Source organism: Lepus europaeus, chromosome 6 (genome assembly GCF_033115175.1).
Source record: "Lepus europaeus isolate LE1 chromosome 6, mLepTim1.pri, whole genome shotgun sequence".
Taxonomy (NCBI): Eukaryota; Metazoa; Chordata; class Mammalia; order Lagomorpha; family Leporidae; genus Lepus; species Lepus europaeus.
In genome coordinates, this window is record NC_084832.1 from 11,422,586 (window position 1) to 11,999,301 (window position 576,716).

Consider the following 576,716-nt stretch of genomic DNA (forward strand, 5'->3'; position numbering starts at 1 on the left):
ATTCATCAATCTATTTGGTTTGTGACATATTCCAAAGTAGCTTGCAGATGTCTATAGCTTTCTACCTAAATAACTCAGCATACACATGAACTATAGCTCAATTTACAGTTTATTCTTTAAAGTCTGCATAAAGAAATCAGTTAAATATTCAGAACTCTCCAAATTCCTTCATGCCCCTTCCCAGCCAATCCCTCCTGTATCTCAGAATAAACCACTGTTTTTATTTTTTTGTCACTAATTTTTCTTGTTCTTAAAAAATGCATATTAATTGAGCCATGCGGTAGTAATGTTTTGTTTAAAAATACAGTTAAATTATGTAATAGCTGTCAATTACGAAATAACCAGCCTGGAGTTTATAGTATAATTAATTAAAATTCCTTCAGTGTCTTGGACCACAGGAAGTACAACAAAGTTACCATGCCTATGTATTCTCCATTTGCCATCCTGGTGATAATTATTTTTATTATTTTATCAGCTGTTTGATTTATTTCTAAAGGTCTTAAGGAATAAAACCTTACAAAGCAAGGAGGAAGGAGAGGGAAAGGGGGAGGGGGAGAGAGGTGATTTTAAAGAGCACCAGCCTCGAGACTCCTGGAGCTGAGTTTGGAAGATTCCTAACCCCTAACTACAGGGATCAGATCCCACGCTCCAGTGCAACCGCCTGAACCACACTGGATGACGCAGAGTCTGGTCCCTCAGAGGCATTGGCCTTGTGCAGCTTTGCGTGGACTCTGCATCACAAAGGATAAGAAATTGTTTGACAAGGCTTCCTTCGGCTGTGAATGAGAGGAAATGAGAGGGAGCCAACACTTTCACTTAGAAGATGATTTCCACACCAAGAGACTAATGTGCAGAAGCAAACTGCCGTGGATGTGCTGTGATTAGGTTTCGGTGCAGTAGAGTAAGATGTCCGCATTTCAAATCTGCTCCAAAGATGCCAGGGTTCTGTGGAGCAGCAACTTTCAAGCTGAATCACACACTACCTGGTAAGTGCTATGTGAGGACCGACTGACGCTAAAAAGACCCCGAATGTCTCTCCACTGATGTCATTTCCCTACATAGAAATGCCTTGTTTCTGGTGACCAGATAATCTAATCATCTGATTGGAGGAGTTTGCCTTAAAGTGAAAAGGAACATATTGTTTTGATCCACATTTAAGGTATCTGGTAGGTAATTGTGAATAAAACTCCTATTTTTATTTGCCTGTTTACATGATGATTTATTAGAGATCGCAGTTTAAGGAAAAAGCCAAAGGTCTTTTGAAAAAATCAGTCATTGATGTCAGTTTGTGTGCTTTAGCAAAGGTTAAGCATTCTGCCAGAACACCTGTAGCAGGTATACAAGCAGACTAGGGCATAGCATGAGTGACCAGGAGATGCCACTTACCATCCTTACTAGTTCTTACAAAAATCTTAGTAATAAAAATACTAAAGGACAAAGTAGCGATGTTGTCAAAATCACTAAGAATTTCAGACATTTTAATTCTACTTTGTAGTGTATCATATTAGGCATTGTTCTATTAAATATATTTTTGTCACTAAGTAGAAATGAATCTAGAAGAATTAAACATGTTTTGATGGATCCGGTTAGTGGAGCTATTTAAGGCACATGTTGTTTCCCGGGAGAAATCAGTTCAGGATTTTAGAAGCAGCTATGCAAATACGCTGTAAGAGACAAAAGTTGTGTTCAGTGACCTCTGTTTTTGAGAAACAGGTCGTCCAGGTTTTATACAGTAGCTACTGTTGGAAATAACCATCAAAACTAGACAAGATATGAGAATTTAAAAAAAAAAATTCTAGGCACACAGCAGGTGAAGCTACCATTTGGGACACTGGAATCCCATTTTGCAGTGCCTATTCAAGCCCTGGGTCTACTGCTAATCCAGATTCCTGCTAATCCAGATTCCTGCTAATGCGTCCTGGGAGGAGGTGGGTCTGTATGATTGGGCCACTGCTATTCATGAGAGTGGCCTGGGTGGAATTCCAGGATCCTTTCTTTGGTCTCTTTCTCTCTCCTCCCTCTCTCCCTCCTCTTTCTCTCACTCTACCTTTCAAGTATATAAAAATAAACAGACATTCAAAAAAAATTCTTCCAAGGTGGGGCTGGCACTGTGGCGTAGAGGGTAAAGCTGCAACCTGCAGTGCCAGCATCCCACATGGGCACCAATTAGAATCCCAGCTGCTACACTTCTGAAACAGCTCCCTGCTAATGTGTCTGGGAGAGCAGAGAAGACGGCCCAAGTGCTTGTGCCCCTGAACCCACAAGGACACATGAAAGAAGCTCCTGGCTCCTGGCTCCTGGCTCCTGCACCTGGCTTTGGTCTGTCCCAGCCCTGGCCATTGTGGCCATTTGGGGAGTGAACCAGCAGATGGAAGAACTTTCTCTCTCTCTCTCTCTCTCTCTCTCTCTCTCTCTCTCTGCCTCTCTGTCTTTCAAGTGAATAAATAAATCCTTAAAAATTTCTTTCTAAAGCCATCAAAGAGTTGACCATGTGGTAACTAATCATTGGGCCAAATGTAGATACCAAGAAAGAAACCCAGAACTATAAATGGGCAGAAGCCATTTCTACCATAAAAGAATTTGCCCATCTGTGTGAAACTGAACTTCTGTTGTCCAGCACACGGGGTAGAAGAGCAGAACAAGAAGCCTCAGATTTGCCATTGGATTCCCTAAACTTAGGAAGCCAGAGGGCCTGGAGGAAGTTGTCCCGAGTGGGGGGGGGGGAAGCACTGTGATTTTGTGCTAGCACAGCGTTTTAGACTAAATGTCTCCCTGTAAGTGATATCAAAAGCTACAAGCCAAGGGGCCGGCATGTGGCATAGCTTTAATGCTTGGGACAGCTGCATCCCATATCAGAGTCCCTGGGTTCGACTCTCACCCTCTCACCTCTGCTTCTGCCTCTGATCCAGCTTCCTGCTAATGCACACCCTGGGAAGCGGATGGCTCACTTGGGTCCTGTCACCATGTGGGAGACCCAGATGGAGCACCCAGCCCAGCCCTCACTGTTGTGGGCATTTAGGGAGTGAAGCAAGTAGCAGATGGAAGACCTCTCTCTCTCTCTCTCTCTCTCTCTCTCTCTCTCTCTCTCTCTCTCTCCCCCTACCCCCTTCAAATAATACAAAGAAATGAACTTTAAAAAAAATCTTTAATAAGCTAGAAGTCATGAATTTTGGTCAAACTTGTACTGTGGACTATTAGTGTCTTTAGATGTTTGACCAAAGCTACCACAAATCCTCTCTGGAGAAATCTTGTTCATTTTAACCTTCAATAATTTTATGAGGAAACTTTTTTCCAGAGAGTTTCTAGTGAAAAAATAACCAAGCTACATGGAGAAAACAAAACTCCATGAGAAAGAATGTGCAGAGAAAACAGATGGCAGAAACAGACTTAGAAAATTGTCAGATGTTGGAATTATCAGACATATATTGTAAGATAATTACATTTATTATGTTTAAAGTACAAATGAAGAGCAAGCTAAAAAAATCTGTTGGAAATAGAAAACTATAACAACTGACCTAGCCATGTAAAAAAGAATCAAATAATATTTGAAGAACCAAGCAAATAATTAAAAGAACTAAAATCATTGGTATAGTAGTTGATTTGACATAACAAGGTAGAAAAGTAATCTGGAAAACAGGACAACCTTTTCAAATGGTTTCATAAAGAAAAAGAACATAGGCTGTATACATTCAGATGTATACATGAAGAATAATGTATGAGGGGATAATATACTTTTAAGTTGCAATCTTTGAAGGTGAGGAGAAAGATTAGGAAGAATAGATCAATAACCTTCCATGGATTCCCAAAGTCTAATAAATCTCAAATACGATAAATAAAAAGATATCCACATATAGATCCATCTTGGAAAACAATGTAGAAAACTGAAGATAAAGCCAAAAATTTCAAACAGGCAGATACAGAAAAGTAGACAGACTTCAACAGAAAACTATCTAAGTGGAAATTATCAGAAGATAGTGGAATATTATATTCAGTGTGCTGAGGTCACATAAGCACTAAGCAAGACTAGCATTTCATGTATCAGAACAGAATTATCATTTTGTTAAAGATTTATTTATTTATTTTAAAGTCAGAGTTACAGAGAGAAGGAGAGGGAGGGAAGGAGGGAGGGAGGGAGGGGGAGAAAGAGAAAGAGAGAGAGAGAGAGAGAGAGAGAGAGAGGTCTTCCAACTGCTGATTCACTCCCCAATTGGCTGCAACAGCTGGAGCTGAGCCTATCTGAAGCCAGGAGCCAGGAGCTTCTTCTGGGTCTCCCACAGGGGTGCAGGGTCCCAAGCACTTGGGTCATCTTCTACTGCTTTCCTAGGCCATAGCAGAGAGCTGGACTGGAAGTGGAGCAGCTGGGACTAGAACTGGCGCCAACATGGGATGCCGGCACTGCAGGCAAAAAGCATTACTGTATGTAAAGTCACTTTGGACTGACAAGTTTTGTTTCATTGGGAGAGTATAGCAATTTTAAATCGTGTGCACTTTGTAACATAGCTTTGGAGCATATAAAGCAGAAAAAACAGAAATACAAAAAAAAAAAAAAAAAAACACCTAAATCAAAGCAAGAGGTTTTAAGACAAATGGACAGAGCAAGCCACCAAAACCTAGTGAAACTTTGAAACCCTGAACTGCATGACCTCCAGTCCTGATCTGCGTGATGCAGGTAACACACTGTGATAAGCCATCTAAGGGATCCACAACATTCCTGTCGGATATGTGGAGTTTAGCTTCATCCTGGACCTGCAGGGAGATCTGGAGGAGTTATGCACAGAGGTGGTCCACCCAGAGACTGGAGGACTTGCTTATTATTGACCTCAGACTTCCCTAGCGTTGGAATTGTATCTTCCCAGGTACAACCTCTCATTCTTAGGGGGGTCACTGTCCGAGGAAAGGGACAGTGCTGAGAAGGTGGCAGTAATCCTAACAGTGGCTACATGACGAGTGCCCTGGCTTCGCAAGGAGCACCCTGGCGGGGTGTCCATAGCACTCAGCGCTGTCCGCACTTTGCCTCCAAGGCTACTCACCCCTGCTGCCCCCTCACAGTAACTGTGTGTTCCATCAGTGGACAGTTTCCCTAGAAGTCTTGCTGGTCCTAATTTCTGGGAAACATAGAAGAGAACTAGCGAGCAACAGCCTTCCCTGCTGCTGGCCCCAAATCCAAATTCTTCTCTTCCATCCCCTCCCCTCCCCTCCTCTCCTCTCACCCCTTCTGAATCCCTCTCTCCCTCAGCACTTTGGGTAACCTGTCTGGTGGAGTTACCCTGCCAATCAATCCTGAAAGCTCTGAGCCCATTAATTACCATGCCTTTACTAAGATCTTTTACACAATAAATGAGCTCTTCAAGGTTATTTGTGGAACTCAAAGATTTACTATCTGGTAGCAGCTTCTATTAAGCTGTCAAAATATGCATCATTTTATTACCGAGTGACTCACTGGAAACTTGACCTTTGTCGTGAGAAGTCCACAGTTCCCCTGGGCAGCTGGTTCAGCTGCTGCCCAGCACAATGAGGCTGCTGTTTGGCTCCCAGAGTTTAATGGGTATCACTGGTTTTTTCCTCCTAAAATCTAGATTCCTCTGAAAATATAACCCTAAAATAGAACAAACCGATGAGGTAGGAATTTTTTTCTTTAACTCTGTAAAGAACAGAGTGGGACTCACACTAACTTCTACACCAAATGTCTTTTCTAGGCCCAGTGTGTCCAGGGTGTTAACAGGTTACCTTTCCACAAGAGAAATCAATTGCTTTTCTTGTTGCAATGCATTTCTGCCCAGGTTAATAGTCACAGCTCGGGCCAGCACTGTGGCACATCGGTTAAGCCGCCATTTGGGATGCCCACATCCCACTCTGGAATGCTGGTCAGGACCTGGCTGCTCTGCCTCTGGCTCCCTGCTAATGTGCTTGGGAAGCTGAGAATGTGAGCTCGAGTATTTGAGTCCCAGAAATGCACATGGGTGACTCAGATGGAGTTTCTGGCTGGTGGCTTTGGCCTAGCCCAGCCTTAGCTGTGTGGGCATTTGCAGAGTAAACCAGAAAATAGATCTTTCTTTGTGTCTCTGCCTCTTTGTCACTTTTCCTCTTGAATAAATCAACACATATTTTTCAAGAAATCACAGCTTCTACCTCTGAGTTTTAGCATCATCTTTCCATGGACTTATCCTCCTTTCTTATTTTCTGCTCATGGGGTATCTTGAAGAGAAATCTGAGCCTATCCCCTGTCACTGGCTCCAGTGACATTTGAAACATTAAACGGCCACATGACAACCTTGCAAAGACCTCAGCTCTGAAGCAGCAGATGGCCTTTTACCACCTAGTTGCACTCACACATTTTTAGTGCTTCACATGACACAGCTACAGCGTAAGTGCAGGGTCTACGGGGATTCCAGAACTGGTCCAGTGCTCACAGAATCGCAGAGGCACATAGGACTCGCAGGAGCAGAAAGGGGCAGGCAAGTCCCCTCTGGCCTGTTAGGAGGAGAATGCCTGGGAATGGCCAGCACCCACTGGAACGGTGTGCCTCCACGCTGCCCTCATTTATGAAGACAGGTTCTCCATAGCTGCTTGTAGCGCTCCTGAGATAATTAGCACAGGCATATTTAAGATGGCCCGGGTGATTGCTATTATCAGAAAACCTAGACAGCTCCACTTTAAGGGAAAGGTAAACTATGAGCTGTCTTCTAAAACTTGGCGATATTGAAATTATGATTACATGCTATGTGGCTGTCTGGAAATACTGACTCATGAGAACACCAGGCTCAAGGTTTCTATCTAGAGCACTGCTGGCCCATGAAGACCCCCTACCTACAAGCTCTGTTGTCAGGAGAAACTCCTCTCCTTGTTCTCTCTCAGGATCCCAGGCTGGCTAAGTAGGATGAAGCTGGTCTTCAGGGCTGCAGGCACTAAGCTCTATCTCCTCTGCTTTCTCCTCCTTTTCCTCAGACACATTCAGTGTCATGCTCCCTGCTGGCAGGGCTGGGAAGCGAATTCTGATAATTCTCCCCAAACCCTCATCAGATTGTATCTCCTCTGCGTACATCAAATTCTGTACTCTGGAATCCATGGTAGTGAAACAGCAAGCAGGAGATGCCTCCTGGTTAGCCTCTTTATAAGTGAGTCTTCCAAGGCTTAATTTTCCCTTGTCCAAAATGTCTCTGACAGAGTCCACAATATCAACATTTGGAGGCTAGCAAGCCAGGAGCAGTGCATACTGATTAAAGCCAATTTTTTTTTTTTTTTGACAGGCAGAGTGGACAGTGAGAGAGAGACAGAGAGAAAGGTCTTCCTTTTTGCCGTTGGTTCACCCTCCAATGGCCGCCGCGGTAGGCGCGCTGCGGCCGGCGCACCGCGCTGATCGGACGGCAGGAGCCAGGTGCTTCTCCTGGTCTCCCATGGGGTGCAGGGCACAAGCACTTGGGCCATCCTCCACTGCACTCCCTGGCCACAGCAGAGAGCTGGCCTGGAAGAGGGGCAACCGGGACAGGATCGGTGCCCCAACCGGGACTAGAACCCGGTGTGCCAGCACCGCAAGGCGGAGGATTAGCCAGTGAGCCGCGGCGCCTGCCAAAGCCAATCTTAAGACTCTTGGCAAGTGCATGGCTCACTAGGCTAATCCTCCGCCTGCGACACCAGCACCCTGGGTTCTAGTCCCAGTTGGGGCGCTGGTTCTGTCCCGGTTGCTCCTCTTCCAGTCCAGCTCTCTGCTGTGGCCCGGGAGTGCAGTGGAGAATGGCCCAGGTCCTTGGGCCCTGCACCCCATGGGAGACCAGGAGAAGCACCTGGCTCCTGGCTTCGGATCAGTGTGGTGCGCCGGCCGCAGCGGCCATTGGGGGGTGAATCAATGGAAAAGGAAGACCTTTCTCTCTCTCTCTCTGTCTACTCTGTCAAAAAAAAAAAAAAAGGACTCTCAAAAAATATGAAGCCCAGAGTAGCTCCCCGTACATAACCTCCCCATCAGCCACGTCTAACAAGATCTTGTTGCCGCAGAGCCATCTCAAGTAGAGTCTGGAGTCTGCATTTCCATGGAGCATGTGGCACCCAAGGCCCCAAACCCCCTGGATTTTAAACTTTCTCTCTCCGCTGGCTATTGCCTTCTCAGTCACTCCCTATGCTGTCAAGTGAGTTGCTGACGTTAGGCAGAAATAAGTGATGGGAGCAGATGAGTTAGTAAGACATAAACATCCTGTTTTCATTACATTCTAATGTAATTCATTACATAATTCATTCTAATTCATTACATTCTAACTCACATTTCAGTTACTTCATTCAAAGCACTGGCTGGACGGATACGGTGTCCTCTCTTCCATAGGTTACCTTGTTGTTGGTAACCTCTTCCATAGGTTACCGTGCCCTGGCTTCAACTTCCACACAGTAAAGCTCCTCGGATCAACTGCTTTCTGTTTGGCAATGCTCCCTCCCCCAGATTTAACTGCATGGGTTCACATTTGCAGACACCTTCCACTAAAGCAGGCTAGGGGGCAGAGGCTGGGTGGGTAGGGGCAGATGGGAAGTATTTACCTGACTTAAAAAGGTACAGGAGTCTGCACCTGCTCCCTGGCATGTGGCTATTCAAGCCTGGCCTGGCCAGCTCTTCCTGCTTTTCAAGATAAACTGAAAATCTCCCAGTCTTCAGATGTTGGTAATTTATCCTAATTTGTCAAAAATGCAGTGCAAGCCGAACAAAACACACCTGTGAGTTTGGTTGACTCCACAGGGCAGCAATTCACTTTAACTGGATTACAGCAATGGGTGAAGTTCTGGTGTCTGTGGGGCCTGAAAAATATTCTTGTTCATGCTCCCTACGTTTACGGTTAAGAAAATCGGTTCGTGATGAACAGGTAGAGGAAGTAAGATGGTATTTCAAATACAAGCATTTGCCTTTTAGGATGATGGTCTACCTTCATATGCAGCCGGGTGAAAGAGCCAAGGGTTCTTGTGTGGTGTGTATGCCAGTGCAACGGAAAGACAATGGCTTGAGCTTTGAGCAGAAAGAACTTTAATGAGTTGCACAAGCCAGGAATGAGAAAGTCTTATGACAAAAAACAGGCTCCCCAGAAAGCCAGGAGGAGCAAGCTGCACAGTGCTTGTGTCTAGGGAGGTTATACATATCCAGCTCATTTTCTAGCTATTTGGGATGGGGCTATGCACATTCAAAAGCAATGGGTACACATGCCCACCAAGTCACACACATCATGTACGTCCCAGGTCCAGTTGGAGGTAATTTCAGCCCTATAATGAAAGGAGCTGGACTTTTCACATCAAGGGGTGAAGCTGAGCATATACTTGCTGCTTGTATAGATGCGTCCTAAACTGGACACAGCTGGGTTGGAACATGGAGGCTCTTGAGAAGAATTGGCCACTGCACTGTGTCTTGCTTCAGTCCAATGCCGTGTGCTATCTGCAGCAATCCCTGGTGATGTTGGACTTGGCTTTAGTCACGTTGATTTTATATTTGGAGGTGGAGGGGACACGTATCATGGATTCTTACAGATTCCAGGATGGAAGCTGAGCTTCCCTGAAACCCATGGATTCCCCATGCCTGTCTATATTACCCATAGGGTATTTGGCTTCCAAGCAGGAATTCATAAAATATATTAAAAATAGGGTAAATATTGCATCTTAAGCACTGTTCAGGCCCAGAGGACATTATCTCACTCAGTCCCACTCTCTAAAAGGTTTACTTAGGGGCTAGCGTCCCTACTGGAGTGTCTGGGTTCAAGTCCAAGCTTGGGCTCCTGACTCCAGTATTAATAAAGCAGCCCTGGAGTGGAGTGGTGATGGCTGAAGTAACTGGGTCTCTGCCGCTTGTGGGGGAGACCTGGCTTGAGTTCCTGGCTCTCAACCTCCAGCCTGCACAGCTCTGGCCAAGGAGGCATTTGGGATCTTTCTGTCTGCCTGTTTCCATCTCTTCCCCCTCCCTCTCTCTCAAATAAAAATAATTTATATATTATTATTAATTGCTAGACCAAATGCCTGCCCGTCCCAAGAATAAACTACAGGTACTTAAGCAGAGGTGGTTAAACCACTGACAAAGCAGGATCTCAGATACCTGTTTGGTGGGAGTGGTGCTAAGCTCAGTAAAAATCATCACCTTTTAAAGCATTTGTAAATATCTCCTGCTTAAATACTTCATTGGTATGATTTTTCTGATAATTCTAGCTTAATGAATTCCAACGAAGGATATACAGCCACACATCTGAAGATACAAACTGAAATAAACTAGTGTTGAAACCAAATCGTTGAGAACAGTGACAGATGATTAAACCAATTAAAGTTTTGTAAACCAGTTGTACATTTACCTTGTTTAAATTATTTGCGATTTTGTGTGCTGTGGACTGATTTAACCATTTGTTTCAAATCTAGCTGCTTATATAGCCTTTCTGAAATCCAGAGAAATGAAAAAAAAAAAAAAACACATAGTTCTTGATGTCATAAAATCCCAATTCCTTTACAAACTTTGTTTTGGGAGCTGGAGTTTAACCTAGTGGTTATGATAGAGGCTAGGGCACCCATAGGCCTATCAGACTGCTTGGGTTCAACACCTGGCTTCATTGTCTTGGCTCCAGCTCTCTAATGCAGACTTTGGAGGCAGCTGTAATGGGTCAAGTAATTGAGTTCCTGCCACCCACATGGGAGACCTAGATTGAGCCTTGGTCCCTGGCTTCTTCCCTGGTCCAGCCCTGGCTGCGTGGGCATTTGGAGTGTGAATCACAGGATGGGAACTCTCTGTGGGTGGCGCTCTCTCTTGCTCTCTCTCTCTCCGCTTCTCAAATAAAGACAAATTTTTTTTTTTTTTTTAAAAGCATCTTTTAAAGAGTGCTAATATGGACTGTGGGTATGAATGGATTGGGAATAGATGTTTTTAGATGGTAACTGAAACATTTGTAACCAGAAAACACATTTCAAAAATTGTGTATAATTTACTTCCACCCCTTGGGGTACAACACTCGCTGACAACTGTCTAGGATTTCTCTCTGCCCTAATTCGTGGGTCTCTGCAGGATGTTTGCATCTCGGCTCAGGAGTTCCTCATCGGTTTTAATATCTGACTACGGGGCAAGATGCCAGGCTTGAGGCAAACCTTTTAGAGTGGGGCTGAGTGTGAGCGGAGGGCTGTCCCCTAGATCTGAGCTTGGTGCTTAGGAGTCGAGATTTCCCTAAACCTTCTGTGCTCCTGGCCTGGGGGACCCCCTGAGGCATTGGGGAGTGGGTTTTAAGCCTCACGCACTGAACAGCACCTTTCAATTTTCAAGGAAAACGCAGACACACTTAGAAGGCTTTGCAAGGCAGGCGCTGGCCCGCATCCTGGGGTGCTGCCTCCAGCGGGACCCACGCGCGCACACCGGGCCGGGGCCTCCACGCGGTGGCCTCGCGCGCATCCGCGCACGCCCGGCTCCGGTGCACCGGGCGCCCGGTGAGCCCGAGAGCGCCGGCCCGGCAGCGCCCAGCTGTTGCTGTGACACTGATTTGCTGGTGGCCGCGGGGGAGAGGCCCCGCGGGTCCCGACCCGTGCGCTCGCCGCCAGCTGCAGCGCAGCCTCCTTGGCCTTGCCCTCCGCGCAGCCCCGGGCATCACCGCCGCCCGCGCAGCAAAGCCAACTAAAAAAAAAATCCCTGAACCCCTCAACACCTCGCCGCCCTGCCCCCGCTCCGCTCTGGCGGCGGCAGAATTGACTGACACGCCGAGCGCGGCCCGGCCGGGCCAAGCGCGCCGACGGAGCCGCCGTAGGTGAGGGGCCCGCGCCCCGCCCGCTGTGGGCGCCGCGCCTGGCACGGATCCCGCGCGCCCGCCCGCCGCAGCCGCCGCCGCCGCCCGCGGGCACCATGACCGCTCTGAGCGCTGGGGTTACAGGTTGGTCACTGCCGCCGGCGCCTGGGAAGCGGCGGTGCGGCCGTGCACCGCGCGGGAGGCCCGGGATGCGCAGGGGCTGGGCCCAGGCGGGGCGGGGACGTTGGGAGTGCGAAAGGGAGCCAGGGGCGCGGGCCCGGCGAGGTGGGGGGTGGGGGGAGGCGCGTCCCCACCCAGCCCGCCCTGTGGCGGAGCGGGGAAGGGGGACCCGGGTTCCGCGGTGCGCCCTCCCTGCTCCTGCGCGCCGGCTCCTGCTGCGGGATGCGCCTCGGTCGGCCTGGGGAGCCTAGGGCCGGCCAGCCCTGGGGCCTGCCTCGCCCGAACTTGTAGCAGGTGTTGAGGCGGGGGATGGGGGGCAGGTGCCTGGGGTTGAGGAGGATGTGCTGGGCTACCGCGGCTCCTCCGGCCTGGGCCACTGCCTGGGTAACCTCAGGGCGAACACGCAGGTGCAGGGCGGGTGCCAGTGCTACTCCAGCAGGTTCTAGAGGAGCCCTGGGGTTCTGGGGCCTGGCTGTACCCCTGTGCCACCCTCGTGCGCCTAGGGATTGCTGAATATCCCTGGTTTTGTCAGTCGGCTCGGTTGAACAGCTGTCATCAGGGTGGCCGCCCAGTAAGCCCGGAGCAGCATCCGGACAAAGCAACACCATTTTGTTACCGAACCTCTGAGGGCCCAGCCTGGACTGCCTGGCTGGAGTCCCGAGGCGGCTAAGGACAGTGACCAAGAGGTTCTAGGACTGACCCCAACGCCCCTCCTTAGGGTGCTGTGATGCCTCCGAGGTCCTGAAACCCCATCGCACAAACCTTCCAGTTAGAGGCACGGTGGGTGAGGGATGATATCATTAGGGCTCAGGCCTAGGCAGGTCTCCATCTCCTTGGCGTGTGCGGTCCTCAGCCAGGCCCGAATTTCCTGGTGATGAAAAAATGGGTGAATGGAGGGCTAACGACGCCCGTGTCTGTGGGTGGTATTAAAAATTAACAGGTGGCTGTTCTTGCGTTTACGATTCAAGTTTTCATAGCTACAACTGTGATTTGATGTCGTGTGGGAGCAGAGGTCGTGGACTGCGCCCCTATTGCCAGAAGCAGGTGCACAGGGCCGGTGTGCAAACTGAATATTCACCTCAAGCGTTCAGTTCCTGTGCTCAGCTCTTCACAACAGCGTCACAAATGCCGCTTCCTCGGCGGTTGGCTTGCATTCTTTATTACGCTGGGTTTATGCTTTATTATGTTGGGGTTTTCATTCTTCCATAGTGTATTTTATCCCAGCCATTGGTAAACCCAAATGGCGTGAAGGGGAAAATCAGGCGTTGGAATCAGACTAACAAGTGAAGAAGCCCACTGGACTCTCGTATGTGCTCATAGAAGAAGTGACAGCTTGGTGAATACATGTCCTGTAACTGATGAGGACCACACTAGAAACTGCAGAAGTGAGGGGCCGGCGCTGTGGCGCAGTGGGTTAACGCCCTGGCCTGAAGCGCCGGCATCCCATATGGGCGCTGTTTCGAGACCCGGCTGCTCCACTTCTGATCCAGCTCTCTGCTGTGACCTGGGAAAGCAGTGGAAGATGGCCCAAGTGCTTGGGCCCCTGCACCCACATGGGAGACCTGGAAGAAGTTTCTGGCTCCTGGCCTCGGATCAGCACAGCTCCAGCTATTGCGGCCAATTGGGGAGTGAACCAGCAGATGGAAGACCTCTCTCTCTCTCTCTCTCTCTCTCTACCTCTCCTCTCTCTGTGTGTAACTCTGACTTTCAAATAAATAAGCCTAAAAAAAAAAAAAAAAAAAAAAGAAACTCTACAGAAGTGGAAGAGGGATGGTGGCAGTAGAGTTTTAGCTTTTGTTATGAGATCATTAAAAGAGCAAAAAACGTATTTTCAAAAGAAAGAAGAAAAACCTCTTCAAAAAGTATCATTTGTTTGTAGTTCACCAAAATGACATTTTAAAAAAAGATATATTTACTTATTTGAAAGAGTTACAAAGAGAGAAAGAGAGAGAGACACTTTTCATCCACTGGTTCACTCCCCAAATGGCCACAACAGCCGCAGGTGGGCCAGGCAGAAGCCAGGAGGCAGGAGTTTCTTCCAGGTCTCCCAAGTGGGTAGCAGGGATCCCAGCACTTGGGCCATCTTCTGCTGCCTTTCCTAGGCCGTTAGCAGGGAGCTGGATAGGAAGTGAGTAGCCGAGACATGAACTGGTATCCATAAGGGATGCCAGGAAGCAGCTTTACCCGCTATGCCACAATAGTGGCCCCCCTGAAATGCAATTTTAAGTAGCATTTTCTACTGCTCTGGGTATAGCATTTCTTGTGTTTTAGTTGCTTCTTTCTCTTTCCTGCATGTGAGTGTTTACATATGCTTGGGTACCTGTGCACCCATGTGCACATTTGTTTTATAGCATAATCAGCGACACCAGGATAATTTTGGAATTTTGATGAGTGTATAAATTTATCCCAGGGGAATAGAGTTGCAGATGGATTTCAAGTCTGTGAAGAAAAAAATTCGTGTCTATACCAAAACCTTAGTATAATCCAAGCACTGAGCTAGGAGTTCAGAGAGAAAAAGTTGACCTGTTAGAAAAGACAAATAGGTGAGCAGGTAGATGGATGCACAGTGAGATGTCTCATGTTCTAACTTTTGGTTGGAAACCATGGTTTTGGCGTTGACGACGCTGAATTGCCTCCCGAAGTGCTGCTGACATCTCAGAGTTAGAGGCTGCGATCCCATGATTCTTACATCTCAAAGGACCTGCCCAAGAGGCGTGTACACCTACAAAGCATGTTCCATGAAACGATTTCAATTTTTTAACTTACTTTTGAATTTTAAAATAAGGATGATAGAGTTTTAGAGAAAAGAGACTACTCACACGTATTTCTGACCACCTAAAACAAATGGCCACATTATTCTTTTTAAGAACTTGATTTTATTTAGTTGTGGTCAAGGTGTTATACAACTTTTATACTGGTTTTTTCCATTTAAATGTATCATAAGCACTTTTAATATCTGTATAGTTTTCTTAAACATTACCAATGGCTATAACACTATTCAGAGACTATAGCCTCACATATATATCCCTGCTTCTACCATTGAACATTTTCTGTTCTTCCAATTTTTCACCATCCTAAACCGTGTCCTAATAAATCGTTATAGTGATGATGTGTTTCCATTTGATGCTTTTTAAATGATAAGTTGAAATAATAATTCTGAAAAGGAAGTATCTAAATGCTTATATATAGATTATATGTTTATACATAATTGCTACTATGCATATATGTCCTTATATATCAGTCTTCAAATGGGCTTTCTAAAGAATTCAGATTATAATTTTGAATAAGATGCTTAAAATCCTTTAGAAGTAAATTTGCCCCCACGCCCCCCCCCTTTTTTTTAGTATTTCTGGAACACTTTTCCCCTTTACAGGAATAAAAGAAGATAAAATAATAACGTGGGCTTATGACCTTTGCGTTATATAAAGATTTGACCTTTCACAATTGCATCTGAAAAACAGATGATAAAAAGCACCTTTTTAGAGCAAAACCAAAGTAGGAATACTTTAGAAGTTGAAAGCTTAGGGGGGCAAAAAGGAAGTAAATGCCAGATCTTTTAGGGAAGATGGCTGGTTCATTCAGGAGTTTTATTTTGCTTTTTGCTTTCCTACTTAGACTTCAAATAAATGATCAAAGGAATTCATGTAGTGAGAAATCTGTACACCCACAGCTAATGGAAGAACATATTTAGTTCCCAGGCTGTAAAATCCGTTGCATTTCTGGTGGATTCCGTGTAGCTGGAATTGGGCCGATGGGCAAAACTAAGTTTGAGTTCACAATTTCCTTCCTGTGTGAGTGGCACGGGAGTGATCCCGACGAACCCTTACTAGGAAGGAGTGAAGGCTGAAGTTGGGCTGGGCTGTGGCTAGCACGGGTGCTTGGGTTCTAAAGCATTTTCTGCAGCAGATCCCAGAACAATCCCAGCTGCATCAGGGGAGGGATTAACCTTGTGCAGAAGCCGAGATCAAGGCAGGGTTTGGAGAAAAACTGGAAGTATGAAAGGCCAAAGGCATCATATAGTACTGTTGAGGAGCAAGAATTAATTATGCAAAGGAAAAAGATGAAACAAGGACTTTGGGAAGAAGGTGATATGAGTGGAAGACAGCCAACAGACACACAAACAAATGCTCTCCCTAACAGAGAGATCAGAGCACGTGGAACACAGCCATGTTTCAGATGAAAGGAGAGGTCACATTTACTTTTAGATTAAAAAAAAAAACAGATATGCAGATTAGGTTATATGTACCAGGAAAAATTAATGAAGCAGAGCTAACGTCTGATAAACATTTTGCATTTTAAGAATAATAAAAAGTATTTCATCGGCATCAGACCAAGTTTTTTTAAAAACTTACCTATCCATGAAGGGAAAATATAAACTGATTTCAAACATCCTCCCCAGAATTATCAGAAAACAGTAAAATAATATCTTGAAAATGTGTAGTCCTAAAAAAGTCACAAGATTATTCTCTGGTGATACTGAGTCAAAAGTGAAAAATAAAAAGGTGAAGATACACTTACTAGGCAAATACTACCAAATAAACAAAGAAAAAGTTGAGGCAGAAGTAAGTAAATATCAGAACAACAGTTCAAAAAATAATTAGAGGGAGATGTCTGCCTGGGATCCGTAGATCCCTTGGCAGTTCGAGTCCCAGCTCTGCGACTGATCCTGCTTCCAGCTAATGCAGGTGCAGGTGCCAGGTAATGGCTCAAGTCCTTGGATCCCTGCCACCTGTGTGGGAGACTCAGACTGAGTTCTGGGCTCCTGGCTTCAGTCTGGCCCAGCCCTGGCTATTGTGGGCATTTGGGGAGTGAACTACTGAATAGAAAATCTCTGTCTGCCTTTTAAACACAATGAAAATAAATACAAATTTTACTACAAATAAATAAACCATACACCTTTTTTGTTAAAACTTTGTGGGTTCATATTAGAAAATTAAGCAATCACAAAAAAATCTGTATATATCTTTGGTATTCCATAACATTTAAATACAGAGCAGGCTTTAGAAACCACTGATTTGAACTATCCACTTTTTTGTCTCACCTTCGCAGATTCATATTACAACACTGAGCAACCACAATAAAAATAGATACCTCTTTTTCCAACTTTTCATCATGCTGACAGTAGCAACTCATCAAATAAAACACCCGTCACTGGACTGCTGTGTGAGGAAAACTTTGAAGTCTCCATACTCACGGAGGATGGGCAAAAATTGTAGAGACTGCTCTGAGAGAGGAAATTTAATTTCTTACAAGATCACACCATCGACCTGTGGTGACATTTAACCCTGGCATTCTTAGAAAATTTCCTACACCTCTATTGTACCTAGAATAATTCAAAAATATAAGTGTGTGTCTTTTGTGAACTTGGAGAGAATGACAAGGGCTTGTTAAACAGATTGACTTTTCTGAATAGAGTCTGAGAGAGTCTGCTTAACCTACATGCACAACCTGATTACCTTGGTTTATAGTCAATACATATCTAAATGGTCAAATGCATAGAAGCAGAGAGTAGAATAGTCATTTCCAGGGGCCAAGGGAGACACAAGTCAGTGGGTATAAAGTTCACATTATGCAAGACAAATTCTATTGAGGTATCCAGTGTGCCTCTAGTTGACAACGTTGCATTGTGCACCTAAAAATCTGTTTAAGAGTGTAGCTCTCATGTTAAATGTTCTTACCCCTATGGAATAAAACTCAAATAATACCAAGATTTAGGTAAAAATACAAACACAACCTCATTTGCTGTCCTAGTGTTGGACCACTTTAGCTTGGGCACATAAGGTGGGTGACCAGAGGTTACTGGAAAACTGGAGTCCATTCCATGCTCCTTTTTTTTCTTAAGATTTAATTATTTTATTTATTTATTTGAGAGAGTTTTGCAGAGAGAGAGAAGGAGAGGTAGGGAAGAGAGAAAGAGAGAGAGGTCTTCCATCCTCTGGTTCACTCCCCAATTGGCTGCCACGGACGGATCTGTGCTGATCCGAAGCCAGGAGCCAGGAGCTTCTTCCGGGTCTCCCACGTGGGTGCACGGGCCCAAGGCCTTGGACCATTTTCCACTGCTTTCCCAGGCCATAGCAGAGAGCTGGATTGGAAGTGGAGCAGCCGGGACTAGAACTGGTGCCCATATGGGATGCTGGCACTGCAGGCAGCAGCTTTACCTGCTACGCCACAATGCCAGCCCCAATCCTGTGCTCCTTTACAAAGGATTTTTAAAGGTCCAAGAAAACTCCATTTTCCACACTTCAAAGTGAGACAGATCAGAATCCTTTTGGAAGTAACAACACTGTTTGGGGGTCTTGGAAGAAAGATGCAGCAAAGAGTGACATGCTGCTTTTCTTTGGGTTTTAGAAAACAGACTCTGTATAAAAAGTGGGAAATCTTTTCTGTTTTTAATCAGGGTGTTGACAAAGGGAAGAGAGAAAAGAGCCCGGTTATGGAGCTGGTCCTTTGAAATGTTCGACTTCCTCTCTGTGGTCACCCCTCTTGTGTGGCCACTGCGGTCCTGCTGGGACAGGGCCCTGCCCACAGGGTTCTGTTTCTGCAAGGCTCCATCTTGACTCTGTGTGGGCCAGGACAGTTGTGCACGTGTCCCAGAAGAAAAGTGACATTCAAAAAAGAGGAGGAAAAAAAAAAGCCCACTCAGGGCATTTACTTCCATCAGACAGAATCGGCCCCATGGATGCTATGACTGCAGAGGAAAAGGAGACAGACATTCTGACCCTGAGGGGTCAAAATTTCGATGATGTCTTAGTTCTGCTGCTAACATGATGTTCTCTGCTGTGTTGCCAAGGGAGACGTAGGACTCCAGGCTGCCTTGAAGAGAGAAAACAACTGAACGGCCTTTCCTCCACACAGAGGCCAGATTAGAGGGGAAGATGCAGCCGGCCCATTAAGGTTCATGAGCAGAGAATCCCCCGAGACTGCGGCCAGGCTCGTTGGAGAACCCGGAAGGGCTGGCATTGCAGGCTTCTGGCAGGTGTGCTCTAATTGAGTTTCATCCCTTAGATGTGGGAGAGGCAGGAATTCAGACTGCCATCTCTGTTTTCTGGAAAGGAAGAAGGTCTTGTTTTGCCTTAGGATGATCAGATTAAAAGATGTGGACAGCAGATTATCACAGGGGCAAAAAATCAGAGAGACCAGGCTCCCTCGTGGCTTGCCACAGACCTGTGATGTGAGCCCTCCGAAGGCACCTGCTTTATCCAGACCTCAGTTTCATCTGCAAAATAGGAAAACAGAGGCACTGCCTCCTGGGGCGTGGGGAGAAGTGGGGATAATAATGAGGCCTCTAGAGCTCTTAGCCTCACTCAGAGTAAACCCTCAGCAGATGTCAGGTGTGAGCCGTTTAATCTTAAATTGTTAATATTTTCAGTTCCAAAGACAAATGGTAAGTGAAGCACATGGTCATTGCAAAACATTTGGAAGATATGAACGATCATAGGGCTAAAAACTAAGAATAAAATTCTCTGCCAGTTCTCTCTGCGCGCCCACCCCTTCTTGTCTCTGTCCTCCCAACAAACCTCAGACTTGGATTCTAAACTCGATTGCAACTCACGTGGATCTGGGAATGTCTGCCACGGGCTTTAGCCTGTAGTGTAGCTAATATCAAAAACTGTTTCAGAGTGGTGTTAAGTGCTGGGAGTAGTTCATGACATGGAGGAGTAAGCTTGCATGAAATGTTTGTCATCTTTCAAGTCAAAAAAAAAAAAAAAACTTGATGCCTGTGCTTGCCTCTATTCTGCTACGCAGTAGTTTATGGACGTCACTCAACCTGAGAGATGATCAAACCTGTGAAGATACAGGCAGCTTCCAGAGCATTAATAAACGTTCCCACTGGAAGTCAGTCTTCCCTCATTGCTGTGGTCTTCCGAATGTGTGCTCCTCCGCTCTGAGGGTATTTCTGTTCCTTGGAAAGGAGCTGACGGTGTCTCATGGCAGCCCCACACATTCTTACCAGTGAGGGTCAGGTTCTGTAGTTGTTTGCAGTGAACAAATAGCTAGGCCTGAGCACCTTTTGAGTGGTAACATTCATTTGGTCTCTACCTTCCTTGTTGCAAGAGAGGAGAACAGTAGCATAACAAAATGATGATACTGACTGTGGCCTGGGCTTTGGAGTTTGAGTGTGACAGATGGACTGCTCTGACAAAAATCTGTATCCAATCTCTCTCTCTCTCGATATATACATGTACATATACATATACATGCACATGCCTTCTTGTTGCCCTAGTACAATCTCTGTTGAAAAACATATTATTTTGGCCACATATCATAAATGGATTCTACTCTCTAGTTTTCCCACTCTTTTTTTTTTCATTTATTAAACTTTTATTTAATGAATATAAATTTCCAAAGAACAGCTTATGGGTTACAATGGCTTCCACCCTCCCATAACTTCCCTCCCACCCGCAACCCTCCCCTTTCCTGCTCCCTCTCCCCTTCCATTCACATCAAGATTCATCAGTGGAGAATTTATGGGACTAAAATGAAGTCTAGGAAATTAAGAAATCTGTCATTGTAAGAAATGAAGAAATCCATTTCTTTAGTAAATGATGTAGGATTATCAGATGGGAGTTAGTTGATGTGTTTTTCTCATTTTTTTAATTTATAGAAAAATGAAAGCATGGTATTTCTAAGATTCACTCTTAGGGAAAAGGGTTGAGTGAATGGATAATAGCCCTGGAAAAGTGGAAGGACCATTTAGACAAGGATTTTGGGAAATGTTTGAGGATTTCCTGGGAAAAAGTATATACTTTTATAATATGTAGCAAAAAACTATAAAAATTGCAAAATAAATTATGAAATAGAAGTGGATTCAATTTTAGGAGATGAGAAATGTCTGTACTATTTCCCAACCAATAACCAATGCTCAGAGACTTTATGATCACCAAGTTGGATTAGTAAAATACATTGAAATGTGTTTTCCTCCAACAAGAGGAAATTGCATAGTATGTTTGATTTTCCGCTCAATAGTTCTGTAAGCCACACTGTGTGGGTTCACAGGCTCGCTCATTTGTCTCAGTTCCCTCGTCTGTGAAATGATTCTTATAAGGCTTGAGGGAGGTAATGTATTACTTGCTTAAAACAGCCTGGCACATAACAAGCCCCCAGTAGATGAGTTTAGTGGAAAGCGTCTGTTTCTACCTTGCAGGGAAGAAGGCAACCAATAAGATCAGTGTTTTAGCATGGGCACTTCCATGCCCCCTTAAACTTGGTCACGTGTGTATGTATGTGCTTGTGTGCGTGCATGTATACATACGTGTTTGTGCTATTAAAAGTTGGTTTCCTTTAGACAAAGCATTCTGATTAGGGGATAACTTTCAGTTTCGTGCCAGATTCTGTCTTCAGCATGTTCCCGTAAATGATTTTTGGTTTTTGTTTTTTTCATTGAAAGTCAAAAGGCAGTCATGGAGCAGCCATTGTACAGGAGACTAAGGGTTGCTGAACTTTAGATTGGGATAGTGCTGTGTATGCCAGTCTGGAGGCTGTGGAGGCTCACACAGGACCTCCTGGAAGGAGAGGCAGACTCGTCCGGGCTCTGTGCAGGGGTGCAGATGATCTGGGCTCGAGGAAAGTGGGGTTTCAGCCATTCAAGACCCAATGAGAGGACACGTAACCAGGCAGAGAGAGGGAAGGTATCCAAGGCTCTGAGGCTCAACCATGTCCTGGGATTCCAGGAGGGTGAGTGAGCCAGAAGTGAGGCATGGAGCAGGAGAGAGGATACTGGAGAGAAGAAAAGAAGACAAAACTGTAGGGTGATTTTCCTAATTTGAACTATGGCATACAACGTAAAATGCGATGCTCATTTGCCCAGAACGGACACATGTTCTGTCTGAGAAGAAATTCAGCAAATGTAGTGAACCGTCTGGCTTTATGAAAACGATGACCTTCTGCTGTGTCTGCATCATGAACGAGCATCCCCTTTGGTTATCAGGTTTGCATTGAGGTGCTCTGACGTATGCTTGTTTCAAAATGTTTCTTGTACGCAAAATGATAAAAATATCGTTCAATTCCATATTTCCACAAACTTTGTGAAGCCCCCTTGTACAGAGAGGGAGAAAAGGCAAGATGCTCTTATTGAAATACAGATACTAAGGGTTTGCTATTTTGAGTTCTATGGCCATTTAAGGAAAACAGAGGTAGGCAAAAATACTTGAAATAAAAGCTAAGATTGTAAATCTGAAGTTAAAAGATGATAACATCAAATTCAATTGCCTCCCTAAATGTAAGGAGACAACTTGCTCAGATACAAATTCAACATTGTGAACCTAATCTGGAAAGATGTGCATGTATCTGTTTACCTCACAAGACCTTGTACATTTAAGAATGTAAATGATCTTATGTGTGGAAGATAAAGGGAGGGGCACTGATGTTTGAGGGGGTATTTATGTGGATTTTCTGTGCATACATCTTTATCAATGGAGAAGAATGTTCACATGATACTGCAAGATGAAAAGAATCTGGTTACAAAATGATGTGGAAGCAACCATTTAAAAATAAATGTATTTGTGGAGAAATGTATATGCCCAGGCATATATATGTACATATACATATGCATATACATATACATATATGCCCAGGCAGGTCCTAAAAGAGATTCCATTCATGTCCCATTGGAGAGTAACATCCCAGCTAAAGAAACTTCCCTGAGGAGAGAGACCATATCTGATCCTTACTTTGTCTGCAGTCCCTTAAACCATGGCTGACACAAAGTATATGCTCAACAAATGCTTTGCAAGAATGATTGAATCTTTACAAGTAGAATTCCTGATGGCTTTCACTTTTCTACAATGAACCAGCATGGTTTTGTTAATGAAAATAGAATTGTTTTCTTATAATTTGACTTGAAGTTAAGGTGTAGGTATTTGAGGTCTCCCAGAGCAACAGTCAGCTGTTTTAGCTTGAGTCAAAAGGTTTATTTTGTCTGATAGAACAGAGGCATGCTGGGACTCAACTGACGCATGTCCCTTGCCCACAGAGGTGGTATGGAGCTTGTAATTGGGGAATAAATGAGTAAGAAAACCCCTGGGTGGAAGCTGAAGACTAAATACATCAGGAGAGACTCTCTCCTTTAATTAATTAGTTGCTCTACCTTTAAATTAGACATATTAGCTGCCACATTGTAGGAACTGTAGGAAGGAAGTGACCAGATATGTTTTGAGCCTTCTTTTATGAAAGCAATTTTGCAAGCATAAATGAATTAAAAACTTATATTAGCAATAGTGGTTGCTCTTCCAAAGACGTGTCAGTAAGAGCTTGAAGCAAGCAGTCTCAAGGATATTATTAAACATTTATTTTCTCAATTTTCTTCTCAAATTGTAAAATAGATACTAAGCAATGGTATAAAAAGCCTACCATTAACTGTGTGTGTTGTGAATAGGACAGCAGGTGAACAATTTCATTGGCACTCTTAGCTGTGCCCAGATGTGATCAGGGGATTGCTTATTGATGTTGCTATGTTGACAACTCTAATGACACCTAAAGATCAAAACTAAATCTTGACTTCTGCTGTCCTTGGAGACTTTTTAGAATAAAATAAATGCTATGAGTTTACTGAAATGGTATATTTCTCTTGTTTACACTTGGCATCTCAAATATTAAATCTTTAACTCATAACAAGTAAATTGCACACAGAGACACAATTTCTCCATGCATTAAATTAGGGAAGAATGAACAAATGATATGGGATTGGCAGCAGATAACAAAGCACACAATTGTAATAAAGACAAGGAATAGTTGAGAGAGAGATGGTGAATAATGATATGTTTAGCTAATTGGAATGGAGTATGTGACTATAAATGTCAAAGGAAGTGCAAGTAAAAATCCCTAGTACTTAGTGACCATGAAATCTAAGATTAAACAAAGGAGGTTATTTGCAACCTTTAGAATGCCTTTGTTGTTTATTGCTTTATATTCAGCACCTACCACAGTGCCTGATACCATAGTGGGTGCATAATATTTATTGTATAACTGAATGAATGAATGAGAATGAAAAAGAAGATGATAAGCTGAGGTTTCCTGGCTCTCAAGACAGACTGTATTGGAGTGTTAGGAGGTTGCTTTTTTTAATATTTATTTTTCTCAATTCATGAACACAGAATATATTTCACTTCCTTATTTCCTCTTCAATTTTGTTTCCAATGTTTTGCTTTCATGTAGAAACTTAATGCTTCCTCAGTTAAATTTGTCCCTTGTGTTTTGGTTTTCTTTGTAGCTACTGAAATGAATGGGATTATTTTCTCTTTTTTCTTTATTTTTAGTTATTATTATTTTTTCAGATAGTTCACTAGTAGTGTATAGAAATGTTGAGGATTTCATACATTGATTTTGTATCCTGCAGCTTCGCTAAATTCATTTATTAATTCTAGTGGGTTTTTGTTGAGTTGTTAGGGTTTTATAAATGTAAGATCATGTCATCTGCAAATGAGGACTATTTAACTTCATCCGTTCCAGTTTTGCTGTCCTTTTTTTCCTTTTCTCCTGCCTCCTTGTTCTGGCTAGAACTTCCAGTACTTTGTTGAATAGCTGTGTTGAGAGTAGGCATCCTCGACTTAATCCGGATATTAAAGGAAAAGCTTTCAACTTTCCCCAGTTCAGTATGATGTCAGCTGTGAGTTTCTCTTTTATGGCCTTTATTGTATTGACATGCATTTTGTCTGTACCCATTGTGTTGAAAGTTTTTTTTTTTTTTAATCACAAAGGGCTGTTGAATTTTGTCAAGTGCTTTTTCTGCATCAACTGAAATGATTATGTGGGAAGTTGAGTTTTTATATAAATGAGAGAATGTAAGAGGCATGAGGTCTCATGACCTAGAAAGAAACCTTGAAATAGGGGTAAAATGAAAGGGACCACTGTGTTTACATGGAATGAAGAAAAAATAAAAGTACTGGCTCCTGAGAAACTGTGATGAGAATCTTTCGTGGTCATTTCAGCCGCATGTGGGGGAAGCGATAAGTTCAGGGCAGTAGGTTCTGGAACAGGAGAGGAAGGAATGAAAGTTTTTCCTGTTGTATTTTAAGTAATCATGGTGTGGGTGCGGCACCCCTGTATCCGAGAATCCATGACTCAATAAGAGTAGACACCAACACATGGGAATAGAAACTACCAGAACAGATGATCATTTAAGGGGTTAAAGGCAGAGGCGAGACAGCCACAAAAAGACAGGCTGCAAATCAAATTTAGAAGATAGAAGATTCTAAAGACCTTAATAGAGACCCAGAGAGTTGGAAGGATAAGAGATGAGCCATTGTGTTGCAAGCACCTCACAGTTAATGAAAGCTGAATGGAATATTTTCATTCTCACTTGATCAAGAAGCACTAGGATGAAATAGTAAAGTATAAGCCTATGTCAGTAGAGGCCAAATTGCTATCATAGAACGCAAAACCTGGATCTTAACCGTTTAAAAGAGAGCAATGAACCAGAGTATGTTTTCTCCCTGAGTTGCTATGAGTTGCTTCTGAGTGAAAGATTTATCAATGAACACATTGTAACTGAGCCACTCTCTCCCAATATTGAACTCTTTAAATAGCAGCTACTTTTAATAAGTGTGAAAAAGCTGTTGGGAAGCCACATTTTTCAAATTTAATGCACTGTCTTATCAGAGACACTGCAGTAAACAGAAAAAGAAAGCTTATAAATATATAATGGTGATAAGGCAAAGATATACAAAGCCATTTCCTATCAGAATATTGAGCTTACCTAGGAAACTTAAATATCCCTCCTGGTCCCTATCAGGGAGTAATAGGTCTTCGGTGCTCAGTTCTATTGACTCTATGACAGTGTAAAACAACATTTCTGTGTATATAGGAAAATCATTACAACCAACTGCCTCAAACTAATTTTAGATTCCTAATGTCTGTAATTCATTTACTGTTTGAATACTTTATGTTGTAGTTAGAGTTATTAAATCAGTCAGGATTTCTGTGACTCAGAAGCTACTTGTTGTGTTGTAATGTATGCAAGGATTAACCGGGTTTCCCTGGAGTTTAGGCAAATCATGTCATGGACACTCTGATTTGGTGGCTTCCTGACAGCAGGTCAAGTGAATGACAGCTAATGTCGTTCACTGATAGCCGCACTGTTTTGATGGGTCAAATATAGCCAAATGGAGATTTTAAAAATAGATAAAAATCATGGATGTGTGCTTTTCTCAGTGAACAAATCAATAATTAAAGCTCAATTTTGCTTCAAGTGTTATATTGATATTAAAAGGTACATGGAATTCATATACCCATGAGTCTTCATTAGCTTAGTGAAAAGGGGCCTGTGTCCAGGTCTACAGCGATTGTAAAATTTTTGAACTTCACTGTGAAATGACTCTTTTACTTCTTTATCTGCATTATATCATCTTGAAGGATTTCCCAAAGATTTGCTTTCAGTCTTAGGAGAGTGTCATTCAAGAAGCATCCCAAATTGAGGCCACCAGATGTTTTCTCCCCATGGTAAATCTGATAACTGGCATCATTTGAATGTTCTGCATAGATTGACATAGGATGTCAAGAGTCCCAGACTCCAATTATGTACATAAAATTAATCAGTGCAACCCAACTGCAAAGCCCATACGAAACCCAGTATCCAGGGCAATTTCAGACTGGGCATACCTGGCACATCGTGAAGCCAATTGGCCTCGCTTCCTGTTGGAGGGAGCGGCAGCAACATCCATCCAGGTGGATCAAGGAACATACAGCAACAGGTAGAGCTGGAAACAGGAAATTGGACTCAAAGCTGCTTTGTCCTAAGCGTTCTGTGTTCTGTTCTCTTTCCCAGTGAAAATTGCAGTTGCACATATTTGCACATACTACCAACACATTCTTGTTCTTGAGCTCCACTGAGGGCTGAGCAGACCCCATTGTCCTTGGTTAGATTTCTCATCTAGATCCATGGAGCTCCAGGAATAGCCCATGGACCTGACAGCATCAGAGCGTCTGGGTTTTCCTGGCCTGGCATTTCCACTGTCGTGCACTGCCTGAAGGCTGCCATTCTTTGTTACCTGCCTTTGGAAATTCCCCTAATGAGCTTCAGCTCAGCGAGGGCAACTCAAACCCCTTATGCTTTGTAATCAGACAGAGCTTGTTTGAAGTTTCAGTTTTGCTTGCGTGGTCTTGGTCAAGTTCTGACCTGCCTTGCAATAGGAATTTCTTATGCATACATACAAAGACTAGGTATTTTCTGTGTTAGGTCTGTTTTGAAAGTTAAACAAATTATCATTTCTAATTGCTCCAAACGTAAAATAAACCTTGAAACATTAGCTCTTCTCCCTATAAGACTCAATCCAGGTGTTAACCAAAAGGGAAGTCTTTTTCTTATTTATTTATTTGAAAGAGTTAGAGAGAGAGAGAGAGATCTTACATCTGCTGGTTTACTCCCCAAATGGCTGCAACAGCTGGTGCTGAGCCAGGCTGAAGCCAAGAGCTTCTTCCGGGTCTCTCAAATGGGTACAGGGGCCCAAGGACTTGGGTCATCCTCCACTGCTTTCACAGGACATTAGCATGGAGCTGGATTGGAAGCAGAGCAGCTGAAACTCAAACCAGTGCCTGTATAGGATGCTGGCACTGCAGACAGTGGCTTAACCTGCTGTGCTACAACCCTGACCCCAAGTGGAAAGTCTTAGTGTAGACTCAGAGGTAATCAGACTCCACCTGTCATTGTAACACCTCTTCTCACATTATATTACACTTAGTTGCTATTTGTTTCCTGAAGGACAGACATACAGACAGGCTTCCTCTAACAACTGCTGAATTGCTGAAAGTGGTGGTGATAGCTGTAGGATAGGGACATATACGTCAGAATGTGGATGGCTCCGAGTTGTGAGAATTTATTTATTTATTTTTGAAGATTTATTGGAGCTGGCTTTGTGGCAGAACAGGTTAAGCTGCTGCCTGCATTGCCAGCATCCCATATGGGCACCAGTGCAGGTCCCGGCTGCTCTACTTCCAATTCACTTTCAAGTAAAATAAATTTTTTTAAGTAAACTTACCTTTTTTTAAGATTTCTTTTCTTTCTTTTTTTTTTTGAAAGGCAGAGTTACAGAGTTGGGGGAGAGACAGAGAAATCCTCCATCCATGGTTCGCTTGCCAAGTGGCCACAAACACCAGCAGCAGGCATCTGAAGTCAGGAGCCAGGAGCTTCATTTGGGTCTCCCACATGAGTGGCAGGGGCCCAGACAATTGGGCCATCCTCTGCTGCTTTCTCCCAGGCCACCAGTAGCAAGCTAGATTGGAAATGGAGCGGCCAGAACACAAGCCCATATGGCTGCTATGCCACAATGCTGGCCCCAGAGTTTTGAAAATTTAGGTCCCAAGTTTGTACATCATCTTTGTCTTTAGTGGAATTTCACAGATGTACTACACAGTAGTAGTTAATCACTGCATTTATTTTAAACAACTTCATTTAGAGGGAGTTCTGTTGCATTCTCTCTGGCCTCCACCCCAATCTGAGAATAATTAGATGAACTTGGGAGCACTATTCAACTAAAAGATGACTGTGAGTGTTGTATTACAGTAACAAATGGCAGCATCCCAGGGGGGACCATGGTATTTCACTTGGATCAGTCAGCAGTTTTCTGACATAAGCTGTCTTGGAGGGGAGACTGCTGAGGGTATATGGACCTGTATCTCAGAAACTTCCATAATAGAGTGTATATCCTAAGAGGCCAAGTACTTTACCTGTTTTACACCATTGGGTTGGGAGGGAAAAAAATCAAGCTTTTATTAACTTTGACTCCTGTTTTTAAAATGTCTATTTGCATGCATTTATTACACAAGAGAGCAGTACGCATGTGTAGACCACAGACACATAAACCTGCATGGAGGACTCAGTCTCTTTGATAAGGGAAAAGATGGCTGAGGTGACAGACACAACTCTCCCTTTCTTTCTGCAGACTTTGGCTTTGCACTTGCTCCCCCAAGCTAACTTCAGCATGCTCAAAAGGAAGCAGAGTTCCAGGGTGGAAACCCAGCCTGTGGCTGACTTCGGTCCTGATGAGTCTCTGTCAGACAATGCGGACATCCTCTGGATTAACAAGCCAGTAAGTTCCTTTTCTAAAATTACGGAGGAGCACCTGCTGATAGAAGGGAAATTTGAGTCAAAACTCGAAGATCATAGACCACTGGCTTTGAAATGTCTCTTTGAGCTATAACGGAGTATAGATGAGTCTTGACTACTGGAAGTTGAGAACAATTCAATAAAAGAATGAGTGCCACTGTGAGTTACTCACATGGGAAGATAGGCCGGGGGTCTGGTTCCCTCCCCTGCCCATGCTGTGCACAGTGTAGAGATGCCACTGTGTCCCATCTGACCACAGATGGTTCCAAGGGGAGCGACCAATTCTTCACAAACATCCTTTGCTTTACTGTCCTTAACAAGCCTGAATCTGTGAGATGATAAGTGCATTTTTGGAATTAAAGGTCTCCTTCCGAGCTACAAGTTTTGGGGAAAAGTAAAGGTTAATGAGATCGTGCATAGCGTCTCTGAAGAACTTTGTCACCTTCTCTGCCTAATTAAGTTGATGAGAACTCAGAGAGGCAGGTCTGCTCTGCTGGGCACCATTGTTTACCAGGAGGCATAGCAACCAAAATGAAAGGGAAATGGCAAATTCATCAGTCTTGGAAGCTCGGCTCTGCAACACAAAGTAGGATTGATTTCATTGTTAAACTCCTAGTAGATGTGGAAGGAATGAACCAAAGTAACCTGTTGGCCTCTTATCAGTGCTGGTCTTTCCCTTAGCTGTGGCAGAGAATCCTGCCCTAATCAGTAATTTTCTTTCTTTTTCCTAAGCCTTTTTAATATTTTAAATTCATTTGAGAGACAGAAAGAGGGAAACAGCCAGGCAAACAGACAGAGAGAGCTCTCATTGTTTCAATCCGCCTGCTTCAGTGGCTGTGGCTGAACTCATGCTGTGGCTTGAAAGCCCAATCCAGTTCTCTTACACGGGTGTCGGGAACCCAAGTACTTGGGATCTGCATTGGCAGAGGAGGGTGGGGTGAGGAGCCAGAGCCCGGAATCCAATCCAGGCACTCCCCTTGGGGACAAGGGCTGAACTGCTGTGATGAACACTTGCTCCCTCTAGTGTGTTTCTAATCCGCCCCTAGGCTACTTCCCCAGCCTGACACATACCTCTATGTCTCTATTTGTTCCATTCCTTCCGCTTTGCAATCACTGAAATCTCTCTGCTATCTCCAGTGCACGTGCAGAGCTGCTGACGTGGCATTCCCGGCTCTTGGTACTCCGGCTGTGACCTGGCCGGCCAGCTCACTGCCTCTTTCCTTCTCCCACATCCGCCGTCCACTTGAGCCACATCAGCACACCCGCTCTTCCAGGTCGCCTGGCTTGTTCACACTGATTTCCTTTGCTCATGTAGTTCCCTGGCCCAGAAGACCCTTTCCTGTTTGTCCAATGCTCAGATCCTCCTTGCACACTGGCACTGGCCAAGGTGCCACCCCATCTCCATCACTCTCCTCATTCCAACTCCTTACCGTAGATAGCATGGACCTCTTCTCTTTCTACTTTTTTATTTTGTATCTGTATAAAAATACCAGTGTGCATCATATATAACATGTACTCTTTATGTGTGTATATACATTATATATGTACACACACATATAGATACACACACATTTATTGTCACACTGCAAAGTGGTTGTGGGTCAGAGCTGTTGCTTCCATTTTTGTATCCTTGGAGCCCAGATTTCTCAAGCACAGTCGGCTTACCCTTACAGGGAACTGAACAGACCAGAGAGGAAAGCTCTCGCTTTTTCTGAGTGTTTAGCCCATACCAAGCTGTCTGAAAACTTCTGAAGAAGTAGCGCTTATAGATGTGGCTTCAGAGGACTTAGTGAAAGTTTTTTTTTTTTTTTTTAATTCTTTCTTCAAATTCAAAATGGGATTGGTGTGGAAGAACCCATCTTTTGTGGCTGTTTTGTGTCTTTAGATTGTTGATGGTAGGGGTTCAGATGGGGCTAAATTCACACACTGATTTTTTGAAGGCCTCCAAATCGCACAAAAAGTAGTACATCCATCCTAAAAAAAATAAATAACTCATCAGTGACTTGAGTGGTATGGAATTAGCACCACTATGTCCTTATGAAATATTGCAACTGTCAGATGAACATTATAACCCACTCATCAGCCGACAAGTGCCTGAGCCTCCTCAAAGTTCTGACACCTTTTCTGCTTCTCATCCTGAGTGGTGCAAGAGTGCATAGCTGCAGAACCCTTCTACTGCAAAACTGAGACACTTCTGGGGACTGGGGTGTATTAAGGAATGAATGTGCCTTGGGGCCAGCACTGTGGCACAGCAGGTTAAGTTACCGCCTGCTGCTCAGGCAACCCATGTAAGCCTTGGTTTGAGTCCATTTCCAATCCAGCACCCTGCTAATGCACCTGGGAAAGCAGAGGAAGATGGTCCACATGCTTGGGCCCCTACCTCCTACGGAGTAGATGCAGCTGGAGTTTAAGGCTCCTGGCTTCAGCCTGGCCCAGCTCTAGCTGTTGTGGTTAACTGGGGAGTAAATCCGAGGATGGAAGATACCTCCTCCCCTCCGGCTTTCTCTCTCTCTTCCTCCCCCCATCTCTCTGTAACTCTGCCTTTCAAATAAATAATCCTTAAAAATGAGAGTGAACATGCCAGCATTTCTATGCAAGGCAGTCAATAAATAACATACTATGTTTAAGAATTACATACTGGTTAATTCTCTAACCTTAATTATGTGTTTGGCGTGAAGATGCAATGAGACAGTTTTTATCCAAGCTATAAGTTTTCATAGTGAAATATTGTGTGTGAATGATTACATGATAAAGCAAAATCCTTAGTCAATAGATGGAGCACACAGAAACTTTTTCTTAACTCTGAAAGAGCTACCTAGGCTAAATTTGTATAAAATGTATTCTCCAAAATAAAGAGTCCATTTATTACCTTTTTAAAATGTAAGATGAGTCCAGATTTTAAAAAAGATTTTGTTTAAATACAAACAGAAACCTTCATGTATGAGAAGTGCTATATATCAATGGAATTAATTTTAAAAAGTATTTGTGATTTGAAAAAATAAGCCCATGGGGTAGATCCTGGGGAACTTTTGTAACTGGAATATGGTCCCTAATTCTAGGTGTCAATCATGCAAAAAAAAATTTAAAAGGGTAAAAGTAGTAACAAAGCATATACATATACATTACAAGCATATATTTTATTTGAACCTGAAAATGTTTATACTGTGATTTGATGTTCTGGAAATTGTCAGATTTTTTAGGATAATCTGACCCATTTCAGATTTTAGCATTGGCTGTTATTAGGCGGTAACCACAGAAATGCCTCTTAACCCTCCTAAGTCCTAGTGTGTTCATCTGGAACAGAAACTGCTATGATAATTAAGCAAAGTAAATGATGAAAACGTCTAGCACATCATGTGTGCTCAGCAGACGCTGGTTTGTTCCTCCCCTCCGTGTTAGTGAGACGTTTTGGGCTCGTGTGAAGCTTTGCACAGAGTGTGGTTTGTCAGAGTTGGAGACGCGGTGAGCATCACGCAGTAACTGGAACCATTCTTGCAGTGGGTCCACTCTTTGCTGCGCATCTGTGCCATCATCAGTGTCATCTCCGTGTGCATGAACACGCCAATGACCTTCGAGCACTACCCGCCTCTGCAGTACGTCACCTTTACGTTGGATACCCTGCTGATGTTTCTCTACACAGCAGAGATGATAGCAAAAATGCACATCCGGGGGATTGTCAAGGTGAGCGGACATCTGAATCAGCTTATTGATGCTTTCATGTTAATTTCAATAAACCAAAGCATGTCTTTATGTTGTCCATTATTTGAAATCCTTTCACAAAGGTCATAACTTCAGATATCGGTAGAAATAGGTTGCCTAAGAATATTTTTAAAGTTAAAGGAGTTTCTTGAGCCATAGAGCCTTGGCATTTCAGAGAAGAAGCCGGGAAAGCTGACCACTGGTTTGTGAAATCTGCAGCGGGGTTTTTCTGAGGCTGCGTCCATGACCCAGCACAGTGATCAGCTCGGGGGAAGGACTTGTTGCTTTACAGAATGTGGGATAAACGTTGCACAACAAATGTAGAACCTTGTGATATTCAGCAGGATGCCATTACCCTGGGTGTTTTGAAAATATAAAAGGGTAGAAAGAAAAGAACATAGATGGAAGGGGATTTGGAGCATTGTAAGTAGAAGAATGTGCAGCATTGGAAGGTAAAAAGCAATTTTAAAAAAATGTAAAAAGAAAAAAAAAAGACTTTCTTTCATAAGATCTCTCTTTCTTTTGTAGCACAAATGTTTACAGAGGACAAGACTGTGTAGATGGTACTGTCCCTAGAGTGTTTTTCATTGTACCGTTTAGGAAGATAGGGCTAAAAGGAAACAGAGTAAGGGCTTAGGTTGGACAAATGACAAATGTGGATGCAAATCCTGACTCTTCATTGGAAGTTGGATCAGCATCTAGATGAGGGGACGTTGGGGGCAAGTACTGCATTTTGCACAACGATTTTGAGAATTTCATGAGATAATAAAACAGTTACTGGTCAGCTTCTTCACTTCTTTTCATAGATGGTTTATTGTGCGCTATCCTCAACAGAGGACGCTCAGGGGCATTCAGTTAAGCTGCAACTTGGGATCCTCCATCCCATATTGGAGCCTAGGGTTGAATCTAGCTTTCACTTCCAATCCGGCTTCTGACTACTGTACCTGGGAAGCAGCAGATGCTCAGGTCCCTGCCATTTGCGTGAGACACCTGTATCGAGTTCCTGACTTCTAGCTTGGGCCTGGCCCAGCCCTGGCTATCGTTGGCATTTGGGAAGTGAACCGGAAGATGGAAGATCTTTCTGTCTTTCCCTCTGTCACTCTGCTTTTCAAATAAATAAGTATTTTTTTAAATTGAATAATCATACTCAATGTATACAGTGTTCATTTTCAACTTTTTATTATGGATTTTTAAAAATTTACACAGAAATAGATTATAGTACCCAATCCCTATAATTCAGCATCAACAATTATCAACATTTGACCAGTCCTGTTTCATTTTATGGTAAATCTGAGAAATGAAGTCATTTCAGAAGTAAGCCTTGGGAGAGCATTTGACCTTGCAGGTAAGATGCCAGATGGGATGCCTGTATCCTGTAGCAGAGTGTCTGGGTTCAAGTTCAGACTCCACTCCTGATTCCAGCTTCCTGCTAATGCATACCTGGATAGGCGGCAATGATGGCTCCTGTCACCCACTTAAGAGACTTGGACTGAATTCGTGGCTGTGGGCTTCAGTCTGGATCAGCCCTGACTGGTATTTAGAGAGTGAACCAGCAGGTGGGAATGCTTTTTGTCTCTGTCTCTCTCTTTCTCTTCTCCTCCTGCCGCCCACTCCTCCCCTCCCCGTTCCCCACTATGTGTGTGTGTCTACCTCTCAAATAAATAAAACAAATTTTTAAAATTTTAAAATGAAATAATTCCTCATCTGTCATAGTTCTGAGCTATGCTTCCTCCAGACTGCTGTCCCTCTTATCTAATTTCTTATCATTGGCCCCAGTCACCCAACATTGGTCTGGTCTCCAAGAAAGGAACACTGAGTAGGTGGGGGTGTCCTGTTCATTACCTCTGTAGCACCTTGGTACATGATTGTTGTTTGTGTTTGTTTGTTTGTGTTTTGCATTCCCCTGCAATCTGCAGCCTCACCCCCACCCTACCCCAGCAAGGCAAGATTCTACAGATATGGCCGTTTATTCTCAGGTTCACTTTCTGAAGTTTCTGCTCGGGATCCCACTAGGAATTTCTGTTGGCTCGCAGGAGGGCTGGCCACCACCATGACCTCAAATGAAAGGATTTCAAGATGATTCCAAACTTGTCCCTGTCTGCCATAGAGTCAACTGGTCAGTGTTTCTAAATCCTGGGTTTAGATAAGTGTAGGTTCAGAAAATTGGTAGCTGCCTCAGGAGTTAAAGTTTGGGGGAAAGTTGGTGTTGGGACAGTGCTGAAGTATCTTTTAGGCAACTGTAACTTTACTCCTCTGGACATTGCCCAGCCCTAGCATCCATTCTGCGATTCATAAGGGCCTTGGATGACCCTGTCACTTATGTGTATTGGTCATCGAGACTAGGACAACTCTGCCCATGCACTGTAATATCCGCATATCTGGGTGGAGCACTTTGTGACTAAAAGCACCGCATGTGTCCTTCTTTAAGGTTCCAATGAAGGCATAAAACTTTTTTAAGTTTAAATGAAGCAAACACATTATATTTTCCCAGAATAAATTGTTTCTTAAATCTTTTTGATGAAGGTTAGGATTTCATATCATGAAAATCATACCATTCTGTCATAGTCTAATGATAAAAGGACAGAGGTGGACTTAATACAAAAGTTGTACTCATTCTGAATGGAAGAGCACTGAATGGACAGATATTTGAAAACCTTAAATATTGATAATTGAAGCAATAGTTAATGAAGAAAAATTTAATTTATGACCAAGTTGTTTTCAAAAGGCTGTAAAATATCCATATCCAGTATTTTCTTATTTCCATCAATATTTGGATGATAAACTATTTATTAAAGCCAAAAAGGAATAAAAATTAAAATCAGACATGGTTTTCCATAATATATATATAGTTGGATTAAATACATATGTAATGCAGATTTTATTAATATTGAATTGTTCTTTTTAAAAAGATTTTGTTTATTTCAAAGTCAGAGTTAGAGGGAGAGGTGGAGAGTGAGAGAACGATCTTCAGTCCACGTGTTCACTCCCCAGAAGGAAGCTGGGAGCCAGGAGCTTCACTCAGGTCTCCCACATGGGCTTCTGCTGCTTTTCCCAGGCCATTAGCAGGGAGCTGGATTGGAAGTGGAGCAGCTGAGTCACAAACTGGCACCCTCACAAGATGCCAGCACCACAGGCAGCAGCTTGACCCTCTATGCCACAATGACAGTAATATTGAATAGTTGACATTACCTCAAAGTAATCAGCACAGTTGCATATCTCATTAAAACTGGTATTCAGTATGGCTACATATGAGGTCTGACCCAAGATTTCAGTGTCTCATGTCACTGAATTTTCATCATCATGGTCCATCCTTATCATTAGACAGTGACAATTAAAGCAGAGCCCACTGCCATTTTCACAGTGTGAAATCCAAGTTATAACTTCATCATATTTCTGTCACATACTTCTTCAGACATGTATGTCATGGCACACAGATCAAAGACTAAACTGGGCTTGAGATTGCATTCTTATGTTTAAAACTCAAACTTTTAATCAGCCTTAGTTTTATCACAGTGTCACCTGTCACATTAAATTTATGTCAACTTAAATCTTTGTATTTTTGTATTAGAAATATATACATATTGGAAGTTACATTCTAATAAAAATGCATCGGTCCACATGGGGCTTTTTAGAGAACCTCTTCCATTGCTTAAGTTTGAAGGATTGTGCTGTCATCAGCTAACCTTGCAATATTTTTTTTTTTGACAGGCAGAGTGGACAGTGAGAGAGAGACAGAGAGAAAGGTCTTCCTTTTTGCCGTTGGTTCACCCTCCAATGGCCGCCGCGGTAGGCGCGCTGCGGCCGGCGCACCGCGCTGATCTGATGGCAGGAGCCAGGTGCTTATCCTGGTCTCCCATGGGGTGCAGGGCCCAACGACTTGGGCCATCCTCCGCTGCACTCCCGGGCCACAGCAGAGAGCTGGCCTGGAAGAGGGGCAACCGGGACAGGATCAGTGCCCCGACCGGGACTAGAACCCGGTGTGCCAGCGCCGCTAGGTGAAGGATTAGCCTATTGAGCCGCGGCGCCGGCCTATATTTTTAAAACTTTTAGTAAACACCTGTCTGTTAATAAACTTATATTTGCTACTTTCTCTGACTTCACATTTTCCAGCAGCTCTGAAATCACTTCTTTTTGTCTTCACATTCAGCATAATTTATTTGCACATGCTGTGCTCATCCAGTTATGGGAATTAACTTGTGTCTGTTCTTACATGTATATGGACCTTATGAATATTTCTATTTGATTTTAATCATTGGGTCATATACTCCTTGGTAAATTTTCACATTGTTTGGAATACAACTGATCAAACATTCAGTATTCAATGTGTCTTGATTTTCAACTAAAATATTTCCAAGAAGTGATCAGATTTAGTTATTAAATGAGGAACACCAGACTACTGTGTCTACTGTGTGGACGCGTTTGTGTGAGTTCACATGAGTAGATGTCAATGACTTGAATAATACCAGCCTTTTATTTGTAGAAGGGTGTTTCCCATGCACAAAACTGTAGTATTCCATAAGAAAATATTTAGAGAAGCAAACCAGTGTGTCATTGTCCATCCATCATGCAGAGCTCCTTAGTATTATACCTACCCCATTTTGGTAACATTATGGTACACCTAAAAGTCATACCTAATGGTTAAGGCAGTGCTATCTTCTAATAAATAACTTATAAAATTCCACTGTGGCTTCCCAGTGTTGACTACTAATTGCATCGACTTAGTTGTTTTCCTAGTATATTAAAATGTTATTTGTAAATAGAAAATAGTTAAGATACTAGTAGTTTAAAGATATTTATAGTGTGATGTAAATATAATAGAGTACTCTACTCTAAGCCCAAGTATAGTTTCCAGGTTTTCCTTTAGTCACTTGGCCACTATTTATTAAACCCTGGCAATGCACTCATCACTGCCATAGGGGAAGGGAAATGGACAAAACCAAGCAGAGCCTCTGACCAAAGAAATCCCAGCCCACTTTGTGGGATAGGTTTTACAGGAATCCTCATTTTCTCTAAAGAGTATATAGCTGAAAACATTTTGGATAACACATTGCTAGAAAATAAGAATCTATAGTCCATTAATATAAATGGGAAATCTAATAATGTATTACAGGGCAACTGCAAATGTCACTAAATCGCTCCCTTAAGCCTATGTAAAAGTACACCTGTGTATTTCTGCATAATGAAGATCCATTTTTACACTACTCAGGTATTTATACTTATCACACAAATAATTTTATACAATTATTTACTTACAAAATATTTTGTAAAAAAAGAAGCCAAACAACATGTTAAATTACTGTCTATCATATTTCACAGAATTGCTGGTGTCATCTATGGGGAGAAGAAAACAGCATTGATTTGCAGATTCACAGGTCCTTAAAAAATAGTAAATGCTGTTAATTACACTTCGATTTTAAGACTGTCATGAATCCATTGATCACAAGATGCATCCTGAATTAGGAAATGTTAAACTGTATTGGGGATGGAGGGGTATGTTTTAGAATCAATTAGATACACTAAAATGGATCTAGACTGATTGACCCAAGTTCTGGTCTCATGAAAGGCTAACTTTGAGAAGAAAGGTAGGAAGAAGAAGAGATTGTTTAAATTATTAAACAGTTTAGTTTAACAAAGCCAATGCAAGATTTAGCTCAACGGAGAACAGCAGAGACTACTGCATACTGCCTAAGTTGTCCAGGATTCGTGTGCAACTTAAGGTCTCCCCTGTGCAGACACAGATTCATTATAGTGGCTCTTCTAGTTTCCTAGTGATTTGGGTGCAAATACATTTGCAACTGTTGGTATAGTGAGAATCCAGATAATGAATGATAGGCCAGTGTTTTGTGCAAGTGTCTTAATAGTGACCTGTAAAAACTACAGGGGAAGAGAGCACACTCAAAAGAAAGACAGAAAAATATGCTTGGGATGTCTTGAAGGGAGAGGAAAGTGAAGTGATGTCTTCAGTGATGAGCCCGTGTGGTCTATGGCAGGGCCGGAGGAAGGCCGAGGGGGATTTCTCAGAGAGATAATGAGGATGCTGAGACACAGAACCTGGAGCAGCCCGTTGTTCTGGGAGTGCTAAGCAGTCAGGAGAAGCAAGTGGGGAGTGCCCAGTGAGCAGCTGGAGAGGACTGGGGAGTAGCCTCGGCCCCGGTCCTGAATTCATGCTGTAGTCAGTTAAGTGCATGGGGGACTTCAATCTGAGAGCGTCGCAATCTGATTTATGTTTGAGAAGTTTACTCTGGAGGTAACACGCTTGATGCACTGCTGGAGAGAGAAATTGAAGCAGTAAGTCCTACCAGCAAGAAACGCCTTTAAACATTTTTTTTTGTTTATTTGTCATAAGAATTTCCCAGCTTATAATATTCCCTAAGTTTGAAGTCAGTGTCGATTAATTGTTACTCCCCAGTAATTTGTTTCTAACTGATTTCCCACTAATTCCTTTTCCTGGAAGCACGCTAGCTCCCGAGCTCCCTAGCGGTAAAAATAAACCATCTGGGTGGTGTATGCCTCGGCTGTTGTGGAGCACCCTGTGGTGCTGTGGATTCTTCAGACAGTTCTCAGTTGTCTATTTTTCATCTGGCAATAGACCAAGGTAGAAGAACACACATCCTTTGAGCACTCTCAAAGTAATAAATAATAATGCTAAGACACAGTGACAGATGGGCTGTGGGAATGTGGGGCAGTAAATCACGTGCTCACAAAACTATTCCAGAACATATCACTTTGTGACTACAGATATCGCCCTATGAATGCGTTTGGTTTCTCTGCTTCTAAAACTCCTGCATGGCACTTTAAGTTACTCCCTTTTAGCATGTAATTGATTGGCAGCCGCCATGCTTTCACCTTTATAAAAATGGACAGATGGCTCTTGAGTGAGAGCTCAGCCAGCAGTCAGCTCATTTTTGCCCTTAGCTCAAGCACCCCCTGCCCTCCATTTCTTGTTGATGCAACAAATTAAAACCTTCCTTTCATATTTGAGGTGTTTCTTTTTTTTTTTTAATTTTTTTTCAATTTTTTTTTTTTTTGACAGGCAGAGTGGACAGTGAGAGAGAGACAGAGAGAAAGGTCTTCCTTTTGCCGTTGGTTCACCCTCCAATGGCCGCTGCGGTAGCGCGCTGCGGCCGGCGCACCGCGCTGTTCCGATGGCAGGAGCCAGGAATTTGTGGGTATTGGGTTCTGGTGACAAAGTTTTAGAAGTAGGGAATAGAAATGTTATGATTTGCAAATGTTATAATTCAGTCATACAGCAGGATTTTGAAGGATTTGGAAAGAACTTACAAACTCGATCTTAGCAACTTGCTATCAGTTATGGTTAAGGCCTTTGAAAATAAAAGTGGAAAAAGAGATGATTTAATAAAATGTCAGACACAAAATCTGATCTAAGATTATATTTCAGAGTCTTAGTTTTCAAAGTCTATATTCTGTTCATTATTAAAGAGTATTTAAGCTTATTGAGTGATTATTGGCTATGATTAATATGATAGTCATTTTAGTTCCTACCAACTCAGTTGTATTTCCAGCTTCATTGCAATGCACAAATACATAAGCATTGAGCCTGCTCCTGTTTGGGTGACATTTTCAGGCTTGCATAAACTTTTGCAATCCAGGAAATATCCAAAATCATGCCACAGTCTCATCTGTGGTCTCCCATGACCATATAGGAACAGTGTTTATTTTATGACATTAACTGGAAGTGTATTACATCCTTCTCTCTTTGCCAGAAGGGAGTTATTTTTTTTTTCAGAAGCAAGGATAGTTTCCATAGATGGAATATTAAGCATATTAATTGATTTTGTTCTGTATGCATTGTAATCTACAGATGTCCTCTGTTTAAGACATTGTCCATGTGCCTAACTAATTTATTTAATGTATTCTGTATGACACACAATGTGCTATGTGCTCAGAGGATCTTTCTAAATTGTCAGCAATAATGGGGAGATCATAAAAGCTAAGAGAATAGTGGTGGTTGTCGGAGCTTGGGAGGGACGTTGAGGGAGAGTTGTGGAAAGATTAACAGGTACCAAGTTCTAGCTAGTTGGGGGTTAGGAAATTCAGAGGTCCTATTACACAGTAGGGTGACTATAGGTAGTGATAACATACTGTATATTTCCCTGGAGAATAACTAACAGATAGGATTTTGGATGTTTTTTCCACAAAGAAATGTTAAATATTTGAGGAGATAACATATGTACCTTGAGTGGATATTACATAATATATACATGCATCAAAACATATAGTATTTAATAGATACGTACAGTTTTGTGCTTGTTAAATTTTTTTAAAATGCTAAAAATATCTCAAGGTGTCACATGCATTAAGAACAAATACTAACATTTACCATGGGAAATAGACTTTTTGAAGATATAATACTGGAGGATACTCTTGGAGAAGATTTAAACGGGAAAGTTGGAGGGACCAGAGCATAAATTCTTGAAGCAACCATTAGGCATTACGAAGGAGCATCGTGACACAGACTGATTGTTCTCTGGTAGATTGTTGCACAGGGTGTGAATTAAGATGATCACAGTAGACTCTGGTCAGAGCTTGGAGGGAAAAGCTGGCAGAAATTTGGGAGAATTTTTCTGAAAGATAGGCAGTGTGAAGAACTATGAACACTCAGAGAAAAAGGGAAAAAAAGGGTGGGGAACGCAGTTTGTGACGGCCTTTGCTTCCTGAGACCTTGTACCACTGCTTATTGATGCTTGGAGACAGGAGTCAAAAAATAATGTATAAAATGTATGCCCATATTTTAGCAGGAAAGTAAAAAGCAGGCAGTTCTGATTGACTGCTGAATCCCATCTGGTGTGTGATGGGCTTGTTGGTGCTTGACGGGGTTGTTGATTGCAGGTAAACACGACTATGAATTCATGGACAGTCTAAAACAGCAATCATTCTGAACAAGGCAACCAAAACGACTTCTTAATCTAGAAATACTCTTCTAGATAATACCGTAGCAGTTTCATTAAGCATGTTTTCATAACCTGAGCTTGTTTGAAATTAAAATGTTTGTGTGCTTTTGTTATAGAGTTCAAAATATAATGTGGGTCAGCTTTGCAATATCCATTTCCTTAAGCAAACAAAATTCATATAGTAAATTTGGTACTGACAACTTTACATTATACTTTTATAAGGCTCACATTTTTTTAAATTTGCTGCTATTTTTGCCTGTTGAAGAAGTGATTTCTGTGAAATCTATAATGTTTACATTTCGAAAGATTTAATTTTGAAAATCCATTCTTAAAAATGTATCATGTGGAAATTAGGCAAAAAGTTTCAGGATACAATACCAGAAGCAGGACGATCTTCCGCCCCTGCTCCTGGTTACCTGCTTTCCCTCTCAGAAAAATATCCCTGCCTGCCCCCACTTGGTTCATTTTAAATAATCCTCAATATAATGATAAGCTCTGATCCTATATCTTTCTGATTTAGTTCATTACTAAAGCAGTAAAAGAGCTAACTGTATTGATGTTACATATTGTATTTGCAATGACGAAAAATATCAGTACTGTTTTTTAAAAAAATATATAAACTCATCCTATGTGGGTGATTCTGTCTGATCTTTATTTCTATTTTTCCTGTCTAACATTTTGTTATTAATTGTTCCAGCTTTCAAACAATTCTCTGCTGTGTCTGAGAAAATTACAGCTTTTGTGACTGAAATCCTTTGTGTTTTTTAAAAGGCCAGAACTGCATCTAGTTCTTAAAGATTAAGAGGTGTTTTTCTTTCTCATTTAATCTAACCTGCACATAAAAAAACATACCATATTTGATGGTTTAATGAAGGTCAATATGAAAATATGCATTTTTCTTTTCCTTCATAACATCAATATAGAATACTTACATCATGTGTATTTTACATTATATTTAATTAACTGAGAAAGTGAGCTACATAGGGCGGGAGTTACTTTTTTTTCCACTCCTACATTATTGGTTCTTCAATATGACCTAGATAATAGAGAGGTTCTGTACACTGAATGAATGAATAAATGCCAAGTACAAACATAAATATCACATAAACCAGTATCTTTTTAAATGCTAAACAAAATTGGTCTCACATGGTATGTATTTAGATTTTGGTTTACTTTGAAATATGAAATTTCACTTTCATATTTGCAATTAATTGAGCAATACAGAAACCAAATATGATTCTTATAGTAAAAGTTGCTCCAGAAAGTTTTGAAAACAATTATAACACTCTTTACTACTTGTTGCATGTTTAGTATGTGTGTGTATGTTTATATAACTGGCACATCTTAAGACAGCGTTTTCCCCTCCTGTGCTGCAAGTCACCACCTGTTGAACAGGACACCTAACATATAATTTGATAGATTCATTGTCCTGACTACCAGAGCCAAGCCTCAGAATTTACTCTCATATCTCCTTTGAGTCTTCTCATATCGATGGGTCACTAAGTTTGCTTGCTGATCTTCATCTTGCCACTGATAAAAAGCTTTTTGCAAGCAATCACTTGGGAACTAATGTAGTTTTTTCCTATACTCTCTATAGAATTAACTTTCCCAACTTCCTGCCATGTTTATAACTTTATTAGCCATTAACCTGCCTTATGAATAATGTGAATGTATTCATATTTTTTCTACAAGAGTGTTGTTGGTGATGTGAGTGTGTGTATTAGCAAGGCATTGTACCTCCTCTTATGGAAAGCGCATACTTAGCCAAGTTTATGAAGTTGTATTTATACTTCATATCTCGGTCAGATAACTTTCACTCAGTGTTTTACAATGCTATTGTTTTTGTAAACAATAAGTTATTTCTGAAAACTTCTCAAGGGAATATTTTGATAACCCACTGTTACTTATGGCAGAACATTATGGAAATTATTTTAGCTTTCTAAATATTCTGAAACCTATTTTACCCAATTTCTTTAAAATCTTGATGTTCTATTCCTATTTGATTTCTTAGCAGGTGCAGAGGTGTAATTATATATGTGACAGAGTTCAGAGTTGACTTATATACATAAGTGTAGAACAAGTGACCTACCAGGATGGTCCTAGGAAAACAAGAAAGCTTTGCTATTTAAGGGCCATAATTCTAATCTCATGAAAGTTTCTTATTTTGTTATTCCAAGGGGAAATGTTTTTAATATTTTCATTTTATTAAAATATGCATTCAAATGACAGGATAGACTCCTTATTTACAACAAAGGTAAATAAGGTACATCTTTACCTTTCTTTTTCATGACTTATCCCAACTAAAGTTAAAGGCAGTGTATGTTTTCTTTGCAAATTAAGGCAAACTTCTTGACGTTTTTCAGCTTGAGTAGAATTTCTGCTTTCTTTGTCCACCAACGGTGACTGATCAAGAGGATTTGAAGGCCTTCGTGTTGACTACTGTGCACTTTTGGTTGTTGTAGGAAGAGGCTGGTACAGATGGAACTGGCCTTCAGAGGACGGCCTCTGTTTCTTCAGTGGTAGGACTATGTGACCGGGACAAAGAAATAGGGATGTTTTCCCGTTCCATTATTTTAAAATTTTACACCCAAAGTTCTGCAGTTGCTTGTGTTCGTAAGTTACTTCCCTTAGGAAGAATGCCTTTTAAAATGTTTAAAGTGTTCCTTTTGAAAAGCTCTTCAATTATGATGCAGAAATTACAGATAGCTGTTACTGGATTGACACCTGACTAGTCCTCCCACAGATTTTTAAAAAGATTTGTTTGCCTGATAATGCCTTGTGATTTTATTTTTAGGGGGACAGTTCCTATGTGAAAGATCGCTGGTGCGTTTTTGATGGATTTATGGTGTTTTGTCTTTGGGTTTCACTGGTGTTGCAGGTAATTAAGTATTTTTAAACTACAAGGGGGAGTTCTCCAAATGAGTATTATTTTTCACTGGAAGTCTAAATAGAAATGTCAAAGAATATATATCAAATGCAATTGTGTTATGCCCTACAGCATTATGTTTATTTTAATGGTTGTTGACAGGAAAGTTTAATTTTAATTATTATTGGTTACATTTGTGAATCAGTGCTCAATAGCTATTGAAAGTCAATGTTACAGGTGATTATTTGTTTTTAAACAGATATATAAAATATATTCATTGAAATACAGAAAAATGCGAGGTGATAATTTCTATATTTATAAAATAAAAAATGGAATTTAAGATTCTAGCCTACTAATGTGACTAAATCCTCATTAAAAGCAGCTACGTCAATTTAAATTGGGGTACATATTGATCAACATAAAATACTACATTCCAAATGCAACATGGCTTTATAAGAAATGGGGAACATTTAAAAAGCTTAAGAGCAGGATTTTGTTGGAAAATAGTAGAATTTCTTCCCATGCATTCATTTAGGCTTCATTTTGCACTGAATTTCACCAAAGTAACTATATGTTTTTTTATTTAATTTGATTTTGATAAGAAAACTGAATTTGAGATCTACCTTTGTAAAAAAACTTTTAAGTGTACAATGTTAATGTTGATGATAGGTACCATGTTATATGGCAGATCTCTAGTGTTTGTACCTCATTAAATATTCAGAGTGACAGACACTCACGGGCTGCCTGACAGCTCCTCCTGGTGTTTGTTCATAAACTCCTTCCTTATTTTTATAACGTTCATCTCTCCAGTGATCTGATGTGTCCCGCCTATTAGCTTGTTCTTTTTCCATTTAATCACCTTTGTGTTATTGATAAGTATTTTGATTATCATTTTGCCTCTGTCAACAAATGATAAAATTTCTTTTTTGTCACAGTATTTTCATATTTTCTCCATTATTGATTTTCTGAATATTCAAAAACCTCTGTCAATGAGTTAATGAGGAAGACTTAGCATACTTATGCTATAGTCCAGTTACACTTGTTTTTGTATTGAAAGCTGTGCCTCAATGAATCAGATGAGAGATTAACAAGAGGAATGTCCCTTTCATTGGTTTGTATATTTGTTTCTTTTAAGATAGCCACAGATTCAAAATGTATGCAAAAGAAACAATTTTGGTGGACAGTAATGTAGATTCAGAGCACAGGGTACAAGTCCTTACACTGTTGACTGTGTGTTCCAAGACTACAAGCAATAATGCTAAGGGAAAATCTAAACCTGTTCGTTTGCACCTTAATTGACAGGTGTTTGAAATTGCTGATCTAGTCGATCAAATGTCACCTTGGAGCATGCTGCGAATCCCCCGGCCTCTAATTATGATCCGGGCATTCCGCATTTACTTCCGATTTGAACTGCCAAGGACCAGAATCACGAATATTTTAAAGTAAGCACTGCTTTTGCCTACATTGGGGCAGGGAGAGCTTCCTAAAAATGTTCTAAGTTTTGTCAACATTGTCTGCTTTTATCCCCAGGCGATCGGGAGAACAAATATGGAGTGTTTCCATTTTCCTGCTTTTCTTTCTACTTCTCTATGGGATTTTAGGAGTTCAGATGTTTGGGACATTTACCTATCACTGCGTCGTAAATGACACGAAACCAGGGTAAGTTTGTGAACTGTGATAACATCTGGGCTATTAACCAGGGCATTTGAAAATTTTCACAAGTAAAACCTCAGTATCAGAGAGAGAGAGAGAAGAGAGAGAAAGAGTGTGTTTATGTACTCTGTGCTGTGTTTCCTCAGTATTGTTTTGTCCGATTTGTGAAAGACAGGTCTGTAGTCACACCAGATTGAAAAATGCACCAGATGGTGAGTAGATGGGGCACATACCAAGTGTACATTTAGAAAGCCACGTCAGTCTGGCAAAATGGTGATACATTAACAAAACCGATGCACCTTTCATGATATTAGAAGTGAGTTGCATGTTAGAGAAAAAGATCATTTTTATATTTATTGCCTCTGATCATACTTCCCTAAAATGTTTCCCCGAAGGTGTTGTAACCTCATTTCTAGACAAGACAATATTAACAGTTGCATTTCAGTTTTGTCCTGTGACCAGGGAAGATACAATGCATTTAATTAGCTAGTGTTTGTTGTGCAGGGAGAGTCCCTGATTTTCCTACAAGGCTAATACTGTTCATGTATGGCACAAGGGGAGGAGTTGTAGAAGGAGGGAAGAGACGGGGTGCTGGCCCCAGGGCACCTGACCCGAGTGTCCTACGCAGTGCCTATTAGAATCTGAGTGAGCACTTACAGGACCACCTAGAGGCACAACAGATGTGGCTCGACCACGTTGTAGGACATGAGGTTGGGGAGGTGGCAGAGTTAATGTTATCTCTGTTTTCAGGCTTTGAGCAGGAATTGGTCTCTTGGTTTACAGGAACTCTACTATAAATCACAGAAAGAAAATTCTTGATTTGGCTCATAGAAACTAAATAAGAAACATTTTATTAAGTTCAGTGGAGATTATAAACTGCCATTCATCTTCAAAATATTTTAGTGTGGTTCCTTTACAAACCAGTTGAGTATATGAAGATGATTGAGTTTTTAAAACAGTGGAAACTGCTACTTCGTGTTTTTTGTACTTGAAGGTTTTTTTTTTTTTTTTTTTTTTTTGTAAAACATGTATTTCTATGGGGGAAAACTAGGTAACTGGCAGATAAAGAATCTTCTTGTTCTTATGAGTATATACATCATGCTAATCTTGGTTCAATTCCAAGTCTTAGTTGGGTGACTTGTATACCTTGTTGAGTTCATTGCTTTGTGAGGTGGGGAGTGTAGCAGCATACAGGAAGGTGAAGCGAGAAAGTGAGCCAAGACATAAGTACAGTACCTGGCACACAGGGAAGCCACTCTCTCTATACTGGTTGTCTTGGTTGTCACTCACACGCATGGTATTTGTAGATTATGTGACTTCTAAGAATATAGTGCAATGTCCTGGAGACTACAGATTATGTTTGTTGTTTGCTATCTCTCTACTCACAAAAGATGCAACTCTACCTTGATGGAAATTTTTCTCCTCATCTGATTTTAGACCAGGTAGCATATGCAAGGTTCTCAGAAAACATGAAAGAATGCAGTGACTTTCGAAATCATTAGGAAAATTTCACTGGTGAAATGTCAAGTGCGAAACACTAGGTATTAATCAATGCCCTAATTATTATTATAATATTATTATATTTATATATATATTATAATATTATTATATTTTATTTGTCTTTTTGAAGTACATGAATGCATGTCAAGTATTTCAAAAATTATTTTAGGACTGTGAGCAGACACCATGTACTCTTATACAGTATCATGCTGAAGTAAAGAAGCTCATATTTTAATCCTTTACTATAATTTTAACTTGGCACCAGGTGAGTGAATTATTTACTCAAAACTATTTTTAAAACAACAACAACCGCTATCCCACAGTGCCGGCCTCGATACATTTTGATTTTCAAAGAACTTACTTAGGTTTTCTAGATTGGAGGGAAGAAATTGTCTAAAAACGTTCTTGCTGATAAGCAGTTTTACTCTTCTGGTCAGAGCAGTTTCTGTAAATCTTCAACATTTTAAAATTATTTAAGAATCATGTTAAGGACCAGTTTCTGGTCTAACTTGGTGAGAATCCCATGATAATTTGAGAACAATATGGAGTCTGCAATTTCTGAGTGTAGGTTTAAATGCCACCACCCGTGTTGAGCTGGCTAGTAGTGGTATGCTAGGTATTTCTATCCTCCGGTTTTTTTGTCTGTTTCATCAATTACTGAGATAGCTATATTAAATTTTTCACATATTGCAAGGAAAAGGAGTACAAATTATGCCGCCTCACACAGGGCACCAAATATAAGGAAAAGGGATGCACCAAGTGTGAGAGAAAGATCACGGACCAGAGAGGAGACAGAATATGAACTCACAGCCAGACCGAATCGATTCAAAGAAAATAAACTCGAACAGGTCGACCAGCTGCCAGCGTGCACACAGCCTAGACACATGGCAGAGGACCAGATCCCAGCAGGCTGGGCCTTTTTATATCTTAGGTGGGCTAGGGGTGGGGTGGGGGCCAGTAGGCCAAGGTGAGCTTCTCCATACTGCTTCTTCAAGTTTTGGGGGCTTTCAAACCTGGAGAAGAATGCAGGGGGAGAGTGGGGAACAATACAGGGTGTAAGAGGGAACCGGTCTCTTGAAAGAATCCAGGGGTAACAAAGAACCTGAGATGACTTAGGCTTACTATGCTATCACATATCACCAAAGTGTTCAGTTTCTCTTTCAGTTCCGTCAGTTTTTGTTTTCTATTATTTGCAAACCAAATAATGTTGTGTAAACATAAAGTGCCATATGTCTCTCTGATGAGCTAACCTTGTCATCATTTTACATCTGATTTTTTTTTTCTGAAGTAGCTTCTGGGTAGTCATGCTTTGTGATGAATCAAGAACATGACCTTTGAAAAAAAAATGTTAACAATAACAATTAGATTTTACAACTCTAAAATAACTTATTTTCATTTAATCAGCTCTTATGAACCCATTGATGTTTTGCTACAATTAATGAAAATTAAGTGTACTTTGGTCCATTCCTATACTGACAATGAAAAGAAGCACATGGCAAATTCTTTTTAGTTTTAAAGCATGAGCTGTAGAATTCTGAGACCAGCATGGTGATGATGGAATTAAACCCAGTGACAGTAGCTAAAATGAAGAAGAAATTCAGAAATAGTATTCTAGACTAGTTGATCAGCAACTCTAATTCCACTGTTAAAACCTTGGAGGTTTGTTTGTGCTTGTTTTGGTTTGTTTGTTTGTTTGTTTTTTAATTTTTTTTTAATTTTATTTTTGACAGGCAGAGTGGATAGTGAGAGAGAGAGACAGAGAGAAAGGTCTTCCTTTTTGCCGTTGGTTCACCCTCCAATGGCCACCGCGGCCGGCGCATCTCGCCGATCCGAAGCCAGGAGCCAGGTGCCTCTCCTGGTCTCCCATGCAGGTGCAGGGCCCAAGCACTTGGGCCATCCTCCACTGCCTTCCCGGGCCATAGCAGAGAGCTGGCCTGGAAGAGGGGCAACCGGGATAGAATCCGGCGCCCCAACCGGGACTAGAACCCGGTGTGCCGGTGCCGCAAGGCGGAGGATTAGCCTGTTAAGCCACGGCGCCGGCCTTGGTTTTTTCAAATAAAGGAAATTAGTCAATGACCCATGAATACCTAATTTTTTTTTCCTCCCAGGCACACTGTGTGAAGGTAGAACTCCTACACAGCTATGACGAGAACAGAAAATGGTACAATTCCTTTGAAGACTGGTTTGGCAGTTTTTTCCAAAAAGCTCAACAGGCACCCACCTCATCTCCCACTCATTCCACTCTGGGTGTTTAACCACAGAAAGTGAAAACATATGCCCATACAAAAATTGACACACAAATGTTCATAGCAGCTTTATTTGTGATAGCCCAAACCGTTGGCACCCCAAATTTCCATAAATGGTAAATGGACAAACATTTTGGTATATGTTATATAATGAACCTTGTTTAACAGTAAGGAAGAATGAACCATTGATATATATGACATCTTGGATGAATCGCAAAATAATTATGTTGAGTGAATGAAACTAGATAAACATTATGATATATTGTGGGATCCTATTTATGTAAAATGCTAGAAGTGCAAACTTATCTATAATGATAGAAATCAGCAATAACCTGGGAATAAAGGGTGAGAGGGAATAAGGAGTTACCAGGGGCACTAGGAAATCTTTAGAGTGGATGGATATATTGCTGACCTTGATGTTGGCTTTTTATATATGCCAGAACTTACCAAGCCTGGCATAGTCACATGTGCAGTTTATCATATGTCAGGTACACTTACTCACACTGTGGAAAATGTTTCAGTGTGAAGTAGAAATCTGACTTTTCACGTGGGTTAGCAGTTGTTCCAGTATCATTTATCATGTTCTTTTTTTTTAAATTAAACTTTTATTTAATGAATATGAATTTCCTTTTTTTTTTTCCAAAGTACAGCTTATGGGTTACAATGGCTTCCCCCTCCCAAAACTTTCCTCCCACCCACAACCCTCCCCTTTCCCACTCCCTCTCCCCTTCCAATCACATCATGATTCATTTTCAATTCTCTTTATATACAGAAGATCAGTTTAGTATATATTAGGTAATGATTTCAACAGTTTCCGCCATATAGCAACACATAGTGAAAAAAAAAAATACTGTTGGAGTACTAGTTATAGCATTAAATAAGAGTGTACAGCACATTAAAGACAGAGATCCTACATAATATATTTTTTTTAAAAATTAATTAATTTTCTATGCCGTTTCCAATTTAACACTAGAGGTTTTTTTTTTTTTTTCATTTCCAATTATCTTTATATACAGAAGATCGATTCAGTATATAATTAGTAAAGGTCACATCAGTTTGTACCCACGCAGAAACACAAAGTGTAAAAATACTGTTTCAGTACTAGTTATAGCATCACTGCACATTAGATAACACATTAAGGACAGATCCCACATGGGATGTAAGTACACAGTGACTCCTGTTGCTGACTTAACAATTTGACACTCCTGTTCATGGCATCAGTAATCTCCCTAGGCTCTAGTCATGAGTTGCCAGGGCTATGGAAGCCTTTCGAGTTCGCTGACTTTGATCTTATTCTGATAGGGTCATAGTCAAAGTGGAAGTTCTCTCCTCCCTTCGGAGAAAGGTACTTCCTTCTTTGATGGCCCCGTTCTTTCCACTGGGATCTCACTCACAGAGATCTTTCATTTAGGTCGTCTTCTTTTTTTTTTTTTCCCATGGTGTCTTGGTTTTCCATGCCTACAATACTCTCATGGGCTCTTCCGCCAGATCCGACTGCCTTAAGGGCTGATTCTGAGGCCAGAGTGTTGTTTAGGATGCCTGCCATTCTATGAGTCTGCTAGATGGAGTTAGAAATGTACCAGGGGATTCCAATACAACCCCATGAAGGTGGCATGTACCAATGCCATCTCACTAGTCCAAGTGATTAATTTCAGTTCACAACCGATGGCTCTGATAGGTCTAAGAATCAAAGGGATCACACAAACAAGACAAGTGTCTGCTAATACTAACTGATAGAATCAAAAAGGGAGAGAAAGATCCAACATGGGAAATGGGATACACAGCAGACTCATTTATCATGTTCTACTGTGTTACCCCCTGAGCCACCTTTCACATTTACTGAATCCCTGTCAATACACAAGTCTGTTTTATTGTGCTTGATTGATCTATTTTATTACCCACTTATCAGTATGGCACCCTGGAACTCTATAATTGGCCTGCATATATAAGGTCATGTTTTCAGCTCTCAGCCATACACAAGCTCAGGATCCTGCCTTAGGCCTCACAAGGATGTTAAAACCCAGTATTGAGCGGAAAGACACTAGTCTTGTTTGTGTGATCCCTTTGACTCTTAGACCTATCAGTGTGATCAATTGTGAACTGAAATTGATCACTTGGACTAGTGAGATGGCATTGGTACATGCCACCTTGATGGGATTGTATTGGAATCCCCTGGCACATTTCTAACTCCACCACTTGGGGCAAGTCCGATTGAGCGTGTCCCAAATTGTACATCTCCTCCCTCTCTTATTCCCACTCTTATATTTAACAGGGATCACTTTTCAGTTAAATTTCAACACCTATGAATAAGTGTGTGTTAATTACAGAGTTCAACCAATAGTATTGACTAGAACAAAAGAAGGATACATGGCCCCCATTCATGCCGCCATTGTGTCAACTCCAATCTCTTCTGGCCCTACTCAGGTACTTCCTTCTCTTCTATGTGTTGACATTTTTCAATGTATTTTTATTTATTAGGGCCTAGATCTACATTTTTAAATGCTGTCTTTAACCAGTACATCTAGTTGTAGTGGAAGGAGTAAGATTTAACATGGCTCATCTTGCCAGAATTAGCACTGTAGCACTCACCATCATCCCCCCTTCCCACTTTCTTTCTATACTATGAGGTCGTTGAAGACAGTATGGAGAAGGGCAGAGAGGACATTGTGCTGTAATCATTTCTTCTCCCTAGTTCCTAGGACCCTAGCATGGAGTAGGTACCTAGTAACTATCAAAGGCATCACTGATAACATTTTATATTTTAATGGATAATGTAATAATAGGACAAATTGATAAAGAAGCAGAAATAAAAAAGAAGAGAGGAAAAGAAGTCAGTCATTAAATACAGGTGAGGTGCAGTGGTTAAATCATATAAAAGCAATGTTCAAAGCAGAAAAAAAAAACAGTGAATCAATTCAAATGTAGGGTGGGAAAACTGAAGGAAGCAGTGAGTAAGGGAGGTGACTGTGTGGGTGAAGGAAGAGACAAATGTGTGGAAGAAAATCTGTAGGCAGTTTCTGTTTTATTTTTTAAGTGTATGTAGGCTGTAGAATATGTCTAGATTGTTCCATGAGTGGATATGAAAATTGAAGATATTGTGTGGGTGGAAGACAATGGATTTGGAGGTGAGGAACAGAGGCAATCTCCGGATAAGAAAGTAGCTGTGTTCTCTCTGCAGTGAGCACAGGAAGCTCTTCACTGTTACCGTTTTATTAAAACCTAGTCAGAATGTGTGAATTATGAAACCTGTTAATTCAGCTAGATCAGGCATTGTGCCAGCACACTGACAATGACATTGACATATCAGCTATCAAACAAAGAGAGAAGAGGTACAGAAGTGCCCTCTGCACTCACAGCCCTTGTGGCTCTGCAGTCATAGATTTTGCTAGCTGCATGCCATCTCAATACTAGAAAATTAATACCACTATGAAAAGACCTCTTGTACTCTGAATATTGTTCAGGCTCCTTATACTAAAATAGAGTTCATCATTAGGAATTTCATCAGTGTTGTCAGAATGCTCAGTTGCTGGAGACATAACAGTTTTGGTGGAATATTTGCATTTTTTCTCTTAGTTTTATAAATTCTGCCCCATAACGTTCTATATGTACATATATTTTGTCTTCTTTGTGTATGATTTTTTTACGATTTACTTTTTGGTTTTTTGAAAAGCAGAGTTACAGAGAGAGAGGGAAAGACAGACAGACAGATACAAACATATACAGAGAGAGAGAGAGAGAGAGAGAAGAAAGGTCTTCCATCTGTTGGCTCTCTCGCCAAATGGCTGCAACAACTGGGGCTGGGCCAAGGCAAAGCCAGGAGCTAAGAGCTTCTCCCAGGTCTCCTACATGGTGTAGGAGCCCAAGGACTTGGGCCATCCTCCACTGCTTTCCCAGGCACATTAGCAGGGAGCTGTATTGGAAACAGAGCAGCCGGGATTCAAACAGGTGCCCATATGGTAGCAGCATAACCCACTCAGCCACAATGCCAACCCCACTGCTTATTAATTTATTATTTGAGAAGAAAATAATTCACTAGCTTCATGATAGTAATGTTATTTAAATTAAGAATTTTCATAAATTTAAAGTTTCATTTCAAGAACCAGTCACTTAGAACACTTATCTTTTAATTTACAACTTAGTATTACTGTTATAATGTCCCATGCATAAGCAGGAAAACGTTCCAACAACACTATTTTGCCATTAGTTCTAAGCCAGACATCAATTTCATATTATTTTTAGGATCTCAAAAAATTATCCAGATTCAAAACACAGGAAATCTCAATTTTTAAAAATATCCGTTTTTTGCCGGCGCCGCGGCTCACTAGGCTAATCCTCCGCCTTGCGACACCGGCATACCGGGTTCTAGTCCCGGTCAGGGCACCGATCCTGTCCCGGTTGCCCCGATCCTGTCCCGGTTGCCCCTCTTCCAGGCCAGCTCTCTGCTGTGGCCAGGGAGTGCAGTGGAGGATGGCCCAAGTGCTTGGGCCCTGCACCCACATGGGAGACCAGGAGAAGCACCTGGCTCCTGCCATCAGATCAGCGCGGTGCGCCGGCAGGAGCGCGCCTACCGCGGCGGCCATTGGAGGGTGAACCAACGGCAAAAGGAAGACCTTTCTCTCTCTCTCTCTCTCTCTCTCTCTCTCACTGTCCACTCTGCCTGTCAAAAATAATAATAATAAAAAATCCGTTTTTTGTTTCCTTTTATGGCTTCTAAACTGTGAGTTTAAAAAGAACAAAATCCTGTCATTTGCCAAAACATGGATGAACTGGAGGACATTGTGTTAAAATAAGACAAACATGGCATGGGATGACTTACACAGGGATTTCAGAAGGATCCACAGAAGGAAGGGTAGAACAGTGCTTAGCGAAGCCAGGGGCTGGCCGGGGAGAGAAGACGGAGGTTCTGGTTGAAGGGTTCAAAGTTTCTACTGGACAAGAAAATTAGGTTTTGAGATTTGATAGTAGTGTATGTTTCAAGATGACTAAGTGGGCAAATTCAAAAATATCAACACAAACATGTTAAGTAAGTGAGGTGACAGGTAGATTAGCTTGATCTGATCATTCCACATTGTATGTTTATATCAGGACATTACCATGGCGTGCCATAAATGTCCTACAGGTATGATTTATGCATCAAAAATAGTATCAACTCTAAAAAGAATTTCCCATAGACATCTCCGAGTCAGATATTAAGCTATGGTGTGGTCGTGGCGTTGCCAGTACTGCTGTGACCTCCTTTCTCTTAGTCATGTCCTTTAGCAATGCCCCAGTGTCTGCCTAACTGATTTACACACTCTAGGGGAGTTTTCCAACCAGAAACCTGTAGATGACAGTTTCACAGCTGACCTCATCTTTGAGGCAAACAGGATTGAATAAGAAAGCGAATCAGTGTGTGTGGAGTTTTGCTTTTAAATAGAATCTCTTTGTTTTAAGGCATCCAGAAAAGCTTACTAGCCTGTCTTCAGTAGCGTTACTGGTTAAGCTTTAGGCCCCTCTCTGGGAATGAATGGCAACCCGAGGTAATTATGGGAAGAGTAATGAGATTTGACTAGGCAAAGCAGTTCATTTCCTGAAGAAGGTTGAGAGGAGCAATGGCCTGTGGCAGAAACAGGTGCTGTGAAATGCCAAATGTGAGGGCTCCTGTCTCCCTGGAGCTGAGGAGGAGCCTGCACACGAGAGCTGGCAGGTGAAATAGAAAAGATGAAGACTCCCTGACACCTTATTATCCTTCCTGGGGAAGCAGGGGACTGTGTTCATAGCTTAGTATCAAATAATGGGCTCTCATTGCCAAGAGAGAGATAATTAGAATGACTCAAAGGCAAATGTTAAATATGGAGAAGTTTAATAGACACAAAGAGGATTCCGACAGGAGTTCAGGTAAACATGTGTGATGGCAGAGCAGCTACTTTAAGACCGAGATGTAATGTGACCACAAATCCACAGCACCCAGGACAACCCGAGCTATCCCTGTTTGTCCAGTGATCACTCCTAGCTTCCTTTCCCAACTTTAGGAATCTCAATACAAGCAATAGATTCTATAGGAACTTGGGGCAGCTTTTAAAACGTGGCCATAATTTGTAAAATATCATTGAGGGCTGGATCAGAGCCAGTATGAAATTGGAACTTGGATGGTTTGCTGTTGGTGGTTCAGATACACTTTCGGTTGACTTCTGATATCCTTGCAAAATAAATGAACTACTGAGTATAAATTCTGTTTACAAAATAATGAGGGTTTTTTTTTTTCCTTGACAGAAAGATCAGGAAAAATAAAAAGAAGGAGTATAGTAGAATTGAGAGTGTTCATTTTAAATTAATTAATTAATTAGTTTAAAAGGGAGAGAGAGAGAGTACTTCTATCCACTTTTAAGCTCTCCAAATGCCTGCAACAGGTAGGGTGGGCCAGGCCAAACTTAGGAGCTAGAAACTCAGTTGGAATCTTGCATATGGGCGGCAGTAACCCCTTTACTTGAGCCGTCACTTCTGCCTCCCAGGATGCACATTGGCAAGAAGCTTCATTGGGAGCAGAACCTACACTCAAGCCCAGGCACACTGACATGGGTACAGCATCCCAAACAATGTCATAACCGCTGCACCGAAGCCCATCCCTTATTTTTTAATTTCTCTGGACCTATCAGGAGATAATTTTCTAAAATATGTTAAGTCATCTGCCCTTCAAATTCTGCAGTGGTCTATGACATCTTCTTGCTTTAAGTTTAGATTACAACTTCTTTGGAAAGGATGAAGGACAAGAGCACCTGCTCCATCTACTTAGCGGGCTCATGCACAGTTGCCTGCCACGTAAGAGACATGAAAAGATGTTTGCATAATTGCCTGTTGGGAAGACTTTATTTAATTTAGATATAAAATTTGAGGGGTTTGTGTACTTTCTAATTAAATTGCTAAACATATTTGTTGAGTATATCTCAGGTATTTTGCATTTATGGTCAGTGTTCAGAACAACCAGGAAAATTATTCCCCCTAGTTTTGCAGTGCTAGAGAGGTTAAATAACACGTTCAGCTGCTAAGTAGAGAGCCAGGATCTGAAGTCTAAGTTTCATGCTTTCTTACTTGTTCTACCATTTGAACAACTCCTGTAATATGTTTTTTTAAAAAAATTTATTTATTTATGTGAAAGTGACAGTTACACACAGAGAGAAGCAGAGAGAGAAAGAGAGGTCTTCCATCCATTGGTTCACTCCCCAGTTGGCCACAACGGCCAGAGCTGTGCCAATCCGAAGCCAGGAGCCAGGAACTTCCTCCGGGTCTCCCACATGGGTGTGGGGGCCCAAGGACTTAGGCCATCCTCTACTGCTTTCCCCGGCCATAGCAGAGAGCTGAAGTGGAGCAGCTGGGTCTCTAACCACTGCCCATATGGGAGGCCGGCACTGCAGGCTAGGGCGTTAACCCACTTGCACCACAGCACTGGCCCCTCCTGTAATATTTTAATTTGACATCAACAAACCTGTGTGCACATCCAGACCCACACCCATATACATGAACTCCTTATAATAGATGTAGAATACTGTCCATGCATGAAAGACAATTAAATTCCTATAGTACCGGATTCTATCCTTATGCAGAGGCCACATCTAGGGGATTCAGTCTCATCTAAATATGTGATGTAGTGATAGGTAATACACATTTAGGACCCCATGTTATCTCTAAGATGTGAGCCACCTGAGCCATCAGTAAAGTCAATCTTTCATAAATAATAAGTTTTAATGTAAGTATAAGAAAATATTTCAGAATATACTGAACTTTCATATGCAAGTTAATACCAACTTGGTTTGCATCACAATAACAGAACATTTGTGAGATCTTTAGTATAAGAAGAAATCGTTGCAGTCTTAAAGAAATTGAATAGTTTCTTTTGATTGATTCAACTATAGCATTACTTTCTTTTAAGATGCATTTTATTTATTTTGAAAGTCAGAATTACAGAGATAGATGGAAAGAGGGAGAGAGAGAGATATTACATCCACTGGTCCACTCCCTAGATGGCCACAATGCTCCAGCACTGGACCAGGCCAAAGCCAGGATCCTTGAACCTAGAGCTTTATCCAGGTCTCTCACATGGGTGGCAGGAGCCCAAATATTTGGATCATCTTCCACTGCTTTTCCATCCACAAGGAGCTGGATCAGAAGTGGAGCAGTCGGAACAAGTGGCACCCGTAAGGGATGCCAGCATCGTGAGGCCACAGCACTGGCCCCACATCATTTCTTTTTATCTTAAGTAGATATACTATATTACCTTAGAAGATAAAGTAGTATTACAGGTTGCAAAGCCTTAATTTATGATTGTGGTCAGCAACTTCTCTTCAATGATTGTTATTTTATCTTCTTATTTCATTCCATAACAACCTGCTAAGTTGTGTACTATTATCTACTCTGTGTTATAGCCAAGGAGGGGAAACCCAGTAAGATGAGAGAGATGGCCTAGAGGAAAGAGGTTGGGAGAGCCAGAAGCAGAGTTCAACACTGCTCTCCCTGCCACAGATCTCTAAGCTTTCAGTCGTAACTATTTCCATAAATGAGATGATCCTCCACATATGTATATCCAAAATGTTTGGGTAAAATATTTAGTTTCCCTTTGATTACAAAGAGCACATATTTTGGAGACAAGTTCAAAATGAAGTGCATGAGTAAGTAGTTAAGATTGTTGACATGTGGGCCGGTGCTGTGGAGTAGCCAGTAAAGCCACTGCTTGCAGTGCTGGGATCCTGTACGGGCAACGGTTTGAGACCTGGCTGCTCCACTTCCAATCAGCTCTCTTCTGTGGCCTCGGAAAGCAGTGGAAGATGACTCAAGTCCTTGGGCCCTGCAACCACGTGAGAAGACCCAGAAGAAGCTCCTGGCTTTGGATTGAGCAGCTCTGACCATTGTGGCCAGTTGGGGAGTGAACCAACAGATAGAAAACCTCTCTCTCTCTCTCTCTCTCTCTCTCTGCCTCTCCTTTTCTCTGTGTAACTCTGACTTTCAAATAAATAATTAAATCTTAAAAAAATTAAAAAATATTGTTGACATGAAGACTAAATTTGGAAATGATGTACTAGAACTCATGAACATCATTTGTGGATGTGGATTTTTGAAGATTTATTTATTTGTTTGAGAGATTGAGCAACGGAGAGAGGGAGGGAGGGAAGGAGGCAAGGAGAAACAGAGAGAAAGAGAGAGTTCTTCTGTCTACTGGTTCACTCCTTAAACGACTGCAATGGCCAGGGCTGGGCCAAGCTGAAGCCAGGATCCCCAAACTCTATCAGGTATTCCAGGTGGATGGATGGGGTCCAAGTGCTGGGACCATCTTCTGTTGCTTTCTCAGGTGCTTTTGTAGGATTGCACGTGGCGTAGCTAGTACTTGAACTGGCACTTTGAGATAGGATGCCAGGGTCCCAAGCAACAGGCCTTACCCACTGAGCCACAACACTGGCCCCATGAGTATGGATTGAAGAGCCTGACCAACTGTGGTCCTCATAAATAGTCATTGCTATAGTTGCCTTCCTGGAAATCATATCCAATATAATTTTGGTATTGCAGCTCACCAGCCTGCTTTTCCCCATTATAGAAACCATAATATCATGCAACAACTATTGAAGCTCCACCAGTAAATTTTGAAAATTAATTCCCAGGGTAAAATCTCTGGTAGAGGTAAATCAACTGGCAACTTTTAAAACTGCTGATTCCAAGCTGCATCCTCCTTGACAGGTGTGGGATTCTGAGAGTGGGCTAGGTTAGAAAACCAGGAAACCCATTGAAATGAAATGGATACTATGAGAAACAATGACTCGATTAGCCCTTGTCCTGACTGTCAAGGAACAACTTAGCATTTTATTCTTTTTAGTATTTTTTTGTTCTACTTAATACCATTGGTTGAACTCTTCAATTAACACACAGTTATTCTTAGGTGTTTAAATTTAACTCAAAAGTGATAGCGGGAATAAGAGAGGGAGGAGATGTACAGTTTGGCACTTGCTCACACGGACTTACCCCTAATGGTAGAGCTAGAAACGTGCTAGGGGATTCCAATTCAATCCCATCAAGGTGGCATGTACCAATGACATCTTAATAGTCAAAGTGATCAGTTTAAGTTTATAGATCATACTGATAGGTCTAAGAGTCAAAAAGATCACATAAATAAGACTAGTGTCTGCTAATACTAACTGATAGAATTAAAAAGGAGAGAACAATCCAACATGGGAAGCAGGATACACAGCAGACTCATAGAATGGCAGATGTCCTAAACAGCACTCTGGCCTCAGAATCAGCCCTTAAGGCATTTGGATCCAGCTAAAAAGCTCATGAGAGTTTCTCAGGCATGGAAAGCCAAGACACTGTGGAAAAAAAAAAATGACCTAAATGAAAGATCTTTGTGAGTGAGATCCCAGCAGAAATAACAGGCCATCAAAGAAGGAGATATCTTCTCTTGGTCTCTCTCTCTCTCACTGTCCACTCTGCCTGTCAAAAAAAAAAAAAAAAAAAAAGAACGAGGTACCTTTCTCTGAAGGGAGGAGAGAACTTCCACTTTGACTATGGTCTTGTCTAAATAAGACCAGAGTCAGCGAACTCAAAAGGCTTCCATAGCCTTGGCAACTCATGACAAAAGCCTCTGGTGATTACTGATGTCATAAATAAGAGTGTCAATTGTTAAATCAACAACGAGAGTCACTGTGTACCTACTCCCCATGTAGGATCTCTGTCCTTAATATGTTGTATTAAGCGAATTAATGGTAAAGCTACTACTCAAACAGTACTTTATACTTTGTGTATCTGTGTGGGTGCAAACTGTTGAAATCTTTACTTAGTATATACTAAATTGATCTTCTGTGTATAAAGATAATTGATAATGAATCTTGATGAAGAATGGGGTGGGAGAGGGAGTGTGGGATGGAAGGGTTGTGGGTGGGAGGGAGGTTATAGGGAAAAAGCTACTGAAAAAAGTTGTACTTTGGAAACTTATATTTATTAAAAAAAGCATTACTTAAAACTGTGATTTTGTGTTAAACTTCCAAAGATATGTTACAGAGCAGAACACAAAATCTCATGGCTTTTTAGAGGACAGCTCTTGAGTCTTCAAACAAATGTGCTTGCTTCTAGCTGACTGCTTAGGTCTCTGCCTGGGGGAGATTTGAATTTCCTCTTCCACTAAGGCTTTTTCCCTAGAGATGTCTAAGGAACACCAGAGGAAATTAGAGCCACCTGTCATTCTCAAACAAACAAAAACAAAACCAAGTTTGTCCATGTGCTCTGGAGACTGTAGGGCAACCTTCTCAAAGTTATTCATCCCAGGGATTTTAGATATTTTTATTTCCAGCCGGTTTGAAGGGCCAGTGGTCTTGATCATTATTTCACATAGGTTGGGAGAGATATCTCTCAGGGTAATGTGAACACCGCTGGGTAGAGGGCTTTATGGCCCTCTTGGTGCAGGGTGGGAGAGATGCTAAGGTTACAAGGGAGGTTTAGGGAGGTGTAGGAGAAGAGAGGCAGTTTTAACTTTGGCTGTTAATTCAGAGCTAATGATGAAATAGCTATGAAATGCTCACTTATGGGACCAGAGAATGTAGGCATTGAGGAGACCTGGCAGGTCTGCTTGGTATTCAGTAACCCATCAAAAGACCAGATCCTGTCTGGCTTGCTCATTATAAAACAGAAGAGCCATCAAAAGGGTGGGATAATTTGTTTTGTTGTGAACAGGGAGCTCAGAAAGATGGGATCACCACTCCTTTGCTATTCTTATGGTAAAATTGGAACAGGAGGGGGAGGGGCAAAGACCAGTTGGAAGACTAAGGCCAGAGGGTGAAGGCTTGGAGACAGCCCCATTCCCAAACTTGCCTTTGCTTCTCTGGGAGGAGGGTGTTAGAGAGGATCATTGATCAGGCATGGCGAGTAGACTTTGAACAAGGCCTGGTTCTGAGATAAGGTCGGAAGAGCTTTAGAAGTTAAGAGCACTTTAGCCAGAGAAAGTTTAGAGCTGAGATAGGAGAAAGCTTAGACACAGGAAATTTCTCCACTTTCCCAAATGCTCATAGAAGCGATAAAGATCTTGAATAGTGTCAGGGTCAAATGTGGCCTGGTTGTTGAGGTAGGAGACAACAGAGAGGAGGGTTGGACGGAACACAGGACCAAGAAGCTCCCATGACAACCCAGCGAGGTGGACCGGTGGATATTGGGTGTTCCCAAGATCATGGCCATCTGACTCATAGGGTACTTGAATAAAGAGTGGGGGTCGTCACCCACGCAGCCACTGGAGCCCCAGGCCTAGAGCTCTTGGAAGGCACAGAGCGCATGGGAAGGCATAGAGCCTGTGGAAGGCAAAAGGCCCGTGGAAGGCGAGAGCCCAGGGCAGGTTGTGGTACCTGGTACCAGGACTTCCAGACAAAGCAGAGTGGATCCACAACCTGTGGTACAGGCCACCTGTTCTGCGTCTTACCTCAGTATTTGAAAAGCCCATGCATGGATGGAGATCACAGAGTATTCAGTGGCGTGGAAGGAGGTCTGGGGGTGTGTTTTGTGACTGACAGAAATCCAGAACCCCAAAGCAACTCAGAGATCCCTGAGGGAGAGCAAGGTCAATGGGGGAGCCTGGAGCTGAGTCATGGCACCAGTGTAAGGACACTACAAAGCACACCAAACACCGGAGTAAGGGGAAGGCTTTACTGTTGGGTGGGGGAAGCCCGATGGAGGGAAGCATGGGAGAGGGTGAGAGAGTAAGAGAGAAGAGGAGAGCTTAAGAGAGAGAGGGTACATGTTCAGGAACAGGTCCCGTTAAACCTTTCCTGGGGAGGCAGGAAAGTAGGAGCAGCAAATCCCATTAGGGTGAGGGTGGAACTGACACTGGTGGTTGGGCCATGGGGCTTTGGACCAAAGCCTACTATGCAAGGTGGCAATGGGGGCCAGGGCCCAAGATGGCATGTGGGGCATAGATGGCACCACAGGTAAGACTGCGCCATTTTACTAACAAAGGGGAGAGAGTGTCAGGCGGCCCCAGATTCCAGATTGGAGCTGTTGAGCACACCTTTGATTCTTGACACCTTACTCCCCTGGTGCTGCACGCATGCTCCTGTCATTGCCTGCGATCTACTGCCGTCTCCTGGTCCCTGTGGACCTGGACTCTTATCCATAATGACAAAGAGTGCATGACATAAAGGAGTGAACTTGGAGGAGATACGTAATTAAAAATAAAACCAAACTACTCAAATACAACAAGATGACGATTTCAAATATTTGTAAAAAGAAAGATCATGCATTGCTATTAAATTTCATAGTCAAAATATTTCAAAAAATTTGAATTTTATCATTTTTGTCCTTATCTATGTTTCTTTACAGATTTGCCTACTCAATCATTCAGGAATGGGTGAAGGAGTGGAAAAACCATATTAGAATGCTCAGTTTAACAATAAAAAGAAATTATTCTCTAGAAAACATGCCAGATTTCACTTGTTTATAAGAAGTGTGATGTCAATGTCATTCCTGCCACAGACAATTTATCTTGTTTTGCAGCCCCACCAAATGTCTAGATAGAACCATTAATAGTTTCCAAAAATCAATAAATAATTTATCTCTGCAAATAAGGTCTTTGCTTTCCAGGGTGGGGTTAGTTCTCTGAAGCATCCAGTATTAGCATCAGCCAGGCCAACTCTTGGGCGGTTTTAATTAATCCTGACACGAGGAGGCTAAATGGAGGTGAAAGTGGAGCCAGGTGATTCTCTGAAATGAACCTGAAGCAGCCAGAGCAGGTTCTCAGGAGGCACTTGCGGTGACAGGGGCAGCCTCTCAATTAGGGCCAGCTCTCAGCAACAAAACCAACCTCATCTTCGTGCCTGCCACGACTGACAAGACAGGTACCACTTAAGGTAGCAGAGGCCGTTTGCACTGTTCAGAAGATTGTGTGTATGGGGGCAGGAATGGGTGTTGAGAGAGGGAGGGAGGTTTTCTGCCCAATGGCTTTAATTGGAATTTGGCTATTCTGTTTACAGTGTCTCCCTAGGACATACAATGTAATCAGAAAGGAAATGCTACTGATGCAATAAAGAAAATGCTCTTTGAGCTGTGCAGGGGTAGGTGTAGCATATGGATTTGTTGTGCTCCATACTTGCTTTGGCATCATGAACAATTGCTCACAGATTGCCAACTTCAGAAATATGTGGTAGCTTGGCCTCTCGGAATGTCTTTTCCAATAAATGGATCAAATTTGGCTAATTAAGAACTCAACATTATTCTGCTTATCTTCAGTTTTTCAAGGAACAAATCAATGTAAATGAAACTGCTATTGTTATGTACAAATTCCTATCATAGGGACAGTTTGTGAAAATCTAAGTACATTTAGTAATAACTTCTTTGGTTTTGATTTTTTTTTTTATTGTTGTTTGTTTGTTTGTTACCTTTTTCACCTTTCTTATAAACTAGGGATAGCTTGTGGCCTGCTAGTCATCTTACAGTACACCAGTACACAGTGTCAGTTTAGGGAAAGCACTTATCCTTGTCTTTATCTTCAGTTCGTAAATCTTTGAGAGCAAGGTTCAAAAATTGTTTGATATGGTTACACTTTCTTGTTGACAACTCCCAAGGAAGAAGACACCGAACAGCTGATCCTACTGGTGGGACCCTCCCATATTTACACACAGGCTTTGCAACACTGTGTATCCCATCGTTAGAACGCCTGCTTGTTGATGGTTTAATAACGGTCACTCCAAGCAAGACCAGTGGTTTTCCCAGTACTCACCATCCACCACCCAGAGTTACATGTCGTGTTTCCACTTTGTGCATCAGTAACACCGTGACCATGTAGACAGCTCTGAAAGCATGTGTCTTGCTTTCCTGTGGACACTGCTTTCCAATTCTCTCTCTCATGCTGAGCAGTGAAGCCCATGGGTTAGAAATACCTTCTTAGGGGCCGGAGCCGTGGCGCACTAGGTTAATCTTCCGCCTGCGGAGCTGGCTTCCCATATGGGCACTGGGTTCTAGTCCCGGTTGCTCCTCTTCCACTCCAGCTCTCTGCTGTGGCCCGGGAAGGCAGTGGAGGATGGCCCAAGTGCTTGGGCCCCTGCACCCGCATGGGAGACAGGAAGAGGCACCTGGCTCCTGACTTCGGATCTGCACAGCTCTGGCCATTGCGGCCATCAGATGGAAGACCTTTCTCTCTGTCTCTCTCTCTCTCACTATCTGTAACTCTACATGTTCAATAAATAAATAAATAGATAAGAAATACCTTCTTAGCCATCTCCATTCCCAGAGTGTTGTGTGGTATAGAGTAGGCCTATAGAAATAACTATTTGAGTGAAAGACCAGACATACACATGAAATAAAGTGGTCCCACTAAGAACACGGGAAAAGCAGCTTCCAAAAAGAGGCTAAATAATCATAATCGTAATTATGCTCTTTCACAACAGTAATTACAAACTCCATTCAGTAGTTTGATACCATCAGAAAAAGATGACGTGGTGAGTGGCAAAGAGAATTTGAGTGAAAAGGCTTGAGCTATTGCATTTGGCATTGGTGAGTCTAGCAAACAGACAAAAACTGCACCTCATGAGGTATACGTTGAATTATGAGACACATGGTTTTGCTCCATTTCTTTATTTTATGGAAGCGTGATGAGATCTTTCTTTGAACTATCTTTTTATTTATTTATTTTATTAAACTTTTATTTAATGAATATAAATTTGCAAAGTATAGCTTATGGGTTACAATGGCTTCCCCCCTCCCATAACTTCCCTCCCGCCCACAACCCTCCCCTTTCCCGCTCCCTTTCCCCTTCCATTCATGTAAAGATTCATTTTCAATTCTCTTTGTATACAGAAGATCAGTTTAGGATATAATAGGTAAAGATTTCAACATTTTGCCCATATAGCAACATAAAGTGAAAAAACTACCATTGGATTACTAATTATAGCATTAAATAGCAATGTACAGCACATTAAAGACAGAGATCCTACATAATTTTTTTTAAATTAATTAATTTTCTATGCCATTTCCATTTTAACACCAGGTTGTTTTTTTTTTTTTCATTTCCAATTCTCTTTATATACAGAAGATGACTTCAGTATGTAATTAGTAAAGACCTCATCAGTTTGTGCCCACACAGAAATGCAAAGTATAAAAATACTGTTTCAGTACTAGTTATAGCATCACTTGGCTTTAGACGACACATTAGGGACAGAACCCACATGGGGTGTAAGTACACAGTGACTCCTGTTGCTGATTTAACAATTTGACACTCCTGTTCATGGCGTCAGTAATCTCCCTAGGCTCTAGTCATGAGTTGCCAGGGCTATGGAAGCCTTTAGAGTTCGCTGACTTTGATCTTATTCCGATAGGGTCATAGTCAAAGTGGAAGTTCTCTCCTCCCTTCGGAGAAGGGTACCTCCTTCTTCTTTGATGGCCCCGTTCTTTCCACTGGGATCTCACTCACAGAGATCATTCATTTAGGTCTTTTTTTTTTTTTTCCATGATATCTTGGCTTTCCATGCCTGCTATACTCTCATGGGCTCTTCCGCCAGATCCAAATGCCTTGAGGGCTGATTCTGAGGCCAGAGTGTTGTTTAGGACATCTGCCATTCTATGAGTCTGCTCTGTATCCCACTTCCCATGTTGGATCTTTCTCTCCCTTTTTGATTCTATCAGTTAGTATTAGCAGATACTTGTCTTGTTTGTGTGATCTCTTTGACTCTTAGACCTATCAGAGCTATCAATTGTGGGCTGAAATTGATCACTTGGACTAGTGCAATGGCATTGGTACATGCCACCTTGATGGGATTGTGTTGGAATCCCCTGGCACATTTCTAACTCCACCATTTGCGGCCAGTCCGATTGAGCATGTTCCAAATTGTTCATCTCCTCCCTCTCTTTTTCCACTCTTAGATTTAACAGGGATCACTTTTCAGTTAAAATTTAAACACCTAAGAATAATTGTGTGTTAATTATTGAGTTCAACCAATAGTACTAGAACAACAACAACAACAAATACTAAAAAGGATAAAGTATTACATTGTACATCTAAAGTCAGGACAGGAGCTGATCAGTTCATTGTTGCTTATAGTGTCCATTTCACTTCAACAGGTTTCCCCTTTGGCGCTCAGTTGACACCGATCAGGGAAAACAAATGATATTTTTCTCTTTGGGACTGGCTTAATTCACTCAGCATGATGTTTTCCAGATTGCTCCATCTTGTTGCAAATGACTGGGTTTCGTTGTTTCTTACTGCTGTATAGTATTCTATGGAGTACATGTCCCATAATTTCTTTATCCAGTCTACTGTTGATGGGCATTTGGGTTGGTTCCACGTCTTAGCTATTGTGAATTGAGCTGCAATAAACATTAATGTGCAGATGGCTTTTTTATTTGCTAAATTAATTTCCTTTGGGTAAATCCCAAGGAGTGGGATGGCTGGGTTGTATGGTAGGGTTATGTTCAGGTTTCTGAGGAATCTCCAGACAGACTTCCATAGTGGCTTAACCAGTTTGCATTCCCACCAACAGTGGGTTAGTGTCCCTTTTTCCCCACATCCTCTCCAGCATCTATTGTTGGTAGATTTCTGAATGTGAGTCATTCTCACCGGGGTGAGATGGAACCTCATTGTGGTTTTGATTTGCATTTCCCTGATTGCTAGTGATCTTGAACATTTTTTCATGTGTCTGTTGGCCATTTGGATTTCCTCTTTTGAAAAATGTCTATTGAGGTCCTTGGCCCATCTCTTAAGTGGGTTGTTTGTTTTGTTGTTGTGGAGTTTCTTGATTTCTTTGTAGATTCTGGTTATCAATCCTTTATCTGTAGTATAGTTTGCGAATATTTTTTCCCATTCTGTTGGTTGCCTCTTCACTTTCCTGACTGTTTCTTTTGAAGTACAGAAACTTCTCAATTTGATGCAATCCCAAATGTTAATTTTGGTTTTGACTGCCTGTGCTGTTGGAGTATTTTCCAGGAAGTCTTTGCCTGTGCCTATATCTTGCAGGGTTTCTCCAATGCTCTCTAATAATCTGATGGTTTCGGGTCGTAGATTTAAGTCTTTAATCCATGTTGAGTGAATTTTTGTGTTAGGTGATAGGTATGGGTCTTGCTTCAAGCTTCTGCACGTGGAAATCCAATTTTCCCAGCACCATTTATTGAATAGACTGTCCTTATTCCAGGGATTAGTTTTGGATCTTTGGTCAAATATAAGTTGGCTGTAGATGTTTGGATTGATTTCTGGTGTTTCTATTCTGTTCCATTGGTCTATCCATCTGTTTCTGTACCAGTACCATGCTGTTTTGATAACAACTGCCCTGTAGTATGTCCTAAAATCAGGTATTGTGATGCCTCCGGCTTTGTTTTTGTTGTACAGGATTGCTTTGGCTATTCAAGGTCTTCTGTGTCTCCATATGAATTTCAGCATCATTTTTTCTAGATCTGAGAAGAAGGTCTTCGGGATCTTGATGGGTATTGCATTGAATGTATAAATTGCTTTTGGGAGAATAGACATTTTGATGATATTGATTCTTCCAATCCATGAGCATGGAAGATTTCTCCATTTTTTGGTATCCTCTTCTATTTCTTTCTGTAAGGTTTTGTAGTTTTCATCGTAGAGATCTTTAACGTCCTTGGTTAAGTTTATTCCAAGGTATTTGATTGTTTTTGTAGCTATTGTGAATGGGATTGATTTTAGAAGTTCTTCCTCAGCCGTGGCATTGCCATGACACGTCGTTTGAACTATCTTTTAAATAACTGGAAGGTTTCTTTTTTATGTTTGAGGAAACTGAGGCTCCAATGTTCAGAGTGAATTGGCCAAGGAAATTAAGTTGTCTGATCAGTGAGCAGAGATGATTATCTTGTGTTCCAATATACAATTCAATACCCTGTGCCATTACAATTAACCATTAACTTAAAAAATACTACAAAGTCAAGAGATATTATGGGGTTGTTATCATAAAGAATTTTAGCAACAAGATCAGAGCACTTTTATTTTAAGATTCATTTATTTTACTTGAAAGAGTTAGAGAAAGAGAGAGAGAAAGAGGGTTTCCATCCGCTGGTTCACTCCCCCAAATGGCTATAATGGCTGGTGTCTGATCAATCCAAAGCCAAGAGCCAGGAGCTTCTTCTGGGTCTCCCACGTGGGTACAGGGACCCAGGGACTTGGGCCATCTTCTACTGCTTTCTCAGGCCGTAGCAGAAAGCTGGATCAGAAGTGGATCAGAATTGGAGTAGCCGGGACCAGACACGGTGTCCATATGGGATGCCAGCACTGCAAGCAGCAGCTATACCTGCCATGGCGCTGGCCCCCAGAATACATTTTCTTAAGTCTCAAACTCCTACAAAGTATTATTTGTTGATAAGATATTTTGCTAATTAAAAAAATGGAAGATAGTTAAAGCCTATTGAAAAACAATTGCCCCAAGGAATCCTGGTACTCATTTTGAAACATGAAACTGCAAAGGCCAAAAGTTTAAAATATTCATACCAGTTCTTGATCACCCTAAAAATGCATACCAGTAATAAGATCCATCTATTTAAGAGTTTTTTTCTGTTGTTACTTTACAAATAAATAAGGTTTAAATGATGGTGCAAAGATAGGCTTATAACCACTTAGCTGTACTATGAGTAAGTAAGGACTATCCAGAGAAACAGATTTAACTCCGAAGATTCACACACATACACATCGCCCACTTAACTTGTTCTGATTCTCTGGAGAACCTCACACAAACTGTACAGAAGGGGCCTTCCAGAAGGTCATGGAAGGTGGCTGTTGATGCAGCACATAAGATACTGCGTGGGGTACCCACATCCCATGTTAGAGTACTGGGTTCGCCTCCCAGCTCTCTTTCTGATTCCAGCTTCCTGCTGATGTCCAACATAGGAGACAGCAGGTGCTGGTCAGGTACTGGACGCTGGGTCCCTGCCTCTCATGTGGGAAACCCAGACTGAGTTCCAGGTTCCTGGTTTTCACTTGGCCCAACCCCACTGTTATAGGAATTTGGAGAATGGAAAATCTCTCTGTGTCTGTCTTGGTCTCTGTCTCTCTGTTTTTGGATAAAACGAAACTAAATACAATTTTTAAAAGTTTATGAAAATGGAATTAAGAAGTAAAAACAAGAAGTATAAACTTTATTTCTCAACTTAAGCTCCATTTGTAAGTGGTTAAATAGCCACTTAGCTCATTCCTAAAGAACTGAAGGTATTTAGAATCTAACATATTCGTGTAGTTGTTTTTACATTGTTAAGAACAATGGTTGTCCTTGAAATATTTTTTAATATGAAGAAAAAGAAGTGAGAAAAAAAATCCAATCAGAATAAGTTGGATGTCTGATGATTTCTCATTGGAGCTTTTACACAATAGCCCTGGTTTGATGTAGGGGACGAGCAGGGACGTTAATGTGGTGGAGGAGGACTTTCAGGTGGAGACGGAGCAATTTTCTGCTGAGGCCTTGGATGGCTTTCTCAAAACACTCTCCTAATATGCAGATGTTAACATTCTTTGTCTTCCAAAAAGGCAACAAGGAAAAATGCCTTGAACAGCACCAAAGCCCCGCTGCCATGACCTTTCCTCTTGGCCGGTCTGCTTTTGCTTTGACTGGATCACGTCCACCTCTTGACAGCCATTGGCTTTCACTGTGCTTTGTCTTCAGGATCCTCCTAATTAAGCCATAGTTCATCCGTTGTTCCAATTCTCTGAAAAAGCATTTGAAATCTTGATTGTAATTCTGAAAAATTTCCAATGAAATCTCCCCTGTTGTCTTCAGCTGATCTGAGCACAGCACTTTGATACCTATTGAAGACAAAATTGCCTCCACTTTAATTTTTCAGTCAGAATTATGTAAGTCAAGCCGGTTGAGATGGCTAGGGTGTTGGCTGTTCTTTCTGTGACTAACTGTTGTTTCTCTTCAATTAGGGCATTAACACATTAGTTTTCTCCTTAGAAACTGATGTTGATGGTCTGAGATTGTAGGCTTCATCTTCAACCTTGTTTCTTCCCCTTTTAATATATTATCCATTTTTTAAAGATGTATTTATTTTACTTGAAAGTCACAGTTACACAGAGAGAGAGGAGAGGCAGATAGGGAGAGAGAGGCAGAAAGAGAGAGGGGGGTCTTCCATCTGCTGGCTCACCTCCAAGTTGGCTGCAAAGGTCAGAGCTGTGCCAATCCAAAGCCAGGAGCCAGGAGCTTCCTCTGGGTCTCCCACATGAGTGCAGGAGCCCAAGGGCTTGGGTCATCCTCCACTGCCTTCCCAGGCCACAGCAGAGAGCCGGATCAGAAGTGGATCTGTCGGGTCTCAAACTGACACCCATATGGGATGCTGGCACTGCAGGCAGAGGCTTTACCCAGTATGCCACAGTGCTGGCCCCTATGATATCCATTTGTAAACTGCGGATTTCTTTAGAGCATTGTTGCCATAATCTTTTATAAGGTGCCAATAATTTCATCATTCTTCCAACCAAGCTTCACCATCAATTTGATGTTTGTTCTTCCTTCAGTTGTAGCAGTTTATGTTACTCTGATGAGGGCTATTTTCAAACTGATATCCTTCGTAGTGCTGCAGACTAGATTCTGTTCAGACATGTTAGACCAAGTTAGTATGTGTTTATTTTGATACAAAAAATCTCATGACATATATACAAAATTTTTTCATAATACACATTTTTCATGATCTTCTTGAAGACACCTCATACACACAACACACACACACATATACCTTCTATTGAACTAATTAAAAGAAATGAGATAGATAGAAGGAAAGAGAAAGAGAAAGAAAGAGAAAAAGAGAAAGAGAAAGAGAAAGAGAAAGAGAAAGAGGAAGGAAGGAAGGAAGGAAGAAGGAAGTAAGGAAGGAAGGAAGGAAGGAAGGAAGAAAATATATTTAAGTAACTTACTGACATGGCTCTGGGGCTTGAAATTCCAAACTTTTTATGACATGCTAGAAATACTGACAAGCATTGATGTCATGGGCATAAGTTCAAAGGCAATCTGGGGGCAGGACTTCTTCCTCTCTGAGGAACCTCAGTTTTTTTCTCTCAGGGTCTTCGGCTGATGAAGGAGCTGATGATCATGGAGGGCCATATGCTCTACTCAACGTCTGTTGATTTAGATGTTAATTGTAACTAAAAATGCATTAACAGCAGCATATGGACTGATGTTTGACCAAATAACTGTGTACCATAGTGTAGCAAGCAAAGTTGGTATAAAATGTTAGCCAAGCAGACACAGAACTGGAGGCTGCCTGAGAGAGAAGTCAATTTTGGGATCATCAGATGAACGTACGGCCATGCAAACATGAATTGCACTTGTTCCATGTGCCAGAAACGCAAGTGAGGTACTTTGAGAAGTTAAACCAAGGCTCACTAGGCTAATCCTCTGCCTTGCGGTGCCGGCACACCAGGTTCTAGTCCCGGTTGGGGTGCCGGATTCTGTCCTGGTTGCCCCTCTTCCACGCCAGCTCTCTGCTGTGGCCAGGGAGTGCAGTGGAGGATGGCCCAAGTGCTTGGGCCCTGAACCCCATGGGAGACCAGGAGAAGCACCTGGCTCCTGCCATCGGATCAGCGCAGTGCGGCCATTGGAAGGTGAACCAACGGCAAAAGGAAGACCTTTCTCTCTGTCTCTCTCTCTCACTGTCCACTCTGCCTGTCAAAAAAAAATAAATAGAAGAAGTTAAACCAAGGACATCTAACCCAGACTGAGGGGTCTGTAGTGACTTTCCTGAGAAAGGGACACTCAGGGTAGGGCCTAAGGACTAAAATTGTGGTGAATTGAGAAAAGATTTCCAAGCAGTGGAGAAGATTCTGAAGTAGATGGGAGCAAACCGGGATGAGGAAAAAGACCAACAAGGTCAGACAGTGGGGAGCACCTAGAGGAAGATGCACAAAGGGATTCTTACACTGAGGGAGGAGCCACATCTTCAGGATCTTGTAGATCTTGTTCAGCTCTGCCACTGTGAAAGTAGGACAGTGGTTATGCAAGTCTCTCTCTCTAGACTTTGTGCTAAGTGGATGGAAGCGCTAAGGGTGCGCTGCAGGGTCTTCAGGAGGCTGGCTGATGGAGAGAGTGGCATTAGATCAAAAGATACTTTGGTGTATTATTAGGGGAAAATGATGGCTTCTTATGATGACTAACGGAGAAGTAGTATCAAGGGTGATTGCCCAACTTCAAGATTTCTCAGCCATTTGAATGATGGTGCTATTTGTTCTGAAATGAAACGTTCACTATGGAGCATACAGAGTTGGCTGTTCCTGTGGTGTAGCCAGCAGGAGAAACTTCACAGGCAGTGAACGTGTAGCTCTTGGACTCCAAAAGAGAAGTCTGGGATGAGAGAGAAGTGAAGTTATGAAAGTGGATGATACTTTACAGAGAGAGAGATTGTGAAAAATGAGAAGGCGGCCAGAGATTGAACTCAGAGTGACTCAACAATAAAGATCAGTCACAGAGGGAGAAAATGGAAAAGCAAGATGACCTGAGAAATGTGGACCAAACTGGCATCTTCAAAGTCAGCATAATTGCATCTTTCTGGATCTTGCTCCTGCGGTCACGTCTCTTTCTCACCACAATCAGTCGAGGTTCTCCACGTTTAAGGACTCATGTGATTACGTGGAGCCCACTTAGATAATCCAGGGTCATCTCCCAAACTCAGACTTTTGCCTTAATCATGTCTGTAACTTTAGTTCCTTTTTCCGTGTAACATAATATATTCACAAGTTCCAGAGAGCAGATGTAGACATCTTTAGGGGCCATTATTCTGCCCCCCATAGAAACAACCATGCCAAGAGACACAGAAGATAAGGCATCTTCCAGGTGGGTGCAGCACATGGAAATAAGCCAGAGTCATTCAGTGGTTTGCAGCTTATGTAAGTGGGCTGACAAATTAAATTAGACGAGGTACAAGTGGGTACTTTTCTCATCTGGGGATGAGAAATGCAGGATTTACAGCCCATGTAAGCACAAGTGCGTATTTATTTTGACTGAGAGAGTCTTTGTCAGCACCTAGGATTTGCCTGGTGGAGCAAGAATTCTACTCCGCCTAATTCCTGAGATCCTCTTGTTCTATCCAGAGGATCTAAGGGAAAATGAATGAGGAGATAATTGTCATTAACAAATCAAAATAAAATCTGGAAGTTTCTTCTGAAAATGAGAAAATGAAACCAAGGTAAATAGCAGATACATGAGTGTGTATTCTGAAACTCTTGATGCTCATTTCAAACTTTAAGAAAATGGTAATCTCCTTGTGGCTTAGAACAGTTATCACCTAATAAATAGGTCACTAATGAGCATGTGCCAAGTAGTTAAGTTCTTGCCACCTCCATAGGAAACCTGGATGGAGCTCCTGGCTCCTGGCTTTAACCTGGCCAAGCCCTGGCTATTGCAGTCATTTGGAAAGTGAACCAGCAGATAAAAGATCTCTCTTTCTCTCTCTCTCTCTCCACTCACTCTCACTCTACTTTTCAAATACGTACACAAATGCATACATAAATCTTTTTGTAAAAATGAGATGCAAAGCTAATATGAAAGAGAAACAAATGGAATAACAAAAGGAAAACATACTCTCATATAAAAGTTAATAACTATTGAGTGAATAACATTCCTGGTGTCATTCTGAATTGCGTACATTAGCTCATTTAGTTATTACAATACCCCAGAAATTGGTTGTAATAGCTCTAGACATTTTGGAAGTGAAGAACCTGAGGCAGCACACATCGGAGCTAAACTTTCATGGATACAATGTATGGATTTCAAACCATTGATAAATAACAATGGAAGACTAGTACCACTTACTGTGTACAGACTACCCTTTGCAAGTACCTTTAGGACATTTTCAGTCCTGCCCTATGATGTAGGCACTTTCACTCTGTCTTGCAAATGGCTAGGTTAAGCTGCACATGTAGTAAGTCATTGAACCAGAGGTTATGCAAGGCAGACTGCCTGCAGAGGCCAGTTTCCTTACCAAATACCTGAAACATTGACATTTTGGGAACTGGCTCTTAGAGTGTTTTCTCAGACATTGTTTCTCGTGTTAGACTTAAACTATTTGAAATGAGAAAAAATGTTAATTTTGACAAATGAGTAAACTTTGCCTTCTCTAAACTTTGGCTCGTCGTCTTCAAGTATAAAGAAATAGGTGGGCCAGTGCCGCGGCTCAATAGGCTAATCCTCCGCCTTGCTGCGCAGGCACACTGGGTTCTAGTCCCGGTCAGGGTGCCGGATTCTGTCCCAGTTGCCCCTCTTCTACGCCAGCTCTCTTCTGTGGTCCAGGAGTGCAGTGGAGGATGGCCCAGGTGCTTGAGCCCTGCACCCCATGGGAGACCAGGAGAAGCACCTGGCTCCTGGCTTCGGATCAGCGCGATGGGCCGGCCGCAGCGGCCATTTGAGGGTGAACCAACAGCAAAAGGAAGACCTTTCTCTCTGTCTCTCTCACTGTCCACTCTGCCTGTCAAAAAAAAAAAAAGAAAAGAAAAGAAATAGGTGAACTATAAAATATATCTCAGCTGCACCGTTCTGTGAACAAAATGCTTCCAGCATTACTTGCCAAAATTTCTTCTCTTCACAATTAGTTATTCTTGCATTTGTATATACTGGGATTTATGCTAAATTCTATTATTGCAATGATTAATAATCATTCATAATAACCATTTATTGATGTTATGTGCAGCACTTGGTTTATTTTATATAACCACCAAAAAAGCTTCACTTTTAATTGTGATTACTGTTCTTACAAATGAAGAAACTGAGCTTAGAGAGGCTTAGAACTTCATTCAAGTCACAGGACCAGTATGTGGCTAAGCTGTGCCCAAACCCAGGAAGCCTTGCTCTGAAACAGTGCCCACTCTCTTTCCCCCTCATTCTGCTCTCTGGTTGCAGATACCATTTCTGAATCATTGAGACAATTAGACCCAAGTGAAGATGGACCATCTAATGTATGTGTGAGAATGTGAAATTAGGAGAAAGTTTGTGGAAAGATAAAACTAAAAGATGAGTTTATTTTGATGTGAAAACTTTTGAAATCTATATAGAGTTTTTCATAATACACATTTTTCCTGAATTTTGGAAGACCCCCTTGAATATATGATTGGAAAAAAATTTTGCACCAAAATAAACTAATCTTTAAATGTGAATGTTTAAAGTACCCTTGTAAGTAATATCTGCCTAAAGTCATCTCTCTGACCTGCCCAAGTGATGATTTCCATAACTGGGTCTTTTTCATTGTGTTTTACATGTTGGGTCCAGAGGATCACCTTAAAATATGATTAGAGGAATCAATGGTTTAATTACTTATTTCCTAAACATTGTAGACACTTTTTAGCAGCTCTTTTGCAGCTAGTAAAGAGAAGAACCCAGTAGGAATAAGCATAGAGCATCTGAATTGTGTGTGAGTCTTGAGCATTGTTTATGATTGAAACAGAACTAATGAGAGATCACCAGGCATAGTACATGGGGAGCCAGGAGTGGGAAGGGGGCGCAGTGTAAACTGTGTATGTGGTAACCTAGAACAGCTAAGAGGTTACACAGAAGTTCCATATTATTTAGAGGAAGGAAGCAGTAACTGAATGCCAAAGAAAAAGTCCCCCACCACGTCTGCCCCAGTGTGGCCATTGGCTGAAGGAATCACGGCTGTGTGCTGGCTGTTCTCTGTCACAGGTGCAGTGGCAAATGACTAGGACAAAGCCGTTGGCCTGGAAGGCTTGTGAAATCATCCAGCCTGCACTCTGGGCTCCACTCTGTGCATATCAGCTACCCTACATGGCAGTGATGGGGGCCCACTTTTCAGGTTGGCTCAGAACGAGAGTCTGCAGTCACCAATCTGGTGATTACCTGCACTTGTCACAAGAAAGCCATGTCTTTTCTAAAACTTTCTACACTTACCTTATCCCCAGCCTGTCCTTAACAAAGATGACAAGCAAGTACGTCACCGTCCCCTAAGAGAACTTAAGAGTTCAGAAGCTATTACTCAGTTACTTTATCATCTCTGTTCTAAATTCAGTCCCTCCAGTTTCTCTTTGGTTTTCTTTCTAAACTGTCAACACGGAAGACTAAGTGTCATTTATGAAACCTATGGTACTTATTCAGAAAATGACAAACATCTCTTAATGTTGCTTAGAAACAGAGAATAAAAAATCATGCCTGTGTTGGGACAGGATGTTGTGTATAACAAGGAATCTGTGGACAAGTTAATTCTTTGAAAATACTTTAAAAATCCCTTCCTTCACTTCTCTAGATATGGGTTTGATGACAAAAACAATAGTGATAATAATATTCTCAGGAAGTGCTAGGGTAGAGTGAATCGGGTATCATTTGACAATGCTTACTATGTCATTAATGTTTCAAATACCATTCACAAATCAGGAGTCTTCAATTGGTGTTCATACATGACAGTTATTAATGAAAAGTATTACGTCATTCGTTTTAATCAACGTTTACACTTGTTGAAATTGTCTAACACTTTCGTGTGTTGTTCACAGGAATGTAACCTGGAATAGTTTAGCTATCCCAGATACACACTGCTCGCCTGAGCTAGAAGAAGGCTACCAGTGCCCACCAGGATTTAAATGCATGGACCTTGAAGATCTGGGACTTAGCAGGCAAGAGCTGGGCTACAGTGGCTTTAATGAGATAGGTCTGTCTTACTGGTAAAATACATTTTCAATTTTTATTTTATGATGTTTATGAAATGGGGAGAATGAGTGTATGATTGAGATTTCATGTTATCACTTACTATGGTATAAAAGAAACACAAACAAATTTTAAATATATGCCTTTATTATAATATATTCTACCCTATGGTCTGTAACGTACGGACTGTGTATGATTCAACAATGTCTGTATGGAGTTAAAGATCTCTCATTTCACACTATTTTGATTCGTAACTATGGCGTTTGAAAATATTTGTTTAACACAGTCAGGGTTGACCCAAGACAAGACTTGGTTTCTTTCCACATGTAACTTTACATGTAAAGTGAGGTAAGTCTTAAAATCTGTAACAGTGAGAATGGATGCGTATGAGATCTTATTTTAAGATTTATTTAATTTATTTGAAAGGCAGAGTTACAGAGAGAGGTAGAGAAAGAGAGAGAGAGGTCTTTCATATGCTGGTTCACTCCCCAGATGGCCGCAATGGCCAGAGTTGTGCCGATCCAAAGCCAGGAGCCAGGTTCTTCCCCCGGGTCTCCCACATCATGTGGGTGCAGGGGCCCAAGGACCTGGACCATCTTCTACTGCTTTCCCAGGCCATAGCAGAGAGCTGGATTGGAAAAGGAGCAGCTGGGACTAAAACCGGCACCCATATGGGATGCCAGCGCTTTAGGCCAGGGCTTTAACCCACTCCGCCACAGCGCCGGCCCCAGCATATGAGATCTAAAAAGTGCTCCTGGAACAAAAGGTAGCTAGTGGAATAATTAGTGAGTGTACATCAGTGATGTACTAGAGATATGAACTTAACCGTACATTTTTCTTGGCACAACTGTGCTTAAATGTGTACGTTTCTCCTTGACTTGTGCTGTTAAGTCCTGAAAGGTGCCATTACACACATAACCAGAGAACTCAGCATCTGCCATTTAATTGATATCATTGCACTTATTATATTCCATACAAGTTGCACATATTTAATTGCTAAGGCAAAATGACATGGACTTCTAAACAAATATTTTATGCATTGAGAATTGTGACTAGAATCATTTTTTAAAAATCAAATTTTGTTTAAAGTTTCAAGGTCCAAGGCATTTAAGAGAGTTGTGGATATCTTTTCAAAGACTGAGATGTGTAATAGGATGGTAGTTGTGTTGTTTTTGGCAGCCAAATGATGTCCTGGTGTTGATGTGGTGTCACATCTCAGTGGGCAACTGTACAATGGGGGATTCCATAGCCAGACAAGAGCATCAGCCCTTCCCATCCATAGATGGTAACCCCTGTGACCCCAGCCAGTTGACCTTCCAGAATCAGAAAAAGTGGATGCTGAATCCTGTTCCCACGTTGCCTTTCAGCCCATAGCAGCTCCAGCATGGTGTGAGGATACCTCTAAAAGTTTATTTTGAAATTTTCCTTAATACACATTTTCCATGAACATTTTGAAGGTGCCTTGTATAGGTGGATCTCAAAAATTTTTGCATCAAAATAAATTTATCTCAATTCTATTTTCCCAAAAACTTGTTGAGGTACTCTTATGCTTCCCTGATTTGTTAATTAAACAACAAAGGAACAGCTGCTTTTGAACAGAATATTGCACTGAACTTGGACTGAGAACCACAAATGTATGATAACCTTTAAGTTCATTTTTCAAATAATATCTTAAACTTTCTTTTAAGCTTTTAAAATGTATTTGAGAGGCAGAGAGACAGAGGAGAAAGAGGGAGGTCCCATCTACTGGCTCACTCCCAAAAGCACACATGGCCAAACTCAAGGGATCTGAGTTGTACTCAATCCAGGTCTCCCACATGGGTGATGGGAACTCAGTTACCTGAGTCACCACCACTGCCTCCAGGGTCTGCCAGCAAGAAGTTGAGTCAGAAGCCTGAGCTGGACATTGAAACCAGATAATGCCAATCTGGGACATGGGAATCTTAACCAGTGTCTTGAACACTAGGCTAAATGCCCTTCCCTTAACATTTGTGTTCCTGTATTTCAGCATGCCCTCTTACCGCGTCTCCAGAATTTGTTAGATGATGTTCTTCCATCTCTTTGAACAATGATATTCTTTCCTGTTTCATAAAACTTCAGAAGCCAACTGAATGAAGCTTTTCAATTTGTTGTACTCTTAAACTTTATCTGAATTTGCAGTTGGTCCTTCCCTATGTCTCAAAAGTACAGAAGCCTCTTAGATTATGACAGTAGCTTTCAGTTGTGAGCAGAAAATCACAAGTGTGATGTGGAAAATGATGCGTAGAGGCTCCATGGGAAGAAGTTACAGCCATCCTATCAGATAGGCTATGGAGACCGGCCTGTATTCAAGGGGTAGGCTGCCCTTCCACTAAACCATCTCCAAGCTTTTGAAAATCACACCCTGGACATTTAAAATGGAACCATTGTGTCTAAATTCAAAATGCTGCCTTTTATTCAAGTTGGCTAATTTTTTCCTTTACTGTGATATAGAATGACTTAGACTAATATAAGGTACAGTCTCTCCTTGAAAAAGCCTTCTTGCAAAGTCTGTTGGCTTGAGAGGTCCAGTTACAGGAGGGAATTGCCCTGAGGGAAATAGGCCTCTACTAAGGCAATGATATTAGGTAGCTGCACTGTTGATTTGCACATTTATCTCCCTGGGAGTTGATTCTTGAAAACAGGAAGTGCATCTTTTCATCCTCATGTCTCCAGGGCCTTCAATGCCTGGCTCATTGCAGCCTCTATAAATATTTACTAATGGATTGAAGAAAGTGTATGTTCTTTGGAATTCACTTGTAACCAGTCATATTTGTGTTAGGAGGAAGGGTCACAATAGAGAATTAGGTTGTTTTCTTGGTGTTCTTTTCCTTGGCTTTGTTTTTGTTGGAGACAGTCACTGCTCTTCATGAGTGTCTTTTCTGTACAAATTTAATGTAGTCTCTTTGCTTCTGTTTCTCAAATGACAGTTGAACTCACCATCCTCATATGACTAATGGGTAGATAATGAAATGCTGACTTTGTACTATAGTCAAAAAGATTTTTAAGTGGACACTGTAGTTTAGATGGAAATTGATAGCTGCTTCTTAAGAGTATATAACTGTAGATACACAAATTGGTATATTTTTAGGAGGTTGTTTTTAAACTTCTTATAGAAAAAACGATAGTGTTTTCCCAAAAATGAGAAAAAGAAATTACCTTTATTAGACATTTGTGATCAGATCTTTATGCGTGTAGTTGAATTTAAAACATAATTAGGTGCCTAATTGTGCACTTGAATTTGGCCAACATGATTGTGTATGTAAGTTATCATAGTTAGCTAAGAAGTGGCATATTTTCTTTTCTTACTGATCAAATTGCTGTAAAAATATTGTCTCAACTCATTTATAAATTTTCTTTTATGAGTAACTTTGCCTCATTAAATTTTAATATTGATTGGATTGAAAAACTCTAGTTTTGAAATATATTGTAAACCAGGATCATACTGGGTGGCTTGCTAATAGCAGGCTTTTGTATATCGTTGTTATAGAGGCTAAGATGAAGACACTAGAAGATCGTGCATCTGGTGAGGGCTCTCCTCCTGGCTTACAGGATGGCACCTTCTTGTTATGACCTTGTATGGTAAACAGGTGGAGGGATCTCTCTCAGAACTCTATTATAAAAGCATTAATAATGTTCAAGAAGGCCATGTGCTCATAACATAATCACATCCCCAAACCCCTACCTCCTGTTATATCAATGAGGGGTTAAGGTTCCAACTTTGCAGCTGGGGAGACTCTAAGCATTCAGTCCATTACATTATCCCACACGACCCAACTCCTTGCCTGAATGGAACAGTGACAACATCTGAGCTCCTAAAAATAGATTCAAAGGTGAATAATGATTAAATATAATCAAGGCTGTACATATCTACATATACTTTTAGGTACGCTTAAAACTGAGAAAAAAGCAAAATGCATGTTCGTAAAACATGGAGAAACAAGGAACAAAATATACGGATTTAGAGGGTACAGCCTGTCTCAGTAAATGAACACAGAGCTGTCAACACTGAGATTTAGCTTGGTAAAGTTGCTGGAATTCAAGGCTGAAGAAAACATCTACTGGGAATCCAGGGCAAGAAATGTTGAAGTTGATTTGTGTGTGTATGTTGGGAGTGTGGGAGTCGGGGGTGGGAAGGGGAACATCAGGCTTGAAAGCTTCAACATTCAATTCTGGGATGAAAATGACAAAATGCTTACAAATCCCTTAAGGGAAGAATGGGTCAAACTCTTAATTAAGAAGAAAAAAAAAAACAATTCTTTGAGAGGCAGAGAAACAAGCTAACAGACAGACAGGTCTCCTTTCACTGATTCACAACCCAAATGCTTACATTAGCCATGGCTGAGGCCAAAGCCAGGAGCCAGGAACACAATGCAGATACCCACATGAGTGGCAAGAATTTAATAACTTGAACCATCATGTGCTACCTCCAAGAGCGTGTACTGACAGGAAGCTGCAGTTAGAAGCCCAAACTGGGATTAGAACCCACTCATTCCAATGTCGGAGGCAGGCATCCTTACTTCTAGACTAAAAGCCCTTTCCTTGTGAAATATTTAAGGGGAAACAAGACCCCACAGACTGACTATATTTTGCATGAAATCTTCTCAAAGACATTCAGCCAATGAAGAATGACTGGTCATGAGCCTTGTCTCTAGTATCCATTCACTGTAAGTCCAAAGCTAACACATCTGTGGGGTTTACAGAATAAAATAAAATTTGACAAATGACAGTATGCAGAAGAAAGAAAAGAAAAAGAGGGAAGGTAGTATAGTGAAGTTTATGTCTTTTTAAAAATATTTACTTATTTATTTGAAAGGCAGAGAGAGATGGAGAGAGGGAGAGACGGAAACAAAGAGATCTTCCATCCACTGGTTCACTCCCCAAACGGCCACAAAAGCCAGAGCTGAGCCAGGCCAAACCTGGGAGTCAGGAGTTTCATCTGGGTCTCCCACATGGGTGGAAGAAGCCCGAGCACTAAGGACATCTTCTGCTCCTTTTCCCAGGCCATTAGCAGGGATCTGGATCAGAAATGGAGCATCTGCACCTGCATAGGAGACCTGGAGGAAAGTCCTAGCTCCTGGCTTTGGATCGGCCCAACTCCGGCCGTTGGGGCCATCTGGGGAGTGAACCAGTGGATGGAAGACCTCTCTGTCTCTCCCTCTCTCTGCCTCTCAAAAAAATAAATCAATCTTAAAAAAAATCTAGGGCATACTATACAGAACACGAGAGAAGAGGCTGTGATTTTCTGTAACTGCTCTGAAAATGAAATAACAGGAAAGTAGAGCTGAAAAACATAATGCAGTCGTGTGTTTTATTCACACAGCTCTACAGGTGGGGAAACTCTCTCTAAGCAAACAATGTGAGAGTTATATAGAGACTTACAGCACAGGCAAGGCTAAGCTCTCTCTTCAGGACCTGCAGAACCCCACTAGAACATTCTGTCCTCAGCAAACCTTTTCACCTCAATGTTTATTAAAGAAAATTCAAAACATAAGTTGCAAAGCTTAGTTTTATTGTTAATTTTTGTGGTAGATTGTTAGATTCACTTACCTTTAGTGAGATGCTGATGGAAAGACCGCAACCCAGACAGATGCATTATTCCAGGTAAAGAAAAAGCAGCACCACATCCATCATACATGGGAAGAAGTCACAGCAAACACCATTACACTGGCAGTTTCTGTGCCAAAGTCATTCAAAAGAAGGTAAGACGGATGGTAGAGGAGATAAGTACAAAGCTACACAGGTGCTGTTTTGAACCTTCCACTGATTTTATGGTAAGGTAAATAATACAATTTTCCAGTTTGGATTAAATAAGCCTATGAGTGTCTTTTGATGATAGAATTCATCCTGCAAAGCCACTTAGGAAGTAAATAGTTGCCAGGCACTGTTTTGTGTCTTTAGAATCATAAGAATAAAAGACAAAAGCCCAATTTTTAAAAATCCAGAATAAACTAAACCTGATTGAAACAATTTGTATCAAGGGAAGCGCCTATGCCAAATCAACGTGTAGGTGAAGACATTCTACAAATAACCAATGGAAAAGATATTCAAATAGTGTATGCTTTCAATTCTAGATATACAGTGGGCTCCTTTGCCTATTTTCTAAATGTAACCATCAAAAGTAAGACCAGTGAATAAGACACTGTGTTCTGGTGACTAATTGTCCAACAGAAAGGGTCTAGAGTTGTCACTGCAGTTATCACATATAGCCATTGCTGTCATTTATTGCTTGCTTGCTATGTTCTGTCACCGGGCAAGTTTTCTATCCTTTGTGTTTTTCATCTTCTAAATAAACCCAGAAGGTATCACTGTGAACCCATGAACCAGTGGCAAGAATGAGAGGAGAAGGAGTTAACTTGCTCAGAGTGAGTAGCCTGTGTTCCTGTGGCTTGTCAGGACAGCTGGTGCATCAGAGTCTCATTAGGATCATGGAGGGGTGCATCCCCAACAGAATGACCCACCAGATGTCTTTGCCATCTTGTCTTCTGCCCGAGTGTTTAGGATGGAGGGATGGATGAGTGTGAACAGGTGCAGCTGCCGCTGCAAACCAATAGCCCATCTAAATACCTATAATATAAATATTACTATATATAACATAAATATAAGATAGTATAATATTATAGGTATAATATGTATAACTTTTATACCACTCACACACACCTGGGAGGTAATGTAGTTTCCCAAGATACTTTATTGAGCTATAGACTGAAGAATAAGCATTTCAGCAAAAGATTGCAGACAATAGCAATCAAAATGAGTAAATACTGTTCTTTTTTTTTTCCTTTTCATTTGAGAGGCAGAGAGATAGACAGAATTCTTATCTGCTAATTTACTCCCCAAATGCCCACAACTTCAGACTGAGCCAGGAGCCAAGAAGGCAGTCCAGGTTTCCCACAGGAGGGGCAGGAACTCAAGGATTGCTGCCTCTCTCAGATGCACTAGCAGGCAGCTGGGGTCAGGAGCCAGAGCCAAGAGTGAAACCCAGGCACTCTGATGTCAGGTGTGAATGCAGGAATCACTTTTTTTTATAATTTTTATTTATTTACTTTTGCTATATTTGAAAGGTGACAGATAGATACAGATCATCCATTCACTGGCTCACTTCCCAAGTTTTTGAAAACAGTCAAGGCTGGTCGAGGCCAACGCCACAAATCCGCTACTCAATTAGTAAATATTTAAAACATCATCTGTTGTCTGCCATGGTGTACATTAGCAGGAAACTGGATCAGAAGTGGAGTAGCTGAGACTGGAACCAAGTACTTGGATAAGGCATCTTAACCACTATGCCAAATGCCCGTCTCAGGATGCTAGCTAGCATCGTTATTGAAACCTTAACTCTAGACTAAACACCCACCCCTACATACTATTTTTGATACAAAATTAGATGGCAGACATCTACAAATCTGGCTACAGATTTGTGTCAGGTTTACACTTATTTGAACTAAATTCAAAGCACCATTTAAAAATATATGTGGGATATTCAAGAAGTTTACAGAAAGTGTATATTATGAAAAAACTGATATGGATTTCAAACTTTTTATACCAAAATAAACATTTTAAAAATTTGTATTAATATAAAGAAAAAAATTTCATGTGTTTCATAGGTGCAAAATTCTAAGAAGGTAGCCATACTTCCCTTCCTTCCTTCTTCCCTCCCTCAACCCCCCTCCTTGTCCCTTTCTTTGTTTTCTTTAATTTTTGCAAAAACATAATTTCAGTTCTCTCTGTAATCAGAGGCTCAATGCACCACTAATCCTAATATTCAACAAAAAAGGATAAAGTCCACTGTTCCACATGAGTATAAACAAAGGATAAAACAATTATAAGATGTCCATTTCATTCTTATACATTTTTTTGTATTCTATAATTACTGCTTCACATCAGAGAAAACATATGATATTTGTCTTTTGTGGACTGACTTATTTCACTATGCATAATGGTTTAATTTCCTGTTTTCCTTATCCTTATAAAATGGCCACATATGTGTTTACTGTATGTAATTTATAGCCTCATGCATTTATTTCTTCTATGTGTATATTTGAATTTTGTTTGCTTTTCATTCAAGATGTGAGTATTTCATTTTCCTTTCTGAGTTCCTGCAAATAAACCAATAATTTTAGCTTAGGTGATTTTAGTAGGGCATATTAGTTATTTATATTACAGCTGTGACAGAATATATGGTATTTGTCCCTTTGGGACTGGCTTATTTCAATACATGATGTTTTTCAGATTCATCCATTATGTTACAAATGACCAGATTTCGTTTTTTCAACTGCTGTGAAATATTCCATATTGTACATACCCCATAATTTTTTATCCAGTCTTTGATTGATTGGCATTTAGGTTGATTCCATGTCTTAGCTATAATGAATTGAGCTGCAGTAAATGTAGGGGTGCAGATAACTCTTTAATTTACTGATTGCATTTCCCTTGGATAAATTCCCAGGAGTGGGATAGCTGGGTCATACGGTAGGTCTATATTCATATTTCTGAGGTATCTCCATATTGTCTTTATAGTGGCTTTACCAGTTTAAATTCTCACCAACAATGGATTAGGGTACCTTTTCCCTCACATCCTCACTAGCATTTGTTGTTTGTTGATTTCTGTATGAGAGCGATTCTAACCGGGGTGAGGTGAAACCTCATTGTGGTTTTGATTTGCATTTCCATGATGGCTAATGATCCTGAGCATTTTTTCATGTGTCTGTTAGCCATTTGGGTTTCCTCTTTTGAAAAATGTCTGTAAAGTACTTTGCCCATTTCTAAATTTGGTTGGTTGTTTTGTTATTGTGGAGTCTCTTGAGCTCTTTATATATTCTGGTTATTAATCCTTCATCAGTTGCAGAGTTTACAAATAATTTCTCCCATTCTGGCAGTTACCTTTTTACTTTGCTGAGTGTTTCTTTTGCAGTACAGAAGCTTCTCAATTTGATGTAATCCCATTTGTCAATTTTGGCTTTGATTGCTCATGTCTCTGGAGTCTTTTCCAAGAATTCTTTGCCTGTGCCAAAGTCTTGCAGGGTTTCCCCAAGTTCCCTAACAATTTGATGGTGTTGGGTCATAGATTTAGGTATTGAATCCATTTTGAGTGGATTTTAGTGTATGGTATAAGGTAGGGGTCTTGCTTCATATTTTTGTATGTGGAAATCTTGTTTTCCCAGCACCATTTGTTGAAGAGACTGTTCTTGCTCCAGGGATTGGTTTTAGCTCCTTGGTGAAATCTGAGTTGGTTGTAGATACTTGGATTGATTTCTGGCATTTCTATTTTGTTCCATTGGTCTAGCCATCTGTTTTTGTACTAGTACCAGGCTGTTTTGATTATAACTGCCTTGTAGTATAACTTGAAATCTGGTATTGTGATACCTCCAGCTTTGTTTTTGTTGTATAAGATTGTTTTAGCTTCGAGGTCTCCTGTGCCTCCACATGAATTTCAGCATTATTTTTTCTAGATCTGGGAAGAATATCTTTGGTATTTTGATTGGTATTGCATTAAATCTGTAAATTACTTCTGAAAGAATGGACGTCTTGATGACATTGATTCTTCCAATCCATGAACATGGAAGATTCTTCCATTTTTTTCATATCTTCTCCTATTTCTTTCTTTAATGTTTTGTCATTCTCATCATAGAGATCTTTGACATCCTTGGTTAAATTTATTCCAAGATATTTGATTTTTTAGTAACTGTTCTGAATAAGTTCCCTTCCGACTCTGCCATCTTAATCCCTCTCAATAACCTACTTTGTATTTACTTTATATTCACAGGCTTAAAGCTCCATTAAATAAAGAATTCAAAAAGTAAAGAGTAGAAAACCCACTGTTCTGCAGGAATATAGACATGGGCTATCAACAATAATCAAATCATGTGTGTCAGTTTCACTCATATACTTTAAGGTTTTATCAGCTACCACAAATCAGAGAAAACATGATATTTGTCTTTCAGTCTGGAATATTTCACTAAGCATAATGCTCTCCAGTTGCATCCATTTGGTTGCGAAAGATAGGATTTCATTTTTTCTGTGACTGAGTAGTATTCCATCATCTATATATGCATATATGGTATTTATATGATATATGTGATATATATATATATATATATATGTATGTATCCATACATACATATGTAAAATTTTTTAAAACATCATAAAGCCTTCCATATATGTGTATATATCCTCCTTAAATCATTACAGAGAACAACTACAGGTCATCGGCTTCATAGACCTTACAATGTGGATTGGTGATGCTTCTACAAATATAAGGCAATGACTTGTAATGTTTGTAAAATTTTTTCCAGCAATGATAAATTATTTGTGCCTTTCAAGAAAATATAGAAACTTGGAATGCCTGAACCAGGCACTCTCACCACTGCTGAAGCAGGAGGTCATGGATTTGACATTTCGGACTGCAATTGTTCTCCAAAGGGAAACATATTTTAGTTGTTAGTTACTTTTGTGGTAGTTTCTTCTTTTGACTTTGGCTAGTATTGACCATAAGATAAGGACTCAGCTCTCTGTACAGGTCATAAATCAGTTTTATTAAATATTGGTGAAAACCATCAGCGACTAATTTCCTCCCTGGTAGAGTTGTTTGCTTGGAACTATCTCTGTCTCTTGCTGAAATAGGATTCATGATGAATGAACCCACCTGTACGGGGCTTGTATTTCATTTGTAATGCAGAATTTGCTTGACTTTCAAATTCCTGCCATATATTTTTTCTGTTGGCATTATGCTATTTTTATAATTTGTCCCTTATAACATTTGATATTAAATGTGGACATAAAATGTGATAAAATAAAACTACTTTTATTCAAATTATAATGGAATGTAAGCTGAACTTTGTTGATGTTGCTGCTACAAATTGGTTCATCAGATTTCAGTGATGTTCAGCCATATTTCATGTTACCTTGTAAGATATCAGATGAAACTATACAAATGAATACAAATAGGAAACTATTAAATATCTATAACTGTGATTTATTTCAGAGTGCACATTTTTATTGCAGATGCATAACAAAGCCACAGTTAAAACTGGTTTGTAAAATACGTAATGGAGATTTATAATGCTTTCTGGAAAATAGCAAAGGATTATTTTCCTTGCTTTTGTCTTTATATTTAGCATTGCCACTGGAATTATGTATCAATTTTCATGAAAAATATATATGGAAGAGAGAATACATGGCATAGAATTCAACCAAAGGTGATTAATATAATCTGTGATAATTCTATATTGAGTCTGTGATGGAATTCCTTTCTTGTGGAATAAGGAAAATCTGACATTTCACAAGAGGAATAGCTGTGAAAAACTCAGCAAGAGTTTATCCCTATGGCACAGGGGCAATGCTTCCAAGTTATATACTTAGGTATATCCGTGATGGGTTTCAGACTTAGTCTTTGGGTTTCATTGGATTGTCCTTCAGGGTCACAGACTAAATTAAAACTGAACTTAGATATACATTCTTCAGAATCCTAGGAAGAAAAAATGTTTAAAGGTTGAAATTCCAAATGTACTTTAAAAAGAAAAACTGGTGCCCAGCCAATGTGCAACAGTTCTTGTTGAATGGATTCAACAAGACAGCTGCTACAGTGAGTTTTCATCAGACAATAGAAGGAGATTTTTTAAAGTGGAATTTTGAGGTCATAAAATGATGATATATGTAGAAGACAATACTCATTGGAAACATCCAGTGGTGTCTAAGAAATGCCATTTTTAGTTATATTTTAAATATTTATAAATTCCAAAAAATGCTTCAAACAATATGAGAGACGTAATAAAGAAATGTAATCAATCTACCATATATCATGCCCTACTACTCTCCTTTTAAAAAATATTTATTTATTTATTTGAAAAACAGGATTAGAGAGAGGCAGAGGCAGAGAGATTTTCCACCTGCTGGTTCACTCCCCAAATGGCTGAAAGGCCAGAGCTGTGCAGATTTGAAGCCAGGAGCTAGGAGTTTCTTCTGAGTCTCCCATAAGGGAGCAAGGGCCCACGAACTTGGGCCATCTTCCACTGCTTTCTCAGGCCATAGCAGAGAGCTGGATGGGAAGTGGAGCAACCAGCTCTTGAACTGGCACCCATATGGAATGCTGGTGCTTCAGGCCAGGGTGTTAATCCACTGTGCCACAGCGCTGGCCCCTTGAGGCTCTTGACATGAAGTGTCAAGGCTATGGAAGCCTTTTGAGTGCATAATCTCCATCAGTATTTAGACAGGGTCATAAGCAAAGTGGAAATTATCTTCTCCCTTCAGAGAAAAATACATCCTTCTTTAATGGCCCCTTCTTCCCACTAGGGTCTCACTCATAAAGATCCTTCATAGAGATCATTTTTTGCCACATCACCTTGGCTTTCCATGCCTGAAATGCTCTCATGGGCTTTTTAGCCAGATCAGAATACCTTAAGGGCTGATTCTGAGGCCAGAGTGCTGTCTAGGACTTTCCATGCCTGAAATACTCTCATGGGCTTTTTAGCCAGATCAGAATGCCTTAAGGGCTGATTTTGATGTCATAGTGCTCTTTAGGGCATTTGTCATTCTATGAGTCTGCTGTCTGGACTGCTTCATGTGCTAGAATATTCTCTCCTTTTTAATTCTATCTATTGTTATTACAGATACTTGGTCCTATTTATGTGATCCCTTTGGCACTTAATCCTATCTATATGATCAATTGCATATTTAATATGATCACTTTGACACATAAGATGGCATTAGTACCATTAGCTTAATGGGATTTGGAATCCGATGGCAAGATTTTAGCTTTACCCTTAGTGATAAGTTTGTGGAAATGTGGGCCAAACTGTACAGTGCCTCCCTCTCTTATTCCCACTCTTATTTTTAACAATTATCTATTTTAAATTAGATTTATACATCTTTGAATAATTACATGTTAAGTAAAGAGTTTGACCAATGGTATTAAGTAGAAAAAGGAAATAATAAAATAAAACAATAAACTGGTTTTTGTTTTTGTTTTTTTTTTTTTTTTTTTTTTTTTTTTTTTTTTTTTTTTTTTTTTACAGGCAGAGTGGACAGTGAGAGAGAGACAGAGAGAAAGGTCTTCCTTTTGCCGTTGGTTTACCCTCCAATGGCCGCAGCGGCCGGCGCGCTGTGGCTGGCACACCGCACTGATCCAAAGGCAGAAGCCAGGTGCTTCTTCCTGGTCTCCCATGTGGGTGCAGGGCCCAAGCACTTGGGCCATCCTCCACTGCACTCCTGGGCCACAGCAGAGAGCTGGCCTGGAAGAGGGGCAACCAGGACAGAATCCGGCGCCCCCACAAGGACTAGAACCCGGTGTGCCGGCGCCACAAGGCGGAGGATTAGCCTATTGAGCCACAGCGCCAGCCAAACTGTTTCTTGACAGTCAAGAAAACAGCTGTTCAAATCATTGTTTCTCATAGTGTCAATTACGCTTCTACAGGTTTCCTTTTAGGTCTCTGTTAGTTATCACAGATCAGGGAGGACATATGGTATTTGTCACTTCGGGACTGGCTTACTTTACTAAGTGCGATGTTTTCCAGATTTACTCATTTTGTTGCAAATGACTGGATTTTTTTTTTCTTTGAGACACTGTGAAGAATTCCATAGTGTACATATCCAATAATTTCTTTATCAAGTCTTCCGTTGATGGGCATTTAGGTTGATTCCTTGTCTTAGCTATTGTGAATTGAGCTGCAATAAACATGGAGGTGCAGATAGTACTTTTGTTTGCTGATTTCATTTCCTTTGGGTAAATTCTGAAAATTGGAATGGCTGGGTGGTTGGTAGGACTATATTCAGTTTCTGAGGTATCTGCAAACTGTCTTCCATAGTGGCTTTACCAGTTTGTATTCCTACCAACAGTGGATTAGGGTACCTTTTCCCCAAATCCTCCCCAGCGTTTGTTGTTTGTTGATTTCTGTATGAAAGCCATTCTAAACGGGTTGAGGTGAAACCTCATTGTGGTTTTGATTTGCATTTCCCTGACAGCTGGTGATCTGGAACATTTATTAGCCATTTCGATTTCTTCCTTTAAATAATGTCTATTTAAGTCATTGGCCATCCCTTAACTGGGTTGTTTGTCTTGTTGTGCGGAGTTACTTGATCTCTTTGTAGATTCAGTTATTAATCCTTTATCAATTGCATAGTTTACAAATAATTTCTTTTTTTTAATTTAGTGAATATAAATTTCCAAAGTACAGCTTATGGATTACAAAGACTCCCCCCCCCACAACTCCCCCCCCGCAACCCTCCCCTTTCCCACTCGCTCTCCCCTTCCATTCCCATCAAGATTCATTTTCAATTCTCTTTATATATAGACAATCAGTTTAGTATATATAGATTTCAACAGTTTGCTCTCCCATAGCAATGCAAAGTGAAAAAAATACTGTTGGAGTACTAGTTATAGCATTAAATAACAGTGTACATCACATTAATGACCGAGATTCTGCAAAATAATTTAAAAAAAAAAGATTGATTATTTTTCTATGTAATTTCCAATTTAAAAAAAAGAAGTTTTTTTTTTCATTTTCAATTATCTTTATATACAGGAGATCACTTCAGTATATACTAAGTAAAGATTTCATCAGTTTGCACCCACACATAACCACAAAGTATAAGAATATTGTTTCAGTACTAGCTATATCATTACTTCACCTTCAACAACCTATTAAGGACAGATCCCACATGGGACGTAAGTACACAGTGACTCCTGATGTTGTTTTAACAATTTAACACTCTTGTTTATGGCGTCAGTAATCTCCCTAGGCTCTAGCCATGAGTTGCCGAGGCTATGGAAGCCTTTAGGGTTCGCCGTCTTCGATCCCATTCCGACAAGGCCATAGTCAAAGTGGAAGTTCTCTCCTCCCTTCAGAGAAAGGCACCTCCTACTTTGATGGCCCCGTTCTTTCCACTGGGATCACACTCGCTGAGATCCTTCAATTAGGTCTTCTTCTTCTTCTTCATATTTTTTTTTCCCCAGCGTGTCTTGGCTTTCCATGCCTAAAATACTCTCATAGGTTCTTCAGCAAGATCCAATTGCCTTAAGGGCTGATTCTGAGGCCAGAGTGCTATTTAGGACATCTGTCATTCTATGAGTCTGCTGTGTCTCCCCCTTCGCATGTTGGATCCTTCTCTCCCTTTTTTTTTTTTTTTTAATCAGTTAGTATTAGCAGACACTAGTCTTGTTTGTGTGATCCCTTTGACTCTTAGGCCTATAAGTGTGATCAGTTGTGAGCTGAAATTGATCACCTGGGCTGGTGAGATGGCATTGGTACATGCCACCTTGATGGGATTGTATTGGAATCCCCTGGCACTTTTCTAACTCCATCATTTGGGGCAAATCCAATTGAGCATGTCCCCTATTATACATCTCCTCCCTCTCCTTTTCTCATTCTTATATTTAACCGGGATCACTTTTCAGTTAAGATTTAGACACCTCAGAATAATTGTGTGTTAATTACAGAGTTTGCAAAAAAAATACTAAAATGGATAAAGTGTTACATTGTACATCGACAGTCAGCACCATAGCTGATCAAGTTACTGTTTTTCATAGTGTCCATTACATTTCCACAGGTTACCCTTTGGTGCTCAGTTAGTTGTCACCGATCAGGGGAAACAAATGATATTTGTTTCTTTGGGACTGGCTTAATTCACTTAGCATGATGCTTTCCAGATTGCTCCATCTTGTTGCAAATGACCGGGTTTCATTGTTTTTGACTGCTGTATAGTATTCCATAGAGTACATGTCCCATAGTTTCTTTATCCAGTCTACTGTTGATGGGCATTTGGTTGGTTCCAGGTCTTAGCTATTGTGAATTGAGCTGCAATAAACATTAATGTGCAGATGGCTTTTTTGTTTGCCAATTTAATTTCTTTTGGGTAAATTCCAAGGAGTGGGATGGCTGGGTTGAATGGTAGGGTTATATTCAGGTTTCTGAGGAATCTCCAGACTGACTTCCATAGTGGCTTAACCATTTTACATTCCCACCAACAGTGGGTTAGTGTCCCTTTTTCCCCACATCCTCTCCAGCTTCTGTTGTTGGTAGATTTCTGAATGTAAGCCATTCTAACCAGGGTGAGGTGAAACCTCATTGTGGTTTTGATTTACATTTCCCTGATTGCTAGTGATCTTGAACATTTTTTCATGTGTCTGTTGGCCATTTGGATTTCCTCTTTGGAAAGATGTCTGTTGAGGTCTTTGGCCCATCTCTTAAGTGGATTGTTTGTTTTGATGTTGTTGAGTTTCTTGATTTCTTTGTAGATTCTGATTATCAACCCTTTATCTGTTGCATAGTTTGCAAATATTTTTTCCCATTCTGTCGGTTGCCTATTCACTTTCCTGACTGTTTCTTTTGCAGTACAGAAACTTCTCAGTTTGATGCAATCCCAATAGTTAATTTTGGCTTTGACTGCCTGTGCTCCTGGGGTATTTTCCAAGAAGTCTTTACCTGTGCCTATATCTTGCAGGGTTTCTCCAATGCTCTCTAATAATTTGATGGTGTTGGGTCGTAGATTTAAGTTTTTGATCCATTTTGAGTGAATTTTTGTGTAAGGTGAAAGGTAGGGATCTTGCTTCATGCTTCTGCACGTGGAAATCCAGTTTTCCCAGCACCATTTATTGAATAGACTGTCCTTACTCCAAGGATTGGTTTTGGATCCTTGATCAAATATGAGTTGGCTGTAGATGTTTGGATTGATTTCTGGTATTTCTATTCTGTTCCATTGGTCTATCCATCTGTTTCTGTACCAGTACCATGCTGTTTTGATAACTACTGCCCTGTAGTATGTCCTGAAATCTGGTATTGTGATGCCTCCGGCTTTGTTTTGTGGTACAAGATTGCTTTAGCTATTCGAGGTCTCCTGTGTCTCCATATGAATTTCAGCATCATTTTTTCCAGATCTGAGAAGAAGGTCTTTGGTATCTTGATTGGTATTGCATTGAATGTATAAATTGCTTTTGGGCTGGAAGAGTGGCGACGAATTCTTTCAGTTTCTGTTTGCTGTGAAAGGTCTTTCTTTCACCTTCATTTATAAATGAGAGCTTTGCAGGATATAATATTCTGGGCTTGCAGTTTTTTTCTCCTAGTACCTGGGCTATATCTCGCCATTCCCTTCTTGCTTGTAAGGTTTCTGATGAGAAGTCAGCTGTGAGTCTAATTGAGGATCCTCTGAGAGTGGTCTGATGTTTCTCTCTTGTGCATTTTAAGATCTTTTCTTTATGTTTCGCTGTGGTGAGTTTAATTACAATGTGTCGTGGTGAGGATCTCTTTTGGTCATGTTTATTAGGGGTTCTATAAGCTTCCTGTACTAGGATGTCTCTGTCCTTCTCCAAACCTGGGAAATTTTCTGCTAGTATCTCACTAAAAAGGCCTTCTAATCCTTTCTCCCTCTCCATGCCTTCAGAAACTCCTAGGACCCAAATGTTCGGTTTTTTAATAGTATCCTGTAGATTCCCAACAATATTTTTTAGGTTTCTAATTTCCTCTTCTTTTCTTTGCTTTGCCTGTTTCCTTTCCTGTTCTCTGTCTTCTAATTCCGATATTCTCTCTTCTGCTTCACCCATTCTGTTTTTAAGGCTTTCTAACATGTTTGTCATTTGATCTATTGAATTCTTCATTTCATTATGGTTTCTCGTCACTATCACTGTTTCTTGTTCCACTAGTTGTTTCATTTCATTTTGATTCCTCCTTAATATTTCATTTTCGCGCGAGAGATTTTTTATCTTGTCCATTAAGGATTTCTGTAGTTCAAGAATTTGTTTTTGAGAGCTTCTTAATGATCTTACAAATTTTTTAGATCCACTTCTTGCATTTCTTCTATCTCATCATCTTCATAATCTTGAATTGGGGTGTCTTTTTCATTTGGGGGCATTATAGTGTCTTCCCTGCTCTTGTTACCTTGGTTTCTACATTTGTTTGGCATCTTGGAGAGTGCAGAGAGAGGCTAGTGTCCCAGCTGGTTCCCCCCCCCTTTTTTTTTTCTTCCAGTCAGCCTGGTGTAGTTCTCCCTCCCCCCCGCGTGAGCTCGGACCACGATCTAACCTTCGCGGCCAATTCTCTGGTTGCCTGTGCTTCCAGCGCCGGGGCTCAAGTTTTGTGGGTGGGCTTCTGTAGCTGGGCTCGTTGTTTTCCCAACTCTAGTGGCCCCCGTGTCCGTGGCGCGGCTCAGTGCGGGTTGGGTCGGGTTGGCGCGGCGCGGCTGGGCACTGCTCGTTGCGGCTCAGCGCGCGGCTCCGTGCGGCTAGGCAGGGCTGGGTGCGGCGCGGCAGTGGGTCACCTTACCCTCCCCGTAGGTCCTCCGGGTCACATCCACTCGATCCGGAAGAGTTTCCTCTGCAGTTTTTTCCTCTGAGTCTCTTCTTAAGTGTTAGTAACTCCACCCTTGTTAAAATTTCTTTTCCCAAACTGTTGTGTGTGCCCTCACTCTTCCGCCATCTTGGCTCCGCCCCCCATAGTTTACAAATAATTTCTACCATTCTGTTGGTTGCCTCTTCACTTTCCTGTTTCTTTGGCCATAAAGAAACCTCTCAATTTGAAGTAATCCCATTTATTAATTTTGTCTTTGATTGCCTGTGCCTCTGGGGTCTTTTCCAAGAACTCTTTGCCTATGCCAATATCTCGCAGGGTTTCCTCAATGTTCTGTAATAATTGGGTGGTGTCTGGTCATAGATTTAGATCTTTTATTCACATTGAGTGGATTTTAGTGTACAGTGTAAGGCAGGGGTCTTGCTTAATACTTCTGTGTGTGGAAATCAGTTTTCCCAGCACCATTTCTTAAAGATACTTTTCTTGCTCCAGGGATTGGTTTTAGCTCCTTAATCAAATATAAGTTGGTTGTCGATGTTTGGATTGATTTTTGGTGTTTCTATTCTCTTCTATTGGTCTGTCCATCTATTTTTATAACAGTATCAGTTAGTTTTGTTTGTAACTGCTGGTAGGATGTCTTGAAATCTGGTATTGTGATGCCTCCAGCTTTGTTTTTGTTGTGTAAGATTGCTTTACCTTCGAAGTCTCCTGTGCCTCCATATGAATTTCAGCATCATTTTTTCTAAATATGAGAAGAACGTCTTTGGCATTTTCATTAATATTGCATTGAAACTTAAATTGCTTTTGGAAGAACGGATATTTTGATGATACCGATTCTTCAAACCATGAACATGGAATAGTTTTCCATTTTTTTGTACCTTCTTATATTTCTTTCTTTAATGTTTTGTAATTCTCATCATAGAGATCTATTTCGTCATCCCTGGTTAAATTGATTCCAAAGTATTTGATTTCTTTTTGTAGCTATTGTGAATGGGATTGATCTTAGAAGTTCTTCCTCAGCCATATCTTTTTCTGTGTATACAGAGGCTGTTAATTTTTGTGTGTTTATTTTACACACTTGATCTTAGCCAAAAGGCCGAGAAGCGATTGTGTGTTTATTTTATATCCTGCTACTTTACCAAATTCTTCTATGAGTTCCAATATCCTTTAGTGGAGTCTTTTGGGTCCCCTAATATATAGAATCACGTCATCTGCAAATAGGAATATTTGACTTACTCTTTCTCAATTTGTATCCCTTTTTTTTCTTCTTACCTAATGGCTCTGGCTAAAACTTCCAGAACTAGTTTGAATAGCAATGATGAGAGTGGGCATCCCCTCCTGGTACCGGATCTCCATGAGAATGCTTCAACCTTTTCCTAATTCATTAGGACTCCAGCCATGTGTTTGTCATAAATTGCCATGATTGTGTTGAGAAATATTCCTTCTATACCCAATCTGCCTAGAATTCTCATCATGAAAGGGTGTTGTATTTTATCAAATGCTTTCTCAACATCTCTTGAGATAATCATATGGTTTTTGTTCAGCAGTTTGTCAATGTGATGTTTCAGATTGATTTGGAAATGTTGAACCATCCCTGCATACCAGGGATAAATCCCACTTGATCTGGATAGATGATCTTTCTGATGTGTTGTTGGATTTTTTGGATAGATTTTGTTGAGGACTTTTGCATTAATGTTCATCAGGGAAACTGGTCTGTAATTCGCTTTCTCTGTTGCATCTTTTTCAGGTTTAGGAATTAAGGTAATGCTGGCTTCATAGAAAGAATTTGAGATGATTACCTCTACTTGAATTATTTAGAATAACATGAGAAGAATTGGAGTTAGTTCCTCTTTAAATGTCTGGTAGAATTCAGCAGTGAAGCTATCCAGGACTGGGTTTTTCTTGGTTTGGAAGTCCTTTATTACTGATTCAATTTCTGTCTTGGTTATGTGTCAGTTTAGGTTTTCTATTTCTTCATGGCTCAGTTTAGGTAGGAATCTATCCATTTCTTTTAGGTTTGTTGCCACGTAGCTCTTTGTAGTAATTTCTGATGATTCTTTTTATTTCTGTGTTGTCTGTTGTTACATTTCCTTTTCATCTCTAATTGTATTGATTTGGGTCTTCTCTCTCTCTCTCTCTCTCTCTCTCTCTCTCTCTCTCTCTCTCTTTTTTGGTTAGTTGGGCCAATGGTGTGTCAATTTTGTTTATTTTTTTCAAAAAACCAGCTCTTTGTTTTGCTGATCTTTGTTTTTTTAAATTGAATTTTGTTGATAGTCTATAATTTTAATTATTTCTTTTTTCCTACTAATTTGGGGCTTCTTTTGCTATTGTTTGTCTAGATTTTGAGATGCATCAATAGCTCATTTATTTGGTGCTTTTCCAATTTCTTGATGTAGGCATCTATTGCTATAAACTTTCCTGCTTTTAGTGTATCCCATATGTTTTGATATGTTGTGTTGTCATTTTGAATTGTTTCCAGAAATTATTTAATTTCTCTTTTGTTTTCTTCTGTGACCCACTGTTCAGTCGTGAAGATGTTGTTCAGTCTCTGTGTGTTTGCATTTGCTTTAGAGATTCCTGAATTGCTGATTTCCAGCTTCATTCCATTGTGGCCTGAGAAGACACAAGTTATGATTTCGATTTTTTTGAATTTGCTGAGACTTGCTTTATGGCCTAGTATCTGGTCAATCCTAGAGGATGTTCCATGCAGTGCTGAGAAGAATGTGTATTCTGAAACTGTAGGATGAAAAGTTCTGTAGATTCCTATTAGCTCTATTTCGTCTATAGTATTGGTTAACTCTATTGTTTCCTTATTGATTTTTGCCTGGTTGATCAGTCCATTGCTTAAAGTGAGGTATTCACATCCCCCAATACTATTGTTGGAGTCTAAATCTCCCTTTAAATACCTTAGCCTTTCTTTTAAATAGCCAGGTGCCCTGTATTTAGGTGAATTTACATTCATAATAGTTACATCTTCCTGTTTAATTGATCCTTTAACATTATATAGTGTTCTTTGTCTCTTTTAAGTTTTTGTGTTAAAGTCTATTTTGTCTGATATTAAAATGGCTACACCAGCTCTTTTTTGGTTTCTGTTGGTTTGAATATCTTTTTCCATCCTTTCACTTTCAGTCTGCATGCATCTTTGTTGGTGAGATGTGTTTCATGTAGGCAGCAAAAAGATGGGTTTTGTTTTTTAATCCATTCAGCCAGTCTGTGTCTCTTCACTGGAGAGTTGAGGTCATTTACATTCAAGATGACTATTGATAAGTAATGACATGGCCCTTCCAGTTTTCCAAAAATATTCATATTTTGTACTTTGAATTTCCTTTGAACTTTTACTGAGAGATTTTCTTCCTTTACCTTCTTTCATAGAGATGATTATGTTTCTGTGTTTCTGTGTGTAATACATCCTTAAGCATCTTTTGTATGGCTGGATAGGTGGTGACAAATTCTTTCAATTTTTGTTTGTTATGGAAGGTCTTTATTTTACCTTCATTCATAAATGAGAGCTTTGCAGGTCATAATACTCTGGGATGACAGTTTTTTTTCTCTTAAAATTTTGACTGTATCTCACCATTCTCTCCTAGCCTGAAGAGTTTCTGATGAGAATTCTGCTGTGTCTATTTGGAGATCCTCTGAAAGTAATCTGGTGTTTTGTGAACGTTTTAGAATCTTCTCTTTATGTTTTAGTGTGGTGAGTTTGATTACAGTGTGTTGTGGCAAGGATTCTTTCTGGTCATGTCTGTTTTGAGTTCTATGTGCTTCCTGTACTTGGATGTCTCTTTCTTTCTCCAAACTAGGGAAGTTTTCTGTTACTATTTCGCTAAAAAAGACCTTCTAATCCTTCCTGTCTTTCTATGCCTTCAGTGACTCCTAGAACCTGTTATTGGATCTTTTTATAGTATCCTATAGATTCCTAACAGTGTTTTTTAGTTTTCTAATTCTTCCTGTGTTTGGTCTGACTGCATAATTTCCAGTGCTTTGTCTTCTAAGTCTGATATTCTTTCTTCTGCTTCACCGATTCTGTTGTTAAGGCTTTCCACTGCATTTTTTGTTTTGTTTTGTTGATTTCTTCTTTTCATTTTGATTTCTCTTTAAGATCTCAATTTCATGAGAGAAATTTTCTTTCATGTCCTGTACAGATTTCAGTAGTTTATTTGCTTCTGATTACTTCTATATAATCTTATGATCAATTTTTAAATTCCATTTCTTGCATTTCTTCTATTTTATCATCTTCACAATCTAGTTTTGAAGTGTTTCGTTCTTTTGGGGATGTCATGTTGTCTTCCTTATTCTTGTTTCTTGAATTGATGTGTTTGTTTATTCTTGTTTCTTGAATTGATGTGTTTGTTCTTTAGCATTTGTGGAGATTTGTTGGTTTTTTCTTTTTTCTTTTTTTTCTTTTTTGCTGTGGCTGCTTTTATCTTTGTGCTATGACTCTGTAGAAAATGGGATGTCTTCTTTCAGTAAATCTCTGGAGGCCTGTAGTGGGTGTGGCCAAAGAGCTCTGTTCAGTTCTCCAAGATTAAGGTTGTTGCTAAGGTGACACACCCAGGTTTGGTGTGATAAACCTCCCCTATCTCTCTTTCTTTTTAATCAAAAGGAAAATTTATTCTAATCAGCTGAGTTCCTCTCTTCAGTGGAGACCAGTTCCTGAGCACTAGCCCCAGTGGATATAATATCCGCTCTATTCCAAGGACCACAGAAAGGATCTGTGCAATCCTCAGTGTAGGTTGAGATTCCTCAGCAATGTCTCTCACCAGTTAAACTGGAAGCCCTGAGCGTGTAGTCTCCTACGGTGACTGCCCAAAGTCCCAGCCACACCGTGAGTCCTCCCACACACCCTCAGTATCTTTCACAGTCCCAGTACAGAAGCCTCACATAGTCACAAGGTCCTAGCCCCCTCTTAGTTCTCCCCACCAGAGTCAGGGGCCTCCACTTGGCTGGTTGCCAGGCACAGACATGGGCTGGTGCAGCTGTTACGTATGTCCAAAATGGCGCCCGCTCTGTTGGCCTGTTACAGGGACTATTGTAAAGTGATTGGGGAGAGAGAAATCTGTCTGTCCCATCCTTTTATTTTTTTTTTTCTCTCCTTTAGTTCAGCTGGTACACTTTCCACCACAGGGCTCCAAGCCGGGTTCCCTCTAGGCTCTTCCTGCTGCTTTATCACCAGTGGTTTGGGCTGCTGCATGCACTTCACTTTCCAATGCTGGTTCATAGGCTCTCAGCTGCTGGAGCCCCAAGCCATGGTGCCCATGCCCTCCACATAGGTCCACCATGTCCCTCTCCTGTTTTCTCCCTAACTCTTCCCTGAGACTACACTCTCTCCATCTTATTAAACTATCTTCTCTTGGGGTAGAGCAGTAAGCTCCCTCCCTACTGCACCATCTTGGAACCCTTGTAAGTGTTCTTTATTACAGATTCTTAGAGATGATTTGTAGATTAAAGGATATGCACAGTTTTGACATGATAACTGGTGGCTTTTTTAAAAAAAATAAGATTAAGAATTTGGAGTCCCACCCTTGTTGTCTGAGAGGCATTTTGAAAAAAAGTATTCATTTTAATATGCATAAATATTGAAGGAAAAAGGCATTCTGAATTCTGTACTCTAGAGAACACCAGCAGCTCTTTTTGCTCTTGAATGTGTTCCTCACTTCCTACCTGGAATGCCTGCCTCCTACTCTATCGTCTTAATGAGTCACCTTTCAGGGCCTGCTCACAGCACTTCTCCCAGGACACCGATTCCATTCATGTCTCCTCTCTCTGAACTGTGATGGCAGTGTCTGTGCAGGAAAGTTAACACTTCTCTCTACTATGTCCCACACTCATGCTGTGTGTGCGCATGTGCATGTGTGTGTTTCCACCCAGGTGCTTCTGTTATGTTCAAAGCCTTAAGAACTTCTTTTAGTGTCCTTTCTAACTCTCACTGAACTGAGTCGGTATCAAGGAGTGGTTGATCACAATTAGAAGAACATCATAATAGATACATTAGATATGCTGCCTTTTAAAAATTAATTTTGTGTTCAAAAGTTTAGAGAGGCCGGCACTGCGGCTCACTAGGCTAATCCTCTGCCTGTGGCGCCGACACACCGGGTTCTAGACCCGGTCGGAGTGCCGGATTCTGTCCCGGTTGCCCCCCTTCCAGGCCAGCTCTCTGCTGTGGCCAGGGAGTGCAGTGGAGGATGGCCCAAGTGCTTGGGCCCTGCTCCCCATGGGAGACCAGGATAAGCACCTGGCTCCTGCCATCGGATTGGCGTGGTGCACCGGCCGCAGCGCGCCAACCACGGCGGCCATTGGAGGGTGAACCAACGGCAAAGGAAGACCTTTCTCTCTGTCTCTCTCTCTCACTGTCCACACTGCCTGTCAAAAAAATAAATAAATAAATAAAATAAAAAAAAATTTAGAGAAAATGCAAACACAACTCTAGTATTTGTTTCTGCAGTTACTTAATTGGTTTCTATGTTAAGGCACAGATCCTTACAGGAAGCAAATGTGGATAAATGAACACAGATTTCCTGTGGATAGTCAAGGAATTTTCCCCACTGGTGATGGCTGCTTATGAAATACAAGGCCCTTGACACTCTATGAAATCAAATCAGGCCAGCACCGTGGCTTAACAGGCTAATCCTCCACCTTGCGGCACGAGCACACCGGGTTCTAGTCCCGGTTGGGGCACCGGATTCTGTCCCGGTTGCCCCTCTTCCAGGCCAGCTCTCTGCTGTGGCCCGGGAGTGCAGTGGAGGATGGCCCAAGTGCTTGGGCCCTGCACCCGCATGGGAGAACAGGAGAAGCACCTGGCTCCTGGCTTCAGATCAGCACGGTGTGCCGGCCGCAGCGGCCATTGGAGGGTGAACCAACGGCAAAAAGGAAGACCTTTCTCTCTGTCTCTCTCTCATTATCCACTCTGCCTGTCAAAAAAAAAAAAATCAAATCAATGCAGCTCACTAAGCAGCTGTCACAAAAAGGAATAATGTCATTTGGGAGGGGCTGAACGCAGCTCTTACCTCAAGGCTAACGGAAGTCAGAGAAGACAGTTCCTTGCTGTCCTAGGCGTCCCCCTTCTAGTTTCATCAAAACTGTTCTGGAAAGGAATTCTCCAGGCCTTGAAAAATTCCTCCTAGCGTGATCCAAGTGGAGTTATGAAAAATAAGGTTGTATCCGTTCTGCCCTTCCTCAGCAAGCACTAGGTGTGCAGAGCCTCGTTCTTTCTCTTTGATTCTTCTCTAGCCCTCAGCTCCCACACCAGTGGGGCAAAATATACTAACTATGCTGATGTATTGTACAAAAATGGATAAGCCAAATGAACTTAAAATTAAAATAAGTATACTAAAATGCATCATAAATGGCTAATAAATATTAGCTGCCATTATTAAAAATAACAAATACAATTGCTACAAAAAGATTAATATTGGTCAGTTTTTCTTTAGATAAATTGGGAAACTAGATCTATTTATATTTTTATGAGAATGCAAGATTGCTTAAAGGAAATGAATACTCATAGTAAATAGAAAATGAGATGTATTAAGTATTCAACAAGCATTTATTTTGCATTTACTGTATATGGGTGCTGAAAATATAGTGATGGAAATAAATATAAGCCAGTTTCTGCCCTCAACAGAAATGATAAACTAAGAAATGCAGACCTGATAGACTCAAAAGAAAAGGCTGATTTTTAACTTGCGGTAGATCCATTGGAGTTCTTCTCAGTGTTTGATTGCCATTACTTATTTACAGCTGTGTGCCAGATTCAGCAGTGCAGGTCTGAGCGTGGGCACCTGTCTACACTTGCTTTCAAACGCTTCTTGGATATGAATGTGTTAAAGTAGAACTTGAACATTTCAGTTCACATTTTCTCACTCACCTCCTTCTCACAACCTATGAAGTGCATTCTTTCATTAGTACTGGAAATGGAAAGTTCTCGCTCAAGAATGATATTCCACTGTGGTTTCTGTCGTGAGTGCCGTCCACAGGGACCTGATTCCATGTACCAGCTGCATTTTTAAAATTTTATTTATTTATTTATTTATTTATTTATTTATTTATTTATTTATTTTGACAGGCAGAGTAGACAGTGAGAGAGAGACAGAGAGAAAGGTCTTCCTTTTCCATTGGTTCACCCTCCAATGGCTGCCGTGGCCGGCGCACCGCGCTGATCCGAAGCCAGGAGCCAGGTGCTTATCCTGGTCTCTCATGGGGTGCAGGGCCCAAGCACTTGGGCCATCCTCCACTGCATTCCTGGGCCACAGCAGAGAGCTGGCCTGGAAGAAGGGCAGCAGGGACAGAATCCGGTGCCCCAGCTGTGACTAGAACCTGGTGTGCCGGCGCCGTAGAAGGAGGATTAGCCTATTGAGCTGTGGCGCCGGCCACTCAGCTGCATTTTGTTCCTGACCAGGTATCATCCTTATCTTTTATGCTGTTTTCTGAAGATGCTTCTACTTTATCTTATTTTTGATTAATAACTTGATTGAGTGTAGCATTCTCAGTTTATATTTATTTTCCCTAAAACCTTTGAAATTTTCATTACATTCTGTAACCTGTTATGGTCAGTAATAAGCATCCTTTGGTTTCTAAATTCTTTTTTCTGTTTTTAAACAAATCTGAGTTTTTTTCCTTTGGTAGCTTTTTTTTTTATTAAACTTTTATTTAATGAATATAAATTTCCAAAGTATAGCTTGTGGGTTACAATGGCTTCCCCCCTCCCATAACTTCCCTCCCGCCCGCAACCCTCCCCCCTCCCGCTCCCTTTCCCCTTCCATTCATGTAAAGATTCATTTTCAATTCTCTTTGTATACAGAAGATCAATTTAGTATATATTAGGTAAAGGTTTCAACATTTTGCCCATATAGCAACATCGAGTGAAAAAACTACCATTGGATTACTAATTATAGCATTAAATAGCAATGTACAGCACATTAAAGACAGAGATCCTACATAATTTTTTTTTTCAAAATAATTAATTTTCTATGCCATTTCCATTTTAACACCAGGTTGTTTTTTTTTTTTTTTCATTTCCAATTCTCTTTATATACAGAAGATCACTTCAGTATATAATTAGCAAAGACCTCATCAGTCTGCGCCCACACAGAAACGCAAAGTATAAAAATACTGTTTCAGTACCAGTCATAGCATCACTTGGCTTTAGACGACACATTAGGGACAGATCCCGCATGGGGTGTAAGTACACAGTGACTCCTGTTGCTGACTTAACAATTTGACACTCCTGTTCATGGCGTCAGTAATCTCCCTAGGCTCTAGTCATGAGTTGCCAGGGCTATGGAAGCCTTTAGAGTTCGCTGACTTTGGTCTTGTTCCGATAGGGTCATAGTCAAAGTGGAGGTTCTCTCCTCCCTTCGGAGAAGGGTATCTCCTTCTTTGATGGCCCCGTTCTTTCCACTGGGATCTCACTCACAGAGATCATTCATTTAGGTCTTTTTTTTTTTTCCCATGATATCTTGGCTTTCCATGCCTGCTATACTCTCTTGGGCTCTTCAGCCAGATCTGAATGCCTTGAGGGCTGATTCTGAGGCCGGAGTGTTGTTTAGGACATCTGCCATCCTATGAGTCTGCTGTGTATCCCACTTCCCATGTTGGATCTTTCTCTCCCTTTTTGATTCTATCAGTTAGTATTAGCAGATACTTGTCTTGTTTGTGTGATCTCTTTGACTCTTAGACCTATCAGAGCTATCAATTGTGAGCTGAAATTGATCACTTGGACTAGTGCGATGGCAAATTGAGAAGTTTCTGTACTTCAAAAGAAACAGTCAGGAAAGTGAAGAGGCAACCAACAGAATGGGAAAAAATATTCGCAAACTATACTACAGATAAAGGATTGATAACCAGAATCTACAAAGAAATCAAGAAAATCCACAACAACAAAACAAACAACCCACTTAAGAAATGGGCCAAGGACCTCAATAGACATTTTTCGAAAGAGGAAACCCAAATGGCCAACAGACACATGAAAAAATGTTCAAGATCACTAGCAATCAGAGAAATGCAAATCAAAACCACAATGAGGTTCCATCTCACCCCGGTGAGAATAGCTCACATTCAGAAATCTACCAACAACAGATGCTGGAGAGGATGTGGGGAAAAAGGGACACTAACCCACTGTTGGTGGGAATGCAAACTGGTTAAGCCACTATGGAAGTCTGTCTGGAGATTCCTCAGAAACCTGAACATAACCCTACCATACAACCCAGCCATCCCACTCCTTGGAATTTACCCAAAGGAATTTAATTTGACAAATAAAAAAGCCATCTGCACATTAATGTTTATTGCAGCTCAATTCACAATAGCTAAGACCTGGAACCAACCCAAATGCCCATCAACAGTAGACTGGATAAAGAAATTATGGGACATGTACTCCATAGAATACTATACAGCAGTAAGAAACAACAAAACCCAGTCATTTGCAACAAGATGGAGCAATCTGGAAAACATCATGCTGAGTGAATTAAGCCAGTCCCAAAGAGAAAAATATCATTTGTTTTCCCTGATCGATGACAACTGAGCGCCAAAGAGGAAACCTGTTAAGTGAAATGGACACTATAAGCAACAATGAACTGATCAGCTCCTGTCCTGACTTTAGATGTACAATGTAATACTTTATCCTTTTTAGTATTTGTTGTTGTTGTTGTTGTTCTAGTACTATTGGTTGAACTCAGTAATTAACACACAATTATTCTCAGGTGTTTAAATTTTAACTGAAAAGTGATCCCTGTTAAATCTAAGAGTGGAAAAAGAGAGGGAGGAGATGAACAATTTGGAACATGCTCAATCGGACTGGCCGCAAATGGTGGAGTTAGAAATGTGCAGGGGATTCCAACACAATTCCATCAAGATGGCATGTACCAATGCCATCGCACTAGTCCTTTGGTAGCTTTTAAGATTTGTCTTTTGTCTTTGCTATTTTATGCTCTCCTTATGTGTCCAGGTGTGAATCTTATTTTTCGGCTGTTGGAGACTCAATATTTATTCATGAGGTCTGTGCCTTTCTCCCATCTGAAAACTGTTTTAGGTGTTCTCTTCTCAGGCCATCTCTCTCCTCCACTCTCACTGTATTTTGAGTAACACTGATCAGTTGTTTGTTAACCCTTACTCTAGCATTGGTGCCTCTAAATGTTCCTTTCTAACTCCCATCTGCTCAGTTTGCTCTCCGGTCCCCTTAGTAGGTGTGTGATGCATCTTATATTATTCTCTATGCCTCCTAAGTTTTCTGTTTTTTGCATATATTCTGGCTCAACTTCTTTCCTGAACTCTTCATAATTTTCTCTTTTAATATCCAGTACACTTTTCAAGTCATTCATTAGATTTTTAACTTCAGCGTTATAATTTTCAATTCTGTTTTAAATCTATTTTTATCTGTCCTATTTTTGTCACTGTCTTTCTAATAATTATCTCACTAAATATTGTAAATACGCATATTTTAGAATCACTTCTGATTGTTCTGTATCTTCTATCTCTCCTTCATAATACCTCATTTTCTTGAGTGGTTTGTGATGCTTGGCAGTGGGCTCGTTTGTAGCAAGGTTTTCTCTCTGGAGTTCTGTGTCCTGAACTGTCTCGTGGGTTTGCATTTACAGTGAGCTCAAGAATCTCAGCTCCTGGACACTTGTTCTCCTGTTGTCACTGTGATGAGGGAAGGAGAACTGCTCAGAGTGCTGGCTCTGCAGGGTGCAGGGCACTGTTAGATGACACAGTTCACCTGGCCCAGGCTTGGCCTTCCAGTTTCTCTTAGGAGAAGCTTGTCCCCCAGGGACCTGGAAGAAGTCCATCAACTCTGGTTTCCTGAGCTGGAGCACACCTTCCAGATAGATGCCATGTAGAATGTAGTGCAGCCATTTGTAAGATGTGTCTGCACAGAAACACCTTGGGGCCCACCCCAGCACCTTCCCTGCCAGGTAGTGGGAGGCCTTATGGTTTACATGCACACCAAGTATGTGTACCTGTGAACCCTGTGACCTTGGCCCCTGCCCCCAGCTCTGATTTTATGTCCTCTCAAACTCTCTGACTGCTGTATCTTTTGCTCAGGCAGTTTTAATTTGTGCATTCAAAAAATTATGCTCTTGTATTTATTGTCTTGTATCTGGATATGGCATGGGCTGTGTAAACAAAAAGGTGTCTAAATTAGCATAGTTGTTGTAAAAGCCTTATTTTATAGTTTTCTTATAATGCAGTTTTTTGTTTCTTTGACATTACACATTTATGCTTTCATACTCAATGCACTTTATACATTTTTGGCATTAATTCTTTTTCTGGCATTTATTCTCAAACTTCATAACTAAAGATTTAAGAGAATTTTTAATTTTATAACGATTCTGTTTTTTTCTTATTATTTTATGCTGATGAATGATTCTACTAGTCTTTGTGCAGCCTGGTTAGAATATACCAGTAGTTAATCTGTATAGAAACAAAAAAAAATAGAGAAAGAGACTAGACTATAATAATAAGTAATATCAATTATTAAGCACTGAGAATAATTCTAATGAATTAAGATTTTGTGTGCTTCTTAATATTACTTGCAGCAAATATTCTAAAACTTCCATCCTCCATATAAGTGCTTAGCAAATAAATAAATAAAACCCCTAATCCAAAAATACCTAAACATGAAGCATATTTATTTTCTTGGGCAATTTTACTGTATCTAATAAAACAGTAATCTGTATTAGTGCATGAAGATATATTATTTCATTTACAAACAATTGTGACCACAAATCTTGACATGAGGTGAAGTTGAACTGAATCCAGCCTTCACGTAGTATGCTAGGTGCAGGGATGCTGAGACACAGAGAGCAGAAGTAGCCCCAAGGGGCAGGTTCAGGTCTTAGTGATGGCTGTATTCAGTGTCCCCAGTGCAGAGCCACAGTCCTGGTATTCTGTGGGTGCTCAAGCCCAAATAAAAGAGGACTCTGTTTGAGGACACAGTCAGCATCTTCCTAGATGGGTGCTGTTAGACAAGTCACTTTACCTCTATCCTATAAAGTAGGGATAAAAATAATACACATCTCAGAGAGCAGTAGGAAGATTAAGTTAGACTATTCTAATTCTCACACCTCGTGAGTTCTCAGTAAAATTTATAACAATGATTATACTCATAATCTTCATTAAATATATGTTTATTACAAAAATGAATGAATGGAGTATAGGGAGCTCAGTCTAGGACCATACACATCAAAAGAGGGGGAGATGTGAGCCAATTCCATACAATATCTGTGAAATTTCCACAGCATCAGATAATATCCTTTCAGTCACTGGAAAATACTTAAGATCACATACCACGATGTTAAAATACTCTCACATTGCACTGTGCTCATATATGCTCTATGTACTAGTATATCCTCTCTTCCAGGGACACTTCCATTGTCAATAAAACATTTAAATACTGTTTCCTGCTTTGAGAGGCTGCCAGCGGATGCTGCCTGAGCTGAGATACTCTGTCCTCACAGGGCTCCCACAGAGATAAGAAATGCTGAAGTTGTGCATTCACCATAAGGGCGGGGACTGGCAAGCGTGGCCCACGGGTCCTGCTCATGGCCTATTTTGTAAATACATTTACTGTGACCTTATGCCCGTGTGTTCATGCCCAGCCTGTGGCTGCCTTCCTCCAACAACAGCTGAGGCCAGTAGCCCCAAGAGAAACCCCAAGGCAAAGCCCAAGATACTTACCATGTGACTTTTTTTTATCTTTTATTTAATGAATATAAATTTCCAAAGTACAGCTTATGGATTACAATGGCTCCTCCCGCCCCCATAACTTCCCTCTCACCCCCAACCCTCCCCTTTGCTGCTCACTCTCCCCTTCCATTCACATCAAGATTCATTTTCAATTCTCTTTATATACAGAAAATCAGTTTAGTATATGTAAAGTAAAGATTTCAACAGTTTGCCCTCACACAGCAACACAAAGTGAAAAATACTGTTGGAGTACTAGTTATAGCATTAAATAACAGTGTACAGCACATTAATAACAGAGATCCTACATGGTATTTTTTTAAAAAATTGATTAATTTTCTATGTAATTTCCAATTTAGCCCCAAGGTTTTTTTTTTTTCATTTTCAATTATCTTTATGTACAGAAGATCAATTCAGTATATACTAAGTAAAGATTTCATCAGTTTGCACCCACACAGAAACACAAAGTGTAAAATACTGTTTCAGTACTACCTATATCATTACTTCACATTGGACAACCCATTAAGGACAGATCTCACATGGGATGTAAGTACACAGTGACTCCTGTTGTTGATTTAACAATTTAACACTCTTGTTTATGGCGTCAGTAATCTCCCTAGGCTCTAGTCATGAGTTGCCGAGGCTATGGAAGCCTTTAGGGTTCGCTGACTTTGATCTTATTCAGACAGGGTCATAGTCAAAGTGGAAGTTCTCTCCTCCCTTCAGAGAAAGGTACCTCCTACTTTGATGGCCCCATTCTTTCCACTGGGATCTCACTCGCAGAGATCTTTCATTTAGGTCTTCTTCTTCTTCTTTTTTTTTTTTTCCAGAGTGTCTTGGCTTTCCATGCCTAAAATACTCTCATAGGCTCTTCAGCCAGATCCAAATGCCTTAAGGGCTGATTCTGAGGCCAGAGTGCTATTTAGGACATCTGCCATTCTATGAGTCTGCTGTGTCTCCCACTTCCCATATTGGATCGTTCTCTCCCTTTTTGATTTTATCAGTTAGTATTAGCAGACACTAGTCTTGTTTGTGTGATCCCTTTGACTCTTAGACCTATCAGAGTCATCAATTGTGAACTGAAATTGATCACATGGACTAGTGAGATGGCATTGGTACATGCCACCTTGATGGGATTGTATTGGAATCCCCTGGCACTTTTCTAACTCCATCATTTGGGGCAAGTCTGATTGAGCATGTCCCAAATTGTACATCTCCTCCCTCTCTTTTTCTCATTCTTACATTTAACAGGGATCACTTTTCAGTTAAAATTTAAGCATCTAAGAATAATTGTGTGTTAATTGAAGAGTTCAACCACTAGTACTAGAACAAAAAAAATACTAAAATGGATAAAGTATTACACTGTACAACAACAGTCAGCATAAGAGCTGATCAAGTTACTGTTTCTCATAGTGTCCATTTCACTTCCACAGGTTTTCCCTTTGGTGCTCAGTTGTTGCTGATCAGGGAAAATAAATGATATTTGTCTCTTTGGGACTGACTTAATTCACTCAGGATGATGTTTTCCAGATTTCTCCATCTTGTTGCAAATGACCAGGTTTCATTGTTTTTGACTACTGTATAGTATTCTATGGAGTACATGTCCCATAATTTCTTTATCCAGTCTACTGTTGATGGGCATTTGGGTTGGTTCCAGGTCTTAGCTATTGTGAATTGAGCTGCAATAAACAGTAATGTGCAGACGGCTTTTTTGTTTGCCAAATTAATTTCCTTTGGGTAAATTCCAAGGAGTGGGGTGGCTGGGTTGAATGGTAGGGTTATATTCAGGTTTCTGAGGAATCTCCAGACTGACTTCCATAGTGGCTTAACCAGTTTGCATTCCCACCAACAGTAGGTTAGTGTCCCCTTTTCCCCACATCCTCTCTAGCATCTATTGTTGGTAGATTTCTGAATGTGTGAGCCATTCTCACCGGGGTGAGGTGAAACCTCATTGTGGTTTTGATTTGCATTTCCCTGATTGCTAGTGATCTTGAACATTTTTTCATGTGTCTGTTGGCCAGTTGGATTTCCTCTTTGGAAAGATGTCTGTTGAGGTCCTTGGCCCATCTCTTAAGTGGATTGTTTATTTTGATGTTGTTGAGTTTCTTGATTTCTTTGTAGATTCTGATTATCAACCCTTTATCTGTTGCATAGTTTGCAAATATTTTCTCCCATTCTGTCGGTTGCCTCTTCACTTTCCTGACTGCTTCTTTTGCAGTACAGAAACTTCTCAATTTGATGCAATCCTAATAGTTAATTTTGGCTTTGACTGCCTGTGCTCCTGGGGTATTTTCCAAGAAGTCTTTGCCAGTACCTATATCTTGCAGGGTTTCTCCAATGCTCTCTAATAATTTGATGGTTTCGGGTCATAGATTTAAGTCTTTAATCCATGTTGAGTGAATTTTTGTGTAAGGTGAAAGGTAGGGATCTTGCTTCATGATTCTGCACGTGGAAATCCAGTTTTTCCAGCACCATTTATTGAATAGACTGTCCTTACTCCGGGTATTGGTTTTGGATCCTTGATCAAATAGGAGTTGGCTGTAGATGTTTGGATTGATTTCTGGTGTTTCTATTCTGTTCCATTGGAAGAATCAACATCATCAAAATGTCCATTCTCCCAAAAGCAATTTATAGATTCAATGCAATACCAATCAAAATACCAAAGGCATTCTTCTCAGATATGGAAAAAATGATGCTGAAATTCATTTGGAGACACAGGAGACCTCGAATAGCTAAAGCAATCTTGTACAATAAAAACAAAGCCGGAGGCATCACAATACCAGATTTCAGGACATACTACAAGGCAGTAGTTATCAAAACCATGTGACCCTTTAAAGAAAGCTAGCCAAGCTCTAAACTGGAATGAAGGTGGGAAAAACTACTCGGCCCATATTTCATTTTTATTACTTCTCACAGCTTAGAACTCTTTGCAATCCTTCTCTTTGTCTCTTCTCTGTACTCTGTGGGTCTAGGAGGCTCTGTGGCCACACCATCTCTCTGATTTTGTCTAGATTCATGAAAATCCAGTATGACCCACCTTCCCTAAGTCGATGATCCTTAGATTCTAAATATGATATTTTTGAAAACAGTTATCATGGAGGAACACATCCATGAAAGTCACTGCCTTTCTTCTACCTCTCATGAATACAAAGGCTCTGGCCCTCAAATCTGTTATTCGCTTTATCTCAGAATGTGTGAAAAGCAGATGATAGGCCAGACAAGGAATCTACTGAACTTTGCTTAGAGATTTAATCACATAAATATTCTTTATTATGGAAGTAACAGCCTAAATCAATGGTTAAAGAAATTCCTCAGAAAATTATAATCAATTTGTATATTAGCCCTCTAATGCTTTGTTTTAGCCCCAAAACACTGTGAAAATGATTGATGGATGGGGAGAAAATAACTGTCTTTACAAAAGACTAATGGGAATAAACCAAACTATTGTTGTGTGCCTTCTAATATTCAAGTAGCCTAATGATTGCTTTCTCTTGTGGATTATTTTCAAGAGTGGAACAAGAATTCTCCCTTCTTGGGAACCGTGCCCCATTTGCCACATGGCTTTGGCTACACTCTTCATTGCGTGAATCTGGCCTCTATTACTTTCTCTGCCCACGAGAGTGTGGAGGAGAGGCCTGGTGTAAATTTTGGAGCCAAGGGTTCCAAAAGGCCCCGTGCTTTTCTCTGCTGTCCATTTGAGTACTACCCAAAGATGACCGTGGGGAAAAGCTGGTCTAGCTTAGAGGAGAGCAAGGGGCTACAGGGAGCAGACCTCTTGCTTCACTTGACAGGCAGCTCCAAATACCTGAGATGTGTGTGAAGTCTCCTCAGACAGTACCACCCCCGATGTCCTACAACGTCCAGTTGAAACCAGCAAAAGCCTTACCCATCTGACACTAGACCAGATCACTTCCCATAGAGTTATGAGCCAATATATGGTGATAGTTTTCACCCACTACACTTTGCAGTGGCTTGTCATACAGCAACCCGTGACTGCTGTTCTGCTCATTTTACCAGAAGCTGGGGGATCATGACATTAAGCACACTGGATGTAGCCATTCAGGAATTTAGACTCAAGTCAGCTCAACAAAAACTTCATACCCTAAGCCAATGCTCTCTGCCACATTCTGTATGTCCCCCAAACGAACTGGATTTCAACCGTTCTCATCTCAGAAGACAAAGGTCATCTAGGAAATGTGGTGTGCTGGTCACTATGTTGCACTTATTGGAATTTTTGAATCAAGAATGCTCTGGAAAACCTGAAATGTACAGTCACCATCTCCAAGAAATGTTTTCAGAGAAGATTGTAGGTAATCCTTTAAAGTTCATTCATTCACATATTCATTCATCAAGTGGAGAACCTATTGTGTGTTAGGCACTCTCTTTACTACAGGAAGGCACCAGGCAAGTACTAATACAGTGACTATTTATTTAACTAAAAACTCATTCTTTCCTATAAGTTGATTGTCTTATTAATGGCTGACTTGTTTCAGTTTTGGAACATCAAATGGATACTTAGCTTTTTTGGCTAACCTAAAACATGTTACCAGATTTTTTAAAAATAAACTGTCAAATATAATTTGCCATTGAGTTTTTTAAAGGAAACTTATAGGCAAGAGAAAAAATAAAATGAAACATAAACTATATAATTAATAAGAAAAGATAATTTAGACATCAGCAGAGTTTGATTAAATCTCAAGTCTCAAGTTTATGCAATTAAACTCTTTCTGTGCTAATTTTTCTTACTGGTTGTGAATTGTCTTCTATAAAGCACTATAAAAGGAGGCCAGAGGAATAGAAATTGGGTCAAAAGAATGGATGGTACATCTTATGTATTCCTACCATCTTGCTTGTGTCCTGGCCATACTATATTTTGACCTAAGTGGGGCACCTGGATGGGTTAATTAGCTCGCAGCTGTCTGATTTCTCTACAAAGGCAACAAAGAAAACCAGTCCTAAGAAAGCAGCTAGCGCTCACTGGACAATAAACAAAGACATGGAGCAGCTGGTGGGAAAAGCACATTTTTTTGGGCCAGTTTTGATGATGGACAGTACAGCAGCTGACTGTTTTGTGTAAGGAGCAAGACTCAAGAGGACTTGGAAATCATGATAGGCAGTGACCATTCACTAGTGTAGCATGGAAAGAAAAAATGAACATTGATTAATTGCCAACCACTGAAGAGGCACTTCCACCCAGGCCGGCTAACTTAACAGCAACCCCTCCAGTGGAAGTGAAGGCCCCTATGGGTCCAGGGTAGCTTGGCAAACAAAAGCACCGCTAGTCATCTATGTTTCTACATTAGTTTGAGACATTTTATAGAATCAGTGAGTGCATCTGTTAATTTATCTATGGTCAGGGCTATTTCATTTACAAGACGTTTGCCTTTCAAGAGAATTGTATTCCAATATTGATCAGTCCCGTGGAGAGGGCAGTAGAAGCTATGGACAGATAGGCAGTGGTTTGGTGTTGCGTGGAACTTGCTTGCCCAGTTTAATTCCTCAAGGAAAAAGTTAAGCACAATGATAATCATCAAAATAAAATGTGGTTGGGGAACAAAATGTATTTTTTACATACCTGATAAAAACTTTTAAATTCTGGTGATACTAATATTTTTTTTATGTTGTTCTGTTCTTTTTACAAAAGGGAAGCCCACAAAAATGTAGCTGTGTAACACTTTTTTGTTGACCTTCAGCAGAGTTGAATGCTTCTTCCGAGTAGTATGAGTTCTGCATTTACTGTTTACTTCTCTGTAACTTAGTTGAGATCTGTTCACAGAAAAAGTATTTGTATTGATAATGACTATAAGTTATAGAATTCAGCAGTCTGTATTATTTGTCCTTGACAGTAAAAATTTGACACTCTGGTTGCATAATTAAGTAGAATTCTATTTATAGTGCATATTTCCAAGTGTTACTATCAAACAAAATTATGAACCAGTTTTACTTCCCTGGGCTTGTTATTGGCGATTTGTTTATTTATTCATTTCCAATATGTGCCTCTGTATCATAGAGAAGCCTCAACAACTCCTTTTCCAGTCTACCACATAATAGCAGAAAATACTATCTTTTACCAAAGCATAAGGCTTCAGACTATAGATAGATAGGTAATCCACAGCATCGGTATCCCAGGAAAGGAATTGCTTGGGTACAGTATTTGCATATTAGTGAATGTGGCTGATCCCCTCTCTTATCCCTCCTGAACTTGTGTAAATTCATAACATATTCTCCCTGCTAGATTTCATTATAAAAGCCCTATGTTTTTGCAAGTTATGAATTCTACCCAATAATTAAGTTGACTATGTTATGTTGAGGCAAATATAAAGGTTAAGATTTACATGTGAGACTCCTTGATCTGCTCCTTGGGTTGCATTGAAATAATCATCGTGAGGAAACACAGTCTTAAAAATAAATTTTGAAGAAAACGGAATAATATCAGGGGGCCTTTGGAAATAGCATCCAAGAACATATTGTACTTTTGCTGAATTGGCCAAGTTATTTTATGTTGTCCACATGGAGAGCTGAATGCGGATTGGTTGGTAGTGTCAACAGATTATGTCATTAAATTTGTAATTTGGCAAATCTTGACAACACAGACACATTTATTCTAGTTACGGTGAATGGCTGAGGTCTCCAATTATGACTTACTTAAGGCTTGTCGTCTGCTAAGAAATTTGGCAAGTTCATTACTTCTAAGTCTCTTCCTACTATCCCAAAACTGTTATAAACAGACTGTGATATATTGATACAACTAAGAGAGAACTCTTTTATGTTAAATAAGCATATATAATATAAAAGTATAATGTTTTTAGAATTTTTTAAGATATTCAGCCAAATATTTATCTTTAAAAATGTACACTTAATAGAAAATTTTAACTAAATTATTTTGGTAATTTTGTAACAGCTAAACAGATGGTTTCTGCATAAATCATAAATGGTTAGGAATGAAACTAAATGAAAGATTATCAATTTCAGCCTTCTGCTAAGACATATTAGAATTAAAAGTCACAAAAACAGGGCCGGTACTGCGGCTCACTAGGCTAATCCTCTGCCTGCGGTGCCGGCACACCGGGTTCTAGTCCAGACTGGGGCGCCGGATTCTGTCCTGGTTGCTCCTCTTCCAGGCCAGCTCTCTGCTGTGGCCCAGGAGTGCAGTGGAGGAAGGCCCAAGTTCTTGGGCCCTGCACCCGCATGGGAGACCAAGAGAAAGCACCTGGCTCCTGGCTTCAGATTGGCACAGTGCGCCGGCTGTAGCGGCCACTTGGGGGGTGAACCAACAGAAAAAGGAAGACCTTTCTCTCTGTCTCTCTCACTGTCTAACTCTGCCTGTCGGAAAAAAAAAAAAAAAAAGTCACAAAAACATTAAACAGGTGATTTCTTTGATAGTCTATTTAGAGGTAATTAATGAGCTGAAAATATTTTTGAATTATTTTTCTTTGCCAATTAGCACAAAAAACATACATAATCAAGTAGGGAATTTTATACTGATGCTGATGAAAGTATCAACTATTTACCCTAGTGTTTAAATGTTACATAGTTAATGTACACTGTACATTGTCAGGTAATTTTACCACTGTCATTTGCACATTTATAGACTTTACATTGTTATGTCTTGCAAAATGTATATTTGTGTGTTGTCAATTGATTAGCACATTGAGAACCAGACATATAAATATAAATTTGTATTAATTTTCTGTATTTCACATGTGTGCTGTGTGCTCCTACATATACAAACATATTCCATGAAAGTAGATCAAGTTAACAAAGTCAGTGGCATTTAAATTATAGATTATTAGAAAAAATTTATAAGCATGTAGATTTTCTTGGTAATTAAAATATAAAAATATTTATCATATTTTTATGTGTTTGACTTGTAAAATTTTAGCAACACAGTATCAACTTTACACTCTATATGCTCATTGAATTTATTTATTTAAAGATTTGTTTTATTTTATTTGAAAGAGTTGTAGACAGAGAGGAGAGACAGAGAGACAGAGTTTCAATCTAAGGTTCAATCTCCAGATGGCCACATGGCCTGGGTTGGACCAGGCCAAAGCCAGGAGCCAGAGGCTTTATCTGGGGCTCTGACGTGGATGGTAGGCACCTAAACACTTGGGCCATCCTTAACTAGATTAGCAGGGAGCTAGATCAGAAGTAAAGCCGCTGGGACATGAACTGGCTCCCCTATGGGATGCCAGCATTGTGGGTGGTGGTTTTACCCACTACGCCACAATGCTAGCCCCTGCTTTTTGAATTTTAAAAACTGAACTATCTACAAAATAATTTCTTTTCTTCAAATATTAAAATAGCAAACAAGGTCTTTTTTGATGACTCTCTCCAAGTTTGTCCTCTCTCCCATGTCTCCAAGATAACATTATTATGAGTTTTATCTATAGCCTTTTAGACTTTCAAACTCATTTCCATGTGGTTATATATGTATATTTATGTTTCTTAAATGTTATTCACATGACTAAGTATGTATCTAGTTCATTGGTTTCGCTGATACGCGTTCGATCCAGTTCTTCTATGATTGCTGGACATCTTTTCCTTTAAGCTTGTGATTACTAACATTGGTGTATTGCAGACCATTGCATGCGTCTTCCTGTGGAACATGTGAATTGTTCTCTATGGGAGAGATCTGGAAGTAGAAGTTCTGGATCTGCACATTTTAAACTTGTCATAGAGATTTCCAGATTTTTCCATGTGCTCGCATGTATCTGTTTTAATTTCAGAGTGTCAATATTTTACATTGTCAAACTTTTAAGTTGTAGTCAACCAGATGGATGTGAAACTGTATTTCTTGTAACTAATGAGGTTATAAGCAGGCTAAGCATTTTTCACGTTTATTGGCTGATTAGAATTTTTCTGTCATGAATTGCCAGTTCATATGTTTTGCCTATTGTGCCCTGGGTTTTTGTTGCTGTTGATGTTTTATTTGTAAATAGGTCTATCTACTTGTTCTGTTATTTGTTTTAAGGGTAAATATTTTAGAGTTAATGAAAAATTAAAATGCTTCAAGCCTAGAACTCAGAATTATACAGGATTCTGGCTTGTGACAAAAAGAAGGGAGGAGTCATCACACTGAATGGTATTGTTGCCTGTATCATAACTAAGAAATTAACAGAGTTTCTCTTTAGACTCATATCAGTGCCCTTTTTTCTATCCCTAAGCAAGTGCCATCAGAATGGGAAAAACATATGACAAAGGATTTTATTAAGAGGGTATTAGAATCAAATAAAGGGGGAATAGATGTAGTAAGAGGCAGATTTGATGGCTGTCTCCATTCTAAGAATAAAAACATAAATAATAATGGGCAAGTTCATTGTGGAAGCCTGTCAGGAGCAAGGACAGAGCTCTGAAAGCTGACTGCAGTAAGTAACAAAAAACCTTTTGAGACAGATTCTGAGAACCAGAAGGACTGGTAATGGCCCCTTCCATATAATCAGTGTCTTGAAAGGCAGTAAACTCTAATGGCATATAAAAATAGAGCTGTTTTTCTTTCCCCACCCTAATATTCTTCTATAAAAAACTAACTTCATATGGTACTCAAAATAATAGCACACAGCAAGAACTATACTTTGTGGCATTATTGAACATCTCAAGTGTCTAAAAGGTACAAGCTAAAAACCAAATGACTGCAGCATGGAAAATGTCCCAAAAGTGGTGATTTTACTTCTAAAGCAGAAATGTATGGAGGAAAAAAAAAAGAAAACCTTAATCCAACATCAAAACTAAAATGACAATCAAAGGTTTTCCAGCTTGTATTTTATTTCATAATGCTTAGAACTTGTAATTTCTTTCATTCTTATTAATTTTAGTGAGTTGTAATTTGTGAAAACTAGGAGTGTTTTCTAAAACCCTTCACAGCTGAGAAGTTGTCACGTAAATATAGTATTCGCTTGGTTGCTGTAAGCTGAATACCTGAGGATAGATTTTAATGCGCTCAATAACTGTAGTGTACACTGTGTGCTAACAGGTGAAAAACAAAGTTGGAAAATAGAACTTATGAGGGTGTCAAGAATATTCTGCTTATGCAGGAGCAAGAGATGAGATGGCCAGAAGGACCAGGATGCACTGCGTTATCATGAGAAACATAAAAATAGATTTGGTTTTAGGGACTGTGTATTTGATATTTATTTTTTTTTAAACACTTGTTTACAAATCCACAAATGCTTAGGGATTATGGTTGCTATTTTTAAGATATCATAAACTTTGTTGATTAATTTTCATTGCAGTGAATATAATATAATGGGAAAATTAGAATGTTTCCTGATTTAACACTCACATTTTAAAGGCATCTAAATCCACCCTTATTTAGTCATTACATATATGAAAACATTTTTCTACTTAGCAAGTGGGTATGTATAACATATATATGACTTGTTGATTCACGATGCATTTTGTCATTACAAAATTAAAAGTCATGCATTCCAGGAATATTTGAAAGTTATATCTGGAAAAAACCACTTTGAAATTACAGTTTATGTATTTTCAAAAAAAAATGAAATTAAATGTAACAATTTGAGGCCAGTAGTGTGAACATGATTGACTCTGTGATTCAGAAGGTAATGTTTTCTGAGTAGTTCATTGTGTGAAGTGCAGGGTCCCATCCTGCAAAGATGTGACTCCCATTCTGAAGGCCCTCATACCATCACCAGGTCTGGTGCAAGGTGACGCAAGCCATCAGACTAAAGGGACAAGAATGACAGAGCACAGAGGTCTTTGCTGATGCAGTTCATTGAATTTAGAAAGTTGGACAAGCCCTGTTACAACAGAGAAGAGAGTTTCTGAGCACTCCATGTGCTAGGTTGTACCCTCAGGGCTCCAACCACCTTAGTCTGGGCTTCTTCCACAGTCCTGCTGAGAGGCCAAGCCTGTCGTGCCTGACTCATGTTCTACTTGGAGCACATTTGATTTTGACTGCAATGTACCCAGTGTATTGTTCCCAATATGCACAACCCACAGCACCTTTCAACAGCACTTTACCCCCAGTTCAGTATTTTTTAGGTTTTTATTTCCATGGTACAGCTTTTTTGATTTTGAAGAGTAGGTGGGGATTTTTTTCTTAAGGATTACTTGTCAGCTATGAGGAAGTCTTCCTTGTGTGAAAACATTGTTGCCTGACATCCTAATCATTCTGAAAAGGCATAATGTTTAATTGTACCCACAGATGTGTTTAAATTTAAGTATTAGTGTGATTAAATTTTAGGGATTTCTTATATCGAGTTACTGAAAACTATAGCACTTTCTAGAAAGGTTCTCTAGTATGGACTTCCTTAGTTGCTCACAACCCATGCCTGAATATCCTACAGTTGATAAAAGGTGTATCAAGTACACATATCTTGGATTTAATTGAAGTTTTTTCTACTCTAAAGCCAAGTCATTTAAAAACAATCTCAACTAGATCTCCCAGATCTGAGTGCTGTATGCTTCTTGACATAGTGAGATTTACTCTAATCAGAAACATTGTTTTCTGATGGCAGTGGAACATGCCAAACGCTTCCCTCTTCCAACTATGTTCCTACTTAAGTATTCTTGACTTTTCAAGAAGGGCAAATGGAATGTCAGGATGATCGTTTTCTATTGTTGATCCCAACATGCTCTTATCCTCCTCTTTATATATGAAGCTATTTGAGAATAGAATCTTGCAACTCCTACATTAATCAGATGTAGATTGGGCACTGCCCTAAAGATGACAAGAGGGGAGCTACAACGGAGAGATGAAGGAATAGCGCAGACGAAGGAATTCAGAATCCAGTTAGGCAAATGGATTTGTGAATAACGTGTTTCTCATTTTACAAAAGCACAAAAGTGGATTCTTTTTTCCCTCAGTTAGCAGTCATCCCCCCAAAATTGACATGTCAGTGCATACAATATATCTATGTGGAAGGTGGTGGGAGTTAAGCATCATTGTAAAATAGTGTAATAATTTGTATATATAGAAGGAATTAGAGAATATAATATTTATGTCACTTATGTAGGCAGAGATGAACGTAACAATAAAACACTGGTGAGGAGGAACAGCCTGCCTTAAGCCCAAGCCTCCCCACATGGCCCAAGCAGAGGTAGTCGCTTAGGGATGGCATCATTGTCTCAGGACTCACAGCCACAGGTGTCTCTAGATGATTAGTCTCATCAGTTTTCTGTAGGGACTCCTGGGGGGAAGGGGAGGATAACAGATCAGCTGAGGCGGGACCCGGAGGCTACAGGGAGAGTAAATTAATCAGGGAGCTCTGATTACCATTCAATGTGGGTTTAAACCAGTGGTGTCTAAAAAGGAGGTGTCAGCTTTCCTGGACAGTGGCCCAAGGGGCTCATGTTTCCTATGTAGATCGGTGCACTCATGCCTAACTGGAATAAATCAAATCAAATTTCTGAACTTTTCAATGCTGTAGCATCCCCAGGATATCTAGATCATGACTAAAATTCTTTGTTTTCATCTCATAAAATTATCCTTACTGCATATGCACTTAAATGATTTTTCAGATCAAATTTACTATTGTTATCAACAATTACATTTCCTTAAAAAGATTTTTTTGGTAAAATAAAATCAGTGGAAACAGACTTCCAAGATCCACAGCACCTTCCTAAATATTTGGCTGAGCAATTTCAAGAGATAATAGATGGCTATTTAACTTTCCCAAAGCAACACTTGACGTTAGTTAATTTGCGGAACTCTCTAAAGTGAGGATAAAAGGAGGAAATACAGTAAGCACTGTGTGTTTCAGTGAAGTTTTTGCCATATAGCTATACAAATTCAGTTTAAAAAAGCAAGGTAGTTACAGCTGAATGTATTTAAAAACTGAGAAATTATTAAACCATCTGAAAATGACATCAAAGATTTCATATTTAGCATCATAAAACTTCCTAATTTTCTGCATCTGTCAGTGGAGCAATTTTTCTTTTAAGCTAGTTCTGTGGTAAAATCCAGAATGACATAATTTTAAAATTAGTCACAGTCATAATGGCCACCTTGTCCCAACCTTTGAAATATTTGGCAAACAGGAAACATATAACTGAATATTTTTTTTCCTCTCTGCCATGTGTGCAAGGAATGAAAATAACTTTCTTGGATACAGGTATAAAAGGATATATTCTTTACAGGATGTACTTCATATAGTATTACTGACAGGTGGATAAACTTCCATCTAAGAAAAATGTGGAGTTTAAACTTAAGAAAATGGAAAATTCCTTTACTGGACCTCACATAGTTTCTTCAGTGCTGATTTAAAGTTAGAAAAGATGAGTGTGGGAATAAGATGTTCTTGAAAACATGATTTAAATAGGTAAATCTGAGAAATCACTAAGATATTTCTGCCCAGTTTGTTTTTTGTTTTTGTTTGTTTGTTTGTTTTGTTTTGTTTTTTGACAGGCAGAGTGGACAATGAGAGAGAGAGACAGAGAGAAAGGTCTTCCTTTTTCCTTTGGTTCACTCCCCAATGGCCGCTGCAGCCGGCAAGCTGCGTTGATCCGAATCCAGAAGCCAGGTGCTTCTCCTGGTCTCCCATGCAGGTACAGGGCCCAAGGACCTGGGCCACCCTCCACTGCCTTCCCGGGCCATAGCAGAGAGCTGGCGTGGAAGAGGAGCAACCGGGACAGAATCCGGCGCCCCGACCGGGACTAGAACCCGGGGTGCCGGCGCTGCAGGTGGAGGATTAGCCTATTGAGCTGCGGCGCCGGCCTCTGCCCAGTTTGATAAAGTAGAGTCCCAGTATTCTTAGTAGATGGAGAGTAAGTGGAGAATCCTCAGAGGCAGCTATGCCCAAATTATCTCTTTCAATGGTTAGCATGAAATGTCTGGATACTTTCCAAGAGCTCCTCTAGGCAGTAGTTGTAGTTCATTGAGATTGAGCGTCCTTTTTTATGGGGATAGAATGGAATTTGAACTGTTATCAGTGTAATGAACTAGAGCATCTTTTGAAGTGTTGGAGAGGAAGAGGGTAGGACATACATGTTTTTTTTTTATTTTAATTTTTTTCAGAAAGCTTTTATTTAATAAATATGAATTCTGTAGGTACAGCTTTAGGAATATAGCAGTTCTTCCTCCCAATACCTGCCCTCCTACCCGTACTCCCATCCCACCTCCTACTCCCTTTCCCATCCCATTCTTCATTAAGATTCATTTTTAATTTTATACAGAAGATCAACTCTATACTAAGTAAAGATTTCAACAGTTTGCACCCCCACACACACACAAAGTATGAAGTACTGATTGAAGACAAGTTTTACCATTAATTCTCATAGTACAACTCATTAAGGACAGAGGTCTTACATGGGGAGCAAGTGCACAGTGACTCCTGTTGTTGATTTAAAAATTGACATTCTTCAATTGACACTCTTCTCTTCAATTGACACTCTTAAATCAACAACAGGAGTTGTTATTAGCAGACACTTGGTCTTATTTATGTCATCCTTTGACACTAATTCCTATCTATATAATCAGTTACACACTTAAAATGCTATTGCTAACTAGTAAGATGGCATTAGTACCATCCAGCTTCATGAGATTTGGAGTCCCATGGCAAGTTTTTTGCATTACTTTTAGGGGTAAGTCCATGAGAACATGTGCCAAACTATACATCTGCTCCCTCTCTTATTCCCACTCTTATTTTTTACTGGGATAAATTTCAATTGGATTTAAACACCTACGAATAATTCTGTGTTAAGTAGAGTCCAAACAATGGTATTAAGTAGAAAAAGAAAATAGTAAAAAAAATATATAATAAGCAGTTCCTCGACAGGACAAGGGCTGATCAAGTCATTGTTTCTCATAGTGTCAGTTTCATGTCTACAGGGTTCTTTTTAGGTGCTCAGGTAGATCAGGGAGAACATATGGCATCTGTTCCTTTGGAACTGGCTTATTTCATTAAGTATGATGTTTTCCAGATTCACTCCTTTTGTTGCAAATGACTGGATTTCAGTTTTTTTTTTTTTAATGCTGTGTAGTATTCCATAGAGTACATATCCCATAATTTCCTTATCCAGTCTTCTGTTGATAGGTATTTAGGTTGATTCCATGTCTTAGCTATTATGAATTGGGCTGCAATAAACATGGAGGTGCAGATAGCACTTTTATTTGCCAATCTTAATTCCCTTGGGTAAATTCTGAGGAGTGGCATGGCTGGGTCATATGGTAGGTTTCTCCAAAATGTCTTCCATAGTGGCTTTACCAGTTTGCATTCCCACTAACAGTGGATTAGTGTATGTTTTTCCCCACATTCTCACCAGCATTTGTTGTTGGTAGATTTCTGTATGTAAGCCATTCTAACTGGGGTGAGGTGAAACCTTATTGTGGTTTTGATTTGCATTTCCCTGATGGCTAATGACCCAGAACATTTTTTTCATGTGTCTGTTGGCCAGTTGGATTTCCTCTTGAAAAATGTCTGTTTAAGTCCTTGGACATCTCTTAAGTGGGTTGTTTGTTTTGTTGTAGAGTTTCTTGATCTCTTTGTAGACTCTGGTTATTAATCCTTTATCAGTTGCATAGTTTGCAAATAATTTCTCCTATTCTATCAGTTGCCTCTTCACTTTACTTACTGTTTCTTTTGCCATATATGGACTTTTCAATTTGATGTAATCCCGGTTGTTAATTTTGGCTTTGGCTGCCTGTGCTTTTGTTTTTTTTTTGTTGTTGTTGTTGTTTTTTTTTTTTTGTTTTTTTTTTTTTCCCAAAAAGTTCTTGCCTATGCCAATATCTTGCAGGGTTTCCCCAATGTTCTCTAATAATTTGATGGTGTCTGGTCATAGATTTAGATCTTTAATCCATGTTGAATGGATTTTTGTGTACAGTGTAAGGTAGGGGTCTTGCTTTATACTTCTGTGTGTGGAAATCCAGTTTTCCCAGTATAATTTGTTAAAGATACTGTTCTTATTCAGGAATTGGTTTTAGCTCCTTGATCAAATATAAGTTGGTTGTAGATGTTTGATTTCTGGTGTTTTTATCTGATCCATTAGTCTATCCATCTGTTTTTGTACCAGTAACAGGCTGTTTTTATTATAACTACCCTGTAGTAATGTCTTGAAATCTAGTATTGTGTGCCTCCAGCTTTGTTTTTGTTGTATAAAATTTCTTTAGCTATTCGAAGTCTCCTGTGTCTTCTGTATGAATTTCAGCATCATTTTTTCTAGATCTGAGAATAATGTCTGGTAATTTCATTGGTATTGCATTGAAACTTAAATTGCTTTCAGAAGAATGGAGATTTTGTTGATATTGATTATTCAAACAATGAACATGGAATTTTTTGTATATTCTTCTATTTCTTTAATGTTTTCTTATCATAGAGATCTTTGTCATCCTTGTTTAAATTGATTCCAAGGTATTTGATTTCTTTTCATAGCTATTTTGAATGGGATTTATCTTAGAAGTTCTTTCTCAGCCATGGCATTGTCTGTGTATACAAAGACTGTTAATTTTTGTGTGTTGATTTTTATATCATGCTACTTTACCAAACTGTTCTATGAATTCCAATAATCCCTTGGTGGAGTCTTATGGATCGTCTATATAGTATCATGTCATCTGCAAATAGCAGTAGTTTGACTTCCTCCTTCCCAATTTGTATAGCTTGGATTTATTCTTGTTGCCTAAAGGCTCTAGTTAAAACTTACAGAACTAGAACTAGATTGAATAACAATGGTGAAAGTGGGCATACCTTTTTGGTAACGGATCTCCATGGGAATGCTTCCACTTTTTCCCCATTCAATAGGACTCTGGCCATGGGTTTGTTATAAATTGTCTTGATTGTGTTGAGAAATATTCCATCTATACCCAATTTGCTTAGAATTTTTATCATGAAAGGGTGTTGTATTTTATCAAATGCTTTCTCTACATGTCTTGAGATAATCATGGTTTCTGTTCAACAGTTTGTCAATGTGATGTTTCACATTGATTTATTTGTAAATGTTGAACCATCCCTGCATTCCAGGATAAATACCACTTGGTGTGGGTGGATGATCTTTCTGATGTGTTGTTGGATTTATTGGCTAGAATTTGTTGAGGATTTTTTGCATCAGTGTTCATCAGGGAAATTGGTCTGTAATTCTCTTTCTCTGTTGCATCTTTTTCAGGTTTAGGAATTAAGTTAATGCTGGCTTCCTAGAAAAAAATGGGGATGATTGCCTCTCTTTGAATTGTTTAGAATAACTTGAGAAGAATTGGAGTTAGTTCTTCCTTAAATGTCTGGTAGAATTCAGCAGTGATGCCATCCAGTCCTGGTCTTTTCTTTTTTGGGAGGGCCTTTACTACTGATTTAATTTCTGTGCTGGTTATGGGTCTGTTTAGGGTTTATATGTCGTCATGGCTCAATTTAGGTAGGTTGTATGTGTTCAGGAATCTATCCATTTCTTCTAGGTTTCCCAGTTTGTTGGCATACAGCTCTTTGCAGTAATTTCTGATGATTCTTTTTCTATTGTGTCTGTTGTTACATTTCCTTTTTCATCACTAATTTTATTGATTTGGGTCTTCTCTCTCCTTTTTTTGGTTAATTGGGCCAATGGTGTGTCAATTTTGTTTATTTTTTCAAAAAACTAGCTCTTCATTTTTTTGATCTTTGGTATTGGTTTTTTCAGTTGAATTTTATTGATCTTCTCTAATTTTAATCATTTATTTTCTCCTACTAGTTTGGGGTTTGGTTTGCTGTTGCTTTTCAACAGAGATGCATTGATAGTTCATTTATTTGGTGCCTTTCCAATTTCTTGATGTAGGCATCTATTGCTATAAACTTTCCTCTTAGCACTGCTTTTGCTGTATCCTATAAGTTTTGATATGTTGTGTTGTTATCTTCATTTTTTTCTAGCAATTTTTTTATTACTCTTTTGATTTCTTCTGTGACCCACTGTTCATTCAGGAGCATGTTGTTCAGTCTCCATGTGTTTGCATATGCTCTAGAGATTCCTGTTGCTGATTTCCAGCTTCATTCCATTGTGGTCTTAGAAGATGCATGTTATGATTTTGATTTTTTGAATTTGCTGGGACTTGTTTTATGGCCTAGTATGTAGTCAGTCCTAGAGAAAGTTCCATGCACTGCTGAGAAGAATGTATATTCAGCAACTGTAGGATGAAAAGTTCTGTAGATTCCCGTTAACTCTTTCGTCAATAGTCTTGATTAACTCTGTTGTTTGCTTGCTGATTTTTGTTCCGGTTGATCTGTCCATTGCTTAAAGTGGAGTATTGAAGTCCCCCAATATTATTGTATTGGAGTCTAAGTCGCCCTTTAAATCCCTTAACATTTCTTTTAAATAGCCACGTGCCCTGTAATTAGGTACATATATATTTATAATAGTTACATCTTTCTGTTGAATTGTTCCCTTAATCATTAGATAGTGCCCTTCTTTGTCTCTTTTAACAGTTTTTGTATTAAAGTCTATTTTTGTCTACAGCTCTTTATTGGTTTCTGTTGGCATGGAATATTGTTTTTCATCCTTTCACTTTCAGTCTGGATATGTCTTTGTTGGTGAAATATGCTTCTTGTAGACAGCAAATAAATGGGTTTTGTTCTTTAATCCATTAAGTCAGTCTGTGTTGTTGTTTTTTTGTTTTGTTTTTATTTTTTTGACATGCATAGTGGACAGTGAGAGAGAGGGACAGATAGAAAGGTCTTCCTTTACCATTGGTTCACCCTCCAGTGGCTGCCATGGCCAGCGTGCTGCAGCCGGCGCACCACGCTGATCCAAAGGCAGGAGCTAGGTGCTTCTCCTGGTCTCCCATGCGGGTGTAGGGCCCAAGCACTTGAGCCATCCCCCACTGCCTTCCCGGGCCACAGCAGAGAGCTGGACTGGAAGAGGAGCAACCGGGACAGAATCCAGCGCCCTGACTGGGACTAGAACCCGGAGTGCTAGTGCCACAGGCGGAGGATTAGCCTATTGAGCTGCAGTGCTGGCCTCAATCTGTGTTTTTTAACTGGGGAGTTAAGGCCACTTATATTCAAGGTGACTATTGATAACTAATGATTTTGCCCTGCCATTTTCTCAAATATATTCCTAATTTTTACTTTGAATTTCCTTTGAACTTTTACTGAGAGATTTTCTTCCTTTGCTTTCTTTCATAGTCTTTATTTCACCTTCATTGACAAACGAGAGCTTTGCAGGGTATAATATTCTGGGATGAGAGTTTTTTTTTTCTCTTAAGATTTTGACTATATCTCGCCATTCTCTGCTAGCCTCTAGTGTTTCTGATGAGAAGTCTTTTGTGAATCTAATTGCAGATCCCTTGAAAGTAATCTGACATTTCTCTAGTGCACATTTTAGAATCTTCTCTTTTATGTTTTACTGTGGTGAGTTTGATTACATTGTGTCTTTGCGAGGATCTTTTCTAGTCATGTCTATTGGGTGATTCTGTGTGCTTCCTGTACTTCCTTCCTGCACTGTCCCTTTCTTTTTTCCAAACCATGATATTTTTCTGCTATTATTTCACTAAAAAGGCCTTCTAATCCCTTCTCTCTCTCCATGACTTCAGGAACTCCTAGAACCCTTTTTTTTTTTTTTGTAGTATCCTGTAGATTCCCAACAGTATTTTTATTTTTCTAATTTCCTCTTCCTATCTTGGGTTTGACTTTATACTTCCTTGTGCTTTGTCTTCTAAGTCCAATATTCTTTCTTCTGCTTCACTGATTCTGTTGTTAAGGCTCTCCACTGCATTTTTTTGTTTGTTCTATTAAACTCTTCTTTTCATTTTGATTTCTCTTTAAGATCTCAATTTCATTTTCTGTTGAATTCTTCATTTAATTTTGTTTCCTCTTTAAGGTCTCAATTTAATGGCAGAAATTGTTTTTCATGTCCTGTATGGATTTCAGTAGTTCATGCATTTGATTCTGATTATTTCTACATAATCTTATGACCAATTTTTTGAATTCCATTTCTTGTATTTCTTCTATCTCATCATCACAATCTAGTATTTGAAGTGTCATGTCCTTTTGTGGGTGTCATGTTGTCTTCCTTATTCTTGTTACTTGAATTGGTGGGTTTGTTGTGTGAAATTTGTGGAGAGACCCCCTCCCTTTTTTTTTTTTTTTTTTGCTGTGGAGGCTTTTATCATTGTACTATGACTCTGTAGATAAGTGGAATGTCTGCTTTCAGTGAATCTCTAGAGGCTTGTAGTGGGTGTGGCCAGAGAGCTCTGTTCAGTTCTTCAGGGTTAAGTGCGTGCCTAAAGTGACACACTCAGGTTTGGCGTGGTAAATCTTCTCTCTCCTTGTTTTTCATCAGAAGGGAGGTTGATTCTGCTCAGCTGAGCTCTTCTGTTCAGTGGAGACCAGTGCCTGAGCAGTAGCCCCAGTGGGTATAATATTCATCTGCTCTGTCCCAAGGACCACACAAAGGATCAGTGCAGTCCTCAGTGTAAGTTCAGATTCCTCAGCAATGTCTCTCACCAGGTAACCAGGAACCTTCAAGCTTGTGGCTTCTCTCACTGAGACTGCTGAAAGTCCCAGTCACACTGTGAGTCCTCCCACACACCCTCAGTTTTTTTCACAGTCCCAGTACAGAAGCCTCACATAGTCACAAGGTCCTAGCTCCCTGTTAGTTCTCCCCATCAGAGTCAGGAGTCTCCACTCAGTGGGTTGCCAGGCACAGACATGAGCTGGCACAGCTGTTATATGTGTCCAAAATGGCACCTCCTCTGTTGGCTTGTTACAGGGCACCATTATAAAGTGATCAGGGAGAGAGAAAACTGTCCATTCCATCGTTTTTTTTTCCTCCTCTAGTTAGCTGTGTACCATGGGGGCTCCATGGGGCTCCAAGCCGGGTTCCCTCTAGGCTCTTCCTGCAGGTTTTCACCAGTGGTTTGGTCTACTGCTGTCTGGTCTCACCTCACTTTCCAGCCATGATAGGCTCTGGGCTGCTGGAGTCCTGATCCGTGGGTGCCCACATCCTCCACATAGGTCCACCATGTCCTTCTAATTTCTGTAGAGTTTCCTCTGCTGTTTTCTCCCTAACTCTTCCCTGAGAAGACACTCTTTACACTTTTTCTAAACTCTATTCTCCTGGGCTAAAGTAGTAAACTCCCCCTCTACTCCATCATCTTGGAACCATTCAGTTTTTTTTTTTTAAATATTTATTTATTTATTTGAAAGGCAGAGTTGCAGAGGCAGAGAGAGAGAGAGAGAGAGAGAGAGAGAGAGAGAGAGAGAGGTCTTCTATCTGCTGATTTACTCCCCAGGTGACTGCAATGTCAGGAGCTGCACTGATCTGAAGCCAGGAGCCAGGAGCTTCTTTCTTGTCTTCCACGTGGCTGCAGGGGCCCAAGGTCTTGAGCTATCTTCTACTGCTTTCCCAGACCATAGCATAGGAGATCAGAAATGGAGCAGCTGGGAATGGGATGCCAGCACTGCAGGTGGTGGCTTTACCTGTTATGCTACAGCTCCGGCTCCAACATATAAGTTTTGGTGAGAATATTTGCCAGGTAGCATTTTACACATGGAGAGTGGCTTCCCATACATATATAAGTCTACTCTGAAGACTAAGCACATTTATTGAGTGGCAGAGCTACAACTGTAATTTCAGCATTGGATGGTTTTTGTTCTCTTCCAATTGAAATACACTGCATAACATGGAAAGAGACAAGGAGGGAAATTAAACCCTGTCCCATCCATTGGTTATTTCAGTAGACATGCTAAGGTCCAGGACAGATCAGAGTATATTCAATAAGAACAACAATGGGATTGGTAGCTGAAAAGGAGGGGTCATGTCTTGCCAACTATGAGCAATTACCTAAGGAGTCAATGTTAATTTTTCTCCTCTTAGAAAGAAACTGGTATTTCTAAGTACATACCTTCTAGTCTACATGTTTATTATATTTAAGAAACATTATCTTTGTCAGTTAATGTTAATTATCGCTTAGTGTTAATCATTGCCAGAATCAGTTGAATAGGTAAATAAGTTTTATTAAAGGCTTTTTTGGAAGATGATATGTTTATGGCATGGTATACATGTTGCTGTGGATTCGTTCTGAGAGGAGGAGCATGGTGGGGGCTAGAGGCACAGAGTCACCACACAGACCCCGGGAGGGTGAAAGCGGGCCAGAGGTGAGCAGCCCGCAGACTCGTTTATTTCAGTTGGTACAGCAGCTTAAATAGCCAAGGCAGCCAATCTGGTCAAGGGGTGGTTTATGCCCTAACCAATCACAGCCTGTTGCCAGGCAATATCCAAAGCCATCAAACATAGCCTGTTGTCAGGCAGGCTTCGTTTGCCATGTGGTTTCCAAAGCCATCCAATCACAGCCTGTTGCCAGGCAGGCTCCGTTGCCAGGTGGGTTTCAAAGCCATTCCTGAGTAACTGATGCTCACTTGCCAGTGGCCATCTTGGCATGGCCTTCTCATTCCACCACATATGCACCTTCTTTTTTTTTTTACATCAAAAGAACAATTTATTCCATAAATATTTTAGTGCATAGTATGTGCCAGACATTTAGGATTTAGGGACATAAAGATGAATATATGACACATACTCTGAACCCTGGAAGAAGTTTCAGTTAAGGAAGGGGAAAATATTCTTTATCTCACACTGTGACATAGGTACCAATACAATTCCCAATTTACAGATGAAGCAGCAGAGGCCAACAGAATCTAAATGATTTTGCAGAAGCCACACATAAAGAACTAGGATTCAGTCCTAAGCACTTTGATGCTGGTGTCTAGGCTCTTCATTACAGTGGTATATTTCCACTCAGAGTTTTGTCCAGTCCCACTACTGTTCAAAATAGCCAAAATGTGGAATCAACCAAGGTGTCCATCATCAGGTGAGTGGATAAAGAAAATGTGTGTGTATACATGTGCACACACATCTACTGTGGAGTATTATTCAGCTATTAAAAAATGAATTCTTATAATTTGTAGCAAAATGGTATGCACGTTCTTATTAAGGCAGTTTTCTTCTATTATATCTTAAATTGATATATGAATTTCTCCTTTTAATTTCTATACAGAAACTTAATATAGATATGACTGTACAATCAACTGTGAATTTATATAGGAAGACCTGTCATCTTCTAGGGCAATTTCTCTAACTTTTATAAAGAATAAAATAACTTTATTATAAAGAATAAGAATAACTTCCAGAAAAGCATGTTTGGGAGCAAATATAAGGTCCTCAGTTTCATAACATGTTGACTTTGGGGAATGTGATTAGGTTGAAAATGCTGCAGCTGGTGGAATGCTGCTAGATAATCTTTTCAAACAGCAGCAAACTGTCGATCCACCATACATACATATAGAAACTTTTTTTTTTGACAGGCAGAGTGGACAGTGAGAGAGAGAGACAGAGAGAAAGGTCTTCCTTTTGCCGTTGGTTCACTCTCCAATGGCCGCCACGGTTGGCACGCTGCGGCCGGCGCACCGCGCTGATCCTATGGCAGGAGCCAGGTGCTTCTCCTGGTCTCCCATGGGGTGCAGGGCCCAAGGACTTGGGCCATCCTCCACTGCACTCCCTGGCCACAGCAGAGAGCTGGCCTGGAAGAGGGGCAACCGGGACAGAATCCGGTGCCCCGACTGGGACTAGAACCCGGTGTGCCGGCGCCGCAAGGCGGAGGATTAGCCTAGTGAGCCGCAGCGCCAGCCTAGAAATATTTTTAAAGGAGAGTCAGTCAGATCGGAATTAATGCCTCCCAATGAGGCTTTGTCAGCTCTCAGAAGTTTCTCATTTCTTTTCTCAGGCTCTGTAGACTCTTCCTAGGATTCATAATTATTTTATAATTTTGACAAATTCTCAAAGCTAAAAACCACATTGTCTTCTTGTTGGCTTCATAATAATTTTCATTTTTACACATTTTTCTCAAGGATTATAATTAATTTACTTGTCATGAAATGATGACTAAACAGATTAATTAAGCAAATAACTAATGATGTATTTTGTATTAAGTTTTCCTCCATAAAGCCTCTCTCTATCATTCACTCTGTGCCCTTTCCATTTGTGAAGCTCATCCTTTGGGTCTCCTTTGAGGCAGCTTGTGGGCGGTGCTACTTGCACTTGGACTCAGCACTGTCCTCTCCCTACCAGTGGGAAGTCTGTGTGTCTAATAAGTACCCCCTTAGATGAGAACTCAGACAACTCACAGATCTTCCAGGCGTCTGAACAACACATTACACTGAAAGCTCCACACATCTGCCTTTGTGCAGGGTTCTGCTGCTGCTGGGTTTAATGGGGCTTGAAGGATGAGTCCAAGCCAGATTAGTGGGAGGATCTTCGATGTGAAATTCACTTTGATCAGTATAATTTGCATTTTGAATTCGGTTGAAAAATTGTTTTGTGCATTTGTTGGAATAGAGAGCAGAGTGATTCTTGGGTTTCCATGGATGATGTGATAGGAACGGGAGATAGAACAGTGCAGCAACCTCCCTGTGTGGTTGAATTTGACGAGAAACTAGAGAACTCACAGTAAGGACACTATGCAGGCTGGAAATTGCAGACACCATCTGCCAGAGAAAGAACACATTAGGAAAATGCCACCTGCTCCTACGTTAATCTGGCCCTTGCAACAGAATTTTACATGTACTCGTGTTTGTTTGTGTTTCTCTGATTTACACAGCCAGCTAATGACTAAGGAGATTTTGTACACATATATACATGAATAACCTATTGTCTGACTAGTTCTGACTTGATTTCCATTGTATGCGAATGTGATTCTATAACTATTTTTCCACCAGTTCCCTTCCTGCATAGTGATTAATGTGAGAAATATTTTCACTCATTGAATATTCAATAATTATTGAGGTTCTATTCTGTACCAGCCATTTGTTCACAAATATGAACAATCAAGCCAAAATAAAAGATCTTTGCTTTTCTGGAGCTTACAAGTTTGACAAGAGGTGACAGGTAACAATGGAGACAAATAAGTAAAATAAATAGCGTGCTGTATAGCAATGAGCGTTAAGGAAAGAAGGAGAGCACACAGATGAAGAAGGGATACTGAGAGCAAGGATTGTGATTTCAGGTAGATTGGCCAGGAGTGTTTTCTTTATGTAAACTCATAATGTTAGTGAAAGAGCAAAGCATGAACCCTCTAGGGGTACAGTGTGCAAAGCAGAGAGGGTAACCGATGCACAGGCTCTGGAGGAAGTATTTTCCATATTCTGCTCCTAGAGAGGAGGCTGGCTTGTCTTTAAAAAAAAGTAAGAAGGCCAGCGCCATGGCTCAACAGGCTAATCCTCTGCCTTGCGGCGCCAGCACACCAGGTTCTAAGTCCCGGTCAGGGCACCGAATTCTGTCCCGGTTGCCCCTCTTCCAGGCCAACTCTCTGCTGTGGCCAGGGAGTGCAGTGAGGGTGGCCCAAGTGCTTGGGCCCTGCACCCCGTGGGAGACCAGGAGAAGCACCTGGCTCCTGCCATCGGATCAGCGCAGTGCGCCGGCCGCGGCGGCCATTGGAGGGTGAACCAACGGCAAAGGAAGACCTTTCTCTCTGTCTCTCTCTCTCACTGTCCACTCTGCCTGTCAAAAAAAAAAAAAAGTAAGAAAAGAAAAGGAGAAATTGAAAAGGAATGTGGTCAGAAATGCAACCAGGGACATATGAGGGAGCCCCTTCCAGGCCAAAGTAATGACCTTGGCTTTCATTTTGAAATGAGATGGGAAGGCTCAGAAGGATGTTAAGCGGTGGAGAGACAGTGCTGATCATAATCACTGCTTTCTGGGTACAGAGCAGACTCAAGGGAAGCACAGGGGAGGAGGGGAGCAGTTCAGAACCTGCAGTAATAATCCAGGAAAGAGACCCTGGCTGGGGACCCTGGTGATGCAGGTTGACGGGAGAGCCTGAATGCATTGTGCATGTGCAGTCCATGGGATTTACTGATAGACTGGCTGTGAGTTGGAAGAGAAATTGTTCCAAAGTTTTTGGCCTGCATGATTCGATAGAGTTGCTGTTAACTTCCAGAGGAGCATGTTTGGGAGAAAATATAAGGCCCCCAGTTTCATAACATGTTGACTTTGAGGAGTGTGATTAGATTGAAAATGCTACAGCTGGTAGAATTTTTTCCCTTACCTTTTTATGTTAAAACAGAAAACATGATTGAATAATGAAAAGTACATATGATTAAATTTAGAAAATTTGCTTTCTTTAATTCAACAGTGTGTCAGTGAGACTTGTTTAATTTTTGTCAAATACCAAAGTCAACAATGGCTGTGATGATATTTCCTGTGAAATAAAATGATCAAATTTGCATGCATTTGGCTACACATTGTGAATTGCACTCAAACCACGTGGCATTACACTAAAGTCTCACTAGGAATTCTTTCCTAGTAGATACAAATAAATACAAGTTAGTCGATGTGCTGAGGCATCAATAAGTTTGTTTTGATGGAAAGATATGGAAACACATCCCTACAGGTGTCAGACTGGTATCATTGAGATGGCCGTTCTTACGATCATGGACTGTGAGTTCAATGTGTTTGCAATTGTTTGCCAAAAGGAATATTTCTCACATCCCCTTGCCTAGAATAATAAGGTGCATGCTTAGTAGTCCTTTCAAATATGTGAAATTTCTGTGGATGTATTTGAATTCAGTAGCGTTAGATTGTTTTTGTATATGCACAATGGTATGAATGTGTATGTACATTATTATTAGGATTTTGCCTTATTTTAACTTTTATTCAGTAAGAAATATTGCTACTATTTCACAAGCATTTTAAAATCTTGAAATGAGATAAAGTGTAGCTCTTATTCTTGAGAAAGAATATGTTGAATCATACCGTTAGTCATGAAACCAAAACCATATATTTAAAAAGTCAGCATCTCAGGTTTAAAGTATCTCCTTTGAACATGTCAAAGGAGCTTAGCAAGTCTTTGTGTGACATTAAATTGTACTTTTTACCTTGTTATTTTATATCAATGAGGAGAATTCATTCTTTGGGCTAAGAGTTTATGTAAAATGTGAATTCCTGTGGTTCAGCATGCCAGTAACTCGAAGTTAACAAAGTGGTTTTGTGAGAAAGAATTTTGCCTGACTTCATTTCCCTCAACTATCAAATCTGCCTCATCTATTTGTATGCTATCCCAGAGTGTCTGTATATTGCTTTATAGTTGTCCTAGTTTTCCATGCTGACATCCCTTTGAATACCAGGTGTTTTTGAGACTGCGTCCCAGACCCTAGATACTTTGGATACATAATGGGTGGACAGAGTAAGCTTATTAGACAGGCCCAGCAAAATACAATGGCTCAAGCAGGATACACGTTGATTTCTTCCTGAAGTCATAGTCCTGGGTAGGTGGGGGTGTGGGTGAGCTCTACCCAGTGAAGTCACCCCTACGTACAGGCAGGTACACTGGCTCTGCCTCCTCAACACACATTTTCCAACTTCATCATTGCTTCTCTTTTTCTAGAAGATAGAAGGGAAGGGAAAACTAATCCAGGGAAATGGCTGTAGGAGACCTGAGAGTTGCCTACCTCAGGTGAAACTTTGTCACAAGGCCTTGCCCCTCCCAGGAAATACTTTCTCCCTCTGAGCAGCCACATGTCCAGGAACAAGGGAAGATTGAATAGAGAGAGACAACCAGCAAATCTGCCATGGGCTTTCATAATAAGCAAAGGTCAGTTATCTAACCAAATCTGTTACATCCTACTTTTATAAAGTAATTTATCTATTTTTTTTTAATTCCACTTCTCAAATGATGACACTTGTATCGTAGACCATAGCCAGTTAGAATGTCAGTTAGGACTGCCGAATGAGCAGAAGGTTCACTCAAAAACACAACAAGGATAACTTTGGGAGTTTGTGTTGTTCTGATGTATTTGCTACATTAAAGTAAGTCAAGTCTTGCTGTCTTAAATCTGGAGTTTGGGTCAGAGTTCTGGAAATATTTAAAACTTGTTAGACAATAATCTGAGGAACATAGAGGGAGTTGAGAGAAAGCAAGTAAATGTTTTCCCCACACCCAAGGAGAAACACAAAAGGACTCTTGGTAAGCCAGAAATTCCAGGAGGAATTTTCCCCCGCCCTCCCCTTCCTTGGACTAGTCTGTTTAACTTTAAAACAGAATTTTGCTTTCACAAAGTATACCAGACAGGAATGCATTCAGATTCCTCAAAACCAAGCCAAGGAAAGTTTCAGAAAGTTCAGACATGCCTGGCAAAGTGGAAAGAACATGTCTCTGGAGACGAGCATGGATTCATCCTAACACCGCTACAGATGTCCTGGGTGTTCCTTAACTCCATGAGCCACAAGCAGTCATCTCATTATTAACATAACAGTGATAAGAATGAACTTGCAAGTGTGGTTGACAAAAAAAATTATTTTTTTTAAATAAAATAGAAAAACAAATAGAAAGGGCCCAGCTTTCTGTCTGGTAATCTGAGACAGTCCTGGGAGCTCAAGATTATTTTTTCTTGGGTTCATTGCCAGGAGTGGTTGCTGGTGTCTTGGGTTGGAGCTGTCTACTGGAGCCCATACCACCACTGCTGTGCCCAGAAACAAAGTGTTCTAACTGTGAAGTTCATGGCAATGATAGCCCCAGACAAGTGCTCACATCTGCTAGTTGTAGCTAATGCACACCAAACAGCATGAACTTTGAGCTTGCTTTATACTCTTCCTGAAAGTGAGGGCACCAACAGAGCCCTACACTTTACAGAAGAAACCACAGGAAGGCGCCTGGGTTCTCAGAGGCCAAGAAAATGCTTCTGGTAACAGCTCCTCAACCTTCTCCACAAAGGAAAGCCTACTAGGAAAATGGGTCCAAGATGAGAGGGAAGATCTGGGGACCAACCAGTGGTGCTGCCATGTGACCTTGGTCAAAGTACTGAACTTACCTCAGCCTCAATCTTTTCATCTACAAATGGGGTTAGCAGTACTCCTAGTAGGATGATTGTGGCAATTAAATGGGTTAAACCCTGACCCCTATCTATGTATTACCAGTCTCTGGTTGGGATGCTAAGGTAGAGTGTGACAATATCCTGCCACCTGAAACCATGCACATGCTGAAACCATTCAAGGAAAGACTCTAAAGACAGCCAGCATAAAGGAGCCAGATGGACAGAGGGGGGTGGAGCGTGCAGGCTGGGGCAGACTTTTGAGTACTGCCCTGCTGGATCTGAAAAAGTGTACCAACGTGGGCAGCAAAGGGTCATACAAGGCAACAAGTGCATTTGTAGACATAGTGGAAGGCAGAGTTCCAGAGAGAAACAGCCAGGAAACCCACAAGGACTGGTACTGTGCAGAGGGACAGACAGACAGACAATAAAGGCAGTGCAGCATCCTCAGGTAGGCAGACCAAGCCTGCTGCCTTGGACATCAGGAGCCCTGGCAGCTGGGGTGGGTCACAGATTAGCCTTTGGAACTCTCTCTTCACAGGAATTAGCACAATCATCCACTCCTGGAGCTCCTCCAAAGGTGGCAAATGAGCAGACTGGCCAGCCTTCAAAGTCTGCTGACTGCTGTAACTGTGGCTTGTCTTATTCCCCAACATGGCTTTACCTTTTACCTATGTTTTATCTTCGAATATTTCCACCATCCCAGATCTACTCTGCTGTGTGATTTTCATTTGCTTAACTTCTATTTTATGTTTTGTCTAAATTAATTTAATCTCTATATTACATGCCAGGCTCTGTCTTGGGCACTGGGAATGTGATATGAAAAAAACACTGGGGCTTAACTCGTGGAGTTTATAGTCTACAAGGAGAAAGGAAAATATAAACCAATGAACTCTGAGCTATAAAACCTGGACAACGATAAAAAGTGTTAAGTTGGGCAGTGCTGCAGCTCACTAGGCTAATCCTCCGCCTGTGGCGCTGGCACCCTGGGGTTCTAGTCCTGGTTGGGGCGCCGGATTCTGTCCTGGTTGCTCCTCTTCCAGTCCAGCTCTCTGCCGTGGCCCGAGAAGGCAGTGGAGGATGGCCCAAGTGCTTGGGCTCTGCACCCACATGGGAGACCAGGAGGAAGCACCTGGCTCCTGGCTTCAGATCGGCGCACAGTGCCGGCCGTAGTGGCCATTTGTGGGGTGAACCAATGGAAGGAAGACCTTTCTCTCTGTCTCTCTCACTGTCTAACTCTGCCTGTCCAAAAAAAAAAAAAAATGATAAGTAATGGTAGAAGATGCATTGCAATGGATTATTGCATCCCCAAAATAAAACTTTTTGGGAAAACAAGACAAAAGATATTATTGGATATGAATTGTCATGCAGATAAATTTAAACCTTGAAGTAATGAGTAGTCAAGAATTCTAGGTCAAGACATGAAGGTTACATGGCTGGAAAAACTTGAAGTCTTAAGAAAATGCCTTTTCATGAAAATGTCTGTGTACCTGACAAAATGTCCATGTGCTTCCTTAAACTTTAATAATTTGTCCAGATATTTAACACATGTCCATATAGGCAAGAGCAAGTGTGTTTCAGACAAAACAAGTGCTGTAGTTGGTCCTTTTTTCCAATCCTTTTCCATCACTGATGAGAAGGCAAAGAGTAGGAAGGCTCACTGAGCAAGAGATTGAGAGAGAACATCCAACTTGACTCCTTCTCATCTCCCACAAAGAGCTGACCGCTCACCTCCCTGATCTTACTGAACTAATCAGTTGATGCAGGCACATGGAAACCACCTGGCAGTTGAATAATAGTAATAGCAATTTTTCTTTGAAAATAACTTTAAATGTTTGCTTATATCTTTAAACAAAGGTTATTGTTAAAGCTCAAGCAAGTGACTTTAAAGTGATTTGTAAGACACAATATAAAAATAGCAGACATATTTCTCTGTACTGGACTTTAAATGTCTTCTTTCTCTCTCTCTCTCTCTCTCTCTCTCTCTCTCTCTCTCTCTCCCCCCCTTCCCTGCCTCCCTCCCTCCCTCTCTTCCTTCCTCTCCTTCCTCTCCTTTCTTTTTATTTAAAATGGGGAGGCTGGGGAGAGGTAGTCTCTGTCTGCTAGTTCATTCCCTAAATGCTTATAACAACCAAGGCTGGGCCACATGGAAGCCAGGATCCCAGAACTCCATGCACATTTCCCACATGGGTGACAGGGACCCAAGTACTTAAGCCATCATCTGCTGTGCTCCAATGTGCACATTAGCAGGAAATTTGATTAACTCCAGGAGAGAGACTTGATACCAAGCACTCTGATTTGGAGTGCAGGGGTCCGAGGCACCAGCTTAATTCACTGCCCCACAATGCCCTCTCCTCTGTCCTGGACTTAAGCTGCCATTTGCAGGAATGATTTTTCTCCAGTCTTCCTAGTCGTGGATAAAAAATTACTATCACCCTGTCAACTCACAGTGCACGTGTCTAGTCTGTTGGTGATATTAGCCCAGGTACTTCCTAGTGAGTGGAATTGCTGGCCATGCATAATCCAGCAGACCACAGCTGCCCAAAGCTCTCTGCCTTTGATTAAGTCTGTTCTGCTGTTAGACATGCAATGGGCATTTGAACCATATTCCATAAAACACTGGGTTTCTCTTCCTCTTTCACCATTGTTTTATGATTAATGTATTGTCTGTATCTAATCTTGTCTTGCAATTTATTGTTAAAATCGAGCAGAAAGGTAGGCAGGTATCAATGTATAAGGAGAAATTCACAATTCACAATTCAGTCCTACTTTGTGCTAATGATGGTCTTTTCTTCCCTATGCTGTTACCAGTGGAGAAGACAAATTGAAATCAGGCAGACAGGAATACATATGAGCAGAGAACAATGCCTTCACACACATTAATTTAATCAGATGTGTTAATTTATCCATACTATTTCTGATTTGCGACTTAAGTCATTTTTTGCCTCAATGTTGGAAGTTGTCAGTCTCGTCCTCTCAAGAGGAAATCTGTACACACTGAAAGTCAGCTACTCTGAAAATCAGCGGTGCTACTCAAGTCCAGCAGAGAACCGAGATCACAGGGCAATCTGCTGCCTCAGAATTTGGAGGCAGGCAAACATGGAGACTCACAGCTCACCAGAAACAACGTGGAGCTCATTCATTCCTGGAGGCTAATCATGGGTAGTGTTACGGTTAAAAACCCCTCCAGTCTTAGTGGATCTCTGCTTCCATGTGTTCTACCTCCTGGAGCCCTAGGAGCCTACCAGGTTCCTAAAGTGAAATTCAGAGAAAAATTCTTGTATGCTTTCAGCCAGAGGTGAGGGAGGGAGGGAAAGTGATGGTTTTGAAATAAGCCAGAGCTCTGTGTGCTCTATGAACATGTGGTACTTTCCCAGAAAATGTCCCTAGAACCTTGTGTGACTCAACATAAAGGCAATCACATGACTGAAGCTTCCTCTAGTCTTCCTGTTCCCCATAAATTGAGGGAAAAGGGCCAGGAAACTCTTCTGAAGATCACAGCCCAGTGACTCAGACCCATTTAAAAAATGTTAGATCTAATAGTAAGATTATAGGATGCCTGTCCTCCCCAGTACCTTCCCATCACATGAAAGGGCTCCAACATAAAACTGGAGACCCCAAAGACACCGATTTTGTTTAGAAGTACTTTTGAGAGAAACTTGAAGACAACAGTGGAGACAGAAACAGAAGAGATGGAAGCCACCAACATTCACAGGTACAGCATACATTAAACACAGCCTAACACCTGCAGCTAAACAGAAATCCTCACACTGAGTACCTGTTGGCCTCAGTTATTGTTACCCAGTAAAATCATCTCCAGCTGTCAACAAAAAAAATTCCAGGACATGGTAAAAGCCAAACAAAGTCCAGGAAGAGGCAAACTGAAGAGACAAAACCAGCATCAGAAGCAGACATAGGTATTGCAGGGATTTTGTAACGATCAAATAATTTGGATTTTGGAATTTAAAATAACTCTGATAAATATCTTAAGTGTTCTAGAGGAAAAGGTAAATGCCATGCAAGAACAGATGGGTAATGTAAATAGAGAGATGAAAATTACAAGAAAGAATAAAAAATACTGTAAACAATAACACCATAACAGAAATGAAAAATTCCTTTGCTGGGCTCATCAATGCACTAGATATTGCTAAGGAAAGGATCACTGAGCTTTCTGTCATGTCAATAGAAAGTCAGAAACTGACACACAAAGATAAAGAGATTAGAAATGGAATAGAATGCTGAAGAACTGTGGGACAATCACAAAAGGTCTGATGTCACTGTCATGAGAATATCAGAGGAGAAAAATGTTAAAAATCAAAGAAATATTTGGATAATGGCCACAAAATGTAAAGTTCCCAGTCTACAACCCAGTAAAGATCCCTCACCAGAACCAGACCACACTGTCGCCCTGCACTTGAACTTCCAGTCTTCATAACTGTAAGAAGTAAACATCTGTTTGTAAGTCACTCAGTCTATAGCATATTGTTTTATTGTTAAGATGTGTACTATCCACGAGGTGGTACACTGTTACTTGAATGTGAACGTAGTTTAGTGTTAAATATATATTATAAATTCCAAGACTACCACTAAAAACATTTTTAAAGAAGTATAATTAGAATGCTGAGAGTAGAAAAAACAATCATATAAAATGTTCAATTAAAATCAGAGATGTCAGAAAAAGAGAAAACAAAGTAAGTCATGAAGAACAAGTAAAATAAAATAAAGTAATATGGTACATATGAATATATCTATAAAAACCACTTTAAATGTGAATGTGACAAATATACCAATCAAAATACAGAGACTAAGAGAGATAATAAAAAAAATTCAACCATTCAACAAGAAACCCAATTTAATTACACAGAATAAACCCAAAGTGATTGGAGAAAGGTATACTGTGCTAACGCTAAGGAAAAGAATGTCTAGAGTAGCTATTTACATTTCAGACAATGCTGACTTCAGAGTAAGAAACATCATCAGGGAGACAGATTGGGATTACATAAACATCTAGGGATTGGGGCAGACATGATGGCACAGTGTGTAGCCTCTGTTTGGGATGCCCACGTCCTGTATCTGAGGCTAATTCTATTCACTTTTCTGCTAATGCGTTCTTGGAGACAGCAGGTGATGGCCCAAATGCTGGGGCTCCTGCCACGCATGTGGAAGTCCCAGATAGAGTTCTGGCTCCTGGCTTCAGCCTGGTCCAGCCCCATCTGTTGCAGCAGTTTGGAGAGTGAACCAACAGATGGAAGGTCTCTCTCTCTCTCTCTCTCTCCCCCCCCTTCTTTGTCACTCTGCCTTTCGAATAAATAAAACTTTATAAATAAAATAATCCTTGATGTTGTGCCTATTCTGATGTGACCTAGCCAGGTCTATCTTATAGTTAACATTAATTTTTTTTATTTTCATTGCTCATATATGATGATGCAGAGATATGGACTGTGTGTATCCTAAAATTGGAAGAAAATAATGTTTTAGTACTTTTTTCGAATACCTGGTTCTAATTTTTGGTCTGTTATGAAATTTTTATGTCATAACTGTTAACTGACTGAAAGTTACATGAAGTTCTGCCTTTTTTTCCCTGACTTCCTTTGTACTTTCCAACAAATCTTTCCAAAAAAATGAGAGGCAAAGCTAAACTACACCAAAAGAAAGTAGATTTCTGCTGTGGTATGATTGGTATGTTTTTTGGGGAAAATGTAGAAACTTACAGTTAACCCCTTTCTGTGCTTCAATGGTGAACAATATGTACCGTCACCATCCTTGAGCACCCAGGAACGCTGAGAGGCCAGAATGGAACCTGGCCGATCCCAGGTCATGTGTGTAAGAAGCCAAGGGCATTTAGTCCAGATGTGATAGCCACTGGTAGCCAAGGGTTTTGTGGATTTTTTTTATTATTATTTTTTAAGTCAACTCATGGAAAATTAATTTCCAAGAAGCATTTTGTGTCTGAAAAAACTACTCCTCAAAGGCAGAAGTGGATCTGGAGTGACTTCTTTGCTGCCTTTGCTCTCAGACCACCTGGCAATGGCCCAGGCCAGGAGGCAGCAAGAGTTTTAGTTGGCCTGTGGGCCCAGCGCCCTTGGAACGGCTGTTTTAAGACCTCCACTTTGCAGCCAAGGTCAGCCTCTGGCCTTGTCAACACTTCTTTTCCATTTGTGAATACTGTAGTCAAGGCTTTCACCTCTCCTTTTCTAGAAGTATTTTCTACCCAGAACTTGGAGGTTCATAAAAGTTTTCTGATTTTGAAGAAATACCTTTCAACTAAGAATTTTTCTTTTAAAAAGTTTAATTTAAAAAATATATGTAAACATGTACTTTTTCTGCATGATTTTTTTATCTTATTTCAAAATTTTAGTGCTGCAGACAGGTTTAAGGTGATTTACTGATCTCACCTAAAGCAAGATTGTGCCAATGATTATCTGTAAAGAAAAATTCATCTCAAAACTATAAGGTTCATAATATATTTTAAATGCCTAGTAGAAAATAAATTCTGTGTTTGTTCTGTGTTCCGGAACTGCAAATGAGAACTGTTGTCTTGCTTTATTTTGTTATTTTGAAAGCCATGTGGTAGTCGTAAGCTGAGTGTGAGTGGCTAATTAGCTGAGCATGTAGAAAATTTGTATTAAAGATTATTATATTCATAAGGTCACATCACTGTCAGAGAAAGTACTTGAGTTCATTGTTATGGAAATATATTTTAGTGGAACTCAGCATAATTCCAAGAAATAGAAAACATTGTTCATAAGGGTTTTATTCATCAGAATAGTGATATCATCCTAAGTAATTTAATTCTGGCTGGTTTGTTGTTCAATAAATCTCTATAATTCAGGGTGGGCTTTTCTTGCTAATGCCTATCTATTGACATTCTCGTTTTATGTATATGGATATATTCAGCCTCAGTGGCAAAGGTTTATTATGTCAAATCCAGATGTGTACCTTAAAAATACACTTCTCTTACTGCTGATTCTTTTTGTATTACCTCATGACAAATAGATTTACTTTATTGTAACTACTGTTGAATCAAATTTGCTATTACTATAAAGCTTACCCTGAGGATTTGAGTTACCTGCTCATATGAAGAGGTGAATGTGAAAGTTCTATATGGGAAGTGTGGTGGGAGAAAAATACATTAGAAAGTTACTGTGACTCTCACTCTAGAACACTGGCTAAAATATTTTAAGAATATGTGGCTGAAATCCACATAAGAGATGGATGAGAAAATGGGGAGATCATGAGAGGGTTAGAGAAACAGAGTTCACCAAAACAAAAAATTCCAGTGTGGATTTTATCAATAAGAGACCTAAAGCTACAAATTATAGCTGAATTAGAGACAGCCATAGAGTTCTGAGTCATGATGTGTTGCTTTGAGTCCATTGTTGAGCTATACTGTGTGCTGTGAGCTGTTTAGCAAGTGTGTTTTCAGCATTCTGTTCCATGGTGCAAACAACTAGATTGATAAACATGGATTAAGGTTTCGTCTGTTTTCCTCTGTGCTCTTTCATGAATATATTAAATATCTCATCTTGATTCAGAAGCAAAATCTGGAAAATTGTGTTTGTAGTTTGTCTTGCTATAAATCAAAAGTAATAGTATAATTTTGTTGAAGATTCTGTACTATTTATTTCATTTAAAATATGTGAATTTGCTTTTCAAAATTTAATTAATATACTTGTAATATATCTCATTCTGCAAATGAAGGTATCTACCTCCTGGAGTATTGGTTTGTCCCATCAGCATATTAAACTGCAGGAATCTTAAAAGAAATAAGCTTTCCTCCTAATATGTAGTTTTTGAAATAAGCATAAATATTCATGTAGTAGGACTACTGACCTGTCAACTGTGCAGCAAATATTTTATGTAAAAATAAATGGTGTCTAGTCTTTTAGCCTTGAAAACTCAAGGAAAATGTTCACAAACCTAGCAATTCCTTTCTGTCTTTTCACTTCTCATCAAAACTGGCTGCTGCTTGTCATCCACACAGCAAGAAATGGGGCTGATGTGATCTTGAGCTCTTCCTCTGTTTTGACCATGATTTACTTCGTGTAGAGACATTGCTTTTAAGAGGCAGAAACAAGTCATGTGGGTTTCTGAAAATACAATATATTTATACTTTTAAAAAGTCTCTAAAAATGAATACAATGCCAAATTCCAGTATAGGTTGTTATGGCTATAGTTAAAAAAAATGCATACATACACGTCTCATTTCACCTCAGATTGTTTACTCTCCAAAGTTTTATCAGCCAATGCAGAAATTTTTATAAATATTACAACTACTCCATTTTCCCCTACATAAATTAGGAGATTCAACTCGTTGAAAAATAAATATTTAATACAAATTATATGCTGTGCCTTAAGCTAGACAATGCCAGACAGAAGCTACAGGATCAGACCACAGTGAAAACCATGTGAGACTTTGCAGCAGGTGGAATGGGGCAATGTTGCAGACATTTTTGGTTGTCACACCTTGGGGACTGGTAGTCCTGTTGGAATCTGGTGGGGAGAGATCAAGATGCTGCCCCTGCACCCTCCAATGCACAGAACAGCTGCACACAGCAAACCATCCTCCATCCCCCAAAGTCACTAGCATCAACATGTTAGAATGCTAAGGTGGTACTCTAACTCTGCGTAATCTTATTTCATGTTGACAGGATTTAAATAACAGTGACTTTGAACTGCATTTAAACTGACAGTACAATTTACCTTTTGGATGGCTTCAGCGAATTTCCCTTTAAACTATTCAAAGCTTTTTATATCGGTTAAGCAGTTCAAGAAATATTGCTCTATGGAGCAGTTCCAGGATTTAAAAGTAAATTTTAGTTGGAGAATAAGATAAGTTGTATATAAGCAAAAATATGAAAACCAAGCAAAGCATAGCCCCACATCTTCAACAGGAGAAAGTCAGTATTCACGCTAAGGCTTGTCTGCCCACCTGTTCTAATTCAGCTGTCTCAAGCCTACATCCAACTCCAAGTTTCCAGACGCCTTCACAGTAGGTCAAGTGTCACCATCATTTGAACAGTATCACAGATATTTTGTGTTTGGAAGCAGGTTCAGTGCCAGATTTGTTGTTTGTTCTTGGCTTCCACCATAACTTTATCTCTGTCCTTTGAGAATAGAATGATTTCATGTGGTGGTGTAAACTATGACTGTAAGAAATAATTGAGAATATCCCAAAACACAATTTCTCATTTTTCCTAGTGGAAAAAGAGTCAGCATAAGGAAGCAAAGAAACAAATTTAATATTAAAGACAATCAAAATAGTTCAGCACTATGAACATTCCCTCTATTTTGTCTCAATATGGGTAGCCTGTAGAATGTTTCAGGGTTAGTATTGTGTGCTAAAATACAGTGTGTTTCTTCTTATACAATGAATTCAAATCATGTAAGGAAAACATCAGAAATAATGGATCAAATTATAAGAATTGACAAGAGGAGTGTCACTGTTGCAGTACTGATTCTTATGTATAACTGTAAGTTGTGCTTTGAGGATTGGAAGCTACAGAAGTGGTGCTATTCTGGGAGCTCCCCAAAATTTTCAGAATAGAACTCATTGTTGTCTAGTATGAGAATGCATTATATTGCCAGGCACTACTGTGTAATAATTTTTCATTTAATTTCTTCATTTAACAAAAGGTCTTTTTAGCTAGAAATTTAGTTCCATAATTTAAAAAATATGGTGTATCAATATGTTTTCTTAGAAATTTCCCACATTGGATCAAACATTGGAGGAAGACATTCCTGGATATGTGTAATGTGTATGTGTATGTGTGTGTGTGTGTGAAATGATTTATGAAAATCAGCAAAATATAGTCCACTTTTTGGAAAAAAATAGTTCCCTTTGTTTCCAAAGCATCTCTGCAATATTCACATTGAGGAATAATTGAGTTAAAAAACAAAATATTTGTGAAGTGCATTCTAATCTTCAGACTAAATGATCATTGTTTAATTTGCCTCTCAGGATCTGACACAGAAATGAGAGATCCAGTTTCCACATCAGAGTGCTCAAAACTAGAGAGGGAGGCAATTGGAGGGTAATAGGATCTGGTTGTTAAAGGACCTGATGCAGGTGGACATGGGGCTCTCCGAGACTCCAGGGATGGAGCTGAGCTAGGCAGCCACAAAGGATCCTGGGGAGATTCTGGGCTGGGGGAGCCCCTGGGGCAAGCAGAGAGGGCAGGAGGAGCCACGTCAGTTGGAGCACCTTCAGTTTATCTCAGGACCCTCCGCTTCTCACAGAAAATGAGTGGATCATGTGCTTGATTTTGTATCAGTTTAAATATTGGTCATTGAGGGGGAAGTCATTGCAAGGGGGATTTTCTTTTTCCTGTCTTTTGCAAAGCCAGAAATCAGAAAGTAAAGAGGAGAGACTCTCGGTCCATCACCTTTGTCCGTGCAACCAGGAGTACCATCTTCAAAGCCTTTTCCTAGTGCACTCCACATGTATGGGAAACATTTCTCTGAGGAATCAACATTTCCTGGGGGAGTATTTTGTTTATATTTTAGACATCTCACCTCACTGGGGCAACAAATCCTGCTCTTTGATCCAGACTGCAGGTCCTTCTTCTTCTCCCTTTTAACAGATTAGAAAAAAATGAAGTCAAAGTTTCCAGACTGTTTGATGGGCTGCTATCCTTTTTTTTAAAGCCTCATTTCAAATAACATCTTCCCTTGTAGATGGAATAAAGGAATACCTGGGAGGGGGGATTATTTTTGGTGTCTCTCAAATTTAATCTTATATTGACCATTCCCATATTTTACCTGAAATTGCTCAAGTGGCACAGCTACTAAACCTTAATGGCAGGTCATTGTGGGTTTCTGTAGCCACTTTTCTGTTTCCATCCAAATACCTGGGTGTAAATAAGCTGCACAGATCATTTGCGTTACAACTGCCCCCCTCTTGTGAACAGGAACTTGAGTGGGGGGCATGCTGTTAGGGCCTGTGAGTGATGTGTGGGCACAGCCTTGTTTCTGCCGGCTTCTGATTTTGCTTGTACTGTTTTCCCCATCATCTTAAAAGTCACCATGCACAAGTTCCTCAATGTAGCATAAAGAGCCATTACACTCCCTCAGGGAAAAAAAAAGAATAACTTCTCAAATTAAGAGTAATGAGAAAAAATAATTTCTTTGTTTTTATAGTTCATTAAATTCAAATAAGCTGAACAGATTTCATGTATTTCTTTTTTTTTCTTTTTGACAGGCAGAGCTAGACAGTGAGAGAGAGAGACAGAGAGAAAGGTCTTCCTTTTTCCATTGGTTCACTCCCCAAAAGGCTGCTACGGCTGGCACTGCGCCCATCTGAAGCCAGGAGCCAGGTGCTTCTTCCTGGTCTCCCACGCAGGTGCAGGGCCCAAGGACTTGGGCCATCCTCCACTACCTTCCCGGGGCCACAGCAGAGAGCTGGACTGGAAGAGGAACAACCGGGACAGAATCCAGTGCCCCAGCCGGAACTAGAACCTGGGGTGCTGGCGCCGCATGCGGAGGATTAACCCAGTGAGCTGCGGCCGCTGACCTCATGTATTTCATAGATACCTATTTAGGAGCATAGTGATGATTGCCACATTCGTCTCCCTCCCACGTGCCCTCCCTCCCTCTCTCCTCCTCCCTCCCTCCCTTCCTTCCTTCCTTCTTCTTTCATGTAATTTTACACTGACATACTTTTAGTTTAATAATCTCAATTGTATCAAGAGAAAATGGTGGTAGTATGGTAACCCATTTAGAAAAAACCATTCCTACATGCATGGGGAGGGGTGTGCAGTTTCTGGTTCTGCCACCTTCCACCTTGGGCAGCTTCTCTTCCTTCCCTGTAAACAGGTTTGACAATAGCCGCCCTCATCCCCACCTCCCCACTTTCTTTAGCATGGGAGTGGGTAAAAGAATCTTGAAACTGAACGTGCTTTTCAAATACCAGTTGTTATGGCAGTGGCTTACTAATGCTAGAAATATGATTCTGAAAGGGAGACGCCATGCAAATAGGAAGTGATAGTCTATATAATACACATTGGCACACATTAGCATCACCACACCCTTCTTTCTCTTAGTTTCTGTTTCTCACTTGTCGCCATTTGCTGCTAGATCATCCTGCTGATCTGCTGGCTTTGGGGCTGCTTGAAGCTCTGGGTCTTTTTCCTTCGTGCCAAGGCTCAGAGAGAGAGAGTGAGTTCCAGCCAACTTTCACACCGCCCTTCTTAGTTTGGACATGTGGTCCCACACACATTCTAGCCTTAAATATCTGGGGCTGGGGGTGGGAGCGGAGTTCTTAGTGTAGTGGCTAAAATGCCAGGTAGGATGCCTGCTTATATCGTACATCAGTTTGATTCCCACTTGCAGACCCTGATTCCAGCCCCAGCTCACAGACCCTGGGAGGCAGCAGGTGATGGCTCCAGCAGTTAGGTCCCTGCCACCCACATGGGAGACCTGGGTTGTACTCTTGGCTCCCGCCTGCTGCCCAGCTCAGTCCTAACCATTGCAGGCATTTGTAGAATGAACCAGCGAATCAGACCTTTATGGTTGGGCTGTCTGTCTCTGTCTCTCTCACTATTTCTCTGCTCTCAAATAAATAAATGTGATTTCTGTGTGATTAGTAATAATTTGTGGATATTGATTTTATATTCTTTTTTTAATTAAACTTTTATTTAATGAATATAAATTTCCAAAGTACAGCTTATGGGTTACAATGGCTTCCCCCTCCCAAAACTTCCCTCCCACCCACAACCCTCCCCTTTCCCGCTCCCTCTCCCCTTCCAATCACATCATGATTCATTTTCAATTCTCTTTATATACAAAAGATCAGTTTAGTATATATTTATAGTAGAACTTACTGAGGCACAAATGTTTACAAGCCTTCTGAATAACTATGCACCATATTTATTTTATAAACAGCTTACTTTTGGTAGTAATTTTTAATTCTATGTTTTCTCATGAAATAGTATTAACAATTATTTTCAATTTTATGATAATAACAATGATACCTGAATAAAACCTGAAGAACTTACCACATGCCAAGGTTTTATAGAAATGGAATCATCTAATGCTGACAGCACCGTGAGCTTTCTGTTTTTTTTCATGTACAGACAGGGAAATTGAGCTATATAAAGGTTACCAGGAGGCAAGAAATCATCACAGTTCAGTACACGGGGTCTGGTTCCAGAATAACGGGTCTAGTTCTAGCTCCTCCAGCTGTTATCTGTGTGCCCTGGGACCAGGTGCTTCACATTCACCTGCTTTAGGTCCCCATCTGTAAAGCAGAGCATTGTGTTGTCTGATTAAACCTGCCTTTTTCCCCATGGCATTTTAGATATTCTTGTGAGCAGAAATTCAAAAATCTGTCCACACATTTTTAAACTTTATTTCCAATAACAGAAGTATTTTCAAAGAGACAATTCCAGAAAGTCCAAAATGTTGTTTGATGATTTGCTGCCCTACATTTTGGCATCCAGTGAACACCATGGACTCTAAAGACAGACTCCTTTATACTCATGTTAGCTCTGGAGCCTAAGATACATCAATCTTATGAGAAAATTACGTCGGATTCAACCTAATTCTCAGATTTGTTTCATTTTGGTTAAAACTATACCAGGTGCTTTTCAGCCACAAGCGGCAGAGTTAAATTGTATATGTTCTCTTTTATTATATCTATACTGGATTCGACAGTTCCTTCCTTTGTGCTCATTATTAGATGCATTTAATGGCTGAAGTTATAACATAAAATTATTCGATTGCTAGAGAATGCGAAGTTATACTAGACAGAAGTCAGAAATAACTATCAAAATCTTAAGAATATGAATAAAATGCTTTGTACAATTTTAATGCCTTTAGAGAGGCTTTTTTTTCATTTATTAAACTTTTATTTAATGAATATAAATTTCCAAAGTACAGCTTATGGATTACAATGGCTTCCCCCTCCCATAACTTCCCTCCCCTTTCCCACTCCCTCTCCCCTTCCATTCACATCAAGATTCATTTTCAATTCTCTTTATATACAGAAGATCAGTTTAGTATATATTAAGGAAAGATTTCAACAGTTTGCCCCCAGATAGCAACACAAAGTGAAAAAAAATACTGTTGGAATACTAGTTATAGAGAGGCTTTTATGATTGAGCAAATGAGCAGATAGAGTCTGGAGTTGTTGTACACCATGTTGCTTGTGATACCAGCAACCCATACTGGAGTGTCTGTTTGAGTTCTGACCTCTCCACTTTCAATTCAACTTCCTGCTATTGCACCTGGGAAGGCAGCTGATTCTGGCCCAACTACCTGGGCCCCTGCCACCCACATGGGAGACCAGGATGGAGGACAAGGCTTGTGCCTTGTCCAGACCTGGCTGTTTCAGCTAAATGGGTAGGGAGCCATTGGATGGAAGATATTCTCTCTCTCTCTCTCTCTCTCTCTCTCTTTCTCTCTCATTCTGCCTTTTAAATAAATGGATGGGCACAGAGAGAGAGAGAGAGAGAACGAGAGAAAGAGCAAGAGAGAGAGGGAGGATAAATATTGATTGCTTCTTGAGAAAATTCTTCCTTATTTTAAAAGTCAAGTGTCACTCAACCTGCTCTCGTCTCTCCTGACAGGCACCAGCATATTCACAGTCTATGAGGCCGCCTCTCAGGAAGGCTGGGTGTTCCTCATGTACCGAGCCATTGACAGCTTTCCCCGCTGGCGTTCCTACTTCTACTTCATCACTCTCATTTTCTTCCTTGCTTGGCTTGTCAAGGTACTGTGACGTACATCTGCAGGAGACTGCCTGCACATCAGCTCGTTCTTAGTGGCCCTCTACGTCCTCATTCCCACTGTTTGATAAATGGGGTTTGCAATTTTCTTTCAGAACGTGTTTATTGCTGTCATCATCGAAACCTTCGCAGAAATCAGAGTACAGTTTCAACAGATGTGGGGATCAAGAAGCAGTACAACTTCAACAGCGACCACGCAGGTACAGTGATGCAAGATGATATTTTAACCTGTGGAGACAGAAACACGTCCCCTTCTCACTGTCAGTGGGATCCAAAGCAGCTGTGGTATAATGGGCTTCCATGATGTGACTCGGTTAGGGAGCTGTTTAAAAATAGAGGTGCAGGAGCCCGAACCAAGAACCACCTAACTAGACTCTGTCAGTTGAGAGGAAGAGCATGTGTATATATATATATTTTCACAACTCCAGGACGGTTTGGATGCAAAACCAAGATTGCCAGTCACATGTATTGCTTACCTTGACTTGATTCTGACATCACAAGCCCTCATAGGGCTTGCAGATAAAACAGAGCAATTTGGAATTCCCCACTTTTGTATGTATTTGTTCATTGCAAGCCTGTATAATGTCATTTACGCATAGGATTAGGAATTTTAAAAAGACATATTTCATTCAGAAAAACCAATCACAGTTGAGGGAAGGCCTTCCAACTCCAAAGCAAGCACATGTTTCTTGAGGAATCACTCAGAAGGGTTCCCATAAGCTCCTGAGAAATAGGAGGTGGCCTACGATTTTATGAAATGTGTAGAGCACTTATTGCCTAGGAAACAATTCAGATGCATTGTCTGTATTTATTTTTGGTTTTATGTGCTTGTTTTTATGATGGTTGAGAAGAGGAAGAACAGGTTTATATATCATATCTTATAAACAAAAGAAAATAAAAAGTGAAGACCTAATAATTAAATGATTTAATGCCTTACGACTATTATTTTAATACAATTTCTAGAAGGATAGTAACATAAATTTGTAAATGCTGATACAGATCTGTTGAGACGAGGAATCTGTGAAAAGGTCAAGGAACAAATTTGACTTCAAAAATCTTCAAATTGGACTTTTAATAATCATATGTCCAGGGCCTGCACCGTGGCTCACTTGGCTAATCCTCCACCTGCAGCGCCAGCATCCCATATGGGCACCAGGTTCTAGTCCTGGTTGCTCCTCTTCCAGTCCAGCTCTCTGCTGTGGCCTGGGAGGGCAGTGGAGGATGGCCAAAGTGCTTGGGCCCCTGCACCCACATGGGAGACCAGGAAGAAGCACCTGTCTCCTGGCTTTGGATTGGCACAATTCCGGCGGTAGCAGCCATTTGGGGGGTGAACCAACGGAAGGAAGAACTTTCTCTCTGTCTCTGTTTATAACTACCTGTCAAATAAAAAGATGATATGTCGAAAGGCCACTAAATATCCTAATATTTGGAGAAGGCCTTCTGTGCTATGATAGAATTTTATCACCAATTCATTACAGATGAAACAGTGTTGATGTCTCCAGTTTTGACAAACAGCTATCCAAACTTCCATGAAAGATTTTTACATACTATGAAGGCTAAATCATAGATGCCTCGTAAAAAAGCATTCAAGGAATCAACCACATCAAGCTCCTACCTCATCTCACGTCTTTTAGTCAACTACGGGAAATAGTAAGTTCCCAAGTCCATTCTGAGGTGACAACCTCTGGAAAGGCTGTTCTCTGTTGCAGACAGGGAAACCTACATGGAACATATAACTCAGCATGTAACTTACATGCTGTTGTCCTGGACAATGACCTAACATATCTCTAAAACCCTGTTACATTTATTAGATAACTCCATGTATGAAATGACAGCTGGGAAAGTAGTGATTGGAAAAGCCAGCAGTTATAACAGAGAACTTAAATGGGAAAAGACCTTGAACAAAGTTACTCAAGATTATTTTGAAGCAAAATTGTACTTGATCAGGAGGCATAAGTCGGTAATTCAGTGGAAATCACACAGAGAATTGTGAAAAACCTTCATTAAGAAAAATGCTGGGGCTGAGGACCTGGTTGCCAAGCAACTGAAGCTCCTGCTGTGGGCCTCTTGGTGAAACCCTGGCAGGCAACCTAGCAACGGGCCTTCAGGCCCCGCCCACGCCTCCCCATCCCCTTACCGGTGGCCCCGGATGCTTTTCTTGTGAGTGGAAGGGGGAGAGGCTGGCGGCGAGTCTGCTGCATTTGTAAAATAGGACCAAACCCTGTGACGTGGGCTTTTCCCGAAGTAGTTGGAAACACTAAGTCACAGGTGTCTAATACTAATGAAACATGCTTTGAGGAAATAAAGATGGCGATTGCACTGCAAAGCACATAGCTTTAACAGACATGTAGTCCATTCTTGCCATTCTCCAGAACATGGAAAATTTGCAGTTGCCCGAAGTCATTCTCACTGAAGGCATCTCAGCCCTGCTGGACTTGTTGTCTCTAAGTTTGTAGACCATCTCATGATAGCCATGTATGCAGAAAACATACACATACACACATTAACAGGGCAAGGACAATAGACAGTTGGCTCTGAACTGATTCTGATATGGACCATGCAGAGGCATAAGAGTATCATCAGGGAGAATTGTTTCTTTAAACTAACAAAGCAACATTTTCCAACTGAATGGTCACAGCATAGACACCCACTGCAGAAAAATCACATCAGGGGCCCTGCAGAGACCATAACACAGTCTGTGGCAGGAGAACATGAGAAACGGCGTAGAGCATCTCAGAGGGGTGATCCTGAGCCTGCCTCAACTCATAAGGGGCCGTGACCTTCATACCTGCATCAATCTTAGACACTTAGACTCAGATGACTGTTGGCACTTGCTCAGCTATGAGTGTGGTCAAAAGGTAGAAGATGCACACCCATGGGCTAAGGATGCCCTGGATCAACCCATCAACCGCTCAAGCCACAAATTTTTAGGGGTCTCATCAAAGCATAGCAACCCTCAGATCCAGACTTGTATGCCCATGATTCAGACACCTGCTATCAGTTCTGAGGTCTTCTGCCCTAGACTGGCTCATGCTAGGGGAGAGCTTACTCCAACATCGCCTGGAGTAGAACTGAAAGAACTTTGAACTTCTAGGGCCACATGGGGCTGCTTTTCTGCTCCATAGAGTATTAAGAGAGAGAAAGCAGATTTCTGGAAGTCTCACACAGGCCCACCCTTTGTCAGTGAGTCATGTTCCCATAGGATCATTTTGAAGGTTTGGTGCATAAATATTCAGATTCTATGAAGAGAGCAATACTTTCTGGATCAGTTATTATCCCTGATTGAATGCTCTCACTGACACATGCTTTTTGAATTAAAATCCCCTAATTAAGACAGAAAATTCATAAGGATAAAGCGAATGCAAGACAAAAAGGCTCTGTCAACATTCTTATTTAAGGGTTCCTACAGTGCCTAAAGCAACCTTTGTATAAAGGTGCAATGCTGAGGGAAAAACGCAGAAAGGCATAGATGAAAAGACACAATCAAAAATGGAAAGAATTTCTCCTCCAACAAAGTAAAAAAAGACTAAGTACAACTTCATGCTCGAAGATAGTTCTTCAGCAATGATTTGTTGACTGTGTTCCAAGACATGGATTTCCACATGAATATAAATCATTAAACTTGAGAAGACAACTACAGTGATGAGAGCAGTTCAGGGAAGAACTATTCTAGCGTGGTGCAGTAGTGATCTCCTTCGAACAAGAAGCCACAGTGAGGGAATAATGCAGTCATCACAGCAAGTCAAGAGTGAGAATTAAATTCTGTGAGGCTGAGTCATTGAATATATTGTTTAATAATGAAATAAAACCAGGTGCCCACTCTTATTACTTTGTGTGATAATGAGTACCATCTGTTTTTAAATGATTGACTTACAAAGAAATCAAAAAGCATAAAAATTTCAAAAAATTTTAGATTTTCTCTGCAAACTGTGCTCTGTGTGTGCCTGCATGTGTGTTTTCATCTTGCGCTTGGAATTTTAATTTAAGTGCAATTCATTCCCCCTGTTAGCAAGATTCTCTCATCTTCTCCCTTTAGATAACTTGTTATTGGTGTTGATGATGATTGTGATAATACTTTGACTGCAGTAGATCAATCCAAGAAGCATTCTTAACTACTTTGTATTCTATATAAGCCATTATAAAACTAGCAATTGCAAACAGACAAGCCTGAAATCATTCTCAAGACTGAAATCTCCATGAGTTTCCAAATGATTGTATTGAGGAGAGTGCCCTAGGAAATCCATTTGTGTTGTTATTGGTAATAATTCACTAATTCAAAATCCTTATTACAATCCCTAACATACATTGAGCTGCACTGAGCACTGTGTAACCACTTTACAACCTGTCTTAGTAAACCTTCACAATAATATTGTTGAAGTAGGTACTATTATTGTGTCTGCTTTACTAATTGAAAAATGACAAGGGTTTGGAAAGTCAGTTATCTTACCCAGTATTACATAGCAGACAGGTGGCAGAACTCAAAACCAGGCTGCTCAGTGGCAGGAGCCTCTAGTTTTACTCACATGGAGATCACAGCACCTCTTAATTTAGCAAGCCCCACATCAACCTGATGTCCCTACTCTGGCCCCCTCCTCACTTCTCTTTTCTTAAATGGAAAGCATTGACTGCTGGCTGATAAGGATGTTCTCATACATTGTTACTCAAAGCATGAATAGGAACATCCTTCCCAGAAGATAGTTTGGCAGTATGTATCAAAAGATTTAAAAACACGTATATTTGACCAAGTGATTCTACTTTTAAGAATTTATTCTTGCAATGATTTTGAATGGTAGTCAAGGCTGTATATTTGAGAATGTTTATGGATGTGTTTTGGTAAATTTGAAAAAAATGGTAACATTTGAATCTCAAGCTGTAATTATTGATTATGTTTCAAAATTGCAATAAATACAAACCTTTAAAGTGGTTGAAATTTATTGACATTAAATATACTCACAATTCAGTAATACAAAAATAGGATCCCTTGTTTTTTTGTGTGTGGTATGTGTGTGATGTATCTGTATGTGCATAAGATACTGGAAAGTTACCTCCAAAATATTTGTAGTGTTTTTCTCTGGGGGATTGGTTGAACATTTCCATTTACAACTCAGCTACTTTTCTAAGTCTTCAACAGTAAACATGTTTACTTATACAATAAGAGGGAGGAGCTCTATCATTAAAATGAAATCATCTTTGGGTATTCTGCCTGAAACCAGCTGAGTTAGTAGAGTTAGATTTGACTGCAAAAGGCAACAAGCCCAAAACCAAAGGCTCAGGTAAAGTAGAATTATGTTCTCTCTTACGTGAAGCTGGAGGATGCCACTTGGGTGTTGGGGTGATTGTCTATGTCACACTCACATCCATATCCCAGGCAGCCAGAGGGAGAGAAAGAGAGAGAAGGAGAGGGAGAGTGAGAGAGAGGGAGAGTGTTAGATTTTTTTTTCTTTTTTTAGGGGGTAGCCTAATGGCACCATTGAAAATTCTCTGACCCTGGAAGACAGGGAGGATAGATATAGATGGACACATGGCAGCTCTGTCATGTTCTCTGCAGGGTTTCAGGATTCTCAGCTTCTGCAAAGTAGCTCAACTTCTGTCTTCAAGATTGACTGTTAACATTAACCAAAGTGGTGTTTTATAAGTCAGGGTACTAGAGAGAAATGGAACATGTTTGCATTTCATTTATTTTATTTCAGACAACGTAGTGACCTTGAAAGAACACTTTTACTGACAATTAAATTGAATCATTTGATTTTGGTCCACTGGAAAAAAAAAATTTAACAGAGAAAATGAGTCTGCTACCCATCAAAGCACAAACTTGCCCCGGGGACTCTTTGTGCCATGATGAGAGAGTTTAGGCTGTATCAACAGAGGTTTCCAGTGACTGACAGGACTGGTTTTGTCCTTTGTCCTTAAAAGGTGACACCCGGGAGTTTTCACAAGGACTTTAACAGGCAAGTTAGCAGATCTGCATTTCCACAGATGTGAGCCTAATTGTGAAGAAGGTGCTTGATTCTATCACTAAGAATAACTTTAAAGTTCATTTCAAAGGGAATCAGAATCCTGTAGGAGGACAGGTGAGGTAAACAGTTGGCCACTGGCATGTTTGGCCCAAGAATCTTGGTATAAATGTGTCATTTAAAACATATATATGGCCTGTGCGTTTTGGCCCAGGTCTCGCACCGTCTTACTTATTTCAGGGAGAGCAAGTTTACTTTCCACACGTGATCTGCCACCATTCCTGATGGGAGTTTTTAAAATTATGATTATAAATTCTAGGGGGTGGTATCCTTGCAACATCTCACTCACATTTCCATCAGCAATTTATCCTGTTCAACACTGGGTCAGGCTGGCATGGGAGCATAAACATGGATGGCAACTGAATTGTTTGTGTACTTCACAATCAGGAACCTCAGGCAGGAACAACCCAGGAGTACTTAAAGGTGGTGTCTTCACTGAGGAAAGTACGAATGCTTAACTTCACCCTGTCCCCCTTACTACACACACACAGTCGTGCACACACCCCTAAGGAACTTGGAAGAAAATCTTAGTGAGAAAATATGTAGAAGTGAGATCGTCCTCCAGCTGAGTGTCACATCGACAGAGGCATGGTCTTTGAGATAGAGTGATGGGCAGTGAGACCTAGGCATCCAGTTCAATAGATTTGATCTTATTTTAGGAGACCTGTAGGATCTGGAGTTTGATCAGTTAACATCTTCAAAGCCAAAAGAAACCACTTGTTGCTTCATAAATGTGTTACAAAAAATACCTGTTGAGCGGATTAATTTCACCAGTTAAAATAACCACCTAATGTCTCCCAGGTGATGGCAGTCTCCTACTAGTCTCTTCCTTTGCCATGTGCACACTTCTTAGTTATCCTGAGAATATTTTTGTATTCCCTAAGTGAGGAATGTCCACTAAATGATCATAAAAGCCTACCACCTAGAGTAAAAATACACCAGACATCATGTGCTAGAATTCTAATTTTCATTTTCTCCAAATCTGATAATAATTAATGTAATGGGGATAAAATACTTTGTTGAGGAGATTCTTTGAGTAATTTTATGCAAAGTCTATAAGGTAAGGTAGAAAATGTCTGACACAAAACAATAAATTTACTCAATAAATGTGAGTATTGTCATTGTTCTTGTAATCGTTATTATTCACTTTGGTTTTAGTGTTAAAATGAGCATAATTGAAATGACTCATGTTCCAAATATACACCCAGGAAAAGACAAAATTTGATAGCATCAAACTACAGCATGCGGGAGACAGGAGTTGGAGTTCTCAATGTTCCAGGTTAAATGTCTCTGACTCATCTCCCTCTTTGTCTTGAAGATGTTTCATGAAGATGCTGCTGGTGGCTGGCAGCTGGTAGCTGTGGATGTCAACAAGCCCCAGGGACGCGCCCCAGCCTGCCTCCAGGTGCAGTACGATGCCATTTCTAAAACTCTCCCAGCAAAAGTCTCTGACTTTGACTCTAGAGAAAGAAATCCATGGCTCCCCAGGCTGTAGATTTGCCCTCATTTATGGTCCAGAAGTCAAGGACCGTGTAATGCTCAAGCTCGCGTTCCAGGTCTTAGCATATTTTGTTAAGATAAATGGTAGAGGTTTTGGAGAGCGTCTGATGACTCCCTGATCAGCAGTATCAAATCAATGGATAATTTTGTTGTGTTAAATCTTGTGAAAGTGTTCTTCTACAAGGCCTGAATTATTTGGGGGTGGACAGACTTGGTTGTAATTCAATTTATTACCTTGCTGGGGGCCTGGGAAGGAATATTTCCCCTTGCTGTGGTCTGTTGATCCGCATCTACAAGCTTGTAGAGTGACGTCATGCGGAGGCGCTCCCTTCACAAAGTGTACCTGTGGCCGACGAGGTGTTGGATTGCAGTAGTCCTGGCAATAGTCTGCTAGTGATGAGATGAGCTACAGGCTCTCATCTTCTGCTCTGAGCACCTCAGTAGCCCAGATAAACTTCTGCGCTTCTTCAGCAAACCACATGGGCATCTTCTCTTGTTTCATTCCCCCTTCGTGCCCCCAAACATCGGTAACTCAAAGTAATATTAACTTAATTAGAGCAGTGTCCTTGACACTCCATAGTGTCTTCTCCATTTTTTTCTTCTTTTATTAATACTTAGGTAATAGTACATGTATTGACATGGAAAATATTCAAGAAATATTTTTACATATTTTATTGAAATACAGTATCAAGAAATGCACATAAGTGGACAGATAATTGAGTTTTTTTGGTCTGATCACACTCATAACAAACATCCAAATTAAGAACAAAACAGTACTAGTAGCCCAGAATTCATTTCCGTCTTCTTAAATGGTGAAAACGATCAAGCAGTCCACTCGTGAGCAGAGAACTGGTTCTGCCTCCTGGAGTATTTTCTTTACCCTCTGTTGTTTGTAGAGACAAACCTTCTTGCCTGTGACAGTGCCACCCCTATCATTTGGGGAAGTGTTTTCTCTCTTTCCCTCTTTCTCCAGCACAGAGGGATTGGTATGGGACAAACAGCATTGCATTTGGAACCACTAATATGAAGGCTACATTTATGTAGTCATTTTGTATCATAGTTATTTGTTTCTATTTGTTTCTAGTTTAATGGTCTAATTAAGAAAGAAAAAATATGTCAAAGGTGTAAACATGATCATTTAAAATACACAGTGTGGACCAGCGCCACTGTTCACTAGGCTAATCCTCTGCCTGCGGTGCCGGTACCCCGGGTTCTAGTCCCGGTTGGGGCACCGGATTCTGTCCCTGTTGCTCCTCGTCCAGTCCAGCTCTCTGCTGTGGCTTGGGAAGGCAGTGGAGGATGGCCCAAGTGCTTGGGCCCTGCACCCACATAGGAGACCAGGAGGAAGCACCTGGCTCCTGGCTTCAGATTGGCATAGCTCCAGCCGTAGTGGCCATTTGGAGGGTGAACCAACGGAAAAAGGAAGACCTTTCTCTCTGTCTCTTTCTCTCTCACTGTCTAATTCTGCCTGTCAAAAAAAAAAAAAAATACACAGTGTGAAATGATTGCCACAACCAAACTAATTAACATATCCATCACTTCACATAGCTGCCTGTGTGTGTGTGTGTGCATCACAGTCTTACTGCCTGTAGTCACCATGCTGTTCCTTAAGTCCTCATCTTATAGGATGAGTCATCGTACAGTCATAAGTTGTCTTACAACTGGAAACCGGTTCCCTTCGGGTAATATCTCCTTATTCTAACTTACACCCCTGCCCAAAACAATTACCATTCTACTTTCTGCTTTCTGACTATTATTATCTATTTGTATTATGTTGATAATATTAAATATTATCTCATGGTTCTTCTTCTATTCTGTATCTGATGGTAGTGATATCATTAACATCCAACTACAAGAGACTTTCAAAAAGCTGTGGGAAATGGAAATCAAAAAATTTATTTTGATGGAAAAAAATTGAGGACTCATGTTTTTCATAATATGCATTTTCCACTAACTTTATGAAATTTTCTTATATTGCAAGTATCTCTACTACTACCATCACTACTAATTGTAATGCAAATTATTATTACAGCAGAACCTTCTTGTCTTAGAAGCAATTCCGCTTACATTATTCATTTGCAGGATACCAACTATGTGCTAGCCATGACATCGTCCTGAACAAGACAGTCACAGTCCCTGCCCTCACAAAACGTAGTGGACATGAGGTTGGGCACGAAAAAGACAGCATTGAGTCACCATCTACCAGAGAAATAGGGACTTTGAAAGAAGGAATATGAGGTGTGGTAGGGACTTTTAATTTGAAGTTCCCTCTCTCCGTGAGGTCAAGGATGTTTATGAAAAAAGAGACTCAAGATGAGGTTTGCTACAACTCTGTAATACAGAAAGACTGGTGTGCATCAGCAACCACTGACAGGAGGTATTTTGAATATTTTGCAATATTCATGGGAAGGAGTGGAGTCTCCCACACTTAACCCTCAAACAAATGAAGAAAGTAAGACTAGTATCTGGCATCTTCTGGTTCCAGGGCCATGTTTTATCCAGCTGAGAAACCATGAAAGGAATCATGCATTTGTGATAGAAATCATCTACCAGGGCTGCTCTGGGCACCAAATCAGTCTTTAGAACTTGGAATACATTGCTTTAAAATCCATTAAATGCTTATTAACAAATGCCTCAAAGTTGCAATCTGGAGTTAGAAGGCAAGTCAGCCCCTTTATCACAAAGATTTTGGAATTGCTAGGGATATGTAGTCCAGTGTGATGGCAAAACTGAGTGAGAATAGAGCAAAGTCAAGGATGGTGTGGAAGGGACAGATGTTGGGCTTGAAGAGTATGAGTGTGGCCCCGGAGAGACCTGTGTGCTAGACATGAGTTATGAGTAGGGCAGCACACTTGGTAAGTTTTATAAATGGTGACTCCTGTGGTTAGAAATGAGAAATGAAGGAAAGCAGACAATTGAGCATGAAGGGATTTCCATTCAATCAACTTCATCTGCTTGGTCCTAAGTCAAGCTTTCCCAAAGGAACCAGTATTCACGAGTGTGGATGAAAAGTGAGATGGCCAAGAGATCATCTAATTATGGTGACTAAGAGGACCTGTAAATACATAGAAAGTACATTTCCATGTCTGAGTGAAAAATCACTTAATTAAAATTTAACCAAAAGGAAAGAATTAACTAAAAATATATATTTCAGGAAAAATGCTCATGAAATGCTTGCTGGCTTTTAATACTGATTAACACCAGGTAAGAGGAAAAATTTTCACCTGAGCCATCTACGTTCTGTCTTGGTCTATAATGATATCTCACCTCCTAGAGCAAACAGTAGCACAGGCCACTTCTTTTAATTTTGAAAACCAGCAAAATATAACTATATTCTCATTTTTTAAGTTAACCAATACCATTTAAAAGAATGATTTGCATCAACTCCTCTTCATCCCTTTAATCATTCCACTTCCAGGAGGGAACTGGGTGGTGAATATTAAGAGTCAGGTTTTCTCAGCCTCTTGCATTTGTGGCTGCGTTCACAAATTTTCTCTCTTCTGCGAAAACATGTCTTCCCCCGAGGGGCACTGACATTTTCACAGAGCATTTCCTCTTCCTGCAACTCTTCTCTCCCACTCACCCTTCAGAACTTGCTCAAACATCACTTCAGTGAAGACGTCTGCATTGTCCTCCAAAAATAGATCCAGCACCTCTGTTACTTGTTTCCATATCATCCTATGCTGTTCTTTTGTGTTTCTCATAATTTTAAGAAAATAGGTTAATAGTTTAATTCATTATTTAATGCCTGTGTCTCCAGCCAGGGGAGCTCTGTGACAGTGCGGTTGTAATCCCTGCTCTGGTCATTGCTAGCGCTTGCCTTCCACAGGGCATACAGCCCATTCCTGTTTGTCAAATGAGAGGTGAAATCAACCCAGGGAAGGAATGGTTTGGCACCATCGTGTCTTATGAAAGTGCTTATTTGACCTCTCACTTGAAAGTTGCTCTATTTGTTCTTTTGAGCTGGTCCCCAGGAACTAGAAATTGTATGGATTGTGGCCAGAAAAACGAAACCACCCATTTCTATAAACATCATTTATTTCTATGTGCATTTGGAGTTTGTTTCTAGAAAGTACCTCTCAAAAACTGTGGGATCCTGGGTAAATTTAGGTAGTTTCGCCACCATGTTGGCAGAGGCCTGATGGAATATAAGTCTGTTATATCTTACATCTCTCAGGACCCTGTTGTCTCCCTCAATGTGTGAAATAAAGATGACAGTATTTAGAAGCACGGCGTTGGGATAACATAGCTGAAAGGAACTCAGGCCAATTCCATGTTAGCAAAACCATTGAGTTTTTGGGATGAAGCGTTGAGACAGTTATAATTCAATTGAGTTTGTAATTTAGCAATTCTTGAAATAAACTGGGAAAATGAAGTGTTGGTGATATCTGAGATACAGAAAAACTGGTGGTTCACTGTCCCTATTTGACTGTTGGGAATAGTTGGTTTTGTCCTTAGAGTGGAACCATTTTTTAATTTGGCCACAATATCATAAAAGAGTGTGTTACACAGAAAAACCATGTAACCTCCTCCTATAGAATAGAATGACCTGGTATTACCCAGCTCTCATTTCTACCTGGCCATCATTGGCCAGAGCTGAGTATTGGTTCCTGTGTTAGAACTGGAACTGTGTGCATTTATTCTTGGGTTCATACATTTATTTTTCTCAGGATAGAAAAATTATTTATCTGTCCAACAGAGGCAAATATTGGGAGGGATATGTGAAGTCAACAGTGATTGTCCAGATCTGAGAATGAGGATGAGAATGTATCGCAGGTGGGCATAAAAGGGCTTGTTAGGGTGATGATGATTGCACAAGATAAATTTATAAATTCACCCGCATGGGAGACCAGGAGGAAGCAAGCACCTGGCTCCTGGCTTAGGATCGGCACAGTGCGCCAGCCGTAGCAGCCATTTGGGGGGTGAACCAATGGAAGGAAGACCTTTCTCTCTGTCTCTCTCTCTCACTGTCTAACTCTGTCTGTCAAAAAAAAAAAAAAGGCATTAGAAGCCATCTCTATCCTTTCTCAGGATAAATTGTTTTGGATTCTTTACCTTTCTTCACTGGTATTCTGTCTTAAAATTTTCACTTTTTCTTCTGCTTTCTGTATCCGTTATTGTTTATTGGTTTTAAACATCTATCTTCTCTACCAACTACAAATAATTAGGTCATTTAAAAAATAAGATTAATAGATGTGACTGAATCTTCCCTATCACTGTTAAATTCAATATGTGATGTAACTGATGCTTCTGTGATAATGTATGTTTTATATGAATAGCTCTGTCTGTCTGCTTTTTTGTCTCACAAATCTATTAGGATTTTATATATTCCAGTGAGCAGTGATTAGGATCAAACAATAGCACCTACTTTTATATTGCATCCCTGCATTTCCCAATGTACATGCACGCATCTAACTTTATATCAAATGTTTCAATGATTGCATTTCTATTCCCTCTTTTCCTATGTTGGTTGAGTATATTAGGACATGTAGCAATCTTATAAGTCTTTTACAGAATAATATGCTCTGTAGAGCCATTTGTGGAATAAAAGTAAGCACCTTTAGTCTGTGATTTGAAATTCTACAAGTTCATTTGCATTCCAAGACATGAATTATAATTATAATCGTAGCTATAATCATAATGGTAGTCCTATGCAAGCATGCGAGGAAAGGGCTCAATTTGTCACCCTTGGAGTGGTCTTTTATATTTTTATAATAATGAAAATACATAGACTCACAGATAAAATTGCAGAATCCCAAGTTCAGAGTGGGAGGACGGGCAGAACAGTCCCATTAGCTAGTAGGTTATGTGTGGTGACCTCTTTAATGAGTCTTATTGAAATTTTTAGTTAACCAACTTAATTATGTTCATTTTGATAGGATATTCCTCATGTTGATCCAGTTACTAACAGAATTCAAGCCATGTTTAATAAGGCTAAGCTTAATAATATACCTAGCCATGGTTAATATCTGCATTTCCTAACAAATTCATTCCCGTGTTTAAAAACAATGAAGCAAATGTCCCATAGACCCAGAAATACTCCCTGTCATCCTTAGTCCTGCCTGGATTGTCTTTGTGCTCTGTGCTCCACTCCCCTGCACACTGCTGTTGGAGCTGATCACTCAGAGTTCCCTTCCCCCTTCCTGTTCTGATTCACATTGTGGAGACAAGATGGCTGGTAAGATGGAAAAGCCGAGAAATACAGATAAGCCAAGCCCCATCCTGGTTTTTTTTTTTCCTTTTTGTGTTACAACTGCCTCCAAAACATGTCTCCTAACAGGACCCCACTACCTCCCACACCTGCCTCCCAGAATACAGGCATCCTTATCCTCATTTGATAAAGCAATACCCAGTACTACGTCTTTGTGGAGGGAAAATAAATCAGGCTGTTACCACCATTAAATAGGCTCTGGAGACAGACATGTCTCAGCATGACAGCTTACTTAGTGATATGACCTTGAACAATTTTGTATAAAATGGGAATCATAGTACCTCTTTCTTGGTTTTATGAGAATTCCATAAGTAATTATGATTTAGTTAAGGATTACACAGTTGCAAAGCACAGACCATTTGCTCAAAGAGACCATTTATGGTAGGTGTAATCCTGTTTCCCAGGTGACTGTACCTTCTGTGCCTCCTCTCACTCTCTGTTTGGGCCACATGATTTCATATCTTTGTTCCTGTCTATGCACCTGCCTCTCCTCTTTTCTTGAATACTAGCTTTATTTTGGCTCTTGCAAATTACCCAACATGGCACACTGTGACTAAGTTTGGGGACCTCTCAATCAAGGGCCATGAAGAGACTCACCAGAGTGAAAGTGAACCAAGAAAAAAATACTGATTCATAGTAGACACCCCAAAATGGAAGGCATTGGCCAGAAGCAGTAGGTCATGAGAACTGAAGTGGACGCAACTGGTCCATTTAAGCAAAGTGTTGGGTTTTCCAATACTGTTGGAAAGTACTATAAATCCAAAGTACTTTGAAACCTCCCTACCTTATTCCCTACTAAAACGTTTCTCCTATCACTGTCTGCTCAAATCACTAACCAACCAACCTCATCAGGTTCATGGAGTGGGTAAAGAAGGGACATAGCTATGGTAATATTAAATAGTCAGATTTGACGTCAGTAGTTTTAACTCAGGGGTAGTTTCCCCTATTAAACTTTAAAGTCTTACTGGACTTGATAAGTGTCTTAAGGGCTAAATAAGCAATTATAGTCTGACCTTAAGGTTAGTCATCCCCTTTAATATAGTTTCTTTAGGGAAATAATACATAATTTCCATGTATTTACAAAGAACAACTTGTAGATTGATTCCATTTCACAATATATTAAATCATTTATTTGAATTTTTAAAATCTATAATTAAATAATTTAGAAATATAAAGATTATCTATGTATCCACCATTAGAAGTAATAACAACCAATGTTTATTGAACATCATCTATGTGTCAGGCACACTTTTATTAAATTTAGTAATTTACTATTAAAATTTTACATTATTTAATGCTCACAACATTGCCATAAATGTAGGTAATAGTAGAATCTGTACTCTATAGATGAGGAGGTTGAGGCACAGAGAGCATAAGTAACTAGAGAAAGGTCACATTGCTAGTTAGACTGGGAACTTAATCTTGGGAAGTCTACCCAATATTTTTAACTGCCTTATTTTCTTTACTATACTTTATCCTAGCATAAAATATACCACAATTTGCCTACCACCTAATCATTCATTGGTTTATTCGTTCTCCCAGTGGTGGACGTTAAGTTTCTTATCTTACTGTTTGACTATCATGAACATTCTCCACATCTCTTTGTATACCTGTGTGAGAATTGTTCTGGCATGTGTAGCTGGAAGATCAAGTACTGGTTGAAGGATATGAGCCCCTTCAGCTCTATAAGATATTGCAAAATAGCTCCCCAGATGATAGTGCCACTTTTTATGCCAACTAGTGACTTGTAAGAACTCTTAGTGTTTCACACCCTTGTCCACACTTAGATATCTTGAGACTTCTACACCTGAAGCTGTGAAATTCTAACTTGTAATGCTAACTTTGCATCGCCCTTATTATAGCCTACAGATGTTGTACATTTTTATATATTCACAGGGCACTGTAGAGGCATAACCAAGCTACAGATTGCTTATTTATGTCATTTGTTCACTTTTCTGCTATACCTTTTCAATGATTTTTCAGAAAGTTTCTATATTTCTGATGGGTATATTGTTTCTACTTAAATAGGAAGGCATAAAACTGTTAGGTATAAAGATAAGTACAAGATATTCATGCTTGACACTTGAGCGTATATTTTGTAGCTTTACTGAGGGAATAAGGCAATTCTGCCGTGTGGAATACTTCTACCCACCCATACCACTTAGAAAGTTTCTACAAAGTGTGCTGAAGTGTGAGTTCCAGAAAAATTATCAAGTTATAATGGACTCTCTTGGCATGAAACCAACCGGTTACACAGTTATTCAAATACAATTTTAGCGGAAGCAATATCTGTAGGCAGGGGTCACTCCAATGCATGATAAATAGAACTCTATTAAATTGGAACCTCATTCCTTAGGTGCTCCTGTGACAGCCATTCCCCCCTCCGCCTCGCAGGTGGTTTCCGTGTCTTGACAATTTGACAGAGGTGGCTGCACATTTTAAGCCATCTTCCGACACACACCCAGTGATCTATTATCTTGAAGAAAGTCTGACAAGGAAATGAGAGTACGCCTGAGAGCTGCATGATCCAGCTCAGTGCCTCCCTGGTAGCATCTCACTGTGAAGAACAAAGCAAATGGGCTCATAAGTAGGTCAGATCGTGGCACAGTTATTACTGTAGTGAACTGATGCTTTTTGAGAAAGTTTCCATTGAAAGCAAGACTGAGAGGAGGTGGACTATATGATAGGTGCATTTCAAGAGATGAAGTGACATCTCAGGCACTTCTTAAAAATGGCTGTCTTCTTAATGAAGCTTCCTACAAACTGGCAGATTATTTCAATAATGGATGGGACCCATGAGAATTCAGGTTCCTCCTACAGTAGAGACCAGGGTGAGAAGACAGCGCACTCCAGCTAAGACAGGGTGGCCAAGGGGCACCTGGGGTAATTTGCTTAATCGCTCTGCCTGTTACCTTACTTGTAAACGGGATATAAACATCTACCGGGGTTTTGTAAGAGTTTCCTGGCACAGGTGAGGGTGCGTGGGCCCTCACCATTGCCTTGCTCTTGCAGCCCTTGGCACCATCTCAGGGTCTGTTTGCCTCTGCAGGAAGTGCACTCTCATGGATGCCCACAGTACCAGGGCTCCCAGCCTTCCCTTCCTGCTCTGCTCTCTTTCTCTTGTCTTAGAAGCATTTTGCTACCATGTTTCCCAGGCCTTATCCTAGACACATCAGCCCTCTCTTATCAAAAACTAGGCTCCCCCATCTCTCTTGCTCATCCCACAGATCAAGCATGCCTTTCTTGCACTTCCAGAAACCTGCAGGCAAATGAACCCATAGTGTTTCTCTTTGTCCTCTCCAAATCTAATCTGCCTTCAAGTCTGCCATGATTTCAGCTTTTGCATTTTTTTTTTCATCATATCATCCTCTCCACTGCATCCAAATATCCTGACCTTCAGAATCAGGTCAAACAGCTTCCTCAACCAAATGGTCTTGACTCCTTGATTCTGTTTGGTTACTTTGGTCTCTGTTACCCCTATGACAGCCTTCACATGATTGGCTTAGCAGATACTTGCTGGATTCTGTGTATTTGCGCCCTTGCAGATGCTTTCATTCCCAGAACTACACGGCACACAGATCTTTCCTGTCCCCGTAGGCAGGTGCCAAACATCCCCTCATACACACGCATGCACACACACTCACATTACATCATACACAACCTTGCACATACTCTCCCACTCATACACTCACATGCCCTAGGCACACAACCTCACACATTCACACTTACGCAGACACATGCATGCTCATATGCACGCTTGCATGCATCTTCACACCGACACTCCCATGCGCACTCACACATACACTCAAACATACTCACCTTTTCTCAGTTTCCAATAGCAGAACATAAAACAGCTGGCTAGAAGAAAAATGGGGAGATGCATTTAAAACAGTCATTCTATAATAAGTTAGAATGAGAACTAAAAAGAATCAAAATAAAATAGTTACATGGAAAGAAGCACAAGAAAAGGTGCAATAAGATAACTAAAAGACAAACTGAAAAGGCATGTTATAGTCTTGAAACCGGCAATAGACAAATCAACTAAAGCGAGGGATCAAGTATATGAATACTCAGTTCTAAATATCCCACATATATGAACTTGAGTATGTTAGTACATAATATAGAGAAAATATACCCAGATTTTACATGTTATGCATGTGTCAATTGATAATGACATTCAGAATAGATACCAGGAAACCAGACATGATACATTAAAAATAAGATTAAATTATTCACTGTTTTTTATGGAATGATTAACCTACCTTACTGGCAATTAAATGGTTTGACCTCTTAGATTTTTGAGCTTCCCTGGGGAAAAAAACATGAAATGCTAAAATTATCATGGTTTTGAGTGTCACCTGTAGAGCAGTTCTACTATGGCCCTTTATAACTCTTCCTTAAAATATCAAAAAGGGAAAGACAAAGACAGATTCACAATACTGGACACTAAGCTAAGAAAGCACTCCTTTCAAAATCCGGTGAGGCCATCCAGTAAGTGTGGTTAGCAGAGCTCCCATGAGAAAGACATAGCATGTTAGCGTGCGCCTCTGGCGTTTCCTTTACACTGAGTTGGAATCAGAGGGTCATGTGGAGGGACAGCCCAGTGACTGTCACTGGCAGAGGTTCATTCCTAGAACATGCCCCAGGAGGCCTCCTCAGCCGACCATCACCCCCGAGCTGCTTCTGCTCACGGCGGAGTAGTGCAGCTTCTTGAGATGAACAAATAAGAGATGACATTACTCAAAACAACAGGAGTACATAGACCTACTGCAAAATGCTTGTGGAAAATAAAGTTAGACAATAACTTTAATTTAGTGCAAAAAAAAAAAAAGCCCATTGAGATCCGTACATAATTTTTTCATAATACACACTTCCCTTGAACTTTTGAAGATCCCCTCATATTACTCAAACTTTGGTGTCCTAATTTGTTTTGCTCACTTTGTGTGACAACATCCCAACATTAGGACTTGGGTTGGGAGGGCCTTGGAGGCATCTCCAAGTTTAAGGTGCCCCTCTTCCCAGAGTTCTTGCCGAGACTCCTGGGGGAAGCTGCCAAGCTTTGCTAAGAGGACCAGCGTGGCCTCCATTTCACACAGAGGACAGAGGGATGAACAGTGAGGATTCCCCGAGGGTACTTCCTTTGGAACAAAGTAGAATATTCATGACCAGTTCAGCACATGAGGGGAGCCGAGTCACAGCTAAGCTGTTGTTGAGTCAAGGTGCGTATGCCCGTGTGGAAACGCATGACGAGTTTATAGGAGCACTATTCTGAAAGTAATATGGGTGTATGTTAATTTCCCTATGTCCTACTTTTTCCAGACACCAGGGAAGAGGAGAGGAAAATATTGTGGAAGAATTACTTTGATTTTTATTGATATCCATGTACATCAAGGAAGCAAGCGCCACACTTCACTGCTGAAAAGCCAAGATTTTAACATTTTCCTTCCTAATTATTTTTCCAATGCCAATAATGCAGTCATGTGTGGACACTGAATGCTTAGTCCTTAGATTACAATTTACCTAACTGAACAGTGTCTGTGCCTATCTTCAGTGCCTTCTCCTTTCTCCTGCTAATCCACATATGTATGGCCACAGAGTATGAGGAAACGAGATAGGGAGAGGGTGCTGTGAGACAGTTAAAATGGTGAATGTCCATTATGCCACTGTACTCTGGAAGACACATGGTGCCTTAAGCTTCCATAAACAAAATGCACCATGGTTTGGATCAATCCATGGACAGGTAATTTTATTGGACAGACAACAGGAAATATTCTGTTTTAAGTATTCCTTAATTCAGCAGTTATGTCCACATCCATATGTCTGTCCATGCCCAGAAGTGGCTTTTGTGTGCTTTTGATGCTTAGCAAGGCATCAAGCATTACACATCATGTAAATAGGAAATTAGTGTTCCTTATACTCATACATGGGTGTATCTGGTCCAGCATAGAATAACAAGCTAAAATACCTTGAAAGAAGTGGGTAAGTGGTCTTCCTTCCTGTGAGGGTCATTTTTATGTATAGAATGGCAGTGTTCAAGGACCCCCATGCAAACCACAGCTCCCTGGGGATGCCAGAGAGCTAGGGAAGCAGCGTGGTTAGCCAGTTTGAAGTGGGGAGGCCTGCCTGCATTTTCTAGTTTCCATGGTGTGATTGCTCCCACTCAGGCCAGTTTCACATCGCCGGTACAACACTACTGAATGTGAAACTGCGGTGAGATGCACCTGTAGCTCCAGCACATCACTCGGGGGCACACTGCATTACTCACCCCCTTTAGTCAGAGATTGCTAATGCGTGCAGACATATGTGTTTGAACATATTTCAGTTTTGCTTGCAAAAACGTTATCTTTTGATATCTGCATCTGAAGCACCAAGCCTTCAATGTTATAATTCTAAGAAAATAATAAACTTTCCTCACCCCATCCTGGTAATATAAACTGCTCACATCCACCCATGCTAATAAGATGACTAATGTAGTTTAGTTCTTTGCCTCAAATGAGGAAACTAGGCTGGTGGGTATGTTAGTATTTACTAAAGCACAAGCACCCTTAAATTTAGTGGCTTTTAAGACACCAATTTTTACTGGTGAATTTATGGATCAGATAAACAGCCCTGCCATTCTGAGCCAGTCTCGGCTGTTCATGGTCGAGTTCATGTACACACCTGTGGTCCACTTCTGGACTGAGATGGCTGTGATGTGAAATGGAGAAATGAGGATGGCAGGACCCATGGCCACCGCACAAAGCAAGACTGGTGGCTCAGGTTTCTAATAGCAGCAAAAATGTGTCCTAACAAAGGTATATTCCAGGTGTCTGTGTACTTCACCTGTGTTCCCATCTTGTCCCAGTGATCAAACAAGGCATGGGCTGTGTCCAGAGTCCCCAGTGTTTATAAAGGCCTCCATCAGAGGCCACCAGGCTCTTCCACTTGGACTAAAGAAATTTTTAAATAGTCAACTCTGCTCAGTGGCACTCCTGGACCACTAAACCTATAGTTCCTGTTAAAATCATGTCTGTGTTGTAAAGTCAGGAGCTGGTGATAGACAATGATAAGAATTATGACAAATGTTGGTCACTGGGTAAGGTGGCATCTGGTCTGATGCTTCTAGAGTGACATGAACGTCATAGTCAGCCTGGCTAAGACATGAGAGGCTGTGATGAAAGCCTCCTTTGCCTTCCAACACCTTGACTTGCAGATGATCTGCATGCCTTTAATCAACCATCTTTTCCAAGAAAGAGAGCAAACCACGGTCAGGACCTGGCAGTTGCAAGGGTGTCCTCAGGTATCAGAGTCTCAGTGCTTCGATGGAGAATTGCTTGAGGATTCTCTTCTGTCCTGGCAATCCCAGGACAGGCAGATGGGAAGGGCAGACTGTCTAAGCACACCCCCGTTCTGGCTTCATGATTGACATAAACACATTCCCTTTTGGACAGGAAGCCTTTGTGTTGCACAGAATTACTTGCAATATTGATTGGGGAAGTAATGACTCTCCAGGTGTATTCTAAAAAAGGAAGGCAAAAGCTGTACCCCTTGCCAATGAGAGACTTATTTTAGATTTTATGCACTTGCTCTTTTGCATTACATTCCTGCTCTTGTGCTCATGGCGAAGGTGCAAGATGGTTTCAAAGAATTTCACCTGCAATTATATTTTTCTCCAAATGTATTCATTTTGAAATCCAGTTAAAACACAACTTTTAGTGCATGACTGATACAATGTTCAAGGGATAAAATTTTCCTCAAAGTAAGATGTTTTATTTGCCCAAGCAAAAATGTGAGGAAAGAATTGATTTCTGAGTGTCTAATTCATTAAATTAATTTATAGCTATTGTGGTATCCAAAGCCATCATTTTGGCTTGTTGTCTATAGAGTTTGTCTATAGAGTCTTCAGTATCTAGAAGGGATAATTTCCTAGAAAGAAATACATGAGAGGCCGGCACCATGGCTCAACAGGCTAATCCTCCGCCTAGCGGTGCCAGCACACCAGGTTCTAGTCCCGGTCGGGGCACCAGATTCTGTCCCGGTTGCCCCTCTTCCAGGCCAGCTCTCTGCTCTGGCCCGGGAGGGCAGTGGAGGATGGCCCAAGTGCTTGGGCCCTGCACCGCTTGGGAGATCAGGAGAAGCACATGGCTCCTGCCTTCGGATCAGCGCGGTGTGCTGGCCGAAGCGCGCTGGCCGTGGCGGCCATTGGAGGGTGAACCAACGGCAAAGGAAGACCTTTCTCTCTGTCTGTCTCTCTCTTTCTCACTGTCCACTCAGCCTGTCAAAAAAAAAAAGAAAGAAAAGAAATACATGAGAAACTGAATATAAAGAGTTCCTGTGAAGTGTTGAAACATTCATACCACTAAAAATGAAATCACTTTAGACTTTTTTTGAAAGTGTATACATTTTCATGTCCCGTCTCAAGAATACTTATCTCTTCCACCTGATTTCTCATGTTACACTACCTTCCTCATAAATAACCAATTATATCTCTACCTTTAAATCCTTGGGTGGCTTCCAATACAGTAATAGCAAGAGTTACTAAATACAAAATGGCTGCTGTGGGCCTTACACTATTCTAAATAGCTCATTTATATTCATGTGACAGTCTAGGAATGTATGTTATCATACCCATTTTCCATATGAGAAAACTGTGTTACAGAGAGTAACAGAATCAAAATTTAAACTTAGTTCTGTTTTCAAATTTGGCTTTCGGTTACATCATGGCACTCTTACAATCTTATGTAAGGAACAGACAGTCTTTGGCTTTCAAATATAGGGTTCATGTATGCATATCTTCTGTTCAATCAAAAACTCTTGATAAAGAATCTGCTCCCCCTCTTCTTAATACGCACAACAGTCAAAATGCATTCCTATCACCCAATTGTGGGCAAGAGAAGTCCTGCCTTGGGCCCCAAACATCTAACTCTAAAAGCTTTGATCTACTTATTTCTGAAGATCCTGTTTCCCATATGGAAATTGGAATGGCAGAAATACTTATCTTGCAGAGTTTTGAGGATTAAGTGATGTCATTACATCAGCATGGTGTCTGTTCAGAATGAAGTTTGGCACAAATCAAACACAAGGAAACGCTGGTTCTTCTTTTGATAATCTATCTTGCTGATGTCCATTTTAATTACAGGAGGAGCTCCACACAGGTTTAGCTTGGACCCCATAGTCTCTTGATAGCTCCCGCAGGATGGCTTGGAGCTAATGTAAGAAAAGTGGCCTCTCTTGTTCCTGCTTGAGATTGGACACAGGATCATTGTTCCAGACCCATGGTTTCATGACACTTTCTGATACAAAGCAAGATGAAAGCTACAGTTGGTATAATAAATATTAAGTTTATAGTAATACATTTTATAGAGATCCCTACTGTAAATGACCTAGAGTGGAATCCTTGTATACAGACATATTTCATAGGAGCCAACTTGAGCTGATGTCTGTCATAATCACTCACAATGCTGTATTACTTTCCTACTGCTGCTATATCATATTAGTACAACTTGGAGACTTAAACAAACATAAATTCATTATATGAGAATTCTGCAGATCAGAAGCACAAAACGTGTTTCCATGGGCTGAGAGCAAGATATCAGCAGGGCTGATTTCATCTTGAAAGCTCCAGTGAGAACCCTGTTTCTTTGTCTTTTCCAATTTCTAGAGATGACCAGATGGTTAAAAAATCAACACATGCTTTTTGACTAACAGGTTCAATTGAGTTTTGACCTTGGAGTTGGGGTGGGAAGGAGTTGTCATCCTTTTTTGTATTGAGGCATCCTAATATAGTGCCATAATATTCCAGCTGACATGAAATTGTAGAATTGTAGATAATTTTACAGGTCACCAGTTTAACATACCATGCAAGGAGAATCTTCTGTGGTCGTACTTCTCAAACTTCAGGATTCACAAGAATCCCCTGTTACTGGTGCAGATTCTGATTCAGTAGCTATGGGATGGGGCCTAAGACCCTGTACTTTGGGGCCAGCATTATGGCATACTAGGTTAGGCCACTCTCTGCGATGCTGGCATCCCATACAGGTGCCAGTTCAAGTCCTAGCTACTCCACTTCTGATCCAGCTCCCCTGGTGGTGAGCCTGGGAGAGCAGCAGAAAATGGTTCAAGTCCTTGGATCTTGTACCCATGTGGGAGACCCAGATGGAGCAAGCACCTTGCCCCTGGCTTCAGCCTGGCCCAGCCCCAGTCATTGCAGTAATTTGAAGAATGAACTAGGGGGCAGAAGATCTCTCTCTCTCTCTCTCTCTCTCTCTCTCTCTCTCTCTCTCTTTCTATCTCTCCCTCCCTCCCTCTCCTCCCCCCCCCTTTCTCTGTAACTCTGCCTTCAAATAAATAAAGATAAATCTTAAAAAAAAGATCCTGCATTTCTAATATGTTCCCAGGTACTGATCCAAGGTTCACACTTTGAATAGTAAGGCTTAGAACATTACTGACAGATAAGGCTCTCATAGAGATGATTCTGTCATGGTCTCTTTTGTATATTTTCATAATTACTACTGTCATATATACACAAAATTACCTCTTGGATCAAAGACAAATAACATATTCAAGACTTGTCTATTTTTTAAAATGTAAACCATAGTGGCATTGCAATTGAACACTAAAATATTGGTGCTTCTGTAGGCTATGAAAAGGCATATACTAAGTATGTATAAATAGAACTACATATACATATGTATGTACATACATATAATACACACACTTATATATGTATACAGATATATGTATATATGCTTCTTGATAAATTGATATATAGATGCAGAGAGAGGTTCTACATCTATATAAAATCATGCAGTTATGGAAACCTCAAGTTATGTAATGTTTTGTCACTGATTTAACTGACATTTCCCATTACATTAGTTTTTGTAAGAAAACAAAAAATTGACAGTACGAAGTTGGACAGTCCTACAGATAAAAGTGTGGGTATAAATGTAATGTGGCCAGGCCTTTTCCAGTAAGGAAGTGGGCTGGCAGTTCCAAATGCTGGCTGAATTGAATGGAGTTGAAGTGCTCTATGTGAACAGCAGCAACTGTTACTGATTTTACTGATTTTAATATTTAAATTTAGCTTCCACACATACTTATCACCTTCATTCTTATTTAATATTTGAAAGTTATTACTTTGGAGAAATCCAGCTAAGGATGGTGATTATAGTGTATCAAAATCTATTGTGAGTGATTGTTTTAATGAATCTGCACCAACAGGGACATGTAGACATTCAGACAAAAAACAACCTAATTATAATGACAGCACAAAAGTGAAGCTGTGACAGTTACAAAACCAATTTAAAAGTTTTCTTGACAGGCATGGCTAAAAGCTTTGTTTGGACCCTTCAGTAATAACAGTTTACTTAAGACATGAATCCACAGCTAAGAAAAATATAAAGTTGTGGCTTTTCTGTCATGCAGGTAAAATGGAAATCAGTTGAAATGTTTTTAATAGAACGTTATGTTGAAAAGAGTAGAGAAAAAGAATAATAGTTATGGAATTTAACTCTCACAATACAGGAAGGACTAAATAACAATAAAAATTCTAATGAGAATAGAAACTTGCCAGCTGATTTGCTTATCTGTATTATGAAGACCAGCAGTGCCCCGAAGTAAATTGATGTGCAAATGAACATGTTGATTGGCAGTTCTGGAATTTGATTTTGTATTACCTATAAAATAAAGTCAATGGTAAATTGATATGAGAATGCATCAGTAGCTATGATGACAGGAAGCCTCACTAAAAATCTGCTTTTCCACTGATGTCTCTCAAGTTATTAGTCCTTTATCATTGTTATTTATCTTGTTTTGTTCTGGGCTCAGTCAGATATGCAACATAATTAATTCTTTGACCTTGGGCAGTGACTTTCTCACTTCTGAGCAGAAAAATGCCTGAATTGCATTTATTTTCACCGCAAATTCAATACAAAATTTGCCATATATAAGCAATGTTCTAAGTACTTTACAAAAATTCACTAATTTAATGGCCATCTTTAGGAGTAAGTGCTACTATCTGCACTTTACTGATAGGAAAATTGAGACACAGAGCAGATAAGTAACTTATCCTTTGCCAAAGAGCCAGTATGTGCTGGAGTTTCAACTCTAGGCAAATTGCTCAGAGCCCAAGCTGCTAATGACAAGTTCGGGGTCAGGAAAAGTCTATGAAACACATATGTAGGTGCACAGGGACCATGGCGAAGCCCAAAGGAGGCAATCGTTTTGCTTATCCACTCTTGGGTACTTCTTTGGTTAGGCTGTCTTAGTTGCAAAGACTGAACATTTCTCAGGTAAGGACAAGCATCAGCTGAAAACTGGATAAAGAAATTACGGGATATGTACACTCTGAAATACTACACAGTGGGAAAAAATAAAATATTTTTGTTTAAAAAATGGATGAAACTGGAAAAAATCATACGTAGTGAAATAAGCCAGTCCCAAAAGGACAAATACCATATGTTCTCCTCGATCTGAGGTAACTAATAGAGCACCTAAAAGGTAAACTATAGAAATGAACTTGGCACTTGAAGATGCAATGACTTTGAACAGCCCTAGTCTCTACTGTTGAGGAACATTTTTTAGAAATATTTGTTGAACTCTTTATTTAGTAAAGAGTTAATCATATGTGCATGAAATTGATTAAAAATAGATTTTAGTAAAAAATAAGAATGGAAATAGGAGAGGGAGTAGGAGGTATGGGAGTGTGGGTGCAAGGGTGGGTAGGATGGGAAGAATCACTGTGTTTCTAAAGTTTTATGTATGAAATACTTGAAGTTTGGGTACCTTAAATAAATGGTTTCTGGAAGGGAAAAAGCTTAGAAGGGGTGGAAAGGAAAGTTGTGTGAGTATAATTAGGGATTCCAGCAGCTTTCTTCTATGCATATTTCTTCCATTGTCCAAGAACCTTATAACCAAGGTTAAAATTAAAAGGAATTTCTAAATATTTTTTTTTGACAGGCTGAGTGGACAGTGTGAGAGAGAGACAGAGAGAAAGGTCTTCCTTTTTGCCGTTGGTTCACCCTCCAATGGCCGCTGCAGCCGGCACATCTCGCTGATCCGAAGCCAGGAGCCATGTGCTTCTCCTGGTCTCCCATGCGGGTGCAGGGCCCAAGGACTTGGGCCATCCTCCACTGCCTTCCCGGGCCATAGCAGAGAGCTGGCCTGGAAGAGGGGCAACCGGGATAGAATCCAGCACCCCAACCGGGACTAGAACCCGGGGTGCCGGCACCGCAAGGTGGGAGGATTAGCCTGTGAAGTCACGGCGCCGGCCAAGGAATTTCTAAATATAACAACATCTTTCAGTCACTAATATAGTTTCCCTCTCTCTCATATAAACACGTGTCTTTAAATGTTTGCTTTGAGGAATTAAAGGAAGGAATAAAATTAGTGGGGCCAGTGCTGTGGCATAGCTGGTTAAGCTTCTGCCTACAGTGCTGTCATTACATATGGGTACTCCAGTTTAAGTCCTGGCTGTTCCACTTCTGATGCAGCTCTCTGCTAAAGCACCTGGGAAGGCAGTGGCAGATGGCCCAAGTTCTTACACCCTAGCACCCACGTGGGAGATCCAGATGAAGCTCTTGGCTCCTGACTTCAGTCTGGCCCAGCTCTGGCCATTGTAGCCATTGGGGAATGAACAAGCAGATGGAAGATCTCTCTTCCTCCCTCTCCTTTCTCCTACTCTCCCTCTGCTCTCGCTCTCCGTCTCCCTCTCTCTCTCTCCCTCTCGTTCTCTTTCTCTTTCTGTAACTCTACCTTTCAAATAAAATAAATCTTTAATGGGGTTTCTGGTTTCTGGCTTCAGAATGTCCTAGTCTGGGCTGTGATAAGCATTTAGAGTGAACCAGCAGATGAAGGATCTCTCTGCTCTCTCCTCTCTCCTCCCTCTCTCTCTTTAAACTCTAGCTCTCTCTGTGTCACTCTGCATTTCAAATAAGCAAAAATAAGATAAATTTACTTAAAAATATTATCTAACTAGATCCAAATGCCTTAAGAGCTGATTCTCAGGCCAGAGTGCTGTTTAGGACATGTGCCATCCTATGAGTCTGCTGTGTATCCACCTTCCCATGTTGGATTTTTCTCTCCTTTTTAATTCTATCAGTTAGTATTAGCAGACACTAGTCTTGTTTATGTGATCCCTTTGACACTTAGTCCTATCATTATGATCAATTCTGAACTGAAATTGATCGCTTTGGCTAGTGAGATGGCATTGGTACATGCAACCTTGATAGGATTGAATTGGAATCCCCTGGCATGTGAGAGTATTTCAGGAATGGAAAGCCAAGACACTGTGGCAAAAAAAAAAAAAAGCCTACATGAAAGATCTCTGTGAGTGAGATCCCAGTGGAAAAAACAAACCATCAAAGAAAGAGGTACCTTTCTCTGAAGGGAGGAGAGAACTTCCATTTTTACTATTACCTTGTCTAAATATGATCAGAGTTGGTGAACTCAAGAGGCTTCCATAGCCTTGGCAGCTCATGACAAGAGCCTCAGATGATTACTGACGTCATAAACAAGAGTGTCAATTGTTAAATCAACAACAGGAGTCACTGTGCACTTACTCCCCATGTAGGATCTCTGTCCATAATGTGTTGTACAATGTGAATTAATGCTATAACTAGAACTCAAACAGTCCTTTATACTTTGTGTTTCTGTGTGGGTGCAAACTGTTGAAATCTTTACTTACTATATACTAAATTGATCTTCTGTATATAAAGAGAATTGAAAGTGAATCTTGATATGAATGGAATGGGAGAGGGAGCAGGAGATGGAAGAGTTGTGGGTGGGAGGGTGGTTATGGGGGGAAAAAGCTGCCATAATCCAAAAGTTCTACTTTGGAAATTTATATTTATTAAATAAAAGTTAAAAAAATACAACTTAAAAAAATATTATCTAACCAACCACTGACAATTGAGATGTGAACTATACACAGATGAAATATGTGAGACCACTTCCCAGTCATTTGTTAGCTGTCTGAGGAGAAGGACCCCTCTGCTGGCACTCTCAGTAGTAAGGGACATTGATCAAACATCTTGGTAGCATGATGGCACACAGCAGCCGATCACGAAGGTGTGGTCAGTTGCAGTCTGAAAACACTAATGATCTCTGTGGTCCTGAGGGTCGGTTCTTTGTGATGAGCTCATCTGTTTTTGCCTCCCCAGAAAATGATGCGATCATCTGTGTTCCACATGTTCATCCTGAGCATGGTGACCGTGGATGTGATCGTGGCCGCAAGCAACTACTACAAAGGAGAGAACTTCCGAAGGCAGTACGATGAGTTTTACCTGGCAGAGGTACGCAGCTCGGGGAAGGCGAGGGCAAGGCCAGCCTCGCAGGGTCTCACATGGAGGTGAAATGCATTGCAGTCTAGGGATTACTCAGTTTCCACCAAAGCTGATCAGTTGCCCTTTCTTGTGTGTTTCTTCTGGCCACTTTCTTCTGGCTACTTTCGCCACCATGTGTCCTGTTGTCTGGGAACCCTTTTTCCGTGGGCGTTACCCTTCTGATGTTTTCTTCTTTACCTTTGCCTTGTTTCCTATGAAGTGTAAGCAAGCATGCAGTCAGTGGGTTATAAATAAGCAAGCCATCATGGCAGATCCACATGTCGGGGACTGGGAGGAAGTTTGAAAAGATAATACAATGATCATTGCACTAGAAACTGAAGTGTTACAAGCTGCACTAAAGATACCAAATCAATAGAGGTAGGATTAGAGATTAAGCATCACTGTAGCATCTGGCGTAGCATAGTGGGGTTTTGGCATAGTACTTCTTACCTGTAAACTCGTTAATATTTGATTCTTCAGCATTTTTAATGATTCCCAGAGTCCATTATTTTTTCCATTGTGGAAAAAAAATTGTATCTAAAATCTAGCTCCAGACTCAATGGCTACTTCAGAAAGTTCATGGAAAATGCATATTATCAAAAAACAATGTATGCATCTTGGCTATTTTTGTACTAATATGAATTTAACTTTTAGTTCTATTTTCCCTACATGTTTTGAGATTCTTCATATGTTACGTAAAAATCAGGTGACATATAGGAACCCATTCATGTATAGTTGTGTTTTACTTCAAAGTATCTACTATCTGAGAAAGCTAACTTAAAAGGCAAAAAAAAGATCTCAATTTGATTAATTTTATTATGAAAGCATTGTTTACATTTAAAAAATCAATTTTCTACATCATTGAGATCTCTTAGATACTCAGAAATCTCCCTATGCATTTAGAAATGGGTGAATTTAGAAATGGATTTGGTATAGGGAAAGGCATTGTGGTACAACTGGCTCAGCTGTTGTCTGCATTGCCGGCATCCCGTATGGGTGCCAGTTCAAGTCCTGGAGGCTCCACTTTTGATTCAGCTTCCTGCTAACACACCTGGGAAAAGCAGCAGACCTAAGTACTTGGGCCCCTGCCACCCATGTGGGAGACCAAGATGGATTTCCTGGCTCTTGGCTTCAGCTTGCATTGGCCTGGGCAGTTGTAGCCATTTGGGTCATGCAAAGTGGATATGGAAGACATCTCTCTCTCTCTCTCTCTCTCTCTCTCTCTCTCTCTCTCTCTCTCTCTCCTCTCTCTCTCTCTCTATCTCTCTCTCTACATTTCTCTTTCTCTCTCTAACTCTGCCTTTCAGATAAATAAGTAAGTCTTTAAAAAAAAAGTTCAATCTACTTATGCTCAAAGCTTTTCTGAAAAAGAATTAGATGTATGTGCCTATTGAATATAAACCTCTGTGTGCATATAGAGAACCTTTGAAGGAGTCAGTTACAAATCTCCCTTCCTGGAGGTTTGTTTCTTGCAAGGAAATATCCTTGATAGTAAACTCCCACTAGAGGGAATCTCTGTGATGTGACACTTGCCTCACGGCCACTGGTTTAAGTAATTTACAGTCTATCAAGAGTTTATGCAAGGGGCCTGTGCTGTGGCATAGTGGGTAAAGCTGCTGCCTGAAGTGCCAGCATCCCATATGGGTGCCGGTTTGGGTCTCTCTGCTATGGCCTGGTAATGCAGTAGAATATGCCCCAAGTCCTTGGTCCCCTACACCCTCATGGGAGACCCAGAAGAAGCTCTTGGCTCCCGGCTCCCAGCTTCAGATCTGCACAGCCCTGGCCATTGTGGCCAATTGGGGAGTGAACCAATGGAAGGAAGACCTCGGTCTCGCTCTCACTCTCTTCTCTCTCTGGGTAACTCTGATGTCCAAATAAATAAATAAATCTTTTTTAAAAAGAGTTTAGGCAATAAACGATAACAAGATGTTTATACTGTGAAGGACTAATGACAAGGGGTGATGAAGAAATTATATACAGACCAACACCTGAAAAATAAAAAAGAGTGTAATCTTGCTTTAAATCTAGTACAAAAAGAATGGATTGTTATTAAAAGCCAAGGGAAACACGGACCACTAGGAATGGTGTCAGGTAGGTTTCCAACACAAGGATAGTACATTCAAGAGTTCCCATTGAGTGATTTCTGTTTTTCCTGTGAGGGAGAAAGCAAGATCTATATTCACCCTGATAATGAGACAGGAAGGTGGGAATTTTGAATAGAAAGGGGAGTAAGGGGAGTGGGAAGGAGTATTTTGGGGTAAGCAAATAAGTAAATAAATAAAGATGCAGTGTGGAAAGGTGGGCATTGTGTCACGGCAAGTTAAGTTGCTGCTTGGGGATAACCACATCCCGTATCAGTATCAGTTCAAGACCCAGTTACTCTGCTTCCAATCCAGCTTCCTGCTAATGTTTCCCAGGATATAGCAGATGATGGCCCAACTACTTGGGCCCCTGTCACCCACCTGGAAGACCCAAATTGAGTCTGACTTCCGGCTTTGGGCTGGGGCAGTCCTGGCTATATAGCCATTTGGGGAGCAAACCAATGGATGGAACATACCTTGCTCTTGCTCTCATTTGCCTCTCAAGTAGATGAAAATAAATAAATGAACATTTTTTAAAATGACACAGCAGGAGTTGGTATTTAGTTCAGCACCTAAGACTCCAGTTAAGACACCCGTGTTGCAAATCAGGGCAGCTGGCTCTGGCTCCTGATTCCAGCTTTATGCCAGTGACAGACCCTAGAAGACAGCTGTGATGGTCCATGTAATAGATTCCTGCCATCCATGTGGAAGACCTGGATTGAATTCCTGGTTCCAGGCTTTGGCCTGGGCCAGCCCTAGCTGTTGCAGGCATTTGGAAATGAACCAGAACATGGAAACACATTCTCCCAGTCTGTCTTTTCTCCAGGTCAAATATAGAAAGAAGTAAAGAAAAGAGGAGAATGAAAGTGCAAATGTGAAGGGTGAAATCTCTCCATATGGTCACAAAACCATTGAAGTGGTGAAATAAGAGAGCTAGAAAGTAAGATGGTGATCGGAGAATGGGATCCAGGACTTTGTAATACCAGAATAATTTTGAGTAATCAAATACACAATCTAGGGTGTTATGTACCAGTGGATAGCTTGAAGATAATGATGTAACCAAAGCAGAAATGACAAGGAACTGTCAAAGCAAAGGTATTGGTTGAATCTTCAGCTGGACACTGACATCACTCAGAGTGAGTACAGTGCTTGGAGCAGAGTGAAGTCGAGGGCAAGGCCAAGGGCATGCAAAAGAGCCTGAAGGAGAGATTAGGAGAGCGTAGCTGCAGGAAGGTTGGACTATGTCTCAACAGACTGTCCAGGCGTAACAGATGGGATATCTTTGCCAAATCCACACATGAGGGTCTACAGCAAGTTCACAAAAATGTGTGTTATGAAAAACACTATTATGCATAGATTTCAAAATTTTTTCTATCAAAATAAACATTTTTAAATGAATTTTATAAATAAAAGCAATGATCTGAATCTTGGTTTAAGTAATAGAAGAAGTATTCACAATTGCTAAATGAAATATATTAATATTAACAATGACAAGAGCTACATTTTTTGGAAGCTGACCCTCCAAAGAAGTGCTTGAAAGGGATTTGCCTCACTTAATTATCTCATTTAATCCCCCAAACAGCTATAATAACTGTAATTCAAGGTTATGGACTATTAAAGTATTTTAGGAAATAGCATTATGTAATATTTTAGAAAGTTAATGTTTAAAATAGATCACAAAAGGCCATGACCTGTCATTTCTTTCTTAAATTGACACATATTCTAAAACAAATCATTTAGAAATCCAAACTAAACCACTCTACCCACCAGGAGACAACTCATAGTCTAAAAAACATCCTTTAAAAATAAATTAAAGCTGCTTAGCTTCTGATGTAAAGTTGGGTACTTGTTTTGTTACTTTAATTTATTAACCTAAACTTAGAAATAGTTAAGAAACAGGAAAACATTTTCTTTTTTCTAGCCAATACATAAATATAACAGACTGATTTTACTGTGTGAGGGTTTTAATTTTTCATTTTGACCTTAGGGAGCACATTATTATTACACATAAATTTATGTGTTTAGAATGAACATAACTATATTCAAAATGCACATTCTTGTTTTCTTTTTTTAAGATATTTATTTTTATTGCTTTGAAAGAGTTACAGAGATAGGTAGAACCAGAGAGAGAGTTCCTCCATCTGCTGGTTCACTCTACAAATGACTCCGATGGCTATAGCTGAGCTGATCCGAAGCCAAGAGCATGGAGCTTCTTCCAGGTCTCCCACATGGGTGTAGGGACCCAAGGACTTGGGCCATCTTCTACTGCTTTCCTGGGCCATAGCAGAGAGCTGGTTCAGAAGTGGAGCAGCCGAGACTCGAACCAGCGCCCATATGAGATGCCAGCACTGCAGGGCAGGGCTTTATCCCACTGTGCCACAATGCTTGCCCCTATTCTTGTTTTCTTAATAACAAAATTTAAGCAGTGTTTTCTCCCTATTGTTATATATAGGCTATACATTTAACAAAATGTATTTAATACATTTAATAAAAATTAGGCAAGTTCAGTGTTATGTACATAAAAAAGAACCGTTTTAACAGAATTTGCTTTTTAAGGAACTCCCAAATGGAAGGGAGAGACTCAACAATGGAGCAAGCAAGCACATAGAGCAGCAGAGAAGCTCCTGTTTTATTGCCCAAAGTCAACTCTATTTGCCCTCCTAACATTAGTCCCAGGTACACTGCCTTGCTCTGAGTCCACCTGAATTGGGAGCCCAGCCCTCTTCCTGCTTCAGGTATTAAGTTTTAGTGAGCATTTACTTATGTAGTCAGAGAAGAGAGAGAAAGGACTCAGAACTACATGCCCCAAAGGAACATACCCCACAAAGAGATGTGTCTTCCTCCAGTGTATCTTTTCCTCCCTCCCAGTCCACCTCTGTATCCCCTCGTCTCTGATGCAGGCTGTCCCCTCCCCACTCATGCACAGCAATTCCACTCCACACCCAGACTTGCATTCCCGACTTCCTCTTTGCTGTGTCATTTTAAAAAACACTCATTTATTCATTTTCATCTGCTTGAGAGGCAAGTGACTTGGGCGCTCTTAGTGATCTACCCCAGGTATTTCCTCCAAATAGATTCAAAGGCTCCCTGCAAATATTTCACATGAAATTCTTCATCTCATTCCATTATATAGAGATCGGAAAGAAAGGAGTACCTCAGACCCTTTTTATATGCCAGTTGTGCTTGGTAAAGGAAAATCAGAAGTGAAAAAAGTGAAAAAGACACAGGAAAAGATTTGTGACTCCAACAACTTCTTTTTGCTTTTACAAGTTGTGGTTCCATCAGAGTCTTAAGGGATTATCAGTATAATCCTGGATGCAGATTATACCTTAAACTTATATGAACTAAGGCCGGCGCTGTGGCTCAACAGGCTAATCCTCCGCCTTGCGGTGCCAGCACACCGGGTTCTAGTCCCGGTTGGGGCGCCGGATTCTGTCCCAGTTGCCCCTCTTCCAAGCCAGCTCTTTGCTGTGGCCCGGGAGTACAGTGGAGGATGGCCCAAGTACTTGGGCCCTGCACCCCATGGGAGACCAGGAGAAGCACCTGGCTCCTGCCTTCGGATCAGCACGGTGCACTGGCCACAGTGCGCCGGCTGCGGTGGCCATTGGAGGGTGAACCAGCGGCAAAAAGGAAGACCTTTCTGTCTGTCTGTCTCTCTCTCACTGTCCACTCTGCCTGTCAAAAATAAATAAATAAATAAAAAACAACTTATATGAACTAAGTGATTTACCCAATATATTTCATTGGCTATATGAGAAAAACTAGATAAAATGATTCCAAGTTAGTGTTTACTTCAATAAGCATCTATGTCAACAGTTTCATTTATCAAGTCCATGATTTTAATAAATCTAAAATCTAAAATCATAGTTTTTGCAGTAGAGAGCTAAGATATTCGTTAAATTTCTTGTCAGAAGTGATCAGGACTAATCTGTCAAATGCACCAGCTCTTTGGAAATGCCTATAATAGGGGAGAATTAATGTTGTTTTTTTAAACAAACTATTAAAATACAGTGTCCATACCAAGAAATGTATTTAAGTGTACAGATAAGTGAGTTTTGGTCTTCTGAGCATACTAGTAGCCAACACCCAAATTAAGAACAAAGCATTACTGATACCTCAAGAGTCCTCATTATCTACCCCCTACATTTCTTTTTTTTAACATTGGAAAGAAGACTATATTGTCATTTGCATGGTAAGATTCAGTGAAGCAATATTTATAATTAATACCAAATGATTTGACACCCACACAATTTTTATACTCTCTATATTAAATTCCACAGAGAAAATATGTGCTATTTCTCTTTCTGGGTCTCGTTTATTTCACTTAACGTAATAATCTCTATATGCATCCATTTCATAACAAATGTCTGGATTTCATTCTTTTTATAGCTTGATAATATTCCATAATGTTTGTATGTATGTGTGTATATATATATATATCATATTTTCTTTATCTAAATATCAGTTGATGGGCATCTAAGTTGATTCTATATCTTTGCTATTGTGAACTGAGCTGCTATAAACTTGAGAGTGCATATATCTTTTTCATATGCTGACTTAATTTCCTTTGAATATATTTTAAAATTGGATAGCTGGGTCATATGGTATACTTATTTTTTAGTTTTCTGAAAAATCTCTATACTTTTTTCCATAATGGTTGTACCAATTAACATTCCTGCCAACTGGGTATTAAAGTACCTTTTTCTCCACATCCTTGACAGCATTTGGGTTTTTTGTTTTGCTTTTATTTTTTGGTTTTTTTAATTATTATTTTTTGGATAATAGCCATTCTAAATGGAATGAGGGGGTACCTCATTGTGTTTTTTGCATTTCCCTAATGGATAGCATACTAGTAGCCAACACCCAAATTAAGAACAAAGCATTACCTGGGCCCTGCACCCCATGGGAGACCAGGATAAGCACCTGGCTCCTGCCATCGGATCAGCGTGTTGTGCTGGTCGCAGCGCACCAGCCGCAGCAGCCATTGGAGGGTGAACCAACGGCAAAGGAAGACCTTTCCCTCTGTCTCTCTCTCTCTCTCACTATCCACTCTGCCTGTCAAAAAAAAAGCATTACTAATACCTCAAGAGTCCTCATTATCTACCCCCTACATTTCTTTTTTTTAACATTGGAAAGAAGACTATATTGTCATTTGCATGGTAAGATTCAGTGAAGCAATATTTATAATTAATACATAATGATTTGACATCTTTTCATGTGTCTCTTGGCCAGTTGTACTTCATTCTTTGAAAAGTGCCTATTTTTATCCTTTGTCCATTTCTTAACTAGATTGTTTTGTTTTTATGGAATATCTGGAGCACTTTGTATAATCGGGATATTAATCCCTTATTGGATGCATAGTTTTCAGATATTTTCTCCTATTCTGTGCATTGCCTCTTCATTTTGTTAATTATATCATTTGCTGGGCAGAAGCTTCTTACCTTGATGTAATCTCATTTGTCTATGTTTTGCTTTTATCACCTATGCTTCTGGGGTCTTAGCCAAGAAATCTTTGCCTGAGCCCATGTCTTGCAGCATTCCCCCTATGCTTTCCTCTAATAATTTGATGTTTTCGGTCTTAGCTTTAGATCCTTGATTCATTGTGAGTTTATTATTGAATAAGATGTAAGGATGTCTTGTTTCAAACTTCTGCATGTGGAAATCCAATTTCCCCTACACCATCTGTTTAAGAGACTGTTCTTTCTCCAGGGAGTGTTTTAGCTCATTTTTCAAAGACTAGTTGGTTGCAGATGTGGGAATCAGTTTACAGAGTTTCTATTTAGTTCCATTGGTCTATACAACCTACTTTTGTGACAGTACCAAGCTATTTTGATTATAACAGCTGTGTAGTATGTCTTGAAATCTGGTATTGTGATATCTCCAGCTTTTTATTGTTTACAATTGCTTTGTCTATTGTGTTTTCATAAGAATTTTAGGATTTTTAGATCTGTGAAAATTGCCTTTGGTATCTTGATTAGGATTTCATTGGATCTATAAATTGCTTTGGGTAATTTGGACATCTTGAATTCTTCTAATCCATGAACATGGAAGATTTTTCATTTTTATTTCTTCTATTTCATTAACATTTTGTAATTTTCATTGTATAAATCTTTCACATCCTTAGTTAAGTTTTCCCAGTATATTTAAATTTTTGTAATTATTGTTAATGGGACTAGTCTTATAAGTTCTTTTTTCCCTCAGAGTATTATTGGTGTATAAGAATGCTATTAATTTTGTGTTTTGATTTTATATCCTGCAATTTGCCAAAATCTCTCAAGAGGTTTTGTCTCTTAGTGGAGCATTTTGGTTCCCCTATATAAAGGATTATGTCATCTCCTTTCCAACTTGAATCCATTTGATTTACTTTTTCTCTTGCTAAAACTTCTGGAACTGTATTGAATAGAAGTGAAGAGAGTGTCAAAAATTCTTGTCTGGTTCTGGATCTTAGTGAAAATTCTTCCAGCTTTTCTATTAATTTTGGGTTTGGTTTGTTCTTATTTTTCTAGGTCCTTGAGATGCATTGTTAGATAATTTATTTGATTCCTTTCCAATGTTTGATGTAGACACTTATTATTATAAATTTTCCTCTTAGCACTGCTTTTGCTGTATCCTTTAAATTTTGATATGCTGTATTTTCATTTTCATTCATTTCAAGGAATTTTTTATTACCATTTTTTTCATTGTATGACCCATTGTTCATTCAGGAGCATGTTGTTCAGTCTCCATGTGTTTGTATATTTTCTAGAGTTTATTTTATTGTTAGTTTCCAGCTTTAACCCATGTGGTCAGAAAAAAATACATGACATGATTTCAACTTTTTCAATTTGTTGAGACTTGTTTTTTGGTCTAGTATATAATCTATCCTAGAGAATGTTCCGTGAAGATGAAAAGAATATGTATTCTACAGCTGTGGGATGAAATATTCTGTATATATTTTAGGTCCATTTGGTCTATACTTTAGATTAGCTCTGTTGTTTCTTAGATGATTTTTTTGTCTAGTTGATCTGTACATTGGCTAAAGTGGGGTGTCAAAGTCCCCCATTATTGTTGCATTGAAGTTAATGTCTCCCTTTAGATCCATTAACACTTGAATTAAGAAACCCGAAACCCGGTGCTTTATCATTGGACGCATGTACATTTACTATAGTCATACCTTCTTGTTGAATTGACCCCTTACTCATTACATAATGACCTTCTTTTTCTCTTTTAATAGTTTTTGTCTTAAAATATATATTTTTTTGGTATTTGCATATCTACTCCTGCTTGTATTGGATTCCGTTTGCATGGAATAAGTTTTCCATCCTTTCACTTTCAGTCTGTGTGTATATCTATTGGTGAACAGTGTTTCCCATAGGCAGCATATAGAAGGATCTTCTTTTAACCATTCATCCAGTCTGTACCTTTTCTAGAAAAAATTGTTATTTATTTATTTGAGAGGTTGAGGTAGAGAGAGAGGGAGAGACAGAGAGAAAGGTCTTCCATCCACTGGTTCACTCCCCAGATGGCCACAGTGGCCAGAGCTAAGCCAATCCAAAGCCAGAAGCCAAGAGCTTCTTCTGGATCTCTCACACAGATGTAGCGTCCCAAGTACCTGAGCCATCTTCCACTGCTTTCCTAGGCCATAAGCAGAGAGCTAGATTAGAAGAGGAGCAGCCAGGACATGAACTGGCGCCCACATGGGATGCTGGCAGCACAGGTGGAGGCCCAGCCTACTACACCACAGTACCAGCCCCATTTGGAAAATGGACAATTTATTCCATTTATATTCAAGGTTATTATTGATAAGTAGTGCCTTGGTCTTGTCATTTTTTCATAAATATTTCTATTGTTTGTTCTGAATTTCTTTTGTTATTTGACGTGACAGATTTCTGCCTTCACATTCTTTCATGATGCAGATTGGCATTCTCCATTTCTGGGTGCAGAACATTTGTAAGACTGGCCAGGAAGTGACAAATTCTTTCAATTTTTGCTTGTCTTGGAATGTCTTTAGTTCATGTTAATTTGTGAATGAGGATTTCATTGAATAAAGTATTCTGGGTTGGTAGTTTTCTTTCTTTTGGGACTCAGACAGTATCTCTACATTCTCTCCTGGCCTATGTGGTTTCTGTTGAGAAATCTGCTGTCACTCTGATAGAGTTCCTGTAAATGTGACCTGGGGTTTCTGTAATGTGATTTGACTGTGATGTGTCTCGCTAAGGCTCTTTTCTGATCATGCCTGATGGGGGTTCTGTGGGCTTCCTGTATTCAGATGTCCATATCTTTCTACCAATTAGGGCAATGTTCTATTTTTATTTCATTGAATAGGTTTTTTTTTTCTTTATTTTGCCAATTTGGGAAGTTTTTCTTTTTTTTTTTTTCTTAAAATTTTATTTATTTATTTGAGAGGCAGAGTCACAGACAGCAAGAGGGAAAGACAGAGAGAAAGGTCTTCCCTCTGCTGGTACACTCACCAAATGGCCGCAACAGCCAGAGCCAGGTGCTTCCTCCTGGTCTCCCACACGGGTGCAGGGTCCCAAGCACCTGGGCCATCCTCCACTGATTTTCCAGGCCACAGCAGAGAGCCAGACTGGAAGAGGAACAGCAGGGACTAGAACCAGCACCCACATGGGACACCAGCACCGCAAGTGGAGGATTAACCTGCTGCGCCACAGCGCCAGCCCCTGAACAGGTTTCTAAGCCATTGTTTTTATCTCATACCTTTAGGAATCCCTAAGACTGACATGATTGGTCATTTTTAGTATCCTATAGAACCCAGACACCATTTTCAGTCTCTCTGATTTTTTTCTTCTATTGTACCTGAATGAGATATTTCAAAATACCTGTCTTCTAGATGAGATGTTCTGCCTCACCAAGTCTGTTGTTAAGGCTTTTCACTGTGTTTTTTATTTGACATATCAAATACTGCATTTCCATTATCTCTGGGTTTTTTGTTTTTTTTTTTTCAGTATCTCTATGTGTTTGCTGAGTTTCTCTTCTATGACATGTGCTTATTTCTTAATTTCATTTGACTGTTTCTCTATATCTTTGAGTAAACTTACAAATATTGTTTTCAATTATTTCTTAGGTGTTTTGTCCATTTCCCCTTCTTCACAGTCCAATATTAATGTATTATTGTGTTCCTTTGGGGGAGGCATGTCGCCTTCCTTGTTCATGTTTCTTATGTTTCTGTGTTGATTTTTGCACATCTGGGGTATCTCTTGTTCCTATCTCTCCTGTGGAATAGTAATAATTATTGCTGTAAATGTACCTCTGGGGCTCAGTGGAGCACCTAATGCTTACACCTGAGCTCCAGGGTATGTGCTAAGTGAGGAACAAGAGCTCTGCCCAGGTTTGTGGGTGGGGCGAGAGAACAGAATGACACCCAAGATGGGTGTGGCGAAATGTCTCTGGTTATAGTCAGTGGGAGAGACGGTGTTAGAGCCACCTGGTGTGCCAGGGTGAACCAGCTGATTCACAACTTAGAGTGAGCTCACCATGCCAGCTCACTTCACCCACCCAGGTGTGTGCACCGTCCAGAGCACTGACTCACTCTGTAGTGTGCCCCCCAACCCCTCTGTGAGATCTGTCCCCTCTGCTGTCTGCCCTGCAAGCTGCACTATCCCTGGCTCCAGTGGCCTCTGACAGCAGCAGGACTGTCCACTGTCCACTAGTTAGAACAGAGTTCAGCAGCAACTCCGCAGCAAACTGGGTCTGGGGCCTTAGTGTGGAGAAGGGGATTGGACAATGTGGCCTCTTTTCATGGAGGAAAGTAGTTGCTCAGATGCCTGTCAGCTCCACAGGCTGGAACTGAGGCCAGCGGGATGATGGACTTCTCTCTCAGTCAAAGCTGCCATTGGTGGTGGCCACCACAGCTTCTTCCTGCCTTGTCTTGGCAAGATTGCATTTCCAAGTCAGGATCCAGTGGAAGGATGGAGAGGTGCTGGTGGCATGGCTGCTGGCAGTGTCTGTCCTCTGTCCTCACTTCCTACCAGAGTCTTTGTCCTGCTCTGTCCGTTCTTCACTCAACATTTCTCTCAGTCAGAGTCCTGGGAACGTGGTTCTTCCTTGGTTTTCCTGGTGTCCTTGTGTGACTGAGGTCGGTACAACTTCTCACTGTTCATTCGTGTTGGAGCTCACTCTGAATTCTCATGTTGTCTCTAAAAGAGATTATTGGTCCAGCAGAAGGTGCTGAGACTAAAATAATTGCATTGATAAGCTTTGGACAGGATTGGTTTATTCAGATTAGCATTAATGAATGACCCATGGTTGTTTTGCCAGACTCTGTTTTATAGTCCTCTTTGCTTTTTCCTTTGATTTGAAGTTTTTAATCCTTTGAAGTCCATAAACTTTAAGTTCTTTCCTAAGTATCAGGTGTTCCATAAACTCACCATGTAGAGAAAATGGTGCAGTCAACATTTCTGTGCCCACCACCTCACTTTTTCAGAACTTCACAGTTGTTCATGTTTGGTTCTGATTCTCATTTAGAAACAAAATTTCATTAATAGAGATGAAGCTCCCTGAATACCTCCCCTTAACCTCATCCTTCTCCCTAATCAATAGAGAAGCATACCCATCATTCTAAACCATGAATCATAGTAGTGCGAAGTGGCATTATGCAACCAGGTCTGCTTGCTCATCCATCATTTTCTTTAGGAATAGGTTCATGTTGTCCTATGTAGCATTCATTTGTTCTGTATGTAGCAGCAATGGATATTTTGGTTGCTTCCTACCTTTTACTGTTGAAGACAGTGCTTCAAAAGATACTCACTTGAGTTTTTTTTTTAAGATTTATTTATTTATTTGAAAGTCAGAGGTACACAGAGAGAAGTAGAGGCAGAGAGAGGGGTCTTCCATTTGGTGGTTCACTTCCAAGTTGGCCACGACGGCCAGAGTTCCCCAATCTGAAGCCAGGAGCCAGGAGCTTCTTCTGGATCTCCCACGTGGGTACAGGGGCCCAGGGACTTGGACCATCTTCTACTGCTTTCCCAGGCCATAGCAGAGAGCTTGATCAGAAGTGGAGCAACCAGAACTCAAACCAGCACCCATGTGGGATACTGGCACTGCCACACACTTGAGTTTTAATACCAGACTTGGGGGAGATTTTCCTACAGCATGTAGGCATAAAACTAGGCCTAACCTTGCTAGATGGTATGATGTGATCACATTCAGCTTTGCCAGATACTGCGAAGTTGCATTTCAAAGTACTTCTACCAGTTCACATTCCCACAACACTATTTGAGCAGCTGCACTTCATGCTAAACGTTTTCTGTTCATTCAGGATTTTCAGTTTTCTCTCAATCTGATAAAAAAAAAGAATTGTTACAGTTTTAATAAGCATTGTCTTGAGTAAGGTGGAGATGTAACTTTTTTTTTATATTCTGTGTGTCCTCTTCTTTGAATATATCTGTTCCATCAGGATCCTAACTTTTTTGCAGTTATCTGATGATGTGCAGTGTAGACATCTTCTTCCACCTGCAGCTCGCCTCGCCACTTTTATTTGTCATTTCTTTCATGTCATTAATAGTATAACATTTAGTGGTGTTTCATTTCTGTCTTGGTGCTTTTGAGTAGTATCTACATTACAGTCATTAAATATGTCTTCCTGTATTGAGATCTAAAGGTTGTAAACTTGTGCTCTTCTCTGTTTAGTCTTCAAGATATTTGGCCCGAGATTAGACATCACATTTTCCCCCCATAGAAGAGCAACCTTCCTCAGATTCATGGAAAAGTTCGTCCTCTCTTTGCATATACAGTAACACCTCTGATACAGGTCAGACTGATACATGGGCATGCCTCTTTCTGGATGCCTTCATCTGTGTGTCCACACATCTAAGATTTAATTGATAAATGCTCTTATAAGTACTATCCCTATAATAAGCCTTCGTGTCTGTTAGGGAAAGCCCATTGACACTCTCTTATTCAGATTTGTTTTTTCTCTTCTTGGCCTTGCTAATATCACTCTACTCTCTGAAAATTTGTGTTTTATTATTGAGATTTAATATATACATCAAGAACATGTCTGTTATTTGGGTCTTTTTAAAAGAATAGTTTATTTAAATCTTTTTTTTTTTATTCATGTGTGTAATACTTGTATATTTGTATGGGGTCCAGTGCAGTATTTCGCACTTACGTGTGGTATAAACAGGTCAACTCACACTGCCTGACTTGGCATTTCCTTATGTCCTTGTGTTTGGAGCCTGCCAGCTCTCCTCCCATTCTTTACACAGTCCGTTAGCACGTTGTTGTGACGTGTGTCACTGCTCTGTGCTGTGGAACTCTACAACCTACTGCTTCTAGTTCTGGTCCCCGTGATCCAGCCTCCTTGTGTCTGCCTTCTCCCCACCCTTTCCAGCCTATAGCAATCACTTTTCTAAGTTCAGATCAATATTTTGTTTTGTTTAACTTCCACATATGAAAGGGAACATGGTATTTCTCTTCCTGTATTTGGCTTATTTGACTGAACGTCCTGTCCCATCCATGTTTCTGCTAGTGTTAGGATTCCATTCTTTGTTATGCCTGAATAACGTTGCATTACATATATATATACCGTATTTTCTATATCCATTCATCCACTGATGGACATCTAGGTTGCTTCCAAACCTTGGCTATTGTAAATAGTGCTGCAATGAGTATGACAGTGCAGAAATCCTTCATATGATGATTTCACTTCCTTTTTGTATTTACCTAGAAATGGGCTGACTGGGGTACATGGTAGATGTATTTTTTAGTGTTTTGGAGAGCCTTCATGCTATTCTCTAAAACGTCTCTATTAATTTGTATTCCCACCAACAGTTTACAAGTGTTCCTTTTTCTCCATATCCTCACTGGCATTTTTTTTTTTTTGGTCTTTTTGATAATAACCATACCAACTTGGATAAGATGATACTTCATGGTGGTTTTGATTTGCATTTTCCTAGTGGCTGGTAATACTGAGCATTTTTTGATCTATTTGTTGATCTTTTCTATTTCTTTTGGGAACTATCTACTTACATGTTTTACCCATTTCATAACTGGATGGATTTTTCATTTCATTTTATTTGCTGCTGAGATATTTCAGTTCCTTGCATATTTCAGATAATGAATCCTTTGTCAGATGAATAGTTTGCAAATATTTTCTTCATTCTTTTACTATTCTTTTACTATTATTATTGCATTTTATTATTTTCAATAATGATTTTCTACAAATAATTATACATCTTTTGTTAAATGTATGCCTAGATATCCTACAATTTATTTTATAAGTGAAATCTTTTTGAATCCATTGATTATTTGTTATGTAGGAATGTCATTGACTCTTGTATTTTAATCTCATACCCAACAACTTTATTGCAATTTCTTGTTTGTTCTAATCTATGTATAGTTTCACTTGGAATTTTTATGTAGACAATCAAATGACCTAAAATTAAGGAGATTCTTTCTTTCCTTTTCTAATTCTTACATTTCTAATATTTTTCTTTCATTATCCTTGCTTGGGTCTCTATTAAAATATTGAATTGAAGCAGTGATAGTGGACATCCTTGGCTTGCTTTTATCTTTTGAAATGAATGCCTATTATCTCATCAATAATGTTGTTTATTGGCTTTTATAGATGCATTTTATCATCTTAATAGACTTTTATTCCTAGGTTGGTAAGAACTTTTCTCCAAGAGAAAAAGTTATTTATCAAAAACTCGACTACATATATTGAACTGTCTACAGATTTTCTTCTTTAATTTCTTTAAGTCATATATTTTCTGATACCAAACTATTTTAGATTCCCAGACACTTGAATTTGTAACATTGTTTTTAATAAACAAATCCGATTTTCAGAGAGGTTTGCCTTGTTTCCAGCTCTTTGGTGTCTCTTTGCTTTCCTGCTTTTCCTAAGATTGTGATGTGTTCAAAGCAGAGGGCTTCAGAGAGCATGGACTTCTTTTGCCATCTTTTAGGAAGTTATCTTCTTTAGAAAAGCAATTTCTGTGGTTTTCAGAAGATATTTGGGTTTATATTTCTTTTTTTTATCTTCTTTTTTATTCAAGTAAAGAGAACAGAGTTCATGTATTTCAAAGGTGAAGTTCTAAGAAGATAACCACACTTCCCTACTCCTCTTCCCTCCCGTCTTTTCATCAATTTTTTCCGACATAACTTTAATCTACTCTAATCACAGGCCTAATTCACCACTAAGCATAATATTCACCAAGTAAAAAGTAGGAAGACCACAGTTCCACAGGAGTATAAAAAGGGATAAAACAACAATCCTATATGATATTCCTTAAAGTGCAGTTATGTAAAAGAGCCATTTATCTTAGTTCCAACAAAATTTCTCATAATTATTTCTTAAGGATTTGGGCAGCATTTTGCTAGCTAAAAGGTATTACAGTAATGAAGTCTGAACTATTAACTCATCCATCTCAAATTCTGCTTTTTAACTCTGAAATTCTGATGATACACTTTAGGCAAGGGGTAGGGAGTGTGCAGACAGCTTCAGGTAAGCATTTATGGTGTTATTGAATCTGAATTTTATTTAGGAGAATGGGGTTCGTCGAACTGAGTTTCTTGAGATTTGTGTCTTCTGATCTTCTTTTGTGATAAATATGCCTTCATTTTCTCACGAACATCCATTATGTTTCTTTGAAATCATGAAATAGAGACTGCAGCACCAGTCTTATAGAAGAGATTTCCGGTATCTTTCTACATATGGGAGGTATCTGACATTTTATCTTCACAGACCTGGATGGCACAATCAGCTCGTTTATAATTTGTCACCTATAAATGTTCATACATTATTCATTGCATTAAAAGGGCAGAGCAATTTCCATTGTTCCTCTTGTACTGAGCATGTCATTTTCCTTTCAGTTGTTTTTCTCCTTAGCTTAGGAAATTTGGCAATCATCTTGTTGTTTTACCTGCTGCCCTTACAAATACAATTACAAGTTCTTCTGGAAAACATGCAGTTAGAACCAATTTCTAGAACTTTTCACAAGTTATGTGCTGCCTTGAAAACAAATATACTGCTATTTCTTTGAACAATAACTCTTTTTAATTTTAAATCTACATTTAATTAGTGACAATTTTCTTAAGGGCAGGAATATAAGCAATAGAATTTAATGTTCAAAAATTCACAGTACCTGTGTTCCTGAGAGTATTAAACACTGCTACGTTGATTTCAAACCTGGTAAACCTATTGGACTGGCATTTTATTTTATAGATAGATAGATAGATAGATAGATAGATAGATATAGGTAGATATAGATATAGATATAGATATAGATATTTGAGAGGCAGATGGAGAGAGACAGCACTCTCCCACCTGCTGGTTTAACTCCCCAAATTTCCGCAATGGCCAGGGCTGGCTGAGGCTAAAGTCAATGGCTGGAAAAACAATCAAGGTCTCACCAATTGGTGGCAGGAACCTAGTGACTTGAGCAATCACCACTGCCTCCAAGGGTCTTCACTGCCCAGAAGCTGGAATCAGGACCCAGAGCTGGGGATAAAACCCAGATGCTCCAATACAGGACACAGACATTTGACCACTAGGCTCACCACCCATTCCTTGGCAGGCATTGTCAACAGAGTGGAGACACCCTCAAAGGGGTGAAACTTGTTCTTGATTGGAAAGGGAGGCCTTCTCTTATCATGTATAAAGTAGAGATCCATATTCAGAGTACACAAGAAGACTTCAGAAACTTGATGAAATATGGAAATAAAAGATGAGCATATTTTGATGGAAAAAGATTTCTGAAATCCATGCAGTTTTCCCATACTACCCATTTCCTATGAACTTCATGAAAATTCTTTATGTAAATGGATATATGTAGGGGGGGTATGAAAATTCCAGATGAGGTGTTAATTAGAAATAAATTCTCTAAAAGATTCCTTGGAAGGGATGGGTGATTTACACATGTGTTGGGAACCCTCTCTCAGGGAATGAGAGGAAGGAAATATTCTTTTTCTATGTATTGGTGTCAAGTTTTTTTTTTCAAGTAATGAAACAAAAATATTTATGAAAATTTTATTACACTCTTAGAAATCATAACTCGTAAAAGATAAGGTTTGACTGTATGTGCTCACAAATGGTGGGATGGTCTGCAAGGCTACCATCTTAGTCTCTTTTCTGTTGCCAGTAACAGTGTCATGACCAGGTCTGGTAGAGAAAGAGAAGAGGTTTATTTGAACTCATCATTGTGGCCCAAGACAGCGGCCTATATCAGATGATGACCTTCTTGTTGGCAGAGCCTGGCAATGAATGGCCCAGATTATCACATGGCATACAAGATGCATAGCCAATGTGGCTTTTATAGTTGACTCACTCTTGGTGAAAATCCATCAACCACCATCAATCACATGACTGGATTGGCCCATTCATGAGGGCAGAGCCTTACCACCCCCCTGTAAAGTCCCTCCTTGTCCCACCTCTTGCTACCACATAATGGAGATTAAATCTCAATGTGAGGTTCAGAGGAAACAAGCTATAGTTAAACCATCATGGAAATAAAACAGAGGAAGGGTCCCAGTGAGACCATCCTGGTACAGACCTGCAAGCTGAGGGCATCAAGGCCTTGGAAAGCTGCCTGTGTAGGAGTGACGAGTGCACGGCCGCCCTGCCACAGGCTACCTACTGACTGCCTGGTGCTTGCTGGAAGCCCCAAGATGATACACCTGCTCAGGTGATTTTGTAGGTGCCTTCCCAAGAAACACTTCTGTAGGCTGCCCAGTTGGCTTCCTCCTTCTAGGTGGCCAACAGCATGACCCTCACAATTACCTCCCTGTCCAGTTACTGTCAAGGAGAAGGGGTTCCTAAAGCTGGCCTGTTCGTTGCTTCCACTCAGGTTTGTCTACATTGACATACTCTCTGAATTGAAGTCTTATACCAAACCCCCACAAACTACACTGAAATATTACAATTCCGTCCTTCTAAATCCTGACATGGTTCTTTTCTCTAACAGGATAACCCATAGTTTCAAGTTTGACATATCTGTATTTATACTGTTTTTCCGTAAAACCATTTTATTATTTGGAGTACAGTATTATTTTTCAGAGAGCAAGAATGTGACCTTGTAAAAATTAACCAATGTGTTGAAAGCAAGATGTTTGATCCCAGGAGAATCTGATTTCAGATATTCTGATAGGAAAATCAGTGCGAATAAAGCTGTTTAAATATAATCACATAATAGTGTCCTAAATCTTTGTAGTGTCTTATAGTGTCTTTAAAGAGAATATCATCTTGCCACTGAGTAAATGATAATGCAAATGGACCTACTTGCATATTTTACGGTGAATTGTGATCATTTAAATAAATCATTGCATCTGTCTTTTTGGTAACAAACACAGTTAGTAAAGTGATTGATTGTTTATATATAACTAGATCACAATCTATTAGGATCCATTTCAAGCATTTTTTTGGTAGTGTGCTGCTTTTTTTTTTAAGTCATTTTGAAATCAATGAGCACTCTTCCCTTGGGATGGAAAGTCTTGGTGTGAAAGTCCAGGTTGGTGCTGGAGGTGTCTGTCACTTCTTCCTCTGCTGGTCCAGCAGCCAGATGGAACAAGGGGCTAGGAACTTCCTGATGCACCTGAGTCTCCGTGCCTCCTCAGACTCTCCACCGTCTCTAGGGGAGAACACAGTCACACAACTCCCCTGTACTATTGCAGAGCCAGCACTGAGAAGCCAGTGCTGGAGAGCGATTGCCGCTTGCTACCTTGCAGCTTCTGGAGCAAGAAGCAGAGGAGCTGCACCTGTCTGCCCGGGGCTTGTGGTCCAGGAAGAGACTACAGAACCCCCTGGGCTCCATGGACCAGGAAGAGCACCTCCTTGCTAGAGGCCACATTACTCCAGGATGGGGGAGGGGGACGGAAGGACTCCCCCTGCCCCTGGGAAACGCTGTCACCAAAACACCTCCACCTGATGTCCAGCCAAGGGGCTGTGGTTTGTAGGTTTGTCAGTGCCAAAAACCGTGATGCCTTCTGCAGTCCTGCATTTGCCTCTATGCAGGATCACATATGACAAAAAAGTTATGTCAAAAACATATGCCATGGTGAAGCAGAGAAAATATCCTCCCACAAAGGGACTCAGAAGTGAAGGTAAAACTCAGAAATCCAAGATGGCAACGAGTATAGGAGTTCTCCGATCGAGTAGAATCAATGAAAGAGAGTGTGTGTAAGGTTTCCATGTCTCAAGGAGTGGCCTTCCGGGTACAAAACTTTGTGAGACTTTGCCTAAAATTTTCCAAAAGATGAGTTTAAAAAGGGCACAGTCACAGAGTGCAGTTGTTAATATTGGAGATCAAGTTGTGAGGACAGATAGCAATCAGGAAGGAATAGTAAAATAAGCCAGCCAAGTGTGTGTGGAGAGAGGCCCTGAAAAAAAAAAGGAGCACATAGGAGAAAAATAATAATAAATGAGAGAAGGAAAAAAAAAAGGTCCCAAGAGGAAGAAAAGCGTAAATCCGCAGATTGAAAGGGCTCAGGAATCTCAGTGATATTAAATTGAGAAGAGATGCTTTCCTAAGTGTGTCCTGGTGACCTCGCCTGATAGCAGACATAAAGAAAAAAACTCCTTTAGCCTCGAACAGGCTTCAGTAACCTGCGGAAGCCAGTGAAATACACTGAACAGTAAGCCTTCATTTAAACACCTCGAAAGGAATGAACTGCAGCTTAAGGATCATATACAGCCAAAACCTGCTCTGCTGGTGCCAAAACCCATCTTCGATGTGAAGGGATTCAGAGAGTCTACAACACCTGCTGTTTATTTGAGGAAAGCACTCTAAAGTATGTTAATCATAAGAGAAGTAAATCACATTCTACATATTATATCCAAGGAGATGAAAGGAAGGGGAAATCAATGGGCATTGAACCCCAGTGAAAGAAGCTGGCAAATACATCAGCAAGGATCCTTGGGAAAAGGGGGATAATTGCATTTCCAGAAAGTAGAAATAAATTTGTAAATTCTCTGCGCAAACGCAGACATGAGTGGAGACTGGGATGACGAATGTGTCACAGGAAGTGTACATTTGGCAGAGGTGTGAAAGAGACCTGAATATAAATTATGTATGAGAAAATTTTTATTAAAGAATATAGATAATAGTCCAAGAAAATAGAAAACCATGGTGTTGTTCCTAGATATTAAGAATGGATAGTAATCCTATTGAAGTCCTCTGTTATAGCAAAAAGGTAACAAAAAAGAAAAAAATCATAAAGTTGAAGGAAGACGTATATGACCATGTAAAAGTTATATTTGTGGAGCTAACAACACGGAAATTAAAAACCAAACTATTGACTAGGGAAGATGTAGTTGCAGTATATGTAGCAGAGAAAAAATTAATTGTCTCAATATCAACAACTCCAAAAACTGGTAACAAAAAATAGCACCATAGGATATTGGCAAATTCATGAACAGCAAATTTTAATTTTTTTTTCTTTTTTTTATTAAACTTTTATTTAATGAATATAAATTTCCAAAGTACAGCTTATGGGTTACAATGGCTTCCGCCCTCCCATAACTTCCCTCCCGCCCGCAACCCTCCCCTTTCCCGCTCCCTTTCCCCTTCCATTCATGTAAAGATTCATTTTCAATTCTCTTTATATACAGAAGATCAGTTTAGTATATATTAGGTAAAGATTTCAACATTTTGCCCATATAGCAACATAAAGTGAAAAAACTACCATTGGATTACTAATTATAGCATTAAATAGCAATGTACAGCACATTAAAGACAGAGATCCTACATAATTTGTTCTTGTATTGGTCATTATTTTAAAATAATTAAAATTTCAAATTAAATGAAATTTTATTTTAAAATAATGACCAATACAAGAACAGATGAGGAGTAATTAGTAACTTTGAGTACACTGGTGCTGCCCCACGTCTGGGACAAGAGAAGGCGGCAAATGTTTTACTACAATATTTTGAAGATGATCTCTCAATATTTTTCTGAAAATTAAAGTACACTGAGCTCTCCTTGCCCCAGCAATGCCAAGTCTGGACATCGACTTGTAGATCTAAGAGCCTCGGTGAAGTCTGACATGCAGGGGGTGGTTAGTACAGCCTTGTTTTTGGAGTAGAAGAGACTTAGCCATCTTCCTGGCGATTCCTTCGAGTACCACCTGGCGATGGATTCATAGTGTTAAATAAATGCTGAGCTCTATAGGAAATCGTGCAGCTGATAAAAAGAGTAGGTAGAACCTATATTCTTTATCGGGAGGCACATGCCTATTTCTCAACAAGTGAGCAAAGCAAGCGGTGGAGTGTTAGATAAAGAGCAAGCCCTCTCTCGTGTGACCACGTGTGTGCGGGAGAGCAGAGAGATTGCCAGGGGAAGGGTGGACAAAGACGTTAACATACAACACATGAGACAGGTGGGCAAGCAGGCAATTAGCATCCTCGTTCCCACTCCAGGTTATTTTGGGGTCATCATATATTACTTTCTCACATTTTTTAAAGAAGAGAAATGGCAATCAACGATAAAAAGCCACTAGAATCTACAGAGATTGTAGCTTTGAGAAGTTATGCTAATTTCCTTCTCATATCTAAATAAACCTTCTGTATGGGTTGTGATGTTCCTTTCCTGAAAGTGCTGTTACTTGGCCTGGGAAAGCAATGGAAGATGGCCCACGTGCTTGGGACCCTGCACCCACGTGGGAGACTGGGAAGAAGCACCTGGCCCCTGGTTTTGGATCGGCGCAGCTCCGGCCGTTGTGGCCATTTGGGGAGTGAACCAGAGGAAGGAAGACCTCTCTCCCTCTCTCTCTGTCTCTCCCTCTGTCTCTCCCTCAGTCTGTAACTCTACCTCTCAAATAAATAAATAAAATCTTAAAAAAAAAAGTGCTGTTACTAACTCTGTTCACATCTGCCCAATGTGAGCACTACTGATACCCAGTACTGGCCTAGAGAAAGAGACGTGAGCTCTCTCCTTTATCGCTGCCTTCCTAAAACTTGTGTGATGTCTTCTCAGAGGATGATTTATGACTAATCCCAACACTCACCCTCTGCCCTTTGATTGCAGGTTAATCTTATATTGCAGATTTTAATTCCAGTTACAACCTCCTTTATAAAATGAGAATTCTTGCCTGCAGGACCAATAAAGGGACATACCATGCCGCCTTTATAGATGTGCTGTGTAAGATTGCTGTTTTCTAACAGTAAATTCATAAAATTTATGTTGGCTATTACAAGGCTGAATCAACTGACACTGTAGCTATTAAGTTTTAATATTAATATTACATACACTTATGTGTGCAGACACACTCACGCAAATTGCTAGGTATAGAATCCTAATATCTCCACTTGTCATGTGTCTCAAAGCATGAGGGATAGATATTTTAACGTTGTTTTAGTTTCATTATGGTAATATGTAGGTAATTTTTTATAAAATACCATGTACATTATATAAATTTAATCTTTAGAAAAATGTAGTTTATACTAAAAATGCAGTCTTTCTAGAAATGCAACAATTCCATATATGGCAATTGCCTATAAATGACAATAAATAGTAGATAATAACAAAACAATGCCACTCACAATCATTCAAAATGCCACTGCAGACATTCAAGATGTTAACTATTTTTCTATTTAAATAGCATTGGTCTACCAAATTCTTGTTGAGGTGTTTCTAATCCATCTTTAAGTAAAATGTCATTCTTGATTGTATGGGGCTCTTCAGTTCTTACGACAGTAACTAAAATTTATGCACTGACAAATACCTGAAATAATTTGAAGCAACTTGTAGTTTGGATTCCAATGTCAATGTCTCTGTTCCTTTAGGTGGCTTTTACGGTACTCTTTGATTTGGAAGCACTTCTGAAGATATGGTGTTTGGGATTCACTGGATATATTAGCTCATCTCTCCACAAATTCGAGCTGCTCCTTGTAATTGGAACTACTCTTCATGTATATCCAGATCTCTATCATTCTCAATTCACGTATTTCCAGGTAACACAAAATAATGTCTATTTATCTTCAAAATTATTTTCTTCCCAGGGTAAATATTAGTCATATTCTATGACTTCATATAATGATTATATAAAATAACTGCCTAGGAAGTACGAATCTAAGAGAGGCCCAGTGACCATTTAAACTTCAGAAATAGCGTAGTCATAAATCATAACAACTGTGTTTAGAGCTCCTGAAAATTCAAGTAATGAGTACATCTATTTTACATACTAATCCTAAATTAGCAGTACATAGATGTATATATTTATATACCTGTGAGATTATATATCTGAAGTACATATCAAATTTTAAACTATGAAAGATGTTGGCACAAACTCTGAAGAAGAGGAAATATGGATTTAATTTCAAGTGTATATCTCCCTTGCTAAGGTGTGCTCAACAATGATTTACAGTGGAAATAATAAGGATTTATAAAGTTTACCATTACAGATTTTAGTTGGGCAAATGGTATTTATAAATGCCTATTATTTTCTGTGTGATGATTAAATGATACTTATAAATATAATAATTGTATATCTATTTTTTCAAATGTGATATATTGCATGGCATGGTTTTCTAGTTATTCAGTAATAGTATTTATTAGTTATATAATTTTTAATTGTTGGATAGTTGCAAGGGATTCATTGCTTTTTAAAAATACTTATCATAGATCCTGATCAAAAGCATCCCAAATATAGTCACTTTTCTGACTCCATTTTGGCCATTTATATAAATTAACATACAGACACCCAAATGTGCATTGTTTTCTTCAGAGATATCTTGAATATTTGGGAAACAACATGGTAGTAGAATTTCAATGAAGTCATTTAGAGAAACAGGACTCAACTCTTTAGAAGAGTGAACATGCATTTCGACTTCACTGGTTTCATGTGTTGGTAATACCAAACCTGTCTTCCTCAGGATAGTGTAACTCTGGCTCCCAGATCAGGGCCCATAACTCAGTTCTTCTGCTGCCTCGGGAAAGGACATGAAAACATATTTCACCAACCGTGGAAAGTAGATGTCCCCTCCCCCACCCAGACGGAAGCCCAGCCTCCAGTTGAGCTTCACAGCCACACAGATTGAAGCTGCTGGGGGTTATAGATGGTTCACACTTTCCCTTCCCTCGACAGTTTTGGGTGTAAACTCCTCACTATTTGTTGGTTTCCATGCTGAGGCATCATTATCTTATGTGAGATGACTGGGGTGAGAGAGACATGCATTTGGAAGTCTTGCTGCAAACCTACCTTCCTGGTGTGTGCTCTTGCACAAGCTGTCTGGCTTCCCGAAATTAGCATGGTCATTCAGTACCCCGCTAAGGGCATCACTATACATAATCAAGGAGAACATAACTGGTGAACAGAGCAGAAAACATCCGGATTACAAACCTGTTCATCCCAATTAAGAAAAATATCGCTGCCTATTCCACCAAGCGTACAACATAAAACATGCTGAGGGCCTTAAAATCACTGTAGCCTTTGATAGGTGAGTTTTCAGTGAAAAGTTATTGGGTCAAAATTTTCTGTACAAAGGTACCCATTTTAGACTTGTGTATGAGAGTAAAAGTGGGTTGAATTAGCTTAGTATGTCACAACGTAAAGTTGACCCTAAAGTGAATATGATAAATTTGTAATAACTTATAAATGTTATTGTTTTATTTAAATGTAAAACATTTTAAAATTATATGTAACCACTTGTCATTACATATACGTATATATGCATGTATATAACATATCTATAAATGAAAATGACTGGAAAGAAATAAACCAATATAAATTGTTCATCATCTCTAGTTTACTTATCTAAAACTAGCTGAAAATTTGTTCAAACCATTCTATATACATAGATAGATTCTATGTATTTGATTCTAGATAATAATTCATAACATTTTATGGTTGGGTGATTTTCATCTGTATCTTTAAAAAAAAAAGATTTATTTATTTATTTGAAAGTCAGAGCTACAGAGAGAGAGGAGAGACAGAGAGAGGTCTTCCATCATCTGGTTCACCTCCCAATTGACTGCAACGGCCAGAGCTGCACCAATCCAAAGGCAGGAGCCAGGAGCTTCTTCTGGGTCTCCCGCGTGGGTACAGGGGCCCAAGGGCTTGGGCTGTCGTCTACTTTCCCAGGCCATAGCAGAGAGCCGGATCAGAATGGAGCAGCTGGAACTCGAACCGGTGCCCATATGGGATACTGGCACTGCAGGTGGTGGCTTTACCTGCTATGCCACAGTGCCAGCCCCTCATCTGTATCTTGCCATCAGTGGCTATGTTTATATTTTTCTAATGAAATAAATAGAAGTTATTTCGTAGTTAAAAAAAAAAAAAAGCAATCTCTGGAGAAGCTTAGGCGTCAGAAATTTTGTTCAGTTTCACATTTGAGAACGCAGTCTGGGACAGGCTGACCCTTTACGAGTCCACTTTGCTCTCTCTTTGCCTAGTTGACCTTCACACTTCTCATTTCAATTTCTTCCTTGTCTGGCCTCAAGTCTTTCCTAACTCAGTTTCACATTTTTTCACATTTAAATGAAGTAAACCATTTAGTGCAGAATGTCTTCCTTTAAAATATCAACTAGCTCTGTGACAAGTTATTGATAGTTTTTATTTCATTTATTGAAATGATATTCACTGAGCATGTACTGTATGCCAAGCACCACTGCAAATACTGAGCAAAGGACAAGACAGAGGAGGGCCCCACCTCTGTAAGCTCCAGTTCTAGAGGGCAAACCATTCACCAACAGGTGCACAAAGGAATGTGGAAGGCAAGTCCTGGGAGTGCCTTATGGAAGAAGCAAGCTGATAAAAAGGATGGAAAATGTGGGATTGGGCTGCTGCTTTAGATAAGTATGCTCATGGGAGCCTTCTTTACACAGCAGAGCAAAATTCAGGCAGAGATTGAGTGAAGTCAGGGGGCCTGCCTTGAGTTGTACTATTGAGAACATTCCAGAAAGAGAGAACACATTACACACATCCCCAGGTAGGAGCAGGATTGATATGAACCAGGAAGGGTACCAAGGCCAGTATGGAGTACCACAATGGACAGGGGGCACGCAGGCTTATGAGAAATAGGAAAGTCTTGCAGAATTCTGTGGTTCTTACCTAGGATAATCATGACGATGCTGGCCAGTGTTTCTTGTACATCTACTATTTGCCCGGCACAGTGATGTGTTCATTAAATACCATACATGTAAATTGAGGTCACAAGACCTGATGACTTGCCCATGACCACATACCTAATAAATGGTGGGGCTGAAACTTATTCCCAAGATGTTTAGATGCAGAGTTCATATTCTTTACCCTACATTTTCTACAACATCTCACCATGAATCAACAGCGTGATCTTTAAGAGACCAGGAAGGTGTGGTTTGGAAAGAAAGTACAACATGCTTATGTTTGAGACTATGGTTGACCTTATTGTTGTATTTATGGGATTACTAAATTAAAATCAAAACCTGGCTACTTTGTAAAGTAGTCCGGGTGAAAAATATACTTATCCCTTACTAAATGAAAAGATACACTTAGAGTCACTGAAAGGGATTTTTTTTTTCCTTTTCAAGGATACAAGTTTAACCCTATGAAAATGCTGCTCAAATCCCCAGTGTGGTAGCTGTATGAAGTTCTATTTCTTCAAGTTAATGAAATCTTAATGTATCAGAATTTCTCAAATGTGCAGAGGCCATTTTTACTAGAATCCAGGTTGGGACTCAAAATTACCTAGGCAGTCCTTGAAATATCATTTTAGTACAAGTGAAGAAAGTGCATAATACTGAAATCTGGGCTATGAACCAGTTAAATTGTTCCTATAAACTTGTCTGGAATCAATTTATTCACAGTTAGATACCAAATCACTTACATCTTAAAATGGAAGAATTGGATAAAAACGTGAAATCTTTCTATGTTATTTTCTTGGATATTAATATGATGTTAACTAATTTTGTCTTGTCCCATGTTTTGAACACCCATAAAAACTCAAAGTTGAGCAAATATATGCCATTTTTGGTAACCTTGAAATAAATATTATGTCATTGAAATAGTCACAAAATTTGGAAGTTTGAGACTTAGTGGGATAAATTTTAATAGTTCTCATGATAAAGCTGCTTTCTTCCTATTTGGGAAGATGACCTGAGTGTAGCCTGTTCTGATTTGGAAATATGTGGAAAGAATTATGGCAGAAGAAAACTAGTCGCTTAACCATGCAATATGATGATTCATTTAACCAACGTGATTTCTCCCATAAATTTTCTTCTTTAAGTATCAGGTTAAGGTTTTTATTAGAAAATACGCATTTCCATACTTCTTCATTTGTGCCATTAGTTGACTTGATAAATGGCTACCAACCCAACCATCAGTGCCCTGCAAACAATAGTAACAGTGCAGTTCGCTCCCAGCCCTAATATTTAATCACAGTGTAGGAGTAGCTATGGCCTCATCAATGGCAAAATCCAGATGATACAATGTTTCTGGTGTCCAAGCGGTTCCACTTAGATCTTCACTCACCTTTGCCTTGTGTCAGCTTCTTTCTTTTTTTTTTTTTTTATATTAGAATTTAGAGTAGTTTTATTTATTAAGTGTACATTTTTTTTAATCTTTATTTAATGAATATAAATTTCCAGTGTACAGCTTATGGATTACAATGGCTTCCCCCTCCCATAACTTCCCTCCCACCCGCAACCCTCCCCTCTCCCGCTCCTTCTCCCCTTCCATTCACATCAACATTCATTTTCAATTCTCTTTATATACAGAAGATCAATTTAGTATAAAGATTTCAACAGTTTGCACCCACATAGAAACACAAAGTGAAACATACTGTTTGAGTACTAGTTATAGCATTAAATCAAAATGTACAGCACATTAAGGACAGAGATCCCACATGAGGAGCAAGTGCACAGTGGCTCCTGTTGTTGACCCAACAAATTGACACTCTAGTTTATGGCGCCAGTAACCATCCTAGGCTGTCGTCATGAGTTGCCAAGGTTATGGAAGCCTTTCAAGTTTGCTGACTCTGATCATATTTAGACAAGGTCATAAAAGACAGAGTGAGGATAGTAACCAATGATCCTAAGAGTGGCATTTACCAGGTTTGAACAATTATACAGCATTAAGTGGGGAAGAGGACCATCAGTACACACAGGTTGGGAGTAGAGCCATTGGTGGTAGAGTAGAGGTTATGATTACAAAGGAATGAGGCCCAAGTGCACTAGACAGGGCCTAGAACAAAGGACAGAGTCATTATTAGAGGAGCTAAGAAAGGTGCTGTCTAAGCTACGATTAAGTTTTCTGATTGAGAGGCAAATAGAACCTGATAGAAGGGGCTTGATAATAATCTGGTGGGCTTTAGGCCTTGTAAATTCAGAGGCCCAGACCTATCTATCTCTTCACATGGGGTATATCCTAAGGGAGGTGTGAACCTCCTAGGGGAAGGCACTCTGTTGACTTTCATTACTTGGCTGGCCTGGGAGGAGAGCTGGCCAGGTAAAGGCAGGTGGCATCTCTAACAAGAAATTTACAGTTCTGCCTGCAATGTTGCTGACCCTACTTGGCCATCCCCTCAGCTGCAGTGGTCACTTTGGAAGTTGGGCTGAGTGAAGGGCTGTCAGCTTCTTTCTCAAGCTGCCCTTCTCCATGATGCTCCCAGAAGCCTAAGCTTACATGATGAGTCCAGCAGTACCTACCAGGAATGAAACCCAACAGACTTCTTCTTAGACGTGTCCAGCGTAAGACCCGAGGGTGACTCGGGTCCCTCTGAGTGCACTGGCTGACCCTGGATCATGGGGTCTGGGGAGTCCCTCCAGGACCGCATGGACTAAGTGGAGGAGGAGTGATTTGCCAGAGAAAAATCTGGGAGAGTAGGAAACTAGGGACTTTTGAAAAGCAAAAGCAAACACATGCCATTTTATATATGTAAAACTGAAAATCTAGTTTCTTAAACATATTTCCTGTTCCTTGCTGTATTCCAAGTATAATATTCATCTTTCACAGACAGCTTAACCTCTTCTTGATATGGAATCATCTCAGCCTACCATCCTACATACCATGTTTAATTTATGGAAGGACACAATTTCCTTTTTTAATACCTCCAGATTTGAAGTTTATCTTATAAGCAGTAATGTGTTACACTTTGATTGGCAGTGTTTATATTTCTTAGAAACACTTGAAAAGAAACAGATGACCTCCTGGGTAAACCTCTTTTAAAACGGTATTTTTCCATCCTACCTACTCTGCCTTTTACTTAAACTCAATGTATATTTTTTAATCATTTAGATATGCCCTTAAGAGTGTGTCTTTGTATTCTGGTCCCTTTTTAGTAATAACCATTGAGTAATACATGTCCCAACCTGTGCTTAGAACCAATCATCAATCATTATTTTCTAAATGAATGAGTGAATGAATGAATTGTGGGTGAAAATTTTTGCAAAATATATACGTGCATAAATATATATTTGTTACATTTATAATGTACCTATACATTTCTATCTATGGTATAGATAATAAGCATGTGTTGTAATGATCCAAAATACTATATTTACCTAATATAGAAGTGTGCTTCTTTGCACCAGTTGGTAGAAATCTAGGTGGCTCTGTTTCATTGGTCATTTTGTACCCAGCTGTTGTTCTGGATCTGTCCTGTCGTATACAAACTTCTATTTCTGGTCCAAAGGGCCACTCCAAATGTTTCCATGTCCCGACCAAAGGAATGTATAAAAAGTGTCTCCAGGGAAAGCTACCAGAAGTTGCAAAAATCAGTTCCTTCACATGCCATAGGTTTGAGCCTCATTCACAGGAGACACATGGCTGTATGTGCAGTGCAAAGCCCTAGATTTAGCCACTTGCTAAGCCAGAAGTCAAGACTTTCCACTATTTAAAGGAAGAAAGAGGAAGTGTTTGGTGGAATATCAGTGTCAGCTACAAGACTTTATTTTTACTTTTGATAGAACTTTTTCTATTCTTTATAAATATGTAAAAAAAATGCCTAGAAAAATTAAATTTATGAGACAATGAATATAAATTAAAATATTTTATTACATATTTGAACATTAGAAAAACATCAATTTTGTTTCAATAATATATGCTAATTAGTTGATACCATTTTGAGTGATGACATAATATGATAAAAACCATTTCCCTCCATTTCAACATTTGAAATTTATTCTTGCAATACAACCAACACTGAGTCAGACTGTTATCTCAGTTATCGTATTGTTATGTGTAGTCTCTAGATGCTCAAATGAAAAGGTATGATTTTTATAGTGTGTGACATTTCTATTTTTGTGTGAACTTTTTAAGATTCAGTGTAAACGCATCATCAAGTGTGTATGGTTTCTCTCCTGTGAAAGGTTCTTCGGGTGGTTCGACTCATTAAGATTTCACCTGCACTAGAAGACTTTGTATACAAGATATTCGGTCCCGGAAAAAAGCTTGGGAGTCTGGTTGTGTTTACTGCCAGTCTCCTGATTGTGATGTCAGCAATTAGTTTGCAGATGTTCTGCTTTGTGGAAGAGCTGGACAGATTCACAACTTTCCCAAGGGTAAGAGTAAAAGTGCACTTGTTTCTTCATTATTCTTACTTTGGTAATAATGATTAACATCAACATAACTTCTTTTTTTTAACTTTTATTTAGTAAATATAAATTTCCAAAGTACAGTTTATGGATTACAATGGCTTCCCCCCCACACCATAACTTCCCTCCCACTCGCACCCCTCCCATCTCCCGCTCCCTCTCCCATTCCATTCACATCAAGATTCATTTTCATTTATCTTTATATACAGAAGTATATAAAGATTTAGTATATATTAAGTAAAGATTTCATCAGTTTGCACCCACACAGAACATAAAGTGTAAAATATTGTTTGAGTACTAGTTATAGCGTTAATTCACATTGGACAACACATTAAGGACAGAGATCCCACAGTGACTCCTGTTGTTGACTTAACAATTTGACACTCTTGTTTATGGCGTCAGTAATCTCCCTAGGCTCTGGTCATGAGTTGCCAAGGCTATGGAAGCCTCTTGGGTTCGCCGACTTCGATCTTATTCCGACAGGGTCATAGTCAAAGTGGAAGTTCTCTCCTCCCTTCAGAGAAAGGTACCTCCTTCTTTGATGGCCCCATTCTTTCCACTGGGATCTCACTCGCAGAGATCTTTCATTTAGGTCCTCTTTTTTTGGCCACAGTGTCTTGGCTTTCCATGCCTAAAATTCTCTCATGGGCTCTTCAGCCAGATCTGAATCAACATAACTTCACCTGAGCAGTGTTTCAAACTATGGTCATATTTTTGATACCTTGATATAAATTTCAGTATTTAAAGTTGTCTTATTTGGGGTGCAGATGTTCGAGTACATTTTCAGCACTGAAATTCAGATTATTCATCAATTCTAAAATTCTAGAATTAGCCTAGTAGAATTAGGTACTTAAACCAATAAAAATGGAAGTAAGATTGTTAGCACCTATCAGTTAAATAGGGAAGAAGTTTAAAGTTTCTGTTTTGTCTTTGTCCGAATTAATATTAAATCTGTTTTACAGTTCATGCATTTTTATATTAGGCATAATCTAGAAGAAAACTTTTAATTTCCAATATGATAAAAATTCATAGACTCTTCAGCTTTAACATGTCATTAGAGTATCTGTAAGCCTTCTACAGTCTCATCAGAATTCACTTGGCTAATAATCAATCAATGTATAAGTGGTACACATGTAAAAGAAACAGCCCCCAACCAGACGATCCAGAAATTTAACTCCAAGTGAACTTAGAAATGTAAACAACTGTAATGACCAAGAAAAATACTGTATATGTTTTCACCAAAAGTTTAAATATTATACAGGAAGAGAAATTCGGGGTAAAAACAACATACAACACTTTTTTTTTTTAAGTGAAGCTTTGAGAGCAAGCAGGTCTGTACTCCTACCACAAAGACTAATATACAGTATTTACTAGATTTGTTACTTTAGCTGCCTATGTGGAAATCCCTCCTTTTTATAATGCAGATTTTTCTACAGTGCTTCCCTAAGCATTTGTTGGGTTTAGCCTATGTAGAGCCAGGCAATTCTGGTGAGCCTGGAGACACAAACACAATAGAGTGAGCCTCCAGAAATCCTCAGCTGAGGCACATGAGGCTCTGCAACCCATGATGAAGGTAGGCGCAAGGCTCCCTGGGAACCCAGAGGCGGGGCCATGACCAGGAATGGAGAAGTCCAGGAAGGGTTGTTGCAACAGGCAGTTACCAAAGAACAGTTGGCACAAACAACTGAAATGTAAGGGAGCAGTGTTCCAGGCTGAGGACAGCAAGCGCTGACAGTCTCAGGTGAGCCATTTCTTGTTCTGGAATTAAAAGAACCATCAAGGGTAAGAGGAGGAGAGGAGGCCAAGGACCTGAAGTTGCGTGCAGGTGTGATGGCGCTGCAGTGCTGATGAGAGAGAGCAAGCAGAGGGGGAGGTTAAAGACCTATGAGGTCAAGGAACTATGCCCTAAGATTCTGAGGAGATGGAAGAAGGCAGTGTCCGGTCACTGGGACAATGACTGGCCTCGGGTGCTGAACTGTCAGATGTGGGAGTGGGTAAGACAAGCGAAACTGAAAGTCGTGACCGAACTCTGCTCACTTTCTGTGACCTTGGGTGTGAGAGGCAATTCTAGATCTGGCTCCCCAGTGCTGTGTTTCCCACTGAGTATCAGCAGATGAGTGAATATTGGAGTGGGTGGGGGGATTATTTCCTTGCTGGGCACTCCTGCACTGAGGCAATTGCACTTGTGTGGCTGTGAAGAGCCAAGGAAGAAAAGTGTAGGGGCCAGGAGTGGCAAAGTGCTGAGGCAGAGTAGGGAGGAGCTGCCCCAGCTGTGTCCGGCCATGCAAGGGGCCCTCCCAGTGGAAGCACCTGGCTGGGCAAGCATAGAAGCAGGGCTGGCGGGGGTCTGAGTCTGTGATTACGGCTGACTGCCAGGATGCTGCAAGGCCCTGGCCTGCACCAAGGCTGGCATGAGGAGTGCTGTTTCCTTATCCCAGGGGAGTCCCCTGGATACTGGCCAGGCCAAGCGTTCAGATTGCCTACGGTTGGTTCTAAAGGCTCACTCACAGGGTGGTGTTGCCCTTGAGCTGTCTCAACAGGCTAGGGTGGTCAGCTCGCTCTGCAGGGCAGGAGAGTTGCAAGTAATTAAGCCCCCCTTCTCCTAGCCTGCCCCCACTGGGCAAATAAAAAAAAACAGCAGTAGCCATCTCGCACACACCGAGACTGTCGTTACCATGGTCCATCTTTTAGTCCAGTTGGATTTGGCACACATTCATGAAGGCCCAAGAGTCAACAACTGTTCTAGGCACCAGGAAGCTAAATGAGGAACAATAGAACCTCAGTGCCCTTCTTTATGTACAGTCTTATCCTGATATCAGATCCTCGTCTTTTCCCATGTCTTCCCTTTTCATCTCACTGGCCTGTGTCTCTTACCCAAAACCTCTTTGAGCCAGTTGGCTTTCAGGGTTCAGAATGTTCTAGATATTAAAACGGTATAATACCCCAGCTCAGCACTGTTTGAAATCGTATTATGTGATCAACAGATTAATGTTCAGTAGCAAAACCTCTCCCTTTAGTCAAGGAGGGATAAATAAATTTTCAGATCAGATTAGATTTTGTAGTTCAATAAACTGCCAAAGTAAAAAAAAAAAAAATCCTTTGAGAATTTTCAGAATGTTTTTAAGTTCAGAGTTGTGAACAAAGGGCCTGTATGAAAACCACTGCTGTTATGAGTGTGCACTTGTGTCATACAAGGCTGGATCGCATCTCTGCTCCATCACCTTCTTAGCTGTGTCACCCTGAACAAGTTATTCTTAAAGCTTCCATTGTTTTCAACCTCCAAAATAGAGGTTAAAAATGGTATTTTTCTCCTGCATTGTGAGTCTTGAATAATACCCAAAACAATACAACTGGCCCAAGAAGCATTTTTTTAAAAGGCTGGATTACACCCTATTTAATACATTTGGGAGTTGGTGATAGTATCAGCCACATAAAAGACAAGGCTGCTTTGTAGCTTAGCCCTGACTTCGTCCCTGTAGATTTGCTCTCATTTCCAGCCATAATAGTAATCAAGTAGCATTACATTTTCTGATCTCCAATTACTCAATTTTGCCTTTCTGCCTGATTACTCTGACCATCCTAACAAAAGCAGCCGAGTGCTGACAAGGCCCCTAATCACTGATTCAGCAGCTGACAAGGTTGACAAGCCGACCATGTGAAGTAGCTGGATGGTGTAGACTTTTCTTTGCACATGAACGTAATGAAAGTTCAATCTCTGAAAAAAAAAAGAAAAGAAATTTTGCAAGAAATGTTCAAGATGACATTGACAAAAAAGTCATTACCATCCCTAATCAAATCAAGTGCCAGCGACTGGTAGTTGTTTCCCGATGCTAGATTTCTGCTCAGGCCCCCATCTGAGGGTCTCCCTTGCCTCACTTGAGCACAATTCCATTTTTAGCTTGTGGTTGAGTGCTCAATGTCAATCGGCTAATTATAGTCTTAGTCAAAGCACAGCACATGAGGAGAACACATGTTCTATAAGAGAAAGACATATATCCCCAGTGAAATGAAAACGTGTTGATATTCTCTTGAGTCTGGTCATCCCAGAGGCTGGCTACCAGCAACTTGTATAGGGCTGCGGAATGATGCAGGAAAAGAAAATGCGGAAATGTTTGTGAGACTTGGGGAGAGCACTCACCCTGCAGACGGGAGGACTCGGGCAGGGGCAGAAAGAGCCTGGAGTGGAAGGCGGGCTCCGTGTTGCTGCTGGCGAGGTGAATTTCCTATGGCAGTTTCTCCGGTGGGATCTTGACTCAGCCATGAGTGGATGCAGGCTGTCTATGAAACTAGAACTAGACATACAATTAAAGCAGGTTTGATTAGGATCTTGGACTCCAGCACCCTACTTTGAAACTCTGGGAGGACGTAACAGACATGTGAGGGCGATTTCCCCATCCAGACTCCGGGAGACTCCAGAGAGGCAGACAGAGCCGCAGCCCGGGCATACAAAGTGACCCTCTGAGGGACTCGCATGTGGAAGACCCAGGTACCCCTGCAATACCAATAGGTAGAAGGATCTTCAAGGGAAATGAGGCCCTGAAATTACCCCCATTGGAAGGGAATCAGAAAATCCTATCAAAATTTCACCCAAGTGTTTATACGCCAATGCAGTCTAAGGAACCATCAATTTCCCATTTAGTTCATTTCTTTAATATTTTTCATCTCCCTTCTTGTTTTAATGGGGAAACGTGTAGATTTTAGAGTCACACTTAAGCACTGTTGACTAAGTAGTCACTGGTGATATTGAATTTGAGCTTCACTTGTTTTTAAAATGGTAATATTTGCCTAATATGATAACTAATAGCACCTGTTAGAGATGGTGAACCGGAGGCTGAGGGCTTGAAGGCAGAATCTACGGCTTCTTCCAGCTGTTACCCAGGAAGGTCATGTGGGCCCTGGCAGACACACTGCAAAGTGGTTGGCTACTCAGGAAATACTGAGTGTCCAGAATAAAAATGTTTGTCAATAAATAACCAGAAAGAATGGTTTCTGGAAGAGCTTGTCACAAACTAGTTCTGTGGGGCCTAATGAAATTAAGAAGGTGAATGAGGCAATAACATTGTTGGAACACAGCCTGTGGGTGGCGTCAGGAAATCGTCAGGACCTCAGCTGCACCTGATGCTCCGTGTCCTACTAAATTAGATAGCACATTCCAGGTGACACTGGATACATAGGACCAGAGTCAGTCCAGTTGTTACCCAGAGGAGGGAACTCTCCCAGAAGGACTCCTTGAAAAAACAAAATGTGAAAATGTGACCAATAGATTATGCACTATATTGGCCTTGGACAAATAGAGATTGACAGATATGTAGGGGCATTTCAAAAATAATAGAGAACTAATCAAGTGGAAATAAGGAATTATTAACTCTCGCAAATAGAATGTTCACCTCGACTGGAAATAAGCCACAATCCTAAACTCAACTTATCTCAGTGTTGAATGTGATTTCCACAGTCACAATAATGTCAATCCTGACTGCTCTTGTGGGGAAAATGTGGAAAGGAGTTCAGAAGTGCTGATGTGATACGAGAAAGCTTGAAACCTCATCTACTATATAAAAAAATCAGAATATAATATGTAACATGGATAAATCAAGATGCAACAAATAACTGATCTCCATGCCTACATATTTAGCCCAGGTAAATCTCATGAGCTCTAAACATTTAAATCTATTTGGATGCCTCCTAAGCATCTCAGCAAGTTATATTCAAAACTAAACTCACCATTTTCCCAAAACAAACCACTGCTCTGTCAGTGTTCCTTATTGTAAAGCAAAGTACCAGCATTTACTTAGTTGCTTTTTAAGAAGCTTTATAAGGAATCTCCCCTGCCTCCAATTCCCCTCTCATCTGCTGTCCCCCCTTTCCCCCATCCAGGTAATCTTTGAGTCTTAGCAGTGTTACATCTTTCACATCTTCCATCCTTATAGTCAAGCCACCCTCAGGGCCACCACCCTAGCTCAGACCAACATTCTCTCTCACCATCGGTCTCCCTTCCTCTATCGTGATTCAGTGCAACCTCTATCTACAGTAAGAATGACGCCTCTAAAAAGTGAATTGTCTCATGGTGCTCTCCTGTTTAAAATGTTTCCAAGTTCTCCATTCCCTTCAGGCAAAGAACAGACAGATTTGATTAGAATATCCTTTTCAATATCTTTTTTCCTTCTCTGATACTTTTTTCCTTTTTATTTATTTATTTATTTTTTTGGACAGGCAGAGTTAGACAGCGACAGAGAGAAAGGTTTTCCTTTTTCCATTGGCTCACCCCCCAAGTGGCCACTACGGCTGGTGCGTTGTGCCCAGCGTGCTGTGCCCGGCGCACTGCACTGATCTGAAGCCAGGAGCCAGGTGCTTCCTCCTGGTCTCCCATGCGGGTGCAGGGCCCAAGGACCTGGGCCATCCTCCACTGCACTCCCAGGTCACAGCAGAGAGCTGGACTGGAAGAGGAGCAACTGGGACAGAATCCAGCGTCCCAACCGGGACTAGAACCTGGGATCCCAGCGCCGCAGGTGGAGGATTAGCCTAGTGAGCCATGGTGCCGGCCACTTTTTCCTCTCTTCAGGCTCATATTTCCCCCAACACTACCTTTAAAGGCAGACAAGGTGTCTGTCTTGCTCATTGAATCCTCAGTGTTTAGTACAATCCTTGCCACAAGTGGATAGTGCGTAGGTCTTTGAAGAGTGAATAATGACACTGAGCCCAAACTGACGTCTATGATCCTTCCACAAAGCAGCTGGCTCAGTGCACCAGCCCTCTCTTTCCTTAGTTGCTCACTCCTGCAGGACACCTAATATCCTCCCTGTCATTGTCTTTATCCCATCAAAAAAGCCTACATGATTTTGTCCAAGATACGTGGCTCCAACTGGCTTAAACAATAAGATTTATCCCCCAAAATTAAAGAGATTAGGTAGGTTTCAGTAAGGCAGGTCTCTTTTGGAATGCATAGTGTTCCCCCAAAAAGATATGTTGAAATATTTTTTAAAAATTATTTATTTGAGAGGCAGAGTTACAGAGAGCAAAAGGAACACAGAGGTCTTCCATCCGCTGGTTCACTCCCCAGATGGCCGTAATGGCTGGAGCTGGGCTGATCCAAAACCAGGAGCCAGGAGCTTCTACCGGGTCTTCAACGTGCGTGCAGGGGCCCAAGCACTTGGGCCATCTTCTGCTTTTCCGGGCCATTAACAGGGAGCTGGGTCAGAAATGGAGCAACCAGGACTCAAGCCGGTGCCCATGTGGGATGCCGGCACCACAGGCACAGGCTTAACCTGCTATGCCACAGTGTCAGCCCCATGTTGGAATCTTAACCACCAGTACTTCAAAATGTAACTGTATAGTATAATGACATTAAAATGAGTTTCTCAGGTGCACAATATGACTTGGGAATCTTAGGAAAAGGTGTCATTTCGACAGAGGCAGGCATGCACAGGGGGAAGATGATAAGTGAAGACAGACTGGGAGATGGCCATGCATGTGATTGGGCTGGCATCTATGAGCCAGGGAACACCAAGCAAGTCTGATAAATACCCAAGCTAAAAGCCCCAAAGGGAGATTTTTCTCTTGTGCTATCAGAGAAAGTATGGCCCTTCAAACACCTTCATCTCAGACTTCTGATCTTTAAATAATGAGTTTCTGTTCTAAACCACTCTGAGTGGTCCTTGATTACCACAGCCCTAGTAATCCAATAGAGTTGCTTTCTCTATGTGTTAGCAAAAGGGATGTATCGTGTCCAGGCTTCGTGATGCTATCTAGAGGATTCGGTGGGTCCTCTTTCCAGGCCACCTCCGTAGGGGCAAGAACACCTTTCCCAGTTTATCCTCTTTGCCCGACTAGCAAACTTGCTCCATGCATCATTGGCAGGATGTGGTAGCATTGTCACCCTGGCAAAATGACAACAATGATAATGACTGGCTTAGTTTAATCATTTGGGAGGAAGTAGGTGTTGGAAAGATAGCCATAGTAAACACTATAATAGTCAGAAGCAGAGAGAACTTGCGCAAGATTTCTCTGCTCTTCCCTCTCCCCTCATCTCTGCAGCCCCAATGTGCCCTATACAAGCAGGGTGTGTAAATTCACATGTGATTGAAAGAGGGCTGGAATTCAATTCCTTGTACAAAAGTGTTTGGTCCTCAGCTCCTCCCCACAATGCTTAGATGGCTCCCTGCACAGCAGCCAGCTCACTGTCAGGCATGGAGTAGATGAGGTGAGGATTTCTGCTCCCCTGTTTGTACGACACTGGCCACTTGCTGTCACACATCATTGACATTTCTGCCCCAGTGTTTTTGAGGTTGGAGGCACTAAACATGTGTTAAATCTCCCAAAGACCTTAACAGTGTGCCATGGGATCAGTAAGTAGGGGAAGGGGAGACATTAGCACTTAATCCCATTAGACAGAGAAGGCAGGCTTTGATTTTTATGTATTGATATAATTTAGTAAAACAGCTTTGTCTTCTCAAGACAGTCACTTTCTATGCCAGTGTGGACCAAACAGAGAAGCATGTGTCTAAAGAGGAGTGACAAGCAAGATCAAGTCCTGCTGTGAGCCATCATCCAGTAGAGAGATTTTATTGGGATGACCGGATGATATTATGAGCACAGTTTAGATGAGCTTTTCATGAAGGAATAGGCCACTCAAGATTGTAAAACAGATGGCATAAACAAAAGCTAACAAAACCAGAAAAATAGATGGCATGTTTTCCCCTAACAAAAGAATTTTTAAGCTTAGTATTTGATTTATTATTTTGCAAGATAACATTTTTTAAAGATTTATTTATTTGAAAGGCAGAGTTACAGAGAGGCAGAGAGAGAGAGAGGTCTTCCATCCACTGGTTCACTCCTCAATTGGCCACAACGTCTGAAGCTGTGCCAATCCAAGCCAGGAGCCAGGAGCTGCTTCTGGGTGCCCCACGCAGGTACAGGGGCCCCGAGGACTTGGGCCTTCTTCTACTGCTTTCCCAGGCCATAGCAGAGAGCTGGATCAGAAGTGGAGCAGCCGGGACTTGAACCTATATGGGATGCTGGCACTGCAAGCGGCAGCTTTACCTGCTATGCCACAGCGCTGGCCAACATTTTAATTTACATTATCATCTAAGGCTTAATGCTCCACAAAATAATAGTTCAACAAAAAAATTAAAAGACCATAGTCCAGCTGGAAGATAGCCAAGGGCTATATACAATTATCAAAAGATGTACAACTTCACATTAACACCATAGTAGTATGATGAACTCTGAGGAGCAGTCCTGTTAGGATTTTACCATTTTCCCTCCATTTATTATATAAAGCAGCTGCCTTGGAGTTATTGAAATAAATGCACTAAAATTCACTATACATCTTTATCAACTCAATATCTTTATTCTTTCCAATTCCTTCTATATTCTAAAATAACAGACCTCATTTGTTTGGGAGTTACTCAAAAGAGGATAGCTTTTATTTAACAAGTAATATACTCACCTCCATAATAAAAAATATTTAAGAATTGTTTATTTGATATAGCCTTTCTTAATTTGCATTCCCTAAATCTAATTACTTGCTCTATTGAATTTTCACTTCTAAACTCATGTCCAAAAAAGTAATTATACAATAGAAAAAATAAATGCTATAAAACACTTAATTACAAATTAATTTATTTGCTGCTTCTCACCACCAAATGAGTAATCAAGCTTTCCTGCTTTTAGTTGTATGGAAAGAATTACTCAGAAATTTGAAGGAACAACCTGCTCCTTAATTTTTTTTTATTTACCAGACAGGAGAGTTGATTACATTTTTAATAAATCCAAGAATTATTTCTTCATGGAAAGTATTAGTTGAATTAATACAGCCAACACCTTTGGTATTTTTTGTCTGGTTTTCTGTGTTTTAATTTTTTCCTGAAATATTTCAGACATACAAAAAGACAAAGATTAATAAAATACGTTCTCGTGGCCACACCCAGCTTACTAAGCACAGTTAGCACTGAACCTGAAGTCCTGGGTGCCTGATTTCTCACCACTCTCTTCTCGCTTTCTGCCATACAGAACTGTTTTTCCAAATTGGATGTTGACAATATTAGGATGCATTCTTTATGTTTTTAATGTTTATATAAACACCAACTGAAAAGGATATATTTTTGCATAATTTAAATTTGTTTTAAATGGCTCAGGTTGCCCTACTTCTCACTTTTATTGCTCAACATTGTAAGATTTACCTATATGAGTACACATAGATATATTTCATTCATTGTCAATGCTAAAACGAAACACATATGCCCAATACACAATTTAGTCTCCTCTATAGTAGATGAATTCTAAGATGATCCTGCCACACCTGTCTTTAGTGTACACACCTTGCAGAATGCCCTCACACTGGATATAGTAGGACTTGTGAATGTGATGGGATTTGACTCCTGTGAGCAGGTTGCTCATCTTTTAATGTTGAGTTGATGAAAAGGTTATCTTGGGTGGACCTGACTTAATCAGAGGCCCTGGAGGGAGATTTGAAGTGAGAGAGGATCTTCTGTTGGCTTTGAAGGAATGAGTGGCCACACTGTGAGATACCTACATGGCAAGGACTGAGAGTGACCTCGGGGGGTGTGAGACACCCCTAATTGGCAGCCATCAAGAAGTCAGAGCCCTCAGTCCTACAACCACGAGGAACTACATTCTTCCAAACCAGATATGGTTAAAAAACGACCCCAAGCTCCAGGTGAGAGTGAAGTTCCCACTAAAGCCTTGATTTCAGTCTTCAGAGGCGCCAAGCAGAGAACACAGCCAGACCATGCCCACACTTCTGACCTACAGAGACCATGAGGTGTTCAATGAGTGTCACTTGAAGCTGCTAAATATGTGGTGATTTGTTACACATCAGTAGAAAGTAAATGCATCCAGGTGTTGGATGTTTGTTTATAAATTTTGTGAACCAAATAATGCTATTCTGGATATTCTTGTAGATTGTAAATATACATATGAAGTAAATTTTTAGAGTAAGTAGCTAGGATTATAATTATTCTGATTCTTTAGAATAAATGTCTTTTCAGCTCTAATAGATAATGATAAACTTGCATTCCAAAGTAGTGATGCTAATGTTTCCACTCCCAAGAGCATATGAGAGGGTTGTCTTCCGCATGACGCAGCAACACCTGTCTTTTCAGGCCAAGTGCACATATTAACCCTTCATTTAACCTTATTTAACCTGAATTAATCTGGGGAGCTTCAGTGACACAGGACAGCTTTATTTTGGTTTGGATAACCAGTTCTCTAGTCTGTTCATTCCCTATGGTTCTGTGTGCTATTTGTGTCCTAAAACGATTCCATTTGTGAGGGCCTACAAGTCACGCAAGCTCCTGTCACCTCCTCTGCCGTTGAATTCTTGTCTGGTCTCATTCCTCTCTGAGTCAACACCAGGAAGTACCCAGCTTTCTGCGTGTATCTGTTACCCACCCCACCTTTCCAGTGTTGGTGGCTTTGCCCTTTTCCCTGCAGCAACATTTAAAACCAAAAGTAGCAGAGATCAAAAATTCTCTGGGGAAGTTGACTTTTCTTAACTCACTAAGTCTTTAGGCTCCAGAGCTTTCATTCCAGGTTGAATATCCCTGATTCAAAATGCTTGGGACCAGAAGGATTTCGGATTTTTTTTTTCAGACTTTGCAATATTTGCATATACATAATGAGATATCTTGGATATGGAACCCAGTTCTCAACATAAATTCATTTAAGTTTCATATACATCCTACACACATAGCCTGAAGGTAACTTTAAATGATGCTTTAAGTCCACTTGTGTTTTGATTGTAATCAGTCATGTGAGGTCAGGTGTGGAATTTTCCACTCATGGTATTATATCAGTTCTCAAAAAGGTTTGGATTTTGGAACATTTCTGATTTGGGATTCTCAGATTATAGACCATCCATATTTTCCTGGGATCTTACATAGGCCTTTAAAATAATATTTGTTGCATTTTTATCTAGAACCTCTTGGGTTTCTTTTAAAAATTAATCACTTTTTTCCACCTGTGATCAGAAACTGAAGATCACTAATATATTTTATATTTTGAGCAAAAAAAAAAATGGCCTCTCCGCATGTCTTTCAGTTGGGTAGACGTTTCCCTCTAAGCACAACCTGAGGTGGTCCATCCTAATATTGTGCATCACTATTAGCAGCTTCACATTTCTTTGCCCTCGGTTGCATTAAGGATGCTGTCTCCTCATTGGGTCTCATGTCCTCATGGTTATGCCCCCGTAATGGGATAGACCACTGCGAATCATTTTTACAAAGTGTGACACAATGAAGGGCAAATGAATCATGCTGAATTTTTGCTGTTTGTTATATTGTTAATGTCCTTTATATGGAGCTACGAGGTGGGCAGATGCAAACAATGTAGTAAGCAACCTCTTTAACTGGAGCATATTCAAGAACCTAAGGGAAAACTCAACTTATTTCCAAGTAGAAAGCATAATAAAGAACTCAAACAAGTCAAAAGGTGGAATATGGTATCATACATGTACTCAAGTCTGAAGGTTCTGGATGATAATTACAAATTCTGAAAACTTGCTATATGCCAAGCACTGGCGCTGCCGATTATCTGATTTCATAAGAGGAGGTGGCTGCTGCTAGGGAAGTACGTTTGCAGAGCTTTATCAAGTCTGGTCTTCAGGAGTGAGTGTGTCAGCACAGCAGGCATGGATCTTGGTCCTGGTGTTAGATGAGGGCCAGCTATTTATAAGCAAAATCTGTAGGAACACTAGAGGAAGACATTGCAGTACCAGCTGGAGCATTTTGATGGTTAGAATTATGACGTGGGGGGAGTGAGAGAGATGGGGGCAGGTGTCATTGAAGATTTTTGCTTTTTTCTTATTTCTTTTCCTGAAGAACAGCAGAAAAGCTATGTTGGGGAAGGTTACACTGGAAAACATGTTATTTCTCTGAGGGGATATTTTCATTGAACAAAATTCATTTTTATTGACCAAAGACAAAAATTTATGACTGGTTGAGAAACTTCAGGCATCTTTGGAGGCCTTTCGTTTTATGTTTTCCTGTGAAGCTGTTACTTTGTCAGAGCTTTCACAGTCTCATAAACTTGAGTCCCATCTTGAGTTGTTAGGACAAATTGTTATCCATGCCTGAACGTGACTGTGCAGTGGAAACTTGTAATGTGTTTTAAATTTTGAAGGAATGCCACAATAATAGCTTAATGTAACTGTCTCCCCAAAAGTATCTTTAAAATTTATTTCCTTTCCGCTGTAACATCAGCTATTTGTTTTGCTCCTATTTGAATCTGTTTTCGTGGTGACTCATCAATGACAGGTGATAAAATAATATCCTGTGTATCACCTTTTAGGGGAGAATATTAATGCTGTATGAGTCACACAGAGATGGTCGCCTTTTCCTGTTTTCTTGTGGGTATCATTGATTGGCTGAACTACAATCATCACTTCCATGAATCAAGTGTCCTTATATTCTTAGCCTGTCCCCAGACATGCACTCTCTCAGGAAAGATGTTTTTGTACTTTTCCGTGTATTGGCAGTTTTCCACCAATCATCTTGCATGCAGTTCCCCGTGTTACATTAACATCTTAATAATCAATCTACTCCACTGTACCAATGTCAACAGTAAATGAGAGTCATTATTGACAGTTGTCAATGACTTAGTCAAATAGGATGAGTTTCTATAAATTTTCACTGATGAAAAAGTGACTTCTTAAATATTTTGTTGAGTCTTATCTAAGAAAAATACAGCCTTTCTTCACATTGTTCAACTATTCTCTTATGACTACCTATAATTGTTCATCAGTACAAAAAAGGTAATAATACACAAGTTAGAGGATTGTTAGGGATGGTTCAAGGTGATAATAAATGCACATTACACTGTGCCTGCTGTGTAACAGGCAATTAACTAGTAGTGACTAGTGTCCTTTTTTAAGATTTATTTATTTATTTGAAAGGCAGAGTTACAGAGAAGCAGAGAGAGAGAGAGAGGTCTTCCATCTGCTGGTTCACTCCCCAAATGGCTGCAATGGCCAGAGCTATGCCAATCTGAAGCCAGGAGCTTCTTCTGGGTCTCCCACATGGGCACAGGGGTCCAAGCACTTGGGCCATCTTCCAGTGCTTTCTCAGGCCATAGCAGAGAGCTGGATCGGAAGAGGAGCAGCCGGGACTCGAAACGATGCCCATATGGGATGCTAGCACTGCCTTTGGCAGCTTTACCAATTGCGCCACAGTGCTGGCCCCTAGTGTCGTTTTTAACTGGCATGGGAAGCCAAACTCAACATGACTAAATTCCCAGCTACAAGCAGACGACCCAATATTGAACAACCTCTCACAAGTGATTGGGGAATTAACTGTACAGTGGATGCTCAGCATTCCGCATTTTAGAGCAAGGTTAAACTTTAATAATCTTTTCAAACAGTCCTTTGCAACTTTGCACAAAATGCAAAGGATTGAAAATGATTCTATCTCACAAAAGCAAGATAAACTGGCAGATCAATATCAGGATCTGAAGTAGCTTTTCAGTAGCCATTTCCTACACAGAGCTAATCAACGTCTATTTATTGAATGATATATGGACTCATTCCCTCCTTCACATCACTTGGATATAACATAGCCTTACTGAACTGAGTTGGTGAGCTGCCCACCCTCTGCAGGGACTCTCTCTGACATCTCTAGAAATCACTTTTAAACCTTCGTTTCCAGGAGCATGATGGGATACAGTGTGCGTGCACATATTGGTGAGCGTGCAGGTAGCTGAGCACGTGTACATGCAGGTGGAGGGTGGGGGATATGGGAGCCTCCAGGCTAATGGAAGCTTAGAGTTTGCATCCTATAATCTCACACTGCACACAAGGGAAGCAACATCAGGAGCTGGATGTGGACAGAGCAGTGGGAGCGAGTTCAAACTTGGGGCTGTGCTGCTGCTACTGTGGTCTTTGCCATTGCTTGCTTCTGTTGTTTTAGTTTCCCATGGGCGACCCATTCAGAAGCCCTGAGAGAAAAGCAGGCAAAGGACAAGAATCCCACCTCAGGACAACACACATGTACATGATGAACTTCTCTGAGCAAAATGACACATTTTAAATAAAGTATGCCTACTAAACGAACAACCAGAAAGAGAACTGTGTTAACAGTCTAGACAAATGTCCTATCCCAGCTCTTAAAGTATATTAAGTCATTTCAGGCTGAGGAAAGAGAGGACTTAAAACCACCAGAGGGACTATAGAGAAAGATGAGTGTGGGCCGGGGGGGTGGGGGGGGAGGGTTAGGGAGGAAAAAGAACACGGTGCTGGCGAGGGAGGAGGAGTGGTTCTCTGTATCACTCAGCTAGACGAAAGCATTTTGTCATATCTGCTGTCAGTCCAACAATAAATGGAATATTTCTTATAGTCTGCCTTGTTCCAGGCAGAATATGATGTGAACAATAAGGATTATACCCAGTCAAATTTAGCCAGCATTTAAAATAACCTAAAGGGGGAAATAAAAACAAAATTAAGGTAAAAACAGAAACAAAATCCCAAACCCACAAACCTCACGTCTGCGTTTCCTGCTGTTTGGACACAAGCGTGGCTGATTTTTCTAGCAAATATACTTAGGTAGGTAAGTGTGTTCATGTGTGTTCCACAGTGATTATGAAGGGCAGATGACTTTCTAGAGAACATAATTATTACTAATAAAGTCTAGAAAGACATTTCTCCAACAGCCATTATTATTAATAGCAGTTACTGTATATGAGTATTTTTATGTGTGAGGTCCTATTATAAGAACTTTGCATGGACAGATAGAGTGAGAGGGGAGACAGAGATCATGCTTACGTATGTAGATATCCTCACACTTCTAAAGTAATTCTCAAAACAACTCTATTAAGGAATGTTAGACATAAAAAAGAAGAGTTAAGGAACATCACTAATAATTGGTGAGAACCAACAAGAAAGCATACAAGTACACAGTAATTTAGAGAGTTAGAGTTAACTAACAATTAAAAGTGCGAACTCTTCTATTCAGTATATTCAACAAAATAACATATTGCAAATAAATTGTCACAATGAATGATTAAAGACTAGTGATTATTGAAGAACATTTGTTGACAATTCTAGGGCCCCCTCATGCTATGTACTGAAATATCTTCCTGATGAATTAGAGCAAGGATATTTAAAGGCTACAAATGTGGGGAGCCAACAGAAAATACAGTATTTTTTCTTGAATGGTGAAGGGCTGTATAGACCTAAAAGAATGAAATAAATTACAAAGAAGAAAGCTAAATTTGAATATTAAAACAAATAAAAACCAACCACCGTAAATATCTTCTAAGGGAAATAGGAAGATGCAACCTTCATTTACTATTCGTGTCAGGAAGAAAATGTCAAATGGACAAAGATTCTCTTTTTGTTTTATGTTAATGATGATGTATACTGATAGCAAGAAAGCACAGACAGCCTCATGTATTGCATGTAGCAGTGAAAATTTGTGTCATTTTTCTGGGAATCAGTGTTTCATTATATGTCAAGACACTAAAAAGCATTTTTACACTTTGATGTAGTAACTGCATTTCTAGAAATCTATCATCAGAAAAAAAATGCATACAAAGATTGACCAAAAAGTGTTCTTTGCATTATTTTCCTATGATGAAATTGTTGAAGCAACTTTAATGCACATTCATAATAGGATAGAGTAGTGTTTTAGGCAAGGGTACTTCAAAAAGTTCATGGAAAATGGAGTTCGAAGATAAGCCGCTTTTGGTGAAAAAATTTTAAATACATGCATAAAAGTAGTCTTCAAAACCTTCATGGAAAATGCATATTATGAAACTTTACATGGATTTCAAAAAATTTTGTAACAAACATTGTAACTTTGATTTTCTACTAACTTTTTGAAGTGCCCTCATACTTTTCTCAAAACTGTGTTTTTACAGAATAATCAATGAGGTAAGTCATGAGTAAGCTAAATTATGCTAGTAAGACATTGTCCTACAAAGCATGATATGAAACTATATTTACAGCTGAATTCCGTTTTGTCTCAAGGACATATATATGGCTACAAAAATACCTGGTAGGACACCCAAATTCTAGAACAAATTATTGAAAATACACACAATCTGTTTAAATTATGTGTAACTTATTAATACATTTTGATATTTTCAGTTTTTCTAAAGTAAATGACTTATTTGTTTAAGAAAAGGAAATAAGTGGAAGGCACATAAAGATATAAAACCGTGGTTTGTAATCACACATCAGTAATAAATTTTTTTTAAAAAAAAATGGCAAGCATATGAAGAGGTAAAATGTTAAAAGAAAATATATAAATATGTATTCACACATGAACATATGCTAGTTGTATTTATAGTAAGACTAACTTAATTTTTGACTTGTAAAATCAGGTTCATTAAAGAAAATAATTCAGTTAAACATTTTTTTGCTCAATCAGTTAAACATTTATAAACAACTATCAAGTTTATTTTCAAGGTGTTAAAGTATTGATAAACACAATCCAGAGAGAAGCACAGCCTTGACATTTATGTTTGTAACAGAAAAGACCAGACAATATAATTGTCACTAAAGCTCCTTTTCTGGTGACCTTAGGGAAAAGAAATGAGAAATGAAACAGGATGTTTTTCACATTATTAAAAATGAAACCTCAGATTTTAAAAATGAAACATAGTTTTTTTTATGGCACATAAGGACCTGAGCAGAGAAAATAGTAGTTGTGTTTCTATATTTGTCAATACAGGAAACAATAGGCAAAGCCCATGTCTAAAAAGTAGTTCATTTACAAAAATGCCAACATTTCACTTACCAAAGCTTTCCATATAAAGTTTAATAGAAAAATCTTATTGTTGGCCATAATTACATAAGCAGAGAGGAAGACTAAACAGTGGCTTTCCTAGTGAACCCCCGGGGCATTTTCATTACCAAAATCTTCTTAATAAATCGTCAGTTTGTCTAACAATAGGGCAGACATCTGTTCCAGGAGCACTGTCTATTTTGTGCATGTCACCAAATTACTCCTGCAGCAAGAGTAAAATATCAACTTGCATCTGCAGTTCTGCAGCACATATCTGCCAATGAAATGCATCATTTAAATTATGAAAATGTAATGTGATTGACATTAGCAAAATCACTAATTAAGAAATAGGGCATAAATACTCCAAGAAACTTGAGAGTCTGTTCTGTGAAGAAAATTAATTCAGAAGTCCCCTATTTGCATAAATCTCCAGGTCTCATTTGCACAGCTGTTTGTTCTGTCAGCTAGAAGGTTACTTTTCAAAATTATTCTAACATAACTGGTGGGAAGTATATTTCAACCAAAAATATGCTCTGTAAGAATGGTAGGGGAGAACTGTAAGTTCATTCAGTTCATCTTGATATCTTTCCTTTAATGTTTTTAACAGAATTTTAACATTTGAAGTCTTAACTGACTAAAATATTTCTGTGACTTAAATATATCTTGTAACTTTAGATCACCATAAAAATGAAAAGCTTATGTCTTTTTCGTATGTAAAAATGCTAATGATTTGAGCTTATTTTCACAAAGAATGAAGAATATTGATGATATCTGCTTTTCACTAATCAATAGAGCATCATGTGGAGCTCCACATATGTGCCCAGTACTGTGCTAGATAAAAGTGATCAACATGCTTACATATTGCTCAGAATAGACAAGTGCTTTGCTGGTTTTAGTGACTTAGATGGTGGCAAGGGATCAGTGATTATTAGGTCTCAAACATCTTTTCTCTGCAGTATCTCAAAGGGCAGCAGAAGTCTGAGGTCTGCACCCAGCAACACCATTTGCTACCTGTAAGCTTGAGTAGTCTGTGGACCTTAGTGCTTTAATTCCATGGCTGAGATGGGCTGTGATACCTACAGTAACTAGTTCACAGGATTTTTGCTAAGATTACAGTAAACAATAGGCAAGGAAGTGGTTTGCAAGTTGCAAAACACCATGCACAGTGCACATGCTATTCCTGGCTCATAGCATTTAATCTTAGCAGAAAAGAAATCCCAGAGGACTACACCAATGTATGGCCTTGTATACAATTTCTATTATGATGTTATATGTAGAAAGATAAACATGACCAAGAAAAGCAATGACTGGATACACCCACATATATTTTCATAACTAGAAAAAGACTCACTGGTTTGTGTAAATGAGCTTCTGACTTTTTTTTTCCTTTTACTCTGGAAATTATATTTAAGTGTAGATGCTACTTAAAGTAATTTGCTGCTGGAATGAGCATAATGTTCTGATGTCTGCTTTGCTTCTAATTACGTTCAGGCTCATTTTGACATTTCAGGCCAATTACATTAGTCTAGATTTGCTAAGGCTTTTCCTTAGTCATCTAAAATTTGACCAGTAAACAGTCTTTTGCCTTCCTCTCCTTTTATTCATTTAAGTGGAATGCTTGGCAACAAGCATATTTTGGGAATTGTGGAAGCAAAATGAACAATGTGGACTAAGTTTAAAAAAAAAAAAAAAAGAAATGCTGGGCTTTTTTGCCAACATAAAAAGACAGCCATGGGATGAATTGAAACCACAAGTTTCAACTTTATTACTCTCTAAATCATCAAGAATAAGGCATAATTATTTTACAGAGATACTGGTATTTTAAATGCTTTACCTCTGTTAAATAAAAGTGGCTGATTTCAACAGGCCTCTGATTTCAAAAGAATTTACAAATAGAGACATATACATGGTTCCGAAAGCCTTATCCTATAAATGTCCCTGATGAGTAAACTCTCCAGGAAGAGCCCTATGACAACATTAGTGTTCCTCTGTGATTCAAGATTCCAGTTTATTATGACTTTAGATGGAACGAAGTACCTGTTTCACACAGCTCTTTATTTTCATCCCACTAGCAGTAGAAGTGTTAATGTTTGTTTCACTGTACAGTCTGGAAAAATTACAACACCAAAAGGCAATTATTTTATCTATTGGTAATAAAGCATTCACTGTATGACCTTTTTCTATCATTTTATTGGTGACTCTTGGCCTGGGAAAACAGATTGGAAAGTGTGGTCTCTAAAAAAAAATTGTCCAAATGAATGCCATTGTCTATTAATCATAAAATGGTAGACACTTATAGCTAGAAGATATCTTTTGAATCATTGAATTCAAAGATGAAATAATGCCACCAAAAACATTGTCAAACTGTCCAAATCATGTATCTGAAGAAAGTATTTTATTAAAATACTTTATATCACTTTTGAGCTCTGTAATACTAGAGCTCAATATCTTTTTTTTTCTTTTTTTTTATTAAACTTTTATTTAATGAATATAAATTTCCAAAGTATAGCCTATGGGTTACAATGGTTTCCCCCCCTCCCATAACCTCCCTCCCGCCCGCAACCCTCCCCCCTCCCGCTCCCTTTCCCCTTCCATTCATGTATAGATTCATTTTCAATTCTCTTTATATACAGAAGATCAGTTTAGTACATATTAGGTAAAGATTTCAACATTTTGCCCATATAGCAACATAAAGAGAAAAAACTAGCATTGGATTACTAATTATAGCATTAAATAGCAATGTACAGCACATTAAAGACAGAGATCCTACATAATTTTTTTTTCAAATTAATTAATTTTCTATGCCATTTCCATTTTAACACCAGGTTGTTTTTTTTTTTTCATTTCCAATTCTCTTTATATACAGAAGATCACTTCAGTATATAATTAGTAAAGACCTCATCAGTTTGTGCCCACACAGAAACGCAAAGTATAAAAATACTGTTTCAGTACTAGTTATAGCATCACTTCGCTTTAGACGACACTTTAGGGACAGATCCCACATGGGGTGTAAGTACACAGTGACTCCTGTTGCTGATTTAACAATTTGACACTCCTGTTCATGGCGTCAGTAATCTCCCTAGGCTCTAGTCATGAGTTGCCAGGGCTATGGAAGCCTTTAGAGTTCGCTGACTTTGATCTTATTCCGATAGGGTCATAGTCAAAGTGGAAGTTCTCTCCTCCCTTCGGAGAAGGGTACCTCCTTCTTTGATGGCCCCGTTCTTTCCACTGGGATCTCACTCACAGAGATCATTCATTTAGCTCTTTTTTTTTTTTCCATGATATCTTGGCTTTCCATGCCTGCTACTCTCATGGGCTCTTCCGCCAGATCCGAATGCCTTGAGGGCTGATTCTGAGGCCAGAGTGTTGTTTAGGACATCTGCCATTCTATGAGAGCTCAATATCTTATGTGACATAAAAAGTCTAAGTCATGAGAATATATGGTAAATTTTAGCCCATGTAATAGAAAATTGTTTCCTTGGGACCATATATTTAAGACAGATCTTAAATTATCACTTAAAAGGTTATTTGTATAATACTTCATGCAGTATTCACACATACTTTGATTCAAAAACAACTATCAAAGACTGACAAAATGATGGTATATTTTGGCCTCAGCATGCCTCAGAGTTTTACGGAAGTAACACACTCAGCACTGTGGCTGCAGACACTGAGCTCTTGAGACCTGTTTGCTCCAGTGCTCCACAGGGTGCCCTGGTCTTTACTCTCAGCCCGTTTGCTCTCTCTCTGACACAGAAGCCCTTCACCTGTGCCTTCTGAGAAGGCCATCTTTTGTTGTGAGAGCAGAGATCCAGTGGCCAAAGTTAGATCAGAAGTCTGGAAATGTTTCTGGCTAATAACACACTACAATTTGAATACAGCTGTAACCGAAACTCTCAGAAATTTCATCCCTAAAGTCTTATATGAATGCTGTCAGGAGAGGAAACTTAATCTTACTATGATGATTGGAGGTGGGGTCTTTGGGGTGGTGCACTATGATTGAATCCTGAAGGCTTTGTAAGGAGAGGGAGAGAGACAATTTATGCTTCCTGTTTCTTGCCATATGTTGCTCTGTGCCACCTCCCGATCTGCCAGTCTGAAGACCATCACCAGGTATTTTGTGATAGTGGTAAAAAGCTGACACATGGTACATTGATCACAGAGACTAGCCAGATAATGTTGGAGGCTGTAGGGGATGAGTGTACCTTTCCCCACAGTCTGCCATTCTCTGTGATCCACCTGGACTGGTAGGTACAGCCATGAAAGTTCTCCTGGGGTTGATATTTTCTTCTGGGAGTTTGGCAAAAAGATGAGACTTGAGAAGAATGTGATTGAATTGATAGACCATGGAATTCCATCTAAACCAGATAAGGAAGAAGTTGGAGCAAAGAAATGGCTACTGTAAATGGCTGTAACATTTCAGTGCGGTGCTCTCATTCCACATCTCAAATCCACCGTGTTTGTATTTATGTACAATTCAGTTTAGTCACAGTAAGTGGTGTCTCTTGGAGATCTACTTACTGTAGGTTTTAGATATATTTAATACCATTTTTATCGGTTTTTCGCAATCCCAATTTTCTATTAACTTTTCAGTTATGACTGTCCACCAATGCAATTTTTAGAAATTAAACTCCAACAGTAGATAGATCCAACATTTACTATATGCATTGCTATCATTTAAAATATTGTTAAAGCTTTGAATAGTTGACTGATACAAGAAAAGGAAATTTACACCAAAAATATTAAAGGATTATGAGATCACTGGGTTTTTCAGAAGATAGCATTCCCCTACAAATTCTTTCCATTTGAGTTGGAAGGAGAAAGGAGGAAATTGAGTAGGTGAATAATTGAGGCAATTAAAGCCAAAGGAGATGTCACTTTGGCATTCCATGAATGCCATCAAGGTAAGTCTATTTTAGGGCTGTCTAGGAGTAAGACACAGCAGGAACACTCTCAGTAAAAAGGCTGAGCTACTATGTTAGTTGTCAAGTGCATTTCATTCTGAAAGTGATTCTTTTGAAGAGACAGTTCTTAAGATCGGCTAAAGATAAAACAGGTGCAAGTTATATTATAGAATGAAATTTGCACATGGATGATAGAAATTTTATTCCTCACCATGTTTTCAATTTCTAAGTTTGTATACTTTCAAAAGTAAAAAATGATTTTACATGTTTTTTCATGGAACTAATAAAACACATTGAGTAAATGTAATTTTACATATATGTCCATACTATAACTTGGACACCAATGTTCATAACAACATTGTGTATAATAGCAACAAGTATATACAACCTAACTATTAATCAACTATGGATAGGTAAAATGTAGGCTTTCCACACCATGAACTATTATGTTCAATAAAAGAGAATGAAGTGCTGATATATATGCTACAAAATACATGAAGCTTGACCAAGTATGATGTGATTCCATTTATAGGAATCTAGAAATAGAAAGTGTGTTATTGGTTACCAAATGCAACCAAAGTTGCGTTTTGGTATAAGAGAGTTCTGAAATTGGATGATAGTAATAGTTTCACAATTCTAAATAAACTAAGAATTATATGCTTTAGAGGGTGAAGTTTATGGTATGTGAATTATCTTTCTCATACTTTAGTTAAATATCCATATCTATTTATATCCACAAATATGTGTGTATGAGTGTGTATATTTTGATGTGTTACTTTTAAAAGTCTTTTTAAAAAATATTTACCCACTTCCCTCATCCGTTAATCCTTTCCAGTCCTCAGTTATAAAGTTTATTGAATATGCTTTCAAGCAGTATACACAAAAACATATCTATATTTCTATATTTCAAATGAAATCTCACCATATATTCTACTTGCTATATATGTTTATCAGAATGTAAGGTATTTGTCTGTTCTACATTTTAAAATATTTGACTATGTATTAATATAAATTGATGTCCTCATTCCAAAAAAACTCAAAATATGCACCAATTCATCAAATTTCAATAATCATTTGTGATGCTTTTTTTAAGTTGTACTTTGCACAATCTGGATAAACACATTCAAGTGGCTTGTTTCAACATAGTGGAAAACCCTTGCTTTGTAGTCACCAAACTCTGAGAAGATTCATCAGAGAGATTTGGGGTCAGAAATGAATCCTTGGAACTCAAGGAAAAAGAGTTTTTGTTCTCAGTGGTCTGGCCTCTGCCATGGGCCCTCCTTGGGCCTGAGAGAAGCATGGTCTAAGAGACTTTGCTCAGTCCACCTCAGATCAGTGTTTAAAGGGTGTTAAAAACAAAAGAAAAGCACTGAGAATACCTATTTATTCCCTTTCTCCCCTTTTCGGTGTTATCTTTTATCCAACCCCTCTCCCTCAATCTGTTTAAAACCAGAAAATACAGCACCAAAATACAGAACCACTTAGGGGGAAATGATCAGCTGTTTTAGTAGCGATGTCAAACAATATTGAGGACAGCTGCAGAAATGAGACCAAGAACCGAACTGGATTTTCAGGCTCCTGCTAGATCAGATGGAGAAGGTGAGGGAATGAGAAGGACCCAGACATTGCCCAAATGACCTGGGGAATCAGCTGGTCACCTGCTGAGATCACAGGAGGGACAGGTTTGGAAATGGAGTTTAAGTTGAGTCATCGCATACTTGAAACTCCTGCTAGATGTCAAGGACACGTCTTGTGGAGGCGGAGCTGGAACTACCGTGTTGGAATCATCAGTACGTGGGTGGAATTTTAGGGTGTTAGGATTGCTGAGATCAACCAGTTAGTGTTGAAGAAAAATATCTGGGAATCAGGCTCTGGACCTCTGCAGATGTAGAGATTGGAGAATTGAGGAGACACCAGGAGAAGAGGCTGGCAGAGGCCTCAGGGGCTCTACTGCAATGCTCTGGCCCTTGTTCTTGGCTCTTAGAGGTGTGTTCTCTAGTAACATCCCTGTGGCAACTCCCTTCTGCACACTGTCTCTTCTGGCTTTCACTTCTGCTCCCTGGCTCTCACCCTTTGCTTTGCTCTCAAATACTCAAGAGATACGAGTCAGATTAGAAACAGGGAGACACTAAGCTAAAGACTTGCAGAATCTTTGCTGTATGTTGGGTGAGAATCACTGCAGTCTCTTTATTCAATACATTTTCTTTCCCACTGAACTTGTGTTCATTCAGAGGTTTGCTTCCTCGAATCATCAAGGTGCGAGTAACTGTGACTTCGTAATTTCGCTTTCATCCCTACTCAACTGCATGACCAGTTTCCATTCATTGGTTCACCTCCACATCCTACTGGTAGCAATGTGATTTTTCCCTGTAGCTCCAAGTTCATTAGAGATGGTTTTCATTAATGTAATTCTCCCCTGTTGAGATAGAGTAGCTTGTTCCAGATCATCTCATATTCCAACCGGACTGTTCTAGGTTAACTGCTCAGCCCTTGTTCAATTAGCAGCATTAGCAGGGATGGTTGATCTCAACAAATGTTCAGTATGTGATTATGTCATTAGCCATAAAAAGGAAAAGCATTTAACGAAGTTGTTTACCACTATTTACATCTGTAGGTGTGGACTTGGGAGATAAAAATAGAAAAATCACAGGCTCTCCTTTCCTAAAACCTAAGAAAATGAATAAAAAAGTAATCAGCTTTGAAACATTACACCAGCATAACTCCATTTAGGAAAAGCTATAGTTTCATATGGTTTTCTTTGAATAGCAGCTACTAGTACAGAGAAGGGCAGGGAGCAGGGGAGGGAGGGAGGAGGAATGTGAAAGAACAATACTCAGGCTCATCCCATAGGCCTGTTTTGTGCAAGAAGTTAAGAAATAAAGTTGAAAAAGCAATTCCTGTAGTATATGCTCATGCCCCTCGGTGTGGCAAGATTGCAACAAGGGAGTCTGCAGAGCTCTGGAAAAAAGACAAGAATGTCTCGAGTGTCAAAGCCACTTGCTCCAGAGGCAAGATACATTGCCAGCTCTTCAACCTTTTCATTTTCCAAAGCTAAGGAGAAAGCTTAAGCATGAAGGCCAATTTTATAATTTCTTAGAAGTTAATCTCTCATACAATAAACAATGGCACATCTTGAAATTAGGAAAAGAGAAAACCAGAAACCTCCAGGGACAGGAGACCCAGGACAGAGAAGAATGAGGAGATCTCCGGGAGCTGTGCTCTGTCCCCTCACAGGACTCAAACCAAGAGTATCCTGTTGGTGCCCCCGCCTGGAGCCTGTGGAGTGACAGTGATGGCTTACAAGAGGCCTGGGGATGACTGGCTCTGGCTGCAGTAGAGATTCCAAAATTGCTCAGATATCCAAAGCCTAATAGTTCAAGCCTGATTGCCCGCCAAGTTGGCTAGCACTTTGGCCCCTGCACACAGCTCATGCTGAGAGAGCCAAGCAGAGAGGAGAACCCAGCTGACAGATAGCAACAAGCCTGTGGTCACCAGGCTGAGCCTCTGGGAGCCTAGGAGATCGAAGCAGGAAGGTCAGGAAATGGAATTACAACTGTAGAATGGGCCCAGGAAGCAGGAGTCCCTATTAGAACAAGTAGAGAGGGCACTGCAAGGAAACTATGATGGGAAGAATCTAATGGTTTCTGGGCATTGGAAGGGTTCAGGAAGATCATCAGTGTCAATAGTAATCGGATTGATTCTGAACAATGGGTAAAATGTGTGATCTGGAAACTCTGTCAGGAAGATGGAAGAAAGAATATCTTTTCACAGTGAGACATGTAAAAAATAATCAGAAAATCCCAAAAATAAAATCAAAAGTTGTATAAGAAAGCTAAGATTCAAATAATGCAAACCAAACTGGGCCCATTTCGGGACACTGAAAGTAAAGAAGGGAATCCATTTATCCTTGAATATTTCCCTTCTCTCACTGTGTATGTCCTCATATCAGAGGTCAGAGGAGGAAGTATTATTTTGAAACATTACCTTGCTCAACTGTGAGTAGTATTGTCATAGAAATCTTCCTATGTGTTGATTATCAACTTGCTGAGATGGATGGAAAGCCTAATTATGGAAAAACAGGGTGTGTTGTCAGACTTGAGGATGTAAATGTACATGGATGGTGGAAAGTGAAAGTGAACAGGAGGGAACAGGATGGGTGGCAGTGCTAATACCTTCACCATCCACAGTGAGGCGTCAGCCCTTCTAATGCCACAAGAAAGTAGAACCAGAGTACTTAGGCCTAAGACAGTTGGTAAGGGTTCTTTACTACTTAATGTTTCAACTGTATCATAACAACTTAAGATTAAGACTTTGAAAAATAATCATTGATCATAACAAGAGATGTGCACAACTATATAAGAATTATTTGTTTAGACTCATGAAGTTGTAGATGGGGATGGATATTTGGCCAGTGGTTAGGACACTGTTGAAGAGGTCACTTAATCAGGGTTTGTAGCCCTTGCATATATCCACTGAATAGCTCTTTTTACTTGGTGAACTCTTTAGTTAGTAGGTTATTAAAGCTTTGACTATCATGTTAATTTAAAACGTTGTCTTAATAGCTGGGAAGAAAAGAAAGGAAGAGGGAGAGAAAGAGGAATGAATGGAGGGAGCAAGAAAGGGAAACATTAGTCTTAGAATAGTATCTTCAAGCTACAATGAATCTGTTCTCTTTGTGTTGATATCAAATTAACATGAGAATCCTATATGTGGATACCTGGGTTGGCTATCCAGCCCTGGCTCCTGACTACAGCTTCCTGTTAATACAAAACCTAGCAGGTGACAGTGATGGCTCAAGTCATTGGATTCTGAATTGAGTTGCTGTCTGCTGGTTCCAGCCCAGTCTAGGTGGCTGATGTGGACATTTGGGGAGTATGTGGGAGTATGCTCTCTTTCTTACACTTGCTTGTGTGTGCTCCCTCCCATGCCCCACTCTGCCCACCCCCTGCAGTAAGACAAGTTATTTAAGCAAAATAAACTCTTTTATAAAAGACGAATTATACCACACAGAAATTTAAAATTTATTTTGAAAACATATCATAAATGGGTAGAGAAAACTATGTTAAACATAAACTACAGATAAGATATTGGGGTTCCTAGTTTATAAAAAGTTGGTTGAAACCATAAGGAAAAAGAAAATCGACAGGGTAGGATAACAAGATACTACATGAAGAGGTGGTACAGAGGAAAGAAATAGCCTGTGCTGGGCCTTTGTTCACCACAGCCCACTCCACTGCTGAAAACGTGCTCCTCTTTATTGCAAAAAGTCAGTTGCCAAGCGTTTTCCCAAAGTTGGTCTTGACACCCAAGAGGAACAAATTGGTCCTTCCAAGTGCCTCCTGGGTAACTCACCAATGCACCATGCTTTTTTTTTTTTTTTTTTCTCAATGCACCATGCTTTTCCTTTTTTTAGAGCTGGCCACATACATCTTTTCCTTTCCTTCCTGGTAATAAATTTCTTTACTGATCTCAATACCAACACATCAAACTTGTAGTAGATTTTAATAATGCTTGTTTGGATAAAGCTGAGCAGGTTCCTCAAGGAAAATAGATCTAATACACAATACTTGTATAAGTCAGTAAGAGTACTTGATTCACAATCTCAAATGTTAATTGCATTTAAATCTCTGGATAATATTGCAACAAAACCTAAGCACCCTTCAAGCAAGAGACAATTTTTAGTTTCCAATAAAAGTATTTAATGGCACTGTCTCTTGTTGATTTATTCATGTAAGCAGCTATAAACACACAAATCCCATCATAATGCAAAGTATCTTAAAGTATGAGCTTTCAGGTGGCTGGGCTGTGTGGAAATTCGATTTTTTTTTTTCCTTCTCAGATTCTGAAAAGAGTAGACACTAACACATTTTCTTGTCCACACTGCTTATCTCACAGCAACAGATTAGCATCCCATAGCTCCTCAGTCCTGAGCATTTAATGAACACAAAATAGCTGAGTATTCATGAAAGGTAATACAGTGAATGCAAACAAATCAATTTGGTTTGGACTCAAGACAGCTGAAAGGTACACCTGAGTTTTTGGTCTCTAAGTACTAAGAATTTTGGGCTGAATCACCTGCTTTTCTGTCACTTTTGGGGAAAGAAAGCCATGTCCAATCACAGTCTGTTGAGTTGACAGTGGTGGATATTTTGACTCTTTTCCTGTTACAATCAAATCTTTAGGATGTATAAGCCATGCTTTTGCACTGGTGACATCTTTGTCAAATAAAATAACAGCAATGTGATATTATTGTGTGTGAATCACTTTATTTTTTTTTTAATTTTTTTATTTATTTATTTTTTATTTTTTTTTTTTTATTTTTGACAGGCAGAGTGGACAGAGAGAGAGAGAGACAGAGAGAAAGGTCTTCCCTTTGCCGTTGGTTCACCCTCCAATGGCCGCCGCGGTAGCGCGCTGCGGCCGGCGCACCGCGCTGATCCGATGGCAGGAGCCAGGTGCTTCTCCTGGTCTCCCATGGGGTGCAGTGCCCAAGCACTTGGGCCATCCTCCACTGCACTCCCTGGCCACAGCAGAGAGCTGGCCTGGAAGAGGGGCAACCGGGACAGGATCGGTGCCCCGACCGGGACTAGAACCCGGTGTGCCGGCGCCGCAAGGCGGAGGATTAGCCTAGTGAGCCGCGGCGCCGGCCCACTTTATTTTTTTAAAGATTTGTTTATTTGAAAGGCAGAGTTGCAGAGAGAAGTAGAGGTATAGAAAGGTCTTCCATCTGCTGATTCAGTCCCCAAATGACCACAACAGCCTTGAAGCCAGGAGCTTGTTCCAAGTCTCCTATGTGGGTGCAGGGGCCAAGCACTTGAGCCATCTGCTGCTGCTTTCCCAGGCACATCAGCAGGGAGCTGGATCAGAAGTGGAGCTGCTGGGACTTCAATCATTGCCCATATGGGATGCCGGCACTTCAGGTCAAGGCTTTAACCTGCTGCGCCACAGTGCTGGCCCAGTGAATCACTTTTAGAACTTGGGTTCCTTGCCTTTGGATGTGATAAATATTCAAGAGAAAACAGAAACAGGGGACAAGTAATTCCCTCAATGATGAATTCTGGCATACCTAGGCTATTATATGATGTGTTAAAAAAAATTCCCTCAAGCATTCATAGAACGTTTCTGGTGAGTTGCCTTCATTTTAGGCACCCTGGCAAGGAGATTATTGTACTGCTGTTGGTGACAAAGCAGTCAAGTATCAGAAACAGTGTGTTTCATCCTTTTATGAACAAAACATTCTCAAGGATAGTGAGGTTATGGAAGATTAACTCCAGGAGAAGTGAAGTGCTTCACACATGGACAAAGTTTAAGTGGCAAAACATATCTGCTAGGTCAAGATTCCCATAATAATAAATTGCTCCCTTAGTCACATGTGTCCACTATGTTCTGAGCAGTGGGAGCTGTACTTCTAAAAAAGTTAATTGTCCTTGAAAAAGGCAAGGATGCTAAGAGAGATTGCTTTGTGACTAGGCCTAGGAAGTGGAAAATCCAAGACTTCACTGAACACAGGATGCTACCACTTGGAAAGTACTTATTTTAGAGCCAGAGTGCCAAGGTGCTATTTCTGTTGGAGGCACAAACTGATGGAGTGACTTTGGGCTAATCACTTATCTTGAGCCTCATTTTCTTATCTTCAAAAAGAAAAAATCCTGATTAGCTTATCTTCAGGACCCCATTTGGCTCTAAGATCCTATCAGTGTCACAGGGCTTTTATCTTGAGCTCAGTCCATCTTTCTATTATCCTGGACTTTATTTTCTTGGAATCTCAATACCTGTTCATTCAATTTATGATTTCAATGCACTGAAGATGAAAGACTTTTTAAAGAGTCACTAGGCTCCAAATGTCAACTTACTCTGGACATTGTGGTAAAGTATCACTAAGAAGCAATTATTGGCCACGGATATTCACAGGATACATGAGTCAGGGACAGACATACAGTCATATATGTAATTAGAACAACATGTAAACAGGGGACTTCAGAGAGCAGGAGCTCTTTAGCGTTACTGCTGTTGGAATGCTCTAATTTTTTTAGTTCTTGGCTTCTTCCCTGCTCTTGACTCTGCCTTGAAAACTTTTTAGAAATCATGAAAAAATGTGTTTGTACTAAGTTGCTGTGCATGGCAATATCATTTAGAAATAATTCTTTTTTATTTAAAGAGTCACATGTTTTTAATATGATAACTGAAATAATTTGGTAGGTAGGTACTGCAAAAATAAATATTAAGACTGTTATTCTCTTATATGCTTTAGATAATCAAATGTACCTATTATAGAAATTCATTTCTCTTAGTTGCAGCAGCAAAAAATAAAAAGTTATCTTAGAAATATTAACTGTGGGCTTGTTGGAAGGATAAAAACTGGAAGGCAAATGAAGATTCTGAGTATTTCTGGTTTTGTTTTTGTTTTTTTCTAATTTGCTCAGCAGTATTTACCAAGAAGTCTAATATTAATTCAGGTTGATTATTTTAGTGTTCCACACCAAATAGTTATGTATAACACTTTATTTTTTTAAATATTTATTTTATTTTATTTGAAAGACAGAGTTACAGAAAAAGGTAGAGACAGAGAGAGGTCTTCCATCCACTGGTTTGCTCCCCAGATGGCCGCAATGGCCAGAGCTGCGCCGTACTGAAGCCAGGAGCCAGGAGCTTCTTCCAGGTCTCCCACGTGGGTGCAGGGGCCCAAGGACTTGGACCATCTTCTATTGCTTTCCCAGGCCATAGCAGAGAGCTGGATCGGAAGAGGAGCAGCTGGGACTAAAACTGGCACCCGTATGGGATGCCGGCGCTTCAGGACAGGGTGTTAACCTACTGGACCATAGTGCCAGCCCCTAGATATAACACTTTTAAGATCTTTGTTCTCCACTCTTTCCCATATGTTGACTCAAGACTGATCTTTCTCTGATCACTCATGTGACAGTAATTTTGAGGTCAGTCCTCCAACACCATAAACTAATTTTAAATTGTATGCAAGCCTAAAGCTGTTTTTTTTTTTTTTCCCATTTTCTTCCTCTGTAGGCATTTATGTCCATGTTCCAGATCCTCACCCAGGAAGGATGGGTGGATGTAATGGACCAGACACTAAACGCTGTGGGGCACATGTGGGCACCTGTGGTTGCCATCTATTTCATTCTCTATCATCTCTTCGCCACGCTGGTGAGTTCAGCATTTCTTTTCAATTATATCTTGAAATTCAGAATGAGATACACATCAACAGGTATTTGGCCAAGTGTCAATTTTCAAATGAGAGCCAAGGGCAAATGCAGAACAGTCTGGTTGGATAAAACCTCTTAAATTCCAACTTTCTACAAATCAAGTTAACTAGATTTCAGATTTACTGAGCTAAACTTGCCTCTGCCAGGTACAGGTGTTGCAGGAAAAACAAGACACAACAAAATGAGATTCCCACAATCACATACCAATTTAACTATCCCAAAGCATTCATGCTTAGATGATCGAAGGATCAAAGCAGAACTATTTTATTATTTTTTATCATGTAGAGATGCTCTCTGCAATTTCACCACATCCTCTTCACAACTGTAATTAAACTGAAGACAGAAGCTGGAGACCTCGAGGTACAGTGAGTTAATTAAAAATCAGCACCGTGTTTTTGTGCAATGTGTGACTGCAGAAGCACATGGGAGAAAACAAAACATCGCCACTTTACTGTAAAAGCACAAGGAAACAAAAGACTGAAATCTAGGAAGATGAACTTCTGTCACACAAGCAGATTTTTGCTGATAACCAGGAAGTTGTGGAGAAGGGATATAACTCTCAGATATTTCTAGTACCAGATGTACATCTCCAAATAATGGGTGTACTCGCATGTGCTCTAACATTATGTTAGAAGTTACAAGTACCCAAATATTGCCCTTTTCAGGAACACATGAATTAGAAACAACTAAATATGTAATCAATTCCATTTGTTGACTGACAAACTGTCTTAAAATTTTATTCCTAATCCTTAGAACAACCAAGTTAGGTAGTATTCCCAAATAATAGATGATAAAACTGAGAATCCAGGAGCGTAGTTATCTGCCTGATGTCCACCAAGTGTAAGTGTGAGAGCCAGAATGTTCCCACATCTCTCTGGTCTCAAAACCTGTAATCTTGCAACTATCTACTGCTTTCCTAGATAAGGGAGCTTAGAATTGTCAATGAAAATGTCTCTGTCAGGTCAAACCTCTACGAGTCACTAAATTAAAACAAGTGACACAGTATGTCTTCAGGCCCCTCAGCTCTGGATTTCTATGAATTAAATGAGTGCTTGAGAAACTAGATGTGCTAACTTAGAAATTGCATATGATGTTGACAGTGGTTTTCAAAACTCAGATGTGCCCATCAAAAACCTCATGAGGATAGGTTGTTAAGTGGTGGAAAGTTGTGGGTTCAAACAGCAGAACTAGTTATGGCATTTTTTCCATGCCATAACTTTTTCAAATATTCACTGCAAAGAAAAAAAAATTGGGGCAGTGGGAATGAAGATCTGGATTCCAGGGTCATATCTGGCTTGCACTGCCATTGCTTGTACAAAATTGAGCCTTGGGATCTGTGCCTCCTCTCAGCCAGGACCTTCAAGACTGTGTCAATCATTCATTCATTTACCCTTTCCTTCATTCATTCCTGAATTCAGCTAGTGTGCATTAAACCTACTGTGTGTTCAAGTCACTCTGACACTGAAACAGCTTAGAGACTGTTGCAGGATAGATTTGACTGAAATCATCCATATAAATGAATAATCATTCTAATTGTTTTCTAGTAATTAATCTAATTTTTCCTATTAAGACTGTATAATTATTCTCTTTGTTACAGGCTTTTCATACTTAGTTGTAGATTTGATTCTTAAGTCAGAGTCACAAAACATAAAATCTGGAAGAAAAACTAGCCTAGTAAATCTCTAAGTAAAATAACGTTTTTTCAACTGAAATTCATTCTAAGGAGATCATTCATATACTGAAATAGAATATTAAACCTGGGCAGTCTAAACCTGCTTTGTAGGCCAAAAGCATGGCTTTGATTATGGAATACCTAAGTACATCCAAGGACTCCTGAGGTCCACCTGAAGCTTTCAGAATCCACGGAGCACAACTTGCAAACCCACTCTACTGTCACCTCTTTGTCCTGCTGATCTAAGTATTTACTCAAACCACCTATCACAATTCTTTACATTGTGATTCTCAGATATAGTAATAAATTAAAACTAAAAACTGAAATCATTTGCTATTTCCTTCAGTTTTTTAATCTGTAAATAAGAATTTAAAAGTCTACATATCAGGACAATTTGTATGGTGCAAAGATAGGAATTAAATCCAGAAATGTAGACTTAAATTCTAGCTCTGCTTGTTACTAGAATCATGAGTTTGGAAGAATTACATAACTTCCCTCACCCCTATGTTGAGTTATATCTGAAAGCAGCCATAGCAATGCCCAACACACCTAGTTTCCAAGATTGGCGTGTACTTGGGGGTCTTAATGGTGTGTTTTTGAGGATGTTTTTTGCCAGGGTTATAAGAGGATAATCTTCGCTATCACCAAAACTGAGCTCCTTTAAGTTTAAATAAGAAGGTGTGTGCATTTAAAGTTATAACGTTATATTGTTACATTGATTTATGTATTTTTAATTTATGTAAGTCAGGTATCATTGATCAAGGGCATCACATTGGCCCTTAGCTGAACCAATTCTGTCTCTCCCTTTCTCTCTCTTCCTTCCTTCAATCCCTTCACCCAAGAAACAACCATGACAAATTTAGTGTGAATCTCTCTTCCAGTTCTTGCATTATAGTTCACTAGATTTAACATGCTCCAATGATAAGAAGACCCATTTTGTGTAACACTAAGGGCAAAATACAAACTCTACACATAGATGATACAAGTGCAATCCTACTTCAGAGTTGCTGAAACATAAAAGTGTATCTTAAAAATCAATGAACTGCAGAGACTTCCCACACGTACATGCATTATGAAGAATGTCAAATTGTTAAGTCAACAACAGGAGTCACTGTGTACTTACTCCTCATGTGGGATTTGTCCTTAATGTGTTGTCCAATGTGAAGTAATGCTATAACTAGTACTGAAACAGTATTTTACACTTTGTGTTTCTGTGTGGATGCAAACTGATGAAATCTTTACTTAATATATACTAAATCGATCTTCTGTATATAAAGATAATTGAAAGTGAATCTTGATGTGAATGGAATGGGAGAGGGAGCAGGAGATGGGAGGGGTGTGAGTGGGAGAGAAGTTACGGGGAGTCATTGTAATCCATAAACTGTACTTTGGAAATTTATGTTTACTAAATAAAAGTTTAAAAGAATAAATAGCATTTAAATTGAAGGTTATCATCCACAAATTTTGACTATCAACATTAACACTTCAGTCTGGGAAGCACTGCCCCAGGGCACTTCTGGCCATTTCTGGGGCCGTTCTCTGGCTTATGGATAACTTCTCTCCTTGTAAATCCAAACTGCATGCCGAAGCCAAGTGATATTTAGTCATATGTTTCCCTCCTTACAAATCGATAGCAGCAGCAATTTTCAGAATATGTAATGTCAAACTCTCCATGTAGTCTGCAGAGTTCACCAAATATTGTCATTTATATCTTACTATCTTAATACTTATGAAGCTAACTGGGTCAATAATACATACTCACATGATAGCACACTGACTGATTATGCCATATTTATTACTTCCCTTCCTGTTGAGTATTTAGATTATATTCCAATGGTTTTTTTTTTTATTTTTGTTTTTTTATTTTTTCGACAGGCAGAGTGGACAGTGAGAGAGAGACAGAGAGAAAGGTCTTCCTTTACTGTTGGTTCATCCTCCAATGGCTGCTGCAGATGGCGCCCTGCGCTGATCCGAAGCCCGGAGCCAGGTGCTTCTCCTGGTCTCCCATGGGGTACAGGGCCCAAGCACTTGGGCCATCCTCCACTGCACTGCCAGGCCACAGCAGAGAGCTGGCCTGGAGGAGGGGCAACCAGGACAGAATCTGGTGCCCCTACTGGGACTAGAACCCAGGTTGCCGGCGCCGCAGGCGGAGGATTAGCCTATTGAGCCCCGGCGCCGACCCTATTCCAATGTTTTAATACTTGATGCTGCAATACATTTAGCTATTGTGCCCACTCATGTGAGAATTTCTTTATGTATTTATTTAATGAAAAGAGCAATAGAGAAAGAGAGTTCTTCCATCTGCTGGTTCACTCCCCAGATGGCCGCAACAGGCAGGACTGGGCCAAAGCCAGGAGCCAGTCACTCCATCTGTATCTCCCATGTGCTTGGGCTATCTTCCACTGCCTTCCCAGGTACATTAGCAGGAAGCTGGGATTCGAACCCACACTCTAGGATGAGATGCCCGACTCACAAGAAGCACCTTAACTCACTGTGCCACAGTGCCAGCCTCTGCTCATGTCAGAGTTTCTTGAGCTTCTGGATCAGAAAGGAAACTTCCTGGTCCCAGATGCTACCCAAATTGCTGTATGCCAGGTGTCTGCAAGCTTAGATACAGAATCTGATCTGTCCCTGTGTTACTGAAACCTGTGATCTGTGCATGGTTGGTACATCTTACATTTTTTTACTTTTAACTGATGCATAAAAATTGCAGGTATTTATGGTGTACCAGGTGGTATTTCAGTACATATGTAAATTGCGTCATGCTCAAACCAAGGTCAGCATATCTACTCAAATGTTTCTCACTTCTTTGTGGTAAAAACATCTGAAATCTTCCAGGTTTTATTAAATATACAGTAAATATACAGCAGCGTTATCTCTTTAGTAGAGCAGTGGATTCCAGAACACACTGCCGCTGCTGCTTCTTGACTGTAACTTGGTACCCACTGACCAACCTCCCCCACCCCATTTATGACTTTTAGATGGTTGTGTAAGAAACTGCTCATACAGTATCTGGGCTGTTGCCTTGTGGTTCTCAGTGCCTAGAACATTCATTGACTTTAAGGAAAGCTTTAAGGAAAAATTTGCAGACTCTTGTCTCTAGGGAAACTGTACTACTTTATCCTGCCCAGTGTAGTGGCTGAGAATCCTTGTGTTCTTACATTCTCGCTTACACTTGATACTGCTTGATTTTAAAGGTGCTGACAGTCTTCTGAGTAAGTGGTAGTAGCAATAGCCTTCTCTTACATTTTTTTTCTCTCCATGATTGTTAATCAAAAGTGTTACAGAACCTCCAAACCCTGGGTCTGCTCACTGGATGGTCCAACAAGCTAAGCATAGACACTAGGGGCGTTTATTTGCCAAGCACAGAGCCAGGAGGCAGGCAGCTACCACTGAATCCTTAAGCTCCTGGAGAAGTTAATGAAGATATTGGTGCTGGGAGCATGACAGGTGCATGTTCAGCTCACATGCAGGTCGTTCCTTGGTCCACAGTGATCATGGCCTCCTTTTGATTGGTCAGTGATGTTGTGTACTTCGGGGAAACATTGATTGATGGGAAAGCAGATCTCTTGTCAGTTTGGGCACTCCATGCAGGTGGTAGCTGCTTTTTGCTCAGAGCCTAGGGTTCCTGGAAAAGCCCTGGAGATGAGATGGACCATCAAGGCATTATCTAAGGGGGAGGCAACCTTGCAAGTCTTGTGATCTGGGACTCAGTGCAGCCAGTTGTTGATGTGAAAGGAACTTTAAGAGAGGGAGAGAGGGAGGGAAACAGAGAGACCATGAGAGACTGGGGCCTGAGAAGCTCTGGCATCGCAGGCACCGTGTAGGGGCCGGGTTCCATTGTCTTTGTGACTTCATCATTCACACTACTTTTCTAAAAGGTAGTTTGCACTTATAAGTCCATTAGTTGGAGTGACTGATATAAATATCTAGAATTCATATTTTGAAAATTAATCCTTGTGCTTCTGTATACAAGAGGTATTGCAAAAGTTTGTGGAAAATATGCCTTATCTCTTAATTCCATTTTCTACTAACCACTAACTTTTTGAAATACCCTAGTGTTGTTAAAAATATCCTATGTTAGGCAGTAGCTTTTTTTAAAGATCTATTTATTTGAAAGTCAGAGTTATGGAGAGGTAGAGGGTAGAGGGTAGAAGGTAGAGGTAGAGAGAGGTCTTCTATCGCCAGCGCCGCGGCTCACTAGGCTAATCCTCCGCCTTGCGGCGCCGGCACACCAGGTTCTAGTCCCGGTCGGGGCACCGATCCTGTCCCGGTTGCCCCTCTTCCAGGCCAGCTCTCTGCTGTGGCCAGGGAGTACAGTGGAGGATGGCCCAAGTGCTTGGGCCCTGCACCCCATGGGAGACCAGGATAAGTACCTGGCTCCTGCCATCGGATCAGCGTGGTGCGCCGGCCGCAGCGCGCTACCGCGGCGGCCATTGGAGGGTGAACCAACGGCAAAAGGAAGACCTTTCTCTCTGTCTCTCTCTCACTGTCCACTCTGCCTGTCAAAAATAAAAAATAAATAAATAAATAAATAAATAAATAAATAAAGAGAGAGGTCTTCTATCTGCTTGTTTACTTCCCAGATGGCCACAATGGCCAAAGCTGTACCTATCCGAAGCCAGGAGCTTCTTTTGGATCTAACACAAGGGCGCAGGGGGCCAATGACTTCAGCTATCTTCTGCTTTCTCAGGCCATAGCAGAGAGCTGGATCATAAGTGAAGCAGCTGGGACTCCAACATGTGCCCATATGGGATGCTGGCACTGCAGGTGGTGGCTTTACCCTCTATGCCAAAGCGCCGGCCCCTTAGGCAGTGTTTTATCACTCCGATTTGTCTATGATGTTTTTTGATATTATAGTTTGATGTTCCAGAATCACCCGATGTGAAATATTAAAAATGCAGTAAAACTGCTAGAGGTGGTTTATGGGCCAACATGTACATACATGCCTAATGTAGCAGGCCAGTGTTCCATACACATGATATGGCCTTGGCACCTGAAAAATGTTAACAATTAAAAATCTCAAAGCCAGGGATGGGCATTGTGGTGCAGTAGGTTAAGCCACCACTTGCCTGGTTTGAGTCCCTGCTACTCCGCTTCCAATCCCGATTCCTGCCAGTGCATCCTGGAGGGCAGCAAATGATGGCTTAAATGCTTGGGCCCCTGCCACCCATGGACGAGATGGATGGAGTTGTGGCTCTTGACCTAAGCCTGGCCCAGGCGTGGGTATTGCAGGCATTTGGAGAGTGAAGCCACAGACAGAAGATATGTTCTGGTTCTGTTTCTCTTTCTCTCTCTCTCTCTCTCTCTCTCTCTCTCTCTCCCCCTCTCTGTCTGCTTTTCAGGTAGATTTACATAAATGTTTTTAAAATTTTAATCCTTAAGTCTAACTTTAGGCTTGATTTTACTGTAGGATGACGATTTCTTTAAATTGTATGTTTCTTTAAAAAACACAAAGCATTTTAGCCCAGATTAGGGGAGTGGAGTCAGGAGGCAAGCTCTGATTGGTCTTCCATCCCCACTGACCAGCAGCACCGCACTGCCTGGTGAGCCTCTGATTGAGTCTTCTCAGGGACAGGCAGGTGCCAAGCAGAAAAGAAAAAAGGAAGTTTGGCTGCAGCTTGTTCTGGAATAAAGCACAGCAGGCCATTTCATCACTCCTGGGGGCACCAATTTGTCAGCCCACAAGGAAAATCAAGCTTGAGTGTACGGCAAATGCATATTCATAACCATTATCTATTGTCTCTTTAAAATCTCTCTCTTCTCCAGGTATGTAGTCTGTGTTTCTGGCCTGGCTTACTGCAGTTTGCAGTACGCTTGTTCAATTCTTCTCCCCCCCCTCCACCCCCCACCACTTTTGCCAGTGATTTGGGGATAAGGACTATGGAAGATTTAACCAGCTGAGAGACTCCATGCTTTTTCTTCATGCTCTTTCCTTCATTATTGTTTCAAAGGAAAGCTCGGTGCTGTGAATACTGAAAAGAGAGAAAATGTAATTAAGCGTTCATTGTGGATAGTCTTTTTGTTACCTTTGAAGTGTTGAAATTAACACAGCAATCTCCTGATTTTGCCTTGGGAGCAGGAGCTAGCTGAGAATAGTCATATTTTGCTGACAGTAATGGGCATTCCAAAGTGTAAATTAAATATGTTACAAAATTCATTTAAAAGTGCAATTGTGTTGAAGGGATCCCATGTTACATTGCTCTGATTACACTTGACTTTTTGTTGACCCATATAAAAAATGAAATTGTTTGATACTACAGGCTGCAAGATGGCTTAGGATAGTGGGATTACAAATGTTAAAAAAAGAAAAAATAAGATTGATCAGATTCCTGCTGTGCTGCATTTGTATACTTGAAAATAATTTTAAAAATAGAAATTACTAGCAAAGTTCATAGTAGCAAAAAAAGATTAAAGGTGATATTTTAGTGAAGGTGAGCTTTCAACTAAAGGGCCATCCCTAAGCTATGTATATGGAAAAGAAAATAGTGAAACTAAATGTTATGAAAAGAAATGGAAAAGAAAATGGGAAGTTGAGGTGGTGACTCTGTGCAGGTTAGAATGCAAAACAGACTATGTTGTCACAATGATAGAAACTCTCATCCAGGAAAATCCAGTAATAACAAGGCCATGCTCTTGCAAAACCAGAAGTGGTCCCTTTGAGCAGTCTGAAATGCTCTAATCCCAAAGCAGGTCTTAGGCAGAGAGAAGGCAGAGCAGATGGTTGAGGACGTCGCTACGCTTGTGAACACCGCCCCTTCAGTCCTTGATTGAATTCCACCGACATTCATTCTGGAAGTATGAAGAGTATGCCTGTGGTGGACAAGCTTATAAAATCAAAACACAGCAAATACCTAGTAAGCCCTTAGCTCAGCTGAGTCCAGGCTTTCTCAAGACAGCGGGCAAAGTGGGAGGAGGAAAAGGGCAGATGGAAGAAGAGAAGCCTCCTACGGGAGCCGTGGGACCCATACACCACCCACCAGGCAGGAGCCTCAGGGAACCCGGAAAGTGGCAGCCAACGGGAAGGTGAGACTCACGTCAACGATAATGCACCAACGTCACCCATAAATGTTCAAAGAGAGAGATTTCTCAGAGACCTGATGACGTGGCATTTCCCACACCAAACGCACTGACAATGCTAGAAGTAGCTTGCAAATGTGCATTGTCATCTGAGGAACAGAGTATGGGGTGTATGAGACACTTTGTTATTCCCCACCTCTTCATGAAATCGCTGACTGCTGATGGCTAGGTATTGATCCCAAAGTAGAGGGGGTGGAGCTGTGGAGGACTTGGTAGAAAGGTTGCTGTGTTGCATGTCAACATCCTCACGTGCTCTGACCTGTTCAAAGTGGTCAGTAGTCCAAGCAGGAAGAAGCAGGGTATACAAGGAAAAACTTCCTGGAAAATGGAAGTAAAAATGTATTTTGGTGCAAAAATCTTTAAAATCCACGCATCGTTTTCTCGCACTGTGCATGCTCCATGAACTTTTTGAAGGCCTTTGTTATACGTGAATCCCTTTTGGCAAAGTGTTGCGCAAAATGCCTATCTCCATGCTAAAAGTCTACACATGCTTGAGCTGAGGGCAAGAGGAGATGAAGGGGGTGACATGAACATTTCCCCTGATAGAAATAGTGAGGTAGTACATTGTGCCATCTTATAAATTGAAATACTATGTAAATCTAAGGCAGCAGTTGTTTCATTTAGGGCTGGCCTAGTGTGACAGTGAAAGTGATTCAAGTACATGAGGAAACTGGCGATTCAGTGTGGCAAGGCCCTGTTAAAATTGCTTGTTGTACCAAGCACATCTTTATGTAATCCTGTGAACCCCACAAAATAGCTCTGGAAAACCTTTGGGCTCAGCACCTGTGGTGCCTACAGTAGGTTTGCACCAACTAAAAGTAGGAGGCAGACACTGGTGAGGCTCGGATGATGAATGAGTGTTACTTCAGCTTCCTGTAAGAACAGAGCAAGCAAGAGCATCCAGCAAACTGAGTGTGGGCTTTGCTTTCGGACTTGGTCTTTGTAACCCACACCTAGGACATTTGGTGCTGGCCTGCTCCATAAGTCCGATCACACACAGCATTGAGTTTATAAGAAAATGATGGAACATTAGCAATGTAAATAAAATATGCTGGGGGCCAAACTGCCAGCCTTCCTCCCTCCTATTTCCTGAACACAGTGGCCACTGTGACCTTCTGAACCACGAAGTTCTCACCTCCTGCCGTCAGCTGAGACCTACCTGTGGCTCCTGGATGTTTCCTGCCAGTTCTGAGACAAGAGACAGTCACAGCTCCCTCACTTTGAGTTCCGGGCCATACCTGTCATGGTGCCCCCCATGCTGGGGACACGGGACAAGAACCAACCAAAATCCATGTCCAGAAAGAGCTTTTTTTTTTTTTTAATAAACTTTTATTTAATGAATATAAACTTCCAAAGTACAGCTTATGGGTTACAATGGCTTCCCCCCTCCCATAACTTCCCTCCCGCCCGCAACCCTCCCCTTTCCCGCTCCCTTTCCTCTTCCATTCGCATAAAGATTCATTTTCAATTCTCTTTATATATAGAAGATCAGTTTAGTATATATTAGGTAAAGATTTCAACAGTTTGCCCATCTAGCAACATAAAGTGAAAAAACTACCATTGGAGTACTAATTATAGCATTAAATAACGATGTACAGCACATTAAAGACAGAGATCCTACGTAATATTTTTTAAAATTGATTAATTTTCTATGCCATTTCCAATTTAACACCAGGTTGTTTTTTTTCATTTCCAATTCTCTTTATATACAGAAGAACAATTCAGTATATAATTAGTAAAGACCTCAACAGTTTGTACCCACACAGAAACACAAAGTGTAAAAATACTGTTTCAGTACTAGTTATAGCATCACTTCACATTAGACAACACATTAAGGACAGATCCCACATGGGGTGTAAGTACACAGTGACTCCTGTTGCTGATTTAACAATTTGACACTCCTGTTCATGGCGTCAGTAATCTCCCTAGGCTCTAGTCATGAGTTGCCAGGGCTATGGAAGCCTTTAGAGTTCGCTGACTTTGATCTTATTCCTATAGGGTCATAGTCAAAGTGGAAGTTCTCTCCTCCCTTCAGAGAAAGGGACCTCCTTCTTTGATGGCCCCGTTCTTTCCACTGGGATCTCACAAAGATCATTCATTTAGGTCTTTTTTTTTTTTCCATGATATCTTGGCTTTCCATGCCTACTATACTTTCATGGGCTCTTCAGCCAGATCTGAATGCCTTAAGGGCTGATTCTGAGGCCAGAGTGTTGTTTAGGACATCTGCCATCCTATGAGTCTGCTGTGTATCCCACTTCCCATGCTGGATCTTTCTCTCCCTTTTTGATTCTATCAGTTAGTATTAGCAGACACTTGTCTTGTTTGTGTGATCCCTCTGATTCTTAGACCTATCAGAGCCATCAATTGTGAGCTGAAATTGATCACTTGGACTAGTGCTATGGCATTGGTACATGCCACCTTGATGGGATTGTGTTGGAATCTCCTGGCACATTTCTAACTCCACCATTTGCGGCAAGTCCGATTGAGCATGTCCCAAATTGTACATCTCCTCTCTCTCTTTTTCCCACTCTTCTATTTAACAGGGATCACTTTTCAGTTAAAATTTAAACACCTAAGAATAATTGTGTGTTAATTACAGAGTTCAACCACTAGTACTAGAACAACAACAACAACAACAACAAATACTAAAAAGGATAAAGTATTACATTGTACATCTAGAGTCAGGACAAAAGCTGATCAGGTCATTGTTTCTTATAGTGTCCATTACACTTCACAGGTTTCCCCTTTGGCGCTCAGTTGTCACCGATCAGGGAAAACAAATGATATTTGTCTCTTTGGGACTGGCTTAATTCACTCAGCATGATGTTTTCCAGATTGCTCCATCTTGTTGCAAATGACCGGGTTTCATTGTTTCTTACTGCTGTATAGTATTCTATGGAGTACATGTCCCATAATTTCTTTATCCAGTCTACTGTTGATGGGCATTTGGGTTGGTTCCAGGTCTTAGCTATTGTGAATTGAGCTGCAATAAACATTAATGTGCAGATGGCTTTTTTATTAGCCAAATTAGTTTCCTTTGGGTAAATTCCAAGGAGTGGGATGGCTGGGTTGTATGGTAGGGTTATGTTCAGGTTTCTGAGGAATCTCCAGACTGACTTCCATAGTGGCTTAACCAGTTTGCATTCCCACCAACAGTGGGTTAGTGTCCCTTTTTCCCCACATCCTCTCCAGCATCTGTTGTTGGTAGATTTCTGAATGTGACCCATTCTCACCGGGGTGAGATGGAACCTCATTGTGGTTTTGATTTGCATTTCCCTGATTGCTAGTGATCTTGAACATTGTTTCATGTGTCTGTTGGCCATTTGGATTTCCTCTTTCGAAAAATGTCTATTGAGGTCCTTGGCCCATCTCTTAAGTGGGTTGTTTGTTTTGTTGTTGTGGAGTTTCTTGATTTCTTTGTAGATTCTGATTATCAATCCTTTATCTGTAGTATAGTTTGCAAATATTTTTTCCCATTCTGTTGGTTGCCTCTTCACTTTCCTGACTGTTTCTTTTGAAGTACAGAAACTTCTCAATTTGATGCAATCCCAAATGTTAATTTTGGTTTTGACTGCCTGTGCTGCTGGAGTATTTTCCAAGAAGTCTTTGCCTGTGCCTATATCTTGCAGGGTTTCTCCAATGCTCTCTAATAATTTTATGGTTTCAGGTCATAGATTTAAGTCTTTAATCCATGTTGAGTGAATTTTTGTGTAAGGTGATAGGTATGGGTCTTGCTTCAAGCTTCTGCACGTGGAAATCCAATTTTCCCAGCACCATTTATTGAATAGACTGTCCTTATTCCAGGGATTAGGTTTGGATCTTTGGTCAAATATAAGTTGGCTGTAGATGTTTGGATTGATTTCTGGTGTTTCTATTCTGTTCCATTGGTCTATCCATCTGTTTCTGTACCAGTACCATGCTGTTTTGATAACAACTGCCCTGTAGTATGTCCTGAAATCTGGTATTGTGATGCCTCCGGCTTTGTTTTTGTTGTACAGGATTGCTTTGGCTATTCGAGGTCTTCTGTGTCTCCATATGAATTTCAGCATCATTTTTTCCAGATCTGAGAAGAAGGTCTTTGGTGTCTTGATTGGTATTGCATTGAATGTATAAATTGCTTTTGGGAGAATAGACATTTTGATGATATTGATTCTTCCAATCCATGAGCATGGAAGATTTCTCCATTTTTTGGTATCCTCTTCTATTTCTTTCTTTAAGGTTTTGTAGTTTTCATCGTGGAGATCTTTAACGTCTTTGGTTAAGTTTATTCCAAGGTATTTGATTGTTTTTGTAGCTATTGTGAATGGGATTGATTTTAGAAGTTCTTCCTCAGCTGTGGCATTGCCTGTGTATACAAAGGCTGTTGATTTTTGTGCATTGATTTTATATCCTGCTACTTTGCCAAACTCTTCGATGAGTTCCAGCAGCCTCTTAGTAGAGTTCTTTGGGTCCCCTAAATAAAGAATCATATCATCTGCAAAGAGGGATAGTTTGAGTTCTTCCTTCCCAATTTGTATCCCTTTAATTTCTTTTTCTTGCCTAATAGCTCTGGCTAAGACTTCCAGAACTATATTGAATAGCAGTGGTGAGAGTGGGCATCCCTGTCTGGTACCAGATCTCAGCGTAAATGCTTCCAACTTTTCTCCATTCAATAGGATGTTGGCCGTGGGTTTTTCATATATTGCTTTGATTGTATTGAGGAATGTTCCTTCCATACCCAGTTTGCTTAGAGTTTTCATCATGAAAGGGTGTTGTATTTTATCAAATGCTTTCTCTGCGTCTATTGAGAGAATCATATGGTTTTTCTTCTGCAGTCTGTTAATGTAGTGTATTACGTTGATTGTTTTGCGAATGTTGAACCATCCCTGCATACCAGGGATAAATCCCACTTGGTCTGGGTGGATGATCTTTCTGATGTGTTGTTGCATTCTATTGGCCAGAGTTTTATTGAGTATTTTTGCATCTATGTTCATCAGGGATATTGGTCTGTAATTCTCTTTCAATGTTGCATCTTTTTCTGGCTTAGGAATTAAGGTGATGGTGGCTTCATAGAAAGAATTTGGGAGGATTCCCTCTTTTTCGATTGCTCTGAATAGTTTGAGAAGAATTGGAGTTAGTTCTTCTCTAAATGTCTGGTAGAACTCAGCGGTGAATCCATCTGGCCCTGGGCTTTTCTTTGTTGGGAGGGCCTTTATTACTGTTTCAATTTCTGTGTCAGTTATTGGTCTGTTTAGGTTTTCTATGTCTTCCTGGCTCAATTTAGGTAGGTTGTATGTGTCCAAGAATCTGTCCATTTCTGATAGATTTCCCTGTTTGCTGGCATACAAGTCCTTGTAGTAATTTCTGGTGAATCTTTTTATTTCTGTGGCGTCTGTTATTACGTTTCCCTTTTCATCTCTGATCCTATTGATTTGGGTCTTTTCTCTTCTTTTTTTAGTTAGTTGGGCCAATGGGGTGTCGATTTTGTTTATTTTTTCAAAAAACCAGCTCCTCGTTTGGCTGATTTTTTGTAATGTTTTTTTGGATTCAATCCTGTTGATTTCTTCTTTGATTTTAATTATTTCTCTTCTCCTACTGGGTTTGGGTTTGGTTTGCTGCAGATTTTCTAGATCCTTGAGATGACTTGAAAGCTCATCTATTTGGTGCCTTTCCAATTTCTTGATGTAGGCACCTATTGATATAAACTTTCCTCTTAACACTGCTTTTGTTGTATCCCATAGGTTTTGGTATGTTGTGCTGTTATCCTCATTTACTTCCAGAAAATTTTTGATTTCTCTTTTAATTTCTTCTATGACCCATTGTTCATTCAGGAGCATGTTGTTCAATCTCCATGTGTTTGCACGTGCTCTAGGGATTCCTGAGTTGCTAATTTCCAATTTCATTCCTTTGTGGTCTGAGAAGTTGCATGGTATGATTCTAATTCTCTTGAGTTTGCTGAGACTTGCTTTATGGCCTAGTATGTGGTCAATCCTAGAGAAGGTTCCATGAACTGCTGAGAAGAATGTAAAGTCCTTAGATGTAGGATGAAATGTTCTGTAGATATCTGTTAGATCCATTTGGGCTATAGTGTCATTTAAATCTACTGTCTCCTTGTTGATCTTTTGTCCTGTTGATCTGTCTATCTCTGAGAGTGGAGTATTGAAGTCCCCCAGTACTATTGTATTGGGGTCTAAGTCTCCCTTTAAGTCCCTTAACAAGTCTTTTAAATAAGCTGGTGCCCTGTAATTAGGTGCATATACATTGATAATCGTTATATCTTCCTGTTGAATGGATCCCTTAATCATTAAATAGTGCCCCTCTTTGTCTCTCCTAACAGTTTTTGTGGTAAAGTTTATGTTGTCCGATATTAAGATGGCTATGCCCGCTCTTTTTTCATTTCTGTTGGCATGGTATATCTTTTTCCAGCCTTTCACTTTCAGCCTGTATGGATCATTGTTGGATAGATGAGTTTCTTGTAAGCAGCAAAAAGATGGGTTTTGTTCCTTAACCCACTCAGCCAATCGGTGTCTTTTAACTGGACAGTTCAGGCCATTAACATTCAATGTGACTATTGAGAAGGAGTAACTTTGCCCTGCCATTTGCCAAAGATATTTTCTAATATATGGTTTGAGATTCCTGTGATCTTTTGCTGTGAGGTTTCCTTCCTTTACCTTCTTTCATATTGGTGACCGTGTTTCTGTGTTTCTGTATGTAACACATCTTTAAGCATCTTTTGCAGGGCTGGACAAGTGGCGACATATTCTTTCAATTTCTGTTTGCTGTGAAAGGTCTTTATATCACCTTAATTCATAAATGAGAGCTTTGCAGGATATAATATTCTGGGCTGGCAGTTTTTCTCTCTTAGTACCTGGGCTATGTCTCGCCATTCTCTCCTAGCTTGTAGGGTTTCTGAAGAGAAGTCAGCTGTGAGTCTAATTGGAGATCCTCTGATAGTCATCTGGCGTTTCTCTCTTGCACATTTTAGGATCTTTTCTTTATGTTTCACTGTGGTGAGTTTGATTATGATGTGTCGTGGTGAGAATCTCTTTTGGTCATGTTTATTAGGGGTTCTATGAGCTTCCTGTACTAGGATGTCTCTTTCCTTCTCCAAACCTGGGAAATTTTCTGCTAGTATCTCACTAAAAAGGCCTTCTAATCCTTTCTCCCTCTCCATGCCTTCAGGTACTCCTAGAACCCGAATGTTGGGTTTTTTAATAGTATCCTGTAGATTCCTGACAGTATTTTTTAGATTTCTGATTTCTTCTTCTTTTCTTTGATTTGACTGTTTCCTTTCCTGTTCTCTGTCTTCTAATTCCGATATTCTCTCTTCTGCTTCACCCATTCTGTTTTTCAGGCTTTCTAATGTGTTTGTCATTTGATCTATTGAGTTCTTCATTTCATTATGGTTTCTTGTCACTATCACAGTTTCCTGTTCTACTAGTTGTTTCATTTCATTTTGATTCCTCCTTAATATTTCATTTTCATGAGAGAGATTTTCTATCTTGTCCATTAAGGATTTCTGTAGTTCAAGAATTTGTTTTTGAGAACTTGTTAATGTTCTTATCAATTTTTTGAGATCCGCTTCTTGCATTTCCTCTATCTCTTCATCTTCATAATCTTGGATTGGGGGCTCTAGTTCATTTGGGGGCATCATAGTGTCTACCTTGCTCTTGTTACCTCGGCTTCTACATTTGTTGTTTGGCATGTTGGAGATAATTTATGTTTGTTTGTTTGTTTGTTTTTTTGCTGTGGTGTTTTTTTTTCTCGTTATACTATGCCTCTAAGTGGGCTGTCTGCTTTGATGGATCCTTAGAGGCTGTGGTGGGTGTGGCCAGAGAGCTCTGCTTGATTCTTCAGGTTTAAGGTTGTGCAAAAAGTGATTCACCTTGCTCCTTGCTGGATCTCTCTCTCTCTCTCTCTCTCTCTCTCTCTCTCTCTCTCTCTATTTTTTTTTTTTTTGACTCAGTTGGGAAGTAATTCCGAATGGCTGAGTGGAATTGAAGGTAGTTGAAATCTGGCCTCTGTGAGTATTCGTTTGAACTACCCCCGGGACCACACACAGAGTTTATGCAGCCCTCAATGTGTTCTCCAGTTTCGCCTTAGACCCAAAGTTACTTAGTTTGTGTACTCATTGCCGCTTTACATATGTAAAATGGTGCCTACTCTCTGTTTTGCTCAAGTAGAGGGAGGGGCCTCTGCCTTTACCCACTAATGTCTCGCGTTTCTGGGGCTTTTGTCTTACCTCCCGTTGGTTCCCGCGCTGGGGAGATTCTGTGGCTCGTCTCCCGCAGTTGGTTTTCCACGCGGTGGGCTCCTTGTTGGTCCTCTGTGTCACATCCACTAGATCTGGAAGCGTTTCCTCTGCAGTTTTTTTCTTGAGTCTTTTCCTGAGGCCTTGCCTCAGCTGGGGATCCACGGCTCCACCTGGCGCTTCTCCTGTGATCTTCCTCTCTAGGCGCTGTCGCCTAGGGCGAGCCGGGCCACAGGATCGCTGCCGCCGCCGCTGTAGTGCCTGCGCGCGCTCCCCGGGACTGGGACCGCGGAGAGAGGCGCTCGGGACGCCACCACCGCCTCCGCGGCAGAGCTGCAGGCGGAGGCGGGAGGAGGAGAGTTTCTGAGGCTTTTGTCTTACTTCTGGTTCCCGCGCTGGCGAGATTCTGCGGCTCAGGTCCCGTGGCGGGTTTCCACGTGGTGGGCTCTCTGTAGGTCCTCTGTGTTACATCCACTAGATCCGGAAGCTTTTCCTCTGCAGTTTTTTTCTTGAGTCTTTTCCTGAGGCTGCAGTAATTCCACTTTTATGAAACTTTATTTTCACAGACTATTGGCGCACGTCTTCACTATCCGCCATCTTGGCTCCGCCCTCCAGAAAGAGCTTTAGGAGGAGTCTCAGGCTTAGCATGCATTTTTTTTTTTTAATTTATTAGACAGGTAGAGTTACTGACAGTGAGAGAGAGAGAGAAAGGGCTTCCTTCCATTGGTTCACTCCCCAAATGGCTGCTATGGCTGGCACAGTGCCGATCCGAAGCCAGGAGCCAGGTGCTTCTTTCTGGTCTCCCACGCGGGTGCAGGGGCCCAAGTACTCGGGCCATCTTCCACTGCCTTCCCGGGCCACAGCAGAGAGCTGAACTGGAAGAGGAGCAACCAGGACTAGAACCCGGCACCCATATGGGATGCCAATGCCGCAGGCGGAGGATTAACCAAGTGAGCCATGGCACCGGCCCCCACATGCATTTTTAACTAGTTTATTTTAAATGATTTGTTTCTGCCACCCTATTGTCATGCTGACCATGAAACTTCAACATTTAAGATATGTGTTGAAAGAAATTAAACCCAATGCTTGTTTAAGCACACCTTAAACTTTCTGTTACTTTATTCTTAAATTAGCTAACACTCCCCTCATTCCCAACACCCACGCAGCCCTTTTGATCTCAGTTCTCTGAGACTGGGGGCTGCCTGGTGCCAAGGTCACCAGCGTATTCTGCAGCAAAGCAAAGATCTCCCTTTCACAGTCTTTCCCCATCCATGGAAGAGAACCAAGCTTGACCTGTGTGATGAGGAGAAAGCACAGAGCATCCCATGGTGAGCTCTGCTTTGTGCTGGGAGGGTGGCTTTTTTCTCAGTTCTTCAGGAAGAATGCTTAAAACCCAGTGTTTGTTTTTCAAACAAGGCAAGAAAATATAATAACCTTTTGTCAAGCTGCATGTCATACTGGAGTTACTGTCTTAAACGGTCACATTGCATGCCTTAAAAATGAAAACAGGGTTATTGAAAAACCTAACGGACAAGAGCTAATGCCATCACACTGGCGACTATTGAGGCTTCCCTCTCGGATCTCCGGTCCTCTCTCTCTGGCACTCGGGCTGACCTCTGCAGCCTGCTCCCTGGAAGCCAAGCTCTGGCCAGTCTCTACTGTACCCCAAACAAGCAACATGTTCCCAGGCCACAGGGATGCCTCTCCCAGTCCTCTGCCTGTCACATCCTCCTGCTGCAGGCATCTTGATCTGATGGCATGTCCTTGAGGTCTGGTCAGCCTCTTGCAGTCTCTACTAAGCAGCGTCCAGAAGCTGCCCCTGACCCAGGTGGGCTCTCAGAGCTCTAAATTCTTAGGCAGCACAGATCAAAATGTGTGTTGCACTAATAGGCTTGAGGTTTCGGTTGTCCGTCTTCCCCCTTGGGTGGCTGCCCTACTCATGTCTGTTCCAGTTTTCCTTTCTGTTCTGCTTTCTGAGAGGGACTTGAGGGATGAGTGTTCCCATGGGAGGCAGCAGCCGTGTGTGTGGACATCCCAAAACATGGCCTCAGCTCTTGTCTGAATGTGAGGGGGAGCGAGCCTTGTGAGGGGCCTCACGTGGACAGGGATCAGCTGGACAGAGGTGTGTAGCTGCCTCAGAGGTCTGGGGAGAGAAAGGGCCTGATAGCTCCCCAAAGTCCACAGCTCCCTCACTTCCTAACAGACTGGTAGAACTCCCAAACTGCCCTGCGAGCTGTGAGCTGGCATGTCTGGGGTAGGAACAACAACCCAAGCCAAAGTCAAGAACATAATGGGTTGAGCAGGAGCCCCAAAAATCTATGTCTGTGTCTTAACCCCTGCAATGTGTGACTGTGACCTTAATGGGCAAAAGGGACTTTGCAGATGTCAGTGAAGGAGCATGTGATGGGCTCATCATTAGGGTGGACCCTAAAATTCTGTGACACGTGCCCTGCTAAGAGATTTTGTAAAGATGGAGTCAGAGACTGGAGATGAGCAGGCCTTGGCCCAGTGCCCAGCATCGCTGCATCGCTAACAGGGCCCCTGAGGGGGTGGGACTTGGCTTGTGATTGGGGTCTTTGTGGATTACAGAGGCAAGCATCTGACACTTAAGATTTCCGTTTCCTTCTGAGTCCTTAATTGCTCATCTCTATTGTTAAAAACTCAAAGCCACATCTATGAGATCCTTCTGCGGGGTCTGGGGACCATCTTGTAATTTTTGGAGTTTGTGACGGATATCTGGAACTGACTGGGACACAAAGCGGGAATTTAAATACAGCCATCCCTCTGGGGAATTGGGATCTGTATTATCATCACTGCCTCTGTAAGGCGGGACATAAATAGAGCAGGATTTTCATTGGGTTCTTTGGTAACCTCTTAGATCTTCTCATAATTAACCTGTTTATGGCTGTTCTCATCCATAGCCTCCAGCAGGCATGAGATCATGTGGTCTTGGGCCTGTAGCCCGGGGTCCCGAGGTTGGTAAGTCCAATCCGGGTTAGGGTTGACTCTGGGGACAGCTCAGGCTGCCTCTGGGGGTCTGTCTGGGGCCTGGCGGTGCATCTCTTCTGCATGCCACTCAGTCTGGCTAAGGTCTGATAGAGAGCAGGGCACAGAGACCCTAACTGGACCTTCCAGCCACCTCCTTCAAGGGGAGAGGGGTTTTGGTTGCATGGTTCATGACCGAGTGAGAGGAGGAGATAGGGTTAGGGGAGGAGGTGAGGTGAGAGGGGTAGGATAGCAGGAGGAGGCAGGGTGGGATCCAGTGGAGGATTAGGGGGGTCAGAGAGGAGTCCAGAAATTGAGGCTCCAGAATTCCTTGGGATGGGGGTTCGGGTGGGGATCACCAATAGGGTCAGGGTCAAGAGCAGATGAGACAAGGGAGGGAATGGCAACGGGGCGGAAGATGTACAGTGAATGTTTTCTTCTCTGGGGAGAGCTGGGTAAAGAGAATCCAGTGTGGAAGAGGTGGAATGGCAGCATCTGCCCCCGCTGCCGGGGTGGAGTGGGCGAGGAGGGGGCGCGAGACAGAGGTAAGGGCGGAGTGAGCAAAGGGGCAGGTACCTGGGGTGCCGGCTTCTCAGGTGGGGAGAGAGAAGGGAGGGGTGAGGAGGTAGAAGGTTTAAGGGAGGGATCCAAGCCTTCTTCCTCTGAGAACATGGAGTGAGGAAAACTGACCCCGAGGAGGAAGAAAGCTTGGACATAAGAGAGTTCTGACCATTTCCCCTTTCTCTGTGTAAAATGTCGCAGAGAATTTGGAAATTAAAAGTGCCGACTTCTGGCCACTTTGAGCCACTGTTTAATTTATATTGAGGCCAGATTTTAGTGCAGAGGTTAATGAGTCACTCCCGTTTTATCTCTCCCTTTAGGCCTAGCTTGTGCAAGCGTTTTAAGAGGCAGGCCAAGGGGGAGTTAGGTGAAATGTGAGAAATGTTGGAACCCATGAATTAGGCAAAATACAGCCTGAGGGAAGGGGTCCTTTACACAGGCAATGCCCAGGAAAGGGTTATTCCGAGAACCGAAGTTCTGAGTCCTCCTAAGGGGAGAGAGCGAGAAATCCCGAGCTTAGACCAGCATCCTGGTTCTAAGTGAGGGAAACCGACCCAACACTCCAGGACCTACCGGGGGATGAACCAGTCCTGAGCATTGCCCCAGCGTGCTGGAGGCGACAGAGGCCTCTCTTACCAGTCCAGTGAGTCGAGAATGAGATCCGATGTTGTGTGCAGCAATGAGATCCTGCAAAAGGCTCTGGCTGTTTATTCCTTGGGAAATGAGAAGTGCAAGCAGGAGTGAGGGGCATCTCGCAGGGCCACTTGGGTCAGTAGGGACAAAGGTGATTGTAGGAAAGAGAGGTAAGGGATGGGAAGAAGAGGCAGCAAAAAGTGGAAGGAGTTTAGGAAAGAGTTCAGAGGAAGGGTGAGTGAGCGCAGCTCTGACCCAGAGAATGCGGCTGGTTTGGACAAGATGCTGATTCCTCACTCCCCTCCTCCCATGGGGCACCATAAATGTTAGGAAAAGAGGTGCAGAATAGAGAAGAAGCAGTGTACGAATTTACAGCCAGACTGAATTTATTCAGAGAAAATAAATTCGCAGAGGTGGTGACCAATTGCCACTGTGCATATTGATAGAAAACATTGCAGAAGGCCTTGGGCCTTTTTGTATTTTAGGAGGGCAAGTGATGGGGGTGGGGGTAGGGGGTGGCAGGCAGAGGTGAATTGCTGGAACTGGCCGGGATCTGGGGAGCCTAGAAAAGAATGCAGGGTGGGTATGAAGGCAATAGGGTGTGAGACCCAGTTGAGATTCAAGGGCAAGGAATACATTCCAATGTCTATCGATCTTTCGGGCGGTGAGCAAGAATGGCTGGGGCTTACGTCTTTGTTCCATCACAGTTTATAAAGGGCACTGAAATTCACTAGTAGTTGCCATATAGCTCACCACGGGCAGAGCCTGTTTGCTAACCCAGGGCTCTTTGTCCAAGCACAGTGCTCTTTCCTACCAGCCTACCCATCTGTGTCTGGTGAACCCAACTCAGCTTCCTAGAGGTTAGTGCCCAGTTATATTTGGAGTCCTAACCATGCAGTTCCTGGTACATCAATGGAGCCCAATCATTTATTTGTCAAATTGAAGTAGGCAGGCATACAGGTTAAATTGATTAGGTTTGTGAGCTGGAAGACCACGCCTTCGCCACGCCCCTGTGTGACTTCATCCCCCTATCTGGCCACACCTTCTTCCCTTTTCCCTGGCCTCTTTCCAGGAGGGCCTTGCCGTAGCCCAGCGCCTCCAGGGCACGTGGCTTCCAGGCCTGGATGCTCCGCCACGTGGCTGGTTCCTGGTGCTCAGTATGAACCCCTGTTTACCTCTCTCTTTCAAATAAAGCTCTCACTCTTCTATGCATCTTTCTCACTAAATACAAGCTTAAAACGTACCATGCTGCCTCATTTATCTGTGCTGGTATTTAGAATTCTTTTCTAAATATTAGGCAAGAACCCTCTCAGGCTTATTAATATTGGGGATTTATTAATATGCTCATGGTGAAATCATATGGCACCCCAAATTCTGGTAGCACATGTGGCACCCCAGATAGCATTTCTGGGGAACTTTAAAGGGCCACATTTCAGTATAGATTTTAGGGGGTCATGTCCGATTTCAAAATTAAATATCATAACCTCACTGTCCTTATGTAGCCTGCCATCTGACTAGTGTTAGAGAAATAATTAAAAATGAAACCTCCTGCCAACCCATAAAGATAGAAGAGAAAGAAAATAATTTTTATGGTTAAATAAGCACTAACCAGACTACAATGCACATTGCATGAGACTTTCTAACCAGGCTACAAAGAAAGAAGTCCTGCCCTGTTAGAGTGACGCATTCCACACCTGTTCTCAGGTAAAAGTAACTAGTCCTCAAGTGAGCAGACGTGACAGCACCTTTTGTTAAATACAGTTCATCCTAAATTCGCCTGGCAATTGCCACGGTCATCTGTGGCAGCTGATTGTCTTTATCCAAAGGAAAATAAAACTCAAACCTCCAAGACAGGTGGGTAGTTCTGATATCGGAAATGACCCCCTTAAATCTATATGAAATAAGCCCCTTAACGTTTCCCAGAAGTGCCATGTGGAATGCCACATATGTTACTGGAATTTGGGGTGCCATACGCTATCACCATATGCTTATTAATAAATCCCCAATATTAATAAGCCCGAGATGGTTCCTGCCTAATATTTAGAGAAGAATTCTAAATACTGGCATCAGTAAACAAGGCAGCATGGTACATTTTAAGCTTTTATTCAGTGAGAGAAATCATAGGAGAGTGAGAGTTTTATCTAAGAGACAGAGGTAAATCTGGGTTCATACCAAGCACCAGGAACCAGCCACGTGGAAGAGAATCTAGGCCAGGAAGCCTAGGGCCGGTGGCCCGAAGGCCACGCACTCTGGGAGCGCAGGGCTACAGCAAGCCCCTCCTGGCAAGAGACCAGGAAACAGAAGAGAAGGGGCTGGACACACCATGTCCCAGGCTTTTAACCCACTTCCAAAGGGGAGTGGTTAATTAACCTGACTGGCTGGTGGGCACTCAGATGTGGCCAGGTAGGGGCATGAAGTCACACAGGGGCGTGGTGAAGGTATCAGGGCGTGAGGTCACCAGGGGCGTGGTGAAGGCGTGGTCTTCCAGTTCACAAACCTAATCAATTTTAACCTATATGCCCGCCTACTTCAGTTCTACCTGTGTGTAGGTTGAGCTCTCACCTTCCCACCCAGAAGAGGAGGAAGTTGGAGCTACCACCTCCATGTTTGCATTTCAAAGACCAAGCCCCCAGGCCCTGAAGGAAAACATTTCTGAATTGAGAAACTGCTGGGAGGCTTAGTTGGCTTTTTAAAAAGATTTAAACACATCTAATACATCTTGGAGGGAAAAAGAATTTATAATTACATATTTTCTAAAGAAAGTACTCTGAAAAAGGGAAATGGTCTCTTCTTGTTTCTATATCAAGGACTTTGTTTGTTTGTTTGTTTGATTAAATGTGTGTGTGCACTTTTCCGGGAGAGAAAGAGGAAACCTGATTAAATTAGAACACAAAGCAGGATCTGCTCAAGGGCCAATGAGTGGGACCAGAGGCGTAGGAAAACCCCTGATGTCCAGAGTCTCAGGTGGGCAAATTGAGACTTGGGTTGAGGAAGTGTTATGGAATGATGAAGGCAATCTCGGTTCCTGTCTCACATCAGAGAAGAATGTCCACATGGACAGGGACAGTGAGCAATGTGAGATTTATTGAAGTGAGACACCTCCTGCCGCAGCAGTCTGGAGGGTGGCTTCCAGGAAGGAGTTGCCCAGGAAGCCTGTGGGTGCTGGCTCTTTTACACACAGAAGTGGATAGCTAGGCTTAACCAATCAGGCAGGAGGAGAATAACAACTAACACCCAATCCCAAGGCAGAGAGTACCTATCAGAGGACTGTTATTAGTAATCCTGTCTAGCCTATTCTCATGATAAAGCTAAGTGTTGCAAAAGGCCACTGGGAAGAAGGAAGCACTTTATCCGCTCTTAAAGGGACTCTGCACCTTTTCTCATTCCTGACCAAACTGCCTATTAGCCTGTCTGACTCCTCATCCACTGTTACTTTGTAACATCAAGTTCATGGGAAAGAGGCCAAACTTGAACTATGAGGTGTCCAGTTTAGAACAATGTCTGCATAAGCCAGATGCCAGAGGTGTAGCAAAAATGGTGTTGTCCAGAAAAGTCTCTGGTCTAGACTACTCTGTATCTTCTTTAAGTTCTGGGCAGATGCCAAAGGATGTGACTATTAAAAAGAAGAGTGTTCCCAAGCCAAGCATTTCCTGTTACTATTTTAATAATATTTAGAGCCTTTTTTCCCTCTTGTCCTGGTCTCATTAAAATTGGAGAAGAGCAGACAGTAACTTCTGCATAGTAATTATCTTGCTAGTACTTGAGAGTCAGAGCTAACCTGTCTCAACTTTCTCACCTTCATACTTCACCATCTAATACTAACAACTGCAAGTAAGTGGTTAAGAGGGAAATAGAAAGAAAGAATATACGTTAAGAATGAAAAGGACAACAATCAAATGAATTTAAGAGTTCAGGGAGAAGAAGGACTGGAAATTAATTTTTACTGTTTTCTTGTTGCTTCTCTCAATTTACCTGTTCTAAAAAAAGCATAACTTTTTTTTTCTCCTTAATTTGGGAAATGTCATGAAATACTAAAATGTGGGAGGGGGCAGGGAGGAGGCAGGAGGAAGACATTATTCTGCTACAGAAAAATAACCACCATTAACACTTCTAAAATACAGGCTTTTAGCATTTTCTCCATTCCTTTTTATGCATAATTGAACTATATAGACTCTTATTTGATAGTGTAATGTCTTATTTGATAGTATAATGTAAGCATTTTTCAGTACTGTAAAACTCATGAGTGGATAGTCATCTGTTGTTTTGCAACAAATTGCATGCATGTATGAAGCTTACCAGCGAGTAAATAATCATCCAACTTAATTCCTGTGAGTCGAAAATCTGAGACAGACTTGGCTGGTGTTTCCAGTTCAGTGTCTCATGAGGCTGCAGCCAAGATGGGGCCTTGAGGAGCCGTTGTGGTGGTGTCACAGGTAACGCTGCCGCCTGTGATGCCAGCATCCCATATGGGCACCGATTTGTGACCTGGCTGCTCCACTTCCGATCCAGCTCCTGGGAAAACAGTGGCAGATGGGCCCAGTGATTGGGCCCCTGCTCCCCATGTGAGAGACCTGGCTCCTGGCTTTGATCTCATCCAGACTTGGCCACTGCAGCAATGTGGGGCGTGAACCAATGGATAAATCTCTCTCTCGTTAATCCTACTTTTCAAATTAATACATAAATCTTTAAAAAATAAAAATACAGTGGCCTGGGCTGCAGTCACTTAAGAAAGGTATAGTGCAGCTGAAGCATCCACTTCCGAGGTAGGTCACTTACAGGCTATGGCAGGTGGCCTCAGTCCATTGTCATACGGGCTTCTCTGCAGGGCTGCTTGAGTCTCCTCGCAACATGGCACCTGACTTCTGCCAGAGCAGGTGACCCAAGAGAGAGTAAGATGAAAGCCACAGTGTCTTGTGTTGCCTCTTAAGCCACATGCAGTCATTTCTGTAACCTCCTAGTTACATAGGACAGCAATATTCAGTGTGGAAGGGGCCTACACAGGACTGGGATCACCAGAGACCAAGAGAAATGCTGGCGACCCTCTTAGAGGCTTGCTACCACAAGCTTTCTTTTCTTTAATATGTATTTTAAGGCAGAATGACAGGGAGAGACAGATCCACCGGTTTATTCGCTAAGTGGCTGCAACAGTCATGGCTGGAGCAGGCTGGAGCAGGCTGGAGCCGGAAGCCTGGAATGCCATCAGGGCCTCCTTCCTGGGTGGAAGGGGCCCAAGTGTGTGGGCCATCATCTGCTGCCTTCCCAGGTGCGTTGACAGGAAGCTGCATAAGAAGCAGAGCAGCTTAGCCAGATGCACTACAACACCAGCCCCCCACAATGGGAGTTCTTAGTGGTTGCAGGAATCTTGTCACGTTGCTCTCTGTAACTATATTCCTGGCTTATGCAGGTTGGTTATTGTTTCCAGAATTCACTGTTACAAATAACCCTCGACCAAGCACCTTTGTATATTAAACTTTTCATCAATACTTCACATTACTTCCTTACAACGTGGTATCAGAAGTGAGATTGTTGAGTTAAAACAACTTTTAGTTTCCTTTTTATATTATCTTCAAAAAGCAAATTACCATTTTTATATTGCTCATTTCAGTTAATATATCATTTTCCTTTTATATGCTCTGGTAAATGCCTTAGCTATCTAGACATTGATTAATCACTGAATGTTTACTTTTCATAAAATGAATTCTCTCTCTAATATAAGTTGGGTAGATACTCTGTGTCAAATAATAATGTTTTAATACTTATGGCGTATGGGTTTTTTCATTGTTGTTTAACCATTTTGTTGTAGATCCTCCTGAGTTTGTTTGTTGCTGTAATTTTGGACAACTTAGAACTTGATGAAGATCTAAAGAAGCTAAAACAAGTAAGTAACATTGGATTTTTTTAAACCTGCATTTTAAAAAATAAGAGCAAAATGTGCTTATAGGAAATATTGAGTTTGAGCTTCAAAGTAAAAATAATAGAACTTAATAAGACAATATGAGTTGCCAGAATAGTATTCTTTTAGCTATCATCTAATATAAACAAGAGAAATGTTCTATTGCTCTATGAATAATCCTAGAGATAGTTTTATGTTACTGAATACAAATGAGATTGGCATAACAGTATATTGGATTTGGAGATCATTTTTTTGCCATTAAATGAATGTTGTTGGCAATTAAATGCTTAGGGCCAGATTGCCATTTTGCCTAATTGTGTGTCATACTCTTTTTTGGTTTTTGTTTTTTTGTTTTGTTTTGTTTTGTTTTTTTTTTGACAGGCAGAGTTAGACAATGAGAGAGAGAGAGACAGAGAGAAAGGTCTTCTTTCTGTTGGTTCACCCCCCAAGTAGCCGCTATGGCCGGCGCACTGCACTGATCTGAAGCCAGGAGCCAGGTGTTCCCTCCTGGTTTCCCATGCAGGTGCAGGGCCCAAGCACTTGGGCCATCCTCCACTGCACTCCTGGGCCACAGCAGAGAGCTGGACTGGAAGAGTAGCAATCAGGACAGAATCCGGCGCCCCAACCAGGACTAGAACCCAGGGGTGCTGGTGCCACAGGTGGAGGATTAGCTTATTGAGCCGCGGCGCCGGCTTCATACTCTTGATCCTTGATATAAACGCATTCAACATTAACTTACCTGACCTCTAAGTGCTGAAAGAGAATTTAGTCTGGATGCCCATTGTGATTGTAAGCCATTAGATAAAATAAATGATCAGATGTGTGCCCAGTGAAGTATGAAGACAGAATGGCTCCCAGGGCAGTGATGACTCTCCCCCCAGAATGGAAATGGACATGGGGGAAGGTTGTATTTTTAATGAAAGAAACAACGCAGGCCGGCTCACCATGCCCTAGTTGCTCAAACCTTTGGCTCTTTCAAAGATTCTGGTCTCTATGATAAGTAGAGTTGGTGTGGGAAGGGAACACTCCTTAGACATTGCAAGGGTAGTTGGGATGTTAGCAGATAGAAATGAGGCTCTACAAGAATTCTGTCTGGAATCCATATGAAGGCCCTAAACATACAGAATTTTCAATAGTTGTCTATATTTTAATAAAAAATAGAACCTATTGAATTTTTTATATTTGTTTTTAGATATCTAATGGTCACTTGAGACATTTCATTTTATTATTATTTTCTCCAAAGCCTATGCATTTAACCAAGGATACTAATAAGGAAAAAAAGTATTTAATATAAAGGTTCTAATGATGAGAAACTAAGACAGATTTTGAGTTCTTTAATGTCTTGCAGCTACACAAAGAGGTATCTGGTGGGTGGAGATGGTTTCTTCCAGATCTTTTTACTTTGTGTTGGAAAAAAATGGATTCTTCAAACCAGAGTTAGGAGTGCTTTGATGGCATAAATTCATTGTAGGAAAAAACATGTGGTATGTGGGTTCAGATTTGAAATTCATCAATAGTAAAATTAGACATCACCAATACAAATCTTTTGGTGTGTATCCATATTAAATCATACTTGACAAATCTATATACATGTGGATTTTCCTTTATACCATATTCATTATGCATTGAATTTGAATATCATCTGATAGAGTACATTAAAATATATACTCTACACATAAAATGAAAATATTCTATTGTTTCTGTGTGCCACTGTCAGATTCATTATGGTTGCCAAGTAAAATGCTATGCAATTCCAACCCATATTTGTAAAATAGTTTTTTTTTAAGAAATCAGAAAAATAAATTTATATGTAGCAATTTTTTTCAAATTCATGAAATCAAACATGAAAATATTTCCAAGTGTTTTTTTCAATATTTTAATTTATTTTTATATAAAAAATGTATACATATAACTTTATAAAAAATTTTTTTGGTTTGTCTAAGGATCTATCTAAGGATCACTTTAGGTTTCATTTAATTTTTATCAAGTAAAAAGCTTAGGACTTGACTTGGATCTAACTTATTTTCTGGACTATAAAGTGTTAATAAAGTACATGGTGCTTTGAGTATATCATTAACTATAAATTGTTTTCATTTAATCACTTGCTAGATATTAGTGATGCTTTGTTTTTGGAAATTCTGTACATGAGAATTGATTATCCAATTGTACTAACCTGCATTTTTGAGTGTCGTCTTTGAATATTTAGAAAGACTTCAGCACTGACAACTCCAATCACACATACAGCAGCAATTTCATTTTCATTAGTACTTTTCACATCGTTCTTTATTCGTGATTGGACTGAAACTGCCTACCTGTTAAATTCATCTATCAATTTCACACTTGAAATTTGTTGGAGCACGTATTGTTATACAAAGCTAAAATATTCCTAGTTTATGTTATTTTATTTTAATATAAGAATGTTTTTCTCTAGTTATTAGTAACTGATGTACCTGGTTTCCTTAACTCCAGTGAACTTTACCTAGAGGTAGGGTTCATTTACCTAGTTCTCAGAACATGCACACACCAACACATACACATTTGCATGCAATTTCATACATACATGTGTATGAACTTCCATTAAAAATGATACCTGAATTAATTGTTTATTTGCTTTCCATATACCAATCCAACCTTTAAGATTTAAATACATATCCTCTATTTTTATTGTTCCCAGATAGAGAATAGAATAGAGGAAATATAAGGGGGAAAAAGAATTTAGTTTTCCTGAAATTTCAAGCTCTAAGAAGCTCTAAGTATTCCAAATTCGGTCTTCATTCAGATCAAACATTTATTTGCCTTATACTCATTTCTGTCAACAAGTGTATAGGGTATTATGGCTACCAGTAATACTGTTGAATACTTCCTCATGCAAGGCACTTTATACCTTTTTTTTATTAACAAGTATACCTTATTTTATTACATGCCACCTACTGTCTAGACTCTGTGGATTCAAAGATGAATAAGATAATTTTTCTTGATGAGTTTATACTAGCATACACTTTTTAAATTTATTTTTTAATTTATTAAGGAATACAAATTTCATAAGTATGGCTTTAGGAATATACTTACTCTTCCCATCATACCAGCCCTCCCACCCACACTCTTACCCCTTCTCCCTCTCCCATTGCCAGTCACATTCTCCATTAAGATTCAATTTCAATTAACTTTGTAAACAGAAGAATAACTCTATGCTAAATAAAGATTTTAAGAATTTGCACACACACACAAAAGAAAGAAACTAAGAACTAGTTTTACAGTTAACTCTAAATACAATTCATTGAGGACAGAGATCCTGCATGGGGAGTTTAGTGCACAGTGACTCCTATTTAATTTAACAATTAACACTCATGTATGATGCCAGTGAACAGCCAAGGCTCTTGACATGAGCTGCCTGGGCTATGGGAGTCTATTGAGTCTACAAACTCTGTCAGTGTTTGGACAAGGCCATAAGCAAAGTGGAAGTTCTCTCCTCCCTTTAGAGAAAAATACATCCTTCTTTGAGGACCACTTTTTCTACTGGGATCTCTTTCACAGAGATCCTTCATGTAGAATATTTTTTGCCACAGTGTCTTGGTTTTCCATGCCTGAAATGCTCTCACAGGCTTTTCAGGCAGACAGGAAGTCTTAAGGGCTGATTCTGAGGTCAGAGTGTTATTGGAAGCGATTGTCATTCTATGAGTCTGCTTCTCATGTTGGACATAATCTCATTTTTAAATCTATCTATTGTTATTGCCAGGCACTTGATCCTTGTTATATGACCTCTTTAACACTTAATCCTATCTATATGCTCACCTTAACCCTTAATATGATCACTTTAACAATTAAGATGGCATTTTTGCCATCAAGCTTAATGGGATTTAGAGTTCCATGATAATTTTCTAAACTGTACCCTTAGAAGTAAGTCCATAGGAATGTATGAAGAACTATACAGCTTTACAGTTATAAACTTCCTCCTCCCTCTCTTATTCCTACTCTTATTTTTTATAGAGATCTATTTTCAATTGAATTTATACACATATGATTAATTCTATGGATAAAGACTTCAACAAAGAGTATGCAGAAAAAAAAGATAAAGAAAATGAAACTGTTACTTAACAGTCAAGACAAGGGTAGCTCAAATCACCCCTTTTCAAAGTGTCAATTTCACTACTACAGATTTCATTTTAAGTGCTCTATTAGTTCTCACAGATTAAGGAGAACATAAAGTATTTGTCCCTTTGGGACTTGCTTATTTCACTAAGTATGGTGTTTTCCAGATTCCTCCATTTTGTTGCAAATAACCGGATTTCATTTTCTTTTTGCTGCTGTGTAGTATTCCATATAGTGCATATCCCATAATGTCTTTATCCAGTTCAGTTGATGGGCATTTAGGTTGATTCCATGTCTTAGCTTTGTGAATTGAGCTACAATAAATCTGAAGGTACAAATAGCTCTTTTATTTGCCAATTTAATTTCCCTTGGGTAAACTCCAAGGAGAGAGATGGCTGGCTCATATGGTAGGTCTATATTAAGATTTCTGAGGTATTTCCAAACTGTCTTCCAGAGTGGCTTTAACAGTCTACGATCCCACCAACAGTGAATTAGGGTAACTTTTTCCCCAGATCTTGCCAGCATTTATTGTTTGTTGATTTCTGTATGTAAGCCATTCTAATAGGGGTGAGGTGAAATCTCATTGTGGTTTTGATTTGCATTTCTCTGACAACTAGTGATCCTAAACATTTTTTCATGTGTCTGTTGGCCATTTGGATTTCCTCTTTTGAAAAATGTCTGTTTAAGACCTTAGCCCATCTGTTAACTGGGTTGTTTGTTTTGTTGTGGAATTTCTTGATCTCTTTGTAGATCTGTGTAATTTTATCATCAATTTTTTGAATCCCATTTCTTGTGTTTCTTCTATCTCATCATCTTCACAATCAAGTGTTGAAGTGTTGTGTTCTTTTGAGGGCATCACGTTGTCTTCCTTATTCTTGTTTCTTGAATCGGTGCGTTTGTTGTTTGGCATTTGATTTCTTTCTTTTTTTTTTTTTTTTTTTTTTTTGCTGTGGATACTTTTATGTTTGTACTATGACTCTGTAGATAAGTGGAGTATCTACTTTCAGTGGCTATCTAGAGGCTTGTAGTGGATGTGGCCAAGGTGCTCTGTCCAATTCTCCAAAGTTAATGGTGTGCCTAAAGTGGCACACCCAGGTTTGACAAGGTGTTTAACATCTCTTTTTTTTTTTCTTTAAATCAGAAGGGAAGTTTTATTCTCATCTGAGCTCTTCCCCTCAAAGGAGACCAGTACCTGAGTGCTAGCCCCAGTGGGTATAATATTTTCCCACTCTGTCCCAAGGACCACACAAAGGATCTGTACAGTCCTCAGTGTAAATTCAGATGACCCAGCAATGACTCTCACCAGGTAACCAGGAAGCCCTGAGCGTGTGGCCTCTCCCATTGTGACTGCCCAAAGTCCCAGCCACACCATGAGTCTTCCCACAAACCCTCAGTATTTTTCATAGTCCTGGCACAGAAGCCTCACACAGTCATAGGCTCCAAGCCCCCTCTTAGTTCTCCCCACTAGAGTCAGGAGTCTACACTCAGCTGGTTGCTTGGCACAGACACGAGCTGGCACAGCTGTTACATATGTCCAAAATGGCACCTGCTCTATCGGCTTGTTACAGGACGCCACTGTAAAATGATCAGAGAGAAAGAAACATGTCTGTCCTTCTTTTTCTCCTCTAGTTTGGCAGGTACACTATCCTCCATGGAGCTCCAAGCGAGGTTCCCTCTAGGCTCTTCCTGCAGCTTTATTGCCAGTGGCATGGGCTGCTGCGGTCTGGTCTCACCTTACTGTCCAACACTGGTGTGTAGGCTCTAGGCTGTTGGAGTCCTGAGTTGTGGGTGTCCACGCTCTCCAGGTAGGTCCACCATGTCCCTCTAATTTTGGTAGATTTTTCTCTGCCATTTTCTCCCTAACTCTTCCCTGAGACTGCACTCTCTCCACTTTTTTTTAAACTATCTTCTTCTAGACTAGAGCATTAAGCTCCCTCCCTACTCCACATCTTGTGTACTAGCATCCTAAGTACTTTATACTTTAACTTAGTTCTCAGAACAACTATTCAGTGCAAGAATTATTGTGATATCCATCTTATAATAGACAATTTAAATCACTGGCACAAGGCCACACAGCCAAGTCAAGGCTAGAATTCAGATCCAGGCAATGTAGACCAAAAGCACAGATTCTCACCCTATAAACCATAGTGAATCAAGTGACAGCAGCACTGACTTCAAGCATGAGCTGTGTGTGTTGTGTATGCTCACTCAGCAGACTGCTAATTATTTCTAAATAACAGTGCTGTACATGGCAGAGGCCTCCTTGTAGTCACCAAGAAACTGTTGGAGTGAGGTTCCTTTTTCTGAGAAGTGGGGATGTCTTAACCAATCAGTTATTAGAGCTATTCAAAAAAAGTTCTTGGCTGGCACCCCGGCTCACTTGGCTAATCCTCCACCTGTGGTGCCAGCACCCTGGGTTCTAGTCCCAGTTGGGGCACTGGATTCTGTCCTGGTTTCTCCTCCTCCAGTCCAGCTCTCTGCTGTGGCCCGGGAAGGCAGTGGAGGATGGCTCAAGTGCTTGGGCCCTGTACCCACACGGGAGACCAGGAGGGAGCACCTGGCTCCTGGCTTCGGATCAGCATAGTTCCAGCCGTAGCGGCCATTTGGGGGTAAACCAACAGAAGGAAAACCTTTCTCCCTGTCTCTCTCTCACTGTCTAACCCTACCTGTCAAAAATAATAATAATAAAAAGTTCTTTGTTTCACCTCAAAACTCATATGGTGTGATTAGAGTCCCTGGAGTTAAGACTTCTCTGTGTGCTAGCAAATGCTGCCCAAGGCGCCCCTGGGAGAACTGGTCCCTCTTAGACACAGGCATAGTACTCTGGCCACACTTTAGCCTTTCCATGAGGCATCCAGAGACTTTCCATACACTTTACTCTGCATGTGCTAAAAACAGTGGTGTTAAATTTGAAACTTGGTCCACAGTCATTTTTCAAGAGCAGTAGAAGCCAGAGCCGGTTACTTCTGAAAACGCAGCAAACAAGCCACAGAGGAGGAGAAAGCAGTGCTGATGCCTACCGGAGGAAGTGCCCCCAGCAGCCTGCCCCGAATGTGAGGTGAGGGTAGGAAGCCTAAAAGGATGAGGGGCCAAATTAGAGTGTAAGAGGGAGAGAAAGAAAAGGAAGGAATAGAATCATTATTGGAAGCAGGATGTGATGAAGGGGAAAGGATATGAGCAAATCCAGAGGTAGGAAGATGACTGGGTCCAGAGGCCAAATGTCAAAGGTCACAGGAGCCGTTCGGGTCATTTGAAGTTCCATGAAGACAAAGATGCTGTGTGTCCCCAGTCATGGTCTCCTCTGGTAGAGACAGGGCACTTGCACCTCTTCCTACTCTCCTCTGTACCCTCCTTGTTTAGGCAATAGGTTCCAGCCACTGTCTTCATGAGACGCTCTGGATCCTAACACTCTGGGAGGGCTAAGGAGAGTCTTGCACTCACAGAATACAAGGACACACGTGCTAAGCAGAATGCCAGGCTTCATATTCCTAGCAAGCAGTCTGCAAGTTGTGGATGGAAGTGCTGTTTCCTTAATTCTGAAGCTCTGAAGTCCCTGCATATAGGCCTTCCTTTAAGAAGAAGAAAAACAACAGTGAATTTCTCATTGCCTCAAAGCATTTTGGTGCAAAAAATTAGGACTTTTTTAAAGATAGGGCTCTCAGGGGAAATAAAAGGGGATGAATTTCAACATCACTGTGTATCCCCACCACATCTTCTCCCATATATCACCAGTGTGTGCTATGCTGACCACTAATGTGGCTTTCCTTTTGTCACTCTTCAAAATGAATAATTCAAAAAGCCACCCCATTCAGGGGTCCCCATAAAAATTCCTGTTAAGATACTGTTGATTCTGAGCAGCAATACAGCAGTGGCCATCTCCTGACAGCTGCCCTATAGCCTGTTCAAGAGACCAGACTTCTGGCCGGCGCCGCCGCTCGCTAGGCTAATCCTCTGCCTGTGGCGCTGGAACCCCAGGTTCTAGTTCCGGTTGGGGTGCCGGATTCTGTCCCGGTTGCTCCTCTTCCAGTCCAGCTCTCTGCTGTGGCCCGGGAGTGCAGTGGAGGATGGCCCAAGTGCTTGGGCTCTGCACCCGCATGGGAGACAAGGAAGAAGCACCTGGTTCCTGGCTTCGGATTGGCATATCTCCAGCCATAGCTGCCACTTGGGGGGGGTGAACCAACGGAAAAAGGAAGACCTTTCTATCTCTCTCTCTAACTCTGCCTGTCAAAAAAAAAAAAAAAAAAACACAGACTTCTCCTTTTTTTTTTTTTTTCCCCTGTCTTGGGTTTATTTGTACAAACAGCACAGGAAGACACTAGCCCCACGCAGACAGCAGCCCAGGGGTCACACCAGTCCTTCTGCCCTTGCATTGGCAGGCATAGGCTGTTACTAGGGAGCCTTTGCAGGGGGCTGGGCACCTTTGGGAGGAGCCTGAGCCGGAACTGGGGCTGCAGGTGTGGCCTGGGCCTTGGGTTTGGCTTGGGCCTGGGCCTTGGGCTTGGCTTGGGCCTGAGCCTTGGGCTTGGCTTGGGCCTGGGCCTTGGGCTTGGTTTCAGCCTGGGCCTTGCCCTTGCTCTTGATTTGAGCCTTGACCTTGCCCTTGATTTGGGGCTCAGTCTTGGCCTTTGCCTTGGTCTGTGGCCGGGACAGCCTGAGACCCCTAGCAATGCGGGCACGGGCACACCTTCCAAGCTTGGGGTGGGCGATGTAGGCAAGTCGATCAAGCTTCCGGCTGGCACCCTTCGGGATCGTGGGCTTTACTTCCTTAGGCTTGACCAGGGCCTTGATAGCTTCAGCACGTGCAGCCATAGCCTTGGCGTTGTTGGCCTGCATCTTCTTCAGGCCCTTCTTGTGCTTCTTGGCAAAACGCATGTTCCTCAGGAACTTGGGGTCCACCCCTTTCAGAGACTCGTATCTTTGTGATCGCGGTTTCTTGATGCCATTTCTATGCCATTTTCGGGACTGGTTGTGCGTGGTGTGGTTCTTGGACTTGGCCATGCAGACTTCTCCTTTAAGCATTCCCTAAACCCAGTACAAGACCTGGAAAATATAAATCTTTAAATGACTTTATGCATGGTATTGTCTGTGAATGCACAATGGTGGTGAGCTGCTGAGAGGCCAATTCAGTGGGTATGGACTTAAAAAAAAATAACTCCTGACCTAAAATGGTCCTGTGCACAGTGGTAAGAGATGAAAGTCTTGAAGCTCTGTGGAGAAGGAATAATACTGGGGAATGGAGATGGTGCTTTGTAAACTTTGAATGTAAGAATTCTTGCAGCTTTAATGATTTTTGCAAATTCAGTGTAAGACAGATAGAAAGGTTTTCTTTTAAGCAGTAGAAAATTCATTAAACGATGAGGGGGGAAGAAAAAAAACCCACAGAGAAGCCTCAGGGAAAGAATTGTTGAAAAGAGAAGTATAGATAGTCTTTTTAGATTAAAGTCAAAGCTGTGAAATTAAAAACCGTTTCTCTGGCTTTCTCTCCAATCTCGTTTGAATCCCAGTTCAGACTTGATGAAGTGTGGTCTTTGATGGAGTCCAGTGCAGCGGTGGATAGATGGATACAGAAGCTTCTGTCTCTGGTTGACAGTAATTTTTTTAAATAAAAACAGCAAAATCTTATATCCCTTTTCTGACAACTCATGAGCTTAGGTTTAGTGTTTTTATTCAATCTCACCCTGTGTATGTAGACTGCTCTAAGGGAACGCCACACTGCCGGTCAAACATTGTGTCTGTGTGGGTCTGCAGGGTGTTTGCGGAAGGGGATAGCATTTGCATTGAGTAAGGCAGATCCCCTTCCCCAGTGGAGCTGAGCATTAACTCCTTTGAGGGTCCAAATAGAACAGAAGGATGAAAGAAGGTTCAGTCCACTCTGCCTGATAGCTTGAGCTGGGTATGGGAGCTCCTGCCCCCAGGGCTCTCTGTTTGGAAGCTTCCATATCCAGACTGAAACATAACACCATCTGATCACGTGCTCTCAGGTATTCAGCCTGCAGTGCTGGCCGGCTTAGGTGTCCAGCTTGCAGAGGGAAGCTTTTAAGACTCCTTGATCTCCATACCATAAAAGACAAGACCTTCTAATAAATATTTACAGACATACTATTGGTTCTGAATTGCTGGCTAGTCCTGACTGATACAACCTGGAGCTTTCATTCAAATTCAGCTACTTCATTCATATTAAGAAGCATAGCTAGAAAGTAGATTAAATGAGTAGTTTATCTAATTGATAGATCAGTGTATTATCTCCTTGTGAGTGTATAGGCAGGGAACCAAATTATAATCAGAGTACAGCTTTGTGAGCCAGGAATCAGTATGGGGGAGAAAGGGGAAATGTGTTTCAAATATGTAATGGTATAGAAGACCATCTGAGATTTCCTTTTTACAGTTGACATTGACTCAGAGACTGAACAAACTCATTTTTTAAACCTGAGATCTGGATACTGCAGGAATTGTGTTGAGGGCAAGGGACATGTAGTGACCAGGACAGTGTCCCTACCCTTGTCTTGTGAGGCACAGGGAGAAAGTGATAGACAAACATTTTTGATTGAGGGATGATCATTGTAAGACGTTTTAGAGGCACCCAAGAAGCATACTGAATGCAAACTATAAAATCAGTGCTATTTTCTCACAAGTACAGACTGAAATCTAGAGGTTGAGTGATGCTGATCTACATGAAGGGAGTTAGAGGAAGATGACCTGAAGGGGAGCACTTGAGACCAAGCGAGCAACAGACAAAGTGTGCTGTCTTTCTGGATACTAGTTCACTGTGCCTCAGATGTCAAGCAGGTGAGAACATGGTGAGCTGTAAAAATAAACAGACAAAATGCTGTGGGTGACACCCAGCATTTAAGCCACAACATAATCAGACCTTCATTCTTGCTTCTGTGTGCCGTGAAGAGGAGGGCACCTGGAGGCAAGTGGTGATGGCAGCCTGAACTAAGGAAACAAAGATTCCGGAATATTCCGGAGAAGTAGAATGCAGAGGAGAGGATTTGGTAACTAGATGGATGGAGGAAGTGAGGAAAGGCAGGAGACAAGGCTATCACCCGGGTTTCTGAATTCTCCTAGGTGCCCTGAGCATGCAGGAGAAAGAGGAAATGGGCACTTTGTTTCCTTTGAGGCATGGCTGTGGTCATATTTTCCATGAGATGACTGGGTTGCATCTATGAAACAATTTCTATGGATAGATTAAAAAAAGTTTAAAGCTTGAGTGGAATACTAAAATTAGTATTGTAAAGGAAAATAAAATCAACGTTCAGTTGATAATTTAAACCATTTGGAGAGCTTGAGGTCAGCACTGGAAAACGGGTCCCTTTGGGACAACAAATGTATGGTCTGAGCTGGTGAGGAAGACCTCAAGATGTGACTGAGAAGTCACAGCAGAGCCAAATGTTTGCCATCAAAACCAAAACGGAAAGTGTTTCATGAGGAGATTATGATCATCACCCGGAAAGAGTTCACGGAGGTCCAAGATGGTTACCATGAAAAACAATTCCATTTATAATAGTATGAAAAAGAATAAAATATTCAGAAATAAACTTAACCAATGAAGCAAAAGACATCTAAACCAAAAACCAGAAAACATTGATGAGAAAAATTAAAGAAGTCTCCGTTAAATGGAAAGACGTCCAGTGTTCATGGATTGGAAACTTTAATATTGTTAAAATGTCCAAACTACCCAGATCCATTACAAACTACTACAGATCCATTAAAACTCCCAGTAAAATCCCAGTGGCATCTTTTAGAGATATAGAAAAAAATTTAAATTTATATGGAATCACAAGGTATAACAAATTATCAAAACAGTTTTGACCAAAAACAAAACAAAACAAAAAAAAAAAAAATTGGAGGCCTCACAGTTCCCGGCTTTAGAACATTGCAAAGCAGTAGTAACAAAATAATATGGCACTGACATAAAGACAGACGTGTGGAACAGAATTGAGGCTGGGGCCGGCATTGTTGCACAGCAGCTTAAGCCACTGCTTGCAATGCCAGCATCCCGTATGGGCACCAATTCAAGTCCTGGGTGCTCCACTTCCAATCTAGCTTCTTGCTAATGTGCCTGACAAAGCAGTAGAAGATGGCCCAAGTACTAGGGCTCCTGCCACCCAGATGGGAGACCAAGATGGAGTTTTAGACTCCAGGTTTTGGTGTTGTCCAGCCCTACCATTGCTGTAATTTTGGGAGTGAACTAGGAGTGGTCCAGCAGATGGAAGATCTCTCCATCTCTCCTTCTCTCTCCGTAACTCTGCATTTCAAATAAATATATCTTTAAAAAAATAAAGAGTTGAAGGCACACACATACACCCTTACATACACGGCCAAATGCTCTTCCATGAGGGGTCAAGGACACACAATGGGGAAAGGATAATGCACTGGGTGTCCATATGCAGAATGTTGAAGTTGGATCCTTACCTTACACCATAATCAAAAATTAACACAAAGTAGATTATATAAACCTTATGACACCAAAAGCACAGACAACAAAAGCAAATATATGGGAGTGAGTTAGACTTAAAAACTTTCGTTCATTAGAGGAAAATAATCTGTACCATGAAAAGCCAACCATGGAATTGCAAAAAATAATTGTAAATCATAATAAGCAGTTGATATCAAGAATATACCAAGAGCTCCCTTATATAGAGAGCTCAACTGCAAAAAAAAAAAGTTTTAAAAATAGTCAAAGGACTTGAATAGACATTTCTACAAAGATGATGTACAAAAGACCATCAAATAATCAAATATATCAATATTTGTTATCAAATAATGTTATCAAATAATAAAATAGATGGTCAATGTCACTAACCATTGGAGATGGAGAAATGCAAATCAAAACCACAATGAGATATCATTTGATCCCTATTAGAGCAGCCAATATTTTTAAAAAGTTAAATAAAAGGTTTGTCAATGATGTGAAGAAATTGGGACATTTGTTCAATAATGGTGAGAATGTTAAATGGTACTACCACTATGGAAAACAATATAGCAGTTTGTTAAAAAGTATACAATGAAATTACCATATGATATGATAGACTTCTGGGTATATATTCAAAAGAATTGAAATTAGAATATTTCAAAGAGGTATTTGCATACTCGTTGTTATTACAGCTTTATTCATGTGGCCAAAAGGTAGAAGCAATCCAAATTGCCCATCAGTTGGTGAATAAACTAATATATCTTCACACAACGGAATATTATTCAGCCAGAAAAAGGATAGAAATTCTGACCTAAGCTAAATCATGAATGTACCTTGAGTTCATCATAATAAGTGAAATAACAAGGCACAAAAAGGCAAATACTGTATATTCCACTTAGGTATCTAAAGTTATCAAAATCTACACACAGAAGTGGGGAGGTGAGTACAGGGACTAGGGAGAAGGAACAAAGGGAGTTAGTCAATAGGTTCAGAGTTTTGGCTTTGCAAGATGAAAAATTCTGTATATCTTTTCAAACCAAAATGTGATTACTGCTAACACTGCTAAACTGCGCACTTAAAAATGGCTAAGATGCTCAATTATATGTCATGTGCCTTTTTACCACATGTTTTAAATGCTTACAGTCATCACCGTATTAGCATTAAGGAGGTGGCTGGTGATGGCAGCAAGGGCAGGCGTGGGGGCTTTGATGGTGCAGAACTGATTTGCAGCGGATGAAGAGTGAATGACAGGGAAGGAGGGAAAGACGATTTGCCAGCCTTTCCTTGCAGACTTACAAATTTCCAGACAACATACCTAGTTACTGCCGGATTCTTCATTTCCTTAGGTATGTTAACATCCTTTACCACAGTGCTCTCCAACCTTTTGTGGCTGTGGTATGCATAAAGAATGCTATTTGTACAGCACGTTGAGGTCAACAGGTAGCAGCTCATACAGCTGGAGGCAGCAGAGAGCTAGGATTCCTGCTGCTTCAGGAAAGGCTGTGCTGCCCAGGAGGTAGAGAATCAATATCCTGAAGAACATAGAAGTCATTAATGACTGGTGGTTGGGAACCTCTGCGTTTTACTCAGATCTGTGGATGCTGCCCAACTCCACTTGAAGCCACTCTGAATCTTTTGAACAGAGAGGATTCTTTGGTTGTCAATTTACTTTTGAGGGTACTAGGAAAAGTTCATGGAAATGGAATTCAAAGGCAAGTTTCTGTTGGTGCAAACTGTTTTGAAATCTACACATTGCTTTTTTTATAATCTGAGTTTCTGTGAGCTTTTTGGTGACCCTTGCACCACTGCTCATAACTTTCCATAATACAAGTCTACAAAGAACATCTTTTATGGCACTTGATCTACTTCTGAAATAGCTCCATCCATGTTAGACTTATTTTTTATAATAAGCTCTTAATGTCACGAGCAACAGTAGGATTGGTTTAAAGAAATGAAGTATCTAAGAGTGAAAGATCAAGATTTGAACAAAGAGGTCACAGCAGAGGCTCAGAATTTGGGAAAATCAATTAGCAGCATCAAAACAACCTGGAAGTCAATGCAAAAAAGGAAAAAAAAAGGAAATAGCCAATTGGATTTTTGGATTCAAATAGGTAAAAGTTGGATATTCAGGAAATCCCATCAGAAGAGATAGAGGTTAGAATAAATATCTTCCTGATAGGAGTTGAACTGTATATCTTAAAACGATATTCTGAAGCCCTAATTCCCAGTACCTGTGAATGTGACTTAATTTGAAATGGGGTCTTTGCAGTCATAATCTAAAGATGAGCTCATCAGAGCAGGCCCAGATCCAATATCATGACTAGTGTCCTTGTGAGAAGAAACACAGACCCAGAGGGAGATGCCATGTGGTGATGGAGAGACTGGGGTGATGCATGTATAAGGAGCAGCAAGGACCACTTGTGTCACCAGGAGAGACCTGGGGCATAGACCTCTTCCCCAGCTCAGAACTTCACAAGGGACCTACTCTGCTGACATTTGGATCTTAGATGAGTCCCCAGAACTATGGGACACTAGGTTACTCTTCTTTTAAGCCACCCAATGTTTGCTTTGTTGGGGCAGCTCTAAGAAGCCAGTATAGTTCTGGAGCTCTGCTCTCTGGAAGAGGAGACAAAACCTGTTCTCTGTCATAAAGAAGAAATGATTCCTTTGGGAACCTGAGAAGTCACACAGCTGAGAACTGGGAACCACAGGAACCAGGAGTGCCCTCCTAGAATGCCAGACCAGCCTCAAGCAACCTGGAGCAGCTCTCTCAGCACTTGGAGTCATTTTCCTCTGTGGCTAGTCAGAGAAATCCCATGATGGTAACTTTTGTTAATAGGAAGCTTTTAGGGAAAGGGTTTCTTTGTGTCCTTCCAAATTTCCCCTCTGTGTAGGACTGAGATGAACCAGATCATTTTAGAGAATTTTGTTTTAGAAAACTAACACTTTGCCTCATGCACTGGGTGTTAGGGAATCTTTTGATGTTAGCTTAAGTCTTTCTCATCATTGAATAAACAAGAAACTGTACACCTATGACTATGCATGTTTAGTTTGTTGAGTTGTGGGTTGTATTGTATTGAATTGTGCTAGTTCAGAATCACTAGAGAACATCACAAAGGTTGCGTACAAATGGAATTACAAGGTGAGTTTATTTTGGTACAAGAAAATTGGAAATCCATGTGTAGCTTTTGAATAATATGAATTGCCATGATCTTTTTGAAGTTCCCTCTTACTTTTATTATTTCTTGCTCAGTGCTCTGCAAGATAACTCTTCAAGTGAACAAAATCAAAGTGAGGTTCTAGGGAAAATGTGCCCGAGCCAGGAGAGAAAATCAAACTTCAACTCTACCAAGCACAGCCCACGGCTCAGCCACCAGGAGGCTCTTTCATTTTACTTCCTATAGTCATGAGAATAAAAATATTAAGAGTAGCGAACTTACTGCACTGTCCTATTAAAAGCAGCAACGGTGATCGTGAGGAGTGACCTCATCACTCTTTTTCCCCCAGCTCTTACGACAGACAATGGGAAATCAGTTTATGATTCTAAGAAAACAAGTGCGGCAGTTGGGTTTGTTTTATGCAGCATCTGACAGTTGCTGAATCACAAAAAGACAATTTCATAGCTACGTTAAGGAATGATGAAGGAATAGAAAAGTGATTTTCACCTGTGCAGACCTAAACACTAACATGAACACGTTGGCGACACTGTCTCTGCCTCGATCCCTGTTGGGCTCTTTGTGCAGCCTGCTTGATCTTTCTTACTGAGTGGTGGATATGCTTTTCCAAGCCACTGGATTAGAACAAGGTTGTATAATTGCTAGAAGAAGGTGACATCTTCCTTCTGAAGAATGGTGAGGATGGGAGCAGCGTAAACATGTCCAAGTGCGGCCTTCAGAAATCTGAAGATGAAAGCCAACCAGAGCATGCCTTCTTAGTTTTCAGGGGCTGTCAAGAAAAATCTGAGATTAATACGTTAAGGACCCCACCCTTTGCCTAGGGCAGTGCAAAGGGGTCTGTCAGTGGCTCCCATGACAGATGAAAGAGGATGATGGGAGCCAGAGAGATGCTGAGACAGAGACCACACATAGAGATGCTGCAACCAGAGAGGGATGTAGGAGAATGGCCCGTGGAAGACAACATTCCCTTTCTCTTAGGAAGCCTTTGGCTTAAATAGATCAAGACTAACAGAGAAGGATCACCATTAAATGTGTTGGCTTTGTGGGATCCTACCTTCTTTTCCTGACTGAACTGCACTGGACTACTTTGTAATAAAGTTAACCAAAAATTTTAGAGTTTACCTAATAATAGTGACTAGTCATTTTTCTTTGTTCATAATCCAGCTTTCCAGTCATGGAGCATTAATGGTTTTGCTGCTGTCCTTTCCGTAGGTTCTACTTGGTGCACTTGCTCAGTGTGAGGTGCAGTAGGAGATGTGAATCCCTGGCATTCTTACGCCCAGCCACATGATTATTGAATATTTTGTGCTCTGATACTAACAAAAGAGTTACTTAGATTGTTTAAGGAAATGAGAAACAAATACAGGCTCCATGTTTGATGTTATCCCTATGTCCATGTTGTTTTGCATAAAACATGTTGATAAATGGAAATTTTCACAGTGCATCCAATAAACTCTACTATCAAAGTACACAAAATTTAACAATTTTACAGTCAACCACAGCATGCTTAGGAATCATACTTGGACATGCATGATTCTTGCCAGAAAAGGAATTACTGAAGGGGACAGAGCACTGTTGGGGTCCATGATCTCAATGCAGAGTGTGTATCTTACTATATCTCTAATTTAAAGTGTCCTATTTATGTTATGGTCAACACCATTACTGATACATTACCCAAAAGCACTTCAAAAAGTTTGTGGAAAATGGAATTAAAATTTTATTTAATGCGAGAATTTTATAATCTATGCATGTTTTTTTCATAATAGACATTTTCCATTAACTTTTTGAAGATACCTTGTAGGTACCAAGGTGCAACAAATAAGGAAACTTACCATAAATAATGAAAACCAGTTTCATACTGTCACAAATAGAAGCTACAACTAAGCAGAAGGAGATGCTCCAATGAGGTCCTTGGAGTAGGAGTGTTGGCATGAACTCACCTTATTTTAAGCTAGGTACACATATAAATACATAGGTATGGTTCTATGATTATGTAAGATACACAAATACATACATACGTAGGTAAATATATACAAAACCAAGAATAGATATGTGGCATGTACGTGGGTTTATATTCATACATACATTTCCTAGCTCTTTCAACTGAGTGAGGCCAGAAACACCAGTACAGTAGTCTCCCTTTATTTGTAGTTTCACTTTCCTTGTTTTTGGTTTTAGTTATCTGCAGCCAATTATGGTCTAAAAATAGAAGATAGAAAATTCCAGAAATAAAGAGTTCTGAGTACCATGATGAACACTCAGACCATTCCACTCCTCTTAACCAGGACCTGAATCATCCCTTTGTTCAGTGTATCCACACTGTATGAGCTACACACTCATTAGTCATCAAATATATTGTCTTGGTATTGTAGTGTTTGTGTTCAAGGATCCATTACTTTACTTAATTATGACCCCCCTAAGTGCAAGAGTAGAGGCGTTGGCAACTTGGATATGCCAAAGAAAAGCTGTAAGATGCTTCCTTTGAAAAAATATGATAAAGTATTTTGAGATAATTAGAGAAACCACAGTCACATAACTTTTAGAATAGTACATTAAAATTGTTGTATTTTATTATTACTAATTGTGCCTAATTTATGAGTTAAGGTCATTAAAACAAGGGAAATTTGAGAAATTGTACAGCAAAGAGGAGCATAAAAATGTGTGGCAAAAAGTTCCTGGCCCAGCCTTTGCCATTGTGAACATTTGGGGAGTGAACCAGCAGACAGGAGTCTCTCTCCCTCCTTCCTTGACCACCCCTCCCACACACACTCCCACCATGTAAATAAAAAAGGATGCGGCAATGAAGTACAATGTGGCATCGTGGATGAGATCCTGGAAAAGAAAAAGGGCTTTCATGCAGTAACTCTAGTCTTCCAAATAATTTCTGCACTTTAGTTAAAAGTATTTAACCAAGGTTAATTTCTTAGTGTTGCTAAATGGTCTCTGGTTGTGTTAGATGTCACCACAAGAAAAATCTGGGTCAAGGGTGTTCAAGAACTCTACTATCTTTGTAACTCTTACATAAGTCTAAAATTGCTTTGAAATGCAGTGTATCTTTGTAATGGAATAAGAATCTTCTATGGCAAACTCTAATAGCACAATGTATAAATTGCCTTGTTCAAAGATGCACTCATCTATGGGGGTGTATATCATAAATAAGTTGTATAGAGTTTAGTTAATTGGCCCATTTTCATCTTTAAAAAGGAGCACACACTTCATCTGGAGCCAAGTGTTTTTTATTATTGTGTTTGCAATAGAAAATCCAGTGTCACTTGGCACCTCTCCTCTTCATCTTCCCCAGTAGTAGAACTCATCAGAAATGGGAAGAACCGCTTGTGCTGGCTCATATGGCTGAGTCCACGGGGTAGAGAACATAGGAAAAGAGTAGCAAGGGATGAGAAGTACCACCCACCATCCGCTTCAGCCTGTTAAGGAGACCGGGTTAACATTTGCATTGTTTGTCCATGTTGTCACCTGAAGTGTGTATATGTCTCATGGGAGGCCACTCGGCCACTCAGTGCTGTCCTCAATTATGATTTTGTCATGGAGGAAAGACACAAGTCATTAGAAAGCTCTTGTGCAGGTGCTGAGCACCAGGGTTGAGGAAACACAGGTTGTCCAAGGAAGATGTGCCTAATTCAGATTAGGGACAGGTCTCCTGGCAGATGTGTCAACACCAAGCAGAGTTCTGTAAGGAAAGTGGGAGAAAATAGTCCATGCGAAAGAAATAGCAGGCACAAGACTGCAGAGATGTAAGGGCATCTATTGCTTGAAAACAACATAAAAGGGTTTTTAGGAGCGCAGGCCCTAAATTCAGAGTCTTCAGAACAATAAACCAATTAGCAGAGTCAAGAGGAAGAAGCTGGAGAGTAGGAGCAGCTGAGCTGGTCCCAGACCAGATGCAGGAGAGGGGCTCACAGCACACATGTGCCGTCACGTACCCCGGCCCCCAGTGCTCAGATGAATTCATTTTCCTGTGGAGCTGCAGTTCCTGTAGTGTAGCGATAACTCAGGTTCTATAGCACGTCTCCCCTGAGTGCTTCAAATTGCAGGCAATGTGCTATCTCACTTACATGGCTGGCATTATTAGAAAAAAGTGAATGTCCTCATCTTTTATTATGAATGCTGAAATCCAGAGAGCTTAAGAGCTTATAAAACTGGACAAAAACTTAAAACCATGTCTTCTTACTGTTTTTACTGGTTTATCTTGTTTATTTCCCTTTGGTATGGACATTTTACCTATGACTTCCTGAATATTCAACCCACAGTGTGAACCAAGTATCTCATTTTCATTGAATGTTAATATGATTTTGTCTGAAGCAGAGCAAAAAATGCATTTTTCATCAAAATGATCGTTTGTCTATGACTCAGTATAATCCCTAATGGAACAACTGTCTACATCGAATAACACAAGAGAGATACAATGGAAAATACAGAGGTTTAGGCCACAAGAAATGAAAACACAGAACAGGAATCTTTATTCATCACCACTGTCTCTAAGAAATAATAATAATGGAATTTTAAGGGGAAATCATGTAAGAAAAACTTATTCAATACAATCAGATACGCTAGTTTTTTTTATAAGATTTATGTATTTATCTGAAAAACAAAGTTACAGAGAGGCAGAGAGGGAGAGAGAGGTCATCCATCTGATGGTTCACTCCACAAATGGCTATAATGGCCAGAGCTGAACTACTCCAAAGCCATGAGCCAGGTGCTTCTTCTGGGTCCCCCACATGGATGCAGGGGCCCAAGGAGTTGGTCCATCTTCTTCTGCTTTCTTAGGCCATAACAGAGAGCTGGAGCGAAAGTGGAGCAGCCAGGACTAGAACTGGCACCGATATGGGATGCTGGCACTGCAGGTAGTGGCTTTACCCATTTTGCCTCTGTGATGGCCCCTTCCAACAGAGAGCGCCCATCCACTGGTTCCCTCCCAAATGCACACAGCAGCTGGAACCAGACCAAGGCAGAAGCCTGGAGCTAGGAAGAAAGCCAGGACTCTCACATGGGTGATAGGAACACTAGTACAGGCTTACAGATAAAGGGGTAGCAGATCAGAATCTGCTGAGAGAGGGAGAGAAGGTAAGACCATGTACCCCTAACTAAGATTATGAAATTACTTGGAACATTTTCTGGTGCCAGCCATCATATAAAAATGGGACCTCTATGGCCCAGAGGCTAAACAATAAATGAGTTCTTCAATTTACATGGATGGCTGGAGTAAAGTGTCTATTGACAAAGCCATTGGCTTTGGAAATCCTGGATTTATTAAAGATTTTTGTAAAAGGTGTGGGGAGAATTAAGCACTGCTCAAAGGAAACTCTTTTAAGGTGTCCAGGGCTGTTTGTGCAGGCCCGTGAGCTGACCACTCTCTTCCCACAGCAAAAAAAGGGAAGGCTTGCCCCTCCCTGCAACCCATCCCCTACCCTGTCACCAGAAGGACTCTGTGGGATCACAGGCTGGTGAGGACGGGCTGTTTGTACATGGAGGTTTTATATTAACACAGGGGTGTTTAAAAACTGTTTGATCATTATTCCAGATAGCCCATCTATTTTAATCCACAAGCTGTGCCATTCGGGTTGCAAAAGCCCATCTATAAATTAGCAAAAGAAAGTTCTTGGAAAAACACTAGTTAGGCATTAGGGAGATTCTGTGTTCTCAGCTGCTGTGTCATGTATAGATCTAAAAAGAGGAGCAAAGAGGAGTCATCCTTAATTTCCCCACATAACAAAGAAGTCCTCTTTTCTTACCCAACATACTGTGGTCATTTTTCATGTACTGTGCAATCCAAATATGCTCCAGTTACAGGAGCCTGCAAAGCTATACACATTTTTCAAGCTAGCAAGGACTTGAATTTCAAATGAGACTCTTACCCAAGCCTGAATGCTTTTAAAATTGTTTTCTTTTCGAGAAAGCACACCAAAAAATTACAAAAAATTTGTAGTTAATGTTATCCTTCAATTCAGTTATTTGTCACAGTGTTCAGAAAGGGAGCGAGATGGCGTGATGTTTGAATATTTCACAGAAGAAAGCAGCGGCTGAGATAGGGAAGACGTAAGCGATGAGGCAGAGCAGGGCATGTACCACGCAGGGCAATTACACCCGAACTCTCTTGAGAAGCACGCGGAAAGCTGTGAGCTTTCAGCCACCCGTGTGTCATGGTATCTTCGCGAGGCACATGTGGAGCCAGAGACTGGCACTGGGCTCAGATGATTTATGTGTTTCCAAAGTCCAAGCTTTGAAATTTGTTTCTTTGATTCTCAATTCCTTTCTTTTTGCAAATGGGTGGCTTATTTTTTTTTCCACATGTGAATCTGTTAGAAAACTATCATCTTATCTACCAGTTATAGACAGGCTTCATGCTCAGGTAAAGCCATGATAAATTCCTTCCTTTGTACTGTTCTTTATAGCAGGCTTCTCGATGTGAGGGATAAAACCATAGGATTCTCTGCCTTCGAGAATCATGATCTTTGAAATATTTTAAAATGGACATTTACAATTATAATTACCGTATATTAGAAGGTCTACTTTTGGTGGGAGAGATTATGATGATCTGAATTCATATCCAGTTCTGATGGTCCATACGACTCGCTTATTTGTATCAATGTAAATTTTATCTTGGAAAAATCCATGCTTCAATGCATGAACGAAGAGACTTTGAATGAAAGGTCGGATCCCAATTTATTACGTTTTAAAGAAGCTTCACACTGGCCTTAACGTACATGCAGCATTTTGATTTATGCCGTTGTCATCCTCCTCACCTGCACCACCCTGTAGACATGCATGCCCAGCTCTCGTGTTCCCCTTTCTTCTTTTCCCACTGTTTGTATCTTGGCCAGGATCACGGGCTGGGCAAGGAGAAATGGTCAAGGTTAAGATGATCGATGGTGATGGAGTAAGAATTAAATGATGTTGCTCAGCTGCGTCATCGGTCCCATTTAAAACCCTTTTCTGAACATAACACCTATTGCCGAAATCTGACAAAATGACACACCCAGCACCCAGGCCAAGGCATACTGACTGTGCACTGGCAGCTGCCTCTTGTCACACTTTGGCCGCCCTGGGCTGACTCAGCCACATAGACCAGTGTTGGTGCATTTTGCTTAAGATCAGTGGAACCTCCCGGTACGCTGCAGTACTATTGTGTTCTGTGCAGCTTCCTCCACTTGGAGCCATGTTGTGAATTTTACCTGCATCCCTTGTTGACTTGTAGTTAACTCACTTGAATCTTTAAATAAACCACTGCTACTATAAAGAATATTTAAATAAGCCACTGTGCTTGGATGGTTTCCAGTTTAGTCCTCTTCCCAGTAGTGCTACTCTGGGCATGCTAGGGCTTGGCTGTAGCGTGGGCATCACTCATTTTGGGGAGGTGTGTACTGCAGGGAGGATTTGCAGGGCCCTGAATGTGTGACTTGATGCTGCTTCTCTGTGAGCACTCAGGAACTGCTGTTCAGTAGGAAGCCCCTCCTGGGGTCAGCATTGTGGCACACTGGGTTAAGCCACCACCTGTGACACAGGTATCCCACACCAGTATGCTCCTTGGGCTGCCCACATCCCATATTTGACACCTGGGGTCAAGTGCAGGCTTCTCCCAGTCCAGCTTCGTGCTCAAGCACACCCTGAAAAACCAGGTGATGGCTCAGAGACTTGAGTGTCTGCTACCTGCATGGGAAACCGAGATGAGTTCCAAGCCTCTGGCTTTAGCCTCACTCAGCCTCCCTTGCCTAGTGTGGACATTTAGGGTGTGAATCAGCACATGAGAGCTTATTTGTTCATCTCTCTCTCGCTCTCTAAAAAAAATTTAAAAATATATAATTTTGAACACATTTAAACAAGGTGATTATTTAATATCGCTAAGCCTATGTATGCTAGATATTACATTCTAGGATAATTGATGAAATACAATTTACCACATCCCGAAATGTCCCTTTCCAAAATTTTACACCATCTCAACTTAATCTGCCGAGTCATCAGCTCATGAGCAACACACGTCGGTTCAGGTTAGGATGTCGCAAGAGTCTGATTTTTCCATCCTGTGAGTCTGAGCACCAGAAGTCCACGTCCAACACTTATGCCATCAGTCAGCAGATGTTTTATGCTTCTCTCTCCACCTTTCAGGCTATTCCTAAATTCTCTTTAATTTTCCAGTTGTCTGCTGGAGAGTTTAGTTCGGCCACCTGAGTCACACAATGACTCAACAAATATTTTCTTAGCTTCCTTTGTATTGACTCGAAGTATTGTGCCAGCTACTGGCTGTGGGATGTTGGATAAAATCCCACACAGTCCCAATCCTCACAGAGATGTCTAGTCTTAGGGGAAGGGGACGCATGACATATCATTTCAAATGCTGATGTGTGTGATGGCATTGATAGAGCCCATCAAATTCATGAGCCAGAACCTCCTCAAGAGACTTTTGAAAATTAGATCTTTGCAGAGGTGACCAGTTAATTATCCTGGGTTGGGGACAGGTCCTAAATCCAATAATTGACGTCTTTATTAAAAAAAGGAGAAGAAATTCAGCTACAAAGGCACAGAAACACCCAGGGAAGAGGCCACAAAACGGAGATGGAGTCAGAGAGACACAGTTGCAAGTCAGGGACTCCAGGAGCCAGGAAGAGGCCCGGAGGGATTCTGCCGACACCTGGGCTTTGGACTTCCAGCCTGCAGAAAGCTACAAGAACACATTTCCCTAGTTTTGAGCTGCAAATCTTGTGGTCATCCATTGCAGCAGTTGTAGGAATCTAATACAAGTTATGTTAGGTTGAGCTGAAGAAGTTGCCCACTCACTGCTCTGACCCACACAGACAGTGGTAGGGTATGGTTCACCCTCACATGTCATGAACGTGTAAGAGGAAGACCTTGTTGTTCAGAGAAACCTGCTCTGAGGAGTTGTGGGTGGAACTGGAATCTGGAGAGCAAGTAGAAGCTAGTGAAGCTCAAGAGGGAAGGAGAAGGGTCCCCAGCAGAGGGCATAGCAGGTGCAAAGGTCCTGAGGCAGAGGAACTGGAGCATGGCGGAGGTGTTGGCAAGCTGAGGCTGGACACAACCAGGCCATGGCGTCCAGGCTGCCCATTTCAGATTTTAAGAGGATTAGCATGCCACGGAAGGGTTTTATTCCAGAAAGTGGGATTGCTGTAACAACATGGGATGCAGAACAGACCAGAAGGTGCCCAAACAGATGGGGAGAATGTAACAGGTGCAGAAGCCTGGGTGGTGTCTTGGCCTAGGGAGGCAGGCACTGCTGGGAGATGGGCCCTCAGGGGGCCAAGAGGTGCTCAGGAAAGAGCTCTGTCTTCTCATTTTGTGCCTTGTCCCGACTCAGGCATATACCTCTGGCCTTGGTGTCTGTCTGAAGTCATGGGATTCTCATAAAATCTGTGAGCCAGTCCTGGCGCATCGAGAATCCTCAGATCACTATCATAGCCACGCGTAGCCATACAGCTGCTCCAGAAATCTCCTGGAGAAGTTGTGCCTTCGTTTTCTCCCTTTGCCCCTTGCTCTGTGTTCCCAAGCACTCTGTTCCTGCCTCGGCCAGAGCAGGCATCGTATTTTAGCAGCATCATCTGTTTCTAGAACCATCTACTTGGATACAATATGGTGACTTATTTTCTTTATCCCAGAACTGAGCTTGGAAACCGGTGTATGGGGTTGGATTTATAAATGACAGTGTTGCCTGGCGCCGTGGCTCACTTGGCTAATCCTCCACCTGCAGCGCCGGCACCCGGGTTCTAGTCCCAGTTGGGGTGCTGAATTCTGTCCCGGTTGCTCCTCTTCCAGTCCAGCTCCCTGCTGTGGCCCGGGAGTGCAGTGGAGGATGGGCCCTGCACCCACATGGGAGACCAGGAGGAAGCACCTGGCTCCTGGCTTCGGATCACGCAGCACGCTGGCCACAGCACACCAGCCGTAGCGGCCATTTGGGGGGTGAGCCAACGGAAAAGGAAGACCTTTCTCTCTGCCTCTCACTCTCACTGTCTAACTCTGTCAAAAAAAAAAAAAAAAAAGACAGTGTCGATGTGTTAACAAATGGCTGGACAAATGTGTGAATTAACACATACTTATTTCTGCTCGATCTTGTCATGCTGGGTTTGGCCTGAGAGAGCAAATTGCCTTATTTTCTAGTGTTCCTTAAGTTAACTGGTTTTTTTCTTTTTCTGCATGTTCTACTTACCACTGCCAAAAATTGTTGTACTTGTATCAATGAGCTTTGAGAGGGAAAGTCTCGTAAACCTCTCTGCTTGTGTGTCAAGTCATTTTTCTGATGGCCACATCTCTTGGAGGAGCTAGTGGTTTTGTGACATTGGGACCTAAGTTTTGATCGTGGTCGTTGTCCTGAATCTCATCAGATAATGGGGTACGGCCATTGTGCACACATCCGGGAGGGCGGAAGGCAGTGAACAGAGCGCTTCCTCCTCTAAATGAGATTATTCTCTAAGAAAGCCAGAGGCTGCCCATCTCATGAAGGCAGCAAAGGGCTACTGTAAAATATTCATGTCATACAGCACAAAATGTCAGAGCAATTTCTACTGCCCGATGAGAAACCCAGAAATCGAGGTGTATACTCTCCCCATGACCCCCCGGCCCAGCTGGACTGTATGGAGATTGGGATACCCCCAGTGGGGCGCTCATGGCCTTCTGCACAGAGAAGGCCTGCTACCTCTCTTCCTGTGATCAAAGCTCTCTGGCTCCCCAGATAAATTTTTCCACAACCCCAGGACAAATCGCAATTCTAAAATAAAAGCCTCCCCAACAAGGGCATAATGAGCCAAGCTAAGGATCCTGGACACCTGCCTCCCTAATACCCCCAAAAAGGCTGCCTGCACTCCAGGTGCTCCTGGAAGGGAATCAGTGCTGGCGATGCAAATGGAAGGATGGGACAGAGCAGGCGTGGGGAGGCTGCTTGGGGCCTGGAGAGAGGTCACAGAGCAGAGTTCAGGAGGGGCTGCAAGGGAGGCTACATGGGAAGGGGGAAGGCCAGGGTGAGAAAGTGTGGGAGGAATTCCGCCTTCCAGAACCTCAGCTTCCCTGAGGGGCAGTCTGCAGAAATGCCGATACGCGATCCTCAGTCAGGCAATGAGTTCACTCACTTGCCTCCCATTTCTCACAGACATCTCCCTGGCATTTCAAGTTCACAATGCCCAGGCATCCTTACAACCAAACAGAACACTCTTGCTTTATGGACCTAATATATGGCTTCTGTGTTGAGCTTTTCTTTTGACTCTACCAAGACCACGCGACCAGTTTTCTTGGTAGCGGTTGGTCACTCTTTCTAAATATCACCACTTGGCAGGATACTGTAGCTTACATTTTTATGTGATATTCTTTGGAGTTCTAGTTCTAGCATAAAAATATGTGTAAAACAGTTTTAGTGTTAAATTAAGTGATAGTAAGCTATACAGAGTAATATGTGGGATGGATAGAGATTTATATTTGAGAATAAATTACAACTTTTGGTTCTCTCCTGGTTTCATTTTTCGGGCAGTTTTGGTTTTGTGTTTGTTTCCCCATAACTCACAAGTTTTGCCCGGCAAGCACACGTGGCACCAGGAGACGCGTACTTAGTGGGCCTTTGCTGCCCTCCTCTGGTCCTTTATGGAATTGCTCACTGTCCGCTTCAATTCTAAAGCTTGAGTTTTCTCACTTGTGCGATAATGTAGTTTCTCCCTTTTACTCTTGTTTTTTCTTTAGTTAAAGCAAAGTGAAGCGAATGCAGACACCAAAGAGAAGCTCCCTTTGCGCCTGCGAATCTTTGAAAAATTTCCAAACAGACCGCAAATGGTGAAAATCTCCAAGCTCCCTTCAGATTTTACAGTCCCTAAGATCAGGTATTGAAGTTTTTCTTTAGCTGTATATCTGAAATGCATTGCAAACTATGCATCCCAATATGATTCTGCCCTTTTTTCAAACTCATGTGGGTTTGTTTCCGTTGTGAAGGTATTGCCTGTACTTCTACTCTCTCTTCCTCTCTTTTAATAACCATGGGAGCAGTTCCTTCGTGTAGAGACAATTTTGCAGCACAAGAAGGCTGCTCCCTGGGGGTGGCTTCTCCCTGCAATGCTCTTCCTCTGGAACTTGACTTCCTAGGTACCCTTGGGACAGAGGTGCCTCCTGCCACAGGAATGCCCCAGCAGGGTCAGCCTCTGGCCTGAGGCCATGTGAGGGTGCAAGGGCGCATTTTTCAGGAAATACAGAGATGGAGATCACCACCTGCCAGGTCTCTGTGCTACTCCAGTGTTTTTTTGAGGCAGCCATGAGCAGGTCCAGTAGACATGGGCCTTCCACATCTCACAGAAGACTCCTGGCATTTCTGCTCATACTGGTTGGGTTTTTCCGACAGCTTTGCCCTCTGGTTATACAAGCGCATAGAAGACGTTTTAAAGCATTATAGGAAATTCTTCTATTTGTAACTCAGCAAACTACAAATAGAGTCAGCATAATATGAAATTTTTAAATTATAATAGTTCTAGGAGGAGGTACCAAAGCAGAACAGAATCCAGGGCCATAGTATTTGAATTAAAATTGCTATATCCTTGCATTTCTGATTCTTTAAAAAGCAAAAGTAATGGAATTTGGTTATTTGAATGGCTGTTACTTGACTTTTCAGTATCCTTTAGTGATCAGATGAAGTTCACTTTAAGATGCCTTGAAATATAAAAGGGTCCCTCACAGAGTCTTATGATGAATGGAAATTTGGAGAGGAGCTAATTCTTTTGATTCTTACGGGGAAAAGTGTCTTGTTACCACAGCCAGATTAAAAAATGCATTGAAGTTACAGTAGGGGTACCAATTTATTTGTCTAAATGAGAGTCACTGAGGACTCAGGAAGCTTCCTTGAAATTCAGCATTCTGGTAGCCAGATGTGAACACCACTCTCAGTACAATGCATCTTCTCTGTGATCTCTTGTCGCTGCTGTATCATAGCTAAAGCAGAGGCATCATTGTGCGATGCCGCTGTGTGGTGCCTGTTACTGATAATGCCTGATGTGTGTGTGCTTCATCCGCATAGGGAGAGCTTTATGAAGCAGTTTATCGATCGCCAGCAACAGGATACCTGCTGCCTCTTCCGGATCCTCCCTTCGGCCTCCTCCTCCTCCTGCGATCACCCCAAACGGTCAGCCATCGAGGACAACAAATACATTGATCAAAAAGTAAGGACCTGTGTCTCCAGTGACCAGACTTAAGAGCACGTGTGTCATAGTCAAGAATCACGTGGCTATTTGGGGGCCTGAAACCCAAGGCATCAGCAGAATAATGAAGGGAATGATTTTGTCCCTGGGAAAGTTCCCTAAGCCTAACGTTTTAATGTGTTTTAAATATTTGTTTCTTTAATTGAAAGGGAGATAGAGGGAGAGACAGAGACCTTCATCCAATGATTCAATTCTTAAATGGCTGCTATAGCCAGGTGTTCTTCCATGTGGGTGGCAGGAGCCCAGGTGACTGTGCCGTCTTCTACTGCCTTCCCAGGTGTGTTAGCAGGCAGCCAGGTTGGAAGCTGGAGAGCCAGGACTTGAACCTGCACTACAGTAGGGGCTGCCAGTGTCCCAAGCAGCAGCTTAACCCACTGTGCCACCTTGCGGCCCCAATGGAGCATTTTTTAAATCAATGCTTTTGAATTTTGCTTTGCTACAAGTCAACTTCTGGGCTGTGCCATGTGGTGGCCACATCACATTGAATCCTTGGAGAGCCCCCCCCAGAGTCCAGTCCAGGCTGCAGGATGGCCCACCTGCCGCCTCTGCAAGTGATCAAGCTATGTGCAGTGCCTACATCAGGCAGAGAAACTACAGGAGCTGTCTCAAAGAATCTCTCAAAATAACCCCTTGTACGGAGTGCTTAGTATGTGGCAGGAATTCCTCCTGGGTACATTACTTCATTCATGTTTCCCTTTACCTTTCTCTATAGCATCCGAAAAGTAGATAGGAAAATGTTTCGCTCAGATTCCACAGTAAAACACGAGGGGAAAACCACAAGCATACCAAAAAAAAATGGTTAACAGTCTTAAGGCAATGTAATCTTCCACTTGTTAACATTGAAAAATGACTTAAGACACAGAATGCATTGTCTAGGTGCCACATGTGTGGAGATATGGGTGTGTGTGTACGTTACATTGTCAGGCTGCTGTTTGCAGTAAGGTAGCACATAATAACAAATCAGGGAAAGATGGGCCATGAGTACCACAGTGGTCCCATAAAACTCTGTTGCCTCACTTCATCAGAGCTGTCTTAGTTTGTGTAAGTGCCCACTGTGATGGTCACGCGATGACAGAATCACCTTGCTGTGCGTGTCTCAGACCTCATCCCTGCTGTCAGGGGACACAGGACTGTGTGTGTGTTCAGTCATGTAATCTTCATCCATTTAGTAAATCAGCTAGAAAATGACAGATCCACAATAAAGTTTGCAACACAGTGATTGAACCTTAGAGTTTGCAAAAGCATCCAATTCAATTGCATTATTTCACTTTGGAATCCCTAGTTTATTTTCCGTTTCTTAAATCACCACTGCCCTTGTGCTGTTGGTTATAATGAAGCCTGCACTGCTCTCCTCTTGTGAAAATAAAAATGCAGCTCTCATCATTCAGGACCCTGTCTTTCCCGCCATTCTCCCCCACCCCCAGGGACCCGGCGTGGCGCGTTCCCTGCCTCCCCCCAACCTCCTCTCCCCCTCCTCAGCCCTGTGCCACACCCCCTATTTCTTGCCTCTGCGTCGCCCCCACATCTGAGGTTCTCTGCTGTAGTTCATTTTGTTCTAGACTAGGATGGTGTTTCCCTTGATAATATGCTTCTCCTTCCTCAAGGATTCTCACCTACTTCTTGTCTTTCAGTCCCTGCAGAAGTTACTCCTCTGTCTTATACAATCCGGGGTTCTAGGTGACAAATCTGATGCCAGTGGGGTGTGTGTGTGTATGTGTGTGTGCATTTTGTTGTTGTTTGGGTGTGTGTATGTGTGGTCATTTCAAAGCAATGAACTTTTCTGGTAGACCAGCCTAGATGTTTATGGAACCTTACAGACTTTTTTTCTATCTTTCAAATTCAGAAATTTTATGTTTCTTATATCTTTTCTTATCAGAACTGCCCAGACTGGGAGTCAGCTTACAGATTATTTGCTTAGAAACATTTCCATTCTTTATGTGTTCCATTACTACTTTTCTACCTTAGGACTTTCCATCTCTCTCTTTTGTCTCTTAAGATCTCTCTCTCTCTCTCTCTCTCTCTCTCTCTCTCTCTCTGTCTGTCTCTGCTTTGAGATTTTAAACTTTCAGTGAAAAATTATGAAATATAGGTATTACTCTTAAGTCTCCTTAAACGCATTTCCTTTCACTGTTTAGCTAAATGCATCAGCTCTCTTCCTCACAGTTGGAATTCACTCCACACCATGCACAGGGCGTGGGAGCAAAGGCTAAGAAGTCAGTGGGCACACAAGTGCAAGAAGCGGGGCTTAACATGGACTTTGCAAACCAGGACCTGGGTGGTTTTTGCTTTGCTTTGTTCCTTGGTCCATTTCCTGTGTCTGTGCCAGACTATCTGAGCCTGGGTGACTGGTAGAGAACAGAAGTTTATTTGGCTCCCATTTCTGGAAGCTCCAAGTCCAGTAGCACAGCACCAGTGTGCGCTGGGCTTCATGGGAGGCTGTCCTGCTAGGCGCTGATGGGGCAGGGAGCATCTTTGGCGAGACAGAGCAAACCTGCCAGACACGGCTGCTTTGCTCACAAAGCCACTTCCTCAGAAGCTCAACCCATGAATCCACAAGTGATCCCACTTCCGGCTTCCACATACCAATCGCCCCCAAGAGCCCACCTGTGAACACCATCCGCAGATGAACGTGGGGACACCGTCTCCCACACATGGTGTTTGGAGGACACATTCAGCCCCGTGATTTCCAGAGCAGACTGAGCTGGCAGTGGGGGAGAACCCCAAGTCTGGCCTGTGTAGTGGCCCCCCTAACTCCAAGAGCTGGTGTCCTTGATGTGGCAAAACCACAGTAACCATGTTCCACCGGAAACTCCGCGTTGAACTGTCAGACCGGGAAAGTTTGTTGTCTGTCTCAAAGGAAATGTGGTATTTGTCACAATTCCTGAACAGTGGATTTTGGTTTGGTGAAGAAAAATAAATAGAATCTTGGCAGGTGGGTGTAGGGGAAGGAGTCTAAGGGCCATCCCTGTGTGCACGCTTCACCCCTCCTCCATGAACTCTGTGGGGCCAGCTTCACAGAATTTAAAATGCCATGTCTGAGCTCTTAAAAGTCCTTATTTTTTGTGGCTCCTTTTAATCTCATCACAACAATTATGTGTAGCTAACTGAAAGATAGCAATTATAGTACATTCTGCAATCTTATACGTGCATCTCTTGAAATCTTCTGAAATACAGCAAAGCACTGCATGGTTGTATCCAAGTCACTTAGTGTCCAAAAGAAGTGAGAACTTTTGGAAGATTGTAGTCAGTCCCTCATCCACACCCAGATCATGGTCAGTGATGCCTGAGTCACCCTTCATTCTGTAGTGGCTTAGTTGGCTGTCTACAGATAAGCTATGGGATGCTAGTTTTTTAAAAGATTTATTTGTTTATTTGAAAGGCAGAGTTACAGAGAGGGAAGGAGAGAGAGAGAGAGAATCTTACATCTGCTGGTTCACCCCCCAAATGGCCACAACAGCCACGGCTGAGTCAGGCCAAAGCCAGGAGCTTCATCAGGGTCTCCCACATGGGTGGTAGTGAGCCAAGCGCTGAGCTCATCTTCTGTGGACTTTCACACACATTAGCAGGGAGCCGGATTGGAAGTGGAGTAGCCAGGACTCTAACTGGCACCCTTAAGTGGCTTTACCCACTATGCCACAATGCCGGCCCTGGAATAGTAATATTTACCCCCATGTATTTGATATTACAAAAATTCATGGGGAAAAAATGGAATTAAAAGACAAATTTATTTAGATACAAAATTTTTTTTGAAATCTGTGCAGTTTTTTCATAATGTGCATTTTCTATGAGTCATTGAAGTCCCTTATATGCATGGATTTCAAATTTCTTTGTACCAAAATAAGCTTCTCTTTTGATTTGACTTCCCATGAACTTTTTGAAACGTCCTCTTAGCTTTCATCATCTAGGCCTGTGCCCCAGCATGGGAAGTGGACTGTGGAGAGTGCACCTGCTCCGCCCCTCAGCACCAGGGCATCCAGCCAGGGGAGCAGCCTGAAGACATTAACCCTGGTGCCATCTATTCTCTCCCGAAGTTTCAACTTCGTCTAGGTCCTCAGGAAAGCAGAGGTAATTCCTCTCAGGGCCCACTTGTCCCCAGTTTTAGCTCCCACCAGGTCCCAGCATTCTTCACCAATCCATAGGGTTTGGCCTTCCTATTGGGTGCCCCTGGGCCAGGGGAACCAGAGACAGGACATCCTTCCTAAGTGGATGCCAGGGATGAGGATTCCGTGTCAGCACCCGGGGAGGAGAAAGCCCCCTGGCATTTGTGTTTTAAATAGGGCAGGCCTTTTCCATTTCTTGTAAGACACCCTAAGCCCACTGAGAAGTAAGGTTCATATAGGCAAGGAGCAGAAATCCGGGACAGAAGCCACACGGCTGTTAGCTCCCCTTAAGTAACAATTTTCAGGGGCAGGCGCTGTGCCTCAATAGGCTAATCCTCCGCCTGCGGCGCCGGCACACAGGGTTCTAGTCCTGGTCGGGGCGCCGGATTCTGTCCCGGTTGCCCCTCTTCCAGGCCAGCTCTCTGCTGTGGCCAGGGAGTACAGTGGAGGATGGCCCAAGTGCTTGGGCCCTGCACCCCATGGGAGACCAGGATAAGCACCTGGCTCCTGCCTTCGGATCAGCGCAGTGCGCCGGCCGCGGTGGCCATTGGAGGGTGAACCAACGGCAAAAGGAAAACCTTTCTCTCTGTCTCTCTCTCTCTCACTGTCCACTCTGCCTGCCAAAAAAATAAAATAGTAGCAGTTTTCAGGGATGCAGAGATGTCCGTTTAAACCCCAGCAGACCCTGTGAGGCGGTGGGCGTAGTTCTTCACCCTTCAAGGAAAACACCATCCAAGCAACCATGCACACTGAGGCTGTGTTCCCTTGAAGAGTGGTGAGAAAGGCCTAGATAATGAGGGACCACTTATCAGTGATTCTCACAACATCATCAAAGGCACAGCAAAATAAAACGCTCCTGGACTCATTAAGGAGAAACTGCTGGCTCCACTCTGCTAGCAGGCATCGCCTTTGTCTTATGGTAAACAGAGTCCCCAACCTGCAGATGATGAGACAGGCGGAAGAAACCACTGACAGTGACCACCAAAGGGAGTTTGCTCCGCACTGCAGAAACAGGGAAGCTGGAGTTAGGCAAGACCTTGGCTTTGAACAGGGATAGGCAGTTCCCAGGGCAACCTCTGCTTGGCAGAGGCCACTTAAAAAAAATAGCCCTGTGTGATACACTTAGATCACAGAGTTTCAATAGCTCTCCTTTCCCAGCAGACGACAGGCAAACACAAGTGTGAACTCGCTTAGCCTTTGCTGGGGCTTGCCCAGGCCCTAAAGACAGAATGGATCCGGACTGAGCGTCCAGATGCCGTGGAAATGATATCCTCGCGTGGCCGTTCCCACGCTCTCTTCCTGCCCTCCAGCTCCTGTGGGTTGCTGAGAAATTGTCCTTTTCCTGTCGATTAAAGGAACCACTTGCACATCGTGAGCAGGGCTCATCTAGTTTCTGAGTAGAAGGAAACCAAGCGATAATCTTTGCTCACCTTTTTTTTTCCCCTCCTCCTCATTGACGTGAAGCTGTGGTTTCCTCGAGCAGAGCGCTTGTTAATGAACTGAGATGTGAACTTGGCTTTCTGGGAAGCCGGTAACAAAGCAGCCCGCCGGTCCCAGAAGTGAGTCATCTCATCTAAAGCAAGGTCTTTGGCCTGCATTCCCTGCTGTCCTGGCTGGTGTGAAATCAACACACTGGAACCTCCCAGAACCATATCAGCCAGAGATACAGGGAGGGGCAGGGCTATCCCCACCCCACACCTGCTGCCCTGCACTTCTGCCATTGTATGTGACAGCCCACATGAGACTGAACAGCAACTGTATCTCCAAAACAGGACAGTGTCTGTTGGTACCTTTCTGGGCTTCCTTTTTGTTAAGCAGATAAGCTGTTTCCTTCATAACCCAACTCACGTCCCAAATGTGGAGGAAAATGTGAATAGAATCACTGGTGTTTTTACCCTTTGTGTTTCCATAAGTCTTCAACACTCATTCAGTCATTCAGCAAATAGTTATGGAGCACTTGTAATCCACCCACCACTCTCCTGGATGGTGGGAATTCAACAGTGAGCAAGATCTGAATCGGTATGATTGGATGCAAGTGCAAAGTCTTTACAGGATCCCCTATATCCTTGCAGAAGGAGAGCTGGAACAGGGAGGTGCCCCGATCCAGGCAGAGGGTAACCCATGGAAAGGCAGAGAAGGTATGGTGTGCTTGGTGTAACTGTGTGGAGAAGCAGGCACAACAGTGACGATGGAAGGCAGGTTCCAGTGCTCAGCTGTGACATAGCGATAACTCCTATTTTCAGTTTGTTAAAAGAAATACTGGCATATATGTTAAATACCTAACTCTGCACCTGCCATCACATAAGGTAAGTTGCCCTCAAACCAGGTGAGAAAAGTCACTGGAATGAAACCATACCCATGAAGCCAGTCTCAGCAAATGGACTTCTAGACACCATCAAAGAGAAATAAATGCCTTCTACCTACACAGATTTGACCTTCAGATGTAATCTGATTGATCAACAGATTTTAATGGCCGGTTTTTGTTTTCCTCGTTGGGCATGAGGCTGGTTTGTACCTGAGTTTGATTTTGTTGGTATTTTGATGCCCCATCGTTCAGTCCTTATCTCAGACTCTCAAGAAGTAAATCAAATTGTTCTAGAAAGATTCCCTTTTCACAAAGCCTTGCTGATTGCCACATGTAATTTTCTGTGTGATTATAGAGTATTTGATGATTTGTTCTAGTAACTGCACACATAGCGAGTCACTCAGCCTGGTCTGTAATTTCCAGGATGAACGTCGACTTACTTAAAAGGGGGGTGGGAGAGAAAGAGAGGAGGAGAACAGCCTGTTTCATCTTTAAGGCTTTTTCTTTCCTGAACGGATTTTCTGAAATATCAGCGTCGCATCTCCACAATACCATTCGAGGCACACTCCCTGGGGAAGAGTGGGAGATTATGAGAGATACCGCGTAACCAGGTGCTGTGTCTCAAAGATACAAAGTCATGTGGCCCCAGGAGGGAGGCATTGATGCTCATCCAGACAGAGACATCCTGAGCATTTTTCTCTTCAACTGCCTTCGTAGAAATTGCTCACTCATTTAGCCGTAGTAAGAGCAAATAAAAAGGTGCATAATGTAAAATTCAAAAAAAAAAAAATTGCACTGATCTTTGCAGTGAATTTTTGAACTCAAAATGTAACTATATATGTGTACCCTTTCATTTCATTTTTTTAAAAGATTTATTTATTCATTCTAAAGAGTGACACAGAGGGGGAGGCAGAGATCTATGTGCTGGTTCGCTTCCCAAATGGCAGCAAGAGCCAGGACTGAGCCAGACCAGAGCCTGGAGCCCAGAACTCCATCCAGCTATCCCACATGGGTTGCAGGGGGCCAAGTACTTGGGCCATCTTCTGCTGATTCCCCAAGCCATGAGCAGGGAGCTGGAAGTAGAGCTGCCAGGACTTGAACCAGCTCTTAGGTACGGGCTGCTCGGATCATCTCAAGCAGGAGCTCAACGCACTGCACCAGGACACCAACCCCCTCATTCTCTCTCCTTCCTTCCTTCCTTCCTTCCTTCCTTCCTTCCTTCCTTCCTTTCTTTCTTTCCTTTTTTTGTTGAGGACAGTTGTATGCAAACAGTGTGCTGAGTCTTGGTGAAAAATATGTTTTTCTATCTTCAACTAATGTGAGAGTAGCAGTTCCCTATCAGTGATTGTTTCTGCAGAGTATTTAATTGTGTAATCCTTTCGGCCTGGGAATTATGTGTAATGTGCTCACTGGCAATCAGTAGTGAACCAGTCTAGCACTGAGACTCTCCTTGGAGTGATAGGGAAGATTTTTAACCCGGCGTTGTCTGTACTGCCTCCCATACAGGAACCGAAGAGCTGAAGCTGCTGCTCACCCTATCGTTAAAATGCGCATTTTGCTCTTCTTTTTAAACTTTTTTGAGTACAGTTTCTCTTATAAGTTTCTCACTACGTGTTATACCAGTCTCAAGGTGCTGCAGCTGCCACTGAATGATCATGTTCCTGTTATTTGTGCCTGAAGTTCAAATGCAATTTCAGCGTAATTAGAGTCCAGAGGCTGCTTCCCTGTATTACCAGAGCGCCATGCATTTTAAGTTCACAAACAGCCGCACGGTTAAAAGCATCTGACATTTTCTCTGGAATGGTGAATCCACTCATTGCTTTGTCTCTGCAGATATTCAGTTTGTTTATATGAGCTAGAACCATAAAGTAGTTTTTGTTTTTTCTATAATTAAAATCTGTGTAGCCTATATCTGCAGTTTCTTTCCATTAAGCACTGCATATTAAACCCATCTAATTTTTAAAAATAATTGAAGATACTGATTTTCCCTGGTTCTGTGGATCATCAGTCATCATTACTCTAGACTGGCGAATGGATGAAGCATTAGAAATTTGGCTAAATCTGTAGCGATGCCCAGCTGCGACCTTCCTGACTTTGTCACAGAGTTCAAGCACAGAAAGAATTGAAGCCAATTAACTTTCCAGTCATCGAGTTTCCAGCTTTGCAGGGTTTTCCAGTATATCTAGCGAGTTCACTGATTTCAGAATAGGCAGTTCTCCTTCATAATGTTTATTAACTCACTCACATTCGTTATTTCAAGGATTAACTTTGTGAGGGAAAAAATGGAGAGCAGAAAAGAGAGTAAAGAGAATAAGTAACCTTTAATAGGAGATTAATCCATCCCTCAAATAGATTTGGAGCACCAGCTACGCACAGGGCTCAAGAGTTGGGGGAAACGGAGCAGACGAGGAAGACCCTGTGCTGACCACATGGAGCAAGGATCTGGTGCAATCAGAGGAAAAAATGCTTTCCACTCAGAGCACGGGGTCCCTTAATGCTAGATGTCCAAAAGGCCATTCGCACAGGTAGACTCATAGCTGCATAGTTTAGCTCTTGTGCCTGGAGTTGTCACAGGATTACGAATTTATAATGTTGAAATGACTTTAGATTAAAAAAAAAAAAAAACTTGACCCTCATCTAACACTCCCTTTTCACCAGTTCATATTTTAAGGCATATTTCAGAGCTTCATGACATATTATAATGATGTTCACCTTTTTATACATTTTAGTAAGACTATGTTGATCTCGCTGCCTCCTACAGCAATCACCTTTTAAGTTCTTTCTTTCCAAGTGTAATGTCAGTTTCATAAAAAGTCTATTTTATAGACGCCTCCTGCCATACATGTGATCTGTCATATGCACTTTGGGATTAACTTTCAGTTCATGGTTGCATGAAAAATTCAAATACAGTCAAATGAAGTACCCCTTTCAACCCATGTAATTTAAAGCAATTGCTTATTTCCAACTACTTTATTCTATATGGGAGACTTGGTCAATAAAGTGACTCATTACAATAATCCCAGGACACCCTGCTAACAGAAAGAGCATCCATCAAGCACTATTCGTGGCAGTTTTGTGTTTTGTAATCATATGTTTCATAACCACTTTCCCATTTATTATTAATCTGTTTAACATTTGCAAAGTTAAAGTCAGAAAAGTAAGGCCTCTCAAACTTCTTCCTGGTTAGAAACAGAAATATATTTTTAATGCTTCAAACCAAACCTGTTGTCTACTATTTGCAATGTTTGTGCAGTTCTTTATCCGGTTGCTAACATTCTGAAGATGGTTACCTGGGACAAGCTGATCTCAGCATTGCAGCCTCCCCGAGGAATCTAGTACTCCCCAGTGGGTTCTATGGTTAATCCCAAGGGGCCGCACAATTGAATTAATGTTCTGATTAATCGAATATGGTGATGTATCCTTGACTTCAAGGAATCACTAAATGCAAAACATAAATACTGTGCCCGCTCTAGCTTTACGGCTAAGAAAATATATTGCTCTCTTTTAGTACTTTAGGGATATTATTCTGCAAATCAGTTATGCATGTGGAGAGCAAAGCAAAATGATTGGTTGGTTTAGGTTTTGCATTAGGATTTGAAATAAGCGAGAGTTTGTAATATGCACAGATCTGTGCAATGTGTACAAATCTTTCAACTCCAGCAGTCATTCCGTTACAGCATAGTTCAGAAATGTCTGTAATATTGCCAGGTGAGTGAAACTTTACAGAGACATCAAGATGTAGATTTGAACATGGAAAATGTATGATCCACAGTTCCAATAATTCCGCAGTTTATTCTTTGGTGACCTTAGGCAACCTAATTTTTGTGAATCTCAGATTTCTCATCTGTGAGACATAACCCTCCTACAAGAATTAGTTTGAAGCTTAAATTTTATTTATATATATATATATATATATATACATATATATCCATAAAACCAGAAACAGACTTTTTAAAAGCCAAAAAATTATAAAAAGAATGTAGAGATTTTGAAATATCCATGTGATGGAAATTTATACAGTTTTTATTTAGTGACTTGAGAATGATATTCTAAATCAAGAATACAGAAATGGTTTACAAACCTTAACCTTTTGTTGCACCATAAAGGATTTGTAAATACACACCAAATCAATATCCTAGAGAAGACAATATTTGACCAAATGTAATGAAATTAAAAACCCAATAACAAGAAAATAAAAACTACCCCAAAAAACCCTACACATTTGGAAACTTAAAAATGACTTTGAAGCATCTAGTGGAGCAAAAAGCTACAATAGAAACAAGAAAATATAACTGGAAACTAAAGATCATACTATACATCCAGGTTGTGGGAAATGGGTAACAACATTTTTAGAGAAAAAGTAGCTTTCAATGTATATCTGATAAAGGAATAAAGGCTTAGTGTAATTCGTTTTCCAAGCAATTTATTTAAAAAACACCAATAAAACACTAAGATGGCCAAATGAAATAAATAGTAAAGATAAAAGCAGATATTAATCAAATCCAAGGAAAGTAGCAATAAATAGTATGAGAAACTGGAATTTCTTCCTTGAAAATACTAAGAAAAGTGATGTCAACATTAAAATTCACCAAAAAAAATGAAGTCTTCTGGAAAGATTACAGAGACACACACCTTGGTTTTGATCTTGAATTTTCACACACACACACACACACACAGGAAGGCCATATAACAAAACCCCAAATCTCTATATAACTCTTAAAGTTAGGCAAGCCACAAACTCCCAGATCAAAGCAGTTATGGACAAACTGGTAGCCACAGGATTTTCATGGGGTTGATATCCACAGGCAGAAACCAGGGCCAATGGCAGCGTCCAGTGAGAGAAGCAGAAACCATCGCAAATTTTCTCTGCAGAAAAACACCCAGCAGCGGAATCAGAGTGGAACAGACCAGGGACAAGAGTACCAAGGACCAGAGCAAATCCAGATAAAACTGAGGTGGTGGGGGAAAGATGGGGCTGGGAATCAGAGCTGGAAAATCCATTTAGAAAGCTGCAAAGTTGACTATACTGGTCCACTTTCTGTGGCTGTAACAAAATTCCTGAGGCTGGAAATTTCATGGAGAAAACAGATTTCTTTGGCTCACAGTTTTGGGAGCTGGAAGTCTGGGGTTGGGCGGTTCCTTAGGTTGGGCCTCTGGTGAGAGCCTCATGGCAGGTGGCATCCTGGTGGCAGGAGCACATGTAGTTGAGACCACACAGAAGCCAGAGAAATGTAGGGCCAGGCCTGGTCTTTTGCAGCACCTCATTCTGTCGTCCCAAACCAGGGTGTGGCCCTGGTGACCTAAGGGCCTCCCACTAGACCCCAACTCAAAGATCCCAACTATCCAACACTGCCACTCCGGGGACCAAGTCTCCAGTAAAGGAAGCTTTGGGGGCAGGTTTGGTGCAAACCTCAACACTGATCATGTCACCTCTGAAGTTAGAAATACTGAGGGGCCAGCATTGTCCCAGCTGCTGCACTTCCACTCCAGCTCCCTGCTATGGTCTGGGAAAAGCAGTGGCGGATGGCCCAAGTATCTGGACTCCTGCCACCCGCGTGAGAGAGCTGGGGGAAGCTTCTGGTTCCTGGCTTTGGCCTGACCCAGCCCTGGCCGTCGTGACCATCTGCAGAGCAAACCAGAAGATGGAAGATTTCTCTCTCTCTTTCTCTTTCTCTCTCTCTCTCTCTCTCTCTCTCTCTCTCTCTCTGACCCTCCCTCTCTCTTTGTAACCCTGACTTTCAAAATAAATTAATAAATCTTAAGAAAAGAAAAAGTGCTGAACTGTTTGGGAAAATTAAATATGCATAAAAACAAGCAAGAGAAAGTTACCAAAGCTGAATTCCCTGCAAAAAGTATTACAAGAAAAAAACAAAACAATCTGTCTCTGTAGACAATGAGAAAATGCCAAAGTCATGCCCACCAACAGCCCAAGGCCTGCATACTACTGCAAAATTAAGCACTTTAAAAATTACGCATAGTTGGCATAGCGACATAAATAAGAATTAGAAAACTCAGAATGAGACGCTGAACTCTGGAAAGTTATGAATAGAAACAGTGAAGGAACATAAAGGGACTAGATACAGCTAATGATGCCTTAAGAGAAATAGAAAGTGGAAAAGAGGAAATTTTTTAGAAATAGAAAGTGAAAAAGAGGAAATTTTTTAAAGAAAAAGAAATTAAGAAAGAGATGCAAGGGGCTGGCGCTGTGGTGTAGTGGGTAAAGCTGCTGTCTGCAGTGTTGGCATCTCATGTGGGTGCCAGTTCAAGTCCTGGCTGCTCCACTTCTTTTGTTGTTGTTGTTGTTGTTGTTTGACAGGCAGAGTGGACAGTGAGAGAGAGAGAGAGAAAGGTCTTACTTTACCGTTGGTTCACCCTCCAACGGCCGCTGCAGCCGGCACGCTGCGGCCAGTGCACCGCGCTGATCTGAAGCTAGGAGCCAGGTGCATCTCCTGGTCTCCCATGCGGGTGCAGGGCCCAAGCACTTGGGCCATCCTCCACTGCACTCCTGGGCCACAGCAGAGAGCTGGACTGGAAGAGGGGCAACCGGGACAGAATCTGGCGCCCGGACTGGGACTAGAACCTGGTGTGCCGGCGCCACCTTGCTGCTCCACTTCTGATACCGCTCCCTGCTGGTGTGCCTGGGAAAGTCAGTGGAGGATGGCCCAAGTGTGTGGGTGCTTGTGCCCACATGAGAGACCTGGAAGAAGCTCCTGCTTCCTGGCTTCAGATTGGCTCAGCTCCAGCCAAGTGAACCAGTGGATGGAGGACTTTTCTCTGTCTCTCTACCTCTCTCTGTAACTCTTTCAAATAAGTTAGAGAGAGAGAGAGAGAGAGAGAGAGAGAGAGAGATGCAAATGACTTGCAAGAAAATGACAGATAAAGAAAATTAGGTCCAAAGTCTACATTTTAGGAGTCCCTAAAAAAGAGCATCAAAGCGATACATCAGAACAAGCGTGAAACTCTTCCAGAACAGCAGGATATTTGAAACTACAAATGTAGAACAGGAAAACCTCAGCCACGAGTGATCACCACCAAGACTCTGACCAGACAAATTTCGGAACTTTACATTTGAAAGCAAATTCTCCTGGCATCTATAAAAAGCACAAATGCCTGACGAAAGAAAGGACATTCGATTATCCTCGGGCTTCCCAGTCCCAGTGCTCTGTGCTGGCAGGAAATAGAGTCTTATATACCGGTGCCCAGGGAAGGAATGTGCAGGTCAGGTTCTTTGTAGCCAGGAAAACAACTCTCAGGCTTAAAGGGACAGAGCAGTGGTTTTCAAGCTGTCATCAGACGCACACTGTGGTATGCAGGTAACAGCGTTCCCGTGATCCTTTCCTAAGGAGATTACTTCAAAGTATGCTTCAGACAACTCAGTGAACTCCAGGATTGGCTCTACAACATTCATAATAGCTGGCGGAAAACATTCTTTTGTTGTTGTTGTTTTTTAAAGATTTATTTATTTGGAAGGCAGAGTTACAGAGAGGGATCTTCTGTCTGCTGGTTCACTCCACAAATGGCCTCAACAGCCAGGGTCAGGCTGGGCTCAAAAGCCAGGAGCCAACAGCTGCTCCCAAGTATCCCACATGGATGCAGGGGCCAAACACATGGGCCATCTTTGCTGCTTTCCCAGGCCATAGCAGAGAGCTGGATCAGAAATAGAGTATGTGGGACTGGAACTGGTACCCATATGGGATGCCGGCACTGCAGGCGGTGACTTAACCTGGTACACCCCAATGGCAGCCCCAAACATTCCTCTGTAATAAGTAAGACTATGGAAAAGCACTTCAAAAAAAAATTTTTTGAAATCCTCATATGTGAAGAGTCCTCGAAAAGATTGTGGAAAATGAGTATTATGAGAAAACAGTCCATGGGCTTCAAAAACTTTACACACCAAAGTAACTCACCTTCTAATTCTATTTTCTACAACCTCTTTGAAGCACTCCCACATGAAGATTGAAGTAGGGAGTGTGCTGTGTTCTGGCTGTTGGCTTTGGCAACATGAGCACAGCACAAATAAACAAATGCAGAGAATGGGAGGAATCCCTTTAAAATAGTAGCTAGTTGTCCTGGTTGTGTTAGGTATTGATATTCTGAGACCATCACTTATGAAATAAAACGGAGTAATTATGAAATCGTCTAATTCCACTTTCCGTGTGTCCCCAGTAACCCGGAGTGTGACATGCTTGGTGAGGGAGATAAAGATGTCACCCTGAAGACCTTAGGTTGGTCTTGTAGCCTGAATTTAATCTGTCAGATTAAACCCAATGGCCTCAACTCCACCACCTGCTCAGCAGCCGTGAGCATTGCTGAAATACAGATATTTCTTGGAACACCACTTCCCAATAACCATTCCAGGGCTTCTTGGAGATTGTCGATTTGGAATGCGGAGTACACAAAATGACCCTGAAGCATCTGTGGTGCCTGAGATAAAGGAAGCTTTGCCAATAGCTGTCAGCGTCATGTCAAAAAAAATACAATAGGCCAACTTGACAAGGCTCACCATGCACACTTGAGATCATTTGACCCACAAAAAAATCCACCACATGTCTTTACTGACATTTTAAAAATAGTTGATCACCTAAGGAGGATGGACATGAGCACATGAGCGTTGTAAAAACTGATAAGCAAAGGTCCAGGTAGAAGCATTTATCTTGTGTTTTTCCATATGAATTGTACCACTATGTAATCAAACGACAGAGGAGAGAAAATCCCTCCTTAAAAATAATTGCATCTGATGAATGAAAAGGGAATGACAGGTTTGCAAGCTGAATGAATGAGTGAAGGTGCCTAAGCAGGGACCACTGTTGACATGGCAATGAGAGACACACAGAGAGTACATGCCAAGTTGTGGGGAGAGGGATATGTGACTGAATAACACCATGGTGTGCACTCAGTAAAACACAGACTCCCAGGAGCTACTGGGAGAATGGCCCAGGTCCTTCAGTTCTAAGAAGGAAAAAGGGGAACCTGTGGGTTGAAAGCCTTTTTTAAAATTTTATTTATTTATTTGAGAGTTCTAGAGAGAGAGGGAGAGACACAGAAAGATCTTCCATCCACTGGTTCACTCCCCTGCTGGCCACATGGCTCACTATGCCACATGCTGACCCCTAGATTGAAAGATTTAAAAGACAGAGTTAAAAAATCAGCATAATCCATCCACTGGTGTGTGCTTCAGGTCTATCAAGTAAAATAGCTCTATATAAATTGAGGTGACTCTCCAGGATCTTGAGTTCTGTCTTAAAGTGCACAATTCTGGAAACATCTCTTGAATTCGAAATTTAAGACTGAAAGGTGTTACTGCTGTACCGTTTCAACATGTAAAATTATTTGTTCTTGATCATTAGCTCAGAGAGTTGTTACCTGGTAGTGTTGAATGTTTTAGGTTTACAAACAAAACCACAAAGAAGTCTTTTGCCACTAATTTAAAATTAAAGGCAAACTCTATGTGTCACTCATACAATTTTTAATAACTATATATATTACATGTTTGGATCCAGAATGATCAATAGTTATTGACTTGGTATATAGCTATAATTTACAGTTTCAGATCTGAAAGTACGTTATGATTAGCTGGATTTTGTGTGTTTTGGTAATTATTTCAAGCAGTTGTCAGTTTCTTTTGCATCCACAAGAGGGCACTGCAGAGCAGTGTAGCACTGAAATCTTTGACTTGCTAAAATACATACTCAGAGTTTTACAAAAGAGAGAAGAAAAAAAAAAGGTAACTACATCGTCTCCATAGGCTTTCTTATTTACTAGAAAAATGATCAGCTAAAATGTATGTGAATAGACATAAATATACCTAAGTGCATATCTAGGGTATCAGATCTGTGTCCATCCCAACCCTGAATCTGAAGTTCTCCTGCTGTAGTTTTCATTCTTCTGCTATGTCCATTGTTGGCTGTAGACACTCTCCCCAAGCACTGCCCTCTACCAATCCATCCCATACGGTGTTTGCTGGAGTTCAAGACGACAGAGACCTGGGGGCCTTTCAGCAGTCATGCTTAGAGAAGGTGTTCAGGAGACGACGTAGGAGATAGGAGCCCACGGGGAGTCCTCACGAGAGGGGTGTGCTTTAAGCTCCAGCTGCCCAGGCAGTGGGCAGGTGACTGAATTCCTGACTCCTTACAGTCAGGGGAAGCCGACCGAAGCCTGCCATGGTCGTTTAACGGAATCCTGTCCTGACTCTTGCTATTGGGGCAGTCTGTCGGCTGGGCCTGTCTGCCGACTGTGTGTGTGTGTGTAGGTGTCAGTCAAGCCCATTGGGGTCCCTCACTGAGTCTTCTGTTGCCAAAAGCCACTCCAAGTGGCATTCCTCAGGAGGCACCCATGCCCTCGGGGAAATCGATCAATACCACGCATCGGCGGCGTTGGAGGTGTCTCCTGAAGCATCTTTGTGACTGATTTTCTGTGCTACTGTGAAACTGTAAATAAATGACATCACCTTCATCCCCTTGTCAGCATGTGAATTCACTCTCCTGAGAGTTAGTGGTTCAGTTCCTCCCTATTGAAAAAGGTGAGTGTGCGACTGTTCCCCAGGAGGGGGAAGCTGCCAGGGTGTTCAGTGCCCTTCACAAGGGACCTGCTGTGGAATGTGAGCTCTGGAGATGGCATTGTGTAGGTGGAGCCTTGTGGCTATGATTCTGCTGCTTTTCTCAGGGCGTTTGTTTACTTTTTTTTTTTTTTTTTTTTTTTTTGTAGATTGAGGCTCTGGTGTTTTGCATCTCAATGTATCTAATGCTTGTTGAAAAGAAACTAGATAGTCTGTTCTCTCTGAATGCAGGGTGGTCTGTTCCCTGCTTTTGTTTTTCCCTCCCTGGGCTTTGTTTGAAGCCTTGCTGTGTTTCTTCCTCTGGCCTCACTTAGGGGCCCAGCCAGGACAGCACTGATACAGGTGGCTTGCACCAAGTTAACTTGCCTGTGCATGTGGTTCCAACTTCATCTTTCACCCACTATTGCCTTTTCTATAAAAATCTTTACCATCCTTCAAGGCCAACGCAACGTCCACCTCTTCAGTGAAGTCATTGTTAACTATTCCAGGTGTCCTGGTCCCCGTTACCCAAAGTACATCAGCCTTTGTCACCTCTTCTGCCGCACAGATGGCTTTGCACTTCCCCATCGACTCCACGACACTTATCACTCATGATCTTGTGTGTCCTAACCCTGCCTCCTGAACTGGACCACTCAAGTGAGAGACCAGGAATGGGGTCTATCTCCGGGTCCACAACATCATCTAATCTGATCTGTCGATCCTAATGAAGAGGTCATCCTTCCATTGTCATCTCCACTCTGTCTACCAGCGTTACGCTGCTACTGTGAATCTGCCCACAGTGATGTACCTCTCTGTTCCCTCCCTGCCTTGTTCTGCCCACGCCTGCTCCCTGTGCACGCATCAGCAATCTAAATCTTGCCCCTAGCACGTGAGACAGGGCTGAGTTTGGGCCTCTCGTGGTTTATACTCAGCCTCTAGGATTTTTTTTTCTTAGTCCTCTTCTGTGAGGTCATTTTATTATCATTGCACACTAGGAACCCTGAACACCCATCTATTGTATCCTTATGACTGAAGACAACACAGGTCCCAAAGTTGTCATTCAGATTAGTATTGAGTCAGAGACAAGGACCTGCAGCTCACGTCACGTGGATGAGAAAGCATTTCTCTGAATAATGATGGATGACGAAGCAAACACCAGTTTCAGCCTGAAGTTCTTTGGAAACAGTAGGCCAGTTCACATGAAGAATGGTGACATCACCCGTGAGGCCAGCCCGAGTATCCTCCAGGGAGTGATGTGAAGTGCTACAAGTTTATCTGCAGTTCTCCCAAGTAGAAGTAAAACTAGAAGAGAGTGTTAAAGAACAGAAATAGTCGTTTGATGATGCTTTGTGAAAAGCGTTCACATTTGATGATTGAATAATGTCGTTCATCTAAATGTTTGTCGGTTTACGATTCCTTTGCAGCCCAGACTAAAGCCACACTTTTATCATTTTCAGCTTCGCAAGTCTGTTTTCAGCATCAGGGCAAGGAATCTTCTGGAAAAGGAGACGGCAGTCACTAAAATCTTAAGGTAACACCAACAAACATTGTGTGTTTAGACACACAAATGGGACTACACTAAGCAAAGAAGGAAATTTTTAAGTGAACTAAATCTCTGGGCATCACCATATACTTTCTGCCAGAAGTAGACTTCAATATAGATGTGTTTATAAGAATGTCAAAATTGTTAATGTTTTCTGAAAGTAAGAACTTATTATTTATTTAATTTTCATGTACTTATAAACATCTACAAAAGCTGAAAATAACTTACCACAATTCTTAAGTTTTCTATACTTTCTAATAGCTAAAGAAAAAAATCATAATCTAAAGGAAAATAGTAAAAAGAGCAAGCTTTTTTGAAGTCATTAAGATTTATTCTTCTATTACACTAACTTTACTAACAGTTTATTAAGAGTAAAAAACACACACATCCTGGAATACTTACAGAAAGATTGAAGTTTAATGCTACTTCCTATGATATGTCTTGAAATGAAGTATCAGTAAAGAGAATTAAGCTGCCGTTTGAGAGTATTTTATCAGACTGTGTTACGAGAGGATATAGAATGTTGTTTGGGGGCCCATATTACACTGATGTGTGAATGACACAAGCAGACCGGGGACACTGGAGGTCGGATGCCTGCCAAGGTGAACAGACAAGGTCATCTCCAAACACAAAGTCAGTGGAAGGAGCTGGGTTCTCTCCTCCCCGATTCCTGGCTGGGAGTAATCATTAAAGCATCCTCCGCAGGATGTATATTACTATAGCTTGGAAAACTGTGATAAAGTAAAGCTAAGTGTAAGTAATTTTAGAAACTGCTTTTACTTTGCAATGCTCTCTGAACTTTGTGTGCAAAAGACAATTCCTAACTAATTAAGACTGTCTACTAGGAATCCGCTGTCTGTATTGGCTACCAGTCATTCCCAGAGTTGGACATGGGTTGGGCTAGCTCTAATGCAATGAGAATAAAGATTTCTGGGGCTTGCGTGTTATCACCCCTAAACAGGGTAAGAGAAACATAAAGCCTTGCTGACATAAGCAACCTGCCCCCCTGCTGGTGCTGGCTCTGACTGGCTGTCTCTCTAGCCTGATATGAATGGGAGTTTTGTCACAGGCCTCGCCTGGAAGACCTCCCGGCACTTTGTGATCATCATGGAAGCTGCAGCTGTACCACACAAGTTCACGGTGGCGTCCTACAGAGATGCTGATCCACCTCCTAGGAAGACAAATTCTCCCTCAACCCAGAAGCAGCTGCCCACTGAGGAGGACAGCGCTCTGTGTCTGTGTTCAGAATCCACTGCCAAACCAGGAACAGAAATGACTGCACCCAGAGCAGCTGCCCTCCAGGGACTGGGACTTTGCCCTCAGGGCACCCAGAGATTTCCCAGGCAGAAGCAGAATGGATACTCGAAAGGAAGCCCCTCACTTCCCCACACACTCCTTCTTCTTCTTCTTTTTTTTTAAGATTTATTTATTTATGTGAAAGTCAGAGTTACACAGAGAAAGGAGAGGCAGAGAGGGAGAGAGAGGTCTTCCATCTGCTGGTTCACTCCCCAAATGGCTGCAATGGCCGGAGCTGCACCAATCTGAAGCCAGGAGCCAGGAGCCTCTAATGGGTCTCCCACAGTGGTGCAGGGGCCCAAGCACTTGGGCCATCTTCTACTGCTTTCCCAGGCCATAGCAGAGAGCTGGACTGGAAGAGGAGTAGACAGGACTAGAACCAGCGCCCATATGGGATGCCGGTGCTTCAGGTCAGGCATTGAGCCACTGAGCCACAGCACTGGCCCCCACATGCTCCTTCTTAAAACTGCTCTGTTGCTTTTGCTCTTCCGTGGACCCTTTTCCTTCTCTGCTGCTCTCTGTTTTGAAAAGAATGGTGAAACTCGCCCACCCGGAAACGTGGGCACGTCGACCTGGGCTGCAGAGGCTTCTGGGCTGCTGCAGGGACGGTGCTCCTGTTGCTTCCTCCAGGGAGCAGCGTCTCACAGGGCAACACCTGCCATTCATCCAGCTGACAACTTTTTGGACACTCTCCTTCCGAAAATTCACGCCCCTTAGCGTTTGGCCTTAGAAATACCAGGGTTGTCACAGGAAGCGTGTTCACATGTTCTTTTAATTGAAAAATCAAGTCAGGCTCTTTCTAACACATTCAACTGAATGCTTGGACAGTGGAAACTGACCGGGTGCACCGTATCATCAGGCTGCCCGAACTGATGGGTGAGACGCTCCCGTGCTCCCCAAAACTTCTGTTCAAGCACATACGCAGTCACGCCAGAAATGACATCCTGTACTGCAGCCCAGCGTGGTCAGGGGAAAATTCAGTTGTTTCTTGAATGCATAGAAGTAGTTTCAAAAAATAATTTATGCTGTGTAGGAGCAAAAAAAAAAATTGTCAGGTTTTTAAGACTATTCGGGAATATGGGCCCTCTCAACGTTGCCCCACCAGTGGGCATCTTTATAGTGTTTTGCTAAAGCCCAGCACTCCATAAAACGAGCTGGAGCACCTTGGGAGCGTGTGAGTGATGGTGCCTTGTGAACATCGCGAAGTAGCACAGGTACAATTTGAAAACCTGATATTTCTTTTTTTTTTTTTTTTTTTTTTTGGACAGGCAGAGTGGATAGTGAGAGAGAGAGAGAGAGAGAGAGAGAGAGAGAGAGAGAGAGAAAGGTCTTCTTTTTTGCCGTTGGTTCACCCTCCAATGGCCGCTGCGGCCAGTGCATCTCGCTGATCCGAAGCTAGGAGCCAGGTGCTTCTCCTGGTCTCCCATGCAGGTGCAGGGCCCAGGAACTTGGGCCATCCTCCACTGCCTTCCCGGGCCATAGCAGAGAGCTGGCCTGGAAGACGGGCAACTGGGATAGAATCCGGTGCCCCAACCGGGACTAGAACCTGGTGTGCCGGCGCCACAAGGTGGAGGATTAGCCTGTTAAGCCACGGCACTGGCCAAAAAACCTGATATTTCTTAAAATATAAACTTGATATTTAGAAAAGCCATTTTTCTCCGGTAAAAATAGTTTCTATATTGCTGCTGCTCTATATGCTGTGTGAATTAAGGACACATGCAAAGATATCAAACTGATACTTTCTCTGGGTGCACTTATGTTTTCTTCACTCATAATAGTTGTAGTAAAAAATAAAAATAGTATGGGGCCCAGCATTGTGGGGAAGCAGGTTAAGCCACGGGTTGCATTGTTGGCATTCCATATCAGAGTGCTGCTTTGAGTCCCAGCTATGCTGCTTCCAGTCCAGCTTCCTGCTAATGTACCTGGGAAGGCAGCAGAGAATGGACCCCATCACGGTGATGGAGTTCCTGGCTCCTGACTCTTCTAGCTCAGACCTCCTGGCTGTTGCAATTATTTGGAGAATGAATTGAATGATGGGCTATTTTCTCTCTCGCTTGCATCTCTCTCTCTCTCTCTCTCTCTCTTTCTCTTTCCCTTCCAAACAAATATATTCAAAAAATAAATAACACAGTCATGCCCACATTGTAATGCAATCCTTTAGTTCGAAAGCAAAGAACAGATTGGGTTTGTGTCTCTGGGTTCATGGACGTCGTGCTATGCTGTTTTGCAAAGAACAACAGCAGAAGAAGAAGTTGGGGGAAAGAAACTCAAGCCAAAGATGAGGAAAATATTCATGGAAGCCTCAAGGCCATTGACTCAGACAGCCCCCTCTGCAGAATGGGGAAGTAGAAACAGTTGCCCCCTCTCTCCTGGCATCTTCTCAGGCTCTCTGAGCAGTGCCGTCCCTCCACTGCGACCTTTCTGTTAACTAAACCCAGCCAGGGACCCCAGGTGACGTAGAAGTGGCCCCTCCCTCTGCCCTTTGGAAGGCTTCTGAAGAAGGAGAGACAGACAAGGAGTGCAGACTTGGCCTTGTGTAGATGAGCCAGCCTCGGGAGCACAGCTGGGTGGACTGTGCCAGGCTCCGTCATTCGTGACTTGGCAAGGATTTTCCAGTTTTCCTAGAATTATTGTCTTTAGTCTTATCTGAGAGGTTCTGCACAAGAGGCTCAAGTAAAACAAAGTATGGGGAGATAGCAAGGACGTCACAGGTTGGCTCTGTCCTGATTTGGATGCGGATAGAAAGCATGTAAACTGTGAAGTACAGGGAGATGGAAGAAGAAGATACAGTGCAGTATTGATGTCTTGGGAATAACTTCCAAAAAAATCGCAAAGACTTGTGGAAAATAAAGCAAATCTCAGACGTGAGGGATGTGGAAGCCTGGCTGTGTGGACAGGCGGTTGACTGTCAGCTCTCTCCTTCCTTCAGTGGGAGATGACAGGCAGGGCACCTCCACTTCCGACAGGGGATCCTGGATCCTGTTCTACCCCCTCTAAAACCCAGAGCAACTCACTCACTCATGGGGCCCTCGGCTTTCTCCCCTGCCTTTGATTGCTCAGAAGGGCCATGGTACAGTCATTTGCCCAAGCCAAGAGGAACTGGGCCTTTGTCCAGTGAGGGAGACCACCACCCCCAGTCTTGAAGGGACAAGTCAGGGTGGTTATTCGTAAGCGTCACACCTGATGGAGATTGGACAGACTTCTTGATGTAAGAGTTTGAGACTGAGCAGCATCCAGAACAGGGAGCAAGGTGCTGTTCTGGGGAGGTCCGCGCGTGGCTGTGACAAGACCAGACGGCATACCTGGCCCCCTCTGCGCCTTCCCTGCCCTCCCCCATGTTCGGCCTGACTATTTGGTGTTCACTCACCCAGAGGGAGCCTGCCTTCTGTTACCCACATTCCTTCTTGATTTGAGTGATTTCTGAGAAGAGAGGAAAACCAGTGGTGACTTTATGCTGACCTCTTCCCATGTGGAATTTCTGTGTGTGTGTGTGTGTGTACACGTGCGCGCGCACCCTTCGGATTTTTAATGATATACTTGGATCACGTTTTAGAAACAGATATCACTGATCTTTGGAAAGAGCATTAATAACAGATTCGGGGTGGTGTGCAGGGACTTGGCCAGAGTCATCATGGAATGCTGGTTGTCTGGGTGGCTGCTCTGCCCCGCTGAGTGACCTGTTGTCTCAACAAGGGGCTGGTCCAGTGGTGTGCAGTGCACAGCAGTGTATTTAGGGGAAGACCTGAAGCTGACAATGAAGTTGTTGCCTGGTTAACAGCCTTGCCCACCTGGACAGGTAAAGTCCTGGTCATTTAGCTGTGGAACCACCTGTGCTCTCAGGCACCTGTGTTCCCAAATTCTTCCAACTGAAACAGGATCATCCACAGAACTCCAGCAAAAAGTGGGCTGGAGACATTGCCACATACAGGAAACTCCAGCACTTTTCCAGAGGAAAAGTCTCAAAGAAGCTATGGGAATCACGTGGAGCCACCCCTTTCTTTGCATAATCATCTTTAATTTGTGTTCTTATGGTGCTTTTTTTTTTTATTTAAGAGACATTTTGGAAAATAGAAATGAATTCAGAGTACATTTGAGACCTTCTTGATGAGAAACCAAAAGTGGGCCATTTCGACAAATTGTGCTTAAATCCAGGCGCGGGCCTCTGTGTTGTGTGTTTCGAGACTTTTTTTGAAGAGGATTGCATGGGACAGGATGTTCTACTCCCTCAGTTATAAAATACAAGGTTGCTATTCAGTTTGCCGGTGTTCAGCCTGAGGCAGTCATTGGGCTCCACGCAGAAAGCTGCTTTTCCAGGGGCAGGGACCTTTCTGCGCACCAGATGAAATAAAAAACAAACAGCAATCGGCTTTCAAAGGCATCGCCAGCTCTACTGAGACTCTCTAATTCAAAGCCCGAAACTGAGCAAAAATGTATTATCATCCCTGCTAGGCTGAATGAATAGGGAAATGTCAAGAGAAAATAATTAAACATTTTACATGATTTTAGAAAGTGCCATCCTTTTGTGGTTTGCCAGGAGTACCTCATTAGCCAGGACTGTATCTTTATAAACCTTTTTTGAATGCTCACTCTATATTAACATTTTCATTTTGATATTTTTATTTATGGCATCATTTTCTTTATCATGCACTTGTACGAATACATTTTCAAAAATCTAAGGAATAGTCTTTAGTGGAGTGCCACTTGCTACTAAAAATAAATATTTTTCAATGAAATATGTAGGACTGGATTTTAGCTATCATTTTAAGAGAATCATTTGTATTGACTACTAATAGAACTTTATAAAGGTACTTCAAAATATTTACAGAAAATGGAATTAAAAGATGTTTGTTTTGGTACAGAAAGATTTTTGAAATCCAGGCTTAGTTTTTTCATAATAGACATTTATTTATAGAAAGCTTTTATTTAATAAATATAAATTTCATAAGTACAACTTTTGGATTATAGCTGTTCTTCCCCCCATACCCACCCTCCCACCCGCAAATCATCCCATCTTCTACTCCCTCTCCCATCCCATTCTTCATTTAGAATCATTTTTAATTATCTTTATCTACAGAAGATCAACTCTAAGTTGATTTCAACAGTTTGCACCCACACAGACACACAAAGTGTAAAGTACTGTTTGAGTAGTAGTTTTACCTTTAATTCACACAGTACAACACATTAAGGATAGAGATCCTACCTGGGGAGCAAGTGCACAGTGACTCCTGTTGTTGATTTAACAACTGACACTCATTTATGATGTCAGTAATCACCCGAGGCTCTTGTCATGAGCTGCCAAGGCTATGGAAACCTCTTGAGTTCACAAATTCCGATCGTATTTAGACAAGGCCATAATCAAAGTGAAAGTTCTCTCCTCCCTTTGGAGAAAAGTACATCCTCCTTTGATGGCCCCTTCTTTCCACTGGGATCTCGCTAACAGAGATCTTTCATGTAGGTCATTTTTTGTATAATGGGCATTTTCATGAATTTCTTGAAGATCCCTCAAATATGTGGATTTCAAAATATGTTTTGTACCAAAATACACTTATTTTTCACTCCATCTTCCACCACCTTCTTGAAGTACCATTGATACTGCTTAAGTGTGTATACAATCACTACACATTTAATAAGCTACGATTTTTAAAAATGAGATTAGCTGGATTGTCTTCCTCACCATAAGACAGTCATTCTTTTGCTGAAAGAACATTTCTCTAGCATCTTCCACGTCCCAGGCGTTTTGCCGTATTTGCATTTAGCAGCCTTGGATGTGGTCTGTTTGTTCTGCAGCTCCATATTCCAAGCATGACCAGCAAGAGGCCTCCTGCCCCATCACAGTGGCCAGTGTATGTGGCATTGGCATTGGACCTCAGACCTGGAGGCAGACCCGCCTCCTCCCCATGGAACATGAAGGGTGTGTGGATGGGTGGGGGCGCTGGAGGAGCCTGCCTTAAGAGGAAGGACCTTTACCTTTTAAGTCACAGTGGGGGCCACCTCTTGAGACAGCAGCAGTTTCTAATGACCAGCACTTGACAGCAGCAACTCAGTTTTAAGGAAAAAAAAAATATTGGGATTGAATGTCTTAAAGACTTACCTTTGTGGCTCTATTAAGGCTGCCTAGTTGTAGATTGTCCTGCCATTTAAGAAATCCTGTAAGTGAGTTGAAGGACCATTTGGAGATAAATAAGCTGAGGAAAGAGGTGAAAAACAAGTGTATTCAAAGGACTATACCCTCCAAAGACGAAATCTGTGAATATATGCATTTGTATAAAATAGGAAAGATTTCAAAGTGGCAAAATATAATGGCAGTAGCCCCCCCCCCCACCTTATCTGCAGTTGCTTTCTGTGTTGTCATTTAACTGCAGTCAACTGTGGTCTGAAAATATTGCATGGAAAATTCTAGAAACAAGTGTGCCCCAAGTTTTACATTGTGCATTGTTCTGAGCTGTGTGAGGAAATCTCTTGCTGTCCTGGCTGAGGTGTGGATCACCCCTTTGTCCAGCGGATCTGTGCTGTACATGCAGCCCATCTGCCGGCCCCTTAGCCCTCACTCAGTTGCTGCCGTGGTATCACAGTGCTTAGGTTCATGAAAATCTTATTTCCCTTAACAATGGCCAAAAATAAGAGAAGTAATGCAAAGGAAACACCAGGCAGGAACCGTGGCAGGACTGCAGGGCCCATGTGAGAAAGCACAGTACTAAAGGGTTTGGTATTCTCCTGAGTTAAGCATCCCCTGTGGGTCTTGGGACATATCCCCTGTGACTAAGCCAGGGCTATTCTAAATGTAACTAAAAATGTGTTCTAAAGGGATTTTCTTAGATCGCATCTGACTTGACATCAAAATATATTATGTTTTTGATAGTATGATTTTTAGGAAAACTCGAAAGTGATTGTAATAGTGCTACAGATCAAGAAGCCTGCTATTGACTTTTAGGGACATGCAGACTTGAGCAGAGGTATACAGATTTCTTATCTGCCCCATGTCCCCGCATGCGTTCGGTCCAGGTGAGGAGCTGCAGTGGCATGCCATTATCACGCAGGGTCCGCGGTTTACGTTAGGACTCCTGGCGGTGTTGTAGAGTCTCTGTGTGAACAGCTGTGCCGTGGTGCGCATCTACCATCATACAGAGTAGTTTCACTGCCCCACAAATCCTCTCTGCTCTGCTTAACACCTCTCCCTTCCTGGCAGCTACTGTAAACACAGCGAAGCTGTCTCCGTCGATGTATAAATGCACATACGTGTCTTCATGGACATGCATAGATGTTTATAGCAGCTTGCTTCATGCGTTGTCAAAACTTACAAGAAACTGAGATGGACAAGACCTTCCTGTTACTATTTTATCACTGGGATGTAAAGTAATCACTAATAGAGGAAAATAAAATGCATGTCCATGGAACATTTGGTTAGTCTAGTTGCTGCAGCATTTGCGAAATTTCACCTTGATCCTAGTGAAAAGTTTAATCTTTGCATTATAATTCATTTATTTCTAAGACAGTAATGCAATTACTAAATTTGAACCCCAGTGAATAGTGTGGGATTTCAGATACTTACTGAGTTTTAATAGATGCATCAAAAAAGCAAAGAGAAAGACACGCAAAGTTTCTTTTATTTTTAGTTTAAGGTGAGGTTCTCATCACCCATGCATTTACATGGCTGTCTTTGAAAACATTTTTATGAATAAGGCAAGATTGGAAAGAACTAACCCGCTGTTGCTATTAAAGAGCCATATCCATTTACTCAGGACTAGGCTGATTCAAAGGGGAATGGGGTATTCACCAGGAAACAAATGCAGCTTTTCCCCCTCTCAGCAAGAGGCCATTACAGAGAGGCTCACCCATCACCATCCACGGTGGTCTCTACTTTGGATGATCAGCTTGCCACTCTAGTGGAGGCAGGTAGGAGCCATTTCCAGGAAATACTCATTACCTAGTCTCTTGTATACAGCCTTACAGTCACAGTTTTACATAATTACCGCTGAAGGACTATTTCCCTGTTGTCTGCTGATGTGATTACATTACATTAACCAACATCAGATAATACTGTAAAATGCATTACTTTGTGGACTCGGAGATTTCAGTAAAATCCCTCAAATGTAACACTCTACAAAGTTAGATTGTAGCTCCTTTGGCTGGCAATTACCTCTAATACCAGATGGGATCGTGCAATTGAACTATTCTGTAATAAGTGAAAATAATTTGAAGACTCATAGGTGTTTGCCTCCCTCCTCCCTCCCTCCCTCTCTCTCCTTCCCTGACTCCTTCCTTCCCTCTCTCTCCCTTCCTTCCTCTCTTCCCTTTCTCTCTCTCTCTCTTGCCCCCCTCCCCCCCTCATTACAGCGTGGTAAGGCCTTTCCCACACCCCTGTTCTGGAACATTAAGAAACAAGACATGGAGACAAAGAAAGGAACCAAGGACCCCCTGCCACTCTGTCTATAAACAGCTCGTGGTGTTTAAAGGCTAATAAAGCTCCAAAGATCTCTCTTCCAATCATAATCTGTGGGCCAATTTAAAAATATTTGAGTTGGAAAAATATCAAGAAAAATAGAGCCAATTTCTTAAGACTTGATTCTCTCCCCTGGACCTCCGTAAAAGATAATATATACTCATGTATGGCAGTCATATGAGGGGCGATGGAAATTCCACAGCACAAAGGCAATGCAGGGAGGAAGAAAAAAAGACATCAATCTTTCATATTTTTTTTTCAAAGACTTGGCAAGAAACCGGGGGTCATATTTTTGCAACTGGGAGTGTGTGTTTGCCGAAGAACATTCCCACATTCGAATCATCATCAGGGGTCCTCTCTTGCTGTACTTTCAAAGGTAGAGAGGGCATAACATTAACCCCGACTGGGAAAAGGAGAAGGCTGCACTGTAATTCTCCTCCAGGGAGCAGGGATAAAGGGATTACATGTGCCCGCATAATGGAGAATTTCCTCGCTCACCCAAGACAAAAGCCTTCATTATTTTTCACCAGACACTTGAAGCCTTATGCTTCCAGCTTCCAGAAGCTAAGCAGGCAGACCAATTTGTTTTTTTATATTAAGCCACTAGATGGAGTTCCTAAGAAACTGACTGTCCAGCGCTGACCATTACGGAGGGACACAGGACGATGCTGGTGACTTGGACACTGGAACCCAGTCAGTCTGCCCCACGAGAAGCAAGGCCATTCCTGAAGATCACAGTGTGGTTTTCAGTGTCATCAGTTTTGGTTTCTTTCTGGACAGAAAGTAAATGAATGTACTTCTTTTACCCTTGGGAGGCCTGAAGGCATCTAAATGCTTACAAAAATCCAAAGGGGCAAAACGGAACTTAATTGAACGTTCATGGACTTCTTCTGGGAGAGTGTGTCGCTCACTGAGTAGCCTTAATGATACAGGTGCCTCTCATCTCGCAGGTGAACTATTAGCAGTCTCCTATTCATCTGAAGAGCTTGCCAGTAGATTCCCAGAAGGTAAGCTGTGTGCAGGCCACACTCCCAGTGATGGATCAGATCTCTGGTTTAAGAAACTGAAATGAGGGGCGCCGGATTCTATCCCGGTTTCTCCTCTTCCAGGCCAGCTCTCTGCTGTGGCCCGGGAAGGCAGTGGAGGATGGCCCAAGTGCTTGGGCCCTGCACCCGCCTGGGAGACCAGGAGAAGCACCTGGCTCCTGGCTTCGGATCAGCGAGATGCGCTGGCCGCGGCGGCCATTGGAGGGTGAACCAACTGCAAAAAGGAAGACCTTTCTCTCTGTCTCTCTCTCTCTCACTATCCACTCTGCCTGTAAAAGAAAGAAAGAGAGAGAGAGAAAGAGAGAGAGAGAGAGAGGAAGGAAGGAAGGAAAGAAAGAGAGGAGGAGAGGAAGAGAGGAAGAGAGGAAGGAAGGAAGGAAGGAAGGAAGGAAGGAAGGAAGGAAGGAAGGAAGGAAGGAAGAAAGAAAGAAAGAAAGAAAGAAACTGAAATGAGATCAGCTGTCATAGTGTGCTTGGCTCCATCCATATTGGCTTCCTGGTTTCCCGGAAAGCTTCCCATACAACACAGATCAAGACTTACACATCTTCAGTTGCAAGAAGCAATGTCTGATTTTTTTTTTCATTGCTGTCTCAGGGTCTCATCTCCTATAGGTGCACAGCCCATTAATCGTGAGTGGCATGGTATTCCAACTTGAGAAAATTTAAAATTATTTAAGGTCCCCTTGCAAAAGTGTGTTTTAAACACATGCTGGTTTGTTTGTGATCACTTTCATGTTTCAAAAGCATAAAGTGATCAAACAGGAAATGAAAATATTTGATCTTCACAGAATGTCAAGGTTTATTCATTCAACAAATATTTATTGAGCACCTACTGTGTACAAGAGCTAGGAAATAACAGTGAACAGTTTTAAAGGCAACCCCTGCTCCCTTAGAGCTCTTTGGAGCATGGCTTATGTGAGGAACCAGGAGACCTAAGGAGATAGCATAGATAGAATGAGGTCCCTTCTGGTCAAAGAAGAGACTAGAAAGAGAGATTTGTGAGAGAAACACAGGACTTGCAAGCCGAACTGAGCCTTTCTCTTAGTCTTTTTCTGAAACACAGCAGGAAGAATAATAACTAAATTAGTTAGCCCTTGCTGCATGACAAATGACAGATTATTGTACAACTTAAATGAGTTAAACAACACACTTTTCCTCCAGCAGTTGCAGTCTAGAATCTGAGCATCGCGTAGCTGGGTCTCCAGCTTTAGGTCTGTCACAAGCTGCATGCATTTGGACTGGGAGGGGACGAATGCCCTTTCCTGGTTCGGATTTGGTTGCTCGTGGGCTTTAGACTCGGGTGCACCTGAGCTCGTAGCTGGAGTCTTCCCTTTGTTCCTTAATGAGCAGATCTTTCCGTAGACCTCCGCATTGGAGCGAGAGAGCGAGAGCAAGAGAGTGTTCCAGGAAGAAAGAAGTTAGTCTTTTATAACCTGTCCCATCACAAGGGCATACAAACCACAAGGCCGGGATGACTGGGGGCCACCTTAGAACCCTGCCTACCACACAGTAACATCACCAACATCTAGTTCAGAAGACACTTGGCTCGGGCTCATTGTACAACACATGCCCGCAGAATGCGTGCTTGAAGACCAGTGAAGAGGCTGTGACACTGGTCCCTGGTGGGCGTCACTGTGGATCCGTCAGGCCAGGAAAGCCTCACTTTCCACGGTGACCTCTGTCAAACCTACTGCTCACACCCTGAACTGGTAGAGCCAGCACTGCGCCACAGCAGGGTAACCCACCACCTGTGATGCTGGCAGACCATATGAGTGACAGTTCAGGTCCCAGCTGCTCCACTTCCAACCCAGCTCCCTGCTAATGTGCCTGGGAAAGCAGCCAAAGATGGGCCAGGTGCTTGGGCCCCTGCAGCCCACATAGGAGACCCAGATAGTGTTCCTAGCTCCTGGGTCCATTCTGGCTCAGCCCTGACCATTGTCGCCACTTGGGGTGTGAACCAATTGATTGGAGGTGTGTGTGTGTGTGTGTGTGTGTCTTCCTCTCTTTCTGTAACTCTGCCTTTCAAATAAATAAATAAATCTTAAAAACACCCTGTACTATAGAATCTTAACAACCGTGACACAAAATACAGAAAAGGAAATAATAGCAACTAAAATTCCAATTGCAGTGTCAGCGTTTTCAGAACTCTTTCCCATTTGTAATCATCCTGGTGTCTTCCAGTGCTCTGGGACGTAAGCAGGGAAGGTATTATTATTCTCCACAGTTTACGTGTGGAGGGCACAGGCTCAGAGAAGGCGTGCCATTTGCCTGAGTTCCCACATGGTGTAAAAGCTGAGGTCAGAAATGCTTATTTCTAAGCCTTGTACTTTCTCAACTCTTCTCCATTGAGTTTCCAGATGAAGGTAGACCTTTCTATCCACAGACACCTTGCTGGGTTTTGAAACTGCAAACCCACTGGGCTACTGGAAACATTGAAATCTAGCAAGCTCTGAGCCAGTACAAAAAGTCCCCTCCCCCTTTCTCTCCTCTCCTGGAATGCTCGCCCTGGCATTTTCCTTAGTGATTCTGTCCTTTGGGCATTCAGTTGCTGAGCACTGAGCCTCCTATGAAGATGCTGATGAATGATAAACCGGGCCCTGAAGAACTTGAGCTCTAGATCCAGGGGTATAATTAATGATGACAAAATGCCATAGCCTAAAGCCAGCCTGGTGAGTCTCCGGCTTCAAGAATACGCACTGTGCAAGAAATCATGTTTTCTGAGCTTTCGCGTGGGTGAGATAGCCGTATCTCACTTTATTTACTTACCAGAGCCCATTTATGTCAAGCTTGGAATTGCACTGTGCACATCAGAACACGATTTGGTGGTTCATGGTTTGTGTTACTATATCTATTTGTATATAAAAAAGTTGTATTGCCTTTAAAAATAATAAAACAAACCTGCATTTTTGTATGAAGCTTGGCACATTGTATTGGAGTCTTTGTAACCTCTCAGGAATTCAGGTCACACCCATTTGATGTTACTAACTTTCCACCAATGCCATTATTTTCCAAGACAGAAAAATATTTTGCATGACCAAAGACTAGTAGTTCAGGTATGAAGCTGTTTAATTTAAGCAGAAACGTTCTCATGTGATGTTCTTTCTACACCTCTACACGTGTTCTGATGTCTGGGAAGTTTCAAGAAACCCATCCCCCCGCCATGCTCCCATCATCCCCTCCTATCCCAGGATTGTGTTCTCCCATCTGAGGTCCTCCTGTTACCCTGGGTTTCTACTTGTCCCTGCGTAGAATGTAGTTAGGTTCCATCTTATGCTTTCTTTAGATGAATGTAAATGCCGTATCTATAGAAAACTTGATTCATCTGTATCATCACCTGTTTTTGTTGGAAAATTATTATAAGTAGGCTGGTTATTAACTGTGATGGGTGCAGTGCCTAGAAGAGGCGTTTTCTTTATAGTCTTAACAATATCCCACCACTGTACTCAGTAGGGTGAGAAGCCTCTTGGACCCTTCAGATGAACTTGTAGTCACGTGCCCCTCCCCACTGCCTACATGCAAATATTTATTTAGCAATTTTTCTAGGCAAATATAGCCCTTAATTTTCAGCTAAGAAACCCCAGCATTTGCTTGTGGAGTTTCTTAGGTCCAAGCCAGGGGCACACTCAAAGGAAAGAATGAGATATCAGAGCTCATGGTCCAAGAACAGACACAACAAAACACTGACACTGACCAATGAACATGGGGACTGTTTCCCTTTTATTGATAATGGTTACAGAAAAGGAGGTCCAGGTGGAGGCCAGCACAGGAGATTAGAGGAAGTAGGAGAGGCAGCCCAGAGTACCAACCATGACCTCCTAATCCTGAGGTTAGGTGGCCCAGATTCTGTGGGTGCCTTTGGTGTGCATACCCCTTCATTCAGGGGACAGGAGGGCTGTGGCAGTGCCTTGTCACTGAGAAACTCTGAGTCATGTGTTTGACTCACACAGAGCTCTGTAATCACAGGTTATGAGTTTAGCTGCTGTTAATTTGCAAGTCCAAAGTTACTGAATGTTTTCTTCTTGTTTCCATGATTATCCAGTTTGACATCATCCTAGCAAACAGTGCAAAAAGAGATATGAGAGAAAATGACAGTGGCTGTTTTTGTGTATTGCCACACATTTAAGTAGGACTATATTAGTGCTCACTGATGGCTTAGCAAGGTGGAGCTGAAAACCAGTCCCTTCTCCCCCAAAGGAGTGGGTCATATAGAGAACAATGCACAGCCAAAACCCCAGCCCGTTGTGGTAGTATTTTCTGAATTCTCTAAAGGAAGCAAGTGCCTCTGAGCCAAAGAGGAAAAGGTGATTTTCTCTCCACCACCCCTTTAGCCAGGCTCTTGGAAGAGGTAGAATGGAGCCAGGGTGGGAGTCTTCCCAACAGCTGTGGTCTCCATAGAAACCTGCCTGCCCTTCTTAGCTGCAGAGTCTGCCCCAGGGGGCCTGGGCATGGACGAGACACAGTCAGGCCCTGGAGCCAGCAGGTGTAGTCGGAGCCCTTCTGCAGCAGGCAGACCCAGGCCTGTCCCAGCTGGGCAGGTGGAGAAATCAGTAGCAATCTGCACAACACACAGCCCACAGCCAGTGGCATGCTCTATTTCCAGCATAGCAGACGCACTCACACGCACATGGGCCGTTATAATCTGGGTGGATGTATTTTGTGCCTAAGGTCTTTAGGTCTCCATCACTTTATGGAAGAGTCTTGTGAGAAAAACATCAGAGTTGCTAAGATGAAAGGACAAAAGTCAAAGGACACTCTTGTGTTTTACACAAATAGCAGGGGACCTGGATATCCGTGCTAGAATAAGTTTGTTCCGAATGGATTTTCAAATGATGTCATCATACTTTTCAGTCCATTGTTCAAAAACCAACCCTAAATGTACATAAGGAGAATCTGCTTGGCTTTTGTCAGCTCCTCTGCACTTACAAATGCGTCTTCCTGGGGGAACGTCATTGTAGAGTCTATATAATATAATCTCTGTCATCACTGTGTTAAATCTTGGTGCTCAATAAAATTTGACTTGGGTTTATCTGTTGCTTGCTGAACTAAAACTGTTCATTGTTTGGCCTTGATTTGTAGCAATGCACTTAAGTTTATTGAATTTGCATGATTTTTTCATGGATCTGCATCCTACTTACCTTTATCCACATCCAAAGCACATCGGAGTGCATAAGCATACACGGTGTGTAGGAGCTGCAGTTTGGGGTATGGTCGGGGTTACACACCCCATTCTCAAAGCTCTTAGCTCTGAGACAGGTGGTAACAACTCAAAGCCATGGTAGAAATGCATTTTAAGTATAAATATGGGAGTGTTATGAAAAGCAATGGTACAAGTGTTGAGATGTTGAACAAATATGGGGTCATTAGATTTGCATGTCATGAAATCATTGGTCAGTGCTACTCTACCCAGCTGGCTAGGGATGGTCTCCGTCTGGCACATGGGCCTTTTGACCTCTGTATTGCTTTCTTTCTGCTTGACTTCTGCCTCAGTGGAATTCCTGTCATTCCCAGTTGGACAGAGCCTTCTGGAAAACAAATTTTGCTTTCTCACCAAAATCATTCACACCACAGGTTTTGGGTCACCCATTCGTCTTCACACATTAGTAAATCTGACATTAACAGCAGCCTGGTGATGGTCTAAAAGAGAGCATGTTTTTTAAAAGTCTTCGTGGTTTTGAGAGTACAAAGTGGTAACTGGTTATCATTAAACCATAAGCTTTACGTAATGATTCCAGACTTTTTCTTAAGTTGTGATGAAAACAAAAACCATGTAACATAAAATTTATAACCTTCACCATTTCTAAGTGTGCAGTTCAGTAGTGTTAAGTGTGTTCACCTTATTATGGATCATTCCAGCTTCAGTTACTTCTCTCAGTGGCTCATTTTTGCCTCCAGCTTTATGCTTTCCTATTTTCCTAAAGTTCTGCAAGACCTCGTTGGAACGTGTATGTCATTCTTCCAAGGGCCTGGATGCCCAAATCCTTCCCTAAGGGCTTTTCTTAGCAACTTCCTTGTTTAAACTCAAAACCAACATGAGGACTGCCTGTGGGTAGTCTGGCCTGTGGCTCACAGAATCCTCCTAGAAGCGCTACCATTTTGTATTGGGGAAGGGAGGAAAGGGTCAGTAGGGGACCTTTCTATTTATTTTCCAGCTCCTCTTCATAGCTGTAACACTTTGCTTTGCACATGTGCTTGACACAGCTTAAGGCTCATTTTCCTTGATCATTACATGTCCCTTGCCACATCATTGGAGTTTCCTTAAAAATAATAAGAGTAATGAGCAGTTATGTATTATTCATCCCAAGTGTACAAATCAGGCTTGTATCTCGGGCTTTTTTTCTCTTCTAGAGCTTGCACTCGACAGCGCATGCTGAGTGGATCATTTGAGGGGCAACCAGCCAAGGAGAGGTCAATCCTCAGCGTGCAGCATCATATTCGCCAAGAGCGCAGGTAACTACTCCAGGAAGATGGGCTGCAGGGACACCAGAAAGGGAATTTTGTAGGAAGTGCTCACCGTCCACAGCCAATGCCACCAGCCCTTGCTGGCCAGACAGGCACCGGCAAAGAGCTGAGCAATAATGTCATTCACAATCAGATTCCAAGCTTTTTTTTTTTTTTTTTTTTTTTTTAACCTTTACTTCAAACGCCTTTTCCTTGGTGGTGACCAAATTCCCACTTTTGAGATTAGAAGGAAAAAGTCTGAATCTTGTTAGAAGGGTTCCAAGACATTTGAATGGACTATAAACTTTAGCTCTAGAAGAAATGATAGGCTTTTGTGACACTGTACCAGAACAATTGTTGTATTTTATGTCATGGTCGTTGCCTAGGCATCAAAACCTAATCTTGAGTTGTATTGACCAGTTGGTTGTGGTTGCTCTAGGTCACTAAGACACGGATCAAACAGCCAGAGGATCAGCAGGGGGAAGTCTCTTGAAACTTTGACTCAAGACGTAAGTTCTCAACAATGCTTTGAAATTGGGAAATGTGATGATTTACGAAAATGTATTCCAGTAAGTGCTTAGACGATTCCAGCGTCTGCATCTTTTCTGTCTCATTGCCAGCTCTCCTTAAGACTTCAAACCACAGGGAATCCGCAAACGCAGGAAACAAATGACATAGCCTCTACCAAAATGTGTCCATTAACCGTAGAAAAATCCAGACATCCCACACAAAGCACATTGGTTAGTTAAAATAGTACCACAAAAATAATATATCAGTTATATTTGACCGCAAGTTAAAAAGACATGGAAAGTGTGTATAGGGATTATTTGCATCACTAACTTTGACTATTCACTGACTCCAAAATATTCTAGAATATAGATTGAAAGAATTTTTCTGCCAGGAGCTACATAGGATTTCCCAAGAGTTGCTTTGTTTTTAGACTGCAAGCCATGCATACATTTACTTACGGACTTAATAAATGTTTATGCGGTGTGTGTTCTGTGCCAGATCATGTTCTGAGTGATGAGGAGTAGCAAGGAAACAAGACCGACTCACTGCCTTCCTGGAGCTTGCATTCTGGTTAAGGAGACAAATGACAAGCAAGTCAACAGATAGTGGGGTTTCTGGGACTGATTTCTTTTTATGTTCTGTAGTCGTGTTATTGCTGTGACAGGATTGCCTTGTAAAGTGGAATAAAGTCATGTAAAGCAGTATCACAGGCAAGGATCTGGGGGTGGGGAATTTTGGACAGGATGGTACTGGGGTATGAACAGGCTGTGGTATCAGAATCATGCAGGTGTTTAATCCCCAAAGTCGTAAGTTCATGGTAGCAAGAGAGTGGAGACAGAATCCAGTTGTGGTGCTTCGGTGCTTTGGGTCTCGTGGGAAATCTTTAGATCATTAGGGGTGTGCCGCTGGGAGGTGGTTCTCATGAGAGTGTTGCTTATAAAAGTCTACCTGGGCCTTACAGCTCTCTCTGCTCCTTGACTCACTCCACACTCACCTCTGCGGCTCTCAACAGAGACCCAACCCATGGGGTTGCCTGTTCTTGGACTGTGAACCTCCACAACCATGAGCCCCAAGAGCCTCCTTGTCCTTGATAAAGTTAGTTTCTCTTGAGAATATCACTGTTCTAACAAAAAGCTGACTAGCACACATCAGCCCAGAGATATAAATGAAGGAGCAAGCCCTGAGAAAACCCAGAGAAGCTAAGGGTTGGCAAACCAGCCATCCTATGCTAAGATTATGTTGGAAGAGTTTCAAAGTACAAATTAAATAACTATCATTTTGTAGAGCCTTGATTGAAAAACAGACTTTAATTTGAGTTTAGATATGTGGCTGAGAAAGCAGTCTTGAATGTTCAGAGCCTGGGGTGGCCCTTGAGAAGAGAAGGCTAACAAGGGAGCGTTAGCAAAGCCACAGCCACTGGGATTTTTTTCCTGTGTGTCTTTTTTTTTTTACCACTTATCTATTGTTTTTAAATAGCTTGTCCAGCATTCAATATACTACATCTGTTTTCAATCTGCAAAAACTGTTGTGAGGAGACTGTAAACTGTGGAAAATGGAATTGAAAGATAAATTTATTTTGGTGCAAAAAATATTTTGAGACCCTTGCATGGTTTTTTAATAATACACATTGTCCATGAACTTGTTGAAGACACTCATATTTCAGTCCAAGTAGAATGACCCTATCAAGTGCTTCAGGTAAAACTGGGAACTAGAAGAAGCTGATGAAGAGACATTTACTTCGCCATTACCTGATTGGTGTGGTTCTAACTGGTACAGAGCTGTGTAGTAACCACCACGATTTTTAATACTCAGAGCTCCATCTGATTGGCCACCATGTTTTCAACATGGATCCAACATGTGGCTTCTGTGCTTGTAATGTTGATTTGAAGTCAGGTATATTATATGGAGAAAATATCCAGGTGAACATTCAAACTTCCATGCAAAACTCTCTCCTTCAGGGTGATTCTGTAGAAATGTACAGTGTAAGAATCAGATTAAAATGTGGCTTTGAAAATATGTGTTGAAACATACATAACAACAGCTGTGTTTGTATAGTCTCAACCCCAGGGGTGTGCCTCTTCAAAGCTTTCTTACTGTTCCTCCTATAACCCTATGACAAAATCCATTCTCACTGTTCTCCATAGCAAATGTCATGGGCTCTGGTCACTTCAGAAGACAGTCATATAATTAGTCTTTTCTTACATCACAGGACACATTTAAATTAGACAATTTCAATCTTCTCAATTACTCCACATGATAGAGGATACAGATCATTAAGTCCAAGAAATGTTTTCTGTTCAGTTGTCGATTTGTTGGAACAGCGACTCCGGCTGGTCAGACCCTGCAGGACCTGCCCCCGCTATCCGCCAGCCTTGCCTTTGCCACCCAGTTCCTTGCTCTCTCAGCTCTGCGCACACTGGCATCATGGCTACTCCTCAGGCCTACCTCACCTCTAAAAGAACAGGTTCCTACACCTGTTGGGTGGCCTGCACCCTCACCTCCTTTGAGTTTTGGAAAACTTCATTCTGAGATCTATGCTGACCCATTGATTTAGAATCACAGTTGTCTGCCTCTCTCCTGCTGTTTTTAATCAGAACACCACACGTACCCTCACACGCTTGCTTATTCTGACCGACTTTTCATCCATCCCCCTCCCCAACCCCAATCCTAACTGGAGCATCAACTCCACAAGAACAGTGATTTCGTCTTTTTTTTCCCCCTACCTCTTGCCCAATCCTCAGCACCAGCACAGCACCAACACCTGGCACATAAGAGGAGCTCAGTAAATACATGGAGGCTTCAAAACCTTGCGAAATTACAGGATTATGTGATAAATTTATTTTGGTGCAAAAGAATTCTGAAATCCATGCAAAAGTTAATGAAAATGCACATTATGAGAAGTCTGTGTGGATTTCAAAATGTTTTCATCAAAATAAGATTCACTTTTAATTCCATTTTCCCATGAGCTATTTCAAGTACCCTTGTAAGTACTTAAATAATTTCCTTTTTAGAGGAAAAAAATATGGTTGCTAAGATGATTGTGGCCATTAAACTGTACATGGATGTATATGGAAAATAAAGACAGTGATCTCAATGTTTTAAATGATACTGTTTCTGGCCTTCAAAAAAGCTGTCATGGTAATATGCTTCCTTTCCATTTCCTTCCAGCATTCCAATACAGTGAGATACAGGAACGCACAGCGAGAAGACAGTGAGATAAAGATGATTCAGGAAAAGAAGGAGCAAGCAGAAATGAAAAGGTAGAAGCAAGGCAGCGTCCCCTGGAGACCCCTGGGGAGCAGGGACTTCCCCCTTAGCCTTCCTCTCCTTTCCCTTCCCCTTCAAGGAAGGTGCAAGAGGAGGAACTGAGGGAGAACCACCCGTACTTTGATAAGCCGCTGTTCATTGTTGGCCGGGAGCACAGGTTCAGAAACTTCTGCCGTGTGGTGGTTCGAGCTCGCTTCAACGCGTAAGTACTCTTGTTCCAGCCAGGTGTCTGGCCCTGGTCCGTGCAGACAGCAGGGGGTTCATTACAGGAAGAGGGAGGAACGTGTACTCCTAATGGGGTCACGCAGGAAACCCTGGGTTAATTAATCATGCTGCTCCACCTTGCCTGCCGAGCACCTGAACAGGTGGAAAGCAAGTGAAGGTTGAAAGTAGTTAACATTTCTAGGAAACGCATGTGGCACAGTGCATAACAACCTTTCTTTGTGCGTTTTTTGCAGTTGCCTAATACTTGTGTATCAGTGTTATTAACTCCAGTATTTATCCAGGAAATATATAAGCAGAGGGGGACTAAATGACAGGTGAAGATCACTGTCCGTGTCTTCTATCAGACTTGTAGTTTCTTTACGAGCAAAATGCCCCCAATTGGTTTGTTCTAGAATAATGTGAAGTAGCAAGTAAGTTGACTAGTGTTTCTATTACTACCTGTCAGGAGGAAAAAGCTCACTGGCCACTGCTTCTACGTACTGAGGTATACAAAAGATAAACTAAATTTGCTTTTCTGGAGACCCTAGCCAATGGATGAAATGAAATGTAGGTCAAGAACAACTTTAAGTAGATATCCTCAAGACATTAAGAATTCTGGAGGAAGTGCAAAAACTTTCCACCTTTCTTTTTTTTTTAAGATTTATTTATTTATTTTAAAGTTAGAGTTACACAGAGAGAGAAGGAGAGGCAGAGACAGAGAGAGAGAGGTCTTCCATCTGCTGATTCACTCCCCAATTGGCTGCAACGGCCAGAGCTGCGCCAATCCGAATCCAGGAGCCAGGAGCTTCCTCTGGGTCTCCTACAAGGGTGTAGGGGCCTAAGGACTTGGGCCATCTTCTACTGCTTTCCCAAGCCACAGCAGAGAGCTGGATTGGAAGTGGAGTAACCGAGTCTCGAACCAGCACCAATATGAGATGCCAGCACTGCAGGTGGCAGCTTAACCCACTATGCCACAGCGCTGGCCCCTCAACCTTTCTTTATGTAGTTGGCCATCAGTTTAGTAAAAAATTGATCTCCATCGTTGGAGCCAGCAATGTGGCATAGCAGTTAAAGCCGCCTCCTGCAATGCCGGCATCCGGTATGGGTGCCAGTTTGTGTCCCAGCTGCTCTACTTCCAATCCAGCTGCCTGCTGATGGCCTGGGTAAAGCCATGGAAGGTGGCCTAAGTATTTGGGGCTCCTGTCATCCTCATGGGAGACCCAGATAAAGCTTCTGGCTTCCAACTGACTCAGCCCTGGCCATTTCAGCCACTTGGAAAGTGAACCAGTGGATGGAAGATCTCTGTGTTTCTCTCCCTCTGTCTCTGTAACTCTGACTTGCAAATAAATAAATCTCTTTTTTTTTTAAAAGAAAATAATTTAATCAGTAGCCTATGATAATCATTATCTGTTATGAGCTGAGCTCCCTCCCAAAGTCCATACATTGAAGTCCTAACCCCCAGTAGTCAGAATGTAACTACATCTGGAGACAGGAACTTTAAAGAGGTGATGGAATTAAAGTGAGGACATCCAACCTGACTGGTTTCTGCATTTGAAGAGGAAGTGTGGACACACTTGAACTGAAGGAAGACCACAGCAGCATGTCGGGAGATGCCAACCACAAGTCAACTGGGCAAGCTTCCAACAATCCTTCCCTGGCAGCTCTCAGGATGATCCAACCCTGCTCACACCTGGATCTTGGACTGCCCAGCCTCTGGAGCTTAAGCAACCCGGGCTGCGGTGCCTTGTTACAGAGCTCTAGGAAGCTCAGACACACTCTTAGGACATTTCAGACCTGGAGAGGGTCGGGGAGAGCACAGACTATCATCTCTGCAACCCTCCTTCAAAAGAATAAAACAGTTAGCTCTGTGGATGTGGAGGGGTTTGCTCGAGAATCCCAGCAGGTGTGTGGCTGTCTCCTGACCACCAATCCCATTCTCTCCTCTGTTCAGGAAAGCCCTTCACAATCTCAAATGCCTGAAAAATAATTGTTAAAAACTCCCCTGTGTTCTCACAAAGGAAGACAGCAGGATAGACCTGATTGGCTTCTGAAATGGGTTTTCCATATTGAGTTACCTTGTTGGCTGCCTACATGTGAACTTCTAGTTACATATTCCCCTCTTCGTTTTGTGTGACTGGGTTCTCTTTTGCCAGCTACATAGCTGAGGGGGAATTGAATGATGAAAGAAACACACACAAAGCCTGTCAGGGACCTCACCATCATGCTTCACAGACTTCCTGAAAGTTGAAGTTATGAATCCCCCGACCCAGAAACTTACCTTAAATCATTCCATGAGACTGCAGTTAAATGCACGCTGAAAGACTATAGACCCTATTTAATTTATGGAAAATTTAATTAAAGAATTATGAAGAACTTCCTAGAACTACTAAGGCAAAGTTTTCAATGAATGTTTTGAAGTAAAAGTCAAAATTTAATTTTGTAATACCATGTAAAAAATTTTGAATGGAGCTGTGAATTCTAAAACCAAGTATTTTGAGTAATCTAAAACTTTACTTTCCTAAGCATCAACTGCAAATTCTTTTCATTTTTCTTTCCTCTAATGTTCTCTATCTTCCAAAGCCACACACAGTTGACATATTCTATGGCAGTCATTATGTAGTGGATGTAGAGATTGTGCGTAGGTGAGATGTTTGTTTATACGACCTGGCCACACACTAACATTCTTGCTGCATTGCAGGATTTCATTTGCCTCTCCCTCTTACAGATCTAAAACGGACCCTGTCACAGGAGCTGTGAAGAATACAAAGTATCATCAACTGTAGTAAGCCTCACAAACCCCGTTCACCATGCACGTTTGAAGTTTTCACGTACTGTTTTGTGCTGCATAAAAATATCAAAATTCCCATTTGTTTTCTTGCTAAGTATAGTGCTATGAAGTTAGATGACTGGAATTTATGTAAAAGAAATAGCAGTGGTGTTCAGAGAGCCACAGACACTAACATCTCTGTTAGTAGCCTTTCCTACAGCATTTCTGTTTCTCCGTGTGTTCACTGTCTGGCAGTGATTTGCTGGGACTGGTCACCTACCTGGACTGGGTCATGATCATCGTAACCATCTGCTCTTGCATTTCCATGATGTTCGAATCCCCCTTTCGAAGAGTCATGCACGCACCTACTTTGCAGGTACTGCTGCTACATCTCAGCTCTCAGCTAGGGGGTCAAACACTGACCTGCAATTTTTCCAGTCATTGTGACCAAAGTGCTTCTGCCCGTTTCAGATTGCTGAGTATGTCTTTGTGATATTCATGAGCATTGAGCTTAATCTGAAGATTATGGCAGATGGCTTATTTTTCACTCCAACTGCTGTCATCAGGGACTTTGGAGGAGTGATGGACATATTTATATATCTAGTAAGTCTTTGGTTATTTCCTAAATGTAAAATGTGATGGTCTTGTAAAATCTCCTGTATCTCTTAGTACAAGAGTGAGGTGTTTGAGTTCCAGAGGCTTTGATGTCAAAGTGAGTTCTTAAGTGCACTATGAGTAGTAGTCATTATATGCACATAAGGCACGTGCATGTCATATCTTAACAAAAAAGCATTGTAACTATCCATGCGTGTTTATAATGATCCAGTGCAATTTTGTCTATGAATGAGACAGGGTTAATTAGGTCTAAAATAGCAAATTTACTTTACCCCCCACAATTCTTTGTGGCTTTTATACTTAAAATATTTGCATCATATAAATCATATTATTGATTATTGAGCCCCTTATTAAAAATCAAACGAAAGCAATTGTCATTATACTTCTGCCTTGATTCCAGTGCACAAAATACGTGGCTGTAGCAGGTGCCCATTCAACTGTTCAAATCAGTTGGAAAATTGTAAAAATAGACTCCAAGAAATTTTACTTGTTGTATATGTCCAAGAAGGGATGAAATCAGTGTATTTTGCTGGCACAAACAGAAGTGTGATCATTACCAGGTGCCATGTGGCAGATCATTAATATAATAATAACGATCTTGATGAAGGAATTCCAATGTTATTGACCTCAGCAGAGCCTCAAGAGAAGGGACAGGATGAAGTGGAGACACAAGACACACAGTGCGCTCCCCCGATTTCATTGCTGTGCGCACATGTTAACCTCCCTTTGAGGCTTCCAACAGGTCAGGATTAGGTACATTCATCTGAGTTAACAGACGCAGTACACAGTCGTGAGTCGTCCCACGTAACACATGGCATCTCTGCCAAATGGACAGTTGTGGCCAGGTGGTCTCAGCAAAGTAGTTAGTCCAGGGCAAATTGTATAAGCTCCAGAGAGATTTCTTTTCCTCCTCTAGGTGAGCCTGATATTTCTTTGTTGGATGCCTCAAAATGTGCCGGCGGAATCTGGAGCTCAGCTCCTAATGGTTCTTCGGTGCCTGAGACCTCTTCGGATATTCAAGTTGGTGCCCCAGATGAGGAAAGTTGTTCGAGAACTTTTCAGCGGCTTCAAGGAAATTTTTTTGGTATGTTAGAGTTACTGTTTGCTTCCGGTCTTCCTTAGTCCATCTCTGTTGTGGTGCTAATGAGGGGGTAAGGTCTTGTTTCTCAAGGTCAAGCCTGTAACTTTGTTTATGGCCAGAGGGTTATAATGGCACCAGCTGAAAACAATGCACGCTTAAAAATTTCACCCATGAAAGTTTCTATCTTATTAGCTCATTTAATTCAATGAACATTTTTAGAGAACTGAAGTGAAACTCTCTGGGAAATACATAAACAGAGAATCCGAAGAAGATTCTCTGCTGACTCATTCTTCCCTCTTTATCCTAATTTCTACTCTGCATTTTAGCTTCCCATTTGGAAATTAAGGATAAGACGACTCAATGCCGTTTCCTTCATAAATGTGATTGTGAATTGGTGCATTTGGGCTCACATTCTGTATGCCCCCGAAAGCATGCAACTTAGAATTTGTCTCTGGATCTTGGGAGTAGTCAAATAAAACACTTTTCAACTGGGACACATAGGTATACCCTACTTTAAGTGACTTCATTATACAATAATGAATAGTTAAAGATATGATTGAAAAGAAAATATTCTTTTAAGTTGGGCAAACATTGATTTAGGATCTTCTAAGAACAGGGCTGGAGATAAAAGAATGAATAAGAGTCTCACTGCTCACAATCTGTTAGAGAGGGATCATTGCCTTACAAAACAGTGATCAAAGCATTCCTTTTATTATTGATGAATTCTTGTGCATGAAAAGCATGAGCTAATTTACATAAGCTTGTTTTGTATTTTGCTTTCTACAAACACCCCTGGTGATACAATGCTATAGCTGAAGTTGACACAGGGGTATTTTAAAGATACTGCAATATTACAATTTTTGTGCCTAATATTTTTTAAAGATGTTTTTAAAAGTCCTTATTTGTTCTCTTTTTGTCCACATCTGTAACACTGTGACTTTTCACACAGCTGGAATTGAGGAAAAACAAAATGTCACCTAGGCGTTGATCTAGATGAACCTTTTGATCACAGATTTTAGAAGAGAATCTGTGCCTTTCTCTGTGTAATTTTAGTATGGTTAAATCAGCTGTTTAAATCCTTCAGCCGTGCTGTTCCGTAGCTTGTTCTGTCATTGCCCTTTTTCTCTGCAAGTCAGAGTCGTCAGCCAGCAGAGGGAGCACGAGTTAATTAACACACTGGCTTTTCAGGACTGAATTAATGACATCCTCTGTGCGTACATAATACATGCTCTAACACACTAGAAGGCAAAGCCACTGTTGCTGTAATGTATCCTCTGCTAATGACGATATGCATCCATTTTGGGCAAATGGGCAGAATATAGTTAGTAAGCATTTTCCATTGTTGCATGGACTACAATAGAGCAAAGTGTTGATTTTAAAGTCAGATACTCCCAAATTACATTAAAAAAAGACTGCGTCTTGTTTTCTAACGTGAAAGTCATTAAGTTTTTATTTTAAAAATTCAAAGGCTTTTGTTAATTTCCTCCTACTGGCATTTCAGTGAGGGTAACTGAAAGAACTATGGTGGGGAATTTAAAAGATACTATCGAGCCCAGCAAATTCTGCACAGTGTTAACTGGAAAGCCCCTGTCTATATACTGAATAAGCCAAAGCTGATGTTCAGTGTGAAACGAGAGATTTACTAACTCAACAATTTCTTTCAGGTCTCCATTCTCTTGCTGACATTAATGCTTGTCTTTGCAAGCTTTGGAGTTCAGCTTTTTGCTGGAAAACTGGCCAAGTGCAATGATCCCAACATCATCAGGAGGGTATGGTGCCCCTTTCCATCTTTTCAAGTGAAAATTGCGGTGGCTTCCATCCCTTGGGGAGCATGTGGGGCCAGGGGTGACCCAGGCTCAGAGTTCTTTGACCAGACTGAAAATTCTCTTCCCACAGACTCCTTACTAAGACCATGTAACGCATCTCTTCTGGCCTGTTTGTCAGGTTTGTCAGGTTGCAGGCACCTCAGGGAATCCTCCTCTTGTCTCCAATTTCAGGCTCATCTGTGGTGGAGAGATCAGTCATAGTCACCCAAGATTGCAGATGTTTATAGCTGTGAGCCCTGGACACTTTCCTTTAAGTTATTTCCTACCTTGACCATCCCTCCCATCAGCCAAAGACTCATCTGAGCAAGCAGCCCATGTAAAAACATGCAAGACTCACACCAGCAAGCAGCCCGACAAAAGACATAACAGCAAGCAGCCCATGTGAAAAACATACAAGGGGGGGGGGTCTGATTCCCACACCCCCTTTCCCTTACATCTGCAGGTTCAACTTCTCCCCCGAGGTAGCCAACCCCTCCATGTGCGCGCTTAGCTGCCCAGAGGCTTCCCCTTCATGAGAACCACAGAAACCCCCGCAGAGACCAAGCTTGAACACTTTCACTACAGCCTTTCTGGTTCTTTGCTCTTCAGTCAGTGCTGCACAGAGGAGGTCAGCTGCTGTAGCAGCCCCATGATGTCAGTAGCTTGGCCGACTGTGGTGTCTGGATTGCACAGCCCTCCTCCACACCACTGCTCAGGGTCTCAGATTTGTCTGTCTTCACCCACCCTGTGCTGTGTCTTGAGTCTTCTCCCTTTAGCCAGCAGGTACCTCGGAGGGCTGTGGGCTATGTGTAGAAGGGGCACACATCACATCAACCTGCATTCCACTGGACAGAACTCAGCATTCCAGGACAGAGGGAGGCTGGGAAGGGTGCTTTAGTGGTGCACGTTGGAGAAAAAACACACAGTCAGGGTAGCAGTATGCCAGTCTCTGTTAAATGATCCAGAGTCCTATTCCCTTAAGCTTCTTTCTTGTATTATAAGTAGATTAATAAAGAAAACCCAATACTGCTAGTATATAAAATAGCAAAAGTATTTTCTCTTTGATACAATTAAAATATTTCCTTAATTTCAGTAAAATGTGTGTCTCCAGAGGGCATAATACAGCTGAACTACAATATTACATATTTCTAGTAAATATGGCTAATATAGATCTTATGAAAACATTAGCCATTATTATAAAATGTGAATACAGATAGCATTTGTCTAGTCAAAATACATTTATTATAAATTATGTTAATATGAAGTTTTTCAGGAAGTGCCAGGTAGGAAGAGACATTCCAGAAGCCTAAGAAGACATAATAAGGAACATGGTATGAAGGTCATGATGACCCAAATTAACAGATGAAGAGAGTGATACAGAGGACGTTTGGGTCCACAAGTTGTGTAAGGAAAGCAGAGTTATTTTAGATCCACAATGAATAGAAGCCAAAAAGATAATAACAGCATTTCACGACGAAGCCTGCTGTGAATCCTGGATGACTCAATGTATTAATAGTGGCCCAAGAGCATGATGAGTTTACGGTATGTGCTCACACCCAGCCCAAGCTGAAGACTGGTGACCCACGTGGGAACGGGAGAATGCCCTGGGATTAGCAGACCCACAGATACGATGCATTTATTCTCTTTCCTGGAGCAGTGGGATCTGCAGGAAGCTCCTAAGGAGAGCTGAAGGGGACTTGGCCTTTACAGAGAGAATCAGCACCATGCAGAAATTGTTGGGAAGAAATTTATAAAAAGAGCAATAGTCTGAGTGTTTACATCTTATCTGATCCCAATTAATAAGAGGCTGAGGCCAACAACGTTGTGTGAATGAAGAGGACATCAGTTGTAGCCCTGAGCTTCAGGCCATCTTTCTAAAAGAAGAAAACCCAGGGTCCAGGGGATTCTAGCTACACCAGTGTTGGGATCTGACAGCCTGTGTTGAAATGCCATGAGCCTTGTGCTGTGGGGGCCAAGCTGTCCTGGTGGGAGACTGTCGTATTGTCTCGGTGTTTGCCTTTGCTCTTTCTCTTCTGCTTGTTTTCTTAAAACTTGACAGCAGATGTCTTGAGATCAATATAGATAGAGATACGGAGTCCAGAGCTTAGTCACCAAAGCTCTGTAAAGTAGCTCTGAGGATGCCTCTGACAAATCATTACTCCATAATACCAGCTCTATCCAAGATACCATGATGGGAAAAACAAAACCAAACCTATAGAAGGCTGTTTGCAACATTCTCTGTCTAATCAGAACATACGTTTCATGTTCAAGTCGCCGTAATATAAAGTCTGCAGGTTAAAGAGCACATAAGAAGCAGAAATAATGTACAATCTGATTTCTGTATGGGAACTCAGGTTTCTAACTACAAGTACCACACTGGGAAGTCTGTGGTGGGGAGTTAGGGCTGGAGGAGAACAGGAGGGGACCTCACAAGGGAAGCAGGCAGCATGAAGACAGACACAGAGCTTGCAATAGTCATGGTGTGGAGGCAGAGCAGAGGAGGGAGGACACGGGCTTTGGAATCCAGGCGTCCCAGACAAGCATGCTACTTTAGTAGCTCTGATGGCTTGGTCTGGGCAGTTAATCTCTCTGGAGCTCTTTCTCTAAAGATGTCCCACACAATGACACTATGAAGACTCGATGAGCTCACTGGTATAGCTTCTTAACCCAATCTCCAGCAGTCAGTGTCAAGCTTCACTCGCCTCCTATGTAGAGAAGAACTGAACAAGACCAGGGATGTTGGATAGGGAGAGACCCTTGGGAGCCTGGAATCCAGACCAGGGGTTTGGGATTTCTTGGATGAGAAATGAGAAGCCATTGATGGATTGTCTTAGAAGGAATCCAACACTTACTAGTGCTCACAAACTGCAAGGCTCTGTCTCTAGGAGTTTTTAACCACTCACTGATGAGGAAAAACAGGTGCAGAAAGATTACAACTCTTACCCAAGGTCACCCACCTAGTAAGTGAAGAAGCTGGGGTTCATGTCCAAGCAACCTGGTCCCACAGTCTCTGCATTTAACCAGGATGCCAAGCTGCCTCACCCCATCAAAGGTGGGGTCAGAAAGACAGCTTTGTCTTGGCAGTAAGCCAAATATGTCATGGGATACCTTTTAGAATAGTGCCACAGATCAATAAGTATGGTTATGAAAAGATAATTGCAAATATTTTAACGCAAAAAAAATGAACCATGGAAGGACAAAAATTGTATGATCTTCTGTATGCATAAGAATATATGTGAAACTATTAATTATGTTTGCTTCTGGGTAACAAAAGTTTCTTGCCTTTTGTGTATGCCTTATAAGTTAAAGATATATTATTTGTGTTAGAAGATTTTTATTTTGAAGAATTTTCTTGACAACCCAGAAACAGGTGGTGTTGGCATTGGGATGAGAATGGAGACATGGACCCTGGGGGATGGGGAAGGCCCAGACTTCTCTGAGGTGCAGATGTTGGATGCTGGCAGCTTATAGGTCCATGGCCAGAAGTGAGGAAGCCAGGAGGAGACATATTTTAGGGATAAAATTGAATTTCGGTTGAGACATCCAGGTGGCTATCAAAAAAAAAAAAAAAAAAAAAAAGAAACCCCGAATGGAGTTAGATTGAAAAAATGATAATCATTGCCAAAGAACTCAAGTTAACAATAACCAAAAGGAAAGTAGGAAATTAATCAAAAACCTCACAGTCGTATTTCATTTTTAAAATATTTTTGACAGCTTTATTCAAGATATAACTCACGTACGGAACAACTCACTGCCTTCACGCACACATGCTTTAATAGCATAATTAGAATTCTGTAACCATTAAGCGTTCACTCACAAAGCATTTCCATTGCCTGAGAAAGAAATTATTTTATTTCTTCATCCCTTTATTCACCTCACCCACCCACCTCTACCCCTAAGCAACCAATCATCTATTTTTATCTCTGTAAAGTTTTAAATTATTGGACTCCTATATGAATGGAGTCATCTAACATACAATCTTTTGTGACTGCTTTTTCGTTTGGCATAATGTTTTCAAGGGCCATTCGTGTTGTAGCATATGTCAATACGTCATCCCTTTTGATAGCTACATTAGATCCCATTGAGTGAATATACCGCTTTGGCTTTGCCGTTTGTCCCGTGATCAACGGGTGAGTTGTTCCCACCTTTTGGCTGATATGAATCGTGCAGGTGTAAATATTTGTGTACACCTTTCTGTGCACATGGACTTTCTCTTGGGCAGATAGCTGTGAGTTGAATTAATGGGTCATGTGGTAACCCTTACTTAGTCATTTAAGCAATGCTGGACAATTTTCCAAAGTGGCTATACTATTCTACATTCTCACTCCAGCATATGAGGTTCCAGTGTGACGATTCAGATTACCTGGCATGCCTGCCACTGCTTATGGTTACAGTAGCCCTATTATCCATGGGAGCTACATCCTGAGATGTTACATGAGCGCTTCAGACCACAGAAAGTACCAATCCCTACTACATTGTTTTCTCCTGTACCTGTGTACCAATGCTAAGGCTTAATGTATAATGTATGCCCAGTAAGAGATTGACAACAGCTAATAATAACATAGAACAATTATAACTGTACACCATAATCAAACTTAAGAATTTTTCATTTCTTGAATTTTCCATTTAATATGGCCACTTGTGAGTCTTCTTTGGAGAAATGTCTATTCAGATCCATGGTCCACCTGCCAATGTTTTCAGCAACAGCTTTCATGGCCAATGTTCAGTTTTTGTTCCCACTTGCTGGGTAGGTGTTCTCGTCTCTACTGTTCATTAAAGGGCCTTTGCTACTCCATGTAAGAACTGTCATAGCTATTATCTTTTCTGAGTTCATTTTCTTTTTTTTCCCCCTCCTTCTTTAGGAAGATTGCAATGGTATATTCAGAATCAACGTCAGTGTTTCCAAGAATTTAAATTTAAAATTAAGACCTGGAGAGAAAAAGCCTGGTTTCTGGGTACCGCGTGTCTGGTAAGCATATCCAAAGAAAATTCCTGAAGAACATTATAGTTGTCAGTATAAGTTTGAAAATCAGGATAACATGGAATGAAATGGAAAGGAATTCTGCTAGAGATATTAAAATGACTTTAAGGGGCCGGTGCTGTGGCTCACTTGGTTAATCCTCCACCTGTGGTGCTGGCATCCCATATGGGCGCCGGGTTCTAGTTCCGGTTGCTCCTCTTCCAGTCCAGTTCTCTGCTGTGGCCCAGGAGGGCAGTGGAGGATGGCCCAAGTACTTGGGCCCCAGCACCCGCATGGGAACCAGGAGGAGGCACCCAGCTCCTGGCTTTGGATCGGCATAGCTCTGGCCATAGCGGCCATTTGGGGGGAGTGAACCAACGGAAGGAAGACCTTTGTCTCTCTCTCTCTCACTGTCTAACTCTATCTGTCAAATAAAAAAAGTGATTTTAACTAATATAGGGCAAAGCACTGGACTACAATAGGATACAAAAATAACATCAATAAGCCTCATAAACTTGTTAAATAGTACCTCAGTATTTGTCTAGCACTTTTACAGTATATACGTGAATTCAAATGATTTTTAAAATTAGGCTTTTTTTTATAATTATTTTCTGCTAAATCAAAACCAAACTCATCCTGAGTTTATACTATTAAGGGTGAATCTCATTTGTAACAGTCATACAGAACCTAAAATCATAAAATAATTTCAATTTTAAAGCCTACTCACATGGAAAGCTCTCCATGATTGGAATTCTGGAAAGGAATAATCAATAACACAGTTGTTAATATCTAATTCTGTCTTAAAAATTCATTTTTTTCCTGACGTTCCACAAGGATTTTTGTCAAAGCCAAAAGTTCCTAGGGCCTTCTTTCTCCCCTATTTTGTTAGTGACTGTGAACAGAATCTCCCAGTCTGCTTCGTTGTTGAACTGAGTGTTCCATCAACTTCATTTATCCTTATTATCTATTTTTTAAAATTTCTTTTTGGCTCTTGGAATAAGATATGAACACCAGTGCCTCTGCTTTTGTCACAATTTGTGGTTTCTTCTCCATGTCCAAACTCTTTCACAGGAATAGCATTTCACCCACCAAACTGTACAACTCACCATTACCTTGCCTTCACACTTCTGTAATATGAAGTCCACTTTTATAAACAAGTCACTATGCTTTGTATTGAGATTTTACTATTTTACAATGCCTGAGAACTATAAAACAAGATGAATTTTGGATCTGTGGGTGAAGCATGGACAGAAAGAAATACAACATATGGGGATGTCATCTTTGTCATGCTAGCTGGAAAAGCACTCTGATTTCCATTAAAGTAAAACGGTAAAGAAGGGCCGGCGCCACAGCTCAATGGGCTAATCCTCCACCTGGGGTGCCGGCACACCAGGTTCTAGTCCCCGTTGGGGTGCCGGATTCTGTCCCAGCTGCTCCTCTTCCAGTCCAGCTCTCTGCTGTAGCCCGAGAGTGCAGTGGAGGATGGCCCAAGTCCTTGGGCCCTGCACCCACATGGGAGACCAGGAGAAGCACCTGCTCCTGGTTTCAGATCGGTGCAGCGCACCGGCCGTGGTGGCCATTTAGGGGGTGAACCAACGGAAGGAAGACCTTTCTCTCCGTCTCCCTCCTCCCCTCCCTCCCTCCCTCTCTCTTTCTCTCACTGTCTAACTCTGCCTGTCAAAAATAAAAATAAAAAAAGAATGAAATGAAATTTAAAAAAACAGTAAAGAAGAATTAAGTGTATTTTTGTCAGATGAAATTACGTAATATCATAAATAATTATGTCAGGGCATCAAGTAGAATTTTTTCCTGACGTTTTGGAACCTTGGATAAAGCCACAAAGAGAGGTCACTAGCAGATAGAGTATCTTTACATTCCAAAGACAGCAACTAGAGCAATCCTGGCAGGACTTACTACAAGATTATCTGCCTCTATCACCCAGTTCTAGTTTATACTAGAAAGCACTGCATTCAAAGATTGGGTCCTGGAAGTAACTGAAGTCAGGCACAGAGAGTGCCACGGCCTCTACCTTCCCTCGACTCAGGGAAAACATTGAGGATGCTTCCTGCTCCAGGAGGGTCAATTCTGGTCAGATATTGGCAAGACTAGAACAGGCCACCTTGCTCTTCACCATATGCAGGACAAGGTTACCTGGCATCCCAGGAGAGTGACATAGTCATCGCCTAGGGCCATCTGCCTGGCCAAGGGTTGTGTGCAGGGGACAGGGAACCCCCGTGGAGGGAGACTGTGGGTGTGTTTCCAGGAGCAGAGCTGACAGTTGCCTGGAGACAGCACGCTCATCATGGCAGTGACACAGTGGAGCACTCCATGCTGAGGAGTAGAAAATCTGAGATAGAGGAAGGCCAACAGACCGGGTGACAACTGCCATCAAAAAGGTGGTTCCTTACTCACTCTTCCCAACAGGAGGGGTCACACCACACTATGAAGGCCCCCACAGGGAAGACCAAGGTTGGTCACCAGATAGGCAGAGGCAGAGAACTGTGGGGAAACCTGTATTATGGTTTCTTGGGGCAGGAACAGGGAGGGAGTCAGGCCAAGTGGGCTTGGGGTTGGGCAGCTTGAACAGTTTCCAGCAGGCTCAGGGGCATAGGAGCTGTCCCTCATTGGCTGGTACTTGGTCATGGTGTGGTTAAGGCATGTGTAGAGTGACTTGTCAGGTGAAAGCCTCACAAAGCAGGTGTTTGGGGCTGTGCACTCTGCATGGGTTAGTTGGTATTTGAAAGCACACCTCCAGGAGGGAGTCTCCTGCCAGGGATGGGGAGCGGTTGATCAGCAAGGCAGGAGGTTGAGGCAAGGTGACAGTCTAGAACAAGGCAGCTCCATAGGCTAATCCTCTGCCTGCAGCACCAGCACCCTGGGTTCTAGTCCAGGTTTGAGGTGCCGGATTCTGTCCCGGTTGCTCCTCTTCCGGTCCAGGAGTGTGGCCCAGGAGTGCAGTGGAGGATGGTCCAAGTCTTTGGGCCCTGCACCCACATGGGAGACCAGGAGAAGCATCTGGCTCCTGGCTTCAGATCAGTGCGGTGTGCCAGCTGCAGCAGCCATTGAGGGGTGAACCAACGGTAAAGGAAGACCTTTCTGTCTGTCTCTCTCTCACTCTCCACTCTGCCTGTCCAAAAAAAAAAAAAGTGGATGTGGGACGGATATTATAGAAGCTAGGAACATGGTAAAGACAGGGAGTGTTTCTTAGGAGCACACAAATTCACTGCATCAGAGAGTGACGTCCACCATGATGACGTCCACCATCCGTGGCCACAGTCCTGCAGGATCAGGTACACAGTGCTTCCACCCCACGTCTTCAACTCCACTCCTTCCCACCCCAGTCAGGTAACTGTGGCCTGGAGAGGAGGAGTGGATCCGAGAGGGTAGCCAGCACTCTTCCTCCCCTCAGCCCACAGTCAGGCCTGAGTGGCTGCAGAGGGTTCTTGTACAGGTTATGAGACCACAGATGTGATGACAAATGGAGTTGACTTTTTTAAACTGAGATTCACCTTGAGTCTGAAAAGAGCCTCAGATCCACCCCCAAGATGTCTGGAAGGAGCTGGAACACGTTGCAAAGCAATGTTCAGAGAAGAGCATACCCACCCTGCGGTATACCAAAGCCAGCGGAATATCATTTTAAAATCAAAGTTAATTTAAATGGGTTATTTTATGGGAGATCTCACTGGGGATTTCAAGGTTAATGAAATTTTAAAACCATGAGTATCCATGGAACAATTGCTTCCATCCATTTGTCCAGGAAGTTGTGACCTGGATTAGTTGTAACGAAACAAAAATCTTCAGTCTAGTAAATGTCAGTTGTAACAATAACTGCTTTTACGTTTTCCTTCTTTAATAAGCTAATCAGGCAAAATAACTTTGTAATTTTATATTGGCTAAATTATGATTAAGAACACAGTTTATATCTGGGAATATGCCTAGAGGAATGCTTTGGTAATTATAATTAGAAAATAAATATGTACTATCTAATTCAGGAGACGGTCTAGTTCCTATATTCTGTCTTGAGATGAATGCATTCATTTCCTTCTGAACCACTCAGACTTGATGAGATAAAAAGCACTCTGTAAAATGATTAAACATATCATATATTGTGGATATTAGTGTTGCATTTCAAGCAGAAGTCTGGGATATAGGAAAATAGCCTGCTTGACACAAAATTCAACAGAGTACGATGTTCAGTTTCCATAAATGTGTGCAGTGCTTGCCAGGCAGCAGGAATTATGCTGTCACTGTGACACAGCTTGGTTAAGCTATGGCCCCTGCCCATCTTGGAGCTCGATGTCTAGGAAAATAAAAAATGAAACAACATAATTTCATAAATGTGGTAGAACACAAATAGACCCCTAGGCTTCCAGAAAGGTGCAACTTAAATAACCTTGCCTCTCAATTCAAGGAAGTGTGCTATGTAAAATGACAACCGTGGAGTTTGTTTGAGATTTATGGAAGTCATCCGTTATTACAGAAAAGGTCTCTAACTTTTTGCTAGCATGAGCAAAGCATAAATAACCATCATATATTATTAAAACTAAGAAAAGCACTTTTTAAAAATATATATGTGATATATTTTTTCAACTATTTAGGTCTATGAGACTACGTTTTTGTTTTTCTTGGTTTAGCCTTAAAGTGTATTTGCAAGTCATTCTAACTTCTAAGGAACAAGGTGCATAGAAGTAGTTTATGTTGCTACAAATGCAGCTAAAAAAGCACTTTTACATAATGAAAATGGATGAGTGAGGAAGTTCAACATCAGAGCTGAAAAATGCCTCACTTGGCTTAAAAACTCCATATTCAAGCAAATTGTGGCAACTGTCAAATCTTGAAATTTCTGTCTTCTGTAAAATATATGAGACTTCATTGAAATCCCTCAAGGGACAGGTTGCTGACAAAATCTAAAATATATATTTGGACCTTCACATAGAAATATTAATCAGAATTCCAAAATATGAATTTCTGAGTGGGGCTGATGTACAATATAGAAAATAGCTCCACCAATCAGCCTTAAACCCTTAGATGTTTTAGTTTTGTGTTTTTTCTCTTATTAGATCTCTATCCATTTAGTATTAAAGAAATTCCTACAACAGTACATCTCATGATTGTCTCTGTAGTTTAAAAAGCATAAAAGATGATAGAAAAACACTAACTCAGAATCCTCCTCCAGCTCTTTCTGAATGTTGCTTTTCATGAGTTAAATTTTGATCAATGAGACAGCAGCGGGAAATGATTAACATAGAATTTTGATAGGAACCAATTGTTCATCAGATTCATGGAATAGATATAGTATTATAGTATAATTTTTTCAGTGTGCAGTTCTAGAAACCTTTTAATTGTTGAAAATATCCTCTAATAATGAAGAAAGGGAGGGAAACACTGAAAGTCTCTTTTCTTAACAACACAAATGTTGGCTAGCACTGCAATGAAGAAAGAGGAGGCAATAGAATAGAAAGGATCACTTTTGTAGACAGGAAGAAAAAGTCAAAACCTTCCAGGGAAACCAGAAAGGAGACATCCCCATAGTTAATAGCAGCGCCAAGATATTTCGAGAGTCAACTGTGGGAACCCTAGGGAGGCTCTGTTGAGAACACTCAGAGTTAGAGAAAAAACCCACTGGGAGAGAATGATTGGGACACACACAGCCTCAGCAAACACTTCTTACTATCTGAGTGACCTCCAAATACGTCAGTAACGTAAGGATCAAGTTCACAGTGATGACACAAAATGGCCAAATTCTACTCTTTTTACATTTTCTACACGAAGGCAGGAAATTACAATTTATGCCTTTAGGGTTTGCAATTATAAAACTATTTCCAAAGTCTCATCCAAAATCCAGTGCTCCTTTGTACAAACCTCTGAAATCATCTTTAAATGGAGTTGTAAATGGAGAACACCCCATGGTTACCTAAGGAACATAATTAATCAATTGTAACACATTACTGCATCCTTGTGATTTCCACATAAGGATTCTGTATAGCCCTCCTTCCCACACACAAACTGTTCCTACCCCCACCCCCAGTACCCAGGGTTGGAAAGAGCTGGAGATATTTGCCTTAGGGTGCATCTGATTGGAATTTCACAGAACATTCCTCTTTCTGCATTGCAGGGCGAATCCTCGGAACTTTAATTTTGACAATGTGGGCAATGCGATGCTGGCATTGTTTGAAGTTCTCTCCTTGAAAGGCTGGGTGGAAGTGAGGGATGTTATTATTCATCGTGTGGGGCCGGTAAGCAAGTGCATGGAATCTTTTGAATGTTGCAAGAGCAGCTTTCCCTGGCTTTGATGAATAACCCTCGTTCTCATTTATGCAGATCCATGGAATCTATATTCATGTTTTTGTATTCCTGGGTTGTATGATTGGACTGACCCTTTTTGTTGGAGTTGTTATTGCTAATTTCAATGAAAACAAGGTAAGAATTCTCTGTCTGAACACCACCGGGTTTCTTCTTCTCTAGCCTCTCTCTCTAGCTCTTTTTTTCCCCACACACGGCATGAAGTCACATTAAACTCTAAGGTGACTGATGGAAATAATCTCTGGGACTATTTTACAAGCTACCTCCTTGCTGCCTTTCAGGCATATGATTTAAGAGTACAATTCTCTTGCTAAATTTACCCTTTTGGTAACAGTGTCATTAATTCACCCACAACTGAGAAGCGCATCCCCTATTGCTCAGACTGAAAGGATGCGAAGCAAGTTATTAAAGTACAGTAGATGAAAGGGATTCACTGATTGCAGGTAATATCACTGTCACAAAATGTAAATTCTATGCTTCTTTGTAACTCAGTGGGTGAACTCAGAATTTTGATAGGGTGCAGGGGACAGTACAATTTTAAAATCCTAATTCAAAGCACAAAAAGATTTTCTAATTTCATGTAAAGTTTACAAACTTCCTGAACTCGGGAAGCACACAGAGTCCATAACAGCTCTCATCAATGCAAGGGCTCATGAATGGGAAAACAGCAATGGAGTTTGCTATGAAAATATGAGTTCAGGGAAGAACATTCTATTAGCGCTCTTTGGAGTGGTGCTTGTGTTTCTGGGCACAACTGATATGGCATCTGTTGTACAAGACTCAGTCTTTTGGAGTTAGAATCATTGAAATGCAAACAATTTTTGAGCACTTACTATGGATTAAGATTTGACATATGCTACTATTAGTTCTCACAACTCTGAAATGCATGGTTGAAGAAGCAACAATCACGTGTCTCAAGCTTTTTTTTTTTTTTAAATCTATTTATTTATTTGAGAGGCAGAGTTACAGACAGAGAAAGGAAGAGACAGAAGATCTTCCATCCACTGGTTCACTCCCCAAATTGCCACAAGGGCCAGAGCTGAGCAGATCCAAAGCCAGGAGCCAGGAGATTCCTCCAGGTCTCCCACGTGGGCACAGGGGCCCAAGCACCTGGGCTATCTTCCACTGCTTTCCCAGTCTATAAGCAGAGAGCTGCATCAGAAGTGTAGCACCTGAGATTCAAACCGGCGCTCATATGGGATGCCAGCACCACAGGCATAAGCCTAGCCTAGCATGCCACAGTGCCAACCTTTTAAGGAGTAAAAACTGGCGTCAGAATTCAGAATCAGTGCATAGTACGCAGGGTCTGTGGTTTCCCCAAGGCGAGCATAGAAAGAGTCGACTGTCACTCTGCACTAAATTAAAGCTAGATTTGCCCGCAAAGCTCTGTGCTGTTTCACGTCATTCATGGCAAGGCCTGATTCCCATGCATACACCAGAGCCCTTTGGTTTGTGTGGCCACACATGGGACTCTGCGTGTGTGGTGCCACTTACTCAGTAATCAATGGCCACCTTTGATGTGTGCCTAATGAGTATGTCATTTCATTCATGCTTCCTAAGGGTGCAGTTCACAAAAACCCCCCTTGGGCACCAACAGCACCCGTGCCCACAGAAATACAGAACAGTAGTGATGGTGTCACCCAGCCCCTCTATTTTACTTCCTAACACACTTATACAATGAGGGTTTTTTGTTTGTTTGTTTGTTTTTGAGTCCCACAGTGTGTTCAGTCTAATACCAAGCAAAAAGAGGAATATGGGTCTACATGCCTTTGAGCCTTGCCACATGGAGTAGACACTGGGAATTCCAGAATGAGAGCAGAAGTGAATCAGCCAATTAACAGGAGTGTTGGGCACCGCTTGCGTAGAACCCATCCGAGGCGCTCTGGGCAGGTGCACATGTCAGGAGACTGGGGTCCTGTGGTTGCCTACAGCCCAGCAACATAATGCAACAACATGAAGTGGGCAGTAACTGGAAGAGGCACAGTGAACTTAGAGTAGGTCCGCAGAGCGTCAGGGAGGTCCACTTCCATCACTGCTTGTTCTGAAGGAGGCAGGAAGTGAGAGACTGTTTGCATTGCATGGCCGGTCAGCTAAACAGGAGCTGGGAGAAAGGGGGAAATGAGAAGAAGTCCTCCCAGCAGACATCAAGGACTCAATTAGTTTGTTGGATGTAGAAATTCTAAATTGTGTGAATCTTTTATAGAAGATTTTGTTTCTGTGAGTTTTTTAAAGTGAGTTGCTAGATAAGAGCATTTATTTGTTATTCAATCATTCAACAGGCTGACTGAGCACCTACCAGGTGGGAGACACTGGTCCTTGCATTAAGGACATACAGGCTAAACTACACACTAAACACACAGAGATGTGTGCCCTCGGAGAGTACCTGTCCTAGTGGCCATACCCAAGGATAAAAAATTGAGTTCTCAATATGGAGGAATAGGGATACAGATGCAGAGTAAAGAAAACTGTGGGGATAACGCTTTTAGGATTCAGAGTTGTCCAAAAATAGGTCTTCCTCAGAAATGGAAGCCTTTTCACAAAGCTCCAAATGAATATCAGTAATTTGGTTTTTCTTTTCTGATTTCCCTACAGTGAGACCTTATGTTTGAGTAATACACCTAATTTCACATCAATACACTTGAAGCAATAAAAATGAGATCTAATGAACATAAAAAGAACCCTGATCTGCACAATTTAGAAATATGTATTATTTTCATATATAAAACATATTTTCCAAAAGGCAATAAAACAATAGTTACCCAAGAATTGATAATGTACAGAGTATATTCTCTTATTATCATAAAAGATACCCAAATACCTCATAACTTGGGAATATTAAGACAACATTCCGAGGCTGGCAATGTGGCACAGCAGGTTAAACCCCTGGCCTGAAGCACCTGCATCCCTTATGGGCACCAGTTCGAGTCCCGGCTACTCCACTTCTGATCCAGCTCTTTGCTATGGCCTGGGATAGCAGTAGAAGGTGGTCCAAGTCCTTGGGCCCCTGCACCTGCATGGAAGACCCAGAAGAAGCTCCTGGCTTTTGGCTTAGGATCAGTTCAGCTCTAGCCATTGCAGCTGTTTGTGGAGTAAAACCAGCAAATGGAATACCTCTCGCTTTAGCTCTCGCTCTCACTCTGGCTCTACTTCTCTCTGTAACTGTCTTTCAAATAAAAATTTTAAAAAAAAGATAATTCCAACTTATTTGCAACTTAAAGAAGAATTCTTAATAGAAAACCATAAAACATTTAGAGGTAAATCTTTAAAATATCACTTATAAAAAATTCTCAAGGTATAGATACATCAGTAGCTAGAGAGAAATTTATCACTTTAAGTGTATACATTAGAGAAAAATCCAAGGTTAAATGTTAATATGTGAACTATCTCAATATGGTATACTAAGGATAGCAAAATAAAATTGAAGAAAGGAGGAGATAGAAGAAAGTCACAAAGATTAGGAGGAAAATTAATGGTACAGACAATGAAGAACATTCTATAATGTTCAAAAGTAACAAAAGCTGTAACTGTCCTTTAAGAAAATCAAATTGGGCCGGCGCCGCGGCTCACTAGGCTAATCCTCCGCCTAGCGGCGCCGGCACACCGGGTTCTAGTCCCGGTCGGGGCACCGATCCTGTCCCGGTTGCCCCTCTTCCAGGCCAGCTCTCTGCTGTGGCCAGGGAGTGCAGTGGAGGATGGCCCAAGTGCTTGGGCCCTGCACCCCATGGGAGACCAGGAGAAGCACCTGGCTCCTGCCATCGGATCAGCGCGGTGCGCCGGCCGCAGCGTGCTACCGTGGTGGCCATTGGAGGGTGAACCAACGGCAAAAAGGAAGACCTTTCTCTCTGTCCCTCTCTCACTGTCCACTCTGCCTGTCAAAAATAAAAAAATATAAAATATTAAAAAAATAAATAAATAAAATAAAAAAAAAGAAAATCAAATTGACAAACTTCCAATAAGATAGGGTAAGAACACAAATGTGGAAAAGGAAATAAAACAAGCTATAGTAATTAAAATAGCATCAGTATAGGGACGATAGAAAATTAGACATATCCTAGACAGCCCCAGGAGGGATTGCCTATGTACAAAACATAAGTAGACCCAAGTCAGTGGAGACGAGACCAAGAGTAAAAGATGTCAGGAGCACTCATTCTTGGGACATAGAAAGCTAAACTGAACCCCCAAACCTCTGCCACCAGCATGCTCAAAATTGAATGCAGAGAACTCAAACCTAGATATGATAAGCAAAATTTAAAACATTCTAAGATTATGTAAGCATTTGTTTTTTTACCCTGGAATAGTTCTGTATATGTTGATATTATCCACTAAGTAAGATCTATAAAGGAAAAACTGTAAAAATTAATTTCTAAATGAAAAAAATCACTCTAAACAAAATAAAAATATAACTAAGAGAAAATACTATATTTACAAGTCACATAACTGACAATTCTAAATAATTTCTATAGAACATTAGAATAAATATCAAAATACAAAAATGAGCAAAGAATATGAATAGGCAATTCATGTAGAAAGACTAGAATCACCATTTATCCACTCAATAAAAAAGCTTCATCTCTTTAATATTAAAACTCACTTGGAAACATTTCATATCCACCTTAAAGGATAAATTAAAAGTGTGATATTGTCAGAATATAAGGAAATGGGATTGCTTGTATATTGCTAGGGAGAAATTGTTTTGGTTGCTTTTCTTTGAGGATAGCAACATGGCAATATCTGGTAAATGTAAAGTCTCTCAAAGCCTAGCAGTCCTTCCCCTAGAGCTTTACAATAGAGATACTCTCATTGATGTTTACAGAAAGACAGTCAATAGCTGCATGTTGTATAGTCCATAAATCTAAAATGAGTGGCTTCCAATACGTTTGTACAGTGGACTAAAACGTGAGCAATTAACAGATTAGATCCGGTCATCTAGGTCTGTGGAAAACACCATTCAATGAAGATAAACATGAACAGCATTGATAAACACATGCTGGATGCCACTTATATAAATTATACAAATTCAAAGCAAATGCATTCTGATGTATTTGTCCATACCTAAGTACAAAGACTGGAAACCTAGTAAGGAGATACACCCCCTCAGAACAGTTGTGAGCCTAGGGAAAGGAAGGGGAGTGTGGGCATGAGGGTAAGATTTGTTTTCCAGTTTCTTGAGTTGTACATCTGCATTTATAATAAAATATAATACAGTATAATACAATACAACATGATTTATGTGCATTTTAATTATGTAATCTGTTGTGTCCAACAGAATATTCCCATCCCATTTTTACCCAGCTATCCTAAAGAGGTAAATCCTATGACTTCGGTTCTATTAAAATCAGTTTTGTGATTGTACATATGAGAATGTACAAAATACTTATCAACAAGCGATAATTTTGCTTCTGTGATGGGAAACAAAAGCACTGTTAGTTGAACTCCCCTTTTCAAAGGGTAATACTATAGAGTGTCACACATCTTCCAAGATACAGACTGGAGGCTGCTTAACGATTTCTGAAACACAGTCATCATTTTGGGGAACTCTCTTAAGATGGGCTTTGCGAATTCTGACTGTGTTTCTGTAACATTCTTGGTATTTGAAGAATATCTTTCTTGTAAGCTCCCACATTGGTCCTGTTTGTATCACCACCCTGTCTGCTATGTTCTCTTCCTTTTCCTTTGCCTGCTGTCCTTTGTTTGTCCAGGGGACGGCTTTGCTGACCGTGGATCAGAGACGATGGGAAGACCTCAAGAGCAGACTGAAGATCGCTCAGCCCCTTCATCTCCCACCTCGCCCGGGTATCAAAGATGCTCTGATTTTATTCATGTTGGGCACTAGTGTTCATGATTCCCCAGGAGTCTCAGATTTAAATTAAAATAATAATTGTGAGGCCACTGGGAGGCTGTGCATAAGTTAATACAGAAACAGGCTCCAAACTACAGAGCTCTCTACCAGGCTATTAAAATCAACCACCCAAAGGCTGTGCTTCAGTGCTCTTAGAATAAGCCTTAATGAAAAAATGAATTCTTAAATAAAATGTATTTGTGCTTGCCTTTTAAAAAATATGAGTGAAATGTATTAGGCTGACAGAAATTGAACGAAGCACTTCTCCCTGCAATGTGGCTGGTGTCACGCACTGTCGTTTTAAATATTCAGAGCCAGTCTTTCCTACAAAACACTTCACAATAGATTGAACTGTGGGGGAAAAGATGTAATGGGTTTTAAGATGAGCATTAAAGAAAATGAAAGACAAGAAAGTAAATGTGACCCATGTCTAAGATGCCCTTGCCTAAACCTTTCTTTTCCAGATAATGATGGCTTCAGAGCTAAAATGTATGACATAACCCAGCATCCATTTTTCAAGAGGACAATTGCATTACTTGTTTTGGCCCAGTCGGTGTTGCTCTCGGTCAAGGTACTTCATTTCACCTGAGGCTCTGGGAGTGCATTTTGCATTCCTTGGGACATCTGAGAATGTCGCAAGCTGCCGCATCCATTTGCAGTCTCTGTTCCTGAGTATGAAAACTAAGGCCCATGGTCCTGTGAAGCTGGGCAGGGTGGGGGAGAGGCTGTTGGGTGGCCTTGGGTGCTGGCAGACGTGTGTGCTGTTTCTGTTACAGTGGGATGTCGAGGACCCTGTGACTGTCCCTTTGGCAACGATGTCCGTTGTTTTCACCTTCATCTTTGTTCTAGAGGTACAGTGGATGCGTCGGTGACTCTGGGGGCAAAGTAAACCCGTGTCTCCCTTTGGAGGCACTTATTTTCAGGCCTGAGGTCCATTTTGGGGTGGAGGTGAGGGGTAGCGTGCTCTTAGCATGTGTCCTTTGTGGTTCTTTTGCTTAAATGGATCAAAGATTTCACTTTACGGTCCAATTTCTCTTGCTACAAAAGTGCTACTGTCAATTGATATATATATATATATATATATATATATATATATATATATATATATATATGATCGGTGGCCTACCTGCTCCTGGGAGTTCAAATATTTAGAGCAGATTGCACAAGCCACCATCATTCGGGGACTCATGTTACAAGGTGGTGGCAAAGCCAGTGGGCCCAGCCAAGCTTGTTTCCCTATGTGGCCCATATAACATCACTTTTCAGGGTGATCTTCAATCAAACACAAGCAGATTCTCATGTCACCCTATACTGGTTGATGTTTCCCTAAAACTATGGACTTTTACTGGAGGATGGAAAATGTCCTGTTACTCAAACTAGTCATGAAACGGGAAGAAAAGAATGTGAAGAATATAGATTTGGGACCTACTTAGCTTTAAAATCAAATATAAATATCTTGGCAATAACCTCTTCTTTTTGTTGACTACATATTTTAAGAATACCACATCGGAAGAGTATTTGGCCTAGCACTTAAAACACAGGTTAAGATGCCTGCATCCCATATCACAACATCTGGGTTCCATACTCAGCTTGGCTCTTAGTTCCAGCTTAGACCCTAGGAGGCAGCAGTGATGGCTCAGGTAGTTTGGTTCCTGTCACCCACATAGGAGACCTGGATTGAGTTTCCACCTCCTCTTTTTGTTCCTGACCTAACCCTTGCTCTTGTGAACATTTAGAAAATGAACAAGAAAATGGGAGTGATCAGTCTCTTTCTCACCCCCATTGGAGTAAATAAATAAGTAAAAATATACGTCTCAGGTTAGCAGGTTTAAGTAGGTACTGAACATCTGTTCATCTGTTCCCTATCTATTCTCTTCATTATTTTTTGCCCAGGTCACAATGAAGATCATAGCAATGTCACCTGCTGGCTTCTGGCAAAGCAGGAGGAACCGATATGATCTCCTGGTGACCTCCCTCGGTGTGGTGTGGGTGGTACTTCACTTTGCTCTCCTGGTAAGCACATAACAAAACTTTGAGTTGATCATGTCAGTGCCACTCGGTTCCATCTCACCTCCAGTCCTGTACTCTGTGTCAGCCTGCTCTCATGGGTGTTAGAAGAAGCTCCCTGAAGTCCAGCTTAGATGGTGACTGCCTTACACACACACACATGCACACGCTGTTCACACAGGCAAACCTCACTCTTCCAAGCCCTATAGTGTGCAAGCCAGAAAGAGAGGGTTAAAAATCTCCAGGGTTAACCCATCATTTTACCAAGAAGTAAAATGAGAGAGGGAGGAATACTGAAACACATGAAAGGAACTGTCTGAATTCAGGTGAGAGGGTTGTGTCAGGTGCCCCAGTGCTCTGAGCTGAAGTGTAGCATCGCCTTTACAGCATTCTCATGGGCATTCCATGATGAGATTCTCAGGGGCTCCCACTGCCTTATTCTCTAACTACACAGCTAGCTGCTGTTTCTCTAAAGCACATCATTCCCCTGTCTACTCTGGATTCTTACCATTGTGCCTAAAATGCCATCACACTCCCTTTAGTCTGAAATCTGTCTTGAAATTTACAACTCTGGGTGTTGTTGACTGTAATCTAGAGCTGTGTTACCCAATGGAAATAAAATGTGGCCGAAGATGTCATTTAAAAATTTCCAGAAATCCCTTAAAAATCAGAAAAAGAAACAGTGACATTAATTTAATCATGCATTTAAACCTACCATATACAATATATTATTCCAACACATAAGCAGATTTAATATTTATCAGTGAGATGGGTTGCATCCTTTTCAGTAGGACATCTCTATGTTTTATACTCACTGTACATTTCCATTTTGATTGACCGCATATCAAGTACACAATAACGCAGGTGATTGGTGATTCAAATATTGGGCAGTGCAACTCTGGATGATATAGTCCTAGAATGGCTCCACAATTTCCCAGCCTTCACTGGGTTGTTTTTCTTTGGAAATCGTTTGTTTCCTGCTCTAACCTGGGGATATAACTTCATAATCCACCTATGTCATATGTGATCAAGTGAGATCACATATGGAATCTTTCTCAAATTATAAAAATTAGAGCTTATATTATATCAGGCATTACAGATGCCCTGACTCACAACAGGATTATGTCCTGATACACCCATCCTAACTTGGAAATATCATTAGGTCAAAAATGCATTGGTGGGTCTGGCACTATGGTGTAGCAGGTAAAGCTGCTGCCTGCAGTACCAGCATCCCATATGGGTGCTGGTTCAAGTCCTGGCTGCTCCACTTCTGATTCAGCTCTCTCTCTCTGGCCTGGGAAAGCAGCAGTAGATGGCCCAAGTCCTTGGGCCCGTGCACCCACATGGGAGACCTGGAGAAAGCTCCTGGCTCCTGGCTTCAGACTGGTACAGCTCCAGCTGTTGAGGCCATCTGAGGAATGAACCAGTGGATGGAAGATACTCTCTCATATATATATGAATCAGTATATATCTCTATATATCATTGTATATAGATAGATATAGATAGATCCTCCTATGCCTCTCTGCCTTTCAAATAAATAAATAAATCTTTTACAAAAATGTGTTGAGCACAGTTAACCTACTGAACAACTTAGCAACAGTGTGCTCTCCCCTCGTGATAGCACAGCTGGGCTGCCCAGGAGCTGCAGTCCACAGCTGTTGCCCAGTATCACAAGAAAGGGTCAGAATACATATTGGGAGCCCTGGAAAAGATCAAATCCAATACTGGCAGCCCATTGTCTACTGAATGCGTTATTGCTTTCTACATCAAGGACTACCTGTGTTTAAAAATAGAGCTGTTCCTTTTTCCTGTGAGATGAGTTCCAAGATGTTCCACAGATACTTGAAACCATGGAAAGTACTGAACCTTCTGTACACTGTCTTACAAACACACCTGTGATAGAGCATCATTTATAAATCTGGCAGAGTTAACAGCAAAAAGTAATAAAAAATTAAAATGTATTATAAGAGCTTTATAAATTGATGAATTATTTAAGGAGTTTTCCATTTAATACTTTCAGACCATAGTTGATAGTAACCAAAACCATAAAAAGTAAAACTGGATAATGCAGGACTATTGAATTTTCATTTTTGTTAGCCTTTTGGATTTTGACCCAGAGTAGTAGTGTCAGTTTTCCCCTGTTCCTGTCTATCAAATCTCTTTAATGGCAGAGGCATACTGAGAAATGGCCATAATACATTGACCCCATTTGCTCATCATCAAGGGCTTGCTTTAGTACGCAGGTGCTTTGCTTGGGAACATATTGAGTGTTCTCCTTAAACCAGGGTCACCTTCAGTACCACAGGCTGCTTGGGGCATAGGTAAGCTCTCAGTCACCCTAATTTATTTTCTCAAACAACTAATGGTGTTGCAAAAGATGTGCCAGGTACTGTGCTAGAATTGAGACAAACGTAGCAAGAAAAGCCAAGGCCGTCACTGCTCTGTTGAACCTTGCAGCCTAGGATGCTGGCTAAAAATTCACAAATCAATCAGAACTATGGTCACAGTGTAGGGGGAGACAGGAGAGTTCCTGGGACAACAAACGGTGACAGAGGCTTCACCAGAGAAGTCCTGGAAGGCAGCCCTGAGAGAGCAATGGTTGGGTTCCTTGTGTCGGCTGAGGGGAGAACATTTCAGGCAGGTGTCCATCGGGAGATAGAAGGCGGCAAGATTGTGTGTCAAGTAGGAGTGAGAGTGGCACAGTACAGGGTTCAGAAAGGTAGTGAGGTGTCAGGCCTCTCAGGACCTCATAGTCCAGGTAAAGAGTTCGAGTCATTACCCTAGAAACTGTTGGCTGCCATTACTTCCAGCACACGTGGGTCAAAGGTCGTGAGCTAAGGTGGAAGACAAGGCCAGTGTTCTTTGTTTCTGAAAGTTACTCAGTGCAAGCTGAGTAGTAGAGGAGACTTCCTGCCTGTCTGCCTGCCTGCCTGCTTTTGGTCAGCTCTAAGAACTGCATCTCCTGGAAAGATGCTCACTCTACCACATTTTGCAGTGGGCCAATGAGAAGGAAGGTGCAGTCCTTGTTCCCCATCCAAGATGCTGTGTACGCACATTCTCTACTTGTAGCTCACCAAGGATCTCGCTGGACCCCCTTCCCAGGGGCCCATCTGTGGCTGTTGTCATTTGGCGAGGCGAGCTCCTCTAGATAGAACATTCTCACCTTGGCACCAGCTGAATGTCAGAGCTGTTACTGCAGGGAGAGCCGGTGGGATCTTTGTCTCCCTGATGAAGCTTTCTTAGTCATAAAGCACAGAATCATCTCTTGCTGCTGCTAGCCAGACACTTGCAGGAAGAGCTGGGTGTGCCGCTGGGCCAAGGGCGCCCTAGAGAACATGTGGCTGGTGTGCAGAGTTCTCAGGACATTCAGAGAGAAGGATCCAGACCTCAGCCATCTTTTCCATCACTAGCCCTTCCTCTGCCAGGATTCCTTTGTCTCCCATCTCCCTCAGCTTTATGCTGTTGCGTTATTATCCTGTGTTCTTTTTTCATGCCATTGTCCTCCAAGGAGCAGATCACCATTTTATGTAAAATAAATTTCAAAATGTGGACTTCAGCTGAGCAAAACAGAACCTTAAGTTTCATTTGAGATTTGAATTTTACATCTAATATTCATGAGTTTTGGCAGTGACCTTTTCAGCACCTTTTTTTAGATTGAAAGAAATTTATAGGAATTTTCACATTTTATTAAACTAATTATTCAGTAGGCTTCCCAGAAGACTTATGAAAAATGGAACTGTAACAAGATCTTTTGTGCAAATGACGAGCTGCTGTCTTCTGTTTGTATTTCAGAATGCGTACACCTACATGATGGGCGCCTGCGTGATTGTATTTAGGTTTTTCTCCATCTGTGGAAAGCATGTGAGTATGCTGGGAAGAATCTCATCCAAGGCTACACACACACTGAAGAGCAGACCTCTGGGTGTTCAGGGCTGTGTTCAGCAACTTACTAGACATCATAAGTCAGGATTAACAAATATTAAATATCAAAATGCAGCAGGAACCATCATCTGATTTGTTTCCTGCCATTTATGTTATTTATTCTTCATATTTGCTAAGTGAACTCAACTGCCCATAAAAGAAAGCATACAGCCATGAAAGCAAAAAAAAAAAAAAATCTAGTGTATGTTTACTTTTGTTATCTTTATTTTTAGAAGTAATGTTACCACCAAAATATCCTTAATGCACAGTGCGGTTTCATAATTCTATATTTCCTTCTTTGTTAGTATATGTTCATGTATCTCTTCCACCTACATTTTTTTTTGTTTTAAAAAGTTTCCTTTGTCATTACTAACATTATTTCCCATATGCCTTCTATGTAGCCATAAAAATCAATATATTTAATATTTATTATTTAGTATTACACTGTTTAGTTTTGTCTTTGTGAAAATCTGTGTGTTATAGAAACTTGAACCCACTCATTCTAGGTAACAAATTTGTAGCCCTTATTACAGAAGTTGGGGAGCAGGAGAAGACCAGACAGAAGCCAAATAGGGTATCTTTTTATTAATTTGGCTGAAGAGATTGAACAGTTTGAGGTACGAATGGAATTTCCCAATGCTGGTGGTTCTGGAATAATACTGAGATTTCATACCTAGTGAGAACCAACTTTTAAATGCCATACTTGAGAGTCACTGTGTAGGCAACCATTTCCATGTTATATACTGCCCGGGTCTTCATGGAGTAATGCATTGGATCTTCTGTCCCCATGGCCCTGTCCCCAGGTGACACTGAAGATGCTCCTCCTGACCGTGGTGGTCAGCATGTACAAGAGCTTCTTCATCATAGTGGGCATGTTCCTCCTGCTGCTGTGCTACGCTTTTGCAGGAGTCGTTTTATTTGGGACTGTGAAGTACGGAGAGAACATTAACAGGTGAGTGCATACTTGGCTCTCATTCATTTATCACAGGTTACTCATTCCGAGTAAAATCATTAAAACTTAAAGTGCTGTCTTTTAAAGACTGAGAAAACCAACTGGCTTGGAATTTAAATAACCAAAATGTAAATGGCTTTTCTCCAATTGAAAAAGGGATGCCTATTTACTTTTGAATCCTTAGAAAATTTAGAAATAAAACACAAAAAATCTATAATTCTCGTGACATTCAGGCATAAAACTCCTCCTAATTCTAGCATATTTTCTATCTGCATATCACCAGAAATTGTATGTCATTTCTTAGGTGAAACAGTTTTGAGATTGCATTGGTTTTTTTTTTTAATAAAATATGAGGAATTGGAACCTCCAAAATGGTAGCTATATGACAGGCATTTTCCAATGATGATCCTTTATTTAAAAGAAGCATCTTATAGTTTTGTTTTTATTTGTCAAAAATCCTGACATAGCCAAGTATCTATGAATGTATCCGAAGTACTTACTTGTCATGTCACACATTGATGCTCTACCTTTTATAACACAACAGAAGCAAAGGAAAGAATCATTTTTTGGCCAGCGCCGTGGCTTAACAGGCTAATCCTCCACCTTGCGGCGCCGGCATACCGGATTCTAGTCCCGGTTGGGGCGCCGGATTCTATCCCAGTTGCCCCTCTTCCAGGCCAGCTCTCTGCTATGGCCCGGGAAGGCAGTGGAGGATGGCCCAAGTGCTTGGGCCTTGCACCCGCATGGGAGACCAGGAGAAGCACCTGGCTTCTGGCTTCGGATCAGCGAGATGCGCAGGCCACAGTGGCCATTGGAGGGTGAGCCAACGGCAAAAAGGAAGACCTTTCTCTCTGTCTCTCTCTCTCTTTCAATATCCACTCTGCCTGTAAAAAAAAAAAAAAAAAAAGAATCATTTTCAACTACCAAATTGAGTACTCATTCAATCAAGCTTCGTGGCAATAAGCTGCCTTGTGAGAGTTGGCCTGTTTCATCAGCGATCCTTGCAGGCCAATATCAATGACAAATAAGAGGGAAAAACCTTTGGAAGTAGTCACTTAGCAACTAAAATGGCTGCGAAACCCGTCGGTTTTGACGGTGACCAACGATAGTGCTACATGACAAACCGTACTGTTCATTATTCATATCCTATTCATTTTTTCCCTTAAATTAGGCATGCAAATTTTTCCTCAGCTGGCAAAGCTATCACCGTTCTGTTCCGAATTGTCACAGGTGAAGACTGGAACAAGATTATGCATGACTGTATGGTAAGTATCTCCCCATCACTAACGATGCCTCCACAGAACTCTCGGGCAATGCAGTATTGGCAGCACCACCCTTGTTAGCGTCCAGATTGTGTATGCAAAGTATATTTCCTGATCTTTTAGTTCCTAAAATTGCATTACAATGTATAACTCTTCAGGGCAAAGTATCCCATTACCCCAACTTGAGCTACTGTGGTTCCATTCGACAAACACAGAGTCTTCCCCCCAATGCACTTTTGTCATTTTGGAAAACAGGGGACCCCCCACGTCTTTGATTTAGTCTTCAACAGATGTTCACTGAGCCCCTGGTTTCTCCTGGGCGTGTGCTGGCTGCTGGGTCCTCAGCAATCCGAGGGTTGGCAAGGCCTCTGAGCTGCTCTTCTTTTGCTAATCCCCATCAGCCTTCTGATCTCGGTTTAAGCATCAGTTCTATCTGTTATTTTCTCCCAAGTTGAGACTGCCAGTTCCTTGTTCTTGCAGATCTCTGCATTTCTCCTTTGTGGCATAACTTACAACTGTAGTGCATTACTAGCTTGAATTGGTCCATGCCATCTCCCTTGAATGCTCTCCTATAGAAATATCTGCAATGATGGAAACTGGTACTGTCCAATTCAGGAGCCACCAGCCACATGTGGTCGTTGAACATTTGAAATATGACTAGTACAATGGAGGAACTGCCCTTCAGATTTTGTTTAATTTATTTAATGTTAATTAAATTTCAATCACCACATGGGACATGTGGCCATCATGTTAGACTGCCCAACTCCAGACTATCAGCAGTATGGGGGTGGGAGGACAGGCCCATGTCTTTCTCACCACTCTGTCTCCAGTACTTGGCATCTGCCTAGCACATGGTAGGAACTAGAGAACACAAATAAATGTGGCCAGAATTAAAAAATTAAGTATAACTTAAGGCAGAATTAAATACATTCCCAAAGAAAATACATACCTAATACTACTCCATCCGCTGGTTCACTTCCCAAATGGCCATGATGGCCGAGGTCGGGCCAGGTCAAAGCCAGGAGTCAGGAACTCCATCCCTGTCTCCTATGTGAGTGGCAGGGTCCAAGCACTTAGGCCGTCTTCCGATGCTTTCCCATGTGCACTAGCAGGGAGCTGGATCGGAAGTGGAGCAGCCAGGACTCAAGCAGGTGTTCATATGGGATGCTGGTGTTGCAGGCGATAGATTAACCTGCTGCACCACAACGTTGGTATTTTATTGGGCCCCTGAAGAATGGTAGGGCTGGGGCTTCCTGACTTTGGCCTGGCCCAACCCTGGCCACTGTGGCCATTTGAGGAGTAAACCAGTGGATGGAAGATCCTTCTCTTTCTGTTTCTCTCCCTCTGTTTATCTTAAACACACACACAAAAAAACCTGAGTTTTGTTCCATAACATCCCTTCACAGGCTCCAGGAACTGAGATTACTCCTTATACAGATTCAATGTGGATTTGCTGTTGAATCCATCTTCCTAAATCTTAACCCATTACTTAAGTCAGAGAAAAGTTAATTTTTTGAGGGCTCACTTTTTTCACTTATTATTTTCATGTTAATGCGATATTGATACAAAAAGAACAGATTCATTGCAGTTCGAAAACACAGTTCTAAGAATACAAGTGTGTTTATGTTGACCCTCTGTAGTTTGCATTCTAAGTGGTTACTTATCCCTTGGGGCAAGTGGGGGTGGCAGAAAGAGAATCTGATGGAGGAAAACAGTTTTCTTTGCGCCTCTAAAGCTGGCAGTGAAGTTGGCATTCTACAAGGCGAAAAGCACAGCATAAATGAAATATTCCTTTTGATTTTTGCTCTAGCTGATGTTCCCAATGTATGCAGCTTTGGAAAAGTTACTTTGAAGTTTATTCTATATGGTTAGGGATATGTTCACTAACTACAGAAATTATTCTCTATGCTCATCATCACCTCCCTCTCCCCAAACCCCAACACCCCAAAGGTGCAGCCTCCTTTCTGCACTCCGGATGAATTTACATACTGGGCGACAGACTGTGGGAATTACGCTGGAGCACTTATGTATTTCTGTTCCTTTTATGTCATCATTGCCTACATCATGTTAAATCTGCTCGTAGGTAGGTGATATTCATTGAATATGTTTTCATCTCTTTAAATTCAGGTACTTAGATAATTATGTACAATTTTCAAATAATTATCTTGGATTGCTTGGGGTGGGTATCTCACAGCATGAATTATAAACGGTTGCCTTCCAATCTAGAAGCTGGAAAGACCTTTGAGAGGCATGTAAATGACAGTTGATTGCAATTTTAAGAATCGTACTCTTTATCATAATTATTAATTTCCAAAGAGCCCTTCCCATGGATTGAGCTGAACACATATGAGACAGGGCTACTGTCAGCCTTGAAATATTGCATTTGTGTTTTTGAAGGATACATGTTGTTCACCAGCTGTATGGCCACCCACAATTCGATCTGACCTTTAAAAACTGCCCTGGAACTCTCCACCCAGAGTTAAAGCCAGCTGGCATCAGTATTACCTACACAGAGTGTGTTTGTGTTCATGACCCGCATGTTTTGTAAAGGCAGAAGCTGGATGAATAGCTGAGTCCAAGTATAAAACATGCCAACTTGGAAGCCGTAGTAAAAGCACTTTAAAAATTTGGTCTTATAATGTAGATGATAAAATCCATTATGTATAATAGGTGTTTTTACTTTTCCTAAAAAAAGTGACAGCTTAGCATAATTGTCCGACTTCTGAATTTTTTTTCAGCCATAATTGTAGAGAATTTCTCCTTGTTTTACTCCACCGAGGAAGACCAGCTCTTAAGTTACAACGATCTTCGCCACTTCCAAATCATATGGAATATGGTGGATGATAAAAGAGAGGTAGGAGAACGACTTGTTTCATGCTGCACCCCAAGAGATCTGTTGACGTAGCTCAAAATTTACACGGCTTTGTGGCTGGCAGTGGACTTACATTGAATGACCACTGGTGAACTTCAAAAAGCTGTTGTTGACAATTCTGCAGAATATGTGAGGAGGAGAAAGGACAGAGGAGTTCTTCCTCTTACCCTTTCCAGCCATGAACAACCTCTTCTTCCAACTTGCATGAGGTCATCAGGGACCGGAAGTCAAAGCAGCTCAGAAGGAATCCACCTTAGGCTCAGGGCGAGAAAAGGGGGGAGACTGAAACTAGCAAAGGGACAGCAGATAACCAGGCTCATGATCACAACTTCGAGCAGCACTCCTGATTAAAGCTACAAACACATTGTTTAGGGTTATCTCAAAGGGTATTTTGATCCATTTCTGAGTTATTACTTGAAGGTTTTGACCCTGAAGCTTACCTGAGTTTCCTAGCGTTAGCCAAAGCAGCAGCAGTTTCTTCTTCTTCCTCATCATCATCCCACTCCTTTCACTTTTCTTCCTTCTTTGTCATAACAAACACTCGGGCACATTCTAGACACTGAAGATAGAGAACAAGACAGCAAGGCCCTGGGAGTCACACAGCTTATGTCCTACAAGGATTAGCCATAGTAATAGCACAGTTTGAGCATCACTAATCCAAAGATTTGAAATCTGAAATGTTTCCAAATCTGAAACTGTTTGAGCACCAATGTGATGAGTGGGGAATTCTGCACCTGATGTGACAAGTCTCAGTCAAAACCAGGTGCACTAAAAAGAGTGATCAGACCACCTTCAGGCTATGTATAGGCGGTAAATAATTTTTGTTTAGGCTCAGTTCCCATCCCCAAGACATATCATTATGTATATGCAAATATTCTAAAACCTGGGGGAAAAATATGAAATCCTAAATACTTCTTACTACTTACCTATTCCAAGAAGTTTGTTAAGACACCATTTGGGACATGCACATCCTCTATAGAGTATCTGGGTTTAAGTCCTGGCTCCACTGATTTCAGCTTCCTGCTAATGCACACCCTAGAAGGCAGTACGTTATGGCTGAAGTAGTTGGGTCCCTGCCACCCACGTAGGAGATCTGGACTGAGTTCACAGTTTCAGCCTGGCCCAGCTCCAGCCATTGTGGGCATTTGGAGAGTGAACCAGCAGATACGAGATTTCTCTGTGTGTTTCCTTCTCTAACAAATTTTATTTTAAAAAATAAGCTATAAGTATTTTATAGAAGGTAAAATGACAGAGTGTGGTTGGGGTCATAGAGACTTCTTTAGTGGGGATGGTGTTGAAGGAGTATGGGGAGGAGATAATTGACCTAACATCTAACAAACAAGAATTCAGCCATGGAGGGTCTGAGGGAAGGTCCATAAATAGTGCCAGGAGGAGCCAGTGGAGGGTGCAGAGACCAAGGAGCCAGTGAAGGTGTTGCAGCCCAGGGGTCCTGGCCTTGAGCAGGGCCTTCCCTCTCTACCCCACTTTGCTCTTCCTCCTTGATGCCCCCTCACTGAAGATCCATCCTTTCAGGATTTCTCCCCCAAGATAATGACCTGTAGGAAGAGTACCTGGTCTAGCTCTTTCATCTCCTCTGGATACACCTGAGCTTCCATGGCTGTTGCCTTTGGGAGCCTGCTTCCATGCAATACACACAGGGAAGCCCTTATCACCATTCACACTGAGAGGTTAGCAACCGACAAGAAGTCACGGTCACCGGTGTTATCCAAAGACAGCCAGGGCTGGCAGGGTAGGTGGTGACGCCTTTGAGATTCCTCAGGGTCTGGAACTGTTCCGGTCCAGGAAGAGGGAAGAGCTGGGAGCCCAGTTCTCTTGTCTATACTTGTTCTAATCCTGGGGAAGAACTAGAGAGCCGCTAGCCTCCCATGGAAGAGCATCTTGTAACAGATACTAAGAGGGCCGGCGCCGTGGCTCACTTGGCTAATCCTCTGCCTGTGGTGCCGGAATCCCATATGGGCTCCGGGTTCTAGTCCCGGTTGCTTCTCTTCCAGACCAGCTCTCTGCTGTGGCCCGGGAAGGCAGTGGAGGATGGCCCAAGTGCTTGGGCCCTGCACCTGTGTGGGAGACCAGGAAGAATTGCCTGGCTCCTGGCTTTGGATTGGCCTAGCTCTGGCCATAGCGGCCATTTAGGGGTGAACCAACGGAAGGAAGACTTTTCTCTCTGTCTCTCCCTCTCACTGTCTATAACTCTACCTGTCAAATAAATAAATAAAAAAATCTTAAAAAAAAAAAAAAACAACAGCTACTAAGAAGCATATATAGCATTTGGTGAAGAGGAGAACTGTGCTAGCATGTGAATGGGTGATTGAGTGGGGGGCTGAGTCAATGGGCCGAGCTGCATGAGCCTTACCCGTTGGTTCTAGGGAAGCCCGGGGGAGCTTACCACCCTCCTTGGCTCCAAACACAGCACTCTTGTGAGATCCCATGGGAGCAGAAGCGCACTGCTTAGCTTTTCATCACATGCAGTCTTGGCACACATCTGTGTCCCAGCCTCCGGGGCAGTGTGCTTTGGCTTGGTTGGCTGTGAGAAGGGCAGCCCCAGCGTGTCCCTGCGGCCTCTGACGGCTTGCTCTGCCCGCAGGGGGTGATCCCCACATTCCGGGTGAAGTTCCTGCTGCGGCTGCTGCGCGGGAGGCTGGAGGTGGACCTGGACAAGGACAAGCTCTTGTTTAAGCACATGTGCTATGAGATGGAGCGGCTGCACAATGGCGGTGACGTCACCTTCCACGACGTCCTGAGGTAGGAAGCCTGGGAAATACAGAGAGCAAGGCTGTTCTCCAAAAATGCCAGGTGCACCGCCCTTACAAAGCACAAGCGGCCTTTCTCACCGTCCTGTAGGGATGCCTTCTGAGAGGGGTGGGCAACGGAGGACTGACATCCGAGTGGGTGCAGCAGGAGGGTCTGGGGGCACAGCCACCACTTCCTGGTGGGAGCAATAACATGAAGAGCTATGTGATGGCTAAGGGTCCTGGGCAAAACTGGGATTAAAACCCTCTCACACGGTCGGCTCTGATAAGAATGCACCTGGCTTGCTCTGGGGCGCTTGGGCCCCCTGCTGGCTCAAACACATTTTCCTAATATTTCCTGAGCATGCAGACAGAACACAGGGTCAGACGGAGGCTGTGCCATTCCTTTCTGGGAGAGGCATGCATATCAGTTGGCCAGGGCCACTGTCCCAGTGTCCCACAGACACAGGGGCCTGGCAAACAGGAATGCACTGCCTCCCACTTAACAGGGAGTCTGAGATCAGGGTGGGAGAAGGAGGGGCGCCGGCTCCTTCTGAGAGGCTGGAGGCAGAATCTAATCCAGGCCACTCCTGAGTTTGTGGTTGCCACCAGTGTTTGGCTTGTGGACGTGCCTTCCCGATCTCTGCCCTCATCGTCACAGGCCATCCTTCCCGTGTGTATCTGTGGGTATGTGTGTTGGTGCACACACTCACGCTCAAATCCCTCCTTTTGTAAGGACACCAGTCCTCCTCACTCCTCTAGTCTGGGCGATCTCATCTTGACTAATTACACTACAACAACTCTTGGGGTCCCTTTCCAGGGTGCCGGGGGCCAGGACTCCAACATACCTTTTTTGGAGGAAAAGCATTCAAACCATTGGAGCTTCTTCAACAGGAGCCCCTGGATGAAATGCAGAGGGAACTGCATCTTCCTTTTCCCAAAAGGCTCTCCGAAAATGCAGCGTTTTCTTCCGTATGGAACGTGGGCCACCAACCACAGTGGCATTAACAGTGCCTGCGACTTTGCACCAGGAGAAATCACAGGCATTTGCAGATCACATTCTGGACTGCCCCAGCTGCTGTGCAAAAATATCACTTAGGCTCACCAGTACTCCGGAGTTACAGCAGTCATTTAGCTTTAGCTAGAGGTTACTAATGGAATAATGAGGAAGTACTTAGGTTACTCTATCATCACCTTTTCAAGGAAAATAATTTGAGAACCGTAGTTCATATCAACGGGTTTCCTTTATTATAACGGGTATGACATTTTATACATTCAAAAGTCTTCTAAGAAATGGCTCAGGCCGTTAAGGGTCCTCGACTAGAAGCAGTTATTTTAATCAACTTACGAATACCTGACAAGTTAAGTATTGGCTATTTTGTCACAAATTTCAGGAACACTCAAGTGTACAGAAATACACTGTGGCTTGAGGTTGAAATACGTAACATCAAAATAAAAAGAACCTGGGAAAAGTTCTCTCAAGTTACCAGTTTTCCCTCCCATTAGTCACACCTTCCAGGAACAAGCTAAAAACCAGAATAGGAGGGGATAGAAAATCTGACTAACAAAGGATGTCACTTCTCTCTGAATGTCTTTTCTCCTGGTGACACCTGTTTTTTTTCAGGTTGGACATGAGGCACACAGAAGTGGTGTTATCACCAGTAATCAATGATCAGTCTCTTTGGAGCATAGGGGTGCATGTCATAAAGATGGACCTAGGCAAAGTCATGGAGTCCTGTGGCCCAGCATAGGATAAAAACAGTTAAACAGATTCCCAATGTATCACAGAGGAAAGGAAGAGCAAATGCATTGTTTTCCTCCATGGTGGGAAGAGATATAGCACAGGAGAGAAGGCCAAGTCCCCAGCACTCCTGCAAGCTAGGATTTGAGCTCTAGTGGTGTTCCCGAGTTCCAGCAGAGGTCAGGCAGGGGGCTGAGTGAGTGAGAGCCTGGGACCCTGAGACTACGCCAGGGCTCCCCAAGCTGCCAGTTGGTTTCTGTTGCCCCTTTGACTGTGGACCCATTGGCCCTGTGAGTGGCCTTAATGTCTTGCTCCAGAACACATCAGCAGTGTTAGCTTCATTTCAACACTGTTTGGGCCTGACATACCAATGAATCTTCAAGTCTGGCTTTGTAGCCTTTAGAATTCATAAGGAAGGCACGGGGTCAGAGAGGAGAAACAGGAATCGGGTAGAGGCATGTGTGATACAGAGCTGAGCGTGGGAGCTATCTTCCCTCTGCAGAGGAAGTTCCAGAGTCTATACTGCGGCAGCTGGCACTGTGCATCATGGCCTAGCCTTGGTCTGTTTTTGTTCAAACACTTAGATGGCACTTACTAATTTAAGTGCCTCACACATGTGAATTGTTTCTTAAGGTAGGTACCATGAATACGCCCATTTTACAGGCTAGGAAATGGAGACCCAGAGGTGACATAACCAAACCATTGTCACTTAGCTCTTAGTTCCCAAACACTACAGCCACTGGGTTGAGTGTTGTCTCCTCTCCAAATTTTGAAACACCTGCAAATCTACATCTCAGGTAACTGGGAGCTGTGCTTGCTTTTGTACCCCCTAGCATGCTTTCATACCGGTCCGTTGATATCCGGAAAAGTTTGCAGTTGGAGGAGCTCCTGGCACGGGAGCAGCTGGAGTACACCATAGAGGAAGAGGTGGCCAAGCAGACCATCCGCATGTGGCTGAAGAAGTGCCTCAAGCGCATCAGAGCTGTAAGTGCACTTGAACTTGAACTCTTTAAAGGAGGGACAAAAGAGGGCGCTACATGGGTAATGGGAAGAAATCCTACCAGGATTGGCCTCATGTCCCTTTAAATTACATCTGTGTCATCCTCTCACAGTGGCCAGAGGATGTTCACCCCCTGCCCTCTTCAGCTCCATCCATGATACATTCAGTAGATTTACCTGTTTATAATATCACATGAAGGTACTAAAAAGCAGTCTATTAAAATATTTAGGATCTCCATTTATTAAACTCAACTGCACAAAATTCCAAAAATCTTTACATATCAACTAGCAACTGAATTCACAAAACCAGCTTCATTTACCACTACAACTGCCAACCTACTGTGAGGAGGTTGCTTGGTCTGTAACAAGAGACCACCTTCTCCTGGGAGTTGAGTGATCTATTTTCTGCTTCCTGAACTCTAAGGTCCTCTAGCCCATAAATTAATGCGTGTATCCTGTGTTGGCATATACTATTCCCAGTGAGTATTTCTATTCACTATTTACTTTTATGAATGCTTTTGACTTATGCTTCATACAAAGGGAAAAAAAATCCAAGGAATCACTAAATACTGAGGGAGAGCAGATTTTTTTTATCCTGTTTCTCAGAACAGCATCAACTGTAGAAACACATCTTTCTATTGGGGGCAGAAAAGCTCCAAGAGAAAAGAAACCCCCAACCACCTATAGCAAGGCTGTCTGGGCCCCTGTGCCACTGCTGGCTCCAAGAAGCAAATCTATGGAGAGAGTGTGCAGGAGCCTGGCTTCAGTGTGTGCCAACACTGGCCAGTCAGCCGGAATCCACAACCCAGACAAGGGCAAAGGTTTGTCATCCACTTGAGGCTCTCTGCCTCTTAGAACTTGCAAGAAAGAGTCTGGGTGCAGACAGGGAGAACCTGCCTTGTTATAATAAGCACAGGTTAACATGAAAAGGGGAAAAATAGCACAGCCAGTTTCTTAATTTTCAAGAAAACACAGGCTAGTATCAGCACAATAGCCCCACTGTCACAAAATGCCAACGGAAGAGGAAGGCAGTCTCTGTGCCCACCCCTGCAACTAACTTTTCAAGGAAATTCCTGAGAGGTCACCCATCCTGCAGGTCTTTGCAGAAAGAAAATGCAGGTCTTTGGAGAAGAAAATGTGATTTGAGTGGCAGAGCTGGGGGCCAAGGGGAGGTTGAGCTCTCGTCTTCCTGTGACTGAAGGATGATCCTATTTCCATAGAAACAGCAGCAGTCCTGTAGCATCATCCACAGCCTGAGAGAGAGCCAGCAGCAAGAGCTGAGCCGGTTCCTGAACCCTCCCAGCATTGAGACCACTCAGCCAAGCGAGGATGTCAACGCCAACAGCCAGGACCCTAACACGCAGCCTGAGGTAGGTGTGGCCTCCGTCCACAGATTCTCTGAGGTTCTCTTTTTCACAACAACAAAACCCAGTGCTGCTCCCAGGGATGTTCCAAACAAGGTGGCCCTGTTCTGATAGGAATTGTTTTCAGTGCTAAAGAAAACAATGGGAACATGTGCATCCAGGTTCTGTTTGTGTCTTTGCCATGCAGGAATCAGAAGAGGTGATTATGCGAGACTTTGATGGGTATGAATAGCCAAACTTTGTGAAAGTCCAGAACTCAATAGTGCTGCTATTTTATTGTCTAACAAGTCAGCATCATGGATAACACCCCAACATCAGGGCTAGGGTTCGGCTTTGAGTCTTTTACACAATTTAGGAGATTGTGTTTCGTATGAAGCTGGTTCCTAGGTGTTTTCTTCCCCTCTGAAAGTCAGAGATTTGCAATCAAATCAGAAAAAAAAATGTTTTCAATAGGTTCTCCACCTCTTTATTTTTTTTTAACTTTTATTTAATGAATATAAATTTCCAATGTACAGCTTATGGATTACAATGGCTTCCCCCTCCCATAACTTCCCTCCCACCAGCAACCCTCCCCTCTCCCGCTCCCTCTCCCCATCCCTTCACATCAAGATTCATTTTCAATTCTGTTTATATACAGAAGATCAATTTAGTATATATTAAGTAAAGATTTCAACAGTTTGCACCCACATAGAAACACTCCACCTCTTTAAACCATCAGAGTCATTAAGGATTTGTCCTTCCTTCTCGAGCATCGGAAGAGCAAATGGGATTCAGGGGAGTGGTGCCAGGAGCATCCCTTTACTAAGACACAGCATATTTTCATTTCCAAACTCCACCTGCACGTCTGTTTGAAATATGCAGAGAGCTATCAGAATCCTGGAGAGCCCTGTGCTGGGAGAGGCAGCTGGCAGCGAGGTCCTGCCCCTTTAGGGGGCTGTAGTTATGAGCTGAGGGAACAATGTGGAGCCCACCCAGCATGCTGTGCTGAGGCCCCGGCAGCCACAGAGACCAGGGAAGGAATCTGAAGCTCAGGGCTCCACAGCCCACTAGGGTGCTCCAAGAGGCACTCTCATTTCCCTTCCCCAAAAAGCCCATTTTGGGGTGGGTTTCATTTGTTGGCTTCCCCTGCCACCGGCTGCGGGGCTTTGTCAGTAATGGCAGGGAGGGGAAGCGGGCACAGGGGCCCTGCCGTTGGTCTGCTCTGAGGATGGATGGCAGTTGACTCCTGTGTGGAGTCAGAATGAGGTCTGGACAGATAATCAGAGGGAGCCAGGCAGGCAGGGGAAAGTGAGGGTTGTCGAACTCTCTGTGATTAAAGATCCCAAGAGGTGATTAAAAAAAACTAAGAGGGGATACAGAAGCATTGTGAAGACCAAGGCCTTGGGTAGGAAAGATAAAGGTGACGGACGGAAGAACCAGAGAATGGGTAAACTGTGCAGGAAGCTTCTGCTCTCACGGTGTCATCAGCTTTGTCTGCCCTGGGTCCATCATAGAGCTGTGCCAGCTGACCTGCAGGTGGACAGTAGGCTACGGCGTCCAAACCAGCCAGTCCCCACCACTGTCCCTTCCTGCAGTGCCAGCATCCCTGCCCCATTGCACAAGCCCAGATAAGAGAGGACAACAAGATGTCCTCGGGCATGGAGGGAATGAGGGGTGGGGAATACCCAGAGTGCTCAAGGAGAGGTGCCACTTGGAAGCTGTGTCTTCTTGGTGCCATGTGCCACGTTGGGTATTTGGTCCCCTTGACTCCTTGGACCTGTTCTCCTGTCCCTTTTCCCTGGAGTGGACACTGAGCATCCATGCTGCTACTCCTGTTGGCTGTCCTGATCCTTCCTGGTTATGGGAAGATCCAGACCAGTGCAGAGGAGGAAACAGTGTGAAGAAAGAGCCTTGACCGCTTGCCATTTGCCGCTCACAGACAAGCAGCCAGCAGCAGCTCCTGAGCCCCACGCTGTCCGACAGAGGAGGGAGCCGGCAGGACGCAGCCGATGCTGGGAAACCCCAGAGGAAGTTTGGGCAGTGGCGCTTGCCCTCTGGTAGGTACACCCATTGCTGCACTGCTGGAGGCACATCGAGGCTACTCACTGTGTGTGCATGTCCGAATGTATTCTCCCTCACTTTCAGCTCCGACAGTTGAGAAGGCAACATCTACTAAGAAAATGTGACACCATAGCCAAGATCCAGAAGGAAAAGAGGGGATTGCCAAAGGCCGCCTGTGTGCATACAGGGCATCTCAAATACAAGCACAGTTTAGGACGTACATGGTCATTTAGGATGTACCACAGAGCTGGCAAGACAGCACAGTCTCCTGTGCTGTCTCAGTAGATGGTGTGTAGCTGCACTGGCCACCATCCTGGCACAGTGTGCACTTAGGTAGTACTTCCGTATTCCAGTCACTATTCTAAGTGCATTCCGTGTGTTCTCTCGTTTAATCTCCCTAAAGCTATTATTTTCCACCTTTCGCTGAGTCAGTAAGACAATGTCTTTCTAGAGCAATAGCTTGGAAAGCCAGCATAACCCCATTAAGGGCGCTGAAGGATGGAGTTCAGCAATGTCGTTCGTGTCCCAGTGTCCTCCCTGTGTGTGCAGAACCAAGGCCAGAGTAGAGTAAGGGCTTCACAATGCCTCTAACTGGGCCCCACCTTCAGCCCAACCCAATAGACAGGACAGATGCAGACTTTTCTGTAACAGGTTTGTCCCACAAGCACATGACAGGGCAGCCTACATTTCAAGACTAGGGATGTTGAGTCGATCATAATTAATGCTACCCCTGAGGCAACTATCCTGTTGCATGTCCTGGAATTTGTTATTTAAGGATCAGAGAGGTCATATCTTCTTCTTCCTGGATCAAGCAAAGCCTAGAGTGGCAGGAAATAAGACTGAGTAGTTGGTGGGGCCAGGTCATGAAAATCCTTAAATAAGAAGCTGAGCCCCTTGCACTGCATCCTGTAGACAACTATGAGCCAGGAATGATTTCTAAGCCAGAAAGGACATTTGGAATCTGTGTTGCAGGAGGATTCATTTGGCAACAATAGAGAGTGAACAGTCGCCTGCTGTACCTGGAGCCAGGCTACAAACTGGAAGGTGTGAGAGTGGGCTGTTCAGTCCTCATCGCTAGGTCACAGGGGCATGGGCCACACTGCAGGGACAGATAGGAGAGACCATCTTGGGGACAATGAACCATCCTTGGTATTCGCTTAAATGGATAAAAGAAAGGATATTGTTAGAAGTGGCCCCAGTGGGTTGTGCCTATGGAACCCCAATGTCAAAGATGGAGATAACCAAATGGGCATGCTACTGGCACACATCGAGTTTGAGAAGAAAGGAGAAGAGAACATTTTAAGAGGGCTCTAACAATGTGCCTGGTGTCATGCAATGCACTTGTCTTAGGTCATAGTCCAGTGAAAATTTTTGCATTCTCATTTTATATGCAGGTAACTTAGAATAGTTTCTACTTTTTGTACTTTCTTCAAAATGAAAGGTGTAAGTAGCAGATTTTGCCACCGGTGCTATTGGTTCTTCCTGTGCATAATCTAAGACATTATCAGGGGGCGGTGAATGTTTGAGCTCATGATTCAGATGCTGCTAGGAATGCCTACGTCCCACATCAGAGTACCTGAGTTCAAGTCCCAGTTCTTCTGCAGATTCCAACTTCCTACTAATGTGCACCCTGGGAGGGAGCAGATGATGGCTCAAGTGATGGCGTCCCTGTCACTTATGTAGGAGCCTGGATACTGAGCTTCTGGCTCCTGGCTTCAACCATGGGCCAGTCCTGGCCATTGGGCGTATTTGGGGAGGACAGCAGAAGATGGGACCTCTCTCTCATTCTCATCTCTTTGTGTTTTTCTCTCTCTCAAATTAAATAAATAAGCAAGCAAGTAATATATAATGAAAATAAAGAACCAAGTCCTGAAATGTTTGTTGGTTAACATTTATGGCCAGGACTTGGGAGCCAAAAGCGTTACTGATGGGAATATGATGGTTGTTCAGGAATGGTTTATGTTGAGGCAACACCAAGTTGCTCATAAGACTCTTGTCAATTCCACAGCACCAAAACCAATAAGCCACTCCGTGTCTTCAGTCAACTTACGGTTTGGAGGGAGGACGACGATGAAATCTGTAGTGTGCAAGATGAACCCCATGACGGATGCAGCTTCCTGTGGTTCTGAGGTGAAGAAGTGGTGGACGAGGCAACTGACTGTGGAGAGTGATGAAAGTGGAGATGACCTTCTGGACATTTAGGTGGAAATCAAAGCAGGTGCAGGTCTAGTGGTGAAAACCATTTTCTAGGATTTTTCTTGATCGTCCAGTGAATAATCTGTAATCGATACATAATTCAAACCCAATGTGGCACAAGAATTTTTTTTAAGTGACTTTTGTCCTGCCATAGGAAGGCATAATAATTGGTCTGTCCAAGTTGTGGCTATGATGGGCTATTGTCATGTGTTCAAGGACAGTTGTGCGATGGCAGTATTGAGGTTGTTAGCAACCACATCAACAGTAGATGTGGACCACTCAGAAATTCTCCCGCACTGTGTTCTGTGTCAGTGAACTAAGGTGTACCTTCATCTGTGCTCTTCTGCGTTATTGCCAGCCCCAGAGTGCTAAGCCAAAGTGGCTGATATTTATGGTACAGGAGCTGTAGTTTTAGTTTTCTTCTTTCCAATCCACCAGAAATACTTCTCTTGGGAGAATTTATTATTTATGATTGATCTGAAAAGGTCAGCGCTGTGCTCATGCTAAAATGATAGTAGTTTTACAAACTACAGATCCTGAATTTTTACTATTATATTTCTTTTCTTGTTTTATTTTTAAAAATGGGTACAAGTCATTTGGAGATCAGAGCAAGTTAACATCTGTCCTTAGTTCCTCTGATGAAACTGTTGCCTGAATAAAAAAATAAAAATATGCACAGGGAACAGGAAATGATACCGGTCCAAGGAGCTAATTGATTCCAAGCAAATCTGTAGTTGGTCACTGGAGGGACATAGTTATGCAAAAATGTTGAGTTTCTTTAAAATCCATCTAATTACTGAGTTTAGAAAAAATAAGACTTTTTTAAAAAAAAATGCATGTGTGAAGTTGTCATAGGCTTCATTTCTTACTCAAAGTATGTCTATTTTGCCATAAATCACAGATTCCCAACACACACTCACTTTGTCAGATTCCAAAGGACTCCCTTGCTACCAGAATCCCCTAGGGGAATAATGGTTTCTGCAGAACCTTTCTCTGAACTCACAGGTTAGATCTCCCACAACTCCACCGTAGTTTTTGCACACATCATTGGTTCATGTCCTCTGGGAAAATTAGAAAAGCAAAATGACTAAAAGTACTTTCAGACCCTTTGTGCTGGGTCAACGGAGTAGTTGTGGGTTTAGGCTTTTAACTGTATTACCACTGGTTGTTTAAAAAAAGAATCTAAAGAACATATCTCCAGAGTGGTTATCTCATACTGCTGGGACTCTAGATTGCTTTATGGCCTCTTTTTCTTTATTTAACATTCCTCAGTTAGCCAAACACCACACTCCTCTGTATCACAAATAAAATGTTGTGGTGTCAGTCTGTATGATTCATTGTAACTGTGAGATAGATCATGGGCAGTTCAAGTCAGTGCAGCTGAAAGGATTGTTTTTTGTTGTTGTTGTTGTTCACTTGTAGTTTACTTTTTGTATATAAAAAAATAAAGATTGGATTTGTAAAAGAATTTACATTGAAGATAATTTTTCAAGCCTTTTTGTGAGTGTGTGGTGGGGCAGAGGGTGGCACTAGACAGCTGGCACTTCGCAGATCTTCTCCTGAATATTCAGTCCATAATTAGTTGCCAGAAACTCTGTCCCTGGTCTTTGTTTCTGCTCCATTCCCTGAGCCAGAATGTTCCACGTACACCAGTGCCGATTAGGCGGAGGGAACACCATGTGCTTTGCAAGCTACAATGGAGCAGAAAAGATATTTACATGTCCAGGGTACCCGTCTGCACTAGTGCTCATAAAAACAAAGTTTTGGGTTTTTTATTTTATTTTTTTGGGCTCATTACACTTGAGTAGGACAGCTTCACTCTCACAGAACCACTGAGCCCTTCCTGAAACGTCAGTAATTCATGTTCAGCAGAACGTCATTGTCGTTCATGCTGTAGTGGAGCAAGGGGCAGAATAGCAATGGTTTAAAGCCACAGCACCCTACATTTTCAATGAAGTGAAACAAACACTTCTGGAGGGACCCAGCTGTATGGTTTTTCCCTAAGCTAGTAGAGCAGGCATCAGGCTGGAGAAGAAAAGTGCCACTCCCTTTTAGATTTTATCCCACAATACATAAACATGAACAACCAGTTCTACAGTTGGGAAAAGTTGGGCCACAGTGTTGCCTGGTCCTTAGGGAGCCAGACACCGATACTAATCCTGTGGTCACACCACCCACTGCCTGTAATTCAGGGATGCTGTCAGTTCCAAGGGCACCAGAAAGCATGTGGGGGGGAGGGAATAGTTGATGAGGAGTCGCAGAGAGCAGACCACACATGCACTGCCCATATGGCCATTCAAGGGAGATCAGTGGGAACAAGCAGGGACAGAATGGCCAGGCTGCTGCCATTCACTGTACTCTGAGTGGTGGCTCCAGCCCAGTGCCCAGGCTGTTTGTACCCACACTGAATGTAGAAGAAAATCCATCACTGTAAAGCCTTGCATGGAAACAGTCTCTAAGCCAGCTGAATGTGTGTGTGCGTATTTCTTCTGAGGAAGTGGCTTTCTGTAGATGGGTGATTTTCAATAACCTGTCTAGCCATGGCATTCTTTCTCAAACCAAGTCCTTCAGGGATCCCAGCACTTCAACCAGGCAAAAACAGGGCAGCCCTAGTGGAATCTGGAGTGAAAATGAGAACCTCACCCACATAGCCTCCTCTTAACCACTATTTTGGGTCTCATTGCATCCCTCACAAAATGTAAGTTAAAAGGCTGGCATTGTATTGCAGTGGTTAAGCTTCCGCCTGCAATGCTGGCATCCTGTATGGGCACTGGTTTGAGTCCAGCTGCTCCACTTCTGATGCAGCTCCTGCTGATGAACTTGGGAAAGCAGAGGAAGATGGCCCAGGTACTTGGGCCCCTGCCATCCATGTGGGAGACCCACATGAAGTTCCTGGTTCCTGGCTTTGACCTGGCCAAACCCCAGCCATTGCAGCCATTTAGGAAATGAACCAGCGGATGAAAGATCTCTTCTCTCTCCCTCTCCATATTTCCCTCTAACTCTGCCTTTCAAATAAATAAATAAATCTTTTTTTAAAAAAGGTAAGCTGAAGTACTAACTGTTGGTAAGTGCTAACTTATTTGGAAACAGGGTCTTTGAAGAGGTAATTTGTTATGATGAGGTCATCCTGGACCAGGGTGGACCCTTAATCCAATATGACTGATGCCCTTATGAGAAGGAGAGAGAGGCACACAGAGGAGGACTTGGCCATGTGAAGACATGCAAGAAGGTGGTCATGTGATAAAGAAGGCTGAGATTAGAGTGATGTTGCCACAAGCCAAGGAATGCCTGAGGCTTCTGGAAGCTGCAAGAGGCCTCAGAGGATGCCTAGAGCTGTCAACATTTTGATTTTAGACTTCACGCCTCCAGAACTGTGAGAGAATAAATCTGTTGTTGTCAACTATGTGTTTTGTGAGCCTTTTGTTATATAGCCCTAGGAAACACAGGGTCTTCATCCTGGTCCCAGACACTCCAGCCCCCACAAAGATGGCCAAATCCAACCTCATGTGCCAAGGAACCCAGTTTGAAAGACACTAGTAGAGATCAAGGATCATGAACTTTGGAGATTCTCAAGTCCCAGATTAACTCTTTCCCTTCCTGGCCCAAAGTTCAACACCTTGCTTGATAAGAAGGTAGAAAGAGGAATTTGTTGACTTCGTTGACTTGAGATGTTCACAGAATCCACTGGATGGACTTGATCTGCACTGACTTGCAACACATCCTGAGTCAGTAACTGGCTGTCTAAGCTCCCTACCAGAATTCTCAGCTAAACAGTTGGTAAGCTTCCATTGTCTCTGCTAAAGTTGCAAAGATGCTTGAAAATTGTCTCAGGCCAGATTTTAAGGACAATTTGATTTGGGGATGGCTCTTTTTTTTGGTGCCAATTTCCCCAAGAAGTTTGTTTTTGCTTTTTAAATAAAATGACTTTTTGGAACCACTACAAAAGTAGGTCCAAGTAATTCTTTGTATGAATTCTCGATCGTTTCTTGTATTTCTCCTCCTGCATTTAGCTTCCCCACAGGGTAACATCTGGATAAAGAGATAGCTTTGTTCAAAGGAAGTATCCTGAAACCTTGGCTTTCAATATACTTTGTGAATCTTCCAAGTTGTTCACAGTGAACCCACCTCAAAACAAAACAAACTACAGGCTCGGGGATGGAAGAAACAGAAGTTCAGATGACAAAGTGCGATGCTGTAGCAGTTCTGACCTGGAGGGGGTTTTGGTGCGAGAGTGTCCCAGCTCCTACAGTGTTTCTCCTGGCTGGAGATCTGTCAGAGGCTCAGCAACCCATGGAGTCCATGAGGCACACTCAGGTTGGGGGGTTCTCAGCCTGCATTTTTCCCAAACTTTGCCCATGCTAGAAGTTTCCCCAGAACCCACTCCCCATGATGCCAGCATGAGCATCACAGCTAGCAATGGGCCACCTCACCTCCCTCCAGCTTCCTGTCAATCCAGCTTCTGCCCTTGCACCTCCCAGGTGAACATTTCCCACTGACTCAGAGAAGCGATGGGCCTCCCCTGTAACACTGAGCCTTCCACCTGCAGTCCCGGTCCTCCCTGGTCCATCTCATCTCTCCATGGAAACTGCTACCACATCCACCCCTCCTGTCTCCAACACAGCCTCTACTGCTCTTCCTGCTTCAGAGTCTTCCTCCTGCAGACTGGCCTCAAATCCTCCCCTGCACTCAGAACTCACTGCTCCCCTTTCTGCTCACTTCATTCCAGAATCCTTGGCTGCCTTTACTTTTCCTCCAACCAAAACTTCTAACTAAAAGGATCTCCTGTTGTAATAAGATGAACCCTACCCCTTCGTATTGATTAAAATCCTGTTTTTTAGCATTTAACTCAAGTTCCTTCTCTAAGGGAACTTCCCCACCGACAGACTCTTTGTTTTCCTTGTTTCGTCTTTGTAGTGTACATCCTTGTACTGCAATTACCTGTGTAAATTGTCCTCTTCGACTACTACCATCATAGGGCGCTGAGGTACAGTGGGTCCAAGGGATGGGGTCTGTCTTGTTCACCTGTCCTGGCAATGCTACATGCTCAGCAAGTACTTGCAGAATGAGGAAGTGGAGGAATGGATGGATGGAAATATTAGTGGATGGATGGGCAGGTGATTGGATGGTTGGATTAGTGGATGTATAGATGGATGGATGGATAGGGATGAAAAATCTCATGTGCCCCTTCAGACTGACATCACTCTCTAAGTCTGTTGGAGTCAAAGACCTTAAGTCTGTTCTATGTGCTCATCTCTCTGGATGTCTTCTCACAGCTCATGTGCCTTGGACAGGAATGTCTCTACACCTTCTACTCTGCTGAAACTGAACTGCTTGTTCACAAGCTACTTCCTTTAACTAGAGAGGGTTTTCATTTTCTTTTCTTTCTGCTAGCCTTCTCTTTCAAATTTTACTTTAGAATACTTTAACACTGATGTCTTCTCCTCTTTCCGATTTTTCCTTCATTCTCATAACCATAGGTGTCCCCCTAGGCTCAGTTTGTCCACCCTACCCTAACCATACTTCCAACCACACATCAGATTTCCTTTTGCATTTGAAGGAATACATTCATATGTACTTCTTGCCTCAGCTTGACTAGTTTTCTGTGAAAATTGTGATGACAAACTGATGAGGTCTTTACTAATTATATACTGAAGTGATCTTCTGTATATAAAGAGAATTGGAAATGAAAAAAAAAAACAACCTGGTGTTAAAATGGAAATGGCATAGAAAATTAATTAATTTGAAAAAAAAATTATGTAGGATCTCTGTCTTTAATGTGCTGTACATTGCTATTTAATGCTATAATTAGTAATCCAATGGTAGTTTTTTCACTCGATGTTGCTATATGGGCAAAATGTTGAAATCTTTACCTATTATATCCTAAACTGATCTTCTGTATACAAAGAGAATTGAAAATGAATCTTTACATGAATGGAAGGGGAAAGGGAGCGGGAAAGGGGAGGGTTGTGGGCGGGAGGGAAGTTATGGGAGGGGGGAAGCCATTGTAACCCATAAGCTATACTTTGGAAATTTATATTCATTAAATAAAAGTTTAATAAAAAATAATATAATATTATTATAACAATAATAATAATAACAAGCATTTAAAATACGTTCATTGAATGTGAACAATACATATACATATGTATACCCATAAATATATATGGCGTATGGTATATGTGTAATAGACTTTCAGCTTAACTCTTGAAAAAGAGAAATTAGTATATTCAGACTACATATGCATCTGCTATGAAAATTTGTCATTTCCTTGAATTGCAAAAGCCTATTTAAATAGTAAAATTATTTGGTAGAATCTTAAAAAAAAAAAAAAAAAAAAAAGAAAATTGTGATGCTTTCCAAGTCCTTGTCTCCAGCCCCAGGGAACTAGACAGTACAGCTGTCTAGCAATGTACTGCTACAACTTGCTTTTCTTAATCTTGCTGTTTTCTTACATGTTCATTCATCCTAACCTCTTGCTCTTCTATCTTGGAAAAAGAAGGGTCCTCCTTTGTTTCCAAGTGTAACTTCTCCACTTGAGTCATTCTCTGTTTACTTCAATCCATCAAAAATTTCTGAGGTTATGGAAGAGAGAGCCAGTTGACTCTATTCAATGAATTCCAAGTTTTCTGAACAGGAATATTCTTTCTTCCATACGTTCTCTCCAAAATGAGTCAAAGCTTCTTTCTGTCTGTGGCATTCCCATTTATGATGACTACTGAAATCCAATTATGTTTTCCTTACTGTCTAGTTTGAAGGGTACCACCACCTCAAAAGCATCCACCTTTCTCTATTGTACCCTTCCATGGCAGATATAATAATTGCCTGATAGAGACAGGGGTCCATGCATGTGTCTTACTTTCCCTACTACAAGTTAAGCTAAGGACAACGCTGGCATGCTTCTCTCTAGGTTCTTCACAAGTCACAACACAGAACATTGAATATGCTCAGAAATTTTTGGTGGGTTGAAATAAGTAGAAAATGACTCAAGTGGAGATAAAGAAGCAAGTTGTGGTGTTTAAAGGAATGGATGGAATGAGATTGTGTGATGACTCAATACAAAGAGAGGGTACCTGAGGGGCTCCACTGGTGTGCTAGGGCTTCAGTAACAAAGTGTCATAGACTGGAAGACTTGTACAACAGAAATGTATTTTCTTGGGCTTGTAGATACTATCTTACCCTGTGTCTTTGCATGGTCTCTTCTCTGTGTGTGTCTGTGTCCTATTCCCCTCTTCTGATAAAGACACCAGTCGTACTAGGTTAGGGACCACCCATATTACCTTATTTTATCTTCATTACCTGTTTAAAGCGCCTATCTCCAAATATAATCACATTCTTGGGTACTATGTATTAGGACTACAACCTATAGATTTGAGGGGGGACACAGTCCAGCACATATTGGGGTCCCTGGCAGATCTCCCTGGCAAGAATGTTCTTTCAGAGGATGGAGAAGGTAAGCCTGAGCCTGCTATGTTAGGTAGTCCAGATGCACAACTCTGACTTTCCTCCTTTGCCACATGCCCCAAATCACACAAGATCTGTGTTCAAAGAGCAAACAGAGAGGCCATGTTTCTATGTCAATTCGTGGCAAGAAATAGCCCCTGAATGCTGACATCTGAAGTCCTCATGGGCAGCCTAGAAACTCACAGCCAGAAACCCATTCCCCCAATCAGCTCAGCTCATGCCTTACTATTAGGTACACGGCTTCCACATTGCTACCTCTACTGGACAAGAATTGTCCCCATTAAAAAGTGGCACCATGGCCTGACATTCTTTAGGACGCTCCTAACCAAAAACAAAACAAGAAGAAGAAAATAAATAATATTATTGAGGATGCGAACAAAGTAGAACCCTTGTTCCTTGCCCATGTTGGTGAGAATATAATGGTGCAGTCACAGTGGAAAGCAGCATGGTAGTTCTTTAAAATATTAAAGATAGAATTAACATATGATCCACCTCTTTCATACATCTAAAAGAATTGAAAGCAGGATCTTGAAGAGAGAGATTTGTATGCCCTGTTTTATGACAGAATTATTCATAAAAGCCAAGAAGTGGAAGCAGCCCAAATGTCCACCATCGATGAGTGGACAGACACAATATGGTCTAGGTACCAATGAAATAGTATTCAGTCTTCAAAAGGAAGCAAATTCTGACACCCACACACTACAATGTGGATGACACTTGGAGGCACTACACCAAGCAAAGTAAGCCACTCAGAAAAAGACAAATATGATGTGATCTCACTTAATGAAGTGTGAAGAATAGTAAAAATCACAGAAACAGAAGGTAAAATGGTGGTTGCCAGGGGCTAGGGGAAGCTGTTAAATGGGTACAGAGATTCAGTTTATAAAATGAATATTGCTGGAGTGCCTAACAATATAAATATGATTAATACAATTGAACTACACACTTAAAGCAGCTAATGTGGGAAACTTTTTGTTATGTGTACTTTATCACAATTTCTAAATTAAAAAAATTTTAAATACACTGTCTTCTGATCCCAAAAGCTAGTGTTCCAAAAAAAATTTAAAAAAATAACAAAACAAGGCCAACACTAGCCTTCAAATATGATTACACTTTCATGTCTCCTTGCATTTTATACTGGACTAGTTTACCTGATTTAAATGCTATATTATAGTCTATCAGCTGAAGAGACTCCTGCAATGGTAGTTTATTATTTTGCTTCAGTGCTGTTCAGCTGAAAATCCCCCTGCAGTATGCTAGCAAATATCTAAATTCCATCTGAACTCTAGAGGGCTAACAGTTCCATGGATTAAACCATGGATGGTTTGTTTCGAGGCAGAGTTTAAGTTGTTTCTCATTCTTTGTCACAGGTCAATGTCCATTTTTAAATCTTGGCTACAGAATCAACTAACTTACAATGCTCAAATTGGCATTTGTCACTCCATTTCCTCTGTGATGTGGATGGTGACCCCCAAATAACCCTAATTGGAGACACATGTATTGACCCATTTTACTAGTAGCATTCCTAATGCCTGACCAGCCACTGAGGTGTTTAGCATTTAAATGAGATCAAACCCACCTGTGGATATAGAAATGGGCTAATGCCTATGAGTTTTGTGCAAATAAATGCATATTAAAAGAGCATACTTTTACATTCTCAGCTTGTCAAACCCATCCAAAATAGTAAATTAGCAACCTGACCAAGGACTGCCAGGAATAGCAGAAAATGAGTAGCCAGTATCCTCTTTTTTAGCCAGGATCTCAAGAAAAAAGTTGTAGTCATAAATTTCGTCAAACAAAGGAGGCTTTTTGGTTCGAATTACCTACATATTCTCGATGCTCTTTATTTTGACTACAGAGATGTAAGAGGATAGGAGGAGGTAACACTCCAGTAGTGTAAGAGTAGGTTGGAAAGATTAAGGATGAGGATAGGGGAAGGGAGGTGGGAGAAATGATAAGTGAGACTCTCTAACTCTCCATTTCTGAAAATAGATTGTGCTCCTTCCTGCCTGCAGGTAGCTAGCAGAGTTTTAGCCAAAGGGTCTGGCCAGGGAGTACAGATTGGCCGGGTTCTTCAGAAAACTGCACACACACACACTTCATTTCAAAGAATTAGCACATGCCATTGTGAGCTCAGTGACCCATCTGGAATCTGTGAGGAAGCTGGCAGGCTGGAAATTCTGGCCTGAGTTGATGTGGTCTTAAGACCAAATCTGCAGTTAGGGTTTTTTTGTTACAGCCTTGAGGCAGGATTCTTTCTTCTAGAAGCCCCATTAGCTGATGGCTGATGGGATGAGGCCCACACATGATGGAGGGTGATGTCCGCCCAATGCCAACTGGTTAAAGTTAATCCTATCCAACAAACGACTTCACAATAACTTCAAGACTAGTATCAAGCCAAACAACAGGGTACCATGGCCTGGCCAAGGTGATGCATAGAATCAACCACACAGTGACTACCACTTCATTACCTGTAGTCACTGGCTAGTGACTTAGCTATTGTCCCTCATCTGCCATGGAACCCAGCCAATTCTGTCTTCCCCAGAATAAGAAGCCAGGAGCAGGGAGCTGATTTTATTCCCCCAACTTCTTGTATCTTATCTCTCCAAGGAAGAAAGGAAAGCAGTTCAGGAAAAGGTACAGTGGCACTGCCTTCTCTTCCATATGCTCCTTTGCTGTCCAAGTACTAATCTTAATGCACAAGGCTGTGTCAGTGCAGGTCAGGGACTTCTCGCAAGGCACCCTTTGGACTGCTTCTGTCTCACTGGCTCAGGACGGTTAGGAAAGTCATCACAGAGTACACAGACTTGAGGCACTGTCTTCTCTTTCACTGTACATTTCATGTTAGAAACATCAAATAGGCACTTGCTTACTTCACAGTATTTTTGAAAGCACCTGTAGGATTTTACCTTTAAGTATTTAACCCTTTAGGCCTCTGGGGCTTTCTCACTAAGATAACTATCATGTCTAGTAACACAAGATCATTAGACTTTTTAATTCTCAAACATTTGTATTAATAGCATTTTCCATTATAGAAACTTAAAGTTTGGTACCACATCACATCTTGACAGTCCTTCTAATATAATCCAAATAGCCTGATTAGTTGGTGTCTCTATAAGATGAGAGACATAGGTCCTTCGATTTTTTCAGTTGGGCCCAAACTGGAAAAACCAAAGTCCAGGATTTACTGGAAATTTTAGAGACCAGATTGTTTGAAACTTTGATTTTTTGAATGCCTGTCAAGAATGCCAAGAAGGCTCAAAATCCAAAATATCTGGTTGAAATAAGATTCCTTAAAATCATGACATAACATAGACCAAATTTGATCATTGTTACAAGGTGATTATTCAAATCTTTGAAAATAAGCACATATTTAAATAACCCGGACGGCAAGATGGCGGAATAGGCAGGGAGCACACTTAGTCCGGGGGGAGAGAAAGTTTAATATAAGTGGAGATACTGCAGGGTCAAGGAAGAGTAGGGGAAGAAACAGCAGAGGAAACTCTTCCGGAACTAGTGATTCACAGTGGACCTGCGTGGAGAGCGTGGGAGCCCAAGTTCGGGACACCAGCGGCAGACTCAACGCACCAGCGCTGGAACGCGAGGTGAGCCGAACCTCCATAGCCCGAGATACCACCAGGCAAGCGGAAAGAGGAGGCTAGAGGGAACGAGGCTTGAAACTCCATGGGGAAAAGTTCACCAGGCTAACTAGAAGAGAGAGAAAAAAAATAAAAAAAAAGTGACTGATACGGACACAAGTTTCTCTCTCTCCGCTCACCTCTCAAAGGCGAGCAAGACAGAGCAGGCGCCATTTTGGACATACGTCATAAGCAGGGCGACCTCAGGTCTGCACCGGCCCTGAGCCTACCAGAAAAACCTGACTCTGGGGGGAGGGGTGAAATAACTGGAGATTAGCATCTAACTTGGCAACCCAGTGGGAGACTGCAGGAGAATTGGAGCCCACACTGAGGGCAGCAGAGATTCCCTGTGTGGTCCTTGGGAAAGAGCTTCTGATCTCTGGCTCCTGTGGGTATATCATTTGCCTGCTAACTACCTCCAATTACCTTCAGCTGTGCGGAATTACTTCCCTTTTAAATAAAAAAAAGAAAGAGATTTACCACACCTAACCTGGGAGTGTCATCCTTGACACACCCTCAACCCTGAGGAACCAAACACAGCTCTCAGTCCACACTCATCTCAAGCCTCTAAGGCTCCACTGAAAGCAGACAGTCCACTTAATATAGAGCCATAGTGTAACAAGAAAAAACACCACAGTGGAGAAACCAAATATCTCCAACATGCCAAACAACAAACCCAAAAACCAAGCTAACAAGAACAAGGAAGAAACTATGACGCCCCCAAATGAAAAAGACACCCCAATTCAAGATTATGAAGATGATGAGATCGAAGAAATGCAAGAAGCAGATCTCAAAAAATTGATAAGAACATTAAGAAGTTCTCAAAAACAAATTCTTGAACTACAGAAATCCTTGATGGACAAGATAGAAAATCTCTCTCGTGAAAGTGAAATATTAAGGAGGAATCAAAATGAAATGAAACAACTAGTGGAACAAGAAACTCTGATAGTGACTAGAAATCATAATGAAATGAAGAGTTCAATAGATCAAATGACAAACACATTAGAGAGCCTTAAAAACAGAATGGGTGAAGCAGAAGAGAGAATATCAGACTTAGAAGACAGAGAACAGGAAAGGAAACAGGCAAACCAAAGAAAAGAAGAAGAAATTAGAAATCTAAAAAATATTGTCGGGAATCTACAGGATACTATTAAAAAACCCAACATTCGGGTTCTAGGAGTTCCTGAAGGCATGGAGAGGGAGAAAGGATTAGAAGGCATTTTCAGTGAGATACTAGCAGAAAATTTCCCAGGTTTGGAGAAGGACAGAGGCATCTTAGTACAGGAAGCTTATAGAACCCCTAATAAATATGACCAAAAGAGATCCTCACCACGACATGTTGTAATCAAACTCACCACAGTGAAACATAAAGAAAAGATCCTAAAATGTGCAAGAGAGAAACGTCAGATCACTCTTAGAGGATCTCCAATTAGACTCACAGCAGACTTCTCATCAGAAACCCTACAAGCTAGAAGGGAATGGCGAGACATAGCCCAGGTACTAAGAGAGAAAAACTGCCAGCCCAGAATACTATATCCTGCAAAGCTCTCATTTGTGAATGAAGGTGAAATTAAGACTTTTCATAGCAAACAGAAACTGAAAGAATTTGTTGCCACTCATCCTGCCCTGCAAAAGATGCTTAAAGATGTGTTACACACAGAAACACAGAAACATGGTCACCAATATGAAAGAAGGTAAAGGAAGGAAACCTCACAGCAAAAGATCACAGGAAGCTCAATTTCTCTTTGACATAGAATTAAACTCTGATGCTCTGTTAAAGCAATGTGTTAAAGTAATCTATTATGTTCTCTTGATGTCTGTTAAATTCTAATTGTTCAAAAACAGCTGAATTTTTATTAAGAGCTATGGGTTATTTAAATATGTGCTTTTTTCAAAAATTTAAATAATCACCTTGTAACAATGATCAAATTTGGTCTATGTTATGTCATGATTTTAAGAAATCTTATTTCAACCAGATATTTTGGATTTTGAGCCTTCTTGGATTTTGACAGGCATTCAAAAAATCAAAGTTTCAAACAATCTGGTCTCTAAAATTTCCAGTAAATCCTGGACTTTGGTTTTTCCAGTTTGGGCCCAACTGAAAAAATCGAAGGATCTATGTCTCTCATCTTATAGAGACACCAACTAATCAGTCTATTTGGAGTATATTAGAAGGACTGTCAAGATGTGATGTGGTACCAGACTTTAAGTTTCTATAATGGAAAATGCTATTAATACAAATGTTTGAGAATTAAAAAGTCTAATGATCTTGTGTTACTAGACATGATAGTTATCTTAATGAGAAAGCCTCAGAGGCTTAAAGGGTTAAATACTTAAAGGTAAAATCCTACAGGTGCTTTCAAAAATACTGTGAAGTAAGCAAGTGCCTCTTGTTGGTTGATGAGTTTACAATTTTCAACATGGCGACTTAAAGTCTTTTGTCATCCACAGTTATATATGATCTGCTGCTCATAAAACTAAAGCGTTGTTGGTTCTGTGTTTAGCTGTCCTCCTATAGCTTCCTATAGACTTTTTCCAGCCACTTTTATTGTATTCAGTACTTTGGGATGGCTCTGTAAACAGATGAAGCCAATAATGTATTAACAGTACCAACTGAGAGAAAGTATGGTTAACTGAGGTTACTAAAAAGAAAAAGCAATTCAAATCAATTGGCAATCTACAAAAAGAGTTAAAGATTTTAAAAGCTATTATTAAAATTGCTATATTGGTCTATTATGCTATATTATATGTGTGTACATATTGTATGTCCACATGGGGAAATTTTATTAAGAGTTTTATTTTAAATGGCTTATAGATAAGATTGTCCATAAATTTAAGCTGCTAAAATCAATCAAAGATACATTTTAATTTGTGTGACCTGAATCTGTGTATCATATGTTTTAGACTTGTTGGTAGAAAGAAACTAAAAACATTTTAGATGGTTGTGCTTAAGTTTACTGGCTAAACAAACTACACCATGTTAGATATTTAAGAGGTGTTTTCAAATACATGATTCTTAAAATTTACAGAAGGCATTGGACCTTCTGGTAAATGTTTGCTTAAGTTGTTATCTAATGGTTGAAACGGTTTGCTAAGTATTCATGTAATATTGCTATTGTCAGCAAGCGATCTAGGACTTGCTCCCTCATTTCTCTATTCTAAGCCCAACTTGTTCTTTCATTTCTCTATTCTCTTCAAGGTAGGAAACTAATTCTATTATGAAGGAATCTGTAGGACGCACAATTTAATCTCTAGACCTTATAAAAGAGATGGCTAACATTTTTCTGCAATAGCATAGCCAAAATAAGAACTTAAATAATAATCTCATAGCTAGATTCACTTCGCCATCAGCCAAGTATACAGTAAGTAGAAAAAACCTCCCTTTCAGACCAAAGGGAAAGAAAGTTTTAAAGTGAGAATATAATTTTCCTCATGGGCATTGTCTACCTTAGAAAAACTACTATGGAACATGCCTGTGACTATAGACTCGTAGTTCAGGCCACCGAAGATTAGTGATGGGAAACGGGCACTCCCTTGACTTGCATCCTCTGGTCTGCTTTAACACAAACCAGGAGGAAAAGAAAGCTCGGCATCAGAAACGATGGGTGGCAGGCCTATGAATGGCTGATCTGTACAGTGATCTGCCCTCAAGGAGACCCAACAGGCCAGTCCACTGCAGTGGCTTTCAATGTGGTAAGCATGGGCTTCAGCAGAAGTCAGCTTGTGAAGAGCCCTGGCAACTCTGCCAAGAGTTGGATCACTGGAAATGGACCTGCCCTGGAGTCGAAGGATGCCCAGGTCAGAGCCACAGATCTTATTGGCTTTAAGCTGAAAAGCCCTTCACTCAGCCCAACTTCCAAAGTGACCACTGTAGCTGAGGGGATGGTCAAGTAGGGTCAGCAACATTGCAGGCAGAACTGTAAATTTCTTGTTAGAGATGCCACCTGCCTTTACCTGGTCAGCTCTCCTCCCAGGCCAGCCAAGTAATGAAAGTCAACAGAGTGCCTTCCCCTAGGAGGTTCACACCTCCCTTAGGATATACCCCATGTGAAGAGATAGATAGGTCTGGGCCTCTTAACTTACAAGGCCTAAAGCCCAACAGATTATTATCAAGCCCCTTCTATCAGGTTCTATTTGCCTCTCAATCAGAAAACTTAATTGTAGCTTAGACAGCACCTTTCTTAGCTCCTCTAATAATGACTCTGTCCTTTGTTCTAGGCCCTGTCTAGTGCACTTGGGCCTCATTCCTTTGTAATCATAACCTCTACTCTACCACCAATGGCTCTACTCCCAACCTGTGTGTACTGATGGTCCTCTTCCCCACTTAATGCTGTATAATTGTTCAAACCTGGTAAATGCCACTCTTAGGATCATTGGTTACTATCCTCACTCTGTCTTTTATGACCTTGTCTAAATATGATCAGAGTCGGCAAACATGGAAGGCTTCCATAGCCTTGGAAACTCATGACGACAGCCTGGGATGGTTACTGGCGCCATAAACTAGAGTGTCAGTTTGTTGGGTCAACAACAGGAGCCACTGTGCGCTTGCTCCTCATGTGGGATCTCTGTCCTTAGTGTGCTGTACATTGTGATTTGGTGCTGTGATTAGTACTCAAACAGTATGTTTCACTTTGTTTCTGTGCGGGTGCAAACTGTTGAAATCTTTATACTAAATTGATCTTCTGTATATAAGGAGAATTGAAAATGAATCTTGATGCAAATGGAAGGGGAGACGGAGCGGGAGAGGGGAGGGTTGCGGGTGGGAGGGAGGTTGTGGGGGGGGGGAAGCCATTGTAATCCATAAGCTGTGCACTGGAAATTTATATTCATTAAATAAAAGTTAAAAAAAAAATAACCCATAATAGCTCATAAAACTAAAGCGTTGTTGGTTCTGTGTTTAGCTGTCCTCCTATAGGTTCCTATGGACTTTTTCCAGCCACTTTTATTGTATTCAGTACTTTGGGATGGCTCTGTAAACAGATGAAGCCAATAATGTATTAACAGTACCAACTGAGAGAAAGTATGGTTAACTGAGGTTACTAAAAAGAAAAAGCAATTCAAATCAATTGGCAATCTACAAAAAGAGTTAAAGATTTTAAAAGCTATTATTAAAATTGCTATATTGGTCTATTATGTTATGTTATATGTGTGTACATATTGTATGTCCACATGGGGAAATTTTATTAAGAGTTTTATTTTAAATGGCTTATAGATAAGATTGTCCATAAATTTAAGCTGCTAAAATCAATCAAAGATACATTTTAATTTGTGTGACCTGAATCTGTGTATCATATGTTTTAAACGTGTTGGTAGAAAGAAACTAAAAACATTTTAGATGGTTGTGCTTAAGTTTACTGGCTAAACAAACTGCACCATGTTAGATATTTAAGAGGTGTTTTCAAATACATGATTCTTAAAATTTACAGAAGGCATTGGACCTTCTGGTAAATGTTTTCTTAAGTTGTTATCCAATGGTTGAAACGGTTTGCTAAGTATTCATGTAATATTGCTATTGTCAGCAAGCGATCTAGGACTTGCTCCCTCATTTCTCTATTCTAAGCCCAACTTGTTCTTTCATTTCTCTATTCTCTTCAAGGTAGGAAACTAATTCTATTATGAAGGAATCTGTAGGACGCACAATTTAATCTCTAGACCTTATAAAAGAGATGGCTAACATTTTTCTGCAATAGCATAGCCAAAATAAGAACTTAAATAATAATCTCATAGCTAGATTCACTTCGCCATCAGCCAAGTATACAGTAAGTAGAAAAAACCTCCCTTTCAGACCAAAGGGAAAGAAAGTTTTAAAGTGAGAATATAATTTTCCTCATGGGCATTGTCTACCTTAGAAAAACTACTATGGAACATGCCTGTGACTATAGACTTGTAGTTCAGGCCACTGAAGATTAGAGATGGGACTTGGGCACTCCCTTGACTTGCATCCTCTGGTCTGCTTTAACACAAACCAGGAGGAAAAGAAAGCTCGGCATCAGAAACGATGGGTGGCAGGCCTATGAATGGCTGATCTGTACAGTGATCTGCCCTCAAGGAGACCCAACAGGCCAGTCCACTGCATTGGCTTTCAAATTGGTAAGCCTGGGCTTCAGCAGAAGTCAGCTTGTGAAGAGCCCTGGCAGCTCTGCCAAGAGTTGGATCACTGGAAATGGACCTGCCCTGGAGTCGAAGGATGCCCAGGTCAGAGCCACAGATCTTATTGGCTTTAAGCTGAAAAGCCCTTCACTCAGCCCAACTTCCAAAGTGACCACTGTAGCTGAGGGGACGGCCAAGCAGGGTCAGCAACATTGCAGGCAGAACTGTAAATTTCTTGTTAGAGATGCCACCTGCCTTTACCTGGTCAGCTCTCCTCTCAGGCCAGCCAAGTAATGAAAGTCAACAGAGTGCCTTCCCCTAGGAGGTTCACACCTCCCTTAGGATGTAACCCATGTGAAGAGATAGATAGGTCTGGGCCTCTTAACTTACAAGGCCTAAAGCCCAACAGATTATTATCAAGCCCCTTCTATCAGGTTCTATTTGCCTCTCAATCAGAAAACTTAATTGTAGCTTAGACAGCACCTTTCTTAGCTCCTCTAATAATGACTCTGTCCTTTGTTCTAGGCCCTGTCTAGTGCACTTGGGCCTCATTCCTTTGTAATCATAACCTCTACTCTACCACCAATGGCTCTACTCCCAACCTGTGTGTACTGATGGTCCTCTTCCCCACTTAATGCTGTATAATTGTTCAAACCTGGTAAATGCCACTCTTAGGATCATTGGTTACTATCCTCACTCTGTCTTTTATGACCTTGTCTAAATATGATCAGAGTCGGCAAACTTGGAAGGCTTCCATAGCCTTGGCAACTCATGACGACAGCCTAGGGTGGTTACTGGCGCCATAAACTAGAGTGTCAGTTTGTTGGGTCAACAACAGGAGCCACTGTGCGCTTGCTCCTCATGTGGGATCTCTGTCCTTAATGTGCTGTACATTTTGATTTAATGCTATAACTAGTACTCAAACAGTATGTTTCACTTTGTGTTTCTATGTGGGTGCAAACTGTTGAAATCTTTATACTAAATTGATCTTCTGTATATAAAGAGAATTGAAAATGAATCTTGATGCAAATGGAAGGGGAGAGGGAGCGGGAGAGGGGAGGGTTGCGGGTGGGAGGGAAGTTATGGGAGGGGGAAGCCATTGTAATCCATAAGCTGTACACTGGAAATTTATATTCATTAAATAAAAGTTAAAAAAAAAAGAAACATCAAATAGGTCCAACTCAAGGAGACATCAGAAGCACAACAAAGCGTTCAACTTCGAGACATCAAGCTTGTAACAGGTGATCATGTATTTCACGTACCACAGGGAAAGCTGTCACCCTGAGCTTAGTTCTATTCTCTGACACCAGAGGACACTCTGGGGTAGGATTTCCCATGCACAAAAGAGCACAAGGATTCTTTATGTTCACCTTGGGTCAAGAGACATGGGTGAGGGAAGGAGTCCTCAAGACTCTGGGCTCCACTGGTGGGACTTGCAGATTAATAGAAATATCCCTTAGGGATTCATTGCAAGGGCCATGCTGGCCTTGTCTCAAAAAACATCTCTTGCTGATCTCTGATCAGGGACTAGACTGCCCATCCCAAAAGCTTGCCTTTGCTTCCATGTGCCAGATGATTCTGGGTCCTCTCACACTCCTTGGTTAAAAAGACGCCTTACTTCTGTGTTCTGTCAGCTTCGCTTCAGAGCCAAACCTATGCTGGATGTCAAATTGGGTGTTCTTTCTGATCCATTGACTCTCTTTTTGGTGCAATGAAAAGGGGCCTTCCTCAGGGCCAGGTCAAAAGATAATTGGGAATTTTTCAAAGCCCTAATGAGCACAGCCTTGAGGTCCTGGCTGTGTTCTCACTTCCTACAGCCACTGTGCAATGACATATCACACCACTGGGACTGAATCTCCTATCCAGGGGTCTCCCAGCACAGGCAGGGTCTTCACTCCCCTTCTGCAATTGCCTCACACTCTTGTCTAACTGTTAATTAGATGCCTCATTTCTTGGCATGTGTATGGGCTGGAGCCATCTGCTTATTGATTGCATCTTTCAGAATATATTGGATTGCAGGAAACCCAACCACAAAAACAAGTCTTGTTGCAGGTGGTCCATTGATATGGTTTCTCCAGAGCAAATTTGAGAGTGTATGATGCGCAGTGACCCAGAGCCCCACACACAAATTCACAAGCTACAGACACTGTCTGCCAAGCTCATATTCTGTCCTATTAGAAAGTGGTGTAGAACCAAGAATCAAAATTCATACCTGAAGTCCTTCCACTACAGTTGATAGTGCACAAAAGAAAAATACATCGAGTAAGCCAACAAGCTACAGTCACTAAGACCTCCACACAAGTACTAAACAGTATTCCCTAGCATGCAGACAATCCTCACACTTGCTTCTTCAACTCACGTCACATGTCTGACCCCGCCTCTAGACCTCAGAGCCTTTGTGGGCAGGGACATGCTCTCTGTCACCTCCAGCATCTTCAAACTGCATGTTGGCTCTTAAATTGTCCTCAGCTGCTGCCCTCTAAACTGAAAAGCAGAAATGCTTTGAATTCTTTAAAACTCAACTTTTTGAAAGTCTCATAACCCTGACATTCACTGAAAACAAAAAGAAAACCATTGGCATGTTTCCCTCCTGAATTCCCTCATGTTTCTCTCCTGAACCCCTGTTCCATCATTATCATTCTCTCTCTCTCTCTTTCTCTCTCTCTCTTTTTTTTTTTTTTTTTTTTTTTGTCTCTGTGGTTTAAAACTCCAGCATGAGAATTGCACCGGAAACTTCCCTGGAGCAGGAATGAGATTTTTCTTCAGTTCTTTTCAAAAAGTTTCAAGTCAGAGACACCAACAGGATGCAATGTTGTGAGAACACAGAGATCAAGCCTGGAGACACAGCTTGGAATAAGCAGAGCCAGGGGTTGAGTTGAAATCATAACTCAATGACTACCCAGCAAGTATGGCCATCAGGCCATGTGGGTGACCACAGCTGAGTCACAGGAGGCCACTTTGATCCTTAACCTGTGCTCCATGCTACATCAAAAACAATTTTCAACTTCAGTAAGGAAGGAACTCTATTCCAAAAAATGATTGCACTATCTTGATGAAAGGTTGATATTTCAAACTTTGAAACAAGCCAAGCACACAGGTTGGTGTGTGCATACAGAGAAGTTCCACAAACCATTTATCTGGCAAAGAACAGGCATTTGAAGGATCCATATCTAACTCAGACCTAGGTAAGCATGGGGTAACCTGTGAAGTTTCTTCAAGTCATAGAGGAAGGGCTGTATTCAGTAGTTAGCCATTTCTCAGAACACAGAAAGTTAGAGGGAACTCTTGACCAAAGCTGTTTTCCATGAATGCAAGGCTCAGGTCAGATTGAGCATTGTTGGACCCCTTGGGGCTCCTCTTTCTGCACAATGAGATTAGTAATGGTACCTGCTCTGCCTTCCTCTCAAGGAGATGGTGAGGCTCAAAGGGGCTTGTGTTTGTGCAAATCGTTTATAGCCAGTAAATCCATATTGATGAAGTCAGCTGTCTTCATCTCTGATTGTGGCTGCTGGACTTTTATGCACATTGGTTTCATGAGCTCACCCTGGCTGGTGTTATCTTCATAACATCTCCAAACTTCACACCCAGAGGCCACATGTTGTCTGTGTGTGAAGCAGTGTCCAGGTGGCTCTCTATGAAGATGCTGAACCTATTTCCCAGTTTATACAGTCAGTGAAAGCGTTAATCTGTGGGTGTAATGCAGCCACAGAAAAGTACATCAGTCCCAAGAACAACTTAGCTGCTTGCACCTCAGTGTAGATGCTCTCAGAAGGTACCACCAGGCTCTGTTACAAATGAAGTAGGCACCCATGAAGGGCTTCACATCCTCAGAAATCAGCATTCTTAAGTCATTCTTCCTTCAAAGGCTTCCACAGCTCATGCCAGAATTCTGGCCGCTGTCATTCAGAGGAAGGAACAGAGGAGCAACTCCCAGCAGGTGCACCGAGGGCAAGGCCACAGGAGAAGTGTGGATGATGCTTTGGTCAGCAATCCACATAAAGATGCCGGCAAAACAAAGCTTTTTCAGAAACCCAAGGAAGAAAATCAATGTTGCTGGAAGGGAGAGCGGGAGCAAATCTATAGGAAAAGGAAGTGAATGATATATAATGCAATTTGAAGATTTTTTTTGCTCCCCTCACACAGCTGACTCAATATAAAGTGAAACCTAAAAACCTGTAGTTGGAAAAATGAAAGCTAAACTAGCAAGAGGCAGTTGGCTTTGGTATTGACTAGCTGCTGGCTCCCTGAGCCTGTTTTTTGTTTCTTGTTGTTGTTTTCTGATTTATAAGATTAGAGCTGCTATGGACTTTCCAAAAATGAGACATCAAGCTTAGATTTGGAAAGGATGCTGTCACCTTATTAATTCTTCTTCCCAATATGAATAAAACCTAAATAAATGTGACAGTTATTGCCTTTGACTTCATGAGTGACTGCAGGGAATGGTTTTCCAATAGTCTTGAACACCAATCTTCAACCTCCAGAAGCAATTGTAGAAACACTGTAGAGAGACTATCCATTTTTGCCTTTGTTTAAATGATTGTGATTGAGATATCGATGGCCTGTCCTAAATCATCAAATCTAGAAGATCGATCTATCATTATTATTGATGGAGGAAGCCATGTCTTGATTAACTTAGCTGCCCACTAGTAAGAGTGGATTAATTCATTCTCAATCATGAAATCAGTATCACCAACTGTGATAGACAACCAATCACTCTGGCTCCCTTCTCCTTCCGCATCAACATCCACATTATTTTTACAATGTATTTCCCATCAAATTTATGATTGAAAAAAATAAGATACCAGTTGCTTCCAATCGGTCAGAAGCATTTTGATTTTGAGCTTTCAGATTTTGGAATATCTTAATACATACAATGAGATAACTTGGGGGTGGAACCCAAGTCAAAATATGAAATTCATGTATGTTTCATATATACCTTATACACACAGCCTAAAGATAATGCCATACAACTCTTCAGTATGCATGCATGTTGACTGTAACCTATCCCATGAGGTCTGTGGAAATTTCCACTTGTGGTATCATATCAGTACTCAGAATGCTTCATATTTCTCATTCTTATATTAGGGATCATCAACCCTTATTGTCTAATAAAAATAAAGTGCACACAATGACTTCCTCCTCCTGTTCTTCCCTAACATTTGCCTGTCTTTCTGCCTGTGAGACTACAGAAATGACAGAGATATAGTGCACTCTGTTAAGCATTCTAGAAATGTTCTCCAAGGAAAGACTATACTAGAAATGGCAGGGTGAATGTTGATGTTTGTTACTAATGTTTATTATTAAAATAACCCACCTTATGAAAAATAAAGGGAGAAACCCCGGGCTCCATGGATGTAACAAGTGTCCCACATGTGAAAACTGTATGCTTATCCTTCCACATCTCTTCAAATCAACTGAAAAGAGCAATGTCAGGAGTTGGAGAAGGGAATAATGGGTTTCTCCATATCACTTTGATGTGTTTGTTCATCAACCAACAACCCTGGAGGTTAACCTTCCACTTGAATTCATTGATCTTCTAAGGGCTGAAGACCTTTAATAAAAGACTTTTAATAAAATTGGCCTGACCAAGGCTATATAAATATATATATATATATATATATATATATATATATATATATATATATATATATATAGAGAGAGAGAGAGAGAGAGATATTACATCACAAACTGTATCCCAGGCTGTATTAGAACTCTTTACATCTATAATGATGACAAGGAAATAAGCCCAAAATATTATTGCATTTATGCATGTTTTCACTTGATCAAACCACTTTTTAAGCATAAAATCACTTCTGAACTGGCTGTATAAGGAGTGTCTCACTAGATATTTTCTCACTTTTGTCCCACATGGAAAGGAAAATGATTAAATCATCATGGGGCTCAGGTGAGAGAAACTCCATAAGTTAGCTTCCTAGTTGGCCATGCCACGAAAACCCTAACCCACAGCTGTCATCCTGAACTCTACAAGAATCTTAACTTCTTACATTAGATCCATTTCATCAGGGTACATTGGTTTCTTTGCATTAAAAACAGAAAGGGAATGAGTCAGAAGACAGTCACCAGAACAGCAGGATATTTCTAGGATCTCTTAAGCTTTCCTTATGGGGGTGCATTAACTCCCTTGGTACAAACTAAAATGCATCTACTCTCTGCCAATACTTCCTGTTACCTCTCAAAAATAATTACATGATAAGCTTGTAATTCTGTAAAAATGATGTGCTTTATGAATTGCTTATTTTCTAAATTATATTGAAAAATTCAGGGACTGTCTTCTATAAGAGCAATAATTTTCGAAAGCTGAATGGGGTATTTCTCTGCATTTGAGCAGAAGTCTTCTTTCAGCTCATGTAACAGGTGGACCCATTTTCTATACAGGGCCCATGGTAACATCCAAACATTTGCATCACATTTTTAACTACTCTTCTTCATCCTTTATCTGTCCTGCTACATTCATTTCCCAGTTAGATAAGGAGACCGAGCTCAATAAGACCTTAGGGAACAGTGGTGATGTGAAGGGAAGAGTATGGGATTTGGAATCAGGAGACTACTCTTCAATCTTGAATTTGCTATCTTTTCTCTAGAGGATCTTGAGCAAATCAACATCCTCAATCCTCTCGTTAGTCATCAAAAAAGAGTAACAGTACCTCACAAGAGTTTTTGATGAAGCCAAATCATGCAATAATGTGAAAGATTTCTGACAACTATAAAGTCATAACATTTCTCTGTAACACATTTGTTTTTATCTCTAAAGAAAAGTTAGTGAATGTGTTAATATGAGCTTTGGGGCCCACAAACCTAGATTCCAAATCTGGTTGTAAGACTGATTTGCAAGCTGTGTGGTTTTGGGTGACAAGGTGGACAGAATTTTTAAATGCCCTCTCTGCCCCCAAGACCTTCAGTCCTAATCCCTGGGAATATGGAGAATCGGGGAATGGGGGGGGGGGGGGATGGCTATCACACCAGAGCAAAGGGGATGTTGCAGTTTGATCTGGAATTAGTAAAAATGAGGATGATGGGGCTGTGTCTAACCTAATCATGTGAGCTCTCTAAAAGCAAGAGATTTTCTCGAGTTTGGTAGCAGATGGGGAAATCAGATTGGAAGTTTGAGAAGGATTTGATACATGGCTGCTCCTTGAAGGTGAAGGGGACCATGTAAAAGGGAACTCAGTCTGTAGACGAGGAGAGCAACTCCTGACTGACCTCCCATGGGAAAATCGGCGCCTCAATCCCTCAAGTGCAAGGGGCTGGACTCTGCTGACAACCCAAAAGAACTTCCAAGTGAACATTTCCCTGGAGCTCCAGGTGGGAGCCCAGCCTATCCAAACACCTCAATGCAGTCTGGGAGACCCTGAGCATAAAGTCCAATGGCCTGCTCCGACTCCAATCTACAGAACTGTGGGGTAACAGGTGGGGTGTTACTTTCAGTACTACTTTTACATAAGTTTGTTAAGGCAACAGTAAAATACTTAGGCAGGCAACTTTCAGGTAAGTAAGTAAAGTTGTCCACCCAGTATTTGGAGTGAAGAGAGAAGAGAGGAATTTCTAAAAGTTCATCCCATCCCTTCCTTTAGGGCTCCATTTCTCCAACCCTATGGTGGTCTTGAATTACCTGGGGCTCTGGGTGCAATGGGATTCTGATTCAGGAGGTCAAGATAAAGCAGGAGATAATGCATTTCTTTCTAATTTTATAAAATTATTTTCTGCATATCGCATGCTCCCATCAACTTGTTCCCTTCCCAACTGCCTGCAATAGCCAAGGCTGGGCCAGGGTAAAGCCCTGAGCCAGGATATCAATCTGGGTCTTCATGTGGGTGATAGGGACCCACTTAGTTGAGCCACCACTGCTGCCTCTAAGGACCTGCATTGGTGGAAAGCTGGAGTCAGGTGCCAGAACCTAAATCCGAACCCAAACACTCCAGAAATGCAAAGATCACCCCTCCCCCGGTAAAAAGAAAAGAAATGCAAAGCCCCCCTCCAGACCCCTTGGTTGAACGCAATCTCTGGAAAATCTAATACTTAAAAAATTCCAGTTACAACTCCCCCTGCCGTAGTCCATGACCCTACAACTTGAGGTGCACCATGGGGAACTCCTGTGTCCTCTACAGCTCTGGAAACAAGACTCTGTCTCCCAGCAACAATGGAGAAGACACAGTGGCTGCTGCCTTCCTCTGACCTCCTGGGTACCGCTGAGACTCATTAGATGTCTTTATCCTAGGTAGCACTTACTGCTGTGGGCATTTATATAATCTGAGAAACAAACTCTTTTCAAAGGAATGCTTTAGAAAGGCAATGTGGAAAATGTGACAACCAATTACTGCATGAAACTCCCTGCTCTTTCCCCCCTCCTTGACTTATCTCATTAAATCAGGCAGTTGATACACAGAATCTTCCATTTTTTAATGAATTATAAATGCCTTGAAGATACTGAAGCCATGAGCATTCACCAGACTACACAACCAGACAAAACCAGGAAGACTGCTGACTTTCCCAGCAAGGAAATTTCATGTCCCAATTATCTTTCTTAGGCAAATTATGGATCTAAATATTACACATCCTAACCTTTGCCATTCTTCTACAGGACTGCTGCATCAATGCTTTGATCTCTTGCTTTTTCTCTCCTGCTCCAGGAAACAGGGATTGGTAAGGGTGATCTAGATGCTTGTCAAACAAGACATTGTTACATTAAAAGGGAATGCATACAACATCCCTAACCAGCATCACTCAGGGCAAGTGGGAGGGCTTGCACTCCCGGAGCCTGAAATACAAGGAGACAATTATTAACTCCTTCTGAGCTGCAACCCTTGAAGCAGCATCCCTGAGTGGGCTGCAAGTGGATGACTCGCAGGAAGCCCAACTTGTTATCTCGGGGTGATGCTGACTGACAGAGCAGGGAGCCTCAGTAAACATCATGTTTACAGCAGCTGCTAAGAGCCTTTGGGGCAGGGCAGGAATGGTCTGCTTCCCCAGGGGAGGACCCGCAAGATGCTGGGCTTCAGGGTGGAACCCAGCAACCACTGAGTGTGGATAACCTCTCTCCTGGCCCTTAGGTCAATCTCCCTTCTCAACCCAAACCCTGACCAACACTGCCCTGGACATTTCCAACTGCCAGTCCTAAAGGTAACTTTCTCTTATAAAATCCAGTGCTGTCTCTCCTGGCTCCTCAATCGTTCCATGTTCCCTCTACAATCAAGGAAACTGTTTCAGGTCTGTCAAATCCCCCCACAAGGTACTTCATCTCTGAACTCCCTCTGCCCGCCTCCTTTATGCCTATCACTTTCTTTTCTCTCACCTTCCCTGATGCTTTGAGATTGTGTTGTAGCTTTGGATCTGTTTCTGCCAACACGTTTGTATTTACACTCTAGACTTTTGCCTCATGTTATGGGTTGACTTACACTCCTACGATCACCAAATTCCTGCACTGAAGTCCTAACTCCCCAGTACCTCCAATGTGACTTGATTTGGAAGCAGGATCTTCGAAGAACTAATGCATTTGAATGAGGCCATGGGGTTGGGCACCAATCCAACATTATGATGCCCTTATGAGAAGAGAGGATTAGGACATGGACATACAGAGAGGAGAGACCATGTGAGGACACAGGGAAAAGATGGCATCTATCAGCCAAGGAGAAAGGCTCCAGGAGGAAGCCAATCCACCAACACCTGCCCAATCTGTCCAATCCACCAGAACTCGGACTTCCAGCCCCCGGCACTGCAAGGGAATAAATTTCTGTTGCTCAAGGCAACCAGTGTCTATGATGTACTTCATCACAGCAGCCCTCACCGACGAATCACCTCCACACCCTTCTAAGACACGACTTCTCTTTTGTGTTGTTCTTTCTACTGCCACTCCAGCAGACTTTGAGAGGGAACATCCCCACAATGCTATCGTTGCTTCGAAATACGGGTTATATTTAACATGGTTATAGCATGCTCACTGTCCAATTAGAACACTTACTCCACAGTGATGGAGTCACCATTACCTGTTAGTAAGTGGCCAGTAGATGAAGGGATACAGAGGAGATAATGGTGGTGGCAGGTGGGAGAGAGACTCTAATGGGAAGGGTCTGGTGGTTGAAGGTATTTATCATAGAAGTATATTAGTATGCTTGTAGCCTATACAAATTCCTATCCAAATCAGTTGAGCATCAGTCCGCTTGGTCCAGGCAACCGAGCAGAGAAGGGTACCCCATATTCTCTCCTCCTCTAATAGGAAAGAGTCAATATCTCATGCTTACTTCAGCAGGTACTAGAAACTTCCACATCACCTTTGATTCTTCCTTCTCCCTTGCATAATTGGCAATCACTTCTTACTGTTCCTGTTACTGAACTTTTCCCTTGCCCCCATTTAACTTGTCCATTAAATGTCTTGTGCACCATGCAATGGTTACTAATTGGTTGTATCTTCCATCCCATCTAATCTTGGCTCTCATTCAAGACCTATCATGCGAAAGCATGATGGAATTACCTCCCCCCTCAAAAATACAAGAAGCTCCCTATAAGCTAAGGTTTGTATTTGGTTTGAATGTTCCCCAAGGGCTTATATTTGGTAGCCTTGGTTCCCAAGGTGCCAGTGCTGGGAGATGGTATGAACCTTGAAGAGGTGGGCCTAGTAGGGCTACTGCTCTCAGAAGGTCATACATGTTGCCTGGAATAAATTTTTGCAAGAGCAAGTTGTTATAAAATCCTGAACTTTGCCTCATCTAGCTCTCTCTTTTGTTCCTGGTTCAAAACATAATCAGTTCTCCTGCACATGGTTTTGTCATTGCCACAGGCCATGAGGAGACACAGCCAATGGGAACCCTTAACCAGAACCTGTGCTATGCTGTTTGGACTTTGAACCTCCAAAACTGCGAGCTAAATAAACCTCCTTTCTTATTAAGTTAGCCTGTTACTGGTATTTCATCATAGCAATGAAAAGATGACACACATTGTTACATACCCAATGAAACGGGAAAATACATCGATCTATTTTTCTGGATCACCCAGAAGCAAAGCACAACCCATCTTTCATTCAATTAATTCAGTCCATAAATATTACTAAACTCCACCAAGTGACGTGTCTTGGGCTAGGCATTGGAAGTGCAGTGGTGAATGACATATGGCCTCTGTACTGATAATGCTAACATGTTAGTGAAGCAGAAAAGAAACTGCAGTACAAAATGAGAAAAGTACTATAGTTGGCAGAAATACAGTATTCTGTGTAAACAAAGAGATAGTGCTTCTAGCTGAACTCAGTCATGACACCTGAGCTTGTTCCTCAAGAACCAGAAAAGGGAGACAGTTCAAGGCCAAGAGCACGGAATGAACAAAAGCCAACAGACTGTCGATTTTGTTAATCACAAGGGACTTGGTACAGTTGTGGGGTTAACCACAAGTAGAAGAATATTAAGACTTCAACAGATAGTTCTCAAAAGAAATACGAATGGCCAACAAATATATGGGAAAACGCTCAACATCACTAGGCATCAGGGAAATGCAAATCAAAAGCCCAATGAGATACCACTTTATCCCTGTCAGAATGGCTGAAAATCCAAAACAGAGAGTAACAAATGCTGAGAGGATGTGGTCAAAGGGGAACACTAATCCACTATTAATGGGAATATAAATCAGTGCAGCCACTGTGGAAAACAGTGTGGAGATTTCTTAAAAAAAAAATAGAAATAGACATGCCAGATGATCCAGCAGTCCCACTACTGGGTGTACACCCAAAAGACTTGAACACAATGTATCAGAGACACCTGCACCACCATGTATATGGCAGCACTGTTCACAATAGCCAAAACTTGGAATCAACCAAGATGTCCATCATCAGATGAATGGATACAGAAAATGTGGTAGATACATACAATGGGATATTATTCAGCTACAAAAAGCAAATGAAATGCTACCATTTGCAGCAAAATGGACACAGCTGGAGGACATCATGTTCAGTGAAATAGCTGGATCCAGAAAGACAAATACTGCAGGTTCTCTCTTATACATGAGTACTAACATTTTTAAAACAAACAAAAAAGAAAAAAGTTTGAGTATATAAGTACTGCGGCAAATGCAGTTTTATAAAACTTCATTTTATTCCTTTGTCAAACTAATGGTTAAGAATGTTATACCACTATAGTTTTAATGATCTATGATTACTTTAAAATTTTTGTATATGGTGAGAGTCATTTTTCCATTCAATTATTGTTCATAGCTATTGTCTATATTCCCACTAAACTAGGGTCGTTTTGCTTTTTACTTGTTAAATTTCTTATTTGGTGAAGTATTTTTACTGTAATGTAAATTTAAAATTTTATCTCAAAAACTAAAAAAGAGAGAGAGAGAAGAAAGGAGGGGAGGAAGGGAGGAAGGAAATATTATTATGCTCTTAAATTGTATCCACAAAGCACATTGAATCTGTTAAAAACAAAGCAATTTTAAAAAGAAATGATCTAGTACTAGCAAGGCAAGTGAAGCTCATTCCCAATGGAAACTGTGGCTCAGACTAAAGGGTGTGGAGTCCCCTGCAAGCAGTGTGAACCACTGGAGGATCCCAGAAGGAACAGAACTTGGCTGGGCCAACATTCTGGAAGGAGCACCCTGGCCTCGGTCAGGCGCAGGGACTGGAGGAAGCTATGACTGAAGGGCATGGATGTATACAAGAAGGCTTTGATTACGGAGGTAGTAGTGAAGAGATGGGTTATGGTTGGATTCTCCCTCTTGTAGGAGGTACAGGGAACAGGATTTGGAGGTTGATTACATTTTGAGGAGCTGAGATAGAGATGACCTCCTGAGTTCTGACTTTAGCGATGGAGTGGGAGAAGATGCCATTTTCTGGTCAAAAAGACTCAGGTGGGAAAGCTGTTTGGGTGGGGGAACACGATGAGTTCAGTACAGAGCATGTTAAGTTCGAGATGGAATTGTCCAGCAGTAGAGCTTCGGGACTGGAGCTTAAGGGAAAGATTTGAGCTGCAGTTATAACTTCAAGAGTCATCAGCAGAGAGCAGGATCCACCAGCCTCGCCTCCTGCTACAACTTTCTAATTCTGTACTTGCAGTCCAGCCACAGACCATCCCCATGTCCCCCAGGCACACCGGGCTCTGCCCTCCAGCACTCCCCTTAGCTATACAGCTCTTCTGCAAGGAGTTACTAGCACCATTTCCTCGCCTTGCCTGAGTCTTGTCTTGGTAAAATTCTACTCATCCTTCGATGCTGCCTTTTCTATGAAGCCTCACGAAAGTCCACTGATTGTTCCAGACTTTTTTTTTTTTTTTTTGGAAAAAAAATACCTCTTTCTCTCACTAGAATATCTCTTTCTTAAAGATGCTTATTTTCCTTTCCAACTCCTCTCATCATAATGCCCACAAGAGAACAGATGAGCAATCAATCTCAGTGGAGTGCCAAGAAAGGCTGCAAAAACCACGGGCCCGTGATTTATGGTATGGACAGAAAAAGAGTGATCACTTACATCACATTTTTATACAAGAAATTTGTTGCACATGTGGAGAAAAAAAACCCTGAGAAGCCAAAAGGGGATGAGGCAGCCCAGAAATTATTGACAGAAGATAGTCTCTGCTGTTTTTATGTACCAGAAACTAAAGCAGTGTTACAGGATCCCAGGAACCGGACTCAGCCAGTAGGTGCTGGAACTACAGAGGACCAACCCTTCATAGCCATAGCAGAAGCTGGATCCCCGCAGGAGTTCCAGCCAGAGAGAAGACAGCTGCTGTTAGAGAGGCCAGGCAAGACAGAGAGAGCCACAGAAATTCCTTAGCTTTTCCCTTTATATCCTCTGCATATCTCCCACCAATATCTTCTATTAGCCAAACCAGAAGGAATCCAGTTGACATGGGGCTTGTGAGATCCACCCTGCAGGATCTGGTCTCTGTTAGAGGATAAAGGACAACAGAGGAAGAGTGAGACATGAATCTGAAGACAGACAGGCCATGGCCAGGCCAGCCCGGAGCCAGTTCATCCCAGAGCTCAGGATCCCCTCGGACCCTGTGGACTGCGGTAAGCAGAGTTTTTTTCCCCCTTCTCATATAAACATTCAACAGCAGCAGGATTGCAGGGGAAGGGCAGAATGTGTATTTGCTTTCTTGAATCAGGACAGCCCTCAATAATAACTCCTCCTGGTGTTCTGTCTGTGTCACACCAGACTCCTGTAAGCAGGAGGGCTCCTTGGGCAGGTTGACATCCTCCCTCCCTCCAAGCCAAGCCCAATCACACTTCATGGCTGCAGTTACCCCCATGAGCACATGGGCTTCCCTATGGAAGAGAGCAGCATTACCACCAACAACACCTATAAGAGCAATTTTCCAGCCCTCTCCTATGATCACCATCACACTCATGACAAATTACCAGGATTACTTACCATTGCTCCATTCCACCTGCCAGCTTCTGCACTGTTTGGTATGTTTAGTCATCGTTTCCTCCTTCAGCCCCCAGGACTCAGCATTTTCACAAATTTCTTATCATCCCAAGAGGAGAGGAGCATCAAGACCCCTGCTGACCAGTGAGCTGCAACCTCATGCAGCTCTGTGCAGGTGGCCAAGGGGCGAGACCTCTACTCTAAGGAGATCACCCAGGCATCACCAGGCCTGAGAAGTCCATTGTTAACGTGAAAACAAAAGTCAGCAGCATTTCATTGTTGACACATTAATTCTCTCACCAGCTAAGAAACAGGACTTTGAATGTTCTGAGATTGCCCTGAGTAGGTAAGCCTCCTCCCACTCAGATGTTGCTGAATGGACAATATGAAAAACGTCCTTTAGAAATGGTATATATTTTGGCTACAGCCAGGTCCTCTTTTGTCACAGACAGCAGGGTCAACCAATTTAAGAACATATTTTGTTTTTTTTTTTTTTTTTGACAGGCAGAGTGGACAGTGAGAGAGAGAGACAGAGAGAAAGGTCTTCCTTTTGCCGTTGGTTCACCCTCCAATGGCCGCCGCGGTAGCGCGCTGTGGCCGGCGCACCGCGCTGTTCCGATGGCAGGAGCCAGGTGCTTCTCCTGGTCTCCCATGGGGTGCAGGGCCCAAGCACTTGGGCCATCCTCCACTGCACTCCCTGGCCACAGCAGAGAGCTGGCCTGGAAGAGGGGCAACCGGGACAGGATCGGTGCCCCAACCGGGACTAGAACCCGGTGTGCCGGCGCCGCAAGGCAGAGGATTAGCCTGTTGAGCCACGGCGCCGGCCAAGAACATAGTTTTAGTCTCAGTATTAAAGAATTAAAGGAAATAAATATTTGCACTGCCTTTTCTAAAGAGAAATCAATGGGGAAACTTATAAAAGCTTTATTTTTATTGTCTGGTTTGACTCTTTCCTGAGAGGGATATTGTTATTATTATTCAATTACATTATCACTTTCCTCCAAGATTGATGATTATTACTAAATGCATCCCTGGTTGCCATGGGTTCAGGGGTTCTCCTGTGAAATTAGTAAGTAGTTGTGTCTGTGCAGGAAACCTGCAAGTGTTCAGAGGATCTCGTTGGAGAGAGCTGTTGAAAGCCCCATGATTTTTTTTTTCTGATTCTCAGAAATACACTTTCTTTGCCCTGCAAACATCTAAAGACATCCGCCTTTTGAATACAGGTAACTAACATTATTTTGGCACATTCTGGATCCGTAGCTCATTTATTCTTGGATGATATTTCTATCACTGCTATAGTTCCTTCCTTTCCCCGATAGACAGATGTAGTGTTACTTGGCATGGATCTCAAAAATTATATTTGTATACACAAGCATTTTCCAGGAGGCTCACTCCAAGCGCAATATTTTAGAAAACTAGAATACTCATATGTGGAATGCCAGCAGAAGAATGTGGGGCTTTGAGTCAAGGTAGTACAGATCAAAGCAGCAACTGAAAGAACAATTAAAAAATTTAATTCCATGGACAATTTTATGTGAAAATAGAACATCATATTGAGACACAGGACAAATTTAAATGAAGCAAAAAGAAAAAAGACTCTTGGGGTTTTGTTGTTGTTTGGTTGTTTATTTACGGAATAGGAAAGTCAACCAGGGAATGAACAAAGAGAAGTATAATCAACGTAAGAATTTTAAGAAGGTAAAAGGAACTTCAATTATGAATACAGAACAGAAATATAAAGCAAGCAAATATTTGAATGGTTTTTGGTCTGATTAAAACTACAGGACACAGAACTTAGAGAAGATTTGCAGAACAGAATTAATTTTAGATTTATTATTAGTTTGGGAGATGTTTATGGTAGAGGGTGGAGTTTGTAGTTGATCCATGTATGAGAGTACTTCAAAGGGTTTATGGAAGATGGGAATAAAATATGCTTATTTGATCCAAATGGCCAACAGACACATGAGAAAATGCTCAGGATCACTAGCCATCAGAGAAATGCAAATTAAAACCATAATGAGGTTTTACCACACCCCAGTTAAAATGGCTTTCATGCAGAGATCAACAAACAACAACTGCTGGCAAGGATGTGGGGGAAAAGGCACCCTAATCCACTGTTGGTGGGAATGCAAACTGGTAAAGTCACTATGGAAGACAGTTTGGAGATACCTCAGAAATCTGAATATAGCCCTACCACACAACTCAGCCATCTCACTCCTAGGAATTTACCCAAGGGAAATGAAATCAGCAAATAAAAGAGCTATTTGCACCTCTATGTTTATTGCAGCTCAATTCACAATAGCTAATACATGGAATCAACCTAAATGCCTGTCAATGGAAGACTGGATAAAGAAATTATGGGATATATATTCTATGGAATACTACAGAACAGTAAAAAAAAAAAAAAAAAAGAAATCCAGCCATTTGCAACAAAATGGATGAATCTGGAAAAGATCATTCTTAGTGAAATAAGCCAGTCCCAAAGGGACAAATATCATATGTTCTCCCTGATCTGTGACAACTACCAGAGCACCTAAAAGGAAACCTGTAGAAATGAAAGTGACACTATGAGAAGCAATGACATGATCAGCCCTTGTCCTGACTGTAGACAAACAGCTTACTATTTTATTCTTTTTAGTATTTTTTCTACTTAATACCATTGGTTGAACTCTTAACATAGAATTATTCATGGGTGTTTAAATCCAATTAAATATAGATTCCAGTAAAAAAATAAGAGTTGGACTAAGAGAAGGAGGAGATGTACAGTTCAGCACACATTCCCATGGACTTACTCCTAAGGGTAAAGCTAAAAACTTGCCATGGGATTCCAAATCCCATTAAGCTGGGTGGTATCAATGTCATCTTACATGTTAAAGTGATCATATTAAGGGTGTAACTGATCATATAGATAGGATTTAGTGTTCAAAAGGAAGTACCATGCTTCTTCCCCAGTCACATGAAATAAGTTCTGGAAGGAGTGCTAATCCATGCCTCCAAAATGTCCTCTGGACACAGCCAACCACACAACCTGTGCATTCTGCTGGGTTTTAGTTTAGCTTTATTTGTATGTGTTGTAATATATCTTCCCTGAGTATCCTATAAATTCCCTATTTTCATTATCATCAGTGTTACAAACCTACCATGATTAGGCAAGGAGATTATACTATGTACTAGATCAATTTGGCTATCCATGTGAAAAAAAAAATTAGCCTTCATCCCTACTTCATAGTATACACAAAAATCAATCCCTTAGATCCAAATCTGAAAGGTAAAATTTTAGAATTCCAAGGGGTTGTTGGGGTAACCAAGACTTCCTAAACAGATGCTTAAAACCACCACCCTTAAAGAAAAACACTGACAAACATGACTATACCAAAATTAGAAGCTTCTGTGTATCAAAGCTCAATATTACATAAATAAAAAGACACAATAAAATGGGAGAAGGCATTTGCAATACAAATAACTGGACAATGACTTAAATCCTATTGAATTCATATTACAAAGAAAGATAATAGAAAAATTGGACAAAAGACCCAAATAGGCATTTTACAAGAGGGCATGAAAATTGGCAATAGACACGAAAAGGTGTTCAACCTCACTGCTAATCAGGACAATGAAAATTAAAAACCAAAATGAGGTCTCACAACACACTTTTCAGAATGAGAGAAATTCCAAAATACTGTTAGAATATCAAAGGTTGGCAAGAACATAGGCTAACCAAAACTGTCATATAATTAATGCTGGTAGGAGTCTAAGATACAGCTGCTTTGGAAAACTCTTAAATAGTATCTACTAAAGCCGAATGGGTGGTTCTCTAGGATCCAGCAATTCCACTTTTGAATAGATATCCAACACAGAGGTATACACATAAATGACATATCCACCAATATTAGAATACGTTTTAAAATTGTGGCATATTCATTCAATAGGATATGACAACATAAACACATTGCATCAATCTCAAAAACAAAAGTGGATGTATACAGAATATTACATGATTCCATTAACAGCAATTATAAAAATAAGCAGTTATCGCTGGCATTATAAACTGAGATAGTGGTTACCTTTGGGAAACAGTATTTAGAAAGGCTTAGTAGGAGGGCTTCTGGTTGCTAACAGTTTCTTTATATCAGTTGTGAACCCATAAGTGTGTTCACTTTCTGGGAATTCACCAAACTATGCTCTTATAGCAAAGAAATTTTTCTAGACGTATGCTATACATCAATTTTGATGTGAATGGAATGGGAAAGAGACCAGGAGTTGGAAGGGTTGCAGGCGGGAGGAAAGTTATGGGGGGGAAAGCCATTGTAATCCATAAGCTGTACTTTGGAAATTCATATTTGCTAAATAAAAGTTAAAAAAAAACTTGCATTTTTAAACACTGTATGGCAACTGCCCATACTTAAAATGTAGAAAGTAAATTCCCAGAACCTCAGGGTAATGATATTGACATTGATTGCAGAGGGAAAACTGTCAATCTAAGTGAAACCTGAGTTTATTTGGTTAAATGCCTTTAACCCAAGATATTTTCTACTGGAGTCTGAATATGTTCCTACAGACTGTCCCATTTTTAATGGCATTATAAAGCCAAAAACTAGCTAATGGTAAGGAAAAGAATTAGTTTAATTTATGTAACAGGGCACACTGAACTCTAAATTCCTGTACTACTTTAACTTAGCAGAAGTTAATGCCAAGAGGGACCCAGACTAGCTGAGATGTGTGCAGAATGGAGAAGAACAAGGCATTAGAATACACATCCTGCCTTGTATCAGTCAAATCCACCTCACTGCCAACTAACATCAAATACAGCTGCTTTGAATGTACGCTGTATTTTCTGTATATTTCTTTTATTAGTTGCAGGATAACTAACAAAAGGAAGAAGGAATTGTCACACAAGACATCCAATACCCTTTGCCATGTGGAACTGTCAGGAAGGAAAACCCAGGACACCTTACACAGGAAAATCAATTGTGCTAGACTGGAGTTATGGCACTCCCTCACCCTACCCCTCTCTTTCTACAAAGGTAGATGACAAATAGAATATGGGACTAGAGACTGAAATAGACAATTAATAAAGATGGGGTAGGGGACAAAGGCTGGAGCATTCAAGGGTTCCTGGGAGGGGGACATGAGAGAAGGGGGCCGCTCGGTAGGGTTCAGGCCATGACTACTGGAAGAACCTGCACATAGGAATATGGTATGCATATTTTAAATGCAAGGATATCTGATGTTGAGAGTTTTCATTTTCCCTCACTCCTAATTTCCTTTGGCTGTCCTCCAATCTCCAGCAGCAAATGCTAGCTAGTCCTGTGAGCCCTCCCAGAGCACAGGAGCAGAGGGTGACTTCCCAACATGTGCGACACAAGCTCACATTGGACTGTTCCCATTGGCAACAGATGAGGTTGGAGACCTGAGATCTATATTTGTAAGGAGTCTTGCACATAGCAGCTTCCTGAAAACAGTAACTGTTATCACTTCGTTCATCCAACGAAATGTCAGGAAACCTTCATAATTCAATGCAAAGTGGAACCGTCTATAGGAACATGCACAACCATGATCAGAAAATAATCTGAATTAGAAGCATCTTACAGTTTAGAAACGGTGATATCCCAAGGAAAATTGCTATTTTAAAAATAAGACAAAAGTTTGGAGAATTTTTTAAGGGAAATGCAGGTGGAGACTGGGGAGAATTTCTGCTTCATTTCTGATCTGGCTCTCTGCTGGGGAGTCTGGAAAGGCAGCCGGGGAAGGCCCACATCCTTGGGACCTGCACCCATGTGCTAGACCCAGAGGAAGCTCCTGGCTCCTGGCTTTGGCCTGGTCCAGCCCCTGCCATTGTGGCCATTTGGGGAGTGAACAGTGAATAGGGGACCTCTCTCTTTCTCTCCCTCTCTCTCTGTAACTATGCCTTTCAAAATAAATTAATTAATCTCATTTTTTAAAAAATGGATGCAACTATCAAAAAGAGTCTGATAATCTTTTGCAACATGAAAGTGTCAGGAAGGAAAATTTATGACTTGTTATCCAAGTTTTTAATAGTTTTACCAATTTCTTCCAAGCAAACACAAACACCTTACTCCACACATGGTTTGTTGTGCTGTGTCATGGGACAGAAACATTTCATTAAGTGTGTCAGCACCATGGCCACGGGATGAGTAGAGACATATACAATATTCCACAAAGTGCTTATGAGGCAAGTTCTATGTAGGACGCACTCCATGAAGGGAGTATGCTTGAGGTCCTAGTAAGTTGCACTCAACTGTATTGAGTTCTACCAGAGAGCAAGGACTGTGGGAGGTTACTGGCCAAACTGAAGGAAGGGCAGAGTTTGTAAGTGTGGTCAGGTAACAGTGACAGCCTCATAATCTGGAAGCATATCCATGCAGCTTTTTTTTTTAAAAGATTTATTTATTTATTTGAAAAGCAGAGTTACAGAGAGGCAGAGGCAGAGAGAGAGGTCTTCCATCTGCTGGTTCACTCCCAAATTGGCCGCAATGGCCAGAGCTGTGCCAATCCGAAGCCAGGAGCTTCCTCCGGGTCTCCCACATGAGTGCAGGGGCCCAAGGCCATCTTCTACAGCTATCCCAGGCCATAGCAGAGAGCTGGATCAGAAGAGGAGCAGCCGGGACTAGAACCAGCGCCCATATGGGATGCCGGTGCTTCAGGCCAGGGCATTAACCCACTGCGCCACAGCACCAGCCCCATCTACGCAGCTTTAAAACATCAGAGAGGAATACACTTGAATAAGTCTTGGGGAGTGGCCTGGAGGTACAGTGCAAGTAAGAATTATCAGCATTACAAGTGATCTCACTACTCATCTTCTGCTACCGGATCCATTACGGTAATGTGGATTTGCAAAATAAAATTTAAAAACCTCTTCAAATGGCTTGCATTGGAGTATCCAAGTATCCCCTGTGCTGCCTGGTGCCACTGACAGCATCGTGCTGGAGAAGGGTGTACTGCTCTGTCAGTGATAGGTAATGACCACGCCAGGAAGGTCTGCTTTGGTGAGGTCAGGGGTTTGCTGACCCGTAGGAGATGCTCCCATCTGTAGCCCCAACATCCACCCTGACTCGTGCCTGGGATTCTATACATGGAAGTGTTGTTCCACTTGCCGCTTGGGACGTTCCTTGCTCATTCAACTTCGCCTTCATTGAATCACTTGGAAGCCTAGTTTTCTACTTTCATGATCTCATGGAAGATGCACTCTAGCCCTCTGAAAGTAGCATCACTCTTTCAGCAAAGACATGACCTGGGATAAGCCAGTGTCTTGAAATTTTTCCTTAGCAGTGCTCTGTCCTTATGTCTTCTAAAACACTTTCAGAAGATTCTTTGTGTTTCCTTATTAATCAGGTAATATTAGTCACTTACTCACTATGACAATAGTAATTACTACTGAAGTTGCTATTTTTATGGGGCCTTTGATAATGTGAGTTATAATACTTCTATTATAAGGAGTAGTAACAACATCTACTACTGTCATTATGAATGATCATGAATTTCATGCCACACAACATAGAAAATACTACATAGATTTTTGAGCAAATCTTGAATTTAGAAAGGTAAAAATATTGCTGTGGTTTGCTAAAGAATCTAGATATGACAGAGAGAAAGACCTCTCACTTGGAGTTTGGGGTTTTGGGGTTACATTAAAATGGCCTAAAAATTGGCTGGCGCCGTGGCTCAATAGGCTAATCCTCCACCTTGTGGCGCTGGCACACCGGGTTCTAGTCCTGGTCGGGGCGCCAGATTCTGTCCCGGTTGCCCCTCTTCCAGGCCAGCTCTCTGCTGTGGCCCGGGAAGGCAGTGGAGGATGGCCCAAATGCTTGGGCCCTGCACCCCATGGGAGACCAGGAGAAGCACCTGGCTCCTGCCTTCGGATCAGTGCGTTGCGCCGGCCGCAGCCCACCAGCCGCGGCGGCCATTGGGGGATGAACCAATGGCAAAAGGAAGACCTTTCTCTCTCTCTCTCACTGTCCACTCTGCCTGTCAAAAAAAAAAAAAAAATGGCCTAAAAATAGAGACAGCAGAGAAAGAATCTGCTTACAAGATAAATATTCAGATTGAGTTTCTGTTTAAACAACTCATATAAGTTAGGGATAGAAATCAAGATAACACAATTGATAATCAGTGACAGCTAAGAGTTGAAATAAAGAAATATTAGATTGTTAGTTAGCCTTTATCTTTTACATTTAACAAGTGTTTCCTGGAAATCTTTGGCCTGGGACAAGCATAAGGACCTCAAAATGAACAAAGTATAATCTCCATCTTCCAGATACTAAAAAGAAAGAGGAAGTGGAGCGAACGGATCAGACATGTAGATTTTATTGATATGCAGGAAACCTCATTGCATGTGAAATATATTTAATGTAAAGTAAATGTAATGCAAAAGGAACACAGAAAAGAGACTCAAACTTTCAGGACATCAATTTTACTTTTTTCTCCAATAGCCATAATCCGTACTTATCAGCAGCATGCTCAAATTACAGGATTTAGAAGAATTCCTTGGTTAAGTAGGATTCTATTCAAGGTGGCAGACTGGGTATGTCCACTTGCTCCAAGACTCTTAACTCTGTTAAGAAGTTAATAAAACAGCATAGCTTTTATTTTAAACACATACCCACAAAATAACTAAAATAGAAGCAGGAAATGGCATAAAACAAGAAATGAACTCATTTCTAGAAGCCAACAAATGGAACTATTTGCAGTTCAAGGCTGCTAAGGAAGAAGCCAGTCTTAGTGCTGTGGCAGCTCCATGGTCAGAATTGCTGGTGCAGTCAACAGCATGAGCAAGCAAGGACATTCACTAATGGCCTGTATGGGAAATGGCTGAGAACCAGCACCCCATGTCCAGAGTGTCCTGTGGGCCAGATATTTACCTATAAAAGATACAGAAAATTTTCTTCTCTAAAGAAATAAACTGTGAAGGAATAACTAAAATAGTTAAGGTCTGGCCTTCTGGCGTCATGGGTTACACTGCCACCTGCAACACAGGAATCCCAAATGGGTGTCTGTTCGACTCCTAGCTGCTCTACTTCTGATCCAGCTCCCTGCTAATGGCCTGGGGAAGGAGAAGTTGGATCACGTGCTTGGGTCCCTGACACCCATGTAAGAGATGCAGATGAGGACCCTGGCTCCTGGCTTTGGTTTGGCCCAGCCCCAGCATTTCAGCATCAGGATAATCTAATCACCAGGTTTCCATTCTTCAAAGATAATTCCTGGACTTGACAAACTCCACCAGGGAAACAGAGCTGATCAATTTCCCCATGGCCTTGGTCTGAATGTGACTGAGGAAGGAGCTGAGAAAAGCTGCGGCACCAGACATGACCACAACAGATCACGTGGACCAGCTCATCCCAGGCGAAAAGGAGGTGAGCTTGCAAACCCTTCTCATTACTGTGGGAGTTAATATTAATAAGAACATTACTTTGAGAATACATTACATCCAGAAAAGAAGGAAAGGGAAGAGCAAAGGCACAGGAGAAAAGAGATCTTATGAAAAAAGAATAATTGTTTAAAATTCATGCTACTTTTCCATTTGTCTAATATTTGGTCCATACCTACTACTGTTTTGTTTGTTTCCTTTAATAGAGAATGAGAAAACCAAATCAAGTTGAATATTCTTCCATAATCCATATGGAAGATCTTTTTTTTAATGTGCCACATTTTTAAAAAATTTTATTTAAGGTATACAAATTTCATATACTTCATGTATACAGATTTAGGAACATAGTGATACTTCTCTCCCTACCCTGCCTCCTGCCCTTGCTCCCACCATTCCTCCTCCTTCCTCTCCTATTCATCTCAATTTTTACAATGATTTTCTCTCAGGTTACTTTATACTCATAAGATTAACACTATACTTAGTAAACAGTTCAACAAATTGTATAAAAAGAACACTATTGGGGCAGGCGCTGTGACACAATGGGTTAAAGCTCCAGCCTGCAGCACTGGCATCCCATATGGGTGTCGATTCCAGTCCTGGCAGCTCCACTTTCTATCCAGCTCTCTGCTATGGCCTGGGAAAGCAGATGAAGATGTCCCAAGTCCTTGCATCCCTGCACCCGTGTGGGAGACCTGAAAGAAGCTCCTGGCTCCTGGCTTTGGATTAGCACAGTTCCGGCCATTGTGGCCATCTGGGGAGTGAACCAGCGGAATGGAAGATCTCTCTGTCTCTGTCTCTGTCTCTACCTCTCTCTATAACTGTCTTTCAGATAAATAAAATTAAAAAACACTATTATTCAAAAGTAGAGAAAAAGACTGTAAATCATCAAAGCTCAAAATATCAATTTCTCTCTTATACATTACATTTTTGGTACTCCATTAGTTACCACAGATCAGGGAAAATATATGGTATTTGTCTTTTTGGGACTGGATTATTTTACTAAGTATAATGGTTTCCAGCTGTATCTATTTTGTTGCAAAAGATGGGATATTGTTCTTTTTTGTGGTTGAGTAGTATCCCATGGTGTACATATACCATAATTTCTTTACCCAATAATCAGTTGATGGACATCTGGATTGATTTCAGACCTTAGCTATTGTGAATTGAGATGCAGTAATTGTGGGGGAACAGGTAACTCTTTCATATATTGATTACATTTCCTTTTGGTAATGAAATTCCCAGGAGTGGGACTGCTGGGTCATATGGTATATCTATTTCCATACTGTCTTCCACAATGGCTGCATCAGTTTACATTCTCGCCAACAGTGATTTAGGATACAATTTTCCCCTACACTCTCACCAGGATTTATTATTTGTTGATTTCTGTATGAAAACCATTCTAACTGAGGTAAGGTGAAATCTCATTGTGGTTTTGATTGGATTTCCCTGATGGCAGTGATCCTGAGCATTTTTTTCATGTATCTATTGGCCACTTGAATTTATTATTTTGAGAAATTCCTGTTCAAGTACTTTGCCCATTTCTTAACTGGATTATTCATTTTATTGTTGTTGAGTTTCTTGGGGTCTTTATAGATTCTAGATATTAATCGTTAACAGTTGCATAGTTTACAAATATTTTCTCCCATTCTGTCAGTTGCCTCTTCACCTTACTGTTTCTTTTGCAGTGCTGAAGCCTCTCAGATTGGTAAAATCCCATTTGTCTATTTTGTCTTTCATTTCCTGTGTTTCTGGTTTTTTTTTTCCAAGAAGTCTTTGCTTATGTCATTGTCTTGCAGAGATTCCCCAATGTTCTCCTCTAGTAATTTGATGGTATCAGGTCATAGATTCAGATCCTTGATCCACTCTGAGTTGATTTTTTGTAGGGTGTAAGGTAAGGGTATTGTTTCACACTTCTGTATGCAGAGATCCAATTTTCCCAGCACAATTTGTTAAAGAGTCTGTCCTTTCTCCAAAGATTGAATTTAGTTCCTTTGCAAAGATTAGCTGATTGTAGATGTGTGGATTGATTTCTGGAGTTTCTATTCTGTTCCATTGGCTTGCATTTCTATTTTTGTACAAGTTCCAGGTTGTTTTGATTATAACTTCCCAGTAGTATGTAATGGGGGGCTTCAATACCCCACTTCCATCAATGGACAGATCAATCAGACAGAAGATCAGCAAAGAAACAACAGAGCTAATCGTCTCTATGGACCAAATGGACCTGATATCCCACAATTGCAGAATGCACATTCTTCTCATCAGTCCCTGGAACTTCCTCTAGGATAGACCATATGCTAGGCCATAAAGCAAGTCTCAGCAAATTCAAAAAAAATTAAATCATACCATGCATCTTCTCTGACCACAATGGAATGAAGCTGGAAATCAACTACTCAAAAATCTCTAGGAAATATGCAAATTTATGGAGATTGAACAACATGCTCCTGAATGAACAGTGCGTCTTAGAAGAAGTAAAAAGGGAAATAAAAAAATTCTGGAAATGACTGAAGATAATACAACCTATCAAAATTTATGGCATATAGAAAAAGCAGTGTTAAGAGAGAAGTTTACAGCAATTGGTGCTTACAACAAGAAATTGGAAAGGCACAAAATAAATGAGCTATCAATGCATCTTAAGGACCTAGAAAAACAACAACAAATCAAACCCAAAATTAAGAAGAGGAAAGAAAGAATTAAAATTAGAGAATAAACAAAATTGAAACAAAAAATATAAAAGATCAGAGAAATCAAGAGCTGTTTTTTTGAAAAAATAAAATTGACACACCATTGGCCCAACTAACCAAAGAGGGGGGAGAAGATCCAAATTAATAAAATCAGAAATTAAAAAGGAAATGTAACAATAGACACCACAAAAATAAAAAGAACCATTAGCAATTACTACAAAGAGCTGCATGCCAACAAATTGGAAAATCTCAAAATGGATAGATTCCTGGATACATACAATCTACCAAAATTGAGTCATGAAGACATAGAATATATTAACAGTTCAATAACAAAGACAGAGATTTGATCAGTAATAAAGACCTCCCAACAAAGAAAAGCAGCCTAGGACCAGATGGCTTCTCTGCTGAATTCTACCAGACTTTAAAAGAAGAACTAATTCCAATTCTTCTCAAGCTATTCAAAACAAGTGAAAGGAAGGGAATCCTCCCAAACTCCTTCTATGAGGCTAGCCTCACCTTAATTTCTAAACCAGAATAAGATGGGCTGGCGCCACGGCTCAATAGGCTAATCCTCTGCCTGCGGCGCCAGCACACCGGGTTCTAGTCCCAGTCAGGGCGCCGGATTCTGTCTCGGTTGCCCGTCTTCCAGGCCAGCTCTCTGCTATGGCCAGGGAGCGCAGTGGAGGATGGCCCAAGTGCTTGGGCCCTGCACCCGCATGGGAGACCGGGAGAAGCACCTGGCTCCTGGCTTTGGATCAGTGCATTGCACCGGCTGCAGCACGCTGGCCATGGCGGCCATTGGAGGGTGAACCAACGGCAAAAAGGAAGACCTTTCTCTCTGTCTATCTCTCACTATCTACTCTGCCTGTCAAAAAAAAAAAAAAAAAAAAAGAATAAGGTACAATAGAGAAAGAGAGCTATAGAACAATATCCCTAGTGAAGATATATGCAAAAATTCTAGATTAAATACTAGCTAATAAAATCCAACAATACATCAGAAAGATTATTCACTCAGGCCAAGTGGGATTTATCCCTGATATGCAGGGATGGATCAACATTTGCAAATCAATAAGTGTGATACATCACATAACAAACTGAAGAATAAAAACCACATACTTATCTCAATAGATGCAGAAAATAGTATTTGAAAAAATATAACATCCTTTCATGATGAAAGCATTAAGCAAATTGGGTGTAGAAGAATTTTCCTCAGCACAATCACGGCAATATATGACAAACTCGCAGCCAGTATCTTACTGAATGGGGAAAAGTTGGAGCATTCTGCTAAGGTTCAGAACCAGACAAGGATACCCACTTTCACCATTGCTACTCAATATAGTCCTAGGAGTTCCTGCCTAATGGCCGTTAGGCAGGAAAAGAAATCAAAAGGACATAACTTGGAAAGGAGGAAGTCAAATTATCTCCATTTCAGATGACATGATTGTGTATATAGGGGAATCAAAAAGACTCCACTAGAAAACTATTGGAACTCATATGAAAGTTTAGTAAAGTGCCAGGATATAAAATTAACACGCAAAAATCAAAAGCCTTTGTATACATAGACAATGCCACAGCTGCAAAAAAAACTTCTAAGATCAATCCCATTTACAATAGCTGCAGAAAAAAAAATAAATACCTTGGAATAAATTTAACTAAGGAGGTAAAAGATCTCTATGATGAAAACTACAAAATATTAAAGAAAGAAATAGACGACTCACAAAAAATAGAAAAATCTTCCACGTTTGTGAATTGGAAGAATTAATATCATCAAAATGTCCATACTACCAAAAGCAATTTACAGATTTAACGCAATCCCAATCACAATACCAACAACATTCTACTCAGATCTAGGAAAAAAAAGATACCAAAATTCATACAGAAACATAACAGACCCCAAATAGCTAAAGCAATCTTATACAACAAAAACAAAGCCAGAGGTAACACAATACCAGATTTCAAGACATACTACAGGACAGTTATAATGTATGGGGGAATCTGACAATGGATCTATAGATAAGCAAATCTAATCAAAAGAAGCTACTTGGGGACTGTTGTTTGACGTAGGAGGTAAAGAAGCCTCCTCTGACTGCAGCATTTCATATGGTCACCTGGTTTGTGTTCTTGATACTCATCTTCCCATCCAGTTCCCTGATAATGGCCTGAGGAAAGCAATGGAAAACGACCCAATTATTTGGGCCCAGTCACTAATGTGGGACACTCTGAGGAAGTTCCTGGCTTCAGCCTGTCCCAGCCCCAGCCATTGCAGCCATCTGGGGAGTGAACCAGCAAATGAAGGATCTCTCTCACTCTATATCTCTCCCTCCTTCTAACTCTGACTTTCAAATAAATAATTAAATCTTTAAAGAAAGTTACTTGATTCTCTATTCTCAATAAACAATATTATAAACATAATAAAAATTCTTCATATTCAACAAATATTCGAGTATCTAATATGTGTCAAGCATCATATAGACATATAGACTACATCAGTGAACAAGCAAGTCTCCCAGTATGAGCTATATTCCAGAGGAGACAAATAATACATTGCAGATAATCAATGAGTAAAATGTAGGGTTAAATACATTGGAAAAATGAAAAGCACAGGAGTCAATAAAATTAGCTGCAGAGATGTCATTTGAAGAAGACTTGAATCTGCTGGGGGTTAGCCTTATGATAGCAAAGGAACAGCCTTTGGTGCCAAGACTATCTACCCAGCAAAAAGCCAGAGTGTCTGTCCCAGAGCAAATGTTTAGGGCAGGGTGGGGGAGTAGATGAGAGCAGAGCCATGTTGGGGGATGTGGGAAGGTTGATCAATGTTTTCTAGATCTGTAGAAGGAATTTGGCTTTAATTTGAGTGAATTGAGGCCACTGCATGGAACAGGACCAGAGTGACATGATCTCTAACAAGATCATCCAGGCTGCTGCATTGAGAACAGACTGGAAAAGACAGAAGTGGAAGCAGAGAGATCAGTTTTTGCAGGCTGTTGCAGTTTATTGTTCTTAATCATCCTATATCCAAAGCATAGGAGGCATCATCGTGATTAAAACCCTGATTTTCAGTGTTGGCAACCTGACAATAGATGAAGAGCCCCTGAAGCTGGGAGAGAGGGTGGGGAGCAGACCATGACCAGGGACAGAGCTTTTCATTCATTGAAAATCCTTTCAAAGTCTCCAAGATTTTCATAGAGAGATGGATAACAGATTTTAAAATGTAGGGTAAGTATGCCAACTCCAGTCTAGAAAGCAGTCACAGTAAGGACCACATCAATAATATCCAAATTGCTGCTTTTTAGCACTGGAGGCAGAGTGTGTTCTCTACAGTAGCTTTCCAATGATTTTAAAACATTTATCATCTCCTTCCAGTAATATCAGCATTTTCCGCCAGCCTCGTTTATACATCTGCATTAGCCAGCACTAAATAGCTGACATAACGGTGCAAAGCAAGGAACTTGCCAGTCTTAAATATGCAGCACGACATGGCAGGGAAAACTGTCACTTAAGAACCATATTTGGGAAAATCTTCCTAAATATCCCTGAATGTGAGTAAAATAGGCAGAAGATAAATGTTGAGCCCGAGAGTTGTTTTACATGCTCAACAAGCTAGTTGATAGGAAACATTTTTTAAAATAAAAGGTGCTAAGCATAAGCATTTTTTACATTTACATAGTGAATGTCTCATATGCCACTGATCGTTAATGCATTGCACAGTGCTTCATACATTCTCCACTTCTCACTCTTCCTTAATTCTCTATAATAGCTGTTAGTCAGAGTGTGCCAGTAAGTCAAACAGCAGTTACCTTTAACTTTGATTCAAGTGTGACAGGTGACTGGTCCCATCAGTCACTTTGTGATGCTTCAAATCCAATTTCATCCTCTCCCAATTTTAGGTATATATCATTTCTATAATCAATCCCTCATAGTCAAAGGAAATGTTATGAAGGACTTTATTCTTATTCTGTGCAAAATCATTCTTATGCAAATACCTTCACTTTTATCATATAACTCGGATGCTGGACATTATGGCATAATAGTTTGACATGCATTTGAAATTTAAAGGAAATCAATTCAATTACTGTGAAACTTCTCTGCTTACATCTTAAGTAAGCAGCTCCCCAAAGTCAGAATGCATGTGTGCAAAGAATAAATCATCCTTCCAACACTTTAGTTTTTTATACGATTGGGTCACGGAATGTTTAGAAAACAAGCTTTCGTTAGCTTGAAATCATATAATCTGTGGGTTAGCTGACAACAAGCATTTTAACTAGAAATATTAATGAGAAAATAAGAAAGATGGCTTCCCATGTTCCCTAAACTCTATTATGGTGCTAATCTTTCAACCAGAAAAGGCATTTCAGAAATGCCACACGCATGTTAACTCTTATCGTAGCAACTAAAGGCAAAGAGGACACACAAAGGTAGACAGAGTCTCATCATTAGCCGTGTGATAGCCTCATTTTCCACTCAAGCCAGTGCTATTGTCTTTGTCAAGTTACTGCAAGAAGTGTTGGTTTCAATCACTATCATTGACCACTAATCTGGATGAGAATTGAAGCATCCAATGTGTTCAACATTTGCAACTGCTGAGGTTTTAAGCTCAAGGGCTCCATTCTATTAGATAAACAAATGCATTCTTTTTTACTATTTTCATGGAATTAGAGTACCCTGGAAGACTAATTTATGAAGCCCTGTAGGGACTTCATCTCCAGCATCTTCCTGTCTCTCTTTTCTTAATCTTCTTCTTATCAAGATGATCAGTAGGAACTGCTCCTATCATCATCTCTCAGCTCAAATTCACATACCAAAAAATCAAGAATAGAAAAAAATTTTTTTCATCCACAAATACCTCTTCAAAACATTTTCAGATTCTAAAAAGAGAACAAATTTTCTTATTGATTTCAGTCTGAAGAACATTCTACAGGCAAGATAATCCATCCTATTAGACCATATGGATTGGAAAAGAAGTAATTAAAGTGCAATTAATGAGTAGGCAGGAAGGAAGCAAATAATTCATAGGCAAGAAGGCCTGTGGCTGAATTATACAGATTAGCCAACTCAACCCTGACCACTAAACCAGATGAGAGTTGAAGCTTCTAATGTGGTCAACATTTGGAACTGCCAGGTTTCAACCTCAAGAGCTCAATTCTATCAAATAAACAAATGCATCTGATTTTTGCATTCATCAAATACCAGTTGCCACATGCCATGTAAGTTTGAGTATTTCTTGTGAAACATGTCTATAGGTGGTAGAAATAGCCCTAAACAGGAGAACAAGTCATTGCCCTCATGGGGCTCCTGTCCCTGATGGAGATTAGACATAAAAATGTAGAGTAGGAGATTTTGGGGGCACCTAGTGTTGGGAAGAAGTTGTCATTTTATATGTAATGGCGATATACTGTCTCTGATAAAATAGATTTTGGTAAAGACCTAAATGAAGGGAGAGAGTAAGCATGTGAAAATTATTCTAGAGCACATATGATTCCTTACTTTCTTTTAAAATATGATGCTCTATCATTCACATTATTTTGATATGGGAAACAGCGATTAAGCAAAATAGTTATTGTTTTCTTTCTATAACATAAACTTTTAACTTTCAGAAGCTAATTAGCATCTTCTCACTTCTAAGTTACCTGCTAATTCATCATATACAGAATTAGTAGCCCATAGTCTCAGTCTTTGGGGGAACATGCAGTCAAAAGCAATGTGGACCTTGTGCAGTGTACTCCAATGGGAAGGTTCGATAGGAAATGGGTCCTCACATGTAACAGGAGACAAAAGAGCTCATTGGATCTTCTTCACGCTTTCCTTGAAGCCTGCTTCTATAGATCATCTGTTTTGTGGCATCCTGTATCACTCACACATAGCAGAAGCAGGGTTAACACTCCATGATACTTTTAGGAGCCAAAACAACTGCTTTAATTTCTTTTAAAAACTGAGAAAATATGTAGGTTTAATTTAAAATATTTGTCATTATACTGATGTAGTAGTAAAGTATAATTCTTAATATTTTTATGTAGGGATGGATCCCACAAAAATCATAATCTAGGGGCCAGTGTTCAGTGCAATGGTTAAAACACCACTTGGGGTGCCCACATTCCATAGCAGAGTGCATGGGTGTAAGCCCCAGCTCCATCTCTTGAAACCAGATTCCTCCTAATGCACACACTAGATGACAACAGGTAATAGCTCCAGTAGTTGGGTCCTTGTCACCCATGTGGGAGACCTGGATTGAGTTTTTAGCTCCTGGCTTCAACCTGGCCCAGCTATTGTAGACTTTGGGGGAGTGAACCAGCAAATGGAAGCCCTCACTTGCACCTTCTCTCCTCCCACACACACATCTTTCTTGAAACATTTTTTTAAAAGACCCGATATGGCCCTGGGACCAGGTTCATGGCTATATAACTTGCACAGTGTCACAGTCTAAAAAGGGCTCTTATACTTGGTTTAACTTTATACTTGGTTTATGCTTGTCCTCAGTTTCATATCTGAACTTGTGGTTTGTATATGAAGTCTGATATATGTGAACAGATGAATATGCACAGAAGTGTTTATGCCATGGCCTCATGTTTCCTGGTTCACATATTGTCTCTACAATGCTCCATATGAACAGAATTCCCACGAGTCTCATGGATGCTCATGAGACTCAAAGCAAGAATGACTAAGTAAGCAAGACCCCTGGAAGCCCCCAGAGGACACACTTTTGATTCCAAATAGCACTTGCCTTGTGCGCAGAAAGGCAGTGGCTGTCCAAGAAACTCAAATGACCAAGGGATATTTCATAGTCTTTCTTATCTGTTCCCTCACTGAATTGGCCAACCACTTATGCTAAAATGTTGAGATAGAAGAGAAATAAAAAGATGAGGCAACCATTGTCTTCTTCTTGTCAATCCCTCCTTGGTCGTCAGTAGCAAAAGATAGTTTGTTAAAATGTGTTCATATCAAGACGGGAAATAAAAGCAGTCAAATGAGTTTTAAGCAGGATCCCCACTTTTCTGGTAAGAACAGAATCATGTCTTTAAGAGCTAACAAACACAAATTGTGTAGTTTCAGTAATTCCATATGTTCTAATAGTTTCATTTAACATTGGCATTGTACATCATAAAGATGAACAGTAAAATTCATGCTAAAAATATAAAGTATTTTTTTAGAATAGAACTGGATAGGAAACAAAACATCCTGACCTAAGATGACTAATCTTTTGGAAAGTCAATCCAGACACAGACTCTGTGCAGAAAGGGTAATAATACAATGTACAAGGATACTTTAGAATGCTTACGGAGACCCATGCAAATGAGGATCTTCAACAAGTTCATGGGCCATGCGTATTATATGAAAGTGAGCATGGATTTCATTTTGTTCACCAAAATAAACTCATCTTTTAACTCCATTTTCCACAAAATTTTAGGTACCCCTATGTAATTTCCAAATCCTGACTTGAAATATGCTTTTTGCCTTAAATCTGTTTTGCCTGACATTGAAACAACCACTCCAGCATTCTTTTGATTACTATGTACCTGAAATAACTATCAACCTTTTATTTTCAATCATTTTGCAGTTCATATCTTAGGGTTTCCTCTAGCAAATAGCATTTATAGTTACTCAGAAAAATATTTATTCATTGGTCATTAGGTACCATGCACAGTCCTAAGCAAAAGCAAAAAAAGTTGTGAACTCAACAAAATCCCTGCAATCAATGAGTTCACACTCTGCTGGGGGTAGGTAAGAGTGAAAGTAGGGGAGAGGGAGAAGACAATACACAAACACAGTAATGAAAAGGCATACACAGGAAAACAGAGTCAGGGAATGGGAAGGGTTGCTCTTTTGTAGAGTAGAATCAGTGCAGGATCCACGAATAAAGTAGATTTTATTTTGAGGCACAATCTAAAGGAAATCAGGAACAAGCCAGGCAAATACCTGGAAAAATGGATCCTAGGTATGTGGTAGAGAAAACAACAAAGCTAGGGTCACGGGCAGGCTTGGCACATTGAGGCACATGACCCAACTCATGGAAGTAGATGGAGCAGAGGGTCCAAGGGAGAATGTCAGGAGAGTAGATGAGACTGGAACTGGGCCCACAGGGTGAGGCACAGATCCCAAAAGACCTTGTAGGTGACAATGCAGACTTTCCTCTGAGGGAAATGAGTAAACTGGAGTGGAGTGATGTGATCTGGTTTGCATTTGCAAAAGGTCATTATAATTGTCTAAGAAGAATAGATTATTTCAATACTATGGCTAAGGAATGGTGACAGCTTGACCCAGCAGCTGAAAGTGGAAGAAAACATTCAGATTCTAGACATGTTTGAAAGTCAGAGCTGAAAGGATTTGCTGTGAGTTAGATGTAAAACATGATGGTCAAAACAAATACGTATGACTGTCAAGGATGATCCCAAGGCAATTAGAAGAAACAAATATCCTCCCTCCCCCTCATTTTATTTGAGATGATTGCAAGAGGAGCAAAGTAAGGAGGAAAACCAAAGGTATGGTTTTGACATTGTTGGCATGGCAAAAAATTAACATCTCAATTATGGTTTCTGATTTGAAACCAGTGGATTCTGGAATCAAGCAGAAAGATATCGCCTTTCGAACTAAATAAGCTGTGTGGAGAGGAGAGTGTGGCTTGTTTGTGAGGGCCCGTGGGCTGGCTCACTTTTTGCCTCCATTTTGTTTTTTTGTTTTGTTTTGTTTTTTTGTTTGTTTTTATTTGACATGTAGAGTTATAGATAATGAGAGAGACAGAGAGAAAGGTCTTCCTTCTGTTGGTTCACTCCCCAAATGGCCGCCACGGCAGGTGCTGCGCCGATCCAAAGCCAGGAGACAGGTGCCTCCTCCTGATCTCCCATTCAGGTGCAGGGGCCCAAGCACTTGGGCCATCCTCCACTGCCCTTCTGGGCCATAGCAGAGAGCTGGACTGGAAGAGGAGCAACCGGGATTAGAACCCGGAGCCCAGGTGGAGGATTAACCAAGTGAGCCACGGTGCCAGCCCCTTGCCTCCACTTTGTATTAAGACTTTGGAAGAGAATACCCATGGAAAAGTTGAAATCTGTAAGAAGACACACTCATCCATCATTGCATAGAAGAGAGAAAGATGAGTGGATTCCAACTCTCTTTTGAGAGTTGCAACATTTTACTAAATTAATTCTACTCAGTCTAGAAACTCCTGGACCAGGCTGTACAAAGAAATCAAGGAAAGTAGGACCAGACACCAGAAATATCACCGTAGGAGACATCCTTCCACATGGTACATGAAAAACAGCAGAATAAGTTTTGCTTACTGAATTGTAAATGCCCATTAGACCTACAAGTGTATCAATTTGATTCTGTCTTCAAAAATAGCAAGTAGAGCTTATTCACATATGTGTTAATGGATATTTAAGTTTTATCATATTTTCTTCTTTATTTTTAGAAAATGATTGATTTAAAAGATAGAGCAATATAGAAGAGGGAGAGAAAGAAAGATCTTCCATTTGTTGGTTCACTCCCCAAATGGCCACAACATCCAGGTGTTGGGCAGGCTAAAGCCAGGAGCCAGAACTCCATCCTGCTCTTCTACATAGGTAACAGAGACCCAAGTACTTGGGTCATTTTCTGTTTCTTTCCCTGATACACTAGCAAGGGACTAGATCAGAAGCAGAGCATCCAGGTCTGGAACCAGCACTCCCATATGGGACGCCGGCTTTACAGCAGACAGCTTACCCTGCTGCAGCTCAAGCTGACCCAGCCTGCTTACTATGTTCCATTTGATCTTTTTGGTTCTTCTTTTGATCTACACTGCATTAGCCAAGTTTTCTTTATTGCTTTTTTTAACCTCTAACAGTTTGTTTTATTTTTTAGTGTTACCTTTAACAACCTGCTCACCTGACATAAAATCAAATCAACAGCTCAGCTCCCCTCCCCACCCCAGGAAATGCAAGAAATTTTTTTTTGAACTTTGGTCATCTCCCTATTATTTTATACATCATTATTGCTAATAATGTAGCTTTATTTTGTTTTTATAATCCCAGATAAATATTTTGTTGCTCTTCTACACAGTGATTACTTGGTTAGATTTTTCCAGTGATCAACTCCCCCCTCACTGTAGGATTTCACAGCTCACTTAATTTTCTTCTTCCAGAAAGACACTCACTCATTTTAGAACCTGGTGATTGGAAAACCTGAAGAAAAATGTTTATTATCACTTGAATGATAGTTTAGCTATGTAGCATGACAGTAATTTTTTATCAGTATTTTGAAAATGCTAAGTCCCTTGAGTTTGAATTTTTGCTGTTGAGAAGTCAGTCATCAACCTGACATTAGATTCATCTGTTTTCCTTTCTAGTTGTATTTCAGATGGCAGTGGTGTCTGGCTCTCAGTCTCTCAGAGACATCCAAGCCAATTTTCCCTTGTGTTCACTCTGCTCAAAGTCCTCTAGGTTTCCAAAGGTACAGACTCACATGCTCACCAAATTGGAAGAACTATCAGATTTTTGTTTTCCAAATATGGTCTCTCTCTCCCCAACTTTTCTGTGTTCTTTCACCTTCGTCCTCTAGACAAACACTAGAGCACTTCATCCTTTCCTTCGTGTCTGTTAGCCTGTCTCTTTCACTTTACCACTCTTTGCTACATTCTACAATTTGCATTCTTTCACCTTCCAGTTCACCAATTATCTCCCAAACTGGCCTTAAATATTGATGATGATTAAAATTGTGTCTAACTCATACACTGTCTCTGAATTGGAACCACCTATGGCAAAAAAAGAACAAATAAACCCGACACCTACACTTGGACGTGAAATTGGCGTATCAGTCTTCTATGTCCACAAATAAATCTTCCCTCGATCTTACTCCACTAACTAAATGGCAGCTTTCCAATTGCTCCAGCCAGAAACAAGGAGTCACCTTTGAATTGTCTTTCTTCCTAAGACTGATTAGCAACTCCCTGATGAATTCTGTTGCTTGCATCTTAAAAACACATCCAGAACCTGTCCACGTCTCATCATTCCACCAGGAAGCATGTGGACCAAGCATCCACGATCTTTCACTAGGGTATCGCAGTGCCCTCATAACTGATTTTCCTGTTTTTACCCTTGCACCTACAGTCAATTCAGCACACACCCAGAGTGACTCTTTGGAAACATAATCAAGATCAAGTCACTCCTTTGTTCAAAACACTTCCCATGGCTTCCCATCTCATCAGAGTACAAGTTAGATTCCTTACAATTATCTAGAATCCCACCTCATTCCTAAAACCTAAGCTCATCTCCTCCCATTCCCCCTTCACTCACTCTGTTCCCCACCAAGCCTCATCCTTGTACATATGAGACATACTCTTACCATTGCAGTTCTTTTAGGAAAAAAAGTTGAAATATTTGTGACTGAACAGCCATGTCCAAGACAAGATTTTACTAATTGCATGTTTTTTTAGTTTTTTGGGTTTTTTATTTTTTATTTTATTTATTTATTTATTTTTGACAGGCAGAGTGGACAGTGAGAGAGAGAGAAAGGTCTTCCTTTGCCGTTGGTTCACCCTCCAATGGCCGCCGCTCAATATTGAACATCTAATAGGACAGAGCCTGGAGTACAATGGTGGCAGCAGTGAGTGCTGCTAATCATCCCATCCTGAGCAGACTGTTTGGTGACATCATCTTGCTGCCCTGCGTTGGATTTCTTCGTCACTACACTTTTTCCAAACCTCCATTTTAGTCTGTGAACTATGTAATATCATTCAGTACGTTCCTTTTCTGCCTAAGTTAGCTGAACAAGAACACTGAGATGACTGAGAATTCTTGGAGAGGCAACATTCTGTGAGGCTGGTAGGCAATCTGAACTTGGCCATCCTTCCTACTCCATCCATCCCCACTCCAGGATGTAATTCTATGAGTTGTCCAGAATTTGGATTCAGTATCCTGCTAACTTATGGCAGGATCACTAAGGAACTCTAATTTCACCTACCTTTGGGACTCTAGCAGATTGTCTCAAAATCTGCAGTGGGTACAAGAGGAATCATTATGGCACTTGATTTTAGTCTCATTCCCAAAGCCAACCAAATAAATTTCTCATCATTTAATTTTCCATGAGCTTCTCCAACAGGAAAAGCTGTTATCAGAGCTGCATGAACACCTGGGTCCTAATCATTGTCTTTTTCAGAGTAACATAGGAAATGGGTATTCTGTTACATAAACATCAATATCTTATAATCTCAATGAGCAGGAGGCCCCTCCCTGAGTTCACTGACACAATGTTTCTGATGGCTAAGGCTAAGACCAGACCATGAGCCATGGTGAAGTCATGGAAATGGTTTCATATCGTGACGCCAGAAGGAAATTTCCTGCTTGGCTTCAACATTTTTACACAATGACAACCATGAGGTCAAAGTAATGAATTTCTTAGGACAGGAAAGCTGAGTACCCCTAGGGTTTAACAGTTAAATGTAAGCTTCTAACAAAGCTCCCCTTATATGGGAATAGCTTGATGACATCAACAATTGCTGCTATGCTGAGCACACTGAAGCAGGGTCCTTCTGTATGTCAAAGTCTTCTTTTTACTTGGACCTTTGCTTATCAAAACTTATCAAGTCATTGAGCTCCTATCATAGAGATGGGCAACAGTAGTGAAAATTATGCAACTTGGGAAACCAAGGAACAAAGTCTGTCACCCAAGGTGTAGATCTCAGGTTACTTAAGAAAAAGTAGACTTTGCCACAGAATGGATGCCCTTTCAGCAGAAAAGGCACTTTTGCTATTGGCCAACACAAGTCAGTTGTGAACTTTGAAAATATATGAGCTCTGCCTCATTTTCATCGTATGTGGCTCTTGTTTCCACATGCAAAGCTTCCACATCGAAGGGAACAGACTGAATATGTATTAAATGCCTATGGCATCTATGACTGGGACCATGACAGGTGCTGGATGTACTTTTCTCAAACAATTCTTGCCATAGTCATGTGAGATAATTCTTTGTGTTTTCCTTTCATGAGGGAAATATGTGTTGGAGATGGTAGCAATATTGCATGAATAGTAAATAACAAAACTATGAGTCAGACCCAAGATCAAGGAATGCCAAAGCCCACCTTATCCATTCTTTTCCCATGGAGCAACAAAACAAGAAGATGCCACAATAATGACCCTAACAAAACAGTTCCCCTTACTGGCCACTGAGCTCCCTCCATTGCTGCACAGAGCAGTGACACGTTCACTCCCAAAGGCTTCCAGGCTCTCCATCTATCAAGGCCTTTCTCTTTTCTGCAGAATGAAGTTTGACTCTTGACCACAGCCTGCAGGGCCCTGTTAATCTCACCCAGCTGCAGCTTGGCATTACTTCATCACACACTGGCTTCATGCACTCTTTTCAGCCACTCTGCTTAATTTACTCTTCCTGGAAGGATAAAGACAGCCTTCTCCATCTCTGCGCATGCCTCCCCTCTTTCTGGAGCAACTGGCCCTGGGTTCCTTCGGGTGATGATGTGCCTAGCTTAATCTGGGTTTCTACCCCATCGCCATCTTCTGGGAAGGTCTTCCCAGAGGAACTAAGAGCAGCACCAGCCCTGCATTGTGGCCCACCTGCCTCTCCCATCCTTCACCCCAAGTGATATCACATAGTGTGTTTATTTGCTTTCATCATAAAGTAGAAGTCTCACAAGGGCAGGACTTGCTCCTTTGCTGCACAGCTGTCACGGGACCTGCAGTCGTATTGGAAAGGATGCAGTCTTTTTATATGCACACTTTTGATTCAAAGCAATGGCGGGATTTTCTTCTGGTCTTAACAGCTCTCTCCCAGCCCTGGTTTTGCCAGAGCTATTACTAATTCTTTTACATGTTACTTTGTCCTTTGGGTTTTAAGAAAAGCCAGCCAGCATCTGCTTTGTGTCTTCTCTTTCTTGGCTGTGTCATCGCCCACAAGGCCACCCCTCTGAGGATCTGCCCTTTCACTGAAGTACCACTTTAGCATTCCTTTTTAAGCTCACCAGGTACTCACAAAAAGGTGCTATTTCTGGATCAAAGGGGGAGACGTTTTGGGTTTTTCTGGTACTATATCACATTTGGGCTTTAAACAGTATCCATTTCCCAGTTTCTTCTTTGAAGAACCAAACTACATCAAATTCTCAGATCCATTAGTTACTCCTGAAGTTATCACAGAATGGTATACAAGACCTGAGGAAACCTGTACAGTCGTTGCTTTGTCTTTCAATAATATTTGTTGGGTCTGTAAAAAATACATGGGAACTGGATAAAGAAAGAAGAACATGAGCTCAGAAACCAGACAACCTAGGAAATGTATCTCAGGCTCAGCACTACTGACAGTTGTCTTGGTTAACTGTTCATTGCAGGGGCTGCTCTGTATATTATGGGATGTTCTGCTTCTGCCTGGACCTCTACTTCTGAGATGCCAGTAGCACCCCCACTACCACCCAAGTTGGGACAACCAAGACATCTCCAGACATTGCCCAATGTCCCCTGGGAAGACCTGGGGTGTGTGTGTGGGGGGGCATCCCCAGTTGACAGCGTGTGACCTAGGAGCTCAAGCTCCAGTTCTATCACTTACAAGCTGGATGGCCTCACACAAAATGACCTCCCTGTGCCACAATTTCCCCTTCAATGCCATTGGAATCAATGGCACCTTCTTCCTTCGATGGATTATGTAAAGATTGAATGAATAATACATGTAAAGTGCTTATTACAGTGCCTGGCTCATCATAAGCTTTTAGTAAGTGAGGTTTTCTCTGAGTATAGTGCTCCAAAATACAACTCTAGGCTGATGGAGCTTATCTAATGAAAATGATATCTCTGAAATAGAGCTGAGACTGTCACACAGAGCTTTATGTGCAGGGTGAATTATGCAAAGGAACTAAGCCAATGTCTAGCAAAAAAAAAAAATCGCATGAGTCTACAAAGAGAACCATAATAGGTAACACATTTTTTTTTGTTTTTTGGGTTTTTTTGACAGGCAGAGTTAGTGTGAGAGAGAGAGAGACAGAGAGAAAGGTCTTCCTTCCATTGGTTCACCCTTCAAATGGCCGCTACCACTGGCGCTGCTCTGATCTGAAGCCAGGAGCCAGGAGCTTCCTCTTGGTCTCCCATGCAGGTGCAGGGCCCAAGCTCTTGGGCCATCCTCCACTGCACTCCCTGACCACAGCAGAGAGCTGGATTGGAAGAGGAGCAACTGGGACAGAATCCAGCGCCCCAACCGGGACTAGAACCCGGGGTGCCGGTTTCACAGGCCAAGTGAGCCGTGGCGCCGGCCAACACATTTTTTTTGAATGCCTACTAGATGCCAGGTTCTATGCTAAGGGCATCACATATTTTCTCATTTTCTTCTGAAAACAAAGTAGGAAATAGATTATTTTAGTCCCGCTTTGCAGGGCAGGGAACTCAGATTTAGGAGCATCAGGTAACTTGTCCAGATTCACCCAGTGACAGAGCCACGTGAACCCACGTCTGCCCAACGCTGAAGCCCATGCTTGTGCATGTTGTATCCTCTTAAAACAAGACAGAGGCATGTTTTGAGATGTACAAACTGAGGCCTAGAGATGTTAGTGACTTGTTTGAATGCAGTCAGAGGCCCAGAAGTTAAGGAATGTTTGCCATTGACCTGTCGCCTTTGTCGTGCCATTTTGTTCCTAAATGTCCATATCCCAGTAAATGTGCCAAGGCCATCACTTTTAAAGCACCACCCGGGGTCTCTTCATTCAAGGGTGTCATATTCGTGAGGCTAAAGAGTCCCAATGTCCTGTTCACATGCAGACAACGCCCAAGGATGAAGAGATGCTGAGGTTTCTCTGCAGCCATTCACATCTCAAGGACAAGGCGAGCTGCCTCTGTCTATGGCCAACCAATGTCTCCAAAGATTACCTAAAGTAGGTCCTTACAATAAAAACTAAACAAGAAGAATTACTTCCCATTTACAATCCATTTCAAAGGACAATTAAGGATGCAAAGCAAGAAAAAACAGTCTACTGCACTGAGGATTTTCACTGCTACTTCTACAAAAGTAGTCACAAGAAGCTGCTAAAGAAGACTCTCCCTGAATATGTGAACAACACTGGATTTGCACTTGAATGTATCTCCATAAACTGGACCCTGCTAATGTCTCTCTGCACTGGAAACTTTCAGGCAAGAATTTTTAAAAATTGCCAAATTTCTGAAATGCTTGGTCATCACAATTTCTGGAAGGACTCCCCTCCCCCCTGTGAGCTTTGATACATCATGAACTACTTCTGAGTGTAATATTTTGCATACTGATGATTTAAGGGACCTATGTAGGTGTGGAAAATTTACATTTAGATATTATTTCTGGATCACACAGGAGAGGGTAAATCAATGATTCAGCCCTGGCACACTGCTACTTGGCATTCCAACATCCAGCCTGTCTATTCTTTCTTCCTAATAAAATCTCAAATTTGATCAGGTTTGCCATGTACCCAGCTAAAAATGCCGACCCAATTCTGCCCGTTGAAACTTAAGTGAACTGTTCTGGAAAGCCAATGTTGATCTGATCTAAACACCATTCTCTTCTTTTCCCTCTCCTCTTTTTTTTTTTTTTTTCCTGGAATGCTGACACAACAGGAGTAGGAGCAGTCATGATGTATCTCCTACTAAAGACCAGATCACACACTAAAAATGTAGAAAGAGACTAAGAAAATTCAGCAAGTCTGGCCTGCCACATGTGGTTAGACAGCCTGTGAGAAAGGCTGATACATTTTTTAAGGGTTGGCAGAAGATCAAATGAAGAATGATATTTCACGACATGTAAAATTACATGAAGTTCAAATTTCGTTGTCTATAAATAAAGTCGGGTTATTATGTAGTCACACTCGCTTGTTGTCTACAAGTTGTCTGTGTCTGCTCCAGGGGCAGAATGGAGTAACTACAACAGAGTCCGTACAGCCCACACAATCAAAAATTCTTACTCTGACCTTTTACACAGTTTTCCAACTCCTCCCAAATATCTTTGATCACCCAACTGCAGACTTTGTTGTCTGAGAAAAACAAACCCTTTGCTTATATAATCCACTATTTTTCAGGTTTTATATCACTTGCAGCCAAAATCAGTCTAATTGGTGTGCAGCTAAATGAGACTCGATGAACTGGAAGAAGAACCAGGGCGGGGCCAGGAGGGGGTAATGAGGCTGCTCTGCCAGTGTCAAGGTTATTCATCTCTGTTCCCATCGTTTCACAGGGACTTTCAAGCTTTCATTGGAATAGGCTGAAGCTACAAGAGTAGCGATGAGGGAAGAGGTGAAAACCTTAAAGGACAAATCCCTACAAGACTCTGCAGCCCAGTAGAGAGACAGCACAGAGGAGCAGGTGCAGCCCAACAATAATGTGGCAATGCATTAGCCATCTATTGCTGCAGAACAAGCGCTCCCACTCCATGGCATTTGTCATTGTACACTCCCTGTAACTTGGCAAGATGGGCACGGTGAGGCTGGGCCCTCTGCTCTGGGCCTAGCACCAGCTGTAACCAAAGTGACAGTGGGCTGCAGCCATCTCAAGGCACCCCAGGAAAAGGAGCCACGTCCAAGCTCACTCACAGGTGGTTCTTCGGTTTCTGTGCTTTACAGCCTGCTGGACTGAGAGCCTCAGCTCTTACTGGCTGTTGGCCACAGGCTGCCCTTTCCATTCCTTGCCATGTGGGCCTCCCCATAGGGCAGCTCACGGTATGGCAGCTGCTTCATCCCAGTAGGTGAGTGAGAGGACAAGAAAGAGAAGGAGTGAGCAGATGCAAGTCACAGCGTAAGGTATAGAGTAGCATGTATGTAGGAGGCACAAGAGCAAAGATCCAACCTAGGACAGAAGGGCCAGAGTTCACAGCAGTGCATTGTCAGTGAACAGAGCATATCTGCTCTTGTCACTCGTGGGAAAGAGGAGTAGCTGTGTAAGATGATAGGTATGTTTATTTGTTCTACATATGGGAGCCATATTACCATATGTGTGTATGTCTTGTAGCTCGCTGTACTCGGATACCTTAAATATACAGGGTAAAATCCCACATACTAGAAGTGAGTTCTGTAGTCCAGCCCCCCCACACACAGAGCATTGAGCAAAGAAAGGCCCCGAGCCAGGAAGGAAACACTGGAGGCTGCCAGGGAAACCCACAGCCCCAGCTGAGTTCACGTTCAAAGCCTCCCAGGGTTATTTGCCCCGAGTCATCTTTGCTGTCATTCTTGGGGCCTGTTGTGAAAAGTCAAGGAGGGCCCAGGGACAGTGGGGGACAGTAGGACTCTCCCTGTGTGGAGACCCCCTACCTCCCTCAGACATGCGCAGGACCCAATCCACCCTCCCCACTCCATCCTTTCGAGTTCCATTCCTTAGCCAAACAAATAAGAACAGAACTCCAACCCTGCCCCTGTAATCCAGACTCCTTTGGAAAAGCATTTCCCGGGGGTTAGTGTCCACTTTGCCTGTTGTCTTAAAATCGTTTCTTGGGTTTCCCATGATTGGAGGTCAGACACACAGGCAGGCTTTCTCCCGAGTGCCTGCCCGCCAGTCAAGGCAGGTCCCTTAGCTTAGCTCTTTCCGACTGCTGCCTTTCAGCTCTCACTCTCCTTCCTCCTCCAAAAGAGGGCCCCCTCACTGCACGGCCCCTTCTCTCCTCTGGAAGCACTTTCTGGAACAAAGAAGCCCCTGCCGGGCCCCAAGATGCTCAAGTGGCCACTTCTCACCAAATAGGCTTCAAGTTGGTGAGACGGCCGTGGAGGGTCCTGGAGTACAGCACTGCTTCCATCTTGGCAGGCCACGGCCCTCATTTGAATGCCACTCACCCCTTTGTCTAAGCGGACACTTCAGCTTCCCTTCGCAGAGCTGAATCAGAGTTAATCAGCTCCTGACAGGTCTCAGGGGATTGCAAACACGGCCATGCCCCACCTGCCCACTTTGTACCGTTAAGAACCCTGGGCGTCCCACAAGCTGACCCTTGAGGGTCTTCTAAACACCTAAAATACGAAGTGGCCTGGGCATTGCTGCTGTTACACTACAGCAGCTGAAAGGCAAGCAGGAGAAGTGACTGACTCCCTTGCTATAGCAAAATGTGAATAAATACTTTCGCTTTTCTCATTTGGATCATCTTTGACTATTTCCACACAAGCAGCCTGAAAGGGCTAAGATGTATTTCAGGAACCCAAAGGAAAGATCTCTATCCAGGGAACATCTGGGTGAGGTCAAGCATGAAAATACTATCACCATAAACCATATCCCAGAGTGCCCCCTAAGCCTGAAGCAGCCTCAGAAAAAAGTAAATCAAATCAGGCGTGAGTGTTCAGCCTAGCAGTTAAGACGCCCACATCCCATGTCAGAGTACCGGGTTCAATTTCCAGGTCCAGGTCCTGACTCCAGCTTCCTGCTAATAGAGTTCGTGGGAGGCAGAGTGATAACTCAAGCACTTGAGTTTCTGCTACCCATGTGAAAGAACTGCATTGGGATCCAACCTCCTGGCTTTGGGCATTGTTGGCACTTGGTAACAAACCACAAGATGGGAGCTCACTCACTTGCTCACTCTGTCTCTCAAACAGACAGCAAATGATAATAATTTAAAAAATCTATTCAGCTCCATGAATTCAAGCACTGATTCCTCACCAGAGTACACTCCTGGCTTGATGCATCCTTGGCAAGTCTCAAAACTTGTCAGTCCCTTTCTTGATAATTCTTTTTGAGCTCTGAATGTTAACTACCCAGTGCGTGTACTTTATTTATTCGTCCTGTTTTCATAGGTTAAGCATCATATTTTTGAAGGTTTATGCTCCCTCCTTAATTACAGTCTTCATTGATCTTCATCTACGACTATCATCGACCCCCAGTACCTTGGAGAGCGTTTTGTATACCGAGGCATTCTGATGACCAATATTAACTGACTTTCAGAAATCTCTTGTCTTATAAGGATTGGAAATAAATGACTCCTGCAAATGCAAACAGCTTTATTAGCTTTTAAAAAGAGAAATCTAAGATTTCTTGCCAGAGTGAGTCAAAATAGTTTCAATATATACTACATTTAGGGGTATTTGGGTTCAGTATTTTCACTAAGGAAGAACTAAGGAGGCCAGTGCCGCAGCTCACTAGGCTAATCCTCCGCCTGTGACACTGGCACACCGGGTTCTAGTCCCAGTTGGGGTGCCAGATTCTGTCCCAGTTACTCCTCTTCCAGGCCAGCTCTCTGCTGTGGCCAGGGAGTGCAGTGGAGGATGGCCCAAGTGCTTGGGCCCTGCACCCGCATGGGAGACCAAGAGGAAGCACCTGGCTCCTGGCTTCGGATCAGTGCAGTGGGCCAGCTGCAGCGTGCCGGCCGTGGCAGCCATTTGGGGGGTGAACCAACGGCAAAAGGAAGACCTTTCTCTGTCCCTCTCTCTGTCTAACTCTGCCTGTCAAAAAAAAAGAACTAAGGATGCAACAGATCAAATGTTAAATATCACTAGCATTAGAGAACAGGAAACCAGGTTGCCCCTTTAGTTGGGATTTCTCTTCACACTCCCAAAACTCAAAGTGCCCTCCTCCCCTTTCTTCTCTGAAACTCTCTTCCCTGTGCTTTAACAACAGGCACCACCATAAAGGTCGGATTATATTAAGGACTTCGTTATGTGTAGGCATAGAACAACCAATTGTCAACTTTGGATGACCTCAGCTGAAACCAGCCCCCTCTGTAATGCCTCTGACACAGATGCCAGCTACCATCTGGTCTTAGTCTGCCCTGAACTCCAGCCTCCCTCCCTTAACTTAAAGGTCTTTCACCCCAATTGTATGATACCAAGTCAACCTCATACTAACATTAACTCACTTGATTGAGGTGGTGGTATAGCTGCCTCTTTAGGGCTCCTGATCACAAGACTCAAGAGGTCTTTTATCTCCTCTGTAAACAACATCTTGAAGTTCAATCTTATTTTGGGGGAGGCAGGTTTATCCCAGGAGCCCCAGGTTCTGAGCAAGCAGTAACTACCACCTGCATGTAGCCTTAGACTGACTGAAGCACACTTTACCATCATCAGAATTATCAAATCAATATGATTTTGTCAACTGAGAGAAACGAGCATTGTGAACCAACCAGGGCACTGCACAATGATTTGAACACCCATCTCCCAACCCAACTTCAGTCTGTAAGAAGCCTTATGTTATACATCAAGGATCCCAGAATGAAGCCATAGCTGCTGAGCTCCTTGCTCTGCCCTCTACAATAAACATCGACTTTCTTGCACCACTCTGATGTCAGTGATTGGTTGACTGCCTGTTGGGCAAGCAAACTCAGGTTTTGGAGGCGCTACAACACAACCAAGGTCAGAACCAAAAGTTTAACTTTCAACAAAATTATCTGGCACTGCGTTAGTAGTAGATACTCCAAAGCCAATGGGCTGTTGTAGAATGGACTCAAAAGGAAGACAGACTTATTAAGACTTGTCTTGCAATCTTCTCTGTCTCTTCTTTACACCCCCATTGCCATTAGGATCCATTGCCATAGGATCTTTTTTCCAATGGAGACTGGCTGAGGAGGCAGATTTGAGCCATTGCATGGCTAGCAATAATGCTTTTCTCCTTTCAAAATTCCAGAGTCACAGATTATTTTATTGTGGAAACCTACTTTTTGCATAGCAAATGAATGTTTATTTTGTTCACAGCCAGGTTTTTCCCAATCAGAGGGCCTGTACCCTCCATGCAGTGACTCAGGGACCCAGGAACTTTATATCTATGGTTCTGCAGAAGAATAAAATATCACACCTGATGCTCTTCTTTGAGCAGATTTTGTGTTGACCATTCAGTAACTACAGACTTCTGTAGACACAGGAATGGCTCAGAAAGGCTGCCTGTTTTTTTTTTAAAGGTTACATCTATAAAGGAATCTTCACCAATGGATGTAAACTGGTTTCTCTTTTGGACATCCCTCTTTCCACCTAAGAATATCTTTTCACACACAAAAAAGCAGACATTGGGGTGAGACCAGAGGGTCCCACAGGGGGCCATTACTTGGGACACTTCAAAATCTACAAAACAAGAAAGCCTTGCTCATTGTGCATCTCCTTCCCCTGGACTCCCATGGCTTGTGTCCCCTCCCTTCCCCCAGGAAACCCTAACCCCCATCTGTTTAGCTGTCTATAAGTGTGGGTGATCCTGTGCCTGGCTAGGAGACTGCCTACCTAGCCCATGCAGGAGGTTAAGGGCACATGGCACACCATGCCTCCCTGGAAGGTCCCTGTGACCTGACTGCTGGCAGGTGGCAGGAGCCCCAGGCACATTTCTCCAACCTCACTTCCTGTAGAAGGGCTTTGTGGTTGTCAATCAGATAAACAGCTCACAGACCCATAAGGATTACCTGGAAGGCTACGCAGGCTATGTACCCTTCAAGCTGATTGGAGAAGCATAGCGGCACCAACATCAGCTTTATCCTATAGACTTAGTGTTGCCCTGAACTAGCTATGCCCCCTCTGCCTGCCCTTTAAAAACTTGTGGCTGACTGTTAATAAATGGACATGTTCACCAGAACTTGTCTTCAGTGCTTCTTGTCGAAGAACACCATTGCCCCACCATCCCGACCGTGTGGACCTCGCAGAACAAGTCCACACATAAGCTTCAGCTATCTAACCCTCCTTTGAGACTCATATCTTGTGCATCACTCCCATGCTGTGATTTTTTTCTTCCTGTGCACATTAATAAATGTGCATGTTCTTTTTCCTGTTAATCTGTTGTCAGTTTATTCCATTATCTAAAATTATTTAAACCTCAGAGGGAAAAGAGTATGTAAAACTTGCCTATAGTCTCATCATCTTCAATGCTTATCTGCTTCAAGCCAGAGGGGAAAGACCACGGAGGGTTATGTGTAGGAGGTTTTATGGGCCAGGCTGAGAGATATGCATGTGACTTCTAGTACACTCCATCAGCCAGTTCTCAGTCACGTGGCCATACACAACCAACCACGGGGTCTGGAACACGTGATCTAGCTCTGGGCTCAGAGGCAGGAGAGGTAGGTTTGGTTAAGGGCTTCTGCTTCAGCTACACTTTCCAAGGCAAAAAAAAAAAAAAATTTCTGTGTTATGAGGACTGCCTTGCAAATGTCACACCTCAGTGCCCAATGGCCGGCTTAGTCTCTGGAAAACACGAACAGGCTAAGGACTAAATTGAATTCTTCATACATCAAAGGGTACAGCAAAGCTCTGGAGAGTCCGGCTTCTCAAACATGAAGGACGGCTAACAAGGAGGGCAGGAACAACCCAAGGTCCTGCCAATTTCGCTGCCCTTTCAAAGAGTGTTGGGCTATAATTTTATTGCTTCTAGAAGCATTGCAGCTTTCATGAGCCAGTGAACTAACTAATTGGCTACAGTAATAACTGGGTCTTGGAAGGTGGCACTTAGCCAGACAAATATTAAGAAACTGCGATTCCCTGGAGAATGAGCTTTCGAGGGTGAAGGGAGTGTCGTGGATCAACGTGATACCACTGTGACAGCTAAGGACAAGGGAGAAAATGACATTTTAGGAAGGGAAAGACTTTCCAAATGGAAATGCTTCGATGTAAACATTCAGATTCAGAATCGTTAAGACCATAAGCTCCTACATAGCTGCTTATCTTGCTACAATACAAAAAAGGAAACAATTTCTTTGCTGACATTCTATGTCTGCCCTTTTTCCCATTCATTTGTTTCAGCTCAAGTAAAGCTGATTAAAAACAAAGATGGAGATTTCATTTCTAATGCAGATATAGACTGATTTTGACTTATTCACAGGATCTAGCAAAAGGATCCATGCCTTGCTACAGAAATGAGATGTCAGGATGCAAAGAATGTTGCATGCCATCAACAGCTAGCCAACGCCTGTCTCCAGCCATCTCACAGGGGCATCCTTCAAGGGCAGTCAAGGTCTGAGCCCACTGATCAGACTGACATCTGCCAAGCTTCGTGTCCATTCCTATAGGAGTAGAAGTTGACATCCAGACTGAATTTAAATTTTCCCTGGAGTTCAGCAAAACAAAAGTAAGATCTACTTTTAGGCGATTCATAGAAAGACGACTCATAGAGTGAAAATAGTGTAGCAATTTTTTAAATGAGAAAATAAACAAGACATGTGAATGTGGCTCAGATATATCTGTTTCCCGTTGTAGCTGGCTGCAAATCTGCTCTCAATTTTCTCCTTGTATTCTTTAACACAGCTTTCCCTGCTCTGCCGATGACTAAAAGCTATACCTTCCCACGTAATTTTTGCTCCACCACTTCTTTTGTCCTGGATTGCCGAATATTCCAGTTGAATTGCTAAATTATTAGGGCAAATATTTATAGAATTCCTAATATCTAAAAAGACTGTGTGCCTATATTGCCTTTCCCCTATACTTATATTTTATTATTTGCTATCTGGTACTGCTGTGCCTCCTCTTCCCTTCATTAGCACTGATAAATTGCAGTAGATTATAGTTCAGGTCCTTTTCTGATGGGCTAAGTGCAATAAAATGAACAGAAAAGTAGCAAACAAGGCCTTGGGGTGACATCAACACCCTGTTATGGCTTATTTTTACCTCTAGTATTTTCACCAATTCTGCCTGAAATTCTCCAATTTGGGGTAATGATGCTGAAAGTGTGTTAAGTGAGAATTTGCAATAGAAGCAACAGATGATGCCAATGATGATGATGGTGATGACCATGACAACAGGGTTATATATGTGTGGAATAGCTCTGTGTGAAAGACTGGTCAGGGATAATAGCCCAACAGCTGGCTTTCAATTCAATGGCTCCATTAGTGAAAAGATTAGGTTTTGAGGTTTACATTAGAAAAGAGAAGAGCAACTGTTAAGAGTGTATTTCAAAATGAGGAACCTAACACCTGGGTGAGGAAAACCTTCATGCACCACTCTTGAGTGGCACAGGGTTATTTTACATGAAGCCATCAACTTTTTAATACCCTCCTTTTGCAACAGAATAGTTAATCTGATGTCTTGGAGGCTCCTGGGGCTCAGGGGCTGTCCAGATGTGGTGCCATGTGCATCCAACTATGATGACCACTGCTGGATGAGCGAACTGTAAAAACTTTATGGAAAATGGATTCGAAAGATAAGTTAATTTTGGTGCAAATGAATCTGGAAAACCTCACATAATTTTACTACAATATACTTTTCCACAGCTTTTCGAAATTCCCTGTAGAACACGAGGGTCCCATCTGTTTGTTTTCAGAATGTTTTTGTTTCTAAAGGGGCTTTATAAAGAGAAGTTATGGCTTCAATAAAATGTTCGCTCTGAAATGGGGGCAATAAGACAATTGAAACTGAGGAAGGACCACAAGCTTGACTCGGCATCTCTCCTCTTCCCTGCATAGACCACACCTGATGGCACAGAATCCCAACCCTTACTCTCTTGGGCGCTCTCTAATCTGATATTGTATACCCCACTGTGTTTAATTAAGCCCTGCCCAAAGACTCTGGTGCTTCATAACACCCTGACCCACTCACCTGTTCAAGCTTTGCCTATGCCCAACCTTGGCTGGGTGACTTTCTACTCTTTTCCTTCCATTAAAACCTGAATACCAAAGACTGAGCCATAAAATCGCAATAGCATAATTATGGAGCCCCTAAAGATTCGTGCAGTTTTTAAATTTTAACTGACACATATCAATTGTACGTATTTCTGGGGGTATAGTGTGATAACTTAATATAAGTATATCCTGTATAATGATCAAATCAGCATTTCTACCTCTACAAAAATGTATCATTGTGTTGGGAACCTTGGAACTCCACTCTTTCAGTTTGTTGTAAATATACAATAATTCATTGTAAACTGTAGTCATCCTACTATGCTGAAGAGCACTAGAATTTATTCCTCTTAGTGATATTTTGGTAAATATTATCTCAGACTAATCCCCTCAACCTTGCTAGCCTCTGTCCTACTCTCTACTGCAAAGAAATCAGCATTTTTTTAGCTTCCACATAGAACATGGCACATCCACTTCTCTATGCCTGACCCATTTCACATAACATAACATCCTCCAGTTCATCGATTTTGCCACAAATGAGAGGATTTCATTCATTTTATGGCTCAGTAACATTCCATCTTGTAGATATGGGTTTATCTCATTTCTTCACCCATTCATGTGCCATTGGATGCCTAGGCTGAATCCATACCTCGGCTATTGGAATAGTGCTGCAATAAACATGGGCATGCAAGCATCACACTGATACACTGATTTCATTTCCTTTGGAAATATACTTAGTAGTGGTGAAACTAGATCATGTGGTGTTTCTGTTTTTAGTTTTTTTGTGGAATTATCATACTGTTTTCCACCGTGGCTATACTGTTACATTCCCAACAATAGTGTATAAGAGCTCTCCTTTCTCCATATCCTTGCCAGCATTCCTATTTTTTTTCTATTGGAACCAAGAAATTGTAACTTGGGTGAGATAACATCTCATTGTGGCTTTCACTTGCATTTCTTTGATGGCGATATTGAGCAATTTTTAATCTATTTATATCTCTCTCTTGTCCTCTAAGTATGTTCCCTGTAGACCCTATTACTAACTTCTCACTCTTTTCAAGACCCATTCCCACACTCACCTCTCACACCCTAATCTCCTAAATGGACAGACACCTACAAGAGTTTCAATATCCTCCCTCATATCACCACCATTTCTAAGGAAGACTTGAGCTGTTTCTAAGGTTCCCACTGCTGACCTTTGCCGCTGATCCCATCCTCACACTTTCCCTGGGATTTGGCTTCAGAGTCCTTCCTGTCCCACACCTCAAACTTCTCCCTCCTTGATGCCTCCCTGCTCTTAAATAAAAACAAACAAAATGAAATGAAATACAATGTTTTCCCTAAGTACACTTAAGTTGCAGTTTTTTTATTCCACCTCTGACCCAGACACCAAGCTTCGTATCTCACCCCTATGCCACCAACAAAATTACAGTTTTTCCTCTCTGAAGAAATTATCTATGCAACATCAATACTTTTCAAATGTCCCTAGGCAAGATTATCAGAATGATGAAAAGCCCAAGGGACCCTTACTCCGGTGTTTGGTGTGCTTTGTGACAAGTGTGGCTAAGAGCTAACTGCAGATCTTTTGCTTCTGTACACATTAGCTTTGCTTGCTAATGCCTAAGGATAAATCTTGTAACATTTTAGAAACTGGGGTTTGAAAAGCCGGCGCGTGGGAACAAGAGCCAGCTGTCCCTTCCCCCAAGATTAGCTAACACACTCTAAGTTTCAAGCTCCGGAGAATTTCGGTTCTCTGAATGTTTCAGTTTCCCCCAGAAAAGAAACTGGTTTTTTTTTTTTTTTTTTTTTTGACAGGCAGAGTGGACAGTGAGAAAGAGAGACAGAGAGAAAGGTCTTCCTTTGCCGTTGGTTCACCCTCCAATGGCCGCTGCGGTAGGCGCGCTGCAGCCGGCGCACCGCGCTGTTCCAATGGCAGGAGCCAGGTGCTTCTCCTGGTCTCCCATGGGGTGCAGGGCCCAAGCACTTGGGCCATCCTCCACTGCACTCCCTGGCCACAGCAGAGAGCTGGCCTGGAAGAGGGGCAACCGGGACAGGATCGGTGCCCCGACCGGGACTAGAACCCGGTGTGCCAGCGCTGCAAGGCGGAGGATTAGCTAACTCCCGCCCTGGGCAGCCTCTCCCCATCTAAAGGACTCAGTGAGTACTCATGGCAACCTTTAAACTAGCCAGTCAAGCCAAAGCCCGCGAAATATGTTAATCTTGTGGTTTTTGCCTTTAAAAGTTGCTTGTAACTGGGTCTCGGGGCTTCTCTTCGCCTCAAGCCACAGGGAGCCCGTTTGTGCAAACGCCTAATAAAAATCCTCTTGCTTTTGCATCTACCGGTCTGGAGTTTGGGTCTTTGAGCGACCACCCGAGCTCATTGGATTCCCAAACTTGGGGTCCTTCAAGAATAGTGTGTCACCTAATTACTGAGCCTTGATTACTTTCTGAAAATTGAAGTGCAATACGTATGCAGCAAAGTGCATAAATCATATGTGAAAAGTTCAATGAATATGTGCAAACTGAACACACTTAGATACCAGAAGCCCAACCAAGGAAAAGAATATTACCAGAGTTCCAGCCTTCCCTTTCAGGTCACCTCTCAGTATTACCCAAGGTTTCTCTCCAACAGGTTAACTGCTGTCCTGACTTCTGAAACCATAGAATCATACTGATGTTTCAAGTCTATGTTCTCTATGGAAACATACAGCATGCATATTCCTCCATCTTCTCTCATCTAACATGTGACTGTGTGTTTTTGCTGTTGTATATAGTTGTATTTCATTCATTCGCATTCCTGTAAGTTTTCCAATATGTGGCTATAACTAGAATTGTTTCTGTACTTCCTGTTGATAGACATTTGGGACGCTTTCAGCTCAAGGATTTTGTGAATAGTTGTGTACACACACACACACACAAAGGGTACTTGAAAAGCTTGTGGAAATGTGCATTAATTTTTAATTCCATTTGTCCATGGACTTTTTAAAGTATTCTTTGAACAAATGTACACATGCATTCCTGTTGAATATGTACCTGCAGCTGGATCTGAAGGCCAGGACATCCATAACTTCTTTTAATAGTACTGATATTGCCAGTTTCCAGAGTGCCAATTTATACTCCCACTAGCAGTGCAAGATAATTCTAGTTGTTCCACATCCTCATCCACACTTGGTATTTTATTATCTTTTGCATTATTGGCCTTTTTTAGAGTATGAATCAGTGATTTCAATTTATTTACTCCAATAGCCTTATATGTCTTCAATTTTTAGCATAATAGACTCCATCTCTCACATCAAACTCAGCCCTTCCCCAGGTATAATGAATACTGGTCTTCAACACTTCTCCTCACTCCTCTTACCTCTCTCAACCTGCAGTCTTTTTCTCTTTCCCTGGTCATATCATTTACTGCAGCTTCAATTGGCTGCTCTGTAAAGATCTTCCCTAAAGTTCTGATTTTTTTCAAGCCTTGATGATTAGAGCAGTCCTCCATCTTTCAATTCATTTATTCACCCATCTATTTAATCCTTTCTTAAGTTTGTGATTGCCTAATAGGGTACCAAGCACTCCGATAGGAAGGAAAGATAAAAATTATAATTTTAAAAAATACCTCTGCCCTCAAATAGCTTACTGTCTCAGGAAGACAAAAAATAAATCAACATTTTTACCATGTTTATGAAATACACCAGGATAGAGGTTTAGAGTGGTAGCAGGAGGCATAGAGAAAGTACCAAGAGCAAAGAATTATGCAAGAAAACTATGCAAGAAGTTTTCCTTTGGGGTGTGATATCAAAACTGAGTCTAGAAGAATTAGCAGAGATATTTGAGAAAGGAGCATATGGAGATGAGCCTACATGTGCAGAAATGTGGCTGTCACATCGCATCCAGTGAGACGAGGCAGTTCAGGATGGAAGAAGGTATGAGAGAGAAGAGAATCAAAAAAGGAGACTGGGGGCCGGCACTGTAGCGTAGTAGATAAAACCGCTGCCTGCAGTGCTGGCATCCCATATGGGCACTGGTTCTAGTCCCAGCTGCTCCACTTCCAATCCAGCTCTCTTCTATAGCCTGGGAAAGCAGTAGAAGACAGACCAAGTCCTTGGGCCCCTGCCCCCATGTGGGAGACTGGGAAGAAGCTTCTGGCTCCTGGCTTCAGATCGGCACAGCTCCAGCCATTGTGGCCAGTTGGGGAGTGAACCATTGGAAGAAGACCTTTCTCTCTGTCTCTCCCTCTCTGCCTCTCTTTCTATCTGTGTAACTCTGACTTTCAGATAAATGAGTCTTTAAAAAAAATAGAGGAGGCTGGAAACATATACTAAGGGTTTCTATACCTTGCTAGTAAACAATTCAGTCAATAAAACAAGCAATCCTGAATGTATCAGGGTAATATTATTCAATATACTGAAAATATGTCTGAGTCAAGGATCCTACTTTAGTAGTAAAAACAAGGCAGCCATATGTCCTAGCTTTTCCAGAAGTCTATTGATTTAAAATGTTTTGCCTTATCAGCTCATATATCAGAACATAACCTAGTTTTGGATCAGGAAAGTTTTATTTCCATAACCTTAGACCATCCCACACACCATATTGTTTTCCAAATCAGTGCTGGCATTGTTTCTGGGTGGTATTCTATCAGAAAATCATCCTGACTTGTAAGCTTGCAATTCATTCTTAGGAATGTTCAAATGTACAACTCCAATTAAAAGAAAAGCCAAAAACCTGAACTGCAGACAATAAAAATATTCTTCCCATGGCTACATTTCTTTAGTATCAGGTTGTAGCCTGGAGGCCTAAGAATTAATATTTTGTTGTTATCTTGCATCTAATTAAGCTTGTTTCTTTTAACTTCTTACTAAAGTATTGTGGACTTAGCTAAATAAATAGCAGAAACTTTGGCTTCTTTTGCCAATTCACTGATATACAAGGGCTTTGGCTAACTCACTGTCCATAAGCAATCAAATGCCAAGAAACCCAACCCAGTCAAAAGGAATACAAAGGGCTGGAATTGTACCAAAGTGAGCTAACCTACTTTCTGTGACGCCAGCATCCCTTCTCGGAGACCCAGTTCGAGTCCCAGCTGTTCTGCTTCCAATCGAGCTCCCCCTCCACCCCACCAATGCTCCTGGGAAGGCAGCAGAAGATGGCCCAGGTATGTGAGCCCCTGCCACCCACGTGGGAGACCTGGGTGAAGTTGCTGGGTCCTGGTTTTGGCCTGACCTAGCCCCACCTTTGTGGCCATTAAGAAAGTGAACCACAGGATGGAAGATCGCTTGCTCGCTCTCTCTCTCTCTCTCTCTCTCTCTCTGTCTCTCTCCCCCAAAAGGAATTTAAGAGGAATCCAAATGCCAGGATTCCCCAAGAATGATGAGCAAAGCAGGTCCAGCTCACACCCACAGCAGCCGCCCTTTCCAGCACTCCTGTCCCCTGTGTCTTCTTGCAAGCTCCGACTGTTCCAGCGCCTCCCCCGCCAGCCTCCTCCACTCCCCTCCCCTAGCTCCTTATTAAGACAAAGGTCCTAGTTCTTGTTTCCTCGGGATGTGTTTCTGCCTATTTCCTGAACTCTCCATCACAATGGACAGCTGTGGGGTTAACCAGACAAGTGGAAAACTTTTCCATCTCTCTCCCACTGTTCACTTCTATTCCTCTACTCACTCTCCTAACTGGGGTCAGGACACACTCCCTCTAAACACGTACCTTGGCACATGAGACAACAGCAACTGCAGGCCACAGAAACCAAGGGGAATCCCCCCTCTCCCTCCTCTGAAGCAGGCCATAAAGCTTCTCTTGGGCTTCCCTGGGGAGAAGATCATGAGCATCTCATTCCAGAGGAACAAGGTCAGAAAAGCAATGTCTTTGTCCCTGGGAACACCAAAGCACAGAGAGGAACCTGAACACTCAGGCCTTGCCACGTACACCTCTTTTGTTACCGTCAGATCACACCCTGCTGGCCTCCAGTCCTGCTTCTGCATGACTGTCCATCACAATGCGTTGTTACCGCAATCATGTTACCACCTGGCTCAGCATCCCACTTCTCGGGTTTATCAAAAAAAAAAAAAAAAATGATAGCAGGCTCTCAAACAGAGAGTTGTACACCACTGTTCATAGCTTTGTTCCCAGTGGCCAGAATGTGGAAAAGTCCTAAAGATCTACTGAGAAATGAACAGATAAGTAAAAATGTGTTACTGACATATATCAGAATATCACTCAGTCACAAAAGAAAGGAAATTCTAACACGTGCTACAACTTGGATGAACCTCGGAAGCATTATGCTGAGTGAAATAGGCCAGCCACAAAGAACAAATATATGAGGTAGTTGGACAGGCAATGATGGACAAAAGTGGAATAGTAGTTACCAGGCCTGAGGAAGGAAGAGGTGTGAAATTACCATTCAGATGGGCACAGTTTCACTTTGGGAAGACAAAGAAGTTCTACAGGTGGATAGCAGTGATTGGGAATGTACTCAACGCCACTGAACTGGACACATAAAAATGGCTAAAATGGTAAAATTGTCTTCACACAATAAAATAAAGTCGTTTAAAAAAAAAAGCTAGTGAGAAATAGAGAAGGAAGGTTGCCGATAGCCTCTTGATGGTACAGAAAACCGTTGGTGGGAGTGAAATGCGGTGTTGGCCCAAAGTCTCTGTTGGGTCTATTCTTCATTACTGCCACTAGAATATCTGAGAAGAGCTTAAGAGGGAAAGAGGAGCTGGCAGTTTAGAGGCTCATGGTCCAAGACCAGGTGGCCCCACTGGGCTGGCCACGGTGGAACGTGTGTGGAAGGATGCTCACATGCCAAGCCAGCTGGTGGAGACACAGAGAGCACACTCTTCCTCTACCCGCTCTGTGGGCTCTCTTCATAAATCCATTGTGAGTATAGCATGGGCTCCACCCTAGCAACCTAATCCAATCCAATCACTGCCAATCACCGAGAATCCTTCAGCTATTAGGATTAATCCATTAGCCATAACATAAAACTTTGAGCTTGAAACATCTACATGGGGGTGGGGAGCCAAATCGTGCTCTGGGCACAACAGTGAGAACGCTGCTTAGCTATGTGAAAACATCTGTATATGTTGATCGTCACCTATGACAACATATAACCTCCTTATTCATAATTTATTTCACTGGTGATCGTTTTCATACTGGTGTGTTTCTCAATCACTTTTGTTCACATTTATAAAAGGTTTCCCAAGTGTAACATTCTGGGAGAAGCTTTGAGGAATAATGTAAATAGTATTTTGTGTCCATTTCCATCCACAACTGCAAAAATTCAACCCCCTCTGGAAACATACTCCAAATAGTTCTAGAAGTACCTGCCACCAGAATTCTTGGTTTCGCTCACCAGTACCTATAACCATCATTTTCCTCCCTTTGTATTCCAGTTGTTGGGGTGATAACATCTATAGCTATAGAACCTACCTGTGTTCCCATTCCACAAGTTCCATGGAAACAAGACGTCCTCTCCTGGTTCATTGTCCCCTGTGAGAGATGATCCGCTGTTTGTGCAGGAAGAGTTGTGAAATTCCAAGGCTTCAGTATGTGACACTGGATTCTCCATTGAATGGATCGTCTCATTCTTTGCTCTTAAATGTGATCTGCCATAGGCCATCTTAACTGTGAAAAGAACATCGAAAGATTTCCTTTTTATGTTCAGTCTTTGGTAGAGCCTTAGTAAAAAACAAGTTGGAAAGCCAAGAGTTGATCTTTATTGCACAAGTATAGGTTCCACTAATCATAATAAATGTGAAGTCCTATATGAATGTGAATAGGTTACAAACCATTTCCTGGGAAGGAAATTAGAAGCCAATAATTTATAGCAACTCAAAATTCCTTGATCTAAATCTTCACCTCCCAGTATATTCCAGACTAATATGATTATTTCCAAATGCTACAAAGAGAATTTCTATTTTTATTTTCTTACAGCAAGTCATAAGCTTCTCTAGAATCACTTGGCAGGCAATCATTATAAATAAGTTCAACTTAATAAGAAACAGAGAAGTTTAAATGAATTTTAAAAGAATTCTTTGTAAAATACATTACACACTTCTGCACACAAATCTTACACACAAGTGGAGGAGAAATAGAACTGGGAAAGACTAATAGATTCAGTGAATATATCACAGTACCTCTGACACCATCCTTTCAGGATGAGGAGAATGGATTAAAAATACTATGCAGCAAATGAGAAATGGGGACGAAAGAAAGGTTAGTGGTACCTAAACTTTTAAGATTTAAGCTCCAGATGGGTCCAGTTTAAGCATTAATAAAAACAGTCAAGTACTCACTTAAGAATCTAAGGACAAAGAGAGGTTTCTTTTTGTGGAATAATAATAATACACAGAACACCAGTAGAATGAAAGGAAGCAACAAAGTAGCAAAAATGCAGTAAAGATGTACAAAGTAGCCAATGAAAAACTGAATCACTAACTCTCCTTCACTCCTCTGCTATTCTTATTAGCAAGTCCTATCCATTCGACCAACTTTACATTTTAATCAAAGTGTCTGTCACCTCTCAATCACTATTGCTCAAAACTTCACAGTTTAGGGACTGTTGTAGTGGTGTAGTAGGTAAAGCCATCTTCTGCAATGTCAGCATCCCATATGGGAACCGGTTCCAGTCCTAGCTGCTTCACTTCCAATGCCGCTGCTTGCTAAGGCATTTTGAAAACAACAGATGGCCCAAGTCCTTGGGCCCCCACTACTCCTGTGGGAGACCCAGAAGAAGCCCCTGACTCCTGGCTTTGGTCTGGTCCATCACTGGGCATTACAGCCACTTAGAGAGTGAACCAGCAGGTGGAAGATCTCTTTTTGTCTCTAACTCCACCTTTCAACTAAAATAAGCTTTACAAAATAGACATTACAGTTTATTATTTTTACCACTGCACCTCATCTAGTAAGTCAACAATTCTTGCCAATACTTCCAAGAGGTTCTGAAACACAGCTCTTTGTTAAGTATCACTGGCCAGTTTCAATCCCTTCCTACTTTTCTCTCAGTAACTAAAATAGCTATTAATTTTGTCTTTACAAATTTTCTTCCTAATTTAAGTGATTTTATAAATTTTTACTAATTTGTGAAGACAATTTGAATATATTTAAATATATAATTGAATTAACTTTGACGTAAACACCCAATGGTTAACTCAGTGAACACATGGAAGTAAATACCCCATCTTTTTCTCTCTACTCCTATGAGTCCCAGGAAAGCAATAATCTGTTTTCTGTCACTACACAAAAGTGTTCTCTTTCTATAATTTTATGTAAATGGGATCACCTAGAATATACTCAATATAATATGTTCAATATTTATCCATGTGATTGCATGTATTGATAGTTCCTTTTTATTACTGAATGATACCCCCTTGAATAGATACACCACATTTTGTCTGTGTTCATCAATGCAGACTTTCCATTTTGAAGGTATCACCAACAGATTGCTATGAATACTCCTGTAAATAAGTCTTTGTGTTGCTATGGCTTTCATTTCTGTTGGGTAAATACCAAGAAGTGTAATGGAGTTATAGACTCATGCATGTTTAACCTTTAGTAAACTGTTTTTGGGGCCAGGATTGTGGTGTAGCAGGTAAACCTGCCATCTGCGATGCCAGCATTCTGTAAGGTTGCCGGTTGGAGTATCAGCTGCTCCCCTTGTGATCCAGCTTCCTGCTGATGGCCTGGGAAAAGCAGTGGAAGATGGCCAAAGTGTTTGGGCTACTGCCAACCACATGGGAGACCCAGATGAAGCTCCTGGATCCTGGCTTCAGACTGGCCCAGTCCTAGCCTTTGTGGCCATCTGGGACGTAAAACAGTGGCTGGAAGATTCCTGTCTCTCCCTCTCTCTGTAGCTCTGACTTTCAAAATAAGTACACAAATCTTTTTTAAAAAGAAAAGAAAGAAACTGTTTCCAACTTTGTTGTTCAATTTTACATTCCCACTGAACATGGGAAAGATATATAGTTGCTCTACATTCTTACTAGCACTGGGAATTCCCAGTATTTTTAGTAATATCCATTTTGTATATCATCATGGTTTAATTTGGAAGTCCCTGGCTGTGAACAATATTCAGCATCTTTTTATGTGTTGATTAGTTATTCCTACATCTTCTTTTGTCATATATTAAAACCACTTTCCAATTTCCTTGCTGCTGAATGTTGTCTCATCTCTGAGCTATAGGGGCTTTTTTGTTTTGTTTCCTAAATTATGGATACAAGCTTTTACTTGAATTATGTGCTGCAATTATTCTTTCTCAGGTTGTAGTCTGGTCATCCTAATGAGACTCACTTTGTCTCTGCCTTTTTTCTCAAGCATGCAAGTAGGTGAATACTTAGCCAGAATTACCACTGAAATAATACAGAGTATGTGAAACACTTTCCCAAACTGAAAGGGAGCTCCTGGTGGCCTCCTGTGTGCCCACTATTTTTATGGATTGACATAAACTTTCTGGAGCTTCAGTAGAAATGCTATGTTTCACTAAGTTAGAAAAAATCCCTTTTTATCAGATAATGGAGATAATATCATGCCATTGAATGTGTGGGAGGACATGAGAGAGCCAGCAGATGGTTTTAACTCAGCTGTTGTCATTGGGATGGGACACCGTGGGAGATGCTGTCACGAATTATCTGCAGTGGGTGGAAGGTGAAGGTATGTTGATGGATTATAAGGGAATTTTCAAAAGGCAAATAGACTAGAAACTTATCTGCTGCCAGAAAGAAAGAAAACAAAATAACCACCACCAAAAAAAAGTACAACTGGGGGAGGAGGTCAACCTGCCAGCGAGACACACACACACTCACATACACGCAAAGAGCGGGAGTTGAGGACTCAACAAGAGATGAATGCAATCTGCTTTTTTTTTTTTTTTTACAGGCAGAGTGGACAGTAGAGGGAGACAGAGAGAAAGGTCTTCCTTTTGCCGTTGGTTCACCCTCCAATGGCCGCCGTGGTAGGCGCGCTGCAGCCGGTGCACCGCGCCATTCCGATGGCAGGAGCCAGGTGCTTCTCCTGGTCTCCCATGGGGTGCAGGGCCCAGGAACTTGGGCCATCCTCCACTGCACTCCTGGGCCACAGCAGAGAGCTGGCCTGGAAGAGGGGCAACCAGGACAGGATCGGTGCCCCGACCGGGACTAGAAGCAATCTGCTTTCTTTATCTGCCTAAAAGCAGGCAAGGCCTCCTGCAGGATCCAGTACTCCAGATTCTAGAATGCACATGCGTCCCTGGGACCCTCAGAAAGCCAGCAAAATTACCCAAGATCGAAACCTCAGGGATGATGAAAGACACCACGCCACTGCTCAGTGAGCAGCTCATCCAGAGACCCCCCCATGGCATAGCAAAGTGAGAGAAGGCAAACACCTTTCCAGAAATCATGACTGAGGCTTAACTAGGCATGTTCTAGTTTACCCATCACCTACTCACTTACTGCCTTAGAATAGGCTAGGAAGCTGGATGTCGGCATGGACAGGTCATGGGTTTTGGTATCAGAAAAACCTGGATTCGAGTTCTAGATCTGACTGTGCAAGTGACTCTGTATCTTCAGCCACATTGACTAAACTCAATTTAGCCACTTATAAATGCAAGCTAAACTATGTCTACTTGGTAGGATTCTTGAGAGCAATAAAGAAACTCAAAGTCATTCCTTGTGCCCCAGCTTCTCCTCACTCTAATGAGAGTGTTCTGTGGGAATGTCATGCCTTTTGAGAACATCACAGATTCCTGAGTCACAAGCAGAGAGGGTTAGCCATATTTCATCAACTTCAGGAAGTATCTAATTCAATGCACACGTATTTTTGCCCGAGCTTCTAAGACACCCAGAGATTAAAAAATAAATTCATAAGAAATTGAAAAGTCGGAGATTTGGGTCCATTTATTTTCTTCCTAGCCAGATGATAATAGCTTCCATTTTTTAAATTTTTGTAAATATGCCAGCACCAAACTAAATACTTTAATCATCATAATATCCCCAGGTATCACTGCCATTTCCATTATATACACACAAGAGTAGGGCTGCATAATTGTCCTAGGGTGCCTAATTTCAAAGCCTGTTGTTTTCAATATAATTCTTTTATTATATACTTTCCAATTTCTGACTTAGAGTCTGTGTGTGTGTGTGTGTGTGACATACACAATCCCTGTCTCTCTTTTTTAAAGACTTTTTTAAAAGTTTGTTTATTTGAAAGACAGTGTAACAGAGAGAGTGGGGAACAGAGAGATAAAGAGATCTTCCATCCACTGGTTCACTCCCCAAATGCCTATGACAGACAGAACTGAGCCAAGCTGAAGCCAGGAGCCAAGAACTCTAATAGGATCTCCCATCTGAGTGGCAGAAACACAAGTACTTAGGCCATCATTATCTGATGCCTCCCAGGTACATTAGTGGGAAGCTGGATCAGAAGCAGAGTAACCAAGACTCTGTCTGGCCCTCTGATCAGGGATGAGGGTGTCCCAAACCCACGAAACTCACCTCTTGACTTATATTTTTAAAAGATTATTGTTACTATGCCTTTTACTGTGTAGTGTTGAAATCCTGTTGGAAAATTTAAGTAAAATCAATTACAAATAAATATTTCCAAGACCAGGGATTTATCAGAAACCAACAAATCAAACCTGAGGCAGGGGAACGAGACAATGAATGGACCAGCCCTGGATAATAGTAGCATTTATATGAAAATACAACTTATAGATACAATTCCCAAATGCCTGATGTTCACTCCACAAACTGTCTTATTTATGGAAAACAATGTAGGGCCAACTTTCCTAGCCAAAATAGTATGTATGGTTCATATCAGATGCCTAGGAAAGAGATCATAGAAAAGAGACTTAAGATTGGAGGGGTTAATGCCCTGGCCTGAAGCACCGGCATCCCATATGGGCACCAGTTCGAGACTCGGCTGCTCCACTTCTGATCCAGCTCTCTGCTATGGCCTGGGAAAGCAGTAGAAGATGGCCCAAGTCCTTTGACCCCTGCATCCATGTAGGAGACCCAGAAGAAGCTCCTGGCTTCAGATCAGCACAGCTCTGGCCATTGTGGCCATCTGGGGATTGATATAGCATATGGAAGACCTCTCTCTCTCTCTCTGACTCTCCTCTCTCTCTGTAACTCTTTCAAATAAATAAATATTAAATAAAAAAAAAGAAAGATTGGAAATAGCTCCAAGATTCTGTCTTGTGCTATGGTACTACCTAGAAAGTTTATCTGCCTTATCTGTACTCTTCCTTGAGTGATACCAAAAAGGGTATTACCTCATTTCTTCAGCTTAAGACCCTAAATCCTTCTGAAATACAAGTAGTCCTGGGAAGGCTGAGAAAGTTCATTCATCGCTGCAAATTTCTTTATGATCACGTTCTCTCCCTCATAACAGCAGGACCAAGAGAAGGAATGATTCATTTTGTGCTTCATTGGATAAAGAGGGAAGAACCTCTTCGCAGCTCCCTGGAGTAAGCTTGGGAATACCTTTTGTACCGGTCCAGGTGGCATTCAGGCTCAGAGATTCCAGGAAAAGGGACACCAAATGCGCAGCCTAAGTGTTCTTTTTGCACAGCAAAGTGTTGCCAATAACCTCATCTGCAGGCAGAATGGTCACTGTGGATTTACTTTTCTTCTGCAGTATATTAGTGGCAATTTTGAAAACTGACTGGAAAGGGCAGTTCTACAGTGATGCCCACAGATGTCATTGCCCTAACTTCTGCTACAGTAGGCTCAAAAACAAGTTTACTAAATGATGGGGCAAATGCACTTGTGCACATTTGTTTAGAGAAAGCTTTAGGTGAATTTTATGCAAAATTGGATTTTTTTGCAAGAAAAAAGAAACAGAAAAAAATATGTGAAAGGAATAAAATAATTATAATATAGGTTCATGAACTTCTACCAAGAGAACCAGCAGATTCATGAATTTTAAAAAAAAAACATTTTTTCTTAATTCATTGATAACTAGTGTGGTTGCATTTACACAGTGTTACTGGAAAATTATGGGAATAATCCAGGAAGCCAAAAGTTGGCTCCTAAGGGCATTTAAGACATCCTGGTGCCCAGGTCTGAGTCCCTGCTCTGCTTCTTTCTGCTAATGGGCACTCCAGGAGGTAGAAAGACGATGGCTCAACTATTTGGATCCCTGGGACCCATGTGGAGACCTCGACTGAGTTCTCAGCTCATAGATTTGGCCTGGCGCAGACCTAAGTGTTGTGGACATTTGGGTAGGGAGAGAGCTGGTTCTTTCTTCAATTCTCCTTTATCCTCCCTCTCTCTCTGCCACTGAAGCAGATAAAATATTTATTTATTTATTTATTTATTTATTTTTGACAGGCAGAGTGGACAGTGAGAGAGAGAGACACAGAGAGAAAGGTCTTCCTTTTGCCGTTGGTTCACCCTCCAATGGCCGCCGCGGTTGGCGCGCTGCAGCCGGCACACTGCGCTGATCTGAAGCCAGGAGCCAGGTGCTTCTCCTGGTCTCCCATGGGGTGCAGGGCCCAAGCACTTGGGTCATCCTCCACTGCACTCCCTGGCCACAGCAGAGAGCTGGCCTGAAAGAAGGGCAACCGGGACAGAATCTGGTACCCCGACCGGGACTAGAACCTGGGGTGCCGGCACCACAAGGTGGAGAATTAGCCTGTTGAGCCATGGTGCCGGCCAAATATTTATTTTTAAAGAAGAAAAAACTTTGGTTCTTTGGAAAGATCAGCAAAATTGACAAAATTTTAGCTACACTAAGAAAAATAAGAGAAATAAAAATAACTAAATTATACATGAAATTGATACCATTACTACTTTTAATTACAGAAGTTAGGAATTTTTAACATACTCCTAAGAATGATTATATTTCATTGAATTAAAAAATCTAAACAAAAGAGAAATAAGATATCCAAATTTGAATATGATGATTCCATATTCATAAAATCCAAAAACCTACACACACACACACACAAACACAGTTACTACTAATTCCAATACAGAACGCAAGCAAAATGCAGGGTACAAGATCAATCTACAAAATCAATGTTTTTTATATATTAACAATAAACAATCTGAAAGAGAAATTTTAAAAATTCTATTTACACTATTAACTAGTTAAATACTTAAGCATAAATTTAACTAAGGAAGTATAAGACTTGTCCACACTGAAGCCTTCCAAAAAAAAAAAAAAATTAAAACTGCTGAACAAAATTAAAGAACACTAAATTACATGGAAAGTCACACCACATAAAAATTTAATATTGTTTAGATGCTGATGTTTCCCAAAAGGGATATACAGACTCAATGCCATCCCATTCAAAATCCCAATGAACTTCTTTGGAGAAAAGGAAAGGCAACCCTCAAATTTATATAATTCCAAGGTACCCAGAATAGCCAAAATAATCTCCAAGAAAAAAAAAGAGAAAAAAGCTTGAGGACTTACTTCAAAACTTACTACAAAAGTACAGTAATCAAGGGCCTGCCCTATAGTGTAGCAAGTAAAACCATTGCCTGCGATGCCAGCTTCTGATATGGGCACTAGTTCAGCTGCTCCACATACAATCCAGCTCCCTGCTAATGGCCTGGAAAAAGCAGCAGAAGCTGGCCCACCTCCTTGGGCTTCTACCATCCATGTTGGAGAACCAAATAAAGTTCCTGGCTCCTTGCTTTGACCTGGCTCAGTCCTGGCTATTTTGTATCTTGGGAGTAAGCCAGTAGATGGAAGTTGCCTCTCTCCCTCCCTCCCTCCCTCCCTCCCTCCCTCCCCCTTTTTCTCTCTCTCTTTCTCTCCTTCTCTCTCTCTCTCTCTCTCTCTCTCTCTCTTTCTCCCTCTCTCCCCATGTGTGCGTGTGCCTGTGTGTGTGTCATCTTCTCTAACTCTTTCAAATAAACAAATCTTTTAAAAAAATAAAAATGGCAGTAATGGGATAGGGTGGTACTAGAATAAAGATGAACATAAAGACCAAGAGAATAGAATTGGCAGTCCAGAAACACAAATGAAAGCCACAATGATAGCACTTCACTCACACAGGGATGGCAATAATGATAATAATCACAAATTAACAAAAATGGCCTGGAAGTGGAGAAACAGGCACCCTTACATGTTACTGGTGATAATGTGAAATGGCACGGGCATGTAGAAACAGTTTAGCAGTTCCTCAAAAAGTTCAAAATAAAATTATCTTATGATTCAACAACTCCACTCCTAGGTATATATCCAAGAGAAATGAAAACACATGTCTATACAGAAACTTAAACATGCATGGTTATAGTAGCATTTTTTTTTACAGTAGCCAGAAGTTTAAAACCACCCACACCTCCTTCAGTAGATGAATGCTGGACAAATTGTGGTCTAGACATACAGTGGTGTGTTGTTCAGCCATAAAAAAAGAATAGAGCGTGGATGCATGCTACAATTTGGGTGAATCTTGAAAACATTATGCTACATGAAAGAATTCAGACATAATAGATCACAATTTTCATGATTCTTTTTGTATGAAAAGTCTAGAACAGGCCAATCCACATACAAAGAAGATTAGTAAAATATAGAAAAATTCACAGTTTCCAGAAGAGTGAGCAATAGGAAAATTGGAGTGTGTGATGACCGGAAAGGTACAGGTGTCCTGGAGTGATCAGAAAGCTTTGAAACGAGAGAAAGGCAATAGATGCACAACGCTGTGAATGCACTAAATTCCACTGAACTGCACACTTTCAAATGGTTAATCATGTGTTCTTTGAACTTCATCTCTATTAAAAAAAAAAACAATGAATCAGGAAACAGTAATATCATGTTGTTTATATTTTATTCTCTTGCTTGAAACCTTTCAATGATTTGTCTTATTCTTCAAATATTTCAAAATTCTTCACTGCAGCTTACTAGGCTCCAGATGATCTGACCCTGTGTGATTTCCTGCCTTTTTCCTTGTTGGTTTTCTTCTCAATCCTGCTTACCCCAGGATCTTCGCACATGCTGTTCCTGTGCCCTAGAATGCTCACCCTCCTCCTAAGCACCTGCCCCTGGCCTCACCTGGCTGAGCTCTTCAGGCCCCAGGTAGTGGGGCACCTCTTGTGGGGAGATTCGGCCATGCGCTTCCTTACCTAGGCTGGATCTTCTGCTGTCCAGTCTCGTTTTCCTGCACAACGCTTAGCCCCATTGCAATTCCATTGTGTTTAAGCATTTGGTTTATTTCTTTCTCCCCTAGGCTATGTACTCAATGAATAAGGCAAGGATGGGAAGCATGTGTGAGCCACTCTTTCTCCATCCCTTAACCCAGGAGTTGGTGCACAGTACATACATCATAGATAGTGGAAGGGAGGAAGGAGAAGTAGGAATCATTTTCTTTTAGAAAAAAAGCTTGTTTTTAAAGCTGAATGTCTACTACTATTGCAAGTGAAATTTTAAACATTTTTATTGACAATAATTGCACATATTTATGGGCTACAGTGTGGTACTTCAACACATGTATACCATGTGCACTAATCAAAACAGGTCATCAACATTCCCCCTTCTGTAACACCACTTTATGACTGGAGACTTGGAGCTGTTCCTGCTATGTGTTCATATGGTATCTCCTAGGTTGTTGTGAACTATAGTCTTAATTAGGATGAAGCAAATCACATATCACAATGCCTAAAGGTAGGAAACTCATTAAAAATGAAGAATACTTTAAAGTTGAATTCTCACAGATCTATGCATCGGTGTATCTGCTCCAATTACAAACCACCAGTTTGAAAAAGTGACAAGTGAGTCTGATGTAAGAATTTTTAATAAAGAACTCATTAAAAAATTTCAAAACCTGTGGAAACAATTTTTTGAACTTCAGAGTACAATCACATCATTAAGACAGGGTAGGGACAGAAAGCCTACAGTAATTTGAAGTGTGGTTTTAAATAATTCAAGGAGCTAAAGCTGTCATTCTGGTCAGTCTCAGAATGCTACACATGTAAAGCAAAATAGGAAGTTTCCATAGCAATGGCTTTTTATCAAGAGCATTTACCATTACAAATCCCATGTCTTTCCATGGTCCAAATTTTTTCTGATTCAATCAGATTGCAGCGGCACATTAGCCCTGAGCTAGAACTGGACAAGGCTTTGTGATAATAATTCTTCAGAGCTGCAGTACTGAGCATGGGTGCTCACAGCTAGGGCAGCCCCAGCGCTGGGCATTAGTGCGGAGTAGGCCATGCACATATGTCCTTTTGCCACACTATACATGCAAGGTGAGATCTACTTTCTGGAATGTTTTCATGACAATCAGAGTCACTGCAAAGTCAGGAAGTTGGAGGGCAGAAACTAGCCTCCCCTGTGCATAAAAACCAGATTTTCAGAGACCCAAGTGTCTCACCCCAGGTCCCACAATATCAGTTTGAGATCTAGAACCACTCTCTAGCTTATTCATTTATTAAATTAGTACATAATGAGTGCCTCTTGTACGGCTCTGTTGCAAGTTCTTGTTGATGCATCAGGTTTTTTTTTCTTTTGTCATAAATAAAGATCATTATTTTTAAGCTCCATGAAAACGGATTCTAGCAGAAAAATATCAGGTTGTAGCTTTCAATAAATAGTCAGTATAAGCCTCTTTAAGAGGAAGACATTTAAGTAAAGAGGTAAGAGAATGGCCTTGTCAAGGTTTCCAGGTGGTGCACCTGCTCAGAGCTGTAAGGCTGTACTTCAGACATAAATCATCTAGGAAGAAATGGAGTTGCCAGTAGAGAGCAATGAGCTGCCCCTGGTTTGACCCAGGCTGCTAGGTTGATGATAATCCATCCAGGACAAGCACGAGACAGGCAATGAACTAGCAGGCAGCTGAGGAAGTCCAGGCATGAAAAGATGGCAGCTTGGACCAACGTGTTGGCCAGAAGTGATTAGAATCTGAATGCATTGCATGCTGTGCTAATGGGCTCGATGTCTAGTGTGAGACAGGAAACAGGAATAGCGCTCAAGCTTTGGGCCTGAGCAGTGGAAGCACAGCACTGCCGAATGCTGACGGGGGGGGGGGGGGGTAGATACTGGTGTTTGGGGTGAAGAAACCAGAGATCAGTTGTAGACACGTTTGAGCTGCCCATCTGAGAGACTACGTTGAGGATGCTACTGGAAGTGTGAGTCAGGCTTCAGCAGACGCTCTGTGACTGAGCTGTAAAGTGGTGCAGTGCCCATCCCAGCTCACTGTACTTCCCTGTAGCAAGGGCGTGGACTCCTCCAGATGAGAAATACAGTGGTGAAGGTGAATCCTCTTGTTGCGCTGAGGTCTGCACTGGTCTTTGCTCCACAAAAAAGAACCCACCCCATGTACTGTACCCGAGGGAACCCTCAACCAGGGACCCTGCCCAACTGAGCGTGATAGCACTTCTTGACAATGACTGAGACACAGTGCAGGGTGGAGCTTTGTAAACTGGTATCATAATTGAAGATGGTACCATTTCTCCAATGCCTATAATATAATCACTTCCCTGCTTTATCAGGAGACTGCAACTTGGTTTTCATGTCTTCGTGGGACTAATTTTTAAAAGCCCAGGGAAGATCACAAGCAGCTGAACTGATCCAAACGTGCCACGCTGGATGCACTGAAATAACCACATCTTTGAGTCACTGCCAGAGACATGATTGCGTTTCCCAGCTCTTCCTGTAAAGATGGCATACGCGTGCCCATGTGTCAGCATCCTCTCTGCCGAAAACAGTTCTGTGAATGACAAGTTGATTGGCCCCAATTTGAAAAGCACAGTGTATAAAACATAATTTCAGGGTGGCCAACATTATGACAGATTCTATATTCTGCTCAAACACAGAACTGGTTTGAACAGTTTGGAGAATTCTGATCATCTGTGAATGCTTGCAGCAAAGGAAATTGGCCAGATAGCAGAAGAAGAAAGGGAAGAAATGGAATTAACCACTGTTGGACAACTGTTACCAGCCATGCATTGCTTGAAAGAAAATGATGGAGCAAGAGTATTGATTGATAATCATTGTTTTTACCACCAAAGGAACAGCATGATGCAGACAGCAAGAATGTGGGTTTTCAAGGGCAGACCCTCAGTGCAAATCCACTAACCATGAGACATCAAACAAATTATGTCACTTCTCAGACCTTCAGCCTTTACTTTTGTGAAAGATAACAACAGAACCTTTCTACGTGGGAGGGAGACTTGAATCAGCCTGTATTTGTGTATACACAAGCACATACAATGAGCTTATTTCCAATTTTGCTCTATAACAAGTGGTACATTAGGTAAACTCCACTATGATGGGAATGGTGTGGTATGATGTGGAAGAGATCTGTACCTTGCAGAGGGCACATGCCTCAGCTTAGACAGCCAAGGAATAAAGGCCTGTCATTGCTGAAAAGTGTTGTGCACAAGGTCTTGCTCAGTCAGCAGCTCAAAGATTTGAAAGGATAAAGAGAACCCCGCACAGAGCTCTCTTCCCTACACAACTTCAGCCACCTCCAGACCTTCTCTTGTAACTGTAATGAGTCTTTCTCAAAAGTTATGGCCTTAACAGTTTAAAAGCCACCAAAGAAAATTCTGATGGAAAAGGAGGTACAGTCATGGAAAAGTTTCCTGATGCTTTGGGGGACTGTGGGGCAGAAAGCAGAGTTCCTATTCATGTGCACATGGTCCGATATCAAGGAGAAGCGCCTATGAGAGAGGCTTGTTCTGCGAAGGGCCACTCACTCCCAAGGGATTTGGATGCCATTGTCGCTTTTACTTGGTTCAACCTGCTGTGAAGGACAGCAAGGATAAGAGTGGATTCTAAAACCTAGATTACAACGCAAAAGTCCAGAAAAGTAGACAGCACACAGGGCTGAAGATGAAGCAGGAATGTGGGACGGCAGTAAAAATAAAACACCAGAGAGAAAGCAATGAGGTGGAGCCAACATGAGGCAAGGCTAACTTTCCAGCTGGATCTCTGGGGACCTGAACTTTCCAGAGAGAATAATGCCTCTAATTTGCTCTTTGCACAAATATTGATTGGGTTTTCAGATGGGCTTTAACATAAGGAGTTACATGGATCTCGGTTAGAAGCCAGAGTGGATAGATCAGCTCTTTTTCAATTGAATTTACTGTTAAGCCAGACAAAGAAATAAGCAAGAACAAGTTAAGGATAGAAGAGTTATTGTATTTCTTTTTACTTTTCTTTTCTAACAGTAGTCTTCTCTTGCATAACATCTCAAGAAGTGGCATCTGTTTGCAGGGGAATTAAAGCATCTCAAAATACAAAATTGCAGCATACAAGCTGAATATGAAGAGCATTCATTTTTTCCAAAATCTAAGCTACAAAGTTGAAGCTCACTAGGGGAGATAGGTCAGATCACATGAGGCAAATTATGCAGGAGAAGGAGGACCTCTACCATGACCTGTGCTGTACAGGAGAGCTCAAAGCCACATGCAGACACAGGCAGGGGCAGGTGCGTGCCAGAGGATGGACGTCCGGTATAAACAGCGGCACCGCTAGGGACTGCAGCTTCGGTCATGACCGAAGTCCCAAACCCAACCTCCTCCTGGAAAGGTCTCTGCCATTGGAGCATGGCCTCAAACTGCCTCCATCTGGGAGAAGGCCTTTGCCCATGGAGCCCTTTTCCTCGGGTTTACATTTTCCTTCCTCTTTTTGTTGTTGGAGGGCTAAGTCTGAAGGATTAGGCCAGGAGAGAAAGAAGGGAAGATGAGCCACATTTAGCAAAGGCCCCATGGCAGACAGAGAAGAATAATCCCTGTGATGTACTTGTCCTCTATCCCTGATCCCCAGGGCCCTCAACATGGTTGGACCAACCCCAGGGGCTGTGGGAGAATCTTCAAAATTCCTGAGGGGATTTCTCTTAGCAGGGAGATCTGGGGGTATGTGCTTCTCACCTAGAAGATTGTTTAAACATGCACACACACATATGCACACACATTCTGGGCTCCCCACATGTTCTGCTGCAAGCATATTATTTGGAACTCATCCAAGAAATGCACCATAAAATGAAGATCAAGACTTAAAGTATTTAAAATCCAAAGTCTCTCAGCCAACCATACTCCACAATTTTGCAGATTAGACTCTCCCTCTGTTTCTGAGATCTGAATCATTCAACAAACAAATGCGCTCATAGCTCATTGTGAAATATTCACTTACTGGATTACAGAGCACATGCAACTCATCTAAATATTAGCAACCCCCTGCTCAGGATCAATGGAAAGTCACCACCTGGTTGCTTTTGTTTCCACCTACTTGAACCTTTTTTATGCAACTGAAAATGGTAGTTTTCTCCAAAACTACTGCTCTGGGTTTTAAAATGTACAGATGGATATGTACCCAGATGGATTGAAGGCAAGGATCTCCAAAACAGCTATTTGTGTATCTATGGGCATAGCAGTATTATTAACCATAGCCAAAAGGTGCAACCAACTTAAGTATCCATCAAATGTCAGCTAAACTATGGTAGATACATATAAGGCAATTTACTCAGCTTTAAAAGGGAATGAAATTCTGACACATGCTACAGCATCACATACCTTGAGGTTCCCACGCTAAGTGAAAAGAGCCAGTCACAAAAAGACAAATAGTATGATCCACACACATGAGCTGCTATAGCTTGGAAGTAGCTTCTTCCCCCAAAAGTTCCTGTGCTGGGGACTTGGTCCCCATTCTGCCAGTTTTGTTGGGGTGAAAACATTAAGGGATGGAGCCCTGTGGAAGTAATTAGGACACAGGAGCTCATGAATGCTGTGTCATGGGAGTGGTGATGCTATAATTAGTAATCCAATGGTAGTTTTTTCACTTGATGTTGCTATATGGGCAAAATGTTGAAATCTTTACCTAATATATACTAAACTGATCTTCTGTATACAAAGAGAATTGAAAATGAATCTTTACATGAATGGAAGGGGAAAGGGAGCGGGAAAGGGGAGGGTTGCGGGCGGGAGGGAAGTTATGGGAGGGGGGAAGCCATTGTAACCCATAAGCTATACTTTGGAAATTTATATTCATTAAATAAAAGTTTAATAAAAAAAATAATAATAAAATAAAAGTTTCCAGAATAAAAAAAAAAAAGAGTAGATTCTTTCCCATAAGAGTGACTTGTTAGAAAATGAGTGAGCCTGGATGCTCTCTGACCTCTGGCTTCCAATCTGGTCATATGGTCTCAGCTATACAATCTCCCATCATTGTGTTATCATCCACCATCAGTTCTTCACCAGAGCTGAGCAGAAGCCAGGCGATGTTCCCAAAGCCCCAGAACTCTGTAGTAAATGATCTTCTCTTTATAAAGTGCCCAGATCCAGGTATTTTGTTATAGCAACACAAAACTGCCTAATACACAAAGTACCTGCAGTAGTCACATCTGTGTAAATGGAAAGCAGAGGGCTGCCGGCCAGGAACCAAGGGTACCACGGTGCTATCATTTATGTGTGGTTTGAGTTTTCTCCAGCAATCTGTTGAGATTGAAGGCTTGCTCCACAGGGTGGTGCTTTTGGGAGGTGAAGGAACCCTTGGGAAATGGGGCCTACTAGGAGGTCTTTAGGTCATTGAGAATGGGAGACAGTTCTCATGCAACCACTTGAGTTTTATCAAGGAGACGTATAGTAGGAGCCTGTGCCTGGTCACTCTCTCCTCTCTATTCCCTGAAGAGGCAAGCACTTGTTTACTCCTGCACATTCTCCCACCATTGCTCTCCACACCACGAGGTGACACGGTCATGGAGCAGGACTTGCAGAGCATGAGCTATCACCATTTGGACTTGGAACTTCCAGAACCATGAGCTACATCAGCCTCTCTTTCCTCCAAAAGTAGCTTGTCTCCGGTGGTTCATTAGAGTAACAAAAAAGCTGACTAATACAAAGGAGAATTAAGTACTTTTGATAATGGATGCAGGTTTCGATTCTGCAATATGAAAAGAATTCTGGAGAATTACTGAACTGCAGTTATAAATGGTTAAGACTGTAAATTCCATGATATATGTTTTACCATTAAAATTTTTACAGATTAATGTACAAAGTACAATCAATGTATGAAATGAAAAAGACCCTAAGGAAGAAGTGATGTTTCAGCAGTTCATCCTTGATGGAGTACAGTTGAGGGACTTAGCCTAGGGAACAGAATTAGGGGCCAAGGGAGTAACACCCATGTGGAAATGCCTCTGTTGGATTTTTGAGGGACTGAAGAATGCCCCTTGGGCTGGGGGCATCCTCATGTGAACACAGAATGCTGGGGTGGACCTGAGGGTGAAAAGCGCTTGAGGGGAGATAAGGGGCGGCCTTGGCTGTGGCTGGACTTGAAAGGCAATAGCGAGCAACCGTGGGGGTTTGATTAGAGAGGTGACAGCGTCAGAGCAGCGGGTGAGAAGAACGGATTTGGCAGCTGCATGAAGGATTGACTGCAGGGGAGCCAGGCTGGAAGCAGGAAAGCCAGTGAGGAATGGGTTGTAATTATTGGTCTTGGAACACAAGCATTTCCTTGCCATTAAATTGATCTTACCACAATAAGTCACAGTGTTTACCCAGTCCTACAATAAAGTAGCTTAGTATTTTACAGTAACAAGTCTCCAAGGAAACCCCTACATTAGAGTCCCAGCAGATGCAAAAGGAAAATATTGAAGAAAGGGAGCCTTAAAGGAGGAAAAATATGGAGGAGAAACATAAAGATGAACATATTGGGGAAATAAATTACAAAACCAAGTGATTTGTATTGAAGAACTAGCATTCCTTTCTTTAAAAATAGCTGGGTTATGGCTCTCTAGTGAAAAGCAATTTATTAACAGTTCACACACTGATGAGTATTTCTTCCTACGACCACTGTATAGCCAAAAGCCAGAAGAAGAAAGAAGTGTGCAAACACACACACAAAATGCATGGAAGAAAGCATTGAACATCATGGAACCGCAGTGGTGCCATTCCCAGTGGAGCATGTGATGTGAATGAGATTCTGGTGGCAGAAGTGGATGTGTGTGTACACACGCACATGCGTGTGCACATGCAAGCACACAGTCTATGTGCTGAAAAATGAATGACACAGAAAAACACAGGACAGCGCCAAACATACCAAGACAAAGTGTGTAGGTACTGATTTCCATGTAGACTTGTAAAAATGTTCACTGAGAAGAATACACTATGAAAGAGCATGGATGTGGCTAAAAATAAACATATTTTAACACCAGTTGAGGATATTTTTGGTACAGGGAACTCAAGAAACCTCAATAAATCCCTGCCTACAATCATATGAGCACACTTAATGAAAGGGTTTAAAGGACTAGAAATAATGTAAGCAGGATACTAGAAATATTTCTAGACACAGAAATGACAAACAAATCACAGTGATTATAGAGAAGATAGTTATGTATATTTACATTGTTTTATATTTAATGAAAATGTATAAAGTGTTGTTATTTCAATCTACCTTGATTGTTTGAAATTTACCTACTCAAAAACTTTTACAACAAACATCTTGAGCATCTAACACATGACTATTAGATACTAAAGAAAATGCCTTTAACAAGATGTACCTCTGCCTTTAACGAGATGAAAATATAGTGTGATGGTTTAAACTATGAACTCTCCAGAGTCTATGGCTGGCATTGTGGTACAGCAGGTTAAGCCACCGCCTATGACACTGGCATCCTACATGAACTCCGATTTCTGAGGCAGCTCCCTGCCCAGGTGCCCAGAAGGCAACAGAAGCAGGCCCAAGTACTTGGGACACTGCCAACCTTGTGGAAGACCCAAATGAAGTTCTAGGCTCATGGCTTCTTCCTTGCGCAGTCCCAGTCCTTGCGGCCTTTTAGAAAGTGAACCAGCAGATGGAAAACCTCTCTGTAGCTCCCACTTTCAAGTAAATAAATAAATCTTTACCAAAAAAAAAAAAATTATCTGTGGTTTCCTATGTTGATATGAAGAGAGTCAGGGGCACAGGTGACAAATGGGGGCACTCTGGTCACTGCCCACCACAGTGCCAGGCCATGGTGCCGGTCATGTCATTCTTCACAAGTGTGGTGCTGCCCCCTACTGGAAAGGAGGACTTGAAGCCCAAGGCATCCTAACATTTTCAGGGTCTGAGTCACACGGCTCCAGATCCCAGTCACGGTCCTTCTGAAAGTAGGAAAGCAGAAGGGCTACATGGAAAAGAGTAGTTTTAGCTCCAGCCTGGCCTGGACTGGAAGGGGTCTGCGGGCCTCCACTGGCAGCGTGGTCAAATCCCAAACCCTCAGGCGGCCCTGGCAAAATAAAGAGCCACAGCCCCGGGGGTGGCTGTCACCACAGTGAGAGGACTGGTGTAGAGAACACATGAGCCTGTCCACCCCACAGCCCACAGTACTGACTTTGCTCTCACACTGCAAACCACCAGAAGCCAATTGCACAGACTGCTGTCCATCCCACCAGAAATCTCCATGTCCACCCCAATGTGGCAGATGCCCCATGTACATGGGAACGGGCACACTATAGGTACAGAACCACATGGGATGCCACCTGTCTGCTCGGGGGATATTGACATAAAGCGATGCACCACGGAAAGTCACATGAGGCTGGTGCAGCTTCAAAGAGGCCTCTAAAGATGGTCCTCCAAGCTTAGGGAGGAATGATGAGGGCCCTGGGTTCCTGTGGAAGAGGAGGGGAGAGAGAGCAGTTCAGGTCAGGACTAAGTTCTCAGAGACGGCCAACACCAGGATCACTCTGTACAGGGTGGGGGTGTTGTTTGGGCCGTGGGCATTCAGAAAGTAGAAACTGAGGCAGTCCCAATTCTGTTGCAGCAGAATTCTCCCTTCCATCCCCTCCCTTAAGGCATGTCCTCTTCCACTTCATGAATTCGTGCCTCGCCTAATGACACCGTCCCCACCAGTCCTCCCTTCACGGATGGTGGGGGCCATCCTTCCCTCCGCCCTGTCACTGGCCTCCTCCATCTGAACAGATGTGCTTGCTCTCCAAAAAGCCTTCCCCAGATGGTGCGACAGGTCCCCCTCTCCTCTCCACCCCTACCCTGCTCTCTAATCAGGTCCACATCCTCTCTTGGTCATTTTACCTCCATTTTAACATCCCTCCATTTACCCTCCGGACTGTTACCAAGTCAATTACTCTCAAGTTCAAAGAGAAACCTGCTGCCACCTATCCACACTACTTTACCAACTCCCCTCTGCTTTCACAGGGAGTCCATGGTTTGACAGGAGACCCTTCATGATCCACTGCTTCCGTACCTCCTTGGTCGCATCTCCGGTTCTCACGCCCCACCAAACAACTCTTTCTCCAGCCTTATCAAACTATGTGTTATCCCTTATCCTTACCCGAGACCAGGCCGTTTCCTACCTCAGCACCTCCACACATGCTGTTCCAGCTTCGTGGACCTTTATTCTGCTCCCTACGTGTTACTTGACTACACAACAAATACGTACTTCTGAAGACAGGAATCAGGCACACTCATTGGCTGTCACCTGAAACTCCGACAGCTCGGGCCACCTTCAATACCTCCATCTCCCCCTTCCTTATAGCACATTTCATACAGGCTAAACCTGTGAACTCAGACATCTGTTTTCCACAGTGGACTGGGAAGTCGCCAATAGCAGGCACTGTTTTATGCAGCCCTAAGTACCCAATACCTATCAGAGTGCTTCCTTCGTATGGATGTTTAAAACCTGTGCTGCATTTATTGTATGAATAATATAAGCAAACGATAAAAAAAAAATATTGGCCAGACAGAACAAAGCTCAGAACGCTTGAATTCTTATAACCTGAACTTCTCTTTAAATGGAAAGTTCCAGAAGCAAAATTGAGTCATAATCTGAATGAAGTTTCACTGAAGTCCAAGGGACTCAGTACATCATGCACAGCCACTTCTAGGGTGAGATGATAAAGGTGGTGGGGTGAGCATTGTGGAGTAGCAGGTAACGCCATGTCCTGTGACAGCAGCATCCCATATGGATGTTGGTTCGAGTCTTGGTTGTTCCACTTCTGATCCAACTCCCTGCTAATGGCCTGAGAAAGCAGTGGAAGGTGGCCCAAGTGTTTAGGTCCCTGATACCCATGTGGGAGACACAGATGAAGTCCCTGGCTCCTGGCTTCAGCCTGGTCCAGCGCTGGTCATTGCGGCAATCCGGGGAATGAACCAGTTGACAGAAGTCCTTGCTCTCTCCTTGTAGCTCCCTCTAACTCTGACTTCCAAATAAATGTTTTAAAATGATAAAGGTGAAATTACACATATCCTCACGTATATGAGTTGGTTTCATTCTGATCATACCTGTGATGTTGAGATTAGCATAGAGTTACTGAGGTAGCCAGGTATTTCAGTTTGGCATCAATGAGGAAGTGGAAGTTATTTTGCAAGTGATCCATTACCTGCCCTGACTTTCATTTGGCCACACTGGTGCCCCCATTGAGCCCTTGTTCCCACCACTGTCACCAAATCCCTGCCCATGCTTGGGCATGAAAACAACAACAGAATGTCAGGACAGACCTTCCCTACCATGCCAGGTGCGGAGCTGTCCTGTTATCCTTACAGAGCCAAAGGGCTCCCTGGATCGCTTCAAGTGCTTCCAAATGAGCCCAGAAAGACAAGTGGAGGACAAACTGAACAGAAACATGCACCCGTAAAAATAGCCCTGTAGTAACAGCCACCCATGAGCTAGGTAGAAGGGGTAACAGATGGCGACGTCTGTCTAATTTTCCAATCCCTGAGGTTGTACCTTTCGGCTTCCCTTCCATCTCCCCTCCTGGAACAGGGTTTTGGCAGGCAGAGAGTCCCTTGGATTCCACAGTATCCTTCAAAGTCATTCTAGAATCACATCTCAAGCAAAGCCACCTACATGCCATGCAGAATCAAAAATTCCGGTTTATAAGCAAGAGCCAGGCCCAAAATAAGTTAGTGACCTCATTAGGATGTTATTGGATTTTAGCAAAGTGTGTTCATTGATGATCAAGGTCCCTTTGAGAGTAAAGACACAGCAAATTGGACTCAGCCAAAAGTCAAGAGGTATTTAGGCCATGTTACTCGCCAATCACCAACTGAGCGACTGGGCTCAGATGGGCCACGCTGCCCTAATTACCACTGTGTTGACTCACATCTGACCTCCAGGAGGCATTACCTGAACCAATCTGTCTCCTCACTTAGGAGAGTCTGCAAGTTTGGGTAAAACTGACTCAAGCAGGCCTTTCTAACTTGTACTCCCCAGAACACGCTCGTGGTGCCGAGAGTTGCTAATGTTCATAAATATTCAACATGTTTTCAAATGCAAAATGTAATGCTCCCCAAATTCTCTCAAACTTATTTTTTGAATTCTATTTTATGGTATCCTCTGTAAGCTCCAGGAGTTATGAAAAAGGTTATGTTTTTAAGTATTTCAGAAATAAAACGTTTACTATGTTTTTCAATATTTTCCTTATCACATTGTAGAGGATAAAGACCACATTTTTCTCACCAAATCCTACTGGATACCCTTAAATACCATTCAAGTGATCCTAGTTTGCACACAAGGATTCTCACTTCTCATGAGTACCTGATATGAACAAATTTGGGAGGTGATGGGTTAAGGAATTTGCACTTTCTGTGTCAAACCTGAACTGAGTACTTACTTACTAAACACTGTGCCAGACCCTGTTCTGTAGGTAATGGTGTCAGTCCTGCCTCCTAGAGCTTGCCATGGGCTGAGGGAGATGACTGGTTATCCCATGGTGAAGCTGGAGGCAGGAGGCAGAGGTGAGCTTCAGGCACATGCACAGATGTTAGTATTTCCCATCTCTGTCCTCATCACAGCCCTCTCATTATCACCATTCCAAAAGATGGACAAACTGAGCCTCAGGGAAAGGACTCAGCCAACATCACATGGACTAAATCACCCATTCTCCATGAGCCCAAGACTGCTGGGCTCTGAGTCAAACAGCTCTTTCTCCTAACTGAATATGATAGTTCTCGATGAAAGTAGTAACATGAAATGCTGGGGTGATGGAGTAAGATGGGGATATCCATCCCAGTATGGTTTCTGGTACAGGCATCAGAGAGGGTTTCGTGGAAGAAAATGCCTTTGAAGAGTAAGAGTTCAGTAAGGGGGGCTGGTGCTGTAGCATAGCAGATAAAGCCACCACCTGCAGTGCCAGCATCCCATATGGGTGCCAGTTTGAGTCCCAGCTGCTCCACTTCTGATCCAGCTCTCTGCTAGAAGTCTGGGGAAAGCAGTGGAAGATGGCTCTATGCTTGGGCCCCTGCACCTGCGTGGGAGACCCAGAAGAAGCTCCTGGCTTCAGGTCAGCTCAACTCTGGCCATTGCGGCCATTGGGGAGTGAACCAGTAGATGGAAGACCTCTATATCTCTCTCTGCCTCTGTCTCCTTGTAACTCTTCCTATTAAATAAATATATAAATCTTTGGGGAAAAAAAGAGTTCAGTAGGGAATTCATGTAGCAGAGACTTCTCCACTAAGGAATCCAGAGGGGTGTCAAGTTGCTGGGCTAGCTATTAGTAGGATGTGGCTTTGAAGTGTAGGGATCATGGACCTATAAAGATTAGCACAGGCACACTGCGCACAATGAGCATACCAGGTAGGTATGCTCATCCTTGTTACCCCTTTACTGTGGGTTTTCCTCTAGCTAGTTACACCACTAACTGCTCTCTATTCTCTTTCCTAAATAATTACTTCTTGTTCTTCCTTCCCATTCCAAGAAGACTTAACGAATGATTTGAAAATCAGAAAACTTTTTAAAAAAGAATTCAGTTGAGCTTGCCAGTGCTTTTGTCTCCAAGCTACTGAGAAACATCTGTCTGCTTCTAGCCATCTGCATCAGATGCTTCCCAACTCCTAGAGCGGCAGTTTGGGACACTGTGACCTCTGTTCTTTTCATGAGACACACAGGGAGCCCAGACAACCTGTGAAACCCACTCAGGAGATGGAAACAGGAGTCAGTTACAAAGGACTATGGATCCAGGCACAAGAGCAACCGCTATGCTTAGGTCACCAGTCAATGGGACTTGTATGTGAGAAAGCACCAAACCACACTTTCTCCTTGTCTTCTTCCAAGGTCCAGATTATTCCCACAGACCATACCATGTGCCCCACATGGAACAGCAAACAGATGGGAGTAGAAAGGGTATGAATTGGGGCCAGCATTGTGGCATAGCAGGTTGGAGGGTGCCTGCAATGCCAGCATCCCATATGGGCGTGAACTAGCAGACGGAAGTGTGCTTGCTCACTCACTCACTCTTTCCATAATTCTGCCTTTCAAATAAATAAAATTCATGTTTTTCAATTAATGAGTTGTAAGGTACCCATTGTAAATGATACCAGCCAAAAGATATTGGGATAAGAAGGCTAGGAATAAGTGATAATTCTGTATCATTATTCACCCACCACCTGGTTTTTTAGGAGAAAAACAGATGACCCCAGTGAGGGAATGAGGTACAAATACATGGAAGAGACTGTTTGCCTCTCCCTTCCTCTAAAGAATGGAGCTAAAGCAGTGGTCCACACTTCCTGACACCTAAGACAAAAATTCTTCATTAGCATAACATAATAAGGACGTAGAAGAGAGGGGTTTCTTGGTGTAATGAGGGAGAAATGAGATTGTAGAGGGCTATGGTTCAAAGGAGAGGGGAGGAATTCAGTAAAAACTGCATAGAAAATGGCAATGAACAGGATAAGACAGAATTTAAAAGAAATGTGGGTGAAAGGGTGGCTTGTGATTTCTTTAGCTCATTTTTTCCAGTTCTGGAGAGATTTGATCATGTTTAAATGTTGATGGCAAAGATCTAGCAAGAAGAGAGAAGTGAAGCTATGGGAACAAGTCTAGTCGACCACGGGAGGCCCCTAAGGAGATGAGAGAACATAGTGGGCGAAGTGTGTTTATGTAGGAGAAAACAGAAGTCTACCCACACTGCAATGAAGGGAGGATGTGAGAATGAATGAAGGCAAGTGTTGGGGAAGTGGGATTGTTGAGGTCATTCACCCCAGGTGGCTTCTGTTTTTCTAAGTGGGTTCAGGGGGCTTGGGGAAGTGAGAAATCCTTGAAGCAACTATGGTGGCAATTGAGAGAGATGACCAAGGATCACAGAAGGATTGCTGCCCTCTCTTGAGGTTGGGGGTCATGGACTGGCGCCAGCTACAATCCAACCATTGCACCATTTTCTCCAACAATGCTCAACAGGCTGGGTACGATCAAGAAGGACAGAGGCAGACTGACCAAGATTGGCCTTTTGGTGGTGGATGGTGGAGAAACTAAAGGATGGGGGTGTTGTTTTGCTCAATATAAGAGAATGTGTTCATTCAACCAATGTTTACCTTGTGCCTCGTAAAGCCTAAGTGTGAGATGCCCCTTAGTGAACAGTATGGCACCTACTGTTGGTGGTTTTGTGCAGTGGAGGCAAACAGGAAACAAGTAGCTGAGTAAGTCAGCAGAATTTTTGATGCTGGGTAACAGCCAGGAAAGAATCAGTGTGATATAAAGGAGTCTGCTGTGTTTGGGGAATCTGGGAAGATTTCTCTATGGAGGCAGAAGTGATCACACAGAGGTTCTAGGTAGGGTCAAGGATTAAAGGAAGACTCCAGAGACTGGTGGATGGGAAGACTGAAAGTCTGGCAGGCGTGGAAGTGAGGTCATTGGAGGACTGGGAAACCTAAGCCAACGTCTTGTATTAAGTCACAGTTTCAGAGTCTGAGCAGCTCCTGTCAGGATGTAAGCACTTTCAGGTTGACACTGGTGCTCGGTGAGTTTTTCCTGCTTTTCTCAGAGCTGCAACTAAGATCTAGAGCTGAGTCTAGATTTCAGGTTCAGGGACACTTCCAGTTCTGGGACAGCCACCTCCCCATCAGGCTTGCTGATAGGTATCCTTGCCCAAGGAAGAAGAACAAAGTCCAGAGAAACCAACAACCTTGACACCCACTAGCAATCCAGCATGAAACGTGTCCATGTTCACCTTCACAGCAAAGATTCACTCGGCCCCTCTCCACAGGGAGCGAAGACACAGGAGAAAAGAAAGATACTCCCCTGCATTCCAAACCAGGACTAGTCACAAGCTGGCCTGCACCAAGCTAGATCGGAGGTAAATGTTCAGAAAGGATAGGGCTAGAATGAGCCTAAGACCTGAGAATGACTATAACTCGATGACAGTCAAGCCAAGTAAATGGAGAGAAGGTCCTCTCTGCACTAAGAGGAGGAGAACTTAACTGTTTTGTGTCTCTACCCCAGCAAATTGAGACTCCACCAAAACTTGTTTTACGGTGTTAGGACAAAGTACCTTAGTCTATTTTCTGTTCTACAGCAAAACACCTGAGGAACAGAGGTTTACTTGGCTTGCTATTCCGATGACTGGACAGTCTAACCAGCATGGCCCCAGTGTCTGGTGAGGGTCCCTTGTCTGCATCATCATGTGGAAGATGATTGCACTGCAGGGGCAGGAGCCACTGTGGCAAACAGCACGTGCAGGAGAGACCTCAGGGTGGGCGTCAGGCTCGCCTTGTAAACCTATTCTCACAAGTACTGATATAGTTCCAGGAGGGTAGAACTCTCGTGCGATGGTAATTAAGCCCTTCCAAGGATGGTGCCCATAGTGATCTATTTACCTCCCCTGAGGCCCTGCTGCTTCTCTGCATTGCTGCCCTAGGAGCCAAGTTCCAGCACGTGGACCTTCTGGGTATGATCCACATCCACACTACAGTGCCCAGTGACTTTTGAAGAGAAAATCATGATGCTAGTGCCTTCATTCACACCATCCTTGCTTATTGAGCCTAGAGGATGCACTCAGCTCAGCTCCTGGAGCTTGGGAGAGCTGAGTGAGCAAGATCAGCAAACCCCTGCCTCCAAGGCACCTGATGGAGAAAGGAGACCCTGAGCACCCACAGGGACAGTGTAATTCCGGTCCTGAAGGGATCACAGTGTCAGGGCTGAGTGTGGTGGTGGAAACAGGAGCAGGAGAGGAGGGGACTATTGTAGATAAAGTGACCAGAGAGGGCTTTCTGCAGAGTTGACATCTGAGTGAGGAACAGAATGGAGCAGGCCATCAGGAAGAAGAGCAATGGGGCAGAGACTGTGAGGAGGTAAAGAGTTTGATGGCGGCAGCTGAGAAGAGTGGAGTGGTAGGAGATGACATAAGAGAGATGAGCAAGGGTGACCCCGGAGGGCTTTCCTGGCCATGGAGAGCTTTGCTTTCTCAGTTTACAACTCAGCCCCTAGAGGGCTTTAGTCAGTGTGACATGGTGTAATATGTTGAGAGGTTTGTCTGGAAGGCAGAATATAGGGTTAAGAGGAGAAACAGGAGAGAAAGCTGATTCACAGGGCTGTGGAGGCCTGGGTGAGGCAGAAGCAAGGTGGCAGGAAGAAGTGGCTGGCTTGGGCAGGTATCAGGATGCTGGATCCTACTAGGTTTCGTGTTTGTCGAGGAAGAAGAGAAGAGAAGAGCTTAGGGAGGCAGGAGGGTTACAGACACCAGAGATGCAGAGGCTGACAGCAAACTCAGGGACTCCCTGAAGCAGGGGGAGTGACCAGAAGATAGAGAAGCAGCAAAGATTTGTGAGTGGCCCTAGCCCCAGTGAGAGATCCACCGGAAAGTCTTCAGTGAAATCCAGGAATCGATAAAGGACTCCGTGAAAAGGCTAAGAGTGCAGGTGAAGTCCTTTGCCCCTGACTGGGTGCTGAGAGCGCAGGGCTAAGTTTAGGAGGGAGGAGTGATGCTGACATGCAGTTCAGAGAGAAGGAAACAGGCATAGGAGGAGGAGGTGACCAAAGCAAATGTTCTGCTTGGATGAAAACAACAAGGATGAACCAAGGGGAAAATGAGGAGCCTAGAAAGTTCCACATTCCACAGAACTGGACTCTGGCGTCCCTGATGGATTGGAAGACTCGTGCCTCTGTGGAAAACGCCGGCTGCTTCTGGAAACCCTGGGCCAGGTGGGCTGGCAAAGGCACTGGTGTGTTACTAGGAGCCACACCGAGCTCTGGAAATAGCATCAGCTCCAGATGGCTGCGAGGCCTTGCTGGACAGAATCCTTGACAGCTTGTCTTAACCAAGACTCCAAGGGAATCACTGGAAAGTGGTGTGCTTGCGTTGAAAACAACTCGAGGCCAGAGCTGTTCGTACGCTGTTTCCCTTCACTCAACTCTCAGCCACTTTGCACCCCTCAGAGATCTGATTTCTGCCCTCTACGTTTCACCAAAGCAGTCCTTACCGCGCTCACCATGGCTTGACCCAACCTGCATCTTCCGGCGGCTCTGATTCCTCCTAACATCTCAGACCTCTGGGCCACACCCTTCTTTGGAAATCACTGCCTTCCTGTGGATTTCCTCGGCGGCAATGCCCTTCTTGACTGTGCTCCTGCCTTACGGTGAGACGCCTGCTCTGTGTTCATTCAGGTAGGGTTGAATTGTTGGAGCAGCTTCCTTATCTGCTGTCTCCAGGCTGTCTCACGGAGAGCTATGCTTTCAGCTGCTTTATATAAGAGAGGCCTGTTATGTGCTGCAGGAGTGGCCACAGGCCCCTGATAAAGGCATGTGGCAGGTGGTTTGAGTCCTTGCTATTCAAAGGTAAATGCAGCCTTCAGGTGAAAATGAATCAATCTAAGGAGGATAGACATAGGAAAAAGAGAACCCAAGTTAGACCTCTGGGAAAAACTGTTCACCAGATGGGAAAATAAATAGGCATCAATAAATTTAAAGTATCTGCTGTTATGATGCATCACAATTACCATTATTCTACAAGGTAAACCTTTGTCTATACATTTCAAGTCCTGTGTTTATTACTTATGCATGAACTTGCATTAGCATTCCCTACATTTCGTCTGTCCCTTTATCCAAAATAGACACGCCTACTTTTCACTCAGTGTACCACCGATCTGTGGTTCATCCATTCAATCCATCATCTGTAATTTTTATTGACTGCCTTTAAGATGTATGGTGACATTTAAAGCACTTTAATCCATCTCTATCAACAGAAACCTTGATGGAGTATGGTAATAACTCAACTACTTATTGTTGTCAGCTGTTACATCAGCATCAATTAGAAAGACACAAAGGAACTATATGCTTATCAATTATTTTATCAAGGGAACAGATACAAATGCATCTCTTGGAAGTGATCAGCAATTATTACCACATACAGCTAAAAAGAGCATGCTTCATTTTTTTTTACTCCATAATATAACCAACTCTCATGGGCACCAAAAATAGTTTATCACGATGTCTGTGACAACACTGCTACCCAGCTTATTGATCTACCTCAATGAATTACTTTCTCTGTTGACATCTGCACTCTGGAATTCCAAATTAATTGCACATTTCTTTGATACCCTGCCTCCCCATTTCCATTTCTTCTGCGTTTGTCTGCTGTAAAGGTGGTAGCACTCACCTTGGAAGCCAAAGTTCTGCTCAGTCATGCTCATCTCATTTTTCTCATCTCTACATTTATGTGAATATACACACATACACACACATCACACAACCACCACCACCACCACCCCCTCCACAAAACACAGGTTACAAAAAGCTTTGGCAAACAAACACTTTGTCATTGCCCTTGCTTGGTGGAAAGTTTGAGAGTTATCACTTCTCAGGAGTATGGATTGTAGGGAATGGCCTCATGGAAGCCACCATTAGTCTGTTACAGTGTATTTACAGAATATTAGATGCAGCCAGGGTTGAGTTTAAACCTGAAGAGTGTTCCTTCAATTAGATTCTCCACTAAGGGGGAGAGAAGCAGGGCAGGTGCTATTGTTGCCATTTTGCAAACAAGAGAAGAGAGGCTGAAAGTTTAACAAACCGACCTGATCACAAAGTCCCGGCCTGGGCTGTGGCGCAATGGGTTAAAGCCCTGGCCTGAAGCGCCAGCATCTGATATGGGTGCCAGTTCTAGTCCTGGTTGCTCCTCTTCCCATCCAGCTCTCTGCTATGGCCTGGGATAGCAGTAGAAGATGGTCCAAGTGCTTGGGCCCCTGCACCTACGTGGGATACCCGGAAAAAGCTCCTGGACCCTGATGGGTGCAGCTTTGGCTGTTGCAGCCATCTGGGGAGTGAACCAGTGAATAGAAGACCTCTCTCTCTGTCTCTACCTCTCTCTGTAACTCTGTCTTTCAAATAAATAAAATAAATCTTAAAAAAAAAACGCAGTAAAGTCAGGAATCAATTTCTCAAACTATTTTCTAGCTCCCCAATTTTCAGCACCTCAACAGGAAGCGAGAAAGCATAGGTCAAGTCTCTTAGGCCACAAGGCATGATATGAACCCTAGAGAGTTAATGTCCCTCCAAAAAAATGCACTGAACATATCCGGCTCATTCAAAATTTTCACAGATTTGTTTATAACTATCAGGAGAATGTTCATTAAGCTTCCCCTATGCGACAAAAATAATAACAGTATACATTCCAACATATCTTCACATTTTGTAATTATTGACAATAAACAATTCAGAATTTATTTCATAAATGGCTGGAGGGCTATTATAATTACTTCACAATACAAAACACCTAGACAGGCTTTTGTTTTATTGCATAGGTGTGGGTTTTTTTAAAAATTTATTTCTTTATTTAAAAGGCAGAGTTAGAGAGAAAGAGATCTATCAGCTGGTTCACTCCCCAAATGGCTACAACAGCCATGGCAAAGCCAGAGCATGGAATTCCATCTGGTGTTGGGTGCAGGAGGCCCAAACATTTGGGCCATCTTCTGCTATTTTCCCTAGTGCATTAACAGGGAGCTGGATCAGATGTGGAGCAACCAGAACTGGAACCAATGCTCATATGGGATGCTGGAGTCACAGGTGGTAGCCTAATCCTCTGTGCCACAATGCAGGCCCCCCATTTTAAATATGTTTTAAATATCAAGCTAACACTACCACTGTAAATGTGCAGAGTTCCAAGCCTTGTTTGGGGGTGATGTGTTCTTGAAGTCTTATGCATCTAACTTGCAGAATGCTTCAATAAGTTGTTCTCTCTAAATGGCTCACATGGCCAGAGGTCACACACAGGTGCAGCAGCTTAGCTGTAGGCACATTGCACGATGTACACTAGCCATTTCCATGTTAAGACACAGAGGACTCAATAGTCATGACAGTTAAACATTGACAAGTCCTTGGATCCAGTGAAACAAAACATTGCAGACCCTAGTTTCAATTCTTTGCACATTTCCTAGGAGAGAAATAATTCTAAAGCATCCTATTACAGGTATTCATGTGCACACAGAAGACATCAGCTAGTCTGACACAACTGTGGGGCCTGCAAGACAACAATGAGCAGAGGATTCTGGTTGTGCAAAGTGGCGTGGTCCAAAAGCCTCCAAGGCTAAGTTCCTTCCACATGGCTTGCCAGGTCTTTGCTGTAGCTAGCTGATTTTTGTGAGGGTTAAGTTCAACAAATGAATAGAAGATCCAAGCCCACTCTTTCAATTACAAAATGCTTCTCCCTCCCCACAATCAGATTTTTTTATTCACTACAGCACTGAAAAACAATGTCATCACCACCACCCCTCGCAGCTTGCTTGTGTTTCCACATCAATACATACCCCGAAGATGGGAAGTCACATTAACAGCTTTGTGGCCTATCAAGTTGCCTTCACCCGAAAAACAGCTGCAATGCTTATCTAATTAAACCTCAGCACCAAACTGTGAGCTTCTGCATCCATCATTAATATTGTATTTTGGATCACTTTAAATTCTGACTGGGGGTAGACGGCTTCCTGCACACTGGTCTCTGAAGGAGATTTTTCAGATAATCTTTGAGCAGCATTGAAAAATAAAACAAGCTGCCTGCTGTTCACCCAGGCTCCACTATCCTGCTGCACCCTGATTAGCTGCTAACACTAATTGAGAGATGAACATTGCTTATTCCAAACATGTAAAAGACTTATTTTTTATTAGGAGAAAGAAAATACAGTCCTCTTTGCCTAAAAAATGTGTCAGTGGCTTCTTATTCAAATTGCAAACAGCACCCAAAAATGGCAGTTTCTGGGTCTCTTGCATATTGGTCGCAGTGGTTATTCTGAATCATTTCTTCAAACGGCTGTCCACAAGAGAGTGACCTATGATTTTGTGATCTCCCTGTGGGATTTGCACATGTGTGCACTATATCAGGACCATGGAGAGCTCATCAAAGCATTCTGATGGCCCAGAAGCATTTATGTAAATCTCTGTCCTGGTGAGACACGTGTTGATGCACTTAGGATTAAGCTCATAAACCAAGAGGAACTGCTCCCCACATCCCTATTCTAATAGGCTAAAGCCAACAGGCCGAGCCAAATGGGACAATTTAGACAAAGAGAGACTGGCAGAAATCAAATGAATGTCTGCTTCCTTCTAGCATTCTAGGAAAAATACCAAGCAGCTGTGCCAAAGCACACTGCTCTTCTTTGTTAGGTAAATATTCTGATCTGCTCAAAATCAGGGGAATGAGTGCACTCCGGGTACAAAAAAAAAGGAGATGTGTTCAAGAGAGATTTCCTACCAAGCCACAAATGACTGCAGAAACACAGCATGTATCTAGCTCAGCATAAATACAGCTTAAGAGTCATCAAAAAAATAGGGCAATGCCTATGAACCACAAAGTTCTGATTCTCATTCTCATAAGGCAAGACTGGCTGAGCCTTTGCCAGGCACTTTGTGTGGCACTCAGCCACACCAGCTAAAGAGAGGAGGAACCTAGGGGAATACAACTAAGAGAAAGAAGATGATCCTAGAAGAGCCAAAATATGAAAAATGTAGACATTTTAAGATGCCAACCAAGGGAGAAGAGAGAATGAAAGATTTAGGATTGGTCTGAAAGCCTATATGAAGGATCGTTGTGAAGGACATAGTGAGAGGCATCTCTGACATCTGAACAGGCCAGGACAGAACAAGATGGGGATTTGGGTTCTGCTAACTTAGCTAGGCTGACACTACATTTCCCAGAATCCCTGTGCCTGCATAATTGGAGTTGGCAGAAGGAACAAAAGACAGTTTGTATCTCATATATATGGTCCATCCCTGCCTGAAATATCATTATGTGCCATGACTGGCACATACAGTTTAGAGCTACTACATACATATACACACACATACAAATTATAGCTGCCTAACCTGTAGGTGGGAAGCAAGGGTAAAAATCTCACACTCTTCCCAGCTTCAAAATTGAATTTTGGAAAGTGGAATTAAGTGGAACACTATTGCTTTTTAGGCTTTGAAGCCTGGATCAGGGCAAGAGCCTTTTGCCTCTCTGCTGCTTACCTCACTGCCTTGCAGCAACTCCAGCTCCTGCTGAATCCCCTTCTTGGACTGTTGTGACTCTGAGATCAAGAGAGTGTCTACCTCAGTAACAAAAGTTTCCACCATATGCTCCTGGGAGACAGTCCCCACCCTCAACATTGGGGGTTAGGAAGCCATGAGAAGCCAACAAAGATTTCAACCCATCCTCATGATGTCTAGCTAGTATCCAAGGGCTCCAGCTGATCCTTCATTTCCCCATACCAAATCCATCTTCCCAACCCCAGAGGGCCTCCTCTGACCACACTTAGAAAGAAGAGCAATATTCTGTTATCTGTAATGGGTTAATTCTGCCATACACCAGATAACACATCATATGACTCTGTGGGGATTGGAGGTTGGGAATGAGTGATAAGAAGCTCTTTGAGGAATAAAGTTTCTGATCTGGAGACACAGACACACGTACACACACAAGTAATGAAACCATGATAGAATTCTGTAAAAGTGTTAAAAGAATTGTTGTAGGAAGATGGAAAATTGGTGACCCATGTTACTACAGTAGCGAACTATGCATCTTGGATGATAGAAAATGTCCCTGATGAATTCTGGCCTTGAACAGAGCATATAGAAGCATCAGCTCCACCAATTTGGAAAAAGAAACTGTATTTTTTATCTCAATCTTTTTATACCATTAAAGAAATTCTCACATCAAGACATGGCCTAGAGTAAAGACAAATTAAGGGTGTATTTGCAAGACCATTTGTTAAGACATCTGGGTAGTTAAGGTGGCATCTCACAGACTCATAAGTGAACAAAACAGCTTTCAAGATTCTTAAGGACATTATCCCACAGCAACACTCAATGCACAGAACATCAGGGATTTAAAATATAATTAAGTATATTTAAAGAAGTACATATCCAGAGAATTGGGTGTATAAAGTACATTGACTAAAATGAACCAAGACCATTAGGAATGAGAGGGAAAGAAAGACAGGGAAACAGAAAGGGAAGGAAACAAGGTTTTCTGCATCCCCAACTTTCTATGAGTGAGAAGCAGGCTGTGAGAATTGTTCAAAGGCAAAATCTTGCATCTTTCTCCAGGAGCGCCAAAGGAGATGGGAAAATAAGTATATCTCAGAGGGCAGAGCCAAGAATTGTGGGAAATAATGACTTGGAAGCCACTCAAAGAGAGCAGATTTGAGGCCCAATCAGAAGGTACTCCCTTCTCTCAAAGTGGGCTTGGACTGGGACTTGATTTGGTCGATGGATATTAAGAATTATGGTGCAAAGCCCTGGAAATCACTTGTGCATGGGTGCTTGCTCACTCGTGCCCTCTTCCGTTGTCATGAGAATATGCCTGGGATGACCTGCTGCAAGATAAGAGACATGTGGACCAGCACAGGGCTCCCCAGTCATCCCACATAAACCCAGTCTGCATCAACTGACAGCTAGTCAGCCACTGAACATGTGAGTTATAAAATTTCAGGTGGTTTGTTGTGCCCCATAACTGAGAAATAAGTAACTGACAGCCCACTGCACATGGTTCCACCTGCCTTCCCTATGGTCAAAGTCTCAAATATGCCTCTCTTCTATAGACCTTTTCTTCATGACTGATTTTAATCAGCAGCCTCACATCTGTCCACGGGAATTTTGTTATTGATCATCTAAGCATGTTTGATATATAGTCCCACCTATGCCACCTTGCTGTCATGAGAGATGTTTTCTGTAATCAAAGCCCGCTCCTCTCCACAGCCTCTCCCTTGCCTCCACAGTCTAAACAGGTGTCCAGTGCCAGACAGCTATGAGACTGAGCTCTTGGTGGAGCTCTCTAAATCTCATTTTTTCCACCCATGCAAAATAAGAATACTGGGACATATTTAGACACAGTTTACATTTATTTAGCACTACTCATGTGTCATGTTAGATGTGTTTTTATACATGTTTTCTTGTCCTAAAATGGGATGCAGTGAATGTTGTTATTTCTAGTTCACATACGAGGAAACTTAGGCCACAATATTTTCCCAAAGCTCTCACAGTTATCCAGAAAGCCGGTACACAAGCAAAGGCTACTTCTCCTTGCCAAAACCCCATAAAATAAACCATAACCAAAAATAATCTCAAGTGCTGCAACAGGAAGAAGTCCAAATTGAATTTATTTTGTTTGGAATTAAGGGTAATTTGTAATATTTAGCATAAATGAATATAATATGCTTGAAATATGATAGACTTGGGAGGTATAATAGGAAAAGCCTTACTTGTAAATGACCATATTTTGTGGATTATGAATTTTTTTCCAACACTAGTAATTGAAACTGTGAAGTTAGCAAACAATTATTTTACACCAAGCATTGCTCTTTTACTTAGTTGTTCATTCAACACAAACGTCTATTGATTCATGTCTATGCACCAAACATTGTGCACTCAGTTTGCCATGTTTGCAGTTTAGAGCCAGACAGTCTGGTATCTGAGCAGTTAAGGCCAAGAATCAAATGCTTATGTCTGGCATTTTCTAATTAAGTAAGACATTTTTGTGCAATAATTGCAGTATAACATCTCAAAAAAAAAAAAAAACAACAACAACAATTTGTTGACAAGCTGACTGGACTCAAAGAGAAGATGCTGTGGGGTTTCCACAAAGGTCTTAGAGGATATAGTCCCCAAGTCTAATTTTTCACTCTTGTGAGGTTGGGTACCAAGCACAGTACCTGAACCACAGCAGGCTGTTCATTCTCCCCACTTGCTATGCATTTGAATCTCCCAGGGAGCTCTTTTAAAAGAGGCTCCCAACAACTTTCTCCCCTCCAGGAGATGTTAATGTAGTGGTTGGGTGTGGGGGAAAGTTGTCTATATTTTTAAGAACTCCACAGGTGATTCTTCTACTTTGCCAAGGATGAGAACTTCCCAGTGTGAGCTCTATACATATTTTTCAATGTGTGAAAAATGAATGAACAAATATTATTGAAGTCAATGGATATCATAGTCTTTAAAATTATCTGACAAGAACAGGATTGGAAGAAATGTTGTGTTAGCATTATGTATGCAGTCAATACAATATAACATAAGATACAAATATTACTAAAAGAGAAATATCATGGACCCTCTTTGGTTGGAAGCAAGGACTCTTTTGACACTTTTTAACATTAAACATTTCTTCCACTCTTATAAAACAATGTTTATACTTTTATTATCTTCTTACTATTATAATACACAAAAGTACATTTCTTTGAATTTGGTAATGTTTTATATATTAGAATCTTATTCAGAGACTATCTGATATAGAACAACTCAGAAATATTTTCTCTGAGTAGGATTAAATTTAACATAATGTCTGGAGGGACATGACAGAGAATCAAAAGGACTCAGTTATTGAATTTGAGGGAAAATTCTACCAGTTTGGCATAATATATCCAAAATGCTTGGGACCAGGAGTGCTTCAGGTGTGAGATTTTTTCAGATTCTTGAATGGTTGCACATACATAATGATGTATCTTTTATGTCTAAACACACATCTAAATAGAAAATTCATTTGTTTCATATACACCTGATATGCCCATGGTGTAAAAATTATTATTGTTAAACATTATTTATTTTGTGTGAGGAGTTAAGTTTCATGCTGTCACATTTCCACATGTGGCATTGTGTTAGCACTCAATAAGTTACAGATTATGGTGCACTTTGGGATTTGGATTTTCACATTAAGGATGCTCAATTTTACTATAAGATAATAGCATTGATTAGGGAAATAATATCAAATGTACAGCAGGAAAAAGTGAAAAACCAAAATCCCATTGGAAGCCATAAGATCTTTTTTTTTAACTTATTGAAAAGATAGGGGAAAAATATAAGCCCAAGATCAATATTAAAAAGGGGGTTTTTAAATAGAAACTCTTTATCTTAATGGGTAAAACACAAGAAGCTATCAGGGAAAGAAGAAAATAGGCACCTGATTATTGACTGGATAAGCTGCTGGCTCATAGAGCTCACAGTAGGTCAACATGTAGGACTGTTGTAGCCTCCTTTTGTTCTCATGCTTTTAGCACTGCCCTGAGCTGTTCTGAGCTGTTCTGAGGATATGACAAGACTAGAGAAATGCACACCATGGGAAGACTAGGGTTCAGAAATCCCCATGGCTCTCATACCACAATCACACCTTTTGTCCATACACACTTCATGACACTACACGTCATCTAATATGGATTACCTCATTTTAAAGGGATATATTGAACCTCCTATAATATGAGGGTATCTTCAAAATAGTCGTGGAAAAATGTATGTTATGAAAAAACAATACATGAATTTCAAAAGCTGTTGCACCAAAACAAACTTACCTTTTCATTCCATTTTCCATGACCTTTTTGAATTCCCCTGATATATTCCTATTTACATAGAGTCCACACAACCAAAATTCTTCAACAATAAGAATGGTCCTCATCTTCTCTTCAGTAATATTCCCTGAAGTCTGTTCCTCTTAATCTTGGTCAAAATATTACTCCAAAACAGGTCGGAGGAGGAACTCTGTGATCGAATAGTGAATATCTTAAAGATTCTGCGAAATTGTACATTTCAAACATACGTTGCACCTGTTTATTCTAATTGCATCTCATATTGATTGACCTGACCTCAGCTCCCCTTTATCATTGTAGTATTTGTTAAAATTCCACAGAAATAGCCTTCTATACCACAACATTTAGAAAATCTTACTGGTAATTACCCTAAAACACTTTGAAATGTACCCATTAAATCAACAAATTAATGAGTTGCTGAATAATGGGGACACATGCTGAGAAATGCATCATTAGGCAACTCCGTGCTTGTGTGAACATCACAGAGTTTGGTAGCACTAACCTAGATAATAAAGCCTACTACACACCTAGAGTGAATGGTATACACAATCATTTATACAGTTCATCCTTGACCAGAATGATGTCAGCCAGCCCCAACTATACGCATATACTGGGCTTCAACCACCTGCCAGGAATTCAGTCTAGCTAACAAAATGGGCATGGTGCCCAGGTCCCTGTACAGCTCACTTTCTAGCATGTAATGGAGTATGTGTACCTGATGCTTTCTTTAAAAAGATATTTTATTTGAAAGGGAGTAAGAGAGAGAAGGAGAGGGATCACCCACCCACTGGTTCACTCTCCCAAAAATGGCCCCTCCAGTCAGAGGCTAGACCAGGCTGAAGGCAAGAGCTAGAAAATCTATCCGGTTTCCAGTGTGGGTGGCAGCAACTTAGGTACTTGAGTCATCATCCGCTGCTTCCCAGTTGCACAAGCCAAGGAGCTGGATCAGAAGTGGAGTAGCAGGGAGCCAAGCAAGCACTGCAATATGGGATGCCGGTGTCCCAAGCAATTGTTTAACCTGCTGTACCACATACCTGATACTATGAGATGGTGTCTGGCAGTAGTTACTTGGATGGAGATGTGTAGGTGCCTTTGGAGAGAATAGGAAGATAAAGCTTTTTTCCAGAGGCAATGTTTGAGACCACACCCTAAAAATATTCACTGTCATCTGAACAAAATGTATTTGTCTAATTGTTTGAAAATTAGTGATTAAAAAGTAGTTCCGATCCAACATGGGAAGCGGGATACACAGAAGAATCATAGAATGGCAGATTTCCTAAATAGCACTCTGGCCTCAGAATCAGCCCTTAAGGCATTTGGATATGGCTGAAGAGCCCAGGAGAGTATTGTAGGCATGGAAAGTCAAGACACTCTGGAAAAAAAAAAAAAGACCTAAATGAAAGATCTCTGCGAGTGAGATCCCAGTGGAAAGAATGGGGCCATCAAAGAAGGAGGTACCTTTCTCTGAAGGGAGGAGAGAACTTCCACTTTGACTATGACCCTGTCGGAATAAGATCGAAGTCAGCAAACTCAAAAGGCTTCCATAGCCTTGGCAACTCATGACTAGAGCCTAGGGAGATTACTGACGCCATAAACAAAAGTGTCAAATTGTTAAATCAACAACAGGAGTCACTGTGTACTTACTTCTCATGTGGGATCTGTCATTAATATGTTGTCCAATGTGAAGTAATGCTATAACTAGTACTAAAACAGTATTTTTACACTTTGTGTTTCTGTGTGGGTGCAAACTGATGAAATTTTTACTTAGTATATACTGAATCGATCTTCTGTGTATAAAGATAATTGGAAATGAAAAAAAACTTGCTGTTAAATTGGAAATTGCATAGATTAATCAATTTTTTAAAAATATCATGTAGGATCTCTGTCTTTAATGTGCTGTACATTGTTATTTAATGCTATAACTAGTACTCCAACAGTATTTTTCACTTTGTGTTGCTATGTGGGGGCAAACGGTTGCAATCTTTATTTAATATATACTAAACTGATCTTCTGTATATAAAGAGAATTGAAAATGAATCTTGATGTGAATGGAAGGGGAGAGGGAGCGGGAAAGGGGAGGGTTGCGCGTGGGAGGGAAGTTATGTGGGGAAAAAGCCATTGTAATCCATAAGCTGTACTTTGGAAATTTATATTCATTAAATAAAAGTTAAAAAAAAAAGTAGTTCCAAGAATATTGCTTTCAGAATTTTCTGTTAACGAAAAAATCAATTAAATAGACTTTTCATTCTCCATCCATTCCATTTAAACAAACCTGGACTTCTATCTTGGTTAAAAATTTGTACCTCTTGTTATGTCACATTCTCTTATCAAATTAGGTACTTTAAGAATCTCTGATCCACTGAATTAAGTGACAAAACAGAGTTTCTGACCCAAACCATAAGCCTGTCCACTCTGAGCACTGAAATCATTCCATCTTTTACTCGTCTCTGAACAAGAGGCACACTCTTAATGGACATCAGAAAACTTCCCCATGGAAAACTGACAAAGGATGATCATCCTAGTGGCTTGTAATTAAGGAGAGTGATAATGTGGAGAAGTTAACTTTGATGGTACTTAACTAAGAAACACTTTCCACTAGCTTCAACTCCTGCTGACTGCTTGTTAACACGACTCCCAAAACTCATGGGAAAGCAACATGGAAGCTGCGTAAATGCTTTTGTATTGTGAAGAGACCCTTTAATGAAACACTTCTTTCCCACAGCAATCGACATGTTCTACAATACAGGAAAATGCTTCTAATAAATTGCTTTTTGTAGTAATCTTCACAATGATCATCATGTTATTGGTTGTAATGGTGTTGAATAATAGAACCTCAAAAAAAGCTCTAAAAGATAAGGAAAATTCAAAAGATTGTTGTGTTGTTTTTAATTCCACCATGTTTCTGAGAAATCCACTTAAACATTTGCAATAATAGTAGAAAATCTTTAAGTAGATGAATGAAAATTTTCTTTCTATTGTATTTGGAGTAGTCAAATTGCACCCAGTATTGTAAAAATCAAAGTGCTTTGTTGCTAGGCAATTCCATGAATCATCCCAAATCAGGTTTTAACTAGACTGATAAAAGTATTGCTCCCTAATTTGTTTTTTCACTAGAACACAGTTTTTGCTTGAGCAATAAAGTATTTGAACTGATCAGACAGGAACAGAATTCTGTGTAGCAATAAAAAATCTTCCCCTTAATACTAATGTTTCATGATGTGCATAATTGCTGCTGTAATGCAGAAGAATGAAATAGGAGTGGTATAAAGCACCAGCAGTGATTTCTCTTGATTTCATGTTAACATTACAGATAAAAGTGGCTTTGGAATCAACAGGGGAGAAGAAAGCAGAGGAAGGAGCTGCTCTGAACTGCTCCAGAAACGTCTTGATCCACATCAAAGGCAGCAGCTGTTGGATCTCCCAGATTCGAGAAGTGGCATCACTATCATCCACGTTGCCCACGGAGACAACACTGAAGGAGGTAACATTCAACGGGTTTTGGAACCCCAATACATTTTTTAAAGATTTCATTTATTTATTTGAAAGGCAGAGTAACAGACAGTGAGAGACAGAGAAAGGTCTTCCATTCCCTGGTTCACTTCCCAAATGGCTGCAACATCTGGAGTTACATCAATCAGAAGCCAGGAGATTCTTCCAGATCTCCCATGTGGGTTCAGGGGCCAAGCACTTGGGCCATCCTCCACTGTTTTTCCAGGCCATAGCAGAGAGCTGGATCGAAAGAAGAGCAAGCCGGGACTCAAACCAGTGCCCATAAGGGTTGCTGGTGCCACAGGCAGAGGATTAAATTACTGAGCCACAGTGCCAGCCCCACTTCTAATCTATTTGTTAATTTCCTCTGTCATACAATAAGAAGCTCATGCTTGTGTTGTTATTTAATGAGAAAGTAAACAAAAATTTAATCACACTGGATTCAAAGAGAATAAATGCGAGTGTAAGTGACCTATCCTAGTATTCTTCACTGCCTGTCTGCAGAGATGATGTGTTTATTTGGAATGGGGATATGAGAGATTCAGCAAACAAGAGCTGTACACTGAACAGCAGTTTTCAGTCTCTAAGCCATGTATGCACTACTATAAATACATCATATAATATTATTCCTACTGTTAACGTGTTTATGTCACGTATCTTCTGTAAGTGATTGGTGAGTCAGAAATCCACTTTTGTAGAGACACTTCCTTGCTGGTGATACAAATGAGAACATGGTAGACTGTACTGCTATTCTAAAAAGCAAAGTGAAGCCTTCAGACAGGCTCTCACACTGGATTTTAGGTGGATTTGGGTTTTAACTCCTAGTGTCTGTGAGCAATAAAGGAAAACTAGAGCAGAACATTTCCAAGGATATTAGGGGATTTAATGAACAAGAATCACATTTAAGGGAAGAGGGAGAAAGAGGACAGAAAACTAATGCCTCTCTGCTCTGTCCTGTGAGCCCTTGTAATTACGCATGTATTTTAATTAAAATCACATATTCAAAAAAAATCACATATTCATGTTTTACATTTTCCGTTGGACTTATAGAATTAAAACTGCAACATATTTGATGTATTTATCTTTTTTCCCCCAAAGAAACCTTTTATTTAAGGAGTACAAATTTCATAAATACAACTTTAGGAATATAGTCATTCTTCCCACCATACCCACCCTCCCACCCCCACTCCCAACCCACCTCCTCCTCCCTCTCCCCTTCCCAGTCCCACTCTCCACTAAGATTCATTTCAATTACCTTTACACACAGGATACCAACTCTATACTAAGTAAAGATTTCAACAATTTGCCCTGCCCCCCACACATACAAAGAAACCATTTGAGAACAAGTTTTACAGTTAATTCTCATAATAAAACTCATTGAGGATAGAAGTACTGCATAGGAAGTGCACAGTGACTCTTCTTGTTAATTTAAAAACTAACACTCTTATCTATGGTGTCAGTGCTCACCAGAGGCTCTTGACATGAGCTGTCAAGGCTATGCAAGCCTTTTAAATTCATCAGTATTTAGACATGGCCATAAGCAAAGTAGACGTTCTCTCCTTCCTTCAGAGAAAAGCATGATGTATTTATCTTTATAGCTACATGGTTATGTTAATGTTCATATCTTCCATGCTGAAAAATGACAAGGAACATGAAGAACATTTCTTTAGATTGTTTCTTTCAAGAAAGTCAATCTCCAGACACAAAATTCAATGACCATGTGTCATGAAAACAAAATAGATCTGAGATCAATAGTCATAGCCTTAAGTGGTAGGCCCAAACATCCTGATCCTCATCTAAAACACGCTTCAAGTCGAAATGTCATCACAAATCCAAACTGTTTTTTAGGAGACAATCTACAGACACACACCAAAAAATGGAATGAATCATAGGTCTCATAAGAGATCTTATAAGAGATTCCTCACTAACCTCAATGAATTAACAGGAGATGATCCTATCTCCTCAAGCTATAATTACTGAGCCTAAAACTCCATCTCTGCCCCACTCCATCACACAGTATGCTGGAGTCTGAACCCCCGGATGACTTTATCTGGAAATAGGGTCATTGTAAAAGAGGAAAAACTCAAGTATCTTTGTCATTCTCACACTCAACCTAGAACCTCTGTAACCACTTTATACGTACGGTGGGGAAGGTTCACCACACACCAAGCAGTTCTCCAGCACATACCAGCTGGGTGTCCCACAATTCAATCTCATTCTGATGTCGTCTACCTGGAGATAGCATCTGAACCCACAGATTGGGCTTCCATCCTGCATGACTGCCACAAGTTCAGATGCCAGTCACAAGTCTCAGGCTACGCCCGTGCTTCTGACCACCAGGCTCTAAACCTCCTTCTCGGGCTTGATTACTGTCTCAGGCCACTCATAGAACTCAGTGTAACACTTTACCTACATCTACCCATTTATTGTAAAAGAGATTACCAAGAACACAAAAGAACAGCCAGACAGAAAGAATGCTTAGGATAAGACACGTGAAAGGCATACAAGCTTCCAGCACCTCCAAGAATTCAGCAACCTGGAAGCTCTCCAAACCATGTCCATTGGGGTTATTATGGAAGCTTCATGAATCAATGTTGATTGACTCAACCTTCAGCTCCCTCTCCTCCCCGAAGTTTAGATGGGACTGAAAATCCCAAGGCTAATAACTGCCGCAACCAGCAACCAGTTAACCAGTCTCAAACCTAAGGATATCCAGGAGCCCCTAGCCATCAGTCATCTCACTGATGTATAAAAAGACAGTTTTCACTTTGAGGAGTCTAAGAGTTTTAGATATTGGGAGCCAGGAAACTAGGAAAAGTTCAAATATGTACTTCTTATTATAAACCATAATATTAGAGTCATTGAAATGCAATCAGTTAAGATGAAGTTATAGTGGAATAGGTTGGATCCTTAATACAATATGACTAGTCCATAGACGGAAATTTAGGACACACAAGGAGACACACAGGAAGAACACTGGTTGGAGAAGGAGGCACAAATTGGAATGATCAATGTATAAACCAAGGAATGCCAAGTGTTGCCAGCAACATTAGAAGCTAATGCAAATGGCAAAGAAGGCTCCTCCTCCCCCGTTTTCAGGAGGAGTGCAGCAGCACTACCAATATCTTGATTTCAGATGCCTAGCCTCCATAACCCCAAGAGGAAGTCTGTAGTTTTAAGGCACTCTATTGTATTTCATCTGTAATTCAAGCTCAGAAACTGTCAAAGAACTTCATTTGGGCTCTCAGGAATTGCAATTCAGCAAACACAGATGTGGATAGTTCGGAATGAGCCGAGACTGCACAGCATTTTTAAAGGCAAGGAGAAGTGAAAGACAAAGGGCTTTCCTGTCAGCCTCTACAAGTCATTTGCCAAGGAAGGTAAGTGGACAAATGATCCTAACACTAGGCTCTACTGATGGTTAGTCCTATCTCTAAGCTTAAAGGTTCATTTGTGATAGTTGGAGTGGTGACATTCACTAAAGGATGATACTGGCTTTTACATACTTGGCCTGGTACAGTTCACTCTCCTAAGCTCATGTCAAGGTTTCCTATTTGCTGGAGACATGCAAAAGTCCCAACCCCCTATATGGCTCCCCAATTCCACTTTGAAAGGTTCTTTCCCTTTGCTTTTCATCACAATTTTCTTCTGGATTTCATAGATTTGGTATGACAGCTCTGATGGAACTTGGAAAGCTGTCTTCTCAGACTTTCACCTTGTACCCATATACTACAAGCTGTGCGAATCAATGTCTTGATTTTTTTTTTAGGAAATTCAAGAAGCTTGGGTTCTGGACACCGTATAAACCACCTTTTCCCTTTGTTCTCAAAGAACAGGCTTGAGGAAAATGTTCTTGCTGAGTTTGTCCTACTGTGCTAAAATCACTCATAGGACCTGCCTACAAGCTGGCCAAACCTGAGCCACAGGAGCCAGGACATGGTGCTCACTGCCCCCTGTCTCTCACAACAGGGCAGACCTAGACCAGATCATGAACCAGTGTCTGGCTGCCTTTTCTGACTCACACTCCAGGTCTGAGGGAAATTGTTCTGTGACCTGACAAAAAGAAAATCTTCAAAATGAATACTGGTTCACATTCATTAGTGCAGAGATGTGCAGACTGAGAACATGACCTGGAATTGCAAATCCAAAGAAGCCACACACCCTACTTGACTAGCATAAATGGAAACCAATGTGCTATTTGCCCAACTGGTCATCAGCACCTCTCCTAGAAGCCATTCTGCAAGGCTATCCCATCTACACATCAGGACTCTTTAACTTCATTGGTCATATACATCTTGAAGCTACTTTGAAACACTATGCGCCCCTTGTACATTTTTAAAATTATTTCTTCATAAGCTTTTGAAATAATTATGAAGAATGTGATTTCTAGTAGATTATAAATGTTGAGGTCTAAAAATGAAAGTTTACAATGGAGTCTAAACTGAATGAGGGTTTGAAAGCCACCTATTGGGAGACAGTGGCCTCATCTTCTGACCTCTGCTCCAATGATGAGGGTATCCTGCAGAAGCCAGGGTCCTTCAGCACACGGTAAACATGCACACCTGGCCTAGGAGGCAGAGAAGCAAAAGGATCCAAAGAGAAGTGGGCTATATCAGGCCCAGTGCTACCTCACACTAGCAAGGTGGATCACTAAATCAGGAACAATGTGTGGGCTACAAAATGACTGCTCCTTCCTTTTTGCCCTGTGCATCTCCCACTTTAACCAGAAACATACAAGAAAGGGAATTCTGGGAAATGTAGTCTGACTCTGGCATGTGTAGACACATTATAAAGCCAAGCATGGGGAATCAGGACAAATATGAATTCATGCTGCCTTCTGAATGATGCAATCTTTTGGCTCTGACCCAGAGACCTGATGCCTCCTTCCAGCACCCATGAAACTGCTGCAAGCTAACTTGCTAGGTGGAAAGGATGGAAATTTGAGATTCCTTGCAGTCCTGATATCCCTGGGATCAATTTTACAGTAAAACAACAAGCTCTTTCTTAGCTTTAGAAAGTTTTCCATTTCCATTCCTTCCTTTTATTTGTACTCTCATTACTCTTCCTTCAGACCTGTGTCCTAATATAATGTATATTAATACTTGGAGGAAGTCTTCTGTGGATCTCATCACCACATTCTATTCAAGAAAAATATTTATAGAATTTAAATTTTGTAACTTGCTGCATTTCCTATGATCATAGTTTTCTAAGTATTAAAATTCTTCAATGGTGTATAATCATTAAGATCATTATTGGTAAGCACTAGATCAAAAATATAAATAAATTTCAAATTTGATTAATTAGTATTATTAGAGAAAACCTTTTATTGGAATTTAATAACCTTTAAATCCAGTACTACTAAAAATCAATTTAGAAGTTATGATATATTCTGTTTATAAGAGATTCAAAATATTTAACATCTTAAAACATGAAGATTCAGACTGATTATTCTTAAGTATTTTATTGTATGAAAGTGATAAAATAATTTTAAATACGTAATTAGCCAATACATTCTGGATTTAAAGGAATTACATAAAGAGTTTAGCTAAGGGTTTTTATGATGTATGCACAAATTCTTGGTAGTTCTAGAAGTATTCTGTTTAATGTTTAAAGGGTTCTGCAACACAAACGTGCTGTCAGGTTATTCGAGATTTCTCCTCTTCAGCTAATAAAACAGACTAAGAATGAACACTAAGAATAGCAGAAAGGAACTGCTTGCAGCAAAATATATGAGAAAGATCATTTTCACACTCACTATTTCTGAGAGTGTGCTTTGTGTTCACAGGATTTTATATGTTTTGCCAAAAGGAGGGGGATGGAAGAGATGTAGTCATTAAACAAAAATTGTTGTAACTCCTCACTATTCCTGCATCTGGGCCAGTAGACTCCAAGCCAGGCCCTAAATACCAACTTTCACCCCGAGGAGAAGAAGTCATTAAGACAGAGAAACACAGAAATCCCCAGGGGTTCACTGTGTCTTTTCCAATGGTTCAAGAAGGCTTCCCTTTGTTGGAGGCCCAGGAGGTTTTTACCCTTTCCATCTAAGGGTAAGATTAGGCATGGCTGAGGGGTCTGCTTCTTGTTCACCAAACAAGGATGACAATTGTGGCCTCAGGCAAAACTCTAGGAATAAGTTTAAAAGGAGAACCTATGGACTCTAAGACTCTGAACTTGAACTCCCTTAAAGCTCTCCATGTTCTGATACTCTGAAGAGCACATCCCCGAGTAGGTAGGTCATTGCTGTAAACGCCCTGAAGCCTGCACCGAAATGAAGCTCCCCTTCGTTGTCATGGGACCTGCATCCCTTGGAGTGAAGTTTCTACTGTTCTCAGTATCTGCACATCATAGAAAGAGACAGCTAGAAATACAAAGGAGGATCTGGAAGAGGACATGCAAACATGATGACTGTGGTAGAGACTAGAACTGGGGAGATTGGTCCAGGAGCTTCATCTCACCATTTCTGCCACCAGGGTGTACTCACGCATTGTTTGACTTAAAATAAGTAAATATAGGAAACACAAAGGAAAAAAATCACAATTGGAAAAAAAAAAAAAAAACCTGCTGAGGGCCAGGGATTGGAGTTGAGATAAAACACAGCATAGAAGAAAAAAAATTCAAAAAAGAACCCTGTAAAGGTTCATGGCATTGGCGAAGCTCCAGAGTTGAGGCTGAGCAAGCCTACACCAGAGGAATTATTTCTCCAGGGGTTTTTCTCAACATTTTCCTCAAATTTCTATTTTTGACCCACTGTCACTAATCTCATTTACTTAAAAAATTTGAGTTCTGCTCAACCACAAAGCTAACTCGAAGCCATTTCCATGAGGAAATCTTGTCTTGTTGCATGACAAAGGAAAGAAAGGAATGGCAGTATTTTGAGGGGGCTAGGAGTGATGTGGATTTATTCTGTGTCTTTGGGTTCTGAGGGAATCCAAGCAAAAAAAGTACCAGTATTTTCTCCCTTGTCCTCATGCTCTCAAGTCCCACCAGCTCTAGCATTCTGTTCTTGGTCATTAGACTCATAACCTCCAGATGTGTGCCACCTGCTAGCTCTTTAACACATTATCTGCTCCTCATCAGAGATTTTAAAAGGAGCATCCATTCCCTCACTCATTCATCAGGACTGGAAGGCCTTCTCTGACTTCTGTCTGTGGTCAGGTCTCCAAGAAGCAAAGCCTGAGATGAAGACTCTTACTAGAATGGTTTGTTGGATGACAGAGGAGGAAAATGAGAATACAATAGAACAAAAGAATAAGTTAACAAGGATGTAGCCAGCCAAAGGCAGTATGGGTGGCTCTGTTAGCCAAGGGCTGCTGTGAGCTGTGAGCAGGTGCACTGGCTTAGTACAGGGTTCTGACAGGGACCCCAGAAGAGCCCATTGTACACTCATGCCCTGGGCTCAGTGCCAAAGATGCAGATCCAGGACCCAGTCCGTGCCTTCCAGATGCAGTCAGGCAAAGGATGGATGCATGGGAAGAAATTATTCTCCTTTGCGCTTTTGGAAAACAGTGCTTCTTCCAGTGCTTTGGAAGAGCAGGGAGTACATCTTCCATGTCATTCAATAAACATCTTTCCATCCCACTGTTTGCTGAATGCTATGCTCAGAGCTAGGAAATAATCCTAAGGGGACACAGGTAGAAAAAGAAACAAAGAGAGCATTCCCATCCCAAGTCATCTTACCAACTGCCTGCAGTGCCTTGCACAATGTTCCATGCCTCATCAACATGCGTTAACCTTTGTTCACTTGCCTGTTGTTTTTTTTTTCTATTCGTATAAAAGTATCGTAGTAAAAGATGTACATAACACAAAATTCAGAGTTTTAATCATTTTTAGGTGACCAAGTCTTGTTTACTCCTTCCAAAAGCAGTGTTACTTTCTACCAAGAGTAGGACATGTAAAATCATAATGAGAGTTAGATGGCCCTAGTTTTGACCATTAGGGGGAAAAAAAATTCCTTGAACTCCAAGTCCTTACTACAAACCATGCTTTCTGCTCTGCTCCTGGATATGACATTGGTCCTGCTACCTCAGGCATTCAGCAGAGGGGGAAATGAAATCACCCCCTCTCTGGGCTAACACCCTTGGCACTGCATTTTGATCCTCCAATCTTTGCACATGCTATCATCCACAACAGACGGGGGTTCCGTTTGCTGATAGAATATAAATAATTAAAATCCTGCAGGGAGCAGGTTTTTATTTACAGGGCTCTATTGTCATTCTTATACCTGGTGGGAGAAAGGCAAAATTACATGAGTTTATTAAAAAACAAAAATTGATGGTTCCAGCTCCTTTCCTCTACCCCATGGCATGAGATCAAATAGCAGCTGCACAGAAGCAAGAGCTGTCAGTACTTAAAGAGCTGTCATCGGAAGGAGGAGGGAGCTAACCAACGTTTGGGGGAATGAGCTCTCCGAGGCAGGAGCTCCCCATTGTGCCTAGGGCTTCCAGATATCGCCACACCTCGGAGTTCAGATGTTCATGCTATGAATCGCTTCCAGGGCCAACCTTCGCCCTTGTTGGCTGTTGGGTCTCGTCGCTCCCTCTTTATTTATGATTCCCCACATTTCTTGAGATAAAAGCTTACACTGCAGAAACAGTCTAAAGCATACCCCCCACATACAAACTGATCTCCAGATTTCCAGTGAAATTGCTGCCTTTGTATACTTATGGGCTGACGTGATAACTGAAAATAACTTCCATTAGCACTATAAAAACTCCAGCTGATACCAAATGAATTTCATTTGATACCAGCAGAGAAAAATATTGGCTACTGAGATATTCTTTGTTCATGGTTATTTACAGTTAGCTAGAATCCATGTACGATTCAGGCAGCCAGACTTCCCAGATGATTTCCTTTCTTTCCTTCAGGACCTTGTGTGGAAGACTTGTGAGCAAAAGACTGGCTCACCTCGTTTGTCACAATACCAGTACCAGGCACCTGGTCCAACACAATCCATGGAAATGTCCGGTACTTACTTTCCTCGGAGTAACAAGAACGTGAGTAGATATTTGAGAGCTGAACAGTGGTATCTCGACTCTAACCTTCTCCCTGCTCCCTACCTCCCACCCACAGCCAACCTATTTTATAAATTTCAGAATAAACCAACGAGATCATCAGGAAATTCCCCCAGATCCTGGGACCAGTGATTTTTAAATGCAAATACAGTGATTAGAAATGCATCATTAAGCAATTTCTCCCTGGTGTGACCATCACAGAGTGCACTTACACAGACTTAGAAGGTACAACCTAGTATACCACATAGGCTATGGCCATACACCCACTATCACGTATGCACTGTTAATGACCAAATCAGCTCTGTGCAGTGCACGGCTATCTCTAGTGTCCATTGCACCACCAGTAAGAATTAAGTGTGTTTTATGTTTTCTCCAGAATTTTTAATAAACTTCAGTTAAAACTGAGGCCCCCATTTGACTCCCTCTATCTCCAGTTGGAATGATCTTGAAATCACGTGTGTCCTGTTCATTCAAGAGATATATATATTTTTTAAATAAATTTAATCTCCAATTTTTATTGTTATTTTGGAGTTTTCATAGGGAAAATGCCATGCACAGCATTCTGAGTGTTTTTTTTTAATTTTAAGTTATACAAGTTTCACATATTTCATATATACAGATTTAGGAACAAATCCTAAAACATATAGGAACATATCCATCCTCTCTCCCGCCATGCTGCAACTCTTCCTCCTCCTTCCTCTCACATTCCCACTTCTAATTTTTACAAATATCTATTTTCAGTTTACTGAATGATCATATATAGCTAACTCTACACTAAGTAAAAGAGTTCAACAAATAGTTTGAAGAGAAAAAAAAAAACACTGTTCTTCAGCAGAAGAGACAAGGGCTGTAAATGTATATATTTGTATTCAAAACAATGTTAAAGATTTGCTTTATTTTGAAAGCAAGGTGTGTATGTGAAAGAGGGAGAGAGGGAGGGAGGGAAACGGGGGGAGGGAGGGAGGGAGAGAGGGAGAGAGGGAGGGAGAGAGGGAGAGAGGGAGAGAGGGAGAGAGGGAGGGAGGGAGATCATCCATCCAATGGTTCATTCCCCAAATGTGCACAACAGCTGGGGCTGAGCTAAGCCCGAGTCACCCACCAGGAACTCTACCCTGGTCTCCCATGTGGGTGGGGACCCCAAGTACTCGGGCCATCATTTGCTGCTTCTCGGGTGCATTAGCAGGAAGTCAAGTGGGAGGCAGAAGCAGAACTCCATCCCAGACACTCTGACATGGGATGCGGATGTCCCAAGCAGCAGCTTAGCCTGCCATGACACAACACCTGCCCCAGAGACAGCTGTAAGCTCTTCAGAGAGAATATTTACCTTTCTACAAATTGTTTTCTTCATTTAGTATTATAGAGGTCTCAGCCTTTTGGCTGAGAACAAGTATAGATTTAAAGCCTACCTATTATAAATACACATATTATATGTCATTTAACTTTCTGTGGTATGCAGTATAGTTATAATGTTGTGTAACCATCAGTATCTGTTTGCAGAACTTTTCCATCACTCTAAACAGAAACTCTTTACCCATTAACAGTATTCCCAAATTCTTCCCTCTCCTTGCCCCTGGCTCCCCCCATCCTAACTTCTGTCTATGAATTTGGCTACCCCCAGTATTTCAAATAAGGGAAATCATACAATATTGGTCCTCTCATGTCTGGTATATTTCATTTAACATATCAGCATGTTTTTACATCAACACACTAATATAGATCATTCATCTTAGATATTATATAGGGCCTCACGCTGTGGTGCAGCTGTTTAAGCCACCACTCACAATGCTGGCATCCTGTATCAGAATACTGGTTCAGTCCCAGCTGCTGCACTTCTAATCCTGTTCCCTGCTAACACACCTTGGAACTCAGCAGAAGGCGGCCCAGGTACGTGGGCCCCTTTCACTCACATAAAAGACTAGGATAGGGTTCCTGGTTCCTGGCTCCAGCCTGGCCCAGCCCTGGCTACTATAGCTGTTGGGGAGAGAACAACACTCTGGCCTCAGAATCAGCCCTTAAGGCATTCGGATATGGCTGAAGAGCCCATGAGAGTATTGTAGGCATGGAAAGCCAAGATACCATGGAAAATGTATACTAAACCGATCTTCTGTATATAAAGAAAATTGAAAATGAATCTTGATGTGAATGGAAGGGGAGAGGGAGCGGGAAAGGGGAGGGTTGCGGGTGGGAGGGAAGTTATGGGAGGGGGGAAGCCATTGTAACCCATAAGCTGTACTTTGGAAATTTGTATTCATTAAATAAAAGTTTAGTAAATGAAAAAAAAATTTAAAAAAGACTATTCAACGTCCCTTCTACTAAAGTAAAGCTGGAATCAGAAGCGAAGCCAGAACTCAAACTCAGGCAATCCAGTGTGGGATCTGGGTGTCTCAAGTGGTGGCTTAAGGTTGCACGAGATGCTTGCCACTGTCTTTGATTTATCTTTTGAGTGTAACTTTGATGCATCTGCAGACACTCTTTGTGTCTTGTTTTTTAATATTTTAGGACTGAATGTTTCTTTAACCTGAGAATTTACATCTTTCCTCTGGGTGGAATAGTCTACCCGTTGTGTCTCTCCTCCATTCTTTCTACTGTGGCATTTGGAATGGTCTACAAGGATATATCAAACCATTCATGCAAAACTTGAAATAAAAGATGTTTAGTTTGCTGTAAAAATAAATTTCTTGAAATGAATGCATGTCTTTCTCATAATACACATTTTCCACAAACTTTTTGAAGGCTCCTCACAAACAGCATGAAAAATCCCAGAAGTAAACCACAGTGAGTTGACGTGCTTAACAAGCAATTCAATTTGTAAGTAGAATGTAATTTCATAGTGTGCTCTGTCATACGTGATACTGACAAGACAGCATACTTATAACCAGGATAATTTACAGCAGTTTAATTAGAAAGCCTGCTTCCCAAGGCCTGGCCCAGGAGGAAGGGAACAATCAGAGGCAACATAGTAACTAGTGTTAATCACCCTGGCACTATTATGATGCCCAGGCCAAGGGGGTGAATGAGGCAAGTAGTTACATGCACTTGGAAGGAAAGGGCCATATTGAAGTCGCCTTGAAATGAGCAAGGTGCAGCCAACTGGAAGCCACCCACAGCAAGTGAATCAGGGGTAAAATGAAACTACACTGACCTCATTCTCCTGTCTCCCTTCAATCTCCTGCCAGGATTTCTCTTGGTTGACCCCAAGTGGAGCCAGGGGACAAAGAAGTCCTGATACTATAGCTACAGCTCCACAGTCCAGGCCAGAGAGGATATAGCTAAATGGAAGACCAATCTGGAAGAATAGATTGAAAATACGCATTATTGTAGTCATTTTCATCTCCTTGAAATTGATGAAGCTCCCAAAGACATTTGAAAACTATCTAGTGTCTATGAATTTGTAATCAGGAAAATTAAAAGCTAATTTCCATGTCTTTATTTTCCATCCCTGAGCACATGTGAACTCAGGTCATATCTTACAGCTTTAGAAGGACACAGGAAATGCTGTATTTGGTTGAACCAATTACTCACTGATCTTGGCAAGTGTCAAATTGCATGGCTTGGGCTCTGGGGTCCTCCTGGACTGGACCACACCATGTTAAGGGTGTGCTTATGTATTTGTATGTGGTCTCACTCTCCTTAAAAAACCCCTGGGAGTCAACCATAAGGGCTCCACCCTAACGACCTAACCCAGTCTAATCAGTTCCCAAAGACCCCTCCTTCAAATATCATAATTAGAGTAGGTTTTTATTTTCTTGGTACCACTAACGAGCTTGGGAGCTAAACTTCTACATGAGTTCAGGGAGACAATAATCAAACTACACACTACCCAGTCATCCATGGCACTCATTAATAGACTCTGTCTTCAGTTTTTGTCTTCTGAGTCATGGAATGCAATCAACTGGTTTTGTTAGATAAATTAATAGATAATTAAGAAGTTCTGCTTGCCCCTGATCCCAGTGGATCATCCTCAATACCCAGGTATTCCCAACATGGCCAAGAAGGAAGAGAAACCCAAGGACCCAGAGAAAATTCATTGCCTGGTTTGTAAGTGTGTTTAGGAGGCCAACGTGGTAGTGCAGTGGGTTAATTTGTTACCTGAGATGCCTGCATCCTATATGTGTGCCAGTTTGTCATGTCTCAGGTGCTCCACTTCCCATCCAGCTCCCTGCTAATGTGTCTGGGAAAGCGGCAGAACATGGCCAAAGTACTCAGGCCCTATCTCTCACATGGGAGACCCAATTGGAGTGCCAGGGTCCTGGCTTTGACCTGGTCCAGCCTCAGCAGTAGGGGGTATTTTGTATTTCTTCTAAATTTCCCACTCTCTGAAGCAGCAGTAGCATTCTTCCCAAAATTTTCTTGTCTGGTTAATTGATATTGGGTGATTATGTGTCTCCTAGAAATATGGCCCAGCACCCTGTCATCTTAAATTAGTAACTCAAGTATGAGCAAGAAGGTATATTTGCTTCTCATTATTTCCCTAAAAATTACTATAATGATATTCTGGAAACTCTGATTTTGATAGTGTGCAATTTGTTCAATTCCCTGAAGCCAGCATATTATGGTATAATGTTCTCATAAAAAGTGATCTGTGCTTCCAGTTCTGCACATCCTTAATGAAGTATTTGAAACTATAAAATAAAAAAATCATGAAACGATAAAAAAAAACTATACATACATAAAAAATTGACTCAATTTCTTAGCTAAGGTGAATGTGAAAAGTACAAATAACCAACTATTTGGGGCTAAGAGGCTCAAAAAGGATCTTGCCTATAGCCTCACATTGAGAGGATTTCTACTCTGAAACATTTATACATGCAGGATTCCAACATCAGTTCTCGCACTATAGTAAGGGGAAAATTAGATGCATCTATACTCTCAAGGTACTAACAATGCAGATAGCAATACAAAAAGCACTAGTAGAAACAAAATGTCTGATGGCATGCAAAGATTAGTACTATGAACAGCAAATGCATAGCCACTTGGTGGTGACAGGACATCCCAGGGATGGAGCCGAGGTAAAGGCATGGTGTGGCAAAGAGAAGGTCTTCCTGACACTTGCTAAAGAATTATAATGCAAACTTCACTGAGGACCACCCCAGTAAGTGTGAGGACCCCTGCAATGGTGAGAGAGAGCGTGAGTCTAACTCTGGATTTAAGGAAAAGTAGAAATGTATAGCCACGGAGAATGGTGGGAGTCAACAGATGGAAACCACAAAGAGGAGACATCAGGCCTAAGGAGGGAGTTGTGGCTAACCCAAGATAGCAGGCGACAGTGACCAGACATCACCTAGGGGTTGGTGGTAGATGAGGACTCCATCATACATCAAAGCTGGTCAGACATGGAGAGTAAGGGATACCAGCCAGACTGATGTAGCAGCGTTCTCAACAACACTGGACAATGCAGAGATGAAAGTCAGGATCTGGTAGGGAAGAGTTCAGAAGAGCATGGGTGCTTTGGCCAAGGAGACCCTTTGTCAGGAGTCAGGAATGAGCATGGCACTTTGGGAAGCTGAGGACACTAAACAAGGGGGCAGTAGAGGGGGAAGAGTTGGGGGGTGGAGGTAGGGAGGGAGGCATGGTCAGCCTGGAGGCTGAGAGTGGTGCCTTTGTCTGCATGAAGGATTTGAGCAGGGAAATAAGCAAACTTCAAGCTAGGAGGAGATATTTCCACACACATATCAGATAAAATATATACCCCAAATATGTCAGGAACTCCTTCAACTCAACAACAAGAAGACAAGTGAATTTGTTCTGATGGGTCACATACTCAACCTGGCACCTCACGAAAGAAATACACAGGCACACAGGGAGCCAGCGGTCACATGAAAACATGCTCCACGTCGTTAGACACAGGGATATGTAAATTCAGAGAACAATGAGATGTCTCTAAGCCCTCACAGAATGGCCAAAAGGAACACTTGACATGACCAAGTGCTGGCGAGTGCTGTGCAGCCACTGGAATGCTCCCACACTGCTGATGGGGATGGGGGATCAGAAAGCCACTTTGGGAAACCAGGTGTCTATTTTCTATGAAGTTAAATGTACACTTACATTCCAGGGATATTCTTCTACTGGCAATTATTTTTTTAAAAAAGAAATGAAGAAAACATATGTTCAGAAAAAAATTTATATGAATGTTTCTGGTGATTTTATGAATCATACACTAAAACTGGAAACAATTCAGGCTTTCATCAGCTAGAGGATGAATAATGAGGATATATCTGTATAAGAGAATATACATACAAAAAAAAACTAAAATAGGACAATTTCAAAGGTATTGTGCTTGGTAAAAGAAAACTAGGGCGAGATTTCCCTTATCAAGAGTTTGATGATGCCTTTGAGATTGGGCTTTTCCTGTCTGCTTCACCACCCTTCAACTCTTATTCTCATGAGCACAAAATGGCTGTTGTAGCTCCACATACCATCTCCATGTAAAAGGCAGGAGAAAGGAGGCAGAGGCAGTACCAGCTTCACCTGTCTACTTCTTTCCAGATGTCTACTTATATACATTTGGCCAGAATGAGATATCTGGAGCCAGAATGAAGAATTGTTCCATCTGAAATGCTTCTTAGCATATGTTAGCGCTCAACAGCAAAGGCAGCATTCAATCAGCAGAGCAGATGGAGGCACAGATGTCACATGCACAAGTTACAGCATCAACCATACAACTCTGAAGTCAAGACAAATCATTCTAAATTTCTTGGGTTAGAGTCAAGGACCAAATGGAGATGGAGAAGCCAAATGGCTTCAGCCATGATAGAGAAATTGGCAATAAGTAAAGCTCCCTTCTCTTGGACAGAGACTAAGAAATTCATCCCATCCCAAAGGAAGAAAACAAATGTCAGAGCCAATAAGAGCTTCTGAAACCATTTCTGACAAAGGAGAAGCAAGGATTAAGACATTAGAATCCCCAATGCCATTCATTGGCAGGAAAAAAAAGTCAGATGCAAGAATTTCTTTTATTTTTTTTTTAGAAAACTTTCTATTTAATAGATATAAATTTCGAAAGTGCAACTTTTGAGGTTCGGCGCTGTGGCATAGCAGGTTAAAGCCCTGGCCTGAAGCACCAGCATCCCACATGGGCACTGGTTCGAGACCCAGCTCCTCCACTTCCTGTCCAGCTCTCTGCTGTGGCCTGGAAAGGCAGTGGAGGATGGCCCAAGTCCATGGGCCCCTGCACCCAAGTGGGAGACCTGGAGGAAGTACCTGGCTCCTGGCTTCAGATCAGCACAGCTCCAACCATTGCGGCCAATTGGGGAGTGAACCATTAGATGGAAGAGCACTCTCTCTCTCTCTGCCTCTCCTCTCTCTGTGTAATTCTGACTTTCAAGTAAAATAAATAAATCTTAAAAAAAAGAAAGTACAACTTTTGGATTATAGCTGTTTTTCCCCCATAACCACACTCCCACCGGCAAACCATCCCATCTCCTACGCCCTCTCCCATCCCATTCTTCATTAAGATTCATTTTTATTTATCTGTATATACAGAAGATCAACTTAGTATATACTAAGTAAAGATTTCAACAGACACACCCAATATAAAGTACTGTTTGAATACAAGTTTTACCATTAATTCGCATAGTGCAACACATTAAGGACAGAGATCCTACATGGGGAGTAAGTGCACAGTGACTCCTGTTGTTGATTTAACAACTGAAACTCTTCAAGATGGAAAACAAGGGTGTGTTAGCTTGGGCTGCCATTTCAAAGTGTCTGAATGTGGTATTTGAAACATCAGACATTTATCTCTCACGGCTCTGGAGGCTGACAAGTTCAGGATCAATGTACTGATGCTGGTGAGAGTGTTGCTGCATCGCCAATGGCTAGCTTCTTGCTGTGTCCTCACACAGAAGAGAGCACTGGTGTTGCTTCCTCTTTTCACAACGCCACAGCCCTGTCGCACTAGGGACCCATCCTCATGGCCTCTGTATGCATACTCACCATCTCACAAGCCCTGTCTCCCAATCCAATCACACTGGGGGTAAGGCTTTCAACATACATGCTTGGTCCATAACAAAGGATCGACAAGTGACTATTTAGGGGGCTTCAAATGAACCCATGATCTCGGACACAGGACATTTCTCCGACTTGAACTTGTACTTCTGTTGAGAGAAAAACCATGACAACAGCACTAAGGATGGAATAAACCCCGAGGTTTTGTTTCTCCAGTGGAGTTACCAGGCTCCTTTGGAGAGACGGCCCTGTTTGCTTCAGTCACTCCAAGAAAACCAGCCTGCTGTGCACTTCCACAGCCCCAGCCGCCGGCAGCAGATGAGCTGTTTAGCAACAAATCACATGGGCTGGCCTATGGCAGCTGTGATTAAGTTAATGACTAAGTGCTGCTGTAAGATGGCAAATATCTGAAATCCACCTATCTTGCATGCTATTATTTGGTTCCATAAATGTTTAGACAGCTGGTGGAAGTTTGCCCTGACACTGGCATTAAAATGCACCATGCATTCTTAGCAGCCAAGATTCTTTGTCCTCTCTCATGGGTGAGAAATACAGATCTGCTGTTCTGTGGCAGAGCCACCCAGGGATCAACCCCTGGGCTCCCTGAGCCATAGTCTGTGTTCCATACGATGAAAATACAGTAATTTCCCCTTCATTATGGACACACTTTAGTGGAACAAGATTTTAATAATCGTCTAGACCAGCGGTGTTCAAATTCCCATTAACAGAAGAACCCTGTTTGCAAATGAAATATTCCACAAAGTCCCAGTAATTAAGAGAGATAAAGTAGCACAGCTTCACTAAAGCACAGATCCAGGCAATTCTCCACCCCCAGGAGGCCCTCAAAGCCTTTGTAATTCCCAAGATCTCTAAAGAGCCAGGCTTGGAAACTGTTTCTCTGACCTGAAATTCTGAGATTATTGTATTTATTTACTTATTTATTCATTTATTTATTGAGAGGTGGGGAGAGAGAGAGAGAGGAGGGGAGAGGGGAGGGGAGAAGAGATGGGAAAGGAGAAGGGAGGGAAGAGGAGGGGAGAGGAGAGGAGAGGAAAGGAGAGGAAAGGAGGAAAGGGGAGGGGAGGGGAGGGGAGAGGAAAGGAGGGAGGGGGAGGGGAGGGGAGACTGAAAGATAGACAGGGCTCCCATCTGCTGGTCCACCCTCAAGTGCCCACAAGGGCTGGGGTTGGGCTGGGCCACATTAGAGAGCCAGGAACTCAATCCAGGTCTCCCACATAGTTATCAGGAACCCAATTACTTGAGCCATCAGTGCTGCCTCCCAGGTTCTGTACTGGCAGGAGGCTGGAGTCAGAAGCCAAAACCAGGAATCGAATCCAGGTTCTCTGATAGCAGATGTGAGCTTCTTAACTGAAGTCTTAACCACTAGGCCAAATGCCTTACCCTGATTCTGAGATTTCTTGATCCTCTTTTGACTCTGACTTCTTTTTTTTTTTAACTTTTATTTAATGAATATAAATTTCCAAAGTACAGCTTATGGATTACAATGGCTTCCCCCTCCCATAACTTCCCTCCCACCCGCAACCCTCCCCTCTCCCGTTCCCTCTCCCCTTCCATTCACATCAAGATTCATTTTCAATTCTCTTCATATACAGAAGATCAATTTAGTATAAAGATTTCAACAGTTTGCACCCACATAGAAACACAAAGTGAAATATACTGTTTGAGTACTAGTTATAGCATTAAATCAAAATGTACAGTACATTAAGGACAGAGATCCCACATGAGGAGCAAGTGCACAGTGGCTCCTGTTGTTGACCCAACAAATTGACACTCTAGTTTATGGCGCCAGTAACCACCCTAGGCTGTCGTCATGAGTTGCCAAGGCTATGGAAGCCTTCCAAGTTTGCCGACTCTGATCATATTTAGACAAGGTCATAAAAGACAGAGTGAGGATAGTAACCAATGATCCTAAGAGTGGCATTTACCAGGTTTGAACAATTATACAGCATTAAGTGAGAGATTCTATCTTGAGAGATAGAATCAGACTCTTCCTGCTAACCTTCATAATCAGCAATCTGGTAGGAAGCCGTGTAAAAATAATTAAGATCAAAGAGTCTCCCTCTTAGCTGAAATAAGTTGTGAAATCTGTATGCTAATATAGTTGAAGAGAAAAGTAGAACCTACCTCTCCCAAGGAGGAGATGAGCAGTGAATTTTTTTCAAATAAGATAGGTATCAGTGGATCACTGGCTAAGACGTAGTAGGAGTGAAGCCAGGTTGGAATCCAGAGAGGTAGCTGGCTGAATGAGGGCAGGAAGAGGCCTGGGGTCCTGTTCCCCAGCCATCTGCCTATCCCCACCCATCAGGAGTGGAAGTCTCAGAAGCAGCTCCATAGAACACTCATTGAAATCCACCCTCAACATGAACACCCCTGATAATGATGGGTATTATAAGTTTCTGGTAAGAGATAATGCTTCTTAGTAGAGCAATCCATTATGACTCAAATCAAGTGTGTCTCTAGTCTTCTGCCCCTGTACCTACTCCCTAAACACACACACTCCTGCCAAGGAGAAAGGCTACCAGGTGAACCCATTCATGTGATCACATGGAGCAATGATGGCTCTTTCTTGAAGGTCCATTCCAGAGACACCAGAGGAGACAGAAGCCCTTAAAGCAAGTAACTAATGGACCCATGGAGAGATTAGAAATACCAGAGAGTGGGACAATTCACGATTCTTCTCAAATATGAACCTAGGGGGACAGAGCTCCTTCACGTACAGGTAAAGCAGAGCACTGGAAGATGCTATGAAACATCTTCAGAGTAATCTTTCCCCGTAGATCTCTACGTAGCTATAACTTAATCAATAGTTCACCCACCGTTTATTGAACACCTACTAGATAGAAAGCATTCTCTCAGCACTGGGGATAGAGACATAAAGGGCTTCCTTAAATGAACTCAAAATGAATCCTTCCTTAAATGATATCAAAATCCAATGAAAGGAGTGACCAATGAACAAGTTATCAAAGGTGAAAAAGGCAGATATATTCCTAAAGAGAGACAGACTAACTTGATTTGGGAGGAGAGTTCAAGCTTCCCAATGGAGGGAAGCTTAAGGAGCAGACCAGATGAGAAATAAAGGCTTTCCCACTGACTGAGGAAGTTTATTTTGGGTCCAAAAGCACGACTGACTTGCTGTGATCCATGCAGACCTATTATTCCTGCAGAATGCGGACAGTGTATTTGGGAGGGTGGGAGTAGCCTAAAGTACAAGAAACCTGGCTGGGGAGCTGAGTTAATTGTATGGGAAAGTCAGTAGCAGAGGCATTGGCTTTAAGATGTATTTAAGAGACACACTGTAAAGAAATTGATGACCAAGAAGGAATGGGTGGCAGGGAACTTGAAAATATCCCATGGGTATCTCACTCATTTTCCTTCACAGCAAATTGCTTGTATCTGTGTATGTGAGTGAGTATGAGTGGGTGTGAGTATGAGTGAGGTGGGGGGGTGTCACTGTCTTCATTTGGGCACCATCATTGACCCAGTCCCCAAACAAGAGGATTGAACACCTTCTTAATTATCTTCTCCTCACTTCTGTCAACATATTTTCTCTTTTTTAAGATTTATATATTTATTTATTTGAAAGGCAGAGTGAGAGATCTGCTATCCACTAGTTCACTCCCCAAAAGACCACAACAACCAGCGCTAGGTCAGGCCAAAGCCAGGAGCCAGGAACTCCATCCTGATCCACATGAATGGCAGGGGCCCAGGTAGTTGGGCCATCTTCCACTGCCTTCCAAGGCGCATTAGCAGGCAAAGGATCACAAGTGGAGCAGTCAGAACTTGGGTGGGCACTCCCATATGGGGATGCCAGTGTTGAAAGCGGCAGTTCAGCTCACTGCACCACAATGCTGGCCCCAGGTCCACTTCTTCAAACCCACTTGACAAGGCTGACTTAACTTGAGGCTGTGCTCCTAGAAAACACTGATGATTCTAAACCCCTACCCTTTGTGTTCCAGGAAACGGTTTCTCACAAACAACCCCATTCCCCACGTAATACACAAGATTCACAGATGCCCCTGCCCCTAATGACCTATAACAGCATCAGGCATGCACCCTTCTAGTACCATCCTTTGCCTCATACACCCTTAAATGAACTGTTTGTCTCATAATAAAATGCCCATTAATTTGACTTTAGCAAACTCTAGTTAAGCGTCTTTCCTTTCTCTGAACCGCTAGGCTCTAACATAGCTACAACCTGAGAAGCAGGTGATAGCCCTGGCTCGAAGGTCCTGAGAACAGGCTGGCCTCAGAGTACACCATGCTGTGGTTTGAAGTCGGAATAATAGCCGGCATCATGGCTCAACAGGCTAATCCTCCGCCTAGCGGTGCCCACACACCGGGTTCTAGTCCCACTTGGGATGCCGGATTCTGTCCCGGTTGCCCCTCTTCCAGGCCAGCTCTCTGCTGTGGCCCAGGAGTGCAGTGGAGGCTGGCCCAAGTGCTTGGGCCCTGCACCCCATGGGAGACCAGGAGAAGCACCTGGCTCCTGGCTTCGGATCAGCGCAGTGCGCCAGCCGCGGCGGCCATTGGAGGGTGAACCAACGGCAAAAGGAAGACCTTTCTCTCTGTCTCTCTCTCTCACTGTCCACTCTGCCTGTCAAAAAAAAAAGTCAGAATAATGGACCTCCAACGACTCACCACCCACTTTTCCTTAACCCCCTGATTGGTCTTCTTGTGCCTCTGTTCCCAATACTGAAATTGGTGTACTATCAAAGCGCAGGTTGGATCTTGGAATTCCTCTGCTCTTACCCCTGCAGTTATCATGCTTCTCTTTCAAGGTAAAAGCCCAGATTATCACAATGGTTTGCAAAGTAATGTATCGAGTGACTCCCAGTCATAGTGGTAATGTATCGAGTGACTCCCAGTCATAGTCACCACCGTGTATGCTCTCACACGTCCTCTCCCTCCTTCCACCCCAGACACACCGGCTGAACCTCTACCACTCAAGACTCACCCTCAGCCTTACAACCCCCTTTTCCCTGCCCAGAATGTTCTTCCCCAGAGCTTCTGCACAGCTTACTCACTGCTTAACTCAAAATGTGAAGCATCCCATCATTAGAGCAAAACCTCCTCAACTGCGTTCACTACCCTCTCCCATGGTTAATTTCCTTCCACCAGTTCAGGTGCAGAGCTTCACGTAAGGGGTTCTGAATCCAGCAACCATGTTCCAAGGAGATAGGACCTTGTGTTGCTTGATGTTTGAACCTAAATAGCACCTTCGCCAAATCCCATAATGCCACTATCTTCATGTTTGTTTTGGTGAGATAGCTTATGATCTTTGGAGTGTTATTTCTCTCACTGCGATGAGGCACTGACCGGATTTTGTCAAAATAGTGGTTCCGTGATTTGGATGTGGCTTGTTCCTACCAAAACTCATGCTGGGATGTGGCTGCCAGTGTGGCATTGCTGGAAGATGATTGGGCCATGACGACACCTCCTGTATGAATGGAGTGAGGTCTTCAACGGGGTGAGCAAGTTCACTCAAAGCTGGGCTCCTTCTCACAGCAGTGACTGGGTCTCCTGAGAGCAGGTGGTTCTGTGTGAGCCTGGCACCTGCCCTCCCTCTCTCACACACTTGCCCTCACTTCCACATGTACCCACTTGCCCTCCACTCTTCTGCCATGAGTTGACACACCACAAGACCTTTACCAGACATGGATGCCTGGTCTTAGACTTTGAGTTTCCAGAAGCCTGAGCCGAAATAAGCTTCTTTTTGGCTTAAGTTACCCGGCCTCGGGTATTTTATTCCAGCAACGCAACATGGACAAATACAACAGGTCACACAAAGAGGTTTCTAAGGTACTGGTGTTCATTTTCTTATGATTCTTGAATCTGTCCATAAATGTTTCATTGTGCTCTCACTTTGATGTATATAGGTTGTGTAAGTAAACCATGTCATTGTCAATTACAAAGAGAAGTCAAATTAGCATAAGCATTTCTCTGAAGTAAATTATCAACTATGTAGTAGCATATCAACAACTTCAAAGGATTTTGTGGGCTGTCTGATGCTTCCAAGAACAATGTCGTCTTCTGCTGACATTGTCTGACTTCGAGTAGCCACAGGAAGCCATTGAGTTCCACAGCAAGGGTGGCCGTGTCCTCCGTGGTGGCTGCTCTCCTAACGCAGGCGATGGGGCTGTGGAAACCTGACCCACAACCTCATCCCTGCTCCACCATGATCTTGCCAGGTGCTTCTGCAAGACTGGAAAGGTTTCCTCTCTCTTTCTGTCTCATATTTCCTTAGTAGTCATCTTACTAATCTAACATGTGAGGAGAAACAAAACCATCTACCATCAACAGCCCAGACATTGTATACTTATTTGACACAAAGGGATCTCAAATATAAGTTAGGTATGTTAGGGTTTTCTTTTGACTAGTTTGTTGAGTTTAGGTGAACTAAAGAAACAATAAAATAGCATGAGCTTTCAAATCAATCACCGAATCCCTGAACATCTGTTGACTCTTTGTCAGAATTCATTATTTGATCACGTTGTAATCTTTCTTCACCTTTTCATCAGAACTTATTGGCACATTTACACTAGAAAATTCCAAAGGTTTCTCCCCCAACCAAGCAGCTGTTCTCCTTCAAGAAAGAATTAAAATTTTAGTGTTTTTAACATTTTGATTCCTAATGAAAACTGTTGGTGGGTCCCTTCTTTGTGTGGGGTTATTTGGAAACCCTACTTAGTAACATATTTAGGAAGTATTGTTATATATTCAGGTTCTTTTCAGCAGTAATTAATTACTAGTAGGAACATAACCAGTAGGGTGATAATAGTGCCTAACATTATCAACAAGACAGAGAGTAGCAAATGCTGGCAAGGTTGTGAAAAAGGGGAACATGTATACACTGTTGGTGGGAATGTAAATTAGTGCAGCCACTAATTTACATTGGATATTGGATTACATTGGATATTTCTTTTTAAAACTAGAAATGGAACTGCCATGTGGTCCAGCAATCCCACTACTGGGTATACACCCAAAAGACATGAACACCTTGTATCAGAGAGATACCTGTGCCACCATATTTGTACCCAAAATGTCCAACATCAGAAGAGATAAAGAAAATGTGATACACACAAGCACACGCGTGTACACACACATATACATACACACACTGGAACATTATTCAGCTATAAAAAAGAATAAAATCTTATAATTTGTAGCAAAATGATGGAACTGGAGGACATCCTGTTGAGTCAAATAAAGCAGACACAGGAAGACAGATACCACGTTCTCCCTTAAGTGTGGGAGCTAAAATTTTAAAAAGAAACAAGACAACCTCAATCTGAATACAGAATGTCCATTACTAGATGTTGGAAATGGTAGGAGACATAAAAGATTTGGGAATTAAAAAATAGGGAAGCTGGGTGTTGTAAGACCCCTGCTAAAAGTAAATATTAAAATAATATTTCAGCAAGGGTTAAAAAGTTTGGCTGCTGACAGTAGCCATTCCTTAAGATAACTGTGTCTCCACCCGCCTGCAGAATAACCTTGGGAAACTGCTCCGTGTAACTGTCTCATGCGATAACACTTGCAGAAGTCCGGAAAAGAGTTGCAATAAGGTTCTGTGACCATTGTATAAACTTACCCCTTCCCTCGCTAAAATCGCAACAAGAGTTTGCCCTTCAAAATAACTAATCACCAAACGCCCCACATACATATGTTAATCAGGTGGCTATTGTCTTTAAAAACCGCTGTAACCCCTGCTCGGGGTGCGCTTGCGCTAGCTCTCGCTTGCTCTCGCGCTCTCTCTCGCTCGCGCGCGCTCGCTCGCTCTCTCTCTCTCTCTCTCTCTCTCTCTCTCTCGACTGCCTGAGGTGCTGGGGAGCCCGTTTGCGCAAACGTATTAATAAATATCCTCTTGCTTTTGCATCTACTGGGCTGGAGTTTTGGGTCTTTGGGCGACCACCCGAGCGCGTTGGATTCCCAGATTTGGGGTCCTTCAGTGTGGGTCACCAATTGTGACAAAGATACTAATAGAGGATATTAATAGGAGAAATGGGTGAGGGGCATGGGGAACTCTTTGTGTTACTACCTCACAAATTAATAAATACAACATATCAAAATTTGTATGATACAGCAAAAGCAGTATGAAGAGGGAAGTTTTATGAGGCCAGCATCACTCTGATACCAAAGCCAAAGACCAAACAAGGAAAGAAAAGATACAGACCTATGTCCTTGATGAACACACACACATGCACAAATTCTCAACAGAATTTTAGAAAACTGTATCTAACATCATATCAACACCAATTCAGGATTTTAAAAAGTTCACAAATTAACTAGAGAAGGAAAATACCTTAAAAGTATAAAGGCTATATTATGACAAACCATAGTCAAGATCATACTGAATGAGGAAAAGATCCCTCAGATCTGTAATAAGACAAGTGTATCTACTTCGAACATTCTTATTCAATATAGTATTGGAAGTATCAGCAAGAGCAGTTAGGGAGCAGAAATAAATAAATGGCATCAAAAGTGGGAAGGAGGATGTCAAAATATTCATGTTTACAGATGACATGATGTTGTACATGGAAAAAAATAAACACTCCACACACACACACACACACACACCAAAAAAAAAAAAAAAAAAAAAAAAACAGTGAACTTGCCAAAAGAGAAAACCTATCACAATATCCACAAAAAAAAGTCACAAAACATTGGGAATAAATTTAACTAAAGAAGTGAAATGTCACAATTATGAAAGTTATAAAACATTGATGAATGAAACCACCAAGGACACACAAACAAATTCAGACACTCCTCTCCAAGGACTGGAAGATTTACTGTAATTAAGATGTTTGTCCTCCTAAAGCAATCTACATACTCAATACAAATTCCAAAGACATTTTTCAGAAAATAAAAAAATCTAAAATCCATATGGAATCACAAAAGACCCAGAATAGCCAGAGCAATCCTGAGGGAAAAAAATATCAAACTGGAAGCATCACATATCTGACTTCAAAGTACACTCCAAAGCTACAGTAATTAAAACAGCATGGTACGGACATAAAAATCAACCAACATATAGATCAATGGAACAGGACAGCCCAGAAATTATTTCATGTACATTCAGCCAGCTGATTGACAGAAGTACTCACACTGTACACTGGAGAAAGTATAATCTTTTCAACAAATTGATGTATATGTAGAAGAATGAATAGATCCCTACCTACCACCATATGCAAAAATCAACTCAAGATGAATTAAAAACCTAAATTTAAAACCTGAGACTATGAAGTTACCAGAAGAAAATGTAGGGGAAACACTTCAAGAAATTGATGTAGGCAATGATTTCTTGCACAAGACCCCCAAAGCACAGGAAACAAAAGTAAACTCCAACAAATGGGATTATATCAAACTCGGAAGCTTCTGCACATCGAAGGAAACAATCACATTTGCTAGCTCCTTATCTGATGAGGGACAGAATATATCAGTGACGCAAAAAACTCAACAACCACCACAGATAAAACCAGTCCAATTAAGAAACTAATAAAGGGCATGAATAGACAGATATAAAAAGAAGAAAGACAAACAGCCAACAAATATATGAAAAAAATGCTCAACATCACTAGCACCAGGGAAATGCAAATCAAAACCACAATACCGCTACACCCTATCAGAATGCTACTATCCAAAAGACAGAGAGTGACAAATGCTGGCAAGGATGTAGAGAAAGAGGAACTCTTATATACTGTTGGTGGGAATGGAAATGAATACAGCCACTGTGGGAAGCAATATGGAGATTTCTGACAAAAAAAAAAAACTAGAAATAGCATTGCCATATGACCTTGGAATCCCACAGCTCAGTATATATGCAAAAGACATGAACACACTGTATCAAAGAGATACCTGCACTACCATGTTTATAGTAGCATTGTTACATAAGCCAAAATATGGAATCAGCCAAGGTGTCCATCATCAGATGATAAAGAAAATACACATACAGCACACACAATGGAATATTACTTAGCTATAAAAAAGAATGAAAGCCTACCATTTTTTGCATCAAAATGGATGTAACTAGAGGACATCATGTTGAGTGAAACAATCCAGACACCGAAGGCCAAATACAAATTGTTCTCCCTATTAAAAAAGAAAAAGTTGGGCCAGTGCTGTGGAACAGTGGGTTAAAGCCCCGATCTGCAGTGCCAGCATTCCATATGGGTGCCAATTTGAGTCCTGGCTGCTCCACTTCCTATCCAGCTCCCTGCTGATGCATCTGGGAAAGTAGCAGAGGCCCTCGCACTGCGTGGGAATGCGGAAGAAGCTCCTGGCTCCTGGCTTTGGATCAGCACGGCTCCGGCTGTTGCAGACATTTAGGGAGTGAACCAGTGTATGGAAGATCTCTCTGTCTCTACCTGTCTCTGTAACTATGTCTTTCAAATAAATAAAATAAACCTTAAAAAAAAAGCAAAAGAAAAATCAAAAAACATCAAAAAAAGAGAGAGAGAAAGAAATGTATTGCTGAAAGTGTAGTTTTGTCAAACTTTTTTTTCCTTGTCACAGAAATAGTTAAGAATGATATACTACTACAGTTTTAATGAACTGTGATTACCTTACAATGTACTGTATCTGAGTGAAATTGGCATCTTTTCATTTGAGCGTTACTTATAGCCTTGCCTACGCTCCTGCTGAACCATGATCTTACTTTTTGCTTGTTGAACTCTTGATTTAGTGGAGCATTAAGCCTCTGACTGTAATGTCAATTAAAAATGTTATCTCAACAATTAAAAAGAGAGAGTGATGGAGGGAAGTATTATATTCTTAGAATTGTATCTATGAACTACACTAAATCTATTCTCTTTATATTATAAATAAACAAATAAAACACACACAAGGTGCAGTAGGGGTACCACATACCCCTGGATGTTTTAAACCTCAGCAAAACCCAAAACTGCATTGCTTATCACTTTCATCTTCAATCATTTTTCCTTTGACCTACACTTCCATTGTCTTTTGTTATCTAAAGCTGGTTTATAACAGAATGCTTTCTGTTAAATGGAAAATAAAATGTTATCCAGCTGTTAAAAGAACTAACAAAAGACCCACTGGGATGGTTAATTTTATTTCAACATGCTTGGACCTCAGTGCCCAAATATGTGGGCAACATTATTCTGGGTGTTTCGGTTGAAGGTGTTTTGGGATGAAATTAGTATTCAATCTGTGGCTTGAGTATAGCAGAATGCCTCCCTGATGTGGTGAGTCCCATCCAATCAGTTGAAGGCCTGAGTAGATTGTTATAGGTCAAAGGCTGAACTCTGGACAAGAGCAATCCTGCCACCTTCTCACACCAACTGCAGCATCAGCCCGTCCTAGGACTCCAGTCTGATGAACCATCAAAGCTTTTGAACTTACCAGTTTCCACGCACCAATTCCTTATACTAAGTCTCTTTACACACACACACACACACACACTGATGGTTCCGTTTTTCTAGAAAACTCAAATACAGCCATTCTGGACTCTGTTAGCATCACAAGGCCAATGGCCCACAATACTTCAAGTCAGATGGCAGCACTGGGATTCCAGGGGCTCAGGGTGGGAGGACAGAGGAGGCATCCAGTCTCCTGGAGTGCCGACATGAAACTGGAGAACTAACAGGGACAGTGAAGGATCCTGGAATTATGAAAGGATCTGGCCAGGAAGAAGCTCTGAAGGGCCAGGTGGCTCCAGCTTGTGTACTGAGGCCAGTGCTCACTTCCTCTGGTCAGAACCAGTTCATGAAATAGGCAGGAGTAAAGCCAGGGATAAAGGGCTCTTGTGACTTAGACCAGAAGGGTAAGGAAGGGTAGAAATTGGCCTTTGGTAGGAGTGGGTAGAGAAATTCTTTTGTTGTTTAACATCTTGGAGAAGGGAAGTTTTGAAACACGAAAACACTTCCAAGGTGGTGGGATCTGTAGACCTCATTCCCCTCCCTCTGAGCACAGGAAGGGTGGAGACACCCTCCAAGTCCATCCTAGTCCCCAGCAATCGACAGAGCAGGCTTTGGGAGGACACTGGCTCAATCTCAAATAAAGCAGCATCTCTCAGAACTCGTTTTAATTCTCAGAAATGTTCACAACACTGAGTGCCCATTGACTCCCTCCATATTTCCCAAGTCCAGCTGGCATCTCTTACAAACCTCCAAAGCATTCATGTAAATAAGTTTCCTAATCCTTAAGTGATATAAATTTTAAACATGGAAAAAATACAAATATTATTATCGTGTTGTAAATATTAATACTTTCAAAGACCAACCCAAAATCCATCTGGAAGATGCTCCCTTGAATGCTCTGATCATCACAGCTGATAACTGCTTTGTATTTACGCTTTGTGCTAAGTGTTCTTTCATTTAATTAGCACATTTTATGAATACTCTCTAAGTTACCCATATTTCTGGGGTGAGTTTAACAGAGATTCCTGTTTCCAGATAAGAAAAGCCATCTGCAGAAACATTAGCCAACCTGCCCAAGGTCATGCGATCAGAAGGTCAAGGCTGGGTGAATGTCCCAGTTCTCTGACTCTGCAGCTTATGTCCTGCTCTTTCCAGCAGACAACACCTCCTCACCCAGGAAGAATCTCTTCCAATGGAATCGAGCTTGGCTCCCACACCCACTCCCACACTCTACTCTGCTTTAGCATGTGGCCATTAGCTCTATATCCAGCTACCACCACTCATAATTTTGGTGTGACTGTACAACCTGTTTAGGGGGGAGGTCCTTTTTAAAAAAAACACTGATAGAGAAGCCAGGAGCAGGGAACTCCATCCAGATCTCCCATGTGCGTGGCAGGGGCCCAAGCACTTTGGCCATTGCCCACTGCTTTCTCTGGTATAATATTATGGAGCTGGATTGGAAGTGGAGTAGCTAGGACTTCAATTGGTCCTGGCATGCCACCACTCCAGCTCCGCATAGGTTAGTTTTGATGGGAATTGAAATACTTAAGAGATTGAATATTTGAAATAAAAGTAAGTTGTACTGAAAAAAAAAAACACTGATAAAGCCCTTATATCCTGCTCAAGACATAAACATGATACATAACACATCAGGATGTCTGTGGAGCTTCAGAAGGAAACATACTGGATTTCTTCAATTGTGGCATATTCATTCTGACATCACACCCTTCCGGTCTGGTGTGTCATTCCATTTTAATCTCCACATAAATCATAATGTCACAAACCACAGAAGGTGTGAAATTCTGAACCTGCCATGGAAATATGACTCCTGATGCATGTCAGAAAAAATTGGCCAAATCCAGCAGAATTTATTCCAAGGGAAACTTTGCATTTTCAGTCTATTGTTTTCACCTCCATATCAATAGCAATGAACATAACATTATGGGGTAATGGTTACTTTTACCTCTTTTCATTAAACATGTGCCATTTATCTATCTGTGCATGACTTTGGGTTAAGGAAATCAGCTCTATTCAACAGTCTCTTTCCATTACATGTGACAAATTGTGAAATTTGACATTTTTGCTGTGACGATACCATAAAATCTATTGCCTTTTTCTGTAATTTCCATTCTTCCTTCCTGTTTTATAAATGAGACAGATTTTTCTTAGAAATATCAGTTGGATCAGTAGAACGATTCATAATATTTCTTCGGAAAAGGAAAAATGGGGAAATGAAGATATTTCTCTTCCTATTAAGATGGATTGGCTCTGGGTGAGGGAAAAATATCATTGATATATAAGATATACACTCAGATCAACCTCAGAGTTCCCAAGAAGTCCCAGGATCCAGTAGCCAATGAAACTCCAATGGCTCCTAGCCATTTACGGCAGCTGAAGCTGATTTGTACTCACGACTACTGATACACATATCCCAGTTATAAAGGGTTGCCTCTAGGGTGCTTTCACCTTATCAGATGCAGTGCTCATATCAGACATAGACCTTAGCCTTCAAAGCAACCCCACAGGCATGAGCATTATGACACAGCAGGTTGCATCCCGACCTGGGATACTCACACCCCATATCGGAGTGCTGGTTTGAGTCCCAGCTTCTTCACTTCTGATTCAGCTTCCTGCCAATTCATCCTGAGAGACAGCAGGGAGCTCAAATGCTTCTTCCCCTGCCACCCACAGGAGACCCATATGGGATCCTAGCTCCTGGCTTTGATCTGGCCCAGCCCTGACTTTTGTAGGCATTTGTGGAGTGAGCCAGCTGATGGTTCACTAGCTATCTGCCTACCAACCTACCTACCTATCTTTTGCTCTTTCAAGTACATGAAAATAAATAAACAGCTACCAAAAAATAAGTCAACCCCATAGCTTTCAATGAGTGACTCCCCAGTGGTGCTATTCCTGAGATGAAAACTCAGGTCTCTTCATCTCTATTATAATAAATGCTCAGGATAAGTTATCATTTCTGTCATCTCTCTTATTTAGAAAATGGTTTGAAGCCAGCTAGAACCTTTATTCCCATCACCATTTTCCCTTTATTTGTAGGGGGGGGAGGACATTTCCTTTTAATTTCATGGAGAAATGAAGGTGGAAAACCAGTGAGGTGATGTGGGATTCAGTCAGAACTGGAGCTAGGATTAGGATGTAATTGTTGATCAGTACTCTGTACCCATAAGCTGCTCAAAATCGTATCAGCCCTAGTCAAGGTAATGGAAAGAGCAAGAAGTCAACAGGGGAAAAGCACGTAGTTCACCATCCCCTGACTACATAGATAACTGTGACCCAGTCTGTGTTGTAAGCAAGGCTAAGTCTCCTCTACCCATCCTAGTCTTTATGGGGACACCACTAGCATAAGATAGGTTAACAAGAGAAAAACAGACAAAGTTATTAAACACGAAGTAGTCATTGCATGGCAGAGACCCCAGAGTGGGGTCTAGAACCCCGACTCAATGACCATTTTCAACAAAGAACAACGACTCTGTGGGGAAAGGATGTGTAAGGGTAGGGGGTGTAAATCCAAATCCATGGGAAGAAATTCACGTGTGCAGATTCCGCTGGTGCCCTCTCGGGGTTGATAGGGGTCTGGAGGCGCCTCGGGGAGAGAATCTATGTCCTGTCATTGGGCAAAAAAGCAGGAAGTCTAGAGACTGTTTCTTCTGTTGAATGCTTCTTAATTACCTTTACACCAAAATAACTTTTACATCAAGGAGGATGAAAGTCTGGTTTCCTTAAGGGAGCTGGCAGTTCCTCTAGATGAGGAGTCTTAAGTCTTCCCAAACTAGAGTCCTCTACTCTAGTTGCTAGGCTAGTGTAGGACCTTGGGTGCCTTCTTGTCAGAGTCTGGGTAACAGTTGTTCTATGTGCCTGGAAGGCTGTTAAGTTGCGACTGTTGACCTTGCGCTGTTATCAGCAGCACCCCTACCCCTTCTCTCAAAAGTGAATATTGTCAAAAATGTTTGGGCAATATATACAGTCACCTGAATAATCACAGACATCAACTCTGAGTCTATCCTGTAAGAGATTTAAATTCTCTAAACCATTATAAGAATTTAGAAAAGCCATTCAATGTACGTATGGAAAAATACAAACTGCTCTGCCTCATGCAGTCAACAGTTATTTATAAGGCATGGCACTCAGTCTAATGGTGAGTATGAAAATGTATAAGACCATGGTCCATATTCTTTCTATGAGTTCAGCCAAATTAATCCTAGCTCTGAAATCTCATTGTCTCACATCTATCTTTCCTGCCTGTCTTTTCCAAAACCCAAATTCTTGGGAGTTTGTTTATTATGAGGCTTTGAAACCTCTGTATTTCTGCTCCTATGGCCTCATATCTGCTCTTAGTCTCTTTTTCTGACTTGCAATGGTGGGGATCCTCTATGAAGACCCCCTATACCTTCGCTTTCTTTCTCTTGCAGTGTATCAGACTCTTGCTTAAGCTTCTCCTCTTGAGAGCTCACTGGACTTAGCAACTCACCTCTAAGGAAAACATGGCAGGGGTTGCAACACAGAATTTGAGAGACTAGGTTACAAAAACACCAGCTTTCATCCTGGGTGCCCTCACATTCTCACGGTGGGGGACCAAGCTGCCCTATGGAGAGGCCTGTTGACCAGAAATTCAGAGAATGATTCAGCCAACAGCCAGCAAGCAACAAGCCCTCATTTCAATAGCCCATAAGAAACCAACTCAGTTCAACCCCATGTAGGAGTTTGGAGACAGATTTCCCATGAGCCAAACCTTCAGTTGAGCCTGCAGCTTCATCTGACACTCTGATTCCAGCTCTTGGGAAAACCTAGTGGCTGAGATACCCAGCTAAGCTACATCCAGATTAGGAGATAATAAATGTTTGTTGCTTTTAGTAATACCCTTGATCCTTGTTTTGTCCCATACCAGACTCAGGCTTCTCACCATCCCAGTTCTGTCCTTATTCCAGCTCCCAGTGTAGGTTACTAAACCTTGATAGGCACCTCCCATATTACTCTGTCCTTCAAAAAATACTGAAGATAACCAAGGAAGCTTCCATGGCACAGCAAATCAGTAACCACATAGCTCCTCTCTCTCTTGCAGACTCTAGATTCTGGTTCCAGTTCTGGGGCTCAGTCCAGCCACCAGGGCTAGTGAACCATAGCCCTCCTGGATTCTTTCACTTCCCTATTTCACCCTCATAAAAAGTGTGTCCTCTTATTGTTCCTAAGGCAAGTTCTCTTGCAAGGTCAGAGTTTCAAATGCAATTTCTGGCAGCTTTTTCATGAAGGTGAATGAAAAGTAGGCACTTGTTCATTTCTGTGGTGCTATGGTGAACACAATCCTATGAAAGATATCATTGTTTTATTCAGGAGTTAATGTTCTTCTGAAATAAATAAGCCAAAGGACAGTACAGCAAGGAGAAAACAGTGACCTGCAAGGAGACAGCCCCACAGGAGGAACACAAGCCAGATCTATAGAAGTCACCACCTGGCATTGGCAGGTTTCATACTACAGGCTAGACCAGTTTCTCTGATGAACATTACATGTTGTCCGCCTGTGAGAACAACTCTCCAACTGTATAATAGTGTTTCTGCATCCATTAACACCTCATCCTGAAAAGCCAGACTATGACAGAGGGAAAGGCTAAAATCCTGTCTCACCCCAACTCAGCCTCCTTAGCTAGAAATCAGAAAACTGAGAATGCTCTTTGCAAGGGCACAAGGATAGCTTTCTATGCTCTTATGTAATAGCAGAAGTACACAGAAGAAGATGTCCTTTGGGAAAATGAGGGTTTTTTTACACAACCATCATAAACGATTCCAAATACTTGGTCATGCTCCTCCTTCCATCCAAGACCCAGACAGAGAGTCATTAAGAGCCATCCACAAGAGTGAGAAGAGAGTGACTCTAAAAAAGGAATAAAACAAAATTTTCCATTCTGTGTACTGTATTCCCACAGGAGAGCTAAGGCAACTCTGTCCTGACAATATGTTATTATACAATCTTTATCAGACACAATATGCCTGTACCTAAGAGCCAGGTGACAGCCTGACTCCTTGTATTGTGTTTTGTTTTATTTTATGCTAGAGGGATGGGGGTGGAGGGAGGGAGGGAGGGAGAAGGAAGGAGGGAGGGAGAGAAATGGAGAGGAAGAGAAAGTTCCCACCACTGGTTCACTATCCAAATGCCTGCATTAGCAGGACTGGGCCAGGCTGAAACTGGGAACTAGGAACTCAATCCAGGTCTCCCATGTGGGAGGCAGGAACCCAATTATTTGATCCACCACTGCTGCTTCCCAGGGTAAGCATTATCAGGCAGCTGGAGTCAGAAGCTGGAGCAGGACATCCAACCTAGGCATTCCATTGTGGAGCATGAGTGTCTTAACCACCAGGCTAAACACCCACCACCTGCTCCTTCTAGAAGTCACATCCAGTGGGCAGAGACAGCCACCACTGAAACGCATGTCCATTTCTTGATGTTTTGGTGGATCTGAGATTGGGAAGAGGCAATGACAAAACAGTGTCCAAGCCTCAGACTGAAGCTCCATCCTTGGGATACTGAAAGGAAAGAAGGCAGCTTACAGAGATGGTCTTTGCTATTCTTTAGTGGGCGGCCCCGCCCACCCAGGTTTGCTGTTCCTTCAAGACCTTCCAGCTGTGTGTTCTCTCCTTGCTCATCTCACACATCCTCCTCACCCTGATACTCACTCGCACAAAAGCCTCGTAGCCTCTTCCGATTCTCTGCTATTTCAGTTCATACCTGGTCAAAATGAAATGTGCCTTTCGCATGTCTAGCAACACAGGTGCAGCACCCTGCAACTCATATTCACACCAGACACAAGGAAATATGAGTCACTGCTTTCAATTCCTAATCACCTGATCAGGCTACAATGTTTATTCAATTAATCTCTAAATAGTCCTTGGAAGCAGAGACTCAGCCAATAAACTAGTCAATCGCTTTGTCACCCAGTATTTGTGTGTCCCTTTGCACATGGGCTCAAAAGGCAGCCACGTTCTCCCAGGTTCCATGTCATGGCCTCACCATTTGGAGGCACTTCCAAGATCATCCTTAAAGAGGATGAATACAAATCAAATACAGCTCAGACTCCGACATGGTCTGTGCAATTCCACTCAGAAGTGTTCAAATGAAGCCAATATCCTTTAAGCACACAGATTGTGACCTCTTAGAAAAAGAAAAATAGTGGCTGGCTATGTGGCATAACAGATAAAGTCACTGCCTATGATGCCAGTATACCATATGGCACTGGTTCAGGTCCTGGCTGCTCCATTTCTGATCCAGCTCCCTATTAATGGTCTGAGAAAGCAGAAGAAGATGGCCCAGGTGTTTGAGCCCCCACAATCCACGTGGGAGACCCAGATGAAGCTTCTGGCTCCTGGCATTGGCCTGGCTCAGCCCTGGCCTATACAGCCATCTGAGGAGTGAGTCAACAAAAGAAAGACCGTCTGTCTGTAACTCTGACTTTCAAATAAGTGAGCAAGTCCTTAAAAAGGAAAGAAAGAAAAAACACAGAAATCCATTTGGGCTGTGGGGAGGCAGCATGGCTCAGTGGTGAGAGGTGAGACAGAACAGAAGCAGAGCCCACTAAATAAAACCTCTCGAACTGCCACATGCACACCCCCTGATGTGACTCTGTACCCAGCTCCAGCTCCTGAACAATCAGGAGCAAAGCATGCCCAGAGGGTAACGGGAAAAGACTCCCTGCTGGCCAGTTATGGACTTGCCCAACCTATGTGGGTGCCCAGAACTGCCCAATACAATTGGTACATGACATTCCTGGGGAGGCGTAGGGAACACTGCCATTTGGAGAATGTCACATGGGAAAAAAGCTACACAGAAAAACGATGGGTAAACCAAAGCGCAGTGTGCCAAGGAGAAAGGGGCAGAGCCAAAACGGGGATGGCCGTGCCTCCCCACCTGATAAAAGACAGCTGACGGAACCTCTGCCCACTCTCCCTCATCTTGAGCATAAGCACCTGTTGGCCTCTTTCCATTTCCATCACAAGGGACTCAACGAACCTGGGTCAGTACCAGGGGCATGTGTCTTGAATCAGACAAAGTTTCGTTGCGATCACAAGCCTACCAGTACCTCATGGTGTGAACTTGGATCACATACTTCACCTTGCTGAGGCCAGTTTCTTCATCTGTAAATTGTGGGAAATCGAGCCCTTACGAGGATTAAGTGAGAAAATGCACAGGCAATCATGGGCCCTCCCCGCCGTGTGCTAAGAGCTCAATCAGTGACTCAGCATCGATGCCTTTCTGAAGCTTTGACCTTGACAGAACATGAACAGCAATAACACGAAGAGAATAACCTCTCTGAATACTATAAATGTCAGTTCTTACAGTTTACAAGCAGTTCGGCGTCAAAGGAACACCAGGCATCACAGGTTGAAGGTATCTTGGATGAATTATGAATGGTTCTGATGACAGACTCATAAGTTAAATGTGATACTTTTGAGAATAAACTGATGTAATGGCCTCAATAAATTTTTACAACTTTTTCAAGAGGTACTGGAAATTGACAGATAGCCTTTGATTGTAAACCCACTTAGGTCCTAAATCCCTAGCACCTCAACCATCATGCCTTATTGGGTCATGGCTCACAGTTTATTGGATGAAATCAGATTTCTTCTTTAGCTCCCTCTACCAAAAGTGGAGAATTATTTCCGCCTATCAAAGGGGAAGATCTTATCCCTGACTTTTTCCTTATCTTATGGATTTTCTGATGCTGCTCTTCTTGCCACTCTGCACAGTGCAGTCTAGCAAACAAGATAATCCAAAGGAAGGAGAAAATGTTGCTAATGGAAAAGGAAATGCAAAGGCACAAACTCCTAAAAGTAACATCATGAGTGACACACAGAAGTGCCCTGGTGACCTTGAGTGGGCTCAATGGCATCTGACAGTGGGTAGCACTTGAGCATATCTTACACTCACACCTATATTTCTAGGTTAAGCTTCTTCTAGATGGTTGCCCACCCCATTCCTATTCTGCTTCCTGAAGGAATGTGGATAAATGAGGTTTGAGTATCTAGAAAACTGCCTGTCTGGACTCCTCCTTAATCCAGAGAGACTCTGTATCAGGTCAAAGAGTTTGGTTTATGGAAGTACCACCATAGTACAAAGTGCATGGATGAATTCTTATTGGGTGCTTGGGTGGGGAAGACTGAAGGAAAAAAAAAAACCCTCAAAACTCACCTGGCTGTGCTTCAGTGAAGTCTGTCCTGGATCACTGCCCAGCCTTTTAAATCCTCAGATGATGAGGAAAAGAAATGACTGGGAAAGACCACTACACTCCAAGAGGGGTTAGGGATGCGATAGGCAAGAAAGAACCACAGTAGAAGATTGGTCTGGCCTGGCAACAGCACTCATGCCACAGCCTGAGAGACAAGCACCGTGAGGGATGGGAGGACTTGGGGAGCACTAGAGGACCCACAAACCCACTATTGGAACCTAGCTCTTGGGAGAGCCTTCAGTCTTCAGTCCACATTTCCAGGCTGGTCAACCCTAGAGAAACACAAGTGTCAGTAGCCAGATGGTGCCACGTACAAGGAGGAACTGAGCATGTCAATATCACAAGCAGCAGTTTAACCTGTGGTGCCACAATGTCCCCAAGTGGCTTGGCCTCTGTGTAGATGTGCTGCCATGTTGCAGACTGCGTCTAGATCTCACTCCTCTGGAGCCAGTGTCAGTGGAGATTAGCATCAGAGTCACCAGAAGAGCTTTTCCAACCCACAGGTATCCATGCCCCACTCAAGACCTATGGAATCAACAACTCTGGGGATGGGGCCAAGCAGTCCAGGTTTAACAGGCCCTCCAGGTGATTCTGAAATTCATTCAAGTGTGAGAACCACTGCTTCACAGCAATCATTTAAACCTGTAGCAGCTTCCACAGGACCAATGCCTGGGTCTCATCCCAGAGAATGGAATTTTCTTAAACTATCTAGATGGTAAGAACTCCCTGAAATGTTGTGTAAAATTAGGTGTGCATTCACCATGTATTTTTCTAGAAGAGTATCCATAGCTTTCATCAAATTCTCAAATGAGTCTATTATCTCCAAAGCAAATAATAATATAAGAGGTTGAGAGAGAGAAAGAGAAATAAAGGAAGAATCCTCATATACTTAGTAACAAGGAGACTTCATGGAGGAAATGGTATAAATATTAACCAATGCCAGAGGTGCTAAATTCATATGAATTAGCCTTTTCCAATCAATAACAATACAGTTTCATGTATTTTAGAGTAAAGAGAGGGGATGAAAGATAGCTGTTATTTCCCACTGGTCTCTACCACTGTCATCGCTGGAACTGACTCAACATTGTAAAGCAATGCTACCATATTGGACACATATTTCCTCATTTTACTCCCCTACAACCCTGTGAGCCATGCCAGAGCAAGTAGTATGATCCTCTTTACAGATAAAAGGTTAAGTGACTACCTCAAAGTCACACAGTCTTAGCTAAACAAGAACTTAAGTGAGGATATTTATTAATTTTTGGACTTAACTATAGAAAACTAAACATAAAATCAGCAATGTCCAGACTATATATTAAAACAGAACTTTGGGAGAATTGGGGCACAGTGAGTTAAGCTGTTTATGACGTTGGCATCTCATATCAGAGTGCCAATTCCAGTACCAGCTGCTCTGCTTCTGATCTAGCTTCCTATTAATGCACCTGGGAAGGCAGAAGAAAATGGCCCAAGCACTGGGCCCCCTGCCACCCATGTGAGAGACCCAGAGGGAGCTCTGGGCCCCTAGTTTTGGCCTGGACCTGCCCTGCTACAGCAGCCATTTGGAGAGTGAGCCAGCAGATGGAAGATTCTCTCTGTGTGTTTCCCCTCCCTCCTTCTCTGTCACTCTTTCAAATAAATAAATCTTAAAAAACAAACATGGAGTCAATGTGCACTTGCTCCCCATGTAGGACCTCTGTCCTGAATGTGTTGTACTATGAGAATTAATGGTAAAACTAATCTTCAAATAGTACTTCATACTTTGTGTGTCTGTGTGGGTGCAAACTGTGGAAATCTTTACCCAGTATAGAGTTGATCTTCTATATATAAAGATAATTAAAAATGAATCTTAATGAAGAATGTGATGGGAGAGGGAGTAGGAGATGGGATGGTTTGCGGGTGGGAGGGTATTTATGGTGAGAACTGCTATAATCCAAAAGTTGTACTTTTGAAATTTATATTTATTAAATAAAAGTTAAAAAAGTGAAAACAAACAAACTCTGACCCAAAACTATAGAAGCCCACTATAAACAACAGAAGAACTTGTTTTTCTCTAAGTTGTACTTTGGAGAAGCCAAATAATCATTAACTCTGGTTATAATCTAAAAATAATAACAGTAACTTCTGGAACTATTGACCTCAAATGGCCAGAACTTGATTGATAACTGACAGCTTCTTTAATTTTTATTCCTACTGCTGACTTAACAGCCAACAAAAGAAAGCAAAACATTTCTCCCAACCAATCACCCAGGCTGTTCTGCTTCTGGTTAGCCACCACCAACTTGCCCACACCAAAAGCCTTCAACCAGGGCTTACCTAAGGCATGTTTTCTTCCACTCTACGGTTCCTCTCCTCTGCCTGCTTTTGAGTCTCTGCATAAAAGCAAATGATAGTCACTGACTGCTTTGCTGTAGAAAGCTTTGTATAAGTAGCCTTTGCTTTTCTTATTTGGTAAGTCTTCATTTATTTCCATAGCTATCACTGCAGGCTTGCCCTTGGTGGTTTCAAAAGCAATGAATATCACTAACTGAACAGTGTGTGTATCTTCATACTGGTGCACTGATAACATGATCTCTTTTCAAGTCAACCCCGGGTAAGGTATTCCTCAAAGAATTTCTACAGATTCTACCAGGATGTGAGTCAATACAGTGGATAGATACATGGACTAGATCCTCCCCCAAAGGGGCTACCAGACTGAGGATCTAAGTCAGACCTAGAATGCATATTTTTAACAGCTCTTAAAATATAATGCAAAAATATGAGAGGGAAAGGGGAAAGAATAAAGCAAATGTGGTTAAAATATAACATTGGGAATTCTGTGCTATCCTTGCAACGTTTCAGTCTGGAAATAGCCAAAATGAAGAAGAAGCAATTACCTTGCAACTCATCCCAACATTCCACTCCATGAACAGAATCCACAAGATAAGAGAAGGTGGAACACAAGACCCTTCATTAGCAACAAGCTACACACAGCCCCATGGAGTGACCATGATACCATACGGGGTGTGATTCCAGTGTTCCAAAGAACATATTTCTGGAGTGAAGCTATTTTCAAATTTTTACACATGATTTCTGTTATACATTTCATAGCAACACTTACAGAAACAAAATGCTGAATAAGGTTGTAAACCACTGTGCCCCACAGTTCCAGCAAGAGTTTCTTTTTTATTTGCTCTTTTCCTTATGTAAAGTGAACAGATTTCATGTATTTTGCATATGTAGTTTTAAAAGCATAATGATGCCTCCTACCTTCCCGTCCCTCCTTCCTTCCTTATTTTTCTGTTGAGTTTTACAATCACATATTTTCAATTTAGTTTGTAATCACAAGATTAACCCTCCACTAAATAAAGAAAGCAACTAGTAAGTAGAAAATCCACTGTTTCTCAAGAGGATAGACAAGAACTATAAATAACAATCAAATCTCAAAATGTCAGTTTCTCTCATATACATTACTTGTTTAGTACACTCTATACTAGTTACCACAAATCAGGGGAAACCTATGTTATTTCTCTTTTCAGGACTGGTTTATTTCACTAAGTAAAATAGTCTCCAACGACATCCATTTTGTTGTGAAACACAGGATTTCAACTGTTTTACAGCCAAGTGGTATTCCATCATGTATATATGTATATATACCAAAATTTCTTTGTCCAGTAATAAGTTGATGGACATCTGGGTTGATTCTATACCTTAGCTATTGTGAGCTGAGCTGTTACAAACATGGGAGTACAGGCAACTCTTTCACATACTAATTTCATTTGCTTTGGGTAAATTCCATGAGTGGAATAGCTGGGTCATATGGTAGATCTATTTTCAAATCTCTGAGGAATCTCCATTCTATTTTCTACAATGGTTGTACCACTTTACATTCCTACCAGCAGTGGATTAGAGTACTTTATTCCCAAATCCTCACCAGAATTTATTGTTTGTTGATTTCTTTACAGAAGCCATTCTAAATGGGGTGAGGTGAAACATCATTGTGGTTTTTATTTGCATTTTCCTGATGGCTAGTGATCCTAAACATTTTTTCATATTTGAATTTCTTCTCTTGAAAAATGCCTGTTCAAGTCCTTTGCCCATTTCTTAACCAGATTACATGTTTTGTTGTTCTTTAGTTTCTTGAGCTCTTTGGGGATTCTGGATATTAATCCTTTATCAGTTGCATAGTTTGCAAATATTTTCTTCCATCCTATTGATTGCCTCTTAACTTTGTTGAGTTTTTCCTTTACATTGCATAAGCTTCTTAGCTTGATGTAATTATTTGTCTATTTTGGCTTTTATTGCCTGTGATTCTGGGATACCTTCTAAGAAGTCTTTGTCTATGCAATGTCTTACAGACATTGTAAAAGCATTGTAAAAGCATCATCAATGCTTTCCTTTAGTAATTTGAGAGTATCAGGTTGTATATCTAAATCCTTCATCTATTTTGAGATGATTTTCACGTGAAGTGTAAGGCACGGGATCTTGTTTCATACTTCGGCATGTACAGATTCAATTTTTCCAGCATCATTTGTTTAAGAGACTGTCATTTCTCCAAGGATTGCTTTTGGTTTCTTTGACAAGATTAGTTGGATGTAGATTCATGGATTGATATGTGGGGTTTCTATTCTGTTCTATTGGACTGCATGTCTATTTTTGTGCCAGTCTGACTTGCTTAAATTATAACTTCCATGTAGTATGACTTAAAGTATGGTATTATGATGCCTCCACATTTGTTTTTGTTGTTTAAGATTACTTACACAGGGTCTGTTGTGTTTGCATATGAATTTTAGCATCACTTTTTTATTTTTTATATTTTTATTTTTTTACTTTTATTTATTTTATTTTTGACAGGCAGAGTGGACAGTGAGAGAGAGAGACAGAGAGAAAGGTCATATGTACACACATATAACATAAGAGACCAATATAGCAATTTTAATTTTAGCTTTTAAAATCTTTAACTCTTTTTGTAGATTGCCAATTGATTTGAATTGCTTTTTGTTTTTAGTAACCTCAGTCAACCATATGTTCTCTCAGTTGGTACTGTTAATACATTATTGGCTTCATCTGTTTACAGAGCCATCCCAAAGTATTGAATACAATAGAAGTGGCTGGAAAAAGTCCATAGGAACCTATAGGAGGACAGCTAAACACAGAATCAACAACGCTTTACTTTTATGAGCAGCAAATCATATTATAACTGTGGATGATGACAAAAGACTTTAAGTTGCCATGTTTAAAATTATAAACTCATCAGCCAACAAGAGGCACTTGCTTACTTCACAGTATTTTTGAAAGCACCTGTAGGATTTTACAAGTATTTAACCCTTTAGGCCTCTGGGGCTTTCTCATTAAGATAACTATCATGTCTAGTAACACAAGATCATTAGACTTTTTAATTCTCAAACATTTGTATTAATAGCATTTTCCATTATAGAAACTTAAAATTTAGTACCACGTCACATCCTGACAGTACTTCTAATATAATCCAAATAGCCTGATTAGTTGGTATCTCTATAAGATGAGAGACATAGGTCCCTCGATTTTTTTAAGTTGGGCCCAAACTGGAAAAACCAAAGTCCAGGATTTACTGGTAATTTTAGAGACCAGATTGTTTGAAACTTTGATTTTTTGAATGCCTGTCAAGAATGCCAAGAAGGCTCAAAATCCAAAATATCTCGTTGAAATAAGATTCCTTAAAATCATGACATAACATAGACCAAATTTGATCATTGGTACAAGGTGATTATTCAAATCTTTGAAAATAAGCACATATTTCAATAACCCATAGCTCTTAATAAAAATTCAGCTGTTTTTGAACTATTAGAATTTAACAGACATCAAGAGAACATAATAGATTACTTTAACGCATTGATTTAACAGAGCATCAGAGTTTAATTCTATGTCAAAGAGAAATTGAGCTTCCTGTGATCTTTTGCTGTGAGGTTTCCTTCCTTTACCTTCTTTCATATTGGTGACCATGTTTCTGTGTTTCTGTGTGTAACACATCTTTAAGCATCTTTTGCTGGGCTGGACGAGTGGTGACAAATTCTTTCAATTTCTGTTTGCTATGAAAAGTTTTTGTTTCACCTTCATTCACAAATGAGAGCTTTGCAGGATATAAATTTCTGGGCTGGCAGTTTTTCTCTCTTAGTACCTGGGCTATGTCTCTCACTGAAAATGCCTTCTAATCCTTTCTCCCTCTCCATGCCTTCAGGAACTCCTAGAACCTGAATGTTAGGTTTTTTAATAGTATCCTGTAGATTCCTGACAATATTTTTTACATTTCTAATTTCTTCTTCTTTTCTTTGGTTTGCCTGTTTCCTTTCCTGTTCTCTGTCTTCTAAGTCTGATTTTCTCTCTTCTGCTTCGCCCATTCTGTTTTTAAGGCTCTCTAATGTGTTTGTCATTTGATCTATTGAATTCTTCATTTCATTATGATTTCTCGTCACTATCACAGTTTCTTGTTCTATTAGTTGTTTCATTTCATTTTGATTCCTCCTTAATATTTCATTTTCACGAGAGAGATTTTCTATCTTGTCCATTAAGGATTTCTGTAGTTCAAGAATTTGTTTTTGAGAACTTCTTAATGTTCTTATCAATTTTTTGGGATCCGCTTCTTGCATTTCTTCTATCTCATCATATTCATAATCTTGAATTGGGGTGTCTTTTTCATTTGGGGGCATCATAGTGTCTTCCTTGTTTTTGTTACCTCGGTTTTTGCGTTTGTTGTTTGGCATATTGGAGATATTTGATTTCTTCACTGTGGTGTTTTTTCTTGTTATACTATGAGTCTAGATTAAGTGGACTGTCTGCTTTCGATGGAGCCTTAGAGGCTTGAGATGGGTGTGGCCTGAGAGCTCTGTTTGGTTCCTCAGGGTTGAGGGTGTGCCAAAGGTGACACTCCCAGGTTAGGTGTGGTAAATCTCTTTCTTTTTTTCTTTTTTTTTTATTCAAAATGGAAGTAATTCCACACAACTGAACATAATTGGAGGTAGTTAGCAGGCGAATGATATACCCACAGGAGCCAGAGATCAGAAGCTCTTTCCCAAGGACCACACAGGGAATCTCTGCTGCCCTCAGTGTGGGCTCCAATTCTCCTGCAGTCTCCCACTGGTTTGCCAAGTTAGATCCTAATCTTATGTTATTTCACCCCCCCCCAAAGTCAGGTTTTCCTGCTAGGCTCAGGGCTGGTGCAGACCTGAGGTCGGTCGCCCTGCTTATGACGTATGTCCAAAATGGCGCTTGCTCTTTGTCTTGCTTGCCTTTGAGAGGTGAGCAGAGAGAAACTCGTTTCCGTTTCGGTCACTTTTTTTTTTTCTCTCTCTCTCTCTTCTAGTTAGCCTGGTGAACTTTTCCCCACGGAGTTTCAAGCCTCATTCCCTCTAGTCTCCTCTTTCCACTTTCCCGCTTGTGTCTCGGGCTATTGAGGTTCGGCTCACCTCACGTTCCAGCGCTGGTGTGTTGAGTCTGCCGCTGGTGTCCAGAACTCGGGCTCCCACACTCTCCACACAGGTCCACTGTGAATCACTAGTTCTGGAAGAGTTTCCTCTGCTGTTTCTTCCCCTACTCTTCCTTGAACCTGCAGTATCTCCACTTTTATTAAACTGTCTCTTCCCGGATTATCAGTGTACTCCCTTCCTATTCCGCCATCTTGCAGCTCCCAGCATCATTTTTTAGATATGAAAAGAATGTCATTGATTTTCTTATCAAACAAAACTTTTATTTAAGGAATACAAACTTCATGAATTTCATAAGTACAAATTTAAGAATATAATGATTCTTCCCAACATACCCAACCTCCCACCCACACTCCCACCTCTCCCCCTCCTCCCTCTCCCATTCCCAGTCCCATTCTCCACTAAGATCCATTTTCAGTTAACTTTATACACAGAAGGCAAACTCCATACTAAGTGAAGAGTTCAACAATTTGCATTCAACAATTTGTGGAGACAATAGCTCTTCAAAGTCATTGCAACTTGAAGTTAACTTCACTACTTTTTTTTAGAAACTTAATTAACTTTAAAGAAGCACTCAAGAATGATACATATTTTTCAGGCACTTAGAAATAATTACAATAAAATTCTTTGAGGACAGAGGTCCTGCATGGGAAGTTAGTTCACAGTGACTCCTGTTGCTAATTTAACAATGAGCACTCTTGCATCTTGTCAGTGATCACCCGTGGTTCTTGACATGAGAACTGCCTAGGCTATGTAATCTTTTTGAATCCACAAACTCCTTCAATATTTAGACAAGGCCATAAGCAAAATGGAAGTTCTTTCCTCCCTTGAAAGAAAAGTACTCCCTTCTTTGATGACCACTTCTTCCCATGGGGGTCTCATCAAGGAACTTCATGTAGGACATATTTTGCCACAGTATCTTGGCTTTCCATGCCTGATATTCTCTTGTGGGTTTTTCAGCCAGACCAGAATGCCTTAAGACTGATTCTGAGGTTATAGTGCTACTTAAAGTGATTGTCATTCTACAAGTCTGCTGTGTGGACTGCTTCCCATGTTCACGCATTCACTGCTTTTTAATTCTATTATTATTACCAGAGGCTTAATCCTATCCATATGATGACATTAATGCTTAAGATTAAGATTAAGGGGATTTGGAATCCCACGGAAACTTTTTAAACTGTACCATTAGAAGTAAGTCCATAGGAATGTATGCAGAATTATACATTTTTACAGTTAGAAACTTCATACATTTCATGATCACAATTTTAGGAACATGGTGATTCTTTCCACTGTGCCCACCCTCCCACCTATAATCCCTCTTCCTCCACCCTCTCTTGCCCTCACTCTTATTTTTTACTAAGATCTATTTTCAGTTGACTTATATATATATGTTTAACTCTATATTAAATAGAGTTCAACAAATAATATGAAAAAAAAACTAAACTGTTCCTCAGCAGTCAAGACAAGGGCTGATCAAGTCATTGCTTCTCAAAGCGATGATTTCACTTCTACAGATTGCCTTTTAGGTGCTCTATTATTTATGTCAAGTCAGGGAGAATATATGGCATTTGTCTGTTAAGCACTGGCTTACTTCACTAAGTATGACGTTTTCCAGATTCAACCATTTGGTGGCAAATGACTGGATTTCATTTTTTAACACTGCGCAGTATTCCATAGTGTACATATGCCATAATTTCTTTATGCAGTCTTCAGTTGACAGGCATTTGTGTTGAATCCACATCTTGGCTATTGTGAATTGAGCTACAATAAACATGGGGATTCAGAAAACTCTTTCATATCCTGATTTCATTTCCCTTGGGTAAATTCCCAGGAGTGGGATGGCTGGGTCATATGGTAGGTCTATATTCAAAGTTCTGAGGTATCTCCATACTGTCTTCCATCATGGCTGTACCAGTTTATATTCCCATTAACAGTGGATTAAGTTACCATTTAATGCACATCCTCACTAGCATTTGTTTCTTGATTTTTGTATGAAAGCCATTTTTTTTGACAGGCAGAGTGGACAGTGAGAGAGAGAGACAGAGAGAAAGGTCTTCCTTTTTGCTGTTGGTTCACCCTCCAATGGCCGCCGCAGCTGGCGCGCTGCGGCTGGCGCACTGCGCTGATCCGATGGCAGGAGCCAGGTGCTTCTCCTGGTCTCCCATGGGGTGCAGGGCCCAAGCACTTGGACCATCCTCCACTGCACTCCCTGGCCACAGCAGAGAGCTGGCCTGGAAGAGGGGCAACCAGGACAGAATCGGTGCCCCAATCAGGACTAGAACCCGGTGTGCCGGCGCTGCAAGGCGGAGGATTAGCCTGTTGAGCCACGGCGCAGGCCTGAAAGCCATCTTTTTTAAGATTTATTTTATTTTTTGAATAACAGAGTGGGGAGGTCTTCCGTCCACTGATTCACTCCCCAAATGGCCACAATGGCTAAAGCTGAGCTGCTCCGAAGCCAGGAGTCAGGAGCTTCTTTCAGGTCTCCCGGGTGGCTGCAGGGGCCCAAAAACTTGGGCCATCTTCCACTGCTTTCCCAGGCCATAGCAGAGAGCTGTATTGGTAGTGGAGCAGCTGAGACTTGAACTGGAGCCCTTATGGGATGCTCTCACGCCAGGCTGGGGCTTTAACCCATTGTGTCACAGTGCCATCCCCATGGAAGACATTTTAAATTGGGTGAGGTGAAATCTCATTGTGGTTTTGATTTGCATTACCTGATGGCTAGTGATTCCTGAGTATGTTTTCATGTGTCTGTTAGCCGTTTGGATTTTCTCTTTTGAAAAATGTCTAAGTCCTCTACCCATTTCTTAACTGGGTGATTTGTTTTGCTGTTGTGGTGTTTCTTGATCTCTTTATATATTATGGTTATTAATCCTTTATTAGTTGCATAATTTGCAAATAATTTCTCCCATTCTGTTGTTGCATCTTCACTTACTTGAGTATTTCTTTTGCAACACAGAAGCTTCCCAATTTGATTTAATCCCATTTGTTAATTTTAGCTTTTATTGCCTGTGCCTCTGGGATCTTTTTCAAGAGCTCTTTCCTGTGCCAATGTCCCCAGGATTTCCCTAATGTTCTCTAATAATTTGATGGTATCAAGTCATAAATTTAGGTCCTTAAAACATTTTGAGTGGAATTTTGTGTAGTATGTAAGGTAGGGGTCTTGCTTCATGCTTCTGCGTGTGGAAATCCAGTTTTCACAGCACCATTTGTTTTGAAGAGACTGTCTTTGCTCTAGTGATAGGTTTGACCAAGGAGCTAAAACCAAAGTTGGTTTTAGATGATTGATTTCTGGCATTTCTATTCTGTTCCATTGGTTTATCCATCTGTTTTTGAACCAGTACCAGGCTGTTTTGATTATAATTGCTCGCAGTGTGTCTTGAAAACTGGTATTGTGATGCCTACAGCTTTGTTTTTGTTGTGTAAGATTGCTTTAGCTATTCGGGGTCTCCTGTTCCTCCATATGAATTTCAGCATAAATTTTTCTATATCTGAGAAGAATGTCCTTGGTATTTAATTGGTATTGCATTGAATCTGTAAATTGCTCTCAGCAGTATGGACATCTTCCAATCCATTAACACGGAAGATTTTTCCATTTTTTGGTATCTTCTTCTATTTCTTTCCTTAATGTTTTATAATTCTCATCATAGAGGTCTTTGACATCATTGGTTAAATTTATTCCAAGGTGTATTTTTGTGGCTATCATGAATGGGATTTATCTTTAAAGTTCTTTCTCAGTCATGGCATTGTCCGTATATATAAAGGTTGTTGGTGTTTGCATATTGATTTTATATCCTGCTGCTTTACCAAACTCTTCTATGAGTTTCAATAGTCTCTTAGTGAAGTCTTTTGGATCTCCTATATATATAATCACATCATCTGCAAACAGGGACAGTTTGACTTCCTTCTTCCCAATCTGTATCCCTTTGATTTCTTTTTCTTGTCTAATGACTCTGGGTAAAACTTCCAGGACTATATTTAATAGCAATGGTGAGAGTGGGCATCTTTGTCTGGTTCCGGATCTCAGTAGGAATACTTCCAACATTTCTCCTTTCAAAATTATGCTGACTATGAGTTTGTTATAGATCACCTTGATTGCATTGAGGAATGTTCCTTTTTGCTTAGAGTTTTCATCATTAAAGGGTGTTGTATTTTATCAAATGCTTTATCTGCATTTATTAAGATAATCACGGTTTTTGCCCTTCAGTTTGTTAATGTGATATATAACATTGATTGATTTGCAAATGTTGAACCATCCCTGCATATCAGGGATAAATTCAACTTGGTCTGGGTGAATGAAGTATTACTGAAGTATTGTTGGATTCAATCGGCTAGAATTTTGTTGCGGATTTTTGTGTCTATATTTGCCGAGGAAATTGGTCTGTAGTTCTCTTTATTGCATCTTTTTCAGGTTCAGCAACTGTGACGCTGGATTCAGAGAAAGAATTTAGGAGGATTCCCTCCCTTTTAATTGTTTTGATATAACTTTAGAAGAATTGGAGTAAGTTATTCTTTAAATGCCTCATAAAATTCAGCAGTGAAGCCATCCAGTCATGGGGTTTTCTTTGTTGGGAGGGTCCTTGTTACTGATTCAATTTCCATATTGCTTATGGGTCTGTTTAGGTTTTCTGTGTCTTCATGGCTCAATGTAGGTAGGTTATATCCAGGAATCTACTTATTTCTTCAAAGTTTCCCAGTTTGCTGTCAAACAACACTTTATAATAATTTCTGATGATTCTTTTTATTTCTGTGGTGTCTGTTCTTGCATTTTCCTTCTCATCTCTAACTTTATTTATTTGGGTCTTCTTTCTCCTTTTTTTCAATAGTTGGGCCAATGGTGTGTCAATTTTGTTTTTTCTTTTTTTAAAAATAACTGTTAATTTTTTTGGTCCTAATTTTGTTGACTTCTCTAATTTTAATTATTTATTTTCTCCTACTAGTTTTGGATTTGGCTTGCTATTGTTTTTCTAGATCTTTGAGATGAATTGATAGTTCATTTATTTGGTGCCTTTCCAATTTCTTAATGTATGCACCGATTGTTATAGACTTTCCTCTTAACACTGCTTTTGCTGTATCTCATAGGTGTTCATATGTTGTATTGCCCTCTTCATTTGTTTCCAGAATTTTTTTTATTTCTCTTTTGATTTCTTCAATGATCCACTGTTCATTCAGATTATGTTGTTCAGTCTTCATGTGTTTGTAATGCTCTAGAGATTCCTGAGTTGCTAATTTCCAGCTTTATTCCACTGTGGTCTGAGAAGATGCATGGTTTGATAATGATTTTTTTGAATTTGCTAAGACTTGCTTTATAGCTTAGCATGTGGTCAATCCTAGATAAAGTTCCATGCACTGTTGAAAAGAATGTGTATTCTGTAACTGTAAGATGAAAAGTTCTGCAGATATCCCTTAGGTCCACTTGGTCTATAGTGTCAATTAACTTGGATGATTCCTTACTGATTTCCTGCCTGGTTGATCTGTCCGTTGCTAAAAGCAAGGTACTGACATTCCCCATTACTGCTGTATTTGAGTCTATGCCTCCCTTTAGATCTATTAACGTTTCTTTTACATAGCCAGGTTCCCTGTAATTAGGTGCTTATATGTTTATAATAGTCACACATCTCCCTGTCGAATTGATCTCTTAATCATTACATAGTGCCCATCTTTGTCTCTTAAACAGTTTTTGTGTTAAAGTCTATTTTTTCCTGTAGTAGGATGGCTACACCAGCTCTTTTTTGGTTTCCATTAGCATGGAATACTTTTTCTACCCTTTCACTTTCAGTCTGCGGGTGTCTTTGTTGGTGAGATGCGTTTCTTGTAAGCAGCAAATAGATGGGTTTTATTTTTTAATTCATCCAGCCAGTCTGTATCTTTTAACTGGAGAGTTGAGGCCATTTACAGTCAAGGTGAATATTGAGAAGTAACAACTTTGCCCAGCCATTTTCCCATAAATATTCCTGTTGTTTACTTTGGATTTTCTTTGTGCTTCTACTGGGAGCTTTCCTTCCTTTACCTTCTTCCATAGTGATGATTACGTTTCTGTATGCAGCACATCCTTAAACATCTTCTGCAGGGCTGGATGGGTGGTGACAAATTCTTTCAGTTTCTGTCTGTCATGGAAGGTCTTTATTTCACTTTCATTCATAAATGAGAGCTTCGCTAGGTATAGTATTCTGGGTTGACAGTTTTTTTCTCTTAAGACTTGGACTATGTCTCACCATTCTCTCCTAGCCCACAGGGTTTCTGATGAGAAGTCTGCTAGGAATCTAAGTGGAGATCCTCTGAAAGGCATCTGCCGTTTCTCTCATGCACATTTTGAATTTTTCTTTATGTTTTACTGTGGAGAGTTTGATTACAATGTGTTGTGGTGAAGATCTTTTCTAGTCATGTCTATTAGGAGCTTTATGTGTTTTCTGTACTTGGATGCCCCTTTCTTTCTCCAAATTGGCTAAATTCTCTGTTATTATTTCACTAAAAACCCTTCTAATCCTTTCTCTCTTTCCACACTTTCACGAACTGCTAGAACTCATATGTTGGGCCATTTGATAGTATCTTGAGATTCCCAACAGTGTTGTTTTAGTTTTCTAATTTCTTCTTCGTGTGTTTGATATGACTGTATAATTTCCTATGCTTTGTCTTCTAAGTCAGATATTCTTTCTTTTGCTTCACTGATTCTGTTGTTAAGGCTCTCCACTGCATTTTTTATTTATTCTATTGAATTCCTCATTTCCAAGATTTCATTTGATTTCTCTTTAAGATCTCAATTTTGTGGGAGAAATTTTCTTTTATGCCATGTACGGATTTCATTAGTTCATGCATTTGCTTCTGATTACGTCTTAGTAATCCTATAATCAGTATTTTGAATTCCATTTCCAGCATTTCTTCAATCTCTTCATTTTCACAATCTAGTATTGAAATGTGGTATTCTTTTGGGGGCATAAAGTTGTTTTCCTTAATCTTGTGTCTTGAGTGGTGCATTTATTATTCAGAATTTGTGGAGATACTCATTGGTTTCTTCTTCATTTTTTTCACTGTGGTGGCTTTTATTTTGGACTATTCCTCTGTGGATTAGTATAGTATCTACCTTTTCAATGAATACCTAGAGGTGTGAGGTGGGTATGGCCAGGGAGCTCTGTTCAGTCTCCAGGGTAAAGGGCATGTCTACAGCGACTGCCAGGTTGGGCTAGTAAATCTCCTTTTTTTTTTTATCAGAGGTGAGGTTTATTCTGCTCTGTTGGCTTAGGCTCAGCTCACTTCCTTTCCTCAGAGGAGACCAGTGGTATAATATTCACCCACACTGCCACAAGGACTATACATAGGATCTGTGCAATCCTCAGTATAAGCCCAGATTCCCCATCAAATGTCCCTAACCAGGGAACCAGGGAGTCCTAAGCATGTGGAGCCTCCCACAGCGACTGCCCAAAGTCCTAACCACGCACTGAGTCCTCCTCTGCAGCCTCAGCATTCTCACAGTCCCAGTACATAAGCCTCCCACAGTCACATACACCCAGACCCCTGTCAGTTCTCTCCATGACTCAGGAGACTCCGCTCGGCTGGTTGCTGGGCATAGACACAAGCTGGTGCAGCTGTTATGTATGTCCAAAATGGCATCTGCTCTCTATCTGCTTGTTATAGGATGTCATCGTAGGGTATTTGGAGGGAGAGGAACATGACCTCCTCTTTCTTTCTCCTTTTAATTTGGCAGAGTTCCAACCAGATTCCCTCTGGGCTCTTCCTGTAGATTTATACCAGGGGCCTGGGCTGCTGTAGTCTGGTCTCACTTCACTCTGCAAAGCTGGTGTGGAGGCTCTCAGTCGAGAGCCTGAGTTGTGCATATCCACACCCCCCATGTAAGTCCACTCTGTCCCTCTAATTTGCATGGGTTTCCTCTGCCATTTTCTTCCTAACTCTTCCCTGAGACTGCTCTCTCCACTTTTTTTTAAAACTGTCTTCTCCTAGATTTAAGCAGTAAGTTTCCTCCCTACTCTGTCATCTTAATCCCTCCCCATGATTTGTCATTGATATTTTGATTGGATTCACATCAATTCTGTTTCTGGTAGTTTTTTTCCAAATTTTGCTTTTGGTAGTATGGATGTTTTGGTGATATTATTCTGCTAATCCACAGACATGGGTGCTTTCCCCAATTTTTTTTTTTTGTCTTCTATTTTTTCTTAATGTTTTGTAATTTTCACTGTAGAGATTTTTACATTCTTGAGCAAATTAATTCTAAGGTATTTAAATTGTTGTAGATATTGTGAATATTACAGATCTTACAAGTTCTTTATCAGACATGGTATTGTTTGTGTATACAAAGGCTATTGATTTTTGTGTATTGATTCTATATCTTACAAATTTACAAACCTTTCTTATGGATGTCATTGGGGTTATTCCCTCAAAGAGATCGTGTACCTCACCTGTTTATTCCCTGTTCCTGTTGGAATTATGTCCATTTGCTTACACATGAACTTCTGCCATAATGTACCACCATTTGCTGACCTCACCAGAAGACAAAACAATGAGCGTTTTCACACCCCAACTGGATCTCGAACTATGAACCTCCAAAACCATGGGTTAAAGAAGCCATTTCTCTTTATAAGGTAGGTGTTGATGCTTCTCATAGTAATACAAAGCTGACTAATACATTGGCAAAAGGTGACTATGGAGTGAAGAAATGAAAACTGTGCAGTATCTCCATCAGTGCATAGTCCCTGTGTGCTTACGTTTTCTCATTTGAACATCCCCCCTTTTATTTCTACCATGTAGCCTGTTTGCTTTCCCTTGTACATGACTATTACTTGGCAGTTTTTATTTTTTCTGAAATGTTCCTTAACCGTGAATGACATTTTATAGGCAAAAAAAAATTAGTTAAAAATTACCCATCTCTTATTATAATATTCAAGATTACAGTGTTATATCTATGCCCAAGATAAGCCAGCTCTGGATCAGCATGACAGCTTTTCCTTGTGCCTTATAACTCCTACTCCACTGAACACTGGTGTACACTACCACTGACAAACTCTTTTGGTAGAGAGCTAGACCACCAATTTTTAGGCTTTGTGGACTAGTCTCTCCTCCAACTATGGAACTCTGATGTTATATTTCAAAAGCAAAATAAACAACATGAGAACAGTTGGGCAGCGAGAGTCCAATAAAATTTCTTTACAAAACCAGGAAATGAGCCAGATTTGGTCCAAGGACCAGCTTGTCAACCAAATATCTTGACCGGTATTGTAGCCACTAATCATAATTAGCTGTTTAATGTTAAATTAATTGAAAAAAAAAGAAATTTAAAAGCCATTTCCTTGGTTACAATGTGTATCTCCCTCTCTTCACAAGGGAATTACAGGTAGGCAATAAAGAGAGTTGTACCAGCTACACTTCAAGTGCTCAGTGATTGATCTACAGAGGGGCTACATGTCTGGTTAGTGGCTACCATACTGGACAACACAAATATAGAACATTTCAATCATCACAGAACAGTTACACTCATCTCTCAAGATCTTCAAGCTACATTAAAATTCTTTAGATCAAAGTTTGTTAAAAAGCATTTTATTCCCCTAGCTACTAAATTCTAGTCATTTTTGACACTTACTCAATATGAATGATTTATAATAGCATCAAGTAGTGTGAAAGTTTCATATTCTGCACTAAATTGCCATGGTGTGATTTTAAGCAACATTTTAATTTTCAACAGAGATGTGGTGTTAAAGACTCATGTGGAATTTTTATTTAGAAGATTTAAGAATCAAAAACCAAAACTATCTATCCAGTAAAGATTATGGGGTTGACCTCCATTTTTTAGAAAATATGTTCTGAAACTGAAGTCCAAAATGCAATCATTTTAAGTATACCCAAAGCCAACAAAGAGGGGATAAGATACAAAGATATCTCATATAGACATATCTGGGAATGCATCATTTAGAACTACCATATGGTTTCAGAAGCATTTGGGAGGGACTGTGTCTAATTGTTACTTCATATGATAGGCCCAAACTTCCATCCCAAGAGCTCAGTCTGGGTTGTTTCAAGCTTAAGAGTCCAAGGGAGAGGCAGCTGGGACAGGCACACATACTCTTTAAAATTGTGAGCTATGAGAGTTGCCAAGTGATGACAATGAAGTTTGCAAAGCAAAACATGATATGAAGAATACAGAGAAGGACTGTAAGAAAAAAAAGCAAGTAGCATTTCCTGTTTGCTCAGACTTTCATAGCTGGCATGTTCCCCATGTGTTTCTTGGTAGCATAGGTGGACAGACTACACTGCACATCAGCAATACCCTTTTGTACAGAAAGCGCGCACATTCCAAGGAAAAGAGTTGAATACAACCAATGGCTAGAGAGAATCAACTGACATTCAGCGAACCACCTCGCAGCCATGTGAAGTTTGTCTTCTCATAACCCATTGGAAGGTGGCTATGGAAGTGGCTGGCCACAGCAACAGCAATCAACATTTGTTCTCAAATTTACGACTGCCAAGGACAGAAGGGGAGGCTCAAGAGCCTGAGAGCGAGGAGTTGGCTTATTGATTTGGAAGCCCACACAGAGTGACACGTGTTCAGTTGAACTTGGCAGAGAGGAGCTGACCTGCACATTCTGATTGGCCTCATTTTATAATTAAAGTTCAGGGCAGCCAAAATAAGTAGAACAACACTCATCACGACTTAAAAATGCCAGTGTGCAAATCACTTGCTCTCATTGCAAAGGAATGTTGACACCCTGCAAAGGGTAGCATCCTGTGCAAACGACACCACTCTATCCTGTTGAATTAGCTCAGGTAGTGAAAGGCTGATGTGGCTCCAATGGGAATCCTGATGATATCCATGGTGACAGCTGCATGGATGTGATTTTGATATGAAATAGATATCATATCAATAGATATATAATAGATATCATCCCCATGCCCCCAGCAACTCCCCCTTCACTCTGCAACTCAGTTTTCCTTTATCAAAAAGGCCAACACCCGAGTGCCATCACAGGAACTTGGAGATAGAATGTGGTCTCCAAAGACACCTTAAGATAAATGCAGTGGATTTACTATGAATGGAATAAAGTGAATTATGGTTTTCAAAAAGCAGAGCTTCTCCCACTTCAGTGGGATACACATCACTGGGAGAGCTGGTTAAAATCAGACTCAGGAGGCCTAGGGGAGCCCCAAGATTCTGCATTTGTCACAAGCTTCCAAGTGGCCGTGAGGCTGCTGCTCATCCACAGACCACCCTTCAGGTAGCAAAGCTAGGAACACATTAGCTCTCCGTGAGTAGGGGACAGTCCTGAGGCCTGAAGCCAATGGAGGGGATTAGTCTTTAAATAGAAAATTGCAAAATGTGGTGTGACATGGAAACAAAAAGATTAGCAAGAATAAACTTCCATTTTTAAGAATTTTAAGGCTGCTAAAGGGACTCACCCATAGTCACCTGCACAAAGCTGTGGCAGTTTCTGGGTCTGACTTCTTTCAACAGCCTCAGGAGCACATTTCTCAAACCCTGCATGGTAGAAAATGTGCATTACTCGGACAGAGAAGCAGCAAAGGGGAGTGATCTATTTCTCACACATCTGCATTAAAAAAAAAAAAAAAAAAAAAAAAAGCCTGGCTTGTGACTTCAAGAACCATCCGAAAGTGCTGAAGGACTAACACAGCTCCATTAATGCCATCTAACCCACAAAGGCTTTTCACTTCTGCCCATTCTTTTCCTTGTAATCCATATTAATACATTCTGGAAAACCAGACGGTTTGGATCCCATCTTGCTGCCTAGCAAAAGTCGTCTCCCTCTTTACCAAAGAGGAAAGAAACAGACTAAACAGCACCTGCTCTATGCCTGTCGTGTTACTAGTTTCTTCAGGTATGGCATCATATTCAACTTTTGCAACAATCTGGGAAACAGGTAGAATTACCCCGTCGTTTAGATGAGAACAGTGAATTTGAAAGGAGTTGGTACCATATCAATGGTCACACAGCTGGCAAGAGGCTTAGCTGAGATCCAGAGTCGTGGCTGTCAACCCAACTTCTGAACTATGTCCTTGCTTTCAAGTTTATCACCACATCAGGCCAAGAGCTTATGCTAATTTGTAATTAATCACCAACTCTACGCAACTTTCATTCTCGAACATTGTTAGTATTATTTCCACAGGAAGTTTCCTATCCCACATTTGATCGGCTTGTAAATCTAGGATATTAACGAGAAGCTCAACCCTACCTTTCAAACCCTTCAGCCCACAAAAATGACCTCAGCTTTGAGTGCTTCGGGGCCATTTCTGTGACAGCTGATGAGAAATTTAAACTCACCAAGAACCACCATCAAACAAACATGCAATGAAGGAATCCATTCCAGAGACGGGGAAAAAATGTACCCTTGCATGTCTGCAAATTCAGGACCCTTGGGGAGAAGAATTGGATGGACAGCTTCCAAGACATGTGCGTGTAGCATTGACAATGGTAGACCGTACATGTTAGCTTGGGTTGTCTGAGAGCACAAACACATCATTCTGGTGACAGCCCATCCACAGAAGGAAATGTGCCTCCTATCCTCTCTGGGAGAAGCATGGAGACCACAGGGATGCTTCTGTCTGTGCACAGGAATGGTTCAGGGTCTCCAGTGGGGCTTCTGGAGGACCAAGCATGGCAGAGCAGCTTGCTCAAGGTCTTGCAGCAAGTTTTTGCTTTCCTTTAGGGTCTAGGAATAGAGATTTGTATTAAGTATACTTCTGAATGAAGAGTATATTATACTATAATCACCATTTTCTTTGTTTTTAGTTCCCAACCCTCCTTCCTACTTTCCTCCTCCCCACAGGCTTCCACCAGGGCTTGTTGGAGATGCATCTTCGGATGGGCTCACAGATGTATGCAAGGGATTACACGTACGAATGATACTGCATTGTTGGTTTGCTTACACAAATACTCTCCAAAGAAGATGCTCATTTACTCCTGCAAATCTCAGCATTGTAATTGTGCAAGTGAATCTGAAGAGACACAGAGAAAGGTGTCACTTGACAGCGAGGAACAGAGGGAAGGGGAGTTAATTTCCCTGATACCCACTTTTTCCAGGTCCTCCAGGGATATAGCTCATCCCAAGACTCCCCAGAGATGGCTCAGAGCCTGGACACAGCCAATGAAAAGCTAGACAGGGACCCAGACATTTTGTCCAAGTCCACAATTCAGGCATGACAAATCACAACAGATTGATTTTAACCCATCTATTTATTTTTAATGCCTCTAATATTCATAGCACAAGAGCTAAGTATGATTTTATCTCTTTCTTCCTAAGTAAAAGTCCATTTTAAAACTCAGGCCATAGAAAATAGGTAACTAGATCAGAAGGTTCTAAGACCTCAAGTGCCCAGTCAACTTTTCCCTCAAAGCCTACTATCATGGAAATAACAAAATAGAAACTGAAGCAATGTGTGAACACTTCTTTTTCCACAGCCTTCAAGACATCCAAATGGAAGAAAGCAGGTGGGCTTCTCCGGTGTGAGCTGGGCTGTTAGCTCTCACACTTGAGCTAGCATCAGCAGTTCCTATGGGGTTCTTTTTCAAAAAAATATATATATATATTTATTTATTAGAAAGACAGAGGGAGGGTGGGAGGAATCTTCTATCCACTGGCTCACTTCCCAGATGCCCACAATGGCTAGGACAGGAACTTCATGTGGGTCTCCCACATGGGTGGCAGGGACTCATGTTCTTAAGCCATCATAGGCGGCCTCATGGGGTGGGGGCTAGCGGGAGTACAATAGCTCAGCACACTAGCTGAGACTCTGATCCCAGACACTTTGATAAGGAATGCAAGGACTTCAAGGGGCGACTCACCCTACTGTACCACAAGAGGAACCTTTTATGGGGCCTGTTAAAGCTGGGACAGCCCTGGAGATGCTGACTCAGTAAGTCTGGACTGGAGCCCAGGGGTCTGCACTTGTAACAAGTCCCCGGGTGATGCCAATGCAACCGGTACAGGGCTTTCACGTCGAGTACCACAGCTCTGTGCTAAGACAGGATCCAGACGCTGTGAATGATCACAAAATGGACTGCTCAACCGGCTCTTCATGCCTCCATGGCACAGACAGGGTGTGTGCCTGTTTTATTGTTCCCAGTTAGGTCTCCTTGTTTACTAAACGCTCAGGATCCTCTCAATATTCACTCAGTGTCCAGGAAAACCTGCTATGGGTCTTTATATACTCTGTCACCTCGTTTTTCATCTACTTGATCTTTCAGTTTCTGAGAAAGGAATGTTAAAATGCCTTGCTACAAATATATTTTTTCAATTTAGCCTTATATTTTTATATGTCAAATCTATAATGAAAAATCATAATGCTTTGTGATTTGTTTATCTTCTTGGTAAGTTTTTTTATTAATGAGTCTTTTTCTTCCTTTTTTCTGCTCTTGAGTTTTATTTTGTCACCTGAGCACTATTACTCCTATTTTCACTTTATTAACATTTGCCTCATAAAGCGTTTTGCTTCTCTTTATTGCCGAACGTTCTGCATCATTTGGTTTTGTGGCAGCTTCTTGTAAAACAGTGCGTAAGTGGGCTTCTGATTCCATCCGAGAGTCGTGTCATTCACATGGGCTGGGACTCTTGATGGGTTTCCTGTTGGCAACCTACCCCTGATTTCCTATTATGCATCCTTTTTACTTTTTTTTTCCATCTCCCGTGGATAAAACTTTCTTTCCACTTTTCTCCTCTGATTACCTATAAATTACACATATCACTTCAATTTTTAAATAATTACCTTTAAAACGCTAGCACAAATACTTAAACTATCTTCTCAAGCTAAAATTCAGCAAACACTCAATGCCCACCTGGGGTAGGGTGGGCAATGATGGAATGAAGTTGGGGACAGTGTTGAGTCTGAGATCTCTGTATACATCCCAGTGAGATGATGAGTGTGCAGTCAGATAAGGACCTGGAGCAGGAGGTAGCCACACTAAACATAAACATTCATACCAAGAATCGAGCCTTGGAACAGAGAATACATAGAGGTCAAAGGAAGACAAACTGGGAAAAATACGAAAAGAATGAGAGAGAAAACAGCCCAGCCAGAATGAGGGCAGGAAGATCAGACAGGGGCATGTGCTGGAAGCCAGGGGAAACCAGTGTCTCTCGGAGGGAAGTCAGAGTCTACACATAGGTCAGGCCACGTGAAGCGAGACACCGGCTGCTGGATTTAGTGATGTCACCAACATCCGTCCCAAGAACAGTTTCAATGGAGGCAGAGACTTGTTTGCTAGAGAGAATGAGAGAAGAGAGGTGGGAGGCAATGCAAACAACACTGGGACAGTTTTGCTACAAAGGGCAATAAGGAAGGGAAGCCACTGGTAGCCAGGTGAGTTTCTACATGCTCACTAAGGCCCCAGAAATGAACAAATCAGCAATGAACCCTAAAGTAAGCTTCCGGGTGGGCAGAGAGCCTCTGCCCCAATACAGAAATCTACGTGACACTCCTTCTCCTACAACACCAAGATGGAGAATTAGTAGAAAAGTACGAGTTTCTGTTAAAAGTAAGCTTTTGAACACCTGCAGTTATTTATAAGATTGAGTTGGAACAAGACCAAAATATGATTTCTTGAAATAAATAGAATGTAGATGTCCCATTTAAAGCAGTTGCCATACCTAGAGATAATTCTCCATAGAAAAAAGCCATACATGAGCAACCATGCTGCAATATATTGGGATTGCTCTTCTCACTTGAGAGTTTTCAGACATGGTCATTAAATCCCAACTGTTAACAAGAAAGCTTGGGCCGGCGCCGCGGCTCAATAGGCTAATCCTCTGCCTTGCGGCGCCAGCACACCGGGTTCTAGTCCCGGTAGGGGTGCCGGATTCTATCCCGGTTGCCCCTCTTCCAGGCCAGCTCTCTGCTATGGCCCAGGAAGGCAGTGGAGGATGGCCCAAGTGCTTGGGCCCTGCACCCCATGGGAGACCAGGAGAAGCACCTGGCTCCTGGCTTCGGATCAGCGCGGTGCGCCGGTCGCAGCGTGCCGGCCGCGGCAGCCACTGGAGGGTGAACCAACGGCAAAAGGAAGACCTTTCTCTCTGTCTCTCTCTCTCACTGTCCACTCTGCCTGTCAAAAATAAATAAATAAATAAAAATTTAAAAACAAATAAGAAAGCTGAAGCTATGAGAGGCCAAGGAAGGCTATCATCAGTGAGATCCTGTCCATGTCAGGTTCTCTTCTTTGGGTCTGGGGACAATGGGGACAGATATGGGTACTTTTAAGTTATTTGGCCAGCTCCTTCTCTCAGACAGCCCCTTTCCTTAATGTTTAAGGAAATGTGTTCCCCGGATGTGTGTGCAGAGCCCAGACACAAGCTATGGTGACTGAACTAAACAAAACCAAGTGGCCCATGAGAGGGTCAGATCGTGGCTTCTTTGGGTTGCTCTCTCTACAGCGAACCACCCTGCCGAGCCTTCTAATTCTAATCAAAATCAGAAAAGGGGGTGCTTTTCTTGCCTGTTGTCCATTGCACACAGGATGTGGAAACCATTTTACTGAATGGAAACCATTTTAGTGAGTATCACGTTGTTTCTGATTAGACAGCATAGAATCTGAGCAAGCACAAGCTTCCAAGTTTATTAGAAAATTAATGAAACCAAAGGGAGTTAAAAAAAAAAGATACAGACAATGTAACAGGATCATTTCTGTGCAGTAGCTGAGGATTTCTGGGGCCTGTGGGTTTCTTGTCTTTTTCTCCAGGCTAATAGTAATTGCTAATAGGCAATCAGGAGTTATTTTCGCACCCTCATATTAAGAAGCAGAAAATTCATAAATATTTACCAGATTGTTGGATGTGACACATAATTTCTTCTCTCCCCATAAATTATGGATGTATTTGCACATCTAGTGGGGGAAACCGTGGCAAGACAACAAAAAGGGTAGCCTGCCTGACTTTTCCCCCACAAAACCCCACTACAAATAAACAAAGATTTTCAAGAAAGGCACCAGCTCAGATTCAATACCCACAAGCTGGAGCTGAGCGAGCCGGGTGACTTTCTACACACACACTGGGGCAGCAGCAATCAATGCATCAGCAGGATCCCTAAGCTAAGCTTCTGGGTGGGCAGAGCCATGCTTTCAAGTTTCCACCCCAATACAGAAATCTACATGGCATTCCTCTCCTACACAGCACTATCTCCAACATCCAAAGCTCAAATAATCAGGATCAGAGCACATATAAATAAATAAATAAATAACCAAGAATGACTAAAATCCTGGTCCTTAAGGATGCACGGCCTGGATGCCACACCATGAGAGATCTAGGAGCACTCTGGTGAAAGACCGCCTACAAGTAGGTACTTCTACCTCAAAGAGTGTTCTAAAGTTATTAGTGAATTGCCAACATTTACAAGGGAGAGATTTCCTGTAAGTTTACTTTTATGGCTCAACCTCCAAATTTGGAAAATATGGCAAAACTAGATGTGGGGATTCTCTTGGGGCTCCATATTGCAAAGGCCTTACCACGCCCAATTGTCCTTCCACTCATTCACTTTGTAAGGCATTTGAGCTTGCAATCCTCTCCAATGTAATATTTACCCAAATGCAGCTTTTTCCATTACAGAGGAATCTTGCAGACCTAAGTAGCAATATCTCATTTTTTTTAGTCATTCATTGACCCATTCCAACAGTAGCCTGTGCTAGTTCCTTAGACTATAATGATTAAAACCTTTGTGCCAAATTAATTTCCTTTGGGTAAATTCCAAGGAGTGGGATGGCTGGGTTGTACGGTAGGGTTATGTTCAGGTTTCTGAGGAATCTCCAGACTGACTTCCATAGTGGCTTAACCAGTTTGCATTCCCACCAGCAGTGGGTTAGTGTCCCTTTTTCCCCACATCCTCTCCAGCATCTATTGTTGGTAGATTTCTGAATGTGAGCCATTCTCACCGGGGTGAGGTGAAACCTCATTGTGGTTTTGATTTGCATTTCTCTGATTGCTAGTGATCTTGAACATTTTTTCCTGTGCCTGTTGGCCATTTGGATTTCCTCTTTTGAAAAATGTCTATTGAGGTCCTTGGCCCATCTCTTCAGTGGGTTGTTTGTTTTGTTGTTGTGGAGTTTCTTGATTTCTTTGTTGATTCCGGTTATCAACCCTTTATCTGTAGTATAGTTTGCAAATATTTTTTCCCATTCTGTTGGTTGCCTCTTCACTTTCCTGACTGTTTCTTTTGAAGTACAGAAACTTCTCAATTTGATGCAATCCCAAATGTTAATTTTGGTTTTGACTGCCTGTGCTCCTGGGGTCTTTTCCAAGAAGTCTTTGCCTGTACCTATATCTTGCAGGGTTTCTCCAATGCTCTCTAATAATTTGATGGTTTCGGGTCATAGATTTGAGTCTTTAATCCATGTTGAGTGAATTTTTGTGTAAGGAGAAAGGTAGGAGTTTTGCTTCAAGCTTCTGCACGTGGAAATCATCTGTACATTAATGTTTATTGCAGCTCAATTCACAATAGCTAAGACCTGGAACCAACCCAAATGCCCATCAACAATAGACTGGATAAAGAAATTATGGGACATGTACTCCATAGAATACTATACAGCAGTAAGAAACAATGAAACCCAGTCATTTGCAACAAGATGGAGGAATCTGGAAAACATCATGCTGAGTGAAATAAGCCAGTCCCAAAGAGACAAATATCATTTGTTTTCCCTGATCAGTGACAACTGAGCACCAAAGGGGAAACCTGTTGAAGTGAAATGGACACTATAAGAAACAATGACCTGATCAGCTCTTGTCCTGACTCTAGATGTACAATGTAATACTTTATCCTTTTTAGTATTTGTTGTTGTTGTTGTTGTTGTTGTTCTAGTACTAGTGGTTGAACTCTGTAATTAACACACAATTATTCTTAGGTGTTTAAATTTTGACTGAAAAGTGGTCCCTGTTAAATATAAAAGTGGAAAAAGAGAGGGAGGAGATGTACAATTTGGGGCATGCTCAATCGGACTTGCCGCAAACGGTGGAGTTAGAAATGTGCCAGGGGATTCCAATACAATCCCATCAAGGTGGCATGTACCAATGCCATCTCACTAGTCCAAGTGATCATCTTCAGTTCACAATTGATGGCTCTGATAGGTCTAAGAGTCAAAGGGATCACACAAACAAGACAAGTGTCTGCTAATACTAACTGATACAATCAAAAAGGGAGAGAAGGATCCAACATGGGAAGGGGGATACACAGCAGACTCATAGAATGGCAGGCGTCCTAAACAACACTCTGGCCTCAGAATCAGCCCTTAAGGCATTCGGATCTGGCTGAAGAGCCCATGAGAGTATTGTAGGCACGGAAAGCCAAGATACCATGGAAAAGAAAAAAAAAAAAAGAAGAAGAAGAAGACCTAAATGAAAGATCTCTGTGAGTGAGATCCCAGTGGAAAGAACGGGGCCGTCAAAGAAGGAAGTACCTTTCTCTGAAGGGAGGAGAGAACTTCCACTTTGACGATGACCCTATCGGAATAAGATCAAAGTCGGTGAACTCTAAAGGCTTCCATAGCCTAGGCAACTCATGACTAGAGCCTAGGGAGATTACTGACGCCATGAACAAGAGTGTCAAATTGTTAAGTCAGCAACAGGAGTCACTGTGTACTTACATCCCATGTGGGATCTGTCCTTAATGTGTTGTCTAATGTGCAGTGATGCTATAACTAGTACTGAAACAGCATTTTTACACTTTGTGTTTCTGCGTGGGTACAAACTGATGAGATCTTTACTAATTATATACTGAATTGATCTTCTGTATATAAAGATAATTGGAAATGAAAAAAAAAACACCTGGTGTTAAATTGGAAATGGCATAGAAAATTAATTTTTAAAAAAAATATTATGTAGGATCTCTGTCTTTAATGTTCTGTACACTGTTATTTAATGCTATAACTAGTACTCCAACAGTATTTTTTTCACTTTGTATTGCTATATGGGGACAAACTGTTGAAATCTTTACCTAATATATACTAAACTGATCTTCTGTATATAAAGAGAATTGAAAATGAATCTTGATGTGAATGGAAGGGGAGAGGGAGCGGGAAAGGGGAGGGTTGTGGGTGGGAGGGAAGTTATGGGAGGGGGGAAGCCATTGTAACCCATAAGCTGTACTTTGTTAATTTATATTCATTAAATAAAAGTTTAATAAAAAAAAAAAACCTTTGTGGATACCCCATTATGCCCATATATCTAGTCGAATGGCTAACATCAAAAACACAGACACCACCAAGAATCAGCAAGGATGTGGAACAAGAAGAGCTGGTAGAAACTCAAGAGGGAGCAACCACTTTGGAAGACAGTTTGGCAGTTTCTTATGAAGGTAAATAGAGACTTACTTGGCGGAGACCTAGCAATGAATCTGGCTTTTAGGTGATGGACAGTAATTATTTTTGGAAAGCAAGGAGGAAGGAAAGAATAGGAGAGATGATGGGAAGGAAAAAGGCAATGAAGACAGCAGGGAAATGTATTGCAATCGAGCAACTCGTACCAGATAAGGCTCCAACTGTGCAAGAATGGAACCTCCAAAAAGTTACATCTGAAATCAGACTTGAAAAATAAATAGGAATAAGGCAGTCTTACTAGGTGCTTACTAAACACTTTCCTGGGCACTCAACTATTCAGATTTACTTGCAGTTAGATTCAAGGGGCTGAGTTTGGCGACCAGAATATAAGCAACCAGGAGAGTGAATCATCACTCTGTTTTGCCCAAGAGTTTTTGGCTTTAGCACTGAAAATCTCATTTCTATAAAGCCTCTCTTGAGGACACAGAAAGTTCTGATTTTTGGCAATGAGTGCAGAAGTTGGAGGAGAAAAGGTCAAATCTTTGATGGTAGTCCCCCCCCCCCAAAAAAAAAATGGCTGCAGGGAGAGGGGTTAAAAGCAACAGTATGTTGAGTTCCTAATGGATGTGGCCAAGATTATCAGCCTTTCACAGCTGCTGCCACTGTTTCTTCCCCCACCCACCGATTCGACGACCTGATATGTGGTTCACATGAATGAGTCCTCCACTTTTTATCATTCCAAGTGACACAACTCAAGTGTGCTGTGACAGTGAGCCTTTGTGTGGCTTGCCTGTGGGTTACCCAGTGTGCCTTTTATAAGATGGTGCTAGTTTAATATTAAACACTCAGTATTGTGATGAGGACCAGAATTAGCTAGTCCTTTTGTTGTGAGTTGAGCTTTCTAAGAGTTCAGGTGATGAAAGTGAGAACTATTACAACACGTACCCCGGCATGACCCAGACATAGCTCAGCAAGAAACCTCAACGACTGTCTTCTTTTCATCACAGTTGGAAGACCCACATAACTGGATTTCATATGTAAATAGCCAGAAGATAGTTTGAGCCCATGAATGCATATTTGGAGACTGCACCTGGCAAGTTCAGAATGAGACAGGCAAGAATTTCTAAATCAGAATGTTCTCATCTCCCAAAACGACACCAGTGCTCGGTCAGAGAATGTAGCTGCTAGCCACACCCCTGGTGTGAGGAAGTCCTGTTCTTATGAGCGTTGGTCTCCCAGGCTTTCATCTTGCTAATGTATGATGACCAAAATGTACCAATGTAGCTTTTTCCCGTCGAGCCAAACGGGTGTTTATGGTTAACACACTGGCAGCTCATGTTGCTTCCTGTGCCATCTGTAACTCTGGAAATGCCCACCATTTCCCCCTCTTAGGCTTGGGAGTTGAATTTCCTGGTATCTCTGATTGTTTTAGGCATCTGCTTGAAACGAGATCAGGAAGAAGTGAACCATTTTCTTGAATGAAACTAGCACTGTGGCTTTTGAAGGCCCCAAGTAAACAACTTAATTGGACCTTTTCCTTGCATATTCTAGAACCCAGAAGTACTGCTGTTTATCCTGCTGTTAATGATGCAATAGACCACCAACAAGACTTATTGGGAAACTAATCCTAGTGGTGGGGGATGGGATAAGTGTGATACATCTTGTGTCTTTCATCAATGTCCGTACCTAAATTGCCTTCAATGTGTGATCTAAGCAGTTTATGAAGATGTGCCAGGCCTAAGTTAAACATGAAAACCTGCTTAACTGTTGTCTTCCTTGGTAGTTTCAATCAGCTTTGCTTTAATTTTGGCTCATGGAGTCTTTAAACATAGCTGTGAAACTGAGTTAGCAGCAAAACAATGCGTTAAAATGTGCCAGGTTGTGAGATAATTAATTAGGTTCTTTGGCTACAGAGTTAACCCATCAGAAAATGTTACTCTTATACTGTAAAGCGTTGTGAAATCAGATTACTTTAAATTGACGTATTGCAAAGTCATGGGAAAACAGCTGTGGGTATGGATGCCCAGGGCTTTTACCTCAGGTGTGTCATGCTAGATATGGGAACGAGCTGGCTTTGTGGCACAGTGGGTTAAGGTGCATCCCATACAAGAGCACCGGTACAAATCCAACCTACTGCACTTCTGATCTAGCTCCCTGCTCATGTGCCTAGGGAGGAAGCAGAAGATGACCCAAGTACTTGGGTCCCTGCCATCCACATGAGAGACCTGGATGGAGTTTTGGGCTTCTGGATTTGGCTCACCCAGCCCCAGCTATTGCAACATTTGGGAAGTGAGCCAATGGGTAGAAGAACTGTCTTTCTCTTGTCACTGCCAAATAAATCTTTTTCAAAACCAAGTAAATAAATATGGGAACAATGTTTTCACTCTTCTATAAAATGAAGCTAACACTCTCTAGCTTGTCTGGTTATTAAAAAATTATGCAAAAATAGCAGTGAAGTTAGAATTCTTTATAAATAAAAAGTTTTCACTAAAAGAAAAATGTTACCACTGATGAGCTTGGGCATATCACAGGGAGGAATACACACATCACTGCATATCTCCCATGATTGCTGTATGATATTGTCAAGTTTCCTGGTTCAGACTTAAAATGACCATGCTCTATGGATGAGCCAAAAAAGAGCATTTTGATAACAGCTATGTTGGCCTATTACAGCTTGGTTTCTTCAGATCTTGCCAGTGATCACATTTTCGATAGTAAATTAAGGGATTTGTGCAAAACTATCCTCTTAGATCTTACATAATTTGATTTGAAAAATGGAGTTTCTAATCAACTTGATTTCTGTAGATTTTATTGGAGCCACAGAAAATACAAAGCAGATGATTGTTGATTGTTAATGTCTTGTCCAAACACAAACTAGACTTTGCTCATGTGTCTGCACATTCAGTGCAAATGTCAATGTCGGCAAATTCCATGTGGTCTATAAAGAAATGAGGTCTTGGTGCTCAATATCCAGCCCATGCAGTTCGCCACAGCACTGAGATGGTGTTTGCTCACCTGCAATGTTGAGGCTTTCCTAATAAAGGCCTTTTGTCATTTTTCAATTTACTCAAATGTGCAGAAATATTTGAGAGATTTCCTACTTTGTAGAAAAGTGGAAGGAGATTTCCTCCTAAAACAAGGTCTCTAAGAGAGCTCTTTTTTGTTGCTAACCATAAAGAAAATGATGTTAAATATTGGCCCACCATAAAACTGCATTTTTAGCAGTGGAAACAGCTGTATGTCCTTGTCTAATTTGGAAATACACGAGGAAGAGAATGGGGAGAAGGGTGACAGTAAGACAGGCAATATGTACTATCTCTCCAAAACTGTGTGATGGTAGCTGAAGAGGCCAGGGGAACCTGGGAAGGGATGAACTAACTGTGCCCCAGTTGTTCAATGTCACGTGTAAGTTTTAATGAAAATACACACACAAAAAATAGCGTTTTCTTTTCCAAATAGGATTGCTTCTGCACTGAGGAGGGTAAAAAGTCACAAGAAAAGAACAGCCAAATTAAACAAAACTTCAATGTCTTTTCTAAAATCGTCACCTGTTTGGAATTTAACTTCAGTTTCATAGGTTCAATCACATCTCTGTTTCAAAAGCACTTTCCCTGAGAAAGAGCAGATGAACTGATGGTGACATCCAGTGTGCTTTGGGGGGTTGTAAAATGTCACACTTCTGGGCCATGGGTGGCCTATAGGATTAATGTATAGCTGCAAAGGGTCTCCCCAGCAACCTAAAGATCTGAAGGGAGAGCAGAAAAGGAATTGCTCTAAGTTTGAAAATCTACCTTCCTTGTAAGCAAATCCCTGAGAGTTTTGTTCCCAGATATTTTGTTTGACTCTGGGGGTCAAAGCAGAGCAAACCTGGCCACAGCAGAGCAGCAGGACAGGGAAATCTGTGTCCTACTCATTCAGTTTTAGGATGTTCTAAAGGCTGTGGGCAGATTGCAAAAGTACCCAAAGGAAATAAAATCAGCAAAAGTACTACTATCAAAGAAAAGAGTGGAAGTAAAAATAGAGCAGGTGCTGGCCCTAGCTGTAAAGATGCCATTTGGGATACTGGCATCCTAGTCAGAATGCCTGGGATACGGTCCCAGCTCTGACCTGATTCCAGCTTCCTGCAAATGTACACCCTGGGAGGCCGCAGGTGATGGCTCACGGACTTGGGTCCCTGCCACCCACTTGGGAGACCCAGATGGGGTTCTGGGATCCTGCCTTCAGCCTAGCCCAGCAGCCCTGGTTGTTGTGGGCATTTGTAGAATGAACCAGTGGGGAGGAGATCTCTCTCTTTCTCTCTCTTTCAAGTAAACAAACAAAATTTAATTGAAAATAATCTACTATGCCATGGAACAGAAAGCAGTATTTCATTAGCTTTTCTTAAATATCCATAATATCTGATTGGTCCTATTATACTTTTTTTTAAAAAAATGTTACTTTTATGTGTATTAAGAATACACCATAGCATATCCTGAAATTTTTTAATATTTATTTATTTAGATAAAGGCAGAGTGACAGAGAGAGGATGAGACAAAGAGGGAGGTCTTCCATTCTCTGGTTCACCCCCTCAATGGTCACAACAGCTGGGGCTGGGCCAGGCCAAAGCCAGTAGCGGGTATCCCACATGAGTGTGAGGGACCCAAGTTCTTGGGCCATCTTCCTTTGCCTTCCTAGGCAGATGAGCAGGGAGCTGCAGCAGAAACCAAGCAGCTGGAACTCAGTTCAGCACTCTGATATATGATGCTGGCACCACTAGCGGCACCACAACACCAGTCCTTAGCCTTGCATTATCTGTTCAACTGTTGCATTAGCTATTTAAGAACAGTTAAAATACAATGCTGTAACATAGGACAAAAACATTTTTTAACATTGTTATATTTTTCTTACATGTAATTTTTTAATTAGCCCAGCCATTAATATAGCTAATTACCACTCTGAACTAGTCCTATTGTTGTTTTGTTTAAATTACACAATCTATAACAGAACAGTAGAGGATGTAGAATAATATAACGTTTCAAGTGCATATTCATTTTACATGTGCATAATGAAGTAGCATGTAGATGCATATGGTGACTCGCATCCCACGTCCAAGGGCTAGGCTGGAGTGCCAGCTACTGTGCTTCTGATCCAGCTTCCTGCTAATGTACACCCTGCAAGGCAGCAGAAGATGACCCAAGTCCTCAGGTCCCGGTCACCCACGTGGAAGGCTCAGACTGAGTTCCTGGTTCCCGATTTTTACTTGTCCTAGCCCCCTGGCTGTTGTGAGGAATGGGTAAGCGAACTAGCAAATGGATCTCTCTCTCTCTCTCTCTCTCTCTCTCTCTCTCTCTCTCTCTCTCTCTCTCCGTCCCTCCCTCCCTCTCAAATAAGATGAAAACAAAATTAAAATGGTTAGAAACTCTTAAATGTATTTTGCTGGGGGCTGGAGGGGACCAGTATGAGAGTAGTGAACAATCTGAAGGAACCCAGAGGGAGGAGAAACACATTTACAAAGAATTTCTTTACGTCAAGCATAAAGGAGTAAGGAATAGAAGGTACATGAAGACTCTGTCTGCCTTACAATTTGCCAGTCATTTCCACTTCCTTATTAAAATAAGAATGTACACATGTGCTCTTTGAGTCCATCTATATGACATGCCAGGAAAGACAACACTGCAGAGGTGGTGAAAAAAATTAGTGGCTGAGAGTCTCAGGGAGGGGAGGAAGAACAGGTGGAGACGGAGGATCTTTAGGGCAGTGAACTGTTCTGAATCATATGATGAGTTTGGATTGAGGTCCTTACACATTTCTCAGAACCCACAGGTATGCATCAACAAGAGTGAGCCCTGATGCAAACTCTAGACTTGGGGTGATAAAGTCACACCAGTGCAGGTTCATCTACTGGGACAAACGGTAGGGGATGCTGATGGCAGAGCAGGCTGTGTGCGGCAGGGTTTGTGGAAGGGAACTATGGGAGAGACAATAGCATATGGGAAATCTCAGTGTCTTCTCTTCAGCGTCACAGTGAACCTAAAGCTGTTCTGAAAACTACAGCCTATATATATATATATGTGTGTGTGTGTGTGTGTGTGTGTGTATATGAATATAGCCAACATGTAAAATGCCTGTTTGTGGGAAAAAAAAAACACAAAAACACACACTCAACTTTCCAAAACATAAAATGTTTTATAACATTTATACAATACACAATATTGGCACAAAACACCTGTGTGCGTGCACAATTTCCTATGTGCTGTAAATATTTATGCAAGTATACTGTAAGCGAGAGGCATGACAAAATCTCCTTTCTGAACTAGCCCCTTCAGACAATGCTGCTTTTGCTTCTTTGTCTTGTTTTCTTTTGTTTACTTTTTGCCCTCCAAAACCCACATTGCAAATGGCAGATCCAGCGTTCTCCAGACTCCATACTTCAACTAGAACCCAATTTTTTTTTTCTAACGTGTGCCCTGTTTTAGTAGATAGTTGATCATTTCCATATTTCCTATGTGTCCCTAAACCTGTCTTTTATATCACAGTGCAATTAAATCTTCAACAGACAGTTCAACAACATCCAGGGGCAGGAAGGCACATACCGACTCATAGACAATAAAAATTCACAGTAAAGCCACAAATGTAGCGCGGTGAGAATTACTGCACCAGCAGGAACTGGAGATAAAAGAGGATTACACAGGATGAAATGTAGTAATTGACTAGAAGTCACTGAAAAATACCAGATGGATGTCACTGCTCTATATAAATCCAACGCGCCTGTAGACTTTATCGAGCGTCATGAGAGGCTCACTTTTCGTGTTTTCTTGAGTGTAATTGAAGTTTATTGATATGCTGTTATTGCCCAGTTTAGATGTGACCATAGAAAATACAGCTGGATGCACTACTACCCCCATAGAAACCATGGGCTTCGACGTTTCAAATGAAAGCTCATAGTAATAATTGCCATAATATTTATCCCTCTGCCTCCATTAGCCCTGTACATCAAGTATGGGCAGTAACTGCTCCAGATAGCATTGAAATTGCAGGGATATTTTCAGGAGTGATTGGTGCATAAAAGATCAGACATGCAATTTTGGATACTACCAAGGGAGACTTACAAAGGATTTTTATGTTGAAGGTAAAAGAAAACAAATTTATATTCTGAAATGAGTTGCCATAGGTGGTGCGGTTCCCCATTCGTTTTCATGGATTTATTTCCATTTAGTTTTCTGCATGGGAAGGGGATAAAAATCACTGCCTGTTCAGGCTGGAATATTCATTCTGTAATCATAAAGTCTCAGCTCTCAGTAGAAGACACACAGTGGAAGACATCCCAGCAGAAGGCCACTGCCCTCAGCACTGAACATTTTAAATGAAGCTGGAAATGATGGGTGTGGAAAGGTACAGCAAAGAGGAGCTCTTCCAGGAATGCCAGCTGCAGCTCAAATCTGGCCACTGATGAGTTAGCCTACAACGAGGAGACATCACCGCCGGGCCCAAGTCAAAGGGCCATGCAGGGTGACTACATTTTCACAAGCTGAAATCCAAATCCGGTGCCTAAAGGAAACCACTCGGCCCTCAACTCTGCAGCGCTGAGGAGAGTAAAGCCAGAAGGAAGAAAGGATGTGGCCTGGCCAGGGGAACCCCAGACTTCTTAGAGAGAACAGAGGCAGGAAAAGCAGATCCCAGCTGAGGGAGGTCCCTTTCATGTTCCGCACCCCTGCTTTCTCCAACACATGCGCGTTCATCCTCCCCAGGACACAGCCCACAGGTACCCTGCAAACACACTTATTTCCCCAGGGCTGCCCAACACCAGTATTAAGAGCAATGAGCTAATGCAGCTAAAATGAGGACCGCTCGCTCACCCTGCACACCCCACGTCCAGCCATGTTTCCCCAAGGGCACTCCCCCCTGGACTGCCTGAAGGAGCACCTCCTGGAGTCATGGTCAAAAATTCAGACTCTGAAGTCTGGCAGACTCTCTGGGAATAGTGAGCAAGTCATCTACGTTTCCTAAGAAACCCAGGGCAATCTTTTTCACAGAAAAGTTGGGGGAGCATGGATTTTGAGTTGACAAAGGCCTGCTCCTATTAGAAGGAAGCCAAGTGAATGGGGAGAGTGGATTCAAAGCTGTGGAAGGACAAAGCTGCGTATCTACATGTGTGCATCCTCACCCGGGGTCTGGCCCAGAGCAGGTGTTCAAGGCCTGCCGCCTGCATGAATGCAAAAGGTTGGAAGAATGAAGCATTCACTTCTTTCCTGTGGGTGGCAAACATATTCACATCTACTTCTTATTGATTTTGGTCTGACTGTTAAGCAGTTTGCTGTCTTCAGTGTGAAATAGTGACAAGC

The 576,716-nt window shown here is 41.5% G+C and overlaps 2 protein-coding genes across 3 annotated transcripts; one reads left to right on the forward strand and one right to left on the reverse strand.

The window, feature by feature from the left end:
- The first annotated feature begins 11,790 nt into the window (after positions 1-11,790).
- On the forward strand, positions 11,791-387,699 carry NALCN (sodium leak channel, non-selective). 2 transcript variants are annotated; one of them, XM_062193965.1, is made up of 44 exons: positions 11,791-11,852; positions 28,763-28,909; positions 32,425-32,607; positions 44,332-44,415; positions 45,706-45,845; positions 45,934-46,062; positions 77,212-77,366; positions 152,612-152,754; positions 152,866-152,970; positions 160,103-160,189; positions 181,633-181,764; positions 205,594-205,761; positions 213,095-213,286; positions 244,977-245,114; positions 272,138-272,212; positions 299,597-299,733; positions 300,915-301,056; positions 319,492-319,565; positions 336,705-336,806; positions 337,237-337,306; positions 340,476-340,567; positions 340,654-340,776; positions 343,504-343,560; positions 343,801-343,921; positions 344,017-344,148; positions 345,077-345,244; positions 346,906-347,010; positions 351,909-352,015; positions 358,122-358,242; positions 358,328-358,426; positions 364,009-364,102; positions 364,613-364,719; positions 364,925-364,999; positions 366,042-366,161; positions 369,949-370,017; positions 370,881-371,029; positions 372,201-372,294; positions 374,242-374,374; positions 375,030-375,145; positions 377,766-377,923; positions 380,485-380,635; positions 381,871-382,020; positions 383,933-384,050; positions 386,063-387,699. In XM_062193965.1, the coding sequence occupies exons 2-44, from the start codon at positions 28,802-28,804 to the stop codon at positions 386,254-386,256; spliced, it is 5,217 nt and encodes a 1,738-aa protein (XP_062049949.1). In that variant the 5' UTR covers positions 11,791-11,852; positions 28,763-28,801; the 3' UTR covers positions 386,257-387,699. The 2 variants fall into 2 exon arrangements, with proteins under 2 accessions (XP_062049949.1, XP_062049950.1); XM_062193966.1 differs by lacking the exons at positions 380,485-380,635; positions 381,871-382,020; positions 383,933-384,050; positions 386,063-387,699 and adding an exon at positions 379,535-379,852.
- Positions 280,611-281,314, reverse strand: LOC133762252 (large ribosomal subunit protein eL29-like). The gene is made up of 2 exons (XM_062195264.1): positions 280,946-281,314; positions 280,611-280,825 (listed from the first exon to the last, which is right to left on the reverse strand). The coding sequence occupies exons 1-2, from the start codon at positions 281,312-281,314 to the stop codon at positions 280,706-280,708; spliced, it is 489 nt and encodes a 162-aa protein (XP_062051248.1). The 3' UTR covers positions 280,611-280,705.
- Positions 387,700-576,716: the final 189,017 nt, after the last annotated feature.

What these genes read in the sequence shown, in the direction of transcription:
- NALCN (XM_062193965.1), top strand. Translation starts at nt 28,802, where the DNA reads ATGCTCAAAAGGAAGCAGAGTTCCAGGGTGGAAACCCAGCCTGTGGCT. An exon ending in GTTCGAGCTCGCTTCAACGC is followed by an intron (nt 340,777 to 343,503) that starts GTAAGTACTCTT and finishes TCCCTCTTACAG; the next exon opens with ATCTAAAACGGACCCTGTCA. An exon ending in ACCTTCCACGACGTCCTGAG is followed by an intron (nt 377,924 to 380,484) that starts GTAGGAAGCCTG and finishes TGTACCCCCTAG; the next exon opens with CATGCTTTCATACCGGTCCG.
- LOC133762252 (XM_062195264.1), bottom strand. Translation starts at nt 281,314, where the DNA reads ATGGCCAAGTCCAAGAACCACACCACGCACAACCAGTCCCGAAAATGG. An exon ending in TGTCCCGGCCACAGACCAAG is followed by an intron (nt 280,826 to 280,945) that starts GCAAAGGCCAAG and finishes CCCAAGGCTCAG; the next exon opens with GCCCAAGCCAAGCCCAAGGC.